The sequence below is a fragment of the Lissotriton vulgaris genome, chromosome 6, assembly GCF_964263255.1.
Source record: "Lissotriton vulgaris chromosome 6, aLisVul1.2, whole genome shotgun sequence".
Classification (NCBI taxonomy): Eukaryota; Metazoa; Chordata; class Amphibia; order Caudata; family Salamandridae; genus Lissotriton; species Lissotriton vulgaris.
The window spans coordinates 651,619,071-652,158,562 of NC_141694.1; the positions used below are offsets into that span (position 1 = coordinate 651,619,071).

Sequence of the window (539,492 nt, forward strand, 5' to 3'; positions counted from 1 at the left end):
TCCGTATTAACAACAGTGGGCAAGCCACTCCCCCAAGCCACTCCCCTCTGATCTCGCCCACTCTAAAGCCGGAAGTTCTGCTTTCTCGCCGTGCGAGAAGGTAGAAACAAATGGTAGTTATTACTGCAATAACTACCATTTATTTCTGCCTTCTCCCACGGCGAGAAAGCAGGGGGGCGGCGCCCAAACGCCCACATGGAGGAACCGCCTCTGATTCCCAGCACGTTCGCATTTGAACTAGTCTTTGATTTGCCGGGGAGGCTGACATGATATCTGAGGGCGTGCCATCTGTGTGGGGGCGGAGAGACAGCTCAACTAACCAATAAGGTTAACCCGAACCACAAAGTACGCAGATTCTATACGAAAGTCTGAAGCTCGTACGCTATACGCGCCGTTGATTATCAAGCACGTTCTCCCTGCTTCACGAGGCAGCGCAAAAGAATGAGAAGTACGTAAAGCCATGTGCGTTGTGCAGCAAGCTACATGTCGCCAGGCAACCGAGAAGTGTAAGTAGTGCAGCGTGCTTAGAAACTAGCCTCTGGGCCTTCGACTGGATCAACACCCCTCAAAGTGAGGGCCACCCCAATCCTAGTTTAGGGCAGGGACAGTTTAAGTATTTTGTGGTCCCGGGTTCAAGTGTATTCCCTGTTCTTTACAGCTTTAAATGTATGATCGAGTTTCTGCTCTTTCATGCCCACCTTGGCCTGGTCGTTTTGACAGTGCACAGGCGCGCTGGTCCACATTTTAAAATCTGTTTGATAATATTCAGGGATAGTGATGTATGTGTGTTTTCAATATTGTTTCACAGCAGCAGCTAACTAATTTAGCAAATAATCTAGATTACACCCTTCCATTTATCATGTTATGTCTTGTTTTGATCTAAAAGAATATTTTTATAGATGTTGCATGAACCAAACACAGCATTTATGTACAAAATGTCTGCAATAGACTCGGACACATCATCAACATTGAAAATAAATGAAAGGAAAACGGTATTTAAAGCAATCTGTTTAAGAATTATTAAAGGCCATCAGGGAAAGACTATATGAGAACAGAGCTGGGTCCATCAGATGCCCCCTGAAATGCTGGGGCCCCAGAGCCCACTTTGCCCACGCCTTAAAGCGGCTCTGGTTTAACCCTTTCGATGCGGGTGACGGAACCATTCCGTCATCAGTCACGGTTGAGCTGTGCTGATGACGGAATGGTTCCGTCACGACCACACCCAGATAAGGAATGTTCAGCACAGTGCTGAAATTCCTGCCCCACGGATGTGGTTAAGGAATTTAAACAGAGGTTTGATAGCCGGAGCCTTGCATGCTGCTGAATAGATGCCAAGGTGTCCCATTTCATGTGTGACATCTTGAACCAATCCTGGCGTTTTACCCAACAGCTGGTTGCATTGTGGGACTTGTAGCTGAAAATTAAACATTGTAAGTTCCTAAGAAATCCTGGCATATAAAGCTCAGTTGACTAAAAAGCGACGACTGACTGACTGCAGGTGTCACACATGAAATGTTCCTATTTGGTCGCCCACTTCATCTACTGAACCTGAAGCAGTGAACTGGCGTCAAGGGACAGACAGTGTTCTGCAGTGGAACAATACAGTGCCAGGAGCAGTCATTCTCTTGCCCCCCCCCGCACCACAGGGGCTGCAGAGGCCATCTATCATTACGCCACATGGCAGCGCCTCAGGGCACTGGAATGCAGTGCACTGCAGACTGTGGAACATGGGTGTTGTGCAGGGACATCTTAATGATATTTGGAGCCATAGGCCAAATATATTTTGGAGGGCCCTGTTGGGAGCAGCTTTGAATTTTTGATCCAATTTCAGCTTTTTCATGTCCTCTTTGGTCAGGTCACTAACGGTGCACGAGTCGTTCAAGTTCTAAATGTGTTTAATATTTAAGGATAGGGACAGATCTTTTCACTATTGTAACACAGCAGCTCACTAATATTACTGTAAATAATCTGTGACAGCCTCCCATATATCAGTTGAGAGGTCCTGTTTTGATCTAAAAAACCTTTTTATGGATGTTGCATGAAACAAACAAAATGTCTGTAATAGACTCTCGCACATACCCATATTAAAAAACATTTAAAGGAACACTATATTTAAAACAATCCGTTTAAGAATTAACGGCAGGGCAATACTCTGCGTAACAGAGCTGACTCTATCAGGCCACCTGAGAGTCTAGAGCCCTGGGCCGGACCCCACCTTGCCCATGCCTTAACACGTCTCTGGTGTGGTGCTACTTAAAATCACCATCTTAGGGAGCTAGCAGACAATATACTTGTTGCAGCAGAGAATTGTAGCAGAGAAGGATAGCTCCTGGGAGCTGGTATTCAACGCACTGCAGGCCCTGAAGAAGGGAAGCAGTGGAATTGCCTCAGAGAACTGAGTGTTAGGCATTGGAAGATGGCTGCAGTGCAAGGAGCAGGCAGTCTCTCTGAGGCCTGGCAGCCAGAGCAGTGAAGGCTGTGGAGGATGGTGTAGTGCTAGTAGAACGGAAACATCTTCTCTGGGGACTTGCAGTCAGTACACAGCAAGCTCTGCAGCAGGAGTAGTTTCAGGTGCAGGCAGTGTCTTGAAGACACTGCAGGCTGCGGAGCAAAATGGGTGTGATAGAGCGCGCAGGTCACCCGACTAACCAAATATGCACACTTGGGCCCATAAGAATATTTCTCGTAATACTTTAATCAGGTAACCCACACTCTACTATCAGCAGTTTGGTTCCTTTCTATTTATTTCCGTATACCTGACTTACCAATCCTCGTCTCAGGTATCTAAGATCACAATGGACCTAGGAGCTAGCTGTGGAGAAAGTAGACAGCACAAATACCATATACCATTTCAATTTCTTTGTACTCTTTTTATAATAACCACAAACACAAGGAGTTTCAAAAACCTTTATCTAGTTATCGTTTTCTTCAGTTTCAGTGAGCCACAGGTTAATACAAATCAAACTATCTATTACTAAGACTAAGAAAATAGTATAACAATGAATTAAAGTGAGAAACATTTAGAAATTTGGAAAATAGAGGGAAGGGAAAATAAGGAACATGCTATATTTAGATCAACAGACTTAATAACTTCACTAAAGGTGGGTAAGAAAAGGGAACATACTATTCAGAGCAGACTTTCAGTTATCACTAACTGTCTATAAGAAACAAAACTTTATATGAATCGTCCAGATGTTCTTATTCACTAACGGGAGGGTAAGAATAGAACAAATGGAATGCATATGATTCAGAATTTTCTAAAAGGTAGGGAGAGAATGGAACATGCTAATACACCAGTTTGCACGAAAATCTTGTTTATAGAGAAAACAGGGTAAAATACTATAGGCACTATGCTTTATTCGAGAAAGGAGAGAAGTTTAGATAGACAAACACCCACACTCCGTTATATTTACCTAGGATAGGTTGAAGACTAACCCTGGCCACGGGTCAGTTGGAAAAGGCGGGAAGTGACCCTCAAGGACTCAGGCTGCCAGTAGGCGAGCAGGTACAGCTCATGGACAGTCAGGACAGGATAACCCCCAGGATTTGGATCAGGACCGGGCTCACCAAAGAGTACGACCAACACCTGCAGCTTCGGATGCAACGCCTGCGCTACCTCCTCTCTGCAAGGGATCTGCCAATAACCCCGATTGGGTTCTCGAATCTCCCAGCAAAGTGCTTTGCCAGCACTTAAGGTTTCTCAAACTCCGACTGAGTCTGTGGAAATTACGGACAGAGTGCTCCGCAGCTCTCTGTATCAATCACCTATAGAGTTTGTTGGGTCAGTGACAGGTCAGCTATTCGGACAAGTCGGACAATTTCTCTAGCTAAACCTAGGCAAATTATACTGTTTTCGGGACAATGTACCACCCACAAATGTTGCAAGTGAAAGGTTCCCTAATTTATGATTGGGCAAGAGAGGAGGTTAGGTCAAGGTACCTCCTAGAATTTTGACTTTCTCAGACTTAATATTCATTTTCGAACCCACCCCTTACATTCCAGTTCCCATGGCAAGAGAGGTTTCAGCAGACAATGGTGTACACAAAATCAAATACAATTGTTGCAATTGCAGGTAAATGTTCAGTTTCTTCAGCTAGGTCAGGGAGCAGGTTCCCATGAGCATCTTGGCTTTGGCTGCCAGCTGGCTGGGTTCCACTGCTGCGTGACTTTCTTTTCCCTGTCACATGACTGGTTCTATTCGAACTTCAAGATGGAGTAGCGTTGCTTCCCAGGCCCCCCCGAGGACGGTACATGAAAAGTAAGCGAAAACAATTTAGAAATACAGGAAAAAATGAATACACTGTATATCGTGAATGGCTATACTATATCCCTTACTTTATAATAACTATAGCATTAGGAGTTCAGCAGAATAAACAGCTTTGCCAAAGCAGCAGTGCAAGCACGGAGCATGTGAAAAACAAAGCGGCCATATTAGCAATACTGCGCATGAGCGACAAGTTCCCTCCAGAACTGCGAGTGCGTCACATCACGTGGGTATGACCGACGCATGCTCAGACTAGATTCCCGCAAAGCAGCAACCATATTATTAGCAAACTTCATTATTATGAGTAAACACATAGGCAAGCGTCACTGGGACACCCCCGTGTAGTGTAAAAAATGCAATATTAGAAAGACAAAACATATTGAATTAGTTTTCATTAATGTTATTTGAGGTTCTTGATACAAGCAAGTCGCGTCACATGCGAATACTTGCTCCATCAATCCCCTCTTTGATGATATTTACTATCATCACTATAAATGGAACCAGATGCCAACTTGTCACATGTCTTGCATCTCAATCTCATCAATCATCCGATTCATTTTCTCTTTCGTTTCTTTATTAGGGTGAGAATTTTTCATCTTTTTATAAATGTGGTTATTCAGTTCCTCCAGTTCCAATTCATCCACATTCCTCTTCACTCCTCTCTTATTCACAGTGTACTTTTTCTGATGTTTGCGACATTTGCAACAAAGAAATATAGGAAACACTACTATACTAATGCCCATGATTGGCAATAATATTTTACTCAACAAACTTTTCCCTAGGTTAGTAAACCAATGACCTACAGAGGAAAGACCATCTGTTAGTCTCTTCCAGGCACTGTCAACTTCCAGTGGTTTGAGCTCTTTTTCCAAATTTGTAATATTCCTTACATGCCTTTCGATCTCTACACTTTTGTCAGGTATGTAGGTGCAACAATGTTGCGCTTTCAACATTCTACAGACTCTGCCCTCTTTTGCTAATAAGGTATCAAGAGCAAGTCTGTTTTGTAAAACCATAGATCTGATCGCAACCATTTCAGTATTGACCATCAAGAAACCTCCAGCAGTGTCAGTAGATAACCGATCCACTACTGTTGACAATTTGCAAATTCTGTGTGTATTCAGAGTCACTCCCACAGCAGGTATCAATGCACTAAAAATATCTCCCACTATTTCTCCAGCACTCTCTCTCTTTGTGCGGGCCAATTTGTTAGTCTTTTCAATGCTTCCAGTGTTTTTCCCCACATGGTATATCTTTGGAAAGACAATACCAAAGTAACAACTTCCGTACCAATGGTCCGGCAATTTGAAGTAAGCATTGTTTCCGCATATAAAACAAATTCCAGGAAACACGGGCTCTGATCCATCTTTGAATCCCCAACCTCCAATTACCTTCTAATTATGTTCGCACACACTGGAACCAATGAATATGTCATTATAATAACTAGTCATTTCTCTATGAAGACAAAGCTTCCCCTTCTTTTCGAAATCCAGCAACAAGGCAGCATTTTCTCTACCATTTGAGGTACTTTCTATATTTTCTGCCCATTTAGGAACTTTCTGCGTTTTATCTTTGGCCTTTCTTTGGAAGCTTTCTCTTCTTTTTTCTACCATATCTAAAAATTATTTCTCCTTTTCATGTAGAGAACAAGTCAGGTTATTCTTGTGTGCGTCATCTATGTTAATTTTTCCTACGGTTAGAAAATAATCACCTATATATTTAGCTACATCTCTAGTCGTATGTACAGTATTCAGAGTCCTTCTAACAAGAAGTTCAGAAAAAGACACGTCAAGGTTTGAGTAGTAATACTGTAACGGTCCTCGTCTGTAAAATAGGCTAGTCAGTATACTACAGGAAATTCCATAGGTCAAGGGTAAGTGGTGGTAAGTCACACCTTCAGCTACTGAAGTAGGTAGCTTCATACAGACATAACAGTCATCTATCTCCATTTTCTCTACATAATGTACTAATAAATTTGCATAAAACATTTAAATGAGTTTTGTTCCGGATCTTGTTGAAGTGTAAGTCATTCTCATCTGATGCGTCTAAGTCTAGTTGTCTCTGTTTCAAGCTAAGTGGTCTGTCTACTGCATCTATACTTTGTGGAGTGTTTCTAGTATGTGATTCTACAGTGTCGTCCGGTAAATTATTATTGGGGTACAGTCTTGGGTTTTCTCTCATCATAGAGGGAATGGTAATGGTCAGTCCTATCCAAAGTATTATAATTAGTGCTACACTACATACATATATTTGACAACACGTTTTACACCATTTACGCCTAGGTCTTCCCTTTACACTGGAATCAGACATCTTGGGCTTAAGAGAAGTTTTTTAACCCCTCTTTGTAACTTTATCCAAATTTTCTTACACCGAGCACTTCAGGTCGGCTCTTCTTCCTCGGTGCTCTGAATGGCAATCACCTCTTCGTCACTTTCGTCACTTATATCAAGATCTTCGAACTCCTCCAGTACCAGAAAAGTCCATTCAGGATCCTGATATTTACTGTTTTGTTTCCTTAGTCGGGCACTTTTTCTTTTAGGCTTATTTCCAGATTTCTCCTTTTCTCTAGCAGCCTTTTCCTTTCCTCAAGCTTTTCCTCTACAGTTTTTAGTCTTAGTCTCAGTCTTTTGATGAACCTTGGTTCACTTTTCCTTTTCTTGAATCTTTTAACTGGCACTGTTACTGGGCTTTCGTCTAGTGATCTTTTACTTTCATTCAGTTGTGGTACATCTGCTTCGATGGTTTCTTGTTCCTTACCTATCTGACTAGTTCCAGGTCTTGGGTCGACTTCTTCTGCCTGGTCACTAAGCTGGCCTTGTTCAGGTATATGTCGGATTTGGCTTTGCTTGGTTTCAGTTTCTTCTTCCTGAACACTTTTATCTATTTCTTTCTGATCCTGTTCAAGCACTTCGAAACCTTGATTTTCTTCCGCTTGAACCTTTGCTCTATTTTCTAACTGTCCCTTTCAATCTCAGGAGTTCTTGGAGGTGTGTCAATAACTTGTTCTGTCCCTTTCTGTTCTTCCTCGTTGTCTGATCTGACATGGATCTCGGTAATCTGGTTATCCTTTTCTATTCCTGTCTCGTCCTCACTCTTCCACTCTCTATGTAAATAGGTGTATCTTCTGGTTCTTATGGGATCGAATGTCAGGTCGATTACTGGGACCTACTCATCTTGACTGGTGCTTGGTTGCTCGTCATCAGCTACTTCAGGACCAACGTCAGGAGACCCCTCAGCTGCACAACCTTCAGCCTCCGTTTCTTCGTTTTCAGTCACTCTTTTTGTATGACTGGCGTGGATCCACTTCGGCACACCTGCACACTTCACCGCTGTCGTGGTAACAAGAATCACTTGTCTCGGTTTTCCCCACTTCGGTGCAAGACAACTCGATCGGGTGTGTTTCTTTAGCATCACCCAATCCCCTGGGTTCAGATTATGGGCTGGAGTTGTTGGCCTGGCGACGGCGTCTTCCCCAATCTGGTGAGAGATAGAACGCACTTGGTCACCCAGTTGCTTGCAGTACTCTAGCACAAAATCATCAGAAATGCTTAGCAGTTTGTGTCCTGGCACCCAAGCATGTCGCATCACTCTTCCCATCAGTATCTCATGGGGGCTCAGGCCTGTCTTCCGATCTGGAATACTTCTGATTCCCATCAGGACAAGGGGCAAGGCGTCTATCCAATTCATTCCAGTAGAATCACACATTTTTCCTAATCTTGACTTGATAGTGCCATTCAGTTGTTCTACCACTGCAGAAGCCTCTGGGCGATATGCACAGTGCAATTTTTGGGTAATTTTGAATGCTTCACAAAGCTGTTCTATTATCTCATTGTGAAAATGCCCACCTCTGTCTGATTCAATTGTAACTGGAAAACCAAACCTAGGTATCAGTTCCCTCAGTAACAACTTGGCTACAGTGATGCCATCATTTCTTTTGGCAGGATAAGCTTCTACCCACTTTGAAAATAAGCAGACAATGACAAGGACATACTTCATTCCTTTACAGTGGGGCAATTGTATAAAGTCAATTTGTAATCTGACAAAGGGACCTTCTGCTTTCCCGATCGTACCTGCTGTAACTACTGTTTTCTTTCCCGGATTAAACTGCTGACAAGTTAAGCACCTCTGGCAGAGTGCCTCTGCAATGTTCCTGAATTTCGAATTGTACCATGTCTGGTTAAAGACACGAACAATAGCGTCTCTGCCTATATGTCCATCTCCATGTATTAGCCGGGCCATAGGAGCAAGCAAGCTGTCAGGCAATACAGGCATACCATCAGTGGAAACCATAACACCATCCTCACTCCTTTCCTGACAACCAGTCTTTCTCCACCTTTTCTTTTCCTTTGGTCCTGCTGCGTTTTGCAAATCTTTCAGTTCTTCCCATGATTGCACATCTTCAAACACCATAAGTTGGCAGCTGTTTCCATGTCCCCCCAACTTGATGTTGACTGACATTCGATAACCTGCACAATGTTGGGCTAGTTGGTCAGCATATCGATTACCTGCTGTCACATCATCATTGTCAGATTTGTGAGCAGCACACTTGACCACTGCCAGTTCTTTTGGTAACTAGATTGCCTCCAGTAACTCCTTTACAACCTTCCCATTCCTGATAGGAGTACCTGAAGAGGTCAGGAACTCTCTTTGCAGCCACAATTGGCCAAAATCATGCACAACCCCATAGCCGTACTGGCTGTCCGTATATATGGTTGTTCTCTTATTCTTCCCAGCTTTACAGGCTCTGGTTAATGCAATTAATTCAGCCACTTGTGCAGACTTCACTCCAAACAAATAGGATGCTTCTATTGCACGTTCTAATGTGCACACTGCATGGAGGCACTTAAGCCTCCATCCTCATGTCTTAGACACGAACCATCCACAAACAGTTCGTAATCTTCAACAGGCAAAGGCATTTCCTTAATGTCTGGGCGTGGTTTTGTACTGAACTCAGTTAGGTCTATGCAATCATGCTCGACCTCTCCCTTCACTTCTGCAATGAGGGAATCAGGTGATAGAGTAGCTGGATTCAATAAGTTACATCGAGTAATGGTTACATTTGCTGCACCCACCAGAATCCTTTCATACTTAGTCAGCCGACTAGGAGTGAGATACTGGGTTTTAGTTCGGGTCAGTAAGATTACAACTCCACGTGGAACATACACAGTTACAGGATGTCCCATGACGATGGATTCACTCTGCTCAAGACTCATGCAAGTTGCAGCTACTGCTTTCAGACATCCGGGTAATCCAGCAGCCACTGGATCTAAAGTGGCAGAAAAATATGCCACAGGATGCCTAGTCAGACCATGCGCTTGGGTCAGAACGGACAATGCACAATTGTCGCTTGTGTCACAAAACAATGCAAACTCTTTTGAGTAGTCAGGCATTCCCAATGCAGGAGCAGTACACAGACAGTCTCGTAATTTGGTAAAAGCTGACATGCTTTCTTCATCCCACTCCACTGGGTCCTTTGCTCCCTTCTTGGTCATTTTTATCAATGGTTTTGCTAGAACTGCAAATTTCACAATCCACTGTCTAAAGTATCCTACAATCCCAAGGAACATTCTGATCTCTTTCTGAGTACAGGGTAGATGCATGTTTTTAATTATCCTGATTCTTTCTGTTGTTACTTTCCTGATACCTTTCTCTATCTGGTGCCCCAGATATTTCACTGAAGAGGTACAGAACTGTAATTTGTCTGGTGATACTTTATGCCCTCCTCCCCTAAATGGTTCAGCAAGGCAATGGTGTCGACAACACAGTCATTCTGACTTTTAGACGCCACCAAAAGGTCGTCTATGTATTGCACCAGCACTGATTCTCTAGGTAGGACCAAAGATTCAAGGCACTTTTTCAGAATCTGATTAAAGATTGAAGGGCTTTCTGTGTACCCCTGAGGGACACGATTCCAGACATAGACATGACTGTCAAATTCAAATGAGAAAAGAAATTTGCTGTCTGGATACAATGGGATTGAAAAGAATGCGTGACATAAGTCAATGACGGTGAACCATTCAGCATTCCATGGAATTTGGTACCGAATCACAGCAGGATTTGGCACAATAGGACAGCAAGGAATCACAATTTTGTTTACCTTGCGCAGGTCCTGTACTACCCTGTACTTACCACTCGGTTTCTTGATTCCAATTATGGGTGAATTACAAGGACTACTCATTACCTCATGTATGATATTTGCTTCCAACAATCTTTTTACTTCGATGGCAACCCCTGCTTTCACTTCTGCACTCATTTTGTAAGGTTTGGTATTTGGGTAGACTGCATCCTCTCTTATGCTATTTTAATTGGGTCAACATTTGCCATTAATCCTACATCTTTTCCAGTAAAATCCCACACCTCGGGTTTCACTGTCTGCTGGAGTTCTTCAGGTAAGTCTTGTATTGTCAGTCTTTTAATTTCTGAGTCAGGCCTTATTAACATTAGTTTGTAAAGTGCATCTTCATCTGGGGTCTGAATTTCAACGCCTTTTGGTGTGCAAAAGATGGTGCAATTCATTTTGCACAGAAAATCACGTCCTAACAGGTTCACAGGACTGGAGTCACAGACTACAAATCTGTGCATCTCTTTGAAGTTCCCTATTGTGATTTCCATGGGCTCAGTTACTGGGGTACTAATTAACTGATTAGAAACACCCACTACTTGGATTGCTTCTCCCGAGAGGGGTAGGTGTGGGACATCTGCTGTTCTCACAGTAGAACGGGTAGCACCAGTGTCCAACAGAAAGGTGACGTCATTTCCTTCAACCTTTCCTTCAATGTATGGCTCTGACTGGTCTACCGGCAAGGAGGCGCCAAGCACGCACTCCCTGTCCTCCCCCCTCAAGCACCGTCAGTAAGGTTCATCACAGAGGAATATATCATTCACCAGGAATTGCGAAGTTGCTGCATTTCTATCCCCCCTTCCTTCCCAAACCTCTGCCTCCTCACTCTGTTGTGCTCTATTCCTATAATTTTGCCTAGGTGCGTGAGGCAGCTGTGGCTGCTTTACCTGTTGCTGAGTCTTTCGTGGCCCCTCTTTCTGCACCTGTGGATTCAAATCATTATTGGGCATGTTACCATTCTGTATCGCTGGACACTCGTCTCTCGAGTGCCCTATCAGTCCGCACCCGTGACAGGGGAACTTCTTCTTGGCTTCCTCTCGGCTCATTTTAAGTCTGGGCTTTCCTCCACCCTGAGGTTCCGTGACAATTGTAAGTGGTGTCTTCGACTCGCACGAATATGGTCGAGTCTGGTATCTATGAACCGCAAATGACGAGTTGTGTAAGTGTGCGCAGTTTCGCTGTGCTAACTTAAACCGTTCGTTTGTTATGTGGGTTTTTCATCTATACCCACGGGTTCCATCTTAGATATGGCATCCATTTTGTCTCTTGCCCTCAAGTAGCCAGCGAACGGACGTTGTCCGCTTCGCGACCCTGGGACTCCCAAGATATTTGCGGAAGACACATGTTCTTTGTGAGTGTCTTTATGACGAGGGGGTTGCTACTGTAAGGCAGATGGCGCTGCTCGAGGCTCATCTTGCCGCACGGACTTATTGTCTCAGCCGTGCATCTCATTAGGCACGTCCCTTTGATGCCTGTATCTCGTGTTTCTCGATACCTCCCCTTTTACACCCTTTCCGATCTCCCCACTGTCTCCGTCTTCCTCTACACCTGTCCTTGTTCCTATTTCGATCTGTTTTACTGCTGATTGGAATTTTGCTAATGGTGGGAAGATGGTTTTTACAGTTGGGAACCGCCAAATGTTTCCGCACTTATGTTCCGGACCTCATGTGTTTCAAAGTGACCAAAGCGACCCCTCTGGGGGATAATGGTGGGAACCGGGTTGTAAACTTTTGTGTTCAATGTTATCCTATGGGTAAAAACTGTATAAAAGGAGCGATCCACAGAACCAATTTGAAGCAGTCTCCCCAAGTTGCACGCGGTGTACTTGTCGTGATCTCTGTGTTCCCTGCAGCAAATAAACCTTGAATCTTTGACGTCGAAGGAAGTGTCCCGTGTCTCTGTGATTTGTACGCCGGAGCAGGTTACCCACGAAGGTTTCAGGTGTTGTGCCCTGGCACCGCTGGGTCTTAAAGAACCTAGTCCTTCAGTTGGCGCCCAACGTGGGGCTGCATCAGTGGTACCGGTCCAAGCCCGACGATCGTGAGGAACTTCGTGTGAAATCTCCGAGGGAAGGTGCACTCCGCTTCATCGATCCTGTTGTCGACATAGGTGGCCCGAAGACTTTTCCCGCGAAGATTCCCGCCTCCGGACGGCTGCGACGGACTGCTGCCCTGACTGTAGACCTGTTTTGGCGCCTGGCGTAGACCTTGGTATAGCGAGACGATTGACGGGCCTTCCTGGTGACGCCATCGATTTTTGAGTTAAGTATTTGTGGGTCGCTCCCATAGTTCTTGGTTGTTGACACTTTAGCGAGTGTTTTTGTTGTTAGCGCTGTGTGAGTGTTTTTGTCGGTGACACTTTGCTAGCGTACTTTGTTGTGTTGTTTGACGACTGCAGCCGCCAAAAACCGAGGGTTTTGTTCTTTGCTGGGACTTGGTAAATCCCGTAACCCTTGAAGTTTGTGAAACTCGGCTAGTGTGCAAGATGCCTGGTCACAGTACTTTGTTTAGTTGTTTCAGACCTTGTGGTACGGATTCCCGACTGGAGGACTCGTGTCCGATACCTCCGGTTGGAACTCCCACGTATGAGCTCTATAGTAAGCATGGGCTAGGCCCAGTTACCTTTAACGATTACTGGGTTAAATATACGAAAAAGGACGGCGACCTTCGTTGGCCACCTCATGGTAGCTTCGAAGCTCCGATCTTAGATAATCTAGAGATTAAATTGTTCGAAAGAAAGTCAAGGCCGGCCATGTTTGATGCCTTTCGGTTGTGGCGCAAAGAAGCCCGACAGAAAGAAATCAGACAGACTAAACGTAATCAGCGAGATAATGTTGCTACCATAGTGAAGAAAGCAGAGCAATTTCAGCATGATAAGGAGGTTAAGGATAAGGAAGTGTTTGACCGATTACAGCGTATGACTGTAGATAAATGTTACCCCGCTTTACCAACGGAGTCGGAAAAGAAGGAAGAGTCAGTTGAGGATCCCTTAATGTCTTATCTTATGAAGTCGCCACCTCCGTACGTACAGGGTACCGCAGCTCCTGTGGTCCCTGCCGTACCTATTCTTCCACCTATTCCTCCCCCACCTGTTCCTCAACCTGCACCCGTTCTTCCGACTGTTCCTGCTCCTTTGCCTGTTGCTATCCCTACTGCTCCTCCGCTTCCACATACTCCTGTTCCCGCTACTGCTTCTGCTACTGCTCCTGTTTTGTTAACCCCTGCAGTTGCTACTGTTTCTACTCCTTCTCTTGTTAGTCCTGTATCATATGCTTCTCCCTCTACTCGTAGTCGCAATTCTCCTCTTGCGGCTAGTTTCTTTCATTCGCTCGGACCTGTTCATGGGTCCGCTGGTTCCGATGGTCCTCAGAGACGTAGTCAGCTTCCTGGAAACAGAGAACGCGTGGCGCTATATAATATGGCGATGGGTTGGATGGTAAATCCTCAGAGAAGTCCACCCCGTGTTGTCCTCGAAACATTTTGTCAATTCAATATACCAACCCAGAGATATGTGTTTAACGAAATGTGTAAGTTCCTTTATGATCAAATAGCGGCTGATGCGCCTGACGAGGTGCTCACCGCTTTGTCTGATCTTCAGCTTCAGTTCGCAAATGGACTGATAGTGGATACTAACGTTCGACGTGCTGTTGAACGATTGCTATCTCTTCGTCCCGCTCCAATCCCTCATGCATTGTTTGTTGATGATATTGAAAAACAACCAGATGAGTCTGGCCAATATCCCATGCGTGAAGTTCCACCAGTGTGGATGCCAGGTGATGCTACTGCTATTCCTATTGTTCCGCCGCATTTCCAGAGAGTATGGATACATCTCCCATGGAAAAGATCGGAAGTGTTACAGGTGAAGCAATCTTTGCCTGACCCTCGCAAAAATCCTGCGGGGTATTACAAAGAATTATCGCAGCTCGTAGATGCTACGATAATGAATCTTGCAGATATCGACATGTTGTTTGGCAATGTCGTACCACAACCGGTATGGGCTAAGATTCGTCAGGAAAATCACGCAAATGAACTAGGTGGTGATTGGGCGGCCATTGTAGCGGCAGATGGGGTGCAAGTTGGTGGCGCTAAGCCTGAACAGTTGATTGCTGCTCTCCCTCAAAGAATAATAACATTAATGAAAACTCTTATGCCAGCTATGAGGGTAAACTGGGACAAATTGTCAGCCTGTAAGCAGAAGAAAGAAGAGAGTGTTTCCGACTTCTTTACGAGATTCGAGGAAGCATTCATCGACCATAGTGGTCAGGATATGGGCACGGAGGGTGGTCAAAGATTGTTTGTGGATAAATTTGTTTCGAACTTATTGCCCGACTTGAGCAATAAATTGAGGAATTCGGAAAGTGCATGGGCCGTTTCTACTTCGGCTCAGATATTGGCTACGGCACAATACTATGAGAATAGAGAGAAAGAAGAGAACGACCGTGCTGATAAAAAGACGAAAGAGCTCAAAACTAAAGTGTTGTTGCAACAAGCGTATCCTCCGCGGTCAAATCAGAATAATTCACAACAGAATAGGTCACAGCCACAATCGAACAGATCCCAAACCCGTAATGACTCCTCCTCCCAAAGATCCTCGTTAGGGTACAATCAATGTGCTTATTGTAGACAGGAGGGACACATTAAATTCAATTGCCCCGTTTTGAATGAACGTAATAGTGGTAATTCATCTAGAGGAGGTCGTGGTGGTTCGCAGCAAACATCACGTGGTAGAGGTCGTGGTGCTCAGAACGATCGCTCAGACAACTCGTCTAATTCTAATAATTGTTTCGATCAACGTGGATCATCGCAAGGACGATCTGCGCAGTACAATGTAGACGATTATTACGTCGATCAGGGAACTGACGACAGTAATTACTAGGACAGCCATAGACAAGGAGAGGGAGTGGTATCAGTTCCGGTTGATCAGAGAGGGCCTTACGTCGCAGTTGCTACATCGGGCGTCGTTGAGCCTTTTCTGTTGGACACTGGTGCAGCGAAAAGTTCTATCATGTATTCGAAACTCCCTGGCGCACCTTTGTCTGGCTTAACAAATGTTTCCGTAGGATTCTCTGGCGCCCCCGTTAGCAATCCAGTTTCGTGCCCTTTGCCCCTTAAAATTGGGCCACGTGAGCTAGAAGCCCCGTTGATTTTGACTACGGGTTGTGGTGAAAATCTTTTGGGTCTGGATTTGCTTAAACGCTTGTACGCAACTTTGTATTGTTCTCCTGCGGGTGTAAAGCTTACGTTAGGTGAGAGGGTTGTCTCTCCCATGTACTTGTCCCTCGATAAGCTCCCACCGGAATTGAGTTCTCTTCCTGCATCTTTGTGGGCAACAGGTCCAAATGACGTGGGCCTGCTTGATATCTCCCCTTATGTTGTTCAGTTGAAATCTAATGTGCGATTGCCACGTATTCCCCAATATCGTATCTCCCTTGATGGTGAACGAGCATTGTTGGCGATCATCTATGATTTGATCGAGAAAGATGTTATTGAGGAGACTAGGGGAAACGTGTGCAACAGCCCTGTGCTGCCCATTCTTAAACGTACTGATCCTTCAAAACCGCCTGTTTATCGCTTTGTTATCGATTTACGGGAGGTAAATAAAATTGTGGTTCCTCAATTTCCTGTTGTGCCTGACATCACGGCGCTACTGACTCTGATTCCAGCTTCTGCATCATGGTTTTCGGTGATTGACTTGAAAAATGCGTTTTTTAGCATCCCAATTGCCGAAGAGAGCAGGGACCTTTTCGGTTTCTCTCTCGGTGGACGTAGCTTCCGGTTCAAACGCGCTCCTCAGGGCTACTGTGAAAGTCCATCTATTTACAGTCAAGCCTTGAAGGGTCAACTGGATGCATTTAGGTTGCCGGTTGGTGCGGCCTTGATCCAATACGTCGATGACTTATTGGTGGCTGCTGATACTCAGGACATTTGCAAGATTGCTACGGTGTCGTTGCTGCAACATCTCTGTGAGTTAAATCACAAGGTGTCACCTTCTAAACTCCAATATTGTTGTCAAGAAGTAACCTATCTAGGTCACTTATTGTCAAAGGAGGGAAGGAGATTGACCCCAGAGAGAATTGCAGCGATTGCGCGAATGGCTGTGCCAAAAACCCAAAGAGATGTGCGTGCCTTTCTAGGTATCACGTCGTACTGCAGGCAATGGATTCCAAATTTTTCATTGCTAGCGAAACCATTGGTGGCTCTTACGTGCAAGGATGTTTCAACTCCTTTACCATGGACGGAAGAATGTCAGAAAAGTTTTTCTGAACTGCGTGACTCATTGTGTTCGGCTCCTGTGTTAGGTACCCCTGATTACAGTAAGCCGTTTGCGTTATATGTTCACGAGAGGGAAGGTTGTGCTTTGAGTGTTTTAACGCAACCTTTTGGTGGTAAGCAACGTCCATGTGCATATTTTTCCTCGACCTTGGACCCAGTAGCTAGAGCATTGCCGAGTTGTTTACGAGCAACAGCGGCAGCTGCGGTCTCCATCCGACAATCAGCAGGATTGGTCATGGATAATATGCTTACGGTGATGGTTCCGCATGCAGTCGATACTCTTTTGAATCGAACGAAAACCCAGCACTTGACGAGTGCGAGGTTGTCTGGGTACGAATTGACGCTTTTGGCAAGCCACATTCAGATAAAACGTTGTAATGTCCTGAACCCGGCAACTTTGTTACCAATTAGCACAGAGTCAGATGAAGTAGCAGAACATGACTGCTACTTGAGGACTGAAGAGGAAACAAAAGGTCGAGTGTACCTTAAAAACACCCCATTGGAAGATCCGGATGGTACTTTGTATGTGGATGGGTCATGTTTTAAGTTGCCGAATGGCGATGTGACTACTGCTTATGCTGTTGTAACATTGAATACTGTTGTTGAGACTGCAAGGTTGAATCAGAATTCTGCCCAAGCTGCGGAGCTGATTGCTCTTACTAGAGCATGTGTGTTAGCAAAAGGGAAACGTGTGAATGTGTTTACTGATAGTCAATATGCGTTTGGTGTCGCTCACAGCTTTGGACGATTGTGGAGAGGGAGAGGTTTCTTGACGTCGCACGGTACGAAGATACAGCATGGCCAGCTTGTGAATGATCTTTTGGACGCATTAACTTTGCCTACGCAAGTTGCGATTGTTAAATGTAGTGCGCATCGTAAGGTGACGGATGATGTTGGTCGTGGTAATGCGTTTGCGGATGAGATTGCTAAGGAGACTGCCCGGAACCTTAGCACTCGAATGTATGTGACGAGTTCGGTTAGGTGGCCTACAGAATCGAGTATGTGTGAGGACACTATCGAGAGTGTGAAAGCAATTCAGAACGAGGCCACCGATACTGAAAAGACGAAGTGGAAAGAAAGTACGGGAAAGTTGGATGCGAATGGTTGTTGGATTGATTTGTCGGATCAGAAAAGATGGATGTTGCCGGATGCGTATGTGCTGGCCGTTGTGACAATGGCGCATGGGTTAGCACATATTAGCGCGAAAGGTATTTGTAAGTTGCTGGCTCCTGTGTGGAAGAATGATGGCATTACGAAATGTGCTGAACGTTTGGTGAAGAATTGTATGGTGTGTATAATGTACAATCCTGGCAAAGGAACCCCAACTCCTCCTGGCAGTTTTGCTCCCCCTTCGTATCCCTTTGAGGTGATTCAATTGGACTTCATCCATATGGAGCGATGCAATAACCTGAAATACGTTTTAGTTGTGGTTTGCGCATTCTCCCGTTGGATCGAGGCCTATCCCCTCAAAGATAATACTGCTTTGTCTACTGCGAAAATCCTACTGAAGGAATATTTTCCTCGGTATGGAATGCCTAGAGTCGCGTGGTCGGATAACGGAAGTGAGTTTGTTGGAAGTGTGATGAAGAGTGTGTGTAAGGGCCTTGGAATTAATCAGAAATTCCACAGCGCCAATCATCCCCAGTCAGCTGGATTGGTTGAAGGGTACAATGGCACCCTCAAACTAAAGTTAGCGAAGATTCAGGCTACGACTGGTCTTTCGTGGCCTGACGCTTTACCTTTAGCATTACTGTCAACTAGGGCGACTGTACACTCCCGAGTAGGGCTTAGTCCCTACGAAATAGTGTTCGGCCGTCCTGCGAATGTGTGGGGGGTTCCTAGGCCAGGAATGTTTTCTGATCTTGAGTACCCAATGTTGATTGATTATCTACATGACTTGACTGCTAAACTGAGGTTAATTCACCAACAGGTTTATGACGCATTGCCGACGCAGACAGAGGGTCCAGGCCACCAGCTCCAGCCCGGAGACTGGGTGGTGACAAGGAATTTTTCACGCAAAAATAACCTGGACCCGAGGTTCACCGGACCCTATCAAGTGCTCTTGGCCACGAGGACTGCCGTTCGTCTCGAGGGACGTAAGAATTGGGTGCATGCTACGCACACCAAGAGAGTCCCTATCCCTTTGCCGGCAGACCCGTGGGTAAGGAGAGGCATTGCGTCATCTGAAACAGAAACATTGCCGGCGTTTGTGCCTTTTAGCGACGCACAGCTTGTTGAAGAACCCTCAGCGCAGCAGAAAGACATTGTTGAACAGTCGGCATCAAAAGACTCAAGACCAGAACACTCAACTGATCAGCAGGACGCTGTCTCTTCCACGGATCCTTTGTGTGACGAGCAGACACGTCCTGGGAAAACTCGATACTTTTTGCGATCTCGCACTAAGGACAAATAAAAAGATCTTGCCTTGCCGTATTGACAACTGCATTATCCCGTTTTCCGTGATCAGTTTTGAACTTTCGTATTACTGTAATTATTTTTGTACATATATTTTGAGTTTCACTCCTTGTATCTTTTGCCTTTACAGCTGAGAGACTTTGTTTTTGCATTTGTACATATTGTGCATTGAAGGCCGTAGGGCCGCGCGCGTACTTCCTTCTGGACGGTAGGTCTTGACGCTAGGTTAAAGGCCGTCGGTTCCTGGGAACTCCTAGGGATTGACTATTGCTGCACAGAACGAAGTGCGTCAAGAAACGTTGCGGACGGTCGTAGGGAATGGCATTCTCGAAGCTGAATGATTTGGAGGGAGCTCAAGTCCACAGATTCAAGCTGCAGCAACTCAGTCGTACCAAATGTTTCATATTCCAACTGTTTGTATTGTTCTTGACTGCTTCTGCATTATTGGCGGGTGGGGTGTATTACACGATGTCTTACTTCTTACCTGCTATTCCTACTCCTACTCCTTACCCTAATCTTACCTCTACTGCTTCTCCCCATTCCTTTCACATGTTACCGGAACACGAGCAGGCTAGACGTGTAGAATTCCGCAACAATTCCTTTATTCAGCTCCTCCATCAGCATCAGTTAGTGGTTAACACTACCAATTGTTGGGTGTGTGGGTTGATGCCACATACTACGGATAAGGGAATTCCATATCTGGTGTTACCGTATAGTTCCCAAGGGTCAGCTCGAGCATTTCAAACAATGTTTCGAAGCGCACTAGGTTTCCACCCCATTCGAGAGCCACGTTCCCCCTACTCTGGTCCTACCTCGTATCAAAAACCTTTGTCGATAGCAATAGAGGATTTGGATAGTGATATCTATGATCCTTCGCTTATTCCCGAAGAAGAGGTACAGGCCTATAGAGTCCTAAGTAGAGGTGAATATAGTGTGTTCACTAGCGAAAAGCAGCTTAAAAGCTCGCCTCCGATATGGGTCGTACCCCACACTGGTAATTTTTGTCTTATGGGTCGTGGCCGAAGATCGCAAGCCCGACTTGGAGCAAGTGCTTGCACTGAAAATTACATTCTGCCGATGTTCTCGTCCCCTGTGTTTCTGGCTGCCAAGGGTACATACTTTATCTGCTATGATCGTGCATATACATGGTTGCCCGCTGACTTCATGGGCTCATGTTTCATTGCAAATCTGTTGCCTCCGACGTTTACTGTAGATGCCGATTATCATAAGACTAGAGTTGTGCGAGGCGTAATTAGCGAAGAGGATACTGCCGGTCAAGAGGCAGGAGACTTTTTCAAGGGTTTCCTCCCGTTTTGGGGACCTATGGTCAATAGTAGGAACCTGAGACAGTTGACTCGGGTGGTAGAATCACCAGCTAATATTACTGCCAGTGCCCTTGGTAATATCACCACAGAACTTCAGGCGGAGAGACTTATGACGTTACAAAACCGTATGGTTTTAGATGTCATCTTAGCAGATCGAGGTGGAGTATGTAAGGTGATCCATTCGAGCTGCTGCATTTTCATTCCAGATAATGCTCCTACTGTCTATCAAGCCATCTCGAGGTTGCATAAGATCTCCGAATCCATACACGTGGATGTAGGGGATTGGACGCTACTTGGATGGTTTTGGGGCCTGATGTCGACTTGGGGTTGGAAGATTCTGATGATCATCGGAGTCGTTGTAGTGTTCCTGTTCACGTGTTGCCTTTGTGTGCAGTGTGGTCCTGCCTTATGTGGCCTTTGTGCTACAACGTGTATGAGACAACCACCTGTTACCAAGGGGACTCAGTTGGACAGAGCTATGCTACAGCAACATCTCGATGGTTTGATGAATATCGAATATGATTCCGACTAGTGCTTGCCTACATGAGGGCAAAAGGAGCGTCTGAGGTTCCGTGACAATTGTAAGTGGTGTCTTCGACTCGCACGAATATGGTCGAGTCTGGTATCTATGAACCGCAAATGACGAGTTGTGTAAGTGTGCGCAGTTTCGCTGTGCTAACTTAAACCGTTCGTTTGTTATGTGGGTTTTTCATCTATACCCACGGGTTCCATCTTAGATATGGCATCCATTTTGTCTCTTGCCCTCAAGTAGCCAGCGAACGGACGTTGTCCGCTTCGCGACCCTGGGACTCCCAAGATATTTGCGGAAGACACATGTTCTTTGTGAGTGTCTTTATGACGAGGGGGTTGCTACTGTAAGGCAGATGGCGCCGCTCGAGGCTCATCTTGCCGCACGGACTTATTGTCTCAGCCGTGCATCTCATTAGGCACGTCCCTTTGATGCCTGTATCTCGTGTTTCTCGATACCTCCCCTTTTACACCCTTTCCGATCTCCCCACTGTCTCCGTCTTCCTCTACACCTGTCCTTGTTCCTATTTCGATCTGTTTTACTGCTGATTGGAATTTTGCTAATGGTGGGAAGATGGTTTTTACAGTTGGGAACCGCCAAATGTTTCCGCACTTATGTTCCGGACCTCATGTGTTTCAAAGTGACCAAAGCGACCCCTCTGGGGGATAATGGTGGGAACCGGGTTGTAAACTTTTGTGTTCAATGTTATCCTATGGGTAAAAACTGTATAAAAGGAGCGATCCACAGAACCAATTTGAAGCAGTCTCCCCAAGTTGCACGCTGTGTACTTGTCGTGATCTCTGTGTTCCCTGCAGCAAATAAACCTTGAATCTTTGACGTCGAAGGAAGTGTCCCGTGTCTCTGTGATTTGTACGCCGGAGCAGGTTACCCACGAAGGTTTCAGGTGTTGTGCCCTGGCACCGCTGGGTCTTAAAGAACCCAGTCCTTCAACCCCCAGGGCTTTGATTCTGGGTATTATTATTCATTTTACTTAACTGCTTTTCTTGTTGTTCTGCCAGTTTCACTGGTGCCCACATGACCGTCTCTTTTAATGTTTTCCTCTTATTTTCCCTCTCATCTTCACAATACTTGGCGTATTTCAGGACCTCATCTATAGGTTTTGCTTGCCAGCAGATTTTATTGTCTTTAATCCACTGTGAAATTTCAGGTCTTAACCCTACCACGAATCGATAAATAAAATGGGTCATGTCCTTCGCCTCAATGTTATCTAGTCCACTGTACGTTTTGAACACCTGTAACAGTTGTTCATAATATGAATGTACAGTTTCATCATGATTTTGGGTAGTTCTATCTATACGGGTCCAATCAGTTTCTTTAGCAGGCACTTTCCCTTTTAAGTACAGTATTACTTGGTCATATTTTCTCATCACCTCCGCTGAGGGAGCTCCTGTCCTAGTGTCTCTGGCATACTCCTCACTGGGCCAATCAACAGCAATTTTGCATTCTGTCCACAAATCTACAGGAACTACAATGTCAAAGAACCCATCTAGATCTTTCAGAAGACATTTTTGAATCTCTCAACCTGCCTGTACCATTCTACAGGTTTCTCTCGTAATTTTGGGAAATCATTTGTGAATGACACAATATCCTGTCCTATGTACATATTTCCCACCTGTCATTTCTCTCATGGGATATAATGGTTCAGCTTTATCTGTTTCTTTTAGGACATATTCAGTGGACACGTGTCGGGACCTACTGTCTTCCTTTTTCTTAGCCCACCTTGTTTTCCATTTTTCTAGGTCCCCCCATTTCTGTAACAGGTGTAACAATTCTCTTATCTGCACCTTTTTCCCTGACACATTCATGTTTTCCAAATCTTTGTCAGAAAATTCTGCTCTGTATGGTTTCTGCAATACCTTAGATCTGCTGACATCTATTCCCATATTAGCTGCAGTGTTCATTAGTTTCTCATGGAACACTCTGGTATTTCTGGTAATGCTTTTACATACGAACAGTAACTCTTCCTCATTAAGAGTGTTTAGCCTGTCTAGTCCCACGTTCCCAGCCATCAGTTCTTCCAATTCTATTCTTAATTTGTAAATATCTAATGGTTTTGGCTGAGGAGATACCTTTTCTAATTCTCGAGTCCATCGATCTGTTTCTTCCGGAGTCACTACCGTGTCACTTCAAGTACCTGAAGCTGTTTCTATCAGGACTTCTTGTGCACTAGTCGGAGTGTTCTTTCTTGGTGCGCTAACTTCTGGTTCTCTTATGGGCAAGTCCATTAAGGAAATTATAGACTAGTTGATGACCAGACACATTCACTTGTCTGGTCATCAACTATTAGGGGCTCTTTTCTTGGCGGTGCTACAACTGGAGAAATAACTGGAGTTTTCGGATTAGCCTGTCTATCCCCGTAAAGAGGAACAACTGGTCCAATAGTTACTGGAATTGTCAAAGCTTCGGGACTTGAATTTAACTGGGATATTTTCTGTATCAATTCAGTTCTCTGTTTAATTAAGGCCTCTCTCTCTCGGTCCTGTAGGACCTTTTCTGTGGAGGTATCATGTACTAATTGTGGAATTAATGGAGGGTAAAGATTCGGGGCAGTTGGAATGGTCGTACTTGGTCCCTCACCACAGGACGGTCTATAACATGGTACAGTTGTATCGGGCATGCTAAATCCCTCTTTACTACTGGGCCTATAACCTGAACCTGCTGTATCAGTTGCGCTGGCCCTCCTATTACTGGGTGGCCTTATGAATGGGTTCTTTGAGCTCAAGGACCTAGACTCCTCATCATATGGAGGTGGATTTTTCATTAATAAATCCTCCAAATATTCGTCTTCCGAATCCCCCGCAGTCATTAAGTGTCGGGTTTTCTCTGTCCTTTTCCCTCCCATGGGTTCATCTACTCCTCGTACTGGAAACAGTCCTTCTACTAGCAAATTCTGTCTCCACTGCTTCATCTTTTTCTCTTTAGCTTCTCCTTTCAATTTTGGATACCATTTACTTATTCCCTTGTCAATTCTGGGTCTGTCTGGCTCAAGGGCCCCAATCTCCCATTCCTCTAAGGCCTCATATTGTGTCAGTCTTGGTCTGGGGTGCAAGTCATTCTTTCGGGTCCTCAAATTGAACAAAATTCTACTGTTAAAGGTACCTTCCAAAGGAAAAGCTAAAACTCCATTGTCTTTAGTATATTTCACCCAATTTTCTAACCATACACAGGTATGATACCCTTTATCAAACATCATGAATGATGCGGGAGTATTTGGGGGTGGAATATAACTCCTTCTCTAGTCTTTATGGGCTTGTCTTTCTTGAAGTAATTCTTTATCTTGTCTACGAAAGTCAATTTTCTCTTGCTTCCGTACATATTGTAAGGTCTGCCTCTTAGCAGCTGATCCTTACCAAAACCTAAATATTTCGGATCAGGTAAAAATTCGGGCTACCACATATACCTCGTGAAACCTAACTCGACCTGGTTTGCGTACTCTTGTTTACAAATGTTCTTCCAATGCTAGCGCTCTTGGTAAATTTTCAACAACCAATCAATACTGTGATTGCAAAAACTTCAACCAATGGGTGCGTTGCCTTTTCGTGAGACGCGGTCTCACGCTCCGGCACTCTCCCCTCCTTTACAATTCCAGCTCCGCTACACACCCGCTATTTCGACCAATACCAGCGCGGCACAGAGTGACGTCAGTGCAGCTCCGCAACTGACTCCCTCCTTCACAAGGTAACGGAAACTTGATTTCTTTCTTAAAGTGCAAGTGCTCTTATATTTAGTTTACAACGTATAACATTCGCCACTGTACTCGAGTGTCTAGACAGAAAGATTTGTTTTCACTGCAAGTAAACTTCTTCTGTCTACTTTTCATACACTACGGATAGACCCTCCTGCCTACCCTTCACACAAGCATTAGAGAACCTGCCACTTCTTTGACTCATCCACTCTTTCCGGGATATATACTAAGTCCAAAGTTTCACTACCGAACTCCTTTGCTCTCACTCAAGCTCCGATGAACCTACTACTTCTTCCTCGTGTGACCCTTACTAGGTAATATCACAACTGACGTTTCAATAGCGAACTTGTTGCTATCATTTATTCAACTACGCATTCAGAAAACCCTAATTAGCGCTTCCAGTTCTACCTAACCATGCACGAATTTTACTCGAGCCACTGACCTCACTGCAAGGTGGATTCTCCTCACCACCCGCTACTCTGCCCCCGGGGATTCCAGACAACATATAACAATCACTAACAATTTGTTAATACATTAACTCATATAGCAGCATTTCATCACAACCTAAAAAGAAACATTTCATAGCATTTCAAACAATATTTTACAGTCGATCGATTCTCAATTAAAAATATTTTTAGCAGCACATTTAATTTTTCACGGTTTATCACCAAATAACCTATCTACCTATCTCAACTAGTCCTAACCATAGCTCTGCTACCAGAAAAACTACTGATAGAGCGCGCAGGTCACCCGACTAACCAAATATGCACACTTGGGCCCTTAAGAATATTTCTCGTAATACTTTAATCAGGTAACCCACACTCTACTATCAGCAGTTCGGTTCCTTTTTATTTATTTCCGTATACCTGACTTACCAATCCTCGTCTCAGGTACCTAAGATCACAATGGACCTAGGAGCTAGCTGTGGAGAAAGTAGACAACACAAATACCATATACCATTTCAATTTCTTTGTACTCTTTATAATAACCACAAACGCAGTGAGTTTCAAAAACCTTCATCTAGTTATCATTTTCTTCAGTTTCTGTGAGCCACAAGTTAATACAAATCAAACTATCTATTACTAAGAATAAGAAAATAGTATAACAATGAATCAAAGTGAGAAACATTTAGAAATTTGGAAAATAGAGGGAAGGGAAAATAAGGAACACGCTATATTTAGATCAACAGACTTAATAACTTCACTAAAGGCGGTTAAGAAAAGGGAACATACTATTCAGAGCAGACTTTCAGTTATCACTAACTGTCAATAAGAAACAAAACTTTATATGAATCGTCCAGATGTTCTTATTCACTAACGGGAGGGTAAGAATGGAAAAAACTATATATGCATATGATTCAGAATTTTCTAAAAGGTAGGGAGAGAATGGAACATGCTAATACCACTGATCAAGAAACCTACCTTAGACCCCCTTATCCATGCCAACTATAGGCCTATTTCCCTTCTCTGGCGAAAGTGGCCGAGAGATTTGCACATCGGACGATTTCCAATTTCATCGAAGGAAACGATCTGCTGCACGCCACGCAATCTGGGTTCCGTGCAAATTTTAGCACGGAGTCGGCTCTTGTCGAGGTCACAGATGCCATCAGGGAAGTACTCGACTCCGGGGGAAGAGCCATGTTGGTAATGCTTGATTTGTCGGCGGCTTTCGACACCGTTCCTCATGATCGCCTCCTTGCAAGACTCTGGGAGTGCGGCCTTCGGGGAACGGTGTGGAATTGGCTTAAATCATTTCTGGCCGACCGCCGGCAAACGATCTGGGTGCCCCCTTTCTCAGCTGATATGGCTCCGCTAGAGGTGGGGGTCCCTCAGGGTTCCATTCTCAGCCCCATGCTGTTTAACATCTTTATGGCCCCTCTGGCAGTAGTCGCGGAGTCCTTTGGCGCCCAGATCGTATCCTACGCCGATGACACCCAGCTCCTATTCACTTGTGATAGGGGCGGGTCATTCGACGGCATATAGATCAGGGATTGCCTTGGTGCGGTCTTTGAGTGGTTCAGGTGTAATGGCTTAAAGTGCAATTCCGATAAGTCGGAACTGCTCTTTTTTGGATGCGCCCTTGAACCTGACTGGAAATCTTGGTGGCCACAAGATATGTTTCCCCCTGACAATGTGTCTCTCAAGGCTAAAAACTTGGGAGTGATTGTGGACAGTGAACTGTCCTTTGGGCCACATATTTCGTGCCTTTCAGGTAAATGCTTCGGCATTTTACGGATGTTGAGGAAGTTTCTTCCTTTAGTGTCTTTTCAGCATAGGAAGATAATTGTTCAGGCCTTGATTGGATCTCGACTGGACTATGCAAACGTTCTTTTCTTGGGTCTACCAAAATATCTTTTGACCCGTTTGCAAGTAGTCCAGAACTCGGCAGCCCGCGCTATCTATGGGCTCCCGAGAAGAGCAGGTGCCACTGTCCTACTGAACACCTTACACTGGTTACCGATCGCAAAGAGAATTCTTTTCAAAAGCCTGACATTTGCCTTCAAAGCTTTACAAGGCACTGGCCCCAAGTACATAAGGAAACGTCTTTCCCGATATTTACCTAGCAGGACCTTGAGATCATCTTGCTTATCCAAGATGACAGTCCCGGCTATCAGGCGTGCAAGAATGGGAGGTCGGTCATTCCGCTACCTAGCTCCGAAGGCTTGGAATGAACTACCACTTTCCCTTAGACAGGCTCCCAGTCTTCTTGCTTTTAGAAAAGATCTTAAAACGTGGCTTTTTATCAAATAATTTCTTTCCCTTTCTTCTGTCTGCATTTTAGTTGTTATGTTGTTGCTTTACTTGCTGATATTCTTCGCCAAAGCGCCGGGATGCTCCTTGGAGTAGCCGAGCGCCATAGAAGAAATAAATTAACATAACATAACATAACAATACACCAGTTTGCACGAAAATCTTGTTTATAGAGAAAACATGGTAAAATACTATAGGCACTATGCTTTATTCGAGAAAGGAGAGAAGTTTAGATAGACAAACACCCACACTCCGTTATATTTACCTAGGATAGGTTGAAGACTAACCCTGGCCACGGGTCAGTTGGAAAAGGCGGGAAGGGACCCTCAAGGACTTAGGCTGCCAGTAGGCGAGCAGGTACAGCTCATGGACAGTCAGGACAGGATAACCCCCAGGATTTGGATCAGGACCGGGCTCACCAAAGAGTACGACCAACACCTGCAGCTTCGGATGCAACGCCTGCGCTACCTCCTTTCTGCAAGGGATCTGCCAATAACCCCGATTGGGTTCTCGAATCTCCCAGCAAAGTGCTTCGCCAGCACTTAAGGTTTCTCAAACTCCGACTGAGTCTGTGGAAATTACGGACAGAGTGCTCCGCAGCTCTCTGTATCAATCACCTATAGAGTTTGTTGGGTCAGTGACAGGTCAGCTATTCGGACAAGTCGGACAATTTCTCTAGCTAAACCTAGGCAAATTATACTGATTTCGGGACAATGTACCACCCACAAATGTTGCAAGTGAAAGGTTCCCTAATTTATGATTGGGCAAGAGAGGAGGTTAGGTCATGGTACCTCCTAGAATTTTGACTTTCTCAGACTTAATATTCATTTTCGAACCCACCCCTTACATTCCAGTTCCCATGGCAAGAGAGGTTTCAGCAGACAATGGGGTACACAAAATAAAATACAATTGTTGCAATTGCAGGTAAATGTTCAGTTTCTTCAGCTAGGTCAGGGAGCAGGTTCCCATTGGCATCTTGGCTTTGGCTGCCAGCTGGCTGGGTTCCACTGCTGCGTGACTTTCTTTTCCCTCGTCACATGACTGGTTCTATTCGGACTTCAAGATGGAGTAGCGTTGCTTCCCAGGCCCCCCCGAGGACGGTACATGAAAAGTAAGCGAAAACAATTTATAAATACAGGAAAAAATGAATACACTGTATACCGTGAATGGCTATACTACATCCCTTACTTTATAATAACTATAGCATTAGGAGTTAAGCAGAATAAACGGCTTTGCCAAAGCAGCAGTGCAAGCACGGAGCATGTGAAAAACAAAGCGGCCATATTAGCAATACTGCGCATGAGCGACAAGTTCCCTCCAGAACTGCGAGTGCATCACATCACGTGGGTATGACCGACGCATGCGCAGACTAGATTCCTGCAAAGCAGCAACCATATTTTTAGCAAGCTTCATTAATATGAGTAAACACATAGGCAAGCGTCACTGGGACACCCCCGTGTAGTGTAAAAAATGCAATATTAGAAAGACAAAACATATTGAATTAGTTTTCATTAATGTTATTCGAGGTTCTTGATACAAGCAAGTCGCGTCACATGCGAATACTTGCTCCATCAGGTTCAGTGCCAAATACAGTGAGGAAGTGTTTCAGGGGGTGTGGGGCTGAAGGCAAGTGCATTGTAGGCCCCAGAGAGAAACGGTACAGTGCTTGAGTCAGCAAAAAGTCCGATTCAGTGGACTGGCAACCAGTGTACTGCAGGCTGCGAAGCATGGGTGCAGGGCCAGTAACAGAGACAACTGTAGCAGCCAGAATGTACTCTACGGCATTACGTGTTCCCGTACTTCACATTACATAGGCACAACTGTACCAAAAGTCAGACTATTGGAGCATAGGAATACAATCAAATCCAGGCCTGCTAAATTAACAACATAATTGGTGACCATTGCACTAGGATGAAACTCTCAGCTGATCAGTTGAACTGGATGGTAAATAAACATCTGAAAAATAAAGGGAGTAAAAGATTCAGTGCAAGATTACTGTTCTCTAACAAACATTATCAGAAATGGATATATAAATTGCCCACAAACAAAAGATGCATAAATGATGAAGTTGATTGGAATGCATTATATTCCAAAAGTCATTGAGTACCATTATATTGTTTTCTTTTTTAATAAGTCCTAATGAATAAAAAGGACAACCATCTTTATTATTCTGAGAACGTATGAGGCACAAGTGATGTTAAATTACATATCACATAATTCTGAACAGTCTGACTAACAAGATCAATTACATGGTTTACATCTAAGCTCTCTTGGCAGTAGTAAGAGATGCAAATGAGACCAAGATCATTATCCTGAATATTTACTTTCTTAGACGCCAAAGAATTCTCGCAGCTTTATGACATGAAAAAGGGTAAGACACAAACGGGAGATATATATACCAGAAATCCCCATTGTATTTTAGTACTGTGTAGAATATATGAATTATCTACGCCTGCATGTAGCACCACCTATCATGTAATAATTACATTTTCTGAAGAGAAAAGTTAGATTTCTACAGTAATAGATTGGTAAATTTAGCTAAAAAAAAAACAAAATATAGGGCTTCCAGAGATAAAAGGACGAGCACTTAACCTTTGAAGTGCTCCGTCTTCTTCCTGTCTCTGCCTGCTGCAGGAAACAGCAGGAAGCACCGGGCCTCCTAGGCTCCCCATAGCCAATCACAATGCTGCAATGCAATGTGATTTGTCTGAGCGCCTAACTACGGCTCTTGAAGGGGCCTGGGAGGCTTTGCATGTTCCTGGAGGCTTTGCATGTTCTTCACCAGGTTCTGTAAAGAAAGCCTGCTGGGGAAGATGCACAGTACCCAGGTCTGTTTGGCCAGCCCGAGAGGGCCGGCCAAGCAGTCATGTGCACCTAAGGAGTGCAAACCACTCCTCTCCCTGCTCTGGCCAGCCCCGCGAGCCACTCAGTTTAATAGAAAAAATAAAATGATGATAATGATACGTTAATCATTAAAAACATTTTTTTTATATAAGTCAGTGGGGGCGACGCTCCTCTGCCTTAACAGTGGAGCCGCCACTGCATAATATGCTCTTGCTCACAATGTTTTCTTGCAGGTACAGCAAAACAAGTCAAATAGGAACCAAGGAAAATGTCATGTTTTTCAATTCACTTTCTCAACCTAGACAAGGTTGTTAAAATAGGAAAAGAGTAGCCAGATGGGTCAATACGGTCCACACGAATGCCTATGACCACTCAGGCATTACAACAGAGACAGAAACATGCTGATCAATCAATATATGCAAAGAATGCTATAACAACCCAAGCTTATACATTTATTTTAATCTTGTGGTATATGGGGAAATGCCTCTTTTGCGTGGTAAAACCCACTTTCTTTTCTATATTTTATTGCTGGGTTTAGGATTCTGTGCACTGAAACTCTGCAAAGTAGACACCAGTGCATGTGCTCTTACCCCCTAAAAAGTTTGAAATTAGCTATATCCACGGCATGTGAGTTAAATATCACTAGTGGACTGAAGCACCAATTGTTCCACCCACTACAATGGCAGAGCAAACATGACTGCAGGCCTACCACTTAAGCCTTTCTATTCAGTTTATTTTTTTTTAATAATAAACCAAATTTGATTGATTTTGCAGTTCATAAAAACAAGCAGTGCAGTGCAAGGTATAAAGTGTAGGAGAGTAGGGTCTGCAATCCTATGGTCACCCCCGAATTTTGCTTTTTGCTTCACTGGTTTACGACTTTCCCTGGCTGTGGGCCTGCTAATCAGACCCACAGCCTAGCTGTCTCTCTCTAAATTGACAACCATGTACCTTAGGTGCATATCTGATTGGATACTGAGTCACCTTATCAGTCCCTGTACAGTGTACCCTAGGTACCCAGGGCATAGGTGCACTCGGGGCCTACCAGGGGCTGCAGGATGTATTATGCCACCCCTGGCTGGCCATCCAAATCTGACACAACTGGCTGACCAGTCAGCTGGGGCAAGGTGGTGTAATCACCCTTTGCTTTAGATATAGTATCCCTATATCTAACCCTAAAATCGACACATATCCTCCTATCAGTCACTCCTATGGCAGGCCTTATCAATCCTGAAGGCAGAGTGCTTGGAATTATGTGAGATGGTGCTCGAGCATGAGCTGAGCCTGTCTGCAGCTTTCGGAACCAAGTCCTTTAGCTGTTTCCATGATAATGCTATACCATATACTCTTAAGTGCATTATATTCCTCGCGGTTATTGCCAACTTTGGTATAAAATTATCAAAACATGTCGAGTAAGGTGTCATATGAATTGGAATACTACCCCCTCGCCAATTCTGGTGACGGGGGTAGCATTCCACCCTTCTAGAGGGACACTACATGTATGTAACTGTGAACCCCGGTTAAAGTTAACTCGAGCCTCAGCATCACAAAATGGATGCTGCCACCACAGACACAAGTCTGACCTCCTGCTGCTTGGAGTCCTTCCAGCAAGGGAGGCTTGGACAAAGGGTTTCCTGCCTTGGGAGGTGCTAGCACCACCCCAGACAGGATTTTGTGTATTAGGTAGGACAGGGCTGAAAGGAATGAGACATGCCTGGGGCACACAAGGTGACCCTGTGCATACACCGGTCTAAACCAGTTCCTGGGGCACTCCAGCCCCAGAGCTGGCGCAAGACCGGACAAAGGATAGGGGGTGTAACCACCCCCCTTCCTGGTCCCACCCAGAGGAGGGACCTAGTCGTAGTACAGCCCCCTTTAGCTGGATAAAGGTAGGAGCTGGTCCCATTCCAAATTAGATTAACCTGAACAATTTTACAAGAAGAAACTCTGGACTTCGACGTTCTGCTCCACAGAAGACTGAAGAAATCTCCCTTGTGGGCAAGGAGTGTCCACCCTGCACAAGCAGGCACCATCAGCGTCCAGCGGCTTCCCTTTTTTTCGTCTTCCTCCAAGGATCCAGACTTCAGAGCCCGACGAGACCCGGATTCCCAGACCTCTCCGACCTCTACCTACATCTGCAGCACAGCTGAGATCCGTGGGTGCGACGAGACACGTGGGACCGGCCATCTTGAAAGAAGCAGCACTTCGCTCCAGCACGACTTCTGAGGTATCCTCGTCCAAGTGCTTTGGGGACTGAGAAGCCCCGACCCCGAGCAGCTCCTGCATTGAAGACCAGCCCTCCAGCATCCAAGAGATCTGTGTGGGGCCCTTCTGCCTGTTTGCTGCTCGACGCGTTGTCTGGTCACTTGCCGGCTGGCTAGTGACCTCCTAGACGACGAACTCCGAAACCTTCACTGCTGGTCTGGTTGCTCCAGACTGGCCCTTGCTCCCTTCCAAAAGAGGAGCACCCCGGACCCTCCTGGTCCACTCCAGACGCCGTTTCCACTCACCGCGTGGGTTGCCTTTGCCAAGGCCTGTTGATTCCGAATCCGAAGCCGACACCGCCGACAGCGACAGCCTGCGTGGCACAGCTCGTGCCTCCATCCTGGTCGTCGAAAACACCACCTGGTCCACGTGGCTGCAGAGACAAGCGTCCACCCTCACCTGATCGCGACGACGACATCTAATTCCACTCCTGGTTCCACTCCAGTCACTGGCTAGTGACTTTGAACATTGTCCCCTCTGCTTTCAGGTTCTTCTCTTCACTGATCCACCCTTGGATCACACCGGACATCTTCCTCCTGACCGCCTGCAGCATCTTTTCTTCCAGGCTCCATAGACTTCAACGCCGGAACCCGACACGACTGGGCACCTATGCACCCGCAGCCTGTGGGTGAGGTAACACGAGCATTTCGGTGCTCAAGGGTAGCTTGACTCTCCTAGTGTCCAGTTCCACAGTCGTTTTAGTTCTACCTAGTCAGGATTGTCCGTACTCACCTTTTTCTTGAACTGTACTGTCCATAGACATTGTTACGCATCTCGCGTGTGAGTTCACACTCTGCACACGCGTTCCGTGGGCCTCCTATTACCTACCTAGAGTTAGTATAGCGTGGTCCCAGCGATCCTACAGCCTCTGGACAGCTCCATTCCTTTTATCGACTTTCACATTCCACTTACTTAGTATATGGTTTGTCGTGCCCCTAGGGCACCATTGTAACTTGTGCAACTTAAACGTATTTGTCCTAAGAGATTGTCATGTGCTTAGCCCTCTGATCTCATAAAGAGTTCAGAGGTGTATGTTAGTTAATAAATATCTTGTTTATTTTCATAACAACCTGTGTGGTGTCCTTTCACTTGGTATTCAAGGGGTTATATGTGGTAAAACAGCTGGCTTCACATGCCAAAAGAGTTTAGCCTAAGACTGCTTTGTCCATGCTACCATTAGGATATCTGGTCTATAAGGTTGACTTACAACCAATAAACATGAGGGTTGTTTGGACTGATACAAGGTGATCACTAGAGCTAGTGAGCATCTTATATCAGGCCAACTTGTCACATTGGTGTGCAGCGGTTGGGATTTGAGCTTGCTGTTGTTTTTACCAAATATAATCTTGAGATATCATTTGAAAGATCACATAAGGTACCATAGGTACATATAACAAGCTTAGAAATACTCTGAGTTCTACTGAACCAGCCGTTGTAGTAGAAAGGGAGTAGCACACCCTGACTACAACTCTTAGCAAGGGATCAGTAGGTAAACCCATAGTGTAGGTAAGTGCACCACTTACACCTCACTAGAAAAGCATGTCTACCACAGGAGAGAACACAGTGGCTCCCCTTGGTGATATTGACCCTCCACAGGTCATGTCAAGATATCCAGCCCTTAGCTTCCAGGAGATGAGACAATTGTGCACCTCCAGGAAACTAAAACAGGGTTCTAACCCTACAATTCCTTTTCTGATAAGTCTCTTAGAGACATTTGATGCCAGAAGGGCTTCTAATCCAGGCCCATCTGACCCTACAGAGGGAAACATACCCCCAGTAGAGGAGGACTCTAATCTCCCTGAAACTGATGAAGTGGAGGAAGATGGAGACTCATCCGATGGTGAGGTAAACCATGGTCAGGGAGGAGTCAGCAGACTTACCAGGGCCAACTTAAGCATACATGAGAATGGAACTGGGGGAGCCCCAGGCCTATCCTCAAGCAGGCTTATCCTTGGGAATAGACGAGTTAGGTCTCACTCCAGAGGCTCTAACAGATCTATTCACACCCATGTCTCTCAGGCATCTTCTCAGAGAGGGATGACATCCCCTCAGAGAAGAGAGCATGAAGCTAAGATGAGGGAAGTCAATCTGAGGATTGAGAGGGAAGAACTTGCCGTTGCCAAAGAAAGACTTGCCTTTGCCAGAGAGCAGAAATTGAGTGGGGGAGACCCCACTGGTCGCAGCATTATCCCTAGAGATAAAGACAGGAGTTTTGATACTAGACACCTGAGTAAAATAGTGCCCCCCTTTAAGCAAGGGGATGACATCCACAAATGGATGACTGCTCTGGAGAGGGCCTGCACTGTCCAGTGCATCCCCCAGAGTCAGTGGGCAGCTATACTGTGGCTCTCCTTTGAAGGTAAAGTTAGAGATAAGCTCCTCACTTCTAGAGCTGAGGATGCTAACAATTACCAAGTCCTGAAGAATACACTGATTGATGGGTTTGGCTTAACAACTGAGCAGTACAGGTTGCTGTTCAGAGACACCCGGAAAATTCAGTCTCAGGATTGGGCTGACTTTGTTGATTGTGCCACTAAGGCTTTTGAAGGCTGGTTACTGGGAAGTAAAGTTACTGATTACACAGGATTGTATAATCTAATTATGAGAGAGCAAATCTTAAGTAATTGTCAGAATCAGTTGTTGCATCAGCACCTTATTGACTCAGATCTGACCTCTCCCCAAGAATTGGGAAAGAAGGCAGACAGATGGGTCAGGACAAGGATCAAGCAGCAGAACCAGAACCAGGGTGGTGGCCAGAAGAAAGCAGACCAGAAGGGTAATGAGAATAAGCAAAATGACCAGAAGTCTTCAACAGGGCCCCAACAATCTAAGGAGGGTGGGTCCCAGAATTCCCAAAAGAAGAAGAATGATGGTCAGAGGAAACCATAGTGCCAATACTGTAAAAGTAAAACTCACTGGTTTAGTGAGTGCACCAAGAAAGGCCCAGCTCCTACCACTACTGCCCCTAAGGCACCTGCACCCCCTAGTACAGTTAGTAGTGGTAGTGCTCCTCCCAAGGCTATAGTGGGGTTGACCTTGGTATCTGAGGCGGGCTCTGACTTAGTCAGGGTACCTACTCAGGCTGTTCTTGTTTGTACTGGGGACATGGATATGACCCCTACAATAAGTCCCAGTACTCTGGGCAAGTACAGGCAAACGCCTTTAATCAATGGAAAAATGGCTCAGGCCTACAGGGAAACCTGTGCCAGTGTCACTATGGTGACACCAGCATTTGTGGACCCTGGACAGGTAATACTAGGTTCACACTACCTAGTGACCAAAGCTAGCAATGTCACTACCAACCATAGTATGGCACTTGTTAATTTCTCCTGGGGAGGGGTAACTGGCCTCAAAAGGGTTGTAGTTCGTTCAGACCTCCCAGTGGACTGTCTTTTGGGCAATGATTTGGAATCCTCCTTATGGTCAGATGTGGAGTATAGGACTCATGTGGAAATGTTAGGTTTGTCAGCACATGTCCTTGCTGTGACTAGGTCACAGGCCAAAAAATGCCCAGCTGAACAAGTGCTGGATCGTGGAACAATGGACCAGACACTTCCCAAGAGAAAGAGCAGTAGGGTTAAGGCGGTGCCTTCCCCCCTGCCTCAAGGTGAGGATCAGCCCTCTCAGGAGGCTGACCCAAAGACCCCAGAAGGAACTGTCCTAGAAGAGCTTGAGCCTGAACGGGTTGAGTTTCTTGGGACAGGGGGACCTTCCAGGGCAGACTTGAGGCAGGCACAGTTAGACTGTTCCTCTCTTGAACCCCTCAGACAGCAGGCTGCTGCTGAGGCTGCAGGGAATGCCACAGGTACCCACAAGGTGTACTGGGATGATGGACTCCTTTACTCTCAGGCAAGAGACCCCAAGCCTGGTGCTACCAGGAGGCTGGTCATCCCCTTGTCTCGGAGAGGTTTCCTTCTTACCTCGGCCCATGAGATTCCCCTTGCAGGTCACTTAGGCCAGAACAAGACTTGGGACAAGCTTGTCCCTCGCTTTCACTGGCCCCATATGTCTGAAGACACTAAAGAGTTTTGTCGCTCATGTGTCACCTGTCAAGCCAGTGGCAAATCAGGTGGCACAACAAAGGCCCCCTTATACCACTACCTGTGGTGGGAGTACCCTTTGAAAGAGTGGGGATTGACATTGTTGGACCAATGGACCCCCCAACAGCATCTGGGCACAGATTTATACTGGTGGTAGTGGATCATGCCACCAGGTATCCAGAAGCTATTCCCCTTAGGACCACTACAGCTCCTGTTGTGGCCAGGGCCCTACTTGGAGTTTTCTCCAGAGTGGGGTTTCCTAAGGAGGTTGTCTCTGACAGAGGTGCAAACTTTATGTCAGGATACTTGACTGCAATGTGGAAGGAGTGTGGTTTCAATTACAAATTCACCACCCCCTATCACCCACAGTGCAATGGGCTTGTGGAGAGATTCAATAAGACCCTCAAAGGGATGATAAAAGGGTTACCAGAAAAGCTTAGGCAAAGATGGGACATCCTTTTACCGTGCCTTCTGTTGCTTACAGAGAGGTCCCACCGAAGGGGGTTGGCTGCAGCCCTTTTGAGCTTCTATTTGGGCATCCTGTAAGAGGACCCCTGTGCCTTGTGAAGGAAGAATGGGAGTTACCTCTCAAAAAGCCTAAGCAAGACATAGTTGACTATGTACTTGGTCTCCGCTCCAGGATGGCAGAGTACATGGAGAAGGCATCTAAAAACCTTGAGGCCAGCCAAGAACTGCAAAAAGCTTTGCATGACCAAAAGGCTGTCCTTACTGTTTACCAGCCTGAACAGAAGGTGTGAGTGTTGGAGCCCGTGGCCCCAGCAGCTCTCCAAGACAAATGGTCTGGACCCCATACTATCATTGAACAGAAGGGAGAGGTCACCTACCTGGTAGACCTTGGAACTCCCAGGAGCCCTCACAGAGTACTTCATCTGAACAGGCTCAAGGCATTTGTCAACAGGGAAGACATGGGCTTGCTCATGGCTACAGACGAGGGACAGGAGGAAGAGAGTGACCCTCTCCCAGACCTGCTCACTCAGAACCCTGCTGATGGGTCAGTAGATGGTGTAGTCTTTTCTGACAGCCTCTCTGAACATCAGCAAAAGGATTGCAAACAAGTTCTTCAGTCCTTTAGACAAATGTTCTCTCTGACACCCAGTCAGACAAACTGGTGCACCCATGAGGTGGACACTGGTGACAGTCTGCCTATAAAGAGTAAAATCTACAGGCAACCTGACCACGTCAGGGACTGCATAAAACAAGAAGTTCAAAAGATGTTGGAATTGGGAGTCATTGAACCCTCAGAGAGCCCTTGGGCTAGTCCTGTAGTTATAGTGCCTAAACCTCACACCCAGGATGGTAAGAGAGAGATGAGGTTTTGTGTAGACTACAGGGGTCTCAATGCTGTCACTAAGACAGATGCCCATCAATACCAAGAGCAGATGAACTCCTAGATAAATTGGCTTCTGCCAAATTCTTGAGTACATTTGACCTGACAGCTGGTTATTGGCAAATCAGGTTAGCTGAGGATGCCAAGGCCAAAACAGCATTTTCTATCCCAGGAGGTCATTACCAATTTGTGGGGATACCCTTTGGTTTGAAAAATGCACCTGCCACTTTTCAAACTTTGGTGAACCAAGTTCTCACTGGGCTGGATGACTTCTGTGCAGCATATCTAGATGGTATTGCTGTATTTAGCTCCACCTGGGAGGATCAGCTGATCCACCTGAGGAACGTTTTGGAGGCCCTGCAAAAGGCAGGCCTCACTATCAAGGCTACTAAGTGCCAGATAGGGCAGAGTCAAGTTGTATACTTGGGCCACCTTGTAGGTGGAGGCCAAGTTCAACCTTTGGAGAGCAAGATACAGGCCATACAGGACTGGGCTCCTCCAACACCCCAGACACAGGTCAGAGCTTTCTTGGGCCTGTCTGGTTGCTATAGGAAATTTATCAGAATTTATGGAACCATTGTGACTCCACTTAATGACCTGACAAGTATGAAAATGCCAAAGAAAGTTCAGTGGACAGTTAGCTGTCAAAAGGCATTTGATGACCTAAAGCAGGCCATGTGCACTGCACCTATTCTCAAGAGTCCAGACTACTCCAAACCTTTCATTGTCCAAACAGATGCTTCTGAGTTGGGTGTGGGAGCTGTTCTATCTCAACTGAATATTGATGGTCATGACCAGCCCATTGCTTTTATAAGTAGAAGGCTGACCCCTAGAGAGAAACGTTGGTCAGCTATTGAGAGGGAGGCCTTTGATGTGGTTTGGGCCCTGAAGAAGTTGAGGCCATACTTGTTTGGAACTCACTTCAAGATTCAGACCGACCATAAGCCCCTCTTATGGCTAAATCAAATGAAGGGTGAAAACCCCAAACTTCTTAGGTGGTCCATTTCCCTACAGGGGATGGACTTTACAGTGGAGCACAGACCAGGGACTGACCATGGCAATGCAGATGGTCTCTCCAGGTACTTCCACTTAGAACAAGAAGACTCACCTGGTCAAGGTTAGTTTAATGTCCCTAAGTTTGGGGGGGGGGGGTTATGTAGGAGAGTAGGGTCTGCAATCCTATGGTCACCCCCGATTTTTGCTTTTTGCTTCACTGGTTTACGACTTTCCCTGGCTGTGGGCCTGCTAATCAGACCCACAGCCTAGCTGTCTCTCTCTAAATTGACAACAATGTACCTTAGGTGCATATCTGATTGGATACTGAGTCACCTTATCAGTCCCTGTACAGTGTACCCTAGGTACCCAGGGCATAGGTGCACTCAGGGCCTACCAGGGGCTGCAGCATGTATTTTGCCACCCCTGGCTGGCCATCCAAATCTGACACAACTGGCTGATCAGTCAGCTGGGGCAAGGTGGTGTAATCACCCTTTGCTTTAGATATAGTATCCCTATATCTAACCCTAAAATGGACACGTATCCTCCTATCAGTCACTCCTATGGCAGGCCTTATCAATCCTGAAGGCGGAGTGCTTGGAATTATGTGAGATGGTGCTCGAGCATGAGCTGAGCCTGTCTGCAGCTTTCGGAACCAAGTCCTTTAGCTGTTTCCATGATAACGCTATACCGTATACTCTTATAAAGTTAACTCGAGCCTCAGCATCACAAAATGGATGCTGCCACCACAGACACAAGTCTGACCTCCTGCTGCTTGGAGTCCTTCCAGCAAGGGAGGCTTGGACAAAGGGTTTCCTGCCTTGGGAGGTGCTAGCACCACCCCAGACAGGATTTTGTGTATTAGGTAGGACAGGGCTGAAAGGAATGAGACATGCCTGGGGCACACAAGGTGTCCCTGTGCATACACCGGTCTAAACCAGTTCCTGGGGCACTCCAGCCCCAGAGGTGGCGCAAGACCGGACAAAGGATAGGGGGTGTAACCACCCCCCTTCCTGGTCCCACCCAGAGGAGGGACCTAGTCGTAGTACAGCCCCCTTTAGCTGGATAAAGGTAGGAGCTGGTCCCATTCCAAATTAGATTATCCTGAACAACTTTGCAAGAAGAAACTCTGGACTTCGACGTTCTGCTCCACAGAAGACTGAAAAAAACTCCCTTGTGGGCAAGGAGTGTCCACCCTGCACAAGCAGGCACCATCAGCGTCCAGCGGCTTCCCTTTTTTTCGTCTTCCTCCAAGGATCCAGACTTCAGAGCCCGACGAGACCCGGATTCCCAGACCTCTCCGACCTCTACCTACATCTGCAGCACAGCTGAGATCCGTGGGTGCGACGAGACACGTGGGACCGGCCATCTTGAAAGAAGCAGCACTTCGCTCCAGCACGACTTCTGAGGTATCCTCGTCCAAGTGCTTTGGGGACTGAGAAGCCCCGCCCCGAGCAGCTCCTGCACCGAAGACCAGCCCTCCAGCATCCAAGAGATCTGCGTGGGGCCCTTCTGCCTGTTTGCTGCTCGACGCGTTGTCTGGTCACTTGCCGGCTGGCTAGTGACCTCCTAGACGACGAACTCCGAAATCTTCACTGCTGGTCTGGTTGCTCCAGACTGGCCCTTGCTCCCTTCCAAAAGAGGAGCACCCCGGACCCTCCTGGTCCACTCCAGACGGCGTTTCCACTCACCGCGTGGGTTACCTTTGCCAAGGCCTGTTGACTCCGAATCCGACACCGCCGACAGCGAGAGCCTGCGTGGGACAGCTTGTGCCTCCATCCTGGTCGTCGAAAACACCACCTGGTCCACGTGGCTGCAGAGACAAGCGTCCATCCTCACCTGATCGCGACGACGACATCTGGTTCCACTCCTGGTTCCACTCCAGTCACTGGCTAGTGACTTTGAACATTGTCCCCTCTGCTTTCAGGTTCTTCTCTTCACTGATCCACCCTTGGATCACACCGGACATCTTCCTCCTGACCGCCTGCAGCATCTTTTCTTCCAGGCTCCATAGACTTCAACGCCGGAACCCGACACGACTGGGCACCTATGCACCCGCAGCCTGTGGGTGAGGTTAGACGAGCATTTCGGTGCTCAAGGGTAGCTTGACTCTCCTAGTGTCCAGTTCCACAGTCGTTTTAGTTCTACCTAGTCAGGATTGTCCGTACTCACCTTTTTCTTGAACTGTACTGTCCATAGACACTGTTACGCATCTCGCGTGTGAGTTCACACTCTGCACACGCGTTCCGTGGGCCTCCTATTACCTACCTAGAGTTAGTATAGCGTGGTCCCAGCGATCCTACAGCCTCTGGACAGCTCCATTCCTTTTATCGACTTTCACATTCCACTTACTTAGTATATGGTTTGTCGTGCCCCTAGGGCACCATTGTAACTTGTGCAACTTAAACGTATTTTTCCTAAGAGATTGTCATGTGCTTAGCCCTCTGATCTCATAAAGAGTTCAGAGGTGTATGTTAGTTAATAAATATCTTGTTTATTTTCATAACAACCTGTGTGGTGTCCTTTCACTTGGTATTCAAGGGGTTATATGTGGTAAAACAGCTGGCTTCACATGCCGAAAGAGTTTAGCCTAAGACTGCTTTGTCCATGCTACCATTAGGATAGCTGGTCTATAAGGTTGACTTACAACCAATCACCATAAGGGTTGTTTGGACTGATACAAGGTGATCACTAGAACTAGTGAGCATCATATATCAGGCCAACTTCTCACATAAAGTGTATGAAAAAAATTGGGAATCCCCTTCAGGGCATCTAAAGCATTTAGGTGAAGGATGCTTTGTGCCTGTCACAGCTGCAGCAGCGTCAGGAAGGTAATGTACTGGTCATTCATTTATGATCAAGAGTCTCAAGGAGATCGCAAGCACATGTGGTGCCATCCTAGCGTTCCTGTAGTTGCTGTCACCTAGGGAGCCCACCCATGTTTCCCATTTTACTTTCAATGGCACAAAGAGTTCTTGAGAATTGATGACCAGGGATTTGTCTGTGTAGTTTTAAAACTTCCAATTCAACCTGTCAAAATAACTGCTTTTGAAAGGCCGAAACCCTGTCTTTAAAATATTAATAAGTCACTTCTAATTAGACTTTGACGCCCATAAGGCAGGGTGCATGGAATTTAAATATGGGACATGTACTAGTTTAATGTTAAACGTGTCCTTGCAGTGACAATGTCCAAAAAGCTATTTTCACTATAGCAGTGTTAGCTATTCCATATGTCAAAATTAAATAAAGTTATCTCTGCCTAGGAAACAGCTACAAAGTCCTTTCTTTGGCTTTTAAAATAGGTATCACAATCCCAACTCATTCGTAAAGTTGGGTTTGTAATATTTATTTTAGAACAGAGACTTTTAGAAAGTTACCTACTTAAAGCCTCTAGAGGCCCATTTGCATGAGCTTCCAACTGTTACTCAGGAGCAGAATAGTCCCTTGATGAGGTGTAAACTTGCTCCCTGACAGAGCTGAGCCAAAGGCCTTGGGGAGGTGTTCTATTACTTTGGCAGGAATGCCAACTCGCTACGCCCAGGAACTTAATTCACTTTAAAAAGGCCTACCCTGTCATAGGCAAATGTTGTTAACACCTGGGCCTGCCCCCTTCCTTTGTTCCTTTAGTAAACCAGGCACCAATCCCAGTAGGGTGGGAAGCTGACCCTAAAACGGCTTTTGAGTGACCACAGAGGAGGGGTTGCTAGTTTCCCTGACCACACCTCTAAGTGGGCATAAGAGCCTTGCACAGGGGAAGAAAGATGCTGACGTGTTGGTTTTAGGTAGAGACGATGACTTCAAAGTGGGTTTGTTTACCCATGGGCACTTTTACTCTATTGGTTAGGGGGGCCAGGAATTGCCAACACCAACAGGCTGATGTCAGGAATAAATGTGTCTTCTATGGACCAGTGGTAGTGAGAAGGAGGAATGTACCTGCCAGTGAGATCGGTGAGGAGCTTGAATGGCTTTACTTTACTCTCCCTTGTACCCAGGATAAAAAGTGGACTCTAGGGGGTCAGTTGGCTGCTTGTTAAGCTACAGAGCCACAGCTAGATATCTTTTTCCTTTGGGTCCTTACTGACCAGTGCCAACTCTTCCCTGGAACCTGCTAGTGGCTTCTGCTGGACTGAGTACTGAACCCCTAAGTGCTGTTCCTGAGGTCCTGGAAGCCTTGGCTCTGTCAAAGTGTACTCCTCCTAACATCCTGAAAAACCTGGTATTTAGAAACTTTTTGGCTCCAAGGACTTTACAAGGACAGGGGCAACCTTGCAAAGGCTAGCCAATGAAGGTGCATTGCCACCGGACCACAGATTCAGGTTGTTCCAGCTTTGAGCTTTTCCGCAGCAGCAGCAAATCAGTTTCAGCAGGACGTTGTGGGGAAGGTATGTTGCCTCGTGGAGCCCTTTTTATCAGCAGCATGCAGCCTTGCCCTACTGGAGAAATTCAAGCTCCAGAAAAATGACTCCGTCTGAACACATACATCTTCACCAGGCAAAGGTGCAAAAGGTATGCAGTGAGCAACGGACCTTCTTTGGGCACGAATTTTGAATGTCTCCTAATCTGAGCTTTCCCGACAAAAGTCTAAAGCTTCACTGGGACTTTATCCGACGGCTATCCAGCTCGTCAAGTTATTCAAGGCTAAAATGTGCTGCCTTACCCCGCTTGGGATTTTTTACTTCCATTTGAGAGACTAAGTCATATGATAAAGCTTTGACTGGGATGAGCCTCGTTCCTGTATCTGACCCATGCTCCATTGAGTTCAGCATTAAATCACACCTAAGTGCCAGTCAAGCGCAACCGAATGACGCTTAGTGCTTTTTAGGGCTCGCCTGTTGTGCGCAGCACAGCTGGCAAGCTCTATAGGGGCTTATCCAGTCTTTAACCACACCACCACTGGCTGGCGATTCCTTGCAGTGCATGAAGCGCGTGCACAATGCCACCAGCCGCCTGCCTGCCTGCCTCGCATTCCCACATCAAAGGCAGCCCTCCCAGCGCATTTGTCACCCCCTAATTATTCACGGCCTGCCGGACGTACTTTCAGTTTAGTCTCCTTTTAACTTGCTCGCATTTCCCTCCTCCCCCTTCTGGGTCCTTATCTCCTCGCATTCCCCCCTCCCTTCTCGCCCAGCCCTTTGATGCTCTGCTGTAGACCCTGCCTCTAAACCTGTCGTCCCATCTTTCACCCTCTCGCTTCCCCCTTTCCTCTCCATTGACGATCTCCCTCATGTGTGAGTGCTACCTGAGCTTGTGGCCTGTACCCGTCATATCTCTCTCCCTACCATACACTGTTTATTTCTTCCTGTATGCAGCAAACTCGTGACACACACGGACCCTGGTTGGAGCGGGATCCAAGCTCAGTCAAGCTCAGATGGGCGCGGGCCTCCAACCATTCCAAACACCATGCACGGTGCAGTGTGCCACCAGCTTTGGCAAGTGCGTCAGCGCCCCACTTAGGGACAGTAAGCGCTATATAGATGTTGCAATTGGTGGCAGGCTTTGTGTCAATTATGCCCCATATTTGAAGACTTTCCTCTTACAGACCATTACAGAGTGAGCATTTAAATAGTTCAACTGCTAGTATTGAAAGCTTGGCAGCTAAATTCATATAACCGAGGTCCTTTGTAGAAAAAATTGTAACCAAATTGCTTTATCTCCTACTGCCTCGCATTTCTTATATACCAAAGCAGATAGCACTGAGCAAGCACTGGCAAAGCTGTGCAGTGGTTAAATATATTGTTTAAATTTTGTTTTATTGTAAGCTACTATATATTCTACGGACGCGCGACGGAGACGGAATAACAAAAAAAACAGTTTCTGCGACGAATGGTAAACAGTTCGCCAACGAGCCCCTCACCCCCCCCCACTCTCCCCCTCCCCCATCTCCCTCCCCCCCCCCAACCAGCAGCCACGCGCTCTCATTAACTGCAGGCCTAATGAACAGGGCCTGGATTTAAAGCATGAGCGCAGATAATTCACGCGCCGCTAATTAGCGCCTAGCCCTGATTACAGGAGCTAGCCGAGGCCCAAACAAAGACGCGCGGATTCATAAAGCATAAGCCGCGGCGCCCCCCAACACTGCCGTTTCCACTTATCTTGAGCACTCACCCCTCAAACAGAGTCAGCGCGGTACAAAAATCATAATTACAACCAGTGCGTTGGAACTAAAAGGATTAAAATTTAATGCATCAGGAAAACAAACACCAAGCTATTTTTTAGTGACTCGACATCATTGTGCTACCATCTCAATTAGTCCATCTCTTCATCCCCCACTTTACTTGTCTGTTAGTCGCTCCCCCTCCTTATTGTGAACCCCCTCATTCTTCACCAATCACTCGCTATACATTTGCTAATGCTCCCCATTGGGGCTTTTACTCCTCACTAACAGTCCCTCCCCTCACCTTTGTTTCCCGATCCTGTCCGCTTTCCCAGACTCACCCACTGTTTCCCAAACCTCAATTCCGAACTACTCCATAATCATTGTTTACCTACATTTTTCCCATCTCCCACAACCCTCTTCTGTTACTGCCTTCTGCTTATTCCTATTTAAGCGTGTCTTTTCTCCACCGCTCACCCTTCCCTTATAATCCCGATGCCTTCCTTTGCCCGCAATATTACCTCTCCTCACTGGCACTGATTGCAAGGGACACAATTTCAAACTGGGTGGGATTTCTCTTTCCCACGCCTACTACTTCCCTTGCTACTGACATCTTTCAATCCCTTTATTCCTCTTTTCCAATCCCGCCGATGACTTTTTTCCTTTTCTACCTCCCACCACTCTAACCACTCTCCCCCTCACTCATTCCATTGACATTGTTCCTACCTTTGGCCCCCCTTTTCACCACCTTGCTATTACCCCCATCACGCGTGTCTCTGCAGTGTGGGTGTGTGTGTGTGTGCGTGCGTGCGTGTCTGAAACAGTTTATCTCAGTGTACACTGGCATGCGAGGACGTGTTTGTATGTGACGACGTGGTTGTATGCGAGTATATCTGAATAGTGTTGAAAACCCATCCCTACATGTGTGCATTGGAAGTGTGTGTGTGTGTCTGGTGTGTATGCATTCAAAGATCGTCGTGTGTGTATATTCTATGTAATGTGTAAGTGTGTGTTAACCGATGTTGGTGTATGCATTCAAGAATCCATCTGTATGTGTTTTTGTGTATGATGATGATCTTTTTGCGGTGGTGTTATCTGCATTCAAAGACGGAGTTGGGTGTTTTTCATTTTAATGTATCTTTTGTTTTGTGTGTGTATCATGCCTGTGTGTAGCATAGACGACGATTTATCTGTTCAATAATGTTATCTCGCCTATATTTATATAGTAGCATGCATCTGAATTTGTGGTCTGTCTTGACTGTCCATTTCTCCAATGCTTTTGCATATTGTGTTGACCGGAGTTGATTTTGTGCAATTTGCTGTGTCTAATGCAGTGTGTATTTTATCAGGTACTTTTATCTGGGGCTATGGGAGAAACTGAAAGCCATTAGTCGTCCATTGTGTGAGGTGATTTCGGGGTTGCAACCTGCAAAGGCGGAATAGTACAACACTCAGCGACCCTGCAATTATTCTTACCGCTTGAAAAATATTGTTACTGAAACTATAGGCATCATTTAGATTTAACCGAGCTGGAACCTCGTTAGGAGTGAAGGAAACACCAGGCTTGCATTGTTGGAGCCTCTGCTGGCTCTGCCTGCATAAACATCATACCTGGTGGCCTATCAGCCACTGAGCCGCCATGCCACTGTGGTCACCTCTCCCTACTTCCTACCAGCTCTACATTTCCATGTCTTGTTGTACATTGAAGGAATGGCCGTCCAGGGCAGAGTAATCAAGTGAGGACTGAATGCATTGGGGTTTTTTTTTAATTTCAAGAAACAAACTCATACTTTGGGAGCTTGTTTCTTGAAAACATAATTTTTTGAGTTCATGCATCAAACATGACTGTTGCTCAGCAATCATCTGTGCCTTCAGTGGTACCACTGAAGGCACACGGGTCCTCCACCATAGGATGGCATCTGCCAACACCTGCTGAAAGGGGGTGCGCACTCCGAGCAAAGGTATCACTTCATCGCCACTGTTTGCAGCAAATGGACACTTTAAAAAAAAATCCAACCCTGCTCTCTAGAGATGTGGCCTAACGACCAGAGCTGCCATCTAAGTCACGTAAATACAAAACATGTTGCATTCCAAATGCTATAGGTGTCACATTCGCGAAAGTTATAACTATTGACATTGTAAATGACAAAGCTATCAATTTAGCTATTTTAAAAACCAAGAAATAAAATATTTGTAATTTACAAGACCAATAGCTCCAACTTTTCTAATGCGAGACCTATTGCATTTCCAATGCTTGTTGGTGCTATTTTCGTAATATAGTCTGCTAAGCAATATTTCAAAAACTGTTGGCATTGGTAATCTGTTTGATTTCAAGTGACAAAGAGGCACCATCATCTCAGGGGGGTAACAGTCAATTAACTGTAAAGGTTAAGAGCATTGCAAGGAATAAGCAGTCTTTCGGGGGGGCTTACAGCCAGAGTACTAAAGTCTGTGGAGCATGGGTGCAGTGCTAGTAGAAGTTCACCTTAAGTGTTTCTGGGGCCCTGGACAAAGACATATTTTGGAGCCTTAAATTCCAAACAGTTAGACATTATGTCCCAGATAGACCGGTGGCCAGGGAGCATTGCAAAGCCAATGCTTGCACAGCATCAGTGATGCAACCCTACCAATTGCTTGTGCTGTGATAGATCCACTGAACTAGCACAGCGCAGAGAGGCAATACATAGGTTTCACAGAAATCCTTCCTGGTTAATATTCATGAGGCAAGATTTCCCCTGTGCATCCAAGCAAATGCAGAAATGGAAGCTTGCAAGACACTCCATATCTCCGTCTTTGCATCTGCAGAGTATCATTATTACAACTCAACATAAAGGGCTAGAGTGGGCGCAATCATAACAATGCTAAGTGATGAGGCATACATCCCTTCCTCACATTATTTCAAGCATATACGCAAATCAAGTGAGCCTGACTTTGTTTAAAACTGTTTTGAGGGAGTAAGGTTCCCATAAAAAATAATAAAGCGGAGGCAAATTGTGCATTTTAAACCAAATTTTTCAAATAAGACGGCTAAGAATTCATAGGTTTTGAAGTGGCACTTACAGACATTGCACTGCTGGCTGTATAGCAGCAAGGGTGCCGACAACATCTCAATGGCCTGACATTTAAATGATCATCTCAGAGGCTGCTAGTGTCCTGTATTCTGGGAGGAGGAGTGTGAGTGTTTTGCCTGGGGTAGTGGTGGACCATCATGGAATTATGCATTGCAGAATATGGAGCAGACTGTGTCCATGGGCTGTTGTTGGAGCACTGATACAGGCAACTTTGGGCTTGGGTTGAGGGAGAGGGGTGTGTGGCTATACCCTTCAAGCTGTGGAGGACAAAGGGAGCCAATACTCAGGCTGTTAGACAGGGTCTGTTGGCTCTGGCACCGCAGACTGTGTGGGGCATAATTATCAATAGTGATGCAGGTGCAGTGGCAACAGGATTATAGTTGCCACCTCACCAGTATTTTACTGGCCCTGCTTGTATTTTATTGCTAAGACGGGTAAAAAACTAAAAATTAAAAAAAATGATTGAAATCCTTTCTTTTTCTTGTTAGAAAATACATTGAAAACACTAAACATAAGGAAAAAAACCTCAAAAGAACTGTAAATCTTTCTTGATTCTTCTTAAATGTTTTTTTAAGTAAAAAGAGGCAGAATTGCTGTGTTGAACGAACAATTCTTATGATTTTTACATAAACTGTTGTTTTAGCACCATTTCCCGGCCCTGGCCAGGATTTGTCTGGTCTATAGGGCAAGCTGGCAGTGCCTGAAAGCTGGTCTCACAGATGGTTGTATGAGCCTGTTTGTGGGCCTGTTTTATGGTCAGGTAGGCCGTTTTTTTACTGTTGATTTATTTGATATTACCACAAAAATTGTCTGCAGCAAGTAAAAATGCATGCAGTCTCTCATATCTTGCACAACACTCCTAAAGCTGGACTAAAGTATGGGGTGGCTCCGTTGTGGTATTGGGTTTCTCCAGACCTACATACTCTGCAAAAACTCCATAACACCTAAAATAGAGGTTGGCACGGAAACTGGAAATGCAAAAGACAAGTTTATTAGGACCCCATGGGGTGGTGATACAGTTCTACAGCACCCTTCGGCAATGCAAGAAGTATCACACCGTACATCGGTGCGTGACCTCTTTTATACAGTTTTACAGTAATAAAATAGTAGGCGGGATACATTTGCTCTGTTTAGGTACATATAAGGGCATTTCTGGAACACAGCCAACTCATGGGAGGAGTTTTAGTACTACTGGTCAGTTTGGGGCACATTCCAAAGCGATGACCATCCATTAATACAAAGGGTTTGACTACGCATGTGCAAGCTTGACCAGTACTAAAAATAGCCTGTTGCTGGGTAAGTTTGGATGAGCATTGGTACAGAGAAAGGACAAAAGGGCATACTGACCACGAGGCAGCATGTTCATTGAATGGAAGCCATCAAATACAAAATGGCCTCTAAAAACAAAGTCAAGATAAGGAGAAATTTGTGTAGCAGAGCTAAACGCTAACCCAATCATTGTCAAATTACGACACCATGATCCAGATCAAACACGAAGAGTCCTATTTTGAAGTAAGGCTGAAGTTTATTACCACAACAGACACACAACCTTGAATGCATCTGGCAGGCTCGCAATCCTTAGGCAACTGCTGTTATCATAACAGATGGAAAAACAGGTAACAGTACCATAAGCACAGGTAAGTACATGGGTTATATCAATACACAAATAAATTTAAAAAAGTGAGTGAAACACATTGCACTTTGCATACTACATTGAGTTTACAAGTTTAAAACTGTCCTGATCTGCAAATATGGGCCACTTTTTTAGCCATCTGATTCGCTAATGGGGGCACTTTTTCCCATCGTCGTTCCTGACACGGAATAGTCAATGTACTGTATGCTGGGGAGGAGGCGCGCCGGTGTTACAGCCGGTCAGCGATGCACCGTCGGGGTACTGTTGGAGGTAGATCCTTCTGCCAAGGCCTAATTTCTATGCCTATTCGACCCTGGCCCAAGCACCTTCTAGAATTCCAAAACACACACACAGAAGATGCCAGCATTTTTCTTTGAGAAATGTGGCACCCTTATAAGGGCAATGGGGGCGAGGGTCGACTGCACATTAAATATAGTAGTTTACTTTACCCATTTCCTACGCTTGCTTTGGCATCATGGCTTCTTTGCAGTCTATGGAGGAGACAGAATGATCTGGGGGGGGGGGGGTCAGTCTCATCAGGAGTCGTGCAGTGAACTACTGGCTGTGACTGTGGGGGAGCCGGTGATGCAGTGTGTAGGCTGTGGGAGAGCCAGGGTGCTCTGCTGGGGGCAGTTAATCGTGTCAGGTTGCTCGTGCAGTGCACTGCAGGCTGTGGGAGAGCCCGGGTGCTCTCCTGGGGGCAGTGAATCCCGCCAGGTTGCTCGTGCAGTGCACTGCAGGCTGTGGGAGAGCTCGACTGCTCTGCTGGGGGCAGAGAATCGCGTAGGTTGCTCGTGCAGCCCACTGCAGGCTGTGGGAGAGCCCGGTTGCTCTGCTGGGGGCAGTGAATCGGGTCAGGTGGCTCGTGCAGTGCACTGAGGGGAGCCCGGGTGCTCTGCTGGGGGCAGTGAATTGCGTCAGGTTGCTCGTGCAGTGCACTGCAGGCTGTGTAGAGCCCGGCTGCTCTGCTGGGGGCAGTGAATCGCATCAGTTTGGTTGTACAGTGCACTGCGGCTGCGGGGGAGCCCGGCTGCTCTGCTGGAGGCAGTGAATCACGTCAGGTTGTTCATGCAGGAGCTGCTGGGGAGCCCGGGCGCTCTGCTGGGGGTAGTGAATCGCGTCAGGTTGCTCGTGCAGGAGCTGCGGGGGAGCCTGGGCACTCTGCTGGGGGCATAGTCACATCAGGGCCACATGAACCCCCGCCCCACATGCCCAAACCCGCAAATAACACAAAGACACAAATGTTAGGTTTGGGTAAAAATTGCTGCAGGTTTATTACATACAACATATGTAATGACGGTGGGTTAGCTTACGGGCGATCCTAGGGCAGGCCGCATTCTCGCCACCTGCCCGCCTGTTGAGCCAAACAACACAGTGGCGAACCACCCAACTGTTGTACAATTACCATAATTATAATGACACGCCCATTGCGGGGCGTGACTAGGCAAACCCCCGGTTGCGCAGGCCCACAACCGCCCGAAGGACTACTGGGGCGCCGACACGGATTCCTGCACCTCCCATGAGGTTACAGGTTAGGCTCTGAGGTTATGCTCTGGCACCCCTATGTGCCCGCTGACGTCCAGCGTTTGCACCTCTCTTCTTCCGGATCGCCCAGTAACTCCGCCACAGCCCGTGAGGTGGTTCCCGCTGCCGCACGGGCCCCCCCACCATTATTACTGCTCTTTACCTGCAACCTACACCTAGAATTGCTACCTCCAGACAGAGGAGGAACAAGGCAACGCCCATAGGCGTGGGGTGCTACCATCGGGCACCAATAAACCTGTCCTACAACCCCTCAGGGAAACAAAAGGGATAGGAAGGGGCCCCTACTCCAGAGGCCCTAGGTAACATGAAATAGGCTGTCCAGCGCAAGCCGCTGGGGCACCAACATATCCCTTCCCCCTGGGCGTCAGAAAACTGCGCCAAGGAGTCACTGATAGATCTGAATCACTGTCTTCATAATCCAGCAGGGAGAGTAAGAGTGCTCACTGACACGAGGGAATAGGAGGGCACCGAACATACTATAGAACTAGGACGAGTCCCAGTTAAGCGATAATCCGGGTCCACAGGCCAAACAGCCGGCGTCCCCTGCCCTCTTATGTTTTTGGCAGGAAGCGGCTTCAGACATAGTACCGTTAAGTTAGCTAGACTGAAGGCCGACTACGACCACCTCCCGGGGACCGCAGCGCCTGCAACAGAGAGCCCCCTCGGCTGACCTGCGCAGGGGCATGCATGGATAAATGCCAGCCACTCCGACACCAATAGGCACAACCACCCGGGAACAATCCCTCTACCCCAATAGGGAAGACTATCCCAGGCAAGAGACCAGGTGATGGGAAGGGCCCCCCTGCAGAGAATCTCTCCCGAATAAACAAGCGCTGTCACAAAACCAATCAACTGCCAGATTACGCTTCAGCAACTAATCCCCACAGGATACAGAAGTCTATTGCAGTACGCAAATGCATATATTGGAATGACTGACTAGAGAAGTGGTCTTACAAGAGGCAAACTGAAAACCACGGGGACAGCCGAGAACCCTTGCCCCCCCCCTGGAAAATGCATGAATTCCTAAAAGACTTTCCAGGCCCACCCCCAACGACTATTGGCAGCCCGTGCACGGGCTGTGGAAGCCACAGTTCACTGTATACCTGAATTGAGTGTTACACTGAAGGCTGCAGACCGCGAGTGAGCTGCCAGCGGGCCCCCGAGCCAGGATGAAAGAAGGCAGGAGAACCAAAGGAAGGGGAGGGGGGGGGGGTGACTATAACGTATGACCCTCCCATGCATGGAAGAGCAACACATGTGCTGTAATCGAGGGTGCACAGGTACAATTTCTCAGTTTCAAGTGGTTGCCATTATTGCAGAGCTCCCTATGTACCTGTGTTAGTACTCTTTGATGCATACCACGCCACTTCTTTTAACGCACCGCTTGCTATTTCTCACGTGTTTAACTTAACACTTGCACCGGTGCAATCATAGGAACTCGTGAACCAGGGAGACTTATGCCGGGAGCAGAATATCGGGTGTTCAGATCGCTCCCATCACCGAGCATACCCTGGGCAACTTCATCTAGCAAAACCTAGCATCCTTGTGTTCCTATCCCAAGAAGGGTATGTGTAATTTAAAAGAAGCGCACTACTTGCCTCGCGCACACACTACATGGAGTGTAAATGGTACCTGAGCTAGAGCCAGAAGGCCAGCCAATCTAGGAGGAGGCCTCGGGCATCAAGATCACTGCACTAGGAGTCCACTCCTTCCCCAATCATAGCCTACTTAACGTTTGTTCTGTGCCTGGTGTGTATTGCGCGCAATACCCATTGAACCACACACAGGTTGGCATGTTTGCCGACCAAGCAAAGGACAAGCCTTGTGCCGCACCCCTTTCGCCTACCCAAAATACTAGGGGGGAACTATCAACTCCCAGAGTTCTAAGCATTTCTCATTACCCTAGTTAGTAATTCCACACTCAGGAATTTGCTTACAGGACCTGCTCAGAGGTAGCCTACAATAGCCGCACCCTAAAACCTCTTGTATAAGAGCACATGCCCAACAGGGACGAATTTGTTGAGGGAAAGGTTTAATTAGAATGTGATAACATAGGGGGTTGGAGTCCAAATGTGGATCCATTCAAGATTCTCTGGTGTTACACCGTATCTAGCCTGGGGATTGTTAAAGAGGATTCGAAAAGTGTGAGGAGGAAAATTCATACCCACCCAAAATTTGCTGAATACAGTCAGGGTAGCAGGTTCAATCCCAGAAGGAGAAGTTGCTATGTGTAAAATTTTATGATTTGAGTGAAATTATGACTGACAGTTCAATAGCCAGCAGTGACGCTTCCTCGTGAAATGAGGGAGACAGCAGCTGCTCAGCAAGGAATCTTAATCATCTGATCATTATGACTTGCGCCCTTGGTGTATCCTGTTTGTGGGCTTGCAAACTCACACCTCATTCACACACCTCACTAATATTTATGCTAACAGAGAAACAAGTTAATCCCTGGTATTCCGAATAATAGAATGCCTCTTGTTTAACCCACTGGGGTAATTCCGTGATCATCCCAAGCCAACCAAGTTTGGCACTGTGTATGAGTGGCATAGCCATGTATCCAGTCGGCAACGTGTGACATATGGAAGTCTTATGTGTGGCAGTACGCCGCATACTAGAAAACCAAGGACTGAATAGCAACTGTAGTTGTGCCTATTTGTACTAGGAAGGCCTCTTGTGAGGAAAATTGGGACCAAATCGTAACGTACATGCGTAAAATCGGAGAATAACAATACACAACCGGAGTATCCTTCGTGGATAGCTGCGTGTCGGTAGCAAGGCTGAACTATTCAAACCGAACTAGTCGCGCGTACACAGACGACTGGTTGCTTATCGTAACCTGGCCTGGGGTGCGGCATCTCTAGGCCGCGTAAAGCCTCGTTTACTGAGAGCAGGAATCGCAAGTTTTGGGAGCGTAGTGCATGCCTAATAGGTAGTTAATGTGTCATAGACACTGTTACAAGGGAGGAAGTGGGCACCGGGATGATGTAGAATGGACAGACATAGCCAGGAATCTACAGGAAAATGAGGGTATTCGGGTCAAGGGTGCCACTGCCCTCGCTGCATCCACGGAAGCTACGCTCCTGTATAAGCCTGACTCATCGGCAGGGGTTCTTGATAGAATGAACAGGAGTGGGGTATTGCTCTCAAATTCACACGTGCGCCTAAGCTTCGCAAGTGCACGAAAGCTTCTACGTTTGGTGCGCAGCAGTCTTCTCACGAGGAGCAAAATATTACCATCTAGCTCTTTTTACCTAAGGATACCTCTGCATCTATATTAGACCAATTCTGTCAGGCGCTATGTTGATGACATAATCCTACCCCCACCAGTGTAGATGACTACCTAAACAGCTGGTCTATAGCATGGAAGAGAGAACCAAGGCTACATTATAGTAGAGTTTAGCTATAGTATCAAGCTAAACAGACCCGATACCTGTACGATATTACGACCAGTGTCACTTACCACTTGCAGAATTTACCAATGTGCAGGTCGTGCTTGGACCTATACGGCAACTCATGCTAAAACCCATAAATGCAAGATCCAACTAACAGAAAAAAGATGGGCAGAAAGCGGGCGCAAGTGCTGCCTAGGAAAGCCCTGAAACATCCACTGCTATGTATGAACTAAGTACAACCATGATATGATCTGCAGGAAACATGGCTTCAGATTTGCTAGTCACAAAAGGAAAAGAAATGTTATAGTAGTATGCGAAATAAGAGACTATTTTTGACAATGATCCCATACACACATACAATGCTTTTTTTTTTTTTTGTAGTCACCACCAAATAAAAGCAAACAATACAGCTTTGAGCAACTTCAATGAACGGATACAAACATTGAACAGGTAGGTTTTAGCTACAGCGAGTTCTAATGACAAACAGGCCACATATCCACTATAGCTCCCTTCTCACATTAATAGGGATGTGTGCTATATCTAATTTGGACCTCTGTGAGCGCTTGTCGTGGCCTGATAGGGTATCATTAGGACGCAACTGGTGGTGCGAACTCGGGGACCAGGGAGACTTATGCCGGGGGCAGGAATACAAGGTGGGCAGATCGCTCCCATCACCGAATATTCCCTGGGCAGTTTTTTCTAGCAAAACCTGGCATCCGTGTGTTCCTATTACCTAAGAGGGTAGGTGTAATTTGACGGAAGCACCCGACTTGCCTCGCGCGCACACTAGTTGAAATATAAAGGTACCTGAGCGTGAAGGACCGCCAGTCTAGAAGGAGGCCTCGGGCATCAGGGACAATGCACTAGGGGTCAATCATCCCTAAGAAAGAAGAGGGCGCTTTCCCGGCCTTGCACACAGAACATGCCCCCTTTTTATTCATCAGTGAGCACTGCATTTCTCTGGAGCCTAGCGGTGACCACATTCTAAGTTACCCTTAGTTTCCGACTTCAGCTAGTGCAATGCAGACTCTTGCACACTGCTGCGGTGCAGCTAAGCTTCCCCTACACTCGTGCCAGCCGTAGCAGCTAAGTCGCTGGGCAGTGTACACAATGTAGAATCGTGGACAGAGTGCTGTCCCCCGCGTAATATGCACATTATGCCTATGCACACATAAACAACCCGCGATATGGGCAAGGCGCACCGTATCCCCCAGGTGGCGGGGTCACCGAAGAGACCGGGGCCCGGTAGGGCCCGGCAAACACGGCTTGTGTGTCAGCAGGGTCTACCTTCAGGCGCTGAATAGCGTTCGGTACCAGAGTCAGTCTTTTGTTGGAGATCATTTAACTGGCACGTTCGAAACTGTAGCTCCCGCAGGGTGGCTGCCAACCAGGCCATAGCAGGCGAATCAGATACCAGGCTGCAGAAGGGCATTATATCTATCCAAGAAATTACCGTTGTGGCCGTGCGACAGCGCCGCAACACATGGTTAGTACAGAATTGAAGTACAACATGCTGAGTCTATGCCAGGAGTATTCATGAAACGTGTTAACAGATCACACATGAAATGCAGCAGGGAAAGGTCTCACATTTAGATATACCGAATAGCCCAGCTTCCGATAATTTACACATCATCCGAACACTAAAAACTCATTATATGCAAAAGAAACCATTTTTGTATAATTCAGAGGCACAACGCAGGCGCACAATGACTCGCTGTCGACCAACGGGCTGAACTGTACACATCGTCCACTCGCTGACGCGCCCGGCGAATACTGCCTGAGCATGAAGTAACCTGGGTATTAGGACTGAGCCGACGAACTCGTGTGGGGTTGTGGGGTGCAGAGGAAGCGTGCACGCCTTAAGGAACAGATTGACGGGAATATACCCATTGTATAAACAGTAGGCAGAGTGCTGTCCAAGGCGGGAATAAGTAAATATGCATGGAAACACGTGGAAACATCTTGGATACAGGCACAGCGCAACGTATACACCCCGGGCCCCGGGCCAAGCGGCTACACGGTGGAACACCACGAGACCTCCTAACCTACTGCATCAGCCTCACTAGATGCACCACCCCCAGCCTCCGATCGATAGGCCCCGATTGGGCTGGGACAGATAGGACGGACTATGAACTGCTGGGCTGAGGAATACCATTGCTTGCACACATGGGAGGTGAACCCCCCCCCCCCAAAAGGGTCAAGCTCCAGAACGACAGCCGCAAAGGGCGGGCAAATCTGGGCCACAGCACCACATCTAGTAGAAGTGCCGGAATTTACAAGTGACCCGTGCGTGAATCGAACCCGCAGCATTGGCGGGGAACGAACCCGTGACCTTCGTATTAGTAGCCCCCAGCTCCAAGCACTACGCAAACAATGCCGCACAAGGAAGGTTGGCCGACAGGCCGTATGAGGGGAGCCCATCTCACCCGCGCCTTTCCGACGGATCCATGCGGCTCGCATCATGCCTAAATATGACCGTGCTCCTCACGAGGGTAAGTGCTGACATGCACGCGGCCCCCTCACTGCGACAAAACTTGTCCCACCCAGGGCCTCCAAAAGACAATGCTATTTTTGTTTGGCTCAGATGCGATAGCGCATTTACATAAGCGCATAGAAACACTCACACACTACACCACTATTCGCTCTGAGAGGCCTGGGGACAGGCGCCATGCTACATGGCCAGACCAAGAGCACGCCCCGCGACAAATAATCAAAACCAAACTATCGCACTCGAAGCGGCAAGGATGCGCCAAAAGGATCTAACTCTGTGCGCCTCAAACCTAACCATCTCTTTTCGTGCCACGGAAGGGAACGCTTAACGAGTCTATGTCCTACAACAGGAGCGCTACCCCAATAGTCCGCACGCGCGTCCGTGAATAAGCACGCAAGCACCTCGAGACAACGGAAGGGGACAGACGAAGCGGAAGGAGCCACCCACCCGGGCCAGCACAAATGACCCCACGTGCCCCCTCCAACAGAGGAACCAACCCACCAACGCTTCTCCGTAAGAACGCGACCCCCGCATCACCGCACTCACCGCTGGAGAAGCAAACCATGGGCATCAGACAACACTACGTCGCGACGCAAAACCGGACCTCTGGGCAGCGACCAGAGTTAGGAAAGGATTCACAAAGTCTGCCAGAAGCGAGGAAACATACGGAAAACCCCCCACACCCGCAACTCCAAAGGGGGCAAAGAATATGGAATTCTCCATTCACCTTCCCAGACGCGCCAATACACAACCACGCCAAAACTCAGGCGCAAACCCCCCCGCCACAGGCGCCTCGCATGTACGCATGACATGAGGCGCAGGGGGCAGGCGACATGACCGTAGAGGGATGCAACCCACAGACACCGAGGGACAAAGAAACCAGCCGCCGTCTCATATCCCCACTCACCGGATGCAACGCAAAGCGGCACGTCGGAGCTATCACAGCGACGAAACACCGGACCTCAAGACGGTGACCCTAGGAAGGAGTGTCCCGACGTGACAAAAGAGTGTCCCAACATGGAACTGCGACGTCCGGGGCGGCAAAGAGGCCTCCCCAGCAGGGCAGAGGTCTGATGTACTCCAGACGGCTCCTCCCCACCGCCCCGGACGTGCATCACTACCAGTCTCCACCAACCAGGGGAGACTGCCTCAGGAGAGGAACTACTGCGTCATGCGGGGGCGGGACAGCCCTCCGTGACTAGGAGCCCGCCCTCCTGATGGCCACTGCGTGGCCTCGGGCAGGCGCAGTGAATCGTGTCAGGTTGCTCGTACAGTAGCTGCGGGGGAGCCTGTGTGCTCTGCTGGGGGCAGTGAATCATGTCAGGTTGCTGGTGCAGTGCACTGCAGGCTGTGGGAGAGCCTGGGTGCTCTGCTGGGGGTTGTTAGCATCAGGTTGCTTGTGCAGTGCACTGCCGGCGGTGGGAGAGCCCAGGTGCTCTTCTGGAGGCTGTTAATAGCGTCAGGTTGCTCGTGCAGTGCACTGCAGGTTGCGGGGGAGCCCGGGTGCTCTGCTGGGGGCTGTTAATAGGGTCAGGTTGCTCGTGCACTGCAGGCTGTGTAGAGCCCGGCTGCTCTCCTGGGGGCAGTGAAACCTGTCAGGTTGCTTGTGCAGTGAACTGCAGGCTGTGGGAGAGCCCAGGTGCTCTGCTTGGGGCAGTGAATCGCATCAGGTTGCTCGTGCAGTGCACTGCAGGCTGCAGAGGAGCCCGGCTCCTCTGCCAGGGGCAGTGAATCACATCAGGTTGCTCGTGCAGGAGCTGCGGGGGAGCCCGGGCGCTATGCTGGGGGCAGTGAATTGCGTCATGTTGCTTGTGCAGTAGCTGCGGGGGAGCCCGGGTGCTCTGCTGGGGGCAGTGAATCGTGTCAGGTGGTTCGTGCAGTGCACTGCAGGCTGCGGGGGAGCTCGGCTGCTCTGCTAGGGGCAGTGAATCGTGTCAGGTTGCTCGGGCAGTGCATTGCAGGCTGTGGGAGAGCCGGGTGCTGTGCTGGGGGCAGTAAATCGCGTTGGGTTGGTCGTGCAGTGCAGTGCAGGCTGTGTGAGAGCCCAGGTGCTCTGCTGGGGGCAGTGAATCGCGTCAGGTTGCTCGTGCAGTGCACTGCAGGTTGTGGGAGAGCCCAGGTGCTCTTCTGGGGGGCTGTTAATAGCGTCAGGTTGCTCGTGCAGTGCACTGCAGGCTGCAGGGGAGCCCGGGTGCTCTGCTGGGGGCTGTTAATAGCGTCGGGTTGCTAGTGCAGTGCACTGCAGGCTGCGCGGGAGCCCGGGTGCTCTGCTGGGGGCAATGAATCGCGTCTGGTTGCTCGTGCAGTGCACTGCAAGCTGCGGGAGAGCTTGTGTGCTCTGCTGGGTGCAGGGAATCGCGTCAGGTTGCTCGTGCTGGAGCTGCGGGGGAGCCTGGCTGCTCTGCGGGGGCAGTGAATCGCGTCAGTTAGCTCGTGCAGTGACTGCAGGCTGTGGGAGAGCCCAGGCGCTCTCCTGGGGGCTGTTAATAGCGTCATGTTGCTCGTGCAGTGCACTGCAGGCTGCGGGGGGGGGGGGGGGGGTGCTGCTCTGCTGGGGGAAGTGAATCGTGTCAGGTTGCTCGTGCAGTGCACTGCAGGCTGCGGGAGAGCCCGGGTGCTCTGCTGGGGGCAGTGAATAGCGTCAGGTTGCTCGTGCAGTGCACTGCGGGGGAGCTCGGGTGCTCTGCTGGGGGCAGTGAATCGCGTCAGGTTGCTCGCGCAGTGCACTGCAGGCTGCGGGGGAGCTCGGGTGCTCTGCTGGGGGCAGTGCATCGCGTCAGGTTGCTCGTGCTGTCGCTGCGGGGGAGCCCGGGTGCTCTGCTGAGGGCAGTGAATCGCGTCAGGCCGCTCGTGCAGTGCACTGCAGGGGAGCCCAGGTGCTTTGCTGGGGGCAGTGAATCGCGGCAGGTTGCTCGTGTAGACGCTGCGGGGGAGCCCGGGTGCTGTGCTGGGGGCAGTGAATCGCGTCAGGTTGCTCTTGCAGTGCACTGCAGACTGTGTGAGTGCCCGGCTGCTCTGCTGGGGGCAGTGAATCGCATCAGTTTGCTCGTGCAGTCGCTGCGGGGGAGCCCGGGCGCTCTGCCAGTGGGAGTGTATGCAGCGTGTGCCAGTCCCCCTGCCGCTGCTGTCACTCCGTGCAGTAAGCTGGGCCCTTGCTATCAGCTGACCAGGGTCACGCAGCCGCTCCGCCTCCTGTGCTGTCGCTGCCAAGTGCGAGCCGAGGAGCGGCTCCTCGGGGGAAGCTGCTGGCCGGAGGAGCGGGGAGGCGACGGGAGAGCCCGGCCCGGGCGCACGCAGGCACCGCCGGCGGGCACGATGAGCCAGGCGCCCAAGCTGCTGCAGCAGGAGGAGGACGGCGAGGACGAGGAGGACGATGACCTGGTCGGATTGGCGGGCTACGGAGACGGGGACTCCCTCACCGACGGAGACCCCGAGAGCGGCCCTGAGGAGGGAGGTAAGGCGCCCACCATGCCGCGGGCAGCATCCCCAGCACCGCTTCATTGCAGCGGAGAGGGACTTACTTAAAATATTACCGTGGAATTAGACGTCCATCTCTCTCCCCCTTTACACCTGCCGCTCCATGAAGGAGAGGGTCACGCACACTGAATAGTCTCAACTCATGCCTGGCCCCAGTGCCGTTTATAGCTCATCGATGCGACTCGATTTTTACAGCGCTACCTTAGTGTGGACGCTAGCGGGGGCTAACATCGCCGCCCTACTAACTTTGTGTATTCATTGGCCATGTTTTGCTGTTGGGCCCCTGCTTTATTACAGGAGTTTGTAGGTGTTTCATATTACCATCTCGTTTGGGCCGCCTGGTGATTTACGGCACTTGTCCAAACGTTCACAAAGTGGTTATTGTTAAGTTGGTGCAACACGTGCACAGCGCCCTGTCACTAAGAGAGAATGAGTCTGCCTCTCCTGCTCACAGGCGACCTACTTTTCTAGACACAGTGGGGGATTATCGGACAGGTGGCGGGTGGGGGAAGAGTAGCAAGAGGGAAGTGGCAGACACTCCGGCAAGCCCTCAGGTGATTGTACATGGACGCGCAGCACACTGCACACCTACTGGAGTTTGTGGAAATATGTTACAAAGCCAAAGCAGATTCGTAAAGTGACCAGGAGAACAGGGACAGTTTAAGGATTTTGGGGGCCCGTGGCCGAGCGTATTTTGGGTCCCCTGTTCGGAACAGCTTTGAATTTATGATCCGATTTCAGCTCTTGCATGCCGTGGTCAGGTCACCGACAGAGCACAGGCAACTGGTCTAAAGTTATTACATCTAATAATTCGGGATACTGAAGTGCGTTTTCAATATTGTATCACAGTAGCAGCTCACACATATTACTCCAAATAATGTGACACCCGCCAATTTCATCTAGCTCGTATGTGAGTCCTGTTTTGAACTTAAAGAAACCTTTTATGGATGTTGCATGAAACATAAACACGGCATTTCTCTGCAAAATGTCCGCAATAGACTCTCAGACATCACTCGCATTCTCTGCAGGGCAATGCGAACCATTCTCCCTTGATCCGCAGCAAACAGTTGTCTCCTGGACCAGGCCTCGCGTTATTACACTTCCAACTCTCGCGGCCTTTCACTTGCCGAGGGACTCTTGGAAAATCTCCTGGTTTGCCTGGGCTATCATTCCACTTTCGTTCTTCTAAGTTTACCAGTGTGAGAAGTGACAGTTGAGCAGATTATAAGTGATGAAATAGTGACGGGTTCGCACGACATCCTTGCTATAAACAGTAGTTAGCCTTCTGCTGTAAAACACTCCTCCAACTGAGGCGTGGCACTTCAACTAGGGTGTTGACGACAAGCATCGTTTGTGTACCTGCTTTTTTAATTTGCTGTTAAATGCACGTTACAACAAACCTTCGTTGACGAGTTTTATTGCATTCGTGAGTTTTATTGCACTCAATGCAATGTCGAAAACATACTAACTTTGGAAGACCTGTAGATGCATTGAACACGTCAGAATTGATGTCCACTATTAAGAACGACTTTTCATAAAAGTTGCATTCAGTTTTTGGAATTTCGATGAAAAATGAGAAAATGCTGTCTTTTTTTTAAAATCGGGAATTACCTATCACTCCTATCTTTCCTCACTGAGACATGGGTATATGCAGTAAACTATTATTCCAAGTGAGTTAGTTCTAGTTTGATTAAAATAAGGTGGTACATTTTTGACTAATTCTTTCCAACAGAGATCCTAGCGTATAATGGTATTTGTTGCTGTTACTGGGAAAATGCATATCTCTCAACGGGTCTCGTATGTGGGGACGTGTATTTCAGACTTCAGCACTATATATGGCGCGACCTAATATGTGTAATAGGAACTGTCAAACTACACACCCCACCCACCATGTTTTGTGGAGCAGGCTACAAATCAGGTTGACCACCGCCCACCTGACCGAAGGTATTTTCAGAGTTGGGAAAAGTATAATTAAAAAAATATATATTGACTTTGAATTCCTGGTATTTCTTGTTACTGCTTTTTGCCTATTTATTATGCAATCCATTTTTTACTGATCTGTATTATTGCTATACATATTTGTTGGTTCACCTGGCTATTTTTTTTTAGATGAATACAGTTTTAAATTGATATTTTCACATTCTTGAATACGTGAGGCAATTACTTTCTTCAGCCAACAAATTAATCAATATTCAATAATCAACCATAGAAAGTGGAAATCTTTTATCCACCTCATTGTAATTCAATATAGTTGTTCTTTGCACAGAAGTACAGCACAACAGAAATTACACATAGTCATCCTTTCTGCCATGGGAAAACAAACATCTTTGGACAATACCTGCTTTTTAAAGGGACATCATTGAGACTTTTTACTAGTGACTATTCTTCATTGGGACAGAGCACTTCTTAGCAGTGGTTGTATACGTTTAATGATACAGTCTCAGTGCTGCTCGGCAAGGTTTCTGTATTGCAACTGCTAATGGGAGCCACTGGTAATTATCAGACATTCTGCAAAAATTTTAATGGCAGTTATAGCATTCATGCACCAACACTAATATTTATCTGCAAAACTGCTATAACCATAACGGTCATCCAAGATTTAGGGGCTTATTAAGAGTACATCGGTCCTGGGACCGCCGTACTCGCAGTGGCAGTTCGACCACCGCACTCCGACCTCCTTAATCTGAGTGTAGTGGTAGGGTTGCATCCAGCCTGCTACAACACTGCCGGCACCACCAGTATCCTAGATCCCGCGGTGCTGGCGGTGTGTAAAGTGGGGACGAATGAAGGTGGTGCCAATCCCTGATCTGCACGCCATATTACAAGTTGCTCTTCCACAACCATTTCCATGGCGGTGTCAACCACCACTGCAGCTTTTGTTACGGGGGCCGATATTGCAGCTCTGCTGCAAAACCGTCCCCAACGGGTAAACAAGCATTGGAAATGCAATAGGTCTCGCATTAGAAAAGTTGGAGCTATTGGTCTTGTAAATGACAAATATTTTATTTATTTGTTGGTTTTTAAAACAGCTAAATTGATAGCTTTGTCATTTACAATGCCAATAGTTATAACTTTCGCGAATGTGACACCTATAGCATTTGGAATGCAACACTGGAGAGAGGGTGCTGCCACAGCACTTAGTCATTCAAACTAAAACCTCCCTCCTCTAGATTTGCTTGGTGTGTTTGGACCATGGAAGCTGCGAGCATTGGAGGTTCGGGCACTGGCGGTGGTGTGTGTGTGTGTGTGTGTGTGTGTGTGTGTGGGAGGGTCTCTGTTTATATTTAGAGAGGAATGGAGCGGGAAAGTAGAGACTGACAGCGAGGTATGAGAGTGAGAGAAGAGAGTGATTGGAAGAAATGGGCGAAGCTAGGAGAGAGAAATGAATGAAAAAGGGGAGGCAGAAAAAATAACACGGCCTGGTTGCCGTGAGAGAGAGGGGAGGTGCTGGCGGCTGAGGAGGGGGAGGAGAAATGCGACGAGCATTGGAGGTTCGGGCACTGTGGCGGTGGTGTGTGTGTAGGAGGGTCTCTGTTTACATTTAGAGAGGAATGGAGCGGGAAAGTAGAGACTGACAGCGAGGTATGAGAGTGAGAGAAGAGTGATTGGGAGAAATGGGCGAAGCTAGGAGAGAGAAATGAAAAAGGGGAGGCTGAAAAAATAAGACGGCCTGGCGTCCGTGAGAGAGAGGGGAGGTGCTGGCTAAGTAGCAGATTCAGAAAGTAAGCAAAGAAGTTTTCATTTTTTTTTGTAAATATCTTTTTATTGCAGCAAGGTCATTAATACATACAGTATGTTCGAACCATTCCCCTTGGCGCTCAAGGAATGCGCAACTTCCCCACTTCCGTGTCACACCGCCATTTAGCTCACACCCCGGAGGTTGAGCGGCGATACCATGGGGGGACAAGCCGCGCCAGAGAATGCTGTGGTGGGTCATAACTCCCAGGCGGTTGGGGAATGGCAATGTTGCTTTTCAGTCCTCACGCTCCCTCTGTCGTGCCCCAAGTCCAGTTGATCCAAGAGTCACTCTTCACCCTTACTGAACGACCTTCCCCCCGGCCCCCCTCAACTCTCTCAACCCCAACTACCCCCCTCTCCCCTCCCAGTACCTCCCAGAACCGCCCCCCCCGCCCGTACCCCCCACCCCCCCAGGCGTGCTAGAGTACCACCGAACCGAGTCCTCAACCCTCTCGGCTAAACCAGATCCGAAGCAAAGCACCAGGATTTATCAGCAACTATCCGTAAGTCACCACAGTGGAATGCAAACAGGGGAGCAGCAGAGGGGACCTAAGACAGCCCCACGTCAGGCAGGCACACCTCCGGAGCCGGGCTATGCAGCGGGGTGTCATCCTCGTCCATGTCCAGGAGCGTGAGGTCCAGGACCAGCCCCTCCCACGCCCTGGCCCTCTCCAGTGCCATGTCATTGCCTGCCCTGAGCGCGGCCTGCAGACGAAGCTCTCCCTCACACCGGGCCCATTTGTGCAGCTCAGCCTTCCAGCGCTCCGCCGTGGGGCCCCTGGACGCCTTCCATTGGGACGTGATGGCCCGCTTCGCCAGGAGGAGCCCTAGGTCTAGGAATTTGCTAGTAACCTTGTTTTTGGACGTGTGTGGGAACCAGTGTAGAATGCAGTGTGCCATGGTGAGTTGCAGGTCCCTCTCCGTTACCTCCCTCAGAACCTCCACTACCTCTCTCCAGAAGGAACCCAGCTCAGGACTGGACCAGAACATGTGTTGGAAATCGGCGAGATCCGCCGGGCAACGCGGGCAGGACGCCGGGTGGGCCGGGAAGTATTTATGTAGTTTGTCAGGGGTCAGGTAAGCCCTGTGTAGGACATAAAAGTGCACCAGCTGGAACCTTGCGTTGCGCGTCCCGTTTCGGGCCCTTTCCAGTATGCCATTCCATGCCTCCTCGGGGATCTCAGTCGCCAAGTCAGCCTCCCATTTCGCCTTCAAGGCCAGCAGTGGGGCGACGGACTCCGAGACCATGCGTCGATATAGGCACGTGACAGCCTTGACCGTCCCCGCCATCATCACGACGTACTGGCATCCCAGAGACAGCGGCGGCTCCAGCATGCCCGCCTTCCAGTGTTTGTGGATTGCCGCCGTTAGTGCCGCGTGGAGGAGAAAGTCCCCTCCCGCCAGCTCAAAGCGGTCCCTCAGGAGGTCGAAGGGCAACAGCGCCCCGTTTTCGTAAAGGTCGCCCATGGATGAGAGCCCCCGCTGGTCCCAATCATCCAGCCCGCGCCACGAGCCCCCATGCGGGAGTGCACCGCAGAGTTTAAGTGGGATCTCAGGTGCGCACGGAACCGCAATACCGCTCCTTCGGCGATATCTGTTCCAGCATTTTCGGGCCGTCGCAAATTCCTGGGTGAGGTGGAAATCTCCCATCGGAAGTCCCGGGACAACACCTGGACCGGGCCCGCCGGTTCCCCTGAGCCGTCCTCCCCCTCTCTGGCTCTTGCCACCCACTGCGTCAGCCATTGCAGTTGCGCCGCTAGGTAGTAGTACTCATAGTCCGGCACTGCCAGTCCTCCATCCGCCCGAGGGCGGAGAAGCGTGGCATGCGCCACCCTGCGCCTGCCCGTCCCCCACAGAAAGCAGATAACCATCGATCGCAGCCGCCGAAAGTAGCTCGCCGGGATCCAGATCGGGAGGGTCCCGAAGAAGTAGAGTAGCCGCGGCAAAGTGACCATCTTGAGCAGCGCCACTCTCCCCATGAGTGACAATGGGAGCGTGCTCCAAAAGTCAAAGTTTCCTTTGGTGTGCCTGATTGCCGTCCCGATATTACCCTCAAGGATATCCGCTCTGTCATGGAATATCGAGGTGCCAAGGTATCGCAGACTCCTCTCCTCCCACGTCACGCCCTCCGTGGTTTGTGGGCATGCTCTCCGAGGGCGGGCTGGGAATAGGTGGGACTTCGCCCAGTTCACTCGGAGTCCCGAGACTCTGCTCAGCGATTGGAGGAGGGTCTGAGCTCCGCGCAGGGAGTCCGCCGAGTTCGCCAGGAACAGCAGCAGATCATCTGCGTACAATGCGATGTGGTGTACCTGTCCATAGACGTCCAGGCCCTGATATGCCCGGGCCAGCCGGGCTCGTGCCGCAAGGGGTTCGACAGCCAGGGCAAACAGCAGGGGGGAGAGAGGACACCCCTGACGGGTGCCCCTGCCCACCATGCACATCTCAGAGATGACCCTCCCAGTTCTGACCCTCGCCGTCGCGTCCTGATAAAGCAGCTTCGTCCAATTTACGAAGCCTTCGCCGAGGCCCAGCGTGCGCTGAACGTGGAAGAGATAAGCCTATGTAAAGAAACAGGAGCCCCCTGGTGCGAATAGCAATCCTGGGTCAGGGTAGAGAATATATGTAAACAAAAATTCCCAGGCATGCACAAACGTTACTAGCATGTACAGGTGCAGATAAAATTATCTACAAGAACATTACGCAACTGCTTTCTCCAATAAACTTGGTTTTAATTTCTTTAAGGTTTTCATAAAAAATCATACGATAAAAATGTGGTACAATGTTCAGAGAAAATGCAAACTTCATTGTAAATATACATAATTTGTCATATTTAAAATTTCATTAGACACTATAAAAATAGATGGTTTCCTGTCGACGCGTTTCGACACGTGAGTTGTCTTCTTCAGGACTGTACCATCGATATTCTGTAAAATGATAATTATGGAGATTTTTTACTTTACAGTTCTTTTCTTAGTGAAGCAGTTTTCAAACGTTCATTTCATGTTAATTGTACCGCTAGTCAATCTTTCATAGATATTGATATACCGCATTAGTGCTCTAGAAATCGATAGTGAACCCATTAAATGTATCTATTTTCTCTATAAACATTGGCATCCTTGAGATAGAACATAAACATGCTTCAAAGCTATTCACATTGTCAACATTTGTTATATAACATCCTTAAGATAGAGCATAAACATGCTTCATACTTGTTCACATTGTCAACATTTGTTGTATAGCATCAGGATTTTCTTGTTTTTTAATAAGAACTAGATGACAAGCTTTTATCAGAGTGGACTGGCATGGCTGTATACTGTGCTGTACATGTATTTTAACGCATGCAAAAAAGAAGAAAGGAGATACCCATTAAGAAGTAATGTCATATAGGTCTGCACAGTCATGGATGGAGTTCTACCGACTGTGCAGAGTAAAACGCTAACATCACCAAAGTCTGCAGCGGTGCATTGCCCTGCGGAAGAAAATATCCAGCATTGCCTTGCATGGTAGGTGCCCTGATCCAATGGTGGGTGTTTTGCTAAAGGCAATGAATCTTGCATGTATGTCTTAACCTAAATGTGTGGGATTGTTCAAACATGTTAATGTTAACCTACCCTTATTCCTGTTTAGGAAACAAAACACTACAGATGTATATCAAGGTGACTTTTCTTTCCCTTATATGTAGTAACTACTTTTTAGTTTACATTTCATATTCACACATTCAAATGTCTCACCTTCTAGTGCGTCAAAAACTGACGTGGATATATTCTAGATGTATCTTTCTAAAAGCGGGTAAAAACCGTAGGAGCACGTAGGTCACAGAGATATAAAGAGACTTAATATCTGAAATGGTATATAAATAGAATTTGTCATATTACGTATTCTGATTTAACTGAATGGCACAAATGCATTACATTATGGCATAGCTATTAGTTACCTTAGGTTAGGTGATTCGTATCTAGTTGCATATGTTGTGATGATAATAATAATAAACAAACTGTCCTCTTTCAGTCTATGGCTTATCGAAACGCTGATGCATGCTGTAGACCACACGTGTAGCCGACCCTGAAGTTTAAAACATTTTGTGGGTAAATTACTGAAGTTTAAAACATTAGCTGTTATGGCGTGAATTTTCTTTTACCCAATTTTGAGATTAGAAGGGACAAAGGTTCTTACCGAATCGATATTATTAGTCAATCTAATCCGAGAGTTTGGTGAAACACGCGGATATGAAGGGGAACGGCCAGGCTTAACAGAATGAGGTTCTCATCAGTCCCACGGCGGATCAGATGAAGAGACACTCTGTGGTGAAAGGGACAGCTGTAAGAATTGAGGAGTAATATCTCTACTCTCCCCCTAGCCCTAATGGGCATGTGCAGTGTAAAAACGATTCTTACCGGCAAACTTTCACAGATTTAGTTGTCTGTCTCGAGCGGTGCAGTATGGGGACTGATAACGGTAACGTTTATCTGTATCACGAGGCAAGGGAAAAGGGTGTTACACTTGCGGGTGTGCAAACTCGTCTCTTTTGCGTGGAACAGTTAACACTAATGTTGCATTTCTTCTCTTACCGATATCTCTGGTCTGTGAACCGCGTGTGCTGCCTTCCTTCGTTTGGTTAGAGTTGGAATGTGTGATTGCCCGGGCCTTTTATGCAAACAGTCTAACTATTGGTTGGACACGGCCCGTTTTTCTTAAAGGGATACAGCGTCTTTTACCGGAAGACGTTCATTCTCAGTTATAACCTTCTCGGCGATTACGCATTCGTAAGGTTAGGATCTATTTTCCTCAAGCGAATGCAGCGTTATGTATCAGACCCTTGAGGGGTTTGGCTTAATTTGTTTCTTTCATCTATTCTAACGTGGATATTTTCGTGTTACGGTCATTCTGTAGTGTAGGGAGAGGGCGGGGGGTGGGGGAGGAGGGGGGGGCACTTATTCTTTCAATTTATTTGCAATGTAAGGCAGACCTACCTTATGGACATCAGTTAACATTAATTAGTGTGTCACAAACAGAACTCATTCAGATATTACTATTTGGGCTCATTGGAATCGCAATGAAGAGTAGTTATGTTTTAGAATATTATTCACATTAAAGGATGGCATTCGACCACGGTAAATCATTGTTCAGGCCGTGAGAAAATGTCTTAAGCGAAAAAATCCAGAAGACTTCTTTCTTCTTTCTTATTTTATCGCCACCCGTATTGTCGGGTGTGTGTATTTTCTCAAGAATACGCCATCTGATGTCAGTTGGGGCATGGCGATATTCTAAGTAATGGCTCACTAAAGGAGATGTCAGTTTCTGTGTCTTAATAGCCGATTTATGTTCCGTCAGTCGTGTTTTAATCATGCGGGCAGTTTCGCCAACGTACCCTTTATTGCAAGGACATAAAATCAGATAGACAACATTACTTGTCTTACACGTCCAGAGTTCCCTTGCTGTTATTTTAAAATTATTATGCACTAGAGTATCTCCTGGAATGATTCCATCACAAGATTGGCATGTGCCACATCGAGAAGTGCCTTTATAGGCATCAGTACCTGTTATTGACTTTTGTATAAAAGGGGTTCTTGCCATTGAGCTGACAAACCGCGATCTGACTACCAAATCTTTCAGATTTTTGTTTCGCCGGTGTGCATACATCGGCTTGGCAAGTTTAGGTTTAGATGGATCTGTGTTTAGTAAGTGCCAGTTGGCATTGATGGTTTGTCTGATGGTGGCATTCAATGTGGAATGCTTGGTAATGCATACCAATTTTGGTTCTTGTGTCGGTTTGTTCTGTTTGAGGAGACTCTCTCGGTTATAAAACCGGGCTCTCTTGTATGCTTCTCGCACCAGACGTCGCGGATATCCCCGGTCTATGAATTTTTGTTTCATTTTTATAGATTGGTGGTCGTAATCTTTAATGTTGGTGCAATTTCTCCTGACACGCAGGAATTGAGAAAAGGGGATTCCGTCTTTTTGGCACCTGGGGTGGTAACTTGAGAAGTGGAGGAGGGTATTCCTCGCGGTAGGTTTCGTGAATAGATCCACCTCCAGTTTGTTAGATTGATTTCTAATGTATATATCGAGAAATTCTACCTGGGATTCATGTACATGAGCAGTAAACCGAAGGTTACTGTCGGCCATGTTGATCCATTCCAGGAATTCTCGTAGAGTCTGTTCCCCATTGGTCCAGATGAAAAAGATATCATCTATAAACTGGTACCAATGGGAAACAGACTCATAGAAAGGGGCCATTTCATTGTATATATGGTGTGCCTCAAAAAGGGCCATATATATATTCGCTATGGACGGAGCCATGGCTGCCCCCATGCTCACGCCCTTAGTCTGCTGGTACATATGGTCACCAAACTGAAAGACATTTTCTTTCAGTACCAAGGTGAGGCATTCACAGATAAATCGTTTATCGCATGGAATGCTGTGTAGATCAATAAACCACATAGTAGCCTCCACTGCCTCTGTTTGGGGAATATTGCTGTACAGCGCTTCAACATCAAGAGTGACTAAAAGGTCACTATTGGTGTTGAAGGGAAGATGTTCTATCTTGGTGATGATCGCTCCAGTATCTTTAATGTACGATGGAGATAATGATACATATGGTCTTAAGATGTTAGGCCATTCCAGGCTGTCAAAGGCCTTCTCCATATCGACAGCAAACGCCACTGCCTCGTCTGTGTCATAGGTGTCAGTCTCCAGTACATGTAGGAGTCGCCGCACATTAAGCGCCGTATTGCGGGTCGGGATGAAGCCCGACTGGTCCGCGTGGACCAGCATGGTCATGTGGGGGATGTGGGGGAGCAAGCGCGTCGCCAAGATCTTACTCAAAATCTTGTAGTCCAGGTTGAGCATGGACAGTGGGCGGTACGCTGTTCTGTCCCATGGCTGCTTGCCCGGTTTCAGCAGGGGGACGATCAGCGCCTCCCTCGTGGTCGCAGGAAGACGACCCAGCCGCCTCGACTCGTTGTACAGCCACGTCAGCCTGGGCGCAAGGAGATCAGCATAGGTGAGATAGAATTCCGTTGGGAATCCGTCGGTGCCCGGCGTCTTGTTCCTTGCCATGCTCTTGATGGCGACCCGCACCTCTCTCTCCTCGATCTTGTCCCCGAGCCGCTTTGCGTTCTCCTCTCCCAGTTCCGGCAGGTCAAGATCCTCCGTAAAGGCCTGGAATTCCTCCAGTGATGGGAGGACCCTGCTGCGGTAGAGCTCCGTGTAGTAGTCATAGAACAACGCGTTGATCCCCTGTTGTTCAAATCGCGCCGTCCCCGCGTGGTCCCTGAGCTCAAGGATGACCGCGCTCCGGCGAGCCGGATTGGCCAGCCAGGCCAGCAGAGCTCCTGATTTGTCCCGTTACGAGTGCGCTTGTGTAAGGTAGGCCTTGTAGTCAAAGCACCGGAGGCGCTCCACCGTCGCCGCCACCGCCTCTCTCGCCTCCAGCAGGGCCTCGTGAGTGTCCGGGCGTTCAGGACTTGCTCTTTCTAGCCCCCGCAGTACCTCGTCCTCCTTCGCGATTTCCCCCAGCAACGTTCTCCGCACCCCCAATGACGTCGCGATGCACTGGCCCCGCAGCACAGATTTGAAGGCGTCCCATTCCGTCGCAGCTGAGCCCGCCGTGCCCGCGTTCACCTGGAAGTACGCTTCGATGCCCGAGGCTATTGTGGTTCGGAAGAGCTGGTCGTCTAGCGCCTCAGGGCGGAGTTTCCAGGCTGGGATCCTCGGGCGGATTTGCGCCCAGCGCATCCGCACGAGGAGCGGGTTATGGTCAGAGATCGAGCGCATGAGATACTCACTGTGGCACACCTCTGCGTGCACGTCCTGGGAACACAGGAAGGCATCTATGCGAACGCGCAATTCATGGAGAGCGGAGAAGAACGAATAGTCCCTGACCGACGGGTGGTTAGCCCTCCAGGAGTCGACCAGTCCCCACCGGCGCTGCCATGCAGAACGCGCAAGTGCAAGTTTGCCAGCTGGTGCATTCAGTAGGGGGGGGTGTTATCTGTCCAGGGCAGTGTCAGTCACACTATTAAAGTCGCCGCCCAGGAGCAAGGGTTCCACTAAGAACGGGGCCAGTTTGTTGGACAGTAGAGAGAGAAATGCAGGCTGGTCCACATTTGGGGCGTACAAACAACCCAGATTAAGGTCCCTCCCATCCAGCTTTCCTCGTAACATTATGTATCTCCCCTCCGGGTCAATTACTTGATGCGTGCACTGGAAAGGTACCCCCGCCCGTATCCATATGGCCACCCCCCTAGCATAAGCAGAGTAGCCAGTGTGATAGACCTGCCCCCTCCAACGTCGCTGCAGCGCCTTCCCTTCCTGAGCTAGCAGATGGGTTTCCTGAAGGAATGCGATGTGAATGCCCCGCCTGACCAGATAGGAGTGGATCTTGTGTCGCCTATGCATCGAGTGCATCCCCCTTACGTTCCATGTGAGACATTTGTAGCCTAAGTCGGATCCCATGGTAGAGCCCACCGTGTCCTATCTACCCTCTCAGTGACCCCCCCCAGCACGCCCAGGTCCCCCCCGTCCCCCCTCCAACTTGTGTAATCAAACTACCCCAACTCCCACACCCCAGGACAGACAACCAACATGGAAACCCCATCCAAACTCTAATATCAAAAGCGTGTCACTGCAGAATAGGGCTGGAGCGGCCGCGACGCCGACCCCAGACAGGCCCGAAGCCCCCCGCCACCGCCCCACCTCACCCAACAACACTCAGGAGAGGTGTCCCGACTCTCCCCTCCCCCAAAGTCCCAGTGATAGGTCCCGGGGGGGTATCCGCACCCCACTGCATAGCGTCCGGAAGCGGCCCCCAGCCATACCCCAGTACCTTACATATTCGGCCAGTGTTCCTCGATCCAGATCAGCCAAGGATAGCATCCGCTGTTTGGGGAGTCACCACTGGCAGGTCCGTCTCCGAGAGCTCGTGCCCACTACTGGAGCCAGGGCTGGGGGCACTGGCCTTCGACTGCTCCGATGCGCTGCTGGAGGGGCTGGCGTCTCCCTGGCTAATGGCCGCCACTGCCTGCACCGCCTTGACTCGTTCCTGTTGCCATCCCGATGGGGAGCCAGATCGTCGTGTCGGCGTCGTTTCCGCGGAGCGTCTCCTGGGTGGGGTCCGCGGCTGGGGATCCGTACCCGGTTCCCCCCTGGCATCCAACCAGCTCCAAGCCTCCTGTGGCGTTAGGAAAAAGTGGGTGCTCTCCCCAGCAACCACCCGCAGCCGCGCCGGGAACAGCATAGCGTAGGGCATCTGCAGCGACCTCAGTTTCCGCTTGACCGCCAGGAAGGAGGCCCATTGTTTTTGCACGTCTCTGGTGAAGTCCGGGAAGACCATGACCCTGCTGTTGTCGATTCTCAGGTCCGGGAGGTCTCTCACCCTCCGCAGGATATGGTCCCTGTCTCTAAAGTGTAGGAGACGCAGTACAATCGGACGCGGCGGCCCCCCTGGCTTGGGGGGGCGCGCAGGGACTCTGTGCGCCCGTTCAATGGCAAAGAACGAGGAAAGTCCTTCTGGGGCCACCTGGGTCCGCAGCCAGCCCTCCAGGTAGGAGACCGCATCCTGCCCCTCCACTTTTTCGGGGACCCCCACGAGGCGGAGGTTATTGCGCCGAGAGCGCCCTTCGCTGTCCTCAGCTCTGAGCTCCAGCACTCGTACCTTCTGCGCCATCTCTGCCAGTGATGTCTTTAGCTCAGCTATGTCCCCAGGCAGACTTTTCAGGGTAACCTCCGAGGTCGCCACCCGCTCCTTTAGCTTCCTGTGGTCGTCCTTCAGCAGGGTCAGGTACGTTCCGATAGCATCCATGCACTTTTCGAGAGCTTCCCGCGACGCTACGATCGCCTGCATGATGTCCCCCAGGGAAGGATCCCGCGGGTGAGTCGAGCCCCCCGCTCCAAGCCCCGGCGGGTCGTCTTCCACGAGGTGTCCCGGGTCATCCAGCTTCAGGGCTTCAAAGCCCTTCTTTCTGCCACCCCGTACCATGTTGGTGGGCAGCTAGCTCCGTGTGCCCCTTCGGTGGCCGCCGGCGCTCCCGCTCGCCACACCAGTTCCGCCACGGGCACCCCGCTCCCGCGTACCTCCGGGCCCGCGTCACGCGGGGTCAATGCTAAGAAGCAGTCTAGGGGTCAGGTCCCGTACCACCAGGTTCGTGGGGCACCAGAGCTCCGAGTCCGGTCGCCCGGCGGGGTCGTCTTCGTCTGGGGGGCTCAGGCTGATTTCGCGCCTGCAATCACCATTCTCAATGCAGCGCTCAGTGCCCGGGCGTCTCCGGCCAGGTGGTCGCCCCTTCCCGCCTCCGGGTCAGTTGCCTCGTGGGAGCGGGCAGCCGATGCCTCCTCTCCTTCTCTCCTCGTCTGCGCTGTCCGAGCGCCACTGGCTTGCTGGGGGTATGGGCTCCGTGGCAAATCCTCCCCTGGGGGACGAACACAGCACCCCACGAGGCCCCAGGGGCTCCGAAAACGGCCGCCAAAGCAGTTACAGGCACTCTGGCGGCGCCATCTTAAGGTCAGGCAAGCCGGCCGTCTCTCGCCCTCCGGATCCGCGTGCTGTGGCGCCAGTCCGTGCTCCTCACCTCCAACGTATGCCAGGGGGTCCCCGCCGACAAGCTGCCCGCTGCCTCAGCCTCCCAGGGCTCCCCGTCTCCACCAGGGCTCCGCCGCCAGGCGTCTCAGGTCAGGACGGCGGCCGCCATTTTGGGCGCTCGCTGCCCCCGGTGCCTCGTTCTCCGGCAAAAGTTCAGTGGGGGCTCATACAGGGCCGCCGGGTTCCCCCTACTCGCTCCCGGTACTCTCCTGGGCACTTCTGTGGGTTCGGGGTCCGAGCCGGGACCCAGGATATGTGGTGGTGCGAGGCGGGCGCGGAGGAGCTCCGGAGTCCCGCTTCCACCTACATCGGCGCCTTAGCCACCCAAAGAAGTTTTCATGCGCGCTTTTTAAAAAGCGAAATTGAACGGCTATCTAAGCAGCTAATTAAAATTGAGGGTCTTGAAACGTAATAATTATTTTACATGATACTTTCAAAAGGCAAAAGATAAGAAGTTTGCACACAAGACGAACAAGACTGAGGGCATTGCTGTGGGGAGGGGGGAGGAGAAATGCGACACGGCCGCAGCAGGGGGCGGAGCGGGGAGAGCGGCGATGGGGGAGTGACACGGGCCGTAGTGTGAAGCAGCAGGGGCCTTTGAAGTGAAGCTAAGCTTCACTTCAAAGGTGTGGGAGGAGTTCTGCTGGGGAACAGACGGCGATTTGATGATGTGCACGCGCATTTTAGGTCAATGCGCTTGCGCATTGACCTAAAAGCGCACGGGCACAGCATCAAATCGCCAGTCAATCGCCAGTGTAGGTAAACCTTATTTAAGCCCCTATAGTCTCGCTCAATGCGCATGCGCATTGAGTAATGTGTCCATCTGTAACGCAACTGATGCTCATGTAAGGCGCTCTGATACCTACGGATCAAGTTCACACTATAAAAAACCTCTATTAAAAAAAGAAACATATCTAGGCCCGTGTGCAGCCTTTGCCATTGCTGAACCAGGAAGGGCCTCATTCCACTTACAGCAATGGGGCTGTTTGCGGAGCATACCCTGATATGAGCTGCTAACCTCAGTTCTACGTGTCATGATGGCAGTGTGTGGGTAGTTAGTGGCTGTTAATGTGTTAGGCTGGTGATGGAATCTCCTGTGGGCAGTTCATGCGGTGCTTGGTGGGGGGCAGGTGATGTTGGCCGAAATGGCGTGCCGCGGGTCATGGGGAGGTTTAATACACAGTGTCCAGTCTGGCGCTGGTGCATTTTATATGATCTGGCCCTGAGACAGTCTAAATCGAGCGTGTAATTTCTACAAAATATATTAAAACTTACGAATCATGGAATCACGTTTTGGAGAATGACGTTGCCACGCACACATTTCTAAAGAAGAACCATGACATATGTACCTTATTAGTCATTAAATAGTCAACAGTTCGAAAACAGGACAGGCACTAGAAGAGGTTAAATCTCACACTTCCTTTAACGCAGGGTGCTTTGTTTGGCCAGCAATATGTAAAGCAGAATCTACTTAAGAAATAATGCAACTGCAGCATCTTAAAAACAACGCGACCCCGAGTACATTTTCATTCAGTCACAGGATTGCTCAGAAGTAAAAAAAAAAAAAAAGGCTACAGCCAGGTGGGATGAATAAAATACGTGAATAACTAGCCAACATTAGGAATCTCGAATTGCTGCCATCTTGGACGTACAGAGGAGACAGCTATCTTTATATTACGTTTTGAAACTTTGTTGGGCGCTCAATATATCATGGAGACGGGTATATTTACGGTTGTGGATCTGATGGATAACACTCACTTGAAATAATAAAGTGGTATTCCTAGAAAAAAACAAACCGTTGGTAGAGAATCTTCAGGGTGGAAAATGTGGGCTGAGGCCTGGCTAGCACATTTAAATGAGACATCCATAAGAAAAGCCAGTGCCTCTGGCGGTAGCTTTCAGTTAAACAGAGCTTCTCTGACACCTTGTTCGGTACAATGCCTTCCCATCTCCCCCCTCTTTTGTTACGGGACATGCCATTTAAACCCTATTCACAGGTGTGAAATGGGATTAACAGCCCATTAAAAAAGCACAAAAAGCAGATCACGAGCAGCAGGAAAGGGGGTAGAGAAACTGTTTGCCACAGATTAGGCAGAAAGCGGCGGTTCTGCATACCAATACACCGGCCCTGTTTACTGAATACCGGAAATGGGAAGCGATAACTCGGCCGACCAGAATTAAATATGAAAGCGCGAGTGCTCCTGCCTGAAGCCAGGCACGCAGAAACCCTCTCCCTGAACAGGGCGATCCGGCTGCCCGTCACCTGAGTGTTCGCACGAGATGAAAGGTCACAGAAAAATGTACAGTGCAGGAAAACGACATTCTGTTGTATCCTGCAGGTAGTGGTTGATGTTTATCCAGCAAGGAAACCTGTATGGTCAAATCTGGGTACATAGTGGCGGGTGGTGTCACAATCAGAAATGATAGTGTTCTTGACACTTATAGCATCGACATCATATGAGTGCCACTTACACAAGTGATATGATTTGTATCCATAAGCTACGCAGAGAAATCACGCAGGATTGGAGACTGCTGAACCAGGGCACCACGGGCCCTACATTATACACCCATCCCCTGACCCGGAAGTAAAACCGCTACTCATTTGGGTTGCAATGGGTCCCAGGGGCCCCGGGCCTACTATACCCGCTGCATTAGAGGAGAGGATGAGGCATAACGACCAGAGCTGCTGACCTTGGAACTGCGGAGCCAGGTTCGAGGCTGGCGTCGGCTCAACATCCTGTGATTCTGTGTAAATCACTTAATCGCCCCGTGTCTGCAAAAAAAGCAACATGTCTTTTTTGTAATGTACCTGGTGCTCACATAAAGCGCTCCAATACATAGGGGTCGAGTTCGCGCTGTATAACACGCTAACATTATATGTATATATAAATATATTTGTAGCTGCGCCCATCGTTGGAATGGCTTAAAGGTTTATGCCCACTGAGCTCCTAAAGAAGCCACAATACATTTTACTATATTCCCTTTTATTTACTATAGATGCATACATGATTTGCTGCAACGTACAGAAATACCGCTTCTAGGCACTGTGCCTACACCCGGGGGTGTTGGAATATTTCACGAGTTTCTTTTCAGCACTACCCGTAAGCAATACAATTTTCATCCATTATATGTCAGGAACCTTCTACTGAACAAGGGGGCAGAGAGAGAACAGACGAGTGGAGGGAGGGAAGGGGTGTGCGGTGAGAGAAAGGGGAGAGCGGATACTCAGAGGTAAGGGACAGAGAGAAGTAGAGAACGGAAAAAATATATAAAGGGGAGAAAGAAAGGAGTGAGACATATAGTGAAGAGAGTGAGGCGGGGGAAAGGAGGAAACACGGGGAATCGAGAGGGAAAGAAGAGATGGCGAGGCAGAGGGAAGGGGAGAGAAAGAGGTGAAGTAATAGGGATAGGGAGAGACAAAAGTAAGACAGACTGCAACAAACAAGACGGAGGGCATTAATGTGGGGAGGGGGGAGGAGAAGTGCGACACGGCCGCAGCAGGGGGCGGAGCGTGGAGAGCGGCGATGAGGGAAAGACACGGCCGAGTGTGAAGCAGCAGGGGCCTTTGAAGTGAAGCTAAGCTTCACTTCAAAGGAGTGGGAGGAGTGCTGCTGGGGAACAGATGGCGATTTGATGATGTGCACGCGCATTTTAGGTCAATGCGCTTGCGCATTGACCTAAAAGCGCACGGGCACAGCATCAAATCGCCAGTCTAGGCAAACCGTGGGTAAACCTTGTTTAAGTGCCTACAGTCTCGCTCAATACGCATGCGCATTGAGAGGCGAGACCTAAAAATGGGCCCACAGCTGACAGGGAAAACTCCTGATGCCCGCTACTGCCAGCCCGGCCCTGCCAACAGGGCCCCCGGGCAAATCTGCCCAATGGAGTGGGTGCGGGAGGATCACGGTGTGCCCCCCTACATTTGAACTTTCATGCATGCACTGTGTGGCATGCACAACGTGGTGCAGGCCACACAGTGTACGTGCATGCAGTAGGCTCTCTCACGGCAGTGGTCTTCATGTTAGGCTTTCCTATGAGCCTAACAGACCGCTGTTGTGAGACCGGCGCCGCACTGCCCACCCGCCCTGGATTCAACTCAGAATTTGGCGGGCGGGTGCACCACGGGTATGTGCGCCACATTTGCACACTTACATATTTCGTGGATGTAATAGGGTGTCCGTTTGACACCCTTGCAATTGCAATCGCAATTTGCGAGAACCTAATGGGTACTCGCAAATTGCGAATGTCTTCCCATTCATTCTGATGGGCCCCTAGGCCTATCAGAATGAATGGAAAAGTACCCCTTAATTGCGAATCACAATTTGCAATCTGCAGTTATGGAATATTAAGGAATCGCAATTAATAATGCGATTCCTTCATACCTTCCATTTTGTGATTTCTTAATAGTTTCGCAAAAAATCGCTATTAAGGACTCACAAAACGGGTTTTTCATACATATGCCCCAATGTTCCGTAAACTCCCTAAACACTGAAAATAATGTGCCTTCATAGCAATATTTATGCTCAATGAATACAAATAAAGACTCAGGAAAATCACTCCACAAAAGGCTTTCTTCTGGTCCAGTCCACAATTGTGAAGAAGGCCTTTCAAGTAGATTCTTGCACTGAAACGTGATGACTTAAATGCAAGAGTAAAAAAAAAATAGTGAACCCCCCAAAAAACAAAGATACCATGTGATTTAAGTTGGTAACTCTAAAATACAAATATTGACCAACAACATTGTGAGATAACCTTAGGGTCTGATACAATGCATCACATATCACTTGTTTGTGTTGCAGTGCAATTTTGTGAACATTTGTCTTCTGAGATGTTGTAGTTATTTCTCCAAACGCTTTGGATGCTATGAATAATCCCATAACTCATCTCTTCATCATATTGAGATGTTGTAAACTAATTGCTAAGAATATACAACGAAAATAAAAATGTGTTATATTTTTTCTTGCAAGGCTGACCACACACAATTATAACACACAGGATATACTTATGTAAGATTCGCAACAAGTCTACAATTCTTATAACATTAACGTAAGAAATACATTCCGCGATGGTATTGTTTTGATAAATAATATTTCATAACTTATGCACAACATATACATAATATGCGTTTGAGACTCTTGCCGATACTATAAAATTGAGACAAAACCGAGCTACTTATGGCTATTCATGGAAACGAATGAGTTCCAGTTTTTGGTTAAGTAAACTTTTTTGCACTTCTAATCAATAAGGTGTTTTCATAATTTGTGATCTATTTTTTTATCGTGATTATGCATATTCTTAACTTTCATTTACGCCAAAAGTCTACTTAATCACTCCATACGACCTACTTCCATTCTTCAGTCCATTTAGGTATCCAGCTTACATGAAAAGCGCTTTGAAGCACCCACGAGGCACTTTATAAAAACAATAAATACAATGCATTTCACTCTGACGCAAATTCCTCTCAAGCCAATGGGCGAAAATTAATGTTTCCTGCTGCTTCTCCCAGTTCTTTCAGATCTCACATGTTAGCAAGTATGCGAAGAGTTCCAAAACCCCACTGAAGCCGGATGTGTCGTGCATATCAAAATCCTCCTGCGCCAAAGTTGAAAGGTCAGCTGTCAGTGCTTAAAAAAGCAGGCCGTGCACTCCTAGGCCGCAGCTGTGGCAGTCACTTCAGAAGCTGCTGCGTGAGCGCGAGCAGCAAGGCTGGGCACTACCGACCCCCCTTCCCCCGTGCGGCCTTGGTATAACCCATAACTGTCAACAGGAAACTGGGACGCGGCTCTGGAATGCTGAAGTCACACACATTCACGTGGCCTCTGTGTTTATCAACATTTCTGTGCCATTTATGCGCGCCACCGCTTACAGTAAATAGGTTTATGTTTTCTAAAACCAAGGAACGTTTCCACTGAATTAGGTTTTGAACAAAACTGTAGGTAAGCTTTATGGTCACATGCCTATTCCGTTAATGGCACTGGCTTTTGTAACTCGTAAGGAATGTGTCCCTAGAAGCTGATGTATTACATTTCAGGTCAGTGCTCAAAATGTAGTTTCGTTTGGTTTGTGACTATGTATGGGGGCTTCAATTGTTGCATTTCATCAGATTTTGAATGTGTTATTTAGGTCGAGTCTAGGCAGCACATGTGTTGCTCTGCGAGGCATGCTGTATTCAGGTAGGGACTTGTAGCTCCGCCCACTCTCAGCCCATATTTTTAATTGGCTCGTGCCATTGTCCACTGTAAACGGTGGCTGTTCTTTGGTCAATAGGCTTAACAGTCCCTCCTTAGTACCGCCTTGTTTCATTTTGTAATGGGAACTACGAGAAAACCTATAAACTAACCCAATCAATCAATCGGGGCTTTATATAGCGTGCTACTCACCCGTGAGGGTCTCAAGGCGCTGGGGAGTGGGGGGGGTGGCTCTGGATCAGTCGAACAGCCAGGTCTTGAGGTCCTTACTGAACTTGTGCAGGGTCTGGGAGCGTCTGATGTTCACAGGGAGATTGTTCCAGGTCTTGGCTGCGATGTAGGAGAAAGCTCTCCTGCCAGTTCTGTTTCTGCGGATGCGGGAGACGCCAGGGCGAGGTCGGCGGAGCGGAGTTCGTCTTAGGTACGTGGAAGGATAATCTCTTGTTGTGGTATTTGGGTCCGATGTTGAGGGATTTGTAGGCGGGGGTGAGGAGTTTGAAGGTGACCCTCTTCTCGATGGGGAGCCAGTGGAGGGCTTGTAGGTGTTGGGTCATGTGTTTGTGAGGTGGTGTCCGGAGGACAAGTCTGGTTGCAGCATTCTGGATGGTTTGGAGTTTGTGTAGAAGAGTTCTGTTGATTCTGGCATAAAGTGTGTTGCCGTAGTCCAGTCTGCTGTTTATGAGCGCGTGGGTGACGGTCCTTCTGCAGTCGGGGGGGATCCATTTGAGGGTCTTACGGAGGATCCAAAGGCAGTTGAAACTAGAGGAAGCGACGGCGTTGATCTGGCGGTTCATGGAGAGGGAGGAGTCAAGGACGATGCCGATGTTCAGAGCGTGGTCTGTAGGGGTGGGAGGGTTCCAGAGGGCGGAGGGCCACCAGGTGCTGTCCCAGGCAGAGGTGCAGGGTCCAAGGATTTATCCATGCTGCCACGTTCTTCATTCCTTCCTGGAAGCAGACTCTGGTGTCTTCGGGACTCTTTGTGAGTGAGAGGATGAGCTGGGTGTCATTGGCGTAGGATACGATGCTGAGCCCATGCTGTCTGACGATGGCGGCGAGGGGGGCCATGAGATGTTGAAGAGCATGGGGTTGAGTGATGATCCCTGGGATCCACCGCAGTTGATTTCCGTGGGTTTGGAGAGGAAGGGAGGGAGTCGGATCCTCTGGGTTCTGCCGGAGAGGAAGGATTGGATCCAATCGAGGGCAGCTCCTTGTATCCCCGCGTCGTGAAGTCTGGCTGTAAGCGTGCGATGTGAAACGGTACCGAAGGCTGTGGAGAGGACTAGAAGGATGAGGGCCGCAGTGTTTTACTGATGTCTAAAAGCTCATCTTGTAGACATTTCCCCAAAACAACTTCCTACAACATGATTAGTTCATACAACTGTATTTTATTGTTTATAAAAATATTTTTAATCTTAGTATTGTTCTACATATATATTTGTTTTACATAATAAATAGTCATTCATGTATTTACAATTTTAATATAAAACTTGTCATGATTCGAGCTTGAAACACAACTTACAAAATTGTCTATAACCCCACAAAAACACCCATCAAACCTGCATTTTCACCTCTTAAAACTCTACAATCTCACTTACATTCACACAACACAAACATTGTGAAAGGATTCGAAAACATGTGTGGGATCCTTTATAATTCTTGCAGAGACAATTGAAAATTGAATTCCTTTCTGCAATTGCGTCCCATCCAGTTTTTCTCTTGTATATGTCTCTGGTAGGATTCCCTTGTATCTAGAAATGGTCTACGCACGTTTCGGTGGATATCACTTCAAACCACCCTCATCAGGATCAAATATGTGCTGGATAAATATCAACAGACCCGTGGACAGGGGGTTATCTGTAAAAATCAACATGAGACAGATTTACCTGGGGACTGTCAAATACAAAAACTTTAGAAAAATGTATTTTTTCAAAATAACGTCCTTGATGCTAAAGTTGGCCATTATGATTGTGTTGCTTCCTGTTATACATTTCATGTTATACATTATGACAAATTCACCTGTGGTGTACACAAATTCCCAAAATAAGGATTTCTCAAATGTGACAGAGAGATTTTGAGTGAGACCAGAATGTGGACACGGTTAAGAAAGTCCAAGAAACCAAAAGAAGAAGCCTTCACCAAGGAACCGGATCGCAATATATAAAGTGGTTCATGTAGGAACAAATAAAGTCCAAAGTTGCAAGACCAGAGGTCAGAAAGAAGTGAAAAGATGCGTCACTATACAACGTCAAAATTTGCACCTGAGCAATTCTGTATGGCTCTCATCCGATGGATACTAACTACGCAGCGTGTAGCTCACAGTGCATACATGACCATATATTTATATTATCATTTGAGATGTTGACTGGTTATCTATCTGAGGAGAGAATAAGCAATAGTCATGTGTAATTACCCCGAAAAAACCTTATCCAAAATCCTTAAAGATTACAACTTGTTGTTTGTAAGCAAAGCGTATCCCATTGCAAGCTTGACCTGGGTGTTTCTGAATCACAAATTTAGCTATTCCTTTGAAAAGGCTTTGGATATTATACATCCATCATCAACAAGGAGGCTTTATCTTCAATTCAGATATGGCACCCTTCTGCTACTTGCATTAACAAATAAGTGGTCAGATGATTCCTGTTATCTCTGCCCTGGGTTCCACATGAAAGAAGAAACAGAAGCTCATGTGGTCCTTTTTTGCCCGGCCTATCAGAAGGCTAGGAAAAAATGGATCATACAATGTGTAGGAACCTGGGCATAAGGAACTATCTAGCTACATTAAGAATTCTAAAATCTGAGATGGAACCACTATTTGTTATTGCAATGTCTAAATTTCTGCAGGAAATGTGGATAAAGAGAGGGCACTTTCAATCTGAAGTCTTTGTTTGTTCTTAATCGGCCCCAATATAAATGTTTAATAGACTTTTTAATGACTTGTATACTATTTTTTTAAAAAATAATTTGGCCCCCAAATGCTAAACTGTATGAATTTTGTGAATGCTATGGCGTATGCTGCTCATTGTTGTTTTTTTTCTATTGCCACAATCGAAATCCAAAATATGGAAGTTATAATCTAAATTGTTGTATTTTAATCTATGTACTTTTATGACCCAAAAAGTCGAAATAACGTTATTATTAATGAATACTCATGTGTAGCTATCCCTAGGGGATCTCTGCATCTTATAAACCTCACATAAGGGTTATAGCTTTCACTGGGTTTCCTGATAAGGGGTTTTTGTTCTACGTCTGTAATAGGTATATGGGTTCTCTCTCCAGTTTTGCTGAACGGTTATTGCTTGGTTATCCTCAGGGTCTAACTTTTACCAATGGAAGCCATCGTGACTATGTTCCAATATGTTTAATTTATCATCCTGCAACATAAATGCCAAAGCACTGGTTCAGTATATGTAAAAGTCAGAAAATGTCCACAGTCTCCCATTGGAATACTATGTGACTAAGGGTTAGATCATAAAAAGCCGGCTTGCATTGTTGTTACTGCCTAGTGAGTTATATATACAAAGAGAGGTTTAATTCTCAAAATATGGGCTAACCATTATTATTTAGACATCTGAGAGACTGCCTTTCATGCCAAACAGTATTTGATTTTTGTGTCAGTGATATGATGCTAAAACAGAAAAAACCTTGTAGTTTACTATTAGGCTAAAACAGAAGGCTGTAATCGGCTACTCATAGTTATAGAGTGCAATTCGTGCCCGCCAAATGATGTGTACAAGCATTACCAATTTAAACCTCCCATGGGGACACCACCTGTTACCTGTGTTTTTACTCAGTAGACTTTAATTGCAGCCTCAGAGCTCTAATTTGTCAAATAGCTTGTCAGGACACACTATCTCCTAACACGTAATTTTTTTTTTTATAACTGGTGCCGAATACATTTGCAATGTAGTAGGTCTCGCTTTTGCGAGAGTTTAAGGTATTGGCATTGTAAATGACCATGCCTTTTATTTATCTGTTTTTAAAACAACCCTTAAATAAAAGGCATTGTCATTTACAATGCCAATAGCTAAAACTCTCGCAAATGTGAGACCTATTGCATTGCAAATTCTTGTTTTTTTCCTGTAGCTGCACCCCTTGTAGTAAAAAAAATTGGTGGCTTTCAGTGCTTTGAATAGCGCAATCTGCGAGCCTTTCAACGGCGCATACACAATATATGTAAAAGCAGCGGTCTTTTTATTGCTGTCCCTGTAGAATAGCTGGATCACCTCCAATCACAAACATATATATATTTTTTACAAGTACTATATGAAATAATGCAAGCAAGCAAAATTCTTTTAGTGGGGCTTGAGGGCCCATAATGTGACACATGGAGACAAAAGTGAGGTAAAGCACTGCATTTCAGCTGATCCTAGTAACTATGTAGCAAAGCAAACAGCCAGCCAGCCAAACATTTCAAGTAAGATTGCTGGTTAGAGAGGCATTTTACAAACAAGCATTGACATAGCCAAAAGGTCTTGCCTTATAGGCCTTATAAGTGTTTAGCCATGCAGCACATTATCCTGGGTGCTGAAGAGCTATACAATTACTACACACTGAGTCATGCAGTCAGTGTGATTCAGGAATACATGCTTGCCTCAGGAAACGTTTATGGACATATTCCAAGGCTTTTTAATGCAGAGACAAACAAAGTGTCTCGGTGGACGTCAACAGCACTATAACATTCTGTGTGCTACTGCATCAGTAAGTGGCACTTTTATAAAGTGCTCCAATACCTTCGGGTCAGTCAAGTTTGCGCTCTATAAAAATGCCCCCCAAAATATACGACAATGTGTAATGTAACTAGCGCTCATGTAAAGAACTCCAAACCTTCGGGTTGCTCGAGTTCACATTATATAATAAAAAATGCCTCAGTCTCTGGGGAGCTGCTGTGAATGTTGAGAGGAGGAGAACGACAGGAAGAGGCAGCGGGCGGGCATGCAGCGACACGAGAGGAGGTTGGAGGGACGAATGCTGCTCCTATTTGTTAGGTAGAGGGGAAATAATGAACAAACTGGGACCGAGTTGGCATCACTTAATCTCTGTGCACTGAAAAATAAAAAAAATAACATGACCTGTTGAAATGTAACTGGCGCTTTCGTAAAGCGCATCAATACCTTTGGATCAGTCAAGTTTGCGCTCTATAAAATTGCACCCAATAATTATTGTGACATTGTATAATGTAACTAGCGCTTATGTAAAGTACTTCAACACCTTTAGGTCACTCGAGTTCACATTATATAAACAAGCATCAGAGAAACTTCAATGGGAGTTGCCCATGCTTTGCCCCTAACTGTGCTGCAAGGTTGGGCTGCTGCAGGTCCGATGACCTAGGCTAGCTAAAGCTACAAGCAGTGAAGCGGGAGGGATTTGGGGGAAATCCTCACACTTAGAAGTCAGATAAAATTAAAGAGGCGATTTCGAAAACGGCTTCGGACATTTCATCTTGGTATTTGAACTGGACGGAGAGATGAAGTGACGGGTGCCGAAGCGGAACCACCAAAGACAGGCAAACGGTGACACGAGCAGGAATCAAAGAAAAAAATAGTCACCCAAATGAACTCCTAAACACAGAAGCATAATGTTAACAGTAATTGGGCAGTGCTCTGTAGGAGGAAACCAATAACAAAAAGGGGGGACAAAGAGCAAGGATTAACCACTAGCAAGCAAGCATTTTTGAACTACAATCGATGGGACGAATAAAAAGGCAATGAGCAGACTGTACGCCCACAGAGTGAATACAGCATGTCTCAAATAGGCAGCTCATGCGATGCCCATGCTCGACCTAAAAAAAAGTCAGTGTTCTGTGTTATTTTCTTCATACAATAAATCACATATGTGAGATAAAAAATATAGTGCAAGCACAGGTGGCAAATGTGTGAGATACTTTGGAAGGTTTCCAAGAAATATTTTCAAAACTAATGTTCAGTATTACTTTTTATTTTTTTGCATTATTATAGCAAGCCGGCAAGAGCTCACGTCATGTGTGACACCTTCAGCCAGCCACAACATTAAAGCTACAAGCATGTGGCATGCTGGGATTTTTGATTCACTAACACTGTGGAAAGCTATGAATTTCAAAACACAACACAGCATTGAATAAAATACCAGGGCTGGCTGAAGGGGATGCGCAGGACATGGGACCACTTGGCAGTTACGAACTACTAGCATTTCAGACAGTGCAGGTATGTTCTGTTATCCCTTTTCCAAAATACTCAACCGCATGATTACCAATGTGCTGTTGGAAACACCACCATCCAGCAACCACTGTGCTAAAGTGACACTGAAATTTTTGTTTATTTTGCTGTTCAGAGGGAGGAGTGAGGGCTTGTCCGTGTTTTTGTGGCGTATGTGCATATATGGGGCTTTTTCTTCATATTCCACCCCCTATAGACTGGTGTGTGCCCTTATGATGTTTAGAATCCAAAGTGAGGGTATTCGAAGGAAGGGGAGTATTTGAGTCAAGTGTGCATTGGGAGGGATACAGTTGTAGCTTCCATTCACTATTGGAGTTAAGCTTGCTTACTGCTGAATAAATACGATTTTCTGATGTACCCCCTTGTCAAGATTAGTTATAAAAGTGGCACAAATCAGACTGACCAACATCAATAAAAATCTTGTGTGCCTAGAAACTGGGAAAACTATGTAAATATTTCTTTATACCCAATTTGTAGGTCCAAAACGCAGAAATGAGGCACATTAGGCACATGGTAAATACTGAAAGCTTCACATTGTACAAACCAGGTGTGCAGTTTGTGCCAACCATTCCACCGGAGTTAGAAATTGTTCTATTAGTGTTGATCTGTGCCAGACAAAGACTAACGTTGATTATCGGTGGATTGTTTTGAGAAGGTGGTGTACACGGTGGTTACTGTGTGAGTACATAGAAAATGACAACTGGTTTAAAGTGTGACTGATTCTAATGACTCCCTTTTGCGACTTCATAGTAAACCTTGCGATGGTTCTAGCTGTTCTTGGCCTATTGAACATGGGTGGGCCAAGACACCAGCACATTCTTGTACTTCAGCTTCACCATTCTACATAGTTTGATTTATTGTTTGTACCGGATACCAAACCTCTTGATATGCTTTTTCCATATATTTTGTTCATATAGCAAATTATTAAAAGATAATGGAGTAATGCTTTATGGAAATATTGGAGTTCCTAGTTAATGTAATAAAGAACAGAACAGCATCTCTGTACTATCCTGAGATGAATGGTTTAAGCAAATTATTATGGATAGTGTGGTACACTCTGGAGTAGGAGAGGATTGAATATACTCTCTTATCAATTCAATTCAATTTCATAGCTTTATTCGACAGCATGTTATAAAAGCAGAATAACATCCTATCACAACCATTATAAATACTACATAACAAAAGAAATTACAATGTTAAAAAGTTATTAAATCTTTGTAGCTATCATTTGTAAAGTGAAAGAGTTTTTTAAAAGACTATTTAAAAATATCTAAAATTTATACATAAAACAAGATCAATTATATTTTTTTAGAGGTCTTACAGTTCATTAGCTAACTTCTGGAGAGTTTAAAGTGCGAGTGAGTATGATCTAAGCCCACCTTAAAAATGTAACAACAGCAATCGCTATACACGGGGAACAGTCAGTCTCTAATATTCTCAGAGCTTCAATATACCTCCGGGTGCCCAGGTTGGTACACGTTGGTTTTAGCCACTTACGACGAGGGCTTGTGTAAAGAGGGCATACAAACAACATATGGGCTACATTCTCAGTCAAGTCTGTACAGTTATGACATTTGTCATCACGGATTCTATTACAGGACCGGAGGCTTCTGATTATGCTTCTCAAACTTTACTGCATCAAAACAGCAGCCAATGAAAATGTATTATTTTCACAACAAACAATAAATTACTACATTTCCCATGAGTACCATTGTTAAAGGCACGCCCCCACAGTCCATAAGAACCCCTTGCGTGCACTTCACATCCTCTTTCTTTGCTGCTCAAGTCAGAGTTAAGTGCACCTCCCCTTTGGTTCCTTCACTCTGCTTGTGTTTGGGTTTTTCCTTTGGGGTTGATGTGCTGATTGATGTGATGATTAATTTGCGGATTATAGTATTAAGCGGGTCGAACCGCGAGTTAAGGTTGCTTTAATTGCCAAATGTTCATTTTAGGTGTGCTTTGTTGCGCGTTCATCTGAGCGCTATTGCATTTTTTCTCTGACCTGTTATTGAACCACTTGCAGAGCCGTACGATCTTGGGCTAGCTCCCGCGGGACCACGCGCTTCTTGAGCGCCAACAGCAACGGTCTTTGACCGGCAGGGGGGCCGCCGCGCACCTCACAGGAGCCCGTTACCGGCAGTCGGAAGGCGCGCAGAGGCTTCCCTCGTACGCCCTGACGCTCAGGCCGGGTGGCTCTCGGCCGACGCGCGCGCGCCCAAAACGCTTACCAATTGGGCTAGTTTTTGGTGGATTTGGTAGCGTTTGGGCGGCGCGCCTCGGTCTGACTCCTCGGCTTCCCAGAACGCGAAATTCGCGCATTCCACACACCAGCAGGACCCCCTGTGTGATCGCCAGCGCTTTTGAGCTTTCTGGCTGGATAATAATTGTGGCCCAGAGTGTGCACACGCTCAGGGAATCAAGGGGCCCAGGTCACTGACCTTTGACTACAGCTTTGCTGAGGGGGTTTGGGGAACGTTACCTATATATATTATTTACAACAGTGTGCTTGGGCTGACCCCCCCCATTACCCCCCCTAGGTGTGTTTTGCATTATCTGCAGTGTGTGCCTTCAACTTGGAAGGTTGGGTGCGGTACCCGGATGAGGAGTATAATGATGGGGAGGAGATTGTGGATGGACAGCAGGAAGCTGTTCTTGAAGACAATATAGTTGAAGCATTGGATGCCTCGGTCCAAGCTTCAGTGGCTAAAGCTATGGAGACGAAAGTCCCTCAGACAGTGCAGCAGGCACTTGCGGTGGCTCTGCGTCCCATAAGGAAACAGCTGGAGGGTTTTGTTAAACGTCATGGTTATGAGGGGAAGAAGAAACAGAAGCAGGCAGCCTCTTCTTCCGCCACAGGCTCGGCCGAGCAACCACAATGGCCGCATGTGCATTCTTTGGCTTCCCTGCCAGCGAGAGGTTCGTCTGACCGCCCTTATGTGGGTGGGAAAGCGAAGGCTAAACGCCCAATTCCAGTAGATACTGATACCACTACAACAAATACAGACATGGGTACTGATACGGATACCTCGGAGGAGCATCCTCCTCCTCCTAAGAAAGCCAGAGTCGATCCCAAGACGACGGAGGACAAGGTCAAAACTTTCAGCTTTGATCCTTCGGATATAGTTCACCCTCGGTCTTCGGACTGGGTCCCGCCCCCGGCGGTCTCCGAATACCTACACGAGAACCTCAGGAAGAGCTTCAGTAGAGAGGTTCGTAATCGTTTTAGGTCGGAGTGTCCGCGCCCTGAGATTCCGGATGGTGTGGCAGACACACCGGAGATTGATGCGAGCATGCTTACCTTCTTGAGAAAGTTTTCAAAAGATCCCAAGAGGGGGCTGGACAGGGCTTGGCGGGGCTGCCAGGACAAGATGCTGGACGTCGTGGGGCCCCTAGCGAAAATACTGGAAATGGCCCTGAAGGCCAAGGAGGGAACGGAAACAGTGGATCCGGATATCTTGGCGGGCTGGGCTCAGCGCGCCATTTGCCTAGTGGGCAACGCCAATTGCGCAATCTCTTCGGAGAGGCGCAAGTCCTTATTGCTCAGGATGGACAGCAACCTGACAGAACTTGCGGAAGCGGAACCAGGACCCCTGGCCGGGGGCTTTCTGTTTGGCGACAGATTCGTTAAAGATGTCACAAAGTATGTAGGAACATTCACCGCCTTGGATAAGGCTCAGAGTGGAATAAAGCGAGCCCTTACTCCGGGGGTTTTCACCAGGGCCGGGCGAGGCGGGGGTCGCTCGTCAGGCCGAGGATACCAACAAGGCTCCCAACGTGGAGATTTTGGTCGTGGGCGTGGAGAGTGGGACTCCACCCGCGGTGGCACCTTCTACCCGTCTAAGCGAAGATTTAACAGAGGACGTTTCCAGTCGGGAAACAATAGAGCGAACTTCAAATCGCATCAGAATTCCGGTGAGTGTCACAAATGTTTCCCTTCTTCCATTGGGGGGGCGCACGCAGCGTTGCCTGGCGCAGTGGCGAGCTTTGACGCAGGATGCGTGGGTACTACAGACCGTCCAAGGGTTTCAACTGGAGTTCTACTCCCGCCCGGCGCAAGCGTCTCCCCCTCCACCTCTCCATTTTTCCCAACTAGATCACAGTTTCATAAGCGAAGAGGTGGCAGACTTACTGAAGAAAGGGGCGATCGCTCCGTGCCAGAGAGGTCCTCGAGCTTTTTTCAGCAACGTCTTCCTTGTCCAGAAAAAAGGGGGTGGCAACAGGTTAGTGCTCAACCTCAGGGATTTCAACCAATACCTAACTTACAACCATTTCAAAATGGAGGGTATTCACCTGCTAGCAGATTTGCTGCAGGAAGGGGATTGGTTTGTCTGCCTGGACCTCAAAGATGCATATCTTTCTATACCGATTTTTCCTCCTCACCGCAGGATTCTGCAATTCATGTGGGACAACCAATGTTACGAATACTTGGCTCTTCCCTTCGGTCTCTCCTCGGCTCCGTGGTGCTTCACCAAAGTGATGAAACCAGTGGTGGCATACCTCAGGGAAAGAGGGGTACGACTGATCATCTATCTAGACGATATCCTGCTCATGGCGCAGGATCAAATCAGTCTTCTGCGACAACTGACCATGACTACTTCGTTACTCCAAAGCTTAGGGTTTGTAATAAATTTAAAGAAGTCGGTGATGGTTCCGACACAGGTAATAGATTTCCTGGGGTTCATGATCAACTCCCAGACTGCGCAACTGTGTCTTCCTCAAGCCAAGTTGCGGGACTTGAAAAAAGAGATAGGGAAATTGCTAGACAGGCAAGTGGTCACTCTCAGGACGCTGGCCAGAGTTGTGGGTAAACAAGTGAGAGATAAACAAGGACCCCCTGGGTAGTAAAATATGCAGACTCCTAGGGCAGGGTAAAAACCAGTGTGGAAAAAAAATTCCTAGGCCATCAGAAAGGTTAGTGAGCAATTGGTCTAGACTGAGCGGTGAAAAGAACAAGCGAATGTAAATTTATATTAAAATGATATGTTTAATTAGCATAGATAAAAATCATATAGAGACTACACAAAAGTCAAACTATATGATAGGATAAAAATATGATTAAAAAAAAACATGAACAGGTTATATCAACAATAAATACATAACATATAAATCATAAACATTACAATTAAAACAGTTCATACAGGGTTGTCATAATAAATTGCTGAAAAAATATATTTAAAACTCGACGCGCGTTTCGGCTGAAAGAACGCCTTCCTCAGGAGTCACTGGTGATAACTATTAATGGTACTGTATTCCTGCTTGGTACATCAAACAATAGATTGCATCTTCTCATATCCAGTAATAAGAGCCACTTGATAAAGGCTAATTCCTGATAGACACTGTCGTTATCCTATACAAGGTACAGATATATTCAGAACATACACAAGGATTGTGTAGAACCGCGGGATAAATCTTCAATGGAGTGAATTATGTGAATAGGCGCCACTGATGTTGGTGTGGAGATAAAAACTTTAGTGCTTAGATGGACGTGTTGATTTCATATGGTACAAGTAGCATCACAAAAATAGATACATCTGATTGTGATCGATAACTTGTAACTTATATATTATGTAGCAACTTCTAAAGTTGAACAATATGTTCTATATTAAAATGGCGCCGCCTTTTCTTGCCGGATATCACAGGGCTAAGATTGATGTAAATCGAGCGTGCAGCAAGATGGTGCTGTTCCTGGAAACGGGATTACCTCGCCGATAAAAAGCTTTTTATCGGCGAGGTAATCCCGTTTCCAGTTTACCCTGGAAGGGGTTTCTTTTCATATTACAGGTCGCACCAAAACTTTGTCTCAACACATTTCGTACAATTCTTTTCCTGAAAATGAAAAGTTATGTGTGGTTCAATGTTTGAAAACATACGAAGAATGTACAAAGGCCTTGCGGCCGCAGGGTTGCACTCAGTTATTAATTGCTATTCAGAAACCCTTTAAGCCTGTGGTAGCGGCCACGATAGCCAGATGGCTTCGCTATGTGATGAATGAAGCTGGTGTAGATACACAGATATTTGGGGCTCATTCGGTGAGAGGCGCTATGGCGTCAAAGTCATATGGTTTGGGGTCAAGTATCCAAGATATCATGCGTTGTGCAGATTGGTCTTCTGAATCAACGTTTAAAACGTTTTATTATAAGCCGGTGGGAGATATTACTTCAGTTGTATTTACTCAGCGTTAAACTAGCATAATCAGAAGCCTCCGGTCCTGTAATAGAATCAAAAATTTGCTAGCATTCGCGACAAGAATTTTCAATTCTATTAAGGACACGGAGGCGAGGATTATCCCACCCAGCTTAATGTACAGTATGTCATACGCTTGCCCACCCGAGTATTCAGTTATTACGGTGGTGTTATTTCCTTTATTTCAGGAGCTGAGAAAAAGTCGGACTGAAAGACGATGGACGTCAAGATGTTAATCTGAAGTTGTTCTTCCATGTTGGAGGATTCATTATTGTTCACGTTCTGGACTTATCGCCTCGAAGAAAGAGGATGTGAAGTGCACGCAAGGGGTTCTTATGGACTGTGGGGGCGTGCCTTTAACCATGGTACTCATGGGAAATGTAGTAATTTGTTTGTTGTGAAAATAATACATTTTCATTGGCTGCTGTTTTGATGCAGTAAAGTTTGAGAAGCATAATCCTCGCCTCCGTGTCCTTAATAGAATTGGAAATTCTTGTCGCGAATGCTAGCAAATTTTTGATTGCTGACCATTTGTAACTGAAGGCTTTTACAGGTAGAGTTCCAGTTCTAAACTGGAAATACAGCTTTCGGTCAAACGGACGCTCTATAATATCCCAATAAGCCTCACAAGCTGGGCGAGGTTTAAAAACAATACTCTCTTATATGGCAAACAACATTAGATAACTGTGTATGTGTGTTTTAGAAGTGCCTTGAGAGTGCCAGTAGAGAGTTTTTAAATAATGACCATAAATCACACAGCCTTGTGGCTCCTGTTTGTGTTTGTGTGATTGGACTGCGAGGTGGTATAGTTAATTCTAGAGGGAGTGAGATGCGAAGGCATATTTCTGGCCACCCATCTGACTTATTGTGTTGCTGAATGTACCTTTTCTTCTTCCAGTTATGGGAACATTTTAGTCCAGTGGTTTGATGTTTTCCTGCTTACTTTTCTGTGTTTTCACCTGCTGTTATATAAAATAAAGAGGAGTGTGGTGGCTTTTGTGTGTCTTTGTAGCTTATGGGCGTATGCTCATTCACACTGTACCCTCTGTAGAATGGGGTACGTGTGTCCAACTGATAGGTAGACTGGAATGTGTGTGCTTCAAGTGAGAGGGAGGCAGTTGTAGTGTCCCATAGCTGGCGGGGTTCATTTTGCCTAGAACTTGAATAAAGGAATATATCTAACTTTTCCTTTGTCGAAATCACTTGCTAGTCCATACTTTAATCAATTAAAAAAAAAGATAAAATCAAACAATTCACAACAGAAAAATGATCTGCATCACAATTGCACAATAAAACATACACAAATATAAATACTGACATAGGCTTACATAAAAACATCAAGAGCCATATCTCTAATTATTTACCCTATCACGTTGCTATGTAAACCCCCAGAAGAAACATTGACATTTGTAACAAATTTCATGAGATGCTAAAAGTTGTAAATGTAAAAGGAAAGTCCTGGCGTGCAAAAAAATTGTGCCAAAGAGATTTATAAAAGGGACATATCAATACAATGTGCACAGTATCGCATTTAGAGAGAAGATAACAAGTACATATGGGTGGATCAGATTACTTATACCAACTTCCCCTCGTGATAGAGCAACTAATGGAACAAACCCAGCCTAAAGAGGTCAAAATATGACGCTGGTGGTTAGACATTTCAAAAAATATCATAGCTCTATCCCAGAGACTGTTTTAACCTTAACACATTTCAGGTACAATGGCTTGGATAATGCTATGGATTCTCTCTCAACTGTCATTCTTAAGTGAAAAGACTCGTTTAACCATACAACATCTTTTTTAGTAATACTTTGAAGATTAACACATAGCTCTGGTCTCTCTAAAATTCTCTCTAATATATACCCGCCAGGGAATATTACACAGTTTCATACAGTCTAAAATAACTAATCTGTTCAGACTTAAAGCATCCTTTAGCCAGACAGTACACCATAACAAAAGAGGTCGCAACTGAATATAATCTACAATGTAACTCATACCTAGCTCTTCATTTAATGTTTCAGTGAGGTATATTGTCCAACGCCTAAAGTATTTGTTCTCTGCTATCCCTAAAGGTTCTAGATTCACATAACCCCAGATCTCACTCCCAAAGGTAGAAATTGGAATACATTTAGCTTTAGAAACCTCCTACATAGTTTTCAGTGGCTTCTTGACCCAATTGGCAAATAACTTACTAAAGAAAAAGTTATTAAATGCTATAGCCCTGTTTTCTGCAGTCACTCTGTTGACTGCAATTAATGTAATATTGCACAGTTTATAAATGAATGCATTGTTTGTTAAATGTATTCTAAATAGTAGCTAAAGTGAAAACTCAGATCTAGTACAGTAATTCATCACAATAAAGAAATTACATGAGGTACACATATTTTCACCAACATGACGTGCAAGAAGCCCTCCATGCATTTTGTAATGAGGTCATTGGTAGGGACAGTTGAATTTTCACCACATATTTCTCAGTTCTTTGCAGATTTTGAACAGTTGATTCAGAAAAGGGGATGGTGATGAACAGAGTGTCTGAATTAAGCAGACCACTCTTACCCAGTCCAAAGATCAGGGCTTGATCCATCACCGTTTTTTAGCTCACTGCACCATCCCAGCTCAGAACCTGGCTACATGCAAATTAGTCTGTTCCTGTCCCAGTGCATGATGGGAACAGGGCAAACCAAACTACCAAGCCAATTCTTATACTGGGAAGGAAACAAGCTTCCGGGGACCGGTTTCTGGCATTTCAGCCGTCGTCGGCCCGGCTTGCTTGAATCCTGATGGTGCAATGAGCAAGGGACTCACATCTGAGTATACCCTTCCACGCTTATTGTGGACAAAATGATTCAGAAAAGGGGGTGGTGATGAACAGAGTGTCTGAATTAAGCAGACCACTCTTACCCAGTCCAAAGATCAGGGCTTGATCCATCACCGTTTTTTAGCTCACTGCACCATCCCAGCTCCGAACTTGGCTACATGCAAATTAGTCTGTTCCTGTCCCAGTGCATGATGGGAACAGGGCAAACCAAACTACCAAGCCAATTCTTATACTGGGAAGAAAACAAGCTTCCGGGGACCGGTTTCTGGCATTTCAGCCGTCGTCGGCCCGCCTTGCTTGAATCCTGATGGTGCATTGAGCAAGGGACTCCCATCTGAGTATACCCTTCCACGCTTATGGTGGACAAAATGATTCAGAAAAGGGGGTGGTGATGAACAGAGTGTCTGAATTAAGCAGACCACTCTTACCCAGTCCAAAGATCAGGGCTTAATCCATCACCGTTTTTTAGCTCACTGCACCATCCCAGCTCAGAACCTGGCTACATGCAAATTAGTCTGTTCCTGTCCCAGTGCATGATGGAACAGGGCAAACCAAACTACCAAGCCAATTCTTATACTGGGAAGAAAACAAGCTTCCGGGGACCGGTTTCTGGCATTTCAGCCGTCGTCGGCCCGGCTTGCTTGAATCCTGATGGTGCAATGAGCAAGGGACTCACATCTGAGTATACCCTTCCACGCTTATGGTGGACAAAATGATTCAGAAAAGGGGGTGGTGATGAACAGAGTGTCTGAATTAAGCAGACCACTCTTACCCAGTCCAAAGATCAGGGCTTGATCCATCACCGTTTTTTAGCTCACTGCACCATCCCAGCTCAGAACCTGGCTACATGCAAATTAGTCTGTTCCTGTACCAGTGCATGATGGGAACAGGGCAAACCAAACTACCAAGCCAATTCTTATACTGGGAAGGAAACAAGCTTCCGGGGACCGGTTTCTGGCATTTCAGCCGTCGTCGGTCCGGCTTGCTTGAATCCTGATGGTGCAATGAGCAAGGGACTCACATCTGAGTATACCCTTCCACAATTTTGAACAGTTAGCAGATTTTTTTCAGAGTTTTGGAAATTAGCCACAGAGTTTGGATTTGTTCCTCAATTTTCAGGCAAAGGCAAATCACATCCATTCCAACCTTCCCTATTCAGGCAGGAGACTACCAATTTCCTCCTGATTCCTGCATGGAGGAACCTGATTCAGATTGCTGAATAGGGGTTTGGGGGACCACTTACAGAGGGGAGGTCTGTCCCCCAGTATTATGGTGGGAATGGTGCAGTACAAAGACTATGCACCCCTGGGCTACGACCGTTTAAGGTTGTAGCCCAAGGGTATTTAGCCAGCCATTTTAATTTGCCACCCACCATTTTATGACTAGTTGGCACGGTGACAGCCCATCATTAGTCAAGGTCCCCCATTTTTTGGTGACCCAGGAGGGCTATTTCAACATGGCGCTTTTTGTGTTAAGGGCAGGTAGCTTTGTCTGAGACAAGTGTGCAGGGGTAAAGGAATTGTATGATTGCCGGTTTGAGATAGGTGCAACGTGGTTGGCAAATGGCCGAGAAGTTTGCATGGGTTTAGATAATATTGTTGTTGTCATCAGTGACCCAGGCTGAAAGGGAGGGTGTGAGCAAGCTCACACCCGAAAGAAGCAGGAAGTTAAAGGTTACGTTACAGGAAGTTAAGTTTAGTAGATGTTAATAGACACACTGCTAAGTGACATGAGAAGTTTTAAAGAGCACAATTTCAGGAGGGCAGTATGTTACGAGTAAAATGCTCTCTGGTTTATGTTACCTGGGGGCAGGACATTTAGGTGTGGAGGTAGGAAATTAGGTGATGAAATTTGTAAAGTGAAGTTTAGTTTTGTAAGGCGGAAGGCCTAGGAATTTTTGTGATGCGCACCTGTTTCAATAAAGCAGCCTTTCTCACACACATGTTGGTGGTCTGTGCTGCACCTCTATTACCCCTTCATCATCTGCTGGACACTAGGCAAATTGAAATGTTAATGCATGTCACGCAGGCTCCTGTCTCACCCTCCAAAACTTACCTCTCACATCAAAAGTTAACGCTTTGTAATTAATTATTGGAGGGGAAAATAAGAGCATGTGACGCCTCGACATTTTATTTTTATCAGTTCTACATAGCTCATACAAAAACAGAGTTTAGTACTGTGTTTTTGTTCGTGCTGTTATTAAACTTCCAAATATAAAATGCTAATAGATCCGGTTCCGGCAGATTGCTGGCTATTTCAAAATAAGTCAATGGAGAAAATACATTCTTCCGACATTTTTTTTTAATCTTCCACTTGCCTGCTATAAAATGTTGACATGTATGAAATCATCTCGGATCATCTTAAATTAGTAAGTAATGACTGGAACAATGGTGACCCAGACTTGCACAGTTTTGCTCGTTGGATGGCATTCTTTATGGTCCCCATAAATCTTTCTGCCATTCCGTTGGCCTGCGGCCACAGTGGTGTTATCTTCTGATGCTTGATCCCCAAATATTCCATAAATCGACGGAATTCTTCTCCAGAAAATGGAGGGCCATTGTCCGTTTTTAGTGTTTGTGGGGAGCCCCAGGCAGCAAATATATCATCCAAAGCTGGTAATGTGGCGCCTGCTGAGGTCGATGCTACTTCTCTCACAATTGGGAATCTTGAGAATTCATCAATGACCACTAACAGGTATCTCCCACTCTCTAGTGGCCCATAAAAGTCTGCTGCCAACTCAGTCCATACCACTGGTGGCAGTTCTGACATTTGCAACGGTGCTGATTTGGAAGGCGGTCCCGTTACTTGACAGACATGACAGTGGGCTACTTCTTCTTCCACCATGTTGTCCAATCCTGGGAACCATACTTTTTCTCTCAACATCTTTTTTGTCGCTACAATGCCTCGATGCGATTCGTGAGCTAGTTCAATTGTTCTTTTTGTCAGTCGGTAAGGTATCACTATTCTTGATCCTCTCATTAGGATTCCATTCTCGGTTTCAGATAGTTCTTCACTTATCTTTTCGAAAGCCAGTAGTTCTTCTTTTAAGACCCCTTCTCCTGCTGGACTGTTGTTGTTGATGTGTCTCCATCTCTGCTGCCGCACTACTTTCCCTATTGCCTGCATTGTCGGGTCTCTTTTCGTTTCTTGCTCTAAGTCTGCAATTGTTATTGACACTGGAGTGTTTTGTTTCAGGATGAAATTCAGGTATTCTTCTGCCATGGTGGTGCCATTTTCTCGATGTGGTAGTGGGTGTCGTGGCATATAGTCAGCTGGGTTGTGCTCCTTTCCGGGCTTGTGGACAATTTTGAAGATATAGTCCATCAGCCTGATCCCCCATCGCTCAATTCTTGGTGGTATTTTGGCGTTTGGGTTTCCATATATGGTAACTAGTGCTTGGTGGTCTGTAACGATCGTGAATGGCTTCCCATAGATGAACATTTGGTAGTGCTCACATGCCCATACCACTGCCAGACTCTCCTTTTCTGGTTGAGAGTATGCTCTCTGGAAGTCCTACAGGCTCTTGCTTCCATACGCTACGATCCGTCGTGGCGAGTCTCTTCCAGGCTCATGCTGCGCCAGTATTGCGCCCAGGCCTACTGGCTGGCGTCCACTGTCAACTCGGTGCATAAGTTCGGGTCAAAGTGTGCCAGGTGGTCTACTGCCGTTACTGACGCCCTTATCTCTTCGAATGCCTTGAGGCGTTCTGTGGTCCATTCGAATATTTGGCCCTGCTTCGTGAGTTCTCGCAAAGGGATGCTTACTGTTGCAAAATCCTTTATGTATCGCGCACAGTAGCTGGCAAGGCCGAGGAATGAGTGCACTTCAGCTACATCTTTTGGTTCTTTTGTCTTTTCTAGGGTGTCCACTTTGCTGCGATCAGGTCTCATTCCCTTTTTCGAGAAGATGTGTCCAAAGAACACCAGTACTTCTCTTCCCAATTCACATTTTTTTTCGTTTACTGTCAGGCACACTTCCTCTAGCTGCGAGCATACTTTCCTCAATGCTTTGTCATGTTCCTCATCCGACTTGCCAAACACCAGGATATCGTTGCTGTAGTTCAGGCTGTTTTTTATTGGCCTGATGATCTGTCAGATTGTTTCCTGGAAAATCTCAGCTGCCGATGATATTCCAAAGCTTAGCCGCTTGTAGCGAAACAGACCTAGGTGTGTTGAGAACATCGTTATGTATCTTGACTGTTGGTCCAGCTCTAGTTGATGATACCCCTTACACAGGTCTAGCTTGGAAAATCTTCTCATTCCCGTCAAGCAGCTAATCATGTCATCTAGATGTGGCCCCGGATGTCGCTCTCTTTCAATGGCTGTGTTGGGGATTCTCATGTCCACACATATTCTTATTTGTGCACTGTCTTTTATTGGTACAGCAACTATTGGGGACACCCATGGCGTAGGCCCTTCAGCCGGTTCTATGATGTCTCGTTCTAACAGTGCCTTTATTTCTTCTTCTACCTGTGGTTGTAGATGGATGGGTACCCTTCGGTGGTGTTGGGCGACAGGTCTGATTGATTCGTTTATGTGCAGGGTGATCTCTCGTCCTTTCAGCTTTCCAAGCCCTTTCGTTAGCTTCGGGTACTCCTCTAAGATGTTTCCTTTGTCAGATACGTGATATGTCATCTGTAATAGGCCCATGACCTTCGCTGTGACATTGCTTAGTAGACATGGTGCGGGGATATCTCCTCGTAGTACATGGATTTCTTCTGTGACCATCTTGCCCTTGTGCGTCATGGTGTCCGTGAATTTTCCCATGTTTTTTACTGGATTTTGTGCACCCCAAGTGAACACTCGTACGCTGGATGGTTGTAGGTGTGGTTTTCTCTTCATTTTTTCGTATTCAGTGGCGCACATGATGTTGCACGTGGCCCCGCTGTCTAGCACAAATTCTGCTTGGTGTGGCCCTACGTCAATGGTCACCCAGTCTGTCTTTTTTATTGACTGCTGGTCCACCAGTCTGATGTGTTCTTCCCTGTGTCCTTCGTCCGTGGACATGAGGTATAGGTGTTCCACTTTCTCTGCTGTTTCTTCTTCTTCATCTCCCGACTCCAGCGACAAGCTCCTTGTGGTCGCTTCCATGTGTCGCACATGTCTGTTTGTTGTTGTTCTTTGTCTCCCTGGCCTGCTCCTTTCATTTTTGAATTGCATTCCTTGGCACATGGTGGCGAAATGGTTGCTTCTGTTGCACTTTCGACATATCTGACCAAATGCTGGGCATGTTCCTCAATGCGGAAATTCCAAACTGCATCTGTAACACTGGGACTCTTGTTTCCTTGCCGCCTGGTCCTTTGACCCTTTCTTCCAGTTTCCAGTTTTACTCTTGTCTGTCATTCTGTGGACTTGCTCCTCTCTTCGGTCCATTTGTCTTGCATGCGCCATCGCCCTTGCCTCTGCTCTCGCTAGATCCAGGATTCTTTCTAGTGTGGTCGGTTCCTTCAGTATTCTCGTACGAAAGTCTGTGTCACGACAGCCTTCTATCAACCTTAGGCGGATGGCCTGTTCATTGTCGTACTTCTCAAAGTCGCAATAGGCTACTAGTTTTCTTAGCCTCGTTGCAAAATCATCCATCGACTCCTCCGGCTGTTGAAATGCTATGTTGAAGCTATATCTTTCAAAATCAATGTTTCTTTGAGGATCGAATTTATTTGTTAGACACTTTATTAGTCCTTTGTATGTGCTTCTTTCGCTCTTTGGGAGTGTTATCAGAAGGTCTTCTATGTCATCTCCCGCCAGATTCAGGAATAGTCCTAATTTTTTATCTTCGACTACATCTGTTGCTTCCATGTATCGCTCAAACTTCACAATCCACTTTTCCCATCTTATTCCCACTTGTGGCTCTGATGTGCTGAATGGCATTGGTCTGCGATACTGTGCACTTTGTTTTGTTTCAGGCATCTTTGGTTTCTTTTATTTTGTTGCCCCTTTATTCCTTTTATTTGTCTGAGGTGTCTGTAGTGCTCTTGTCACTATCTCCTTCTATTTCTCTCTTTGATCTTTCTTATTCTTTATTGTAGGGATCCTTTTTTTTTTTTTTTTTGTGTCCCTTTATCTTTCTCTTCTCTATTTCTCTTGTCTCCTGCTTATTCTTCGTTTTTTTGCCTGCCCCTAAAATGGCTGCCAGGCACTTTCCAATGTTAACTTCCTTTTTGTCACAAACACAAAATGGCTGCCGTGTTAACGCAAGATTTCACGATCGAAATCTCGCGTTGCCTGTCTTCAAGATGGCCGCCGCGTTATCTCTGCGCTCTGATTGGCCCGCTTCGCCTGATTTGCTTATGGCCGCCGTGATGTTGTGTTCTCGCGAGACCTCGCGCTTTGGTTTTCGAGCGCGAGGACCTCGCGCTTCTGTTTCCTGCACACACACGCTGCTAGCTGCTTCCTTACCGCAGTTAGGTGCGCTTCGTTGGACGCTGTCGGGGTGGGCTCCCGTGTAACTCCTTGCGTCATATTTTAGCAGCTGTTTCTTCTTTTATTTTGAACACGCAGCAAATTCTTCACGCGTGGGATTTCGTACCTTCGTCGCCAGATGTCGTGTTGGGCAGGTCGCGGTTAGCGCATATAAACACAGGACAGCAGGTTCGTGAATTCACTTTCTTTATTCTGCATATGGGAGCGTATCACAGGCACGTCTGTCCTCTTCCTCGTCCGTGGCTTCACTGTCCACTTCCTGTCCCTACAGGATGTGGTGTCCAGTGACCTGGTCACTGCCCTGTGACCCACAGGGTCCTAGTGCCCTAACGTCGGTGGTCACCCTATGGTCAGGCTGCTACAAAGGCTCATTGTGAGTCTGAAACAGCACTGCCACAGGACCGCCAGTGCAAGTTTCAGCACAGGAAGAAATGTACCATGTTGTGCATTTCTTCGTGTGCAACAACTGAGGGTGCAGAAATACAGGGGGGAGTACAATCTGTGCCCCCCTGCGTGAACACCAATAATAATAAACAAATTTATTAAGCGCATGGCTATACTAGCTAGTGTGTACCGCGCTGCCGAGCTCGAGACTTGACTGCACTGGGAACTTGGGATTCTCCAGTGTCTGGAGTTACGGATTTGCAGCACGTGTTCAGACATGCATTGTTTACTTCCGGTCTGGCAGCCTCGTAGTCGCCAACTGAGGGTGATTAGGAGTGAGGCTTTGGTTATTATGGTGGGATCATTTTTGAGTTCTGACATGGCTTTATATTCATTTGGTGTGAGGTTCCAGTTCTTTTTTCTCTGGGTTATGCTCTTGTTCTGATTTAAATTGTTGGCTGATCTTGACGCCATTTTTTAAATTTCCTCCACCATGATCTCTTGAAACAGGTCGACTTTGTTACCAGTTTGTAGTTGTGGACAGTATCTGGATTGTTTTTTGAGTCCACTCTCTCCTCCTCTGTTGGTTGCAACTATATATATATATATATATATATATATATATATTTTAGTTCTGGCCTAGGCACAGCATTGCCTGATTCACCCGCCTTATGTTCTCCAAAGACACCCTTCTTACTTTTAACTGAGGCTAGTGGGCTCGCACATTAAACTCATTTTGGGGCACTATTTTGCCTCATTTTACCCTCCCACACATTACCTTACTACACATTCCTTTTCACATCTACACCACAAGGCCCCAAACGCGCACTTCACAGATACGGCTTTGGAAAAAGATCTCCACCAAAGAGCCCCACATAGGGTGCCCACAGGCATTGCTGCGCTGGCCTGTCAAGGAGCAAGCTCCACTTTCACTAATTTCAGGCTGGGCATAGGTAGCCCGCCGGTCAACCCGACATGTGCACTGAAAGAGTTACAGCAAACAAATGATGGACGGAATGCTGACAATGCAAACATTCTCCCCCAGTCAAAAGATCTGGGTTAAATCCATTGTTCTTTTGCCCACTACGCCACCCCAGTTTGGACCCAGCCATATGCAAATCAGTCTTGACCCTGTGCCCCATGGGAACAGTCCAGACCGAACTGCCAGGCCAGGTCCTCCCTGGACCGGAAACAAGCATCCTGGAACCGGTTTCAGGGTATGTCACCCTTCAGCCAGGATAGCTTGAAACCAGTGGCACAGTGAGCAAAGGATCCACGTCTGGGCATACCCATCCCACGTAGGGCGAAAAGTGTTACAGCAAACAAATGATGGAGAAATGCTGACAATGCAAACATTTTCCCGCAGTCAAAAAGATCTGGGTTAAATCCATCGTTCTTTTGCCCACTACGCCACCCCAGTTTGGAACCAGCCATACGCAAATCAGTCTTGACCCTGTGCCCCATGGGAACAGTCCATACCGAACTACCAGGCCAGGTCCTCCCTGGACCGGGAACCAGCATTATGGGACCGGTTTCAGGGTGTGTCACCCTTCTTCAGCCTGGTTAGCTTGAATCCACTGGCACAGAGAGCAAGGGACCCACATCTGGGCATACCCATCCCACTTAGGGCGAAAAGTGTTACAGCAAACAAATGATGGATTGAATGCTGACTATGCAAATATTCTCCCACAGTCAAAAGATCTTGGTTAAATCCATAGTACTTTTGCCAGGCTTGCAAACCCCACTTCTACCATTGTCACCATTGCTAGCAGCACCAACATCACCAACACTAATAACTATTACAAGCCCGTTACTTCCAGATAAACCTACGGAACAACAGCACCAAGGCGAGACTTTGAATCACCACAACAACGCCACTTCCCAAAGGACCCTGTCCAATAGAGGGAACTCCCATGAATCGGATGATGACCCGCCATCACCTCCTCAACAATTCGTAGGCAGTCCAAGTAGCAGCCAGAGGACTCCACTGGCACAACACAACTACAAAGTGAACAAAACAATTACCACACCATCCCAACCAGATGGTAAACCAGGTAACGGGTCCATAGTAAGGGTTAAATTCGAGCAGGTACAGGAGCCTGGGGTTGAATCAAGGACATAAGCAGAGGAACAAACCAGGGAAACAAACTTCAGTCTTATGACGAGCACGCATTCCAGGAGCCACAGCACGCCGATCAAGACAACAGATCCAATAACGAAGGGTCCTCCACCGGTCGCAGATCTGTACGGCTACGCTCAAGGCAGTGACCTCACTAACCAGGGAGGTCAGGGGGCAGGTCTTCAGGACCCAAGCCAGAAGCAAGACGGCAGGGCAATGGTGTCCTACCTTAACACACTCGAATGGGAAGACATGCTGGCCACCTACAACCCAGACCAGAAGGCGCCCCCCCAGCAAAACCTCCAAGAGGAGTCGCTCAGAGACACAAACCCGGCGGCTCACAACACCAACAATAGCAAAAATGAGTACGATCGCAGGAAAGAGCAAAACTCTGGGACCTGGAATTCTCTCCTAAACACAATCCAACTAGCCGTTGAAGCCTTGCAATATCAGTCAGAAAAGATGGAGCTACAACTAACACTTCTGAACACAAACAAACCCCTACTGCAGTGGCAACTGCAACCAGGTAGTCGACAAACTAGCTACTCTCCCTTCAATGCTAACTGGGCTCATCAGTGATATAAAAAACTCAAACACAGGAAACGCAATAAAAGATCTGGGCACTACCAAAATCGAAGAGGGATCACTTAGCAGGGAAAAATCTGGCAAAAGGTCAAAGGACAACCCTGATGACCACAACGAGGATATAGCACTGATTGGGAAAGGGAATACACAAAAACTAAACGCTAAACAACGTCGCCAACAAAAAAGGAAAGGGCGGAATCAAAACCTACAGACAAATACAACAAAATACTTTCCCATCTTTGCAGGCATTCAGGAAAACACACAACTAATTCAAGTAACGCAGGGGCAACACTTTGCCCAAACAGGGCATTAAATACTTCCATCCAACAGTAAAAATCAAACAGAAGAACGACAGATCATGATGAAATACAGCTCCTTGATTCACCAATAAGAGACAAAAGCAAACAAAACGAAGAACAAAATATAGAAACGCGGAAGATGAAACCGTCTCTAAAAAACGGCAGCGAAAAGATCAGCCAGGAGCAAGTCATCAAAGAACAAATTAGTGCACTAAGACCCTCAACCAACGAGCCCTCAGGGCAAACACGCGGACAGACGCGTAAACCAGAGGCTTTAAGATAGCTTGAACCCAAGCCAACAACTACCTCAAATCCCGACTCAGCAAATAAAAAAAGATCCAACGGCCGAACTACAAGCCCAAATCATGAAGCACCATCATGGAACTTAGGATCTAAGAGTGCTCACCCGATGATCAAACCAACAGGGAACCCACTGGTAAAGCGGCTACATGACAAGGGGGCAGAACCATCACAAACTCCCTCTACACATATAACAATAAGTCCAAACATAAAGACTCCCTCAGCCGCTGGAGTAAGCAAACACCTGGATAACCAGGAAGTAAAACTACACAATGGACCAACGGCAATAACACACCGATCACCAGAGAAACAACAAAGACAAGGTAACAGCGGACAGCGAACCGAGATCCTGGTCTTCTATCCCGAATACACTTCAAAAGGACAACAGGACCTGCTGAACCGTGGCAATATCCTCAAATCAATTCCAAAACAAACTGGGAGGAATAAGCTCAAAGGACTTAGTCTCTTTAGAATTTTTACCGGCGGCTAACCGACACAGCGCGGAAGCAACTAAGACAACTTGGACCACAAGTAACATTGCAGACTCGATCTTAGCTGAACAGGAGCTGCTCAAAAACTGGGGAATTAGGTTGGTTCCCTTTCAAAAACCAGCTTATCCACAACCATTCCTGAGCAGGATGACCCCAGCGCCAAAGACAAAACAGGTTCACACTTTCAGTATACTCAGACGCACGGGGAAGCTCACCAAAAGGGAGTATAAGCACCCCTTGGGACCGACCAGAATTACGTCCAACTCCAGCAGCAGAATCATACCAAGCTTCAACAAGGGAAACATTGTCCCACACTATCTTAATACGCCCTGTGGAGGAGGATTGACGTTCCTCAAAAGACAGAGCTGGCAGCGGGGGAAGGCCGACAACCCTAGGCATCTGTTCTTGGAACATCAACGGTCTAACCACTAAAATAGATGACCCAGCTTTTCAGCACTACATCTCCTTCCATGACATAATAATGCTTCAAGAAACTTGGCTGAAGGCCCCACAGCATTTCAAGGGCTATACATGGTTTTCCACACCAGCCGCAAGGACCAGCAGATTCGGCCATCACTCGGGAGGATTGGCCACCTATGTTTCCACTACAACAATAGCTTCAGCAACTCTTATGGATTCACTTTCAAACACAACACTAACAGTTAAAATAAGACTTGTCCTTGAGAACTAAGAAGAGGAGGTATGCATAATCAAGTCATACGTCCATCCAAAAAACAAAGCAAAACACTCATCCAAAATTTCTAAACAACTGGCTGAGAACGCTACCCAGATGGAAAACCCACTCTTCCTCCTGACAGGGGACTTAAATCAAGATCAATTTGGCTCACCTGAAGGAGAGGAAGTACTGGCCTTGAATAGAATTTATAATATTCCACTGCAAAGCAACTCACCAGACAGGAAAAAACATCGCAATAGCCGTTTTCTTCACAACCTAGAACACCTAAATCTTCGGGCACTGAATGGAAGATTTCCGACAGACTCTTTACCAGTAAAATCCTTCTATTCAACTGCAACAAGTTCCATTCTGGACTATACTTTTGTAAGCCTTGTGCTATTTCCACACATCTCGGGGTTCAGAATGGGTGACAAGGGCGATAGCGACCACCGCCCTCAGGAATGCCACATAACATCAAACATGCCGAACCTAATCAGGCCAGATATAACAATGGGGCAGATCCATTTACTGAATCAAAAAAGGATCAAATGCACGCCAGCAAACTCGATCGCCAATGCCGAAGCGGTACTCCAACTGTTCGACACTCAATTATCAACTGCAGCCGGGCATATCACCTACTGGAATCACTTCACGGTTACACTGCTAAAAAACTTGCAGTCACTGTCAATCCAAAAGACAATCATCGCAAAGAGAGCAGCAAGAACAATTTAAAGAAGGAACAGAGAGTAAAACTAAAGAAACTAAAAAGATCAGTAAACTTAACGCTACGGAAGCTGAGAACAGCCCCTAACAACATTAGCCTACGTGTAGAGTTGAAACACCATAGGGCAGCGCTCAAAAAAATAAAATGGAGCTTTAAGAGAGATGGGGAGAATGAGCTCTGGACTAAACTTCTTTATGATATAAATACCAACAATAGTGCCCGCTTCTGGCAAACAGTGAATGGGATCATGCGCCCGCTGTTCAAAGAAATAGGATCTCACATCACTGAAGAGACCTGGGTCAAATACCTCTAAAGCCACTTCAACGAGCACACAGAGCAGCCAGGAGCTCACATGAGGATTAATAAACTCATAGAGATTAACTGTGAAAAGTATACACTAGAATTACAGGGTCAAGCCTCTTTAGGCACAAACATCAACCTCTCAGAGACTTTGAGAATCCAGCAAATAGCTTTAGTCAAAAAACAGATAGCCAAAGGCATGAAAGAAAGTGCCCCAGGACCAAAAGGCATCCCACCTTCCCTCTATAAAGCAAAGAACAAAGAGTGGGCGGACATCATGCAACCTTTATTTGTGGATGTCAAGCTACTAAACAGAATCCCAGAATCCTGGAGGGGGTCGACGATTGTTCCTATATATAAAAAAAGAGATACGGCTGACCCAAACAATTACCGCTTAGTAGCCCTTCTCGACAACGAGGCGAAATACTTTGCCGGTACCATATTAGAGGAGATTGTACTCTGGGCTGAGTCTAATCTGATTATACCACTGAATCAGACTGGCTTTCGAAAAAAACTGGAATAGCAACAAACATCCTTGCTATTTTACTAATCATCGACGCAGCAAAATCTTCCAAGCTCCCGCTTCACTTATGCTATATCGACTTCAGTGCAGCATTCGATAACATCGAGAGAGGTAGACTATGGGGGAAATTGGCGCAATGGTGTCTACCGCAGCCGACCCTAAACATGCTGATGCTCCTCCATACAGACACCTGAGTCCAGGTGAAACTAGGCAGCGGCACACACCTGTCCTCGAAAGTACGAACTACTAAAGGACTCAAACAAGGGTGTGTGCTTGCGTCAATTCTGTTTAACCTCTTTATGGCGGATCTGCCAAGAATGTTCGATCCTTGTAACTCTCAGTCACCGAGGATAGGAGGGAAAACTCTGAGCAATCTTCTGTATGCAGACGGCGTAGTGCTACTTAGCCACACCTACATTGGTCTTCAACGCCTTCTGACCCTAATGGAAAAATACGCCATGGAAAACAACCTAAAAATAAACCTCAGCCAAACACGCACAATGTCAATCAACAGCAATAAAAAACAACAGAAGAGCTGGTCTCTTGGCGGTCTAAAAATTGAGCCAGCCGGCGTGTACAAATATCTGGGAGTCATCTTCGATAAAGAAGGTGCTTTCATGTCCCAGAAACAGGAAATAAGAAGGAGAGGTTCATCGATTGCTCCGACGATGAAAAATCTGGCAACTCAATTGATGGGTCCGACTCTGACTCCGTTCCTGAAAGTAATCAAGGCAAAGCTGCTTCCCTCGATTACCTACGGCAGCGAGGCTATGCGGGGAGGAGACTCCAAAGACCTATACAGCATACAGGTTAAAGCTTACAGAACAATGTTCTCGCTCCCGCCATATACATCTCCGGCTCAAATAAGACTGGAATTTGGCCTGCAAAAGCAAGATCTAGCCAGGAATGGGGCATACATCATTTGCTTGCATAAACTCAGAAGCGCCTCCTCAAATACACTAAACTCTCTGCTATGGCAGGATATACAGAGTAGGGATGCTTCTAAGGCGAGAATTTATCTTCAAGCAGCATTGGAAGCCCCCAAACTCTCAGAGCTCTGGGCCACACAACTTGGCCATAGCACTTTCAAAAAACTAGTCTGGAAAAATGTCAAATCACTCTCCTTACTGGAGGATAAGGCACTATTTTCAAAAAGATCGCACACATGGATGACCCTAAACTCTTACAAATCACCAACACCACAAACATACTTCAATCAGGGTTATCCAAAAGCCACAAATATGAACTTTTTAAAATACAGACTAGGGATCTTGCCAAGGACAGAGCATCAACTGCCATGGCTCAGGAAAGACGGGAAAGAAACCTGCCCGCTATGCAACTTAAAGAATGGTGACATTCATTATGTAATCTGCTCATGCACAGAACTGCAACAAGCATGCCAACTGCTCCTTAAAGACCAATTTAAGCAAAAAGGGATTAGTACTAGAAGGCAAGCGGTGCTCGCCTGCCTGAATCCGTCAAGCATCAAATTAAACTGCAGACTGGTGAAATTTCTCGGAACGACCGTGCGAAGAGCGCTAAGTCAGCAGAAACTGGGGGACAACACCACAAACTTATGTCGATAAGCAACCGGCCACCAGCACCCAAAGGGCACAACTAGTGCACATGTCCGTCCAGCACCAGAGGGTAATTCTTGAGAAATGCAAAAATGCTAGGGGCAAAAACAGCACATGGGTGAAGAAGATGGGAACAATTTGAAATATGAGCACCTGCACTGTTTTCCACTCAGTGTAAAAAGAGTGCTGAATAGTCTCATTGAATTACTTCTGTGTAAATCTCCTAAATGTTATGATCTATTTTATTGGTTTTAAACAATGATGTTTTAAGAATTTTTGTAATATGCACTCCAAAGGTTTTAATGAGCTATGCATAATAAACTAAACTTCAAACTTCAACTTCATAGTACTTTTGCCCTCCACTCCACTCCAGTTTGGACCCAGCCATATGCAAAGCAGTCTTGACCCTGTGCCCCAAGGGCACAGTCCAGATCGAACTGCCAGGCCAGGTCCTCCCTGGACCGCATACAAGCATCTTGGGTGCGCACAAAGCAGGCGCAAACGCCCGTTGCGCCCCCAGGGCTCTTTTTGTAATACGGCCACTGGTGTACCACTGGCCGGGGTTGCTAATAGTGCTCACCAAGCCAATGTCTAAAGTATGCAGAACTGTTCTAATACGTCAGGTGCCTGTGCCAATCCTGAGGTGGCAGCTTTACTACAAAAGGTAAAAAACGTGGAGGCCAGGCAGTAGTCCGGGCCAATCACACCTCTCTCCTACAAAAGGAGCGAATGATGGCCACAAGCACAGTTCAAGCCACGGAGACATCGAGGATAGCTTGACCTCCCCAGACGCAGTTGACCACTCTGATTCTGAAGTAGAGAAAAAAAGGGAGGTGCCCTACTAATCCAATCCGGGACGGGGGAAAGTATATGAAACAAGAAAGTCCCTAGCAACAGTAACGGTCTATCAGAATGTAAGACAGTCTATTCGACAATGCTGGTAGTCAAGAAAGTGCACAAATCAAAGGAACTAATAATGCTACAATGTCAAAAATCAACACTACAATTAAAAATACAATTAAAAATTAACAATAATAAAACATATATTGCATAGATAGATTTATTAACTACCATTGTGGAAAAACAGTTGTCAACGCAGCGTTTCGGTATTTGATTCACACCTTCTTCAGGACAGTTTTTCTAACCACGTCAGAGGTGATGATAGACTTCAATTTATCTACCACTTCTGGTGATTAAAATCGCTGGAGTTAAAAACACAAAAAGGGAGGCAAATGATGACCTTCTCAAGAGATTCAACCTTATAATGCAAGATATTAGCAGTGTAGGTATGTACACTGGAGCCACCGTGGATTTATATATTCGGTGAGCAAATGCAATTTGACGAAGCCAACCATAATGGCGTGATTGGATTGCTGATACTAAGCTGATGTGCTTTCACAGGGGTGCGTCAGCCCAGCTGTGGGTTCATAAACGTTCGCCTAGTCTGGCCTTTGATTGACCATCTGATGATTTTCCTGCGGCCTCCCTGCTCGCAGTGTACAGCTTCCTTAGTATCAGCAATCCAATCACTGTGAATATCTTACATTATAAGGTTGAATCTCCTGAGAAGGTCATCATTTGCCTCTCTTTTCGTGTTTTTAACTCCAAAGATTTTAATGCTGCGCCGACAACTGTTTTTCCACAATGACAAATATTTTTAATTAAATGTTTTTATGATATATGTACATAATTGTATTTAATAAATCTATCTATGCAATATATGTTTTGTAGCATTATTAGTTCCTTTTGATTTGTGCACTTTCTTGACTACCAGCATTTTCGAATAGACTGTCTTACATTCTGATAGACCATTACTGTTGCTAGGGACTTTCTTGTTTCATGCACTCTGATTTTGGGCCTCCAGGTTCTCTTTCTCAGCCAAAAGCCTCCAGGATACAGGTCTGTCCGGTATCAAGATTGGGGGGATATAGTTGAGTTACCTGTAACCCACAAACTAGACCCGGAACAGTCTATGGCTGTCGTCAAGGAATAACCATTGTTTCAGAAGTAGAAGGCTGCCACCAATGTGGATGTGTTAGAAATCTCTCAGGGAACTACCTCACCAGCTCCCCTGGTGTTACCTACCTTAGCAATTGGGGGAGTAGAGAAAATCCTGGAAATATTGTTACAAGGCCCTCAGGTGGATACATCTAGCTTTCCACAGCTGAATGGTCAAGGATCAGAATGTTTCTGACATGGAGGGGGGCATTTCTGAGGCCGGATCTCATCAAGACACTCTTCAGCAGGGTACTGAAACTCCTACACGGCAGCTGGAAATAAAAAAAATGCTCAATCTCATCCTTGAGGAAATTAGGGATTTGAAGACTTCTCAAGCACTGAAAATGACGGCCTTTTATGTTCGGCTTAACAAAATCGAGGAATCAATAGCACACTTTCCAGGGAGGCTTAAGGAGGCCGAATTTAGGATTTTGGAGCTAGAGGATCAGCTCAACATGACTCAGAAGGAGATAGGTCAATTCCATAAGCAGCAGTTTCTGTTAGAAAATAAGTTTGAAGAATTAGAAAATCATTCACGGTGTTCCAATATGCGTATTGTAGGACTTCCAAAGGGCTGTGCGGGCCAGCCAACGATTCTGTGTGTCAATTCCTTTATCAATGCCCATGTTTACCATTTTTTCCCGGGTTTTTAAACTTAACTAGAGCTCATAGAGTTTCAGCACAACGCTCCACAACCTACAAATTTCCACGTACAATCCTTTTTAATTTTGGGGACTATTGAGTTAAGGAGCAGGTATTCTTTAAGACAATACAGCAGAGATAGTTCACGTCACCAGAAGTACCCCTGTGTTGAATATTTTCCGATCTGTCGACTGTTGCAGCAAGACCCTGGCAGGACTTTGTCAAAAAGCTTCACCTATAGAAGGCGCAAGGGGTACAGGCTAGCATTGTACAACAATCTAAACTAAAGGTTCTCCTGAAAGGACAATTTTATCTGTTCTCTAATGTCTCAGATGCTCAGGAGCTTTTGCAGCAGATCTATAATCCAAAATAACTGAGATTAGGGGGGAGAGTCTCTCAATCGATGATGTTTGTTATCTGTCTCCTTGCAGTATGTATTTAAAAAATGATATACCATTTTTTAATTCGCGAACGCGGCAGATGGAGAGTGAGAGGGTGCAATGTCATGGCACCAACCTTAGTTAGGGTCAGTTCACGAGGGGTATGGTGGTCTCTTCCCCTCCACTAGGGTTTTTTTTTTTTAAAGGGTTCAGTGGCTCCTCTTGGGGCAATTAGTGGGTCACACTTGAGGGTTTTGGGGTAGTGGGGTGCATATATAAAAAAATGAGCAGATGCATCTCTTTTACATTCTGTTTTGGGAAAGAAAAGTGGGTCAGAATCTATGTGTATTGCGAAATGAGTACTTTCTCCTATTTGGCTAGGGCACTTGGAAATAGGCAATGAAAATGGCTTATAAAATAAAAATTCTATCCTGTAATATCAATGGGATGGTGAATAGACAAAAGCGAGGGACGATGTTTAGATGGTTTGCCTTTTTTTGTCTGGAAGTATTATTCCTCCAAGACGCCCATCTTGAGGATAGCTACCCAAAGATTAACATACAAATGTGCTCATGCGGTGTTCGCTTCAGCTGGTTTGTCAGTAAGGGGGGGGTCGCAATTTATTTGGGCAGAGCCCTTGATTGGGTTCTAAGTGATATTAGAAGGGAGCCGCAGAGTCGCTGGCTTTGGGTAAAGGTTTTGATCTTGTACATTACTACGCCCCAGTTACTGATGTATCTCAGCCTCTGCGGCAGATATATAAAATTACATTGGTTGCAGTTAGACTAATATTTTGGGAGATTTTAATTTTATTCATTAGCTTAGGCAGGATACTTCTAATAAAGCAAAACAACAACTAAAACCTCAAACTGAAAAGGTTATTGATACCGCAAAGATTTTGATCTGATTGAGCCATGGTGGGTTGACCACCCCTCTGCTATATAATACACTTGTTTTCTAGTCCGTATCGTACTTCCTCCCACATTGATTTCTTTTTAGTTTCACATTTGGTAACAAGGGCCGGTTCCAATATTTGGCCCAATTATTTTTCTGACCATGCCCTTATCGCGTTGATTTTCTTGATCAAGGTTAGTCGGAATGACAGGCCCAGGTGGCAGCTGGACCGCTCGTTACTAGCAGACGAACAATGGATATGCGAGATGAGGGAGTTCATTAAATAATTTTTCCAAATAAATCACCTCACAGGTTCAGTTTTTTCGATATGGGAGGCATTTAAAGCACCGCTATAAGTCCATATTAGAACATTGGAAGCTCCATTGAAAACAATGGAGTAGCTCTGGGCTTATAATGGCTGGTATAAGCCCGGAGCTCCAACATTCCAATGCTTCTTTGTTCACAGCTCTGGCTGTGAACAAATGCTTCAGAGAGCCTGAGGGGATTTCAATCCCCTCGCGCTCCCTAAAGCCTTTGTTTAATTTGTTAGAGCATTCTGCCCTCTAGTGGCAGAATGTTCTAATAGCTTTATAGCCCTTCCTAGCTGGGCTATACTGGCTATTAAACTCCCGCTGTCTGTATTAGCCCTTATAGCCCTCTACGGCGGGCTATAAGGCTATAATGTCTTGGGATCTCCATGTTATTACAGTTTTACGCCAGCTTGTTGTGGTGGCGTACTGCTGTGGCCATTGTCGCTGCCAAACGATAGTCCTACTTCTAAGACAGTGGCATGCCCCGAGTTTTGCCTTTGAGAATGCGGTGACACCACGCACAGTGAAGCAGTAGCCCATAGCTTATTCCACCTTCCAGCTTCTGAATGGCAAAAGGGTCCAGCCACCAACTTCTTAGATATACATCCTAGTAAGAAGAATGCTTACATGGGTTAAAATGCGGTACTTCATCACTAAATCAGTAATAAGTGAAGGGCCTTTTCCCGGACACCACATAGAGGAGAAGGAGGAGTACACATGATCAGGACCAGCCATAACAGCAGCAGCCCAGTAGCCAACAGGAGTCCACTGCCTCCCCTCAGTGATCCAAAGAACAAAATATCCTTTTTGTTGCCATGAGTATGATAGATGAGGAACCCAGGAAACCACTCCTGATACACTGTATGAGCCGTGATGCCTGAAACATCATCTTTGAGTTGTCAGAGGAGGGGAGGAAAGCTGAGTAAGGCTGTCAGGTGGCCTTTGCGTCTCACCTGATCCCATCCTCACCACTGCTTAGAGCCATCCCCTATTGGACCAGGTAGGTCATTGTTAGCAGTGTTACTCATTAGGAATGTTGCTCGCACTAACCCTTATCTTGCTGCTTGTTATACTGATTTACAGGACGGATGATGGAACACTTTATCCTCATGCACAGAGGTCAATAGTGGGGGTGCACAGAGAGGAGGATCAGAAGATCTGGAGGGTTGGGGTCGAGAAACCTGTGGAAACCCCGTTTTCCCCACTGCACTATCTCAAGATGATGGACAGAAATGCCATAAGGATTCAGCTTGGCAGTTTTTAAGCAGCATTTAAGGTTCTACTTCCACACCATTATTACAAACTGGGAGTGGGGAAAAGTGGTGAACCACTACCCAGACTCGGAGGGTGGAGAGGTCATTTCGCCTTTCAGAAAAGAGAGGGGGACAAGCCGTCCCTAGCTATATATATACAAAACTCACAAGTATCCCACTTAAAGTCACAACAATGTAGCGTGATGGGGAGTGCTCATCCTAACTAGACACTGCATGACTAGGCACAGGAAAGGAAAGACTTCATTTTCTGTAAATAACTCTCACACACTCTAGTAGTCTGATGCTTCATCATTGGGTTCTCCCCGACTCCTAAAGGTCAGGGTGGGCTCAACCATCTTCTAAGGAGCACTTAAAAGAAAAGTAATAGTGGGTGTAACTAAAGATTAAAAATCCCTCAATGGTGAAGCATGATACTACTAGAGTGTGTGAGGGTTATTTAAAGAAAAGGAATTCCTTCCACACTGCTTCCACATCAACATCTTACCTGGCTGTGTTTTACAATGATGCAATTGTGGATGTGAGGAACCCTTTGCTCCTTCAGAGACATTTAGCTGTGCAATAATCTATGAACACGAGGCATACAGGAGCGGATGGAAGAGGTGGATGTACAGAAATATGTGGTACAACATTTACAAAAGCCATTTTCAGGCTCTTAGTTCCAGACAGCTGAGAGTTTTTCCATTCAGGCTCATAATATAAAGCTGAAAAAACACACAAACTATCCTGATGTGTGGGTATCTTTCTTGCTGAGGGAACTTATCCATGGGTAGGCGCTAGAGGGCGCCAAGCAAGATGGCCGCACCGCTGTGAGGCTCTTGCCGCTCGGGGGAAAAATCCGCCTTTTATCCTGGTCATCCGAAGTCTGGGTGCAACGGAATGACATTTTTTATGCAGCTGTAATCTACAAGACAATATAATAGTGGGAAAAATTGCTGATACCTGCCTGTGTGGTGGCGATTGGTGCTTATGGCGTGCTGGGCGATCGGCGACTAAAATGGTGGTGCTGGACTGTTTGATGGAGGCGTAGGAAGAACGTCCACAGAGCTTGCTGTGTTTCGCCGGTGGTGACTGGAGGAGCAGTGGACCCCCCAGTGGTGACAGGATAATGGGCTGGGATCGCCCCTGACTGGTGCTGCCGGACTGCTCAGGAGGTGAGGCGGCCGGGGTTCTGCGGCCTGCTGCAGCGCCGAGGAGATTGTTGCGGAGCTGCGGGGGCAGCCTGGATATAGGGCCGGGACGCTGTGGCGTGATTGGCTGCCCTCCCCCGCTTTGAATCGGCCTGAGATGCAGGTTGACATTGTGTGCCTGCTGCCATGGCGTAGACGGAGCGGATGTAAGCGACTTCCGCCTGCGGGATCTGGTGTCTCCTGGGTCCGGCGGTGAGCTGGGGCAATGTGGGTCGGCTCGTCGTTGGTGCAGGCGGAGCCAGAAGTTGAAGGGACGCGGCGAGGCTACAGGGCGCCGCGTGAAGCTGTGCAGGCCCCGTCCAGTGGAGAGGTACAAAAGATCTGGCGGCAGAACCACCTTCGTGCTTTCTGGGCCTAGGAGAGCGCGGTGGGGATGGTGCGAGCTGAACTGAACTGAAAGGTCCCTCAGTGGCATTTTAAGTAGAGCTCTGAAGTAAAGATATTGCAAGAGATCACTCAATAGGATTGAGGTTCCATGGTACTGATAAGAAGGTTGACTGTAAAAACTCAAAAGCATGATATAACAAGCTCCTGAGGTGAGGATTGTGATTTGACTGTCTTGGGGGGAAAGTGGCTGGCCCTGGGCCTGACCCTGTGTCCCGGGCCTGTTTGAACAGCTGGTGAGGCCCCTGCTGTGCTGAAGTCGTGCTGCAACTGGCATTACATGGGCATTTGGTGGAGGTTGCTCAGCAGCTCCTACAAGGGATAACCATTACAGGCTGCTGAGTTAATAAGGACATAATAGGCAATATCTGGAGGACGGCGACCAGTTGATTTGTAATTCGATGACAGGTGAGGAAGCAAGGACTGCATTGCTATTGCCAGGCCTTGTGGATTGTTGCAGGAGCGCTCTGAGAGGAGGTACACCCTGGCTTGGGGAGCCACGTGGAGTGGATGACCTGAGGTAGGCCCCCTAGCGCGGAAAGGAATTGTGGTGTGGAGGAGCTCCTTCTCGTTCATAGGCCAGGGCACTGAGTCACCATGGGGAAGTTAGATGGCCGCTAGCTGAAGCTTAATTTTGAGGCGAGGAAGGGAACGCAATCGCACGTGGACCCAGAGGAGGAACAAGCGGAGGCTCAGGCACCCTCGACTGCTGACCTGAGGGACCTGCTGTTGACCATGCAATCTAGTCTGACTTTATTGAATCCAAGATGGACTCCATGTCTGCGCGTCTTGATGGCGTATTGCATAGAGTGGACAAACATGAAGAGCGACTGGCGGAGACGGAGAGGCGCATCTCTGATCTAGAAGACACATCTGCAACAGCTACGTCCTTCACGCTGGAAATGGAGAGTGCCCTGCTGGTCATTGCGGCCAAGAACGAGGACCTTGAGTCCCGTTCTCGGAGGAACAACCTCCGCATTTTAGGAGTGTTGGAATCAACCGCGACTGGGAGATTGGAAGACTATGTGGAAAGTCTTCTCATTGCTTTCTTTGGGAGAGAGGCCTTCTCACCAGTGTTGGTGGTAGAGAGGGCTCACCGATCGCTGATGGCTTGCCCGGTGACTGGGGCTACACCTCGCCCAATAATCGCCCTCCTGCTCAATTACTGGGACCGAGATGTGGCCCTTCGCTTGTCCAGGGAGAAAGGACAGCTCCGCCACGAGGGGATGGACATCTCGATATATCCGGATTTCACCATTGCTGTCCAGGAACAGAGAAGGAAATTCCTACTGGTGAAAAAGAATCTACAGCAACTGAACATACCATACGCGATGCTCTTCACTGCAAAATCGAAAGTGACCTATCAATACAAGCAACATTTCTTTAACACTCCGCAGCTGGCGCAGGACTTTCTGAAGACCTTGCCGTTGTCGGAGGCGGGGCGGGCCTCACCGCCCCATTGCCCTGCACCTGGTGGCGGCACTTCGGATGTGGAATAATCGCAAGTTAGCTGCATGTTGCTCATTGCTGTGCACACATGCCATGTGATTCTGACCTGGACGATGTAGGTGAGAGGGGATTCTCTATATCCGGGGTGGGTTTGGGGCGGGAGACCTCTCCCCCTTCACAGAGGGGATGGGGCCTGTTGTGTATGCACTGGTTTGTTGAACACTGTTGTGATGGCCTCTGCAGTGACAACTTTTTTTAGTAATAACTGGGAGGTCCCTCCGCCCCGCTGACCCATGAGATGATATGGATAGGTATATTCGTCCCTGTTGCTGCCTACAGGACAGATATGTGTGGCACTGTTCTTACTACGCATTGCGATTTCTTGATGACCATATACACAACTACCTCAGCACCCTCGCTTTCGCAAGGAAGACCGCTGGACGCCCTTTGGACTCTGCCTCATAGGGGATCCCTTTTTGATATGACTGTGGGTTTCTTTCCGCGAGTTGCAGTATTGGTTCAGATGTTTTCCCCTGTTGGGAACCAGCGCTGGTGGGGAGGGGGATGGGGAGGGAGGGATGTGGGCCACGGCAGGTTTGGGCTGCTGATGTGGGAGGAGGGTGGGGACGAATTGTTTGGGATTGCATGTATAGTGAGAGCATGTAGCATGTCACAGGCCACTGACTTTGACAGGCTTCCATCGCAATGCCTTTATCGAGTTACCTTCACTCACCTCTTGGGAATGAGTTATCCGAGGTGTCGCAATGGCTAAACGATCAGCTCCCCCAGTTTACCGTTTTCTTACCTGGAATGTACGTGGGATGGGAGAAGCCCGTAAACGTAGGCATATTCTATCCTATTTAGATAGGCACAACATCCACTGTGCTGTGCTGCAAGAGACTCATTTTAGTCCCACTGTTCCCCCCACATTTGCTGCTCGATGGGCAAGTCATACGTGTTTCTCCTCTTACTCTTCGTATGCTCACGGCACGTGTATACTGGTGAGGAAGTCCCTCGCACACACCCCGCTGGAGAATATTACGGATAGGCAGGGCCGGTACTCTATTCTTTGGGGCAGGATAGCTAATCAGACCTTTACCCTTGTGTCCTGCTATGGGTCTAACACGGACGATCTGGGCATTTTCCGTGTGCTTTGGGGAAAGATACTGGAGATTGGGTCCATGCACCTATTATCACTTTAATGTGATGGTTGCTCCTGGTCTGGACCGCACCCACCCGCAACCACACCACTACTCTCGTTCCCAGGCCACTCTCAAAGCGTTACTCGAAGACTGTGAGCTAATTGACTTTTGGTGACACATGCACCGACAAGGCAGGAGGGTGTGGCTCACTGGTTAGAGGCAGCAGACCCGGAAGCAGAAGTCGGCCCGGGACCAGGGTTCAATTCCCGACGCGGCAGGGTCATGGACCAAGGTCAGCGGACTTGATAATTCTCGCCTCGCTGTATACTCTAACCAGGGGTCCCACTCGGTAACTCTGGGCATTAGCTTGCCTAATCTCCACAACGGCCCCATCAACGCCGGGGATGCCTGGCTCCACCTTGGGGACTCCCAGTAGGGACCATCCCACATGGAAAGCCAGGACAGGTCCCCAGCGGTATACAGCGCCAGGACGCCGGCTGGCAACAGTGCGCTTTACAAGTAATACATTACATTACATTACCCGCTACACTACAGCTCGAGCATCCTGGTCGAGAATAGATGCATGGATTGTTAGTAAGCGCCTTGCCCCGTGGGTGACACACTCTTCCCATCTCCCTAGGACCTATTCGGACCACTCTCCGGTTTTGGTCACAGTGACACTTCCACAGACTGATCCTCCTTTTCAGTTTTGGCGCTTTAATCCACTCTCCCTGTTGGACCCAGTATTCAAGCAAGAGCTAGAGCATGAGATCACTGATTTCTTTTCTAGAAACGAGGGATCGGTGGATGCTACTCCACATTGTGGGATGCCTTCAAGGCTACTGTGAGGGGCATATGCATTGCAAAGAGTGGTGGGGTCTTGCGAGAAATACGTTCTATCTTACGTCGACTGGAAGGGGAGCTTGGACATATAGAGGTGGAGATGCGGCAGACTCCCACTCCTGCACTGCAGGCTAAGCTACGTAGCGTCCTGGATGAATATCAAGAGACAGCGGAGAAAGAAGGTCATCTCAGGGGAAAATACTTTAGGGCACGACAATACGGAGAGGGTGATCGACCCGGAAAGATGCTGGCGGCTTTGGTTCGGCCCTAACGCTTCTCGAATACGGTACTGGAAATTGAGTAGGAGGACAGGCAAATGCATACTGATGCGACTGCGATTGTGGAGACTTTTAGGGGGTTTTACAAAAGGTTGTATAAAACTCCTAGAGCACAGCCAGTGGACTTTATTTACCCCCTTCTTCGAGAATACGGTGATAGCCTGGCTGGGGGATGGGCAGAGGGAATTTCTTTTGAGACATCACGAAGACAATAAAATCATTAAAGCCATAATGCAGCTTCAGTCTGGGAAGGCCTGGATGGCCTCCTGGCTGAATTTTATAAAACCTTTCATCACCTTCTCATCCCGGTGCTGAGACACGTGTTTGAAGAGGCTCGGGAGAGTGGCATACTTCCGCCCTCTATATTTGCGTGAGGCCCGCATTATTTCCACACCTAAGCCTGGTAAATCGCCTACATCCTGCGACTCGTATTGACCTCTCTCTTTAATAAACTGTCGATGCGAAAATCCTGGCTAAGCTCATTGCCAATCGGGTTAGTCCCCTTATGACGGCACTGGTGCTCCCGGACCAGTCTGGATTCGTGCCCACTTGTGGCACATCCCACAATTTGCGGAAGCTCTTTGCACTTCTTCATAACATAGACCCGGACGTTAATGCTGCTGCGATATTTCTTGACGCCACTAAGGCGTTCGACTCCCTGGAGTGGGACTATCTCGCGTTTGTCCTTCAACGCATGGGGTTCCCGACTCCCTTTCTGGAATGGATCACCTTGCTTTACTCGGGGGTGCGAGCCAGGGTGGTGGTGAATGATATTCAGTCGGCGCCATTTTCTATCACACGCGGCACCCGACAGGGATGCCCCTTGTCGCCGCTGCTCTTCGCCATAGCTATTGAGCCTTTGGCAGCGAAAATTCGCAAACACTATCGGGAATATGCACTGATTTACCCTGAGAGGCAAATTTTAGTCTCCTTCTATCCGGATGATTTAACACTCTACCTGCAAGGTCCCGCGGTCAGCCTTAATCCCATTCTTCGGTTGCTCATCCTATTTGGCCAGTTTTCAGGAGTAAATGTAAATTGAGAGAAATCTCAAATTTTTCCCCTTACAGACTCCACGGGGAAATTTCTCCCTGACTTTTCGTTGAAATGGTGCGGGGACACAGTTACTTATCTCGGTATTAAGATCTATAGGTGTCGGGAGGAGTTGATGCGCTCCAACTACGGCTGCACAATGGACATCATCACAGATAAGATAGCTGGGTGGATTTCGATGCCTTTTTCCATGGCGGCTAGGGTGTCATTGATCAAGATGATACTCCTACCCAAACTCCTTTATTTATTTATTCATATTTCCTATGCTCCCAGTCGATACTTTAATTGCATCAAGACGCAACTAATCAAACGGGTCCTATACCCCCACCCCTTTGGAGCGTTTTTATTATGTTAGGCTCAGGCAAGACGCACGCTCTCTGACACAGGACTTCTCATTAGAACCTGCTCTCATGATTCCTCTACATAATCTTCTGCAACAAACTCCCCCAGAGCACGTGGTATCACGGTTGTACCGCTCAACGCAGAGGGAATGGGAAAGGGGCCCTGCTCCGGCTAAGGGGTAGTGGGAGGAGGAGGAGCAGGGCATCTCCATCACAGAGGAACAGTGGTCCTATTGCTGTCGTCAAACGGGGGCCATCTCCGCTAGCGGTCGATTACGTCTGATACATTAAAGATACCTTAATCGACTATATTATACGCCTGCCTGGTTACACCTGCTTCATTTACGAAATACTGCCCGTTGTGATAGGTGCCGGGCTGGGGGTGCTGATTTTGGGCATTTAGCCTGGGGCTGCCCGACTGTTAGGGAATATTGGAGGGAGGTGCTGCTGGTTCTGTCTGACATGATTGACCTACAGGTGTCAGATGATGCCCTTATCATGCTTTTAGGCTATATGGAACAACTTCCCGCCAAGATACGACAGGGGGACATTGAGAGGAGGGAGGAGGGGGATCCTGCAGGGGCGGGGGAGTCCTTCGATGTGGAACCACATGCAATCTTTGAGGAGTAGGGGGAGAAGAGGCACTACACCTTGGATGGTGACCTTTGTTGAGAGCGAACGATTGAGATCTGACTGGTAACGGATATAAGTGATTAGGTAATAGTCCTGGCTTTATTGTGACTCATAGATTTGTAGGGGTCGGGCGACTGTCCTTCTACACCCCCTCCCGCCAACTTCGCTCTTCCAGCCAAGCCTTCGCCAATGTACCTCGCATCAACAAGACCACCATGGGAGGCAGATCCTTTTCATACCTGGCTGCCAAAACATGGAACTTACTCCCCGCCTACCTTCGCCTCACCCAGAATCACCTAGCGTTCAGAAAGCAGCTTAAAACGTGGATATTTGACAAATAATCCTCCTCCCCTTCCTAAAGCGCCTTGAAACCCTTTGGGTATGTAGTGCGCTATACAAATTTTATGACTTGACTTGACTTCTTCCGTTTGGCGACCTGAATTGACCACTGCCTGATATGATTGCTTCCTTGACGCGGCTGGCCCACTGGGTTGTACACGGATCGCTGTGTTTACATCTTCCAACTATCCTTTGCATTGCAAATTGAAGAATGCTGTGCCGGCCCGATGGGATGTAGGCACCCGGCTGTAGTTTTGCTACATGTGGTCAATAAAGGTTGACTTTAATAAAAAAAAATTTTTTAACTTATTGATGTGTATACTTGACCTTCTAAGCCAGTGTCCGTTGCAAAGATAACTTTTTTTTGGTTCAATCAGACTTTTACCATGAATTAGTTTAAAAAGATGCGCTTGTGCAGGAGCCAGCAAAGCTGAAAACAATTTGCAGTAACCATTGTCAAATGGGCAGCCAGGTACTGGCCCATTTTCCTGGTGTCTGCAAGAAGAGTGCAGGGGGCATGGAGGTAGTAACAGATAAAACAGAGGAAAGCTGTTGGTTATTTATGATACAGCTCTAAAATACGAACAGATTACATTCCTGTTTTAGCGCGTGGCCACTGTACATATATTAATTTGAATAGATTAAACTCATCCTTTAGAACGTAGGGCAATTAAAGAGGTACTGTACTCACTGAAACCTAAGATGGGGTATAATTGAAGAATACCCTAAAGTACACTGTGAACGAGGGATTCTGAAACAGGTTGGATTTCAGGTTGGGATTTCTTCATCTCAAGGTATCTCGGTTAGGCAAATGGCCGTATTCTGCACGCCTCAAGATGTTGAACAAGCATTTACAATGCAATTGGTCTCGCATTTAAGAGAGTTAGAGCTATTGCCATTGTAAACAACAATGTCTTTTACCCATGGGTTTTGTTTTGGAGTGGAGTGGATGTAGGTGGTGTGGAGTGGAATCATGTGGGTTGCATTGGAATCATTAGTTGCGGAATTGACTTGTGTAGTGGAATAATGTTTTGTGGTGTGCAGTGGAATTATGTAGATAGTAATTATTTGGTATTGAGTGTATTGGAGTTATGTGGAGTGGGATTGTGTGTTATGAAATGGAATTATGCGGAATGGTATTTCGTGCTGTGGGGTTGTTTGTATAGGAGTTTAATTATGTGGTATTCAGTTGTATTTTGTAGCATGATATGAAATTTCATAGTGAGGATTGGATGTATGTGGTTTGCTGTGTAATTGTGTTGTTGGGTTAAATTATGCGGTTTGGTGTTTAATTATGTGGTGTTTGAAAATGTGTGGAGTTGTGTTGTGTGACGTGTATCTGTGTGGGTAGCTTTGCTTCTGCAGTGCTCTCTTGCAGTACATGTGAGAGACACTTGACTGGAAACATCATGCTGAATCTATGGGAACTAATAAATCCTTGATTGTCTTGTTTTAACCTAATCATTACTCTAAGATGCATCTGGCTGAGAGTGGTCAATATGGCAAAACTTTTGTTATGGAGGACTCATGGATGACCTACGAAAAACACACCTACAGCTAAAAACCAGAAAAAAAGTCAGTAATTAAAACAAAAACAGACGACTATATTTGTTTAAAGTAAAAACAATGTAAAAGAGAGGAGGCCAACAAGAGCACGGTTTCCGGGGACATATGGAACAAATACTCCACTCATGACAGCTCAAAAACACCTCCATGGGTTAAGAAACTAACAATAAAAACCTCAAATAAAACAGAGACTTGCAGTAAAACTCCCTAGAACAAGAATCCAAGTGGACACCTGTGCAAATGAAAAGTAGTCTTCAAGATCTTGACTTCACGAGCAGGGCACAGGAAGAATTGTAGAAACAGGCTGACCACTACAAATCCGTTGTTACAAAAACGTAGCATTATTCAGCAGAATAAGAACATGGACCCGCTAGTGTGGTCATTTACTGAGTTTCGGATGGTTACCAGCGAATGATGAATGGAGATAAACACTGCCATAAAGTGAACTGCATACACTCATAGGATACACTGGATTGCCTTGTCATGTTAGTGGCAGTGGGGTAGGAGTGTGTGTGAGGGGATGGTGCAAGCGATTGGCCATGGGGTGCCGTTGTGAGCAAGATACACCCTGGATGTGGCCTGGAATCTAATCGTTCCATGGAAGAGGACTCGAGTCAGCAGTAACATGAGCAAAAGCTTTAATAGTTTTATCCAACAGAGGATGCTAGAATGCATGACCAAACATGAGAAATTCACTCAAAACCAACCAGGCTACCTCCTTAAACACACACCGTAGACCACATCCTCACCTTACAAGTCATGGTCATTACGCATATGAAGAACATCAAAATAAAAAACACATTCCTTTGTCGTAGTCTTTTATTAGAAGCACACGCTTGATTCCCCACCCCTCTCCTTTTGGACTACAGACTGCTGCAGCTGAAAAAGCCTTTAACATCTCAGCCCCAATCACCTATCAAGCGCAAGGCAAAAAACAACAGAAGCTAACAGGAGAAAAGAGGAGGAATTCCTTCAAAAACAATCATGAAATTTGACAACCAGGGAAAACAGGGCACTGGCTGTGCCTAAGATGGACAGAGCCAGCAGCTCACCAGCACTCCCCCAAGCTCGCTGCTTTGCTTTAGATTTCTAGCTCGGTGGTTGTTGTGTGACGTAAGCTGTTGGGACGCACCTAAAACAATAGACTTCAGCTGCCCTGGCTCAGAGGCACATACAAAGGCCCAACAACACTGACAGACTTGCTATAGTGCTCAAATGGAGATACACGCAGTGGTTCTAAAATGCGAACAAAATGAACTAAAAACACACGACGTATTTTGCATATAGGCGAGAACAGTGTCACCATGTGAATTTATTAAGAGTACAGGTTGACTTGCATCTCATACAAACACAAAGAAAACATGCTGCCGAAATGAACCTAAAAATTATGTAATTGCGTGTTGTTTTTAACCCCCTCATCAATGTTAATCATGTGCCTTGCGATGGCCCTGAGGATAGATTAAGCATAGAGCAAATGAAGGAAAGTAAAAAAAAAACATGAATGCTTCTCAGCTGGGAGCAGCCACATGCGAGGGTACCAATCTTTTTATAAGGCTGCAGTGCCCATACCGGAGGAGGGGCCATCGCACGCTGTACAGTGTGATGACCAACCAAAATATTCTCCCAGTGATATTGCCAGGGGAGGGAACTAAGCACAAAAAGGAAGGACATTTACACAAATGCACCAATAACAAGCCAGCATTTCTGAATGCCATTGATAACAACCAATGGCAATCGGGGGGTGTGCCAAAAGCCCACAGAAGAGATACACCAGGTCTTGCAGACAGTGAACGCGCTGTCGAGGCTTGACCTAAAAAGGGTGCTTCATTATAGCTTGGCTGACCAAAGGACAACACCATTCTATGGTTTGCTGTGTTCATGGACACTATCAGGGTTACCCCAGTGTAATTTCATACAGGGCCAGACTGGGAACTCGAAGCAGCCCTAGCAATTTGGTCAGACCTGCCTGGGTGTGGGGGGAGAGGCTGGGGGCCTGGCAAGGGTGAAGCACTGCTAATTTTGTTAATGTGGGCTGATATCGCAGCACTGCTGCAAAACTGGCCCCCAGTCACAAAACAGGCCCCCACCCCTCCAGCCTCACAGAGAAACGCTTGTTGCCCGGCTGGGCTTTCCGGTCCTGATTTCATAGCTGCTTTTAGAACTCTCATGACGTTAGGTTCCTTATGAGAACTTCACCATAGTCATCAACCCTATACTAACAAGACACCCCCCAGACTCTCGAAAATCAGACACTTCTATTCTTTTATGTTGATATTTTTAAATTAAATACTAGAATATCTCCTGCACTGTTACTCTGCTCCTATATTTAAAAAAAACAAATCTATTTTTCAATGCAGTTTTATATAGCGCAAACTAGACCCAAAAGAGCGCATTACATGAACACCAGTTATTTTACAAAAGGACACATTCATTTTTGGTAGGCACAGGAAGATTAAGTGATGTGCCCCGAGTCACAGGATGTTGAGCAGACCCCGAGACTCGAACCTTGTTCCCCAGGGCCAAAGTAGGCAGCTCTGGCCGTTATGCTACATCCATTAGTGAAATGTTTTGTCAGGTGAATTAGGTGACGACTGGGTGCCATGCTTGGTCTACATTTGTGCCTCGTAATATATGCAGTTCCTCTTCTATCGCCTCTCCAACAATAACGAACACTAAACCGGAAGTAAAACTTTTGTTTACACTGGACTGTAGAATTTCATTGATAATATTCGTTTCAGTTTTCCTGTAAGTCTCTGTTACGTTTATACTCATGTGTCCCTGCAAGGACACCATATGTTCATGTGCATTCTTGTGTCCCGGCGCGGACACCATACTGCCACCGTCTGTCATGAGCTGTCAAGATAAAGACAACATTTGCTATAATGTGTGTTAATGACATAATAATCTCGAACGCTTAAATCAATTTTGTGGGTAAGAGTCCGAACTCTTTCCAGCGATTATGCCAGACGACTGTCAGGAGCCATCAAATAGCAGAGGGGTTACATTTTTGGTTCCTGATTGCCTGAAGATACATGATGGTTTTGACAAGAGGAAAACAATAAACAGAAAATCAAATCAAATTCAGTTTAGTCATGACTTCACAATAACATTTCATGGGCCAGCTGCACCAGCTGTAGATCATTATATATAGCTGCATAATGCCATTTTTGCAGTTCACAAATACATGAACTCAACTTCGTACTGTACTGAAAGAATAAAGGGTTCCAGCTTGCTTTATTCACCGTTGCTTGACTCACACTCCAGAGCATGTGACATTAGAGCTGACGGTGACTCAGACCTGGCATGTGGCTTGTGTGCCACAAAGCGCAGTGTGTGGGAACAATGACTGGATGACAACTTATTATTTGTCTGCTATTTCAGAGGCTGCCGGCATTGTTTCGTCCTGGGTCGTTGCTTTATCGTTTTCTCAACAGAAATGTTTTTCAGACTTTTTATATACTACCCATCCCATGGCTTTAAGTGGAATGAAAAAAACAAGGGTATCTCTCAAAGGGGCGTGGCCAATGTAATTAAGAGTGGGTTTAAAAGCTAAATATCTGTGCTTAGCATAGTGTGCCGCCCGACTGGTATTATGCTGCTTCTGTCATTGCAACCAGATATATAATTCAACAAGTAACATTACACCTACAACAAGCCAGGACTATTGGCTTTGCCAATGGTTGTTAGTTCCGTAAGATAAATAAGCAACATCTATGGCTTCGTTGTATAGAATATTGAAAATGCTTCAGTTCTGCAATGATCAGACTGAAAGAACTATAACGAGTCTATTTGAAGTTACATCAGAGGCAGTGAAGGGTGGTACTGCTGCAGAGGTAAGATTTTTTTTTTCACTCTGATGGCGAGGGCACAAATGGAGAGCCCGATAGAGGCCCATCTCAGCATCTACTTTTAAGAACTGCCGGTGCTGATTAACGGCAGGACCCGGCCCACTTAAAGATCTGCACCATCCTAAGAATGAAAACATGGAATACCCCCCAAGGTGGCAGCTTGCTTGCATAGTCTCCATCTCTTAGAAGGCAATTCGCTATTTAATGGAAACTTCCAGAATACCTCACCTCATTTGGCCCATGGACAAATGATGAACCTGTACTTCTTCCATGCTTCCTTCTTGAAAAACACAGAAGAGGAACTGAGCTTCTTGACCACACCAGCTGTGACCGATCTGGGAAGGGTCAGCCTATCTACTCCATTCTCCTTAACCCATATTCAAGCACACAGCAGAGTCTCCATGCACGTTTTATATTGTAATTACATTTATATAGTAAATTACCCATCTCATGATGGGCCCTATTTTAGTTGCTTCTCACTTTGGATTTCTGAGTTCATATCCCAACTTTCCCACCAGATCAAAAATGTGTGATCCTCTATAAATTACATCGGTAATCCCAGTGCGTATTCTGGATTCAGTTGGACGACCTACACCACCAGTGGAAGCCTGCAAGATTCAGATATTAAATGAGGTTGTTATGCAAATTGGGATCTAATTGTCCAAATTTCTGGGAGGCTGAAATGAAAGCCTGGCTCCCTGTTCCCATAAAGAGATGCCCTTTCCTGACAAGGCTACTGCTTGAATCCTGAGTATATGCGCACTTCAATTCATAAACCCTTATTAATCATTTTTCTCAAGTTTAATATCTTTTGGTGCAGAGGATGATACTCTGACCTTGGAAGCAGAGAACAAAGATATGAAAGAAGCCCCCTTAAAACTAAGGGGGGGTGAACCCTATATGCACTGCAGAATGGAGGCAAGAATTTGTGTGACAGGGATAAGCATGTTGGACCAGACCATAAGCCTGCTTCTCGGATCTGAAACTCTCAAGGTTCTTCTACCTGTTCAAGTTGAGTTTTGAGGTCTGCTTTCACACTTAAAGTATGCGTACCCGCGATCTCCATGATTACCTAAAATCATATTGGCTTCTGTCTAGGCTATGGTTTTATTCCATCACCGTTTTTGTAAACATTTTACCTGCATGCAATGTCTTGCGGTATGTTTATGGGAGGAAATATACTACAGAGATTTGATTTTCCACCCTGGCTTCTTATCCTGGTTTCTTCACTTGACCAATCTTGTATTCCTGGGAAAATTACATATCCTCTCTATGCCTTAGTTCCCACATATGAAGCACTTGAAAGCAGGGTAAATCAAGCGTGAGGCACTGTGTGAATTTAATTAAAGCACTGTTTCTCTGATACTGTCAAATGGGACTAGTGCTTGAAAGGGAAGGAAAGCGTGGCGAGTACTGGCTGTTTCAATGAGCCGGTAACAAGTAGAACACAGCCCCAGGGTCATGGTACACTCTGAATACTTTTTAATGTATTATTTAGTTTTATATCCGATTAGACGGTTACAGCAATTTATACACAACGAAATGGGCCACATGCCCAAGGCTAATCAAGCAGAAAGCAATAAGTGCACACCACCAGATGAATTGCATGCACGGTTGAGTCGCTAAGGAATTTGCGGCGGTAGAAGAATGTTTTTAGGTTATTTAAAAAATTTACGAAAAGGGGGGGTTGAAAACTAAGAGTTAGTGGCAGTTTTTTCAAGTACTGTTAAGTTTATAAGGTTTGTGAAGAACAGAGGTGGGCTGAAGTGCTTAATTTGTAAAAACTTAAATGCAGGAGTCCTAAGTTTTTCTTACAAGCCCACCACTGATTCTGACGAATAGTCGGGTTGATGAACACCAAAGTTGCCTCGCTTTAATTCCACCTCATGCCTGTTTCTTCTACAGCTCGTGTACATAATTTCGGGGCGCCTCTGATATTGCCCTTGAATCCTGAAAGTGCATTTGTGTGTATGGTGCAGGTTTGAAGGTGGGCTTCAGTGCCAAAATAAAATTTTTGCAAGCAAAAATGCCTGTCTTAATGCTCTGGCATGAAATGGGAGAAGTAAAGGTGTGCACTGCAACAGTTTTTACCTCCTTCGCTTCAAGTCCCGGTTTGGGCAATACTGAATTGAATAAAGTGTGCAAAGGGATTATGTAATTCAAAGTCTCGTTTCTGGTGCTGCTAAATTTGAATTGCATTAGAAGAGTATAGTGTGCACAGTAACACTTCCTTCTGTACACCCTTCTCTGAGGGGCTGTCTGCACATTGATCTAGAACCTTGTTGGGTTTTAGTATCTTGAGGGATGAGTATCCAGTGTTTCCAGATGTTCTTTTTTTTTAATACCAGCCCCTACCCATTATTACTTATGGGCTTGCTCTGCTCCCTTCCAGCCATCCTATTCAATCACAGGGTTAGTTTAATGTCTCAGCTGAGGTCACTAGACTCTTTCCTCACCGCACTGTGAAAGTCTCCTTAGACCACCTTGTCTCTTTTTTTACCCTGACATGTCACTCCCTACTAATAACGAAAGTGGAGGTTGTATGGGAGAACGTTCTAGAAGGTCAGGAGGATACTTCCTTCTGTAAAAATGGAAAGAGCAATGGTCTCAGGGATTGGAGGAACATTATTGGGCTTGCCTTAAGGGGTGCCTATAGAAAGGTAACATACAGCAGGCTTATTTGTTCTTGTGCTGTCAGGGCAGCAGCATACCAGGTGTATTTACTCTTACCATCTCCTGTGCAGGGTGCCAAGGGTCTGAGCCCTGGCCCAACTAGGGCTTGGAGCATCCCTGCTCAAAACCTTTGGCCTTGCAGTGGTGGGTGAAATCTGGGTCTTTTAAAAATGGTATTGGTTCTGCACAGGTTGCCAGCCTTCATTCGTCTCTCATTTCTTTCCTCACTCATGCAGTGCTTTGTGCAGCACTACTGCATTAGAACAAGTCCACCCTATTCATATAGAAAAATGGCCCTTAAAGGGTCCGCAGATTTAGACACGCAACATTGAGCTCACCAACATGAGAGGGGTAGGCCACAGGGTAGATTCAACTCCAAATACAAAGTGTACAAAATCTTTATTTTATTTTTTATATTTTCTTAGCACACATTAATTTCAAGGTAAATTATAAAGTGACTCACAGATTCATCGGTTCATTTAAACATTACATAAATCAATAAATACATTTTATATAAAAACCCCACATCAACCTCTCATCATACACATTCATCTTCTCATCCAATCACACACAAGCATCCATTTCAACATAAGACACTATATACACATTCCTCAACGTAATCCCCAGAGTGAAACATGAATAGGATCCTGCGGAGTCTTCTCAGCAGATTGCCAGAGAGTCCAGATCGATGTAGTAGGACCCCATAAGGTAACGCCAACACGCGTTTCGGTGCTCGGCCCAGATCTACGGCCGCACCTTCATCAGGGCAGGGCTCTCACGCCAAGGGAGTGGGGAAGACACAGCACATTTGAACCACACCCGTGACCAATCTGTTGTAAACAAAGAACCATATTTAGGGTCTAGGGCTTCATATGATGTTATATAACTTTCTGATTTCAGTTGATACATGGGAGGTATACATTCCAAACATCGTTATTTTCAAAAGGTTTAAAAGATCAAGCACATTTTGTGCAGGTGTCATCAAAATAGATAAACATATACAGTTCATTGTTCAATTCTTTATAAATGACCTCTTCTCTTCAATCGTCGCCCCATAGATAGTGAGCTCAACTGTTGCTAGGAAAAGTGATTTAATGGTAAACTCAATATAAAAGCGCAAAAAGGCACACACTGGAATCCCTGGAAAAACTAAATGTATCCCATTCCATCAAGCGTCCGTTTAAAACCCATTCTCTCTATTCATGTTCGAACGGTTCTCTAGACGTGGCAGTTCACATAGGAGAACACCTCTCAACTTCATAACAAGATGGAAGAATTCAAATATTTTTAAGGAATTCCATTCCCTCTTTGTGCAGCACTAGGCTGTAACACTGCCTTAAAAAAATACCTATCATACTTAATCTTTTGCGACGGGTATGTCCTTTCGTGGTCTACAATCATGTTCCCTTGCTCTGAATGTCAGACAGTGTATCTGGTATGATTTGGTTTTTTTGGCCCCCAAGTCACACTACTGTAGTGTGTGCCTGAGGCTTAGGACTGCCCCTTGATGTGAGTAAAGCACTGGACCTGTCTTGTGAACTGGAGTGGTGGACCAAGCATTCTTATTGACAGACAGTGGACTTCTGTGCCAGTCGTGGGTTTAGCATGTACAACGGTGGTGACAGCGTACTATGTTTTGTGAATCAATAGTTGTGACCAGACTCTTTTTATCTGGGTCAGTGAAGTAGAATCCTACTGGTCTAGTTGTGTGAAGTTTTGCTTCTTTGCACATTCTCAGTTCCTAGAGCATCCTCTGTGCACACCATGCATACATATGTGTGTAGAGCCTGTGTGGTACATACATGGTGTAAGTGAGAGAGCGTCGGAGTAATGGAGGCCTCTGGGCTCCATTTTGATACCACAGGCCTAGCCTTTGTACCAGATGGAGGAGAGGTAGTTTTCCCAGACAGAGGAAATGGGATGGAGAGAGGATACCTAGACACTGATGTGAAAGGAGCAGAGAGAGAGTTCCTTTAGAAATGTAATTTGGCCTTTTGCATGGTAAGGAGCTCCTGATTAGTCTTACTCAACACTCCTATTTGGTGGAGGGGAGGGTTGTGGGCTGGGACTGCACGCTGTTGGGAGGTAGAAGAAACCTACAGGTGAGGCCGCTACTTTTGTCTTTTCCTGATTAGCTTTATCAGTTTAAAATATACAAAAGTGATGGATGGAATGCTTGAATTAATCTCAGCTACTGATAATTACTCCGGGCTGCATCCCAGTCCATCATTATTTTGCACCCCATACCACCTCAGTTTGAACCCAACTATATGCAAATCAGTCTTGACTCTGCTCCAATTGGAACAGTCCAGCTCGAAGTCTCAGGTCCTTCCTGAACCGGTACACAAGCAACCATGGACAAGTTTCAGACTTGTTATGGGCTCATCAGCCAGATATAGCTTGATTCCAGTGGCATGGTATGTACAGGCTCCACGCATGGTCATAACCGTCCCACGTAGAGCACATATTAAACTATACAAAATGTGATGGATGGAATGTTCAGTTGGCCGATGAGAGCCAGGTGCAGAAGCCTCACAGTTCTTTGTGTCTCTGTTGTGGTTGCTCTAGGCTGTATCTGGAGAGAAGCAGCTTAGAGTTGAAAGGAGAAGCACCTCCAACCAGTTTTGAAGACAGTGGATGCACACCTTCAGTGTGATTTTAGTGCATAAAGTGGGACCTCACTACCCCACTTGTTTCAGTTCCAGGGCCGCTGTGGCCAAGGAAGGGAGTGCTCCGCAAAGTACTTTTAGGACTGCTGAGAAACCAGGTCTAGTGTCTGCCGGACAGCCAGCTTCCCAAAGGTGAGGGGGCATCACCAGAGTCGAGATCTCTTGCTGAAACAGCTGTGTATGTGTCCTTACGTGCCTTGAAGGCTGCCTGACAGCTGAGGGAAGGAATGAAGCAGCCTCCCAATACTACAGAGGAGTGCCTCTTCTAGAAGAGCAAGATACAGCATGTCCCATGTGTCAGTTGGGGTACTCAGAAGAGGAAGACTCAGGAGAGCGATCTATGGAGCTCAGAGTTTTTGGGCCTGCAGTCTCTCAGTGTTGAATCCTGTCAGAATCCACATAGATTGAAACTGTGAAATCGGTCTGTGAGTGGCCGCTACTATGTAGAACTAACCAGCTTGTACGTGGCCACCTCTGCCCAAACGTAACTGGCCTAGGCGATGCAGCCTCTGCCCAGAGTAATTGGCCTGTACGTAGTTATAGTCACTGGCCTGTGCACGGCTTCACCTACCTATGCCGTGAACAGCTGGAAGAGGCGCACCTGCGACTGTCGCTGATGCCTCTGCCTGCTGCAACATCCATATGAGGTCTGATTGGGACTGCATTGACGTACTAGTCCTGGCTCCACACCTGCCAGGAACACTGCCAGAGCGTGGGCACAGCCGGCGTAGGAGGTGTACAATGAAGCTGCAGCTGGCAAGCCAACTCTCAGGAGAAAGGCTGTCAGTGTTCTGGAGGGAGAGATCGGTGGCTGCACTGATTCAACGAGAATTGATCCACCAGGTGTGGTAAGACTACTCAGTTATTAAAGGCTGTGTGCTATAACGTCAGGAGTGGTAACTGCTTTTGAGCCATAATCACACTAATACCTCTTACCCCAAAGAGGGGGGACCAATTTAACCACGGAGAGAGAGAGATTACTGAGCCTGGATGAATTGGGACGATTGAGTGAGACAACGGAGAGAGGGGCAGCACTCGCTGACCGTCTTAGAATGTCCAAACCACCATTCGCACTGAAGCTCTCTCCAACCCGAGCGGCGTTGACGGGTTGGAGGGAGCAGGCACAGGCTCTCAGTCTAACTGGGACCGCAAATCATGGGCGCTCAGGCCAATCCTGACGCTGCTTTCAGCAGTATGAAAGCAGCGTCAGGATTGGTCACAGTCGACTCTGGGAGCCTGGGCCTGCAGTGGAGAGGAGCACAAAGCGGCAGACAAGTGTTTTTGTGTGTTTTTTTTATTTGTCTTGTCATCCATCCGTTCACCCCTTATTGCCTCACTATTCACACACTGACCGCTACTGGTTGGACTTGGCCCAGTATACAGAGCCATAGCAGGATGGACTCCGGGGCAAACACCCTCAACCCCACGGTTCAGGCCCAGCAGTAGCCCCTGATTGTTTGTGGCCTCTTGCACCCCTCCACAAGATTTTGGGGCGTGCTCACTAATGAGACCTAAGTAGGCGAAAAATGGTCTGTAGGTTGCTTTTTCCCTTTCAGAAGAGGGCTAATCCGAATATGTACGAGGGTGTCTCTAGTGGCACAGTGAGCAAAAAAACTGAAAACAACAATGAATTGGAAGGCAGCTCGAAGTTATGATCAGAGACTAATTAAATCTTTCCACATTTCGCTTTTTTGTTTTCTCTCAAGGAACGCCGTGCACACCATGTTCTGTCCATTTGTTTTTCCAGAATTAGGCTCAATGGAAATAAATCATGCCATTTTAATTGTACTGGAATATATTATTTGTTTACTAGACTAAATTCAAATAGACTTTAAGGTGAGCTCTCTGACAACGCATATAAAATAAGAAAAAAAGTCAATAACATATTGAAGCTTTACATTTACGTAGCTGGCTGGATGCTTAGGGTTTCGTTGGTAAAACAACTCTGCTTCATTCTAATTTACGTGTCATCCGGTATTCGGTCTTCCTTTTATTCGTTAAAAAAAATTCCATTTGGCTTAGTGTTTTTTTTGTGAAATTTGCTTGTATGTGGTTTATTTTGGTCACTTGGTGACAACTTTTTTCCACTTCCGAATAGAGGAGTTGCTGTATTTAAGCGGTGACAGACAGATGAAACTTTCCAAACAGTTTGAATACAATTTAGTTGATCAGTGGAACTTGCAAGAATCTAAAAGCTGCCATTATTCTGTTCAATTTACTCTCACATGCTGCCACTTGTGTGGTTTTAGACCTTGCAAAATTGGATTGGCGCTCACGTTTTTTCACTAGCAATGTAAATATACCCGAGATGAGAGTGGAGAAGAGCAATTTGATTGTGGCTTTTGTAATGAGGACTAAGTTTGCTCCAGGTCTGCAAGAGAGGGACCACCATAGGCTCTGAGCCATGTACTTGGCTTGGGGAACATCCAGAACAACGAGGCTGGAGTCACGAGTTTCGGAACCCCGCAAGCTGAACAACCACTTGCCTGAACAACGACTTTGCCTTAACCACGCACATGGTTAGGGCAAAGTCATTGTTCAGGCAAGTCATTGTTCGGCTTGCGGGGTTCCAGAACTCACGGTTCTGGCCTTGTTGTTCCTGATGTTCCCCCATGCCGGTTGTATGTTGGAACAACAAGTTCCTATACAACGACTTCCTTAACAAACAGGTCGTTGTAGAGACTGCGTTGTTAAGGAAGTCGTACAGGAAGTCGTTGTTCTGACATACAACCATGGTTCCGGTACTCTTGGCTCCAGCCTCATTGTTCTGGATGCTCCCGCACACCGGTTGAGTACCGGAACCATGCATGCTGAACAACGACTGGCCTGAACAACGACTTTGCATTAACCACGCATGTGCGTGGCTAAGGCAAAGTCGGTTTATTTTTCAAGATGGCTGGGAGACAGGAGCGTCGGAAAAAACAGGACAGGTAAGAGGGGTTTAGGGTAGTTTTAAGGGGTAGGGCATCGGGGTAGTTTTTAGGGGGTGGGGGTTCGGGGTAGTTTTTAGGGGGTGTGGGGTTAGAAGTACTTTTTAGGGAAAGTGGGGGTTAGGAGTACTTTTTAGGGAGTGTGGGGTGTTCGGGGTAGATTTTAGGAGCTTGAGGACAGTATATTGGGCTCAGGTGGAGGGGGCTGGTATGCTTCGCCATGGATAGCTGTTTACCATGCATGCCTTTACCGGAACATTTCGTGGTAAAGGAATGCGTGGTAAAGCAATTTGTGGTTAAGACGCCGTCATTGTAGAGACCGTGCAGTTAAGGAAGTCGTTGTATAGGAACTTGTTGTTCCACCATACAATGACTTGGCTTCTTTTTGGAGCTGCTTTGGACCAGTTTTGATCAATCTCCTGCCAACTTTGCACATGGTTTTTTCACCCGTGGTTTCATTGATTAGTGGTGTTTGAAGACTTGAAGATTTTTAAATGCTTAGAGGGATGCTAGTGCTGCTAGAGGGTAATATAAAGCATTTTTCAGTGCCTCTGTTGTGACCTGAGGATACGCTCCATTCAAGAAGCCCTGTATGGATATTGTCTTTTGGGGCAGGGATCTTTATTCAGGGAAAGTAAACAATAAATTATATATCGGATAAAGTACCCTCTGCCATACATCATAAGGATATTGCAAGTCACTGAGGAGGCCTGTGACCCTATAAAGTAAAAGAGACGAAGTAAGAGTTCCTCTATAAAGTACTATAACTCTTAAGTGATCTGTAGTATCTCTAATGTATGGCGGAGGGTATTTTATTCCTTATAATATAGGGCTGTACCATCACCATTGTCACCGAAAGCTTAAATACTTGGAGTCTTGTGCCTTCATATGAAAGTAATAGTGTAGCTGCAGACATGCACAATAAAAGCCTAATCTATAGTGGTAAATTAAGAGCATCAAAAATCAGTTACTGATTTGTTGTATTAATAGTTTAAGAAAAGCCAGGTTAAAAAAATGTGTTTAGAAAGAGTAGTACTCTTCTTCCTACAGCAGGAAAAGGTTCTTTTCTGTAATGAACTGTAGCATGCACAAATAAAGTTAGCCATAAATATCTCATTTGCTTTGATCACTGTTCATTTTAGAAAAACAGATCATGACAAGGTAAAGACAGTTCAATTTTAATGTTTGAAGTTCAGCTGTTCTCATGTTCCGAGACCTGCCTTTTATTTTGGCTAGTGGCTCTGGCTGGAGGCACTTTGATGTCAAAACTCAACTGTAACGTTTAATTACAGTTGAGCAGCCAGGTCGTTTGCTTGATATAAGGAACTCAGGCTTCCTGTGTTATTGGGTGTTGGGACTTGGGCAGGACTAGGGCTAGGGTTAGGCCTTTAATTGGAAATAGTGATTAGGGCTTCTGGTGTGATTGGTTGCTGGACTAGGTGTGGGACTAAGAGTAGGGTTAGGCTTTCTGTTGGAAGTGGGAACTAGGGCTTCCTGTGCCATTGGTTGGTTGGACTTGGGGTGAACCAACTTTTAGGCCTAGGGACTCTAATGGACATAGAGATCAGGGTTTTTTAAACTGATTGGTTGCTTGGACTAGAGCTAAGATTGGCTGTAAGGTCCTGGTCTCCTACTGGTTCCAGATTGTAGAGGTAGTGTTGTGATTGGATAGTGTTCATGCTAGGGTTCCCATTGGCTGAAGGGGACACCTGATTACTAGGGCTATAAAAGGCCAGGGTTAGGGTGTCTCAGCCTGAGAGTCGAGGCTAAGGGCAGAGAGGACAAGGGCAGTTGCCTGTTTGAGCCTGTTCGAGACTGGTTGGGACCAGGGCAAGAAATGCTGCCCATGTTCCCATTCAGTAATACCCACCCACAATTTATTTTCACTATAGACCTGTACCTATCTTTGTGTATTGCTTTGTATAAACATGTAGAATAATTATGTTGTTAAAAAAACATCTGTGGTCTACATGCACTTGCTTCCATTGCGTATCTATGTACTTCCATGTACTTGGATCTGTGTGTCTGTTACTTTTCTTCTGAAAAAGCACATCCAATGCACTACCCTATTTCTCATCTAGTATCTCTATCAATATCTTTAATCTAAATAGACTTATCTATTTACTTTCAATGAACTTATTTATGTATATATATATATATATATATATATATATATATATATATATATATATATATATATATATATATATATATATATATATATATATCACTTTCTTCTAATTTGGCATTTCCAATGCACCCTATTTCTCAGCGTATATTTCTCTCAATATATCTTCTAGCCCAACTTTCTGACTCATCTCAAACTACTTTCTACTACTCTTTCCTATGCACTACCCTATCTCTCACCCTATACATCTATCAATATATCCTTTACATCCACTCTCTCATTTATCCCAAACCCCATTCCACTACTATGATCCCCAAAATAACCCTTTCTAGACTCTCTCCCAATCTACCCCTCCTTGTATCATCTGACACCTCTTTTACTATACCGATCCCCCAAAACAAGCCTCTCTAAACTCCTCCCTCTGACTCTTCCCCTCCAAAAACCATTTTTACTCATCTAAAACCCTCCTACTACTGCTATGACCTAAAAAAAGAAATTAGAAAAAAAGCCTTCACTATTCTATCCCTCCACTATCCTTTTCAATCAATATAACAGACTAACATGTTCACTTCTCAAATTCCATATTCCACTTTACTAACTCACCACTAATCCTTTATGGGTTCCAGAGTAGCGTTTCAACACCCCATCAGGGTTACAAGCGCTATATAAATGCAAACCTTTTTTCCCTTTTCTACCCCTCTCCAACCCTTCTCAATTCAAATAACTGTCTAACATATCCACCACTAAAATGAGTTTCATGTTTCACCTTACTAATTCAACACTAATCCTTATGGGTTCAAGAGTAGCGTGCTACTCGACAAAAAAGCGCTTCAAAACCCCATCAGGGGTAGCAAGCGCTATATAAATACAAACCTCTTTACCTCTTCTATCCCGCCACTTACCCTTCTCTATCCAAATAACTGAATATCATATCCTCCACTCAAATTACTTCATATTTCACTATACTATTTTTCAACAGTAATCCTGTATGGGTTCCGGAGTTGCGTGCTACTCTCCAGAAAAGCGCTTCCAACACCCATCAGGGGTAACAGGTGCTATATGAATGCAAACCTTTCTTCCCCTTCTATCCCTCCACTATTCTTCTCACTCCATATAACTGACTCATATCCACCACTCAAATTACTTTCATATTTCACCATACTAATTCACCCCTAATCCTTTATGGGTTTCCGGAGTAGCGTGCTTCAACACCCCATCAGGGGTAACAAGAGCTATATAAATACAAACCTTTTTTCCTCTTCCATGCATCTGCTATCCTTCTGAATCCAAATAACTGACTAGCCTATCCTCCACTTAAAATTTACTTACATGTTTCACTATACTAATTCAACACTTATCCGCTATGGGTCCCGGAGTAGCGTGCTACTCGCCGAAAAAGCACTTCGACGCCTTGTCAGGGGTAGTAAGCGCTATACAAATGCAATTACAATACAACACAATACAATAAAGAGTCTGAAGTGACCAAGCATCATTGTCCAGCACACTAGCACATTTCCTGTTTAGGGAAAACAAACTTGGTCTCATTAATTCTAGGCACGCCCGCTGTGTAGCCTAGGACAATAGGTGAAATCCCAGGACATGGCGCTACAGTATGGTTTTGGAAGGGTTTCCTCAGACCTACCTGTGTGCACATATCCTTTAATATTTGCTGAAGAGTGCATACAGGACAAGACACTGTGTTTATTGGGTGACCTGTACAGTAGTTCGTGTCAAAATGTGTAACATTTGTCCCCGATGTCTTCACCTGTCTCTGTGCTGTGACACCCAGCCCATTCATGTTCCTTTAACTTAATAAACTGAATTACAATCCCGTTTTACAGCATTTCATTGGAACTCATATTCATCTACACAAGAAAAAAAAGCATATTTTGGAATCGATTGATACAGAGGAGTTAAGCTTTCCCGCAATTAGATATATTTCTTGATCATTGGAGATGCGCTCTAGATGGGAAGAGGCCCGAAGGTGCTTTGGTTTGCTGTGTGCACTCAATTGAATCTGTGGATTTTCTACAACTCTACAGGGATCTCCTTCACAATAGTAGGGACAGTTAATGGATACTCTTATGGAAGTGGTCCTTGGCCTTCACAGGAGATATATTGATCATGGTCTAAATATAATATCCATAAATCATTTATCCGTGAGAGCACTCCATGGTTGTTTTAAGCCTATGAACATAGAAACTTAGACCCATACCTTATTGGAGCAAATTTACATATTTTGGGGGGTATGAGTGCCTCCACTTTGGAGTGTGCCTCCATTTTCCTTTAGGAATCAAATTTATGTAGGGTGCTTTCATGGAGCCTGAAACTCTTTTTTCCTTACAGAATCCGTAGACCACTAACAAGCTCTGCAGATAGCAATATGGCATAACTTGTAATGTGCATTGTTTGGTGGCCACAAACATTTAAGTATGAAGGTTATTTTAACCAAAAACAAACTACGATTTGCTTATAATAGTGGTGTTTGACAAATCTGCATGAAATTTGACATGCAGGTCTTGAGTGAGCTTAGTATTGCTATGTCAATTTTTAAACAGGTCTGCCAAGGCAGGGAGGGGGCAAAGTCAAAGGAAGGAAGGTCAAAAAAGATGTTCTGTAGGAAATCTTTCTCCCGACTACCAAGAAAATGTCTTAATAGGACTACACCTGCCAGAAAAGAAAGGACATAACTCACAATAGGTCCTTTTCAGGTCGAAGCATACAAGACAGCACAGCTGTCTGGTTTGCTAAAGACATCTTGGGCATATTCGGAAAGATTCCCTGAGAATACATTCTGTCATTGTTTACTATTTCCTTTGTGGTTTCTGTCGCATAGTGTGGCGCACGGTCATCAGGAACAACACAGGACACCAGATATCTTGTAGAGGTACTCCTTTATTTTGTTGTCGTCTCAGTCAGTCTGGGCACGTCCGTCTTTGTCCTCGTCCTCCTACATAATGCCCCTTCCTGTCCGTCCACAGGAAGTGGTGTCCGGTGACCTGGTCCCCGCCCTGTGACCCACAGGGTCCTAATGCCCTGCGTCCGTGGTCATCACAGTTTCTAACACACATTTGCTTGCCCCTCCATTCTACTCTGCACCACTACACTGCACTCTACTCTGCACCACTCCACTCTTTGTCACTACACACCACTTCACTCTACTGTACACCACTCTACTTCATGCCCAACCACTCTAGGCCTCTCTACTCTACACCACTGCTCTCTATGCCACACCACTCCAGTCTAGGTCACTCCACTCTATTCTGCACAACTCCACTCTACAACACTATACTCTATGCTTCTACACCCCATTGCATTCTACGCCAATATACTCTAATTTATACCACTCCGCTCTACTCTATGCCTCTGCGCTCTATGCCACCCTACGCCACTCAACTCTACCCTGGACCACTTGACTCTAACCTTCACCACTTCACTCTACAGCTCTGCACTCTAGGCCTCTGCACTCTGTGCAGCACCACTCCACACCGCCCTACTCTGCAGCACTGCACTCTACATCACTGCACCCTTCTCTGTACAAGTCCACTCTACCCCACTGCACACTATGCCAATACACTCTACGTCAGTGCACTCTACTTTGTACCACTCCACTCAATGGCTCTGCGCTGTATTCCAATCCACTCTAATCTGCACCACTGCACTCTATGCCTTTCTACTCTATTGCACTCTACTTTGTGCTGCGCGACTCTACATACTGCACTCTACCGTGCACCACTGCACTCTACCCTGCACCACTCCACTCTAGCCTGCACCACTCTACTCTCGCCTGCACCACTCTACTCTGAAACGGTCTAAGCTGCTCCATTGTACTTCACTCTGCTCCATGCCCCCCCAGTCTCAATCTATGCTACGCTACTCTGAGCAACTCCCCTATAGATAACTGTACTCCAAGCCACTCTGTCACTCTACTCTGCAACACTGCCCTCTACGCCACTGCATTGCACCCCAATTAACTCTACTCCATACCCTTGCACTCAACACCACTCTAATCTACTCTGCACCACATGCCACTCTACTCAATTTCCCCTGCGATACATGTCACTTTACTCAATGCCACTCCACTCTGCCCTGTACCACTCCACACCACCTCACTCTATTCTAAAAAAGTCTACTCGACTGCACTCTACATCACTGCACTGTGCACCACTACACTCTAATCTGCACCACTCTACTCTACTCTTCTCCGCAACAATGCGCTCTGTGCCACTGCATTCTACGCTAATAAACTCTACTCTGTACCAGTCCACTCTACATCACTGCACTCTACTCTGTACAGCTCCATGCCTCTGCACTCTACGTCAAACCAGTCTACTCTGTACCACTGCACTTTATGCCACTCTCTTCTACTGCACACAATTGCAATCTATGCCACTCTACCCTGCACCACTCTGCTCTGACACGTCTCTACTCTGAAACAATGTACTCTATGCCCCTGCACTCTATTCCACGCTACACTACACTACACCATTACACTCTGCACCACTCTATTCTGCAACATTACACTCTATGCCTCTGCCATCTACGCCACTCTCTTCTGCAGCAGTCCGCTTTATGCCTCTGCAATCTACGCCACTCTGCTCTGCAGCACTCCACTCTATCCCTCTGCAATCTAAGCCAATCTACTCTGCAGCACTCCGCTCTATGCCGCTACACTCTACACCACTCTGACACTACATTCTATGTCACTGTTCTCTACAGCCCTTTACTCTACGCAACTCCAGATCACTCTACTCTGCAACATTGCACTCTATGGTGCTGCACTGTACTCTGCACCACTACACTCTGACACTCTACGACACTGCAGTCTATGTCACTCTACTCTGCGACAACCTACGCCACTTGCTTTCTATGCCACTCTACACCACTGTACTCTACGCCGAACCTGTATACTCTGCTCCACTCTAATCTATCTCACTGCATTCTGGGACGCTAAAACATGCCACTCTGATACACATCTCTATGCTACTGCACTCTGTGCTTGTCTCCTCTATGCCACAACCATTTAGTCATGCTAAACCTCAGCCTTGCTGGTGTACAACATGGCTAAAACATATTGGAAAATCCAATAGCTCTTGTATATGCATATTTGGGTCAATTTGCTTAGTACTTTTTCGCGATATTTGCATTATTAAAACATATCGGGTGCTGGTTAATGATAAGGAGAGCCTGGCCATTTAAAGAGTTTGAAAAATAGTACAAACAACCACATGGACAGTCGCCAAAGAAACATGCGCCAAACCTAACTCGCTGCCCACTCACAATCATTTTTAGCTACAATCCTAATATTCATTGTAAACAAGCATTTGCAATGCAATAGGTCTCGCATTAGGAAAGTTTGAGCTATTGGTATTGTAACTGACAAATTTTTTATTTATGTGTTGGTTTTGAAAATAGCGAAATTAATAGCTTTGTCATTTACAATGTCAATAGTTATACCTTTCGCAAATGTGACATCTATAGCATTTGTAATGCAATATGTGTTGTATTTACGTGAGTTAGATGTATTAATATTACAAATAACAATGGTTTTTATTTCTTTTAAATCATTAATACTTAAATAAAGTTATTGTAATTTATAATGGCAATAGCTTAACTTTTGTAAATAACTTTTGTGAAGATAATGTTCAGTGTATTTTATTGTGACGAAAATCCAAGAACAGAAGTGAAATATTAACTTTTTTTGTGACATTTGTAATAAAGCTTGAAACATTGAGAGAACATATTTGAACCAGTTGCTGTTGAATGGTTGCACAGATTGATGCTGTGGTGGCGCTGAGTGATGTTGTTGTGGTGACGAATGGGGGCTAATGTGTGAGGGGGCAGTGTGTGAGGGTGCAGTGTGTGAGGGTGCAGGGTGTGATTGCTCACTCACAATACTTTATGGCACACAGCACAATCACACCCTGCACCCTCACACACTGCACCCTCACACATTGCTCACACACACTACTTTATGGCACACAGCACAATGTGTGAGGGGGCAGAGTGTGAGTGGGCAGAGTGTGAATGGGCAGAGTGTGAATGGGCAGAGTGTGAGGGGGAAGAGTGTGAGGGGGCAGTTTGGAGTGGGCAGTATGTAAGGGGGCAGCCCTATAATACTGAGGTCTAAAGTAACTATTGTTTAGATGTACTACAGTTTATTTATAGTAGTAATTATTAGTTATGTATATTATCAAATACTTAACATTATGTTAGGACTGTCCAAAATAATATTTCAGCCCAATACTTTTCTATAGCGAGTTTTATTGGAGCCTCTTTACAACGTTGGCACGTTTAGCTATCAACAGTGCCCGACCCCTTCTCTTGTGCAGTGATCTCACCAGCATGCCAATTATTGAAAAGGAAGCCTCGTCACCACTGCTAACATCCGACAATTTCTATGCCAACTACCATCCAAGAGACATGTGACGCATCACAGACTTGCAGTACAGGCTAGCATTCAGCTACTCCAGAAGAGGGAACCCCTGTATCTGATTAACATGACAGCAGGACCTCGGGACACTTAATGACAGCAGTGGAATCTTACATCCGATTACAAAAGAGGAAGTAGTTGTGGTGCTTTAGACCCACTTCAGTTACATTTTTTCTTATTAAGGACCCAATGCATGTGTAACATCGTAAGCCAGGTCTGCCATGCATTGCATCTCACCTCCTTAATAAGCGCGAGCCGGCAGTCCGGGGCTCACGCCCCCCACTTGCAGTCTTCGTCCGGCCAGTAGTTCGCAGCGCTAGAGCCCAGCCCAGAGGCCTCCTCCGTCCTTGGGCCCCTACACTCACATCCACGGAGCACAGCGCAGCAGCAGTTTCAGGACACGTTTCCAGGTACATTCCTCCCTCTTCCTCTATCAGTCACCCCCGCCCCAAACCGGGAGCGCAAATGGTGTCTGAGGAGAAAGTTGCGTAAGCGGAATGGAGGCCTTACGCATTTCAACTACACTGCTTTCTAAACACCTGTACATCTTGAAAATACATACATGTAATGTGACTGTGTACCGCTTACATTTATAACCTTTGTCTATGTGCATAAAAACACAGGGTTCCACATAGTAATAACAACGCTGGCAGTCCTGCCATCGTGACATTTTTCCGTGATCCTTTTTCAAAACAGCCACGGGCACAGTGATAGTTCTCCCGCTGGCAGGGCCGCTTTCAGCACGGCACTACAAATCCATCCGTAATTACTCGGAGAATGCTGCTTTCACCTCTTCTTGCAGCGCGTTTTAAATCCCAGGCCTTTTGTTTGTTAATATAAAAATACACAGGCACCTACCAGTGCTGACATCAGCTGATTCGTGCATCAGGTGCCGGTACTGGCATCTCCCTTCCCAATGCACGGGAATTCCTGTTTTTACTTCCGGGAGAGGGCATAGCAGGGGAAATTGGAATGCGCGGTCTGGCATAGAAAAGAAAAATCCTGCACCGACAGCTGTCTTATAAACCAATCTGCACTGGCAGGGGGGGGAGGAGATGGGAGGTGGTAGCAGGAAGTTAGAGGTAGTAGGGTGGGCATGGATAAAAAAGGCTGCCGCATTAAAAGCACACACAAAACTCGAGGCACTTGTCTTTATGTTCAAACGGCTTGGAGTGTTTGTCATCACCGATTAGTTGTATATGACTTCGTCTTAAACACATTCTTTTGTGGAGAAAGCTGGGACGACTGTACTATGCTCACGTTCAACCGTGTTTCACAAGAATTTGCTCAAATGCGTTCTAAACGTACCAAACCATGTTTAGATTTGTTCCAGTGGAAATCCTTTTGATTATGTTATACACATTAGCGGGTGGGTAGCAATAGGGTGCTCCGGACAAGTGTTAAGTGCTCCAGTAGAAATGTCTGCTCCCTCTGTCTTCAAATATTCGTAACCCCACACTGCATGGAAGCTCTTATTAGTTTGTCCTTTGTGGGATGGGTGCTTGGGGGTATGTGTTCTTGTGTGACGTGTGCCTGTGGGATGTGTTCTCGTGTGATGTGCGCTTGTGTGAAGTGTGTTCGTGGCATGTGTGCTTGCGTGTCCTGCTCTATGATGGCCCTCTGCAGACATGTGGTGTAACACGTGCCTCTCCCTCCTGCCGCCCCACACAAGCCCCTATGCCGTGCTCACCAAGGACACCATGCCACAGACCTACAAACGGAAGCGCTCCTGGTCCCGCGCCGTCTTCTCCAACCTGCAGCGGAAGTGCCAGGAGAAGGCTTCGAGATCCAGAAGTAAGTCACTAAGCCGGACCGGAAGTAGCTGGGGCTCACCGACGCGCAGGTGAGAGATTCTTGCTGTGTGGGGCGACCTGCGTGCGCCACACTGGAGAGAACGATGGCCTCGCAAAGGTGACGCACTTTCTCTTTCTCCGAGCTCGGCGGTTAAGGGTAGGTGATTACGCCGTAACACAGGAAGCTAGAGCCATACCTATAGGTTCTTCCCTGATGTTAACAACTGCCGAACGCTCATGTGACACATAACTCCTGACCTTTAGGCATAGGACAATATTACAGAGGTAACCCACACCCATAATATTGTTTTTTACACTTGACACTAGCTTGTGGACGAATGAATGAATTTATCATTTTTTCTATAATTTTCACATCTGTGTGGTCCTGATGAATCGCGGGCAATATCCTGATGCCAGAAACATGTTGACCATTTTCCTGTTCTAATCTCTTCTAGGGCCAACATACCTAATTGGTTGGCACCCAGAGAGTTAGTTTCACGCTTTTAACCGTAGCGGGAAACCCCCAGAATAAAGGAGTTTTTGGTACTCCCTACTACATTTTAACTCACCCACGAAGCTATCTGCTCCATTACCCACATACCCGCACTTCACCATAAGGCAGTTGGATTTAAAAGATCTCCGCCAAAGAGCCCCTCTTTGAGGTGAGCCCGTCGGGGATTGCACCGCCTCCCCGACGAGGAGCAACGCCAATGATGAAGCATGACACCCATTCGGTGTGTGAGGCAAATACATCTAACAAAATGGATGCCCAAGGGTGCTATAACTACACCCCCGGTCATGCCAAATACACATAATTCCTTCACTCCGGAACGGTTCACCTACCCAATTTGTTTTTCTATGCTTGTTGAGGGCACTAGCTGACACTGGACCTTCCACTTTTATTTAGTGGTAAAGAGTGCCCCATTGATCGATTGATCACCCTCCCCTCCTTTGAATACTACAGCACTTTCTGTTTGGCCTTAGCACGCCACGCCCCCCCCCCGGCCGAGGCTGAGCTCGGCCGCCAGAGCCGGAGCTGCTCGAGCCGCTTCCCCAGGCTCCCACACCCCGGTGCCGCCTCCGCTGCTCCCCGGCCCCAGCATGGTGATGGCCGAGCCCCCGGGGCACCCCCAGCGCGGCCCTGTGTGGGTGGCCTTCTACAACATCGAGAGCACGCTGGGGAAGGGCAACTTCGCCTTTGTGAAGCTAGCGAGACACTGCATCACCAAGAGCGAGGTGAGTGCCTGTGACGACCTAGAGAGGGATTCCTATGCAAGCCGGGCCCCTGGATCACCGAGAGGGAGGGGAGTACACGTGGGGAGCGAAAGAAACAAAAGCGGACACTTTGGGGGAAATTAATAAACATGTGTGAAAGTTGCAGGAGGTGTGTGTGCGTGGGTGTCTGCGTGTGCACGTGTGTGTGCTTGCCTTCGGCCGGCCTGCGTCGGCGCGTCCACAGACCCTGGTCGGCTCGTGCACAGCTCTATCTCCCTTCAGAGCGAACTCAGTGACAATAGGTCTACGAGACCTAAAAACGGTTCTGTAGCAGCATTCGTTGCATCAGTTGGTTTATCAATGCAAGGCATTGTGAGAGGGAGAACATTAAAAAAATTGGTACACCTGATATTTCGATGAATATATCCTACTTCCTGTACGGACTACAGCACATCCCGTAGGGAGGAAAATAGCCAAAAAGCCCATGATCAGCGGTCTGTAGGTGCATGTGGCTTTAGTCGGACTCAATTTCACCCACCTGGCCTGCAGCCAAACCGCGTTCTCAGATCCCATACCTCTGAATTAGCAGTGAAATGATTTCAGCCAGGCTCTGAACATGGCCTGGCCTATGGCCAAGCACTGCAACCAGGCTCATCTCACCCTGACGCTTGCGTACTGCTGGGTGCTAGTATAATCTCATCCAACCAGCTGCACATGGTCTTCAGCCATGCAAAAAGACATCTCCAAAGAAGGCCCTGGTCAGCCTTAATGTGTGCCGCTAAGTTGTGCATCACCTTACACCTCGTGCAGCAGGCTTTGCGTGGGTGCCTTTGACCAGGCCCAGTCCCTCCAAACTAACTGTATATGGCTTTAAGCAGTGTTCAGTAGGTGCTTGGCACAAGACCTGGTGTATATCTACTCCGCTGTGTGAATTAATTTTTTTAATTTACAGCTCTCTATCCCCCTAGACCCCCCCAAAAAATGGTGGGTCTGCCTCTACAGACCTGTGTAAAATGCAAATTCTGGTCTTGCTATCCCCAGAACTTTGCTCGGGTTCATACGTCATGCAATTTAATCTTAAAGGCTGGCTTTTTATTTTTGGTCACATGGCCTGTCCCTCCAGGTCCTCACCCCATACACACATCTTCCGTGGACAAGGGGTACTTCCCATGTCCACATAAACCCCCGCATTTTCCTGTGGGTCAAGACGTGGGTGCTTCACATCCTGTGATGGTAGTCGCAATAAAAAGTTTAATTTATTGTCAGCCAATCTGATCACTCAGGTCTGCGGATGGAACCTCGGTCCTTGCACGTGCTTTAAACTGAGTGAAAACTTTCCCCCTCATTCATTCAGATGTCATTGTTTTTCAATATTTGATTGACGGAGAGAGCGTGGCTGATGGCTGGGTCCACTGGACTTTGGCCTCCAGGAAATCAACTGCTGGGCAGGTCATAAACCACGGTGTGCAACCAAGTCGTCTGAGCATGACAAAAGGGGTACAAAATGTAACCAAAAGCAATGTCTTCTGACCAGAGCTGCGTAGGCTATGCCTTCTGGGCTTTGGTGGCAGGATGACTGGGCACGAGGCATGATACAAGGTCACACCCCTTTGATACGTGCCTGCTCCAGGCCGTGCGCATTGGTTACCTTGGGCAGTGGGCAAAATATTTTATGATAAAAGAAAAATAATTTAATACACATTGTTGATTGGTAGGTTATACCCTTTTGACACATCACAAAGTTACATTTTTAGAAAATCCGTAACAATTCTCCTCCCCAAAATAATAATTTGATGGGACTTTATGGTTACTATATGCAATGTAAATAACATTGACATTTGCCAGTTGGGTTGAGCTGTGCAACCGTAGCTCCTCCTCTAATTCACTGCTTACGAACTCGCACATTTCCTAGATAAATGACAAAGGGCATCATTTTTCTTATTCGTTTATTGTGTAATTATATTTTTATGACATTTTATGTTTTTTATTATGTGCTTATGTGTGGTTTTCAGACACCTGAATAAAGATTTTTAATTAACACATACTCATATATATACACAGCGGGGCTTCGGAAGCCCACTTCATCTATTATTCACTTCATTTGTCATTCACATTTTGCTTCCACCCACCACAGCATACAGGATGGGGGTGCGGGTCAACTGACTTCAGCCATTGGCTCTTTTGCACTGTGAGTGACTGTATTTTGCCTAATCATATATACATCTAAAAAGAATGGCACCCAGAAGTCAGGGCTGGTGAGCCAGTGCTTTACCAATCTTTTTTCTTTCCACAACTTTTTTTTTTTTAGTAATCCTTGTGTGATTAAACTAAGATTTCAAGTTACAGTAATTCAAAGTCAATAGTATGTTTCCCTTGCTACACCAAGAACCATATTTTACTGTGATGTGCATTAAAAATACCGAGTTTTAATACCACTTTTTTGTACACTTGTCTGCTTGGAAGCATTCTAACTGGTTTAATAAAATTCTGAGCAATGTTTTTTAAATTTTTATAAAAAAGTTTTATAGTGTGTAAATGGCTGCTACGTTTAGTTGGCATTACATGTTCATTTTTTGGGTCTTGCCTAAGGCATTGCTTTATCAATGCTTGTTGGCGAGATATTAGATAGGGGATTTAAAAAATGCCCCCAAAGGCTTTTCTAGGCGGATTGCCTACAGTGCATGTGCGCCGGGCGCACGCACCATTTGTCAGCCTCATTAAGCGCCCGAGATCCCTTTCGCCGGCAATACCTTTAGCAGAGCCTCTTTGATGCTCTCCTTCAAAGAACATCAAACATCAAAGAACATGTGTCACTTTCGCCTGCGAAAACTTTAGCAGTGCCCCTTTGATGATCTCGTTCGAGAAACATCAAACATCAAAGAATGTTGTTGTGTTAATGCTTTGCTGCGCCTGTTTGACTTACAATGTGCTTTCTCTTTCCACAAACTCGATGTTTGTGTTCCTTTATTTTGAGATGCTTTTAGTATTAATGTCACACAAACATTCCCAAACACACACACACAACCCCCCACACAACTCCCACACACACACAACCCCCACACACACAACCCCACACACACACAACCCCACGCACACAACCACACACACACAACCCCACACCCACAACCCCACACACACAACCCCACACCACACAACCCCCCACACACACAACCACAACCACAACCGCCCGCACACACAACCACAAACCCCCACACACACAACAACACACACAACCCCACACACACACACAAACCCCCCCCACACACACAACTCCCCCCACACACACAACACCCCCACACACACAACCCCCACACACACAACGCCCCCACACACAAACCCACAACTACACAACCCCACACACACAACCCCCCACACACACAACCACACAACCCCACACACAATCTCACACACACACACACACAACCCTAGCACAACCACCCACACACAACCACACACACACACACAACCCCACACACACAACCCCCCCACACGCACACAAAACCGCCCCACACACACACAACTGCCCCACACACACAACCCCACACACCCCCACACACAACCCCCCCACACACACAACCACACAACCCCACACACACAACCACACACACACACAGCCCCCCAAACCCACACACACACACACCACACAACGCCCCCACACACACACAACCACAACCCCACACACACAAACCCCCACACACACAACCCCACACACAACCACACACACACACAACCACACACACCCACACACACAACCCCACACACATAACCACACACACACAACCACACACCAGGATAGCAAAATATAGCATAGCCAAACAAAACATAGCATAGCATAACAAAACATAGTATAGCATAACAAAACACAACAACACATAGCATAACAAAACATAGCATAACAAAATAAAGCATAGGATAACAAAACAACAAAACATAGCATAGCATCACAAAACATAACAAAACAAAGCAAAGCATAACACAACATAGCACAGCATAACAAAACACAACAAAACATAGTATAGCATAACAAAACATTGCTTAGCATAACAAAACATAGCATACCATGCCATAACAAAACATAGCATAGAATAACAAAGAAGAGCATAGCAAAACACAACAAAACAGAGCATAGCATAAAAAACACAACAAAACATAGCATAGCAAAACATAGCCTAGCAAAACAAAGCATAGCATAGCAAAACAAAGCATAGCATAACAAAACATAGCATAACATAACAAAACACAACAAAACATAGCATAACAAAACAAAACATAGAATAACAAAACAAAGCATGGCATGGCATAACAAAACACAACAAAACATAGTATAACAAAACATACCGTAGCATAACAAAGCATAGCATAGCATATGGCAATAAAACAGAGCGAAGCATAGCATACCAAAATACAACAAAACATAGCACAACAAAACATAGCACAGCATAACATAACATAGCAAAACAAAACATAGCATTACAAAACACAACAAAATCTAGCATAACAAAACAAAACCCAGCATAACAAAACAAAGCATAGCATGACATATTATAAAAAAACACAAAAAACATAGGACAGCATAACAAAATAAAGCAAAGCATAGTATAACACAACAAAACATAGCATAACAAAACATAGCATTACAAAGCACAGCAAAACAAAACATAGCATAACATAAAACACAGCATAGCATAACAAAACAGCATAGCATAACAAAACATAGCATAGCAAATCAAAATAAAGCAAAGTATAGCATAACACAACAAAACTTAGCATAGCATAACAAAACACAACGAAACGTAGCATAACAAAACATAGCATAGCACAACAAAGCACAGCGTAAAAAAAATATCATAGCATAACACAACAAAACATAGCAAAACAAAACATAGCAAAGCATAACAAAACAAAGCATAGCATGACATATCATAACAAAACACAACAAAACATAGCATAACAAAACATCGCATAGCATATCGCAACAAAACAGAGTAGCATAGCACAACAAAACATAGCATAGCAAAACACAACAAAGCTTAGCATAGCAAAACAAAACATAGCATAGCATAACAAAATACAACAAAACATAGCGTACCAAAACATATCATAACATAACAAAACAAAGCATAATAAAACAAAACATAGCAAAACACAACAAAACATAGCATAGCGTCACAAAATACAACAAAACATAGCATAGCATAGCATAGCATAACAAAGCATAGTATAACAAAACAAAACATATCATAACATAGCATAGTATAGCAAAAGACAACAAAACAGCATAACATAACTAAACATAGCATAGCAAAACAAAGCATAGCATGATAAAACAGCATATCATAATAAAACACATATCATAACAAAGCATAGCATAACAAAACATAGCAAAGCATAGCATAATAAAGCACAACAAAACAGCATAGCATAACAAAACATAGCATAGCAAAATACAACAAAACATATAGATTAACAAAACATAGCATAGCATAACAAATCACAACAAAACATAGCATAGCATAACAAAACAAAGCATAGGATAACAAAACACAACACATAGCATAACAAAACACAACACATAGCATAACAAAACATAGCAAAACACAACAAAGCATAGCATAGCATAACAAAACACAACATAACAGCATAACAAAACAAAACATAGCATAGCATAACAAAACATAGCTTAGCATACCAAACACAACAAAACATAGCACAGCATAACAAAACACAACAAAACAGCATAGCATAACTAAACATAGCATAGCAAAACAAAGCATAGCATAATAAAACAGCATATCATTACAAAGCATAGCATAACAGGGCATAGCATAACAAAATATAGCATAACAAAACATAGCATAGCAAAGCATAGCATAATAAAACGCAACAAAACAGCATAGCATAACAAAACATAGCATAGCAAAATACAACAAAACATATCATAGCATAACAAAACATAGCATAGCATAACAAATCACAACAAAACAAAGCATAGGATAGCAAAACAAAACATAGCATAACAAAACACAACACATAGCATAACAAAACATAGCAAAACACAACAAAACATAGCATAGCATAACAAAACACAACATAACAGCATAACAAAACAAAACATAGCATAGCATAGCATAACAAAACAAAACATAACAAAACATAGCTTAGCATACCAAACACAACAAAACATAGCACAGCATAACAAAACACAACAAAACATAGCATAGCATAACAAAACAAAACATAGAATAGCAAAGTAGAGCATAACACAACATAACATAGCTTAACAAAACATAGCATAGCATAACAAAAAACAACAAAACATAGCATAACATAAAACATAGCATAGCATAACAAAACAAAACATAGCATCGCAGAACAAAATATAGCATAACAAAACATAGCATAGCATAAAAACATAGCATAACAAAATAAAGCAAAGCATAGCATAACAAAACATAGCATAGCATAGCATAACAAAACATATCAGCATAGCAAAACATAGCATAGCATATTATAACAAAACACAACAAAACAGCATAGCGTAACAAAGCATAGCATAACAAAACAGCATAGCAAAACAAAGCATAGCATAATAAAACACAACAAAACAGCATAGCATAACAAAACATAGCATAGCATAGCAAAACACAACAAAACATAGCAAAGCATAGCATAGCATAACAAAACATAGCATAATAAAACATAGCATAGCAAAACACAACAAAACATATCATAGCATAACAAAACACAACATAACATAACATAGCATAACAAAACAAAGCATCACAAAACAAAGCATAGGATAGCAAAACAAAACATAGCATAACAAAACAAAGCTTAGCATAACAAAACACAACACATAGCATAACAAAACATAGCAAAACAAACCAAAACATAGCATAGCATAACAAAACACAACAAAACATAGCACAACAAAACAAAACATAGCATAGCAAAGCATAACAAAACAAAACATATCAGATCATAGCAAAACATAGCATGCCAAACACAACAAAACATAGCATAACAAAACACAACAAAACATAGCATAACAAAACAAAACCTAGCATAGCAATGCATAGCATAATAAAACATATAGTATAGCAAAACATAGCATACCAAACACAAAACATAGCATAGTATAACAAAACATAGCATAGGAAAGCATAGCATAACAAAACATAGCATAACAAAGCATAGCATAACAAAACATAGCATAGCAAAACAAAGCATAACATAATGAAACACAACAAAACAAAACATAGCATAACAAAACATAGCATAACAAAGCATAGCATAATAAAACACAGCAAAACAAAGCATAGCATGACAAAACATAGCATAACAAAACACAGTATAGCATAACAAAACAAAGCATTGGATTGAAAAACAAAACATAGCATAGCATAACAAAACAAAGCATAGCATAGAAAAACACAGCCTAGCATAGCATACCAAAACACAGCAAAACATAGCATAACATAACAAAGCTTAGCAAAACAAAACATAGCCTAGTATAACAAAACATACGATAACAAAACATAGCATAACAAAACATAGCATAACACAACAAAACAAAGCATAGCATAACAAAACATAGCATAACAAAACATTGCATAACAAAACATTGCAAAACACACCAAAACATAGCATAGCATAACAAAACACAACAAAAAATAGCATTACAAAACATAGCATAGCAAACCATAGTATAAAAAACAAAACATAGCATAGCATAACAAAGCATAGCATAACAAAACAAAGCATAGCATAGCAAAACATAGCATAAAAAAGCATAGCATAGCATAGCATAACAAAACATAGCATAACAAAGCATAGCATAGCAAAACAACGGATAGCATAATAAACCACAACAAAACATAGCATAGCATAACAAAACATAGCATAACATAACAAAACATAGCATAGCATAACAAAACACAACAAAACATATCATAACAAAGCATAGGATAGCAAAACAAAACATAGCATAGCATAACAAAGCAAAGCATAGGATAGCAAAACAAAACAGCATAGCATAACAAAACATAGCATAACATAAAAAACATGGCATAACAAAACACAACAACTCAAAGCATTACAAAACAAAGCAAAACACAACAAAACATAGCAACTCTATCTATCTTTCTATTGCCCTCACTTTATCTATCTATCGCCCACTATCTATTTATCTATCTATATATCTATCTATCTATCTATCTATCTATCTATCTATCTATCTATCTATCTATCTATCTATCTATCTATCTATCTGTCGCCCTCACTCTATCTCTCCAGCTATCTGTCGCCTTCACTCTATCGCCCTCACTCCATCTATCTATTGCCCTCACACTATCTATCTATCGCCCTCACACTATCTATCTATCTATCAATCTATCTATCTATCTATCTATCTATCTATCTATCTATCTATCTATCTATCTATCTATCTATCACCCTCACTCTCTCTAACTATCTATCTATTTATCTATCTATCTATCTATCTATCCATCTATCTATCTATCTATCGCCCTCACTCTATGTATCTATAATTCGCCATCACTCTATCTATCTATCGTCCTCACTCTATCTATCTATCTATCTATCTATCTATCTATCTATCTATCTATCTATCTATCTATCTATCTATCGCCCTCACTCTATCTATCTATCTATCTATCTATCTATCTATCTATCTATCTATCTATCTATCTATCTATCTATCTATCTATCTATCTCCCTCACTCTATCTATCGCCCTCACTCTATCTATCGCTCTCCCTCTATCTATATATCGCCCTCACACTATCTATCTATCTATCGCACTCACTCTATCTATCGTATCACCACAGCATCAATTAGCACCACCACAGCATCACTCGGGGGCACCACAACATCACTATGCGCTACACCAGCATCACTGAATGCCACAGCATCACTCGTCGTCACCACAACACCACTCAGTGCCACGACAGCATCAATCTGTGCAACTATTCAACAACAACTGGTTCTAATATGTTCTCTCAATGTTTCAAGCTTTATTACAAATGTCACAAAAAGATGTTAATATTTCACTTCTGTTCTTGGATTTTTGTCACAATAAAATACACTGAACATAATCTTCACAAAAGTTATTTACAAAAGTTTAAGCTATTGCCATTATAAAATACAATAACTTTTATTGAAGTATTAATTATTAAAAAAATTAAAAGCCATTTATTTGTAATATCAATACATGTAAGTCACGTAAATACAACACATTTTGCATTACAAATGCTATAGGTGTCACATTTGCGAAAGTTATAACTATTGGCATTGTAAATTACAAAGCTATTAATTTCGCTATTTTCAAAATCAACACATACATAAAAAATGTGTCATTTACAATACCAATAACTCAAACTTTCCTAATGCAAGACCTATTGCATTGCAAATGCTTGTTTCTTTTTGCTGTATCTGCCAAGGGCAGATCTGTTGACTTTGCCAATGCTTTTTTGATTGAAGTGAACCACTCATGGTATTCTTATAATTTATTTCATTCAGTGTTGGACTTTACTGACCCCTTCAGTACCGAAGTGAAACCACGAATTCTCTTAATGGGACTGAGGAGAAGTGGGAAGTCTTCCATCCAGAAAGTTGTCTTTCACAAAATGTCGCCCAACGAGACCCTTTTCTTGGAGAGCACTAACAAGATCTGCAGAGAGGACGTGTCGAACAGCTCTTTTGTGAACTTTCAGATCTGGGACTTCCCTGGACAGATCGATTTCTTTGATCCCACCTTTGACTACGAGATGATCTTCAGGGGCACAGGGGCGCTGATATTCGTCATTGATTCCCAGGTAAGGAGTGTGTTTATGGCTTTCTCTTAAGCCAATCAAGGGTAAAATGTGATTTTTATTATGTTTGAGTAAAACAGTTGCTGACAAACAGATGCAGAAATTCGACTAACATTTACAGAGAAATTTATAAAATTACATGCCTACTTTTTCGAGATTATCCCATTATTTGTCAACTTTAAATGCTTCTATATTAAGGTGTTTCCATGGCTATAAACCATGTAAAGTTCAATACCTTTTTTGTTAAAGTTGGCTTGATCAGGATGGGTCAGCACACTTGATGTAGTCTATAGAATTGCAAGAAAATACCTCAATGTGGTGGTCGACAGATGACTCCAGATCCCACCAAGCTTAGGCAAATGCAGACTTTTTTGAGAAGGTCTCATAACTCACAGGTGAGAGCCGTGTTAGAGATCTCCTCTCATTTTACCAAGTTTCCCTTGTGTACCTTCCGCACACCACTCATGATGTGGAGCAGAATTCAGGGAAGGCTCCAGAGAATGGATTTTAAGGTAGGCCATATACTACCTGAAGAATGAGGGGGACACAATTTAAGTGTGTTCCGATGGCTCACTTGGAGCAGGGTTTAGAACCAAACACCTTCTTTCTGGCAGCCCATCCAGAATCCTTTTTTCTGCCAACATCTTTCTCCCCTGTTTATTCTGCTGTATGTAAGGTTCTGTTGTTTGCGCCGAAAAGTGAACATCTCTGTTTTTGAGAGTCGCTCACAAGCAATATGTCATCAGAGGTACTTAGTGGCTTTGTACATTTGCAGACTGCCCTAGATGGCACATGAAGTGAAGCCAGATGACCATCCAAACTTTGGTGTTGGGTATTAGCGTCCCTCTTGCAAATAGTTCCCCCCCCAGAAACACCCTGTGTCCTGCAGATGATTTTTCTATCTCACAAGACCACCACCACACATAAAACCAACACCACAGTTATTGGACATGATAGTCACGTTCTGTTAAAGTGATAGCCTTCTAGTGCTCTTCCTCAGTAGCATAGCAAGGGTGCAGTGAATCTTATATGAAAGGTAAATGATCCCCGCACCTCCATAAGTTGATGCCCCCTGTGTCTCAGCCACTGGAACATTGTGTTATTCGCTTCATGATAGGAGGTGGTATATTTTCCTCCAGACCGTATTTACATTCTTTTAAAGGAGTGTTGTGATATGTGGTAAGTTTAAAGCATATTGCTCCTTTAACAATGGTGAAAACTAGAGATTGGTTCGGGCCTTACCGTCAAGCGGTATATTTTTCTGAAATGTTTTGTCAAATGGTGTCATTTCAAGTACACTGGGCCAGTGTGAATGACTTAAAAGGCATTTTTAAATGAGTGGAATAGACTGTACATCTGTAGCCTGCCTGTATAATCTGCACACAACAATTTTAGAAAATATTGTGGTTAATGGATATATTTTACATTTAGGTCAGATTATTGGGCAAAATGGATAGGACTTTTGTAAAAAAAAAAGTTATAGTAGATATTCAGCAGAAAAAAATATTGGAACTATAAACTTTAGATGAACAGTTAGCAGAACAAGGCATTGCCAATAGCATGAGTTTCAAAAGTGACTCCAGAGGGCCTAATTCATATGCATAATGTTTAAACTTGTACACATGATAGCTATAACCTGAAGCACCTGAGCTAGATTCCCACTCTCGAAGTAATGCACATAATGATCTAATTTCTAGAATGTTCAGTGTTCACAGTGTTTCAGTGAAGCACGTTTTGCCCCTTCATTACAACTATTCAGTGGTGCACATTTGCGTGTAATGTCTATAATGCTGCTGTAAAATACACTGTTGCCGAGTTTATGCAATGCTAATAATGCATGCATTTTTCGAGTTTTCAGAGTGCTGCAGTAATTATCATCGCAGATGGAGTAACTTATTATGATCTTGTAGTAATCTCTACACAGAGTCCACCGGCCTGCAGCAACAAGTCGCATAATATGCCTGAGGGGAACAACCCGCAATGGTAGGATCCCGTGGGACAGGTGGGACAGGCGAGGACATTTGGCCCAGGCCATTTTTGATAGCCTTCTCCAATGTTAAATCTGCATCTGGGTTGAACACAATAGCCTAGTGCTCAGTTCAGCAGCCTGAGCAGTTGGTTGCTCCGAGGCCTGGGTTCTGTAGAAGATGCCTCCTTACATCTTTATCCCTAGGTCTTTGTCCCATGAAGTCTCTGCAAAGAGGCAAATTAAAGAAGTCATGCTAATATCAGAGCCTGATATTGCATACCTTAACTGCAAAAGCTTTTAGGGAAACCTGAATCAACTATGTCCATACCCAAGAATGACCTAAATAGTGATGCTCTTCCCTTTTAACTGCTACACTTACAGCCAGGGTTTGCAGCCAAATGGCGAAGGGAGAAGTGGAAGCTGCCGGCTGCAGGGATCCAATAGCAGTCCAGATTTTGGAGTAGATGCAAACTTACAGAGTAGCAGCATACAGATGGACCATCACTATCATCTACCTTGGCAGCCAACTCAGGAACCTCAAATCAAAGACCATGGAAGAAGTGCATTGCCCTGGTCCAGAAATAGGTCCACCTTTGCAGTACCAATTTCTTCACAGAAGTAGCACTAATCCCCTCAGAAAGACACAGATCATTAAAGAAAGAAGGTACCCCGCTCAGACAGGTCACCCGTATATGGCATGTTGTTAGTGCCAATAGATGCCTGTCTGCCCAGAATTCCCTGCTGCCTTTTGAAGGAGAATCCTGTAAGGGTGCTGCTGTCCATGTCCTAGCCTTTAGCATAGTCCCCTATCCTTCGTCTCTGAAGAATGTCAGAACCTTAGTGGCTGGCAGGAAGAGCGGAAGAATTTTGGTGAGATTTTTAAGGTACAAGCAACACTTTAAGGTTCAGATCCCCTGGACACTGAATCACATTATTTTCTTCACCAGTCTGGAGAGTTGCAGATGCTGACCTGAATGCGGTCAACCAATTGCAGTTGAAAGATGCGGCCTACATGGGTAGTGAGAATTAACAGTACAATGGGTGATGATGAACAACCTTTAGTGAGTTAGGTTACATATAGCAGATGCACTTTTAATGTTCCCTTCCCCTAAACATATTTCCTGGCCAAAGCCTGGTTCTTCAAGCGGCAGCCTGGTCAAATGATGACTTTTAGGTGTGGAAAGAACAAGGCTCCCAGCTGATACCCGAGGTGGAAATTACTGTACCTGATTAAAAAACCTGTTTATTTAAAGAATGGCAATTGCTATTGATCCAGCGCTCCAATTGAAAAACTGTCTCACAAACACTATCTATCACCTCAATACTCACCATACACTTTTAAACACTAATACAAGGCCCATAACACCAATGAGACAATTTTTGAGCAACTGAATCATGTGATTTGGTTTATAATCTATTCACATAATATTTACACTAATATGTACAACTGCAGTATATCATTCATTGTCATGATTTAGAATTAATTATTAACAAAAATCAAACCACAAATGGTGGATGGATCAACTAATGGAAACTAGACCATGAATAAACAAGACCAGCTTGTCACTTCAAATCTAATTTTATTTACTTTATTTTCATAAAGAAAGAGCATTTTATGTTTATAAATGTTTATTATATAAGCAAATAGGTAAGCAGCATTTTAATAAGAAAATGAAAATTAGAACTGGCATTCCAAAGTTAAATCAGAAACATGAAGAATTTAACAAAAAAAGTTTCCATACCCTGAACCTATTTCCCTGTCTAAATCTCTCTTTACCTAAAAAGGAATAAATCATCAGAGTCAGCTGTCCTTACATGCACCAAAGGTCCATCAGCATAACGCACCAAACGGGAATCGGAAAGTAAGAGTTTTTTCTCCACTCATGGTGTCATAATTTATACCTTTCTCTCTAGCTAAACATTCTACATTTTACATTCTTTCGTGCGATTTCAGGCTTTTCATTGCTGTCCAGTGTCAGTCCATATGAGATCATCAAAAACTTAACCAAGTTCAGGCTTCAATATAAGCCCTATTGTCTTTTGCTTCCTTAACTTTCCATTTCCTCAAAATGTTACATTTTCCTCGAGCTTCGAACGACAACTTCCTAGCCTTGGCAGACAAATCAAATCCTCGTCCTTGGACATGTTCACAACCAAAGAATTGCTTTTATCAATGCAGTAGGAATCTTCACTGCTGCGCGTGTGCAAGAGTTTACTCCGGACAAGCTTTTCATTTGCAGCTCTGTCGGCCATATTTTCTTTGAGCCAACTTTAGGCCTTACCTCGGAAACTATTATTAAATAAACACAAGACATCAATTAATTAAAGAATTGAGACCCATTCTGTTACCCTCCCCCTTTGCTAATTAACAAGGTTAATTATGTTACCTAGCAAAGCACGAATATGCAGCATTATATTCACCTGTCCTTTTCGAATGTCAGAAACTCAAAAAGCTTTTATCACAAAAGACATAACATAAGCACATAAAATAAGCACATGCCATTAAATTAAACTGCCGCATTTAATACTGACAAAGACAATAGACAAGGTTAGTTTATTAATTTTTCTTTGCGTTTGCAACAAAAAGGCACATTAGTCCCGCGTGTATTTCATGTATGCATTTTTAAGACTAAGTTGATTAATAATTTCACCACAAGCTTATTAGTCTGTTTTACTTTTTATTAGGAGAGATTTAACTTCGCAAGTTCGAACAAAATTTTGTTCTTTACCTTGCTCCATCACTATCTCTGTCTGGACATTTCATCAAGGGAGAAGAAGAAAGGTTCATCTTCAGGACTATCAATGGTCATAAATCTTGCTTGTCTTTATTTGTCAACAACGCTGAATACACCTCCCTCTTACTTCCCCTACCCCAAGACCTAATGTATGCCGCTACATGAATTGTTAGTTTTAGCTCTGTGTGAAAATTCTTCATAGACACTCTGTTAAATAGGACCACTTTCTGGGTGCCAAAACAGTTTGATCCAGCGGTTTGGCCAGCATGGGATACACCAGGAGGGTCTGTGGGAACTCCTCTTCTCCCACAAAAAGTGGTTACAAGTGGTCCATGAGGCGCACCATAAAATGACTTCTCAGGATCCTTCTGCTTACTGAGAATCAAGTCATCAGCAAAGCATTCATTAGTATTTTCACAACCAAGTGATAGTTGGATAAATGAAATGGGGCTGTGCCTTTTCCAAGGGAAGAATGGTATTGTTCCTGCAGTAAAGGGAAACTTTGGTAGAAGCTCTAGCTTGGGCTATGCCTCAGCTATCTCACCATCCTTTATTCTGGTGATTGCCAGCAAGCCAAGGAGATGGAGAGACACTCGCTTTCAGGAGGAATAAGAGGAGGCTGGTGAAGGAGATTGTCAATTGCTGCACAAAAGCTGCTACAGTTAACATTGAGCCCCTACTTGATCCTCTTCTGGTAGAGGTCTGATGACTCTGAGATCTGCCCTTATATTCTCCGTCAAATTGTTTGTGGCGTTTGGGGGCTTTACTTGGGAAAGGAGATACCACCAGGATCAGTGTGTTACCCCTGTCATATCCATGCTGTATTGGTCAAGGTCTAGTCTTTCTGATGACACAAAAGGCACTGACAGTCAGTGCTCCCTATAAGGTACTCATAGAAAAAAGACATCCAAAAGGGGGTACCCATCTTGCTACCCACTCTGAGACCCTTCAAAGACAGTGGAATTTATGGTACTCATCATCAACCACATCCCAGCATTGCCTCGAGATTTACACCATGTTCTGGCCCTCGGTTCACTATTTAGACAGTAATGTACACATGCTCAAGGCCATGCTGGGGATATGGGCTATTCGTGCCTGTATGAAGGCCACCAGGGATTCAGTCCTTGCTAGTGTCAAAACCAACTCACTGGGCACACTGACCATCATATTCTTCAGGTACAATCAGGTACCTTTTAGGAGGCAATGAGGAAGCGTTAATGAGCCATCCCTAAACACACCTCAAGACTGTAAGAGCTGTTTCAAGCAGGGTGATGAGCAGGTCATGCTTCCTTTCCACGGACCGCGTCAGTGAATGTATCTTCTCACATTGGTTGACTTTCCATAAACACTGGTGTTTTTAGGTAGTTGATCCTAAGAAAATCTGACCATATCCTTTCTTTTGCAGGATGATTACATGGAGGCCCTGGCTAGGTTACACCTCACTGTGACAAGTGCATACAAAGTGAACCCTGACATCAACTTTGAGGTGTTTATCCATAAAGTTGACGGGCTGTCTGATGACCACAAGATTGAAACTCAGAGAGACATTCACCAGCGAGCGAATGACGACCTGGCCGATGCGGGGCTGGAGAAAATTCACCTCAGGTAAGATGCTACCTTCTTTAAAAACAAAGAGAGAAAGCAGAGAATAAAATTAACCTGCTAGACTGAGGTCAGCTGGCAGGAAGTGTAGAGTGCTGGAATAAAGAGGCATGAGATGGAATCCAGGCTAAGAATCCTTGCTAATAAACAACCAGGGCAATTGACAACACCAGTGGCAGGATCTTAGGAACACATTTTTTCCATGGAATATAGTGTACTGTTTTGACGAGGAAGTGATTTTTTGCTAGTCCACTGAACATCGTTCTGGGGAGCAGAACTACCAGGTTTGAGATCACTCATATTTACACAGTGGATCAGTTTGCTGCATGTAAGAGGACATCTTTGATGGATGCATCTGTGTTTATTGATCTTTATTACTGAGTTCTGCAGGCTATTCCCTCGACTTCCAGAATGGAGTCATTTTAAGTCTATCCACTTCCACCGTGGACTAATGTAATGTTGAGAGGGTGTTCTTACAATCACAGGCTGTGCCCAACATTTTTGTGCACTTACTAAATGTCTCCACCGCACCTTCTTTTTTCTGTGCCAAAATTTACGTCAGTGTTTTCTTTTTTAGGATCAGAATGGAATCTTGTGTATTTCTTAATGGTAAACATGACCGAACTAGACAAAACTTTTAAAATTACCTTTATGGTATATTACTATCAAAAAAGCCAACTGTCTGAGCAAGTAAAGACTTTACACTTTATAAATATTCTGGTAATTGTTTGGAATTTTATATGACTTTAACGAAACATTTAGCATATTTTTTCAAGGAAAGTATACGTATTTTAAAAAGAATAAGCAACATTGCTTAGAGTAATTTTACTGGCCTAATAAAAATATTAAGCACAACGTTAGATGCAAACATTGTTATGGTTTGCTTTCTAGAACAACTGCAATATTTATCTGTGATGTAGGCCTCTGTATTTACCCATTGATTTTAAGTGTATGCTTAGCTTTGGGATATGTATGAGCCTGGATTGATAAGCATAGGAAGGAGCATTTCTGATGGGGATTACTGGTTTCTCGCCCTCTAACGGTCACAGGGGATGCCGCTCCCTTCTCAAGGAAGATGGTACCTCTTCCCCCTCTCAGGATACAGAGAATGGTCCGGAACCCAAATTCATGAAAACATACCACTAATTCTCCGTAGGTTTCAGTGTGTTGTCCAAGACGCTATAGCTGCAATGAGTTGTATGTTGGAACAACAACTGCCAGTCAGTGGTGACTCCTCCGCTATGACGGAAGAGCCTCGCCCCACTGAAGCAGTGTGAAGAAGAAACATAAAATGATAATAACTTTAAGTTATTGTTATTTTATGCTTCGTGTCCTGCTGCTCTGTGGGTGGGCGGGTGTTTGAGGGCTACTTGGAGCAGGGGAGGAGTGGTTTGCTCACTCCTAAGTGCGCAATGACTGTTTGGTCTGACCTCTCAGGCCATCCAAACCAGTCATGCGCACTTTCTTCATTCTCCATTCAGGCTGCATTACAGCCTGCATCGAGAACATGCCCACCCCTCCAGCCCCTGGATGAGCACAGTGTCATGGCGCTCAGACCAATAACAATGCTGCATTGCAGCTACCTGCTTCCTGTCCCTGGAGTCGGAGACAGGAGAGCAGGAGCAGAGACACAGGACCCGGCCTAAAGGTAACTTTAATATTATTTTTTATTCACCCCCCCCTCCCCCACACGACACCCCGTGGTTCCCCCTCACACCGACTTCCCACACGCGAGCCATGCCGGCCACCACTGCTGCCAGTACAACAAATGGCTTAACAGCAATGATTTTACAACCATGATGCCTTTACCACAAAGTCTGTTCCAACAAATGTTTTTTAGAACAGATATGCCTTCACCACGGATTTTATCGGCAAAAAAAAGAATATATATATATATATATATATATATATATATATATATATATATATATATATATATATATATATATATATATATATATATATATATATATTCCATACGAAAGCACCAAATAATTGGAAAGCCTAATGTTACGTGCTGTAAACTCTCTTTATTGGCATCCTGCTGAAAACAAACACAGCGGCTCCCGCAATGACAGAGTTCATGTGCAAAGTTGTGCCATACGCGTTTCGAGAAGTCTTTCTCTTTTTCACTGGCTGGGCACCAAGGTGAACTTCACAGGCTGAAATTACGCTGCACTCGCAGCGTGGTTTTTAAATGTTACCGCAGTGCATCTCGGTAGTTGCAGTTCTAAAGTTTGTACTCTTCGTGGGAGCCTGTTATTATGTTCCTCCATTCCAGTAATCCTTTAGTAGGTTCACAGGCAGCTCGTAGTGTAAGTTTCAGCCTTCTGTAAATGTTGCCAACAATAACATATAATAAACTCCTTAATGGGCTTCAGTTGGACCATTCCTGGAATCTTATATGAGAGTACCCGCTTGCTGTTTTCGCAAGCACGGCATTTCCCACATGGAAAGAATCCCTTCATGTCCTTAAGTGTCCCACTCACTTTTGGTTTTTACTGGTGCAAGATGGCTATGAACGATTTTATCTTTGATAGATCTTAATTTTCTGAAGGTTATTAAGGGTTTCTGGGGGACATCATTCCCAATCACTGGATCAGTGCGGATATGCCAGTTTTTTGAGAGTACATTTCTTAAGATGTTAGCTTGATCTGAGAAAGTCGTAATCATACGAAACTTATTGCTAATCTCAGATGATTGATCTTTCTTACTCTTGCTCTCTAGAAATTGTTTTCTGGGTATCCTAGCTACCTTCATGCGTGTCTTCTCTAACTCTGCCTGGTCGTACCCCCTTACGCGAAATCTCATGAGGCATTCTTCTGCCGCCTTTGCAAAATCAGATTCTTGCGAGCAATTGCGTCTCAACCTGAGAAGTTCGCCGTAAGGTATACTCCGGGTCAGACTTGGAGGGTGGCTGCTTTTAGCATGAAGTATGCTATTCCCGGCCGTCGGTTTTCTATATAAGGCCGTCTCCAACCTCTCCCCGTTCACGAAGACCCTCAAGTCTAGGTAGTGTACCTCAGTGGTACTGATGTCAGCTTTAAATTTCAAATTTAGATTATTTCTATTCAAGTCACTAATAAATACTTCAGTCAGTGCGGAGGAGCCCCTCCACACTAAAAAAAGGTCGTCAATATATCGACGCCATGCCACGATGTGTTCTGCTCACTTGGTGTTGTCTCCCGCTAGGGCCACCTGCTCCACCCACCAGCCAACGAAGAGGTTCGCGTAGCTGGGTGCGAAGCAGGTTCCCATCGCAGTCCCTGAGGTTTGCTTAAAAAGCTTGTTCTGGAACAAAAGTATATTGTTCCTGAGACAGAACTCTAAAAGCTCAATCAACATGGTACTGTGTTCCATGTACTTTGCTGGTCTTTTATTCAGGAAATACCTGACTGCCTCTATTCCTTGTGTATGCTGAATACAAGTATAGAGACTTGTGATGTCTAATGTTATGAGCACATACGTGGTGTCGCAAGTTATCAATTCCAGCTGTTCTATAAAGTGCTTGGTGTCCCTTACAAAGGACTTTAGGCCAACAACAAATTCAGATAAAAAGGAATCAATATAAATAGATAAGTTCTCCGTCAGTCCTCCTTTTGATGACCCAATAGGTCTCCCCGGGGGACAATTAAGATCTTTATGAACCTTGGGTAGCTGGTAGAATGTCGGAGTAACGAGCTCAGGATTACGAAGAAACAAAAATTCAACCTCCAATTGGCGTAGAGATTCACAACAATATTGCTCCCTTGTCAAGAGCACAACATTGCCCCCTTTATCGGAGGGTTTTACGATAGTTCCTTCTTTTTCCGAAATGTTGGAAAGTGCAATGGATTGTCCCTTGCTTAAATTGTTTTTCATCTTTGATTTCTTGTTTCTTGATGTTGGTGTAACCCTGAGCTTCATGAGAGCTTGAATGACAGCATCTGAAAAAGTATCAATAGCGTCATACGACATTTGTGGATTAAATTGTGAGGGTGCCCGGAAATTTGTGATGGGGGATTGTTGCTCTATTCCTCTAAATTCACTGATAACAGATGATGACTGCGTTTGTTCAGCTCTTAAATTATCCAACGCATTAGCCGCATCTAGATCTCTAATTGTCAGTACATCCGTGGAGTATACCCCTGTCTTTTTTCCGGTTTTCTTTATTTCTCCAGTCGCCGGTTTTAATTTTTGGAATTTGTGCAATTTTATCTTTCTTGTCAGTTTGAAGAGATCAATTCGGGTCTGAGTATACTCAATTTTGTTATTCGGACAAAATGTTAATCCCAATTACAGAGTCTCTTCTTCTGCCTTGGTAAGGGTGTCTTTAGTCAAATTAATGATGGTTAGATTCTCACTCATAGCTACCATCTGTTGCCCTTCTTCTTGCGAGTATTGTAGTTGGATGTCTAAGCCTTTCCTCTTCCAACCCCCTCTCCGGGTTCTTCGTCACCCTCTGGCGGTTTGACCTTGCCCCTTCTGAGCCATGTTTTGCGGATAAGATCGAATTCCTGATGAAAAGGATTCCGATGTAGCTGGTTCAACAGTTGGTGTTACATCCTTCTTCTTTTTCATAGCTGCTCTGGGGGCGTCAAATTTCTTTGCGAAGGTAAGTATCCTGCCAAGAGCGTAATCCCGCTCGTCGCGCTCGAACTTCTCTTGTTTTCTCTGTCTTATCTTAAGTTAGTATTTAACCAGTCTTTTTTCATTTACTCTCGAAGATGTTCTTGTTTAGTTATATCAGTTTCCTTGGTGATCTCCTTCTCAATGGAGGCGATTTCATCTAATGCCTTCATCCGATCACTCCATGCGAATTTTACCAGGAGATCCAGCATAGCCTTGCATGATGCCGCCAGGAATTCACCCCATTATTCCAACAGCATGGGGTCGGGGCTTTCATAGGCTGGGACTGTGTAGATTCTAAGCCCCCTTGGAACCCTGTCGACGTCAATTTGGTATGGTGTGGAAGGTTACGACCTGCAGTGGATTTTAGACTCTGAATGAATTGTATAATGTCATAACTTATGAAAATAACCATGTTGACCCTCTTTTTCCTCTCCAGCCCTGTAGGGAGTGGTGATAAGAATTTCTAGGAATTTTAATGTTTTGTAATTATGATTAAGATGAAGGCACTGTGGCATGTTTTGCTTAAAAAGCCGATATACTGCATTATTTTCTCTTTTCTGGCTGAGTGGCATCAAGTCAACAGCGCATAACAAAAAGCAAATGCACTGTGACTATGATTTAGAGAATATCCCTAGCCTTTGAATGCCTGCTGCTGGTGCATATACACATGCTTAATCATTTGTGTGGGTGCTCACTAAACTGACTGTATTTATTAATGGGCTAATTAATGATGTGCGTGTATTATGCCGGTGACATGCCGATGACATGCCGATACACGGCAATATCTATAAATATGCACCGGCAATGGCGGCTCTCATATCCGATATGGTATGAAAGGAACTGTGAAATATTTATTGTTAACCATTTAGAAATGGCCGCCATACATACATGTATTATTGTATCAGTCCGTTGTCAGTTACATTTCGATGACGTATATATATTGCTTATATCCAAAGGAGGGAGGTAAGATAGTTGATCGTTTGATCAACGGACACGATTTACCACACAGGGTGGTGGAAGGTCCAGTTACAGCTTGTGTCCGTATCTAGCACTAAGATTACAAAAGGGGGTTGCTGAACTGTTCCTATGGAGAGTAAGGGGAGAATTAAAGAAGAATTAACTGGCGTGACCAAAGGTGTTAGAGTAACACCCTGGGGCATCCATTTTGTTGGATGTAGTTGCCTCACACACCCAGAAGGGTGTCATGCTTCATCATTGGCGGTTGCTCCTCGTCGGGGAGGCGGTGCAATCCCCGACGGGCTCACCTCAAAGAGGGGCTCTTTGGCGGAGATCTTTTAATCCAACAGCCTTATGGTGAGGTGGGGGTGTGTGGGCAGGGCTAGGTGTAATGATGTGAGGGATATTAAAATGTAGCAAGGGGTACCGGAATTCAGTTTATTCTGGGGGTCCCCTGGCTGCAGTTAAAAAGTGGGGTTAGCTCACTAGGTGTCAGCAGGTTAGGTCGGGTGACCCTAGATGAGACTAAGAGTGAAGGTGGTCGACATGTTTCTCGCTGTGGGTATAGTCACCCGCGATTCATCAGGACCTAAACAAACGTGAAGGGAAACATGCTAGTGTCATGTGTGTGCTTATTTTTACCTCTGTGGGTTCTCCTATGCCTAATGGTCAAGGACTATGTACCACATGAGGGGTCGGCGGGACAAAACATCAGGGATGAGCCCAAGGGTTTAGCTCCATGCTCCTGTGTCCGCGTAGTTAGACCTACCCTTCTCCGCCGAGCTCGAGTAGATCTATATATTGCTGTCAGGCGGTTAAAACTGTAAACACTGACGAAGGACTTTGTTCCGAAACGCGTTTGTTACACTTTGTTTGTGGGCTAAATAAATCTTTGCCGCTTATACCCCTGGAGTGTGTGTAACGTTTCTCATAAACGGAAGCGAGTTGGAGCTACGATTTTCAACGCGAGTATAAGCACGGGAATCTGCACCCGCCTGGGAGTGCTCCGGGATTGCTGATGTGCGAACCTGGAGCCTGGATATATATATATATATATATATATATATATATATATATATATATATATATATATATATATATATATATATATATATATATATATATATACATACACACACATGTATGGGAGTGCTCCGGGATTGCTGATGTGCGAACCTGGATATATATATATATATATATATATATATATATATATATATATATATATATATATATATATATATATATATATATATATATATTTTTTTTTTTTATACATACACACACATGTTTTATATACATATATATATTTATATATAAATATATATATATATATATATATATATATATATATACACACATCTTTCGGGTAACAGCATGCGTGGTAAAGGCATATAAATCCCATAACCACCCTAAAAAAATCCCTTGCCTCTCAAAAACCCATACCCACTATAAATCCTAAAAATTCACTTGCCACCCAAAAAACAATACCCTCCCTAAACGCTATAAATTCCATTCCTGCTCAAAAAACTACACCCACCCTAAACTCTAGAAATCCCCTTAACACCCAAAACCCATATCCACCCTACAAAATGTACCTGCTACCCAAAAACCCATACCCACCCCAGACATTCCCGTAGAAACCAAAAAACCATACCCACCTTAAACATTCTACACATACGAATATATGTATAATACATAATATATATACACACAAATGAACACACACACATAAATATATTTAAATGCTTTCCACGTACCTGCAAAATACTTACATTTACCTGGGTTTTTGTGGGAAAAGGCATCTGTGGTAAAGGCATATCAGTTGTAAAAACAAATTGTTATAAAAGCCTTTCATGATAATGGGTTTTTCGTTGTAAAGGCATCTCGTTGTTTAGCCTTTATTGTTAAAGCTGCTTCCAGCAAAAACTCGAAGCTCACACCAAACAAGATAGGGAAGATATTTAATTGGCAGTCAGTACATAACACCAGAAAAGGTCACACATTCTATCGCCTTTGCTCTCAGTGGCAAAGATACAAAGTGAGCCCCCGATATATCAAGTGAATGAAGAAAGACCAAACCCATCTGTATACATTACTCAAATTCTTTGCTTTTCCATTACTATTGACAGAAAAAATATATATTTTTTTCTGTGTGAGGAAAGGAGGGAGACATTTTGTTTGAGTGCACACTCTTGTGCCATCTGTTCATTTATAAGACGTGGGTTATAGTCATGATAATGGAGGGGGTGAGAAGAGAGTAGTGGCGATCAGTCAGCCCAACGATGCAGTACATCATTGTCACTAGTAGTAACATTCCTTCAGAGGGGTTTACATTAAAGAGTAAGGAGTGAAGAGGGTACCTTGTGCCTCCTAACACAGAGGAGGCTGTCTAAGTAGATCACATCTATAGATCTTCTGCAAATGCACATCCCAGAGCCGGTGCAGTGGAGGGCTAAGTGAGTTATGCTTTCTTTCTGAAATCATTAGACAGACATTCAAAAAGTTAAAGACTATGGGCCATATGTAGGTGGCTAAATACCGGTCGGTAACGCCGAAATTCGGTAAATTTCAGCGTTACCGACCGGTATTTAGCCATTCCTAATGTAGATAAGGAATCAGTAAATACTGATTCCTTATTGCTCTTGCATGTAAGGAATCAGTAATACCAATTCCTTAAATGCAATGTAGGAAGCACATTAAAGAGTTCTTTTAAGCCTTAAGAAATCGGTAATTACTACCAACTTCAAGTTAGGTTGGTAATTACGGATTTCCTTTAAAAAAAAAATCACTTTTTTGTTTTTTGTTCAGTGCCCTTATGGCATGTATGTGCGCCACATGTGCACACATGCACATTTCAGGGGTGCAACAGGGTGTCCTTTTGACACCCTGGCACCCTTGAAAGTGCTCCCGCTATTAGCGATTCGGTAATACCAAATCACTAATAGTGAATGTCTTCACATTCATTCCTATGGGCCTCTAAGCCCATAGAAATGAATGGTTAGGTATTCCTTATTACCGTATCTCAATTACCGATTCGGTAATAAGGAATATTAAGAATTCAGTATTTTTTACCGAATAATTACCTACATAGGAAATACCGATTTCTTAATAGCGAATCGGTAAAATTCGCTATTAAGAAATCGGTATTTCAGATTTACCTACATCTGGCCCTATATTAGTTCAGAGTGTATATTATAGAAATCCATAATGTGATGTATGATTACACAGCTATACATAATACAACTGCATTTAAAATATAATATACAACCAATATGAAATCTATAAAAGTCTCCACTGACCAGCCCCCTCCACCCAAAAAATGGAACATCATATGGAGGTGCCGGAAGAGGGGAGGATGAGAGATCCTGTCCCTCTACAGAATGTACTATGGGATTGTGGGTACGGGAGGGCAAAAGTTGGAATGAGTTTTAATTTGCATTCACCCCCTCTTGTGATTGCACAAATAGGCAAGGCGTGCCGCACACCCTCCCGTCCACTCTCCCACCTTGACTCTGCTCAAGCACATATCAGATAACCAGGACAGAAGGCTGGCAAGTGCATATCAGGATGTGGTTCCTTTTTCTCTGGGTCCTCTCACTCAAGCCCAAACATTGCAGTATTACCTATGTGGCTGGAAATTCGTTAGACATTGGGAAGGAGGTTAGAAGGGGCTTACGTACCCTGTAAGTTCTCCTATGTCCAGATACAAGAGAAAGATTGGGCGGTGAAAGCTGTAAGTGAGTGTGGAGATATAATGAAATAAGGATGAGAAACCAGAGGCCCAAAAGTGTGAAAAATTCACAGATCTTAGGCACACAGAGGTGAGGCACAGAAGTTGAAGACACAAAGGTGAGAAGACAGAAGCCTCTGAGGCAGAGATGAGTGATAGAGAGCTTGCATTGGCAGAGGTGTAAGAGGAGTTGGTCTGAGACACAGCTGAAAGTGTAATAGACATATGAGGAACTTGGGTTTAAAAGCAAGATCAAAGCACTGCTATGGTTGAAAGAGGTCTCACTGGAACAGCATTGAGGTAAGAGAAGATTGGCAACATAGATATGCGAAAGAAAGAGATTAGACGCATTCAGGGAAGAGGATGTGAAAGAGATATCGGAGGCACAGTGGTAAGAGAGTGAGATCAGATACTCAGATGTAGGAGATAGAAACAAGAGACATTGAAATAAGAGCGAGATAAGAAAGAGAGTGAAAGACACAAGTAAACTAGTGGAGAGGGAGCAATAAGTTGCAAGATATTATAGAGAAAGATCACAGAAGATGGATTTGAGAGCACAGGACACTGAGCACAGCAGGAATCAGAGAACAAATTGTAATAGGTAATCTATCTTTTAGCTCCTTCCATTCTCATGACGAGCTCAGCTCGTCATGAAGCACGGTGCTCGTGTGCTCATAACGAGCTGAGCTCGTCATGAGCCGTGGGACACTCACACACGGGGATAATTCCCCTGCTGTGCTGAGCGTTCCACTGAAACAGGTGTGGCCGTGACGAGCTCAGCTCGTCATGAGCACACGAGCACTGTGCCTCATGATGAGCTGAGCTTGTCATGAGCACGGGTAGGTGGGGGGGTGAGGTGCGCACCCCCCGCCCCTCAGCACAGCGGGGGAATTACCCCCGCTGCGAAGGGGTTAAAACAGTTCAAAACATAACATAAAATCATATTCAAAACATAATTATTACACTTCAACTGTAGAGTCCTACTACATCTTAGTGTATCTCTTAGTCACAAAATGGACTGAAGAAAGAGGGAAGTTTTTAAATAAAAAGCTATGGATGGCATTACATCATGAGCACCCATGTGACTGTTTAGACAGAGTGGCATTATGCATCGCCGCACCATACTTCTTAACCTCATCAGTGCGGCGCAAATTCGTGCGCTGTGCTGAACGTTCCATTGGGCTTATGGAACCATGACGGAATGGTTCCGTCATGAGCACAGGCCAACCGACGCTCATGACGGAACCGTTCCGTCATGAGCATCGAAGGGGTTAAACAGTGGTCAAAATATATATTTGCAGGGCAACAGAACAGAGAGCAATCTAAAAAATGGCTTACAATGAACTTAATGAATAGGCTACAAATTTCCTTCCCAGGATTTTTACACTGACATCAACCATTTGATTTGCCAAGATGGATTCACCCCAATAAATTTAATGTTTAGGTGCTTTTATTGCACAAACTGCAGTACTATGAAAATCCATATGTTCGTGGCATATGTAGCTGAAGATACACATGCTCCGCATACTCTTGTCATCTAGTGTTGGGCTCGGACATGTACAACTTGTTTTTCCTCGAAGAAGTCTTTCTAGTCACACCGATCAATGACTCCTCCAATGGCTGGTAATGCGCATGGGCATCGGCTCCTTTGTTAGATTGTTTTCTTCCGCCTTAGAGTTCGGAGGAGTGTCGCTGAAGCTCTGAGTCGATGCAGCTCCTCGTCAGGGTTTCTGGTGCTTTCACCACTATTGGCATTAAACATTTGTTTTCTTTACACTCTTCTCGACTTTCTCATTTCTGCAGGTATCCATGTACATGATATTTTCAATGCTTCGTTCTTGGCCTCGCCCCCCCTCAGGCCCTTCTCCTCGGTCACCCTCCTCGATAATGTACGGGCTGTAATGGAAAGGACCCCTTCTCTAGAGAGGCACACTAAGTACTCATGGCAAGATCATCTGGTTGGTGACCTTAGCACGGTAACACCTTCTGCACCACCTGCCTCCCACTCTGGACCAAAAAGACCCTAGAGTACTGATGCAGTCGGTGCCTCGCTTGATACAAGATGGCACAGTGGCAAAATGAGGATGCTCTGCATCTTCAGGGAAGATTTAAAGGGGAAACAGGTGCTTTCACCTCCACTGTTCAACCTGTTGCATGGAGCCGAGTTCTTCATTAAACTCTGATGCCAAAGATCAACCGCCCCCACCTGCCTGAAGACATCCACTATGAGTACTGTATCCTACCACGAAAAACAACCGGTCAACCACCGCCCCTCAGGGAGTCGGGCATGGAGTCGACTACCAGTCCAACAGTCTTTTGGGTCACTGCTGCATTACAGCCTTAGCAGGTACCGACACGAGGCTTCGGAGCAGACTCTGAGCACGACACTGAAGCAACCGCATAAGACACAGTCTTCCTTAGTGCCACCAGCACTCTCGACACCTTCTGGTTCCTCTATGCTAGCGCAGACTGGTTCTTCAGAGTCAAAGCACCATTCGAAGTCCAGACAGGCTTAGAAGCTGAAACAGTCTCTGCACCCTCTCGACCTTCTATGGGGCATGCTTCAGCGGGCTCTGAGATCTTGACACCTCCATTCTACAGCCTCTTCAGGAGGAGCTGGAGAAGTAGTCAGAAGAGAAGATTCATTCACCCACAAAATGGCAAGATTTCTTCCAAGCTGCCAACGAAGGTGCAGGACACTCTTCCACGCACGAGAAAGCTTACCTTCATGGAGCAGCTTACACCAGAGCCTCCCCACCTCCCAAGCTGAAGAAGCATCGAGCCAGGGACACTAGCCCTATTCCTACTCATTCCTCCATTCCTTCTCCTCCTTCCTCTCCTCCTAAAATTCCTCTACCTAAGATACCTACCCCTCCACCACAAAGGCCACCTCCTCTATCCTTGCCATAGGGGTCCCCATAATCCTCTTATGGGGAGGGCAGTCTATTAGAGCCTACAAACCCATATGATGCCCCATATGACCTGGGGTCCCTGGATGATCATGGTGCTGTACTCCTAGGTGATAACAACACTGACCTCTACCTGGCCAAGTCTTCCTCTCCTGATATTACCTTGCATCACAAGGTCATTAACAAGACTGCCACCTTTCACAAGGTAGAGTAACACATCATCACAGAGGAAGTTTACTTCCCAGTGGAAACGCTCTCACACACTCCTCACTCAGCATAATACCTACCCATTCTAATGGGTCTGTTAAAATCCACTCAGGATGTCTGTAAAGACCCTTTAGGGGCTGAATAGTCATACCCAACGTTGACCAAAAGAACAAGGCTTCCCGTTCTGGTCCATGTTAAATCGGGAGCAACTCCCTTCAGATTTTCAGGTTGTGCATACCGACTGTAATCGTGAAAATGTGCGGGGTACTGGGGACCCCCCGCAACCTGACAAAGAAAGAAAAAAGATTGATGCAGCGGGCAAACGGGTGGCTACTCAGTCTGCCACCCATTGGTACATCATGAACTCGTTCGGCCTACTCTGTAGGTATGACCGAGCACAGTGGGATGAAATGGGAGACCTTATACAACACCTCTCGGATCAGGACAGGCGAAAGGCTCAGGAGCTCGTAGTGGAAGGCCAAACCATCTCCAACATTTCTGTTAGGTGTGCTCTGGACAAGGCTGACACTACTGCAAGGATTATTAACTCTACTGTCCTTATCCGCCAATATTCCCATGTCTCTGGCTTTAAGCCAGAATCCAAGCACCACATGATCGACATGGTCATGGGGAACACTTCTTCGGGCTTCAAGTTGATCAGATGTTCCAGAAGATCAAGAAGGATATGAACACTGTCAAGGCAATGGAAGTTCTTCAGTCCTCATTGCCCAGTGGCTCCTTTCATCTTTTACAGTTCAGTGGCGGCAACAGAGCATCCTCACCAGAGACTTCCACTTCATACCAGAGACAACTTGCGTAGAAGTAGATATATATTGGTTATTCCAGAGGTGCATGTAGGGGAAATGATTACATTGGCAGGGGCAGAGGTGCTGTGGCAAAGGGAGCTGCTCCCGCCAAAAAGTGACTCTCTCCTTCTTCCCCCGACCATGTTACACCTGTTGGAGGACACTTGCAGCAGTTCTTTGTACAATGGTAAAACATCCCCCAGATCAATGTGTTATGTCTATTGTAGAAGAGGGCTAATGCCTAAAACTCGCTGCTCCACCCCCAACACCTACCCACAAGCAGTCCCTCTTCACAGTACACCAGCGCCCCCTCACTGAGGAAATGGACGCGCTATTACTCAAAGGGGCCATAGAACCTATGCCACCACACCAAAGCGGTTTACAGTTAACGTAGGCAAATCTCACCTCCAACCCCTTCAGATGCAGCCCTTCCACGGGCCAATTCTAAATTTGGTCACTGAAAAGGCAAATCCAAGCCCGCACGTGTTCAAGCTTTCTCCTGCCTCGGTTTTAGCCAGATCACCAGCTAACAGGAGAATCATGTGTCTCCTTGACATGATGACCTCATGCATTGCCATTGTTCTCCAAGCTCAGTTACACATGTGTCTGCTTCAAGACTGTCGAGTGGCACAATGGTCACAAGCAGAGGGTCTCTGGGAGAATCTAGTGTTTATTTGGGCCAGCACCCATCGCTCTCTGCAGTGGTAGAACAGCAACATCTGTTGCATGGCAGGCCCTTTCTAAACCCAGTTTCCCAAGTGACCGTCACTACGAATGACTCTCTCTTAGGGTGGTTGGTGCATTCCAAGGATATAACCGTTCAAGGCATGTAGACACACCTTCCACATAATTTATCTGGTACTACTTGCATTCCAACTGGCTCTCAAAGCTTTTTTCTGCCACATCTATCACTAAATAGTCCCGGTCGTAACAGACAATATGACTGCCATGTACTGCTTTCGTAAAGAAGGGGGCACACATTCTCCACAGCTCTCGGCACTAGCAGAGAACATTTGGGTTTGGCCGATCCTCCACAAAATACATCTGCTAATGGAGTACCTTACGGGAGTGGACAACGACTTTGCAGACTTGCTCAGCAGAAGGCGTCAACAAGTCCCTGAGTCGGAACTTCACTCAAAGTCCTGCTCCCATACTTCCAGCGATGATGGTTCCTCAGCATACATCTGTTTGCAACTGATGAAAACGCCAAATGCCCAAGCTTTGTCTCCAGGTTTTCACATCCACCGTTCATGTGCAGTGCACTATGGATAAACTGGTCAGGGATATTTGCCTGTACTTTTCCGCCTCTCCCACTTCTTCCATTTGTGTTACGTTGTAGGCTACGGCAGATGTCCCTCACACTCATCCTGGTGGCTCCGACGTGGGCCAGACATCCCTGGTTTACAACCCTTCTAGAGTTATCCGTAGTCCTTCACAAGAAGCTTCCTAACAGGCCAGATCTTCTCATTTTACACCAGGGCACCATTAGACACCCCGATTCCAAGCAGCTCAACCTAGCGATTTGGGTCCTAGAGTTTGGCTACCTCAATCTGCCTACTGAGTGCAAATCCATTCGCAAAGAGCCCCACAGTCCCACTACTCGGGCCTGCTATGTGGCCAAATGGAAGACTTTCATCTACTACTGTCTACCCAAACATATCGATCCACTCAAGTCAGCAGTGCAAGACATAGCCTGCTATCTGTTGCACGTGCAATGCACAGGTCTAGCTTACACTTACATTTGTTTGCACTTGGTATACTTGCAGTACAGGGAACATTATTATTTAGAGTCCCCATCATTAAGGCCTTTATGGAGGGTCTTAAAAGGGTAATAACCCCTCCCTCCCTTTACCGGTTACTCAGTGTAGTCCTCATTAGGGTCATGGAATTCCTCCATTGGGCCCCTTCATATGTGCCCTCTCTAGTTTCGGTTATGGAAGGTACTGTTTCTAGTCTCAATCACTACTCTCAGGCCAGTAGAGCTATCCCCCTGTTCATAAGGAACGAAGTCTATTTAGACAACCAAATTATCAAGCACTTAAGTACCCATTGTGCGTATACTTTGGCTATTAAATCAAAAAACTAAATGAAGCTATATTTTGAAGGGTCATCATTGTCCCCTTTAATATGTCTAGGCTAAATGACAGCACCCCGCCACGAGTCTGGAACTATACTTGTTGCCCATCTTAAAAGGGGGATAATATTAATGCCCATCATTTCGGATTAGAACAGTAACCACTGGACTACCTGCCCTAGATGGACTCATTAGAGTGATTAGATCTTCCACAGATTCTTCCTTTATTAATCCCATTTTATTCCCAGCAGCCACATCAGTTCATGAGCTACATTAATTGCTTCCTGAGTCTAGGCCTTTAAATAAGTGTTTGAGGTAGGGGACTCAAGTTGCCCCTGGTACTACACATTCAGAGATAAGGGGTTTGTTGGTATACCACTAGCAGCAATAACTCGAAACTGTTTTGAATCACTTCTTGTCATTATTTCATCCCAGTTATCATGATAAAATAGAGCCTTTCTTTCTCGAATCAGGACACATTCCTGATTAAACCAACTTTTAATCCTTATATTCATCTTCTTTGCCTTGATTTGGTTACTCAAAGGGAAAGTTGTAGTTCTAGAGTCCACCACTTTGTACCTCAGGGTGGCATACCATTTGAAAGAAGTGTCCAATATATGTTTGGATGAAATTATCAAGTTGAAGAAGGATTGGCTAGGCCAGTGCTTCCCAAACTTTTTAGAACCACAACTCAATTTTTAGAACAACAAACTTTCGGAACCCATTAGCTTTAGTGGACACGAGGTGGGCTTTTTTTAATGTATCTAAAGCATCATGTGGTAGCGCACTGTCATTTGCAGACTGTACATTTTCCATCATCCTAGCTACTAGATTTGCACAGGTAGGGAGTTTTACTGATAACACTAAACTGAACTATATTGCACACAAATGATCATTTGTGGAAATCAAGTTTACGTGAATATAAAACACCAAGTAACTAGTCTTTATTTTTAAACTCTTTTTATTCGTTTTATAATCAAACATTTACCAGTAAATCAAATTGACACATACAAGACACCTCGAACATTTTTGGCAGTTCACACTGAAAAATCACTGAAAACACTGAAAAAACCTTGTGCAGACATAGCAGTACATCTCCATTAGTCCAAGTGTCTGTATTCTTGCCCTGACCCCAGAACAATCTCAGATTTAATCGGACAGCCCCTGAACCTTTTACACCATACCCTTGCGTTCATACAACAGCCTATGCCCATTTTCCACTGTACCACCCATGTAGTCTTCCTGCTACCCCACCATCTTACAGTGTCCTGCAGTGCCACTGCTAGTACTGCATGATGTTATGTTATGTTGTGCATTTTAGGAGCGTCTGGTCACCCATATCCCCAGTGGTCCAGTGATTGTCAGGTTTTCTTCTATAACTCTTGACAGGCATCCACTCACACCAACCAGAATCTTTGTATTTTTCGACAGTCCCAGAGTGTATGCAAAAAGGTGCAGCTCCGGCTGCAGTTTCCCAGGCATTTCTCATCTCAAACGCTACCCATGAGGAGGAGATAGTGGTGTGTGAAATATTCCCAGTGCAATATGTTCAATTGCACCAGTCTGAAACTGGATCTAATAGCTACCTCCCACGGGCATCAGAGTGCCTCTCCCCAATCATTGTCTGACAGCCGTCCCACATCAACCTCCCACCTGTCCCTCAGTTATGTGAAGGGTGGCAGACAGTTGAAGAGCAGTGTCTGATAAATCTGGGAAATCGCGTATCTGTTGAAGTGGACCCAAGGTTTCTGAAATTGAGAGGGGCTTGTTTTGCTACCTCCCTGTGCGCTTTCTTGTATCCCGGAGTGCATGTTGGACCTGCTGCTATCAAAACATTTGGAAATCCACCAGGTCAACCTGCCCCTGCATGTTCCTCAAATGACAAGAGGCCCTGTGGGCCCTAAATATCCCAGAGTTTGACTATGCCAACCATATCCCACTGTGTTTTGCACTCTAGTCCCCAGAGCTCTCCCAGGCCCACTGAGTCCCACAACGGGTGCTCCAGAGTTGGCCACCCCTCCCCTCCCCTCCCAATTTGGTCATGGACATCTTCCATGCGTTAACTACCAGGTCTCTATGGAAGGGGTCTCTTTTCGGACAGGTCCCGTCACTAAGCCATCAAATGTACATCTATGGAATTCCAGGGGAAAGTCTTTCAGCCCAGGCAACTTCTCTTTCTTAAGCTTGTGAATTGCGTCAGTGATTTCTAAAACATTGATTTACATCCCAGGGCCCAGGCAAACTGTCTTGATTTGTTTTAATCCTATTAACATTTTTGATTGTATCACAGTTAATATTTGTTTTTGTACTTCTGCTTCATTTTTTGCTTTCCTAACTGATGAATGTGTGCCGTTCACTTACAGGTATTTACATTTTGTTCTGTTACAAACAAATTACATCCTACAGTCATTCCTTTCAAACTCCCTGCACCCCAGCAAGAGTGCCATATAATTCACTTTACTTTTCTTTCACTGACTGTAAAGTAAAAAGGATGTGCAAACACCAGCCTCAACGTTAAACAAGCATTGGCAAAGCCTTTAGGTCGCGCCTTTGGCAACTCATGGCTTTGCCAATGGTCTTTAGCAATGCTTTCCGGTGTAATGCACCATGGCTGAAGAAAATAAATATCAAATTATGACGCAGCCATCTGTGTCATTTTGTAGGCGCATGCACGATGCATGTACACCTACAAAATAACGCTGGTGCTTTTTTTTTTGTTCTTATCTACCGATCCGAGTTGGATTGTGTGGAAGTGACTATTTTTAAGGGAGGCAGAAGGATAGCTTGAGCAATCAAGCTATCCTTGCTGAAGAGGGGTGAAGCCCAGAAACCGGTCCTAGAATGCTGGTTTCCGGTCCAGGGAAAACCTGGCTTGGCAGTTTGGGCTGGACTGTTCCCATGAGGCACAGGGTCAAGACTGATTTTCATATGGCCATGTCTAAACTGGGGTGGCATGGTGAGCAAAATAATGATGGATTTAACCCAGATCTCTTGACTGGGGGTGAATGTTTTGATTTGTTCTGCATTCCGTCCATCAATTGTGTGTCTTTTGGTTTCTCGCCCTAAGTGCGCCGGGTATGCCCGGACGTGGGTCCTGGGCTAACTGTGCCACTAGAATCAAGCTATCCTGGCTGAAGAGGGATGAAACCCCGAAACCGGTCCTAGGATGCTGGTTTCCGGTCAAGGGAAGACATGGCTTGGCAGTTTGGGCTGGACTGTTCCCATGAGGCACAGGGTCTAGACTGATTTGCATATGGCCAGGTCTAAACTGGGGTGGCATGGCGAGCAAAAGAATGATGGATTTAACCCAAATCTCTTGACTGGGGCTGAATGTTTTGATTTGTTCTGCATTTTGTCCATCAACTGTTGTTTTTGCATTTGCACACGTACACCAGTTCTGTTTAGCTACAGTAATTGGATTGTTTAAGTTAAGCAATAGAGGGCGCTGGATCCTTTACATTCTGCAACCAACGCTGCCATGAGCTGATATTGTAGTGCATGGAGTTCCCAACCCCTCTGCACACCTGTACCCATCTGGTATTTCAATAATGAGGATGTCCGCATTAAATCACATTTGTGCCTACAAAAATCTTGTTGAGCAACTGCTGTAGAAGAGAGACGCTCTTTTCCAGAAATGTCAAGCAAAAGGACACCAAAACAATTTTCCTTGTGGTCTCCTTGGTAGCGGGACTGAGGTTTTCAACCAGATTGCTTAATTGTGCAGAATGGAACAGATTTAGTCCTGGTTCACTGGGGCTTGTTTTTGTCACTAAACACAAACCGCATCATGGGAATAGAGTCTGATGTCGGTGCTTCTTTTCTCCTGACTGGGAATTCTAGACAACAAAGCTGTGTGTTTCCACAAACAGGTGTCTATTTGAGACACAAAACAGTCATTTTGTTGCAAAATTGTCTAGTTTCCCTTTATACCGTGAGCGTGCTTAAAGATATCTGTGCAGGCCTAACCCAATATAAAAAGAAACAGTTGCAGCAGACAGTCTGTCTGGCTGGTCTGGAGGAGGCAACCTGCCTAATGGATGTGCTGCCATGGCCCTCCTTCCAGCCTCGGGGCCTTCTATAATGTTAACTACTGGGAGTGGTTCAAAATATTTTTTTGCTAGAACAGAGGTGGTTTTAGAATCCATCCCGAAATCTCATTCAAAAGCCCTTGAATCAAAGTGAAACAAGCATTGGCAAAGACAATAGGTGTGTACTTGGCATGCTGGGGCAATGGTTTTACGTAGAGCCTACAAGAAAGTGCAAGCTGTCTGGTTACAAAATACCTATTGTGAGCTTACCAACAACTTAAAAGGCCTTACATTCAAACCTTTGCTTACTTTTGTTGGCTTTATTGTTACTCTCAGTTGCTTTCTGCTTATTTGTTGGTTAACCTTATCTTTCTTGTGTTTGTCCCTCCCGTGGCACATACCATATTTACCACCCTCTTGACTCACTGACTGTTTTTTATTTATTTTTTTATTTTATTTAATACGATTTTATATAGCGCAAACTTTACCCGAAGGTGTCAGAGCGCTTTACATAAGAACCAGTTGCAAAACAGAAGGACTTAGGATTACATGCGTTACATAAACGATACACACAGAAAAAAATTGCAAATGTACAAGATGTAAAGTCACACAAAGAAGAGACTGGTGATGATAGTTATGTCTATATACATAGGGAAGGGATATGAATGGATATACTCTAAGAGTCACATAGGAATGGTAGATAGTACAAAGGTCTACTGCATATACTGGTGATTAGAGTTATCTCTATATACATAAGGAAGGGATATGAATGGATATACTCTAAGAGTCACATAGGAATGGTAGAGAGTACAAAGGTCTACTGCATATACTGGTGATTAGAGTTATCTCTATATACATAAGGAAGGGATATGAATGGATATACTCTAAGAGTCACATAGGAATAGTAGAGTACAAAGGTCTACTGCATATACTAGTGATTAGAGTTATCTCTATATACAGAAAAGAAGAGTTCCATTAAGTGGGGTCGGAGGGGGATGCAGTCACATCACCAAGGGAGGGACAGAGAAGGGCAGGAAAGTGAGACAAACGAGAGAGGGAAGCAGATAGTAATGAGTAAGACAGTGAGGAGTGTGTCAGAGGCAACAGGAGAGACAATAGAAAGGTCGCTAGGACAGAGTGGGAGGTCAGAGATCGCTAAAATGGCGGAGGAGAAAGGTAGAAGAAGAAGCAAGTCATAAAAAGAAAATGGTGGGGAGCACAAAGGTCCAAGTCCGAAAGTCCAGGAAGAGGGCTGACATAGCCAGCAAATCCAGGGGGAGAAAGGCAGTCCGCAGCAAAGTCACAGCCTCATCATTCATGAGGAGCTGGGGCAGAGGAGTTCAATCCGGAGACCAGGGGGTTAGGGAAGAAAGACCACAGGCGCCTAGGCAGAACGGGAGGCAGCAAAGTCTAAAACAAAGTTTGAAGGGAAGGAGGGGCCTCTCACCAGAGCCCAGTTAAACACGATGTGGGTGGTGGCGTTGTGCGTGGGGGGTGAAGGCTGTGTTGACGCTATTGGTGCGGTCGCGCTGCCGCGCGTTGACGGTGTGGCGCTGGCACGGCTCCCGGTGCAGCCGGTGGGTTGTGTGTGGGTTCTTCCGCCCTGGTAGTTGTGTGGGAATCGGCGGTGGGCCGGCAGGGGGGCAAGCAGGCAGCAGACATATGGCAGCAATATGTGGCAGCAATATGTGGGAGCTTCCACGGCACACTTTTAAGCCGCTACGTCTCTATTTTTCACTAAGCACTTGTTCAGAACGCATGTGTTTTACAGCTCTCTCCCTCTTGTGTTTCTCTCCCCACCAAATAACTGGCCCCGATGCTCTGTGTGTGGTTTCTTCCTCATGAGTGTTCTCTCTCTCCTGTGTGCTTCTTCCCCTAGACTGTGTGTTGCTGTCTCCCTTATTTGGTTCTCCCCTTTCCGCTGGTGTTGCTCTCTACGTGTGTGCCCCTGCCTACTCTGCATTGCTTTCTGAACCTGCCCCTTCATTCCCTTCACCCCTGTTGTTCTTTTTTTTATATATATATTTTTGGAGGACCAGGCACCAAATTGTGCACTTGCATTTTTTTTTTTTTTTTAGATAAAATAAATAGGTGCATAACCAACAGCAGCTGCGGCATTGTGCCTTTTTTCATCCATTACAGCATTGGTAAAAAGTATTGCTGTGTGTGGATGTTGTTCAGCATCGCCAGAAAGCATTGGCAAAGCCATTAGGTCCCAAAGTTGAAACCTTTTGGGTTTGCCAGGCTTTTTTTTTTTCATACCATATGCCAGAAAGAAGGAAAAAAAACTGAACCCCTCCTAAATGTTGGCACTATATGCTTGCAGTAACGTTACATGTAAAAACCATTCACTGATGTGTTTTTTTTTTTTTTTTACTAGTAATGTTTTTAAGCACTCAGATTATAGGCAGCTGTATTGTCACTCACACGTTTTATAACATCGACGTTGAAAAGGAGTCTACAAGTAAATCATCTTCTAACAGGGCACCTGAAGTGCAGGCAAAATTGAGGTCCATTTTTTTAAAGATCAATGACAAAATAAAATTGAAAAAAGACACTTTGAAAGAGCCTTGTCACTGTAAAGAAAGGAACTATTTTTAAACAGATGTGCACAAACTACACAGGTTTTGTACAGTCACTCGAAGTGATGAGAGCGCATGCTTTGTTTAGCGGAATCAGAATGTGAACGACAGTTCAACAGACAAATGGTTGAAGCCTGATGACCAAAGCCCCTTCTCCATATGTATATTATGCATGAATTGTTTGGAAAAGTATTGTCTTGCGAGACAGCTGATGCTTCCTCACTGGCTAGCCTTAAAAATGAAGGTTTGCAGGAAATATGCTTGTTAGCAAAAATCGTCCTTCGACAAAGTGCATTTTAAAAATATATCTTTTTTTCAAATGGAAAGAAAATGCTCCTGGTTCATTTTGTTTTCTATTTTCAGTTTTTATCTTACAAGCATATATGACCACTCAATCTTCGAAGCATTTAGCAAGGTGGTTCAGAAGCTCATCCCCCAGCTGCCGACTCTAGAGAATCTACTAAACATCTTTATCTCGGTAAGTGATCGCATTCACTGGTGAGTTAAGAGATAGTGCAAATTTTGCTAGATACAGTTCTAGACACCACGATTTTCAAAGCTGCAAATGTAGTAAATAATAAGTGATCTACACATACAAACATTCTGGTACTTTGATTTTAGTGTTGTAGGCGTGTTGTGTTATAGGTGTAGTTCACCGTTGCTCCTGAGCACAAGGACGCACCTTTCTTATTAGTTAAATAAACGTGGGTGCCCATATCAACTATATTATGATGCATTCCTGGAAGACAAATCATGTACCTCATAAGTGCTTCGATGTTTTATTTAGATTAAGCAAGCAGGGGCTGCGCAGGTAGCATAGGTAGGGGGCCCCGGAAGAGGGTGTCCGGGCGAGGCAGCGGGGGCTCAGGGTGTTTGGAAGTGGAACAGAGCTGGAGGCCGCCAAATCCCTGCCAGGGGCCGCCACGCAAATATGTATCCATCCTCAGAGGATTATTATATTAAGGATATATATTGGTGTAGTTGCCCCTCGGGTTTGGTGGCCCTGTGCAGGTGCACAGCTTGCACATGCCTAAGGCCGCCCCTGAAGCAAGGTACGCCCATGATCATTCATATTCATCTATGAGGCACAGATGTTTTCAAGGCACCCAATGGATTATTTCCTTAAGCCCCTAGGCTTTCTATACAAGGCCAACATCTCACCTAGTCATTTTCAAGTGGCATAAGCTAGTGATGAAACCCCTGAAGTTATACCCCTGAACTACAATGCGTGCATTTGGCGAACACTGTTCCTTCATAGTTCTAATTATCAATTTTTTTTCCTTGCTTTGTAAACTCTTGGCATATTGAGAAGAAAGAGGAACAGGTTCCAGAACCTTCCACTCATTTCATGTTTTGTAAAATATTGAAAGCTGCAGCACCTGACGGTCTCATTGCATTATAGAAACACAGATCCATTTCACATGGTAATAGTGTTTACTCTGATCTAGTACTGTTGTTTGAAAAAACACGAGGCATTAAGGGGTTAATTTCAAGTGCTCCAGGTGAGGGCCTGTTAATTCCACACTAATGAGGTTGGCGATGCCAAGTATCCTTTTACATTGGGGTGAAGAATCAGCTTGTATTTTGAGTTGGAACCTCAAAAATTATTAATTACCGTAGGAATTAGCAATTCTGGGTTCAGTTCCACTGGTAATTCCCCATTCTTATTGGCATGCAGCCCCCCCCCCCCGAGACTTTGGCTGCTTTCAGCAGCTGGAATACTCAGGTGAATGCTTATGGGCCGGCGGTGAAGCCACAACAAAATAACACTTGGATATTCAAGGAAACTCACAATGGAGGCCCAACTCTTTTTAATTTTAGATGATAAGGTAAGGTTTTTTAATTTATCAAGTGGGGTGATCCAGCATCAGGGTCCAGCACTGTACAGGGTTTCTCCACCCTTTTTAGTGTCTGGCCTGTTCTTGAGGTCATGGGGTAGTCAGTCTTGCTGGGCAGTATCCAGTTTGGTTACTGTCATTTTCCACTCTTATAGCAGGGCAACAATATGGGTGCTGTTCAGCTGGATAGACAATTTTCATAATTGACTCTCTCAAGATAAAAACTGCTGTAGGCGAGGAGTCAAGCCATAATCAGGAAGGTAATGGGGATTTAAAATCTCAGATATATAGTATGAAGAGTAAATACACAAGAAAGCTAATGCTGTTTTTTCTAAGAATAATATAGTTTTTAATTACAGGTATGTATAAAGATCAATTAGTAATAACACTAACACAAAACAACTAGAATGTGTGAGTATGTTCTGTGGCTGAATACGACCACAAACAGTTAATATTAGTGGCATTTGTTGAACGCACTGTAGTGTAGTTCCTATTTTCCCTGTAGGCCCTGCGCATTGGAATAACATAAACAGCAGTGTAGATGTAGAAGTGCGGTCTTCTAGGTCTCTACTGACTATGTTAGACTTAATTGGGTTTGTACCAACTAGCTCAGAGGTCACTGGAAACTTTCTTGACGGAATAGGAAGTGATCAGCTTCCCTGGCTCAGACAAGAAGGGATTCAGTTTTCCAACAACTGCATAAACATGACAACTTTGCTCCTCAGAATAAGAGTCAATCTCTAGAGTCGTGTGAAACAATAGACAGCTATTTCACTCAGTCAGTTGTGCAAGAATTACTTTCACCAGGATGCAGAGAATAGAGAGACGGGCGTTTTCAATAAAAGGTATTATTTATTGAACAGTCTTTCTTCTCATGCAAGAGAAATGAATTGCCACAATTGCAAGACTTGTTATTATAAAAAGTGCGTACAGTAAAAGGAGTATTGCGAAATAATACTGTAAAAGCATACGATAGTTAAAATGAGTAAAATATATACATTCATATATACATTTAGCTAACGTCCTCAACTGGTGCTTCTAACTACGCCTACCCCGGTGTACCTGACCTAAGCCTAATACCTGGGAGGGAGTAAGTGAGTAGCAGTTTAAGTTAAGTTGGTTTTGCCAAGGGTTTGCTTCAAGAATTCTCTCTAAGGGTTTAGTCAACACCGTACCTCTGGAATAGAATGTTGGAGGTCTAGTATCTCCCCTCAGGACTCGATATTCCAGTTACCCGCAAGGGTAGGCTGGAAACGCCGGAGCTGGATTTTCTCGGCAGGAGAAAAGACAGCGTCTTTCTCAGCACGTCAAGGAGGAGGAGGGGCAGCGTCCGCGGGCTTCTCGCATCTGCTGGGCTCTGCAAGGGACAGCTGTTCTGCTCCTGTATTCACCACCACCATCGCACTTGCTTAAGGCAACGTTGGTATTATTTATACCTGAAAGGTGCCTTGTTTGACGTAAGTTTTTGGACATAAGACGTCAATAAAGATGTCACTAAGAACTGGTCATTCTTACAGTGCTCATTAGAGTTCTATTACTAATAAAAACAAAGCAAGCGGGGCTTTCCCAGGTTGCCTGGGGTTTTATCTGTTGAAAGAACTCGGTGTGTAATCTAGGAATCTAAGATAGTGGCTTCTGCTGTGTCATGTACTGTAATGAGCTGCAGAGACGAGTTTCTGAAATATGGCTCTGATCGTTTATGCCATTATAGGGGTATGAATTGATTATAGCCGTATAGGGGCATAAGGTCACAATATTGCTCGGGGTCCTAGATAGAACACGACACCCACTCCACGAATTTATGTCCATCAAATTACTAAAAACTAAAGCAATAAGATGCGCGTGTAATACTTCCCACCCCAAAATACATATTGCATTTGAAATGGCGTATATGAAATACATGAGAGTATAGGTACTGTACGTTATTAAGCATAGAAATCATTCAAAAATTATAGCATATGTAATCAGTTGAACGATTTTGCAAAAAATTACACATGAAATGTCTCTTAATACAGAAAAGAAGGGCGAGACTATTTCATCACATATAAATACAATTGCTGTAAAATGTGCTAGAGGCCGAGGTAAAGTTTTCTTGTCTCTAGATCTACTAAAAATAGAAGTTCTGTTCTTTATGAATAGTTCTACTTTAAGCAAAAGTATTTGTGCCAGGAAAAAGGTAAATATTTTGAAAAATGTTCAATTAAAAAAAAAAAAAAATTCTCATGGTGAACGGGGGAATAGAGTTCCAACGCTTTACAGTAGTTTTTGTTGATCAAAACTGAAGGCCGAATTCAGAGTTCATGGGAACGCTGTGCGCCGGAATGCTTTCCAAAAATCATTGTTTCTGTTCAGGGGAGAACATCATATCAGACAAGCTCTCAAAGAATAGGTCTACATATTCAGGTGACAGTTCGACCAAGTTCGATAATGCTGTAACTTGGCAGGTGTGAGAATGATTGCTATCATTTCTGGATCAGCAATGCTCACAGAAGGCCGTACCTGGGTGATGTTGCTTTTATGTATCGCTTCACTGCCGCCACCTAGTCGTAGCGCAGGAGTCTCAACGAATGCCGTCATCACGATGCATGAGCCGTTACAGGACTTAGCAAAGTATCGATATCCATTGGTACTGCTGATGGTAGTGCAAGACAGGTGTCTAACACGCATTCTTCTCCGCATAGCATACATCGAAGCACAGGTAAGATGCAGGTCTGCCATATAGGTCTGAATGAAAGAAACCAGGTCATGTTCAGATCTCTCAGCCTGGCCAATCCAAGGACTCTAGTTATGCGGTCCCGGTAGCGTACTGCTAGGATCGTTTCTTCCATCCTTGCCGGAGTCATGTCTGTGTTTTGGCTTGCCATATCGGAGCAGGAGGGTCAAAAATAAAATGCCTGCTACAAGTCCCAAAATCAGGGGTATGCCGCCAAAGACTGAATGGACAAAATTAGGAATAATGCCCAGAATTGCTTTGAATGGTGTTAAAAGTCCCGAAAAAATGGTCTTAAATACGTTTGAGATACCTACTGCATCCAACATATTTAGAATTTGGCTAAGCATTTCTGTGAAATGCACGGGGCAATTTGTTGATAAAAGGTCATGTATCTCTGATGTTGTCCTTGCAACTTGGAGATCATACGTCTCTTTCGATGACGTGATGGGCACTGTTGTCTGTAAAAGCACAGACTTCATTCTGCTTAAAGTATCAATTCGTATAGAAGAGACATTCAAAGGAGGCCAAATCGGCGTCTCGGAATCTCCAGGGCCGTTTGGAAACAATGCTTGCAAGTGACCATGGAAGTCACGCTTACGAGATATGCTTTCCCTGGCACCAAGCCACAACAGCTGTGATCCGTTATTAGAATGTAACTCCCGTTAGAAAGTTGCTTAAAGAAAGGCTCTATCTGCCCACTATAGCATGTGTGTGTATATGGTAATTTCCATGATGACTTAATGTACCCTTTACCCAATCGTTCATACTGGCCAGTCGGTATATACTCAAAGCAATTTTTAAATCGGAAAGTTGTTATCGGAATTGTGATAATTCCGTGTATTATCCATTCAATGACAGGTCTTTCTGACATTGTCAATGGTAATCTCTCAAGTTTTTTGATTGTATAGTCTGCTCCTTTCTGTGCCAAGCTGATTTGTTTATCAGTAAGGTTAAAGATGGAAAACAATGACGTTGTGTTGATTAAACGCCATGGCACATAAGCCTGAACGAAGATTTTGCAGCGTCCAGCCTAGCTGTACAATAGAACGCAATTGCAACTGGCCATGTTGTAACATTAGCAAGTCTTTATCTATTATATCGATGGCAGATGATACAATACTGTCCAGTGAATATATTCTGGTGGACAGAGTCATTAACCCATTGTCCACAACAGAAAGTGATTTTTCCAAATTAATACGATCAATTTCTCGTATTTTTTCCGCTGTTTCAATTTGCATTACTTTCCATGCCTCGTTGTAAGCTGCATATACACTTGCCGCTATGAAACGTTTTTGACGCTGTTTGCGTGGTCCCAAAATGAAATCGCGAAAATCAGCACCATCTTTAAGTAAAGATAAGTGTTCCTTAATGTCTGCCAGTGTGGATGATTCTAGCCATTCAAGGCACAGTTTCCCTACATTGTATGTTGTTACTATCCCTGGATGTTGTCTCTGGGAGTATCTAGGGTCTGGTCTGGTCATTTTTAACCCCTGTGTTTTATTCAGGAATCTATCTTGACAGTTATGTGTGTCAGTAGGCCAGATTAACCACTTTTCCAAACAGGATGTGTTCTGTTTAGATTAAAAATGTTTATACGTCTATTTCAATCTCTGTGGTTGCATTATCAGGTATACGCTTTGGAATAGACGGTTTGTTAAGGTCTTTAATCTTAGCTAGGCCAAGACAGGTTGTTTGGTGAATTGTGTCATTTAAGAACATTATTTGTTCTGGGATCATGCAGGCTCGAAATAATGCTTCTACACCTTGTACCTGCCAATCTTTTGTACCCCAGATGGTTTTTGTTTCAATGTTGTTTTTCCAAAAATCAAAACCAAATGTCATCATTTTTTCATAAAATGCTTCTGAGTATATCAATTTAGTATTTGTCAGCATTGTTTTCAACCCTGTTTTATCCAACAGTTTATAATAAAACGTTTCTGCATCACTGGTGTTAAACCCTGAGAAGTATTGGAATTTCTCATAGAATGTTTTCGAACTACTTTTAGGTGGAGTAGCACAATGTTCCCATTGGTTATATTAAAAAACATTTCTAGGTTGTGCAGATTTATGCAAGTAGTGGTCTGCGTAATGTGAGAAAAGTTCATAATTAGATGAACCTTGTAAATAATCATGTTCTTGAAATCTTGCTGACAACACTAAATCAGACATCATATTATTTATACTTTCAAAATCCCAATCATCAGAGAATGTACTTGGTTTTACAAAGTCACTTAATGAAACCTTGAACTGGTGAGGATATTTCAAGATCTCGACCGGGCCATATACTTCATAGTCAGTCTTGTCCCATACTATCCCGCCGGGTATTGGAATGGCTGTGACATTTACTGATGATAGTCCTCTTTTCTTGACGTGAGATGATTTGTGTGGTTTCAGGACTAAGTTGATGTTCTGACTTGCTGTGTCCATTGAACTGTATTTTCCCTTAATGAATTTTCCCAAACAAAGTATCATGATGAGCCAAAGCAGGAGGAAAAATACACCTAGCCCAAACCAGAACTCTAACCATGGAGAAATAAGATAAGTTTCCTTGAGTTGATGAAAGAGTTCTGTTGTTTTTTCTTTAAAAGTCTTTGTTTCTGGCGTCACTTCAGGGTCGTTTTGATCTTCAGAAAAGTTATCGAAGTTGATGAAGTAGCCAGAGGCAGTTCTGTCAATTGTTGGAATTGTTTTCTCAATTTGTCTTTCATTAGCACATTCTGATGCCACATCATTGTAGACCTGTGTTTCATGACGAACTGTTTCAATCTGTGTTTCAAGAGGCACGAGTTCCATGGCATTATTGCATAGTCCCTCTCTATGCACTGCAGGTTTATCAAATGTGATTAGTCTTTCAGTTTGAACCTCTTGGATTGTTGCAAATTTGGGTATTCTGTTATTTCTTGGGAGTCCACTTGGCCTACTGTTGATTATAGGCCACATGATTGTGGTTTTACCAGGTCGATTGATACAACTCGGTTCTCCTTTTTACCAGCAAGAGGTGGTAGTACTACTGATCTTGTTCCGTTGATTGCTAAGACAGGTACTGCTTTTCTGTAAGAAGGCCCAAATTCCTTCTTCACCGCTATTTTCTCTCTGACCAGATCCCCAATCTTTGGAATCCAGACAGGTCTTGCTGGGGCTGGTGGTGTGTCTTCAGTGGTAGTTGGCTGTTGCTTTATTTTTATGTTGCTTAAGGATTTTCTTGTTTCATTCAAGTCCTATAAAACAGCCAAACGATCTTTGATGTCAAAGTCTTTATTCTTATCTTTTACCACTGAAGCCTGACTATCAAGATCCTGAATATGCATTGTAGTTCCGAACAATAGTTCGTACGGGCTGAAACCTTTTAGAGAATTTCTTGGCAAATTATTTAGACTACGTTGGACACTTATTAAATGTTTGACGCACCCATCACCCGAACCTAATACCTTCGCTGTTATAGATTGCTTTATGTCTCGGTTTTTTCTTTCCACTACACTGTTCCCCTCAGGGTGGAATGGACAAGAGAACCGCAACCCAATTCCCATACTGGCCATGGCCTCCTGATAAGCTCGAGAGCTGAAAGCAGGACCCTGGTCAGAATGGAACATGGCAATTGCGTATGTGCCGATAAAGACTTGCAGATCTTTTATAACAGTTTTGGCGTCAGCCGAGCGCTGGGGCCACATTTTTTAAGTGAATGTAATCTTAAACAATTAATAGGACGCTGGATTGCATATAGACAGCATTACCCTGTCCACAAACGGTAACTGGGCAACAGACTTGACCGGTTCACTACTGCGATCTCTGCTGCAGTCTTGACCGTTTTTTGCAAATATTTGATGTTGCACGCTCATCCCCGGCCACCAGTATACTGATTGTAATTCAGTCAGAGATTCCTTCATCTGTTTGTGCCTTGGACCTTCACCCATGTGTGCGTCTGCTATTAATAACTTTCTCCGGTTCGTGTTTGGAATTACCCTATCCCCCACTCCAGGGATTCGAGCAAAAGGAACGGAGTTTGCATCAATTACGTATGCATAATTGAGTGGATAGTTCACGGATAGTGCTGCACAGTCGCTTTTTAAGGACGTTTTTACTGCCAGCATGGTTTCCCCGTCTATATATTTATCTGAACGCTTTTTTGTGGCTACGGAAGCCGGTTTAGTTGCTTCCGCTGTGGCTGTATTAGCCAATTAATTCCCTGCAACGTGAACACCATCACGTTGATGACTCAGAGTGTGTATCACATGCGTCTTTTGTAGTTCTTTCTGTAAAAGAACTACTTGTTTCCAAAGCATTTTATGCTTGATTGTGGCACCTGTGTCATCTTTGTAATCATTTTGAACCCAGCTCTGCAACTCATTATTGTAAGAGTTGACGCAAAAATGCGAATCGCACACGATTAGTGTCGGGAATTCACGTTCTGCATTTTCAAGCGCCATCTTTAAAGATCTAATTTCAGCTCGCTGAGCCAAACATTTTCTCAGTGATTCAGTTTTTGTTATTTTCGGTCTGAATTTACCGCAGAGCCAGCAACCTTTAACAATCGCGCAGGCTGCATCGTAGGATTTATTTTCTACATTGTAATGCTGTACAAATCTGTCTGTGTAGATTATACAGGAGTACTGTTGGAGAGGAAGAATTTCGATTGGCAGAGGATATTCTTTTCCATAAGGTAAATCATTTAGTGTTTTCATGTGCGGGGCAAAATAGTATTTCACGTCTTCTGCAGCAAGAGAATTTTCCCACTATATCCATTTCGGATCCAGTGACACTGTAGGCAGGTTTACTGGGCTGAATAGTGCCTCAAAGGCGGATTCTGCTGTGAAAACAGTTACCCTTTTGGCGTGTGCTAGTTCTCGTTCATTCACTATTGCAGTTTGCACTGCTTTCACAGTATTTTCTGTGAGACTGAATGTTTTTTCTGCTTGTGTGTACAAGTAAGATTTGTAAGCTATTGGTACCGTTTCTTCCTCATTAGAGGTCAGGTACGTGAATCCGCATCTTCCAGGGATGACTCGGATTGCAAGGAAGCGTGTATTGTCACGTGTTTCTAATTTTGTTTTTGCTAACATGTCTGTTTGCAGTGATCTCAAAATTTCCGTGTGTTTTTGAGTCCAGTTGATTGGTTTAAAATCAGGTTTAATTAATTCGTAGAGAGGTTTAACCCTCTCCGTGTAATTTAGAATGTAAGTTCTTCCGAAATTCAGGAAGCCTAGAATCGATTGTAAGTTCTTCAGCGTTTTTGGTGCTTGGAGTACAGCGCACTTCTCTAAGAAGTTGTCCGCTAGGCTTTTCCCTTCACTTGATAATTCGTATCCTAAAAATAATACTGTCAGATGGGCAATTCTTGACTTTTTAAAGTTGAATTTGTAACCCTCTGCAGCGAACCCAAGTATTATGGTGTTCACCCTTTTCAAGTGAGTATCCAAGTCGTCGTCTGTGAAATAGATGTCATCGACATAAGATAATGCCTCATCATCATATATTTGTAGTAACTCTGTTACTCTGGCTGAGAATAGTCCTGGGCTGTTCTTGAATCCCTGTGGGAGCCTACAGAAATGTTTCTGTGACCCCATTATTGAGAAAGCGGTCAAATATCTGCTTTCTGGTGCAATATTTTGACAAAAGAAACCATTAGATATGTCTAATGTTGTTTTATATTTTTTTGCAAACTATGTTTTTCATTAGTGCAGCACTATGCGAATTTTGTACTGCAAATGTTTTGCAACATGAGTTTAGGTGTCTGTAGTCCAAGACTAGACGATATGAGTCGTCCGGTTTGGAGACAGGAAACAAAGGATTGTTCATTTGAGAGGTGCATGTTTCAATCGCCCCCTGGTATTCAAGTTGATCTAAAATCTCTTTGACCTGTTTTTTAGCTTCTTGCTTAATTGGATACTGCCTTTGTGCAGTCGGTTGACTTTTTAACTGGATTTTGTGAGGAGGAGAGTCCTCATCCCATCCTACATGATTCTTATATAATGCTGGTGCCTGGGCTACTCCCCATTTATTCGCATATATATATTTAGTGTGAATTGGAATGTGATTTGAGAAGGCAGGCATAATCATTTCTTCGCCACGAGGGCACTCCCTGACAAACTCCGGGGGCCAATCTTTCTCAGCTAACAGGATGTCATAGCCTTTTGAGAGTTTATCCCAAAATAGACCCCTTATTTTCCTAGTCTTATCACCCTCAATACGCAGTGTTATTTCGTATATCTTATGAGGTTCGCTAACTCTGGTGTCGGCAGTTTCCACTTGAATGTATTCATTCGTGTCCACTGTCTCCAGATGACTCATCAGGATCTTGCGAGCTATGGTGATTTCTGCTGCACTGTCTAGCATTGTCTGTGCCCACTCCCCGTTTTTCAGCTGTGTCCTCATTATTCTCGGCATGTTCGATTACTCTAATACTGGCTACCTTCTTTCTTGGAAATTGTAATTTATTACTTTTAGCAGGTTCCTTGTCTTTGGACTTGGTGTGCTTTCCTGGGTCTGACCGTCCTCTTCTTTCCGATTTCTGCGAAAAAGATCGAGAGGGACGTGTATCAATACTTTGATATCTATCAGGTTTTTTCAAGTTATCCCTATTTCTAAGGTTATGTCTTTTCTCAGAGTGCTCCCTCTGGGGAGACTGGTGTTCTCGAGTCAGAGTTCTTTCCTCTGTCCTCTGGACTGGATAACTTTTTCCTTGGGAGTGGATTGTTTATTTCCATTCCAGTTCTTTTTAGGAGTGTTTGAATTATTTTTAATAAATAATTTTTCAGGATTTTCAAGTAGTTGGGGTTTTACTGGTTTCCCACCCAAGCTGTCTCTACCTAATTCTTCATAACATTTTTCTATAATTCTGGCAAGCTCAATTGGTTGATCTGTTATATCTGTTCCCTTCAATTTCTGGCGGATCGCCACAGATGCTGCTTCTCCTTTTATATTGGCTAGTAATATAGCCGAGACCTGCTTGAAGTCTGTCAGTAATTTCATACCAAGAGTTAAAGCAGGTTCTGGACCGTATTCATTCTGAATCTGTTTTAGCACATCTGGTATTACCGCTATTGACGGAACACCATGTGTTTTTGTGTAAATGGAAGCAAAAACTGTACCCCAAGTGTCACAGTCCTCCACGTGTGGTGCGACCCCCATTGGAAGGCAGATGGTCAGAATTCTGTGTTTCTCAATAGGGGTGGTATTCGGAAATACTGCCTCTATTTGAGTAATTTTCTGCGCTAACCAGAAAGGAATTTGTTCCCGTTTTATGGGTGTTTTACCAAGACATGATTGTATGTTCTGTGGTGTAATTTTATTTGTGTTCCCCTGATGAGGGGTCAGCTGTGGAATATTAACAGCTGTTTGGACTGTTGCAGTCCGCATTACATATTGGACTAATTGTCTATGTATTTTAATTAACGTTTTTAGCTGTGCTAAAAGTTCTTCTTTTGACATTTTTGCAATGTCCGGGTGTGGTGTGTAGCTGGCTAGAAACCGGCCACGTTGCTCCTGGTCTACCTAGTGGACCGAGCCTGGTAATATGATCATTGTGTTTTAGGGCGCCTTTAAACCAGAGCAGATGCTCTTGGTATTTTAATGGGATTTCAATCTCCTCGAAAGGAGCGTACTCATCCGGTGGATCCTCTATTTTGTAATAGTGGAACTTGTGTGTTGCAGCGTTTGCCGCTGGAAATTTTATCCAAGAATAGAATACCTCTGTCTGCCGATATTCGTGTGCCTCTATCACGAAGTGCCACCTTGTGTGGTCAGTCCGTTTTCTATAAGTTTTAACACTATAGTTTTTCTTATGTTGACCGGGATGATTATTGCACCCGGTTCATTAATTCCTGTAACATCGGGACCCTGCTGAGTCGCATTTACTGCGGCTTCAGCGGTTCCGTTGTCTTCCACTGACATTGTATAAATGAAAGTTTTGCAGAGCAGGTCTCCAAGGAGACAAAGATTAGGTGCACAATATTTTGGAACACTGTATCCTTCAACGTTGAATAATACAGAGCTTTACATAGGAATCTCTTCCTACTAGGGTCTGTGTGAAAAGCACGACTGAGTTACTCTAACGTCTCGCGTTAGTTTTATCGCCTTACCAAACGTTGGGCGCCATGTAGTGTAGTTCCTATTTTCCCTATAGGCCCTGCGCATTGGAATAACATAAACAGCAGTGTAGATGTAGAAGTGCGGTCGTCTAGGTCTCTACTGACTATGTGAGACTTAATTGGGTTTGTACCAACTAGCTCAGAGGTCACTGGAAACTTTCTTGACTGAATAGGAAGTGATCAGCTTCCCTGGCTCAGACAAGAAGGGATTCAGTTTTCCAACAACCGCATAAACATGACAACTTTGCTCCTCAAAATAAGAGTCAATCTCTAGAGTCGTGTGAAACAATAGACAGCTATTTCACTCAGTCAGTTGTGCAAGAATTACTTTCACCAGGATGCAGAGAATAGAGAGACGGGCGTTTTCAATAAAAGGTATTATTTATTGAACAGTCTTTCTTTTCATGCAAGAGAAATGAATTGCCACAATTGCAAGACTTGTTATTATAAAAAGTGCGTACAGTAAAAGGAGTATTGCGAAATAATACTGTAAAAGCATTGATATGGTTTCTTAGCCATATGATAGTTAAAATGAGTAAAATATATACATTCATATATACATTTAGCTAACGTCCTCAACTGGTGCTTCTAACTACGCCTACCCCGGTGTACCTGACCTAAGCCTAATACCTGGGAGGGAGTAAGTGAGTAGCAGTTTAAGTTAAGTTGGTTTTGCCAAGGGTTTGCTTCAAGAATTCTCTCTAAGGGTTTAGTCAACACCGTACCTCTGGAATAGAATGTTGGAGGTCTGGTATCTCCCCTCAGGACTCGATATTCCAGTTACCCGCAAGGGTAGGCTGGAAACGCCGGAGCTGGATTTTCTCGGCAGGAGAAAAGACAGCGTCTTTCTCAGCGCGTCAAGGAGGAGGAGGGGCAGCGTCCGTGGGCTTCTCGCATCTGCTGGGCTCTGCAAGGGACAGCTGTTCTGCTCCTATATTCACCACCACCATCGCACTTGCTTAAGGCAACGTTGGTAATATTTATACCTGAAAGGTGCCTTGTTTGACGTAAATTTTTGGACATAAGACGTCAATAAAGATGTCACTAAGAACTGGTCGTTCTTACAGTGCTCATTAGAGTTCTATTACTAATAAAAACAAAGCAAGCGGGGCTTTCCCAGGTTGCTGGGGGTTTTATCTGTTGAAAGAACTCGGTGTGTAATCTAGGAATCTAAGATAGTGGCTTCTGCTGTGTCATGTACTGTAATGTGCTGCAGAGACGAGTTTCTGAAATATGGCTCTGATCGTTTATGCCATTATAGGGGTATGAATTGATTATAGCCGTATAGGGGCATAAGGTCACAATATTGATCGGGGTCCTAGATAGAACACGACAGCACGACTGCTCTGGCAGGAGTGCCCGGCGTTAGCAAACGGGGACTGCCAAGGAAAGAGTAGACCACTGTGTCTGGTTTAGGCACTGAACAAATGGGGTTTTAAACCTTTTCATAAGATCCTTTCTGTAGAGGCGAACCGTAAACTAGATGGCAGTGAGTTCCACAGTTTTGCTGTCAAGAAGGTAAAATATCTTCTGCTCCATCTAGCTCTATTGATCCGTGGAATGCAGAGTAGCCTCTGTGAGTTAGACCTGAGAGATCGACTCTGCCTGTAAGCCTTGAGTCTACATCTCCGGTACAGAGGTCCTTTATTCTCAAAAGCTCTATAGGCAAAAATAAGAGCCTTAATGCTGATGCGGCTGGCCACAGGAAGCCAGTACAGCTGGCGAAGGTAAGCAGACACTGATAGCTGCATCGGGACCTTGAGAATGAGGCACTGCGGCATTTTGAATTATCTGCATCTAATGCATAAGGTATGCTGGCAGTCAAAAATAAAGACTGTTAGCATAGACCAGTTTGGCAATGACAAGGGCATGAACAATCTATTTACGGGAGGCCACAGGCACCAAGTGTAGTTTGATAGCGCTGGCATATTGGGGCCTTTTGGTTTTATAATTTGTCTACCTTATTCTTATCTCATTTATACCCTGTGCTACCTGTTAAACCTCTTTGGTCCTCCGATGGATCTTGGACTGTGCTGAAAGGGACTAGAATATTCGAAGGATGAGCAATTATCAAACGAGGACCAGGAATAGGATAATTGCTACCATATAATCTTATATATTTATCACTCAAAATCCCACGTATTTAAATCTGATAGAAACAACAGTCAAATGAGTTTACCCACCAGTAAATAATGAGTCCGAATCAGCAGAGTTAATTTAAATCTCACATTTTAAAATTACATCAGAACATCAAAATAAAAGACATACAATCCTAAATTTAAATGAAATCAAGTTCTCTAATAAAACATTAGCAAACTCTGTGAGATCCAAGTATATAGGGATTGATCTTCCTCAGCCGAGGTAGACTAGTTATTTAAACAAAATTTAGGCAACAGGAAAAATCAGTTGTACTTCATACAAAGCCTTAGGCGAGTTCAGGGAGTTTCAAATGACCAGTTCCAATTAATTCAAGACAGAGTATTTGTCTTTGTCCGACACTGCAGTATGATACAAGCCCTTTCAGCCGGAAAGGTTCAACTACACTAGCATACTACCTGGCAGCAGATCACAGTATAATATCACAGTTTGCATTGTTCCTGGAAGTCCAAACTGTCAGTCACTGTGCCGCAGGATGGGTAAGCAAGCCTCTAAAGAAAAGGGGCTCTCTCGTTCAGTTCCAAAGTCTGGCATCATCAAGAATATCAGACCACGCTGTCCCGTTGGTCGTCTTCAATAGAATGAGATGATGTAGTAAGCAAAACATATACAAATTCAGAAGAATTAAGTAATACATAACATGTCATTTCGGTAGAATCATTGTAGGTTTAGTCATATGAACAATTTGGCACTCAGAAAATAAACAAGTTAATAGTAACATCCTTTGTCTGCTAGTTTCTAAAGTATTGTTTCTATCATGTAACAGTTTTTGTTTCCAGTACAGTCGGACTGTGCTACAAATGTCAAAGGAAGCAATTGAAAGTTGGAACACAAGTGATAACTTTACGAAAAGTTCCCATAAGCTTCAGACTATTCAGTTAATAAAATCACATTTAGAAAAAGAAGCAAGATTTGAGGCCTACATAAAATACAACTCATGCTCGATGAAATTGTGCTAAAATATGAATCTTACATTGCATAGCATAATGTATTGATCTTACAATTAAATGTATTAATGTCACATCTATAATATCGCAATTAATTCACTGTCACTCACAAATATTTTTTGTAAGTTTCTCAAGCACATCGTATGTCAATAAAGTGTACATTATTAAAAACACAACAGTTAGAAGGATTTACGAAATGCTATTTTGCTAAACTTGTGTAGTACTTAATTTTTTGTCATTTTCAGTGCACATGAGGGGTTTGGGGGGCAACCGAGTCGCGAGGTCTGCCCCCCGGGCAGTTTTGGGAGGGGGAGGGAGCGCAGCATGGGCGCTGCCATTTTGTCGTTGGGCTGCTTTTGGTTGGAACCAGGGGCAGCCCAAAGCGTACGCTACGCTAGTATCGGCGTGGAGGTATTTAGGGCGTCTCACCACGCTCCCAGCCACCATTTTAGGTAACTGTACCTGGTGGCTGGGAGAAGAGATAGTTTTTGTTGTGTCAGTGAGGGAGCGTGTCTTTTGAGTCGGTTTACGTGCAGCGATGTCGGCTGAGGGTGATTATCGTGTGTTGGAGGCCATTCGCCTGCTCGGCAAGGCGGGCGGAGGGACCTCCTGGTGGGAACGACGCCGGCGGTGCGCCCGCCGAGGCGCGCCGTGACAAGGGTGGCGGCTGCGATCCTGGCGTGTTCGCCGCCGAGGAAAGCGCCGAAGATGCAGGTGGGTTCAGGGGGCCGCGCAGATGCCAGGAGCGCGGCCCGCGTACTGCAGGGGGGGGGGCGGGGCAGCCCGCGGCCTCGAAGCGGGTGGGCCGGAGTGCGCTGCGTGTGGAAGGCCGGGAGGTTGTGGCGGGGCGGGGTGAAAGGCCGGGAGGTCGGGCACAGCAGGGGCGGCAGTTGGAGCGGAGCGAGCTTCCCAGCACGTCGGCAGACGGCGGGGAGATCGAGGCGGGGGCGGGTCCAGAGGCGGGGGCGGGAGGTAGGGGCATGCGTCAAAAGGCAGGGGGGGCGGGGCGAGGGGGGTTCGGATGGCCTGGCAGCCACAGGGAGGGGGGGGAAAAAGGCGCAGAAGCGTGCGGCTCCCCCCGACAGGGGGCAGGTGGGGGAACCCCTGAGAGGGGGGAGGAGGGAGAGCCAGTCGCCTGTCAGACAGGAAGGTAGTGTAGTGGGGGGAGGGGGCAAGGCAGGAGGGCAGAGGAGGGGCCCTAGGGGCGTGCGGCGGGCGGGGCGGGGGCAGGCGGCCAGCAGGCTGGGGGGAACGGGTGGTTGGAGGGAGGAGTTGAGTGGGAGCGGTTGGGTGTCCCCCCTCTTGATTGAGGTGGGAGAGGAGGAGCAGGATTGGAGAGGCCTAGATGTTTTTGAGGCGTGGGAGGAAGGGTTGCGGGAGGGCCGTGGGGACAGAGCAGGGGCGTCCCGGGTGGGGGGGTAGGGGAACGGGTGGAGGGGAGGGGGCGAGGTACCCCCGGAGGCGGGGGTGCCGGGGTGGGGGGACTGGCCTGGAGCGACGAGGAGGTGGAGGGCGAGTCACGCGGGACGCTAGGTAGGCGACAGGAGGGGGGGAGGGCCGCGCAGTGGCAGGGACCCAGCACATCAGCAGTGCCGTTTTTGTTACAGGCTGAGGGTCAGCGCGGGGTTGCGGACTTGGCCAGGCTTGGTGCGGCGGACCGGCGCCAAGGTGAAGGGAGGGCCGTGTTTCTTGCAACAGGCCCGGAGACGGCGAGGGATCTCGACATGACCGGCACACGAAGGGCCCTGGCGGGCTCGCTGGTCCATCCCCCCACAGGGCCCCCACGGCCTGGGGTCCAGCGGAGGACAGAGAGCAGCAGGGATGAGGACTGTTTTGTGTGGTCGGGTGGTAGCGGTGGACACGGGATGGTGCAGAGGGTGCAGTTGGCGCCGCCACTGGCGCGCCAAGTGTATCGTTGGGGGGGAGTAGACATATGTGAGGGGGAGGATGAGAGCCTTGAAGAAGGAGAGTTGAGGGAGGGCGAGGGCGAGGGCGGACGGGGGTCCGCTAATGGTCTTAGCTCTTTTTTGCAGGTGTCACGGGGCCTGGGTGCGACAGCAGCCTGGACACTGTCCAGAGACGGGGCCGCAAGGGAGCGGAGTGGTGTGGAGCGCTGCGGGGACACATTGGTGCCAGGTAAAAGCAGTGCGGCGCGTACGGTGTCAGTGGGGGTGAGGGAGGGGGGGCGGGGGAGGGGGGGCGGTGGGGGGGGATCGTCTGTGCAAAGGCAGGTATGTGACAGATAAAGGGGTGGGTCCCGAAGAGCCAGTGGCGGACTCGGCGGGTCATTCGGCGGCAGCGGCGGCCGTGGACGCGCCCGGGACGGGGGGACAGGCGGTAGGGGGGACGGCGGTGACAAAGTGGAGAGCAAGGAACTGAAGATAAAGCGGCTACCTTATATGGGGGTCACGAAACCGCTGAGGGCGCACTTCATGGCATCCACAAAAGAGAGGATTTGGAAGGGGGAATATGTGGAGCTGTTGAAACTACTGCATAGGGAGGTCAGGTCGAAGGAGGGGTCGAAGGAGGAAGAGTATGAGCTACAGAAGCGGCCACGAGTACCCTTGACCATTGAGAATTGGACGGCGGCGTTTCTAATCTTCGCGAGTGTTTATTGCGAGAAGTTCCCGGAGAGGTCGGTGTCTATGTTTAAGTACAAGGACGTGGTACGGAAGGCACAGATCACAGGGGGGGGGTTTGCGTGGGCTCAATACGATGAGGAGTTTCGGGCTAGGATGGCGTGGGATCCGGAGGCTAAATGGGGGGAGCTGGACTGCGACCTATGGCAGCACACGATGGGGCTGGCGGGGTCTGGGAAGGCTATCTTCACCGCCAGTGGTCTGCCAATAGTGTACCAGCCCTTTCAGGGGCGCCCCACCCGTGGGGGGATGGGGGCAGGGTCCAGAAGCCAACCCGGAGCGGCGGGCGCCTGCTGGGATTTCAACCGGGGGGCGTGTGCCAGAGAGCACTGCCGTTTCAAGCACGACTGCTCGGGTTGCGGTAGGTACGGACACCCAGTGGTGCGTTGCTGGGGCCCCACCCGCGGGGGAGCACAGGCGCCCTGGGTTGGTGCGCGCCCGGGACCCGCCCGCAGGCGGGCGGGGGGCGAGGGGGTAGGGGCTCTGGGTCACACGGCTCGTACTCCGGTTAGGTTAGATCGATTAGCGGCGGCCCTGAGATCCTACCCGGACGTGGGGGCCGCGGAGTGCTTGCGCAACGGTTTCCGGGTGGGGTTTCGACTAGGTTACGCAGGGCCGCGTCAGAGGCGTTGGGCGGACAATCTGCGTTCCGCGAAGGAGCACCCGGAGGTGGTGCAGGCCAAGCTGGAAAAGGAGGGCAGAATGGCGGGCCATTTTCAGAGTGGCCATTGGAACACTTAATTGTGTCCCCCATAGGGGTGGTGCCCAAGAAGGAGGTGGGTCAGTTTCGCCTCATACAACATTTGTCCTGGCCGGAGGGGAGGTCGGTGAATGACTTCATTGCGGAGGAGGAGGCCACGGTGTCGTACTCCTCAGTGGAGGCGGCGATGGATTTAGTGGTGCAGACAGGCCAAGGCGCAACAATGGCTAAGGGCGACATTAAGTCAGCTTTCCGGCTGCTGCCGGTCCACCCAGACGACTGGTGCCTACTGGGGATCCAGTTTCGCGGCCGCTGGTATGTGGACAAGGCGCTGCCGATGGGCTGCTCCATGTCTTGTGCCCTTTTTGAGTGTTTTAACACGTTCCTCCAGTGGTTTTTTACGGACCGCACGGGTCACCAGGGAGTGACTCACTACTTGGATGACTTTTTCCTGGTCGGGGCCCCAGACTCCACAGACTACCAGGTGGCGCTGGACAGGTTTCAGGAGCTCATGGAGGACCTAGGGGTGCCTTTGGCGCCGGAAAAGACAGTGGGGCCAGGCACGGCGCTGTCATTTTTGGGCATTGAGCTCGACTCGGTGCGCATGGAGGCACGGTTGCCTGAGGACAAAAAGAGGCAGATGCTGGGCTCGCTGGAAACGATGGTGGCCAAGAACAAGGTGGCGGTGCTGGACATTCAGGTGCTGTTGGGTCACTTGAATTTTGCATGTAGAGTGGTGCGCGTGGGGAGGACCTTCTGTAGGCGTTTGGGCAGGGCGCTGGCGGGCAATAGGCCACCTCACCACCGGGTGCGTCTGTCGGCGGGCGTGCGGGAGGATTTGCGGATGTGGTGTTTTTTCCTGAACCAGTTCAACGGTGTGCCCTTACAGCGGGACGTGGACATGGTTTGGGAAGTACAGATCTTCTCGGACGCGGCAGGCAGCGACGGTTATGGCGTGTACTGGACCGGGAAATGGTGTGCGGAGCGTTGGCCCGAGGAGTGGAGAGGCGGGGGCCGGAGCATCGCGTTTCTTGAACTGTTCCCCTTGGTGGTAGCGATTTGGCTGTGGGGTGGGGTGCTCGCGCACAGGAGGGTGATGTTCCATGTGGACAATATGGCAGTGGTCCAGGTGGTGAACCGCCAGTCTGCTAGGGATGAACAAGTGTTGAAGCTGCTGCGTGTGTTTGTGCTCGGATGTTTGCGTCATGACATTGCCTTTCGCGCGGTGCACGTCCCGGGAGTTGACAATGACATTGCGGATGCCTTGTCTCGTTCGCAGTGGGGGAGATTCCGTGGGTTGGCTGTGGACGCGGATCAGGATCCGACGCCGATGCCGGCGCAGCTGTGGCAAGTGGGCAACACCGGATGTTACAGCTGGTTCTAGGATCATTGGCGAACTCGACCAGAGCAATGTATGTTTCGGCTTGGGGGGAGTTCTTGGTGTCCGGGGCGTGCTGGCGGCCGCCAGGAGCGGCGAGACAGGAGGATGTGGTGCGCTATGTGCTCTCATTGATTGATAGGGGCCTCAGGAAGGTGACCATAGCCGGCAAGTTGGCAGGGGTGGCATTCATGGGAAAGTGGTACTGGGGGTACGCACCGTCCGCGGGAGAGCTCGGGGTGAGGATGTTGGAAGGCTGGGCCCGGGAATGCAGGCGGGTGGGGGCTTTGCGGCGGCCGCTGACGGAAGATTTGTTGGGGAGAGTGCTGGCGGTGCTACGTGGGGTGTGCTGGGACGAGAGGGAGGAGTGTTTGTTTGCGACACTGATGGTGTGGATGTTTGCGGGGGCGTTTCGGATGTCCGAGCTGGTGGGCGGGAGAGGGGGTCAGGGAGTGAGTTGGTATGAAATACAACTGGAGCATAGGGCGGTGCGCATTTGGCTGCGGCGGTCGAAGACGGATCAGAGGGGGGTGGGCACCTGGGTGTCACTGCAGGAGGGGGGTGGAGTGGCATGCCCTGTGCGCTGGGGGTGGAATTGGAGCGGATTGCGGCAGGGGGACGGTTTGGTTTTTCGACATACGGATGGTGCACAGGCAACGGGGGCACAGTTGTTGGGGGTGTTGAGGAAGGCCCTGAGCAGACTGGGGGTAGATGGCGGGCAGTATGGCACCCACTCTTTTAGAATTGGGGCGGCAACGGAGGCGCATAGGCGAGGGTGGGGGAGAGGTGCCATCATGCGGTTGGGAAGGTGGTCCTCGGCTTGCTACAGGCGGTATGTGCGAGGCCCGGAGCTGGTTTGAAAGAACGTGCGTTAGGTTGGAGGGGGACTATGTTACTCACATCTGTTTTTCGTTTCAGGTTCGGTGGCAGGCCCGGTGGCTCAGGGCATGTTGATCTGGATGGTGGGCCATTCTTTTGTGAAGAGGGCGAAGTTGCATGCCCAGGACAGCTATTTCGGGGAGAACCTAGGTTTCAACCCGGCACTGTTTCAGGTGGTGTGGTTGGGGAGGGGGGGTATGCGGTGGAAGGAGTTGATGGCCACGTTAAACGGCATGGTGCACAGGGTCGGTGCCCGGATGTTTTGGTTCTCCTTTTGGGGGAAAACGATATGGTCAGGGAGACCGGCTTGGTGTTGATGAGGGCGATGCGGAGGGACCTGGCGGAATTGCGGAGGAGTTGGGCCGGGTGTTCAGTGGTATGGACGGAGCTGGTTCCGAGGAGGGTATGGCGCGGGGCGAGTCGGCCGCAGGCTGTCGATAAGGCTCGGAAAAAGATCAATGTGGAGATGGTCCGGTTTTGTCGACATCTTGGGTACACGAGGATTTGGCATCGGGATATTCATTATGACGCACCGGAGATGTTCAGGGGTGATGGGGTGCATCTCTCGAGGATGGGGATGGACCTGTACTTGTTAGAACTCCGAGAAGTGTTGTCTCGTTTGCTGGGCGTGCGCCGGGAGTAGGAGCTGTGTTGGTTGGGGTGCGCGGCGGGAGTCTGGTCGGGAAAAGAGTTTCTTCGGGGGTGGGGGGGCAGGGAAAGGGGGAGGCGGGGTATTCACCGGCAAACCACCTTTCCCTGGGTGGCGGAGTTTTGGTGGGGATGTTGGCCAAGTTTGGCTGGAGTTCGGTTTTTGGCGTTAAGTTGGGGACTTGGGGACCGGGAGCGGGGAAAGGGGTAAATAGTTGGGGGTTACATTAGAGGGTAGTTTTGGTTACAGTTGTAAGAGGACAGACAGGAAGGTAGCATTTGTGAGGGTTTGGAGTTAATAGGTAGCGGACAAAGTTGGATACTCATAGGATGTAAAAGCTGTGATATATATATATTGTAATGTTGCGGGTGGAGGGATATTATCATGTGGGTTCTAAGGGGTGGAGGGAGAAAGACAAAAAGGGGGGGTCAGGTAATTTGATGTCTAGAGAGGAAATAGTTTTGTAAGGCGGTTTGCCAGTTGGGAAATAATGTGAAGTGCACCTGCTTCAATAAAGCGGCCTTTTTCACACACAAAATGGTGTCGGTTTTGCTTGCCTCCCTCTCCCCCTCCCAAGAGGGGTTTGGGGGGCAACCGAGCCGCGAGGTCTGCCCCCCGGGCAGTTTTGGGAGGGGGAGGGAGCGCAGCATGGGCGCTGCCATTTTGTCGTTGGGCTGCTTTTGGTTTGAACCAGGGGCAGCCCAAAGCGTACGCTACGCCAGTATCGGCGTGGGGGTATTTAGGGCGTCTCACCACGCTCCCAGCCACCATTTTAGGTAACTGTACCTGGTGGCTGGGAGAAGAGATAGTTTTAGTCCCTCCCTCCCACCCAATTTGTAAGGTTTCTGGTTGGCGGCTGCATTGGGACAGGTACACTGGGGAGGAAGATGTTTGTATGGTTTCGTCGCTGGAAGCAGGTGCAGGCGGAGTTTTGGTGGGGATTTTGGCCAAGTTTGGCTGGAGTTCGGTTTTTGACGTTAAGTTGGGGACTTGGGGACCGGGAGCGGGGAAAGGGGTAAATAGTTGGGGGTTACATTAGAGGGTAGTTTTGGTTACAGTTGCAAGAGGACAGACAGGAAGGTAGCATTTGTGAGGGTTTGGAGTGAATAGGTAGGGGACAAAGTTGGATACTCATAGGATGTAAAAGCTGTGATATATATATATATTGTAATGTTGCGGGTGGAGGGATATTATCATGTGGGTTCTTAGGGGTGGAGGGAGAAAGACAAAAAGGGGGTCAGGTAATTTGATGTCTAGAGAGGAAATAGTTTTGTAAGGCGGTTTGCCAGTTGGGAAATAATGTGAAGTGCACCTGTTTCAATAAAGCGGCCTTTTTCACACACAAAATGGTGTCGGTTTTGCTTGCCTCCCTCTCCCCCCTCCCAAGTTACACAATTTAATGCACTATTTATCTCTAATACGTGAAATGTTTTCATTTTCACATATAAATGTCTTAGTTTCCGTAATAATCACATTGGTTATTCACAAGATTACGTCATTGTGTTAAAATTCACATCTTTTTATTAAAAATAAATGTAAGAAACTCATTCTAACATTCTGCATGCTTTTACGATGCAGTATCTAAATTAAAACTACGTTTTTGTCATTTCTAGAAATGTGGCGCTTAACACACGTTTTGTCATTCTTCATGTAATGTAGTGTCACAAAATCCTTTTTACCTTGTAAAATTTCGTAAATTCATTAGAGGAAAAACTTCTGCTTTATCAGTAACTAGCTGAGAGTGCCCTGACCTGTCATTCGAATGACAGAGCGGAATCAAATTTGATGTCCAGATTTCTAACACAGGACAAAGGGGAAGAAGCAGCCCCAACTCAGACAGACACCAGCTAATAGAATCCGGGATTTTGCTGGTACCAAAAAATAGAACTTCCATTTTTCGGAATTAAGCTTGAGGCAGATCACGCCGATACAAGTGCTGACAACCTTGAGGCAATTTTTAAAGGCCTCAAAGGCGACATGCGCACCTTCCTGAAAAGAGAGCAAAAAGCTGTGTATCTCTGCATATGTTATCTTCAGATCCCAGTATTCTACCAGCTTGTCCAAGGGATAGATATTAAAAAACACAGGGCACAGGACAGAGCCCTGTGGAACCCCATGCTGGAGAGGCCTGGGGTCAGAGAGAAAGGGCGGAAGAAACACTGCCTGCAATCTATCCTCCAAATATGAAGCAATCCTGGCCAATACCTTCTCCTGAATTCCAATCATGTCTGTTCAGCAGGTTGCGGTGTGAAACCGCATCCAAAGCAGATGATCGGTCTGAACGAATGATCATAGCTGATGCACCCCAGTCTAGGTTGAGCTTGATGAATTTGAAGACCACCAGAAGTGCGGTCTCAGTGCCGCAGCCTAGCCAAAATCCAGACTGCGCATCATGTAGGACGTTATTGGATTCCAAAAACCAACAGATCTGTTTATTGACTGCCTTTCCCAACATATTGGACCCTGCAGGGAAGAAGGAGATAGGTCCAGAATTGCTGAGTGATTTAGGGTTAGCATTAGGCTTTTTTAGCAGTGGAATATGAAGGGCCTGTTTCCACCTCAACGGGACAGTAGTAGAGTCCTATTAAGCATTCAGTATTTTGTGGAGGACAGGGTTAACAATGGGCAAGACTGCTCTTTAGAGTTAGGCACTACATTTTGTCTCACATGGGGAAGAGTTTGGGAGCAGGGGGGCTACGTTCCACTTTGTCTGTATTCTGGTACTCGCCTAACTCTGCTCTATCATCACCCAAAAGCAGTCATGCCCTGAGATGTGTGTGGCCTATATGATCCCATGGACACAGGAACACGAGTTAAAGAGAGACAGTAGGTGTTTACAATTTACATTCATGTATAGATATCAACATCACATTATGCTTAAAAAAGAACATCATAGAAACAGACCGTGGGATCTTCTTAAACGATTCTCAACCACAAAGCTTTCATGCAGTGTCACATTTCTACTGTCACTTTCCATTCCTATTCAACACTACACCTGTATTCACCAATGTGTGCTTATTGGCCATCATCTAATGTCCATTCGTAATCTTGATCCCGACCAAATTGTATAGGCTGTGGTAGGACATCTAGGCTGACAAGAACCTCTGGTTATCTTATCTAGCCTGTTAGTCCATTCTCCTGCATCAGCTGATCTGGTCTTGGAACTTAGAATGGCTGCCTTTATGGGCTTCAGCACCTTAGCATTTAGATAAAAATGTAGGTCATGCAAGTCAGGCCATGATTCTCTGAGCAAAGATGAAAAGATAGATGTGCATCCTGTTGGCACTTTGTCCTCTTCATTGTGGTCTTTGTACAAAAGTTACTAATTTTACATTGAGGGCACACATTGTTTGCATGAGTGTCTTCCAAGAGTGGACAGTTTCATCCTGTATCTAAATTCAGAGTTTATTAGTCTCCCTTATGATGAGATGGTTCATCCCAAAGTACAAAGCACCAAGGGATGCTCACGGTTCTTCTGTACATGTGCTCTCATGGACTACCCCTCCCCTGAAAGCCATGTTCTTGCAGTACATGACTATGTTCACCTCGACAGTTAGCAATGAACGCTTCATACTGGTGTTATCCCCCTCACAGCTCTTTTCTGACTGCTTTGGTGGTTCAAGAATATACATTAAATTATGTTTTTCCCTACTAGAAAAGCAAGCATTGGCAATACCAATAGGTCTTGATTCTCCTAAACATGCAGTGTCAAAGCCATTAGTCTGGTAATTCTGTTTGGGGAATGGTTTGGTAAAAGCTGTGGTACTCTGTGTGTTTTGCTGCCAGCATACTTAGAAGCAACCATAATGAAGCAATCTCTTGCTCTACAACAATATGAAAGACGGTAGTAGTGACCCTTTGTTGATCAGACTTTATTAGCAAGGCAAAGATGTACCCATCTTATAAGATTGTAATTAAAGGAGACAGAAGATAACGTCTGCATTGTAAGTAGTTGGCTTAAAAGGTATACTACAGAATAGTAGAACCATTTAATCATAGCGTTAGTATTTTCAGTGCAGCTGTAGGATAGCTTATGTGTGTGCGAATGTCTTTTTTCTTTGTGACCCAAAAAGCTATCAATCCAACATGTTATCAAGTCATCAAAGTACAACAAATAAACATGCAAGAGTTACAAGTGAATTGCCTTAGCCACACAGGAGTCCGAACCTAAACAACACACTTTAAAACAGTGATTAAAGTGTCACCTGTCATTACATATATCTAAGAACACGCACTGACTTCGAATGACAAGCTACACTCTATGTTGGTTCTGCATTCTACCACAAGGACTACTTGAGCACCATCTCCAATGGGAAAATAAATAGGAAAATTTAATAATCCTCAAAATGCCTTGACCAGACCATCCAAGCAAGAGTAAGCCATGAAAAAGCTATGAAACCTAATGGCTGAAGGCCAAAAGTAGTTGCATGGGCACACCAGCAGCACCTAAGGCTGCTGAAAAGGGCATTGGTATGCTTAAGATTTGTTTAGTAAGAAATTGAAAGTAACTGTTTTGCATACCTGACATAGGTCTGGTCAAATGTTTCACATGGAGTCTGACTTCTATTCCTTTAGAGTAATAGCTAGTGTATGCTGTGAAATGCAAGGCATGTATTACATTTGCAATGACCAGATATTTATTCATGCTCCAAAAGTAACACTGCAATGGCTGCCAGTAGTTCGATTTGTACAGTCATGTAGTGGAAATGAATGTAAGATGTGAACTGGTGAAATTGGATCATGACAGGGATTTAAACATATTCTGTTTCTGAGATGTTTATAAGTGCATTGAAGAAGCATCTGTTTCAACAAATAAATAAAATGGGATCTGCATTCTAATAAGAAAAAATAAATAGCTATGTTCTGTATTACAGAATTCTGGTATCGAGAAAGCATTCCTATTTGATGTAGTCAGCAAGATTTATATCGCGACAGACAGCACTCCTGTAGATATGCAAACATACGAGCTCTGCTGCGACATGATCGACGTGGTGATTGACATTTCATGCATCTATGGGTGAGTAAAGGGGCTCCTCGTGAGGGCTTATGATCAATCTGTGCTACACAATTATAAAAATATAATAGTGACCATAACAAGGAAAAGACAATATTCAGTCCCTCGACCCGACCTTTTCAGTTACGCACAGTGTTCCTTTAGTGGTAATCCCAGCGCCAGGATACCCGTTGGGTGGCAGCCACCCTATAGAAATGTTACAGAAATGTTACTTACTGTTGATAGAGGTGTGACCTGCCTAATTTATTTCTTTTTAAAAACCAAGGAAATTAGCATGTATGGCACTGGGATGGTCCAAGTGTTTTGCAGAAAGACGAAATCCTATCTTGGTATATTTTTGTGTCTTGTGGGATGTGCAGGAGAGGGTAGGAGTCTTTGTCAACCTTGATCCTGTGTTTACCAAACAAACATTATCATTTGTGTGAATTCCGTACGCTGTGTCCTTCTCTATTAAATAATACAAAATACACTCTTATTTTCAAAACTTAATACATTGTTGGTGTCATACCATCAAAGTGGGTCTTACCCACCACCACATCCATCTATTTCCACACAGAACATACTACGCTACACACATACACGCACCAACCAACCAATCGTGCAAGCTTTATGGTGCAACTGCTCCCAGGCAAGGCAACACAACTACAAGTGCACACCAGTGTTGGGCATCACTGACTCTTTCCTGTAGCCTCACTTTTAAATGTAAGAAGAAAAATGTACATTTTAACTGCCCTGGTATCCATGTGCCTAAATCTAATTAATGGACCTTTACTTGGATTCCTTCCCTCAGGAGAGAACAACAATCTTCCAACTTGACTTTACAGCAAAAGAGATCTGTTCATATGGTCAAGACCTTTTACAGGACAATGTGGCATATTGTATTTATGATTAGGCCCTAGTTCACAACTCAGGAACCCGCAGTCTCGATCCAGTTTAGAACATACCAATGTATGAGCAAGGACAATTACTTTAATGCTTACAATGTCAATCTTTACCAATAGAAAAAATCCAAAACAAATTAGGTGAAATGGATGGTTTACATAGCTTTCTAGAAATAAAGTTAATGTGATGGAAGACATAATAAACATGAAATTGGGTACAAATAGAGAGATTCCATAGAGACTTACTACTGAGTAAGATGAAAAACTAACAATGTAAACAGAATGTTTGATGGTAGGTTCGCACCCTTGGTGCCCTGTACTCACTGTGTCTACTGAAGTTTGGCAGTTTTTAGCTTCTTGGGCACTGCATACACGTTGGTAGAGAAAATGTAGGCACTGAAAGTCTGGACTGATGCCAGACTGGAAGTATCATTCTGTGCACCTAGAAGACGAAGTACCTTTGAAAAGGACCTTATGCGGTTCTACTAAGACAGTAATGTTTCTTTACATTGGATTGTTGTCTCGTTTAAACACTGTAGTGTGTATTTCACGCAGTCATAGTTGTTTGTCCACGCAGAACACCTTGACCAAATCTCAGCAATAATGAGTTAATTCTTAGAAGAGGAAAGAATATAGGAGGAACTCCAAAGAGACCCAAACGTTTAGCATTGAGCACATGAACTAGTTCAGTTTGGCTGATCTCAATTTTTTGTGGAGCGACACCAGACTATTTTGTTTTCCAAATATTCAGGCCCCAGACCATGCAAACTTGAAAATAAAGTCAGCATAAAAAAAGTAAACTTGATACAAACCAGGAGTGAGTTACTTGAGCATAAAAATTCAGCAATGAGTTGAGATATTCACAAGGTAAAAACGATCGTGTCAGCCACTTTTTGAACTTTTCAAATCCTTGTCTTGTGATATGCTGCTAGACTGGTGTACAAGATATTTACAGAATCAATGCGTGAATTGATCAAATAACTGACATTGTAAACGCACATTTCAGCTCCTAAAATGTTACCTTTATTGCTTTGTTTGATAAAATCTTCCATTTGCAAAACCTTTCTGAGAGCCCATACTAAATGTTGCACCCATTAAAACCCATGTGTTAATGGGCAAGAATTCTTCAGTTCCAGTGAATTGCGTTACCTTAGAAGAACTGACACCAGGAAGCAGTTTAATAAATCTGAAGTAACTCCTTTCTCAAATGAAAAGTTAATGAAAGGAGAAATCAAGATGGTGTTAGACTTCGTCCAGTTAACTTCTCAAGCTGTTACACCCATCATGCTCGTTTTGAAGTTTTAAAAAAGGAAACACTCCTTCCATGTTTACTATCGTGGCCCAGAGAGATTTAACTAAACTAGCAGAGATAAAAGTTAAATTAGCGTGAAACTTTCCGTCTTCATTTTAAAAATAAAAATAGCCTCTTTTTTTATAGTTGTCTTTTTTTTATTTATTTTTATTGAAGGTTAAGATGCAATACAAGGATTCAACAGTTAAATTGACACAGACAGAGCATTAAAATTTGATACAAAAGTACAATAGCAAGGACATGATTTTCAAGATATATATAACCAAATGTACAATTCATGATGTGGGAATACAATTCATTTACATTCAAATTAATATACCGATAAAATACTGACTCCAGATCAAATTCTGGCCTCCCTCCATTTCAAAACGGGAGCCCAAAGACGTCTTCCCATCTCCCGCCTTTAAGTTCATATAAACATGACTCAATATTGTGAATACCCATGAGTCTCGAGAGCCACATCTGCAAGGAGGGTGCAATTGCATCTTTACAACCAGCTGAAATCAGTATTCGAAGCACAGCTACTGACATAACAAGCATTTACAATGCAATGGTCTCGGCATCATTAAAGGTAGAGCTATTGGCATTGCTCATGACATTTCATTTTTTTTTCTGTAAATCATAAATAAATGGCATTGTCATTTACATTGCCAATACACAGCACTCTGCACTCAACAGCACACAGCACTCTGCACTCAACAGCACACAGCACTCTGCACTCAACAGCACACAGCACTCTGCACTCAACAGCACTCTGCACTCTGCACTCAACAGCACACCGCACTCTGCACTCAACAGCACACAGCACTCTGCACTCAACAGCACTCACTACCCTGCACTCACTACTCTGCACTCACTACTCTGCACTCACTACTCTGCACTCACTGTGATGGAATTGTTGGATGAGTAAAAGGGTGGCTGGATGGACTGCATGAAAGGGTGGGAGGAAGAACGTAAGAATGGATGTGTTGAAGGATTGATGGATGAGTGAAGCGGCAGATGGACAGATAGATGGATTGATGGATAGAATGAATGGGTGGATGGATGGACTGAGTGAAAGGGTGGATGATTGAAAGTATCGATGGATGGATGATTAAAAGAATTAGTGTAAAGATAGATGAGTGAAAGAATGGCTGTAAGAATGGATGAGTGAGAGAGTCGATGGATGAATGAAAGGGAGGATGTATGGATGAAAGGCGGGATTTATTGACTGGATGGGTGAATGAAATGATGGGTGAATGAGTGAAAGGGTGTTCGGAGGAATGGAAGAGTGAAAGGATGGAAGGCTGGGTGAAGGGTGGATGGATGAATGAGTGAAAGGGGTGATGTTTGGAGTCAAAGTTTGGATGGGTGGACGGATGGATGGATGAGTGAAAGGGTGGATAGAGGGATTTAAGTGAAAGGATGGATGGCGGGATGGAAGAAAGGATGGATGGGCTTATGGATAGGTTTGAAGATAGATGGATAGGTTTGGAGATGACTGGGCGTACAGACAGAATGGTGAGAGACTGACTGATAGATGAAAGAATGAATGGATGGCAGAATGTAAAGGTGAAATGATGGATATCAGTGGGTGAATGATGAAAGGATAGATGCTTGGGTGGAAGAGACAATAGAGCTCCTATGGGGAGGATCACAGTGACTTGCTTCGTGCCTTAAGAGCTTTGGTTCAAAGTGAGGGACGTTTCAATTCTCTGACTTCTCCCTTGCTCGCAAATCAATACACTTGTTAATGCAAGTTCAATTTAATTGTGAAACTATCTTCGTGAACCGTACGGGCCCTACTGTGTTATTCCTTGCAAATCAAGTTCACGCAGAGTGTCAGGCAATTATCATGTGCACGTTTAATTATCGTGCAGAAATCGCCTTTGTGTATGTGCACAGCATAGTTTTATCATTCAAAAAACTTTACTTGGCTTTACGCTTTTAAAAATATTTTCTCACACACGTATTTTTGCGTGAATAAATCTTCCATAAGGCGTTCGTTGAGTGTCCTGTGGCTAGCATGTCCTGCTACGCTCCTGTTTTGGAGTTTTCATAAGTGTTTTCTCAGCTCATTCTCCTTTTGGAGATTGTTACAGATTTACTTCTGGCAACAGCAGGAGTAAATCCATTTCCATAGTTTAAATGGTCAAGGAATACCTCCAAAATTGGTGAGGGGGTAGGTGATGTTAAAAAAAAAAATCTACGACTGACTCATTCAAGACATTTTTGCATGCGTAGCTGTACAATGTTTATAGATTTTCTTCCAAAACTCCCTTCGGGATTGAGGAAGTTTGAATTCACAAAGCTTTTTTCAGGAGAACTCCTGGAATCATTTATGAGTTTAAAAAATGAGTAAATATAAGCCCAAACCTAGGAGTAAACCTACTACAGATGTACATGTATATATTTTTTAGAATCCATCCCATTGTTAGCTATTGCAACCGTTTAAGAACAGTATTAGGTAATATATATATGAAGCCCCGGGTGACAATGGACTGTTTCCATGACATTACAGCTTAATAATATCCGACCCATGGGGTGGCTTTGATTTTTTTGGTACCCTGCTGGCTTCTGTCCCCAATTAATAGCACACAGAGTCCTGTCCTCTCCGAAACCAGAGAGGCATTCACAACCCAAACCAGCAGGGTTGGCCCGAAACCCCGACAGATCATATTCCCGCCCATAATTACACAACTTCGTCTGCAGGGCCTGGGATCGCACCAAAAATAGCCCCTAATTAGAAATTAGCAATTTTCTCCCGAAAAGAGGGCGCTATTAACTCTTGCTAATGGGTATTTTAATATATTCGATAGAAGCGGTACTACTCGCATCATCTGTCATTTACAGCGCTTAGAAACTGTAGAAGTTGAAGCTGAAGCGCTATGCAGTAAAGTCACAGTCACACAGTAGCTCTGCTACCGGCACATGAACTCACTGAGCTATCTTGATGCTGTGTCCTACCTCCGTGAGCATCCGGATAAACATGATGGGAACACCGAGACAAAAACATTCAACAAAAACACTCGGGTTTTATGGGAACTTTGGTGGGAGTTCAGCCTATCGGGTTTCAAGGACCCAGGAGCAGATCAAAGGCCACGGCTCCTCTGTTCTGTGTTTGACGAGTCTTTAAAGCGAGTGTGTCACAGGAGCCAGTGGGACAGGGGTGGGGAAGATGGGGGCAGGGTGCCACCCAGGCTCTAGGCTGGTACAGTCATGGTCTGAAGACATCAGAGGGCGATGCTCTGAAAAAAGCCCCCCCCCCCCCCACCTCAGGCAGGGTCATGAAAACAGGAGCCTCCGTCGCTTCTGGAGGTAGAGGCCAGCCTTAAATTACAACCGAGGGGGACTGCCGCGGGCTGCAGTGTCCATGCAGCAAGATGGATAGCTCAGGGGGTTAACGTGCTCCCAGCATAGCTCTGTGTCATCTGTAGGGAAGATTTCAAGCCCAGTAGGGGCAACTTAGCTATTTGTTGTTGGAGAATCGACAATGTGACTACCATTGACTCGATAAATAAATATATGGGGCCTCATTAAACCTTTAAAGTAAATGATGTAAAAGGAAACACAGGACAATATATTCATGTAGTGGCTGAGCTGAACAACGTGAAACAAGACAAGTCCACCCGAGTCAGTTTGTTTCACCCCTTTTAGCAGGCGGGCGGAGGGAGGGGGGAGAGCAGGACGGTGGAGAGCTGCGGGCTGAGGGAGGGGGGGGAGCGGGACGGAGGAGAGCTGCGGGCGGAGGGAGGGGGGGAGCCGGACAGAGGAGAGCTGCGGGCGGAGGGGGGGGGAGCGGGACAGAGGAGAGCTGCGGAGGGAGGGGGGACGAGCAGAGCAGCTCTGGAAACCACCACCGTCTTTCTCCGAGGCAAAGCAGAAATGCCTCGGAGAAAGCATGGTAATTTCCGCATTCGGGGGCGTGTGTTTTGTTGTTCTGAGTGACGGGTGACATCACTGGTGAAAAGAACAGCAAAATGTACGCCCCCAAATCCGAAAAAGATGGAACCTATTCGGAGGGACGGCTCTCTCCTCCAATTGATGGCCTCCGTTTAGGAAGCCAGCCAATGGAGGGAGAGCCAAAAAGAGGGAGGGATAAAGCAGCCCTCTTACTGACAATAAATCTCGGACTTCCGGTCTGCCTTCGGCAGACCGGATATTATCTCGACCTAAAAGTAGGGCTTCCTCATCCTCTTCCACAGCCAATTTTGAGTCTGTACCCATTAATACCAGCGTAGGGGATAGATAGATCTTGTGACCTAGCAGCCCCTCCCAGAATTTCATGATCTCATCCTTGAGTGGATCCAGCCTATCACAGGTGACAAACATATGTACTAAATCTGCTTGAGGTGAGTTACATCTAGGGCAGCAATCATCGGACCTAACACCCCATGCAAATAATTTAGCCGGAGTATGGTACACATTAAAAACTGTTTTATAATGCTGACCCCGTAGGTTAGAAGCCCGAAAAAGCTTTTTATTTAAACCAAGAGCAAGGTCTAAATCGACATCGGGGTTTCCCAGTTTAGTAGCCCAAGCACTTTCCATTTTCCCGATGTCATCCTGAATCCTCACTACCAGAAGGTCATTAATCACTTTAATCTTTCTGCACCCTCTAACCAGGGCCTCAACAACAGGAATATCTACCTTGGGCTTCAGTTTAGGTCTTAGGGCCCTTAAAGTGCGGGCAATTTGTCCATAAAGAAACCACTGGTTAGCCGGAATGCCAAACCGCTTTTGCAGGTCCTCGAACCCCATAATCTTATCCCCCTCCATGACATCTCCAATAGTCTTAACCCCCATTCGGTTCCAAGCCTGGAGATTCCTATCTGCCCTCAATTGCGGAAGCAGACATGAGTTTCCCAAGTGTAAATAAGAGTTTACTTTCGGGGCATTAAAGTGTTTCAAGATAGTTTTCCAGATGGACCAGGCCCCATATAAAGTCTTAAAGCGTGCCTTCTTATAAAACCTACGTTCGACTTCACGCAACAATAAGCCGGTGGCTTTCCCTCCCAACAACATCTCATAAATTGGGGGTGGACCCTGGATCCCAGAGTTTGAATTTTCCCCAACGGGTCTGACATCAGATTGAAACAAAATAGACATTTGGATCAGAAGGCAAGACCAATGGTACAATCTAAGATTTGGGAGTGCCATACCACCCCTTTCCCTCGACAGTGACAAAAAGCTAGTAGAGCGTCTTATGTTGCCGTACTGCCATATAAACCTTATAAAAACGGACTCAAACGATTCATTATTTTATCGTCGATAAGAAGGGGTATAGCCCTAAAGAGATACAACACTCAAAGGGAACATTAACATTTTTATAGCATTGACCCTGCCTACCAAAGAAAGATGCAATACATCAATTCTTTTCAATTAGGTCTCTATAGATTTGATTGAAGGGAGGTAGTTCTCTTCTACTATTCTTCCAACTGATGCATTAATTTTTACCCCTAAATAAACCGCTGAGTCCACAAATCTAGAATCGGATTTCACAATATTTTTTTAACAGATTATCTGTGTTTTGGATTCATTTAGGAGGTACCCAGAGCCCTCACCAAAAACCTTCGCCATCTGTACCAGAGCCGGTAAAGCCTGCTGGGGATTCGTTGTGAGTATAGCCAAGTCATCAGCATAGGCTAGTAACTTATTAACATGGCCGTTAAAAATCACAGGAGGGATACTTGGGCTCTCTAATATTCTCTGGATAAGGGGCTCAATATACAAAGAGAAGAGGATAGGGGAACAGGGGCAGCCCTGGCGCGTCCCTCTCTTTATAGTAAATGTATCCGACTTTTCCCCCATAACCGTAACTCTAGCAGCCGGATCCACATACATGGCTTTGAGCGCTCTGATGACTTTCTCCCCGAAGCCCCTTCCTGCCAATATTCCCCAGAGAAAGCTCCAATCAACGCGATTGAACGCTTTCTCTGCGTCGAGCAGGATCATGGCGATCTCCCCTCCGTGGCATCCTGGGCATCAAATAAGGTTATAGCTCTACATGTATGGTCTGTTGTGCCCCGTCCTGGAACAAACCCATGCTTCCACGGGGAGACAAGACCACCAATGATCCTGCCCAATCGTTAGCCCAGATCTTTGAATAGAGCTTTGTATCGGTGTTAATCAACGATATTGGACGGTAGGATCCTGGTTTCTCTGCTGGTTTCCCCTTTTTGTGAAAGATTATAATGTTGGTTTCCTTCCACGACTCAGGTACTACCCCTGAGTATACAATCCCATTAAAAAGGTCGACCAACATTGGAACAATCTCACGTTCTATTGCTTTGTACACCTCCACAGGGATTCCATCTGGGCCAGCGGCTTTTCTAGGCGCTAGCTCCCGCAATGCGGACAGCACCTCGGCATATGATATATCTTTATCAAGGTCCGCTCTGATTACACCATTCAAACAAGGACCATTATCTGGATATTCCTCCCCCTGGTTGCTCCCAGTATCGCCCGCATCATACAGTTTTTTATAAAAATTCTCAAATACCCTCAGTACATCCTTAATTTCCGTTTAGGTATTACCATCTTCCTCAATGCAAGTGATATGATTTTTAGATTTTTCCTGCCTTAACCGCAGGGCAAGGGCTCTACCGGCTTGCTCTCCTGTTTCATATCTTTTTGCCCTAGAAGATTGAAAATCCCTTATTGCCCTTTGTGTTACCTCCTTCTGCAATGCCGCTTTAACTGCGACCAATACATTATGGCTTTCCTTACCTTCTCCACCGGAGGCAATATCTCTGATATGTTGTTCTTCCGCAGTAGATAGCATACCCATAAGTTTCTCTGCCTCCGCCCTGTCCTCTCTTCTAAGCCTGGCAGAGCAGCTAATCGTCTCTCCCCTTAAAGCGGCTTTAAAAGCCTCCCAGACCCCATTCCGTGATGTGCTATACCTATTTGCTGTAAAGTATTCTCCCACCCATTTATTCAAGTGATCTACAAACCTATCGTCTGCCATCAATCTCCTTTCAAATGTTCAATATGACTTTGACCTCTACATTCTTTCCAGATCATATATTAGCAACAGCGGGTTATGGTCTGAGATCGCTCTTGGGAGTTTGATAATCTCCACCTTCTCAATTTCTGAAGAGGAGATAAAAAGGTAATCTAGTTTTGAGTACTTCTGAGCAGGGTTTGAGAAATATGTATAGCCCGGGTTCTGGGGTTCTTTTGTTCGCCATACATCCTGCAGCCCATGCGAGCTAATAAGGGCCTGGACTGATCTAAAAACTCTAGGTTTCCGTCCCACGTAGAATATTCCATTACCCCAATCTGATGAAATATTTAAATCCCCTGTAACCACTAAAGGGGTAGGCCAACTAGCCAGCTCTACTTCTAAGAAATCAAAAATTTCGGGATCATCTTCATTCGAGCCATATATTCCACAAATTGTAAAACCCAGATCCATTTCGGCAATTACCCATCTACCATTACTATCCGTTTTCACTTTCCTGGCCTTTCCCAGAGCAGTTCTTGCTAAAATGGCAACTCTCCTAATAGTTGAGGATTGTGTTGAGCATGCCACCAGCTCGTAGCCTTTTAAAAGTAGTAGATTTCTCTTAGCCCAGGGGAGATGGGTCTCCTGAAGACAGAGAGCATCTATTTTATTGTGCTTCACCACATATTCTAGTCTTTGCCTTTTCTTCCAGTCGTTCAAGCCGCCAACACTCATTGTACATATTCTAATGTTCATCATCTAATTGAAAAAAGCCACCTGCAACAAGAAACTGATCAGATATTTTTACAATCGTTTGCTCTTTTTGTCTTCTTTCCATATTGCACCATTCCCTCCTTTTCCCATTTTTCACCCCAACCCTCCCTCCCTCGAGAAAGCCTGGCGCAGAGCCCCAACGCCAGACAACAGGGCCACCCTCAAGCTCGCCACCCGAAAACACCATCAACTGATCCACACCACCAAGAAAACAGCATTCAAGGAACGACTGGACAACAACGCACACAACAGCAAGGAACTCTTCAACATCGTCAAAGAGCTCTCCAACCCCAACGCCGGAAACAACGACATCACCCCATCACAAGACCTCTGCAACTCCCTCGCCTCCTACTTCCACAACAAGTTCACAGACATACACAACAGCTTCAGCCTACAACCGACGCACCCCAGGACCGCACTAACGCCCCTCACCACCACCCTCCGCGCCTGGACCCCGATCAGCACCGAAGACACCATCCGCACGATGAACTCCATCCACTCCGGATCTCCAACCGACCCCTGCCCTCACCACGTCTTCAACAAGGCCGACGCTGTCATTGCACCCCACCTGCGGGACATTATCAACACCTCCTTCGACACCGCTACCTTCCCGGAGAGCTGGAAGCACGCCGGACTCAGCGCTCTGCTGAAAAAACCATCAGTGGACCCCACCGATCTCAAAAAATATCGCCCCCATCTCGCTCCTCCCGTTTCCGGCCAAAGTCATCGAGAAGACCGTCAACAAGCAGCTGGCCACCTTCCTCGAAACGAACGGATCCCTCGACCTCTCGCAGTCTGGCTTCCGGGTCAACCACAGCACAGAGACTGCGCTCATCGCAGCCACTGACGACATCCGAGCCTTGCTCGACAACGGGGAAACAGCGGCCCTCATCCTCCTGGACCTCTCCGCGGCATTCTACACGGTCTGCCACCGCACCCTAGTGCAGCGCCTCAGCAACGTCGGAATCCAGGAGAAGGCACTGGAATGGACCATCTCCTTCCTCGCCGGGAGGACACAGAGAGTCCGCCTCCCCCCGTTCAGGTCAGAAGCCACCGAAGTCATCTGCGGCGTTCCTCAAGGCTCCTCGCTCAGCCCCACCCTCTTCAATGTCTACATGAGCCCCCTTGCGGCCATCGCACGCCAGCACAACCTCAACATCATCTCCTACGCCGACGACACCCAGCTGATCCTCTCCCTCACCAACGACCCCGCCACCGCCAGAGCCAACCTACACGAAGGGATGAAAGAAGTAGCCGAGTGGATGAAGAACAGCCGCCTGAAACTGAACTCAGACAAGACGGAAGTACTCATCCTGGGCTCCTCGCCCTCCGCCTGGGACGACTCCTGGTGGCCCCCCGTCCTGGGCAGCACACCCAAACCAACAGACCACGCACGCAACCTGGGCTTCATCCTGGACTCCTCCCTCTCCATGACCAGACAAGTCAACGCTGTCTCCTCATCGTGCTTCAACATCCTGCGCATGCTACATAAGATCTTCCGGTGGATCCCCACTGAGACCAGGAAGACGGTCACCCAGGCCCTTGTCACCAGCCGACTGGACTACGGCAACTCCCTCTACGCCGGAACCACTGCCAAACTCCAGAAGAGACTCCAGCGGATCCAGAACGCCTCAGCAAGACTCATCCTCGACATCCCCCGACACAGCCACATCTCCGGACACCTGAGAGACCTGCACTGGCTCCCGGTCAACAAGAGAATCACCTTCCGTCTCCTCACCCACGCACACAAAGCCCTACACAACCAAGGCCCAAGATACCTCAACGACCGCCTCAACTTCTACACTCCCACTCGCCAGCTTCGATAGACCAGCCACGCCCTCGCCGCCGTCCCCCGCATCCGAAGAGCCACCACAGGAGGAAGGTCCTTCTCCTACCTGGCCGCCAAGACTTGGAACTCCCTCCCGACCCAACTCCGCCGGAACCAAGACCACCTCGCCTTAAAGAAGCAGCTCAAGACCTGGCTGCTCGAGCAGTAGCAGACCACCCTTCCCCAAGCGCCTTGAGACCCTACGGGTGAGTAGTGCGCTATATAAATGCATTGATTGATTGCAGTGGCGGTTTTACCATTAGGGCGTTTGGGCGTTGCCCCACCTATAATTATCAGGCAATTCATTCGAGCGGCGCGTTAATAAAAGTTTTATAAATTAACGCGCCGCTCGAATAAATTGCCCGATAATTATTGCCCTGCGGCCGTGGTGTGTGTCATCATGGACATGGACAGTATGCACTGTCTGACACTGGGTGGCGCTGGACTGACTGTGCCGGCACAGTGCGCACTCACTGCACATGTGGTGTTTGCCCGGCAGGGCTTTTTTAACTAGCAAACTATGTGGATTTCAAAAAAACAACCGATTAGGGGTTTGCCTGCCTAATGCAACGCACCCCATTGCTGAAAAAACGAACGACGTTTTTTTAATGCTCAGCCCAATCCTGATGCTACTCTCTTTAGAGAGCAGCTCTCCTCTAAAGAGAGCAGCATCAGGATTGGCTACTACTGTGTCTCGGCAAGTTGGCAGCCATTACTAATTAGTCTAGGCGCCAACGGGACCCCAGAGCAGAGATGGTGCGGACCCGGTCAAGTGAAGACAAGGTAAGTTTTTTATTTTATTTATCCCCAACCCCCTGGCCCCCACTGTGAGCAAGCCGTGTATTCAGTATTGGTAGCAAGTTTGCCTTTGATGAGCAGAGTGCTAGCTAGATAAGTGAAGGCAGAATTGTTATCTCCCACTTCTACCCGGGCAATATTTCCGGGAAAGCAATGGGTCTCGAAGGTCCTTTATCAGATGTTGAAGCATGTTTGGAGATTGGTTCAGCTTTTGTTGTTTAATTCGAGTGGTGCTTATCTGGTTTCTAGTCATACTACTTTTCGCAGAAGCATAAAGCCCACCGATCTGCCTTTCTGTGTTTTTGTGCTAGTGACTGGCCCAGCTAAGAAGCAAAGAAGGTTTTTTACATAAAAACAAACATACACTCGCTGCGATTACAAAACAGTTCTGTTGTCGGTCTGTGTTATTCCAAACTGAAAATACCGCATCTCTCCTCAGCGCTCACTGGCTGGCCTGGCACCCGTTCAGCAGTTACATAATGAGAGCTGGGATTAATGGCGATGCGTGCACAGTGTGGTGAATGACGCCAGCCCTCCAGCCCAGGTCGGCTGCCCTTTGTTCCTCTCTGGTATTCTTTGCTGTGCCTTTGTATCGCTACTGACCGGGGTGGAGCTCAGTGCGAGAGTTTACTGTCAAAAGTAGATTGGGGGATCCCCCACACATGCAGGCAGAGCTATGGAGCCGAGGCTGGTAGGGCTCGAGTTTTGGAGGGGAGACCGACGAGGTGGAGCTTTGCCCGGGTTGAGTCTTTAATATTTCGGTTGCCTCACGTTCGTTTGCAAGATGAGTTTGCTCTGATCCGCGTTCAGTGTTTAAGACTCGTGGGTCCGTCTAATCTTCCCTTTCTTTTAATTCCTCTCTATTTCTCATGTTTTACAAGCTACACGGACTGCAGTTTATTAATTAGTTAATTACGTTTTACGGACTGCAGGAGCATTCATTCGTATTCCATCGGTGGGCTGCAATGTTGGAGAGCATGGTTAGTGTGGACAGCGAGCTGTAGTGAGTGAGCGTCAGTATTATTAAGTGACAAAGACAGATGAATTCAGGTGTCAATGTTTCAGTGACGAACCGTTACGCCCTACCACTTTCAAATGTCACCAGCCGCCACTGATTGATTGATTGATTCCCCCCCAAACAGCACACCCCCCTACCTGCCAGACCCCTACTCTGTGAGACGCTCAGACCTAGTCTGTGCGTGTGATGTAGCACAGTGCGTGCGGTGAGAGCCACCTATATCAAGACATCCAACAATTACCAAAAATTGGAGCTCAAAAAGTTACAAATCTACAAAAAAGTCAAGCACAAAATTCAGCATCCGACGGAAGCCAGCAGCCCATTCCATCGTCTTGAGAGCAGCAGTCATCTTAGCTTCCCATGGAGTCCAAATATTCCTTCGCTTTGATCTCAGATGAGAAAAACAAATGTCCTCCCTTCTTTGATAATCTTCAACTGCGCCGGGTTTATTAGAAATGCCTGCATCTTTTTGTCCTGAAAGGGCTTAATCAGGCCTCTTAAACGCCAACGTCTTTCTACCGTTGTGTGCCAGAAATCCGGCCGCACGAAGAATGAGAACCCATCACATCCTCGTTTAGCATTAGGCCTTGCTAGATCAAAGATAGCCTGTCGCAGAATAAAGTTTCCTAAAAAGATCAAAATCGCCCTGGGTTTGTCTCCTTCTTTCATATTCTTTTTTACCTTGAAAGGGGTACGATGAACTCTCTGCAGCTCAATGGACTAGTTCCAACTCTAACTCAGGGAGTGCCTGTTCAAAGAGCTTGATGATGAATGCCCTGATATCGGACCCTTCGGATCCCTCCGGAATTCCCAGAACCCTCAGGTTGTTTCTACGGAGCCTGTTCTCCATCTCCTCAAGCTTCCATTGGATATCTACAACCTGGGAACTTTGCGCTTTAACCTTGGCCACCGCCGCCTCCGCCACCGCCTCTGTTGAGACAATCCTGTCCTCCAAATTTGAGACTCTGTCCCCGGTATTAATGCAGGCCTTAGACAGCTTTCTAACCACACCCCTCATTTTCCTCATAGCTGCTTGTGATTTGTGATTTTCCTGGCGTGTCTCTTCCCTATGGGCTATGATCTCCTGCTGAATTGTTTCTAATAGAGACATTTGTGCTCTCTCAATGCCCGGGCTGCCCTGTAGGGATAATGAAGCAGAGTGATCCCAACTCAACTCACATCGGGAATCTTTCTGGCCCTTCGCCGCAACTGGTGATACTTTCAATGCAGTTGCTGGGTGGTCCATCTCTGGTTCACTCTCAGAGTCCCCAAGGGAGCTGCAATCACCATCTCCCTCCTCCTCAGACCATTCCAAGCCATCAGAGGCCGAGAAAAAGGCTTCACTTTGGGCCCCCTCCCCAGCCCCAGCTCCAGTTCCAGTGACTTTGCCGGCCTCTCCCTGCTCTGATAAAGCTAGCTTTTCCTTCCCGCCAGAATCAATGCCATCTGTAGCACTCTGAGCCTGTGTCTGTATTAAAGGGTCGGATGTTGCCCCTGCCCCTGCTGTCTCTCCTTGTTCTACAGCGGAGCCGCCGGGCCCCCCTCCTTCCTTTGACCCCTTAGGCACCTCCACATTGCCCTGCGTCACCACTTCAGCTTGTAACTCATAATTTTCCGAATTGACAGTCCTGTCGGCAATGCACACATCCTGGGGTACCTGTAGTGCCTCAGTCTCATCCACAATCAGTTCTTCTGATACAGGCATACCCCCTGCTGCCTCCGCCACCTTCTCCTTACCGGCTTTTGTGAGCATCTCGGCTATTGAAACTGTAGCCTTCCGGGTCAGGGGCTGCTGTTTCTCCTTAGGGTTATCCAGCGTCAGTGTCTGCGCTCCTGTCACATTAGTAGCGCCATCTTCACAAAGATTTTTCTTTTTTGAGGTTGCTTTAGAATTTTTATTTAATTTCGGAGCCATTATCTCCTCAAATGCTCCGCTTCCCTTCCGCAGCCTGCACGAGCACCCAAACGGCTTCCTCCTCTGGCATTCCGACCTGGGTTCTGAGCCTCCCCGCTGCAGCGGTCTCCGCACCAGGCTCCGCCCTCCAAAGGGGCCGCTGCGTTTCGAGCTGGGAGAGAGAGCCGACAGCACGACCGCCAGTCCTTGCAACACTCGGACCGCCGATCCGCGACAGGACAGCGCAGCCAGCATGCCTCCACGAACCCCCAGCCGCTGCTACACTTCCAGACCCACGGTAAACAGTAAGTCGGCGTTTGGCTAATGTCGAAAGTCCATTGTCGCTCCTTCGGTTAGCAGTCTCACCGCTGCACCGCTACAGCCACAACTAAGCGGCCGCCATCTTGCCCCCGCCCGAAAAAATAAAAATACCCTCAAGTAAATATTCTCCTCTTCGCTATATTAGATGCTGCTCAATTTAGTCACTAACTTATGAACAGTTCTTTTGGTTTATTTAGATCCACTTTAATTTTTGACTTAAAGGATTATTTTTGCCTTCATAAACTGCTCCCCAATAAACTCTGGGATGATATTTGTATTCTTGTTTTTAGGCTCTACAGTTTAACATTTCGATTTTAGCTGTCCTAGCCCACTATTAAACCAGGAAGTACGTATGGATATAGGTTTACCTGCTTAGACTGTGAAAATAACACTAATAATTTAGTCTTTCAAATGGTTGGATAAAGGCTTTGAAGCATTAGTTATGGCAAGTCTATCATTCATTAAATTAAGTGTAATCCTGCAGCAAATATTATTTAGGGTTTAAAATAGGAAAGCTTAGAACTTGTTATTTTAATTAGTTAAACGCCAGAATAATAAAATCAGACTCAAGTTAGCAATGTCCTGTCTACCCAACTGGTTGAACCTCTAAGTTAGCTGATTTTATTTACATTCCAAAAGTGCTACAAAATTCCACACAGTGCCCCTTATTGTGAGAAGTTGACTGGCTCAACCATGAGAAGCCGACAGCATCAGGAATTTCAAGAAACCCTTTTACCACCATCTTTCATCCTGCTATCAACAAAATAGTCTGTGGTCAAGAACAAGAGTTAAAGTAATGTGTAGCTCTTAATTAATTTGTCAGTAGTGCGTGGGTAGGGCAAATGACTATGCTGGGCACCTAACTAAACTGCTTTTTTAATATAAAGCTCCTTCAGCTTGGTGCATGCATTGAGGTGCAGAAAGAGCAGCAGTAAAAGGGTCCTACCCATTGTGGTTTGAAAGGCCTAGAATAGACCATTATACATCTACTTGCATCCATACATATTCATTACCTTTTTAGGTCTCGCCTGTCGATGCGCATGCGCATCGAGCAAGCGAGAGTATTGGGACTTATCCACTCTTTATCCACACTGCAAGGAATCGTGGCGATTCCTTGCAGTGCCCGTGACTTTTAAGCTCAATGCGCATGCGCATTGAGCTTAAAAGGGCGTGCACGTCCGTCTTTGTTTACCCGCTCCGCCCCCTCCCCTTCCCGCCGTCTCGCATTTCCCCTGCCGCATCAAAGGCTTTCACGGCCAGTTGCTACCATCAGGTTTTAAAGGTTTTTCATTCACAGTATTTGTGTACTTTCTCACAGCCTAGCCCATTACTGTTTCTTCATTTATTTCTGTATCCTATTTCTATTTATTTACTCATTCACATCATTTATTTTTGTTCCCACTTGATTGCACGCTGTTAGTATTTTCCTTCTCTTCTCGTTCGTATATTTTCTCTTCCAGACCCGTCAGTCCTGTTTCTATGATCATGACTTTTTCTTTTTTACTGGGCGCCTTTGCGCATACACGGCGTCTTCCGATTGAGATTTTCCTTATCCTCGTTAGCCCGGTGCTGTAATTGCCACGCTCCCCCTTAGCCCGGTGCTGGATCGCCCTTCTCTTATTTACTTCGCTGTTGGATTCACCACTCTTCGTCAGCTCAGTGCCGGGTTTTCGTTCGCCTAGTTAGCACGGTGCTAGTTCGCCCATGTTTCTCCGTCGGGCGCTGGATCGCCCCTTTTCTCTCTGTGCTGGATCTCCTCGCTTCGGTTTCGCTCGCCCTCCCTTCCCCCTTCCTGTGGCTGCTTTGTCTGCTCTCCAGCTCTGCGGGCTCGCTGCTGCCCCGGGCGTGGACTGGCTCCAGTCCCCGCAGAGAGCGGCTCTTCCCCCGCCCCTCCATCCCGCTCTCTCTGCTCTGCCTCCCCCTCTCTTCCAATCAGCCAGCGGGCTCCAGCCTGCGCCGACCCCACAGCAGAGCAGCGGAGCCAGGCGGACGGAGAGGGAGGGCTGTGCTGTTGCCTGCCACAGAGCAGGGGGCACTGCTGTCTGTGCCTGCTCCTCGCGATCTGGAGAGGAGACAAGCACGAAGGGTTTACTGTTCGGATCGGGCAGCCAAAGACGGCGAAATCTTTTGGGGTTCATCATCGCTACCTACCACACGCCTGGTGGCTTACTGCAGTCCAGTCTCCAGCTTGGGACGACATTGGCTGCCGTCATCGAAAAGCATTCTAAAGCTGCCTACTCCTATTTTCTGTAGTCCGAGCCAACAGGCACACCTAAACTTTCTGGTGGTTGTCCTGGAATAGAGCGCCAGGCACAAGGGGGAGCTACCAGTGCTGCCTGCCTTAGACGGAGAAGGAGGGCTTCACACATTATTGCAGAACTCTGTGCCTGCCCACACCAATGACAAGCGAATCCCTCAGATGTCTTGCATAACATCAAGTATGGGCTGTTTGTTACTTGTCACTGTTGTCTGTCGTTGGCAGCGAGCTCATACCAGCAGGAGTCATGACCACTGGTGCCAGGACATCCCGTGCCACAGAACACCCGTAATTAACGAACTGTTTCCAATGCTTGCTTCTGGCCTCTCACAGACATTACTATTTCTACCCCCGCTATTTAACAGGCTCCCACACATGAGTTGCCCGACCGTGCTAATCCTGACTGCATGAATAAAATCCAGCACAGGCAAACGCACCCGTTCTCCTACTGTAACTTCAATATACTCGCAGGCTCGCCACCTCACCCAAACGTGCTCCCCCAAACAACGCGGCCTGCCACGCAAGGACATCAAACCTGGTTGCTGGTGGTCCCTACAGCTGCTTGAACCAGGTCCCGAGCTACAAATACCTCTCCCTAAATAATCTTGACTTCCCCTGCCATCCCGCAGGCAGACTAAACTCTGTCCCGCCGAGCTGGCATTCTCTGCTTTCCCCACAGCTCACCCTCACTCACTCACCCTCAACCCCTCACCCTCAACCCCTCACTCACCCTCACTCTCACTCAGCCTCAACTACTTCCCCTCACCCTCACTCACCCAAAACCCCTCACTCACCCTCACCCTCACTCACCCTCAACACCTCACTCACCCTCACTCACCCTCACCCTCACTCACCCTCAACCCCTCACCCTCACTCACCCTCACTCACCCTCACTCACCCTCAACCCCTCACCCTCACTCACCCTCACTCACACTCACCCTCACCCTCACACAGTGCTCACAGCCACCAGTCGGCCTCCGTCCTCGGTGCCTCCACACCATTGTTGCTGCGTAGCAGGATCGGTACAGCGCTGCCACCTCACCTCTCAATGCTGTAGGTCAGGGCGCAAGGTGCGTGTCCCAGCGACCACTCCAGCATTCAGCACCTCCTCGCCTCACCGCCTCGGTCTGCCTCTCACCTTCGCCGGCATCAGGCCTCCGCCCGCATCCCATAACTGCCATCTTGGGAGCGTAGTGCACCACAGGAAGGTTAAGGCGATCTCGCCCTCCAGACTTCTCCCCCAGGACTGCCGCCTCCGCAGTTTTCCGCTGTGAGTCTGCACGCCGAATCGCCTCCCAGCTGCTCACAAACAGAGTGCACATCTCCCGTTGCCGCAGCCGGTGGAAGTCTCCCCCTCAGTGCGCTGCCGTCATTTTAGATGCGCAGCGCCCAGCGCTCAATCGGGTGATTTTGCTGCACTTACACCCTTGTAACAGCACCAATGCGCCCCAGCAGCAGTCCAGCTCATGCACCAGGATTTCCGCAACCAGTTTTGCAGTAAGGGGCCACCTTAGAATCGCCAACCCCTCACCCTCAACCCCTCACCCTCACTCACTCACCCTCAACCCCTCACCCTCAAACCCTCACCCTCACTCACCCCCCCTCACCCTCACTCACTCACCCTCAACCCCTCACTCTCACTCACTCACCCTCACTCACCCTCAACCCCTCCCCCTCGACCCCTCCCCCTCAACCCCTCACCCTCACCCTCACTCACCCTCACTCACCCTCAACCCCTCACTCACCCTCAACCCCTCACCCTCAACCCCTCACTCACCCTCACTCTCACTCATCCTCACTCACCCTCAACCCCTCACCCTCACTCACCCTCACCCTCACTCACCCTCAACCCCTCACCCTCACTCACTCACCCTCAACCCCTCACCCTCAACCCCTCACTCACCCTCACTCTCACTCAGCCTCAACTACTCCCCCTCACCCTCACTCACCCAAAACCCCTCACTCACCCTCACCCTCACTCACCCTCAACACCTCACTCACCCTCACTCACCCTCACTCACCCTCAACCCCTCACTCACCCTCACTCACCCTCACTCACCCTCACCCTCAACCCCTCACCCTCACTCACCCTCACTCACACTCACCCTCACCCTCACTCACCCTCACTCACACTCACCCTCACCCTCACACAGTGCAATAGTTCTCAGACCATTTCAGTTAGAGCTTTTAGAAATGTTTATGGCTTTTTTTTATTTGTAATACTTTAGCATTGGCTACAGGAAACAAAAGTGCTAAACATTTACAAAAAAAACCCATAAACAATTCTAAAAGCACTAACTCTAATGGTGCGAGACCTATTGCATTTCCAATGCTTGTTAATAAATGCTATATGTAGAAGAGTTGGACTTCTCACTGTAAGCCTCTACTCAACCCACTGTGAAACCAGCATTGACATTATGTTTACAAATCCTCCACACGCAATACCTTGCCAACACCCTCTTTGAAATATTTTTGACCACATTAAGGAGCCAGGATCTTCTCACTGCCTTTGTAAACTCAGGATCAGCTGTCGCACTTCACTAACCGAGTTTGCCTTATCCTTGGCAACTACCTTGATGTTACCATCCATGTCATAACTAAGTTCTGGAATACTTCTGCTCGAATGGTATACATAATATTGCCCAGCAAGCAACATATTGAAGAGGATTCGCTCTTCAGGCACAGGGCACAGTGATGCCACATCTACTTTGTCGTTTTACGTCCTGCTTCTTATTTTAATTGACCACAAGTACTACTACTTGTCTGTGCCAGAAAATCGTGACACTATATTTTGGAAGTCATACGTTGCCACTCTTAACTTCCCAACAGCTGACACACCCCTCCCTTTCCTGCTCTGTGTTCTAATTGTCAGTGACCTCACCTCTGGGGCTTATGAGTCCACTGACACTAAAAACAAAGCTTGTAGCTTCACAAGACTTTGCACAAATAATCTCTAATGCATGCATGAAATAGTCCATACGGTAGATTGAACGCAAAATGTTAATAATCCTAATAAAGATATCGAAGTCCAACATTGTACTGCGTAACCCACTTCCGAAATCTTGTTTGTTTTTCCCTTCAAAGACCCAAAGCGCATTATGCCCAGCCTAGAATGACATACCTCTGATCACAGATTTCTAATACTCTCATGATTCAGTTATTCTAAGTTACATTCTGATACACCGAAGTGTCGAATCTTTGGGTCCCCTAAAAGCTGCTATCCCCCACGATACTCCGGGAAGGACTGGTGCTCCAAAAAAGCAAAGCATAGAAAAGTATCTTAGCCACAGCAAGTTAAAGTATTGATCCCTGTTTTTCAGACTGGGGTTGTTATATGAATTTGTGGGCAAAAAGCAGATTTTTTTGTTTATTTTCCTATTTCCGGCTAGTAGAGTGCCAAGCACAAAGAGACTTGCACATTCATTGGTAAAATAGAGAGCCATTCAGCAAAGAATGAGACACACACAAACAGACACACGCACATTTATTTTTCCTTCTTCCCTTCTCTCTCCTTCTTTCCTTTTTATTTGAACCTTGTTTCTCAATGTTGCAAAGTAGCTTTCTGTGAGAAAACTGTCTATTTTACTAAAACAAAGTATGTCTCAACTCTAATAGCAAAAAACAATGTATGCATCACATGACTGTCGTCTTCGTTCAAGTTACAAATGTGTAATTCTTTGCTTCATATGTTGAAATGTAGTGTAAGTGAAAAGTGATTGCTTTCACCTCTATTCATTTTTTTTGACTGTTCCTTCAATTAGGCTCAAAGAAGAGGGAGCAGCAACCCCGTATGACAAGGAGTCCATGGCCATCATCAAACTAAATAATACGACTGTTCTCTATTTAAAAGAAGTTACAAAATTCCTTGCACTTGTGTGTTTTGTGAGAGATGAAAGCTTTGAAAGAAAAGGTATTTACATTGCACTTCAATATATTTAAAGAATTATACTTCAGCAGATTTTGCTTCGGTGCGTGTTGAAAATGATCGCCATTCGCATTATCAATCTTGTGCAACAGTGGATGGAGAAAGAGGTGTTTTGCGATTCCTCAGTTGACTGAAGTGCCCATCAGTAATGGGGCGTCCAATCAAATGGCTTTGCATCAGCTCTTTCTAAACCAGAGATTGAGTATTAGGCATACGGTTAATTCCCTTGCACTGAGATGCCTTGAGATGGAATTGAATACCTGATAGATGGCGAGTCTCAATCTTCTATTGTTTATATAAAAAGGGAGCTCTGTGTGATCCATGAAATTAGAAAATGATTGTGCTCTTTGGTGTGGAAGTTAAAGTATTTGCTAGCATGTCGCTGAAAGAGCTGGGAACTTGGACTTTTGCCTACTCATTGCTACCATTGTATCAAACAGGTTTCAGGAGTAAGTGAAGCAAATTGGATAGTATTTTAACAGCTACCATTTTGATACATCACTGTGCCCCTACAGTGAAGGCTCACTTATATACTTGTTTTGTAAATTTTACTGTGGCCTTTGATTATGTGGAGCCGGGGAACACTTGGAACACGATTAGCACGTGGGGAAACCCTGACCAATCATTAAAGGCCATTCTGCCATTGTCTAATGGCACCTAGGTACAAGTACAGCTGGGCAAAGGCTGTCACCACTCTGAACACATTCATATCAAGAAAGCTGGAATAGGGACACGTCTGCTCATTTTGGTATATTATTCTCCTCTACTTATGCCTTCTTCCCAAGTTGGATGGCACGCACATTCATCTTTTATAATGTGAACATAACCTGGTCATTTTTGACGAGACTAAGTTGGGTTTGTTAGGTTTTTTTTTTAACTTGTCTTTTATTAAAAAATGTGCAAGCATCACATTACATGTTGTCCCACAGTGTCACGAAGCAAGGAAAAACAAGCATTTCTAATGCAATAGGTCTCGCAATTACATTATTTTGAGCATTTGGCATTGTAAATGTCATTGTTTTTTCCCCCCTTTGTGAAGCATTAATCAAATTGTGTAACGCAAAATGGCAATAGCTCACTTTGTTGTAATTGCGAAATCTATTGCAATGCATTTGTAATAGTGTGAGTTTTGTATTGTAAATGGTACTGGCTTTTATTAATTTTAATTTTTTATCACAATAATGTAATGCATTAAAATGTTTAATACCTACTCATTTTGGAATAGGGACTCTAAGTGGATTACATATACCATGTATTGTTACTATAATTGCAGTTACAGGTGTGAGATCACTATCACTGCAGATATAGGTGTGCGATCACTATCACTGCAGATATAGGTGTGAGATCAGTATTACTGCAGATATAGGTGTGTGATCATTATTAGTTTAGATAAGTGTGAGATTACTATCACTGTACATACACGTGCAAGATCTCCATTATTGGAGATATAGGTGTGAGATTACTGTTACTGCAGCTATAGGTGTGATGTTACCATTACTTTTGATATAGCTGTGAGATTATTAATACTGCAGATATAGGTGTGAGGTTCCCATTACTTTAGATAGGTGTGAGATTACCTTCACTGCAGATTTAGGTGTGAGATCAATATCACTGCCCAGTGAGATCAGGAGACAAACGCTTGAGGATTTTGTTTACTCCGGTGATGGTTTGGTGAGTACTTTAGTTTAAAACTCATCATTTCAGGAATGTATGGTTTGCCTTGTGTTAGCCGCTCATGTGAGCAGAAAGCTCCCATAGACGCCCCCCCCCTTCCCCCATATTTACCTCTCACTCCTCACAGCTATTTTGGGAATCAGAGAAAATGATTCTTTGCCAAGAGGAGGAGGAGAAAAAAACCACACCAGCACCAGTCAGCTGCCAAGGCAGTTTGTAAAAATTAAATCGCCTGAAATGTATGGCTCACTAGCAAAATTAGGCAGCCGCCTCTCTCCCGCCCTTTGCCTCACTCCTTCATGGTGCACCGGGAATTGGGCTGCACCCCACAACACACTGCCCACGTTCTGCCCTGCATGGGGGGATGCAGCAGGCTGGAGAGGCTCCAAAAACCAGCCCACCCTCTTCCATCCAGATTTTACTACCGCACATGGTCCCCCTTGTGCTGGGGGATGCAAGGGTGAAGGGCTCCTCTCCCAACCACATAATCTTGATTTACGGTAACACTCTAAACCAGTGTGATACAGGTTCTCTTCCCACTACCCCTCACCTGCCTGCACTGGGGCAGGGGGGCAACGTTCCCATCAGCAATGTCTGTTCTCCGTATAAAAACACAGCCCCTCCCTAGGTCCCCGCAAGCTCTTATCAGTTTGAAACCCAGTATCAAAATAGCGAGGGCCGAGAAGTACTCACATTCCCATGAGCTGGTGTTGCGAAGACCTCCCCTCCCCCAAAATGTGTTGGGATTTCCCTGCATGTGCTGGAGTTGAAAAAGGCACCCACCATGCAGTTTTTGTGATGATGAAACAGCCCCCCACCCTCCTGTGTCAGAGTGGAAACGTCCCCATGTCCTTAGGGCGAGACACCCCTCTCCATCTGCTGGTGTGTCCTCCTCTCCAGAGTTCCATGAAGGCAGGCGGACGTATTTACCGCAGGCACTTACTGGTCTGCAGTGCTGGTAGGAGTCTGGGCCCCCACTGCCCTCCTTGCCTCGCTCCTTCGACATACAGTGCTAGTCCCCTCAGACACTGCCCTTTAAGAAGCTCCTACTCCTCTGCCACAGACTTCTGCTGCTCCTCGGTTTCTCTCCCACCTCTCCTATCTAGAGACTGGCTACACACTGCAGAACTAGAACCCAGGACCTGCACTGGCAGTTCCCAGTGCGACCCCCTTCTTCGCCAGCCACTGCTGCTTACCGTGCTCCGCTCCACGTCTGAGCCCAACTGCCAAACCTGCCCGGGGTCTCTTCATACCACCACCCATGCCCCTCCTCTTGCAGCTTTGGGGCCATCCCCACAAGCAACGTCCCCTGCACTGCTCCCTCAGTTACACCCCAGCCCTCTCCGTTCCACTAAGCATGCGCCGTTCGCTCCTCGCTTCCTGCCTGCCAGTCCCATCTTCACAGTCTGCAACAAGCCCTTCTCGCGTTGCTCCTTCATGGCTGGGTCTGCCGAGCCTCGCTCTCCTCCCAGCCCTCTCCCCTGCACGACCAATTTCCCTCCCCAATAGCAATCTTCCTCGCCTCCCGCCAAGTATACTCCTCTCCGGTATGACATTGTTCTGCATTCTGTCCATCAATTGTTATTTTTGCATTTGTCACCCGAGTGGGATGGGTATGCTCAGACGTGAGTCCCATGCTCTCTACACCACTGGAGTCAAGCTATCCTGGCTGAAGACGGCTGAGCCAGAAACCGGTCTTAGGATGCTTGATTCCGGTCCAGGAAAGACCGGGCTTGGCAGTTCGGGCTGGACTGTTCCCATGAGGCACAGGGTCAAGGCTGATTTGCATATGGCCATGTCTGAAATGGGGTGGTGTGGAGTGCAAAAAAAACTATGGATTTAGGCCCAGATCTCTGTACTGGGGTGAATGTATGACATTGTTCTGCATTCTGTCCATCAATTGTTTTTGCATTTGTCACCCCGAGTGGGATGGTTATGCTCAGACGTGAGTCCCATGCTCTCCACACCACTTTAGTCAAGCTATCCTGGCTGAAGACGGCTGATAGCCAGAAACCGGTCCTAGGATGCTTGATTCCTGTCCAGGAAAGACAGGGCTTGGCAGTTCGGGCTGGACTTATCCCATGAGGCACACGGTCAAGGCTGATTTGCATATGGCCATGTCTGAACTGGGGTGGTGTGGAGTGCAAAAAAACGATGGATTTAGGCCCAGATCTCTGTACTGGGGTGAATGTATGACATTGTTCTGCATTCTGTCCATCAATTGGTGTTTTTGCATTTGTCACCACGAGTGGGATGGGTATGCTCAGACGTGAGTCCCATGCTCTCCACACCACTGGAGTCAAGCTATCCTGGCTGAAGAAGGCTGATAGCCAGAAACCGGTCCTAGGATGCTTGATTCCGGTCCAGGAAAGTCATGGCTTGGCAGTTCGGGCTGGACTGTTCCCATGAGGCACAGGGTCAAGGCTGATTTGCATATGGCCATGTCTGAACTGAGGTGGTGTGGAGTGCAAAAAAACGATGGATTTAGGCCCAGATCTCTGTACTGGGGTGAATGCATGACATTGTTCTGCATTCTGTCCATCAATTGTTTTTGCATTACTCCTCTCCGGTAGCCATCTTCCACCTCACCGCAGCCTAATGAACACTTCCACAGCTGCTAGGTAGAGTCCAGCTTCCATTGATGGACAGCGTTGTCTCCCCCCTGCCTCCCAACACAGAGCTATGTGTTGACCCAACCCCCCAAGCAAGCCCCCTCAGAAGTGAAGATCTGTTTTCCGTCGCCCATACCTCAGATCATCGCCTGAGGGAGGGGACCAGTGGTAGAAACAGGACGCGGGAGAAGCTCCAACAAGGGAGGGGGTGGGGATAAAGCTTTTTTTAGGGAGAATGATAAAGATGGGTTTGCAGGTAATTCTTTGTATATATATGTTCGAGGCATATGAGCTGCAGATCCTACATTTAGCAATAGATCGCCACCTGGTGTTGGGCTCGGATGATTGCAGGTTGTTGTTGTCTTCTTGGAAGAAGTCTTTTGTAGTCACGAGATAGGGGACTCCTCCCTTGGACAATACTGCGCATGGTCATAGACTCCATCCTCAGATTGTTTTTTTCCGTCACTGGGTTCGGATGAAAGTTTTCCGCTCCGGCTAGAAAAAGATTTATTCTACTTTTTCGAAGCGAGAAACTTCAAACAAACTTCTTTCGACATCGAACACACTTTCGACATCACCAGCTACATTCCGGTGCGTCGACGTGGGCCGTTGGGCCCATCGGCGCCGTGCGGCCTACGCCTCATGGAAAGAACTCCATTCAAGAGATGCCCGGTATGTCGAGCAAAATTCCCTCATAGCGATCATCACAAGGTTTGCAACCTCTGTCTCTCGCCAGAACACGACGAGTCGACCTGCACAGCCTGTGCTTCCTTCCGATCGAAGAAAATGATATCGGAGGGCCCGTCGACACGAAATGAGAAGATCAACACCAGCACAGGGGGCCATCTTTGAAGAGGAGATCGTTGAAGAAGACGTCTCCGAGGACGAATATCCAATCGAAGATATCTCCGAGGACAAGGCTCCACTCGGCGCAGAGGAAGACTCGCCTAATCTCCAGATAATATCGGGGGCAGAGGATTTGGACGATTTGATCCCGTCTCGACAACCCGTGAGTACATCTGCCCCTGCACGACAGACATTACCCAAACAGAAGGCAACGGTCAGCACTCCGCCCATGGGGCCCAGTCGAGACCGACATTTACCCTCTAACGCCCCGTCTTCGGGCCCGGCTCCGAGGAAAGACAGTACGCCTTCCAGTGCCTCGGCACCGAAAAAACACCATGTGCCAGTCACACCTCCTCCATTGGCACCAAAACGTTTGTCGGCACCGAACATAAAAAACCCTTCGGCGCCCAAAGACAAGGACACTTCGGCACCCGTACTGGTGCCAAAGACAAAAACTGTACTAAACCCGAAAGCTTCGACTCCGAAACCTTCCGGTTCAAAAAACAAAGAGGTGAAGCCAATTTCCAGTGCCACAGGACCAGCAAAACCTGTCTCCACGTCGAAACCTCTAACACCGGTACCGAAGACCCCAGATAAGGATAAACAACATTCGGCACCGAAAACATTGCCAAAAGACTCAAGTACTCCTCATAAGGCAAAAAGTACTAAACAACCTCTATCGGCTCCGAAAAGATCGACGCCGAAGAAGGTTATAGAAGAGGAAGAACTGTTTAAACCAGATCCTAGACAGAAAAAAGTCCATATTAATCCAAAAACTGGACATGTGGAAGCAATTCCTTATAAGAAGAGACCAGCAGACACACCACTTACACCTGTGGTCCCTGCCAAAAAGGACTGTGCAACTTCTCCAATGCACCCTTCCTCTCCTTTACCTTCTTCTTCTCCTGTTAATCCATATGTACAACCTACAACTTCTCCTGTTCACTCTCCTGCATCATCACACCACCTGATGAGGAGTATGATTTGGGTGGGGGGGATGATGTTCCAGAAACACATACATACCCCTTAGATGAGGATGCCGTGTTCCCGGGCCGGTACAGGGGTAAACGGCTGTGCCCGGGTTGCGGCTGGACGCCCGGCTATGCCCCTGCCGCTTCACTACGGAGAGACGAGGATCGTGTGAAACACCTTTGCTTACTGCTTAACACGAGATCGGTAGGTAAGCATGCCTTGGAGATCTTTGATCTCCTTGTTAGAGAAAAACCACTTTGTCTTCTGCTGACCGAAACTTGGTTGGGGGAGATGTCCAATATTATGGCGGCAATTCCTTCGGATTATAACATCTTTCGACAAGATAGAGCCAAAGGCAGGGGAGGAGGGGTGGCGGTGGTAGTGAAAAAGTTAGCTTCTTGCTCTATTCTTCCTCTGGATACCATCGCAGGATCCGAATCCCTTGCCTTCACCATTAGACTGACTCCGCATCAAGCCTTGAAAGGGTTGTTGGTGTATAGACCTCCTGGACCAGCAGGCTCTTTCTTCGACGACCTCCAGGTTGCCATCTCAGGTAAGGCTTTGAGTGCGCGGCACTGTCTGCTGGCGGGAGTTTTTAATTTTCATATGGAAGTCGGTGATGATTTGGATGTGAAAAAACTGCTAGACATTACGGCTCCTCTGGGTCTCGTCCCTTTTCTTGCTGGTTCCACACACGACAAGGGACATACCTTAGATCAGGTTTTTTCCTCGGTCCCTCTTGTCGATGTTGAGCTTCTCCCGGTGCTTTGGACTGACCACAGGCTGGCCAGATTCTGTGTACTGGGTAGCGAAAAACTACCCAACAGCGCCCCTATTTATTTATTTATTTATTTGCAGGTTTGTAAAGCGCTGTGAATAAACTCCCGTAGGAGTATCTCCGCGCTGGTGGCACCTGGTAGAGAACCTGAGAGGAAGCCACAGGGTTAGAAATTGTGTCAGAAGAACCATTAAGATCCAACAGGATAGATGTTAAAATGAGCTAAACAGAAAAGTTTTCAGACATTTTCTGAATTTAAGGTGATTCCGACATTGTTTTAAAGAGAGCGGGAGAGAGTTCCAGAGGTTAGGACCTACCACGGACAAAGCCCTACCCCCTAACCTAGATTTGGTTATCTTAGGAATGCTTAACAGCAGCTGTTCACCAGACCTAAGGGTACGGGTAGGAGCATATGGAACAAATTTATTGGCCAGATACTCTGGTCCCAATTCATTAAGGCCTTTATGGATAATACAGCAAGTCTTAAACTTCACTCGTTGCCGTATAGGCAACCAGTGTAGTTTATGCAGTAATGGTTTAGAAGGGGACCTGGGAGGTGCATTAAGCACCAACCTAGCTGCTGTATTTTGTACCACCTGCAGGCGGTCCAGAACCTCTTCGTTAGCTCCTGCCAGGAGACCATTGCAATAATCAAGACGGCTGATAACAAGAGCCTGAACTAAGGTTTTCCTGTAGGAGTCAGGGAGGAAAGGAAAAATCCTACGGAGGAGACCTATTACGTGGAAACATGATCCTACAGTAGTGATGACATGATGTTTCATGGTCAACTCCGGTTCCAATCTGACTCCCAGATTCTTGATTATTGTTTTGGGCTCAGGAACTGGGCCCAAATCAAGAGGCCACCAGTCAGGAGACCATTGGACCTTCGCTTCCCCGAAAAGCATCACCTCCGTTTTTCCAACATTGCATTGGAGGAAATTGGAGGACATCCACCTTGCAACTGCCTTCATCCCATCGGAGAAGGATTGTATTATCTCCGGTGTTAGATGTTTAAAAGGGAAGAGCAGCTGCGTATCATCAGCGTAAGACACTGGATGGAATCCAAAAGCTCTGGTTACATCTGCCAAGGGGGCCACATACATGTTAAATAAGGTCGGGCTCAGGCATGAACCCTGCGGGACCCCCTTGGTGATGTTAACCTCCTCCGACCTAAAGTCAACCATGGTGACAGATTGGGTGCGGTTGGAGAGAAAGCTTCTGATCCATTCCAGTGCTGTACCGCCGATTCCACTCCCAGACAGACGTTCGATAAGGATGTTATGGGAAATGGTATCGAACGCTGCCGATAAATCTAGCAGCACCAGGACAACAGAATAACCTTTGTCCTGGTACAGCCGAAGATCGTCTGTTATCGACAGCAAGGCCGTTTCAGTACTGTATTTTGGCCTGAAACCTGACTGTGATGGATCAAGGCTGCCAGATTGTTCCAGATAGGTGGATAGATGTTTATTGGTATGCTTTTCGATGATTTTCCCTAAGAATGGCAGCAGGGAAATGGGTCTAAGATTAGACAGATTGGTCCAGGGAAGTGATGTATTCTTCCTGATAGGTCTAACAAGAGCTTTTTTCCAGCATTGTGGAACTACTCCAGATGTAAGTGAGAGGTTCACTAGCCTCTGAACGTCAGGGCCCAGAGTACTCCCTAATGGACCCATAAGTCTGGCTGGAAGCAAGTCCGCCGGGCTTCCACTTTTAATATCCGTGAATAGTCTTTGGACCTCACTCAGTGATATTTCCGGAAAATCATTAAAGGAGTGAGAATTCGTAGGTTTAGTAGATGCTATCTGCACCAAAGCAGAATTATCTTGGCTGCTTTTGTCAATGTTAGATGTCTCTATTTTCTTATAGATGGCATCGATTTTTTCAGTAAAGAAACTCGATATACTATCACAAAGATGTTGTGAGGCCATGTCTGCACTTTCGCAAGCTATAGGCTTCAGAAATGTATTGACAATCTGGTACAGGGTTTTTGAATCATTACCAGCTGCCTCTAACTGAGCGGTGATATGGTTCTTGCGAGCAGATCGTATGGCTTTGTGATAGGTGTTAAGAGCCCTCTTGTAGTTAGCTTTATCTCCTTCCAAATGAGATTTTCTCCATGTCTTTTCGGACTTTCTAGCCATACGTTTAAGACTGCGTAATTCCTCCGAATACCAGACCTCATGTTTCCTGGCAAAGCCAGCATGGCTCTGCCAGCATGGCTCTGCTCGGAGGGCTCTGCATAGAGTCACTCCTGAGCTGTTAGCTCAGGCCGCTCTGGACCATCCGTGCCCTCTTTCAGGGGATATAGAGCAGGATGTTGAGTCCTTCCAGGGGTGGTTGCTGGAGAGGCTGAATGATCTGGCCCCCGCAATGGCCCCTCGGAATTCGACTAAGAGGGTTTCGGCTCCGTGGTTCACTGAGGCATTGTGTGCCACCCGTGGCCAGTGTAAGGTGGCGGAGAGGGCGTGGCGCCTCCACTACGATCTGGAGGCCAGACTGGCTTACAGGACAATGGTCAAATCCTATCATCGTGATATTCTCCGTGAGAAAAAGGATTATTTGGCCAGGAGGATTGAGGCTGCCTCTAACTCATGCAAAGAGATCTTTACTGTGGTGAGGGAGTTTACGGCTCCCAGATCCAACCTGCCCCAAAGTGTCCCATCCGAGCTTTGGGTTTGTGATCTTGCCAAATTTTTCACGGATAAGATAAAGTCTATCCAGGACTTCTTCACAGTGAGGTCTGCTGAAGTGTGTTCTAGTTTGGTGGCCGGACCAGCTTCGCCGTCCACGCATGGTGTGGTTCTTGCGGAGTTTCCTTCTGTCTCCACTGATGTCTCCCTAGCTCTTCTGGCCAATCTTAAATCGGGCTCGCCATTAGACCCCTGTCCGGCCAAATTTTTGGCCAAGATGGCGGCCATGGTTAACCCATTGGTCAACCCACTGGTGAATCTGTCTTTGAGTGAGGGGAGGGTCCCGCTGCCCTGGAAAAGGGCTATGGTGATCGCCCTCCTCAAAAAGCCTGGGCTGGACTCAGAGGTTTTGGCTAACTACCGGCCGATTTCCCTCCTCCCAGCGTTGGCTAAGATCACGGAGAAGTATGTGCATGGCGTTCTCTCTAGCTTTCTCGAATCCAATGACCTGTTTCACCCTTCGCAGTCCGGCTTCCGCCCTAATTTAAGCACGGAGACAGCACTTCTGGAGGTGTCAGAGATTATTAGGGAGACACTGGATTCTGGAGGAAGGGCCATGCTTGTTATGCTTGATCTGTCGGCGGCCTTTGACACCGTCCCCCATGAGGTGCTCCTCTCCAGACTTTATGACATCGGTCTGAGGGGGACGGTGTTCAATTGGTTTACATCTTTTCTCGAGGGCCGACGACAAACGGTCTGGGCTTCCCCGAGCTCCACCGAGATGCTGCCACTGGGAGTCGGGGTTCCACAGGGCTCTGTGTTGAGCCCGACTCTGTTTAACATCTTTATGACACCTTTGGCGGCACTGGTGGAGTCTTTTGGGGCCCAGATCGTGTCCTACGCGGATGATACTCAACTACTCTTCACGTGTGGGAAAGATCAGGCTTTTGATGGAGAGAACATCCGGGGCTGCCTGGAGATGGTTTTCAGCTGGTTTCAGCGGAACAGCCTCAAAGCCAATTCCAACAAATCGGAGGTGCTGTTCTTCGGCTGCTCTTTTGACCCCGATTGGCAGGCCTGGTGGCCAATAGATATGTGTCCCCCTGCCCAGGCATCGCTTGTGGCAAAAAATCTGGGAGTGAAGATTGATAATAATCTGACGCTGAGATCACATATTCTTGGCCTGGCGGGCACCTGTTTTGGCATACTCAAGATGCTCCGGAAGTTCCTGCCTCTGCTAACAGAAGAGCATAGAAAGATCACTGTGCAAGCCTTAATTGGCTCCAGACTGGACTATGCGAACGTCCTGTATGTAGGTCTTCCAGACTATCTTGTTCAACGGCTGCAGGCTGTGCAGAATTCCGCGGCCCGTGCCATTTTTTGCCTCCATAGGCGAGTGAGAGCCTCGGGTCTGGTGCGGTCGCTTCATTGGTTGCCCATCCGGAAGCGGATTATGTTTAAAGCACTGACCTTGGCGCATAAAGCGCTATTTGGCGCCGGAGCAAAGTACCTACAACGTAGACTGGCTCTCTACCGCCCGGCTAGATCGCTGCGGTCGGAATCTTTGTTTCTGGCTGTGGTTCCTCGAGTGAGGAAGGCACGCACTGGGGGACGCTCTTTTAGTTTGAGGGCCCCTCAGTTGTGGAACACCTTGCCTTTGGACCTACGGTCTTCCTCTAATCTCCTTCTGTTTAGGAAGAGCCTTAAGACCTGGCTTTTTAACCTTTAGGATGTCTCTTTTTTCTCATGTTTGGTGTCTGTTTTATGGTGTTATGTTTTTTACTGAGCTGCCTCCATAAAGCGCCGGGACACTCCTCTGGAGTAGCCGTGCGCTATAAAAATAAAATTTTAACATAACATAACATGCCAACACAGAATACCCTAAGGATGATGAGGATGAATATAATTTTTCACCAAATAATGCACCAGACATCCCTGATTCTCAGTACTACCCAACAAAACCTTCCCCTACAGAGGACAGTGTTGGTTTTTATCATTTGTTAAACAGAGCTGCACTTTACCAGGGGGTTCCAATGCACTCTGATGACATTGAGGAGGACTTCTTGTTAGACACTTTCGATCAGTCACAAAGGTCTACTCAAATATTACCAATGATTAAGGGAGTCATAAAACATGCTCCAGAAATTTTTAAAGATCCAGTAAGGTGTAGGGTGTTAAATCCTAGAATCGAGAAAAAGTATAGGTCAGCACCAGCTGATCCAGTATACATTAAGGGTCATCTGCCACTAGACTCCTTGGTGGTGTCTAATGCGCGCAAAAGGGCCAATTCTCAAACTTCTGGGGACACACTCCCGCCTGACAAAGAGTCCAAAATCATTGATGCGCCAGGGAAACGAATTGCTGCACAAGCAACAAACATATGGCGCATAGGAAATACACAGGCTTTACTCTCACGCTACAACAGGGCCCATTATGATCAACTAGAAAAGTTAATAGAACACCTACCAGATCAACACAAAGATCTAGCAGCGGAACTTTTACAAGAAGGCAAATTAATCTCAAATGCCTCAATTAAATGTGCACTAGATGTAGCTGACACAGCATCCAGAGCAGTAAACACTAGTGTTATTCTCAGACGTCACGCGTGGTTACGCATCTCAGGTTTTAAACCAGAGGTACAAACTACCATTCTAAACCAGCCCTTTAATCAGAACCAATTGTTCGGCCGGAGGTAGATAATACATGGGAAAAGATGAAAAAAGACACAGATACCGCTAAGTCTATGGGGGTGTTACAATACACCCAAGCTAGAGGTTCCTTTCCCCGCTCCTCTTATAGAAGAGGCTCCAAGCAGACTGGCGCAGACACAACATCATCTTTTAAAACACACACGCAGACCTCCTCTAATAGAGGATTTTTTAGAGGAGGATACAGAGGCAATAACAACAAAGGAAGCGGTAGAGGTAGTAACACCAACCGCTCCCCTTCTGCTCCTAAACAATGACTTCACTCTGCCTCCCCTACAGCACTCCACTCCTGTGGGGGGCAGACTTTGACAGTTCCTACCTGTCTGGAACTCCATCACAACAGACAGGTGGGTAAGACAGATTATCCAACATGGCTACTGCCTAGAACTCACAGCAACCCCCCCAAACATACCACCCAGGCAGCGTCCAATGTCTACAGAACACATAACTCTGCTTCAACAGGAAGTTATAGCACTCCTACAAAAAGATGCTATTCAAGTAGTTCCATTAGAGGAACAAGGAACAGGAGTCTACTCCCTGTACTTCTTAATTCCAAAGAAAGACAGGACTTTAAGACCAATTCTCGACCTCAGGCCACTCAATCACTACATTCAATCAGATCATTTTCACATGATCACTTTACAACAGGTACTCCCATTACTACAACAGGGAGATTTTCTGTCCACACTAGACCTAAAGGACGCCTATTTTCACATTCCAATACATCCTGCTCACAGGAAGTATTTAAGGTTTGTCATACAAGGACAACACTATCAGTTCAAAGTCCTTCCATTCGGGGTTACAACAGCACCACGAGTGTTTACAAAGTGCTTAGCAGTAGTGGCAGCACATCTCAGAAGACAGCAAATACATGTCTTCCCCTACCTAGACGACTGGCTCATAAAGGCAAGATCGTACAACCAATGTGCACAACACACAAAGCAAACAATTCAAACACTGCACAACTTAGGGTTTACGATAAACTACACCAAGTCGCACCTAGAGCCTTCACACGTTCATCAATATCTAGGAGCTACTATAAACACATCAGTAGCTCAAGCCTATCCCAGTCAAGCTAGGATTCAAAGTATTCAGAACTTAGTCTCCCTTTTTTAATGCCAACACTCTCTACAAGCCAGAGTGTTCATGGAACTAATAGGGATGATGGGATCTTGCATCTTCATAGTTCCCCACGCAAGACTGCAAATGCGTCCACTACAGGAATGTCTAGCACAACAGTGGAATCAGGCTCAAGGTCAGCTCACAGACCTGGTGTTGGTGGACAGCAGTACATATCGCTCTCTACAATGGTGGAACACCAAAATTTTAACAAGGGGACGGCAGTTCCTAGAACCTGTTCCACAAGTAGTGCTCACGACAGACGCATCCCTCACAGGATGGGGAGCACATCTACTACATTATACCACACAGGGTCAGTGGAACAATCAACAAAAAAAGTTCCACATCAACCACCTAGAGCTGCTAGCAATTTTCCTAGTACTCAAAACTTTTCAAGTACAAATCCAAAACAAAGCTGTCTTAGTCCGGACGGACAATATGACAGCCATGTACTACATACAAAAACAGGGGGGGACACACTCTCTGCAACTGTCCCAACTTGCACAGAACATTTGGAGATGGGCCATTCCTCAAAACATACATCTGACAGTGGAACACCTTCCAGGGATCCACAACCAGATAGATCTGTTAAGTCGTCAATCACAACAGATTCACGAATGGGAGTTGCACCCACAAGTACTTCAACCATTCTTTCAAATGTGGGGGCATCCACAAATAGACCTGTTTGCCACCCAGGAGAACTCAAAATGCCCAACCTTCGCCGCCAGGTTTCCACACCCACGGTCGGAGGGGAATGCAATATGGATGAATTGTTGAGGCAGAATTGCGTACGCTTTTCCGCCTCTCCCACTCATCCCACTAGTAGTACGCAAGCTCAGACAACAGTCCCTCAAACTGATACTAGTGGCCCCTACATGAGCACGTCAACCGTGGTTCCCCACGCTACTAGATCTCTCAATGGTTCCACATCAGAAATTACAGCTCACGCCATCCCTGTTAACACAGAACCATGGAGAAAAAAGACACCCAGACCCAAGTCAACTGAATTTGGCGATCTGGCTCCTGAAGTCCTACAGTTTGGTTACTTAAACCTACCACCAAACTGTATGGATATAATTAAAGAAGCTAGAAGACCCACGACCAGAGCATGCTATGCTGCTAAGTGGAAACGATTTGCAATATACTGTAACAACAATAACATTGATCCTTTGGATGTTTCCATCCAAAATATAATTTGCTACCTTCTACATTTACAAAGGTCCAATTTGGCTTACTCTTCCATACGCCTGCATCTAGCAGCTATTGCAGCATATTTACAAAATAGACAACATCTATCTCTATTTAGAGTGCCTGCAATAAAAGCATTTATGGAGGGATTAAAAAGGATAATCCCACCCAGGTTACCACCTGCTCCAGTATGGAACCTAAATGTAGTCCTTACAAGACTCATGGGACCCCCTTTTGAACCGTACATAAATGTGAACTACAATTTCTAACATGGAAAACTGCTTTCCTTGTTGCCATTACCTCTCTCAGAAGAGTTAGTGAAATCCAAGCATTCACAACAGAAGAACCATTTTTTCAAATACATCCTAACAAAGTGGTTCTTAGACCCAATCCAAGATTCCTACCAAAAGTGATTACTCCTTTTCACCTAAACCAATCAGTAGAGTTACCAGTGTTTTTTCAAAAACCGGACTCTGTTCCAGAAAGAGCTTTGCACACCCTAGATGTTAGAAGAGCTCTACTATATTACACAGACAGGACTAAATCCTTCAGGAAAACAAAACAACTATTTGTATCCTTCTCTCCCCCACACAAGGGCAATCCTATCTCTAAAGGGGGTATTGCTTGATGGATTGTTAAGTGTATTCAAATATGTTATCACAAGGCTAAACGTACACTAACAGTTACTCCTAGAGCACACTCCACTCGCAAACTAGGAGCCTCTATGGCTTTCTTAGGAAACATACCATTAGAGGATATATGCAAGGCAGCAACATGGTCTACAACACACACCTTCAATAAACACTATTGTGTTGATGTGCAAGCCAAGCAGCAAGCTGCAGTAGGCCAAGCTGTCCCTAAAACACTTTTTCAGTATGCTGCAATGGATACAAGCGACCACCGCTAGGGGAGACACTGCTGCACAATCGTTGCTAAATGTAGGATCTGCAGCTCATATGCCTCGAACGGAAAATGCTACTTACCAGTATGCATCTGTTCTTGGCATGTAGAGCTGCAGAATCCTACATGCCCTCCCGCCTCCCCGGGACTTGTATCCATACCAGTACTCATCTTACTTAGATGCACACGCATGGACATCCTTTTCTCTTTACTTCTGCTAACTCCATCATTTCCCATCATGGCGAAAAACAATCTGAGGATGGAGTCGATGACCATGCGCAGTATTGTCCAAGGGAGGAGTCACCTATCTTGTGACTACAAAAGGCTTCTTCCAAGAAGACAACAACAACCTGCAATCATCCGAGCCCAACACCAGGTGGTGATCTATTGCTAAATGTAGGATTCTGCAGCTCTACATGCCAAGAACAGATGCATACTGGTAAGTAGCATTTCCTTATTTTGGTACAGACTCAGTGAGAGACAGACACTCTGCCTACATTATAATATACAAGAAGCCAGACATCCAGTGAGCATTTAAAATGAAGAGATACAACAGGAAAGTTCCATATCAGTACTATACATCTGAATTCGATCGGTGCTTATTGGTACCTGGGTTCGGAGATTCGGCCTAGCCCATTCCCCTGGTGACCCCAGTGAATGGTATTTAAGCCAGTCGCCCCACACTTTATAGAATTTTCGGGGACAACCTCTACCAGTGTATTTTAATTTAAGGTAGATAAATGGTAATGTTGCCCTCCCATGGTGCCAGCTCCTGCCTCTCTGTCGTGCTCCCCACCCCACCCTCCTCTGCTCTCACTACATTAAGATTCCTCCTGTCCCCATCAGGCTCCCTACCTCCACCTCTTCCACGTTGTCCGCCCTACTCTAGGGATGTTGTTACCTTACCTTCACATCTCTCTTTGTACCTCCACCCATCCGCGTGCCCTCTGCCTCCTAAACCCTCGTCATCTGAATGATGCTACCTTATGTCAGGCCTTCTTTTCCACCGACCCTCACTCTCCATATCATTGGCCCTCATGACATGAATAAATCTGGTCCTCTCAAGTCTATGCTTCCTCCATCCCATCCTTATATTCTCGCCTCTCGTTATGATACCGTTGCTGTTTTTTTTTCGCTAGCACACTCTATTATGGTGTGTTTCTTTGTATGTGTTGTCTCTATGGCCTACTTCGTAATCACATATCTTTTGTTTATGTGTCCATTTTGTGCCATAGTTACATACTTAGGCTCGCATTACTGAAAATTAGAGCTATTGGTCTGGCATTATTATTTGCAACCCCAAAAGCTCAAACTTTTACTAATGTGAGACCTATTGCATTGCAAATGCTTGTTAATTATTATTTTTCTTTCTGCGCATAACTCACTTTTATGGGAGTTGTCCTGTGTGTTACATATGAAGATGTATGCTCAGCAATGCCGCTTGGGAGCAGGTACATGGGCAAACATTAAGGCTGCTAAAATATCCTGTACTTTCAACCTGATATGTAAGGTAACGTGGTTCTTTTTTCCTTGCTTCGTGACCCTGTGGGACAACATGTAATGTGATGCTTGTGCATTTTTGAATAAAAGATAAGTTAAACAAAATACCTGTCAAGCCATACTTAGGGGCTAAGTACAATGGCGGACGGACGTAGTCAGTCCACCATCGTATCAGGAAGAGGGACTGCTCGCTCGACTTAGTCCGTCCACCATCGTATCGGGATGAGGGACTGCTCACCTACAAGGCGGCGGTTCCACATGAAGAATTACGATGCGACCACAATGGTGGTCGCACGCCCCATATTTTACATTACGGCTGGCAGCAGCACCCGCAGCAATGTAAAAACGGCACTCATTACATTTCCTTGCAGTTCGTGGCAGGCACCATGTGATTCCTGCCACATGGTGCATGGAAATGTAGGGGGGCACCATAGGTGCTCCTGAAATGCACAAACCAATTACACCTGCACAAGGGGGCCCACATGGGCCCACAAAAGCCATTCCCGCCAGCCTTTCCTTGGCAGGTGAAATGCCATTGAAAGGGTGGTGGGGAGCCAGTATTGTAATCTGACCGGTGGTGCCTGCTAGGCACCGCCGCCATGTATTGCATGCTGAGGGCCTCCCCTGCACCGGCGGGCTCTACGAGTCTGTCAGATTTCTGGCGGTCAGATATCCTGACCACTATTATCCCGCCCGCCATCATAATATGGCGGGAGGCATAAATGGCCACAAGATGGGAGTGAACCCGCCACCGGAAGCCTGCTGGTGGCGGGTTCATCGCGATTGTAATCAGCCCCTCAGTCTTGTATCCGCTGCCATGTCTATGTCTATTCCCTGTCTCTATTCATGTATAGTCAAAGGTTCCCTTGCCCAGTACCGGGCCATATCCCTCTTGGTCACCACCAGACCCAGGCTGCCAAACAGTAGCTTGTCTCGTGTGATATCCACCTCACTTGGCATTCCCAGAAGAACATATTTTGACTCGTTTGGGATGGTGACTTCAGAATTGCACTGTGTTTCGCAATAATAGATTCCCAGTACACTCGAATTGGCGTCAGCCCCAGTTTGTGTGCATGAAGGTCCCTTTGTCTCTGTCTCAGTGCATACATTTCGAGGATGTCACCCTTCCCATGTCATGTAGTCTCTGTCTATCATAGTAGACTGTGTGTAGTATCTTAAACTGGATCAACCGCAGTCATGATCTTATCGCCACCTCCCTCGGATGCATCATTGCAGTCTCCCAGTCTATATCTTCCATTTGCTCTACATCCCTTTCCCATCTCTCTCTGTCAACCCAGGGTATTTGGCATCATTTTGTTCAATGTCCTGTAGATGAGGGAGATCGCTCCTCTCTCTAGTTCTGCCATTAGCAGCCATCCTTCTAGGAGTACATATTCCGGGATCTCCTCACCTATTAGCCCCTCCGCCTGCCATGTGTGTCACAGTTGTGCATACTTCAAGAATTGATTAGGGTAAATGTTGTAATCTTGCTGTCCCAAGGAAAATGGCATATGTCCCTGTTTTCCAGCATTTGATACCGATAAGGTCCTATGGCTCAAACCCCCAACGCTCCCCCAAACCTCTAAGCTATATGACTTCCCATAGAAGAATTTTCCTTGTGATTTTGTGTGCCAGCTCATACATCTGGTCGCTTTGCTGCATGCCACTAGGGCCACCTTTGTTGCCAGGAGCAACGGTTTTGTCTCTTTCCCCCAGTACAGATAGTGCACGTATGATCGTGTCCCTACCTTTGCCTGCTTCAGCCTGAAGGTTGAGTGACCTTGAGGGGCAAATATCAAGTCATTTACGTTGACTAAGTAATGCCTCCATCCCAGGGACAGCTATTCCCCCCATTATATGGGTTGCACTGCAGTGTTTTTATTGCAATTCTGGGGATGCCTCCATTACAGAGCAGGGACCTTTTGTCCCCCTCCAGTCTGGTAAACACCTCCTGTGGAACACAGTAGTAAGTATTCTGCAGACCTTATAACAGCTTAGGGAGCATAATTATTTTAAAGATGGCCGTCTGTCCCAGTAGGGTTAGAGGCAGTCCTCTCAGCATCCTCCTGAATGTTTTGTACCACCCTCCACAGGTGTCTGTGGAGTCAAAGCTCTCTCTTTGGTGTCATGAAGATCTCCAGGTACTGAAGCCATCTGCCACCACTGCTAGGCTTCGCGGGAGCAGGGACAAGTCTATCTGTCCCCTGGAATGTTGTAATACCAATTTATCCCAGTTGATCTTATATCTGAAATGTGCCCCATACACCTCAGATATCTGAAAGACTGCTGTGACTGTCGCGGCTGAATCAGTCATATAAAGTAGAATTTCATCCACATATAGCGAGATCTTCTCCTCAATGTCATCAGCTGCTGATATTTTATACCCTCTAACTTCAGGATGGTCACGCAGTATGCATGCCAGGGACACTATAGTAAGGGCAAATAAGAGGGGAGATAGGGGGCAACCTTGCCTGGTCCCCCTTCCAATCAGGAAGCTTGAAGACAAGATCCCGTTTACTCTCACTGCTGCGATTGGGTCCTGGTATAACACTGCCACCCACCTCCTGTTCTGAGGGCAGAACAGGGGTAGTTTCTCATTGAGGAAATTGGGGCTCTGTCCCCTTTACTTTAGCTGGCACTGCCAATATAAAAGCAACACATTTTACTGTTTTATGTTAAACAATGAATCAAAGTACAGAGCCTAAACACGCATCATTAGTGCCTTTTTTTCAGGGCCGGGGCTGCTGCACAGTGCCTGTACAGAATTTACTGGGCTGACGATCTCACAGCCCTGAGGCCTCTGTGATGCTATCAGCTTGGCAAAAACATAGACTTGCAGACCAGTCTCCACCCCCTGATGCCGTGGGGATAAATTCAGCCCTGAGCGTTTTACAGTGAAGCTTTGTAGTGCCGGGGCTTCGTGACAATTTGGGAGTGGAGAATTGGTCGCCCGTCCTTTCCCAACTCGTCCCTGTGACGAGTTGGGAAAGGGCAGGGTAGAGACTTCAAATAGAAAGGAAGCTGAGAAATCGAGTCTGCACAGACTCGAGATGGCTGCTTCCCTCTCTGCACTTTGTGAGTGACGCCTTTGAGCCTCCAGTGTGTCACACGTGTGTTTCATAGTAGCCATAAATCGACTCGTGGACCTAGGCCTTGTCTCATGGGCTGTCACGAGCAGGCGTGTTTAAGCATGTCATTTCAGGAGTTTGTATTTTTTAGGGCTCATGCCCTGCGTTGCACTGTGCAGCAGTGCTGGCGCAGGTGAGAGTCCTTTTGTCCGGGGTTCCGAAATAGACCCGGGAATTGTACACACTTGTGCGTGTGTTTTCAGTGTTGTCTTCTTTAATTGGGCTTTGAGTGTGTGCTTTTTTTTAACAGAGCACGCAATAGGCAAAAACGGCGGGCGCATTGCTCCACCCACGGCCTATCGATGTCTGTTACATGCACCAAAGGCCATGCGGTTTCAATTATCGTGCCCAGACATGGGCACAGTAATTGAAACCATATGGCTGGCTTGGCGCGCGGGCTCGCCAGCTTGTTTTTGTTTTTTTACAATAGTTTTTGTTGGCGAACGCTCCTAGTACCCGTTGCTCTTCATTTTTCTTCCCTTCGCGTTTCCTTCTCGTTACGCTAGTTTTTTTCCGTCTTTTAAGGGCATCAATTATTTTGTTTATTTTACAATTCACTGTATGCATTTATTATACTCTCCAGTGAGTCCGTCATTGGCCCGTACCAGTGCTGCTGGCAAGGTAAAGAAACAGAGCCCGTTCATCGCTTTTAGAGAAGCCCTTCTGACGAGCGCTATATACATTTACATTTGACAGGTGTATTTATTGAGTAAACGTAGTTCTGCTCGGTGTGCCGCTTCTCCTGACTGCTAAAGCTGCGGCCGGGCCAAGCTTTGCCTCTCCTTCAGTGGGCGGGGTGGCCGAGCTGGCCAATAGCACATCCCTCTGAAGGCTGCCGAGGAGCAGGGGATGTACAATCCCAAGGGAATACCAGATGATACCGGCGACCTTCTGGGAGATCTAGTTTCTTCTGGATAGAGTACAGGGTTTGTAGCTGCTCAGCTTCGGGGCTCTGCATGACTACATTTCCCGGAGTGCAGCGGATTGGCATGGCGGAGAGCAATGACTGCCAAGTTTGATGAAGAAGTGGTGTTTGAGGTGGGTGACAGCTCCATGTTTAATGCACTGGCATGCTGCAGTGAAAACGGACAGCAGAGCAGGCGCCGGCCTGGGGCACACCTGGGCTTCAGGGGGAATGATCCAGGTGTTGTAGGGCTGGCGTGCTTGGGAACAATGGTGTAGCCTGTAAAACTAAGGCGCTGAGATAGCAGAGGATTTGTAATCTCAGGTAATAGTGTGGTCTCGCTCAGTCCATCGTACATCACATTGTATGTGTTAAAAGATGTAACTGCTGCTGTGTCTGTCCTTCCACTCAGCCTAGAATGATGGCAGACAACGGGCACTGCAGGACTAAAAAGGTGCACATGAGAAATACCTCTTTTCTGCTATGACCAAGCCATGTGCTAGGGCTCATATGTCCACAAAAATATGTTAACAGCTGTGCGGTGTATGTCATTGGTGCTGTTAGCTCTAGTGGGCTGTAATTTCCCTGATACCAGGAAATGACTGGAATAGATAGTATTAAACCTTAAACATGACACAGAATTGCAAGTAACTGCTTGCAGAAGCAGAATGGGCTACAGACTCTTGCTCGATTTGTGTGCAACATAGAGGAAAACAATTAGAAGGGACAACTCAAGGTCATAATCATATTTTTAAAATAGGTAAACGTGCACATGAGATCTACACGTAAGTACTTAAATTATACATTAGTTAAAAAAATAGGTTTTGTTACATTTGATAATGTCTGGAATTATAGATCACGAATACAGACAGCTTTTAGCTGCCTATTGTCTTAAGAACTACTGTGGGCAATAGCAATACAAGGAACTTCTTCTTCCTTTCTTTTTAGCACTTCATTGGAGCGCATATGTTTTGTTGCTCTCTGGGTGCTGCGCCCCTCTTCACACTCACACTTCTGGGCTATCTGGGCTGTTTGTCTTTTGCTTTCCTATCCATTTCAATGTTTATTTTTACTTTGTTGCTCCCCCTTACGTGTTTGCTCACTGCTGATACCCGTCTGTGTCTTAGTGGTTCTCCCATTCCCTGCTCGTCTGCCCCTCCCTGTCCTGCTCGGTTTTGATTTATAATGTCACCTTATTTGTTCATTGCTCCTCACCCCTCCATGCTTGGTTTCCCCTTGCTATTCTTCCCTGCACTGTCTCGCTCCATGGTGCCTGCTGCAAATGGCCTCACCAATGCCGGCACGGGCATGTCTAGCATTGGCATAGCAGTACATGGCAGTCACCTTTAGAGCGTAGAAATATTAAAAACAAGCATTTGCAATGCAATAGATCTTGCATTATTAAAGTTTGAGCTATTGGTGTTGTATTATTTAACAATGCCAATAGCTCAAACTTTAATAATGCGAGACCTTGCAAATGCTTGTTTTTTAAGTTTCTTTCATTGTGACCTCACATCTCCCTTCCCACACACTCTTCTTCCTTCCATGGTCCTACAGCGGTCCGAAGATTACGACTCTCCTCCCTCCCACTGCACTCACTCTGTTCCTCTCACATTGGCCCTCCTACCCAAGCTGCCAGCCAGCTCCATGATTACGCTGCAAAGAGAGATACCATGTGGATAGAAGGCAGCCCAGCTGCACAACAGGTGTGAGCTCAGGCAGTGTGTGGGCGAGAACGAGGGGGGGCTTCAGATAGTAGCTGCCTCTGCAAAAGCGCACCCGAAAGTGGAGCCTGTCAGTTGGCTTTTTTTATTAATCATTACCACACGAAGTAGACATTTGTAGCAGGACAGCCGGCACAGGGCAGTGCAAACTGGTTTTCAAATCAAGGCAAGAGCGTGGCTGTGTGGGGTGGAGGACAGGGACCTGTGTTGTGACTGTATGATCCTGATGGATAAAATCTGGCTCTTTAATCTCCTTTTGTATGTCTGCACCACCTCTTCTTTCTTGTTTACATTGGCTCCCAGTACAAGTATCTAAAGCACTCTGCATTCCATTACCATGCCTTTACACCACAGGGAATTGCGAGAACTCGACACAAACCTATTGAGAATGTTTATAATAATCTGGGTTTACATGGCAACTGTCTTGCTGCTTATTTATTTCGTTAATGTTTCATGTTTAAAAACTATCCCTTGCAATTGCAGTGTTATAAAGTGGCGTATTATTGTCATAGCTTGTTAACCAAATGCAATAGGTTTTTGAACAAATGGCATTTGGAACAGATATAGTTGAAAGCGCTTTCATACACGATAATGAAGGAAAAGAGTTTTGGTGAGGTAAAGTATTTGCCTAAGTTCACACAATTTAGGTGGGGAAGCTGATTTATCTACGTTTACTGGTTTCACTTTGTACAAATCAGCTAGTAATTGGCTATCTATTTGTTTTTCCTTATGTTAATGGTTTGTTTTTACCTATAGTGCAATTTTCAGCAGTTTTTATATAGGGACTAAGAGAACTCAACTCAAAGGTATTGGTAATGTTGCTCTCTACTAATCTGGCCCATGTACAGAGTTTACATGACAACTGTCTAGCCTTTTAGCTCACTAATCATATTTAAAAACTATCACTGCATCACTTAACCTATTTTTAAATAAAAATGCATTTTCAATGGAAATGGCAATGGCAATTGACCTCCCAAAAATGCTGTGCTGTCCACTCCCTCAACCCACCACCCTAAGGCCAAGGCCAAGCCAGCCTCACCACTCTCAAACTTTACCAGCCGCCACTGGGGCAGAACCTGAACTTCAGCAGCATGTGCTCCAGAAAGGACTAAGGGCACTGCGGCAAACGCCTTCTTTGCGTCTGAGAGGTAGATGTGCGTGACAGGTCAATCCTGCACCTTAGTATACCAGTTGTTGGTCTGTTGCAGATTCTTCTGTGTTGATCTGCCAGGCATAATGCTTGACTCGTCTCTGTGTATCAGGGGCGTTATTACTTGCAGGAACTGTGTGGCTAGTATAGTGGTAAGAATCTTAACTTGGCCTTATGAGTTGTGGCACTCCCTAGGTTTACCTTCCTTGGGGATCACTGTGATGGTGGCTCATTGGAGATCCAGTGGGAGCATTCCCTGTTCCCCAGCTTATTTGAATAAGTTCAGTGGATGGGACCCAATTGTGAGAGGGATGGGCGGAAAAAGGATTGAGGAGGTCTTATGCGTGGATCAATGATGGTGTAATTTATTAAGGTTAACAAAAAATAGGTAAATTATAAATTTGGGTGATTGGTGATCTTCTGTCTTCGAGTTGGGTCTTTTCCCTCCAGGTGAGTGGTGCCAACGTCCCCCGGGTACCATGTAAAGAAGAAATGGTATGCGGTAAGTATTTTAGTTCTCTGAAGGCTTCAACTACTTAAAAAGGGAAAACCGTCACCAAGGGAAAAAGGAGTGTGGAACACCCAAGCGTTCAGTTTGGATGAATAGGTAGGTTTAAATCAAGGTGGATAAAGCAAAGCGAATCACTCCTTTTTCTACGTCTAATCTGGCCATGAGACTGGTTACCTTACTTTCAGGTAACTGTTTTAAACAATATAATTTCCGTAGCGTATGGTTTCTTAACTTCAAAAACCCTCCCCTCCTCAGTCTGCTTTAGACATGTCTGGCCTTATCTTAGGTGGAGGCTTTTATCCTCTATTTACACCCACTCGAGTGTGTATTCTGGCCCCGGGTGTTTTGCTTGTGCTCCAGCCCACCTGCGTCAGTATACAGATTAACCCACTTCCCTCCCCGGTCTCACCCGTCCTTTAGGATAACCATGAACAGCCCCGTACTCCCCCTCCCTTCCTGCCCCTCCCCGGTTCACATACCGCGAAAGCCGCAACTCTCCAGTTACGGCGGCATGCAGGCGTCCTCCAGGGTCGTCCACCAGTCTTCCGTCCAGGCGTCCGGTTCCACGTCTTCCTCCGGTTTGCTGGGCTCTTGGCCGCCAGTCCTTCGCTCCTCTTCAAAGCGCTCCTTTTAACCGTCCACGGCTCCGTTCTCCTCCTTCTGTCTCCCGATCTCCCACAGCCCGTCGAGTTCTGGCGTCTTCCTTTTAGGGGCTGGCCCCTCCTCTCGAGTCCATGATTGGTCTTCCTCCTGTCCGGATTGTTTCTCTTCCAGTGTGTGAAAGGAGTTGGGATTAGTTAACCCTTGAGCTCCTGATGACGTCTGTGCAGCGCTCTTTCGGTACCCTGGGAACTCGAGGTCTGTGATCCCAAAAGGGTGAAGGCGGGCTTCTCCTCACATCCCCTTCCCTAACTTTCTTGCTTGCAAGAAAACGGTCTAGTGGGTATCTGGACAGGTAATCTGCATTAGCGTGGTCTTTCCCTTTTCGGTGCTGAATAAGGAATCAATATGGTTGTAGGGTGAGAAACCATCGTAATATCCAGTCATTATGCCCTTTGTTCCTGGCTAAGCAAAAAAGGGGGTTTCCTTTCTGTATGGCTAACTTCTAGTTTGTGACAAAAGGACTACACACTAATGTAACTTTTTTAGTGTTAAAGAGTGACACAGATAATTAGATCTGCACAAAAACCTAAGGTATCTTTTGTTTCACAAATGTTATTATAAAAGAACATATGAATTCATTTGCTACATTGATTTCTCTAAAAACATTGCATTAGTTCAAAATATATCTAATGCGTACAATTTAAGTGTATGTATTGCGACTTATATAGCGCACGTATCACCCGAAGGCATCAAGGCGCTTGCCTTGGGAACCCGTCCTGGCTTTTTCCCTGTGAGATAACCCCTACTGGGCATCCCCAAGGTGAAAGCCAGGCATCCTGCAGCGGGTGGGCCGCCGTAGTGGAGATTAAGCAAGCTATTGCCCGGAGTTGCAGCGTCGTACCCCATGATTAGAGTAGGCACCGAGGCGAGAATTATCGAGTCCGTGGACATTATTGGGCTCAGGACCCTGCCGCGTCGGGAATTGAACCCTGGTCCCGGGCCAGACCTCTGCATCAGGGTTTGCCGCTCTAATCAGTGAGCCACACTCCTCCTCCACATTCGTTACAATTAAATAAACATTCAATACAAAACAATACACATATAAAGCAAGTTTTAACAAAACATTATGACTCAAAAGAAGCCGCAGAAAGTCCTTTGTCGACGCGTTTCGGTGCTTTAAAACAATTCTAAAACCTTCTTCAGGACAGAATTATTTAAAACCAAGTTTCTTCAATCTAAAAACAAATACATACAATTAAAATCATATATTTTTTTATGTGAATACAAGATACATTACAAAAGTGTGCATGGTTGCCCACGTGTCACGATGTCAGCAAAGAGATATTATCTTACTTGCTAACGTTATCTTGTGGATCCTTCTATTTTATGGGATTCCACACCCTAGAGGACAGGGTGTCTATAGGTCCTCTGGTTAAAATCTATTTCTTGATAATCAGAAATTCTAAGAAATAGAGAGAAGCCATAATCAGTTTATTTGTGATGGATTTAAATTTCGGCTACAAGGCTAGATTCTCGCCCATTGCACTTACTTTCAAGTGGGGAGGTGATCTCATAAATGTCTTTTTCAGTTGTACGACTTTAAATCAGCACTGGTTCGTTTGGGGTTTATTAACTTTGGCCCGGTCTGCAAAAAGATCAATTATGATTGTATTTATGTATCACTACTGGCATGGACTTTTGAATAGTCTTTATATTGTCGTCGACCCTGAATTCCTACATACCTTCAAAATTGATCGGTACTCAGATGCTGTTAATTTTCTCGTCTTGGTAAGAGTATTACTTCATATTCTGGTATCCAGGGGTCTCTATTTTCTTTAGCAGAGTATCCTAGATAAGGGTATGGATATCAGTGTATGCCTATCGTTGGTTTTTGAACACCAATTTTAAATCATTTATTATAGAATTGCACAAACTTTATCGTCTAAATTCTGGTGCCTGCACGTCAAGGTAGGCGATTTAAAATGACTGTTCAAATCACCCCACCTTTTTAGGCAACTTTTTAACTGAAATAGTGGCAGGTAATCTGCATTAGCGTGGTCTTTCCCTTTTCGGTGTTGAATAAGGAATCAATATGGTTGTAGGGTGAGAAACCATCGTAATATCCAGTCATTATGCCCTTTGTTCCTGGCTAGCCATTCCAGCGGGGCATGATCGGTGTACAACATGAACTCCCGTCCTTCTAGGTAGTATCTAAGGGATTCTACTGCCCACTTAACAGCGAGGGCCTCCTTCTCAATGACTGCGTATCTATTCTCCCTGGGAAACAGTTTCCTACTCAGGTAAAGAATAGGCCTTTCATTTCCTTGAGGGTCAGTCTGGGACAGTACGGCACCAAGGCCGGCATCTGACACATCTGTCTGCAATATAAATGGTTGATGTAGGAAGGTGGATATCTGACTATGGTTACCCCCAACTTTTTGCCTAGTGTTGGTTTTCGACTTAGTTGGCCTGGGATCCTGCTATTCAGGACCCCAGGCTTCCTGCTCTCTCTGTTAAAATGGATTCCATGTACTCTAGGTACATATCTAATTGAATACTGAGTCACCTTATCAGCCACTGTACAGTGTACCTTAGGTACCCAGGGCATAGGTGCACCCAGGGCCTACCAGGGGCTGCAGCATGTTTTATGCCACCCCTGGCTGGCCATCCAAATCTGACACAACTGGCTGGTCAATCAGATGGGGCAAGGTGGTGTAATCACCCTTTGCTTTATATATAGTATACCTATATCTAACCCTAAAATGGACACATATACTCCTATAAGTCACTCCTATGGCAGGCCTTAACAATCCTGGAGGCAGAGTGCTTGGAATTATGTGAGATGGAGCTCTAGCATGAGCTGAGCCTGTCTGTAAGGAGTAAGGTGTCATACGGATTGGAATACTACCCCCTCGCCAATTCTAGCGACAGGGGTAGCATTCCACCCTTTTAGAGGGACACGACATGTATGTAACTGTGAACCCCGGTTAAAGTTAACTCTAGCCTCAGCATCACAAAATGGATGCTGCCACCACAGACACAAGTCTCGCCTCCTGCTTCTGGGAGTCCTTCCAGCGAGGGAGGCTTGGACAAAGGGTTTCCTGCCTTGGGAGGTGCTAGCACTACCCCAGACAGGATTTTGTGTATTAGGTAGGACAGGCCTGAAAGGAATGAGACATGCCTGGGGCACACAAGGTGCCTCTGTGCATACACCGGCTCAAACCAGTTGCTGGGGCACTCCAGCCCCAGCTCTGGCACGAACCCGGACAAAGGATAGGGGGTGTAACCACCCCCCTTCCTGGTCCCACCCATAGGAGGGACCTAGTGATAGTACAGCCCCCTTTAGCAGAATAAAGGTAGGAGCTGGTCCCTTTCCAAGTTAGATTATCCTGAATTGATTTTACAAGAAGAAACTCTGGACTTCGACGTTCTGCTCCACAGAAGACTGAAGAATCTCCCTTGTGGGCAAGGAGTGTCCACCCTGCACCAGCAGGCACCATCAAGCGTCCAGCGGCTTCACTTTGTCATCTTTACTCGAGGATCCAGACTTCAGAGCCCGACGAGACCTGGATTCCCAGATCTCTACCTACATCTGCAGCACAGCTGAGATCTGTGGGTGCGGCAAGACACGTGGGACCGGCCATCTTGGAGAAACTGCACTTCGCTTCCAGCACGACTTCTGAGGTATCCTCAACAAAGTGCTTTGGGGATTGAGAAGCCCCAATCCCGAGCAGCACCTGCACAGAAGATCAGCCCTCCAGCATCCACGAGATCTGCGTGGGGCCCTTTTGCTTGATTGCTGCTCGACGCGTTGTCTGGTCACTTGCCGGCTGGCTAGTGGCCTCCTAGACGACGAAACTTGAAATCCACACCACTGGTCTGGTTGTTCCAGACTGGCCCTTGCTTCCCTGCAAAGGAGAAGCACCCCGGACCCTCCTGGTCCGCACCAGACGCCGATTCCACTCACCGCGTGGGTTGCCTTTGCCAAGGCCTGTTGATGCCGAATCCGGATCCAACAACGCCGACAGCGAGAGCCTGCGTGAGACAGCTCGTGCCTCCATCCTGGTCGTTGAAGACACCACCTGGTCCACGTGGCTACAGAGTCAAGCGTCCACTCTTCACCTGATCGCGACGACAGCCTCTGGTTCCTTCCTGGTTCCACTCCAGTCACTGGCTAGTGACTTTGAACATTGTCCCCTCTGCTTTCTGGTCTTCAGCTTCACTGATCCACCCTCGGATCACACCGGACATCTTCCTCCTGGTCGCCTGCAGCATCTTTTCTTTCAGGCTCCATAGACTCCAACGCAGAAACCCGACACGACTTCGCACCTATGCACCCGCAGCCCGTGGGTGAGGTAACGAGAGCATTTCGGTGCTCAAGGGTAGCTTGACTCTCCTAGTGTCCAGATTCACAGTCGTTTTAGTCCTATCTAGTCAGGATTGTCCGTACTCACCTTTTTCTTGAACTGTACTGTCCATAGACGTTGTTACGCATCTCGCGTGTGAGTTCATACTCTGCACACGCGTTCCGTGGGCCTCCTATTACTTACCTAAAGTCAGGATAGTGTAGTCCCAGTGATCCTACAGCCTCTGGACAGCTCCATTTCTTTTATCGACCTTCACATTCCACTTACTTAGTATATGGTTTGTCGTGCCCCTAGGGCACCTTTGTAATTTGTGCAACTTAACGTATTTTTCTTAAGAGTCTTGTCATGTGCTTAGCCCTCTGACCTCATAAAGAGTTCAGAGGTGTATGTTAGTTAATAAATATCTTGTTTATTTTCATAACAACTTGTGTGGTGTCCTTTCATTTGGTATTCAAGAGGTTATATGTGGTAAAACAGCTGGCTTCACATGCCAAAAGAGTTTAGCCTAAGACTGCTTTGTCCATGCTACCATTAGGATAGCTGGTCTATAAGGTTGACTTACAACCAATCACCATAAGGGTTGTTTGGACTGATACAAGGTGATCACTAGAATTAGTGAGCATCATATATCAGGCCAACTTCTCACAGTTGAGAATAGTCAGGACTCATAAGAACTCGCCTTGAAGTAAGGGCTTGTTTTAATAGGAAAAATGCCTCTTTCATGTCTTTGGTGGGGTGACTTAATTCTTTCTCAGTTTTCCTATTCATTTGCAGGAGATCTGTTAAGGGGGCTGCTAGTTGTGAAAAGTTAGGAATAAACAGTCTGTAATACGCCAGAACCCCAAGGAATGCTCTTAGTGCTTTCTTTGTCTGAGTGAACGGGATAGATGTAATCGCCACTAGCTTTTCTTCCTGTGGTTTGATGTATCCCTCCCCCAGAAGGTATCCTAGATAGTTTACAGATCTGGCTGCCAATCTACTCTTAGCAGGGTTTATTGTGAGTCCACTGTCTTGCAGAGCTTGTCTGACCCTGGTCAAAGGTTTTAGGTGTTCTTCCCATGATGAACTATGGATTACAATGTCGTCAATAGAGGCTGCGGCAAACGCAGCACAGGGCTTTAAGACTTGATTCATTAACCGTTCGAATGTGGCAGGAGCCCCATGAAGACCGAAGGGAAGAACGGTGAAGTGGTAAAGGCCACTTGTTGTAGAGAAAGCCGTTTTCTGACGGTCTTGTAATCTTAGGGGCACCTGCCAGTACCCTTTACAGAGATCTAAAGTACTGCTATAGAGATCAGTGCCCAATCGCTCCACCATCTCATCAACTCTTGGAAGGGGGTAGGAGTCGAACTGGGAGATCTTGTTGACCTCCCAAAAGTCAATGCAAAATCTGATGGACCCAACAGGTTTCGGCACTAAAACTATGGGGTAGTTCCATTTGCTAGTAGATGGTTCAATGATACCCATCCTCAACATTTGCTGCACTTCCTGTTCTATCTCTTGCCTTCTAGATTCGGGAATGCGATAGGGGCGCAATTTCACTCTTTTCCCTGGTGGAGTAGAGATAACATGCTCTATTAGATTGTTTTTTGCTGGTTCCGTGGAAAAGACTCTGATATATGGGAAGGTCACTGTCTATACTCTGTTGAAACAAAGGGGCTGTTGGTTGAGGGATTCCTATTTAAGTTGGTATGGCCCCCTCATCTCTTCAATAAGTTAATGTGATATATTTGTGTGTTTGACTTCTTCTTGGGTTCTAGTTCTAGTTGGTAGGTCATCGGTGTAACTTTTTCTAGGACACGAAAGGGGCCCTGCCATTGTCCTAATAGTTCGTGATCTGAAGAGGGCATCATTAGGAGAACAAAATCATTTACTCCTAAACTACGCTCCTTTGCCTTTCTATCGTATTGTACTTTTCGTGCGGCTTGATCCTTTTCCAAATGTGAAACGACTATACTGCGGATTTGTTTTAGGTGCGTTTTTAAGTGGAGCACATATTCTGGTAGGGGTTTGGCCCCTTCTGGCCCTTCTTCCCACTCTTACTTTAACAGGTCTAGCAGAGTGCGTTGGTGCCTGCCATACAATAATTCAAAGGGTGAATATCCTTTACTCCTTTGTACTTTACAGGCTACTGCGAAGAGTGCCAATGGGAACATATCTTCCCATTTACGGGTCTCCAGGTCCAACAATTTCTTTAGTGTTTTTAAGGTGGCATTGTATCTCTCCACCAGCCCATCTGTCTGGGGGTATGCTGCGGTGCGTATTTGCTTGATGTTTAATATCGTGCATACTTGTTTCATCAAGCGAGAAACAAAAGGGGTCCCTTGGTCAGTAATGATCTCCCTTGGAAATCCCACCCGGGAAAATATGTTAATCATTGCTTTAGCAATCTGGGTGGCATTCGGCTGGCTTAAAGCCACAGCTTCTGGGAAGCGGGTGGCATAATCCACTATGACTAGAACAAAACAACACCTACTACGGGAAGGAAGTAAGGGCCCAATAATGTCCATCCCAACTCTGGAAAAGGGTTCTTGAATGAGTGGTAAGGGTTGTAAAGGGACCTTCTGGGGCAAGACTCTACTGTTTTTTTGGCATATGGCGCATTCTTTGCAGTATTGACGCACCTGTTGGTAGGTACCTGGCCAATAAAACTTCTCTAGAATGGCCTTTTCTGTCTTCTCTTCTCCAAAGTGACCCACCAATAAATGGCTATGAGCCAGGAACAGCACCTTTTCTCTATATTGTCGCGGAACTAGAAGTTGTAAGGGCATATCCCTCCCTCCCTTCCTATATAACAAACCCTTCTTAATGAGAAACTGAGGACCTACTTGATTAGGGTCTTCCTCGTCATTTGCTCTGGCCCAGGCTTCACGTAAGGTGGGATCCTCTTTCTGGGCAGGTAGGAAACCTCGGTCGTGTTGCCAAATAGGCATACTTGTGGTATGAGCTAGGGCCACTCTATTACATCTTGTTTTTCCCTTTTTTTTTTTGTTTTCCAGTTTTTTTGGGCTTTCTCTCAGGATATTCAGACTCAAATACTTGTGCGAAAGGGCCAGCCCATCCATTATCATTACTACAGGTGTCCCTCACTAATGTGGGCAGGGGAGGATAATCATTTCCTAGTACCATAAACTCGGGTAGCCTTGGGATTAGACCGACTCGTAGTGGAGGCGCGTCAACAGAAGGATCATGTTGTACCTGAACATCGGTAGTGGGGTATTGTCATTCATCCCCACGTACGCACTGTATATTTACAAACCCAGTTGGTTGGGACACTCCTCCAGGAATTTCCTGGGGCCTCATTACTCTGTGAAAACAACCCGTGTCTACTAGGGCTTGTCGTTTTTCTCCATTGACTAATACGTCTTTGTGATAGGGGGGTTTGGAATCAGACGGGGTACAGTAAAAATTAGGAATAGGACCAACTTCCATAGGTTCTTCCTTCTGGGGGCATACCCGGGTATGTGTCCAAACCCCCACAGTTGTAGCATTGTGGTCCCTGTTGGGGAGGGGTCTTAACAGGTACTGGTAAAGGACTAGGCATGATGGTGACAAGCTCGGATTTAGAATGGGGTGGCTGTCGGGTTGGTCGTACGGGGGTACTACCCTGGCGCTTCCAATGGTGTTCCTCCTTTCCCTTCTGAATTTCCTGAGCCCTATTAAAGGCGCTAGCTATGCCGATAGCCCTCTCTAGATTAAGTCCTGTATGCTGGTGGACCCACTTCTGTACATGGGGGTATAGGGATCTTAAGTACGGCTCCAGGTATATCTTCTCCATGATCTCTTCCTTAGTTGCTGTTTGTGGTTTGTCTGTCTGCCATGTCCTGAACACGATATGCAAGAGCTCTGGAGGTTTCCTGAGGCCCTTCCTTGATTTGTCTTTACTTAATCCTATATATGTCCTCAATCCCCAACCTTACTAGTATGTTCTTTTTCACTTCATCATAGGGAGTAAGGCCCTGGGGATTGGCAGCCTGATATGCTGCTTGCAAGTCCCCTGAAAGGAGTGGACCCAGATACTGACCCCACTTGTCTATACTCCACCCGGCGGCTCAGGCCATCCTCTCGAAATTTGAGGGGAAAAAAAATCAGGATCTTCTCCTTCTACATATTTTTGAAGAACTAATGAGGAAATGTCCTCTAGTCTGGCTGAGGGTTTCTGCCAGTTTCCCGATAACCGTTTCTTGTACTTGGCTTTGAGTGGAAAGCATTTTATGCAGTTTCTCTCCATCTTCCTCGGCAACAGCCAAAAACTTCTCCATTATACGTCCAAGTTTTTCTTGTCCTTCCGCCATCTTCTTGGAATGCAGCCTCTATTTTCCCAAATCCCAATTCTGACACCAAATGTGAGAGGGATGGGCGGAAAAAGAATCGAGGAGGTCTTATGCGTGGATCAACGATGGCGTAATTTATTACGGTTAACAAAAAATAGGTAAATGATAAATTGGGGTGATTGATGATCTTCGGGTTGGGTCTTTTCCCTGCAGGTGAGTGGTGCCATCGTCCTCCGGGTACCATGAAAAGAAGAAATGGTATGCGGTAAGTATTTTAGTTCTCTGAAGGCTTCAACTACTTAAAAAGGGAAGACCGTCACCAAGGGAAAATGGAGTGTGGAACACCCAAGTGTATAGTTTGGATGAATAGGTAGGTTTAAATCAAGGTGGATAAAGCAAAGTGAATCAATCCTTTTTTTATGTCTAATCTGGCCACGTCTTCCTCCGGGTTGCTGGGCTCTTGGCCGCCGGTCCTTCGCTCCTCTTCAAAGCGCTCCTTTTCACCGTCCACGGCTCCGTTCTCCTTCTGTCTCCCGATCTCCCAGAACCCCGTCTAGTTCTGGCGTCTTCCTTTTAGGAGCTGGCCCCGCCTCTCGATTCCCTGATTGGTCTTCCTCCTGTCCGGATTGTTTCTCTTCTTATGTGTGAAAGGAGTTAGGGTTAGTTAACCCTTGAGCTCCTGACGACGTCTGTGCAGCGCTCTTTCGGTACCTTGGGAACTCGAGGTCAGTGATCCCAAAAGGGGTGAAGGCGGGCTCCTCCTCACATCAATATTGCGGCATATCGCTTGTAGAATTCTGCCCGGATTCCATTGAGGCCTGTGGGATTTATCAGTCCCTAGCTTCGCTATGGAGGACTGGTCTTCATTCAGCTTAATGTCTGCCTCCAGGGTCTCCTGCACTTCTGCATCCAGCATCAGAGTGACCACTGTTGCCAAGTGTTTTACGATATGAGATGTATCTTGCAGTGGTAGAGCCCTGCAGCATGACCAATAGTATCAGGCAAATTCCTCAGCTATTTGTTCGTCTGTGTCGCGGGCCTCCCCTGCCGAAACCAGGATCATCTGTATCCACCTGGTATCCATTTCCCTCCTACACAGCTAGGCCAGGAGCTTGCCCTCTGTATCGCCTGTTTTGAACAGATGGTGCAGTGTGGCCAGTAAACCCAAACCAAACAATCCCCTGCACGCTCGCCAATGGCACCCGCGAGTGTAAAACTACATGTCTAAACTTAAACTACTCGTCAGAGGAGCATGAGAGGTCTGTAACCCACCACCCCTCATCAAACTTTAACCCCAAAAATACTCCAAGTTAACCTGAACCACTCGCCCCTGTGTGCAGTGGCCCTGTAGTATGGTAAATATAAAGTTCACGCTCAGTTCCACCAAGCAGTTGTTGGCGGCGGGGCGGGCATTTCCTGTTGCTTTGTGGTACCAGCCTATGATGGTATCCAGGTGGTGATCAGCCTTGTTCAGCAGATGTCTTGCATCATCATTTTCCAGGTTCACAATCACTTCCATAAAGGGGTGCAGTTCCTCTTATCCAGTTGTTTGTTCCTCTCCAGAGGAGCCGGGAGAAGTCTCCCCCGCGAGTTCGGTCCTCTTAGTCTTTTTGTTTGCCACTGTCCGTATACCCTGCCAGCTGCTAACCCTGATCACTGCTAGCAGCTTGTAATGTAATGTAATGTAAATGCCAATTTGTATCGCGCGACAATCGCTCCAAGGAGCATCTAGGCGCCCAAAAGAGGACCACCAGATGTTATGTGGTCTCTATGCTTACTTGACCAAGACCAGGATTACACTAGGCTTCTGGCCGTTGTGTCTTGGAGATTAAAGATCCAGGTTTTTAGGTGTTTGCGGAAGTCTGTTTCTTTGTCCAATATTCTCAGCTGGGGGGGGAGAGTGTTCCATGCTTTTGCTCCTAGTACCGCCAGGGATTTGCCCCCTCGGGTTTTGAGTCTGAAACCCGGGACGGTAAGCAGGTTGGCAGTTGAGGAAGGCAGTGCTCTAGTTGGACAGTATCTGCTGAATTTTTTCCTTAGATATAACGGGCCTAGATTATGAACAGCTCTAAAGGTAATTAGCAGTACTTTAAACAAGACCCTTTTTGTTATGGGCAGCCAATGTAATGCATTGAGGGCTTTGGTTGCTGATGATCTTTTCGGACATTTTAGAACCAACCTTGCTGCTGCATGTTGCACCATCTGAAGTTTGTGTGTGACAGCTTTATTTGTACCAGCGTAGAGGCTGTTACAGTAATCGATGCGCAATGTTACAAGTGCAACCGTAACTGTTTTTCTTGCTTCGAAGGGTAACAAATCAAAGAACTTTCTCAGTCCCTTTATCACCCCAAAGCACATGCCTGCCACTCTAGCCGCTTGTTGTCTAAAAGACAGGTCAGAGTCGAAGTACACCCCCAGATTACGGGCCGAGTTGGTTGTATGAGGTGGTATTTCAGCTTTTTCTGGCCACCATAATCTTGGGATGAACTCGTTTTTTGGGCCTATTGGCATGATCTCCGTTTTACCTGTGTTGCATTTCAGGTGGTTTAGGCGCATCCATTCAAAAGTGGCCATTAGGCAACCTTTGAGCTTTTCCTCCCAGACCTGGTTATCCTTATCCATTACTAGGATAAGTTGTGTATCGTCGGCATAGGCTATAGCGTCTATGCCAAATGACGATATCAGCTTTATCAGAGGTGCAGTATAAACATTAAACAGGGTCGGGCTCAAGCTTGAACCCTGCGGAACTCCCGTCAACAGCGCTTTTTCACTGGAGCAGAATTCCCCCAGGGTCACCACTTGTCTCCTGTCACTTAAAAGTTTCTTATCCACTCAAGTACTGTCCCTGTAACACCAGATGTTATTAGCCGGTCTAATAGGATGGCGTGTGAGACCGGGTCGAAGGCCGCCGATAGGTCTAATAAAATCAGGACAGCCTTCTTGCCTTGGTCTAGGGCTGAGCGGATAGTTTCTGTAGTGAACAGGAGGGCCGATTCCGTGGAATGTTGGGTCCTGAAACCTGCTTGATTGGGGTGCCATACATCACTGTCTTCCAAGAAGCGTGTAAGCTGTTTGTTTACAATTGACTCTGTGATTTTGCACAGGGCCGAAAGTAGTGAGATGGGTCGTAGGTTCGACAATGTGGTGGGGTCGGGGAGTTGTTTTTTTTGCAGTGGTTTCACTGCTGCCAGTTTCCCCTCTGGGGGGACATTGGCCGTGGACAGTGAGGTGTTGACAATGGCATTTATTACTGGGTTAGCAATATCCACAATGAGGTGTAGGAGTCTAACTGGGCATGGGTCCGGATTTTGTTGCCAAAATTACTCTTTTAGTATCCTCCAGACTAACTGGTAGGAAAGTTGTCAACTGAGTGGCCCCTTGTCTCACTATGTCACCCTCTGTTCTTGGCTCTAATATGGGGTCATCGATACCCTGCCAGCTGCTAACCCTGATCACTGCTAGCAACTTTACTGTATGTGCTTGACGTTTGGAGAGGTAGGCACCACTGAGATGGCTGAATATTTGTAGGATTTAGTTCAGGCCGCCGAAGCTCGCGGGTTTCACCACTGCTCAGCCATCTTGCTGGCCACACCCTTGCAGGTAAAAATAATTCAGAATATATCCTTTACTCATATATGACTCTGAATAAACAAGATAACCTTCCGGACTGTTTTCTAAATTGGCTCAATATATTATTCCTAGATACATTTTACCGGTTTCCCACTGCAGAGTTTAGACTCATCTAGCCTTCCTTTCCAAATAACACTGGGATCTGCAACATTGAAATACAAATATCCACACCTAACACACGTACCCAGGAAAGAACAGGGCAAATGAGTGGATACTCTGGTACAGTCTCCCCTGGAAAACGGAGTGTTACAAGGTAAACAACCAGAAGACAGTATCACAACTCTACTGTACTTTGATAAATCATGCACTAGATGGCCTTCAAGGTCTACGGGCCAGATGGGAAGCAGATATTGGGGAAATTAAGGATGTAGACTGGGTGACGACCCTCATGCACCAGAGAGAGGTAGCTATGAAGTCTCGATAAAGATCGGCGAAGTTAAAATATTACACCAGATCTACTACAACCATAGCAAATATTCATTCCCCGTTTGCCTGAGGTGTATTTCTGAGGACATACTATATAGGGATGCCCCAAGATAGCTGTGTACTGGGGGTGCGTAGGTGAAATTAGAGCTGAAGGACATTATGTGTCTGAAGATCCTGAAAATGCCCCAGTTGATACTTTTAGGGATCCTGAAGGATGTGGACATGCTATGCCGACCTCTGGAATGTTGCACGCTGGGATTCATAGTGGCCAAGAGAGATGTGGCTGGGTTGTGGGGGCAGACACAAATTCCGCCAATAGCTAAGTGGAAAGAGGGAATTGACTTATGTATGGATGCAGAAAGAGTGATGTTTGTCAAAGTTTTCTGGGCAGCCCCTACCTTCAAAGTGTGGGGAGCATATCATGGATTTAGCGTACTACGAGGAGATATGTCACACAAAATTATTTCAGACTGTATCCATAACCAGGCTATGGGTTGAACTTGGGGGAAGAACCGGAGATATACAGGCTGCTCAATAGGGTCAGAGATCGAGGGAGAAGGGTGGGGAGACTTTCTACGGTACAAAATCAGCAACGTATTCTTGTACTATACTGTATGCTTGATAATGTGCTTTTAAAATCAATAAAAAAAGTTATAGAAGTACAGTATTCACACCCAAGCACAATCACTTCCTTTTATTATGCCTGTGCTGCCAGCATTAGCTTCAGAGGTGAGAGGTGTACACAAGGATGTGTGACCCCTCAGAAAGGAGTCTTGAATTTATGCTCTGGACATACTGATCTCAGTAACGTAGACTATGTCCACTAGGACTGGGAACCTTCTTTCAAAGCCACGAGACCACTACAGTTCACTAAATTATTGCCGAAACCCCTCAATACACGTGAAATAAAAAAAATGTGGTGGGAGCCTCCCCTCAATACATGTAAAACAAGAAATGTGGTGGGTGCCTCTAATCTATTTGTCAGAGCCAGAGAAACTCTGAGACAACGTTATAAAAGATACGAGCTCAAAGGTGCTCTATAGTTTGTATTAGTGAGTGTGTTGTTAAAGCGAATAAAATGTTAACGCTTCAGCCAAAGTGATCATAAGTATTATTCACAGATGGCTCGACTCAAACAAATAAATCGATCTGCACGCTTCAGTTAAATTCCTCGTCTGGGTGCAGTTTTCGACATTTTTAGACTTGGTGAAGGTTTTCAAGAGAACTAAAGGAGAACTTCGACAGTTCTATTGTTACAGGAACATTTCTGGAAACCTGTTATGAATTCTCAATAACATCTTTTCAAAGGCAGTTCTGCATAAATTGTATACACTGGGCCTTGATTTCTAAGAGATGCGAGGGGTATGAAGGGCAATACATTCTTCAATACAATAGTGTACGTTCGGCATGCAGAAATGCAGTTAGTCACATCAGTGCAGTTACAATGTTATGCTCTCCAAGGAGAAAATATTTCCTTTTGGATTAACCCGTTCCCTCCACCTATTTGTAAATTATTAATTTCCCAATCCTGCCCCAGAAACAGATTTACTCCTCCACTTGCCACGAGTAAATAGCCAGCTGTTTCCAGGGTGGGAATGCATTTCCAGAAACATTTGTGAAAATCCGCAATAACTAACCGCCCAACCATTTCAGTAATAATGTGCTTGAGCAAATCCCTTAATGAATGCAAACTAATTTTGTATAATTTTCAAAAGAGAATTTGTGCTTCTAAGTTAAGTCATTGCTGTGTGAAGGTTCAATGTACAAATTCAAATGTTCCTTTGGTATGTACTGTTCTTTACCAAATGTTAATGCAAGGAATCAATGGGACATTAACTCGCAAAGTATACTGTGCTAACACACCCTCTAAACCTACAGTTTATTCCTCTGATTTCTTTTCTCTCAGGCTTGATAGACTACAACTTTCACTGCTTTCGGAAAGCCATCCAGGAAGTATTTGAAGTGAGAGTAAAAGTGCTGAGATCGCGGAAGCTCCAGTGCCAGATAAGAAGAAACAAAAGAGCCACTCCAAATGGCACTCCGCGAGGTCCAATGTAGCGGATTGTCTATGGCCACAGTATTGTGGAAGCACTGACTGCAGAATCTTGTTCTTCTCGGACAGGCGGAAAACATGAGACTGTGTAAGACAAGAGGCTGCACCTAAAGGGATAGCTTTTCGTCACCTTCATGATTAATGAGCACAAATGTCCTGACTATAGTAGTGTGGAGAGTGAGTGAGTGTGTGTGGAAAAAGTAACCTTTGTTCAGCCCAGAACGAGGGGAATCTACCTAAACTGGGGCGCTACTAATGCACTAAGAATGTAAGTAAATACAAGCACTTTTTATCGCACAACTAAGAAAAACTGTGTCTCTTATTTATTTATGTAATTTCTTACATCTTATAAACTCTCTAATCATATATGGCTACATCAATGTATTTTTGTCTATATTTGTGATTATAGTGGCCGTCTGCATGCCATTAAAACAAGCAAGGTTGTTCATTTGTTCTGATCAAATCCCAAAAAATATAATCAACCACATGCTATCATCCCATTGTGTATTGCAGAATTTTGGCCCGATTTAGATCTTGGTGAATGGGTTACTCGGTCACAATGGTCCATTGAAATATAAATCCCATTATATCCATGAGATTTATATTTCGTGGGACGGAATATCTGTCAATGTTGCGACGGAGTAACCCGTCTTCCAAGATCTAAATCAGGCCCCAAGTCTTCTACCTGCAGTCACTTGACCCAAAACACAGAGAATACTAGACATAAAGCTTGTTTTGAGACACCAGGGGCACAGTTGTCACAACATGGCACTTACTAATGGCCTTCCTCCATTTAGATACTGTCGAGTAGGACGGTAACTCCTCTACTGGAGAATTCTCCTGTGGAAATTACACTTATGGAGGAAAATATGTCACAATACATTTTTTGAAGATTATATATTACAACCCTTATCAAAATCACGCCATGGGTCTTAATAAGATTCCATGTTAATATGCTCTACAGTGCAAATCATGTTTATAATGTATTTCCAGTGTGATCAATGTTAATCTAATTGATTTAAAATACTTCAAATGGGACAGATCCATTTATTGAAGATGGAATGTATCTTCTCTTCCAGCCTCTCATGTATTTATTTTCATTGCCATGTAGAAAATGCACAACTTTGTAGGAGCTCTGATCATGGAGCTTAATCGCTCTATTTTCATGCAGATGCCAGTCCTGTTCTAAAATGGAGGTTTGTGAATGAGATGTCAGTGTAGGTGTACAAAGATTCAGCCCATCCCCACATTACCCTAGTTTTGGAGATAATCTGAGTGGTGGGTATATTAAGCAGAAACCTGAACCAACATGTAATCCTTTGAGTTGTACTTACATGGTTGCCGAAATAAAGCCACTCAGGAAACTTTATATTTTGGAGGTTTTTAGATTCTCTGTGCAGTTGCAGCGATAAATTATCTGCAAACCAGCTATCACTCCATCTCAAAAGCATCAAGGTGACCAGATCCTTAGTTACGGCATGCTTGGGCCATTCCATTTGGGTTTACATGAACCTTCCCTTTCTCATTGAAAGACTATAGCAAGTGCTAAACCTGGCAGAAAGGGTACCTTTGAATTAACAAAAAACTACCACATCAAATCTTCCTTAAAATCCCTCCTCCCACTTCTGGTGTGTCATGAAGATAAAATTAAACTTTTATACAATGCATAAGATGTTCTCTCAAAAGGGTATGGACTATCCCTAGGTACATGAATATCTGATCGCCCCACATGCAGAGCATTGGCTTGCTGAAGGCCAAACAGAAAAGATGGAGCAAGTCTCTGTTAGTTCAGCAGACAAGGTTCTTTGATGTTCTCAATCGGTACCTGAGGTCACAGTTAAAATATCAAAGAAACTCAAAGGTGAAACATTTGTAGAAGGCTTTGATATTTGGATCAAATAATCTGGACGTGACACACCTACGAGGCTGGCCAAACTCCATCTGCATGTAGCACACAGATTACATTTGGTGATCCTTCACTACTGATTGTCCGCCGTGCTATCATCACAATAAAACATGTTTTAGGAATGTAGTTTTCGAGTGCTTGCTAGGGAAGTCTAAGGGTACACTAAAGTTCACTATGAGCCACCGGACTGGAATCTAGTTCAAAGTATCTTGAAAGCATGGTGGAAGTATCTAGGGCACGTCAAGGATCTCCTAGGGCTAATCTGGAGTATTGAAAAAACAGCTGAGTGGGTGAAGCAATCTGATGGTGCCTGAGAGCACATTGCAGGATTATGCAGAGGGTGTTTGAGGCCACACCAAAGATTATGGAGAGTGAACTGTCACCTGGATTGTTTAGATGCCAATTGGTGGTGTCTGAAGGCAGGCTTGAGGGATGGCTAGGAGTGTCTAAGGGCCAAATGGAGGTGTCTAAATGACTAGGTGGGATCTAATAATTAGTTGGCAGTGTCTGAAATTGGCTGAGGTAAGTAATAAACAACTAGGTGTGTCTGAAGGTTGGCTAAGCCATGAGGTCTTTAGGGGGGGCATGGTGAGGATCTCTGAGGGCCAGTTTGAGGTTGAGCCAAATTTGTTGGAGTGTGAATAGTGAGCAAAGTGAGAAAGAATGGCCAATGCACTTTAGGGTTCAAGCATGAGCATAGTGGAACATTGATCTGTTGGTAATCCGTGAGCCACTGATCTGGGTGAAGGCTAGGGCTGGTGTGATTATTTCAGTCTGGTCCCCTTCACCCATCTGGAGGGCCCGCCATTCCCAAACCCCCTCCTCATTTCCCCCTGAACAAGGAGAGAGGTATGTGCTGTAGAGATCCATCAGAGTTCGATATCGCTGGCTGCACTGGCCAAACCAAGTGGCGGTGGAGGTGACGAGCAGCAAGCAATCATTCCCCCTCTGTTAGAAGCTACAGTGGGCTACTGTTGCACGTCGTTGGTCTGACGGCCACATGGTGAGACAAATTCACTCCTATGAGCCTGCTGCCCTGGTCCCACCTCACTCAGCCCTTATTTGAATGTGGATGTGACGCTTGCAGTCTGCGTCCTATGAGAAGTTTAATGGATCTGTCCTGGACCCTACATATATTCCATGACACTACTACACCGTATGAGCCTATTCATGGTACAACAGAGCAGCCTGTTTAAAGACTCTGCCAGATCTGGATTTTTATGCCACCTGCTGTTACCCAGCACTTAGAAAAATGCTTTGGCCCCAAGTGACAGGCTGCTGTTTCTCCGGGAACTGTAACCAACCACTCGTCAATATCCTAGTTTCTTGTGTAAATGAAATCAGATGTCTTATGGCAGATTAGCTCTGCAATTATTATCTTCAGAAATGAAGCTGCCAATCAAAAGCCAGCAAGACAACTATTTGGCACTATGGTAATACAGGAATCATCGAATGTCTAGCTTAATTACATCAAATCCACTATTGGAACCATTAAAGAGAATTCTCCATGACTAGAAAAAGGAAATACATCAATTTGCTAAGACATATTAGAACACATTTTAGACGGGGACCAGGATTTCTGGCATGTTCAATGCAAACCAATGACTTGGAAGGCAGGAGAGACAATGTAAGGTTCTTTGGGATTTAGGAGAAGATGACACGGAGGGGCCCCCTTTTTCGCCTCACTTTCTTTCAACTTGTTAAACGTCTATAATTTTTTCATAATCCAAGGAAGAAAAAAACACCCCCACTCGACATTAGCATGCCTCCTATGACAACACATGCCCAACAGATCCTTGTGGCAGCTAAGAAATACTGTACCTGATACTGGGATACATGGGAGTGTCAAAGGAAAGGCTGTAGAATGTAATTTTTTGTAACACACAACAAAATTTAAATACCTGTAAAATTGTAAATGGACTGTGCACATTTCAGAATATATCAGCAGTTAATAAAGCAAAGATGAAGCACATATTTTTTTGTAATTCTGAAGTGTGATGGAAATAAAGATTTTAATTTGATCGAAACAAATCGAGAAGCTTTTAATGAAAAATATTTGGTGAAGCCTGATTTTCCCAAAATATTGTTTGTGCGCTGCATAGTTTTATCACTAAAACTATATTTTGTGCAAACGTTGTGCCTATATCAATGGAAAATATGCTGTCTGTAAAGGACAGTGCGCTACTGTATGATTCTTTTGTAATATATTGCGACAGTGTGATCAAAAGTACACCAGCAGCTACATACTACACCCTTATCATTTCCCTTGCTGAAAACATCTGCTACACTGTAAGTGAAGCTAGGATGTTTTACAGTATCTGTGACTTTAGTGATGTAACACTGATGCCAGCACCGACACTCTGAATACTGTTCCAGCACCACAGGTGCAAAGGATGTTGAACTATGGCCCAAAGCACAGATTTGAATGAAATCCTTGTAAGTATGCCCAAAAAAGGACTCTGCAGTGGCTCCTCTCCAATTGTGAAGTAGCCTCACCCCACTGTGAATAAAAAAAATGACAATATACCAATGTTATTGTTGTTTTATTTTTCACTGGCAGCCCATGCCCCGGAGTGTAGGGCGGGGCCAGCCAGTCCTCTCCACACTAGTGAGGGACTGGGAGGAGGAGTCGAGAGCACTTGAAAGTGTGCATGTCTGTTTGGCCTGCCGACTTAGGCTGGCCATACCGACATGCACACTTAGAATAGCTCCACACAGCTTTTTGTACAGCGGGTGGAGAAATGGCACAGGCTCCCAGTCCCTTTGTGAGCGCCTAACCAGGCCACTCGGATCAATCCAGGAGCTGCTCTCACAGTATGAGAGCAGCGTCTGGATTGGGTGGGGAGTCTGGGAGCATGTGCTGGCCCAGGACTTCTGGAAGAAGCGTACTGAGCAGCAACAAAAGAAGCAGGTTAGTGCATTTTTTATTTTTTTTATTATTATTTGTCCCTGAGCTGCCAAACCATTTTATTTTGGCAGCAGCCGATGCTGGCAACACAGTAGATGATCCTTCCAGTATTTTATTTTATTACATCACAAAGCCATTTCAACAGAGAATGTACTCACTATATGTAATCATCCCACTTTTTTACGACTTTTACACATAAATTAAGAAATATGGATGTGGCCTAATGGCCAGAGGTGCCAACTTTAGATCTGGGTAACCAGGTTCAAATTACAGTGTTGGCTCTGGGCAAATCGCTTAATCTCCTGTACTTAAAATAAAACCAGTTTGATCTTACGTAATGTAAAGTGCTCATATATATAGTCCAAAATGTACCTCTGGACCTCGTTTTAACACGAAAATAGTTATGAGGCTTTACCCAATGCTCTGCTGCAGAAGCGTTTTTCATCTATACTACTATTATAATGGAAGAACTTTAAACCTTTGAGGCGGGTAAACTCGAGAACCACGGCGCCAATCCACACACCCGATACATCGTTTAAATTGTCAGGGTGTGCAGATGGACATAGGCTATATAAATTTAAAAAATATACATTATTTAAAAAATGTACGAGAAAAAAAAAGTAGTCCCATGGAAGTAGCGCCGGCCGCGACGTGCGTGCTGACATCAGGAGCGCGGGGAGGAGCGACTTCCAGGAGCGCGAGGAGTAGCGGCGGACATGAGCGCGGGGAGGAGCGGCGGACAGGCTGGGAGGAGCGGAGAGGAGCGGCGGACAGGGGGGGGGGAGAGGGGAGGAGCGGCGAAGAGCGGGGGACCGGTGAACTCACGAGCGGCGGGAGGTGCGGCGGATGAGGTAAGGCTCCGGGGGACCCACGGACAATGTCGGGGCGGGCGGGGGCCCTGAAGCCAAGGTCGGGACGGGCTGCTAATCCGCGGGACCCACAGACAATGTAGGGGTGGGCGGGGGCCGGAGGCGGGGGGGGCTGAAGCCTGATTGCTCCCGGACAAGGTCGGGACGGGCTGCTAGTATTTGTTAAAGTCACTGGTTACAACATGATTTTAGTGAACAGATGCCACAGGCCAGCACCCCACTTTGAAAAGTGCTCCAACTCCAGTGTAGCTAAACATCTGGAAATGTTATGGGCAGATCAATTTAAAGCCATATATTAGGGTGTGGTCAAGCCTGTGACATTTACAAACAATTGCTGTTAGAGAGGAGCACAAACAATTGTAAGGAGTATGTTATTTTGGTAATTCACAGTATTTTGAAAGTATGTCTACTGTTACATGAAAAAATTCACCCCCACCGTTAAAGCTAGGTGAGTCATGGAAGTGTGCCGTTCTAAAATTGGTGTTGTGGTTCCAAAATGTTTGGGAAGCATGGCTTTAGATAGTGCACTTAAAGCAAAGTTTCCTCAAGTTGCTACATGATATCTTGTTTGCCATTCTAGGAAACATTTCAAACTCAGAAGGCAGATTCTAATACAGTGGTGTCAGCTGTACAGCAATACATTGCATAAGACTGGAAGTGGATGGACCCTGCTCCTTTTAAAGCCTTTCTCTGGGTGTCACTTACTTGCCTACTAACACCTTGAATGTGCAGGTGCTTAATGAGTCACTTAACCTTACTCGGAGTTTGAAAGGATAGAGTTTTACAGTCGCGTTAAGTAGGTGAGGGGTGGGTTTTTTTTTTTACATATTAATGTGGCCGACGTGACACTATATTTCTTTTTCCTCCCAATTAACCACATCGCTGCGGCAGCTATTCCGCCGCAGCGCTAAAAGGGCGGGGCGGCCGCACGGCGGCCGAATGCTGGTGACAGAACCGCTCCGTCACCAGCCGCGGTTGGGCTGTGCTCGTGACGGAGCGGTTCCGTTATGGCCCCGCCCGCCTAATAGAACGCGCCGCACAGGCATGAAATCAGCGCCGCGCAGGCGCGGCGGCCGGGCCATGACGCAACCGCTCCGTCATCAGCACAGCCCAACCGCAGCTGATGACGGAGCGGTTCCGTCATCAGCATCGAACCGGTTAAACAAGCACTTCTGATTTTAGGCGAGATTCTGGAGGGTGGGTCATCCGGCCGAGCAATCAAAAAACCACAGACTTGGCAGCTGACTCATTAGCCTCAACTTGAGACAGAGGAATGAGACAGATAAGACAGCAGCCTTCTTCTTGGATCTGTTGCAGGAAAGCGCCCTGTAGTACTAGGAGTATTTGTACGTGTCTGGTCTAGTAAACCTGTAGGTGTTGTTCCTTTACAGAGCCCTCCTCCCAGCCGGGGGTGCACAATTACCTATTCGTTAAGCAAAAGAAACAAATGTCCAAACATGAGCTTTAGTTATCCTGCATGTAGAGTTGTGCAATGCTTGCGCTCGTTAGCACAGTTTTCAAACTTAAAAGTAGCTCAGTGCCCAAATACCACGCTTTAGTTTTCATGCAAAGTTTCCTATTTTTTGTGCTGGTTAGGAATGGGGATTAAGTACATAAAACCATAACCAGGGCATATGTGCCAAACTTGCCTATTCTAATGATATTCTTTTTCCGTTCTTCCCGGTGAACTCTCCTGTGTGGCAGGAAAGATGAATCAAAAAAGCCCAATGTCATTGGGCACAAGTCAGGAGATCAAGCGGAGGCACACGAGGAGACCACCAAGAGTACGGAACCAAAAGACCACCGTTGCACACAAAAAATCCAAAGGCAAATAAGGTTGCAACCTGTGGTTGTGGCTAAAACAAGAGGCAATTACCACGAATGCAGTGATGGTCAAGCCACCCTAAATAGGGCAGGCGGTCCATTACTATGACGTGGTGGCATAGTACCAGATGGGCCATCAGTTCAGAGGTTTACATTAGTAGAAACTCTGTGCTCATCTGTGCATGAGAAAATCCTCTTAGCCATCACGGCTCTACGCCCCAATTCACCCTAATTTTGCATACAGTCTTGGTAGTCCTACGAGTGATTTGGAGCACCATCACTTTAGGAAGTGGTCATCCTGTATGTACGTAGATTCTACGGTTGTAGAGCGTGCCATAGAGATTAATTTTATTCTAAATAATAAGCTTCCCACTATAGGTGTTTTTCTTGCTCTGTTTTACCTTTTCTGCTAGTTTCCACCTTCTTTCTGCCATTTCCCTCATTTCACCACCCAGCGCCCTGCCTTATTCCCAGGACCTACTTAAAGGAGGCCGATGTGCAACCCCATTGAGCAGGTCTTCGTGCCCACTCCCCCTGCGACAGTTGTCCAGACTAGCTTGCTCGCAGTTGGCTACCCTCTGCTACCGGTCTACCTGCTGTCCTCTGTTTGTGCCTCCGCTTGTTGTCCTTCCCTCTGTTTTGCCCTCTTCTGCCTTTTCTGCTCACTTTCTGCTTGTTTTCCTGCCCTCTGTTTTGCTTTGTCTGCCCGTTTCTTCCCTTTTCCCGCCATGTCCTCAAGACCTGGCTTTTCTATGGAGACCTCTCATGCCAGCGCCCAGATACCCCAAGGGTTGACAGTGCAGCACCCTGCAAATGCTGACTGATCGATGATGATCTCCCACGCTGCTAGTGCAAACCCAAGTGCATGGGTATGGTTTCAATTCACAAACTTATATGGGGCAGGAAGGATCCTTTGTTTTCAAACTTCCTGGACCAATCCAGTTTCAGTAGGCTGGCCTGTGCCCAGAAATGCAACATCCGAACAAAGAACTATGGCTCAATCGTAGGCTGAACACCTGCACAAAACATATAGGTTGTTTGCCCATTCCCTCCTTTCTGTGTTCTGCTCTGAAAAATAAATCGAGCCTCAACAACAGCTCCTGATAGGACAGCGGTTTGTTTTAATCTCCAATTTCTTCTTGGTATTCTGTTGACATGAAGCTGGATCAGGCTTAAAGGAAATGCATGTTTAAACAATTGGCTCCCTCCAAAAGCATGGGCAAACTTTCAGAGTGGCCAGTTGATTGAGCCCATCTGCCACTGTTTCTAAATGTAAATTTTAGAGGTGGGCGAGCCAATGAATAAACAGGGAGAGATGAGCCAAGGGTCTGGCTTAGCTCTAAAAGCCCATACGCGAGCCGACCCACGAAAATAGTTGACATGTAAAAATGCAACAAGCATAATGTAAAAAAAATAAAACATGAAAATGTATTAGAACTGTACTCGGTTAACATGCAGAAGCGTTTCACATTAGTACATCCGATTATATCACTGCATTCTATTAAATGAAAGACAAGAGATTTTTGTACTTTGCACATCTTCAACTCATGTATTTGAAGAAGCTGCTTGTGTAATAACAAAGAAAAAAATGACTGTGACCTAAAATATTTGCCTGGATCCAAACATGTGTCAAGTGCGGAACCCAGGATTGAGTCTCGTTTTTTTCTGGTTTCACATTATGCAATTCAGCCACTAGATGGCTATATTTTCTCTCTTTGAATATCAGAGGTTTACGTTTTACTTTTAATTCCTATCGCAGGAGGTTAGAAAGTGTTGGCAGGCAGAAGGCACATGAAAGCTCGGCTCATTTTAAACTCGAGGTGCCTTTGGTGGCCCACCCACTTCTAGTATATTGGGCCCTTAGGCTTATTCTAGTCTCACCTTTTGACTTGGGGGAACCATGTACACGTGTGCAGAAGAAGGCTGCGACCAGAAGTATAAAACAGTGGCTGTTTGCAAGGGAGGAGTATGGGGCATACTCCAGGACCTAGGAAAAGACTTTGCTGGTGCAATCTAGAAAGGAGAAGGATTTACTCAGCCCAGTGTGTAGAGAACCTACCATAGTCACCAATGCTGCCAGGGAGGACTGGAGGCCTGTGACAGCTGCTCAGACCAATCACACACTAGCCCAGAATCATCTGCAGGCCTATGAACCTCCATGTCCTGCTGACTCATCCGCACCCCTGGGTGAGCGATACTGACCTTTGTGGGAGGACCCATGAGCTCTGCCACTGTTCCCACAGATGTGCTCCCAGACTGCTAATCTTGGCTACAAGTAAGGGGCTTAGAGCCACTGTGTCATGACCACTTCATGGGCTTCTCCCTGTGAGTGGTCCTGACCTGTGAGTGCAAGTAAGCATCTGCATACATTACACACCTCTGCTTCAGCGCGGTCACTCGGACGAGCAGTCTCAATCTACTGCTGAGGACACCCAAGCCTCTGTGTTATAGCGCTTCAACACACCTCCCTGGGGAAGGCACTTAACTGTACATGAGTGCTTAGATACCTGCTTACCCACACCACACCTGGACCCGAGTGGGTTGTCAGTCACAAGAGTCCTCTGACTTAAATCTCCATGACCCAACTCTGCACCCAGCACGGATCTGTAGGCCTCCTCTCAGAGGACTACGCTCTCCATTGGCAGACTGCTGAATAGCCTTGTGCTCACCTTGTAGCCATGAAAACAGAGCAAGAAATAAATTTGAAGTCTGTGTTCTTGGAAAGCCAGATTCTGCAATGAAGAGTTAAACTACCATTTAAACCATATCCTTTCCACCATCGGGCCAAAGATCTTCAAGAACACAGATCAGTATACTGACTATTTGCAGTCCATTACTCCTACAATGAATACCACTGCTTGAACATTATATTTAGTGTATGTAGTACAAAGTGGTAACTGGAAGAGGTGTTTTTATTCCACACCACTCTCCAAGACAAAGTTTCTGAAAGCAAAAGAAGATACTTGGCATGGGAGTGGGCTTGCAGTAGCGTCTCGCTTCACCGGATCTAGAGGCAGCAACAATACTTGTCACAGTGACTGGCCATCTGCCCTTGTGTGTCACTGCCCTTTGTAAATGGACTTAAGTTTGAGTAGCAACCTTTTTTTTTTTTTTCCCCCCACCACCACCTGCTGCCGCCGCTGTGTTAGGACCAACGCTTAGCTTCCGCTTCCGGTGCCCCAGATAAGCCTGCGAACCCGCCCTCCCATTGCCTGCTTCGACCCGGGGCTGTGACTGAGGAAAACGGCGCTCGCGCAGTCTCCTCCTTTGATTATTCCCCAGTATTGAATCTTTCATCGATTCACATGCTTGTATCTTCCCCGTCGTCATGGTGGGAGTCTCACGGTAAAGGAAATAGAAGTAAAAGAAAAAAACTGCATAGATAACTATAGATTTTGTTATCCCGGTACCATTATTATGTGGACCAAACGCCTGGACTGAGATCACAATCCCCAGCAGAGCCATCATACCTCAGATTTCCAACCGCCATCGTGTGAAAAAGAGTCTCCCTGAGCTTTGCTCAGTTTGTTCCCTTGGTTGAACTTTTGACCTGTATTTACAGCATTTCCTTCTGGAACGGAGGTATTTTTGTTTCTTCAAGTTTACTTCAAAATGTCTGAAAGCTCTAAAAAGAGGCTGTTTAGACCCTGTAGATCTGGTTGGAAGGCCAGGCTCTTCTTTGAGGACCCCCACAAGGATTGTTTATACTGCCTCCATCCAAAGCACGTCCCTAAGGAGTGCAAACATTGTAGGACATCTTCATCAAAAACACTTAAAGATAGAAAGGCATGTTTGTTGTTGTGGCTCCAAAAGAAAAAGGTCACTTCAAAATCTGACTGAGGATCATACTAAGGCTCTCTCCTCTTCAAAATGCAAAGGAGAGCCTTCTGAGGCAAAATCTGATTTGAAAAAACAAAAAAAAATCAGTAAATCTAAGGACAAGGAGTCTCATACTCCTCTCAAAAAGTCCGTAGAGACGAGGGCTCAGTCGTCGGAACCGTTGTCGAAGATAAGAGTATCTACGACCATTTTGCCAATGAAGGCGTTGATGACGACGACGGCAACGTCGTCAATGACGACAGTTACAACGACGATAGCCCGTTGACAGCGATTACAAAGACAACACCTTCGACGGTTGGGCCGTCGATGACTATTTATTTGACCCCATTGTCAGTTTTGTCGACGGTCGCTCCGTTGACGACAACTTTTAAATCTCCAATGAAAAGATCACTGACGACGATCTCTTATTAAGAGGTTGCCACCGTTGACTGAGGGATCAGGCAATTCAGAATTTACTTCCTGGACAAAAATGTCTCTGCTTCCTCGGCCAAATCTTCTTGAGATGCAGAAGCCTGAAGAGGAAATTCCACATGGGGTAGCATACGGTCCCTCCCAGCTGAAAATTAAGAGTTAGGACACCGATGAGGAGGAATATCAAGAAGTGCAGGAGGATTCCTCTTTAAAAGATCGACCTCTATCCAATTAAAAAAGATATGAGTCATTTCAACAATCCTACGAATAAGAGGAGGAGGAGGATAAAGCCTCTAGTGTCAGAGAAGAGTCTGTGTCCATGCTAATATCACTGGTATCGGATCTCAGAAGCATGATCAACGATTACTATTGTCGCTTCCCTGAAGCTAATACCTCTTCAAGTAAGCCGCAACTGGTCGTGCAGGCTCAGATTGTGAAACCTCCGCCTCTGGTGCAAAAGGTCGCACTCCAAAGGTCATTACCATCAGGGATGACTTTGTTGACAGCGAGGTTGAAGACCAACCTGAGGACGGAGAACTGATCCAAGACGATCCTGTGGGCAACAAATGGGACCAATACATTATCCCATCTTCTCCATCGGCGTCACCCTCTCCGGCGGCATCTCCACAAGAGGACATCCTGGGATTCCACAAACTCATGGAAAAAGCTTCTAAGAGGTTCGATCTTCCTATTCCTATTAAGGAAATAGAGTGTTTCCTATACAATTTCAAAGAATCCTGTAGAAAATCAATAAGGAAAATCCCCATGGTAAATTATATATGGGAGGAGGGATTGAAAATGATGAGGAATCCAGCCTCCGTCGAAGCCTGGGTTCCCAGAATAGTAAAGAAGTACTGGGCTCCCGAATCGTCTCCGGCATGCCTTATTGGTCATCCCCAACCAGAATCTGTGGTGATGCAAGCAGCACAAAGACAATCAAAAAATCCATTTGCTTCAATGGTGGGACTGCCCAGTTCTCCAACATAACTGGAATGAGATCTTCTGTAGTAGGGGATCTCTGTGTATAATCATAATCTAGTGAATAGTCCCGCCCATGTGCGTGGATCCCGGCAATCAAAAATAATCTCTTAAGTTGTCAAATCATGCAGAAACTGCAAAGACACTTAAGAGAGAATTTAAAGACAAATAATGCAGCCTATATCCACAGGCTACACTGTTCAGTACTTCAACTAGAAATTCCACCAAACAAAACTACACACAACACAGCCTGCCCAGTTTCTTCCATAGAGAAACTTGCCTCTACCAGTAAAAGACTCTGGAATGATAGAGAGGAAGGCATTGACAGACAAGCCCCATAGGCTGCCATTATGTGGCTTAAATAGGATACTGTGCCTTTAAGAGAACTTTCCAGAACTTTCTCCCAGTATCCCAGAATGCACAGCAGGTCCCTTTTACTTTCAGTTCTTTTTTCCGGCTCCTGCTAACAAGACCCTGACATTGAGCTCTCCCCTTTTTCAAGGGTTTATATTGGATTTAAGTTCACTTTTTGATAAAAGTGTTTGCAGTTTATATTCTTGGTGTTTCCCTGCTCTCCTGTGTGTTTGTCAGGCTTTTTAGGGCTCTAAAATGCCTGCTCTTTTCGACAAATGCCCAGCATGTGGAAGGAAGAAGGCCAAGACTGATCCACACGACGTCTGCATTATTTGTCTCCCTGAAGCACATGTCCCTGAAGACTGTGACATCTGCCAGAACCTCTCTGCAAGAGCCCTGAGGGAAAGGCTGAAGATTAGGCTTCACGGCCTGGAAGAGAGATGACTGCCGGCTGTAGGTGAGTCTGGGCAGGCTGGGAAGGTTCCCTCTGCCTCTGCTGAGGCCTCTGGGGGCTCCCCAGAGGCAGGAAAACCAGCCAACGGTCCCGGTCTCCGTCGGCGTCGATTGCATCGACGACGACGTCGAGAGGGATGACGACGGTGTGTTCCCCATCTCCCCGGCTCTCCGGGTCGAGACGGCGTGAGGATTCGACGTCGAGGAGCCTGGTTAGGCCTCCGTCGAAAGCACTGTCTATGGCATCTTTGTCGTCAACGTCGAGCTACCGGCGTCGAAGGAGAAGCCACAGGCGTCGGCGCCCGTTGTCGAGGCGATACCGCCGGTCGCCGTCGAGAAGACTGTCGGCGTCGAGGGGATCCTCGGCGTCGAAGACCTCGAGGAAGAAGACGGCGTCGAGGAGGAGTCGACGCTCGTCGTCGAGAATGGATCGGTCGACGTCGCGGAGGCGGCGCTCGGCGTCGAGGAAGGAGAGTTCGACGTCGCGGAGGTGACGTTCGACACCTGAGTCGCGGAGGCGACATCCGACACCGGAAAAACGTTGTTCGGAGTCGAGGAGAAAGAGGTCAGCGTCGAGGAGTCGTTCTCACTCCCCGAAGCGGCGCAGAAGGAGTTCTGGCGCCAGAAGTCACGCTGAGTCTGGTGGAGGGCGCGGATCACATACTGGAGGGGCTGGTTCGCAGTCCCCTCCCACGAAGAAGTCACCGGGCGCGGTGTACTTGGTGGTATATACACCACCTCGGCCGAAGACGCCTCCTCCCCCTATACCGAAGGAGAATCCTCCCATCAACTCTCCTCTACAATCACTTCCTCCCTCAGGACAGCCACCACCACTGCTCCCGCCGCATGGGCCCGCTTCTCGGCCGGAGATAACCCCTGTCCCTCCGTCGAGATCGGTGTCACTACCTCTTCTTCCTACTCCACCTAAGGGGACTCCTAAACCACGACCCCAGGATAAGCCACGGAAGACACCTCCACAGAAACCTGCGGAGCGCACACGGACCGGGAGGTCACGCTCTCGTTCCCGAAGGAGGGAGCGATCGCGCAACAGGTCGTCCACGCGGTCGAGACGCCGCCATAGGAGGCACAGATCTCGCTCTCGCACGAGGTCCTCAGGGACCAGGGACTACTCCCCGATTCTGTCGGGATCGCCGGACACAAAGGTGTCGCCGGTTGATGACCTGGTGGTGTTCCATGATGTCCTATTGAGAGGCGCTGCCAAATTGGGCATATCCTTGACGGTGCCCACGCCTAAGACATCAATCATTTTCGAGACACTGCACCAGAAACACCTGTCTCGTCCACTAAAACCTCTGTGCTGGGCCTAGAGGACCGGCCATGGACCTTTTCCTCACCCCTGCGGTGACAAAGGCGGCCCCATCGAGATTGCAGAAAAAATACCGGGCTCCCGATTCGGCTTTTCTAAGGGGGGAACCTCCTCCGGATTTGGTGATTGTGACGGCGGCCCGCAAACAGAATGCCACCACCCCGTCATCCACAGTCCTCCCGGACAAAGAGTCTAGATGGATGGATTCAGCTGGAAGGAAAGTATGTGGAACATCGGCGACCTCTATGAAGGCTGCGAGTGCCACGGCTTTGTTGGGACGCTACGACCGCGCCCTCTGGGACTCCTTCCAGCAGTTTGCTGAACACTTGCCTCGCGAGAAGCGGGAAGATTTCCAGGAAGTGCTAAACGAAGGGCTGCTGGTAGCGAATCAGATGATCAGCGCTGCAGCAGATTCATCCCTCTTGGCGGCACATGGCTTTTGCCATGGGATTAACCAGCGACGACACGCCTGGCTCCACCTTACGTCACTGAAACCAGACGCACAGCAAAGGGTGCCAATCTTCCATTCTCTGGCGAAACCCTATTTGGGAAACATGCGGATGACGAAATGGCCCGCATGAAGGTGGAAGCCGAAACACTCACGTCTGTGGGTCTAGAGAAGCCCAAAGAAGCGAAGAAATCGGACCGCGGTTCGGTGGGCAGGGCAGAGGACGTGGCCAAGCTTCGGGACAGTCGCAGCAACAACAACAGTTCCGTAAGCCGTTCCAGAAACGCCCGAAGGGCAGAGGAGGCCAACAGTCGGCACCAGCGACCAAAGGCCCGACCGGGTCTAGGCCCTGAGCGCTTACTTCCCCCGGATCTGTTACCCTCTCCGGTAGGGGGAAGCATTCAATTTTTTCTGGCAGAGTGGAGAAAAATTACTCAGGACAAGTGGGTGCTGAATATTGTTTGCAATGGATACAGCCCGCCTCCAGCGATTCCACCGGTCAGCTCGCAGTTTCAACTGCGCGAGCTCCAGGCGGAGGCAGATATCCTGTTAAGGAAAAGGGCGATAGAAGACGTACCTCTGTCTCAGAGAGGAAGAGGTCTGTACTCCCGGTTCTTCCTGGTTCGCAAGAAGGACAAGAACGAGTTCAGGCCCATTCTGGACTTGCAACAGGCTAACAGATGGATTTGCAGGGAAAAGTTTTGCATGCTGTCATTGCATCAGATTTATCCTCAGTTGCAACAGGGAGACTGGCTATGTGCTATAGACCTACAGGATGCGTACTTCCATGTGCCCATTGCACACAAACACAGGAAGTTCCTGCGATTCTAAGTCGGCGCCAATCATTATCAATACACAGTACTCCCATTCGGACTAAAGTCTGCGCCGAGAACATTCTCGAAGTGCATGGCGGTGGTAGCAGCACACCTGAGGAAGAACAAGGTAATTGTCTACCCATACCTTGGTTGATCAAGGCATCCTCCTTCTCGGAAGCGCGAGCACACTTCCAGAAGACGTGCGTTCTCTTGAACAAGCAGGGGTTGCACATCAACATGTCCAAGTCTGTCCCGACTCCGGTCCAAAGAATACAGTACTTGGGAGCCTCCATCAATACGCTGTCAGCAAGCGTGTCTCCTTCGGAAGAGCGACGATTATCACTCCTTCGGAAGGCTCAGGCTCTTATGACCACTCCATCTTCAACAGTGAGGACGGTGTCTTCTCTACTGGGCTCGATGGCCTCTTGTATCTTCCTGACGCCACACGCACGGCTGCACATGAGACCGCTGCAGGAGTGCTTGGAGGACCAGTGGGATCAGAGGAAAGGACCTTGGGACGACAAGATACGACTGTCTCTGCATGCTCTTCAGTCACTGAAGTGGTGGTGTTCAGCGGAGAATCTCCTCAGAGGGGTTCCCTTCCACAAGGATATTCCCACGCAGACTGTCGTGACGGATGCTTCTCTCCATGGGTGGGGAGCGCACTCCGGAAACCTACAGATTCAAGGAACGTGGTCCCCCATGGAGGCCACGTATCACATCAATTTCCTGGAACTCAGAGCTGTTCACTTGGCGCTAAAGGCCTTTCTTCGGTCCTTTCAGACCAACTCTCTTCTTGTACAGACGGACAATACCTCCACGATGTATTACCTCAACAAGCAGGGGGGTTCGAGATCACGCACTCTGTCACAGGAGGCGCAGGCGATCTGGCACTGGCTTCTGGCCAGAGGACTGACGATAACGGCTACCCATCTGCCAGGTGTGCAGAATGTTCAGGTGGACGCACTGAGCAGACTGATTCAAGAAAACCACGAATGGGTCTTAAACAACGAAGTACTAGGAGACGTCTTTGCAAGGTGGGGGACTCCAGACGTAGATCTGTTCGCCACCGCCGAAAACAGCCAATGCCGAGTGTGAGAAGTTGGCCTGATATGCAGTGCTCACTATTCTAGTGATCACTATGTATCAGTCCAAACGACCCTTATTGATGATTGGTTGTAAGTCAACCGTTAGACCAGCTATCCTAGTAGCATGGACAAGAGCAGTCTTTAGGCTAAACTCTAGAGGGCGTGTTAAGCCAGCTGTTATACCATCACATATACCTCTTGAACACCAAGTGAAAGGACACCACACAAGTTGTTATGAAAATAAAAGGATATTTATTTAGAACACAACAACCCTGGACTCTTTATGAGGACAGGGTGCTAAGCACAATACAAAGCTCTTAGGAAAATACTCAAATCGCACAATTTACACAAATGCCCGAGGGGCACGAAAAACCATATACTCTAAAAGTGGAATGCGAAATTACTAGCAGGTAAGTACTACTCTAATAGGCTTTGGGATCGCTAGGACTTGACTACTGACCCTTCAGATTACTAGCAGGAGGCCTAGGGAGATCGGGTGCAGAGTGTGCACTCTCACGCGGGATGCGGAACAAAGTCTATGGTTGCTAGGAATTACAAAGTTAGTGTTATCGGACGAATCTGACTAGGTAGAGCTAAAACGAAAAAGGATCTGGACCCTTGGATAGCAAAGCTATGCTGGAGCACCGAAATGCTGAGTTTACCTAGCCCAGGGGCTGCGGCTGCATAGGTCTGAAAAGACGTCGGGAATCCTTGTTGCAGTCTATGGAGCCTGAAAGAACAAGTTGCTGGCAGGCGACCAGTGGAGAGATTCGGATGGATCCAAGCCTGGATCGAAGATGGAAGACACCTGTAAGCAGAGGGGACCAAGTTCTGAATCACTAGCCAGTGATTAGATGGGCACCAGGATGGCACCGGATGGAGTCACCTCGACCAGGTGAATGGGCGACGCTGGGCTCTGCAGTCTCACGGACCAGGAGGCGTTGTCGGCGACCAGGATGGAGGTGCGAGCTGTCCCACGATGGTATCTGCTGTCGACGTCGCTGGACCCAGGATTGGGGCAACAAGTCTTGGCAAATGCAAGCCCACGCAGTGGACTCAAAATGGCGTCTGGAGTGGACCAGGAGGGTCCGGGGTGCTCCTCTTTTGGAGGGGAGCAAGGGCGGGTCTGGAGCAACCAGACCAGCGGTGTTGATGTCGTCGTTCGTCGTCGGGAAGGCCACAAGCCAGCGGGCTAGTAGCCAGACAACGCGGTGAGCAGCAAAGAGCAGAAGGGCCCCTCGCAGATCTGGTGGATGCTGGGGGGCTGGACTTCGGTGCTGGAGCTGCTCAGGGTTGGGGCTTCTCGGACCCCAAAGCACTCACTCGAGGATCCCTCGGCGGTCGTGCTGGGCAAGCGTCATGCAGTCCTGAAGATGGCCGGTCCCACGAGGTCTCGTCACACCCACGAATCTCAGCTGAGCTGATGATGCAGGTTGAGGTCAGAGGTGCCAGGGAAGCCGGTTCTCGTCGAGTTGGGCAGTCTTGATCCCGAGGAGAGACTTACAGCAGACCGCGATGCTTGGATGGTGCCTGCGGATGCAGGGTGACTACTCCTTAGTCACAAGGGAGAAATCTTGAGAAGAAGTCGAGAGTTCCTTTCGTAGAAAGTAGTTTCAGGATTCAAAGATGATCTAATTTGGAAGGGGGCCCGCTCCTATCTTTATACTAGGAAAAGGGGCTGGCCCGCGACTAGGTCCTGCCCATGGGTGGGACCAGGAAGGGGGGTGGTTACACCCCTCTCCCATGCCGGACTTTCCCCAGCTCAGGGGCTGGTGTGCCCCTGGAACTGGTTCTAGCCGGCAGATGCATAGTGAGCACCGGGGTGCCACTTGCAGTCACCTTCCTCTAAAGCCCTGCCTACCCAGGATACACCAAACCCTGTCTGGGATGGTGCTAGCACCGCCCCTGACAGGAAACCCTTTGTCCAAGCCTCCCTCGCTGGAAGGACTCCCAGCAGCAGGATGTCAGACTTGTCTCTGTGGTGGCAGCATCCATTTTGTGATGCTGAGGCTCGAGTTAACTTTAACCGGGGTTCACAGTTACATACATGTCGTGTCCCTCTAGAAGGGTGGAATGCTAACCCCATCGCCAGAATTGGCGAGGGGTTAGTATTCCAATTCGTATGACACCTTACTCGACATGTTTTGATAAAGCGATACCAGAGTTAGCATATAACCGCGAGGATTATAATGCACTTAAGAGTATATGGTATGCGTTATCATGGAACAGCTATTAGGACTTGGTTCCGCAAGCTGCAAACGGGCTCAACTCATGCCAGAGCACCATTTCACACGATTCCAAGCACTCTGCCTTCAGGATTGTCAAGGCCTGCCATAGGAGTGACTGATAGGAATACGGGTGTCCATTTTAGGGTTAGATATAGGTATACTATATCTACAGCAAAGGGTGATTACACCACCTTGCCCCAGCTGTCGTGCAGCCAGTTGTGTCAGATTTAGATGGCCAGCCAGGGGTGGCATAATACATGCTGCATACCCTGGTAGGCCCTGGGTACACCTATACCCTGAGTTACAGGGTCTGATAAGGTGGCCCAGTGTCAATTGGTAAATGCACCTAAGGTACACGTGTCAATTTAGTGAGAGAACAGCAAGGCTGTGGGTCTGATTAGCAGGCCCACAGCCAGAGAAGTCGTAAACCAGTGAAGCAAAAAGCAAAAATCTGGGGTGATCATAGGATTGCAGACCCTACTCTCCTACACTGAGACTTCACCTCCAGGTCCTACCAGCAGGGGACGCTGGGGAATGCGTTATGGATCAACTGGTCGAACAGCTTTCTGTACGCTTTTCCGCCCATTCCCCTGATTCCGGCGGTACTCATCAAACTGGCCCGGTCCAGGGCTCGGATGATACTCATTGCCCCGGAGTGGCCCAGACAGTGGTGGTTCATGGACCTGCTTCACCGGTCTCTCCTTCCTCACATTCGGCTGCCGTCACGAAGTTCAGGGGGCAGATGTTGCACCCCAACCTCTCGTCTTTGAGTTTGGCGGCATGGCTCCTGAGATAGTGCAATATGGCCATTTGAATCTGCCCGAGAATTGCATGGACATACTGAAGGAGTCTAAGAGACCTTCCACTCTGACTTCCTATGCTTACAAGTGGAAGAGGTTCTGTATATGGTGCCAGTCTAAGAACTATGACCCAACTAAGTCATACTTCCTTACCTTCTACATTTGGCGCCGTCTGGCCTTAATGTTCATTCCATTAAGGTTCATCTTGCTGCATTGACTGCCTACAGGAAATGTCCTTCACAGACTTCCTTCTTCCAGATCCCTGTGATCAAGATTTTTTGGAAGGCTTGAAGAAAGTGTTCCCTCCTGTCAGGCTTCCTTCGCCTTCATGGGAATTGAATGTGGTGCTGTCCAGATTGATGAAGGAGCCTTTTGAACCTATTCATAAGGCTTCGTTGCAGCACCTATCCTGGAAGGCGGCGTTCCTCGTGGCCATTACATCGGCCCACAGGGTGAGTGAAATTCAGGCGTTGTGTTGCCAAGAACCTTATACTGTATTTCATGCTTCTAAGGTTGTTATGCGTACTCACCCTAAATTTCTTCCCAAGGTTATTTCTGATTTTCATGTCAACCAGACCATAACTTTGCCTACGTTTTTTCAGGATCCTTCATCTCCAGCGGAAAGTTCTCTACATTCCCTGGATGTTAGGAGGGTGTTGAAATTTTATCTGGATAAAACCAAAGATATTCGTAGGTCAGACCAATTATTTGTCAATTATGGATCGGTCAGGACGGGTCTTGCTACCTCTAAGCAGTCCATCTCTAGGTGGATTGTGCCCTGCATACAGTTGTGTTACCAAAAAGCTAATAAGACCTTAGGGGGTAAACCTAAGGCTCATTCGACCAGGGGAAAAGATGCCACGACAGCTTTACTCCGTAATGTTCCGACTGCAGAGATCTGCAAGGCGGCCACTTGGAAGTCGGTTCATACCTTTGCTAAGCATTACTGTCTGGACACTGATGCAAGGGCAGATGCTCAGGTTGGGCAGGCTTCGCTGCGTAATTTGTTCGCACAATAGTGGTGTTAATTTTCTTTTCTCCACCGCCGCTTTGGTATGGGGATGGGCTTGCCATTCTATTCACTAGATTATGACTATACACAGAGATCCCCTACTACAGAAGGAGTCGTTTCTGTCTTGTAACTCCAGTTCTGTAGTAGGGGTATCTCTGTTATAGTCATAAGCGCCCACCCTCCTCCCCGGTGGAGCTAAATATTCATGTAAGGAATGCTACAGGTCTGGCGTGCTAAGCCTTCAAAAAGAACTGAAAGTAAAAAGGGACCTGCTGTGCATTCTGGGATACTGGGAGAAAGTTCTGTAAAGTTCTCTTAAAGGCACATAATCCTATTTAAGCCACATAATGGCAGCCTATGGGGCTTGTCTGTCCATGCCTTCCTCTCTATCATTCCAGAGTCTTTTACTGGTAGAGGCAAGTTTCTCTATGGAAGAAACTGGGCAGGCTGTCTTGTGTGTGGTTTTCTTTGGTGGAATTTCTAGATGAAGTACTGGACAGTGTAGCCTGTGGATATAGGCTGCATTATTGGTCTTTAAATTCTCTCTTAAGTGTCTTTGCAGTTTCTGCATGATTTGACAACTTAAGAGATTATTTTTGATTGCTGGGGTCCACGCACATGGGCGAGACTATTCACTCGATTATGACTATAACAGAGATACCCCTACTACTGGAGCTGGACAGAAACTGGAGTTACAGGACAGAAACTACTCCATATCCACTATGTCCCAAATATGTCAGAAACCAATAGGGATTTCCCTTTGGTTCTGTCTCTTAAACATCTGGGACGCCACAGATCTGAATCGCACCGAACAAATGTGGGTCTCTGTGGGCTGTATTGTAGCAAAGAGGAATATTGCCAGAACATGGAAGGGAGGAGTCATGCCCCGCCGTATGGACTGGGCTGCAGATATGGATAGGTGCATGCAAGCAGAGAGGGTGATATACGAAGGTAGAGGCTGTCCGGGCAAATGGACTAGAATATGGGGCCCATGGAATGAATATAGAGGACTTTTATGTACCCCCTTCTCAGATGATACTCCATATAATGTGGATAGGGAGTCCCCTTAGAGATATAATACTATGGTATACCTATGTGTTATCGCTACTGTCTATTTTGATTTTATTGAGCGTATATGGGAGGCATTTATTTTAAATGATGTGTCCTACCGGACGATTGCTTCTTTTATGTTGTTGCTTTTTATTGTATTGTTATTTTATGTTTCTCATAAAAATATATATTTTTTAAATCCATTGGCTAAATGTTCAGCTCCTCCTGACAAAGAATGGAGAAAACACAATTGAGCCGGCGAACACTTTGCCGTCATGGCAGCAGCATCTATCAAAGCATCAAATGCGATTGCCATTATTAGCTTCTTCAACGGGCAAATGTGGTCGGATATAGCTCCTCTATTATCACATCTACCGCAGGACAAGAAGGGAGAGGCTAGACTTATTCTACAGGACTGGGCTAGAGCTGCCTCAGAACCCATAGACATAGCCATGGATATATCAGCAGTGGCTTTCAGACAAATGGCAGGAGCCGGAGCGCTTTGCAGGCAGAGATGTCTGAAAGCTACCTCGCTCAGGCCGGAAGTGCAGGCCAAGATAGTCGACATGCCCTTAGACGAAGAAAATGTATTTGGCAGCCATGTGGACGATGCCGTGCAGGGTATTAAAAAAGATACAGATATGGGGAGGGCATTAGGTTCACTGCAACAAAACAGATTTCAATCTTTTCGTGGTGGAGGATCAAGAGGACACTATCAGCAGAGATCGTCCTATCAGTCCAATAGGTACCAGCTGTACCATCAGCAAGGGTATCAACAGTTTGCAAACACCCAGCAATTTCGCTCCTCAAATACTTCTTACCAACAACAGTCCAGACGAAAGCCATCTGCAAGAGGAAAATTGCAGGACGCCAATCGAAGACAGTGACAATTCCAAGGCGCCAACCACCTTGTCACTCCACAACCTCCATCAGACCCATTACCTCTCTTCCTACCTCCACCAATGGCTGTCTATACCATCGGACAGATGGGTGCTAGACATAATTTGTCAGGGTCACACCCCAGAGTTCCTCTACAAACCACCATATATATCCTGGACTCGAGCGCTACTTCAACTAGGACTACAGTTTTCCCTTAAGGCCGTGGTTCCCAAACTGTGCGCCGTGGCACCCCGGTGCGCCATAATGAGGAGCCAGGGGCGCCACGCATGTTCTGAGCGTATGAGACATGTTTGTGCTGCCTGCCTGCCGGCCGCGCCTCTTGGGACCCTCTTCTCAACTCAAGGAAATAGGTAAATGAAGCCCGCCGCCCTAATTGCACAACTAAATTAAACTAAAATGCAAAAAAAAGGTCACTTACGAGCTTTGTTCCTTGTAGCATGCGCTCTTGTGCGGGCGCTCACACTACTTGGTACCAGCACGCACATATTCTCCCAAAGTGCGCACTTCACTGCCCCATGCAAGAGACGGTTCAATAGCCACTAAAACTTTAATTGGCACTGAAAAATGATCATTTGTATATGAAATGGCAGGAGCAGTGGCAGACAGTTTACAAGGCCTTTAGTCTGAACGGGTTTTTACCACAATGTGTCTCCGAGTTTGTAGCAGGCAGCTGTTACATATGCTGCTTGCTCTATTAGTGTCGGGACATGGGGCCTGCAAGGAGTTAACAGCAGTAGTGACGTCCGAGAGCCCAATCCAGAAATGGATTGATTGTTGGCAGTGGAACTGAAAAAAGAATATACAGTGTCTGTTGTAAAACTCTGGGTAAAACTGCCCAAGGTTGAAGGTGCGCGTTATGTAAAACTGCATAAAATAAACTGGATTCTGTCTGTCGCCAAAACTGAATCACATCATATAGGAATTAAGCTCAAAGCATTTAAGCAAAAAGCAATACATTTTTATGGGTGGAAGAGTGGGTAAATTGCACCGAGTGATCACATATAAGAGCAGCTCAAATACTTAAATTCAGGAGGTGCAATCTACAAAAAACTTGATTTTCTTAATAGCCTATTAAGTTGTTCCATCTTTAAGAAGTAAAAGGCCACGTGTACTGCATGCAGGGCAACTAACTTGTCTCAGATCATGCCTGTTAGAGCTCTTCTGACTGCTTAGCTTTTTCTGTTGGATGCACCTGACTAGGCCTCAAATTGTCTGGTGCCCCTGAGCCGCCTGTTCGCTCCAGATCAGATTCAGTGAGAGGCCTAGCAACTCTGGTACACACGGCGTCATAAGCCCAGCCTCATTAGCAGTTCACTGTGTGCTAGACAGCATAGAAAGGATCGGCATCATTGACTGCCACCTGGAAGTTTTTTATTTTAATTCGAAATCCTGCCAACTCGGGACCTGTGTGGTCAAAGAGGAGTATGCTACCTGAGAGACAGTCCGAGACATTATGGTCAGACAACGGAAGCTATATAAATCTGTAGCATTTGTGCCAGCATTTGATTGATGGCATACAACTTTTAAATCTAAATACCAGCATAATGCAATAATACCATGTCACACTCTAAATGGCAAATAGGCTGTATGCCTCATCTGTATACAAAAGAAAGGGCCAAATGAAGCATGACTGAATCATATATAAATGCTGATAGGGACAATGAAGTCCATGGTGAGTCTCTGCTACCACTTGCTGGAATAATACAAGGGCAATATTTTAAGAGGGAAGTTGTTTCTTAATGAAAATAAACTCTAAGCACCCAAGCAGAGACGGTGAGCTGCAGCCACTGATAGACTACTGGGGCACCTCCAGCAATCTCTCTTGCCCTCATGTCCAAGGTCAAAATAAGCTCTCTAGCACTGCAGGGAAGACTTACTTCTGGTAGCAAAAGTGAGACCATTAAGAGAACACTTGCTGATCTGTGCAATGGGGGCTTTGTCTGTGAGTGTGGGAATTGGGCTAAGATACTTTTAGAATTTAATTTCTCAAGAGGATTTAATTTCTGATGTTTATGAGCTTCCGTGCACTTCATTGCTTGGTTTTACTCATGACAAAGTGTTCAAGTGTCACACGTTGGGCAGTTGAACAACAGGAAGTACTCCCCAGGTCGGGCTTACATCCCGCCCAGCGGTAAAAAAATGGTGGGGAGCCACGGCCAACTGCCGATTAGGTCAAGGGAGCCACAGGTCAAAAAAGTTTGGGAACCACTGCCTTAAAGGAACACCATTACAGGATTTATGTACAGTGCACTTACAAGAGAGCTTTACAAATTGGGACTCGGGTGCTTTTATCTACAGGAACCAGGGTTCTTTTAACAAATTAAATTACTGTGATATTTTATTTGCTGTGTTTGCAAAGGTTTTATCAAATCATGCAATAAAAGGTCATTTTCTCTTCTCTCTACAAACCACCAGACCGTCCAACCAGTGACAGAAAACAGCAACATCTCCAGGCCTTCAAGGTGGAAATTCTGTCTCTTCTTTTAAAAGAAGCAATAGAGGAGGTCCCTCTTCACAGCGAGGGAAAGGATTCTACTCGCATTTTTTCCTCGTACAGAAAAAGCAATCAAACAAATGGAGGCAGGTAATGGATCTTAGAGGCTTAAACATGTTCATCAGGAAACAATCTTTCCGTATGCTATCCCTCCAAGAAATTCTGATGATGCTGAGCAGAGGGGAATATATGACCTCTTTAGATCTATTAGATGCATACTTCCATATTCCAATCCACGTAAGACACAGACGGTATCTCAGATTTGCGGTGGCAGGGATCCACTACCAATTCAGAGTATTACCCTTCGGTCTCCAATCCACGCCAAGAGTGTTCACAAAATGCATGGGGCCAGTTGCAGCGTATCTGAGGCAGCAAGGTCATCAGATACATCCATATCTGGATGATTGGTTGATAAAGGGCGTATCGTACCAAGACATTCGAGAATCCCTGGAATGTCGCATGAATCCACTTTCTGGGGTTACAAATAAACATGGAAAAATCTTCTCTAATTCCGTCCTATCTTCAATTTCTAGGAGCATTATTGCAAACCAGCTAAGCAAAAGCGTATCCTTCAGAGGAACGCATTCAAAGGATTTTGAAGCTGACTTTACAACTAAAGAAAAAAAGGTCCACTTCAGTAAGGCTATTCAAATCCTTGCTGGGGATAAGGTCATCCTGCATGCCCTTAGTTCCAAATTGTCGGCTTCACATGCGGCCTCTACAAGAACTTTGCTACTTTCAATGGGTGCAACATCAAGGCTCCTTCGAGGATCGGATCCTCATCAATCCTCAAATAAAGCCCCGTCATGGTGGGGAATAAGACAGAACTTATCAGAAAGTCTAATCTTCGAGCCTCAATCTCTCAGTTATATAATGACAACAGACGCCTCATTGCAAGGATGGGGAGCGCACCTCCAAGACCAGGCAATTGCACATCAACTTATTGGCGCTAAAAGCGGTGTTCTTAGGCCTCCAAGCCTTTCTCCCCAGGATTCACGATTCACCAGTACTAATCAGAACAGACAGCACAACAACGATGTTTTATCTAATAATACAAGGGTGAACAAGATCAAAGCTCCTATCAGCGCAAGCTCAAGAAATTTGGAAATTGCTTCTAGAACACAATATCTCTCTGCAAGTTCAACATGTTCCCAGAATACACAACATAAGAGCAGATTCGCTAAGCAGATCAGCAAGTGTTTGTCACGAATGGGAACTGAATCAGGATCAACTCACGCATCTATTAAAGTGCATCTTGATGCCATTTCAAGATATCACAGGAGACCAAATCTTCTATCTCTTTGGTCGCAGAGATAAAGGAATTCTTGAAAGGGTTGTTCAGAGTTTTCCCTCCAATTAAACATCCTTCAGTACTGTGGCAGCTTAACACAGTCTTTGCGCAACTCATGCAACCACCTTTCGAACCGATTCACAAAGCTGAGCTGCAGTTTGTATCTTGGATGTGGCTTTACTCCTGGCTCAGACGTCAGCCAGAAGGGTCAGTAAGATTCAGGCTTTTTCAATCACCGAGCTTTTTCTTCAGTTCAAAACAGACAAGGTGATCTTACGAACGAACCCAAAAATCATTCCGAAAGTCCCATCGGATTTTCACCTCAACCAGCCGATTGTTCTGCCCACATATTTTAAAGACCCATCTTCTGCAGCAGAAAAGTCTTTGCACACATTGGATGTAAAGATGTGTTTAACATTTAATATTGATAAAACAAAGTCCTTTAGAAAGACAAGTCAGTTGTTAATAGCGTTTGCTGACCCAAGGAAAGGTTTGGCTTTGTCAAGGACTAGCATATCCAGATGGATAACCTCAGCAGTTTGTGCCACAAGAAAGCCGGAAGTCCTTTAAACTCGACTGTTTGAGTTCACTCAACCAGAAAAATAGCAACTTCAGCCGCATTGTGAGAGTATCGCTCCTGGATATTTGCAGAGAAGCAACGTGGAAGAATGTCCACACGTTAACAAGGCACTACTGTCTGGACACAGTTTGGAAAGCAGATTCAGCGGTGGGACAAGCCGTGCTACGTCACCCGTTTCATTACGGTATTTTCCTTACAATTTCTAAAAATTGCTATTTTTTCTTGTTAATATTTTTTCTTAAATGTAACATTGGATAGTTCTCTCTATATGTCTTTGAGTTTTATATAATATGTTACATTATGATACATGCTGAAACATACAATCCATTCTATCTTCTAGAGGATATATTATTCTCGCAATAAGGAAGCAGAGCCTGAGGAAAAAAGGGTGCTATCCTGGAAACGCTTCCTTTTAGGAGTACTGCTTTCTATTCTGATACAAGCATGGGACTATGAAAGAATCAATACTGGAGAAAAAACAAGTTACTTACTTGTACACCGTGGTTCTCCAGTATTGATATCTTTCATAGATTCACATGCGACCCGCCCGCCTCCCCGTTTCTCAGATAGACAATTTTTTATCTCTGATTACTTCCTTTGCTCGCACTATGGGGTGGAAATCTGAGGTATGATGGCTCTGCTGCGGATTGTGAACTCAGGGCTGGCATCTCATTGGCTGGCATTTGGTCCACATAATGATGGTACTGGGATACCAAAGTCTATAGTTATCTATGCAGTTTTTACTTTTACTGCTATTTATTTCCTTTACTGTTAGACTCCCACCATGACAATGGGGAAGATACAAGCATGTGAATCTATGAAAGATATCAATACTGGGAGAACCACAGTGTACAGGTAAGTAACTTGTTTTTTACTAGGTGAATTGCATCATCATGAGAATTCATGAAACTTTTGTCCCTGTGTGGCAAAACTCTCCATGGATTCACCTCAAGCTTGCATTGTTGATCTGAAATCCGTTTTTTTCTGGTGGTCAAGAAACTCATTGTGAAGTCCTGAAGACCCTCATTTGTTTGTTGATGGCATCCTCTGGATCCTGGGCCATAAGCCACCTGCAGCATCACGTACTAACTTAAGAAACACGTCTAAGGCTTGGTCATCTGTTTCTTCTTGTATGTCGTGCAGGTAGCCATTAACTTTTTATGTGCAAATCTCCCACAGCTGACCCACTGTTTCATGTTAGCCAAGTCATATACAATAGGGTGACTGAAGACTCCTTGAGCGATGCTCGTAGACGTTGTGGGTGTCAAATAGGTACCTCTCACTTTCACAAATACAAAAAAGTGATTGTGTGCATGTCCCGAGGGTACTGTGTCTAACTTAGGTTACCACAAGGCCTGTAGTCAAGCACCACGTTTCTAAAATAATCACCTTGCTGGTTCCCTTTTGTCTCACAGCATCTGTTGTATGTATATCTGGGGAGGTACTCCCTGATATAGCATTAGATCGACCTGTTACAAGCGTCCACTGAGCTAGTCCATCACGCTGCTGGCATACAAGGATTGGCCGCATACCCTACTAGGGGGGCTGCCACTGCAATACAATTGTGCACAATTGGGGACACAGATTGTGGGTTGTAACTGACCCAGAGCTCATCATCCGCCACTTCCAATGGGTGGCATACCAACCCCAAGAACTAACTTTGTAATTCTGACCCAGCATGAGCTATACATACTTCTACACTTTCCTGCACCTAAAGTCAACTACATAAAGTGGTAATATATAGGTTAACCGCAGACCTGGGGAAGGGGATAAGGGAAAACACAAACACTAAAATTTGTCACTCAGACTTGTCACTCAGCTGAGCAGTCATCCCTAAATCCATCAGGACGGGCCCAATGCTGTTCCAATTTAGGAGAGAATTGAAGACTCAGCTCTGTTTGGAACACTGAATCAGAATTGGTTAACCATCCACACCTCAGATTCATTTCCTATTACTCTCAGGCTCTAACGTGTGCATTTAACCATGTTCAGCGCTCTGCTACCCTTTTGGCTAGGTTTGCGCGATAGAAATACCATATACATACATACATAAATAGACGTCTGTGTCATCTGCTATTTGGTTATATTCAAAACATCTTTTGCCAAGCATCAAAAAATAAACATACATTCATCAGAATTATATAGCTCACACTGATTACCAATTTGTTTCTTCTCTAAGCATCATAACTGTATTATATGTATCAAAAATATATATCAAAAATATTTTGAAATAAAAAAACGTTGTCACTTCAATTATATAGGGTTCAATAATATTTGCTACTAATATAGTTCTGTACTTCTTCAAGGTAGTTAAGATTCAGTACATTAATCTACAAAAGTTTGTTTTCCAAATATGACAATACTTCGTTAAGATATTTCTCTGTGCTTCACTTCCATCTCCAAACATGCTTCAAGGAAAAAGTGAACACTCTCTCTGGTATTGAGAAAGAACTGACACCAAACTGCAGCAACAAAGATTCACAAATATAATGACTTCAAAATGGCCACCACAATTTCCAAACTAAATGAAAGTTCAATGAAATTATGGGAAATGTATATTGTATGGAATGTGGATGCATAGTCCGTACTCCAGAGACACAAAACCTTTTGCCAAGCGGCCCTGAGTATGAGGCTTGTGAGCCAGTCGAGCACTGCAAGGTGAGCCACAGATCATGACATCTACTAGCACATACTGAAAAGTGGGTGCTGCAAATGTATGATTTTTACTTTATATAGTGTCCTGATCCTGACAGCCCGGCTGATTATCCATCACTGCATCCTATGACCCGACACCATCTGCAGGCCACCTAGTGGGGCACAGTGGGCGCCTGCCCCAAAGGACTGAAATTCATTGCAAAGGTGACCAGTGGTTATTACGCCGCATCAGAGTATCGAAAGACAGCATGTGTAAATTGTACCTTGAAGGCATCTGATACCACCCATGTGTGCCCTCTATTTAGAGGTAACCTGAACTAAGCACGGGCAAGGACAATGTCCTATTGAATGGACATTAAATGGCAACTCCTACAATAACTATTCGACTGTCACACCAAGTGCGCCAAGACGTGGACTGCACAAAAGCCTATCTAAGGGGAAAAGTATAGATTTCAGACATGGGTAAATTGGTCGAAGAAACAGTAGGTTGTACACTTTCAAGCCACTGTGTGAGAAAGTGCCATCTTTCTTGCATGGTATGCCCCCACTTTTTGTTGAATTGATGATGTACTTTCACTGACTGTGCCTTGGGCTCCTGCCAATCAGGTACTCTGGGCCTGTGTTCCTTCCCTAAAACTGTATTGAAACCTAAACCCAATTGGCATCTCTGGCCACAGGTCAGCCCCTGGTAAATGGTACCCAGAGCACTGTGACCAGAGAAGGTCCCCGAGGGCTGCTGCACGTATTGTGCCACCCTTAGAGGCTCTTTACCCTGACACACACACACTGCCTTTGCAGGCTGAGTGTCTTGGTGCAGATCTAAACAGAGAGAGTCGATAGGATGTGTGCCATGCCCACAAACCCACTGCACTGGCATACCTCAGTCACCTCTCCAGCTGGGTGCACTATGCCAGTGGTGTGGGAACAGTTGCATGAGCCCTGTGCCCCTACAGTACCCAGGGCCATTCCTGGGCACTGTAAGTGCAGTGATGCCATTAAGAGTATATGGTGCTGGGAGGTTGTCATTACGAACTCCACAGCACCATAATGGCTACACTGAAGACTAAGAAGTTTGGTATCAAACTTCTCAGCACATTATACCCACACTGATGCCAGTGTGGGATTTAATGTAAAATGCACGACAGAGGGCAACTTAGAGTTGCCCCCTGAACCTAACCCACAACCAGCGTCCTGACTGAGAGGCTGCCCCACAGCAGACATGTTGCTGGACACCTGGGTAGAGAGCCATCCTCTCTCCTGGGCCCGCAACAATGCACATCCTGGGCGAGGTGCTCGGTCTCCTCCCCCAGAATGGGCAGGGGGAGCTTCAAAGCCATGCCGCCTTTGTGAGCTTCTCCAGGCCAATTTCTGTACTCAGCAACTGGCCCCCACCGGTTCTGACCCCCACTCTGGCTGGAAGACAGGCAGGAAATACAAAGGAAGGAAAGGGGGTGTGGCAGCCTCTGACAACCCCACCCCTCAGGTGGGGGAGGCGAGGTAAAGCACAACTCTGGGCTCTCGCCATTTTAAGAATGGAGAGCCCTACCTAATCAGAGATAGGCTCCTGCCCCCTCCCACTGGAGAGTGGCAGGATAGGGGATGTACTTACCCCAGGACAGGGACCCATTGGTCCCTGCCCTTGCCCTACCTGTAACGCCCCTAAATTTAGTATTTAGGGCCACTCTGAACCTTCCTTCCTCAGATCCCGATTTTGAAACAGGAAGAAGAACAAGAAGAAAGAAGACCTACCGTGCAGTTGCTAACAAGAGAACGACACCAACTGACTTGGCCCCAGCCCTACAGGCCTGTCAACCCTCGAACCTGCTCCTGCTAAACCCCGGCGTCTCCTGTAGTCAGCAACCTCGGAAACCCCGGAGGACCTGACTGCCTTGCTCATCTAAAGACTGGGACTACCAAGAGCAGTGGTTCTGCTCAAACAGCAACAACCCCTGGTGAAAGCCAGGAACCATGAATCCTGCACACTCTGCACCCGCCGAGCCTGGCCTGTGCCTGAGTGAACAAACATCCGAGGACGTCCCCCCGGCGACTGTGACCACGGTTCCAGCACCCAAGGACCCTCCTCGACGCTCCTGACGACGCCTGCAGCCTCACAACCAGAGACCCTCCAACCGCGACCAGCTGAGGGTAAGATTTCCTGACACCAAAAGATACCCCTGCACCCGGCGCCCCACGGCCCCCTGCGCCCAACTCCTGGGTGGCTACCTAACCTAAAGCTTCCTAACTTACCTCTCGAAGTGGTGGTCACACCTGAAGAATCTCCGTCCCCGAGTTTGCAGCCTTTGTTCATCCGCAGCTTTCCCATTGAACTACATTGGGCGCCCGACGGCCCAAAAGCACCCTGCACCCAGCCGCCCGAGCACCACTGGAGGTGCAGCATCTATCCTATCCTACTTCCCCACTTGCCCTGTGCCATTGATCAGGAGCTCAGCTCCTACAGCCGCGTGGCCTGCTTGCTAGCAGCCACCAACCAAAGACCCCTTACCCGCCATAGGCTAACATTGGGGCTACTCACTCTGCACTCTGCTGCCCTGTGCCGCTGAGGGTGTAACAACTGTACCTACCTGACCTTGGGAGACCCCTGAGTCTACCCCCAGAACCTTAACTCTGCCAGCCGAGTACTTACCCAAAGATTATAACATGATTTTCTCCATGGGGTAACATTGGCTGGGTTTCACTCAGAATTTCTCTAAGTGTCGAGTTTTGCAACTTTGAAATATTCCTTGAAAATCGTCCGATCAACGAAAACAAAATTACTCTCCAGTTATCAGGAGAGATCTCAGTGCTGGATCTTGGTGCTCATAGGATTACATTGCTTGGTTTTCAGCAAAACTTCTTCTAAGTGTCGATTTTCAAAACATACAAATATTCCTTAAAAATTGCCTGTGTAACATAAACGTTTTCTTTCAACTATTTACAGGAAATGCACCAAGACAGAATCCAAGATCCAGCCCTGAGTAAGAAAAACATTTGTAAAGTGATTTTATTGCATTTACTTAAAACTTCCCATTTAGCTCAATGTTATTATTGTGTTAACTTTATGTTGCATATTGCAACAACTGTATCTATTGCATTCTAAAGTCTGTTGCTATTTGAAAGTATACAATTGCAACATCTCATTCTGAGAAAGTATTTATGATGCAGACTTGTGGTTCTAAAATAAACTATATATTTTTATATACAAAACAATTGGCCTAGAGTTCAGTTCTTTCGTGTGTAAGACCATTTGCTGACTGAGTGTGTACAACAAATGCTTTACACTGTCCTCTGACACTGCCTTACTGCTCGACCAAGCTACCACTTTTGAGAGTAAGGTTATATCTAACTTTAACCTCTGCCATACCTCTGGGGACTGTGGACTCTGTGCACACTGAACCTTACTTTGGTGCAGTATATACAGAGCAACTTTCTTACACACTGACATCTGGATTGCTCATTTGAAAGTGTTGCCTCCAAACCTCGAAAGAATATGGGCCAACCACAGATTACTACAAGAAAGTGAAGCTCAACAATGGACCCCCCATGTCATGCTGGTGTAACTTTGTTGAATACCTTAACATTGTGATCATAAGACATGAAAAATCACTCCATGACAGCACCAAGGCAATAGCTCTGGGAAGTGTTTAAATATAAATTGAGAGTCAGACTTGAGCAACTAGAAAACCTTGAGAGGTCCGTCCACGCATTTCTGTGCATGTACCTCAAAACCACCCACTGTACCATTCGCTGAGCCCCACTCTCTGCGCTATATGGCTTTGCCCTTAAAAGGTACCAACCCCTCTGAGGAAGAGTGACAACCGACCAGCACAAAAGAGTGCTAAAGAAGTAGGAGTGCAAACACTTGGATGAGTGTCATAAGGAGAGCATGCCCCCTTTTGCAGTTGGGTTTGCTGACTTATTTCCGAGGGGTAAGTAGAGAACTCCCTATGAATGCGCTGCCAGGACAACCCTATGAATGCGCTGCCAGGATAATCACAGAATGTAAGTGCACCACGGGCACAACCGCACAGCAAGGTGAAAGAGTAACCAGAAATATATCCATGTTCAAAAGCATCAAGAATGTACCAGGAGACATAAAGGTAGTAAGACCCAAACGACACCGACCCATGGAGCAGGCCAGCAATGGTGAATCCCCAACAGTCCCTGCTGGATCCTTACCAGCAGGACTCTATCCACTGAAACACCACTCTGGCCACGGGTCCCACCAGGAGAGGCGATAGACACCAAATGCATTGACATTGATGCGCATTGCCTCTAATTTTTCCTTCTCCTATTTTTATTAGAACCTAGTCCCTGCTTTCGGGGTTCAAGGGGTGGCAAACCTGGGTGCCCAGCACTAGTTGGCCGACACTACAAAAACGTATTACATGATTTTCTCATTGTCCTTGAGACAGGGTGTGTTTCTACATTTCAGGGTCCTTTCCATCAACCATCGTGCTTGTGAGGAGAGGCACCCTGAGGGGCCTGCTAATCTTGTATCGCAATGGAACTGCCCTTATGAACCGCGGCCCGTAATGTTTAGGGTCCTAGGCCCTCATGCAGCCACATATGGACGCAGACACATAGTTGGTAATGTCTGGAACTGGCCCAGGGCACGTGCGCCCAGGCCCTTTTATTAGAATGGTCACTTGACCAGTGACACCTGTGATGGATGGGTGTAGGGTGTGCGTGGAAGCCAGTCCTCAAGGAGTGACTGATGGAAGCACATTCTTGTAGAGACACTAGGCCGTGACCAGCCGGTCACTACAGGGCCCACCATAATTTGCTGAACCCCCTGGGTCATATGGATTTGTCTTCAACCTGTCTGAAGAACCTAGGTTTAAGCCCTGAAAGATTAAATTACCCTTTCAACCTTCCAGTCTTAATAAAGTAAGTAGCACTGAGATGGGCAACTATAACCTATGAATGTTATTGTTACAAAGAAAATAATGGATTGAATGCTTTAAAATGACAGACACACAAATATGTATTTTGTAACCACGGTGATTCACGGTGTACTGAAAGCATTGTCTCAAAAGTAATGTTGTTGACATCTCAACAAACCACAGGGATTCAGAGAAGGTATTCTGTGGGTTAGCTCTGCTTTTTATTTCGTCCTAGAGCAATGTCAAACATCTGAACAGGCTTAGTTTCAGTTTTAAAATGCACGTTGTTTTATTAAAACAAAAAACGCAACCTATGTTTTAAATGAAAAAGCCAAGCAGTCTTGTACGTTGCAAGGGAACTATTTTTCTTAAGCACACCAGTTACACTGTTAGTACACGAATACTGTTGCATTTAATTCACCATTCAAAGATGGCCAGCGCGTTTGCATCCGCAGGTCAGAGGCATCTGTATTCCAACCCTCTTCCTGCTTCCAGTCAGTGAGCCCAACCCCTCACCTCAGTCACTCCACAGAAGCATATCCTCGGGACGCGCCGGTGTACCACAGTGAGCTGAAACCTCCCCGGAGTAAAGACGCAGCGCCTCACCATGGCCTCTCAGAAAGTGGCGCCCGCTAACGCGCAATTTGCGTTCACCTTCTACAAGCATGTCGCCGCGGCGGCGCAGTCCAAGAACATATTCTTCTCTCCCGTCGGCATCTCCACCGCCATGGCCATGCTGTCCGTGGGGGCCCGGGCCGGCACCCTCTCTCAGATGGTGGAGTGCTTGGGGTTCCCGCCCGGCGAGCTGCCCTTGGAGGAGGTGCACGCCGGCTTCCACCACCTGCTGCAGGTGCTCAACGACCCCGGCAGCCAGCTGCAGCTGCACACGGGGAACGCCCTCTTCATCCGCGAGGGCGTCGAGCTGCTGCGCCCCTTCCTGGACGAGCTCAAGCAGAACTACCAGTCCCAAGCCTTCTCCACCGACTTCCAAAATGAGGAGAAGGCCAAGAAGCAGATCAATGGTTACGTCGAGGAGCAAACGAAGGGCAAAATTGTCGATTTGCTCAGCAGCCTGGACACAAGGACTGTGCTGGTTCTCATCAACTACATTTACTTCAGAGGTAAGATAGATGTCTTACGCACGAATGAAACCGCACGAGCTTAATGTTATTTTTGCAAAGGTAGATTTTTTTTTCTCATTGGATAACAAAGAAGTCATCCTTTTTCAGGTTGGTTATTATTTATAGACAGTCGTGCGTCACACACATTGATTATTGTTATGTTTGTCCTTGATGGTTGCCGACTTTGCGGGATTTGGGAGAAGTAATTGAACATTTAAAAGCATACCTTTTCACAAGCAACGGAGTCGGAAAAGTTATTTGAAAGTGTCTACCTGTCCTGTTCTACTTTCTTTCTCAGAAAGAAGTAATCCGATTACTTATTTGGAGTACTTGTTATGCAATCCCATTGTGCACTAAGACAATAAAAAGTAAATCATCTGTAACTGTGTGCAAATTATTTTATAATGGCTGATTTCTGTATGCCACTTATACAAACTAGTGCAGCAATAGTTGCTTGTTCTGTCAGCGCCGGGAAGCCCTGTGTGTGTAGCTGTGCGCTCTATAAGAACTCTTTAATATTAATAGTGCTGCTGTAAATTAGACTGTATTTTATGCAGCGTCCTTGCATTGCCGTGCCTTTCTTGCGTTTCACATCTACAAAAGCTCGGTATTTACCTAGTCCTATCACCTCCACAAAGCTGGACAAAAGGTGGTATTTGCATTGCTTGGCAGAAAAAAAACATTGTTTGCAAAGGGCGCTGTGTCCTTCACGTACTCCTGAAATGCATTTCTTTTATTAGTCTACATAGCACCAAGATTCTCTGACATGCAGTTTTCTTAACAAAAATGTTCTTCATACTAAGTCTGGATGTGTACTTTTATCTAGAGAAGCCCGCAGCCTCGTCAGTCAGCGCCTGGGAGACAGCTGCACCCATGTGCTGAAGTCCAGGGAGATTGAAGGCGTAGGCAGTGGTTTCTATGTAATCCCTACTCATTCAGCGGTGTCTTTGAACTCGCTGCGCCCATTGGCTGCCATCCAGGTGATCTCTGATGGTTAACATTACACGAGCAGGCACTTTTCACCCCCTTTTATATTTTTTTTAGATTTTTAGCAAAAGTAGCCAAGGTTTTAAAATAGTATGTAGCTATTGTATTTATAGAGCTCTTCGTATGCCATTGTGGCTATTTTCGGAAGGTGAGCTCCTGCACCGTTGGGGAGCGTTTGATTGGCCAAGCCTTGTCGTTGTGATTTGCTGTGAGCCTGTGGGGTGCATTTTGATGACCAGAGAGGTGCTTGTTGTGCCCTCCAGAGGCAGCCTCTACCAGTGTGCGATGGAGGGTGCGGTGCGAGTGATAGACATGCAAATTCTATTTAGGACTGAAATATATATAGGCCACTACACAGCACCGACCTAGCCGTAGAGACATCTGAGTGTAGTGTGCCCATGAAGCTTGAAAAAGGACAAATCGGAAAAGGGCCCGAAGTCAACAGGGCAACATGCACAAGGTGGAGATGCTGTAAAATGATGTCAAATGTGCAAGCATGGGAGTTGGTGACATGAGCAGTAGTGATGCACCTTTTTCAAGGAAGGGATGCTACGTGCTACATCGTATCCCCTCGAGAGGAGGGAAGTGAAGAGCAGGCACGGTTGGCAATCTGAGCAGGAACGAAGAGCCTTTAAAAGGCTTAGAGTTCACCTACTCCTGCTGGCTGAAGGAAGCCAACATTTCTACCAAGGTGTTATGCAGGGCTTTAAGTGGGATGAAAAAACTGAGGGGGGGTTGTCTCTCAAAGGGGCGTGGCCAATGTAATTAAGGGCGTGGCTTAAAACACATAGCTTCAAATCTGTGCTAGTGCGCCTCCTGACTGGTATTTTGCTGTTTGTCATTTGCATCCAGATGTATGGTACAACAAGTAACATCATACCTACAACAAGTCAGGACTATTGGCTTTGCCAATGATTGTTAGTTGCATAATATAAATAAGCAGCAACTATCGCTTGTTCAGTACAATATTGAAAAAAGCTTCCACTTAAAGCCCTGGTGACACCACAACATTGTTGCTGCGCCTGAGTTTCAAAAAGAGATGGGAAATCCAGAGAGAAAATTACTCTTAAGGATTTCCTTTCCCCTGCAACACTCGGTGCTTAATTTGAGCTGGGGCTTTCCGGCGCTTAGCACCAGCACTTTTTTTACAGGGCCGGAACTACAGGTTGTTTTTTCCAGTTGGTGGTGGTCCCAAACTGAAAATAAAATAAAAGATGTAACTCGTTGGATGGATAACCTGGTATATTATGGCCGCATTTTACTTCTTAAAAGGGACAGGAGGACTATTTTCCTTGAATGCATTAGGCTCATGTCACCCTTACTACACTACTGGTATGGTTAATATAGAGCGTTTCATGGAAAGTGCGGGGCAGCTCAGAGTTAAGGCTCCGCTGCTTTAATTTGTATGCAGTCTGGATGTCAAAGGCTTGACTGCTAGCACGTCTGAATTGCGTTTCATTTTTCCAAACACTAAAAAGTTTTGCCCCTGGTTATATTCTCATCTGAGGCCGCATAAATAACTGGTGCGCTGTAGGTATACAAGAACTAGCACAGAGAAACAACCCAGGCATTCAGAAGTGGCAGGCCTCTGAAGAAAATGTGAGCCCCGGCACCTATTATTTTACAAATTAAGCACCTGGCATGACCTCATGCCGTGACTTTTACACTAGTGAGAAGTGAGCAGTGTGAGCAGTGCACATGATGTGCCTACTGTCGCTGCAGTCCCTAAAAAAATGGACCGCCTGTGCCAGGGCACAAAACAGAGCCGGATAGAGACCTGTTTCGAGGCACCCCTTTAAAAAACTGCCGGTGCTCAGCACCAGTGAGACCCGGCCCACTTAAAGCCCTGGGTTTATGCCCCAAACCCTTCTCATACTCCCAAAGGAGTGCAAGCAGTAGGCAGGTGAGCTCTAGTCGTGGCTTAGCCCCCACTCTGAGTGGCATCTCATCCTTGTAGAGTGACACACTGTTTGATAGGTTACTGCCCTGACAGAGCGAGAGAGTCCTCCTTCTCGGTGTTACTCATCTGTTTTAACACCCCCCTCTGCCCCTTTGTAAGTTCAGTGCATTCTTAGATCCCAGAGACCCCCTTTCTAATTGACATTAGGAGGCATAGTCCTGCCCTTTTCGAATCTCCTTCTGGACAACTTCCACTTTCATTAGGTCGAGCCTGCAGGCAGCGCGCATGCGCTGTTGCTTGGCAAAAACTTATTGTATTTATAAACAAGCATTGAAAATGCAATAGGTCTCACTTTTTATTAAGTTAGAGCCATTTGCTTTGCTAATAATATTGTATAGCAAAGCAAATGGCTTTAACTTAATTAAATGCGAGACCTTTTGCATTTTCAATGCTTGCGCTTTTAAGTTGCTACATATATTACAACCAGCAACTAATATTACATGTTCACTGTTCAGCACATTACCGTCACATTTAAAAGTCTGCCAAAAAAAGAAAAATCTTCCTCATCACCTCAATGCCTAGGAATCGGCAGCACTCTAAGGAGCCCCATAACGTTAGGGAGTACATCTTAAACCACAGGACAAATCCGTTTGCTCTTTGTAGCAGGTGATATCCCCAGTGTACTCTGAACCAGGATCGGACTGGCCATAGCGGGAACCGGGCGTTTCCCCCGTAGGCCGCTAGGGTGGGGGCTGTTTTTGGGTCCCTGGGGGCCGTTTTTGTTACCGGGGGTCAGCAATATCTGCCCCCAGTAACAAAATTGGCCGAAACCGGCCCTCACAAACTGCTTGGTTTCTCTCCCCCTCACCCGGTGGTGGGAGGGGGGGGGGCAGCTGAGCAGAATGCCAGGGCCGGTTTCTGTTCCTAGTCCGGCACTGCTCTGAACCGAAGCTGAACCTCAGTGTGCTCTGAACCAAAGCCGAAAGGAAGAGGGCGCAGATGGCAACCAAGATAACAAGCGAGTCACATCTGTAACTTATGTTCCAGCCCCAACAGAACAAACATGTATGTCGTAAATAACTTAATTACTAGCGGTATACGCGTTGAATCAAGCTTCACTTAACATGAATAGATAAACATTTTATTTTACCATTTAAAATCATTACACAGGGGGCGTAGCCAAGATGGCGAGGTGAGCGGTCGCACTCTCCGCGAGCTCCCACGAACCTAGGCCCCTAGACCGTGATTTTATGCAGATCTCCCCCCGGTCTGCTGGTGAATTGCAACGGAGGTGGTGGAGCGTCTGCGGGTTCATCCCGGGGCCCTCAGCAATCTCGGAGAACGCAGCGGCAGAGCCCCGAATAGCGAACGAAGGCAGAAGCGGAGCGGAGGAGGGGTCGAGAGCCGAGGCCCGCTAGTGGAGGTGGAGGTATAGAGACCTGGCCTAGAGCGGAACCGAGCGGTGCAGATCGCCTAACAGTGGGGGCGAGGCCTTAGTGGAGTCACCGGTGGAGCCCCACGGTGAAGGGACACCCAGAAGCGGACGGCGGAAGTGCCGGAGCACGTGAGCCTGCATTGTGTCCCTTCGCAAGGCCGGGGACGCGGCCTACTAATGGGGCGGCTCGAGCCCCTGCATGAGACCGGGTGGCGGCAGGCCTCGCTGATGGCAGGGTGAAGGCGAGAAGCCGGCAGCGGTGAGGATAGCAGCGGAGGGTAGGACCCCTGGGGTGGTACTGAAACGCTGCCGGAGAGAGGAGTTGGGCCCAGGTCGGCCTCGCCTGTGGAGCACAGCCATTTCGGCGGGCGGCCGGGAGGACGGCCGGCCTTTGCAGCGGAGGATCGGGGCGAAGGCCGAGCTCCCACTGATCCAACTGGACCCCTGGTGGTGGAGGTGAGGCGTCGAAGGCGGAAGGGCCATGGACCAGAGGCGGCCACTGGGGGACGTAGCTTAGGGGAGCAAGAGAGTGACCGGCCCCCCCTGTGAGCCACGTGGCGGACGCAGGATCGCAGGGCCTGGCAGAGGCCTGGTGGGACCCTGGGACTAGCTGGGAGCCCGGACCGTACTGGAGTGGAGGCTCGCCAAGAACCGGGACTGGAGTGCGGCACGCTCTGACGACTTGTCCCATGCGCGGTGCCTTTCCCTGACTGCAACGATAACAAGGGGCAGTGGTGCTGCCGGGGTTAGCCCCAAGCCTTTGAGGACGGACACGGCGACCCGAGGTGATCACTTGGGGGAGTAGTGGACACGCCGCGGCGACACCAGCGGATGGCAGGGACTGCAAACTCAAGCGGCTGGTGGCGACAGGGGCCTGTGGCCTGACGCGTCCCTGGAGTGTGCCTGGGAGTCCCTGGCAGAGGGCGCAGTAGCGGTCTCCCGACGCAGCCTGAGGCCTGAAGGAGAGGCTGTTGGACATTGCTAGAGGGACACGGCCTGGGAGTAGCTGAGAAGTTGCGGCCCTGATCGAGCCTGAGCGGCCTATAGGCCGCGGGGACGGTCGGAGGAGGATTGCAGCCGGGCCGGTGTGACTTTAGGCGCAAGAGAAGGGCCTGCCCGACAGTAGCAGATACCCGGTGAGCCCGGTGCCCGGCGGGACAGCGACAGTAGTAAGTGTTAAGAGGGCGGTGGCGAGGCCTGGACGCACTAACTGGGACGAACCCCACCGCGACCGATATGAGGACGGTAATGGCCGCCGACCTATGACTGGGTGCAGGGAGTGACCTGAAGGAGCTGCGGAAGAGGAGGACGGACCGCTGCGCCCGTCGAGGGAGGCAGGCCGTGCCTTGGCAACAGAATAGGTGGACTCCCCGGGTTGGTGGCGGTTCCTGAACTTTGCTGACCATTGAAGCTGGCCGAAAGCACAACAGGACTCTAGCCAAGAGGTACCCGCTTATATGATGGCTTGCAACAGAGGGGGCAAGAAGGGGGACCGGACACTGCCGGAAATGCTGAACAGTGGCCCAGCAAAACAGGACAGGGGCAACACTCGCCGGGCCCCTCAAGAGGATCGCAGGAGGCGAGCGGGGGGGAACCACCGGTCACCAGATTCTTCCTGGAATCTCTCTTCAGTTCCCTACGGGATGATTTCCAGACGCTGAAGCAGGAGGTGCCCGGAGAAGTTCGTGAGGTACGGAGAGAGGTTGATAGCCTTGGTGAAAGGGTGGCTACCAAGGAAGGAGCGGGGCAGTCAATATCTATGATCTTTTAATTAAGTCATCGTGATGATTTGGAGCGAGTTGAGAGAGGATGGGTAATAAAACTAGATAACCCCAACATAGATGTGGATATGTCATTGATGCTGTGAGAAGGTGGCCTGATATGCAGTGCTCACTATTCTAGTGAACACTATGTATCAGTCCAGCAACCCTTATTGATGATTGGTTGTAAGTCAACCTTATAGACCAGCTATCCTAGTAGCGTGGATATGAGCAGTCTAAGGCTAAAGACTCGAGAGGGCGTGTTAAGCCAGCTGTTATACCACACATATACCCCTTGAACACCAAGTGAAAGGACACCACACAAGTGTTATGAAAATAAACAATATTTATTAAGAATCACAACAGCCCTGTACTCTTTATGAGGACAGGGTACTAAGCACAAAACAAAACTCTTACGAAAATACTTAAGTTACCACAGTATACACAAATGCCCGAGGGGCACGGAAAACCATATACTCTGAAAGTGGAATGCGAAATTACTAGCAGGTAAGTACAGTACTAATTGGCTTTGGAATCGCTAGGTCTTGACTATAGAATCTTCAGATTGGTAGGAGGTAGGAGGAAAACGAAAGTGGATTCTGACCCTTGGATAGTGAGGCTATGCTGGGGCACCGAAATGCCGAAGTTACCTAGCCCAGGGGCTGCAGCTGCATATGTCTCAAAAGACGTCGGGAATCCTCGTAGACGGACCAGGAGCCTGGAAGAAAGATGCTGGCAGGCGACCAGTGAAGAGAGTTCGAAGTGATCCAAGCCTGGATCTTGAAGAGAGATGACACCTGAAAGCAGAGGGGACCAAGTTCGTGACTACTAGCCAGTAGTCAGGTGGCACCAGGAGGGCACCGGATGGTAGTCACCTCGACTAGGTGACGCTGTCCTCTGCAGATCTCACGGACCAGGAGGCGTTGTCGGCGACCAGGATGGAGGAGCGAGCTGTCCCACGATGGATGAAGCTGTCGGCGTCGCTGGACCCAGGATTGGGCAACAAAGCCTTGGCAAATTCAAGCCCACGCGGTGGACCTAAAATGGCATCTGGAGTGGACCAGGAGGGTCCGGGGTGCTCCTCTCTTGGAAGGGAGCAAGGGCCAGTCTGGAGCACCCAGACCAGCAGCAGTGATGTCGTCTGGCGTCGTTCAGAAGGCCACAAGCCAGCCGGCTAGTAGCCAAACAACGCGGTGAACAGGCAAAAGCAGAAGGGCCCCACGCAGAACGTGGAGATGCTGGAGGGCTGATCTTCGGTGCTGGAGCTGCTCAGGGTTGGGGCTTCTCGGACCCCAAAGCACTCACCAGTGGAACACTCGGTGGGCTTGTTGCAAAGAAGTCGTGCAGTCTTGGCGATCGTCGGTCCCTCGAGGTCTCGTCGCACTCACGGTTCTCAGCTTGGCTGTAGAGGTGAGTAGAGGTCAGAGGTGCCAGGGAAGCCGGGTCTCGTCGAGCTGTGTCGTCGGATTCCTGAGGAAGGACTTGCAGCAGACCGCAGTGTTCTTAGGATGGTGCCTGCGGATGCAGGGTGACTACTCCTTAGCCACAAGGGAGAATCTTGAAGAAGAAATCTTGATGTCTTTTCGCAGAAAGTCATGTCTTGATTCCAAAGATGATCTAATTTGAACAGGGGGCCCGCTCCTACCTTTATACTAAGAAAAGGGGCTGACCCGGTGACTAGGTCCTGCCTATGGGTGGGACTAGGAGGGGGGTGGTTACACCCCTCTCCCATGCCGGACTTTCCCCAGGCCAGGGGCTGGTGTGCCCCTGGAACTGGTTCTGACCGGCCTATGCGTAGTGAGCACCGGGGTGCCACTCAGCAATCACCTTCCTGTAAAGCCCTGCCTACCCAGGATACACAAAACCCTGTCTGGGATGGTGCTAGCACCGCCCCTGACAGGAAACCCTTTGTCCAGGCTCTCCTCGCTGGAAGGACTCCCAGCAGCAGGAGGTCAGACTCGTGTCTGTGGTGGCAGTATCCATTTTGAGGAGCTGAGGCTTCGCTTAACTTTAACCGGGGTTCACAGTTACATACATGTCGTGTCCCTCTAGAAGGGTGGAATGCTAACCCCGTCGCCAGAATTGGCGAGGGGTTAGTATTCCAATTCGTATGACACCTTACTCGACATGTTTTGATAAAGCAATACCAAAGATAGCATTTAACCGCGAGGATTATAATGCACTTAAGAGTATATGGTATGCGTTATCATGGAACAGCTATTAGGACTTGGTTCCGCAAGCTGCAAACGGGCTCAGCTCATGCCAGAGCACCATTTCACACGATTCCAAGTACTCTGCCTTCAGGATTGTCAAGGCCTGCCATAGGAGTGACTAATAGGAATCTGTGTGGCCATTTTTAGGGTTAGATATAGGTATACTATATCTATAGCAAAGGGTGATTACACGACTTTGCCCCAGCTGTCATGCAGCCAGTTGTGTCAAATTTAGGAGGCCAGCCAGGGGTGGCATAATACATGCTTCAGCCCCTGGTAGGCCCTGGGTACACCTATGCCCTGAGTTACAGGGTCTGATAAGGTGGCCCAGTACCAATTGGAAATGTACCTAGGGTACATGGAATCCATTTTAGAGAGAGAGCAGTAGGCCTGGGGTCCTGATTGGCAGGGCTCCAGGTCGACTATGTCAAAAACCAGCTAAAACACAGGGCAAAAAGTTGGGGGCAACCATAGTCAGGAGGTACCTTCCTACAGATGCTATCCTCTAAATTATTTTTGACATCTAATTTAAAAGCACAACATTATCGAACTGTATATGACCTCTATTATACACCTGCCAAATTATTTACTTGGGGCCAAAGGCTTAACGATCAATGTCCAAGGTGTGGGCGGTCTGCAGCGAACCTTGTACACATGTTTGCTGACTGCCCTAAATTAGATCTAATTAAAAATATGATCTCTGATTATTGGACAGAAACCTTTGGACATAATCTAAGAACTTCATTGACCCTGTACATATTTGGCTATGACGACTCCTTGGGCTATAAAAAGGAGGAAGTAATGTCCGTATTTCTAGGTATAGCTGTCCTTCGAATCATACTTGCTGCCCGTTGGAAAGATCTAGAGGCACCTACCTTTCAAATGTGGCTAAGCCGTTTTTTGGGGATTTATAAACAAGAAACAGCAATATATAAAACAAGAGGGAAGAAATCTAGACTGCTCGGGGCCCAGATATGGGCTCCCATTCCTCTTTGGTATGAGAATGAAAGGGGATCTTAGGGCAAGAAACACTTACTCAGTATCATTATCAATTTTCCTAAATGTATTATAACTGTGCATATGATCATTGTGATTATTTCTCTTTCTTCATTTTTTCTAGGCCTTATTTTTTTATTTATTTTTTCGTAATCGGAGATCATGATTTAAGAACCTCAGATATGCTCTGTATTATTAACTGTTTATGATGTCTGATACATATGAATTGAACTATGTTTTTTTTTGTTTTTTTGTTTTTTTGTTGTTGTATGTAATTGAACTTGCTCAAATAAAAAAGGAAGGAGCGGGGCCCACGAGGGATGAAGAAATCGTGCAGCTGCAGCAGCAGGTGCTGCGCTTGAGGGATCAACAGCTGGACCACCAGTCGCACAATGAGGACCTCGAAAACTGGTCCCGCCGGAACAACATCCGGGTCCGGGGGGTGCCTACTAAAGAAGAGTGTGAGGACACTGTTGGGTACCTGCAGGCCCTGTTTAGGGAGGTACTAGGTGAGCCGGAGGACTTCCCTATCAGAATTGACAGGGCACATAGAGTGGGCCTGACGTGTCGGACTTCGGCGCCACCACCTGATATCCTGGCCTTCCTGCCTGACTTCCCGCTTAAGGAACGGATCCTCCGTGAGGCACGGAAGCAGCAGTCGCTGCACTTCCGAGGGCACCCGGTTGCTCTCTTCCAGGATCTGTCGGCAATCACGCTCCAAAAAACGCAAAGCATTTAAAATAGCGACTGACTTTTTGAGAGACCATGGGACACAATACTCCTGGGGCCATCCTTTCCGCCTCATCTTCCGGTGGAACGGCGCCCTGCACCAGCTTCGCTCCCTCCAGGATACCTGCGGGGTACTGGGAATCACCGCGACGGACGAAGATGTGCCTACACCACGTCAAAGACGCACCACCAGAGACGGCTGGCAGCGGGTCTCTGAACGCCGATCCTCTGCATCTTCTGCTCGACCGGACTCGCCTACCATCCGAGCGGAAATAGACAACGCAGTGCATGAGGTGGCCAGGGATACGGCCTCAGGTGACGTCGCGCTGACAGCCTAAGATGACTCCGGGGGGAGATCAACACAGCCTTCTTCACAGTGCAGGTTCAGGCGTTCTGGGGGGCGGGGGGGTGGCGGGCGGGAGTGTAGTGGCTGGACGTTCACTTCAGTAACTTACCACAGACTTGTCCCCTGAGGACTGGACTGGGACTATGGGGCTCTGGAATTCGTTGAGGGCACGGGGAGGTGGGGGGGTGTAGGGGGTGTTCTGAGGGGGTCAGTGGGGGTGGCAGGGGCAGGGGGTTCTGGTTGGGGGTAGGGGAACCTGGGGGTGAGGGTGGGTCGTCCAGTGCACTAAACGGGTCTCAGCTGCCCTAGATGCACTCATACGCCTTGTTCCGCTCAGGCGGGAGTTTTACGCTTTTACTTCCATCATCCCACATGCCACCCACGACCCTTAAGATTGTGACTCTTAATGTCAGGGGCCTAAATAACCTGGTTAAGAGACGGGCGGTGTTGTCTCTATTAGAGAGAGTTGCGCTCCCATAAGTTCCCGACACAATTTTTTTCTTCCAGCAACACTAAGACTGCGGGGGTAGCGATTCTGGTGGCCCGGCATTTCAGGGGGGGGGGGGACAAGTCCTCCACAAACATGCAGAACACAAAGGCAGGCTGCTGGCTTGCAGGTTTAGGATTGGGGGTGTTGCCTTCACGATTGGGTCCCTGTATAGACCTAATGAACAGCAGGAGCGCTTCTTACGGTCGGCACTGGTAGACGTCACTGCCACGCAGGACAGGCACATTGTCATTGGAGGCGACTTCAATATGGTCTTCGACTCGGCCCTAGACAGGTCCACACAACGTTTTCCGCAAGCCGGGGAGTTCGCGGCCGGGTGTAAAGCACAGTTGGCAGAGGTGGACCGCCATGATCTCTGGCGTTGCATGCATCCCAATGACGGGGGATATTGATATTATTCCCACGCACATAAAACGTACGCGAGACTGGACCATCTCTTGGTCACGACCCCGGTACGTGCTCTGGCCTCAACGACGGAGATGGGAGTGGTCTCCCTATAGGACCATGCCCCGGTGTCCATCTATGCCTACCGCCGGTATCCTGCCCTCCCAGGGTCTGACGTCTTAGACACACCTTATTGCACAGGAAACCGGTGGTAAAACACATAACGGATACTATTCGGGACTATTTGTCCCACAATGATAACTCTGACACCTCCCTGGCGACACAATGGGCTGCCCTGAAGGCTGTACTTAGGTGGGAGTTTCTGGCCATCTCTTCGGCTGAAAACAAGGAACGACAGAGTAAGAGGGATGAACTCACCCAGCGGGTCCGCGAACTTGGAACACATACACCATCGGACGGGGGCTCCCCGAATCTGGAAGCAGCTCATAGGAGCGAGGAAACTCTTGACGGCCCTGGATATGGACCGCGCGGAGTACACTGCGCTGCACATGCGCCATACCTACTACACCAGGGGGACCGCTGTGGCCGACTGTTAGCGAACCGGCTCCGGGTGACACACCAACGAAAGATGGTGAAGGAGGTCTCTGACTCCATGGGGACGATGGTTACGGAGGACGCCCATATACCGAAACCTTCCGCAGGTTTTACGCAGATCTTTATGCCGGGGATCCCCCGGATGAACCTGCGACGGCGGCGTACTTGGCCTCGGTCACCCTCCCTTCTTTGGCCCCCTCGCAGGCAGAATACCTAGACAGAGATATTCGAGTTGAGGATGTGATTTCCGCCATTGTCAAACTTAAGCACGGTAAGGCTCCGGGGCCGGACGGATATACGTCTTTTATAAAACATTTTGCACGCCGTTGGCTCCGCTCCTCACCCGCCTATTTAACTCGTTCGCTGACCTGGGTGCCATCACGCCTGACCTTTTACAGGCCTCTCTCACGGTCATCCCCAAACCGGGGAAGGACCGGATGCAATGCGGCTCCTACAGGCCGATATCTCTTTTAAATGTAGACCTTAAGCTGTATACCGGGATTCTTGCGGCCCAATTTGGCCCCCCATCTACCGGGACTTATAGAACCGGACCAGGCGGAATTCGTTCCCGGGCGGCAGACGGTGGACAGCACCAAGAAGATCGTTCACCTCATAGAGAAGGCCTCCCGAATCCCCGGAGAGAGGATGATGTTGGCGGTGGACGCCGAAAAAGCGTTCGACCGCGTACACTGGCCCTATCTAGAACAGGTCCTGCTGAAAGTGGGTGTAGGAGAGAAATTTTGATCCATGATCTTTAATTGCTCTAAATTCCCGACAGCGGTAGTACGAGTCAATGGTTACAGTTCGCGGAGTTTTGACATCGAGAGGGGAACTAGGCAGGGGTGCCCGCTCTCGCCCCTGCTCTTCGCCCTTTATATGGAGCCCTTTGCCCAGCGGATACGTACCAACCCGGCGGCAACGGGGGTGAGGTTTGGGGGCTTCACTCACACCATAAGCCTCTACGCAGACAACGTCATACTGTCGTTGGACAACCCCCAGACTGCCCTTCCGGTGTGCATTGAGGAGCTAGACTCCTTTGCTGCTGTCGCGGGCTTCAAGATGAATATGGGGAAATCGGTGGCTCTGGACGTGTCCCTCGCGCCAGCCATTAGATCTTACTTACAAGGCCTGTTCCCAATGCTCTGGTTGTCGGATCTGGTGCCTTATTTGGGGATCCAGCTGGCTCCCACCCTGCCGGCTATGGTGGCAGCTAACTACACCACCTTAGGCAAGAAGATCCGGGAGGAACTCGGACGGTGGACTCGCAGCACCTTTTCTTGGCTGGGCAGAATAGCTGCAATTAAAATGACGGTCTTACCCCAGATTCTGTACCTGTTCAGGGCCTTACAGTTCCAGCCGCCCGCGGGGTGGATCCAACCAACGCAGGCAGATCTTGTGCGTTTTATTTGGCATGGCAGGAAACCCAGAATGAAGAAGACACTCTCTATGCTTGCCCCCGAGGCTGGGGGACTAGGGATACCGGATCTCCGCAAGTACTTTCAAGCAGCACAGCTGCATTATCTGGTGGAGTGGAGTAGGTGGGGATCGGACAAGCACTGGCTCTTCCAGGACCAGGCGGTGGCGGGCCGGCCCCTACAGGAGGTGCCATTCCTGCGTTGAGCTCATCGCCCGCGAATTTATATACTTCCTTTGTCACCAGGGTGCCCCTACGGGTCTGGGATGCCACCAACATCGTTCACAATCTTACCACATTCCCCTCGCCACTCACGCCGCTGGTCGACAATCCGGACTTTACTCCGTGGATGGAAAAAGGGGCCTTTACCCACTGGCGAGCGGCCGGGTGTCAGGCCCTGTGCCATGTGTACGACCCGGAGGGTGTCGTCCCCTTCCCACGCTTTCGACAGGTGCATTCACTCCCAGAGACCGAAAGGCTCCGCTACATGCAGGTTCGCCACTGGGCATTACACCCGCAAGTACGGGAGACGGCTGATAGGCGACTACTCCCTTATGAGAGATGGCTCTTGTCTCGCACGTCGGATGCGAAACTGATTACCGACCTCTATAAGCTACTGCAACCGCCTTCTTCACACTTCTACAATCCCGGGAGGGAGCGCTGGGAACGGGAATTAGGCAGGACACTGAGCCATAAGGAATGGGAGCAGATATCGTACAGGGCAAGGCACTCGGCATACCATATGGGACTCACCGAAACACTGACCAAGGTTTCTACCTACTGGTATTATACCCCGGAACGAGTACATGAAATTGTCCGTAATAAGGATAGCACTTGTTGGAGGGGATGCGGGCAAGTGGGCACATTGACACACATTCTATGGGACTGTCCGCTGCTAGACTCTTACTGGAAAGAAGTGATAGATGACATTGACTCCCATTTCGACACCGAACTGCCACGCTTCCCAGCATACATATTGTTAGGACTCCCGAACGGGTTGATGTATCCCCTTAGATCTCGCAGAGGCAGACAGATAGCTATTGCACTAGGCTCTGCAGTACAGAACATCCTCCTACACTGGCGCACCGCCACGCTTCCCTCTATCACAGGCTGACTCCATAGACTGTGGCATGTGTTAGGAATGGAGAAACTGTCGCTCACAGTGGCAGGGGATATAGAGCAATTTGACGACCTTTGGCAGCCGTTCCGGTCCCTGCTGCTCACTGAATTCAGGGAAATCACCTGCCCAAGATACCTCCGCCTCTTAAGGCTTACGACGCCCGAAGAGTCGACCTCTTGAATGGACGCTGGGCTAGATTCTTTCACTAAAGGGCGGCCGGGGTGGACGGCAAGGGATAGGCCTGCGCACTGGACGATGGGGGGGAGGGGTAAGGGGATCAAGGAGTTGGGGTACTGGGGGGGAAGTTCGGGGGGGGGGGGATTGTTACTTTATTGCAACACTGCCTATCTTTGTGTCGCTGCGGACTAGTCTTCAGTTGAGATGTCCTTTGGAGAGACTAACACCGAGAGTGCGGCTCTGGCCGCGATGACTTGACACTTTATATGTTCTGTATGTTTTGTTTACTTGTCTTGCACCAATAAAATGCTTTAACCATATTGCTGCTGCACATATTCCCCTCCGGTGCTGAGGGATAATGGCAATGGGTGTGGTCATGACGGAACGGTTCCGTCATCAGCACAGCTCCACTGTGCCTCATGACGGAACCGTTCCTTCATGAGCATCGAAGGGTTTAAACCTAAAATCATTACACATCTCGTCCACTGCAAACTGCAAGATAAAGCCAGCAGAGTCAGGACCCAAGTCCCGGCATCGGGGATACCCGCAGCTGCTTGTGAGAGGCTGGCAGGGCTGGGGTTCCTGTGACCTCACATACTCGTCTGGAAGGAAGTCCAGGCCGGATTCAGAAAGCGGCGGGGACTCGTGGAGGCGTGCCGGGCGCCAGTGGGCATCCACTGTGTGTGCTGTGCTGTCCACGTCCCGGCGCCCGCAGCATCATGAATAACTAACGAGTGCCCTGCGCAGCACATTATTACCGGTGTTGGAAGGCCTGGCAGCATCACTCAGCATGGCACCTGTCTCTGAGAGCTTGCAGCACTGCCTTTTTCTCACACCTGACCGGACCGCCATCACATACTTTCTCAAACCTTGTGAGCCTGTGGTGAAATCTATGAATTACCGAGTTCCCATCACGGAGCTTGTGACCGGCGGTTGCAAAGGCCACCCAGGACAGTGTCTGTCATTGGACAACAGAAGACTCTGAGGACAGCCCTGGACTCGCAGTAAGTACCAGCCACATGAGTTTCAAGTAATACAATGCGGCTGCAGTGGTAAAAAATAATTTTAACGGTGGTTTAAGTTACCGTTGTTCCCGGTGTTATAAGCGCTCTATGGAATAGCTATGGAATACAGAGCAGTTAACTGTTTCCGTGCTTTGAGAACTTATCTCTGATAATAATTGTTGTTTATTTTTGCACTTTTATACAGTGCGAGCCTCAACCAAAGAAAGGCTTTAAAGTAGCACCAGTTTTTAGGCCTGGCAGATTAGAGTAACTGAATGTTTTTAATTACGTCCTGGCCGGCCGTGCGCGCATTCTGTCACACGCTGTGTTATGCTAAGGCCTGAACTGAAGATATTGCCCGCCGGCTTCCTTAATCTCTGGGTCCGTCGCACGCATGTGTACACTGCTTAAAGTGAAAGCACGCCGTGTTTAAAGTGAAAGCAAGCTGCCATGCGCGCGCGTGCACCTCTCTAGACGGAGCCAGAGTTGAAGGAAGCCGGCGTGTTTAACAAGATGGCGGCGGCTGTCCACTGTCCCACGGACACACCGCATGCTGTCTGCTTTGGACAGATGACGAGAGCAGCCATCTTTGTCCAAGCAGACGCGTGCATTTAAGTCCACGGGGAAAATTGATTCCAAAAGGTCCTTTCCATGGTGAGAGCAGCGCATGAGCTGCTTTCGCCAGGCGAGACCTAAAAAAGCGAAACTAAAAAAGTCTCTAAAAGGGACTTTAAGCCCGTCCAGTGCTGTTTTCACTTGTGTAGTTTCACTGTTCCCATTACTAATCCAGTCATGGAGACTGCGTTGCCCTGGCTGAAAAATGACAGGGTTGCTGGAAGGCACCCTGTTAGCAGGGTCAGCTGCATCTATCAGGCCCGGTCATGTCCTGCAGTTAAAACTGTTATCAAGACTGCGGCCCATTTGCATGTTCACTGCTCCTTTGTAATGTACTCCACTGCAATCATCTTCCACTCCACTACAACCAACTACAGTCTACCTCAATCGATCCCTCTCCAGCCTAACCCAATCTACCTCACGCCAATCTACACCTCTCACTACAGTGTACCCCAACTACCCCAATCACACTACTATTGCACTCTGTACCAATTTACCCCAATCTGCCCCACTACAATCGACTCCACCTCATCTACCACTCTCTAGCCCACCCCAATCTACCCCACTTTATTCTACCACACTCCAGTCCACTCTACCCCACTCTATTCAACTGTACCCCACTCCAATCTATCCCACTGCACTCTCACAATCTACTCTCACAATCTACTTCCCCCAATCTACATCACTCCACTCTACACTAATCTAACCCACTACACTGTACTCCACTCAACTAGACCCTAATGTGCCTCTTAACTCTACCCCACTCCAACCTACCCTCTTCACTCCACAACAATCAACCTCAATCTACCCTACTCCACTTTACCCCACTCTACCCCAATACACCCCACGCTACCCCAATCTACCCTACTCACTCTATCCTAATCTACCCCTGCTCCACTCAACCCCACTCCAAACCAGTGCATCCCACTCTGCCACTCTACCTTAATCTATCCCACTAAACTCTACCCCAATCCAACCTACCCAACTCTAATCGATCCCACTTGAATCTGTCCCAATCTATCCAACTCCAGATAACCTTCCCCACTACAGTCTACCCTAATCTACCCCACTCGGCTTCAATATACCCCACTCCACTCCACCCCAATCACTCCACTCTACCCCAATCTATCACACCCCACTCTACCCAAGCCACCCGACTCCACTACAGTCTACCCCAATCTACCGAACTCCAATACGCCCACGTACACCACTCTACTCTACGCCAATGTGCCCTAATCGACCCACCCACTCGTCTCTTCCTCACTCTACTCCCACTCAGTCTACCCCATTCCAATCTACCACACTACAATCTACCCCACTCCACTTTAACCCTTTCAAATCTACTCCACTCTCCCTTAGTCTACACCCCTCAACCCTACCTCAGCCTACCCCACTCTGATCTAACCTAATTTACCTCACTCCAATCTATCCCAATCCACCCACACTCTATCCCACTACACTCTACCCCAGTCCACCTCTTCCACTCTACCCCAGTCTACCCCACCCAAATGTACCCCACTCCAATCTTCTCCACTCCAATCTACCCCAACTCTACCCCACTCCAGTCTACCCCACTTTGATCAACTCCACTTCACTACAATCTACCCTGCACCAATCTACATGAGCATACCTCACTGTACCCCACTGCACTCTAAACTAATCTGCCCTACCACAATCTACTCCAACCCCAATATACCCCACTCTACATCACTACACTCAACCTCACTTCAATCTAACCCACACCACTCCAGTCTACTCTACCCCACCCCAAGCTACCCCACTCTACCCTACTTCAATGTAAACCACTGCATTCTACTTGTCTGCAATTTATCCCAACTATATCTATTCAATTCTACCCCACACTACACCACCCCAATCTACCCACTCCAATTACTCCACTCCAATCTACCCCGCACTCCCCAATTTACCCCACCCAAATCCACCACACTTTACGCAAGAGACCACAGTCCAATCTACTCCACTACACTGCAATCTAGCCTAATCTACTCCATTCAAATTTACCCCACTGTATCCCAGTCAACTCCATTCCAGTCTACCCCCTCCACTTGAATGTACCCCAACCCACTGTACTCTAATCTATCATGCTCCCCCCTACCCCAGTCTACTCCATTCCACTGTACCCCAGTCTACTCCACCTCAAGCTACCCCACCTCAATCTACCCCAATCAACCCCACTCTATCTCACTCTACCCTAACCTAACCCACTACATTGTTTCCCAATCTACTCAGTCTACCCCATTCTACCCCACACTCATCTACCTCACTAAAACTACTCCTACTCCACTCTACTCCAGTTCACCCCACTCTACACCAGCCTGCCCCACCCCGCTCTACCCCAATCCACCCCGATATACCCTCACCTGCCCCTCTCCACTACTATCTAGCCCACCTTACACCACTACAATTTACCCCACTTTACACCAACCTACCCTACTGTATCGTGATCTACCCCGCTCCACTACAATCTACTCCGCTAAAATGTACCCCACTCGACCTCAATTTACCCAACTCCAATCTACCCGTCTACTCTACTCTATTATTCCCTACCCCACCCTTTCCTATGCCAGTCAAACCCACGCTCTAATCTAACCCAACCTTCCCCAGTGTACCCCAATCTACTCCACCCCATTCTCCCCTAATCTACCCCACCTAAATCTAACCCACTACATTCCATCCCAGTTGACCCCACCCACTCTACCCTACTTCACTCCACTCTAACCCAATCCACCCTGCGGCGGATCCTCCGCTAAAGTGGAGTATCTGAAAGAGACACATTAGTGATAGATTCTTTTCCTTAAAATATCCCCAGGCGTCAGACTGGATCCGGAAAGTTTTGCTTAGCAGTACCCCTGTGCATCAGTAGGTGGCGTCCTGCGGCTCCGCGTCCATCACTGGCATCATATGCACCAAGATGATGTCACGTAGACTACTTAGGTGCCACCCATGCGCTCTGGCGTCAGTTATTTCTTTTTCAGCGCCAGTAAGCGCAAATCCGGTTAGCGCACGTACCCTAGTCATTTTTAGGTCTCGCTATTCGATGCGCACGCATCGAGCTTGCGAGGATATAGGGCTTTAAACAAACTTTAACTAACTGGGCGATTTGGTGCTGTGCCTGTGGCTTTTAGGTCAATGCGCAAGCGCATTGACCTAAAATGCGCATGCACATCACCAAATCGCCGTCTGTTCCCTCAGCCGCACTCCTCCCACACCTTTGAAGTGAAGCTTAGCTTCCCTTCAAAGGCCCCTGCTGCTTAACACCCTCATCGCCGCTCGGCCCCCTCCCCTGCCCGCCGTGTCAAATTTCTCCTCCCCCCCCCTTCCCTTGTCTGCCTTCCCTTATCGTGATAAGGTCGCTCTCCCCGCTCGGCCCCCTCCCCTGCCCGCCGTGTCGCATTTCTCCTCCCCCCTCCCTTACAATCCCACAACCCTGCTATGAACACGCACATCCTCAAATCAAACCACACTCCATGTAACATGCAGTGATCAGGGAGTGCCAATTGCTCGGAATAAGTAAGGAGTAATTTATTCAGAAAATATGTTTTTGCTCCGATGAGAGCACTACAGGAAAGCTGTTCTTTAATTCATTCATCCACATCGCTTGGCCTCGGTTGCGCATCCAACTGCCCCCATGAAACACCTTAATTGGTGCGCGCTCGTTGTCCTGCTGGCTCATGAAGTCATCGCGTTCCTGAATAATAGAATTATTATTCTATTCCAAACCATATGAATATCGGCTGCTCCGCGTCCCTTTTTTCCGGAGTCCTGGAACCCTATTGTCCGCGCCCCCTCCCCTTCTCGAGCCCCTGTCACTCATTTGCACACAATCGCTCGTGGTCCCCCCGGGGGGCTGCCTATCGCAGGATTTAAATAGCAGCTCGGTACCCTGGGATCGTCGTATCAGGCTGCGGCCCTTCTCTGCCTTCCCTCCGTCTTGCATCGTTTTAGAACCGGGCAAAGTGCAAATGGCTTTTTATGTAACAGCGGAGCAAAACCGTTTGGTCGGAAGGTATTTTGTTTTTAAATCATTTTTACTCGCCTTCAAAACTCCCGAAACGCACTGGAGAAAAGGCAGGCATGGCTGCAGCTGTTGCTTGCTGTGTGCAGTAGGGGGAAGTGAGTAAGTAAACAAGTACAACGTGTGGTGGGAATAGTGTGTTTTCTCATATTGACAATTACACACAGTTACATGCGCCTGTAGATTTACAACCCAACTCCGTTTTGCAGTGGGCTACATTTTTTTAAACAATTTTATATAGCGCCAACTCGGCCCGAAGGTGTTGGTGCGCTCTTCGTGAGCACTGTTTACATTACACAAGGACACGTTCATTTTGGTTGGTAGGGGGCGAGTAATGTGATTTTGCCTAGACTCACAAGATGTCCAGCTGACGCTGCGACTCGAATCTGGTTTCCCAGTCCCTACGTCCGCTGCTCTGGCCGTTAAGCCACAACCATGCTTAGCATCGTTTTAGAACTGGGCAAAGTGCCAATGACTTTTTATGTAACAGAGGAGCAAAAGCGTTTGGTCGGAAGGTATTTTGTTTTTAAATAATTTTTACTTGCCTTCAAAATTCCCGAAACGCACTGGAGAAAAGGCAGGCATGGCTGCAGCTCTTGTTTAACGTGTCCTCACAGCACATTCCCAGCCAGAGGCATGCATATATATGAATAACAATTAAGCGACTCCAGGAGCTCCGTGGAGCCCTGGAATGGCCTCTAATTGCATCACTTTGCCTTGGATTTAATTTCCTGGCTCTCCCTCGGTTTTTCATTTCTCTTCTTTACGGCCTCTGTGCCTTCTCCTAAACAATGTAAACTTCGATCTGTCTTAATTTTCACGTACCTGAAGGGGGTAGTGTCATTTTAGAAAGTTGTATTTGGTAGTTTTGTATGTCTTTCTTAACTCGTTTTGGAAATGTATACTATTATAGTTGATGCTGGTTGCTGGTGGCAGCCGTGTCTTAGCTATTGGCACACAGTGTAGCTGATGGGAACGATTTTTGCTGCTGGCGACAAGCTTATTTCACAAGGGTGCTTAGAACAGTAGCCCTTTTTTGTTTCTTTGATTTGTGAAGTAGTTCATAGACTAAGTGTTTTTATTCCACTGGGCTGCTCTCCTCAGATGTAGCATCTTAACCGAGTTAGTACTGAACATAATCGTCTTAAGAATTCAGAATTCTTACTTTGGCTCAATGTATTTTTCCTGTTATAATGAACTTTAGCGATAGGTGCATTATTTGGGGAAGAGTGTAAAGTTTACTAGGAGCCGTTTTCACTTTTTAGGCCTGAAACTCTAAAGTCTACACATTCTTTACAATATGCAGAGCTGTCTTTTACACCTATCAGGGTAGTATTAATTCCCTCTTGCTATTGGTTCTTTGATGTATCCTTTCCCCTTCTATTAAATGCTTCCATTGCAGTGCACAAAGGACTGTTTTACATCTAAAATGTAATTGTCACTGTTTTTTATCTCCTGATGTATTGCATACAGAAAATGTTTTAATCGGTGCGCAATGTGCGAGCCAGGTTTATTGCCTTTGTCAATGCTTATTATCTTTGATAACAGCATATACTTTGTCCAAACTGGTGATAAACTGAGTGTTTGGATTATTTTTTATTGCTTGGATGTTAAAGGATTTAAATCAAAATAACCTGAGCGATGGTAGAAATTGATTGCAGCAAAGAATCAAACGTGTCTATTTAATGCTACTCTTAAAACTTACCTCTCAGGTATGTCCCTCCGCTGACATTTTCAGCTATTCCATCTTTTATGTAATCCTGGCCACTTTAGGCAACGTTTAAGACCAAGATGGTGTTCCAGGTTTCGTGTTGTGCACATCAGCAACAATGTAGTTTAAAAAAATAAAAATAAAAAAATACCGGCTTCAGTACTTCCGTATGAACTAGTCGCACCCTAAAATCATGGGTCCAAGGAATACGCATTTCTGGAATGAGTGATTCTAAAGCTGAATTGCTGGCTGTTGCTTCCAAGCTATGCTACTTCCGGGCTAGGCCGCAAAATGACAGAACATACCCTTTGTTCAGACCAAATGTATGTTTCAGCTCTTTGGCACAAACACCCCTTCACCATCTTTAATATGATGCTGGTTAAGGTGCCTGACTGGTTTTCAGCGAGGTGCTCCTGTTTATGAGGAACTGAGGCAAGCGTGACAGATGGCAGGCGCAATTACTTTAACTTAAAACAGTCCTTGTATGTTTTTGGACATTGATCATGCTCTGCCTAACTTCAGGCAATGGAAACCATGTCGAGGATGCGTGACTGGGTTATTGCCTTGCTCTTGATTCTGTAAAGCGCTCGGATACCTTAGGGTCTAGCCAGCGCTATATAAAACTCATAAATAAATAAATAGCTGATCCATTACATTCTTGTGTCCCTCGGTAGCTGCCTTAGGAGAAGATACTATAATCGTACAAACTTTTTGCTCATCTTACAAATTGTTGTTTGTCTTAAACCCTTGGCATTAGAACACTGTTGTCTATAGCATTTTAAGTTGTATGACTTGAGCACCTTCAAGCCACTAGGATTTTCGATACATAGACACCTTTTACCAGGCAACATTGTATGGTGTAGAAATCTCAGATGATACAGCCCACATTGAAGTAATATTATGCCATACAAATTACACAACTTACAAAAAAGGGTAGTGATGGGAAACTGATCGCACTTCTTTTGACATGTGCAAATTTAAGTAACATTTCGATTCATTTGTATTTTTCACGGGGCAGTTGGGTACATTTGCATCCAACTACCCAAAATGCAAAACCCACTTGAGCAATGCCTCTCGTGTTACACAGAAAATCTAGAGACCAACGCACTCCTGTAGACAAACTTAAAATAGTCAAACATACATATGTGTGATGCAGTCTGTAGATGAGACATGTTCCACACTGCAAATTCCAATGATATTCAGATGTTTATGTATTTCTCTTAGATGGTACAAGCAACAGTTGACATGTGTTTCGTCACAACAGTGACTTTTTCAAGGCTAGATGGTCACAGTAACGGAAGCTGGTTCACACCTCTCAATAGTTCTTTTCACCCCATCCTTACCTGCCGTGCTCCACCCAGCTTTCAGGGCAGTGTCCGTGTGCGCTAATAAGTGACTTCAGGACCAGGGCGTGCCAAGTGTGGATAGAATTATGGAAAACAAGCCAGCATCCATCACCGTCAAAAACGAAAAATGCCACAGCATCACTCAACGACACGAAAACAACAAAAGCCACAGCATCACATAGCGCTACAGCATTACTCCACACTACAGCATCACTCAATGCCACTGCATCACTCAACGGCACAGCATCACTCAGCACCACCATAGCATCACTCAGCACCACCACAGCATCACTCAACACCACCAGAGCATCACTCAGCACCACCAGAGCATCACTCAGCACCACCAGAGCATCACTCAGCACCACCACAGCATCACTCAGCACCACCACAGCATCACTCAGCACCACCACAACATCACTCAGCACCACCACAACATCACTCAGCACCACCACAACATCACTCAGCACCACCACAACATCACTCAGCACCACCACAACATCACTCAGCACCACCACAGCACCACTCAGCGCCACAGCATCACTCAGCGCCACAGCATCACTCAGCGCCACAGCATCACTCACCACCACAACATCACTCAGCACCACCACAGCATCACTCAGCACCACCACAGCATCACTCAACGCCACAGCATCACTCAACGCCACAGCATCACTCAACGCCACAGCATCACTCAACGCCACAGCATCACTCAACGCCACAGCATCACTCAACGCCACAGCATCACTCAACGCCACAGCATCACTCAACGCCACAGCATCAATCAACGCCACTGCATCACTCAACGCCACTGCATCACTCAACGCCACTGCATCACTCAACGCCACTGCATCACTCAACGCCACTGCATCACTCAACGCCACTGCATCACTCAACGCCACTGCATCACTCAACGCCACTGCATCACTCAACGCCACTGCATCACTCAACGCCACTGCATCACTCAACGCCACTGCATCACTCAACGCCACTGCATCACTCAACGCCACTGCACCACAGCAACACTCAGCGCCAACAGCAACACTCAGCGCCAACACAGCATCACTAGTTCAAATATGTTTCAAAATTTATTCAAAATGTCAAAATAAATCTTAAAAATTCACTTCTGTTCTTGGATTTTTACCACAATAAAATAAACATAATCTTCACTAAATATATTTATTAAACTTTAAGCTATTAGCAATATAAAATACAATCCATTTTATTTACGTATTAAATATTAAAAAAAATTTAAAGCCATTGATTTTTTTTTTAAATCAATACATATAAGTCACGTTAATACAAAACATGTTGCTTTACAAATGCTAGAGGTGTCACATTTACAAAAATTATAACTATTGGCTTTGTAAAAAAGAAAGCTATTAATTTAGCTATTTAGAAAAAACAACACATAAATAAAAAACAAAAAAAAATAACACCTATAGCTCTATCTTTCCTACTGCGAGACCTATTGCATTTCCAATGCTTGTTTGACTATCTTTTTGAGACTTTAGTCTCCTGTTTGTTTTCTCTGGTGCGCATAACAATGCCTGGTTTTAAGTCTTGCGGTACCTGCCGTCGCAATATGTCGGTGGCGGACCCTCATGACGTCTGTCTCTACTGCCTGGAGCGTGACCATGACTCCCGTTCCTGTCTGGACTGCAGGGCTATGGGCCTGAAGGCCCAGGGGGAACGGCGCCGGAAGTTGTTTGAAGTTTGGCACTCATCCCTGCGCCGTTCTTGATTGAGAGGTCGTTCCCGTGACCGCTCGCAGAGCCGCCACCAACACTCCTCTTCTCCTTCGGATTCGGGTCAGAAACAGCACTAAAAGAAGTTGAAGTGTTTTCGCTCTCAGACGTCCCCCCGTTGGTCCCCGGATACGGACGAGGGGGACAAGGGCTCCACCCCTTGGGCTCCTTTGGAGCCTAGGAGTCCTGTGGTCTACCCGCTGTACCCGGGTCCGTCAGTGACTCCCACACAAATGCACAGATGTCCTTGCTGCCATAGATTGGCTGTTTAGGCTTTGGGCTCCCACCGGGGCGCCTTTGGGCCAGCGGTCCCGTGTCTGGATCCTGCTGGTCTGTCGACTCCTTTGGCGGATCCAGCCCCGGTGCCACAGGATCCTGCGCCCCTGGCTCCAGCCTCGGCGCCAAGAGGTCCCATGCTTCCGGACCCTGTGCCAAGAGGTCCCAAGCTGCTGGCTCCGGGCCTGGCACCGCCGCTGCAGTGGATCCCGCTGGTTCCACCTCTGCCTCGGTTCCCGGAGGGATTTGTCCCCGCCTGGGATCCGAATTGGGAACCGGCGCCGTCTCGGCCCCGGCCGACTCTGTTCCTGGCGCCATTTATTCCTTCACCAGTCGGTCCCTGCCCCGCCGCCGAGGCCTGTGCCTTCGCAGCTGGTGGAGGAGGATGACTGGGAAGGGTTTGAGGACCTGCGTGCTCGTCAGTGTGATTCTGACCCGCCCAAATTTACCCCACTTCATCACAATCTACCCCACCCTATTCTTCCCCTCCCCAATCTACGTCACTTCACATCGGTCTACCCCACTCCAGTCTACCCCACTCCACTCTACCCCAGTCTGCCCCACTCCAATCTACCTCACTCCCATTTACTCCACTCTATTCCACTCTACCCCAGTCTACCCACTCCAAATACTCCAATTCATCCCACCCCAAATACTCCAATTTACCCCACCCCAATCTACCCCACCGACCACTGCCTAATCTAACCTGTCTACCTCAATCTACTCTACTCCACCCTCACTACTCCACTCTACTCTAATCTATCCCATTCCACTCTACCCCAGATGACCCCACTCCAATCTAGCCCACTCCGCACTACCCCAATCTACACCACTCAATCCCCTCTTCCCACCTCATTCTACCCCACTACACTACAATGTACCCCACTCCTATCCTTCTCCACCTCACCCTAATCTACACAAATCTACCCCTCTTCTCTACCCAACCCAATATCCCCCACTCCACTCTCTCGCAATTTATCCCACTCCACCTCACTCCTCAACAATCTACACTAATCTACCCCACTCCACTCAAATCTACGTAACTGCAAACTACCCTACTTCAGTCTCCCACACTCTACGCCACTCCACTCTCATCTACTTCAATCCAATGTACACCAGTCCAAACTACTCCATCCCAATCTACCCCCTCTTCCCCCTGTACCCCACTCCAGTCTACCCACTCTACCCCACTATACTCCAATCTACCCACCCCAATTCACCCCAATCGACCCAGTTTTATCAACTCCAATCTACCACACTCCACCCAATTCCACCCCACTCTACCCCATTGTACTCTACCCCACTCCATCTACACCAGTCTGCCCACCTCTCCAATCTGCTCTACAGTATCCCACTCTACCTCAATCAACCCCATCCCACACATTTCTCTCCCGCATTCTACTCCACTCCATCTCAATCTACCCCACTCTACCACACTTTACCCCAGTCTGCCCCACTCTACTCTACTCCAATCAATCCCACCTCACTCTACGCATCTCTTCACCACTTTACCCTACTCCAACCCAATCTACCCAACTTTACTCTTCCCCAATGTACCCCACTCCATTTTATCCCAAGGTATCCCACTCCAATCTACCCCACTCCATCGTACCGCCATCTACCCAAACCTCCAGGAAAGGAGGTCTCTTGTTGCTCTTTGAATTCTAAATTACAGCATTAATCAGTGTTCGATGGGCCTGTCTGGATTGTGGGACCCAGTACCACTGCACCGGCTGCAGCAATGGAAGCTTCGCCCCTGAATATGTGGGGACATATTTTTAGGTCTCGTCTGGAAGAGAGCGAAGCTCGCTCTCGCCAGAGACCTATAGTTATCGGCTCAGCTTCCGAGGAGGACAGCACCTGGCCGCGTGCATTTCTGCCGAAAGAGGCGATTTGCGCCGGCCACGCGCGCGAACGCGCTCGCAGTGGCCAGGTGCTGTCCTCCTGGAAAGCAGCCTCCCGCAACTCAGAACCCTGCTTGTGCTCACGCCTGCTCCCAGGGCACGCACTCTCTCATCTGTGCGACTTGGTAGAGCAGCTTGTAGTGTTCCTCCCTCTTTTCAAAAGTACACAGGTTGCAGTCTTCTCTTTATGCAGGATGGGCGGATCGCCCGACAAACGCTGGTTCTTTTATTTCACCCACGCTCGCCTGCCTCCCGTTGATATTAAAGCATTTCTGGTGCATCGAAGCTTCGAGGGAGGGAAAGTGCTTAAGTTTATTTTCTCTTCCTACAAGTACACCACATGTGATAAGCATGGGTCATTGTAGCATCACCCAAACCTAGATAGTACATGCCGCTTCTGCAACGAAAGGCATGACTCAGTTGACCTGCTCCTGCATTCAGTGGTAAGAAGAGGAGTTGGCCTAACGGCTAGGGCGCTCGACCTCGGACCTGGGGAACACGGTTCGAGTCTCGGGAATATCTCGAAAACCTCCTGTGATTCTGGGCAAATCCCCGTGCCTCACAAAATGAATGTGTGTCCTTGTGTAACGTAATTGGTGCTATGTAAAGCGCTCTGAACGTATTAAAAATCTATTTACATGTGAAAATAATGTGCTTTCTTTTGATACTCCATTGTAGTAACCTCACTGGTCTTTTTAGGACTCGCGCCTGCGATGCATATGGCAAAGCCATATGCATCGCGCAGGCACGATACTATAGTTGCCGGGTCTGCTTCCCAGGAGACAGGAGACTGGCACGCGCACGCTCAGGAAAGGGATCTGAGCCGGCCGCGCGCACGCTCCCAATCTCCTGTCTCTCTGGGAAGCACACAAGCAAGCCCAGCAAGCCCCGCCAAGGCACCACGAGCACGTCCTACGTGGGCGCCTACCACGAGGACAACCGCAGCAGCAGGACAGCCCACCGGAGAGCGAGAGGCCCGGCGCAGCCTGCAAACTGCAAGCGGAAGCCGGGACAATTATTTGAGGCGTTTCTGCCGACAATGTGGAAGAAGGGCCTGCATCATCTATGTTACAAGGTACAAAATAGCGTCCTTGCAAAACCGCGCAGCCCGCAAACCGCAAGTGGCAGCCGGGACCCCCCAAGGCCACCCCTGCAACACCTCCCACCCCGACACGCCGAAACAAACGGAGGCCCCCCGCACAATGCCTGCAGCCTGCCGGAGCAAGGAGCGCCCCCTAAGCGCGCTACTCCACCGCCGCTCCCCCCCCCCCCCACCCCCCTCCCAAAGACAACCCGACCCTACGGACACGCGAACCCTATCCCCATGCACTCACTGCGGCACGCACCCTGCAGCCCTCAGCACCCCCACCAGCCGTTCTGCCCCCAGGCCAGCAAACCGTGAAATCTGAACAGGGCAGCGGCCCGCGCCCCAACACAAACCCCCCCGCAAATGTGTATTAATAGGAACTAATTAACTGACATATGTATTTTGTTAATCTGTCGTGGATAATCAGTATTTGAGATTTAATTTCTTTGGGCTGTGTAAGAAAATGTAATGGTGAACGTATTTATGTGAAACTTGTCATTTCATGTAACATGAGTTACACTTGTGTCGCAATCCGATCATTGGGGTTACGTTCACCACACCACAGTTTTCACACCCATTACGTGTCTGTTGAATGGGAAAAGGACATAGACAATAGACACTTTTGTTCCACTTTGTGCATAGTACTACTTAGCTCACGCATTTTTACCCTATCATTCAACCCCGATGCGCAAAGTACCCCAATATATAATAGGCTCAGGAAATGTTTGCGCTCGGCTTTTCTTTTGACCTTTTAAAAAGAATTGTTAGTGTGAAATCTATTGACTCTGTAAGGAGTTAAAAGTTGTTGCGCACTGCTGGTCTGGACTTGTATGTTTTAAATGCAAAGCTGTTTATGACAAAACCGTCATAATTGCTGCAGACTCTACACTGTAAGGCAGACTCCTCTCACCTTCTGCAGTTTCAAACATGATGCAGAGTAAAAGACACTGACATTTACAAAATGTTGACTTTTTATGCTTTTAGCCCGGGTTCATTCTTATTTTAATTACATTCCTAGCTATCCAACAACCATAACCTATTACGCTTTTTTAATGTATCAATATTCTTGTATCGGTGATTAATGTAACTAGTGGTATTTTCAATATCTGCATCATCTTTTGATATTTAGATCATGGCTGTGTCTTCTATATAGGATGTTGTTTAACGCATACATATAACAGATTTATTTAAATCATTACAATAACTGCAAGAAACAACATCTACTCAAGACATTAATAACTCCCAAAATATAATATATCCTTTTTTTTCTTTCCCATTTTATTTTAACTTCTTCTCTCTTTGCCTTTGTACCACTCATTTATTTTCTTCTTGCCTTACACCACATCCTTTTCTTGTCTTTTTTTCTCTTGCCTTCTTTCCTCTTTCTCAATTCTGATTTCCTTATTTGTCTCTTTATGCCGTTTTCTGTCATTCTTTTTTTCTTCTCCTTTCATTCATTCATTTCACTGTTTCGTTTTTTCTTTCTTTAATTTTCTTCTAATGTATCTTTTTCCTTCACTGCCTTTCTTTTGCTCCTTTCTATATCTATTTATCCTCATTTATTTCTTCTATTTTCATATCCTATCTTTCTCTGCCTTATTTTTCTTTCTTTCTCTCTTACATGTTTTTCTGCACTCTGGCATCCTTCCCTCTGTCTCTTTCTCTCCTCTTCTAATTTTTCTCTCACATTCTCTATCTCTATTTATTTCTCATTCTTTGTCACTTTTGCTGTCTTAGAGCAAAGGGGCAAAAACTGATCCTCAGGGACCACAAATGTACACTTTTTGCAGGACCGCTCATGTGACATCAATGCTGTGTGCTGCTTGTAGCAGGAATAGGGTACTCTAGGGGCAGTACCCTACGCCCTCACTCTAACCATCGCCCTCCCTCTATCCATTGCCCTCCCTCTATCTATCCATTGCCCTCCCTCTATCTATCCATCGCCCTCCCTCTATCTATCTATCTATCTATCTATCGCCCTCCCTCTATCTATCTATCTATAGCCCTCCCTCTATCTATCTATAGCCCTCCCTCTATCTATCGCCTTCACTCTATCTATCGCCCTCACTCTATCTATCGCATCACCACAGCATCACTCACCACCACAGAATCACTCCGGGGCACCACCACAGAATCACTCCGGGGCACCATCACAGAATCACTCCGGGGCACCACCACAGAATCACTCCGGGGCACCACCACAGAATCACTCCGGGGCACCACCACAGAATCACTCCGGGGCACCACCACAGAATCACTCCGGGGCACCGCCACACGGGGCACCACCACAGAATCACTCCGGGGCACCACCACATCACTATGCGCTACAACATCATCACTGAATGCCACAGCATCACTCGTCGCCACCACAACATCAATCTGTGCAACCATTCAACAACAACTAGTTCAAATATGTTCTCTCAATGTTTCAAGCTTTATTACAAATGTCACAAAAAGATGTTAATATTTCACTTCTGTTCTTGGATTTTCATCACAATAAAATACACTGAACATAATCTTCACAAAAGTTATTTACAAAAGTTTAAGCTATTGCCATTATAAATCACAATAACTTTTATTTAAGTATTAATTATTAAAATGAAAACATTGTTATTTGTAATATCAATACATTTAAGTCACGTAAATACAACACATATTGCATTACAAATGCTATAGGTGTCACATTTGCGAAAGTTAAAACTATTGGCATTGTGAATGACAAAGCTATTAATTTCGCTATTTTCAAAACCAACACATAAATAAAATATTAGTCATTTACAATACCAATAGCTCAAACTTTCCTAATGCGAGACCTATTGCATTGCAAATGCTTGTTAATCATATGAGGACAGCCACTGTGAATGTTAAATAAAGGAACCACATTTGTGCCAGCATATAAATCTAACCCCCAGGAAACAGAAATAGCTGTCTTCAAATTTTTAAGGATCTTGCGTCTTAAAAATTTCTTTAGCAATATTCAACTTATCACGGCCAGTGAATCTGGTCAGGATCCCAAAGAATTCAAAGTCAAAAGTACTTTCTGTGCCCCTACATCGCATAAAACCATAGATACATTTGAAAGAGTCATTACATCAGAAATTAAAGCAATCAACTTCAAAAGTGGGACACATATCAACTTCTCCAGGAATGAATGGAGCACATTAAAAAGCTTGACTGAAATGTCAGAATTAACAATCCAAAGAACAGATGAAGGGGGAGCCCTTGTGGTGATGAACACGGAATTCTATGAAAAAAGTGTATGGACCATCTCTTATTATTCACTGCATCATTATGGCTGCCTTAAAGTTCCTTGACTTTACAAACATGGCCGCCGTAAACCAACTGAGCGTTTTTTTTTCTCGTCATTAAATTCGCATGGCGATTCATGGAATTATGAATGGTATCGATAGAAACTTACTATAATCAAGCACCGTATTATTCTAAAGCTAAAATCAATACGGTAAAACTAACACAATAATGATATCACATGAGGTAATTTTAGCGGATTTCTTTTTCTGTTACAACTGCCGCTATTTTCGTCACATTAGCCCGTGAAACCCGATACGATATTTTTGCCGGCACAGTAAGGTACATCAGTCAGCTGGTCCTGACACATCAATTCCGTATGACTCAATACGGTAATTTAGCTAAAGGAACTTCCCAGCTAGTACAAATATTCATTACATTAATTTCCACACCCTTAAATACTTTAGCAAGATGTGCTTATTTTAAGCTATAGTAATGTATGTGTAAATAATTATGTAATTTTCTAGTTGAGACTAGCTCACAAAGTTTGTTTCTTCCTTCACAGACCCCTGAAGAAGGGTCACCACTAGACCCTACACAACCCCTACACCGGTGGATTTAGTTAAAATTTGCAGATCTGTTAAATCTGGCTCCCCTCGGGATCCCGCCTCCCCAAAAAGGTTGGGAGACAGTCTGGAAACACTAGAACCCTATATTAGACACTTGTTAGATATCTCTTTTTTATCCAGCTCCATACCAGAGGACTGGAAACAGGCTGTGGTGCTCCCCCTACGTAAGGAGCCCAACATTAGCTTTGAGAAGTTAGATAATCTTCGCCCCATCTCCTTGCTGCCTTACTTTTCTAAGGTAGCGGAGAAGGTGGTAAACAAGCAGCTAATGAAATTTGTGGAAGACGGCAACCTCCTTCACCCTACGCAATTCGGGTTCCGGCCGCGTCACTCTACGGAGTCTGCCCTCCTTAGGGCGACCAAAACCCTCAGGCAAGGCGCTGATGAGGGACAAACCATGGCCTTAATCCTCCTGGACCTCAGTGCGGCGTTCGACACTGTAGCACACTCCATCTTGCTACAGTGTCTGAGCAAAGGTGGGGTGAGAGGGGCAGCACTGAAATGGATTTACTCATTTCTTGCTGGCCGAGGCTTCCAAGTAAGGCAGGGCGACCATTACTCGGAGCGCATCTCATTGGATCAAGGGGTGCCGCAGGGCTCGTCCCTTAGCCCAACTCTTTTTAATCTTTATGTTGCCCCGATCGCTTCCTTGGTAGAAAGCTACGGCCTCCAAATGGTGTCATATGCCGACGACACGCAGTTGGTCATCTCCCTATCACGCGCGCCCGGTCCCTCGGCGGACATCTTCAGAGCTTGCATGCAAGACCTCGCGGCCTGGATGTCCGCCAATTGCCTCAAGCTCAACGGAGGCAAGACCGAGGTACTGGTGGTGGGGGGAGGCCAATCGGCGTGGACGTCGGCGTGGTGGCCGTCGTGCTTGGGTCCAGCACCCACCCCTTGCCAGAAAGCAAAGAACTTGGGCATCTGGTTTGATTCTGACCTTACCTTTGGTCCCCAGATCAATCAGGTGGTTGGATCCTGCTTTGGGACCCTCAAAAGTCTCAGGAAGGTATTAAAATTCTTACCTATCAGAGCCCGCCAAACCCTGGTGCATGCACTAGTCACGTCTAAGATGGATTACGGCAATCTCCTCTACTTGGGAACTCTGGAGAAGAATTTGAGCCGTCTTCAGGTTCTCCAGAATGCTGCGGCCAGACTAGTGCTTAGACTACCCAGAAGAGCAGGCTCCACAGCGGCCCTCCGGTCTCTGCACTGGCTCCCGATCCGTAGCAGGGTGGAATTCAAAGCCCTGTGCACGTGCCACCGGATTATCAACGGGAGAGCTCCGCTCCCTTTGAAAGGATTGCTGACACCCTATGAGCCGTCTCGCTCTCTGAGATCTTCCGGCTCAGGACTCCTGGCAATTCCTAAGGTGTCCAGAGCCCGGATGGGTGGAAGATCTTTTAGGCATCTCGCAGCATCCAGATGGAACAAGTTACCTATGGCGCTGCGATTAGAACCTTCAGAAACAATCTTTAGAGCCAAGCTTTATTCACACAGTAGTTTTTCTGTATTTATAAGTTCTGGCAGGTATTAGCTCCTTAGCGCGGGGACACGCCGCTGTGCGTCACCAAGCGCTCTATAAAACCCCCTAAATAGAAAAATAGAAATGCATTGGGTGATATGAATGACAGCTTATGGAGATAATCAGAAAGGATGAAATTTATGTTTCACGAATTAGGTTTGAAGTATGAAATTGAAGAATCAATAAATACCACCTGAAAACACAAAAAAGAAAGTTTCGGAATATATTAAAATGTATTGAAGAATTGAAGAAACTATAACATTCTTGAAAAAGTGCACACATCCTTTGGAACAGACTTGTCTGCCCCACATAGTTGACATTTGATTAGCACTTTCAGACAAAGTGCTTGGATGGAGTAGCACACCAGTAATTTGGATTAAAATTTCTTGAAAATATTGTTTAACACAAGTGCACTGAAGGACTCCTATCTGACAGCCACTGTGAACCAGATTGTGCTACTACAAACCTGTAATAGTTCTAGTTCATATTCTCTGACTTTTTTGCTGCAATGATTCTCTTTTACAACTCTAAGTCCAGGGCCTTCAAGTTGTGAATTCTCTAGAAGGAAACACCTTTACTACATGACTTTCTTGCCCCTGTACTCAATTAATGCCCTAATATATTTGCCTCACTTTCCTGTACACCCCTGCAAGTTACAGCGGAAGTGCAAGTATGAAGCCACAACAGCATTGCTACAAGGGAAATAAATATTACTTTACTGTAACACTACCTGCTCGGCCACCAGCCATGGAAACCTTCCAACCATACACATTTTTGAAAAGTAAACACCCAGGGGATTTCTGGGTGGTGTCCGTTGCACTGATCCCGTGAGGTTTTCCTACCTACAATGCCATGTAAACCTAAATCTTTGCCTAAAATCACACATTTCCCTTTCATTTCTGTGATGGAAAGTTCAGGAATCCATAAAATTCCTACCAGCCAATGACACCCCACATGTGCTGATATAAATGCTCCCCGTCTTGTGTGGCTAGGCTTTATGCCCTTGACAGGAACTGATCAAACCAAGGTCTGTGGGAGCCCTCGAGAAGAAACACTCTTTTCACACTTGGCTCTCAGAGAAAAGAGGGCAAAAAGGCAAAATCTTCTCAGATAGTGAGAGGGACAAGAGCCTAGAACTCAGCAGTCACCCAACTGACACCATATCATATCCATCCTAGTGCTTATCTTTTGAATAAAAGAAATTGATTTAATCACACCTCATTACTTCATACAAGCCAATTGGGGAAATATGACACAGAACTGGAATCCTGTTTATGATCTTGAGTCACTACACACTTTGGTACCCAACCCCTGCTGAAGGGCATGAATGCAGGCTGAAGAGCAAAGTTTCCCCAATGTCTTTGATCCCTAATCTGGGATTCAGTGCTGATTAGGCACAGGTTCAGTTCACCCAATCACTCCCAAGGTGTGCATGCACTATGTGCCGAAAAGCTAATTTCTTTGTTCACTTCTTGAGGTTATGTGTAAAATATCTTGGTTCCTGTTACAGGCCTCGGTCTACTATTTAGTCTCTCATTGTCGCACAGTTTGCAAACTCTGTGATTAGGAAGGAAGACCGCCACACCTGTGGTAAGCCCGACCACCAGATTATGAGTTTAATCCAGGGCGGGTGGGCGGTGTGGTTGCGGTCTGACAGCGACGGCTGTGTTAGGCTCATAGGAGAGCCTAAACAGCATACCGCCGCCGTGAGAGTGCCTGCAGCACGTTTCTGCACGGTGTGGTATGTACCATGGTATTCATGAACGACACAGTGTGGTATGCACCATGTCATGCATGCCACACATTGCAGAAATGAGGGTTCAATTCCAGGCGGGCACAACATGTGCTCCCCGCCCGCACGCACCCCCAGTCCCAGATTCGGCCAGGGGCCCTGTTAGGGCCCCATTACCTGCATGTCTGCCACCCTTTTCATGGTGGGTTCCCCCATGAAAAGGGTGGTGGATATGCAGGTGGTAAAATGCTCGAAGGTGCCGGCATCAGCACCACTGGCATATTCTGGCCCTTTGGAGACCGCCGCTGCAGCAGGATTGTTGATTCCGGCGGAGACAGCAGTCTTGTGGCGGTATCACCATCACACTCATAATATGGAAGGCAGACCCTCCAGTGTGGTGGTTGTCAGACCGCCTCCCCGAGTGCGGCGGTCCTAGGACCGCTGTACTCGTAATAAGGCCCTTAGTTTGATTCCACTACCTCTTTCCTGGAACCGTTCACAGTTACTGATATTATTTTAACACTACTGATTTGGAATTAAAGTGATCTCCACCACTAGCCTCCCCCTCTCCATTCCACTTCTTTGGTTTGCTATTTACTCTGTTCTCATCCTTTTACTGCTAACCCCCGCCCCCTGGCTTTTTTAGTAGTAAATAACCCTTATACAATCCTGTGATGGTTTCCTTCGATTAGAGAAGCTTAGATCAGGTAGCCCATCAAGCACCTGGTAATAAGATGAACTCAATCAATTTCTAGAGTTCATTGTCATTTTTTCAAGCTAGTCATATATTTTGTATAATATAGAACATCACTATGAGCAACCGAGTACCTCACTATGCCACCTCTAGAAAGTATCCTCATCCTTGTATAAACGTAGATAGTCTTTCTCTTGATACCTGTATGGCTTTAGTCTCTTGACATAGGATGAGATGACTATTGCTTATTGACAGATGAATTCTTTAATCTTAATGTGGACTGTTCCCATGAGGCACAGGGTCAGACTGATTTGCATATGGCCATGTCTGAATTGGGGTGGCAGAGTGGGCTAAAGAAGGTGATGGATTAAACCCAGATCTGTTGACTTGGTGTGAGTATTTGATTGGTTCAGATGCTCCGTCCATCACCACCCCCTTTTGTACCGTAGTTGCCCTGTCTGGCAGGAATCCCGTCTGATCCTGGTGTACCAGGCCTGAGATCACCCGGTGGAGGCGAAAGGCAAGGTCCATTGCTAGGAGCTTAGCCTCCACGTTCAGGAGGGAGATTGGTCTGTAGGACGCGCAGTCCTTGGGGGGGGGGGGGGGGGGGGGGGCGGCCTTGCTTATAAATACGCACGATCGTGGCCATTCTCAGGTCAGGTGGGAGGATAACCTCTTGCGCTGCGTCTTGGTCGGTGCCTTTCTTAAAGATTTCCGCCGGGATTCCATCCGGTCCCGGGGCCTAACCCTGTCGGAGTCTGGCTATCACCTCTCTGATTTCTGTGGCTGAAATGTCCGCCTCCAGGGTCTTTGTCCTCGTCTGCTAAAGTTGGGGTGTGAATGTTAGATAGGTATCTCTCAATCTCATCCTGGCTACCCAGTTCCCTGGCCTTATAAAATTCCCGGAAGTAGGCAGCAAATGTCTTGACTATCTGTGGGGTCCCACTCTCTGCAGCTGGCCGTGTCCTTCAACCACGCCTTCTACCCACCTGGCGTCTCGCTCCCTAGGGCTCAGCCACGCCAAGAGCTTTCCAGGCTTATGTCTGACTTATTTTTTTATTTCATGAAGTCACACCTACATATGTAAAAATAAATCAATAAATACAAAACCTTGAATTTGAGCCTCATGAACTTTACTTGGACCTTACCCTTCTTTAAAACTGACTCTTGATTATCTTGGGCTCAGTACTCTGACCCAATAAAGGCCGAAACTCAATTCCCTCTTCTAGCCATATATATGCCAATTCACATTTTGAGTTTGTTCTGTACTCTAGTACCCGATAATTTGCTAAACTCTAGGCAGATTAGTGCAGCATATTTATAATTGTCTCAACAAAAGCATTCCATTTAGTTTGAAATGTAAAAACATGTTTGTGCTTCTTGGTTAAGATTTCTATATGCTTCATTGTACATTTTTTATGTGACTTTTATCCGCATTATCCCATCTCATAGTGATCCAGCGGTAATTTCACGGTAATTTCTCAATGCAAAAGATCATTTACCTCTAGTTTACTGCTTTAAAGGTGATGGACCTTTGCCACTGTGTCTCACTTTCACGAGACTTTACATAAACATGAAAGATCAAAATGCAAATAATATTTAAGCCAATAGAGAGTTGTGAATATTTTAAAGAGTTTTATTTTCTAGTCTAAAGTTAAGGTTCTCTGACCCTTTATTCATTAGTCAAATATAAATCAGGTTACAGAATTTCAAATAGGAAAAATAGAATTAATACAGAACATATGGGGACACCCCCGCGTCGCACGGCCACCAGCTGCTGCGTGTGCCCCTTGCCTGCCCTCTGCCTCGCTGCCTGCCTCGTTGCCGGTTGCCGGCTGCCTCCGCTCTGGTTGTTTTTGCCTTTGTTTTTACTGTAATTTGTGCCTGTTTAGTATATTTTCTTCGTGCCTGTGTTTTGGTTGTTTTTGCCTTTGTTTTTACTGTAATTTGTGCCTGTTTTGTAAATTTTGTTTGTGCCCGTGTTTTGGTTTCCTTCCTTGTTGTCCGCCTACCTCGCCGCCCCCCGCTCTCCCTTCCCGCCACCGCCGCTTTTCCCCGCCCCTTTTTCTATTCTGTACCCTCCCCGCTCCCGCCTCCCAGCTGCTCCGCCCACCCGCGCACTTCGCCTTAAATGGCGACCGTGCGAACGCGCAGCGGTCACGCGCAGCGGGTGCGCCGTTTGTGCGCCGAAGGCGCGCCAAAGGTAAGCCCGTCTGCGCCCGTCCGCGACCGGATCGCGACCAGCGCCAGGACCCCTGGCCCACGAAGACCCCGACCTACCCGCCTGACTTACTCCGCCGCCTCCCTCATCGCACTCCACACCGGCCGACTCCCAGAATGCCACCAAGCCACACCACGACGCACCCACGGTCCTTTCAGCTGCCACGCCTGCAAGTTCACCTGCATCCGGACCTGCCTCGCACCAGCACCCGCCAAGACGAACACCAGCAGCACCCACCTCAAGTGCATCCTGCTCAACACCCGCTCCGTCCACAGACACGCCATCGAACTCTGGAACCTTCTAGACGCCACAGCCCCGGACGTTGCCTTCCTCACGGAGACCTGGATGAACGCCTCTTCAGCTCCCGACATCGCCATCGCTATCCCAGAGGGCTACAAGATCGTCCGGAGGGAGCGAAACGCCAACCAGATGGGAGGAGGCATCGCCAACATCCACAGGAACACCATCCGTCTCACGACCAGCACCGACAACACCCTGACCAGCGCCGAACACCTGCATTTCCAGATCCACACCAACCCGAACACCACCCTCAGAGGCACACTGATCTACCGACCCCCTGGACCACGCACACAGTTCAGCGAGGACATCGCCGACTTCGTCAGCCCGCATGCCCTCCCCTCCGCTGACTACATCCTCCTGGGAGACCTCAACTTCCATCTGGAGAACAACAACGACCGCAACACCAGCACCCTGCTCGACAACCTCGCCAACCTTGGACTCAAGCAACTGGTGTCCACCCCCACCCACCTCGCCGGACACACACTCGACGCAGTCTTCTCTTCCAGCACAGACATCGACTTCAGCCACGCCACAGAGCTTCAATGGACGGACCACAGCTGCGTCCACTTCACCTTCAAGAGAACGACGACCCACCAACACCAGCAACAGGCCGCCCGCAGAAGCTGGAACAAGATCACAGCAGACCAGCTCGCCACCTCCCTGAGCCAGCACCCTCCTGCCAGCTCAGCGAACCCCAGCCAGGCCGCCGACAACCTCACGAAGTGGATCAGCAACTGCGCGGACGAACTCGCCCCACTGAGGACCCCGCCTAGCAGACCCGGCAGCAAGAAGGCCCCATGGTTCACCGACGAACTCAAGAGCTCCAAGAAGAACTGCCGAGCCCTCGAGGAAAGTCTGGAGAAGGGAACCGACACCGGACAACAGGACCTCCTTCAAACTTGCCACCCGGAAACACCACCAGCTGATCCGCGCCGCCAAGAAAACAGCATTCAAGGACCGGTTGGACAACAACGCACACAACTGCAAGGAACTCTTCAACATCGTGAAAGAGCTTTCCAACCCCAGCGCAGGAAACAAAGACATCACCCCATCGCAAGACCTCTGCAACTCCCTCGCTTCATACTTCCACAACAAGATCGCGGACATACACAACAGCTTCAACAACCAACCAACGCACACCATGACCGAACAACCACCCCCACCACCACCAAACACGCCTGGACCCCGATCAGCACCGAAGATACCATCCGCACGATGAACTCCATCCACTCCGGATCACCGACCGACCCCTGCCCTCACCACGTCTTCAACAAGGTCGACGCTGTCATCGCACCCCACCTACGAGACATCAACACATCCTTCGACACCACCATCTTCCCTGAGAGCTGGAAACACGCCGAACTCAGCGCTCTACTCAAGAAACCAACAGCGGACCCCACCGACCTCAAGAACTACCGCCCCATCTCGCTCCTCCCGTTTCCAGCCAAAGTCATCGAGAAGACCGTCAACAAGCAGATGGCCGCCTTCCTCGAGACGAACGGATCCCCCGACCCCTCACAGTCCGGCTTCCGAGCCAATCACAGCACCGAGACCGCCCTCATCGCCGCCACCGATGACATCCGAGCCCTGATGGACAATGGAGAAACAGCGGCCCTCATCCTCCTAGACCTCTCCGCGGCATTCGACACGGTCTGCCACCGCACCCTAGTACGGCGCCTCAGCAACATCGGAATCCAGGACAAGGCGCTGGAATGGATCATCTCCTTCCTCGACGGAAGAACACAGAGAGTCCGCCTACCACCGTACAAGTCAGAGGCCTCCGAAGTCATCTGCGGCGTCCCTCAAGGATCATCTCTGAGCCCCACCCTCTTCAACGTCTACATGAGCCCCCTCGCGGCCATCGTACGCAAACACAACCTCAGCATAATCTCCTACGCTGACGACACCCAGCTGATCCTCTCCCTGACCAACGACCCCGCCGCCGCCAGAGCCAACCTGCACGAAGGGATGAAAGAGGTAGCCGAGTGGATGACGACCAGCCGCCTGAAACTGAACTCGGACAAGACGGAGGTCCTCATCCTGGGCTCCTCACCCTCCGCCTGGGACGACTCCTGGTGGCCTCCCGCCCTGGGCACCGCACCCAAACCAACAGACCATGCACGCAACCTGGGCTTCATCCTGGACTCCTCCCTCTCCATGACCAGGCAAGTCAACAACGTCTCCTCGGCGTGCTTCAACATCCTACGCATGCTACGGAAGATCTTCTGGTGGATCCCCACCGAGACCAGGAAGACCGTCACCCAGGCCCTCGTCACCAGCCGACTGGACTACGGCAACGCCCTCTACGCCGGTACCACCGCCAAGCTCCAGAAGAGACTCCAGCGGATCCAGAACGCCTCAGCCAGACTCATCCTCGACATCCCACGAACCAGCCACATCTCCGGACATCTGAGAGACCTTCACTGGCTCCCCGTCAACAAAAGAATCACCTTCCGCATCCTCACCCACGCACACAAAGCCCTACACGACCAAGGCCCGAGCTACCTCAACAGCCGAGTCAACTTCTACGCTCCCAAACGCCACCTCCGATCAGCCAACCACGCCCTCGCCGCCGTCCCCCGCATCCGAAGAGCGACTACAGGAGTAAGGTCCTTCTCCTACCTGGCCGCCAAGACCTGGAACTCCCTCCCGACCGACCTGCGCCTGACCCAAGACAACCTCTCCTTCAGGAAGAAGCTGAAGACCTGGCTGTTCGAGCGGTAGCGGCACCCCCCCCCCCCCCCAGCGCCTTGAGACCCTACGGGTATGTAGCGCGCTTTACAAGTGTCACTGATTGATTGATTGATTACAAATTGAATACAAGGCATTTCATAAAGGAAGGGAATGAGGCATCAAATGTCAGTCAAAATTATTTGAGTTCAGGAAAATATAATTCAAGAGTGAGTTTTGCAAGGCTAATCATTAATTAATAATTGGCAAAAATCTCCCGTAAAGAGAAATAAATGCATAAGACAAATCTTTCAAAAATAGTTAATTATTCAAAGCATACACTTAAAGTTTTAGCATCTAAATCTAAACCTGTTCCATCATCTGCTCTCTCTGCCCTGGGCTGTTCATCGGTCTCTCTCCCTCTCTGTGTCTGACAGAGAGAGGCTGCTCCTTGATAAGGCCCCTCCTTCACAAGACCAAAGAGGAATGATATCTGCCCTGCCAAAAATACGACGTGCAAGGCTAGCCTATGCCTCTCTGAAAAAAAAATATGAGCAAAAGCCCCTTCCGCCCTCTGTCTCTCCTCGGATGCAATCTCCTCCCAGGCTGCACCCACGACATTCACGTACCTAACCCATATGATGTCTGGTCATGATCTGCTCCTCTCCCCTTCTCTCTTCTAAGACCTCAAAGTCTGACAAGCCCCTAAGGGTCCTTATTTATACTCTAATTCTTGGCTGACTATACTAATAATGTTGCAGTTTCAGTAGAAACTCGCACTGTGATTGGTTAGCATAGGTGACATGAGGTTCTCACCATCCTGTTCTCATTGCAAATCCAATTCATACCAGTTTTAACAAAGGAAGCGTTAAGGCTTAATACAGTCATATGTTTCACCATCAATAATTATACAAATATTGCAACATTTAGGTGGAAATGTGTGTCAGTCCATTTCCTTCTCGCTTTCACATTGCACGCAGAGATGACACACTCCCACAAACACTGGTACATTGGTACAATGATAGGAGTGTACAGTTCATTGTGGCCTTGACCCATGTGTCTTCACTTGAGGCACTTGGCAGTTCATGCAGCTTGCACATTCTTCTGCACATGCATCTCTCATTCAGCACACTGCTAACAGTTCTCAGCCATGCTGGATTCCTGAACAAGATTCTCACCGATGTGCGATTGCACAGGTGAGCTGTTCCTTGCTTATAAAAGAGGGACGAGTTGGAGTGAGTCCTAGTGTAATGTGTGGTGTGTATCAGTAGCAGCAAGGCATGCAAGAGATAGATGTGAGTGAAACACTTACAATGTAAAAATGTGTTCTATAGGGTAGACTTGACCCCTGGTGGGGTGAATAATGTGAAAATAATGAAACTGTGAAATTATTTAAAAAATTTATAGAAAAGGTAATGGAAAACTGTCACCTATTTGGTTTTAAAAAAAAAGAAAATCATGAATGAATTCTTGTAGCGATGGGTAACATTTATGTATTCACAATGTATTGATATTTTAAAACAAAAAAACGTAGTATGTATATGGTAAACATATTCATGAGGTATAGATATGTCTTATCTCCGTATTAGGTTACCAGATGGATATGGAGAAATAATTAATTATTGTCCTGAAGAAGGTGGCTAGAACCAGTTAAAGCCTCCGAAACGTGTCGACACTTTATATATTTGTTAAATTTGGAGTGGTCAGCAAGCGAAAGGGTAGAGGGAAGGGAAGCCTAACCCTGTGTTGCCCAGATAGAGTCCAAATTAGCAGTGACAAGACAAAGTTGATTGTCTTTCCCTTTCTCCTGTGTAATTCAATGAATTTTATTTTGTAATTTCGTCCGTTTTTAACATATGAATGTTTTATATGGAGTGTATACTTAGCGGAATATATGTTTTTAAGATGTCAATAAACGGGCTGTTTTGATAAAATTGTTGTTTTTCTTTGTAAGTGTTTCACAGTAGGGACCAGTTGGATTGAACGCTAAGAGGAGAGTGATTCTGGCCGAGTGGACTGATTGAATGAATTTGATGTTAATGACATATGATTCACCCAAAGGGAAAAATTATTTTTTTACTTTACAGGATTCTTAGGCATCCAATTTATTTTGGTCCCAAAAACAAAACCAGCACATAATATTAATTTTTGAAATGAAACCCATTATGTTTACCTCCCCCATACTAGTAACCTCTATTAGTTATTACCTAGCAAAAGCTATTATTTTAAAGCAGCTTTTCTATCATTTGTGCACAACATGCAAAAATGTGCAATGTACAACATGCACCAGTGCAAATTTTCAAAGCACAAACCGGTAATACATACTCATAGCAACATGCTCTAATGTTTTAGATAGCTTTTTGTGCAAAATGCATTTGCCCCACGTCTAGTTTTGGTGCATGGTTGATTAATTAATACACGATATGAGAAAGATGTATTATGAACTGAATATGCATTGTCTAAATATGCAACAAGGCCAAAGTCTCTTGAGACGGGTACAGGGAGTGTAGATTACAAGGAAAAGGAGCTGAGAGGAGAGAACACATTCCATGCTTATCTTCAAAGCTAAAGAGGCCACTGAAATCACATGTTTTTCTCCACCGCAAAAACACATGTTAATTCAGCACAATTATGTGCTACTTCAAAAGTAAACCAAGAGATTCTCTAAATTAAATGTACATTCTATAGTGAGGTTAAATCTAAACTATACACATTAACATCCATGATAAATGAATTAAGCATGGTTTTAAATGAAAGCATTTCAGACTGAAAGCATTTTGACCAGGCCTCATTTCATGTCTTTCACTTTGCATGCACCGAAAGTGCCACTTTTAAAAAGCATTTGACTAGGCCTCATTTCATGTTTCATGTGCCATGTGTTTTAACTTGCACCAAAATCTGCATGCCATTTTAAATGCAGTCTGTCTGAAACGCAAAAAAGAGTGTTGCTTAATCTTGATGAAATCTACCTCCTATCAATAGTATTGTTGGTGATGTCCGATAATTTTGTTGATGTTGGTACCCCAGATTAGTGCTTCTCACACCTGATAGAGCCACAACCCAATTTTTAGAATGACAAATGTTTACGAGCCAACCAGCTTTAATGGACATGAGGAAGGGCAATGTTTTTATTTTTCATTTTTATGTAATAACATCAATTGTTTGTAAACATCACAACCATGACCACGCCCTTCGATATAGTCCTGTGTCCAAAATATTGATGTGCCCATAAAAGTGGCAGATGGTGGTTTGCACTGCAGTATGGAGCTGGAACACTTTTCAGAGTGGAGTGCTGGTGCAGGGCATCCGTTCAGGTAAATCAAAGCTCTTCAGAAAAATGTGGGCATTGATATTAGTGAGTATAATAAATTTAAGGAACCCCTTTTACGGGGTTAGGCCTCATATCCAGTTTTGTGTTTAACCACATGGCTGCTAGGCATTTTCCCGTCCTGCGCTGAAGATCCAAAATGACCATTATTCATGAAGAGCTGGCCTTGTCATCCGCACACGGCAGGTAAGCGCCATGACGAGCCCAGCTCGTCATTAGCTTCGAAGTGGTTAAATGAGACCCAGTGGTGCATTTTGGACTTATATATGTTCCAATTTTGTAGTTTTATGTAGCCCAAACATGGGCCATGGGCATTAGAGCGCTTTACAACACCACCAGTTACTTTACACAAGGTCAGATTAATTTTATTATAGGCACAATTGATTAAGTGATTAAGATTAAGTGATTTGCCCAGAATCAAAGGATGTTGAGGCAAGGCCAAGTCTCGAACCTATTTCCCCAGATCCTCTGGCCATTATGCAACCTCCATATTTCTCAGTTTGTGTGAAAGTTATACACAAGTGGTATGATTTTGTATGATCATGTATAGTGAGCACATTCAGCATTGAAATGGCTTTGTGAAGACACAAATCAGCAGCAACAAATACTGTATTGTTTACTTGGAGACTTGTTTGGGAAAACTTGCAAGGGATATTGTTACACACCTTTGCACTGGTGCACAAAGGAGGCTAATCATTTTAAACATTACTTGCATATAGATCAGGGTTTTCGTGAAGTCTTGAAAAATCAGCTCTCAACCCACCAGTGGATTCCGCCACTTAGTTTGGGAAAACGCTGCCCCGTTTATCAGAGAAAAGGGAATAAATTAATCATAATTATTGGCTCCGGTGACCTCACAAAAAGTTACCCACGGATTGTAGGTTGCTGAAATGTTTTCCTTTTTCTTGCTATTCCACACCACGGTCCTTGCCATATGGCCAGGTACTGCCCTCATAATACCTAGCGAAGTCTCACGTGGCCAGCTAAAGCCAGGTACACTATATGCAAATGTACTGGCACATATGGCCAGGTGCATACCAATGTAATCTATCATTGATTATTAATGCCTGGTTCGGCCTTATATGTACAGGTATACTGCTTAAATGCCAAGTATAGTCTCATATGGTGAGCTACTACCATCATATGGCTAATTAAGCTTCATCTGCCCTGATGCAGGAATTCCTTGCCCATGTACAATTTTACTTGCCAAGATATTGTTTTGTTTGTCCATATAGAGATTTGCCTGCCAAGAGACAACCTCACATTCTCTAATACCATGCTAAAATTTCACTATGCCGTTCTTAAATGTCTAGCTTCCTATGCCCAAGTACTGCTCCACTTGCTGTGCAATACTCCCATATGGATAGCTATTTCTTTCAACTGACCAGGTGCAGATTCACATGTTTAGGCCTAGTTGTGTCCAACATAAGCCCAGATACAATTGTAGATGCCAGGTTGCACAGTCACAAGCCCGGGTATCACATTTTGTACACCCCTACCTTTCTTTAAATGCCCAGTGCAGCTTCACATTCCCTGGTACCTAATCAAAATCCTATTTACCTAATCTCCTTATTTCCTTTAAAGCGCTCTGTTGCTGCAGAGAGGTTTGTGACCAGTGACTTTGCAGGCTGGGGCACTCACCAAGGGGAAGAAAGCACAGTGTTTTTTGTCTCCAGCAGTGCTCTTCTTTAAACTCTCTTCATTATGCACAGCGAGCAACAGTGAAGTCAGAACTAAGGCTGTGTCCAATGCAAGATAAGAGGGTTACTCAATAAGTAGACAAGAGAGTGAAGAGAAGCATCCGGTTTATTCCATGCACCTCAGCCACAGCATACCAACTGCCAGTTCCGGGGAATGCAGGCTCCTCACTCTACATTCTAGGACTTCATGACCACAAATTCTAGTCTATTTTACAAGGATCTGGAAATATGTACAGTGCAAGTGACATGAGTGACGGACAGATACCACACTATGCCAGCTGATCGCCCCAGAGCAGCAGGCAAGTGAGCCAAAGAAGGAAGCCGTCTGGATTCTTGATAGTGCTCCATGTCTTTCGAGGGGTGCCAGAAGAGGCTGGGAAACCCTACAGGCCTGTTTCTGCATTAGTTCTTCTTTGCAATCACAACCCTACTTGGAAAGCTATTTCTCTGTCTGCCATACACTGATGACATGGAAGAGTAAGTAAATGTTCTCATGTATTGTGTCTCACCGAGCCCTTTACCTGCAAACCGAAAGCTGCACAGAGACTCTGGACAAGGGTTAGGAAATAAAAGTAGAGCCATGATACCTGAAAGAGGGCCTGAACTGGCGGAGGGGCTACTTTGTTATAAACATGACTGATAGCCATCCGCTGTATTATAAATACATTATAGCCTATGGTACTTGTAATAAGGTGGATGGGGTATGTCTCATTTGTTACGGAGTACCATTCTGCCAAATTCCAAGTCCGGCCAAGAGAGTCTTAAGTCCTCCCTGTGCCATGGATGTTCTGAAAGGGCAGTGGCCTCGGGGTGAGGCAGCGGTTGACGAAAATCCCCCAAATTCCTGGCCTTATATAGTTTCCTTTAAAATAATTTACTGTCTGTCCTGTCTTGTACTCACATAGACTATTGATCATTTTCTAACCTCCTGTTGTACCCATTTTAACATGGACACCTATGAATTTCGGGATGAGGCGAGTGCCAAATGCGTGCCTAATGGTTGTTGTTTTTGTTTTAATTCAAGGCCAGTGGGAAAAACCTTTCGAAGTGGAGTCAACACAAGAAGGCTGCTTCCATGTAGATGAACATACAACTGTGAAAGTGCCAATGATGTTTAAGTGGAGCAGATACAACACAACCTATGATCAAGAGCTCTCTGCAAGAGTGGTCCAGTTGCCATACAAAGGAAACGCGTCCGCCTTATTTATTTTGCCTGATGAAGGAAAGATGGAGCAGGTGGAGAAAGCGTTGTCCAGCTCAACAGTCACAAAGTGGAGAACTTCAATGAGCCTTGGGTAATAATAAATTATATGTCTGCTTAAGTATGCCTGAATGTTATTTACATAAGAGACCGTACCGATTTGAAACCCAGTGAGCCATGAAACCAGGGAAGTCAGGAGAACTTTGTTGATTTGCCAGCAGGTGTTGTGGGTTATCCAAATGTGATACCTAGATTTCATTTTGGTACTACACATCATTTAATACATTTACTTTGAATCACTGGTAAGAAAACATTAGAAAGGTTCTTGCTAGTGGGCGGCACTTATATCTATTGCAATGGTTACAGATCAAAGGTATTGTGTACAGTACATGGTTGAAAGACATGAGGAACAGCCATTACTACAATGCTCCAACCTTTTCCTATCCAATCCTATGAACATGAAATAGATTAAAATACATAAAGCAAGAGTGTGTGAGAATCGTCACATGTTTTTATTACTTAAAAACTGTACAGTTTGCCCTGGGAAAGTAACACAAAATGCTTGGAAACACTTGTATACAAGGCCAAATAGTCAGAAATCAGTAGGAATGTGAGAACAGGAAGTGTGGAAATAATACATTGTTGGAAAATAGTAAAAAGTAAAAATCAAACACTAGAAAAATCGCATGATACAATAGACATAATGTATCAGCAATTAATCTGAACTAGCAGTACTACACACGCCAGGTGCTTTCGAAGTAGACTTTCAAATCACAAACTGATTGCAATTACTGTGCTGTTAATAATCTAAAGTCACAAACTGTGTAATTTTGTATACCTCAGTTCTTGTTCTGCGAAAGGAGAACAGATGACTGATGCTCAAACCGAAACAGATGGCTTTGGCCGTCTGTGATCACTATTCGTTCGCGCAATAACCACTCCACGCCATAGGTTAGCATAAAAGGCCATTTATTAGGACAGATATGACAACCAAATTCAACGTAAACCCCCATAACAGTTAACAATCCCCAACATCATGACTTCCAACCATCATCCACTCACGTACTCCAATTACTCACTCCAAATTCACACCACGACCTCTTCACATATACCAATCACTTTCCCCTTCTCTTTCAAACTCCTTCAGCACTCCCGTCTACCACACCCCATACTGCACCTGTAACCCTCTCCCCGGAAGGGTGATTCTGCCCGTCATGGACCCCCCACCCCTCCCAAGTCCTGCCACCCAGGAAACCCCTAGAGGGTGGTTATCTGCCCCACCAACAGTGCACCTTTTGTTCTCAGTCCCTCCGACACCAAATAGACTCCACAACAAACTGATTGTATCCTGCATCTCCATCAAATAGTACGCATTCCCCATGTACGAAAGGTGCACCCAGTCATCCCGAAAGAGAAGGGGCTCCTCGAGCCGGAGCCCAACATGAGCAAGCACTTCGATTCCGTGGTCAGCACAAAACAGTCTCATAGCCCTATTCAACTTCCGTCGTGCCCGTTCGATGGCCGCAGGCTTTAGCGCACCCCTCCAGATCCTTTGTGGTACAAACTCAGTCCAAACAATACAGGCGCCAGCCAGATTGCTCCTCATTGCCTCCGAATCCTGTTGCATCAGATGTAATAATGACACTTCCGACTGTTTGACCAAGTCATTTTCCCCCAGATGGATAACAATCCTGTCCGGGCAGCCCAGCTGAGACACCTTCTTCGTCAGCCATGGCAACAAATCTCCCTATCGCATCCGCTCTTACCCCACCACTGAACCTCATGATGGCTGCTCCGCAGGCCCAGGCTACGACCATAAACCTGCCTGTCCGCATACTTTGAGGCCCAATGAACAAAGGAGTGTCCAACAATCCAGGTAACAGTCTTGGCCCCCGGCCCCCGAACGCAACCTACGAAAAAGAAGAGATTAACACCACAGCAACAGCAAAACTTTCCCACAACTGCAGCCGCCATGCCTACCCCACACGCTTCCTCCTCCTCATTTACGCACATAGCGTTTGCAGCAGCGAGACCTCCAACGCCCAATCCTTCTGATCTCCTCCCACGCCCAACCTAAACCTGCCGCCTCAGTTGCCGCCCCAATACGAAACAAGTGTGTCCCATAGCACGCGGGATCCCTGCCGACCCGCCTCAAGGCCATCCTCAACACTGCCAACAACTGAAAGGCTGTCAAACGCTTTTGAGAAGCATGCAAAAATATCTCACCCACAGACCTCTGCACTTGGCCGCAAAAACCCTTCCATTCACGCACCGGGCACACATCCGCACACCCACACTCTCTGCCACACCCACTTGCCTCGTCCAGCTTGATCCGTCTTTGAACACCCCAACCAAATACCAAGCCGAGCCCCATCCACTCACACCTCCACAAACAGGCGACTCGGGGCTCCACGCGCTCCCATCAATTCTGACACCCTAAATGCCCCAAAAAACATCTAAAGCATGCACAAACGAAACCAAGCCAATTTACAACCATCATAACAGCAATGTGGCAACTCACCCAACAAGCTCCCCAATAACTCAAACTTAATCGCCTCCCGAGGCAACTCACCACCCCCCCTCCGCCCGCACCTGTCCCCAACCCTTCAACATTCTGCTCAGCAGATCCGTTCTAGCCGGATCAAAACCCAAGTATACAATGCTGTAAAAAGATATGCCCGGCAACTTGCCAGCTATCGTAGTCTGCGACAATCCCTTATCTATGCAATCCAACACAAAACGCACCACCCCCTGTTCACAGGCACTCCTGGGCATCCGCCACGCATCCCTGCTCCAACCCAGAAAGGCACCAAACTCAGACCATGCCAACCTGTACGAGCGCCTCGTGGATTCAGCTATAGATTTTTCAACCAAACCCACTACTCTCACTCCCCCCAGGCCCAGAAACCCTCCGGCACCTTGGTCTTGCAAGCCTCCGCTCCCGGCGCCAGTCTCCTGAAACGCTGCCACTGCGAACGAGAACGCATCCGCAATGTCATTACTCGCCCCCGGCACATGTTGCGCACGGAACAGCACATTAAAACGCAAGCAAAGCAGCATGAAACTTCGCAGCAAGCGCAACACTCGCAGGTCTTTTGCTTTTTGGTTGTTTACCAGGTCCTCCGCCGTCATGTTGTCGACATGGAACAAAACCGACCGATTCTGGAACTCGGGGCCCCACACCAGCAACGCCACCAAAAAGGGGAAGAACTCAAGAAAAGCAATGCTCCTGCCCTGCCGCAGCCAATGAGCCGGCCACTGCTCAGCGCACCATCGCTCGTCCCAGAAGATCCCAAAACTTGCCGCCCCGCTGCATCTGAATAAAGTTATACTTGCCAGACCATCTTCTCTCGTGCAAAATCCAGGGACACACCATTGAAATCCTCCAAGAACACAAGCCACACTCGCAAGTCCGACCGGACTCCCATTGTGACTCTGACTCTGTGGTGAGGGAGTACTGCCCCTGACATGGCCATGTCGAGGCGCCTGCAAATCGTCCTCCCTGCCCTCACCTGACAAGCAAAGTTCAGCAAACCCAGAAGGCGCTGCACAGACCTCAAATCAATCTTGTGAACGCCGATTACATGAGCCAGAACAACCTGCATCTCCGCCACTTTCTGCGCTGCTAAACGAGCCTGCCATGTTGCCGAATCTAGCTCAATGCCCATGAACGTCAAACAGCAACTGGGTCCTGCCATCTTCTCTGGCGCCAATGGAACCCCAAAATCCTGAGCCAACAACTGAAACTGCCCCAGCACCACACCACACTCTCCCGACTGACCCTTCCTGACAAACAGAAAATCGTCCAGGTAGTGCGACACCAGCCGGTGCCCCCTCCTATCCACAAAGGCCTACTGCAAAAAGCAACTGAAGGTCTCAAACGCGCAAGAAATCGCACAACCCATCGGCAGCACCCTGTCCATAAAAATGGCCCCTTCGAACTGCATGCCCAAAAAGGAAAAATCCGCCGAGTGAATGGGAAGGAGGCGAAAAGCCAACTTGATGCCACGTTTGGCCAACTCCGCCCTACTACCACAGACCCTCACCAGTCCATGGCATCGTCCACATACGCATACAACACCTTGGAGTCCTCCTCCGCAATGAAATCATTCACTGAACTCCCTTCCGGCCAAGACAGATGGTGAATCAACCTGAACTCCCCTTGTTCCTTCTTAGGAACCACCCCCAACGGTGAAATGATGAGGTCTGACATAGGCCACGTGTCAAATGGGCCCGCAATCCTGCCTTCCAAAACCACCTTATGCAATTTTTGCGCCACCACTCCTGGCAATTCCTTCGCAGAACGCAAATTCTCAGCCCATTGCCTCTCCCGAGGACCTTGATAACCAACACGAAACCCCTCCACGAAACCCCAGTGCAATTTCAGCGCCGCCTCTCTATCAGGGTACCGAGAGAGCCATGGACCCATGGCCTCCACTTTAACCGGAGTAGGGGCCCTTTGGCCCAGCCTGTCCCCTTCCTTTAGTAATCTTCCACTGTTCAGTGGGCGTGGCCAGCGTAAGGCATTGCGTGACCGGGTGGCGTCCCCCGCACTTGGAACACTCGTGCTTAAACTTACAGGGATGTCGTGTGCAGAAACCCTTATTAAAGTTCCAGCAAGCCCCAGTGTTCGCTCCCCCAGGCTTGTACTGCTGACCAGCTGCTCCTGTCCAAATCCCTTAACTCCCTGTCCCCATGGAAGCTCCCTGTCCACCCGCCCCAGACTGGGCAGGACACGACTGAAACGGCCGATAGGCGACCGGGAGGCCACTGGCAGTATGCGTCGATGCTGCCGCCTGTGTAGAGGACATCCACTGACCCCAAAGCTCTTTATCATTGTCCCCCCCATGCCTTATCGGGGTTGACACTAATCCTGGCCCTAAACTCCTCGTCATAGCTAAGCCAGGCAAACTTCCCAAAATGCATCTGCGCCTTCCTGATCACATCCATATACTTAAACAAAGCTATCCCCCTGTCCCCATGCTTCTCACAATATATACTGGCATAAATCAAAAACGCCGAAGTCCAATTCTCCATAGTGACAGGCACCCTCGGCTGCCTTGTCAACTCCCATTCCTCCTCCTTCGAACCCTCCTTGGCCTGAATCTCCCTATGTAATAATTTGAAAACATCCACATACTCATGCTTCCAAATCCTGGCCTTTGTCGTCTGTGACAGGTGCGACCCGAGCGGCATCGCCAAACCCATATACGGCAACTTCTTCCTCAGTTTGTCCCCACCGTCCTCCTTCCCACCCTGGTCATCCGTCTTGTCAGGCTGCGCGCTCGCCGCCATGACCTGCTTCTTGACCTTTCTTTTGTAAGGGGCCCTGCCTCTCCTGGAGGCCCCACATCCCTGACAGACCCATCCCCCACACCCACTGACCCCCCCCATCGTCATCCCCCGACTCCCCTTCTGAAAGGAGCAAAGTAAAATCCTCCTCGGTGTCACCCTCACCCCCCCCCCCCATTGGCGTCACTGCCCTCATCAAAGGCTGCCTCTGTGTCCCCCGAGCCCAGCCCACCGGCCAATAAGCCTGCGTGAGCCGAGCTGCCTGCCAAGCCTGCCGGTGGTGCGGGGGCTGAAAGCGCCTCCCCACCCGCCTCCCCACCCCCCCCCCCATTCAGGGTCCCACCCAACACCATCGCAACACCAACGGTGCACGCGGGGAGGCTCTGACGCCGCCCACCGCGCCTGGGGGCCTCATGCTGCTTCTTCCCACGCCCCCGCCCCGACATACCTGGGCGTGACTGGGGTGGTTCCTCAAGGCAAGCCGACACCGGCAGACGCGGGCCTCGGCGTGCGGGCCATCCCGACCCACGCCTGGTCTAAAACGCCGGGCTGCAGCAGGGTCGGCCCTCCCAGCCCAGCCAAGCACCAACAAAGCAGCGCGGACGGCCTCCGCATCAGGCGCTTCCATGGCCCCGCCTGTACCGGTGCACCCGTGAGGACAGTGACTGGAAAGCCCTAAGCTAAATGAATTCCCCGGTCAGAAAGGAGCTCACCGGGGCACCAGCGGCGTCCGTAACAAAACCCGACCCTCGGCCAGAAGAGCAAGCAGAAACTAGGCCTACAGCCCTACCAACTCCCCCACTCTAAATTCCTAACCTCAAATTCCTAATCTGAAACCCTGAGGCACTGAGGACAGGAAGAGGAAGAACTTCCTCTCCTGCCCCCTTAAATAACTTTCTAACCCCACACCTCTAAACCCCCTAGCCTACCTCATTGCCTGTCCCTGGTCTCGTGCGAATACCCCTGGGTAAGACTGGTCTGTCGACCTCACTTCCCCCGGGGGCCGCATTGTGTCCTGCCACTCTCAGAGCCGCTGAGTTATGACCATCTTATAGGAATATTATCATTCTGATCACCTGGCAAACAATGACATCCCTTGCGTTGGTGTTGCCAATCACTGACTGATCATGAGTACCATTAAAATGGCAAAAGCAATAATAGATTTGAGGGAACTTGATGAAAGCCTGGAATAAACCTTAAAAATGTTGTTTTTCAGTTACGTGTCCATATTTGAGCTCTTACAGCAGATGTGTTCAAGGTGGTCTGCTCTTCCCCTGATTAGAATTTTCCTTAATTTTGAATATCGTGAGCTCCTTGATGGCTAGCGATTGTGGGTAGCAGTCCGATTCCTTGAGGGACATATCTGCCCACCACAGACCAAAAGGGTATGCTCGCCGTAAGGGAAAAGGACAAAGGACATACATCCCAGGAATCCTTCGAGATCTGGGTCTGAAGAGTCAGAGGTTGACTAACCATAGGTTAGGGACACTTTTTCCAGCAACCATGCTAATAACGCTGGGGATATACCATGAACCGCACCACAGCCACCGGGGGCTATAAGAAACAAGGTGTCAAAGTGTGGGAAGGGCGTCCCTCGGGGAATGGCAAACTGAGTGGCGAGTGTATTCACTGCTCCTGTTGCCCCATATCCACTTGGAGTGTTTCCTTGTCTGAAGGAATTGTAGACGATCTGACCAGCTTTCTCCCAGTCCCTAGATAATCGGGGGCTTCTGCACAGGTAATGCAGCAGTAAGAGGGAGGGTGAGCAGCTTTACAATCAAGAAGCAGATCAGCCATGTCTACATAGTTTTGGCATGTGGTGGTTCATCGGTGAGCTGCAGGGAGGCTGAGGGTTCGAGAGCCACTCCTTTAATGTTGGAGAGCATCCATAACCAGTGTCGTAGGTAATGCTGATAAACAGTTTGCATTCCATCGACACTGTTTTGGCCAGGTATTTCTGCTTCTGGGAACGTGTGAAGAGGGTGATGGACAGAGGCAGGCTTGTCTTTCACCAGTCATGATCACAGTTGAGGATATGTGGCACCACTTAAAGGGTAACCCAGGAAGACTGATGAGGCAGAAGAACGCTTTGAGCCACCCAGACAGTACCTTGGAAACAAGTGGCGTGTCTGTTGATTCTGAAACTTTCTCCCTTCTTATAATCAGCGCTCTCACAAAAGCATGTCTATGATTAGCTAGGAGTAAAGCAAACATGTACGACTGGGGAACTGCTGTCACTTTCTCACTCTTGCATGTTATTTGCAATACTTATAATCATAACATTTAAAAACATTTGAAAAATATTAAATCAGACGATCCCCTTTAACATTGGCTATATGAATGAATTTACACAGGGGGCACACGGGCTTCACTGTTGCCACCAGCCAAGGCCCAAGTGAAGGAGCTGACAAGGTAATTGGTATGTCAGTGTTGGCTATTCCCTGCCCCAGGGATCATTGGTGAGGGACAGATTTGAAGTCTATGACTTCTCTAGATTTAGCACCCTTTAAAGATAGCCAACAAGTTAAAAGCTATAAGGGACACTTCGGTGACAGTTGGAATGGGTTGTATTGGATACCTGGTGCAATTTTCAACTGCGGTGCTCAGTATCCCACAGAGTCACTGACATGAAAGTGCTGCCAGGGATGAAGTCCAGTCATGCCCCCACTGTCAGCACATGGCCAGATAGGGCAGAACAAATACTTTCATGTTGCAAGAAAAGCAAGGTCTGATCTTTGGATTCTTTAATGGAACTCAGTGGAGAAGTGTGGCTCAATGATTAGAGCGGCAGACCCTGATGCAGAGGTCTAGCCCGGGACCAGGGTTCAATTCGCCGGCGGGTCTTGGGCTCAAAATTCCACGGACCTGATAATTCTCGCCTCGTTGCCTATTCTAATCATGGAGTCCATCTCTGCAACTCTGGGCAATAGCTTTCTTAATCTCCACAACGGCCCCCACAACGCTAAGGATGCCTGGCCTCCACCTTGGTGGTGCCCAGGAGTGGACGCCTCACAGGGAAAGCCAGGATGGGTTCCACAGCGGTATTCGTACAAGCGCCTTGAGACCCTTGCGGGTGAGTAGTGCGCTATACAAGTATCAATTTACATTTTTACTCAGACCAAAACTATGCAGGACATCTAGTGTGAAACCTAGGCTCGCTTGCAAAGTGATCTCCATATTTCGTCTCATCTTCCCTAGAATAGCGATCTTTTTCACATAAAACGTGGAACGTTATTAAAATGCCCACCATTTTGTGACTGCAAACTCTATTAACATCAGATGCTCCATTTGCTGCTTGACATCCTCTCTGCGTGTATTCTCAGTGCAACAACATACTGGGACACGTAGTACTCCCATCCAGGATCTCGTTTGGCGCTCACTGGTGGCAGCTCCCTGGACACTGGCTTCCTTCCACAGGTGTCAGTGTTCGTGTGACCCTAAACTGCATCCATTGCTGCTCCCATGAAATTGATTGTAGGCATTTAGAATGATTTCAGCAGGTTTTTTCAGGTGCCTAATTAATGGTCATCGCCGGTACTTATGACAGTCTGTCACATGGTGGCGCCCTTTGTCCACTCTAAAGAGGAGCACAATAACAGTTGCTTATTGATTCAATATACATTAAAAGTTACTAATACCGGACTCCCAAGCCATGCTCATAGCTTTGAGAGGCCTGGAATAGTCTGCAGTTTCACGCTTGTAACAGTGAGATGCTTACTAGTTGTGTTGGTACTGTCATTGGTTGCACTAGCAGGGGCAATGGAGGTGCAAGCTGCAGTGGACTCCTGACGCGGCGGGCCCTGGCACTAATTTGTTTTACAAATTAAACACCGTTGTCTGTGACTTTAAAGAGTTTTAGTGTAACATAAACCTAGTCACATCCAGTAACACACTATGGACTGCAACCTTGAGGCAGGGGGTGCTTAATCCTGTTACTAACCCTGGTCCACGCTCCCTGAAATGGACCGAGATTGGATTGCTTTCTAATGACGGTGCAGTAGGTGATTGCAATTAGTTTGAATCTTTTCTATCGGCATTGCAAAATTAATTCATAATGATTTCAACTTTAATATGTAATTAATTTATGTTTGGATGTATGCACCACTGCTGCTTAACAGCAGGCAAACCAGTGATCAACACGGTTTTATAGTATAACAAAAAGGCTACAAACTAGGAAGCGGGGGCGTTTAATATTGATCTGACATTACTCTGTTCACTATCTGGGGTTAAACAGAATACCAAGGTGGGACGATGACTGGGAAAAGGCTGCAGTGGAAGGAAGAGCAAAAGAGAAGGTAGAAGCAAGCAGACGGGAAGTTAAATCGGAGAACAATTTTTTTTAAAGGGTCCCTGTTGTCTGAAGTCAGTGGACATAATTTTCCCAGAGCCAATTGTGACTTCTCTTGAATTGGTCTGCCATTGCTCTGGATTTTTTTTACTTCGGAGTGGCCCCAGATGGTGGGTGCCCACAATCTGGAGGGAAGAAGGTGTAAATAATACGACTGCTTGGGAACTTTGGACTCACCCATGTTCGAAAGGGGCCTTACACTGCAACAGAGCTGAATTGTAATAGTGCATTGCTGACACGTATGATGATCTGTCTAGAATCAAATTCTATGATATCTGGCGGTGATTAATTTCTGGCGGACGTCTTAAAAGGCAGCTGCCACTAAAACTTGGTGGGCAGTTGGGGAAATAATAACAAAATAAAATAACTTACCTGCCAATGCCAGATGCCGCGTCAGTGCTCTTCAGCTCCTGCTGACTCAATGGTCCTCTGCTCCCTCCTCACCCAATCCAGACGCTGCTCTCCTGCTATTACCCAGCATGAGAGAAGCACCTGGGTTGGTCTGAGTGGGCTGAAATGCCGCTCAGGTAGGGAAAGGGAACCTGTGCCTCTTCTTCTACCAAGCTGTGCAAGATAGATGAGTTGGAGACATGCTACCTTACTGTCCACCTACCACTCCCCCTCCCTGGATACTGCTGATGCAGAGGATAGCACGCCCCTTCCTAGACTCCGTTGAGTAAGTTAAAAGTAAAATGATAATAAAATAGTTTAAACATTTTTTTAAATTGCTGCCTTTCAGCAATGGGGTGACGTTCCTCCGCCATAATGAGACGATCCACGTAGATAGAATCTGGTTTGCACCCACTTCCCCATCTTAGTTGAGGCTAAACTAGCTGGCTGTCAACACTGTATTGTTTTGTGTGCTCAATATAAAAGCTCCAAGCTCTTTCTGGATTAAACTGGTGAAGTCTCTCCTCAATCCAGGGGTCTGGCAGAGAGAAAAAAGCAGGAAGGGTGTTGGACTGACCCACGTGGAGGGTCCGTAAAACCCATGACTGAAAGGAAGCTCTGGTTCCGAGCAGTAATGTTATCTGTAAACAAAGTGGCTTATGGAGGTGACACTGACAGTCCCTGAAGCTCACCGACAAGATTCAAGAAGTGACTGCGATGATAAAAACTGGTTTGATGGAGAGGAACTGTGGAGAGCAGCTATGCATGGGCTGGAACGTCATGCACATTGGGAAGTATTGATGAATTTAAGATCCCATTGAGGCATAATGAAGGGCTTCTGCAGAAATCAGTTTGTCAATTCCTCAATCCTCTCAATTTAATGATGGTCTTGAATAGTGAAGATTAGTCAGACAAATGTAGAAAGGCAGAGAGGGCCGACGTATAACCTTTAATTGCACCCACCACAAGGCCTTGCTGGGTAACAGATAAAATGAAAAACAAACACCAAATGACTTGGCCCGTAGAGCATCAAGATGACGGTCTTGTCACCAGACCACAAATTACTCCCAACGCCTGAACAGATGGATTTCATTTAAGGGTACCTAGCGGCAAGATACACATCCCTACTTTATAAGGTACGTAAAAACTGCTTGGTTGTCACTGCTCAATCACCATGCATGGAGGTAGAGAATGGAGATTTCGGTGCAGGACCCTGCCCTGTTGCTGTGACGGGGGGTCCTCCCAAAGAGGTTGACCGATTGGAAGGCATATGCTCAGGCTCTACAGGTTAGAGCGCCAGTCTCCTCGCCTAGTCCAGAGCTATCAAGATAACTTGAGCCTGAACTTTCATGATCTTTCTCAGAATATGAGGCAGAAGAGGGAGCAGTGGAGAAAGTTCCAGACCCACTCCAGAAGATATGCTCTAGGGGCCCTCTTAACAGAAACTCCAATGTGTAGTAATTGTGAAACTACTGATTTTTTTCTGTTGTGAAAAGATCCAGCCCTGGTACGTCCCACTGGGCAAATATGTCTGAGCCCCAGGATGAAGATGCTCTTCTTAGTCTGCCAGTTCACATCTATTGAGCTTGTCTGTCCGGCTTGACTACTATGGATATCCCTTTATCATCCAGCCATCTCTAAAGGCAAGGGACCACTTGGCACAAGATCCTGCAAATCTGGTTGTTGAAGTACCGCATGATGCTTGATTTTCCGTGAGGACATGTGCTGGTCTCCCTTTGATGGATGAAAAAAATCTTGCACAGCTATCTCGATGGCACAGAGCTCTAGAAGACTGATGTGGAGTTTTTGTTTCACTGGTGATCAGAGACATCTGATCTTCACCTCTCCCTGTTAACCGCCCAAACTCTGAGATGATGCATTCATCAGTTCTGTGAAGTCTGATTAGGGTAGGGGGAATAGCCTGCAGCTTGACCACCTGCCACCACAGAAGGTCCCGGGCTGTTTTCTTCAAGGTACAGATGTAGTCCAACAGGAAGCATCCGAGTTTAGCCCATTTTTACCAGAGGTTCCTTTGTAAGGCCCGCATGTTGCAGTAAGCCCAAGGCATTAGGAGGATGCATGAGACCCAGAGTCCAAGATGCCTTAGAGACATCCATACCGAGATGCAGGATTAAGCTAGTAACAATAGGATCATATCCTGAATGTCCCAGACTCATTTCGGCAGTGGAAAGTCCTCGAATGCTAGCGTGTCCAAGATAGCCACCTGTAAAGGGAATTCTCTGTGTAGGTATCAAAAGAACTTCGGTTTAATGATGAAAAACCACAGGGATGAAATAAGGGGGATTGTCTTCCAGAGATGATCTATGATCGACTGTGGTGAACAAAAATGCATGTATCTCTGAGCAAAGGCAAGCCATAACCACTGCCTGACTTCCTTGAACATCTGAGGTACTGAGAGGAGGCTGATGGGTAATACATTGAAACTTAAGGTGGTGCCTATGTGGTTGCAGGAGGGGCAGATGAAAATATGTATCCTACAAGTCTAACAATACCTTCCAATCCTTGGGATCCAGGGGTGAAACAATTTGGGTCAGAGTGAGTACATTCACAGGACGAACATCCATCATTCTTTTGCACCAAGTAGTAGCTGGAGCAACACCCCTCGTACTTCTTTACTTCCAAAATCCTCTTTATCACCCTTTGGCCAAAAGCAGTCCGACTTCCTGCAGGAGGTTGGCAGCATGATCTGCTGAAACCTGCATAGGGGATGGTGGAATACAAGGTGGAGATGTGTTTTGTGTGTGTGTATATCAGTAGCAGGCAGACAGAAAACTCATCTAAGCAAACACAATTAATAAAATTGTACCTGCAAGGAGCATGATAACTCCTAGCATAATCACGGCTACACCTAATGGCTGCCTTGAATGCAATGAATTCTATAGTGGTGACCAAGCTGGGAGTGCCTCGTGGCATTCCCAAGGTGAGCCAAATGCTATGGAGTAGCCATGAAGGAGAGCACACTTAGAATGAAACCAGATTCAAAATGGAAAAAAGTAAGTTTACTGTCAGATGATTAATATTCATATTTGAACATCTATTGACCAAGAATCCCATTAATTTTTTTCTGGCCTAAAATTCATAAAACACTGAAGAACCCTCAAGGCAGATCCCTAGACCCTGGCAACGGCTGTCTCACTGAAAGAATATTTGAATTTGTAGATGTGTTCATTGTACCCTTGTTTATAACTTTACCATCATATATATTTTACACAACAGACTTTTTGAAATCCATCGATGATATACCATGGGAGAAGGCTATGCTATTGGTTCAGAGGATGTAAAGTCCCTTTATACCAGTATCAATCATTAAAATGGACTACACAGCATGAGAAAATACTTAAATTGTAGACCTGCAAAGCTATTGTCACATGCATTGACATGTTCATGGAGTTTGCCAGATTTTCTCTAAAGAACAATTTCGGTTGGCCCTGAAGAAGTGACAAATTGAAATTGATTTCTTAGTCTTATTATGGCGAGCCACCTCTAAGTTCCATGAACTCGAAAAGAAACTCCTCCTAACGGCCTCGTTCATCTACATGGTCTCGGAACTCCTCCCATATACAGTATTGTCTCTACAGCTACAATATATCTTTCTTCTCCTTTACGCCACTCCCTGCCTGGCTATCTACTCCTGACCTGACACCCTGAAGCTGCTGGTTCTCAAAGCACAGTCTGTGTTGGGGGTGTTTAGTGTAGGCAGCCCTCCGACCTCACCAGTGTTACCAAGCGGCAACTCCCACTATAGTGCTGTGTGTGACACTCTGTTGATTCTGTGTCCTGCGATCATTGAATTCCTGATACATTCCACACTGGGTAGCCAGGATTTGATTGTATACAATCTGTGCCTACTCTGTGGTGCCTGCTTTGGTACAGCTTGAGCAGAGGTTTCACAAGAGCACTATTCACTAGATGGCCTTCGCTCTTTGCCTTAGTGGAGGAGCCACCACTGCGTGCATGCAGAGGAGCGTCGCCTCAATGCTTTTAGCAGTGCAAAGAGGGAAAAATAAAATAACACAATGCTATCATTTTATTTTTCTTACTGAAGCAAGTTTTGGGGCGGGGCTTGACTGTCAAAGCAGCCACCAGGAGGGGGAGGAGGAAATATGTGCACTTAAGAGGGCTGGGCAAAATGCTAAGTGTGCCGGCCAAACTATCCTGCACACTTAGCATGTTCCTAACCAAGCTGTAATACACAGCCTGGTGGGGAAGATGCACAGGCTCCCACTGCCTGTCTGAGCGCCGAACCACGGTGTTCAGGCCAATCACAACAAACCTGTTGTGCTGCCTATTCTGGCAGGACCAAACAGACCACGACGATGAAAGAGAGTTGGCTGCCTTATAAGGTAAGTGCTATTTATTTTTTAAACCCTCTCTCTGCCCCGCCATCCTTGTTCAGTACCAGCTACGATTGCATGCACACTTAGTTTTGCACTCCCTTACCATCATCGCATGGTCTCCCTGTCCATGGTATGTAGTAGCTTCATCTTCAGGGTCCTTGACGTAGTGGCTCATCGTGCCAACTGCTACACTTCATGTCTTTGACCACGCATTTTTTTGCTACTCGCACCCTTTGCTCGTGTGACATCTTACTGCCTCTCCCCCCCCCCCCATTTGATCTATGTCTCTTGATTCACTCGAGCCTTTGCTCACTTTAACCCCTTCGGTGCTCATGACTAGCTCAGCTCGCCATGAGGCACAGTGCTCGTGTGCCTATGACGAGCTGAACTCGTCATGACCACACCCATTAACATTATGGCCCAGCACAGCAGGGGAATATCTTCAGCAACCAAGGTGTTAAAAGAGGCCATAGATTTTCCTCTGGGTACTGTTCCAGTTTGTGTTCTCTTCCCCTGCTGGATTTGTGACTTTTCACGCCTGTTGGCTGCTTGGCTTGTGCGTTGTGACTCCTCTTGTCTACTGAGCTAGCATGCAATTCTTTATTCTTTAAGGCTGCTCGGCATGTTCCTCTCTAACAGTCTTGTATGTTCCTTACCTGGCAGTCTGTGTCTGGCTTCTCATTGTTGCTACTTTAAATGAATTATCTCTTTTACTTTGGACATGCTATAGGAGCGAGGCTGCTTGCTCAATTTCTCTTGGGCTCTTGGTTCCACATGTATGAATCAACTCTGCTCTGTGCCACATTTGAAGATATATGATGACTTGCTTTTTCGCTTACGTTTCGCCCAAAGATCTGGTACAGTGCTTCAGAGATGGTAGGTAATGAGTGTGCATTCATTTTGCTTCTGTCTATCCAGGTAATGGACAACTGATGTTGAACATGCTGTTTACGCCGGTTGAAGAAACACATGGCTAGAATGTGGAACAAAGAATTAATGCCTCCACAACTGTTTTCAAACGTTTCATTTATGTGCTTTGTAGACGTTTTATGTAAGCCCTACATGTAAAAATGTCTGCGTGTAAATAGTCAAACTTACCGAAACATGATCGAGTTGTCCCATTCTTTCCACAGCCCAATAAACCTGTATCTGCCAAAGTTCTCTCTCACCTGTACTCTTGACCTGAAGGGCTTACTTGAAAAGATTGGAATTACTGATGTCTTCAGTGACGAAGCTGATCTTTCTGGGATCACTGGAAAACGCGATCTGAAAGCATCTAAAGTAAGATTTTTAGTTACTGTCTAGCATTTCATTCTATTATATACTTAGTAAGGAGTGAGAGGAAAAATGTGTTTGCACTCTCCGTTACTAACACATAGCAATGTGAAAAAATATACCAAGTGTATGAATTTAGGAAACTAGAGAAGCTTCGGTATGTCCCCTTCGTGGTCTGAAGGCATTGTTGGTGCGAACAATTTGAGTCTCTAAGGACCAAAATCTTGAAGACCTCTGCAGCTACAAACCCATGTGCAATTCAGAGACCAATGGCTTTGTACTCCTTAGGAGCAGAAACATGAATTGAGAGTAAGAGACTGCATAATTATCTTCCTCAGCCATAAAGACCCAAAATAATGTTTTGTTACCTACTATGTCTTCAAGCCACAGAGGGGACTTGCTGAACTAGAAAACCTGGTCACTTTGTATTTCATTTTGACATACTGCAATTGTAAGAGGTTTATTTTTTTCAACCCATAGGCAGGCGCGGCCCGTCCTAAATGGCGGAGGGGTCCCCCCAACTTTTTTTGCAAAAATGACGAGTATCTGTTAGGCTGAGCAATGGTCTTCCTGACATACACTCTTCATGTTCAGGTCAGGCAGCCAGTTGCTATACATGCGCCAAATGCACAGATGCCTGGTTGCGTGAACTGAATATTGCCTGACTGAGGCTTTCACAACCCTGTGGGCTTGACCTCCTCAGCCACGCAAACTGTTTTGAGGTCCACTCCTCCCTCATGATGCGGGCATGTCCCTGATCAACTCAGACCTGGGCACCTCAGTTATCCAGTATTATGGCATCTTTCATAGATTCACATGCCTGAATCATTCCCTGTCTTCGGGATGAGGGTCCCCGGTATATAAGTAAAGTAATGTCCCATTAGACATAGAGAGTGATAGGCCTATGGCCTCACATTAATAACGTATCCAGGTCCGTTTTTTGATAAGGACCAAACTCTTAGAGAACAACCAATCCGCTATCCCCACCCTCTGGAATCTTCCTGGAAGGAGCTCTAGTCCCTCAGATTTTCTACCGCATATCATGCTAAGGGGGTCTCCACTGAGCTCTGCTCAGGTTTTCCTTATTTCTTGGTTTCAAGATATTTTCTTCAGGATTATCTTTGTCTGAGTGAAGTCTTTACTGTCTTCATGTCGGACACTCATAAAAAAGGCCTTTTTAGTGCCTGTGGTACCTGCAAAAAGGTTACATGTCGACGACAAGCATAAGGACTGACTCTACTGTCTTTATCTGGACCATTCACATAAAGACTGCAAGGTATGTCATACCTTTTAAACAAAAACACTTAGAGCGTGAGGGAATGCTTTTGACTTGGTTGTAGAGGCTTAAGAACAAAGAAGACCCCTTGTCCACTGAGGAGAGCGAGAGCTCATCAAAATCCTCCTCTAAAACTCCTCAAAAAAGGCCCAGAGATGTCTCTCCAGGTTCATCTTCGCAGGAACTCCAAAAGAAGACACAGAAAAAGTCTTCAGAGGCTTCAAAACCTAAGGATTTACCGACAAGGGAGTCTCCTGCCCTTCAGGGTTCGCAGAAGCCAGCTTCAAGCCCTCTGACTCCTCCACCCAGGGTGAAACACGCTTTTAAAAAGCCTTCCTCAGCCCCGTCAACTACCATCTCGTTGACGGTGGCTTCGACGCCAAATTCTCCTTATACAGCTACTGGAGTGACTTTGTCGACAACGACCGTTTCTACAAATTCAGTCTCATTGGCAACCCTCTCGTCGCCATCGTCTAGGACATCATCGTCAACAGCACATACCCCTTTGTCGTCGACTATGAAGAATTCTTCGTCGACGATAGCGTCGACGGCTCACTCGACGACTAGCACAGCGATGAGTGCTTCATTGTCAATGATACACACGTCGACGAAGAGTGTACCATCGACGACTCTACCCTCGACGAAGACCTAGTCGACGAGAGGTCCCTCGTCCATGGCAGTGCCCCTAGTGACCATCGATGATTCTTCTTCGGCGAGGAATATACAGACGACGGCCTCGTCAACGACACCTAAATCAAAGACGGAAAATACAGAAATGTACCAAAAAAAGGCTGACTCCTTCCCTTACATCACCCAGTAGGGTCCAACCATGACTTCCCTCTCATCTTTTGGACGAAGATGAGTATTCGGATGAGGACAGCAAGTTTCGGGCTACAAGAAGTCCTTCTGAACTCCATGTTAAATATCAGGAGGATTTTGAGTATGATGAGCAAGATATGGATGAGCAGGCGTATTATCAAGACGAAAGCCATCATCAACAGCCACAGATGGTTTGTCTTCCTTCAGCCCTGGTCTCTGACGTGCAATTTATGATCTCCGACTACTACAAGAGGTTCCCTACCTTTGCCCAGTCTCCTGCTCCAGTTCTCTGTCCACCTCCGATGGCGCACCTCCCACAACCACCTCTTACCATTGAAGTACATGTGCCGCCTCCCCCCTCTACGGATGAAGAGGAGGATGAACAACAAGAAGGGGAAATTCAGGATACTCGGTCACATCATGTCGAATGGGACGACTACGTTATTCCGCTTTCAGCATCGCCGTTGCCTCCTCAAGTGGACTCGCCTCCCGAAGATATCAGAGGCTTCCATAATCTCCTGGAAAGAGCAGCACAGCATTTTCAACTTCCAATGCCTTCTCACCAACAGGACTGTTTCCTTTACAACTTCTTCAAGGAACCTTTCAAGAAATCTGTAGGATCTATGCCTATCATAGATTATATCTGGATCAAGGCATAAAAATAATGCAAAACCCTTCTACAGTTCCTCCAGTCTTGCCAAGATTGGATACAAAATATAGAGCTCCAGTCAGCCTTATAGGCCTTCCTAAGCCTGATTCAGTGATTACTCGGGCAGCTCAACGTTGGTAAAAAAAAAACCTTCTGCCCCACTTTGAGCTCCTCCGGATAAAGAGGGCAGACGCTTGGACAATATTGGAATGCGTGTTACTTCCATGTCGGCGTTAACTGTGTGGGTGTCTAACTCATTGACGTTATTAAGGCGCTACAACAGGCAGATGTGGTCAGACATTGCACCCTACCTAGAGACCATGCCGCAAGAGTCTAAGGAGGAGGTAAGGAAAGTGTTGCTGGAGGGTGAAAGATCAGCTTTGGAAATTATCGACTGTGCGATGGACATCGCATCCACTGGTTTCCGACAACTGGCTGGGGCGGCGGTCCTACGACGTCAAGGATGGCTTAAGGCAACAACCTTCCGGCCTCAGATTCAGACCAAGATTCTTGATATGCCTTCTGATGGTCAACTCCTCTTTGGCACACATATCGATGAAGTCCTCCAAGGGATAAAAAAGGATACAGACACAGCCAGAGCTTTGGGTACCCTCCAATATAAAAGCACCCCTTTTCGAGGCTCAAGGGGTAGAGGGCAATATTCTAACAGAGGAGGCTACCAGCAGTATAGGTCTTCCTACTCCTCAAACCAACAATACAGGCCACAGTTTCAACAGAGGCAACAGACACAGACTTCATACAACAAGACTTCCTTTCCCGGAAGGGCTAGATGACAGGATTCCACCAGACGCCAATGACTTCTCACTACCACCAATCTCCATTTCCTCTCCACCTTCCAAAGTAGGAGGAAAGATATCCCACTTTCTACACAATTGGAAACAAATAACAGATTGTTGGATTCTCCAACTAGTACAGTTTGGACATTCACTAGAATTTGTGCAAATTCCTCCACAGACACCTCATCAACCTATGGCTCACAAACATTTACACCTCTTACTCCTGGAAATATCATCAATGATCCAGAAGGGAACTATAGAACGGGTTCCTGTTCCTCAAAGAGGACAAGGTTTTTACCCCCGATTCTTCTTGGTACGCAAAAAGGAAAAGAAATGGAGGCCAATCCTAGATTTGAGAAGTCTAAACAAATTCTTAAAGAAACAAACGTTTGCATGGTCACCATTCAAGAAGTCCTGCAACTTCTCAATGCAAACAACTACATGGTATCCTTGGACCTCCAAGATTTCTACTTTCATATTCCTATCCACAGAAGACACAAAAAGTTTGAGGTTCGCTGAGGCCGGCAGACACTACCAGTTTCGGGTCCTGTCCTTCGGACTCAAGTCAGCCCCACGCATCTTCACAAAATGTCTTCCCCAGTGGCTGCATACCTCAGGCAACAACATCACCAAGTCTTTCCTTATCTCGACGACTGGCTCGTCAAGGCAACCTCTCTCGGCAGCGCGAGGAGGTCTTCCAGAGCGTTCTGCGGCTTTTCAAAAAATTGGGTCTCACCCTCAACCCAGATAAATCAGTCCTACAGCCTTCTCAGTGGACAACATTTCCGGGAGCTGTCCTGGATAAGGTCCTGAAAAAAGCTTACCCGTCACAGGAACAACACAAACTCCTGCAACTAGCAGAGCGCATAAGGAAAAGTCTCTTTCAGTGCTATTCAAATCCCTCCTCAGAATGATATCATCCAGCATGCTTCTAGTTCCCTACTGTCCCCTCCTCATGCGTCCTCTCCAGGAGGCTCTCCACTCATTGGATTCCAGGGGCGGTGGGTGACATTTGAAAGTGGTGGGGCGCAAAGTGATTTGCATACATCACCGTAGCGAGCGTAGCGAGCGAGCCTGAACCCCAAAAGGGGGGTTTGGGGGGATAACCCCCTCCAAGAAAATTTTGGAAAAAAAGAAGAAAAATCGTGCATTGTCAAGCTAATTTGAGAAAGCAGGAAGGTAAATAAAGCAATTGTGAAAGTGCAGTTATTACATTAATAGATGGCATAACATAGGTAGCTGCTTATTCAGTATAACCACAGAGCTTCATACATTCCGTCCTATTACGCTCAGGTGCTGAATTCAGACTATAAGACTTTCATGAAAATCTCAGCTCTAAGAGTAGAAGAAGTTGCACAGCAGTTGGAATCTCTGTGACAAAAGCAGTGACTCACTGACCTATTTACATCATATGCATTTTGTGATCTTCATCAGGTACATGTTTTTTGCAGCAGGCACATTAACCTTCTGCGCTGCCGCCTGCTGCTATTTCACTACTGGGACCACAAACATAGGCTAGCTCTACCGGACTATTCTTCAGATTCCACTACTATTCTGTTTATGCAGAGTCTAAGTACAGGCTGCAGAGCTGTCCCTCAGATCACAAACATTTTACAGACTATAGAGCAATTTTAAATGGCTTATTCCTGGATGAGCTGAATGTGAGAGGGGTCTCTGTCAAACTGACTGACTTCATGAAGGAAAACAACTCCACTTAATCTCTCCTTTCAGGCCATCCAGGTAACAGGTGGAGAGGTTAATGATGTCTTCCTGTAGCATCATTCCTGTTTGCGGCTGTAGGGGCATAGGATGGGAAGGACCCTTGCCCAAATCCTCCGCCCTACTCCATATTGCCACCATGCCTCACCTTCACCACCTTAAATCCAAGCACCATTTCCTTCCCAGAACTACTTCCACACACTCCATGTTCCAGTACTGTGGTGCATGTGGCACTCATTTGGAATCAGCCTCTGCCACCTCTGGGTGGACCTACAGTCCCTCTTCTGCGGTATCTCCAATGGGCCCTGGGTTGTACCATTACACCTCCTGAATTGCCCGACAGATCTACTACTGTGGTGTCTCTAGTTATTCACGGGATGTTTTGCCCACAACCTCTGCCTTCCTCTTCCTCTCCCCCTCCTCACTAGCTTCTCTTGAGCCTCCAATGGGGCGGGGGAGGCCACATGTTTAGCCTCTTTTTTAAGCGTATCTGTGTCTCACATGTCAGCACCGAAAGAGGTACATTGTAGCACATAAAGAAATATTCAAATGACTAGGCTACCTTAAGAGTGAACAAAGTCATTGCAGACATTCCCATGCCATATCGTTCCAGTAAGTTTCTCAGACAGAATTCATGATGTTAATATACGGAACATAGCCCATAATTTAATTACCCATCTTCTAATCGCACCTTAGAAACAATAGGCAAACACTATATCTCTCATTTTAGAAGTAGTCAATTAATTTGAACCATATTTTCTAGATTAATCCCTAATAACAATATTGAGCACAAAGCTCTGAAATGAAATGAGCATTGAACCAATGATGTTCTGGTAGGCAACCTGAGTTACAAGTGGACTTGGGAGCCAAGTACACACATTTATTGGTGGAGCTCAGTTCACATTATCCAATATGGAGTATACATTGGGAAACCCTGCATGTGTGTCAGGCTTATGGATTGTGATCTGTGAAATTTGATCTATTTTTAAGATTGAACTTCCCTTTAATTGTACTTCAAAATCTCTGCTTCTACCCCCCTATACATATACATGTACACTCACTCGCCTCTGCTCATCCACTTTGCTCCCTGTGCTCTCACACCAAGCCCCTCCACTGCCTACAACTTTTGAACAATTAATGCACCCTTTTACCTGCCCCTCCAGCTCACAAACCGCCCCCTTTGCACATATTCTATTCTCCTTGTGCCCCCACACCAACACCTCGACTGCCTGCATCCTCTTAACACTGCCATCTCTGCTCCCTGCCCGTCCAGCTCACAAGCCGTCCCCTTTGCGCATAAGGCTGCCTGCTCTGAGCAGGCAGTCCACTATTGCCTTAGTACAGTGGTTCCCAAACTTTTTTGACCTGTGGCTCCCTTGACCTAATTGGCAGTTGGCCATGGCTCCCCACCAGTTTTTTACCGGTGAGGGGTGCAAGCCCGACCTCTGGAGCACTTCCAGTTGTCTCCCTGAAATTGATTGGGATGCGATGAAGGTATTATAACCATATTTGTAACAAAATAAAAATATATGTTTTTTCATAAAAACTTTAGGTTGCCATGCCTTGATGGAATTCAGGCCTTCTACATCCAGGATCAGGAGTGATATTTCCATATCCATTACGACTTCCCCTACCCTGCTCCAGTAATTTAGGAACAAGCTGAAGAGACATGTTTTTTTCAATGGCACCCCATCATGATGTAGTAAAAGTCCACTCTTAAAAACCGGCTAACCTGCCATTTGGACTGTGTGTCTATGCATTATATAGGGATTGTGGTTGCAGACAGCCGTATATATGCCCGCAGATTTTGTGTTGCACTGAAACATTTGAGTGTGCCTTGCACTCAGGAGAAGAGGGCCCAACCCCAAGCTATCCAACCTTAGAGTGAGGGAGCAGGCCATAGAGACAAACGTTTGATTTGCATTCTGGTGCCAGAATCTGCACCAGATACTATGCTTTGTTATAGAAAAAAAATGGCTTTACATTACATACACAGGGCTAGCACAGAAAAACAAAACCAGATTTACAAATACCAGAATGTAAACGTAAAAGTAAGACTGGGAGAGCCATTCGAAGAACACATGAAACAATTGAAGCCCTCTTGTGTTTTACAGATCACTACCATTAATAATCATGACCCATGTGTAACCAGTTGCACATGCGCAGCTAACCAAACATTTAACGTGGTTAAACTCACATAAAAGACAATGACATGGCAGCCGAAGGGATAAAAGGACATTATCATAAATTGCAGATGGAAGCTCCCAGAAGTGGCAGTGTGTAAAGGCTGCTGCTGCTGTGCGCTCTCCTGGGCCTGGCTGGGAATGAGCATGCTTGCTGGGAACCTAACGTGTTGCTAACATCATGGTAATGCCGACTCTCTTTTTAGCAGATTATGTAGTTGTAGGGCAGGCCCCTAACCCTCCTCTTAGAGCTGTCACTTGTCAGAACCGAGTAGCTGGCCCTAATCACTACCCCGCTTCCTCAATAACATGTAAAGTAAATGCTGGCTGCAGCACTTGACTTTCCTGGCTTTGGCACTTGCTGGCCTCGCTGCACAGAACCAGCCCCGATGCTCGCCCCAACAACACGGTTGTGCGCCGAGGCCAGCAAGTGCCGGGCCGGGAAGGATAAATGTTCCAGACTACATTTTAATTTACATGTTATTAATTTTACAGGGTTTGCGCCGTCATGTTTGGGACGGAGATGGTGAACGGCGAAGAACTACTACACAATAGACGAAAGATATGAATCATGTGGCTGTACTAACAGTTATCAATTCATTAGCTTATTTTTGTGAATGAAGTGTATTGTCTTGTGTGTTTTCTCTCTCTCCCTCCCCTTTCTTTAAGGCGGAAACCATATTTGGATTGTGCTGTATGAACTTTTATATTAGTCATTAATTGTTTTCATGTATTTTAATAGTGATATTGGGACTCGATTTTAATAATAAGTCCGTTTTTATTAAATATATTTTTTAGATATGATTTATGATCTTGTGGCATTATATACTCCTGTAGGTGGGGTCATAGGTATGTATATGTGATTAAGTCATGGCAAGTGAAGTGTGTGGTAAGTGTGACGTGAATAACCGGTTGCTTAAGGGAACATTTGCAGATATGAAAATCTAATATTGGACTATTCAATTCAATTATTTTATTGAATATGTTTTGGAACTCCGTGGAGATCCACATATTATACAATTACAGAACACAATATAAAATTTTTAACCATGAAAAACAATTTATACAAACAATAATTATGTAAGAGCAATTTACCATCCTATTAATAGAGTTCCAAAAAACATTTAAAAAACTTAAAAATTTTGTTGCAAAAAATTCCATTTGGGGGGCTAAGAATAGCATCCAACAGAGCTGTTGCAGAAGAAATTCCGAACTGAATACAGGCCGGTTTTATCCAGAGGCGGCGGTAGTTCATTAGTGCAGGACAAACTAGCAGGACATGTTTAGAGTCTTGGGTTGCTAGGTTACAGAAATTACATACATTGGATATCCCGTACCATTTGGCCAACAACTTATTCAGGGGGAGCAGGTCCTGTCTGAGAAGCAGCCAAAAGCGGCGTAAACCGTGCGGGATATTCCATGACAGGTAGAGCTGTCTCTGTCTGATCAAATAGGACTCAGCCACTTGTGTGGCCCCCTTTTTCTGTGATATTAATTTCCGATCCCTCTCAAAACTTAGCTTCCATGTAGCTTGTTTTAGTTGTAATTTCAATTGGGACATGGAAAGTTCTAAAATGGATGCTTCCTCCAACTCAAAAAGAGTAATAGCTTTCCTGTAGTTCTTTATTAGGATCGAGTAAGCATTTAAGGGGCCCATCAACTCTTTTAAAATTAGAGATCTGAGAGTAGAAGGCTTTCCTTTAATCAGACTAAAAACCCAACGAACCACTCCTGCAAGACCCTGAGCCCAACTACTCCTGAGGCCAAGTTCAAGACGCAGGGTTGCCGAGCTACAGCTGTTATTAACCGAGATTAAATTTCTCAGTAAGGAACCCTCCACGGCGTCTAAAAAACCCCATTCTGCAAGGTCAATTAATTCTACCCCGTAAAGCAGAGTCGGGGGAACTTTTGCCCGGAAGGCCTCCAGCAGGTGAGCAAAGTGCCTCTGACCAGTTGATTTATATAGTGATCTAAGGCCTTTACCCTGTGATTTTGCTTTTCGGGAACTGCTTTCTATGTGTAGTTTATTACTTAAATTACTGGTAACTACCATACCCAGAAAGACGTACGACTTTACTCTTTCTAATTTCTGACCTCCCAATTCCCAGCTAATGTGGTCCAATTTTAGTTTGTTTCGTCCCTCCAAGCACATTATCTTACTTTTAGAAATATTTATTTTCAAAAAGTGCTCTTCAGAGAAGTTATATAGTGCATGCAGACGGTTATTAAGGCCCTTTGGAGAAAGGTCTAATATTAAAATGTCATCTGCATACATTAAGCAGGGAATGGGTCTTTCGCCTAGGCGTGGGGCAATTCCTACACAAGTTGATAAGGTAAAGGGAAGGTCACTAATATAAAGGGAAAATAGGAGGGGCGCTAGTAGGCAGCCCTGTTTGAGGCCATTTGCAGATGGGATGAGCTGAGAGAGGCCTCTTTCCCCTCCCAGTAGGACCTTGCACCATGTACCATCATGCAGATCCTGAACCAAGCGTAGGAGGCTATATGGCATTCCTAAGGTGTGCAGCTTTCTCCACAATACCTGACGGTCGACCTTATCAAAGGCCGTGGAGAAATCTATGAAGGCCACATAGACTCTCCCCTTCCTCGCTCTAATATACTTATCAACTATTACCTGGAGGGCGGTTAGATTATCCAGGGTCCCATGGTTTTTTCTAAAGCCTGTCTGTTCAAGCGGTAGGATATTTGCAGATTCAACCCAAGCATTTATCCTTTTGAGCAGGCATCTAGTAAAAACTTTGCCGATTGCGTCCAGCAATGCAATCTGGCGATAATTCTGGGGGAGATGACGATCACCCTTTTTGTGCAATGGGACTAGAATACTTCCCTTCCAGGAGGGTAGGACCTTTCCGCTTAGTATGCAGGAATTAAAAATAGGACGTAAAAGCTTGCTCCATTTGACCCTATTCTGTTTTAACACATTAATTGGGATTTCATCGGGACCCATGGCTCCTGAGCGTCTCATTTCCCCAATGGCGAGTTCTATGTCTTTTTCTGAGAAGGACTCTATCGGTTGGCTGATGTCTAGAAACCGAGCTTGGGGAGAAACTGGGAGGTTGCTAGCATAGAGGCCTGAGACGAAGTCCCTCCATATGTGTTCCTCAATAGGGATAGGCAGCGGAAAGGATCTCGTTCCGCAACCTTCCCCTATAAGGGACCACAATTGTCTCAAATCACCATTAATTGCAGCCTCCCTTATTTTTATCCAGATGGAATCTTCTTTTTCTTTTCGGAGGGAGTAGAGGAGTCGCTTCCTTCTCCTTTTTAATGTTGTTATTTTTCGGGATTTATCCTCCGTTCTGTTTAGGTATTGGGCCCTTATAAGTTTATTCAGTTCTACATTGAGTAATTTCAGCGGGCAGTGAGTTGTTTTAATAGATTTTTTCTTGTTCTGTTTTCTAGCCCCAGCTATTATTGAGCTCAAAAACAGGGAAAAGAGCTCATTTTCGCGACCATACCAAAAGGGGAGCTCGGAGATTGCTATATCTAGCATATCCTCCAGATAGCGGTGAGCCTTTGCATTCCAATAACACCTTCCCGAACTGTTACCAAAATTTATTTGGCTACTGTTCAAGGACCATTGGTCACAATTAGGGGGGTGTATGTTCATTGAAATGGAAATAATTTTATGATCGCTGAAAATGGTATCGGTTACAACAATGTCCTTTAATAACTCGAACGAATGAGACCCTATTATAACATAGTCTAAAATCGATTCCCCTTGATACGATCTATGGGTAAAGTTTGCCGGGGAGTCCGAGGGGAGACGCCCATTTGCGATTATCCCGTCGATTTCCACCAACTCATTTAGTAATAGTTTACCCCGTTTATTTGTTAATATATTCTCAGGGAATATTGCCCGGGGAATGTGGAGCGTTTCTTCTCTCACTTTGTCAGAAAACAGGTTTAAACTAAAATTGGATATTTTGCAGTTCAGGTCCCCGGTTAAGATGATAACCGTTCCAGGGTCTTTCTCCTTAATGCTCTGTATTTGGAGGAAGATTTTGTTTAAAATTGTATCAAAGCCCGCTTCAGGGGGGATATAAGCGTTTATCAGGGCCAGGGGATTCCCCTGTATTGGACTACATTATCTTATCTCAATGTGATTCATTCTTCCCAGGCCAGAGAGCCTGTGCTTTTCTAGGCTTAAAATATTACTGATTTGTGGATGTAAAAACGTTTTCCTTAAAATATTCCCGTTCCTGCAACCCTCCTTATATTGTCCAATTTAGCCCTCAAAATGTAAGTCCGTTGCTTGTGGGATGCCTTTTTCTGGGATTATGGGTCACCTTGTCCTTCTTACAACAATTTCTTTCACTCTTCATGTTATTTGCAAATTTTTCAGGAACACTGCTTCTCATTCACAACTATTCAGCAGATATCTATCAGGCTCAGGAACTGGGAGCAGTTGTGTTCAAGTGTGTAGTTCATAATTGCCTTGCTTGCTTCTATCAAGATAGATGTTCATTTGCAGTTTTGCAGTGTCAAGACAAGGGTAGCACATTTTGAAGATCCAACACTCATCCACACGTGTGTGATCTGTGGACTTAACTTCATAGTCGTGCTCCAAACAGCATCATTGTGTTTACCTTGGCCTGGACAGGTCTCGACAGAGGTGTTGTCATTTCCGGAACTGCAAACAGGGCACTTGAGCAGTATCCGGACGCAGCTGCGTTCTCGAACCCCTGTGGGCTGTATCTCAAGTGCTGCGCCCCCCTAGTCTGTGAATGGCCCCTCTCTTGTGGTGTTATTATCTCTCACCGCCTCTCCTTTCTATATACAGCTTGGGTGCGTTTTTCTGTCTGTCCTACTGCCACTAACGCAGGACAGATAAGTGGACGCTCCAGAGGCTAAGGGTGGGAAGGCAGTGTGGGCCCAGCAGTCATAGGTTGGTCGTCTGGCTTCTAACATTAGATTAGATAAAAATGAATCTATAGTATTTATAGCTCCTCCTTATTATCGTAGCGGTTAGGGAATGTTTCACGTGACCTAAAAATAACTAGATATAAATCTTTTTTTAAAACTGCCAATCATACTTCTTGTCCGACCAGTGGGCCCTTATGCAAACGCACACGTGTTTCTTTCCCGAAGAGAGTGCGTTGCAGACAGGAACAGCACTTTACACCTGGCACTTGCAAGTGGCTTGCTTTACAAGTGCAAGCATAAAGCAAGACACAAAAGATGAAAAATACCGTCCGAATTTGTTTCACACGTGTGCAATTTTATCTCAGTATGACGTAATGTTATGCAGGTGTAAATCTACTAACCGATACAAGCGCTGGGTCATTCTGGGCGAGGGTGTTTGGGCATTCACAAACTTATCATGCAACCATTTGATTCCCCGTCCTGTAAACATATTTAATCCGGTCATTGGCAACAATTAAGCAGATTTAAGAGTGGTAATAGCAAAGAACACACTCAAATCTGGTGGATGTTTAAGGGGAGGTGTTTATCGACACTTCCCATGGCTAGAAAAGTAGCAGAAAAAAAGCGCCATTACACTCCGTACCTAATGCTTTCAGGACCGTATTTGCAGAGACAAAATTAAGTAATCGCAAAACGTTTTCAAGACTACTTACAGAAACAGCGTGGCACCGGTGGCTTACCAACTTGTGGTGGAGGCCGGCGTGCTCGAGGGCTGTCAGTGCCAGTGGGGTGTGTGTGGCAGCCTTCCCTCCACCCATGCCTCTTTCTGACTAACCTCCGTGGACCGCTTCTCTCTCTCCTGCCGCCTCCTCGCCAGTCTGAAGAAAGCAGACCCACGAGGAGAAATGGAGGCGTCGCATCCGGGTGCGGCGTGACGTGAGCCAGGTGTAGGCAATCCTGGCGCTGGGGGGGGGGCACATTTGCTGCTCGCCCTGTCACCCCTTACAAACCCGGGCTACAGCAGGCAGAGAAGTCCCCGCAGGGTCCCACTGGGGTACTGTAGTGCGCATGCTTGCGAAAGTTGGAACACAACTCGCACTTGCGCACTATGGTCTGTCTACTGCAGCCTGAGTGTACTGTCACTCAAGCTGCAGCAGGCCACCACCCCCCTTGCGCATTCCGAAATCTCCGGGTGTGTCCCGACGGCTGACTCGCAATCCTTACAATAAATTACTCTGTACTAGTACAGAGTAATTTATTGAATGGATTGCGGTGGCGGCCGCAATGCGGGTCCATGTGGCTGGTGGGGCTACGCCCCTACGCCCCAATGGACGCACCGCTGCTGTTGGATTCAAATCGATGGATCCTTCGACGACATACAGGTGACTCCTCAGATGGTCGCCTCTCTAAACTGGTGGACTCACCCACAAAATCTCTCTCGAGGCCTACCTTTTCTAACTCCAACCTCTCCTCAAGTCATAACCACGGATGAGGCTCTAGAAGGTTGGGGAGCCTTCCTTCAGGAGCTTCAGATCAGCGGGAAGTTGTCATCGTCTGAACGGAAACTGCACATGAACCTCCTAGAGCTGAAAGCAGTCTATCTAGCCCTCCTGGCTTTCCATCCCAGGATAAAAGGTTCACTAGTGCTCGTCAGAACAGATAATACTACGACGATGCACTACCTGAATAAACAGGGAGGAACTCGTTCGCTATTACTCTCGCAAGAATCTCAAACCATTTGGAACTGGTCACTTCAACAAAAAATTTCCCTGAGAGCAGAGTATGTTCCAGGAAAAGACGATACATTGGCAGATTCTCTAAGCAGACTGCAGACAACCTATCATGAGTGGGAGTTGAACCAGGATACTCTCAACAATATCTTCTCTCAATGGGGCGAACCACTGTTGGATCTGTTTGCCACCCAGCACAACACCAAATGCCAACACTTCACAAGCTGGGATCCCCAATGGAGATCTCTGGGGAATGCTTTTTCAATAGCATGGTTCGACATATTTGCCTACACCTTTCCACCGATCTCCCCGATTCCCAGGGTCCTCAGGAAGATGAAGGCAGAGCCCTGCACACTGATTCTAATATCTCCATCATGGCCTCGCCAACATAGGTTCACAGAACCTCATCTCCTCTCCCGGCAACCTCCAATTCAGTTGACACAGTTTACATCTCTCCTCACAATGGACTAGGAACAAGTCCAACACCCGGATCCAGCATCGCTCAAATTTTCGGCCTGGCTGCTGAGTTCCAAGAATTTCAGGGCCTAAACATTCCTCCAGACTTCAGAGCAGTTCTATCTTGAGCTAGAGCTTATAGTACAAACAGGACTTATTCCTTCAAATGGAAAAGGTTTTGTATCTGGTGTAAATCTCCTAAGGTGCATCCCCTCACATCCTCGCCGGAAGAAATATTACCATACCTTCTCCATCTAGTAACTTCAAGCCTCGCTCAGGCTTCCATCAAAATTTACCTGGCAGCGATATCCCGTTTCAAGAGATCTTCTACAGGACCTTCCCTTTGGTCAAAAATACTGATAAAACCATTTCTCCAAGGTCTATTTTGGACTTTTCCTCCCATAAAGTCTCTACCTCCAACTTGGCAGCTCAACACAGTCCTTGCTCAGCTTATGAGACATCCTTTTGAGCCGATACACAGAGCTGACCTCCAGTTCCTCTCCTGGAAGACTGCACTTCTTCCAGCCCTTGCATCCCCAAGATGAGTCGGTGAGTGTCACGCATTCACAATACAAGATCCATTTCTTCAATTAAAAAATGATAGGGTAATCCTTCGGACTAATCCGAAATTCATACCCAAAGTCCCGTCGGACTTCCACCTTAATGAACTTATCGTCTTAAAGACCTTCTTTCCAAATCCTCAAACAGCAGCCAAAAGAGCTCTACATTCATTAGATTTGAAACGCTGCCTTAAATTCTACCTTGACAGGACAAAAGCATTCTGCAAGTCCAACCAACTCTTCGTAGCTTACAGTTTACCTAGAAAAGGTTTTCCCCTTACAAGACAAAGTATTTCTAGATGGATCTCTGGTGCTATTATCTTCTGTCACCAACAAGCTGGTCAACCTCTACAATCAAGAATTTGTGCCCATTCCACTAGGGCAGTTTCTACTTCTATGGCATTGTTTGCGGGTGTGCCTATCACAGACCTCTGCAGAGCGGAAACATGGAAGACGCGCATATATTTACCAAGCATTATTGCTTGCATACGGAGCTAATGAAGGATGCTGCAGTGGGACAGGCGGTGTTGCGTCCTCTATTTCGATAGAGGTGAGCCTTCCTTCCCACCAACCTCTTTTCTTTTTGGACGCACATTTCTCTGTTGGTTCTATACCTTTGGCCATACTTGCAACCTATTGCTTTCCATTTTAACATTGATGTGTTTGTTAACTGGTGCATTTATGCCTTCTGTGCAAAAAGAAATGTACTCATCATTGCTTTCTATTCTGATTCAGGCATGTTAATCTATGAAAGATACCATAATACTGGATAAGAAATACGTTACTTACTGTAGCTGCAGTTACCCAGTATTGGTATCTTTCATAGATTTACATGCAACCCACCCGCCTCCCTTGGAAGGGCTCACCTAGTACTCTCAGTTGTACCTCTATATAGCACTGTGCTTACGAAAATCTGAGGGACTAGAGCTCCTTCCAGGAAGGTTCCAGAGGGTGGTGACAGCTGATTGGTTGTTCTCTAGGAGTTTGGTCCTTATTACAAAAGGACCTGGATACGTTACTAATGTGAGGCCTTAGGCCTATTACTCTATGTCTCATGGGACATTACTTTACTTATGTACCGGGGACTCTCATCCCGACGACGGAGAATGATTCAGGCATGTGAATCTATGAAAGATACCAATACTGGATAACTGCAGTTACAGGTAAGTAACACATTTCTTTTAACACCTTGGCTGCTTTGATTTTCCCCTCCTATGCTGAGCTTTGAGTTTCCCCATTGTTCATGACGAACTCAGCTCGTCATAAGCACAGCTCAACCGTGCCTCATGACGAGCTGAGCTCGTCATGAGCAGCGAAGGGGTTAAGCTCTGAAGTGCCCATGGCGGAGCGTCCAGAAGTGTCACTTTTGACAGAGTGGGGTAAGGCCAGCAACGCTCGCTGACCCCCCCCCAATCCCACTTTGTGATGAGTAAGGGACTGCTGCTTCCCCTCAATGGCTGACCCAAGGTCAGTCAGTGAGAAAAGGCAGCAGTCCCAACTCTCGAGGAACCGCAGAGGCTTCCCTCCTGGCACCTGACAATCACCACTGCAGCCTTGTAAATTTTTCTTTTTTAATGTTAGGTGTGTGTGTGTATTTAGTTATTAATGTATGTGTAGTGGAGTGTGTGTGTGTGTGCTGTCAATGGGCGTGTGTGTGCTAGTGAATGTATGGGTGTGAGTGTGCATATGTGGCCAACCAGCCTGGCTGCCGTTGCCCATTGACGAGTTCACCTTTTTTTTTAAATGAATGTCTCTACATCATGACATCAACAGGGCTCCTAAAAGCATTTTTTTTCACTATTGATTTTTTTTTTTTTTTTTTAAATGGCACGTACTAGGCTTGGGAACATCAGAGTGCTTTCCATAACACAGCACCGGAATAACAAGCAAACACAGGCTATAAATCAATAGGATAAACGTTTTTTAAGGGCAATACAGTACAGCGTAAGAGCACATACTCTTTGGCCAGGGGCAGTCCCAAAAACTAGATGCAACTCAATATCATATGTAGTGGATGCCAGTCAATTGAGCAACTGTATGCAAGCTTTTCTTATCTCCATGATACAGGAGTTGGCTGTAGGCCTATGGCATTTTCTTGATTTCTGGGGTAGCCTGTAATGTACGGGTTTTAGTAGGTAATAAACTGAATCTGCGTCTCCAGGACAGTACTAATGGAGACTGTGATAGTTTGTCCATATCCCTACAGGTCTGCTTGCAGTGGGGTGTGGTTTGGTATGAATTTATTATAGCATATGTGCTGTAGCTGCAAGATATTTTGTTACTTACAGGGGGTTTAGAGGTCACCCATTGCTTACCATTGGTTGGTTTCATTGTATCTCTGATGTGCTTGCTTTGCATACATTGACACATGTGGCATTCACTTCTACTTCATGTGTTTGTCCCTCCCCTGCAGCATGGCTGCAGTACTTATGTTCTTACCTGCTCCCTTAATCAGGTGCAATGTTTTTTTTTTGTTTAGGCACTTGACTAGAGTGCATGTCTTTTCCAGCTTTCTCCCCCCACATGCCCTTCTCCGTGTTGCTTTGCCCTTCCTTCACCTTCCTCTGTGCTGCTTCTCCTCCCCTCCTTGCTGCTTTCACAAACAGCTTTTTTTTTTTCTTTTTGTTGACAGCTCCAACTCGGATTGGCCAACAAAATGGGAGGTGAGGGAGGGCTTGCGTCATTTTGTATGTAAACGTATGCTTCATGCGTTTGTCTATAAAATGATAGAGGGACACATAGTTGACTTTTTTTTCTTTTAAAAGCTATGTTGCACAGCATCTTGGAAACTGTGCAGAATGGCTAGAACCTTTGGCAAACCCAAAGCTCCCAAAGGCAAGACCTATTGGCCTTGCTAATGCTTGTTTAAATAATGGAAGGGAGGATAAAGTTCAAATTTCCAGGGAAATAGGGTTCCACATTTTAGGAGCACATCCGTAAAAGGAGTGGTTCAGGCTTCTTTCTTCCTGAAATTTGGAATTTTAAATATTAGTGAGGGTGCCTCATCTGTCATGACTCTCCACAACGCTTCAGTTTCTTAGCAAGATAGTGAGATTGGTCAGAGGGAATGAGTTTGTCCATTAGGCATGCAACTTCAAACCTGGATTGTTCCTCAATAGGATAGTTTAAGTAAATCAAGATTGGTGTGATGTGGTCAAAACCATTAGCACCTGTGACCCGACATGCAGTAGCATGTAGTGAGGGTTTCATGGGGACAGTGTGTGTTTTGGAAATACCGACTAGAATGGCATTTCCATAGTCCAGTCTTGATAGCACCATAGCCTGTATCAACGTCTTAAGGTCCTGGTCAGGTAGGTGGTTTGATACCCTGAATGAGTTTAGGAAGGTAATTTGCCGACCTTCTGGCCACACTGATGTGGTTAAGGAGATTTAGTTTTCCATCTCGAGTGAACCCTCTTGATTTGGAATTTTCACAGGTGGCAGCTTACAAAGTTAGTCAAAGTTATCCATTTCACAGCTGTCATGGGTGAAGTGTTATGAGAAAGAAGATATTTCGTCTATTGGGGATTTAGCTTCATTGGGGAGTCATCATCCAGAATTGTATTTTGTCAAGAGTAGTGATCAGTTGCAAGATTTCAGCTAGGAAGCTGACTTTCAAGTATAGACGGGTGTTGGGAGTTAAAACTGATCCTTGTGAAATTCCTTGTTAGACACTTAATCAATAGGATAATGCATGTTGTATTTTGGTCATATGTGACCTGAACCATTCTAAAACTTTCCCCTTCAAGACTCCTTTATTCCTATAGGGTGCAGATAAGGATCTCATGGCCGATGGTATTGAATGCGGCTGAGAGGTCTTGTAAGGTAATCAAGCATGCGTCACTGATATCCATGACCCTGAGGGTGTGTTCTGTTATTCCAAAGAGAGCGATCTCTATGCTCTAGCCTTCTTTAAAACCTGGATGAAATCTTACTTGATCAAGGGCCTTCTAGAATGAGCTTTAACATAGGACACTTTTTTTGTAGCATATGTCTTGTCTCATTAAGCAGTTGAAAGTTGTCTCTTGGGGGATTTTGCCACAAAGAGTGTCTCACAGTCTGAGTTTTCGTTCTTCATTGAGGTCTTCGGTGAACCGTGGGTATGTTTTCTTTCCTCTCATTGATTCCTCTTTCTGTTAAGTGTGCATTACCCTACATGACTGTAGTTTGAGAGTTGTTGAAGCTAGAGGTTGCTATATTTATATACTCTTGTGCTGATTGGCAGGGTTTCTCAGTTGATATTTTCGCTATCTCTTGACTATTAAAAAGGGCCTTTTGGGTTTGCCATAGATCCTGGATTTAGAAAAGGGGATTGGGAGGTGGTCTGACCAAGAACTGCAACAGGGTTATCAGTTGGTATGAGGTTTTTTTCCGTCATAATCAAATCCAGAGTGGCTCCTTTAACATGTCTGTTTCGGAGAGTGTTAGGTGAGGTCATTCTCGATCAGGAATGAGTAAAGGGTTAAGTACACTTTTTCTTTAGGATCACCCCAGTGTAGGGCGAAATCACTGAGAAATACATGATGGAGGTTGGACGTTATAGATCTACAGTGAGGCATTGAAAATTAGGATGGGAGTCTGACCCAACACATTTACAAGTCATAGACTTCTTGTTGATGATGGAAACACCTCCACCAATTTTGCTTCTCTGTCCATGCGTGTGATATTGTAGTCTGTTGGGATGAGAAGAACCGTCGCCAGCTGAGAGTATCCCGTTTGGAATAACTGAGTAGGTCTGGTATGTTGACTGTTGTAGCCCACCTGCCTGTTTTGAGGGCAAGGTCTGTTTCTTTGGGTTTGTGATCTAGGGTTTTTCCAGAGGCTGCTGGTTATTACCAATAGGGAGTCGATTTCTTTAGGGCTGAGAGAAGGGGTCATTATCTGCCGCTGGGACTATTTGTTGGGTTTTGATGAGGGAAGATTGGCTCTATTATTCTGTTCTAATGATTCACATCCCAAAATTTCTTTCAATTCTAAGGCTAGGGCTTTAATAGTGTCAGAGAGGGCATATATAGTACTATGGGTAGCTCTGAAGAGGTGTCCGGGAAGGGTTTTGCAGTTTTTGGGGGCATCATCACAACTGATGTTGTGGGGTATGTGTAAAACCTCTTCTTTTGTAGGATGAGACCAGCTGGTCGTCGAAGTAGAGGAATATTCCTTATGTGTTGAAGAGTTCTATAAGGAGTTGGAGATTTGTAATTCCCTGTTTTGCAAGGTCATCGGGTTGGGGAAAAGGTCTTCACTAGTAGGGGATGTGCCTCTAGGGGGAGGATAGGAGTGTGGGAGAAGCAGTGTAAGAAAAGCAGTGTAAGAGATTTGCTTGAGGTGAAATGCCTGAGTCGGAGTACTAAGTGTACCAAGGGAAACTAGCCCTCAGCGAAGATCGGAGTCACTGTCTGGGATGAGTAAAAGTTTAGATTCGGGGTTTCTATAAGATGTGAGTGGTTTAAGCTGTTAGATAGGGATGGGCATTGGGTAAAGGGAATGGATGGTGATAAAGGCCGAAAGAGTGAAGGATAGAAGGGCAGAAAAGGTCAGTCAGCTGTTGAAAAACTGAGCGTCAGACAGAATTACACAGGTTAGAAGCAGATAGATGAATCTTGATCTTGACACCATAGAGAGATGGACAGGTCTGCCATTATGAGCATAGAGTGTTCCCTAAAGAGTCTCTTGCCATAGGGTATCTTAGCAATATTAGTGATGTTCACACTTGAAGGAGCTGTTCTATGGTGCAAAGTTATGAGGGAAAAACCAGGGGTCTGTTTTTGGCCTCCATTTTTCCCATAGTGGTATTGGTCAGCGCTTAGTGGTTCTGGGTGGTCGAGGAGCAGTCAATACTTGAAGCTCTGGCTACGTTGGTGGATAGGTTCCTTGGGTATATAATCTTGAATTAGGAGGGGCCAGCTTTCAGAAGACAAATAGTTGACTTATTTCAGGACATGGTGGGGTGCGATGGTCAGTAAGTTCTACTAGATGAGGGATGAGTGGGTCAGTAGGGACAGGTGGGCCTGTAGTCACACATGAACGGTTGAGAGGGTGGATTGCATACCGCGGAGGTGTCCTCAAGGAGGATAGCTGTGTACTGGACCTGAGATTTGGTGATCTGCCTAGGGTCCTCAGGCTGGAGGGTCACAGAAGATTGTTACAGGCAGGGAAAAGCCCTGTCTTGTGTGACAGAAAGTGGCCCTATGGTGTGGTCGCTGTGTTGTGTGGGAAAGCTGAGGGTGGTGCAATTGTTTCTCATAGGGAAGTTGGAAGTCGTTAAAAACTCTAAGGTCTGTGTTTTTTATTGTGGGTGACAATCCTGAATAGGCTTTGTTCGGAGCTAGGGTGGGTTTATCTAATCATTTAGTGGCCCCTCAGTGTACCATTCTGGGAGAGATTGGTTTCTTACCAGTGGTGAGCAACAAATTGGTAGAAGTCTCAGACCAGCCACAGATAAGTGGAGAGCAGCGCCCAAGTAGAAGCCACACACCAGTTTTTATTGAGTGGTTGCCAGCTTGGAGGACTATAGTAATAGAGGATGTTGGAATAACACATTTTCTTCTGATGCTGGTCTCGTGTGGACAGAGTGATCCATAGTTGGAGATCTAATAGTACTTTTATTGATGCAGGAGGTTGATTTTCTTCTATTGGTGCTCATCTGTCGTTGGGTTGGGTGTTGGGGCAGGTCTTTCTTCTTATTTTCTTCCTTTGGGTCTGACTGTGCCATCACATCCTAGAGGAAATAAGCCTGAGCAAAGGTAGTCTTTTTGTTGTTTTCAGTGTAGGTAGAAGCCAGTCCCATCTCTGCTTTGAAGATGGATGCCATAATTAATATGAAGTTCCAACAGTCACTCCTTCTACTATTTTTGTGTCGGGAGAGAATTGGTGACTGGTTAGGGGTATTGGTCCTTAAATTATGTTCCAGAAACCCTTTCCTCCCGCAGGTTTTAGCCCCGCTGCTCGCTATGTGACACGATAAATAAGAAGCCTAGCCTGCCAGTGGGCGAGTGTGAGGGTTGAGGTACCAAGATGTTTAAAGCGCAATAAAAGCACAATAAAGAACTGAGCTTGATGAACCCTTGCAATTTCTGTGACCATGTTGTTCTGCTGCATCGTCTCAGGAGGCATGATTGAGTGGGATTGAATGGGATTTAATTTCGTAATTGTGTTTGAAAACTCTTGGAACAATAGAAAATTAAGTAAAGAGCTAGAGTTATGTTGTGCCCGTAAAGATATTCCTTGTCTTAAAAAAATTACAATGTAGGAAAGAAAGGAGTAGCTGAAACGTTTGTGAAGGAGCACCAGCAGAAAGCTACATTACAGAAAAAACACCTTGTAATATAGTCACTCAGAAAAGTACTGATTCAATAGTTTGCCAGTTGCCAGGGCTCAAAATAAACCGGAATAAATGGGGTGCTGGTGTGTTGGTCAATTTAAGAATTGTAAAAAGGAATTTCACACCCCCTGGTCTATTGTTTAACCTTTCCAACCAATGGAGCGACTCCAAAAACGTTTTCTTTATCATGTGTATAAGCTATGAGAGCACTCTGACCCAGGGCAAAACAATTCTCTATTTAAGTTAGGTAAATACCTCCTAAATTGTCGGTCAAAAAAAGTAATAGAAAAAGAGAGTGTCCTGCATCTCAGAGCTGGAAATCGGCCAGAAAGAGTGATATTACAGATTTGTATACATTAACCTTGAGATGACTACTATACATTCAATGACTGATTGCATTTCACAGACACCTCGTGTTTGGCTTTTGAGAATCCAATTGGTAACTTAAAGCTTACAGACAGCTGCCATGAGGGTACATATAAAAAAAAACTCCAAAAGAATTGCAATAGCGAGGTTAAGGGCCGGAAACAAAAATTAAAAAACATAAGTGGTACTGCAGAAAGTGGGGTCAGAAAACTCCAGGTCACTAGTTTGAGGGCAGAGTGATACTGGCTACTGCATAGACTACACTGGACACCAGCCAAACTAGAGACAGTGGGAGCCAGGGACAGTGACACCTGCTGGAACTGCCAAAAGGCGAGGGGAGATCTAGCACACGTTCTATACGAATGCCCCAAGGTTAAGGTCTTTTGGCGCAGGGTACACAAATTCATAGACACACTCACAGGCTGCCAAACCACACGCGGCCTACCAGGCATCACCATGGCCTTCATGGACACATCGCTTGACTCGAAAGAAAACAGTGACCTTCCTGCGGGGGGCAGACCACATCAGCGCAAACCACCAACCGGCTAACCATACAGCAAGAAAGGGGATGTGGGCAGCCCTAGATGCTCATCTGGAACAATAACCCCCCCCCCTCTCTTTTTCTCTCTCTCTTCTTTCTCTTTCTTCTCCACCTAAAACCAAACAGCCAAGTAAATGTTTCAAACTGTATTGTATTGTATATGCAAAAATTTTATTTTCAAAAAATACTTTGAAATAAAAAAATACAAAAAAGAGTGGAGGGACACCCTCGGTGAGACAGTAATTCTGAGCTGTGGGAGGCTGTCTCTCTAAGGCAGGGTTCTCCAAAGTCGTTCCTGGAGGGCCGGATCCATGTCAGATTGTTACAAACATTTAATTAGAGGCAAGGCCAATAGAATTATGCTGCAGGAGAGCGCCAAATTATGTGGCAGAGTTGACTCAACTATGCTGCAAGAAATGGCAAATTGTGCGGGTTTAGGTAGCTGGTTTTATGAGAGTATTACTTCATTCTGATGTCATTTCCACTCGTATAACACTGTTTTAGCCTCCTTTTTTCACCTCATTAGTACCACTTTAACACTCAAATACATCAATAAGCTTCTTGAAGAAGACCAGTCAACCCTCAGGAAGGGCCTTTCATTGCACAGTAACACCCGTTTCTGCATTTTTAGTAGCCTTTGTTCTGTTTGAATTTGAAACATATTTGTTTTTAAATCTGCCAATTCTGCAGCAGATTATGGATTAAGTGCCAAATGCTGCAAATCATAATTCCAGTGGCCCTGGCTATAGACTTGAAAGAAAGCCTGCTCTTTTTACATATGACGAGCCAGCTAATACCACTAGGTGGCACAAGATACTATATCTGCTATGTCTTCTCATTCCCTGTGGGACATTTTTAGGTCTGTTTACAGCACAGACGACTGCATTGTATATTGTTATAAATACTTTATTGAATGGGCTGTAGTCCCTGAGAGAAGTATCTCTCTTCCCCCTCCCCCCCCCACCACCTCCTGATGTTTGCTGTTTGCTGTATGATTCCATCTAATAAGGAGTGCTTGCACTGAAATGCATGAGGGTCTATTTGACATTTCAAACGTATACTGAATCATCACACATTAAATTGTATATAAATCATAGATGCATCGATACAGAAAGTAGACTGTTTTTTTGTTTTGTTTTTTCACAGCAACAGGCGTTTCAAATGTATTTGTCACCTCAAATTACAAGCCACACCGTGGCTTTACCAAGGTTAGTTTTATACGTAGAGTAGGGTGCTCGTCACACGGAGGGCTTTCGGAAGTTGTTGACCAAGGGCCCTCAAAACACCTGACATGCCTGGTCAACATTACTAAATGCTATCAAAACAAGCATTTGCAATGCAATAGGTCTCGCATTAGGAAAGCTTGAGCTATTGGTATTGTAAATGACCCAATTTTTTATTTATGTGTTGGTTTTGAAAATAGCGAAATTAATAGCTTTGTCATTTACAATGCCAAAAGTTTTAACTTTTGCAAATGTGACACCTATAGCATTTGGACAAACAAAAATTATCCTGAAAGGAAATGACAGTACACAAAAAATATTCAGCTGAGTGGGCAAATCTGCAACGTCTTGTCCCGTTGTCTAACGCCCTCGGGCCAAGTTCGAGAGACAGAGAAAATATAAAAAGTCAAACCGTATCTGCTGTACTAGAATGAAAATGGATATTTAAGAAACATCCTCTGTATCCATGAATGCAGGCTGTAGCTGAACCCATTTAATAACAATATCCCCCAACAGTTGAACCCCTTTAATAACAATATCCCCCACTCCACGTAGAAGGCAAACGTTATTTATCAAAACAAAAAAAATTCACCCATAGGTTGGTGAAGAATGGGCAAGAGAGCAACATAGTATGTATGGGTGTGAAGGGGGAATCCGCGCATAGGCAGAGAGCAAAAAGCACGCACTTTCATGGAGGGTTAAAAGAAAAAATAAAAGCGTGGCGCGGGAGCAGCTTCCTTTGAAGTCTGATTGGGGGGGGGAGTGGCAGCCTTTGAAGTCTGATGCCAAGGCACAGACAAATGGTGGTGCGTGAAGTGGATGGCGTTGTGCACGCGCCTTTCTCACATGAACTGTGTCAAATTCACAGCTTGGGTAGACTTTTCGGGCTGCTTACTAGAATCTTGCAGCGAGACCTAAATATGTAGGACTTAGAAAGAAAAGAGTTGACTGTTTTTTCATATGTTGTTTATACTGTCAGTGGAGCCTGCTTTAGACTCAGAGCTCGGAATGAGAAGCAGTTTCACTGCAGTTCTTTTTTCGATGTTTAGAAAGGTATCCAGTTTGGTGAGAATGGGAGGTTCGAGTATGAATCTGGGTGGATTGCCTTTCCCAAGAGCTATTGTTGGGGGAACATAAAGGGCTGATCTTACATTGAGCTTAGGAATGTCTGCAGAGTTTTCGGCTTGCTCATGTGTGATATTTCCAGGTCATGTGTGACATTTCAGTATCTTATGTGTGACACCATGAGTGACACTTTACCATGATTCGAGCAGAGCAGTGATGCTCTCTAATGTACACCCAGTAGCAGATTTGACAAATATAAATGTTTTCATTTATTTAACACGTGGCTCAGTTGGTAGGGTATGGAGACAAGCAAGCGAGAGCTCTCTGCTCAAACTAAACGTTTGCACCCGTGCCATAGCAACGGTTCCGTGTGCCCTGGTGCAAGTAAGCAGCTACAAGCAATGCAGGCTGAGACAAAAAACCTCAATGAAAGATCAAGCTACTGACAGTTGAATTCACATTTCGAACTTTTCACGGGAAGGAGGCGCCCAGAGGCATTGAAGTTAGAAATGTAGCTGTGCAAGATACACGGGGCCTTCCTGGTGTCACACAGAGTGTCAGGGAAAATGGAGACACAGGCACAAACGTCAGTCTCGACACTGCCTTAAGACAACGGGTCCAGGTCTTGGTACTGGATTCCTGCCTGCAGGCCCTAGGCAGATCTCGGAGCTGCCTGGGTGCAGAGGGCGGCAGTTCAACAGTTGGTATGTGGGCGGGGGCAGGATGCAGCCAATGGGAGCATCCCTCACTGTCCCTCCCGCCCAAGGAATGGCCTCCTTCACACCGTGTCCCTTTGCACTGTGTCACACACACTCGCGAGGAATGTAAACACTCGAGTCTCTGGCCTGATCGAAACTAGAGGGTTCAAGGTGTGTGCGCACCCATTGCGCATGCGCAAGAGCCTGCGTCACGCACGGAGGTGAGACCAAGGTGCATTCCAAAACACTCCATTACTAGAGTGGGTCCACATATGTAAACCACAACAAACTCAACCAAGCACATTTTTTGATGAAATACCCCACGATTAGCACTAGTGCAAACCATTTGCAATAGCTTACCGCTGTATACGGGTTTTTGCTGACTTTTTGTGCACTGAAGACAAAAAAACCTACCCGATTTTAAAATAATGGTTTGTCACAGACGCACCATCGTCCTATTTAAGCGATCCAGGCGAGATATCGCGGCCAGATGCTCGGCTTCTAGCAGCCTCGAGTATCTTCAAAGCTGCTGAGACCCACCCCTTCCAAGTGACTTTCTACTGTTCCCCAACACATTAAAGCTGCTAGGCGCCACTTCATAGCAGTTTCTAGCCGCCTTGCCATTCTTCCGAGCTGCTGGGCCGCACGCCTAGCCATCCATCCTGCTTCTAGCGAAACCATTGTCCTCAAAGCGGCTGGGAAGCACTCCATCACAGGGCTTCTAGGCGCCTCGATATCTTCCCAATTGTTTTGGCCAGATACGGGCGTGATGCCCTCAGCAGAGGGCAAGGGAGAGTTAAGGGTCCATCAGGAGGCCTGAGCGCACAACAGCCTTAATCCCCTGCTCCTCAATAGAATGATTGACGCGCAATCAGTGCTCAAAGCGCTAAGGTGACGGAGGGCTTGGCAAAGGGCAGCCTTTCTATTGATGACGTCACCACCTTCCTGCCGGGTGTAGAAGACCTGCCTCCCAAGTGCAAGTGACTGAGCACCGAACCGGCCTTCCTAACCTTGATAAATTAAGTACATGTACACTTAAAAACAACATCACCACCAGCTTCGAAACAGCAAACACCATTTCAAACAAACATCGGCAAACTGGGGCGCGGTTTCCTTTTTTTAATGTGAAATGTATTGGTAGCACGCCCCGAATAAAGAACAAGCCTATTTGTGGCGCTCCTCACACCGCATCTCCCAGCCCACAGGCGTGCCTCCTGAAATCCCCCGCACACCTCCCAGCTCCAGCGATGACGCACGTTCGCTTAACAGGGGTCCAGCGAGTGCTAACGAAACAAACTTCCGGCGCATGGCAGTCAGAAACGAGCAAGGCATGCCGGGAATGACGTAGGCAACAAACCCAGAGTGACAATTGGGTGAGAGCCTAATACGTCAGACCGACGCTCTGCTTTGAGACGTGCCGCCCGCCATCCACCCACAGCTAAGCACAGCCCCCGCCATCTCTAACAATGATGGAAGCCCTGCGTGTGCCCGGTAAGTGGGGTTGGGAGGGTGTGTGTGTGTGTGTGTGCGCATTTGTGTGTGTATGTAAGCCCCGCGTGTGTGGGGAGGGGAGGAAGGGGATGCGTGTGTGCACGTGGGAATGTGTGCGCGCATGTGTCAGTGTGGCTGTGTTTGCGCATGGGAATGAGGCACGAGAGGGGCACGGCGTCGTGCGTGCCCACGAGGTGAAATCTGCGCTTGTGCACCTCTAGTGTCCACATTCCCAAATACGAGTAACAATAGTTGTCTTGCTGACAGCATTCAATGCTTTCGCATTGAATGCTAGGTCAGCTCGACCTAACAATATAGATGGGTCATTGCAGCAACACTGCCTCTATTCACTTCTATGCTTAAATTATTCATGCTTTGGGGGCTTCCCTCAGCTTGTCTGAGTTAGGGCCAGCACATTCATTTTGGTACAGGTCTGAGAGTGCAGAGTGTTTGCTCTGTCCAAAGGTTTAGCTTGCAAAAGCAAGAGAACTAGGTTGGATAGTGACACAATGACCGGTCCAGCCAGAGGTGGCATTTTCAAAAGAAGTTTGAGCACTTCCTTCAATGTCGGGTGTTACCCATGAGGTTAAAACATTATAACGCGGGTGCCGCAGTTCCTGGGCAAGAAAGTTCCCAGCAGTTTTGAAAACCAACACTGGTCAAGGGTCCACGGATGAGTTTGGGTTTTGCTGTCTGAGAGTAGCTTAACAAAGGTGGCTTTAGACAGCGTGTGAAATACTGAAAATACATGCGATGTTCCTGCAAGTCTACGAATTTTGATCGCTATTTCTAAGGACACAGCGAGGTAAAAATCTGGTTCCCTACGAATCGGACTCACTTTGACTTGCAAAACGTCCACACTCAACATGACTGGGCGTTGGGAAGATTCGCTTGACTTGGGATGCAAGCTCACCGATTGGTCTGGTGGAAAGACCCAAGTGTGCATGTCAGTTTGGCCGGCCTAAGACTACTGGCCAATCTGACCGGCGCCCTTAAGTGCACCTACCACTCCTCGCCCCAGTCCCTGCCCTGTTAACCTGCCCCTGCCCACTCTAAGCTTGTGTCTGCTGCCAGACAGCAAAAAAAAAAAATAATAATACATTTGTTTCATTATCATTGTATATTTAGTTTTCTGGCTATTTGCAGGGAGGGGTGGTGGGGTTGACGCTCCTCCGCCATAGTGGAGGAGCCGCTGATGACTATATCTATGGGATCAAGCTCGTTGGAGCAACCTGGGCCTTTGTATTACTATCCACCCTTTGTTCTGAAAACCACGTGCATGCAGGCTAGATAGACTTCAGGTGGTCAGTTTTCTCATGCATCTCAGTAAGGCGCTGTCCTAGGGCAATCAGAGAGGAGATTAGCTCGCTTGGCACTGTCTTGTCGAATCAAAATAATGAAGCTTCTCTTTCGCAATAGCTTTCTGTTATGTGGTTCTGTATTGTACTCATATTTGTATGTGGTATTTCTGTAGCTGAAAAGCAGTGGAGCGCAGTACGTGGTCAAAGCCCAGCATAAAGTCAGTTGAGTGGCAGGAGAGATAGCTTGTCTTTTTAACACAGCAGGGGCAACTCTTCGGTTGTGGCGGAGGAGCGTCGCCCCACTAGGTGGCAGCCGATTTAAACAGACGAAGATTAAAATGATGATAAACCAATTTTATGATCATTATATTTTTCTTCTTACCTGCAGGCTACCAGCGAGCCACGTCATAGGGCAGGGTGGGGCCATGCAATCAGTGTGCAACAGTGGGGAGGAGGAGTGATGGGCACCACTAATTGTGCATGATAGTTTGGCCAGCAGTCAAACCGACATGCCCGCTCAGAATTCCTCCACCCGGCTGTGTTGTACAGCCAGGTGAAGAAAAGCTACAGGCTCCCATGCATTGTCTGAGCTGAAAACCAGGCCACTCAGACCAATCCCAGGGCTTCTCTCAGGGCGGGAAAAGAATTCCCAGCATGAGAGCAGCACCAGGATAGCCACCTGGGAGCCTGCGCAGTGTGCACCAGCCGTGCAGGTGAGAATGGGAGAAGATCAATGTGGCGACCGCAGCGGAAGGTATATATAGTTTTATATATATATGTTTTGTCAATATTTTTGTATCCCCCCTCCCTCGCCACCCCACCAATGTCGATCTAGAGTAGCCGCTACTGTAAGGCAGGTACCGGGTTGCCCCTCACATTAACGTCTGTCTTCCCTTTCCTCACAGGCCGTCCACAAGGCTGTGCTCAGTATTGACGAAAAAGGCACCGAGGCAGCAGCAGCCACTGCTCTGGAGATGATGCCAATGTGTATGCCTCCAACTGTAAAATTCGACAGGCCTTTCCTGCTGGTGATTCATCACAGCACAACTGACAGCAACCTTTTCATTGGGAAAATCGTGAACCCCACTGCAAAATAATTACCGTTGTCCTGTGCCTTCAAACCATTTTTCTCTTGCCTTTTAGGAACACTTTTTGCACTGCTTTGCTGCCAGTTAGGGGGGCAGAGGGTTATATTTTGTATTCAAGTATTGTCACTTCCCTCTGTTTTCTTCAGCCACGATCTTCAGGTTTCTGTATTAAATTTTCATTGTACTTTGATTACTTTTGCTTTTTTAACAAGAATCGTCACAATTCACAATACACAAAGAGTGCTCTGGGTAAAAGCTATGACCTACGTATTCTAACATATAGATTGTATATATTTAGTCAACCTGAGGCCCAAACGAGGGTTATTTCTAACTCCATCTTCTACAGCAGGGACACCAGTTTATCACTTTTTTTCTGTTTTCAACTGGAACTAGCTTATTCCTCCTTCTCCATGCATGAGTAACATTCATTTTATCAAACACCCTAAAATTGAATGTTAATCACAGACCAATTTTAATGTACTGCTGCAAAGTGCATATATGAAGGTATGTTTAGCACCACCCTCACCAAATCAAAAACTAGAGGCAAAGCGAGATTGAATGATTTGCGAGAAACTGAGATGGTCCTGCCAGTCTAGCGCATGGCCCTTCTCTCACCCTTACACAAGACAGCAAAGCAAATGGGCTGGAGGTTGCATGATTGTTGCTAACTTTCCCCCAACTGATGTGCATGCATGTTTAATTTGACCAATGTCTACTTGACGTTTGTTGGAAAAATAAATGCCAAAGTCCAGTCGTCCCAAATCAAAGCAGCACACTAACAGGGTTGCCTTTGACTTTAAGTGAGAAAATGAATTGATGCTTGAAGCTTTGCAGGGCACGCGGTCTCTGTATTTGTAGTTGTGTTTGACACATCACAGTACTGGTACCTACAGCCTGAGATCCTAGGATGGTGTGCGGCTGACCAGGAAGCATGTGTAAAACCCTAAACTAGGAGGTGGCGCATTGTCGGAGACGGGGAAGTGTGTATGCTGCTACCCTTAATGACATTAAAGGCACTATAGAATACACACTTTCAGTCCAGCTAAAAAGCTTTCTTTTTGACTGTCTTTTGATTGGCCACTTCTTTAATTTTAAGCCCATTATCGATCTATATCAAATAAGCTGTTCCCACTGTAGGTTGGTATATGTTTTACTTTAAAAATAAGATTATGAAAAGCATTTTAGAGTATACCACAGCATTTAATACATTAATATAGCCTTATAGCCCGCCGTAGAGGGCTATACCGGTTATTAAAGGCCCTCTCCTGCGTTAAAGGCCCAGCTACGAAGGGCTATAAGGCTATTAGAACATTCTGCCACTAGAGGGCAGAATGTTCTAACAAAAAAAAAAAGCCTTATGGGAGGGTGAGGGGATTGGAATCCCCTCGGGCTCCCTGAAGCCTTTGTTCACAGCCAGAGCTGTGAACAAACAAACATTGGAATGTTGGATCTCCAGGCTTATACCAGCCATTATAAGCCCAGAGCACTCCATTGTTTTCAATGGAGCTCTCAACATTCCAATGTTCTAATTCTGAATAAAAAATCTATATGAATGTCATTAATTGAAAGCATACATTCATTACTAACTTTAATACAATCTAAGTTGACACTATGGGCATCTTACTGGAAGGCTGTGAAATCTCAGGTAAGTAGCGCCAATGGTCCAAGCTAAGTTTCTGATAGTACAGTCCTGTAAGACTCTAGTAAGTCTTCCTGATCAAAAGTTGAATCACCAACTGGTACTGTATAGTACAAAAAGGACTAGATGGCCAGTACTAGGACATTTTATAGTGACATGTAATTTAGACTTGCCCACAAATAGCCTGTTGCTCCTTATAAGATTGTTGCTTTACAGTAGAAAACCCCGAAAGATTAACATTTAACCTCCTTTTTCAATTTTTTTACATGTCATTCCTGCATCTAACGCTTTTGATCCACATTGCCCCTCAATATTAACCTTTTACAGTGTATTTGTTCAATCCCCAATTCTACAAATCCATCTCTTGCCATGCCTACATACATCGAGCTTTCATCATTAAGAGTGTTTGACTTTGATATTACGTTAACCTTGGATTTAATTGACTCCTCCAAGTGGCCTCAGAAAAAAATACATGTTCGGACTTCAATCAGTTCCTGGGTTTTTCTCCTTTTGCAAATGCTATGTTTTTATCTTTATATCAAATGTACCTTGTGCCTTGAATTTGAATTAAACAATTTGGAGAAAATAGGATATAAATAAAATATTTTTATTCACTTATGTTTGCCTTCTTCATAAACTGAGCTGTTCAATACCTATTGTATACCTCCATATGTAGATATTGGTTATGTTTCACATCTTTCCAACTATAAATTAAAATGTCTAACAACTAAAAACATGTTTATTTATTCCTGTTTTTAAATGGCATTCCAAATGCAAGGGCGATTTCCTGTTTTTAGGTTTTAAAAAATGTATATTTCCTAACTACAATGTCCTTGTAACCTTTATTTTTTTCAGTGCATTTTTAAGGTTTTTTAAAAATGTTAATTACTAACATATATATATATATATATCTCAGCTACATTCATACAAAGAGTACAGCACTTGTGGGAGACTTCTGAACCCGGATTTACTGGCACAGAACACACAAAAAAAACCATTTGTTATTCTGCCAATATTATATATAATGCTTTTCCTTTGCAAGCTAGGTCCTGACTATAACTACCTACTGGCGATATATATGTATAATTTTTTTATTAGACGTACCCTGGCCCCATGGTACAAATGGAGGAGTCTGTGAGGGACACCTCATGGGCAAGAAAATGTCCAAAACCCTTTAACCTTTTTGTTTTCCCTCGCAAGGATCAGTGGATCCTTCTTTATTCTCGTGGATCCAGACCCCAATTAAAAAAAATTACACTCACTATTATTATTACACTCACTCACAGGCCAACACAAACCTACTCACACTTCCACACAACCACTCACACATCTACTTACAGACCAATACAGCTTTCACACCCACTCATACACCACACAACCTCTCACACTCCCATACAGCCTTTCACAGACCAACACACTTTTTACCCACTCATACAATCACTCACACAGCCACTCACACAACCACTTGCACACCTACTCACATGGCCACTCCCACACCCACTCACAAACCCACACAGCCAGTCACACATGCACTCCCACACCTACCTCACACTCGCACACCCACTCACTCTCCCCCATACCCACACAACCACTCACAACACCCAGGTTACAGTGACATTGTAGTCAGGGAATAGAATTGAAAAAACCTTAGAAATTCACTAAAATATACAAAGGTTACAGGGACATTAGAGCTGGGTTCAGATTTTACATACACACAAATTCAGCAGTTATAGTTATCTCACGTAACTATAACTTGTTGCCTAAGGTAACTATAACTTACGCCCTCAACATGCACTGCAAATTACCCCACATATTACATCACTAATGACATCTATAACATCATTGATCATATCACTGCAACATTTTCAGTGAAATTGATGAGAACTGCATGGTGGGGGCGCAAGTTATTATTACCCTAGGGCAACCTAATAATAACGTCTTTGTAACCCTTTGGTTTTTTCGGTGAGAAAACCCAAATATAATATGTATGCGTTTATATGTATGTGTATATATAATATATATATATATAATGTAATGTGTCTTGTAAAGCGCACTGCTGCCCTGAGGCGTCGTGGCGCTGTAGACCGCTGGGGAACCCGTCCTGGCTATCCCTGTGAGATGGTCCCTACTGGGTATCTCCAAGGTGAAACCAGGCATCCCCGACGAATGTGGGGGGCCGTTGTAGAGATGAGGCAAGCTAATGCCCAGAGTTGCCGAGTGTGATCCCTGGTTAGAGTAGGCACCGAGGCGAGAATTATCGAGTCTGTTGACCCTGGTCCACGACCCTGCCGCGTCGCGAATTGAACCCTGGTCCCGGTGCTAGAGCGCGCAGTTTTCCCCAGGTCACCCGGGATACCAATTCTCTAACACGCACTGGGCCCTCGGCGTGAAGAACACATTAATTTCGTTTGGGTGAAAACTGGGTGAGGATTTCTCCTCCTGCACGCTGCTAGGAGTAATCAAGTTTGGATTTACCTCTGCTTACCATGCACCCGACTTACCACGGGCGCAATTCCTTGACGGACCTGGAGCTGTTAAGAAAAAGTAGACAGGCCTAACATCCAATACACCTAAAATCCGTAAAATACTTTCCACAGTTTTGTAAAATGACCACAGACACCTGATTAAGTTCGAGTTTTTATATAAGATTTCAAAGTGAAGAAGCCAAAATAATAAGCGATACACAGAGTAATATATCAAACATCAAAATCAGTACAAAAAGGTAACTTTGCACAAAAATTATGACCATTTAGAATATATGGGAAACTACAGGGAGAAGTTTTAGCACGTACTATTCAATGCAACGTTATACTAGAACATAGGAATGGGATGGGACTTAGAACATGTACTTAACCTAAGTGTTCAGAATATTCTTGCTAAGCTCACTGCAACCCACTAAAGGAAAGGGAAAACCGGGAACATGCTATGGTTTATAAAATCAATGAATTTCTAAAGGAGAGGGGGAGAGAAGGAACCAACTAAAATTCAGGCACATATAAGTTCAATGGCAATAAGGCAATAACACAGGTAAGAATGCTTTAACAGATCAGAGAGAGAGAGAGAGAAAAGAGATACGCAAACCCACAATCTATATTTACCTAATTTAGATTGAAGACCAGCCCTGGCCACGGGTCAGTTGGGAAGACGGGGACAGGGACCCTCAGAAAAGGAATGCCAGACTGTGAGCAGGTACAGCTCACGGAGAATAAGGACAGGATACCCCTCAGGTTCGGATCAAGGACTGGGCCTCCCGGGGTACGACCAACACCCACAGCTTCGGACAGCAACGCCTGCGTTACCCCCTCCTGCAAGTAATCCGCCAGGAACCCTGATTGGATTTTCGAATTCCCCAGCAAAGTGCTTCGCCAGCACTTAGGATTTTCCACCCCTTGGGAGTTTGTGGAAAGTATGGACAAAGTGCTCCGCAGCACTTTCAGGCTTGAACACCTATTGAGATCGTAGGGTCAGTGACAGGTCTGCTACTCGGACAAGTCGGACAATTTTCCTAAGCTAAACTAGGGTAGTTATACAGTTTGGGGACCCTTAGACCACCCATTAATGTTGCAAGTGACAGTTTCCCACATTGTGATTGGTCAGGAGAGGTGGTGCGGTCTTTACCACCTTCTAGAATTCAGTTTCACATGATTAAATATGCAATTTTGAATACCCGCCCCTCAGGTTCACGTTCCCATGCATAGAATACAGCAGTACAGGACAGTTTTCAATAGGTAGCAACAGTATTGCTTCTTTCAAGGTGAGACTCCGTATTCCCAGCGGTGTTCCCAGGCGCATTGTGCTTCAGGAGCCAGCTGGCTAGGTTTAGCTTCTGCGCAGTTGGAACTTTCTCTGGTCAGGTGACGGTGCCCAGCAGAGCTTCAAGTATGGCTCCGCTCATGAATACCCAGCCCACAAAGACGCGGTACATGAAAAGTAAGCGAAGACAAATTAGAATCATACATAAAAATTGATCGCACTGTATACCATGATAAAGGAAAACCAACCCTTACTTTTATAATAACTATAGCATTAAGGATTAATGCGAAAGAATAGATAGGCTAAAAGCTGCTGCAGTAAGCAGAGAGCGTGGTGAGAGACAAGCGGCCATATTTAGCATCAATGCGCATGAGCACAGAATCCCTCCAGAATGCGAGTGCGTCACATCACATGGGTATGACCGACGCATGCGCAGACTGAATTTGCGGCAAAGCAGCCATTTTCAGTGCAAGCTTCGTTAGTACGTGAAAAGACAAACAAGCAAGCATCCTAGGGACACCCGCGTGTAGGGGAAAACACTTTACAAATGACGAAAAATGGTGTTAATATTATTATGTAATTCAGACAAGGGTTTTGCATACGAGCAAGGCGCTATACGTGCGAATCCTTGCTCCATCAATCCCCTCTTTGATGATATTTACTATCATCACTACATGAAGGAAACAGATGCCAACTTTTCTCATTCATTCATATCGTCCATTTCGATCTCAATAAACTTATTGTTTAGTTTTCTTTCAGCTTCCCTATGAGAGTGGTGATTTTTCGCCTTTTTATAAATTGCACTCTTCAGCTCTTCTAATTCTAGCTCATCAATGTTTCTTTTCACCCCCCTCGGATTTACTGTATATTTCTTTTTACACTTCTGACATTTGCAGCAGATAAAAACGATCAATACAATCACACCTATTATGACTATTGGCATCAGTATTTTCCACAAAATATTTCTACCTAGATTAGTAAACCAACTACCTATAGAGGAGAGACCTCCAGTCAGTCTCGTCCAGGCACTGTCAACCTCTAATGGTTTGAGTTCCTTTTCCAAATTAGTTATGTTCTTCACATATTGTTTTAATTCGATACTCTTATCAGGAATGTAGGTGCAACAATGTTGCGCTCTCAGCATTCTACAGACTCCGCCCTCTTTTGCTAATAGGGTGTCAAGGGCAAGACGGTTTTGTAAAACCATTGATCTGATCGCAACCATTTCAGTATTGACCAGCAGGAAACCAGCAGCAGTGTCCGTTGATAACCGGTCCACCACTGTAGACAATTTGCAGATTCTATGGGTGTTCAGAACTACCCCCATTCCAGGTATCAGTGCACTAAAAATATCACCTACAATTTCGCCTACACTTTCGCGTCTACTACGCACTAAGCCATTAGTTTCATCATCGCTTCCAGCTGCATTGCTCACATGGTATATTTTCGGGAAAACAATGCCAAAGTAGCAGCTTCCATACCAGTGATCCGGCAATTTGAAATAAGCCTTGTTCCCACATATATAATATATTCCGGGAAACACAGGTTCTGACCCATTTTTGAAACCCCAACCTCCGATTACCTTATAATTATGTTCACACTCGCTGGAACCGATGAATACATTGTTATAGTACTCTGTCTTTTCCCTATGGATACAAAGTTTCCCTTTTCCTTCAAAATCCAGCAACAAGGCAGGACTGGCTTCGCCTTCTGAGGTGTTATCCATGTGCTCAGCCCACCTAGGAACTCTTTCCTTCTCGTCATTTGCCTTCTTCTGAAACTTTTCTCTCCTTCTATCTGCCATCTTTATAAACATCTTTTCCTGCTCTTGCAGAGAACAGGTCAGATTGTCTTCTTTTGCTTGATCTAAGTCTATGTTACCTATAGTCAGGAAATATTCTCCCATATAGCGGGTCACGTCACTTGTAGTATGTACACGGTTCAAATGTCTTCTAATGGGAAGTTCAGAAAATACTACGTCCTCATTTGAATAATAGTACTGCAAGGAGCTTCTATAGAACAAGCTAGCTAATATACTACAGGATATTCCATAGGTCAAAGGTAGATGGTGGTATGTCACGCCTTCAGCCACTGAAGTTGGCAGCTTCATGCAGACATAACAGTCCTCTATTTCCATAGCTTCTACATAATGCACTAACAAGTTAGCAAAAACATTTAAATGCGTCCTGTTCTTCATTTTGTGAAAGTGTAGTCCATCCTCATCTGGTGCTTCTAAATCAGGTCGTGTGTGTGTCAGTCCTACTCTTTTGTCGCGTCTTTCTAGTCTTCGTGGTGTTTCTGCAGTCGGTACAAATCCTACATCTACTACTTCGGGTTCAGTAGGGGACAAGTTAGGATTCTTACTTATCATAAAAGGTAGAAAAACTGTTAGTCCTATCCACATTACTATTAGCATAGCTACACTACACAAGCATATCTTACAACAGGTTTTGAGACACCCACAGCGGGATCTCCCAGAAACACTCGGATCAGACATTTTAGCTTACAGGTGGCTTTTGCTACCCCTCTTCGTTTCTTGCACCAAAGGCTCACTTCAGGGCTCACTTAAGGAGGGTCTTCGTCCGAACTCCGATCAGCAATGGACTCGTTGTCACTGTTGCCACTGTGGTGAGGCTCGTCAATCTCTTCCAACACAAGGTATGTCCACTCAGGGCTCCGGTACAGTCGGTTCTGTTTCTTTATCCTGTCGCTCTTTCTCAGCGATTTGCCTTGGGCTGCATTCCTTTCACTTAAAGCCCTTTTTCGGTCTTTATCGTTTTCTTCGACTGTCTTTAGTCTGAGCCTTAGTCTTTTGACGTATCGAGGTGTACTTCTTCCTCCGTGCCTCCCAGTGGTTGAGGAGACTTCTCCTTCTTCGTGCACTCTTTTCACTTTTTGTTGTGGCACTTCTGATTCCCTGCCTGTCTGACTAGTTCCAGGTCTTTCGTCTATCTCTTCTGCCTGGTCGCTAATCTGTTCCTGCTCAGATTCAAATCGCACTTTCTTTTTATTTCTGGTTACTGTTGTTTCCGTTGTCTGAGCACTTTGATCTAGTTCTATCTGTTCCTGTTCATGCTCTTCGATCTCTTCGTTTTCTTCTGCATGAACGTCAGCCCTAATTTCTAACTGTCCCTTTCTCGGCTCCGGAGTTTCAGGAGGAGTCTCGAGATATTGATCTGACCCTACTTGGCCTATGTCCTGATCAGGTGTGTTATGGCTTTCGTTGACCTGACCTGCTCCTTCTATTTCTGACTCACCTGGACTATCCCACTCACTGTCTAAGTAAGAATATTTTCGGGTTCGTATTGGATCATGAACCGGTTCGTCGGCGGGATACCATTCAACGTCTTGACTTGTGCTCGGCAGTTCGATGTCAGCTAGCTCCGGACTCTCTTCCTCGGAGGTCTCTTCAGCTGTGCTGCCTTCAGCTCCAGTCGCGTTTTCTCCAGATACCCGCTTTGTGTGGCTGGCGTGGATCCACTTCGGTACACCAGCGCACTTCACAGCAGTGGTAGTGACGAGGATCACTTGTCGTCGCTTTCCCCACCTTGGCTTCAAGCAGCTGCTCCGGGTGTGTTTCTTTAACACCACCCAGTCTCCTGGCTGCAGGTTGTGTGCTGGAGTCTTTGGCCACTCGTCTTCAGTCTCTCCAATCTGCTGAGAGAGAGAACGCACTTGGTCACCCAGCTGCTTGCAGTATTCTAGCACCATATCATCAGAAATGCTTAGCAGTTTGTTTCCGGGTACCCATGCCTGGCGCATCACTCTTCCCATCAACACTTCATGGGGACTCAGGCCAGTCTTTCGATTCGGGATACTTCTCAGACTCATCAGCACCAGGGGTAAAGCTTCTATCCAGTTCATTTTTGTGGAATCACACATTTTCCCCAGTCTGGACTTCAGAGTGCCATTTATTTGTTCCACTACCCCAGAAGCCTCTGGGTGGTAGGCACAGTGCAGCCTTTGCTTCATTTTGAATGCTCTACAGAGTTCCAATAGGACATCGTTGGCAAAATGCCCACCTTGGTCCGTTTCGATCGTCTCTGGGATCCCATACCTAGGTATCAACTCCCTGAGCAATAGTTTGGCTGTGGTTATAGCGTCATTTTTCTTAGCTGGATATGCTTCCACCCACCTAGAGAATAGACAAACTATGACTAAAACATATCTGTATCCGTTGCATCTGGGCATGGTTATGAAGTCTGCCTGGATTCTTACGAAGGGACCTACTGCCTTTCCAATAGTACTCTGTTTCACTACAGTCTTCTTTCCTGCATTGAATTGCTGACACACTAGGCACCTCTGGCAAAGCCTGTCCGCCTGGTCCCTGAACTTTGAATTGCAAAACACTTGTTCAAACACCCGACACATCGCATCTCTTCCCATATGTGTTGGCTCATGTATCATTCTGACCATGGGGTCGATCAAGCTATCAGGCAGTACAGGCACCCCCTCCGGATTTACCACCACACCATCTTCTCGCAACTCGCACTCCTTTGCGGCCCACCTGCCTTTTTCTTGCCTGTCTGTGGCTTGTTGTATCTCTCTTAATTCTTCCCACGTTGACACATTATCAAACAACATAAGTTGGCAGCTGGTTCCATCCCACCGGGCAATTTGTAGGGACATCTGGTGTCGGGCACAAAACTGTGCAATTTGGTCAGCGTACCTATTACCGGCAGTCACATCATCATTTCCAGATCTGTGAGCCGCACACTTGACCACAGCCAATTCTTTGGGTAATTGGATGGCTTCCAGTAAGTTATGCACTACTTTCCCATTTCGGATAGGTGTGCCAGAGGAAGTCATGAATTCTCTTTGCAACCACAATTGGCCGAAGTCATGAACAACCCCGAAACAGTACTGACTGTCTGTGTAAACAGTAATTCTTTTGCTTTTTCCCCTCTTGCATGCTCGGGTTAACGCTATAAGCTCCGCCACTTGTGCAGATTTCACCTCGCGCATGTAAGATGCCTCGACGACTCCTGTCAGAGTAACCACAGCATAGGCAGCACTCAGACTCCCACTCTCATGTCTCAAACACGAGCCATCCACAAACATTGTTTTATCCCCGTCCCGTAGTGCTATTTCACGAATGTCAGGACGGGGCTTGGTGCTATATTCAGTCAGATCGATGCAATTATGTTCCCCACCCTCATCCGATTCTGCATCCAGAGGGACAGGTAACAGTGTCGCAGGATTTAGGACATTGCACCGGGAGATAGTTACATTTTCAGCGCCAATCAAAATTCTCTCATACTTAGTCAGCCGACTAGGTGTGAGGTACTGGGTCCTAGTTCTAGTCAGTAGGATGACAACAGAATGAGGAACATAGACAGTGACGGGATGTCCCATGACAATGCCCTCACTCTGTTCCAGGCTGACGCAAGTAGCAGCAACGGCTTTTAAGCAGCCAGGCAATCCAGCGGCCACTGGATCTAGGGTGGCTGAAAAGTAGGCTACTGGTCTCCTGACTGATCCGTGCTCCTGAGTCAGGACTGAAAGAGCACAATTCTCTCTTGTGTCACAGAACAGTTCAAAGGGTTTATTGTACTCAGGCATACCCAATGCAGGTGCGGTACACAGACAGTTTCTCAGAGTTACCCAAGCATTCATGCTCTCACTGTCCCAATGGACGGGATCTTCCACTCCTTTCTTTGTCATATTTATCAGGGGTCGGGCTAGAGCCGCAAATCCTGCAATCCATTGCCTGCAGTAACCCACAACTCCCAAGAACATTCTCACCTCTTTCTGGGTCGTGGGCAGTTCCATTGCTCTAATTATCTTGATCCTTTCGGCAGTGACCTTCCTGATTCCCTTTTCTATCTGGTGCCCCAGATATTTTACTGAGTTTTTACAGAATTGTAATTTGTCAGGCGACACTTTATGTCCTCCTTTTCCTAGGTGATTCAGCAAGGCAATTGTGTCAGTGACACAGTCGGACTGGGTTTTAGATGCCACTAACAGGTCATCTATGTACTGCACCAAAACAGACTCTCTCGGCAGCACTAGGGATTCAAGGCACTTTTTCAGTATCTGGTTGAAAATCGATGGACTTTCAGTGTACCCTTGAGGGACACGATTCCAGACATAGATATGACTGTCAAATTCAAAACTGAAAAGGAACTTGCTTTCTGGATGCAATGGGATGGAAAAGAATGCGTGGCACAGATCGATGACAGTGAACCATTCTGCGTTCCAAGGAATCTGGTAGAGTATCACTGCAGGGTTGGGTACAATAGGACAGCAAGGCACAACAATTTGGTTTACCTTGCGCAAATCTTGCACCACCCGGTACTTCCCACTAGGCTTTTTGATCCCAATGATAGGCGAATTACAGGGGCTGCTCAGCACTTCCTCTATTATTTCTGCTTCTAGCAGCCTCGTGATTTCAGTCGCTACTCCTGCCTTCACTTCTGCACTCATTTTGTACTGCCTGGTTTTGGGGTATACAGCATTTGTTTTTATTGTTACTTTAACCGGGTCCACATTTGCCATCAGGCCTACATCTTTTCCTGTGAAATCCCACACTTCGGGTACTACCCTTAGCTGGAGTTCCTCAGGTAAGTCCTCAATTGTCAAAGGCTTAATGTCAGCATCTTGTCTGACTAACATCAGTTTGTACAGGCCATCTTCATCGGGGGTCTGAATTTCGACGCCATTTGGTGTGCAATAAATGGTACAACGCATCTTGCACAACAAATCACGTCCCAGTAGGTTTACAGGACTGGAATCACAGACCACAAATCTGTGCATTTCCTTGAAATTTCCTATGGAAATCTCCATTGGTTCAGTTACAGGGGTACTTATTATCTGATTTGATACGCCCACTACTTGGATCGCTTCTCCCGAGAGGGGTAGGTTAGGAACATCCACTGTTCTTACAGTAGATCTGGTAGCGCCAGTGTCCAACAGAAAGGTGACATCTCTTCCTTCAACCTTTCCTTCAATGTATGGTCCAGTCTGGTCTACCGGTAAGGAGGCGCCAAGTACGCACTCCTCATCCTCCCCTCTCAGGCCCCGTCAATCTTGATCTTCACAAAGGAAGGTATCACTTAGCAAGTACTGTGGAATGACTGCATTTCTTTCACTCTCAACCTCCCATACTTCCGCCCTCTCATTCTGCTGACCCTGACTCTTAAAATTCTGTCTAGGAGCGCGAGGTACTGGAGGTAATTTTACCTGTTGCTGGGTTTTCCTTGTCCCCTCTTTCGGTACCTGTGGATTTAAACCATTTACAGGAGCATTACCGGCCTGTAGGTGTGGACACTCGTCTCTCCAATGCCCCATCTGGCCGCACCCATGGCACGGAAACTTTTTCATGGCCTCCTCACGACTCATTTTAGGTCTGGGCTTTCCTCCCCCCCCAGAATTGGTATTCGGAACATTATTATCAGAAGTCATTTTACTTAACTGTTTTTCTTGCTGTTCGGCTAATTTTACCTGTGCCCACATCACCTTTTCCTTGAGGGCTTTCTTTTTATTTTCAATTTCATCTTCGCAGTATTTTGCATATTTCAGGACATCATCTATGGGCTTTCCCTGCCAACTGATTTTGTTATCTCGAATCCATTGTGATATTTCAGGCCTTAATCCTAGCACAAATCTGTAACTGAAATGGGTCATGTCTTTCATGTCCACATTATCAATACCACTGTAAGTTTTGAATACCTGTAGTAACCTTTCGTAAAATGAATGAACTGTCTCATCACGTTCTTGGGTTGTTCTATCTATTCGGGTCCAATCTGTCTCTTTGGCTGGCACCTTTTTCTTAAGATACTGTATGACCTGGTCATATTTCCTCATAACATCCGCTGAAGGGGCTCCCGTCCTCTCATCTCTGGGATATTCATCATTAGGCCAATCAATCTCTATTTTACATTCCGTCCACAGATCTACAGGGACCACAATATCGAAAAACCCATCCAGGTCTTTCAGCAGGCATTTCTGAACTTTTATGAAACGCTCTACCTGTCGGTACCAGTCAACTGGTTTCTCGCGTAATTTCGGGAAGTCATTTGTAAATGACACAATGTCTTGCCTGGACCAAGGGACATGGACGTACTTCCCTCCCGGGACCTCTCTCATGGGACACAATTTTTCTGTTGGGGTTACTTCCTTTAATACGAATTCTGAAGTTACTGACCCAGCCCTGCTGCCTTCCTTCTTCTTTGCCCACCTTGTTCTCCACTTCCCCACTTCGCCCCATTTCTGCAGGAGTTTCAACAATTCTTTTACTTGGATCTGTTTCCCCATCACATTCAGGCTTTCTAAGTCCTTGTCTGAAAAGTCCACTCTGTAGGGTTTCTGAAGGATTTTGGAGCGACTAACATCAACGCCCATTTCTGCGGCTGCATCCATTATCTTTTCGTGGAGCACCCTGGCACTCCGGGTAAGATTTTTACTGATGAATAGTAACTCTTCTTCATTATACGAGCTCAGGCGCTCAACTCCCACGTTCCCAGCCATCATTTCTTCTATTTCTATTCTTAATTTATATATTTCCAATGTTTTAGGTTGAGAAGTGGTCTCTTTCTCTATCTCCTTTGTCCACCTGTCTAATTCTTCAGGGGAAACTAAAGAGGCGTTCCTGATTCCAGATGCACTTTCAATCACCACTTCCTTTTGTCTAGGCTGACTTCTTGCCCCTACTATACTGGCCCTCGGCTCCCTTATGGGCAAATCCATTAAACTTCCAGATTCACACTCACTTTCCTGATCCTCATCTATGAACACTTCTTTCCTCGGGGTCTGGAAGCTAGTAGTAGGCAGCATTGGGGTGATGACAGGAGGAAGGGGACTAATCAAGTCATTTTTATACATTGGGATAGCAGGACCAATAGTTACCGGGATGGTCAAGGCCTCAGGATGGGGATGCATCTGTGCAATGGTTCTGGCTAAGTCCTCTCGCTGTCTAGTCAGGACTTCTCTCTCCTTTTCCTGCAACCCCCTTTCAGCAGTATTGCCATGTAATACCTGAGGTACTAAGGATGGATAAATACTCGGGGCAGTCGGGGTAACCAATCGAGGGGGACTTTCCCCGAATGGTTGATAATTCGGGACTGTGGACTTAGGTCTGCAAAACTCATCCCTTCCACTATGCTTACTGCTTGTAGCTGTCCTGTCTGTATCACTTTCCCTCCCACTCCGGGGGTAATTGGTAACAGAACTTTGGGAATGCACCGAATCTGATTCCGCTACATAGGGAGGTGGATCCTTCATTAACAAGTCTTCCAGGTGTTCGTCTTCTACATCCCCCATAGGTGCTAGGTGATGGGTTTTTGCTTTACATTTTCCTCTTTTCTCCTCTAATACTCCCATCATGGGGAACAGCCCTTCAGTTAACATAGACTGCCTCCACTGTTTCATTTTCTGCTCTTTGGTTGGCGTTGGAAGTCTGGGATACCACCTACTCACTCCTTTATCCATTCGGGGTTTATCTCGCTCTGCAGCCTCAATCTCCCATTCCTCCAAAGCTTCGTACTGGGTCAACCTAGGTCTAGGGTGTAACTCATTCATGCGGGTCCTTAAGTTAAACAGGATCCGACCATTAAATGTACCTTCAACAGGGAATGCCAGGACTCCGTCATCTACAGTATACTTTGCCCAATTTTCTAGCCAGAGACAAGTGTGATACCCTTTATCAAACATCATAAAAGAGGCAGGGGTATTTGGCGGGGGAATGAGTACGCCTTCTCTCGTTCTAATGGGTTTGTCAGTTTTGAAAAAGTTCTTCACTTTATCCGAAAATGACAATTTTCTCTTTATTCCATACATCATGTGCGGTCTACCTCGTATAAGCTGATCCTTATGAAATCCTAGGTACTTTGGATTCGGTATGAAGTCTGGATACCACATACAACTCTCCAGACTCGCTTCTAACTCGGCTTGATTAATTTTGTTTACTTTCGTGCTTCCAATGCTAGCGCGACTTCTATTTCGCGCCACCCAATCAGGTCAGAGAATACAACTACGGTCAACCAATGGGTGCGCGGCCTTTTCGCAAGACAGAGTCTCCCGTTTCGGCACTCACCCCTCCTTCACAAATTCAGCTCCGCTACCCGCCCGCTGTTCTGACCAATACCAGCGCGGCACGGAGTGACGTCAGAGCAGCTCTCCGACTGACTCCCGCCTTCACAAGGTAACGGAAACTTTTTACTCTCTCTAAAGTGCGAGTGCAGGTCTTAGTTAACAATACACAACGTTTGCCACTATGTCTGAGTGTTCTAAAGAGAGAAAAGACTTTTCTTTCGCTACTAGTAAACCACTTCTGTCTACTTTTCATTCACTCTGGATAGACTTCTTTGCCTGTCCCTACACACTAGTAACATAGAACCCGTTATTCTTCTGACTCATCCACCTTGATCGGGGATATGTACTGAGCCAGGATTTCACCAGCGAACTATTTTACTTACCAGACAAGCCTCGGAGACCCTATTACTCCTCCCGTATGCGACCCTTACTAGGTGATATCGCAATGAAAGTTTTATAATGGACTCGTAGCTATCATTCACTCCAGAAACAAAGGTCCTAATTAGTGCTTCCAGTTATCCTTAACCCTGCACTAATATCTCAAACCTAGTGACTTCAACAGCTAACCGGATTCTACTCACCGTTAGCTAAAATACTTCCCCGGGGATTCAGACTACACTGAACATTTACAAACAATTCTGGGTTATTTCAACATGCAGTATTTATAACAGCAATGCAAATTCATGAACATTTACATATAAAAACACATTTCAAAAATATTGTAAAAATACAGTAACAATCAGCATACAGTAACAATCAGCAGCACGTTTTTGTATTCACGGCTATCCTGCCTACCTAATCCAACTAGTCCAAACCATCCTCTGCTAGCCAGAAATTACTGCTAGAGCGCGCAGTTTTCCCCAGGTCACCCGGGATACCAATTCTCTAACACGCACTGGGCCCTCGGCGTGAAGAACACATTAATTTCGTTTGGGTGAAAACTGGGTGAGGATTTCTCCTCCTGCACGCTGCTAGGAGTAATCAAGTTTGGATTTACCTCTGCTTACCATGCACCCGACTTACCACGGGCGCAATTCCTTGACGGACCTGGAGCTGTTAAGAAAAAGTAGACAGGCCTAACATCCAATACACCTAAAATCCGTAAAATACTTTCCACAGTTTTGTAAAATGACCACAGACACCTGATTAAGTTCGAGTTTTTATATAAGATTTCAAAGTGAAGAAGCCAAAATAATAAGCGATACACAGAGTAATATATCAAACATCAAAATCAGTACAAAAAGGTAACTTTGCACAAAAATTATGACCATTTAGAATATATGGGAAACTACAGGGAGAAGTTTTAGCACGTACTATTCAATGCAACGTTATACTAGAACATAGGAATGGGATGGGACTTAGAACATGTACTTAACCTAAGTGTTCAGAATATTCTTGCTAAGCTCACTGCAACCCACTAAAGGAAAGGGAAAACCGGGAACATGCTATGGTTTATAAAATCAATGAATTTCTAAAGGAGAGGGGGAGAGAAGGAACCAACTAAAATTCAGGCACATATAAGTTCAATGGCAATAAGGCAATAACACAGGTAAGAATGCTTTAACAGATCAGAGAGAGAGAGAGAGAAAAGAGATACGCAAACCCACAATCTATATTTACCTAATTTAGATTGAAGACCAGCCCTGGCCACGGGTCAGTTGGGAAGACGGGGACAGGGACCCTCAGAAAAGGAATGCCAGACTGTGAGCAGGTACAGCTCACGGAGAATAAGGACAGGATACCCCTCAGGTTCGGATCAAGGACTGGGCCTCCCGGGGTACGACCAACACCCACAGCTTCGGACAGCAACGCCTGCGTTACCCCCTCCTGCAAGTAATCCGCCAGGAACCCTGATTGGATTTTCGAATTCCCCAGCAAAGTGCTTCGCCAGCACTTAGGATTTTCCACCCCTTGGGAGTTTGTGGAAAGTATGGACAAAGTGCTCCGCAGCACTTTCAGGCTTGAACACCTATTGAGATCGTAGGGTCAGTGACAGGTCTGCTACTCGGACAAGTCGGACAATTTTCCTAAGCTAAACTAGGGTAGTTATACAGTTTGGGGACCCTTAGACCACCCATTAATGTTGCAAGTGACAGTTTCCCACATTGTGATTGGTCAGGAGAGGTGGTGCGGTCTTTACCACCTCCTAGAATTCAGTTTCACATGATTAAATATGCAATTTTGAATACCCGCCCCTCAGGTTCACGTTCCCATGCATAGAATACAGCAGTACAGGACAGTTTTCAATAGGTAGCAACAGTATTGCTTCTTTCAAGGTGAGACTCCGTATTCCCAGCGGTGTTCCCAGGCGCATTGTGCTTCAGGAGCCAGCTGGCTAGGTTTAGCTTCTGCGCAGTTGGAACTTTCTCTGGTCAGGTGACGGTGCCCAGCAGAGCTTCAAGTATGGCTCCGCTCATGAATACCCAGCCCACAAAGACGCGGTACATGAAAAGTAAGCGAAGACAAATTAGAATCATACATAAAAATTGATCGCACTGTATACCATGATAAAGGAAAACCAACCCTTACTTTTATAATAACTATAGCATTAAGGATTAATGCGAAAGAATAGATAGGCTAAAAGCTGCTGCAGTAAGCAGAGAGCGTGGTGAGAGACAAGCGGCCATATTTAGCATCAATGCGCATGAGCACAGAATCCCTCCAGAATGCGAGTGCGTCACATCACATGGGTATGACCGACGCATGCGCAGACTGAATTTGCGGCAAAGCAGCCATTTTCAGTGCAAGCTTCGTTAGTACGTGAAAAGACAAACAAGCAAGCATCCTAGGGACACCCGCGTGTAGGGGAAAACACTTTACAAATGACGAAAAATGGTGTTAATATTATTATGTAATTCAGACAAGGGTTTTGCATACGAGCAAGGCGCTATACGTGCGAATCCTTGCTCCATCACCGGGCCGTTCTCTGCTTCCGGGTCTGCCGCCTCTAACCAGTGAGCCACACCACTCCACGATATATACATATATATATATATATATTTGTGTATTTAATTTAATTTTGCTAGATTAATATCTTCTTCGATTGATTGATGTCATGGTCAGGGCAGGCATCAGTTTTCCAGACCACAGGACCACAGATTTACCCCACACCTGATGCACAGCCAGCATAGCTGCCTCCCATTGGTTTAACACAGTAGAGCTATTCTTTGACCCTCTGATCTGTCCATGGACAGGCGTGTACCCATCTGTTCGATAATCTGTCTAGCAGTCTGTCTTCCTTTCTACATCCATTCATCAATCCCATGTAGTTGCGGGACATAGAGCATCCAGAGCAAGAACTTTTAAGGGTCAGGAAGACAAGGAACCTGACACCACTCTGGTAGAACAAGGAAAACAATGGGACATGAGCCTTTGGCACCAGCAACAAGTAGACAGAGGGCCTTTCATATCCAGTGTCACAAGACACAACAACACACGGATAGTGCTTCCAAAAATAGCAATGTAAGAAAGGGACAAAACTGTTGTAACTGAAAGCAAACTGGAAATACATTTTTTCATTAGAATCTATATCAGAAACAATACACCCAAGATAATAAATAAAGGATGAACAAGTACTGTATTAGAATGTTGATTGCACGTTATCACTTAATTTCATTTGAAAGGCTAAAGATGCTTTGCCCCTACAGAACAGTACTCCTGTAACTCCCACAGGCTGGCTGGATGGCTAAGACCTGAACCACCCTTGTAGAACATCCTGCATGGTTAACCCGTAATTTAACTCAAACTTACTCAGGTGAGGAAGGACATTTCAACCTGAACTGCTGGATGATGGGTCACACTATCTGACCCCTTGGAGCATGAGAGGAATGCAGCTGCAAATAAGACTTATGGAACAAACCACGCAAATGAGAGGTGAGCTTTTCTTCCCATAGTGAAGGTGAGGCAAATGACACTGAAATATAGCTTCATTGACCTTGTCCTCTTGCTCACATGAAAGGAGAGGTTGCACAGGTTTGGTCTGAAAACTTCTAACATGGAGCAGCAGTTCAGGTTGAAATGAAACAGTAGAGGAAGTGATCATCCAGAAAGGCAGATGGCAAAGGTGAGGTTAAAGGAGGAAACGTAAAAGATTCAACATCAAAGAATTCCTGACTAAACCATGACAAATGGTGGTTTAGCAGCAAATTCTAAGTTCTGGAGGTACTATGTGGGGTAAGTGAACTTGGTTCACGGGCTATGGTCATGTCACAAGCTGTATAGTTGGTGGGAAACTGTTGGGGGGAACTACTAGATGGTCTACACAAAAGCATGCTGAGGAAATGTAGAACTGGCATAGTTCCTTTGGATTGTGAGGGTACCAAAGGGATCCTACTTATACCCTTCTTGCTCAATCTTTACTTCTGCCCTCGATACACTCTCTTCAGGAGCAAAGGGTGAAAATGTAGAATTACGCTGATGACATGCAGCCGATTTTCACCATTGACAACACCACAGACTCCAAAGCATTCTTCGGGCTGGATGAACTTTCACCAGTTCAAGCTTAACTCTGACAAAACCGAAGTAGTGGTCATCAACAACAAACTGACCCATTGGAATCCCTCTTTTTGTCCCACTGAAATGGGCACCCACCCTTGCCTAAGAATGCATTGAAAAGCCTTGGATTTCTCATTGATGTAGATTTCTCTCCAGCCACAGATTGGAGCTGTGTTACCCTCCTGCTTCTTCCATATCTGGAACATAAGGAAGATGAGGAGATCCCTCCCGGAGGAAGCTGTCACCCAAATCCTTACTGCCATGGTGATCTCTCGGATCGACCATGCCAATGCCCTTTACATGGGACTTCTCACTGGCCTCCACAAAATGCTGCGATTAGTCTAAAATCAGGCAGCTCCACTGGTCTTCTGTTCAGAGAACCATTTTTAAAACCGCTTGTACTGTTTATAAATTTCTCCATGGCAAAAGTCCTACTTTTGTGTCCTCCAGTATCCAGTGCTACACTCCTAATCGCTGCCTAAGATCGGCTCACCACAACTTACTTTTGGTGCCTAGATTTAAGAAAAGACTCAAAGGGACAAGTTTTTCTTTTCTGGCTTCTCACACCTGGAATTCTTTCCGTCCCGATATTAATGAGTGATTGAACTATGCAAACTTTAGAAAACGTCTAAAAACCTGGCTATTCCAACATGCCTATGTTTAACTCTGATTTCAGTTGCTTCCTCTGGTTATCTTCACACCAAGAGACCTTATGGTGAACGTGCGCTATATAAATGGCCTATGACATAACATGAATAGAAGACCTCCTCTGGAAAACAGGTAGGGAGGTGGATAGTGGTAGGCGTAATGTTGGCAAAAATTTGAATACTATGAATTTGGAAGAAGATACTAGTACATAATTTATTTGGCTTGATGGAGAGGCATCAGATAATCTAGTAGTGTACTGATTGAACTATAAAAAAAGATCTCTTCCAAGAAGCGTGGCGAGCATACTGACAAAGATTTAACACCAACCAGCATACTTGGGGGAATAATGAAGAAAATGAATGATGCCGCTGACTGGAAATGTTAAACGACATTGGGATTGGGAAGGGGGAAAAATGGGGGGGGGGGTGTTTACCCTTATGCTGAGTCAGTGGATTATAGCAAAAGGAAAATTTATACTTGAAATGTTGCATACATGGAAAATGTAACAGGTCAATAAAAGTGAAATTTAAAAATGTCTAATGTGTAGATAATTTAATACACATATTTTATTACATGTACCAAATCTTGTAATTCACAGCATGTGTCAATCTGAATGGGCAAGCTCTATGACAAAACATTGTTTATACAACGTCCCTGTAACAATATGAATTATACTAGTAAAACTACTATTTATGAACCTCGTAACACAGTGACCACTAAATTTAAAAATAATCATAGTAAAACAGAGGTCGGTAACAGTGTACAATTGGACAACAAGTGTTAAACAGCAATGTATGAAATAGAAAAACACTTAGAATGTATTCTTAACCCTTTACACTAAGTTGAAATTGACTTCTAATTACCACTGAGTTACAAACAATGCAACATGTTTTCTAGTTTATTACCGAAGTGCAAAGAAAATAGAGCACGAAAACAAGATGGCCACCTCAACGAATTCGAGTCCAGTACGACCACTGAATTCACTGATCAATATCTACCAAGGGTTGGCAAGTGTGAAAAAACCCCACACATTTTCAAAGACCATCAAACAACACAGGAGATGCAAATGAAGGCTGGTGTTGCTTTGTTAGTGTGCATGCACTATGCCAGGGCGCAGGAGCCCCGGGCCGTTTTTGTTGCTGTATCTCTGTGGTCTTTTTCGGCGTGCTTCCTTCTTTTCATTTTTGTTTAATTTGTTTATTTAAGTTTCTTAGATATAGGAAATCTGGTACAGACATACATAAAAGCAACAAGTGCCAGATGGAACGACAATTTACATTGTTGAATATTGCATGAGGTCATTACACAGATGAGAAAAAGGAACGTTTTCTTGTCTCAGTCATACACAGACATTGTGCCAATATACTTTGTACTACAAACATTTTATATCAACATTCATGGCCTATTATTGGATCAATTTCCAGGCACCATGGAAGGGCACAGTTTGCTGTCCACGACTTTCGGTCTGCACATTTCCAGCGACTCCTCTCTGCTAAGCCATAGGGTCAAGACTATTATGTAAGCAAACAGATCCATTATAATGAAACTATATACATCCACTCACAAGAGTCAAGTGGGAGGAACAATGAGGGCGGAGAGGGTGTGGGGTTGGGGGCGATCTGTTTTTATGAACAAATCATCCTTCACTCAATCCCAGTTACATCAATCTCAGTGCCACAGTGCTCCCTTCTTTTCATTATGATGGATCAACTGTCAAGAGGGAGACCAATACAATGCCGGTAGTGCCTAGCTGGATGACGATTCACCTATTTGGACACAGTGACGTGGCTGTCTGTGATACTTCTTGTGCATCATCTATAGGGACCAGTGTAAATGCCCTTCGTTGGCAGATTACATGGATTGGAACCATATTACAGACAGACATAATTTGAATCCAAATTCGAGAGAGTAAAGAGACCGGGAATAATTGGTTGGTCATTGGTGAGTTTTACCCATCCACAGGTCCACAATAGCGTCATCTTCCTCCCACCAACTGATCCACGCTGTTCTATCAGAAGATAGCACCTAGACACCCCAGGGTATTTTTTGCGCTTTATAAATTCTCATTCCATTCCACAGTGCTGAATGGAATGTCCAACCATCCTGACTTTCTGTTCCTGCACTGCAGGAGGGCCAGCGGAAAAGCATGATCCATGTGGTTCATGCTCGAAACGGCCGGGCCCCCAGTGGCTAATTTTGGTACTGGGTCTACAAGGTAGATACTGCAACTACCCCTCACAGACTCACCCATTCCTCCGCAAATGTACTCTATGGTAGGAATTTTGTTATAGTGGTTTAGCACAAAGTAAGGTTTTATACTTTTTTCCATGTAGAAAGTGAAAAGAACATGAGAGATCACCAAGTGTTGTTAGTACGGGGTTCATAGAGAAATAGTATTGGATCTTACTACCAAGGTTTTATTTTTTAGTATTTCACAATGCGTGTAATATTTTTGGGGGTCGATTCCGATGTCGTTCGAAAAGCATTACTACTGAATTGATTCTGGAATTCTTTCCAGGACAGCTCGGATCGGGGTAGTCCGAACGAGCGATTTGGATGTATCCAGATGCTTCCGGATACGATTCGGCCAGACTCCCATGAGCCTGTGTTCCAAACGAGAACACAGGCTCCCATTGAAGAGAGGGGTGGCTGGAGAAAACGTGGCACCCTGTGGCGGGCAACCCATGGTGCCTGCCACACAGTGCATGGTACCCCCACGGTCGCGATTTGGAGGACCCCGGGTGAAGCAGGGCCTGCTATGTGCCCCCAAAGGCAGATGTAGACCGGCGACTCATTCCGGAGAAACCTAATCGTAACGTCTGTCTAAATCGGTCATCATACTCATTGCTCGGAAACTGAGCCCATAGAGCTGTACGATTCGGCTCCGAAAGACATATCTTGTCCGAATGCCTTTCAGAACAGATTCGGACAGCTCTACAGGTTTCCGGGCATCATAATCGGTCATTGGGAACTGTGTACGATTCGGTTGGCAACCAGAGTTCTGGATTGGATCTGGCAAACCCGAATCCGATTTGGAGTCTTTTCAAACATCGGAATCGACCCCTTGGTGTGAAAGACAGCTGCAGCTATGCTTTGCATTATTGGTCCAAAACACCTTTAATAAACTCAAATTCACCTGGAAGTGAGGTACGTGATGACCACCTATAAAATGACAGTTCATAACGGACTTTTCTTCTGAGTTTAGTTAGGCTGTTTTGCTTGCATTCAGCCTGCTGTTCCAATGAGGTCCTACTTAGCGTTCCAGTCATGACTTGAGCCTTGTCTGGTTTGGTTGAAAGGTGTGGGTCCATCAGGGCAAACCTTTCGGAAAGCCCCCGTACGATCTATGTGTCTTCAAGGAACAGAATTGGAAAGATAAGTGTGTTAAGAATATTAATTGTGATATTTACTCTTTACATGTTTTTGTGGGGGTAACTTGTACCTTTTACTGTTTACATGATATTTTGCGGGGTATTCTCTTTGTTGCATCCTCGCTTGTGGTGGGCAAGTCCGGCCACGGCCCTACTGCTTGCAGGACTCATTCCCATTGCAGATGTTGGAACTAATCTTATCTCTGGAACTCTGATTGATGCAACCTCAAAAGTATTTCCACAATTGTATATTGAAGCTTTGACTGTTTACAGCTTCAACATAGTTGGGCATTTAAAGTATGTAAAATATAAGGCCCCAATGCAGCCTTCGTAAACCTGGTCCTTTGTTATATGCTGTGCCCTGTCTCATAAAATGTTAGAACAGCTTGAGTGAACACTTGGGGCATATTTATGGGAAGCGTGTGTCGTGTTTGCACCATGCAATGTGGTACATGCATGATGCAAACCTCCACGTCCGATTTATGAAGCCATGCGAAGCCACTTTGCGTGGTGCTGAGTAGTCTCATAAATCTGGAGTAGTGTAACACAGAACAAAACACTGAGTTTCGTTACTCTGCCCTAGTAAGGTGTTCCATGGGCTTTGTGGTGGGTTTTCCAACTCAGCTCCCATTGATTTTTTTGACGCATCTCCAGATTTGGTTTCCCAGATTTACAAGGACTTTTAAATCTACGAATGTGCCAAAATCTTACGCTGTCCCAGGAGAGGTGTAACGAGGAGAAATATCTTTTCTTCTCATTTGTTTCTCTTTCTAGAAAGAGAAAGCCATTCAGGATTATTTTTGTCCAGAAAGGTGCCCCTTCCTGCACAAAAGCTATCTGCTGACAACCCAGGCACCCTTGCACAATGGTGCAAGGGTGCCTGTGTTGGCGTTAGGCTGCGGAAACGGCACGAGCACAAGAGAAAAGGACAGGAATGTGCCGATTTGGATAAATATGGTGCATTCCTGCCCTTTCCCTGTGACGCAGGGCAGCGCAGCAAGGTGACGTGATGCGCTGCATGACAAAAGTCATACATATGCCCCTAACTGAAGAAGATCTGGGGTCCAATTAGTAGTGATGATGATTTGTAAGAATAGCTCATTGAGTAAGAGTACTCTACCTTGACCTCATGTTGGTGAAAACGCCTGTACAACATGTTACATGCTACAGGTACGTTTTTATCAAACTTTTACCATCCTGCAGAGTGGGGTCTCCTCCACTCTTCTTGCAAAACATCAAGCAACACTCTGAGAATAATCAAAAAATGCACCTCCATTGTGTTACAGACCACCATCTAGTATATAGCAGACACAAGTTCAATCCAGTTGATGTGAAAGAAAAAGCAGAACTGCAATGTGTATCTTGCAATAGGGGTGGTAAAAGAGATTAAGTAACAAGCTTGCTGTTTAAGTTCAGCAGTATTTTTAGATCTGGCGGTAGACAAGAACTTTCGATTTTACTAAAATTATTTATAAAATATACTTACTTTATTGGAACTTTCAGCCTGCCCTCTTCAATCATTGGTCTGCTTTTGTGTCTTTCACATTTGTTTTCCGCCCATTACGCATAGAGGTTGGGACAAAGGCCAGCCCACTTCAACCACTGACTAACTTCATTGTGGGTGGCCCTATCCTGCTCTTACACAAAGAGCACAGCCAGAAAAAGGGGTTTATGCCAAGCACTACTATAGCAATGTGTGTTTTGAGGCCAAATATATTTTTGCTTTTTGTCCATGTTTTCTGTCTTATATTATGGAGAACCCAGCAGCTGACCAACAATAAGCATTTACTAAAAAACAATAAGGATTTACAAAAACAAAATAACAAAACAAGGACTGACACCACCAATAGGCTGGCAGCCAAAGTCAGATCTATTACCTTCACCAATACTTGCTGTTTGTAGGTAATAGGTAATAGGTCTCGCATTAGGAAAGTTTGAGCTATTGGTATTGTAAATAACATATTTTTTATTTATGTGTTGGTTTTGAAAATAGCGAAATTAATAGCTTTGTCATTTACAATGCCAATAGTTTTAACTTTCACAAATGTGACACCTATAGCTTTTGTAATGCAATATGTGTTGTATTTTCACGAAAATCTAGGAACAGAAGTGAAATATTAACATCTTTTTGTGACATTTATAAGACAGACGTCATCGTTGTTCGAGTACTTTACGCTGGTGTTTGGATTCCTGTAAATCCCCAGTGTTGCAGGGTGCTTAAGAATTTTGTGATCACAGTGGTACTATATTCCGTGCTGGGGGGGGAGGGGAGGAGAGAGAGAGAGAGAGAGAGAGAGAGAGAGAGAGAGAGAGGGGAGGAGAGAGAGAGAGAGATAAAGAGAGAGGGAGGGGAGGGGAGGAGAGAGAGAGAGGGAGGGGAGGAGAGAGAGAGAGAGGGAGAGGGGAGGAGAGGAGAGAGGGAGGGGAGGAGAGAGAGAGAGGGGAGGAGAGAGAGAGAGGGAGGGGAGGAGAGAGAGAGAGAGAGAGAGAGAGAGAGAGAGAGAGAGAGTGTTTTTGCCTATTTTTTATATTGTGTTTTAATTTAACCAAAGAAGTCCTGTGATTAAAATTTGGGCATTTATAATAAAAATACATCTGTAACTTTCTTAAGCTTTTCTTAGGATGATGAGGGAATCCCTTGGGCACGTGCACATATGTCCTTCACATGAGTATAATAACGATTATAGATGAAACACTAATTATTCATAAAGCTGTACCTTCTCAACAGTGGGTTCATCGACACGCTAACTCCCTTTATTTGGATGATGCGCCTGCCCTCCTCCCATTGTGACTCCAATGGACTCATGCACAAATATCGCTAGACAAGCCAGAGCCGTCAATATTGGAGTTATGGTAATGCAACCAACACTCACCTTTGTCAATGGTCCATCTCTGTGCAGATTTCCAGATCCATCTACAAGGTTCATAAGACCTCCAGCACGTCCTGGTAACTGGCGTGTCACACTGGATTGGTTCCGGGTGCACTAACTTGTGTTAAATTCTATAGTAGCTAATACCGGTCCAGAGTTCGTCACAGAATATGTTTTGGAAATTTTTTCAAAAGTTTATGGTTCAGCAATAAACAATAACAAAGCCTCACTCATGAGTCGATTTCCTTCATCCACAGTGCTTTGCCCAACCTGACTCCTCCTTATCAAGGGGAATATCATGTAATTTCTCAAACCTGTCACTCAAATGTAGGAGGCGCAGCTACTGCCAGGCAGTGCAGTTTGTGAGGCATAATACTTTTAACTCTGCTTCAAAGTCCGCTCAAGCAGGACAAAACTGCAACAACATTATTGCATTTGATTTATGTCCACTGAAACCCGCTGCCATAACAGTTTTCCAGTCGAATAAAATCCGCCGCTCGTACTTCATGTAAATGAGGAGCTCATGGGCTAGATTCTGTCGAATTAAAGAAAATGCAAGTACATCCTAATAAATCTAGTTCATTGGCCTTTAGCGCATCGGTCTGTTTGTGCGGATGGGAGGCAAAGGGTATTAAACACAAGCCTTTCAGCCGAAGCTTAAGAGGGTGCGCCCTTGTGAAGCGAGCGCGCTCACGACAGCAGAACGCCAACCGGAAGTTCGGCAGCATGAAGCCGGTCGTGGGGCGGGAGATCCGCCTTCTACGTGAAGCCCGCATCCACGGAGTGCCAGAGAGCAGCATTGGTGACGCGGGCGGGGCTCCCATGCCTGAGGGAGAGCCCCGCGGTGGCTGCCGAAGTCAGGAGTGGCGGCGATGCGGTGAGTGGGATTTAGTTGTAAGGGGGGGCGGGGGCTGCGGCGGGTGTGTGTGTGTGTGTGTGCAGGGGGGGGTGGGGGTGCGGCAGCGTGTGTATGTGTGCGCGCACCTGTGTGTGTGTGCAGGGGGTGGGGGCTGGCTGTGTGTGTGTGCGCCGTGTTTGCATGCAAGCCAAGCAAAAGCAGGGGTTGTGTGTGCATCTGCGCAAGCGCGTCTCAGCGGCGCACTCCCGCGGTGAAAACTGAGAATGGAAAAGCGGGCGTCACACTCATGTCTACATTCCCAGATACAGGCAACAATAGGTCTCGAGCAGACGCTGCTCGACGTAATAAAAGCTAGGGATGCAGCACAGTAGCAGGTTTTCAACACAGGTGCTGGCCACACAGGGTCCTCTGTAACCTCCCAGCCCAGCTGACAGGCTCCTGCCTCCCCTGCGACCTCAAGGTCTCTGCTGGCCTCAAACTCGTGGCTGTCTGGCAGGGGTGCTTCAGAAGCCAAATCGTATTTTTCCCTACATATCTCCTGACAAGAACCCCTGCAGCTCCTTTACCATCTGCTTTCGGTATTACCACTTCCCCTTCCTCACCTGCATAAATCATAAATGCCCAGAAAACAGATGAAACAGGAGCCAGGCAGGTGGTCAGAGGAGGGGTCAATAACAGAAGGGACGCCTTAGACCAGGACACATATACGCACCAATTAGATTGAAGGAAAAGGCCCCGGCAAGCACTTTAGTGGAAAAGACCAGACAGAGACAGCATTGAATGTTTATCAGAATCATGCATATAAGGAGAATGCTATTTTTTGTATTCTAGGCAGAATTGTAAAATCTCCCATGACAAGAGGGATGGGGAATAGAAAACAAGTAGGGGTGTAAAAGAAAATAAGTCTCTAAAAAACGTGTTCTCTGTTGATACATTCTTTCCCTGGACATAAAGCTTGCTGGAATGCTGACTGTCTTGATCGAGAAGGAGGTGACTCTCTGTCTACGTCAATTGCAGTTTTTGACCATCATCTGGAAGGCCTGCTCAAGCGAATGGAAAGGGGCTACTCTCACCCCTACCTTAGAGATTGGAACAGGCTTGCCCTAACAGACCTTTATTCGTATTGCTGAAACTTTCAGAAAAAAATCTAATTGTAAATTAATTTGCTGGTCTCTCTTGTCACAAAGCCCTGCTAGCATAAACGAAACTAGGTTAAATTCTGCTATTTTGGAAACCTCTACATATTTAGGCAGTAAAGCAAATTTAAGAAACAGCGACTGGGTTATATTGTAAAAAACAAAGAGGCTGAGAATGTGCAGACAATCAAGTTAGATTCGGAATTTTACGAACAACTGTGGAATTGAACATTAAAGAGCTGCTGCACAGCATTCTCATGTTAAGGAGTTGACTGGAAAACAGACAGAACAATGTCTGGCGTATGCTGGAAGATTTTCAGTGTGCCTGATGAAGGGCTGAAGAGCGGTGTCTCCTACTTTCTGTTGATTCCCTGGCCTTAAAAGCTGCTGTAAGAGCTAAGGGAATTAGACTCTTGCAGGCCAACGAGGACAAAGGGGGGGCCAGGTCTAGAGAAGACTGCTGTATGATTGCCCTTTCTTGGGGGTTTCTTTCAGGTAGTTTCCCGTTATGTTTTGAAACACCACATTTCTCAGTAACTATTGTCTTTAAAAAAAAAAAACCTTTGCAATTGGCTTTATTTGAGGGCCATTGCCAAACTGAATGCAAAGCTGCATTGTTAGAGTAGTTTCAGCGAATCTCGTCATCTGATTGTGTTACTTAACAGTTTACTTCAAAAGACTGCTTTTCAATTAAAAAGCATCACAATTTGTTTTTTTAACAACTCCCGAACTCATATGAGATGTTCTTCATTTTTGTATTATTTTAATATTGATACGCTTACTTATCGGTAATCTTCTTTACCTCAAATACCCTTTTTCTACTACCAATACTTATCTCTATGAGGTGTCCAACCTCTCCCCGGCACAACATGACCTAACTGTAACCAATTGGAAGGTTCAAAGCAAATCCCCCCCCCCCCCCCCCCCACACACACACACACACACACCTTCCCTTTCCAAGCCCTCCCACAATACTGGTGCTAAAGAGGATTGGAGCCCAAAACACTTTCTAAATGTCTCCAAACTACAAACAAGCATTGGCAAAGGCCACAGCTCTGCACATAACAAAACACACAGCAATGCGGGTCTCATCTGCAGATCAGTGGCCTTTGAAGCTGGGGAACCCATATAAGTCCTGTAAAAAAATATGGATGAAATTTCCCCTGAAAGGTTGCAAGTGGAGAGCGTCTGAAGCACATTTTCTTTTCTTAAAGACAACTATTTGTAACAAAAGCCTGAAAATATGGATCAGTGAAGAAAAAATACAATGTAGCAATCGGGAAATAATAAACTAACTGCAAGAAAATGGAAAATCAATTACATGGTAATGTACAAATATTAAATATTAACTCACCCATTGCATATATTATACACATACAAACAAACCTTAAATCCAATCTCATCATTATCCTATACCAAAAGGACAACATTTTAAAAACAACATAATCGAAGAACACTAAGCACCAGTTCAATAAAATCCACAATTAGAATGCACAATGTTTTACAGCTTTAAAAAGGCAACACACGCTGCCTATTTATACAAAGATAGCTACCATGCGTACACAAACACATAACTTGTTTCTAAACCTAATCAGGATGCAGTAAGAAACAGTTAAAAAAACATTGAGAATGCATGATGTAATCGCAGTGCACCAAGCAACAGTTCAATTTAATCCACAATATCTATCCACAATATTTAAGTCATTGAAAAATGCGACCTACACTGCATGTTTAAACAAAGGTAACTACAATGCGTCACAAACACACAAATAAAATAAAAAAAATCATGGTGCAGATAGAAATACTTACATAGAAAACACATTTTGCGGTAGGGATACTGCAGGCAGTGTTTGCTTTCTTTTAAACTGCGCCAAATATTTTTAAAACTTGGGATTCTAACAATTGCTATTCTGTTGGTGAATTTAAACTTACCTAAAACCCCGCCCGCACCCCGGTCAGTCGCTGCAAGTGCTGTTTGAATGGAGGTTTCACGTTTTACTCACTTCCTGCCACCTCGGCTTCCGGCTGGTGAGCGGGCTAGTGCTCACACTGCACAGACTATTTAAATCCATGCCAGAGCAGAGGTGCCAAAGGCAAGCCCATCTGCGCCTGGCCCGAGCCTAGGGCCAGAAACTGCTTCAGAAGCCAGTAAAATAAGTCGCATATCATACACGAGTGAGGAGCTACATAAGTTAGCGGCCAATCACGGTTGTCAATGTTTGGATCTGCAGAAAGAGGACAAGCCGTGTGAACAATGTAAACTGCCATTCAGTTTTCTGAGAATAAATGAGCTAGAATCTCAGGATATCCCCACTAGCATCAAGGGTGCTTTGGTCTTCAAGGCAGTGTTAATCAACACAAGATCATTAGTAAAACATAATACGGAGATAGCAGAATTGCTAGAGGCACACAAACTCGAGGTGGCTTTCATCACAGAGATATGGGCAGATGGCGCATCTGATCCGGATATTGCCCTAGCATTACCGGCAGGATACTTGGCCATTAGAGCTGACAGAACATGGAAGCGGGGGGTGGCTTGCGATTTTATTCAGAGAAGAGCTACAAGCTCGTAGCTCTGTCATGGGAAGTTCCCATGATTGTGAACTATTAATGTTTCAGATTGCACTTACGAAGAACTCCACACTAAAAGGCCTTCTGTTGTATAGATCTCCAAGGTCAAGACCCACTCTGCTACAGATCCTAAGCCCTATTCTAGAATCAAGTCTGCAAGGATCAGACTTTACGATTCTAGGGGATTTTAACTATCACCTAGAGAAATCAGCAGACAATAATACTGCTGCACTGATCAATGCCATGGCCGGGCTTTCCCTGAACCAGATCGTCAAACGGGACACACACGAGGCCGGGCATACGCTTGACGGGATCTTTTCCTCCAACCAACCTTAAACTCATCGAAATAATGCCTGTTCCATGGTCAGACCACAAAGCTATTTTATTTTCTATAACTGTTAATCATGGGCAGCCAGCTCTCTCTAATAATCAGAAGCCAGTCACCTACCAGGACTGGACCAAAATTAACGCCCCCACGTTACAGGAAATACTTCTTAGGACTAAACCCGAACCAGCGCTGAACAGTAATCTGGCTGTTGAGAGGTTATCCGCCTGGATAAAGACAGGGGTAAATATGGTAGCACCAACTAAAAGCTTTATCCCCAAAAGAAAAAAGCCATCAGAACCATGGTTCACAGAAAAACTCAGGGCTCAAAAACAAGCATGCAGAAGGGCAGAAAGAAAATGGAGATCCAGCTACGACCAAAATTTGAAAAGTGAGTATACCCGATCTCTGACAGACTATAAAAATTAGTCATAGGGAAAAAAAGCAACTACTTCACTAGAAAAATCAATGAGGCTAAGAATTCCAGCAGGGAGCTCTTTGCGACTTAAAAAACTGGCAAATCTCCCCGTTGGGAATCGGTTGGACAGTAGCATCGAACTTTGCAACACATTAGGACAGTTTTTCATGGACAAAGTCTCTAGGGTGTACGAACTATTTAAGACCAACCATAACACCAAGACCTTACCTAAGTATCTTAATCCGGATTGGGGCATATTAAACCCTAAAACTGGTTTCTGCTTTACATCCCCTTCAGCAGAGCAGATTAGCCAGGCAGTTAAGACCATAAGGTCCGGAGACCCAACGGACCCATGTCCGCCTAAAATAATGCATTTGTTCCCAGAGTTACTTAGTGAACAGTTATACTTGGTGTTCACAGATATATCCAGTCAGGACACTTCCCAGATGCCTGGATAACTACATCAGTCATTCCACTTCTAAAAAACCTGAATCTGGACCCTAAGGAACCCAGCAGCTATCGGCCAATTTCCAGAATCCCTTTCCCGGCTAAGGTGCTGGAAAAGCTGCTTAACAAACAAGTGACAGATTTCATAGCATCTAGAAATCTTCTGGATCAGTCACAGTATGGGTTTAGGGAGCAGCACGGAACAGAGACAGCTCTGGTTATGGCAGCTGAGGGTCTTAGGAGTATTCTGAACGTGGGAGGGACGGCCGCCCTGATCCTATTAGATCTGTTGGCGGCATTCGACACTGTGAACCATGAGATCCTCCTAACTCATCTAGAAGAATTGGGGGTCCAAGATTCTGCACTTACGTTGTTTCCATCTTTTCTAAGGGACATAACTTTCTCAGTGCTTCTGGTAGAATATGCATCCAATTCCTTCAGGTCACCTTGTGGAGTGCGCCAGGGCTCGTCCTTGAGCCCCACTCTTTTCAACATTTATGTTGCTCCCCTGGCCTCGATCATCAGGCAATGTGGGTTCTTGTCGGTTTCGTACTCCGATGGCACCCAAATAGTGGTGTCAGTATCCAGCAAGGTAGACGAAACTGCAGAACGCTTCAGGGACTGCATGATGCAAGTGAATCAATGGATGCAACTTAATTGTTTAAAGCTGAATGGCGACAAAACAGAGGTTATGCTTCTGGGCTCCAATGCGGATTTCTGGTCTCCAAAATTGTGGCCTGACAGTCTGAGCGACTGTCCAATCCCAGTATGCAAAGTCAAAAATCTGGGTGTCATATTCAATGAGAAATTGACCTTTAACGCCCAGATCAATAAACCTATCCTCAACCATTTGGTATATGATCAGAAGAATATGTCCTTTTATTCCCCATGATTCACGTAAAACAGTGGTCACAGCGATGGCCCTGTTCAGACTGGTCTACGGCAATGCTTTATATGCAGAGATTCAGGCCCAATACCTAACTAAACTCCAACGTCTCCAGAGCGCAGCAGCACGACTAGTGCTGGACATTCCCAGATCCAAATCAGTCTTCCACAAACTAAGGGCCCTTCACTGGTTACCAGTGGACAAAAGGTTAGAGTTCAAGTCTTTGTGTCTGACATATAAGGCACCTTGGGGCTGAGGACCACAGTTCGTGAGAACACACCTCAAATGGTATACCCCAGCAAGAAGTCTAAGATCTACTCTCACTAAACTTCTTCAAGTACCCAGGTTCAGTCAGGCAAGGTGGGGAGGAAGAAGCTTCCTGTGGAGGACAGCCAAGTTATGGAACCTTCTACCATTCACGAGAAAAAGTAGCCAGTCGCTTCTGGCCTTCAGAAAGGCAGTAAAAACCTGGCTGTTTTCCCGCTAAGCCAAAATCGCACCTCTGCACTTACCTGAAGCACATCAAACAGTAGCACCAAGACGCCCTCGGGCAATCACGCGCTTTACAAGTTCAATAATCAAATCAATCAAATCATTAAAAATGCACAAAGTTTCAATACATTGAAAATCCACCACACATTGCCAGTGAAAATGAAAGTAACTCAATTAGAATGCTCAATGTTTTATTTAAACCTTTAAAAAGATGACAGACGCTGCCTGTTGAAACAAAGGTAACTCAATCAGAATGCAGATGTTTTAATGCTTTAAAATGGCGACAGACGCGACCTGTATAAACAAAGGCAACTCAATTAGATTGCACAATGTTTTAAAGCTTTAAAAAGGGACGCACTCTGCCTCTGTAAACAAACAAAGGTAACTACGATGCTTTCAGAAACACACAAATCAAAGAAAAAATTGTACCCACAAACAAACCCATGAACAGAAAAGTGGAAGGCCCCAAGTAATTGGACCATGCTCCATGGAAGAGAACAACACAATAAAAGGAGAGCCAGCTACCAGACAATGACCACATACAGGCAAGCATTCGCAACTGACACTCTGCACAACAAATAAGAAGCAGTGGACAGGATGTAAGCACACAAAGTGTAAACAACATGTCTTGAAGAGACAGAGCATTCACAGTCTAGGCAAGACCTAAAAAAAGGGGGGAATTCAGGTTGTGCAATGAGGACTGGTAGGGAGAGTTGGAAGTATTGGTATGAGAAAAGGGGTATTCAGAGTAATGAAGTTTACCAGTAAGTAACTGAATCATTACCTCCCCAACCCATTTTCTCATACCAATACTTACTTCTATGAGGATATACCATAGCTGCGTAACAGCAACTTGAATCCTAATAAGCCATGCAAACAAGCCTGTTTATTGCAAACCAAGTAAGATAAGCAGACTGTTCAAGACATAGTAGCAGTAAGAACGTTAGTACCAAATTCCAAAGAATCTACACTTCCCATATCTAGGCTGTAATGGGAGACAAAAGTAGATGGAGTCACCCAAGTAGCTGCTTTACGGGTGTCCAAGACAGAGACTCCGCCAGCCTCAGCCCAGGAGGCTGTCATTCCCCGAGTGACCTCCACCTGGCATCTGTACATCTTGTGAGGATTAGGCAATAGGTATCAATGATCTAATCGATCTACTTAAAGTGAGAGTAGGCTCCATCTCCCCATGACGAACAATACAAAATTTGATAAACAAATTCCTGTTTTGTCTGAAATCTTGTATTCTAGACAAACAGATACTCTCTGCCCCCAGCAGATCAAGATGTGAAATGCCTTTTCCTCAGGAGTAGAGGGTGCAGGAAAAAAAGAGGGTAATGTTATTTCTTGTTGTTGATAAAAGGAGGAAATAACCTTAGGGAGAAACCAGAACCTAATTTAAGAACCAGTCTATCAGCAAAAATTCTGATAGATAGTGACCTCAATTCACCAAGTCTACGAGCTGATGAATTTGTCACCAAGAAGAACACTTTTAAAGGCAAATGTTTCAAATTCACACTCTCCATGGGCTCAAAAGGAGGAGATTGCAAAGCCCTAAGGACCAAGGGTAGATCCCATGAAGGCGCTGTTGTTGTAATAGTTGGCCTCATCAAAGAAAAGGCCTTTAGAAGCAGAGTACCCAAGGATCCATCTTAGGAACACTCCATGAAGCCCTAATTGCATTAAGTGCTGCCCACTGTACTCAAAGTAGAGCTGGCCAAACCCTACTGAAACCCATATTGTAAAAAACTGTAGGATCCAAGAGGTGTGACAAGTAGTGGGGTTCAGAGATCTGTCTAAACACCATTTTGAAAAAGATGACCAGTGGTGATCATAAGATTTCCAAGTGGATACTCTCTGCTCATGCTATATTAAATATGTCACCAAGGAAGAAAGACCCTGTAACCTCAAACCCCTCCTTTCAATAGCCATACCCCAGACACCTCCTCTTGCAAGCTTCGGGAGGAAGAAGAGGATACCTCAGGGGACATGGGCTTGTTGGGGGGATCCATTTCTGTGCCTTTGCCGTCAGCTTCAACAATGGAAACCACCCCATTTAAGGCCAAAAGGGGGCTACCAGAATGAGGTGTACCTCTTAGATCTGTAGCCTGGCCAAAAGGTTGGGTTGGGAAGGCATACAATAGAAGAGGAGGCCAAGAGTGGATGAGAGCACCTATCCTCAGCAACTAGATCCAGGAACCTGGACAGAAATATTGGCAGGAGTAGCCTCTGAGACGACCAAAAATTCTGAGGACTGCCGAACCTTTGACATAATTAGTTGAAAATACAGGCATCCAGACAGAAGTCATGTGAAGAAGGAAATACTCTGCTCAGTCTATCTGCTACAACATTGTTCTTCCTCCGAATTTAAGTTGCGGAGAGGGACAGTGAATGAGCTTCTTCCCAACTGACTGTCTGAAAGACGTGGGTGGCAAGAGACTGGGATCCTGTCCTAGATTGTTTATGTAAGATTTTGTGATTCTATTGTCTGTCCATACCAAAACAATCTGATTGAACACCAAATGAGAGAAGTGAAGCAGAGTAAGATTCACCACTTTCAACTCCCTCCAAATGATGATTGAGTCCTTTCCTCCAGAAGCCAATTCTCCTGAACTGAGAGATAGCCTAAGGTTGCACCCCACCCCAGTTTGCTTGCATTCATAGTCAGGATTTGGGGTGATGGTATGGATAAGGAAAACCCTCTTACTAAGTTCAAAGGGTTCAACCACCACAGCTTAATTTGCCAAATCTTGGGTGCAACAGGCACCATTTGTTCTAGGGGCTGAGATCCCTGATTATAATGCGACAAAAGATGCCGTACCAGTGGGCCTAGATGTAGACAAACCCAGGGTACCAGGAACACACAGGAAGCCTGTAAAGAAAATAAACATGATATAATATAGTACAATATATAGAAAAAAAGAGAAAGCAATAGGGCAATCACAATTGTTTTCCCCCATAAAAAAAGAATATTAAACCATGTGGCTGAGAGACCGAGAAGACGTAAACTGAATTGCCAACGACGGCCTACCACACAGAAGCAAAGACATTCTTGATGTGGAGGATAAATTGGAATGTGAAGGTAGGCATCCCTTTAGTCCAAAGCCTCCATCCACTCTTCTGGTTGAATGAGAGGAATTATCCTCTGAAGAGTGTCCATCTTGTATCGAGTCTTGTTGAAAAACACATTCAGGTTCTTCAAGTTGATTTTCAATCTGAACTTCCCTGAGGCCTTCTGGACCAGAAACACAGTGGAATAGAAGCAGTCCCCTTTTGGTCTTCTGTAACCAGTGTGAGTCATTTTTCCAAACTAGCTCTGCAATTTCCTTTGCAAGGGCCGACCTTTTAGACACATCCCCTAGAAGTGAAGTATGAACTGGACCTGACTGAGAAGGCATACTTGCGAAATACAATGCATATCCTCTTTCTATAACACGCAAGAAACATCTTGTTGCAGCTTCTGAAGAAAAAAAGAAAGAGGTCCTCCCACTGGGAGCTCGGTATAGTCTGGAGCGCTTCCCAGGCTTCGCTGGAGGGGGAAGGAATCTGCTTATTCTGAAAAGACTGAGACTGCCTGTTTCTCCCCTGGAGCTAGAAGTATAGTCCCTGTTAACGTCTTCTAGGCATCTTGTGAGAGAGGTGTGTCTTCATTTGAAATCTGAAGAGCTGGGCATGATTCTGGTTTCTGAAGGCTTTATGAAGCATATCCTCCAATTGGTCCCAAACAACTTACTACAAGTCAATGGCATAGGAAGTAATCCAGATTTCTGAGCACCATCAACCTTGCAGTCTCTCGAGTATATATGACCTCGTGCAGAAGAAGCAACAGTAGAGGCTGATGCTTTCAAAATATTGCAAGAGACATCGGCGAGAATTGTACACACACCAGAACTTGGCTGCTCTAAAAACAAGCTGGGAGCCGCGTTATCAGAAATAAGATTCATTGCTTATTCATTTTTTAAAGTCCCTGCTTTTAATAAAAATAAAATAGGAAACATCAGCAGCTAGGTATCAACTGCACCCCTACACTCCTGATACTATGCCCTGCACAGTATCCTACTTCTCAGGAGTAACAAGGGGGTGCCTGTAACCCCATTCCCCAAGAGGCCCCGCCTCCCAAGCCTTACCTACAGGTTCCAAGGTCCATTGTGGTACTGCAGAGCAGACAAAGAAAACCGGAAGTGTTTTGGACTCCAATCTTCTTTATCACCAGAATGGTGGGAGGGGCTTAGAAAGGGAAATTGTGGGATTGGCTTTGAATCTTCCCATTGTTTCCAGCTAGGTCATGTGGTGCCTGGGTAGAGGTTGGACACCTCATAGCAGTAAGCAGTGGTATCAGAAAATGGGCTGTACTTCATTTCTGTGTTATTTTAATAATTAAAGCTTGTTCGTTTTACCTAAATTGATTTGCAAGTTGAATGCAGTTTATAACAATTGTAATATTGTTTTGGGAGTTGAATGTTGTTTAACGCAATTGTAATATTGTTTTCACGTTGCTGTTCATATACAGCAAGTCATTTTCTCTGAGGATTTGCTGCTTGTGTCAAGCTACCATGGGTAAGCTCAAGAATCCTCAGTTTACTTTTAGAAACAATATTGTTTTGACTTTGTGGGAGCGAAGTCACAGCTCACAATAAGACTGGCCTTTTTTCCACTTCAGTTGACCAAAAAAGGTCTTCTACATTGTTGACCAGTGGTGTGGACAATGAGTTGTTTGGCTCAGCAGTTCCCTTGCAACCTAGTAGTAATGATGCAATTGTTCTTTACCAGAAATAGATGTAACAATATATGTGATCCTAGCTGGCAAATTTTCATTGCATCTCTTTTTTTTCTTTGTGGGGACCATGGAAATGGATGCAGTTACCCTGTCGATGGCAACCATAAAGATACTGTGTGGGAGAGGGGGCTCCTGCTGGGAAAAACGGCAGAGAATGCCATCATGGCCTGGAAGGGAGCCAGGTCAGCACATATAATTTGAGAGGAGTAGGAACCACCGAAGCAAGAGGCTGTGTAGGACATAAACCTACCCCAACCCTCTTCTCCTGTACTGTCCATCGTCCATTGTTTGGGGCCCTAGTATGTCTCCAGTAAGGTGAAAGACAAAAAGGTTAGAAAAGGAGGCCGGAAAAAGGGTGGCGGTGGGATTGAATCCGCAATTGGTTGCCTTATTTCTGGAACAGAAGGGAATTGCTCCAGAGGAAAAGAGAGTAGTGTTCTTGGAACAGAAGGTGGTGGTGGTCTTGCTGTGGAGGAAAACAGATGTTGGCTCATGGGCTATGCATGAGGAAAAAGGATTCTGGTTCCAGGCAGAACATTCGCTCCTGGGAGCAGCAATAGTTCAGGAAATAGAACAGTAGCGGGGGTGCAGGGAGTAAAATCCACACTTAGCACAAGAGGTTAGCGATTAGGTTGAGAAATGGCTTGAATTAATTGAGTTTTCATATTCCATGCAGTAAGTGGCAAAGAAGCAATGCAGGCAGTAGTTTTGAGGAGTTACCTGCACAAGGTAAAAATGCATACATTGGGCATCACACAAAACACCCACTATAAACACAAGAAGGAAGTGTTGTTAATGAGGCTTGGAAAGGCCCTTGAGAAAGTCCCAGATGGTTAATGGAGATCACAAAGAGTCTCCTCACATATGCAACAATTTCATGGATTCCTCCTTGAATGCATTATAAGGCTTGGTAAAGGCCAGTAGTGTAACAACTTACAGTACACTGTGTCATTTAATTGAGAAAGTGCTTTCTGGAGTTAATCCAACTTCGGTAGACTTCCAGATGACTGATACCAGAAAGACTGAAAGGAAGACTGCCACATGGGTTAGCATGAAAATATTCAGAAAATCACAAGGGGTATCACCTGAAGGGTGGATCAGGGCCCTTGCATACAACCCAAAGCCAGGTTGTGAGAAAACTAAAAAAAGATGTTTACCACGGGCCCTAAACTTTAAGGGAGGATAATTACTACTTTTTCAGGGAAGAAGGATTGTAGGTACCTCCTGGCTGAAGAGCTTGTGCTGTGGTTTCAGCTACAGCAAAAGCGAGGAGCTTTATCTTGCACAAGAAAACTCCCTACTGGTAGGTGGTCTACGTGGATATGCAGTATAGGGCTGTGGGCTAGCTGTTTCCATGAGGGGGAGGTAGAGTACATCTTAGCTCCCTCTAGTAGTAAAGTTAATCCTCAGGGTAGACTGGCTGTACCTGAGTGTTAAGAAAAGAACTTCAATAAGGCCTGAGTCAACTGGGTTGACACAGAGCCTGCACAACAGGTCTTTTCTCTATGCCCTTTTCTTCACTAATGGGGAGTATTTTGCCTGCAACCAAACCCTGGAATGCGGACCACGCCTCTGTCCCTATCTGCTCCTCTTAGGCCAGCCTCACAGTTGACAAGAGCCAGAAGACAATAGAAGCTGAAGTTCTAAAACAAAGAGATGGAGATTTACCTGAAAGAGGTGTTAGGGAAACGCTGTCAAGTTAGACTTCCACCTTGAAGTCGTGTATTTCTGAACCAAAGTAAGACTTAGGGTCATCAAACAGAACTGAGTTAGTTTCTCCATTGGCTTTAATATGCAGCAAAAGAGGTCCTCGTGTATGCAACGATATGGGACTGACTGTCCCAACTAACCTTTCCAATACAGTAAACTGGAAAGATATTAATCAACTAGATACCAATGGTCTGTAAAACTAAACCTTGTAACAGTTGATGGGTCAATGGTGGCAATAGCACATCTTTCAATGTGTGAAGCAGCAAGGAACAATGACAATTACCTGAGGTAATGGCGACATTATCCCTGAATTCCTTTCTCATCACAGTGCTTAGAAATGTATCAGTTTTGATTTTTAATTACACAGGATTAACTGTGACAATGAAGAGAATATTTAAGACCCATTGCCTCTACCTGAGGATCCAAACCTTCCTTTTTAATGATTTATAAACATGTAAACCGAATTCCCGGTTTTTGGACTTGACAGCTATCTTCACCAGGAGGGGCAAAGCAATCTCTGAAGATCACGGGACATCTCCTGAGGTTGGAAACCGATGGCCTGAGATAGACATTTACAAGATGCCTCAAAAAACACATTTTTCAAAATGTGGAAGTTTGATTCGGAAAAACCTACTTTGCACTGTTGACAGCTTAAGTGAGCATACCTACTTATTCTTTGCAGCTAACTTCTAGTTGAAGGCTGGAAGCACCACCTCTTCTGCCTTACAAAAAAATTGAGAGCAGAGCCTAGAGGACATCATTTCACAAATCAAGCATTCGCAAACCAGAAGGGCCTCTCGTTTGGAACCTTTGGGCTTAGTCAATGGTTTTAAGTGATGCTGTACTGCAGGGCACTCGCAACAATTTTCCCAGAGGCCAAAAAGTATGGTCTGTGGTGTGGCAGGTGGGTATATTGATGCCAGCAGGGTTGAGGTTAGGGGATAGGTGGCTATAAGGTGGGTATAGTTGGAGTGAATGATTTACATGGCGTGGACAGAGAGTCATGGAGTTATTGATACTTTCATTCCATATTGCCCTAAATTATGCCCCAAGTCTCTAGAAGAGGCACAGATTTGACAAGCAAGACTGTGCTATGCTTCATCTTAAGATCATAATGGGCTCTCTGTATTCAAGTGGAACTAGGGTAATAAAGGCCATATGTTTAAAAAAAATTCCAAAATGAGTAATTCATAAGAACCTTCACTCCTGCAAGGGCTATCCTATTCAGTTGCATATCGATCAGCATAATGATGGTGGACATCTGTAGTTCTGATTACCTATTAACTCTCGCAGAGAGCCGGCTTTTGATATGTTCCTAAGGAATACTTTTGCGTGAAAGAGGGAACTATTTCCAGTCTTGGTGGCATTTTTAGAACATTGGTCGTCCGGGATTGTTTCCATACAGATTGTTCATGTATGATGCTTTCCAGTAAGGTTACTACCGTTTTGTCCTGAGGAAGACCCCATTAAAGTGACCTTTAGGGGTTGAAACTTCGATAGTTGAGTCTTAACCATAGTTGTATTGGATGCAGGCCACTAAGATATCCTAAATATGTACTTCATTTTAAATTTATGTCTTGATGGTTAACACATTGGTTTGTTATGCGCACTGTACACGTTTTTGCTTTAGTTTTGTTTACTCACTTACTTTCACATGCACTGTGCAGCCACCTGTAGCACCTACTTTCTGTATTTGAATTGTCATATGTACATTTTTATTTCTGTTACATAATATGATCAAATTGGTTTTCTGACTGATTTCTGCAAAAACAACAATTGATGGACAGAATGCAGAACAATGTCATACATTCACCCCAGTACAGAGATCCGGGCCTAAACTGAGGTGCCGGGTTTTTAGAGACCCGGTGGTGCCAGGGGACCACACCCGAAGACCTCTGGGTTCTCCCTGTTCTGGACTACAGAAACACAGAGTCTTCTAGTTGAAGTCAGAGATCGAGGTTTATTGGTTGTAACCAAGTAACATGTGTCCTAGAATTACAACAGCACGGGCTGTAAGTTCTCAGGAGACTGTTCGTTTTTACAGAACCAGCCTTCTCCTTATATACAGAAATAACAGCTGCGGGCAAGAATTCTTGAGTTTATGATATGGTTATACACATATTTCTACAATAATACAAAGAGCGAAGTCATGCTGGTCAGCACATATTTTAGATGTCCGGATCGTGATGGATTACCCCGCCAGGCCCAGAATTCCCATCAGATATCGATGAAACACCAATAAGGTCGGGCACCCTCCCGTCGTAAACCTGGTCATAAACAAGAATCATGGACAGGTGTATGTGTATGGAAAACATGGTCTGTATGTAGTGAATGGTTTATGGCATGTTGTGCCTTGATAATATCTTACTCGGCCACTGGGCGAGGAGCTGCCCAAACAGGTTTGGCTGGAGGCAGTGGAGTCAGCTCGGCCAGGTCATGGGGAAGTCAGCTACGGTGGACGTGTCCTTTCAGATCAAACTCGGCCTTAATCAATTGACTATATGAGGGCAAGTCATAAGATGGATGCCGTTTACAAAATGGAGTCTGAGGGTTCGGAACGGAAACCACGATTTCAGGGTGTTAGCATCACTCAATCATGACGCAAATGCATAGGGATAATGTCCTAATCATTACCGGTCCGTTGATACCAAATTCGTCATGGTACGACGATATTTTGTGATACGAGTGTTTGGACCTCGATACCGGTGGAACAGCAGGGTCCGGAATTTCAATACCACAGACCCTCCTTTTGCCCTCATATTAGGCAATAACTCATGCTAATCTGAGTCCAAATCTGTATTGATGAATTCATGGAGATGTTGCTGTAGCATCATTCTGTTGCTCAATTTGTCCCTTGATACAGGCTTCCTTACACATGAAGTAGCACAGAGGCCACATATTGCAGGAGCGCACTGTACAAACAGGCAGAACATAAACAGAACGGCTAAGATCATCCCGATGAAGATCAGAGTTTTCCATCCCCAGGCAGAGATCAATTCCCACAGCCACCCTAGCAGGGACCAATCCCCTTTCTCCACGTGAAGGGAATCAGAGATTTGGTGTAATTTGGAGATGGCCTGGTACACTGTCCGAGCATTGTCAGGGATGAAAATGCAGCAACTAGATTGGATCACTCTACATACACCACCACGGTCTGCAAGTATGACATCTAGGGCAACCCTGTTCTGAAGGGTCATAAGTCGATCCGACTGAAGCTCAGCTGTCAAGTTGCTAAGGGCACCGGCCGTTTCAGTCACGGCGGACTCAACTACCCTAGTCAATTGTCGAATGTTCCTGCTGTTCACCATAGGCCCCCAAAATGGCAGAAAACCCTTTGCGAAGTCTCCAAACTCTTGACCCGCAGTGTCGTCTTGACTCACGACACCCCTAACTGTCCTTGTCCGATGGTAATCTGCCCCGGCCGTGTAGGTAGGTGGCAGCAGAAACGAGATAAAGCATGTGCCCGAGAAGTCAGGGGGCAACCATGTATAGGCTTTGTCATGGCAGACGAAATAGGTGCCTTTAGCCGCCAAGAATGGAGGGGAAGTTCGGGAGGCAAACACATATGTTTCCGTGCATACGCTCTTCCCCAACTGTGCTTTGGGATCCCTGCCAATACCTTGCAGACATAAGTGACCTCGGTGGGGCACTATCCAGACTGGGGATGATTTCTTTGTTTTCTGGCTTTTATTCAAAGAGATCCCGTATTTAGTCACATTCCAACGGCTGTAGGGAGTGAGTTCATCTTTAGGAATCGTTTGATACGTGTCAACATCCCTACTCATATTTCTTATTCCTACCACTAGTGCCTTGTTGCTGGAATCGCTCTCTGTGGAACGGGGCGGGTATGGTTCTAGGGCGAACAGGAACATGGTCTGGAAAGCCCACAGAGAACCATAATAACTGAATGGCAGGATGAAGTATGGAATGCCCTTATCTGTTGTGTGCGGCATGAGTCCACAGATCCAACAATTCGATGTGTTCATTATAGACTGGTGCTGGTGTAGGAGCTGGATGAAGGAGTTATTTACAAACTCTAGTCTTCTGGCAGACTCGTGTTCAGGAAGACGGTGAAAGGAGTGTAAAGAAACAGTTGGAGGAGGTGTGGGCTGAGTGTTGTTTACAAAGGTGACTTGAAACGTGGATAAAGTATAACCAATCAAGAACATCGTTATGCTACATATCATCAAAATACATATTATCAAGAATCTCTTTCTAGCCATTACAGTGCACATTTTCTTGTTAAAGTTCATGTGTCTAGCAGGTCTCTCTTCCCTCGGAAACTTCATCCTCTGGTTGCTGCCCGTGGTGGGAGGTTGCTTCTGCCAAGATGTGTGCTCTGTCCAGTCCGGGGTAATTCCCTCAGACCGACCAGAACCGTTGACCTAGGCGTCCCCGGCTGCACTCCTCAGACTTCAACCGCGGCCCTAGCAGCAGAACCGGATGGCGGTTCGAAAATCAAAAATGAGCTAGTTCCCTGGGCGAGAGAGCTGTAAAATCAAAAATAGTTCATGGGAAAAAGGGAAAATCGCACTAATTTGATTATGTCAGTTCCTTGGTCTTGACCTCAGATTATATTGTTCTTTCCCAGGTACGGTGTGATCTTCAAACAATGTTTCAGGTTCTGTAGTGTCCAACTGCATTGACGGTGGCACAGATCCTTGCAAAATACAATCGCTCTCTTTGTCAGTACCAGTTCCTTTTAATAGTGCATCGCTGAAGGGGACAAAGCGAGGTATGAACTCTGTCTCGGAGTCAGCGACTCCTTGCTGGACCCACCGGTCATATGGAAGGGGCAGCGGGACCCTTTTGCAATGGGCGCCGTGCACCCAGTGTTTTTTCCCGTGGACACGTACTGCAGAGCGGCTAGATAGCAAGACTGGAAAGGTCCGGTCCAGCGAGGCTCCTCGTTCTTTGTTCGCCTGAAGTTCCGAACTAGGATCCAGGAGCCAGGTTCGATGGCGTGGCCTGGATCGTCAGACGCCGGTGGAGAGGAGCTGTGGACCTGTTGATGTAAAGCATGCAGTTTAGTTGTCAATTCGTGCAAATAGTCAAACAGTGCGGGGTACTCTATTTCACTAAATCTCTTGGGTCTGGGCACACCCCAGATGTTAGCTGGGCGGCCGAACACAATTTCATGTGGGCTAAGTACTAATCTGGAATGGACAATCATCCTGGTACACAGGAGTGCTAAAGGCAGGGCGTCTGGCCACTTGAGACCTGTGCTGGCTTGGATCTTGGCCAATTTCAATTTTAACGTGCCATTATAGCACTCTACCAATCCTGCCGATTGGGAGTGATTTGCAGCGTGGAATTTCTGGTGGATGCCTAGACACTCACACACTCTCTTCATCACTCGTCCCACGAATTCACTTCCATTATCACTCCAGACAATCCTAGGCATGCCAAATCGAGGGAAGAATTCTTTGACGAGGGCTTTGGCAGTTGACAATGCAGTGTTGTTCTTAAGGGGGTACGCTTCTACCCACCTGGAGAAGGCGCAAACGACAACAAGGACATATTTCAGGTTATTGCACCTCTCCATGTGGATGAAATCGAGCTGCAAGACCTCGAACGGGTACGTTGGAGGCGCAAAATGACCAACTGGGGTTGGGGTCCCCCTACCGGGATTGTGCTTCACACACCATACAGTTTCTGACCAGATTCTCTGCACATTTTGGGATACCACTATTCTGCCATACTGGGGCCAACAGCTTACATATTCCTTTCACACTGATGTGCGCCATTCCATGGGCCATCGTCACCACTGCGAGCACATAGGCGTTAGGTAACATCCATCGCTGATGTTCTGACAGTTCGACCCAACAACCATTTGCAGCTAATCTACCCTTGCTTTCTCTCCATTCATTCACCTCTTTCTCAGTAGCATCAGCTTGTATAGATTTCACGCTTTCGATGGTGTCCTCACACATACCCACATCAGGGGTCCATCTAGCAGGACCTACAACATACATCCGACTCATTGTGTTCCTTGCAGTCTCTTTCGCGACCTCATCGGCAAATGCATTCCCTCAACCAACATCATCTTGAATCTTTCTGTGTGCACTGCATTTCACAATTGCAACTTGTAGGGGCAAGGTCAGTGACTCGAGAAGGTCGTGTACTAGCTGGCCGTGTTGAATTTTTGCACCATGTGACGTCAGGAACCCACGTTCACGCCACAATCTTCCAAAACTGTGCGCTACGCCAAAGGCGTATTGGCTATCAGTATACACATTCACTCGTTTTCCTTTCGCCAACACACACGCTCTTGTGAGTGCGACTAACTCTGCTGCTTGTGCGGAATTGTGGGGGATGCGAGCTGTCTCTACAATCGTATGTAATGTTGTCACGGCATATGCTGTAGTCGTATCACCATTTGGCAACTTGAAACATGAACCATCAACCCATAACGCATCATTACATTCAGGGAGGGGAGTGTCCTGCAAGTCTACTCTCCCTTTTGTCTCTTCCTCTGTCCTAAAGCAGCAATCATGTTTTCCAACCTCCTCTGTCTCTGCTGGAATGGGTAATAACGTAGCAGGGTTGAGTGTATCACACCTCTTTATGTGAATGTGACTTGCTAACAGTGTCAATTCATAGCTGGATAGTCGAGCACTAGTTAGATGTTGTGTTTTCGTCCTGTTTAGTAGGATATCTACTGCGTGTGGGACCATAACGATCAGAGTATTATTCATGACTAACCCAGCAGACTGTCGAATACAGACAGCTGCTGCAGCAGTGGCCCTCAAGCAACTTGGTAATGCCTTAGCTACAGGATCTAGAGTCTCAGAGAAATACGCACATGGGCGTTGTTTGTCCCCAAAGTGTTGCGTCAAGACTAATAATGCGCAACCTTCCTTCTCATGGACATATAATGTAAAAGGCTTGCTGTAGTCGGGGTTGCCCAACACAGGAGCCGAACATAATGCCTCACGCAACTCATGGAAACTCGCCTGACAATCTTCAGACCAAGGCAAAGGATTGGGTGTGTCTTTACGCATTAATGCCAGCAAAGGTTGGCCAATAGTGAGAAGTTCGGTATCCATTGTCTACAGTACGATGTAATGCCCAAGAAGGCACGCACTTCTCTTTGTGTCCTTGGGACACTTAGTTCTGCAATTGCCTGTATTCTTTCTGGGGTCAGTCTCCTTCCCTCCTTCGATAAGATGTGACCTAAGTAGGTTACTTCTTGTCGACAAAATTGTAATTTGGAAAGCGAGACTTTGTGCTTCATGTCACATAAATGATGTAACACTGACAATGTCGCTTGTTTGCAAACTTCTTCGGTGTCTGCAGCGATCAGCAGATCGTCCACATACTGAATTAAAGTTGCACCATCCTGCAGAACAATCGTGTCTAGTTGTGTTTTCAGAGCCTGACTGAATATTGATGGACTTTCACAGTAGCCCTGAGGAGCGCGTTTAAAGCGGAAGCTTCGTCCTCCTAAATTGAAGCCAAAGATATCTCTGCTTTCCTCGGCAATCGGGATGCTGAAGAAAGCGTTCTTCAGGTCAATCACTGAAAACCAATTGGCTGAAGCTGGAACCATTGTCAATAAGGCAGTAATGTCGGGGACGACTGGAAACTGTGGTACAACGATCTTATTCACTTCCCTGAGATCAATCACAAATCGGTACACAGGGGGCTGTGAAGGATCGGTACGCTTTAAAACAGGCAAAACAGGACTGTTACAAATGTTGCCTGTTGTCTCTTCGATGACATCTTTCTCGATCAGATCGCAAACGATCGCTAACAAAGCCTTTTCACATTCGTTTGATATTCTATATTGGGGAATGCGTGGTAACCTAACATTAGCTTTCAATGTTATGACATACGGTGCTATCTCCAAACGACCTACATCATTAGAACCATTCGCCCAAAGTTCATCCGGAAGAGATGACAATTCGGTTGGAATATTCTCCTTTGCCAAATACATTGGAGAAATAACTTTTCTTCCTACGGTAAGCTGTACTCCCGAAGGGGAGCAGTACAAAGTTGCATATAATCTCTTTAACAAATCCAAACCTAACAAGTTTTCGCCACAACCTGTTATAAGAATGAGGGGTGCTTCTAATTCGCATGGGCCAACGAAAAGGGGCATGGGACTGGAGATCGGGTTTCTAACAGGGGCGCCAGAAAAACCTACTGAAACATTCATTTCGCCAGACAAAGGAGCGTCAGGAAGTTTTGACTGCATAATAGAACTTTTTGTAGCACCAGTATCCAGCAGAAATGGCTCTGACACTCCGGATGTAATCACCTCGACATAAGGTCCATTCTGATCTACTGGAACTGAAACAACTCCCTCTCTTTGTCCATGGCTGTCCTAGCAATTATTACCCTCATTCTCGTTTTCTGCGTAATAGTCATCTGCATAGTACTGAGCTGTCCTGGAAGACGCATTATTCTGTTAGTCAAAGCTATTCATGGAATTTTGAGGCAGAAAAGAAGTGGTATTCTGGGAGAAATTTCCACGGCCCCTACCTCTAGGAGCCTGTTGAACACCTCTACCTCTTGCGCCGGAAACACCGTTTAAACGTCGCGCAAGAGCTGGACAATTACTTTTGAAATTACCCTCTTCTTTACAATAGGCACATTGATTCGGGCCATACGGAGAACGCTGATGGGAAAACTTGTTTCCTTGCGCGTTTCTCGAATACTGCTGTGGTTGCTGATAATTGGGCTGACTAGGAGTGCGAGGCGGATAGGCTTGCTGGAGAAGAACTTTAGTTTTTAACTCTTTAGTCTTTTTGTCTGCCTTATCTAGCTCGTCTTTGCGCCTATTTTCGTAGTACTGGGCTGTGGCTAAAATCTGCGCTGACGTGGAAACAGCCCAAGCACTCTCTGAATCTTTCAATTTATTGCACAGTTCAGGAAGCAGATTATGTACAAATTTGTCTACAAACAATCTTTGGCCACCCTCGGTAGCCATATCCTGACCACTATGGTCGATGAAGGTCTCCTCAAATCTCGTGAAAAAGTCAGACACATTCTCATCTTTCTTCTGCTTGCATGCAGATAGCTTGTCCCAATTTACACGTAATTCAGGCATTAACGTTTTCATGTACGCGATAATCCTACCGGGAAGTTCTGCTATTAAAGGCTCGGGTTTAGAACCACCGACTTGTCTAGTATCGGTAGCAGTAATGTTAGCCCATGAGTCACCTAGTTCTTGATCATGATCTGTATGACGAATTGTACTCCATAAAGGTTGCGGAACAACATTCCCAAACAGCATGTCTACATCTGCTAAATTCATTATACATGAGCTGGCAGTCTGTGATAACTCCTTGTAATACCCAGCTGGGTTTTTACGTGGATCAGGTAGTGTCTGTTTGAGTGCTAAAACTTCAGATCTTTTCCAGGGGACATGTACCCATACACGCTGAAAATGCGGCAGAATTGGTGGATTTACATTCGCATCACCTTCCCTCCATACTGCAGGAACCTCTCTCATGGGGTACTGTCGCGCCTTTTTCCTATCTGACACGTCATCTTCATACAATGATCTCGAGACATTTCCCTTACTCCTATAGGATAACAATAAATCTATCGCTTTTTCAACATCGGCACCTACACTCATACCTTCATAGAACTTAAAACGCATGCGGAATAATTCCTGCATTTTGCGCTTGGGATCTTCACAAAGATATACACACATCTCTTCAAATACGTATCTCTGAGTGGCATCCCACTGACGGAAAACTTCCATAACGGACTGAACATCATATTTAGCAGTGTCAGTAACCCATTTGCGTGCTAACTAATTTAGCACTTCTCTTTCCTCGTAGTCGGGCAGTTGACTACGCAACTGTCTACGTCCCGTTTTAGGGGTCGTTTTAGGCGACCCAAAGAAAGGTGAGAACAGACCAGTGACAGTACTTGCCACTCTCTGTCTGACAGAAGGAGAAGCTTGCGGAGAGGCAGATGCGCCAGAAAAGACAGGCTGATGTAAAGAGGAAGTCGAGGCAATAGCAGAGGAAGTCGAGGCAGTAGCAGACGTAGTATCATAGTGAACAGTTGGAGCAGTAGGCAAAGTTGTAGAAGTAGATGGAGTATGTAGCAAAGGCGGCGGCCCTTGAGAAGGCTGCGCCGGAGAAGTAGGAACCAGCTGAAGAGGAGCTGGCGCTTGTGCAAGAGCTGCATTTCGTGCGCCGGGGCGCGGTATAACAATACGCTTCGGGGGTCCAATAATACTCGATGTATATGGGGGTGGTGAATTCAATTAATGGGACATTAATGGATCTTTCTCGGATGTTCCCTTTAAATCTTGTCCTTCATGGGGCAACATCGGGTAACATTTATCTACTGCTAGTTTCTTGCTTCTGAGCATTCGTTCACTTTCTTGTTCTTCCTCATTATCCCTGTATGCAACGGCGGCTTGCACCAATTACATACCTCTTTTATTTTTCTTTGCTAATTTTATTTCTTTCTGTTTGGCTTCTTTGCGCCATAAGCGAAAAAAGTCAAACATCGCCGGCCGGGCTTTCTTCTTGAACAATTGGACCTCGAGGTTGTCTAATACTTCTGAGTCAAAAGTACCATATTGGGGCCATTTTAAAACACCATCCTTGCGGGTGTATTTTATCCACACTTCATTATACGTGATAGGACCTACTCCGTGCTTTATATATAACTCATATGTTGGAGTTCCAATCGGAGGAACCGGACACGAATCCTCTAATCGGGAGTCCCTACTACAACCAAGACAAAACAAGTTTCCAAGTCTGCTAAGACCAGGCATCTTTGCTCATTAGTCTAGCTTCAAACTTCAAGGGATTATCTAATTATGATATTGTCGTGAATACACGAATCCATCGGTTTTGGTGCTTGCAAGAACCAATACAAACCGTATCTCTGGGATACCAAAACTAAGAACCAAACTAAGGACTGGGAGACGCTCCACTTATACTTAACTGAATATTGAAGATCGGTGATGTCACTAGAAGACTCGTCTATCGTTTTGCTCTACCAAGGATCACTGGGTCCAAAACAGGGCGATAGTCAGGGCAGCAGTCCTTCGTAGCCGTCGGGACGCGGGGAACCTCGCAGCAAAGACCTTCGGAACCACGTCGACATGCAGGGGTCGCTGAAGTGGCTGGCCTTCCTCCGGAATTTTCACACGAAGCTCCTCACGAACATCTGGCTTGGACCGTCACCGCTTGATATCGCCTCGAGTTGAGACCCGGTGGTGCCAGGGGACCACACCCGAAGACCTCTGGGTTCTCCCTGTTCTGGACTACAGAAACACAGAGTCTTCTAGTTGAAGTCAGAGATCGAGGTTTATTGGTTGCAATCAAGAAACATGTGTCCTAGAATTACAACAGCACGGGCTGTAAGTTCTCAGGAGACTGTTCGTTTTTACAGAACCAGCCTTCTCCTTATATACAGAAATAACAACTGCAGGCAAGAATTCTTGAGTTTATGATATGGTTATACACATATTTCTACAATAATACAAAGAGCGAAGTCATGCTGGTCAGCACATATTTTAGATGTCCGGATCGTGATGGATTACCCCGCCAGGCCGAGAATTCCCATCAGATATCGATGAAACACCAATAAGGTCGGGCACCCTCCCGTCGTAAAACTGGTCATAAACAAGAATCATGGACAGGTGTATGTGTATGGAAAACATGGTCTGTATGTAGTGAATGGTTTATGGCATGTTGTGCCTTGATAATATCTTACTCGGCCACTGGGCGAGGAGCTGCCCAAACAGGTTTGGCTGGAGGCAGTGGAGTCAGCTCGGCCAGGTCATGGGGAAGTCAGCTACGGTGGACGTGTCCTTTCAGATCAAACTCGGCCTTAATCAATTGACTATATGAGGGCAAGTCATAAGATGGATGCCGTTTACAAAATGGAGTCTGAGGGTTCGGAACGGAAACCACGATTTAAGGGTGTTAGCATCACTCAATCATGACGCAAATGCATAGGGATAATGCCCTAATCATTACCGGTCCGTTGATACCAAATTCGTCATGGTACGACGATATTTTGTGATACGAGTGTTTGGACCTCGATACCGGTGGAACAGCAGGGTCCGGAATTTCAGTACCACAAAATCCATCGTTTATTTGCACTCCACACCACCCCAGTTCAGACATGGCCATATGCAAACCAGCCTTGACCCTGTGCCTCATGGGAACAGTCCAGCCCGAACTTCCAAGCCATGTCTTTCCTGGACCGGAATCAAGCATCCTAGGACCGGTTTCTGGCTATCTGCCGTCTTCAGCCAGGATAGCTTGACTCCAGTGGTGTGGAGAGCATGGGACTCACGTCTGAGCAAACCCATCCCACTCGGAGTGACAAATGCAAAAACAACAATTGATGGACAGAAGGCAGAACAATGACATACATTCACCCCAGTACAGAGATCTGGGCCTAAATCCATCGTTTTTTTGCACTCCACACCACCCCAGTTCACACATGGCCATATGCAAACCAGCCTTGACCCTGTGCCTCATGGGAACAGTCCAGCCCGAACTTCCAAGCCATGTCTTTCCTGGACCGGATTCAAGCATCCTAGGACCGGTTTCTGGCTATCAGCCGTCTTCAGCCAGGATAGCTTGACTGATTTCTGGCACAGTGATTGTGATAGCAGGGCAACTGAATTGACCTTGCAGTAGTGAAAGTTCTTATGAAGGACTTCTTTTGAATGTTTTTTATACATATGCTGTATCTTAGATACTGTTAAACATCTATATACTGCACTCAGGTAGCAAATCAAGCATGCAAAGGAAGTAACTTGATTATTGAAGTCGAATGAAATTGATTCTTGGGCCTCACAATCTCCTTATTTATTTAGTCTCTTAATTGTTGTTTGGAATTTCCGTATACACGTTTCCTTTATTGCTTTTGTTTATATCACTGCGTATTTTTAGATTCTTGTGAAAATGTCTCTATATCCCTGCACTGTTATCAGCGAGTCCTACTAAAATCCATTATTACATTTTGGTGAGATGTGAATTAAAGATGGTAATTCAGTAAACTTTTTATATGCTTCATTAATGAAGACTAGTCTTTCTCATCGTGTAATAAGACTCAATACTGAAGTAAAAGCTGAGAAGTGTGTGCCAGTGTGTGCTTTCTTCAAGACCTGCATAGAAACAGGATCACAGAAAGGAAGTATTCCCTACAAAGGCTCATACATGAATAACATTACGCAATTGGGATGCACCAGTAGTGCTGGAACAAATTTAAGAAGGGGGTGCGGGAAACAACCTAAACAACGCGGTCAAAACACCGCAGTATATTTAGATCGCTGCTTTTACAGCTAGTGGTACATTTTAGGACATACTTGTTCCAAATATATTACTATAGCATGGTGTAACAGCGCACTGTCATTTACAGACAAGTCTTTTTCCACTACAAGAACCACTACATTTGTACAGACATACAGTTTTACCGATAAAACTAAGCAGCACGCAAACGATAATGTGTGGAAATTGGGTTTCAGTGACTATTTTGTTTGTGCATCAGAAAGTGCATTGATTTATTTTGCTCCTATTAAAATCTCTGTTTCCCCCACACTTCCCAATTACAAAAGGGCTTCATTTTTAACTGCTGCTATAGTCTGAAATATTTGTACAGTTCAAATAAAGGTATTTAAATGTCTTTCTGTATGCTAGAAAAGAACTTCAACCCCCAGGCTTTCCTTTCACACACAGCAAGATGTTTGCATAGTTCACTTTACAAATTCCTCTTAATTTTCAGTCAGATAAAGAAAAGTAAACACCACGCTCCCTTTTAAAAGAATAAACAAGCATTTACAATGCAATGGTCTCGTCTTTGTTAAAGTTAGAGCTATTGGCATTGCTCATGACATTATTTTTGTTTTTAAAACATATAAATAAATGGCATTGTCAATAGATTAATCAATGCCAATAGATTAATCTCTCGCAAATGCAAGACCTATTGCATTTGCACCCACACACACACACACACACACAGAGCCACTGCCAATAGATTAATCTCTCGCAAATGCAAGACCTATTGCATTTGCACCCACACACACACACACACACAGAGCCACACGCACCCACACACACAGACAGAGCCACACACAGAGCCAAACACAGAGCCACACACAGAGCCACACACACACACAGAGCCACACACACACAGAGCCAATCACACAGAGCCACACATACACAGACAGAGCCACGCACACACAAACAGAGCCACACAGACAGAGCTCCGGTCTCTGGAGAGCAGGCTGTGCTTAGAAGCGTGAAATGAAAGAGTTTGCAACAGGAGGGGAGGAGGGGCAGCTTCGAGCAGGACGTGAAAGCGAGCCCTTGTGTATAGCCCTAGCCGGTCTAGTGATCTGAAGCTGGAGGCGCAGACCTCCCATCCGAGGGGTGGGCAAGTGAGGGAGGAAGGGAAGCTACCTCAGCGCATCTCCTGGGGGGTGATATTGACAGCGGAGGACGCACCCCCTACGTTTCCTTCTTTTTTACACAATCCAGCAAAGTGAAACACGTTTTGACTTCTTCTGAAACCTGAGAGGGATATCACCATCACTACAATCTTGGAATCACACAGGTTGATGTCAGGCTGAGCCCTCTGCCCACTACGGCATGCTGACTGGTCCCACATTCACTGTCTGACACCAGAGTGAGCGCTTCCGGCGTGAGCACTTTCGGTGGTGCAGATTATTTTTATTCTAAACGTTTTATATAGCACTAGCTTGACCCGTAGGCATCAGAGCGCTTTACATACACGCAGTAAACAGCAGAAAGGACATTACATTACATAGTAGGCCGGCAGTAAGCAAGCAAACCACAACAAGCTCATACCTTTTATTGTCTCGCTTATTTTAAGGTATATTCGAACTTGTTGGACATTTGAGAATTTCAGCTACAGTAGTCATAGTCATGTAGGCCCAGATAAGGAAGGTATCTTGTTTGCTGGTCCCGCTCAGTGTAAGGCACATTTGTCAAGATCAGGACGCTCAACTGCATCTCACCGATGCACAACACTGGCTCTAAATCGATAGGAACGCGATGCAAAACCTCAAAATCGCTAAATTCAGGGCGATTGAAGAACTGTGCAAATGGTGGTGTTGCTGCACCGAGCATTCGCCTGTGCAAGAATAACTTACAGAAATCAAAGCGGCTATGCATCGTGGAAAGGGCCAGAAAGGTCTGCATCCCACCAACCAGAGAAATATAGACAACCTGATGACCAAAGAAGTGGACACAAAAGTCTCACCAGGTTATTTGAGAAGCACGAGAACCATTAAGCAGGGTAAACAATAATTGATCTACATTTAATACAGTGTGGAGGCACTATAAAGACGGCGTGCTTCCATGTCTCTCACTACACTTTGTCTTCCTGAAAAATCTGGCTTTTCATATTATTCAAAAAGCAAGGGTTTAATCGCACACTAGGGAGCTGTTGCCACTAAACCTTAAGAAGACGGACTAAACGTGGGAAATCTCTATACCCATATTAAAGAATAGTCCAGCCCAAGATGGCCTCCACTCGCCGGGAAAAGCCAACGCGACCTACCAGAAATGGCCACCATGTTACGTCCATTAACAGTAAAGGCCACCACCATCTAGATCGTGGCATCCATAATACAATGGGAAAGCTAGCCATAGATCACATTAACCAGCACAGAGCATACTCGACGCTCCAAGATGGTAGCGGGGAGAGGCCTGTCAGCCATTTCTACCTCTACGAGGCCCTACGACAGCCTGCAATTTTTTAATGCATACAATACCCTGCCCTTCACCCCAGCAGTGGGAGAAGGGACACTGGCCTGCAAAATACCCCCGCTGCGCGGCCTAATGCTGCGATTGTCAGCCGCCGCGCTCCTTGCCGCTGCTTTTTGCCTCTGCGCTGTCGCTTCACTCGCTGCAAGGCCAGGAAGCACTTCCCTCTCTGTCTCGGAGGTGCTTCTGTAGTTTCAAGGATGCAAGCGGTCCAGACAAGTCCCCTATTTTCAGATCAACCAGCGATGGTTGCTTCTTTCTCCGAAGCAAACACTGCGCCGAGACAGAACATCTGCAGAATGCTCCACTTCCGCCGCAAAACCTTCTCTCAGAATAGTGAGCTCCACGTTCACTGACATACAAGGAAGCATTCCCTAGCGTAATAGATCATTGGGCCTCACATTGATCGCACAACCCGAGCCCTCCCCAGTCCAGCATCCAACCTACCTGACACCAGGCTCTGCTCACCCCAGTACTGTAGTCCCAAATTTGTTCACAAGCAGAAGTTTCTACAGTACTACAGTGCTAGGCGGCCCACCGCAATTGATACCGACTTGAGCTCTCTGATACTACAACCTGAGGAAGTCCGCGCTCACAGCCGGTTAGACATGGACCGACACTCATTTGCCGCAGAAAGCCTTCTCTGTCTCGGCCGGAGAAGGGGGGGGAGGAGCCGGCAGAAGGCGGGCATACAGAGAGCCCAGCAGCAGCGGCAGCCAGGGAGCGCATTGGCCACGACGGGAGAGCCGAGGTGAGAAGAGGGGTGGGGGAGAGGAGGTGACACACATGTTTCTCCAAGGTCAAGCACAAAAGAGACTGAGAAACGCCCCGTCCTTTTCAGACTGGGGGGCGTGTTTTTCTTTCTCCCCTCTTCTCCATTGGCTGAAATGTAAACAACGGGCGTGTTTTTGACTATTCTTGTTACATTTCAGCCCACGGAGAAGAATGAGAAAGAAAATTAAAAACACACCCCTCAATCCGAAAAAGACGGGGCTTAAATTGAAAAACCAACCTCTTCTCCAATGGCTGGCCGCCGTTTAGGAAGCCAGCCAATGGAGAAGAGGGGCGGGTTTAAGCCTCCATACTAAAACATAAAATCTCGCCAGCGAGACTGCGCAAGCGCAGCCTATGCTGGCCGAGACCTAAACACTATTTGGCAGAAGATATAGCCTGACATTTGACCTCTGCCTTTAAACGCACTAAAAATGTGACAAGATAAAAACAAAATGTAAAGAGTTTTTAACAGCTACGGCCAATGGAGGGAGTTTGGTGGGGCAGGGAGGCGGGGAGGGGCAGGGTGGGGGTTGGTAAACAATGGAATATGGATAATTGGAGGTAAGTAAACAATTTAATCAATCAAACGAATTCCGTAGCGCGCGCTGCATTGCATTTTGCGATGCAGGGTGCGCTAGGAAATTCGTTTTATTTATTAAATTGTTTACTTACCTCCAATTATCCATATTCCGTTGTTTACCACCCCCCACCCTGCCCCTCCCCGGCACCACCTCCCTGCCCCACCGAACTCCCTCCACGGGCACGGCTGGTTTTTAATGCTCATTGGACTTTTAAAAATATATTTATTGATAAAAAAGAATAAGAATAGAGTGCATACTCTGGTTTACATTGCTGCTCATTCGACTTTTGAACTCTAGCACAGTCACAGGCATGCATGATTGATAAACTCGTAGTGCTGTAAAGAAGTAGAATCAGCCATGCACAAAGCTAATTCTTTCAGGAAAAGAAAACTGTTTAAATCAGTCATGTAGCCAAAAGTGTAGCAATTCACATAAGAAGTGGGAAGCATTTTCAAAGAAATTTAGTTCTGAGCTGCTGCAGCTGCTCCATGAACTAGCACAGAAGGGAGACAACCAAGAACACACCCTCATGGAGTGCCTCACAAAAAAGAAAACACATTGCTGGATACCAAATGCTTGTGGAAGAATACAGGAAACTAGTCAGAAATGTGGTGAAGAGGCTATGCTCCATTGGAGGGATGAATACATACTGGATGGCCTAAAACAAATAAAGCCAGTGAATAGAAAGCAAGCAAATATGAGTTACAAAACACGAAGCCAGTGGTAAACAATAGGCAGAATTTGTTCCTCACTGAGTCTGCCCCAATATGTATTTGCAACAAGGCAGCTCTGCTGTTTGGGAGACTTGGACCTAAAAAGACATCAGGAAACAATTTCAGATGAGGCTGTCTACATTAACAAGGCTCCAAGACGTTGTCATTGTTGTGTTTATATCTAGGACCCTAATTCGATATTCCCGATCCTTGCCATTATGAGGTTATAATCAATAATATCCTGATAACGGCATAAGAATCAGATCCATGGGGGGAGGAGCCAAGATGGCGACGGGTGAAGACGTGTAGGCTCCCGGCTCCTACAGCTACCTTTCCTCCGCGCTGACTATCCTGCATCCAATCCTGCAATTTTGGTGGCGGAATGCGCGCCACGTTGTGCTGACTCGTCTCGACTTTCCCGGGTCTCTCAACTCGCCCGGCAGCCGGAGAAAACCGAGTGACGACATCGAGCCCTGGCCCCGGGACTACGCCACCGCACGTCCCCGAGTCTGGAAGGCTGAGAAGCGGCTGATCTGTCTGGGATTCGCCGATGCTGTGAGAGTGACATTCTCCTCCCGACTCGGACCCATTGTTGTGCAGCCTGCCGAGGAACGCCGCGACCAGCGCCCTGTGATCTGTTACCCCTCAAGAGGCATTGCGGCAGAGCGTCTTTGTCCGCGGCTGGTGGAGAGGGAGAAGGAACGCACGGCCATGTTGGGATGAAGTTTGCTGCCTGCCCCCTCGGCCTGGTGTGCGTCCGGTAGCTCCGCAGTCCCCCGTGTTGACGGCTCGACCTTCCTTGACTTTACGCGCTTGGAGCCCTGTACTGCTGTTGAACCGCGCTACGCTCGCATTTAAGTTTGCGCTGTGCCTCGAACACTAAGATGGGGTTTGCTGCCTTGGAGAATGGGGGTGAGCACCCGTCCCTGTTTGCCGGTGATGGTGCCCGAAGGGAACTGGGGGCCAGTTTGCTCATTCCTCTCCGGGAACGTGACTGCGGGAAGCCCCAACCACCGCTTTCTTACAAGACTATCCTGGCCGCCCTGACCGAATTTAGGACGGAAATGAGGGTGGGTTTTCGAGCGCTGAGTGATTGTCTCGACACTATGGCGGCCGATCTACGGAGGGATCGTACTGCGGGTGGCCAGCCGACCCTGGGACTGTCTCCATTTGAACCTATGAGGGGTGCAGTATCGCTATTTACTGGAGGAGAAGCCGTGACTTTCCCTGTCTCTATGGAAGCCTGCCACCGGCCGACCAGTGTGTGTGTTTGCGATACTTTGTTTCCTTTGTCTCCGGAGCTTGACACTTTGCCGCCTGAAACAATGTTACTGCCTCATGCCTGGGACTCGCCACAGCTGGCCCCTTCGGCGGTTTCCCTATTGTTGCCTTCAGTCTGCGCTCCGGAGACCCCATATTTTCCGGATGGACTTGGGAACTTGATTGCTCAGGACAAAGGATTTACTGGTGACGTTCGATGGCCATTTTGTGGGACTGCTTTATTCTCCTTTAGTATGCGGCCATTTTGGTCCTTTGTCTGGGTGGGGGTGGGCCTTCTTTGTGTGCCTCGTTTTGGGGTCTGTACGAGGTCGGGTCAGGGCTAGGTTCTTTTTACGCAGTCGGTTGCTTGGCGGGTTGGACCGGGACTGGGAGTGGTACATACTTGTTTAAGTCGCACACGATATATTGACTTTCCCCTAACTGTTTTTTGTATTAATGCCTGTTTCTCAGTGGTCGCAAATTGAGTGGGGATAGCGTTCCTGACTGAGGGGCTGGGACTGTTTGGATTGGCTCCTCCTCCCGTTTCCCTGGTAGTTTTTGGAGAGTCGCAGATTAGAACGGTCTGGTCTCACTCTCTATATCTCAGAGTTTGTATTCTTTTCTTTTCTTCCTTTACTTTTACTACATTTCGGGTTCTTTATGGGGCGACAGGCACATTGTCGGGGGGGGTAGGCCGTAGCCTCCGCATTGGTGTAGGGTGGGGGGGTAGATTTTATTTCTACTATTTAGTTTCTATGGGCCTTTTTTTCATTTTTCTGCGCTTTCTTGTACTGTTTTCCTCTCTGGGTCTGTGATAGAGGATGGTTGGGAGTGGGTGGCGCTGGGAGTGGCACGAGCTTAGTTCCTGTCGTCTGCTTGCTTTTCTATTGTATTGCTACTCTGATGGGGTACTCCACGCAATTGTTGCTATTATGCTTGCTGCCTACTCATGTGGGTACTATTGTACGGGCTCGGATCTCCTTTGCACCTATCCTTTACTGATTTTTGTTTAATTCGAAAAAACCTAAAAATTAACATTTACTTCTCCTTCCCCCTGGCGCCATAATTTTCAGTGTAAATGTTCTTAATTGTTGCTATATCGCCTGATGCCATTGGGGGGACCGTATTGTTTGCACCTGCGCTCAAATGTCTTGTGGCCGGCCGGATGGTTGTAGGCCCGTATTTGTCTTTCTGCAACATGCGCAATAAAGGTTTTCAAAAATAAAAAAAAAAAAAAAAGAATCAGATCCATATTCAGTAATAGCCCATGCAGTCCAAAGCACAGCACGGCTACTCCCATCGACTCCTAGAAAGCACAACGCGTTCTTTAAACAAACCAAGCCTCCAGCAGCCCGGGAAATCCCCCCTGCTTTTGTTTTGATTTGAACAAGAACTCCTGAAGTTCACAAAGAACTGTTAGTTCTTATTGACGTCTTATGTCCAACCTTACGTCAAACCCGGCACCTTTCAGGTATAAATATACCAACGATTGCCTTAAGCAAACACACGGTGATTTGGAGCAGAGCGGCCATCAACTTGCCAGAGAGCCCAGCTGATGCGAGGAGCCCACGGAAGCCGCCCCTCCTGTTTGACGCACTGAGAGAGACGCTGTCTTTTTCTCCAGCCGAGAAAATCCAGCTCCGGTGTTTCCAGCCTACCCTTGCGGGTTGCTGGGGGATCGAGTCCTGAGGAAAGAGATACCAGACCTCCCACATTCTATTACCAAGGTAGGGAGCTGACTAAACCCTTAAGAGAATTCTTGATGCAGATTCTTGGCACAACAATCTTAACCAACTTAACTTAAACTGCTACTTACTTACTCCCTCCCAAGTATTAGGCTTAAGTCAGGTACACCGGGGTAGGCGTAGTTAGAAGCATCAGTGAGTACGTTAGTCAAATGTTTTTATGTATGTATATATTTTATCCATTTTAAAGTATCATATGGCTAAGAAACCATATCAATGCTTTTACAGTATTATTTCATAATACTACTTTTACTGTACGCACTTTACTTCATGATAAGTATTGCAATTGTGGCAATTCACTTCTCTTGCATGAGAAAGAAGACTGCTCAATAAATAACACCTTTTATTGAAAACGCCCGTCTCTCTATTTCTCTGCACTCTGGTGAAACTAAGTATGCACGGTTGACTGAGTAAAATAGCTGCCTATTGTTTTCACACGACTCTAGAGATACACTCTTATTCTGAGGTAGAAAAGTTGTCATGTTTATTCGGTTGCCAGAAACTGAATCCCTTCTTGTCTGAGTCAGGGAAGTTCATCCCTCCCTTTTCATTCAAGAAAGTTTCTAGTAACCTCTGAGCTAGCTGGCGCAAACCTAAATTAAGTTTAACATAGTCAGTAGAGACCTAGATGACCTCAGTCCTACGTCTACACTGCTGTTTATCTTATTCCAATGCGCAGAGCCTATTGGGAAAATAGGAACTACACTACATGGTGCCCAACGTTTGGTAAGGTGATAATCTAACGCAAGACACTAGAGTAACTCAGTCGTGCTTTTTCACACAGAACCCTTTTCCCGTAAAAACTCCAAAAGACGTCTGGAGTGGGTGAAAGGTTAATATCCGCTGGAACTTAGTAGGATGAGAATCCTATGTATTAGTTTTTGGTTTGATCAACGTTGAAGGATACAGTGTTCCAAAATATTGTGCACCTGATCTTTGTTTCCTTGAAACTCTATCTGCAACAGAAAATTTTCAGTCAGTAAAATGGCAGAAAGTGACGAAGAAAAAGAAAGAGAAGCCTTAGCAGCTCGACTCTTAGAGGAAGACACAACCCTCCAAGAAAATGACCCGAGTATTATAATCATTCCGGTCAATATAAGAAGAACTATAACTCTTAAACTTATAGAAAATGGACTGACACCACGAGGTGGTACAGCCATATTCGTGGTAGGGGCACATGAATATCGGCAGACAGAGGTATTCTATTCATGGATACATTTTCCAGCAGCACACGCTGTGACAAAAGACTTCCACTATTACAAAATAGAGGAACCACCGGGAGAATACACTCCTTTCGAGGATATCAAAATCCCACTAAATTACCAAGAGCACCTGCTCTGGTTTAATGGCACCCTAAAACATAATAATCACATCACCAGGCTCGGTCCACTAGGTAGACCAGAAGCAACGGGGCCGGTCGAATGCAACTACGCAACACACCCAGACTACGAAACAATGTCAAGCGAAGAACTCCTAGTTAAACTAAAAGAATTAACAAAGGCATATAGAGAATTAGTTCAATTGGCAAAGGATGATATAAAGTACCTCCAGAAATTGAAGGAAACAGATATAGCAGACCAACCATTTGAACTCGCCAGAATCATAGAAAAATCCTATGAAGAACTAGGAAGAGATAGTTTGGGTGGGAAACCGGTAAAACCCCAACTAACTGAAAACCCAGAAAAACATGTATTAAAAATAATTTAAAAACTCCAAAAAAGAGTTGGGATGGTAATAAACAATCCACTCCCAGGGAAAAACATTTCCAGTCCAGAGGAAGGTCTCGATAGAGAGATCTCCAGACCGAGAAGACAAGTCTACCCAAAGGGAGCCCTCTGAAAGAAGATATAACCTTAGAGATAGGGATAAAATAAGAAAACCTGACAGAAATCAAGATGTTGACACACGTCCCTCTCGATCCTTCTCACTCAATCTTTCTCGATCTTCCTCACAGAAATCGGAAAGAAGAGGACGGTTAGAACACAGAGAAGAGCACGTCAAGTCCAAGACAAGGAACCTGCTCATCAAAGTAAAAAATTACAATTTCCCATTCAATTAAACATGCCGAGAATTCCGAGGACACAGCTGAAAAACGGAGAGTGGGCACAGACAATGCTAGACAGCGCAGCAGAAGTGACAATAGCTCGCAAGATCCTGATGAATCTTCTGGAGACAGTGGACACGAATGAATACATTCAGGTGGAAACTGCAGACACACGAGTTAGTGTGCCCCATAAACTATATGAAATAACATTACGTATAGAGGGAGATAAAACTAGGAAAATAAAAGGTTTCTTTTGGGAAAAACTTTCTAAAGGCTATGACATCCTGTTAGCTGAGAAAGACTGGCCACCAGAGTTTGTCAGGGAGTGCCCTCATGGCGAAGAAATGATTATGCCTGCCTTCTCAAATCATATTCCGATTCATAAAAAATACACATTGGCAAGAAAATGGGCAGTGGCCCAAGCTCTTGCTTTATACAAAAATCATGTAGGATGGGATGAGGATTCACCTCACCACAAAATCTAGTTAAAAAATCAGCCCACTGCACAAAGGCAGTACCCAGTTAAACAAGAAGCTAAAAAACAAGTCAGGGACATCTTAGATCAACTTGAATATCAAGGGGTGATCGAAACATGCACCTCTCAAATGAACAATCCTTTGTTTCCTGTCTCCAAGCCAGACGATTCATATTGTCTAGTTTTGGACTACAGACACCTTAACTCCTGTAGTAAAACATTTGCAGTACAAAACTCACATAGTGCAGCACTAATGAATACCATTGAGCGCAAAAAATATAAAACAACATTAGATATCTCTAATGGATTCTTCTGTCAAAACATTGCACCTGAAAGCAGGTATTTGACCGCTTTCTCAATAATGGGATCGCAAAAACAATTTTGCCGACTCCCACAGGGATTCAAGAACAGCCCATGATTATTCTCAGCAATAGTAACAGAGTTACTACAAATATATGATGATGAGGCATTATCCTATGTCGATGACATCTATCTCACAGATGATGACCTGGAGACTCACTTAAAAAGAGTGAACACCATAATACTTGGGTTCGCATCAGAGGGTTACAAATTCAACTTTAAAAAGTCACAAATTGCCCATCTAACAGTCCTATTTTTAGGATGTGAATTATCAAGTGAAGGCAAAAGTCTGGCAGACAATTTCTTAGAGAAACGTGCTGTACTCCAAGCACCAAAAACGTTGAAGAATTTACAATCAATACTAGGTTTCCTGAATTTCGGAAGAACATACATTCTAAATCATGCAGAGAGGGTTAAACCTCTCTATGAATTAATAACACCAGATTTCAAACAAAACAATTGGACTCAGAAACATACAGAAATGTTGAGATCATTGCAAACAGATATGTTAGCTAAAACAAAATTACAAACTCGCGAAAACATACGCAATCTTGTAATCTGAGTCATCCCAGGAAGATGCGGATTCACATACCTGACCTCTAATGAGGGAGAAACGGTACCTATAGCTTACAAATCTCATTTGTACACTCAAGCTGAAATGAAATTCAGCTCTACAGAAAAAATTCTGACTGTGGTTCAAACTGCTGTAGCAAAAGAAAGAGCCCTAGCACAAGGTAAACGAATAATAATCGTTACACCAGTACCGGCCTTAGAAGCAGTAACAAAAGCAAGCATTCCAAATGCTAAAGCATTACATCCGAGATGGATACAATGGGTTAATTCTCTTGCTGCAACAGACGTAATATACGAATTTGATCCTAATTTAAAAACACAAGAATTTCTCCAATATGAATATGAATGTCCTCTGCCGACTGAAATCCTGCCTCTGGAACATTACAGTTGTATAATATATACAGACGGATCAGCACAACCCGCAGTTGGGGGTAAACAAGCATATAGTGCTGCATGCGCGATCGTTAAAGGTCATTGGCATGAAGGGAAATTTAGACCAATGGTCACTAAAACTCAATCTCTAGGAGATTGTACAGCTCAGCGAGCTGAACTATTAGCATTTAAGATGGCGCTTGAAAATACCGATTGCGAGTTCCCCACACTAATAGTGTGCGATTCATATTACTGCATTCAGTCTTATAATGAGTACTTGCAGAACTGGGTTCAAAATGGCTTCAACGATGCAAAAGGTGGCACAATCAAGCATAAAACGCTTTGGGAACAAGTAGTTCTTTTACAGAAAGAACTACAAAAGACTCATGTGATACATACACTGAGTCATCAACGTGATGGCGTTCACGTTGCGGGAAATTCATTGGCAGATGAAGCCGCGAAGGCAGCTGTGCAAACGGCTTCCGTACCTGCTATCACCCGGTCAAAAACAAAAATAGACAGCGATATACTACAAGCTGTCAGTGCTTCAGTAAAAGATGACAGAAAAACACTCCCGAAAGGCTTTCCAGTAAAGTACTCATACATAACTGATGCGAACAATGTTCCATTTGCTCGAATCCCTGGAGTGGGGGATAGAGCAATTCCAAACATGGAACACAGATTAGGACTAATTTCAGCGGCACACAAAGGGCTAGCTTCTGCACATGCTGGTATTTCCGCCACAACATCATTATTAAAACAGAGATATTGGTGGTCGGGCATGAGAAAGCAAACTAAGAACTATGTTCTAGAATGCGAAATATGCCAAAGAATGAAAGTATCAACAGTAAAACGACCAGCACAGACTCCGCTTCTAATCTCAGATAAACCATTAGCATGCGTTTACCTGGACCACTGTGGTCCCTTACAAAGGGATGGCAACTATAAATATATCATGGTCGCAGTGGATTACTGTACGAGATTCATTTGGATGTGGCCCCAGCACTCGGCTGACGCCAGAACTGTTATAAAAGATTTGCGAGTCTTTATCGGCACATACTCAATTGGCATGCTACATTCTGATCAGGGTCCTACGTTTAGCTCTCAAGCTTACAAAGAGGCCATGAACAGCATGGGCATAGCATTGCGGTATTCTTCTCCCTTCCATCCTGAGGGAAATGCGGTAGTGGAAAGAAAAAACCGGGACATAAAGCAATCTATAACGGCGAGGGTATTAGGTTCAGGTGATGGGTGGGTCAAACATTTAACAAGTGTCCAACGTAGTATTAATAATCTGCCATAAAATTCTCTAAAAAGTCTCACTCCATACGAACTATTGTTCGGCACTAGAATGCTGATTCAGGATCTTGATTGTCACACTTCAGTGGTAAAAGAAAAATCCTTTGATATCAAAGATCGTTTGGCTGTTTTACAGGATTTAAATGAAACAAGAAAAAACCTGAGCAACATAAAGTTGAAACAACAGCCGACAGCCACTGAAGAAAAACCACCTGTCCCAGCAAGACCTGTCTGGATTCCAAAGATTGGGGATCTGGTCAGAGAAAAGATTGCGGTGAAGAAGAAATTTGGGCCTTCTTACTGAAAAGCAGTACCTGTCTTAGCTATCAGCGGAACAAGATCAGTTGTACTACCGCCCCTTGCTGGTAAAAATGAGAACAGAGTTGTATCCATCAACCTGGTAAAACTACAATCATGTGGCCAATAATAAGTAGTAGGCCAAGTGGACTCCCAAGAAATAGCAGAATACCGAAATTTGCTACAATCCAAGAGGCTCATACTGAGAGACTAATCACATTTGATAAACCTGCAGTGAATAACAAAGGACTATGCAATAATGCCATGGAACTAGTGCCTCTTGAAACCCAAATTGCAACAGTTCGTCAAGAAATACCAGTCTACAATGATGTAGCCTCTGACTATGCTAATGAAACAAAGAAAAATGCAAAAGCAAATGAAAATCCGGAAAAAATTCCAACCATTGACAGAACTGCATCTGGCTACTTCATCAATTTCGACGACTTCTCTGAAGACCCAAGCGAGCATGAAGAAACGCCTCCAACAAAAACTTTCAAAGACAAAGTAATTGAACTTTTTTCACCAACTAAAACAAACATCTGATTTCACCATGGATTGAATTTTGGACTGTGTTAGGTGTACTTACTCTCCTGCTTTGGCTCATCATGGTTCTATGTTTGGGAAAATTAATTGATGGAAAATATAGTACAATGGACACAGCAAGTCAGAACATCAACTTGGTCCTAAAGCCTCACACATCCTCTCACATTGAGAAAAGAGAACTGACATCTGTAAACATCTCAGCCAATCCAATACCCGGTGGGGTAGCATGGGACAGAACTGATTATGACATTTTTGGCCCGCTTGAGCTCTTGAAGTATCCACACCAGTTCAAGGTTTCATTAAATGACTTTGTAACACCAAGTACCTTCTCTGATGATTGGGACTTTGAAAACATTAATAATATGATGTCAGATTTAGTAATGTCAGCCAAATTTACAGAACATGATTACTTACAGGGTTCATCGAATTATGAAGAGTTATACTGTTACAACCATTATGGTGATCACTATTTGCATAAAACTGCTCAGCCTAGAAATGTTTTATCTTATAACCAATGGGAACACTGTCCAACTCCACCAAAAGGCAGTTCGAAAACATTTTATGAGAAATTCCAGTACTTCTCAGGGTTTATTAACAGTGATCCAGAAACGTTTTATTCTAAAATGTTATTTAAGACAGGAATGAAAACAATGTTGTCAAATACTAAATTGATTTATTCTGAAACATTTTATGACAAAATATCTAGATTTGGTTTCGAATTTTGGAAAAACACCATTGAAACAAAAATGATCTGGGGATCTAAAGATTGGCAAGTACAAGGCCTAGAAGCATTATTTAGGGCCTGCATAATCCCAGAACAAATTATATTTTTGAATGACACAATTGAACAAACTACTTTTCTTGGCCTAGCTAAGATAAAAGACTTAAATACACCGTCTATTCCGAAACCCATAACTGATAGTGACAGCACTACAGATGTGGAGATAGATGTATCCCATATTTTACACCAAAACAGAACACATCCTGATTGGAAAAAGTGGTTGATCTGGCCAACAGGCACAAATAACTGTCAAGATAGATTCCTGAACAAAACACAGGGGTTCAAAATGACCAGGCCAGACCCAAGTTACTCCCAGAGACAACATCCAGGGATAGTTACAACATACAGTGTAGGGAAACAATGCCTTGAGTGGCTAGAGAAATTCACACTGGCTGAAATTAAGCAACACTTGACTTTACTTAAAGACGGTGCTGACATGCGTGATTTCATAATGGGACCACGCAAACAGCGTCAAAAATGTTTCATAGCGGCCGGATATATACGCTGCGTACAACGAAGCTTGGAAAGTAATGCAAATTGAAACAGCAGAAAAAATACGAGAAATTGACGTATACATTTGGAAAAATCACTTTCTGTAGTGGACAATGGGTTAACGACTCTGTCCTCCAGAATATATTCACTGAACAGCATTGTATCATCTGCTTTTGATATAATAGAGCAGGAGTTACTAATGTTACAACATGGTCAGTCTCAATTACGTTCTATTGTACAGCTTGGTTGGACGTTGCAAAATCTGCGTTTAGGCTACGTACCATGGCGTTTAATCAACACAACGTCATTATTCGGTATCTTTAACCTTACTGATAAACAAATCAGTTTGGCACAAAAAGGAGCAGGTAGAAGAAAGTGAGAGGTACCCCTTAACCAAAATCAAGGGAAGTAGGGTTAATCCAACCAGTAAACAGAAAAGGTTCCCTTGAGTAGGGTGTTCAATTGAACAACTTAGATCACCAAGCAATTAGCACAATTCGTATATAAAGTCAAAAAAACTAAGTATATTAATTACACAATATATTAAAAAGAATAAGTGGACAGTAGCACCACTATACACAAGTAAAACCAATTAAAACATGGCAATAATAATAAAAGTACATGGAAATTCAAAATTGACCAGCAAAATTGATACAAATAAGGTGGACAGACAACAGTAAGACATCCAATTGTACAATACAAGGTGTATATTCAAACTCTATCTGACACCCATGTGTTATGCACCGTCTTATAATGTATCAACACAGGTGTCCGAGTTGAAGAATTATACTTGGAAATGCGTCAACGCGTTTCGGTGGTAGGTTTGGTTTTAAGCCACCTTTATCTAGACACTACCTTCTGTCTGTTGTATTTCTGGGGTCAATGGGATCACCCTAAAGAGTGAATATACAAGCAATTAGAATATATACAATATACTGTTTAAATTGATTCAATTGTTTAAAATATTCTGCTTTTTATGGCGGTCATTATAACATTATAAACTTTACAATTTGCAGTAACATTTGCATTTAATCAACCATGTTCTGTATAATTTGCGATGACTTTCTTACTATAACAACAAAACCTGTGATAGCAATGTAGGGAAGGGTAGATGTATTCCAAATGGATATATATTCAACCACTAATTATAGTCTCAAATGACATTTGCATTTACTTGGGATGTGCCCTGTAATGACTCTCCTATGAATACAATAAGGCTGATACTATCAATGCAAGTAAAAGCACGTACATTGCATATGAAACGTTAAACATTTAGGTTGGAGACAAACATTTCTCCTAAACTCTCTCGACCTAGCTAATGATACTCTAAACCAATGGCAGTCTCGTCTTTTGAAACCTTCACATTTCCCTTTCAACCTTGTGTGAATTGCATACACGTTATCCTATTTTTATGATCGTAATATAAATATAAAAGTTTTGAACAAACAGAATTCCATGCATATCCTATCTTAAGAGTCTCCCTATTATTACCAGTTGCGAGTCCCTATTGTATGTTCAAAGGGCATTCAGGAGCATAAGGTGGCAGAATCAAGATTATATGATTGGAATAGAAAGTTGTACCGCCTGTTGGACCTAAATATTTAGATTTACCTAAAAGGTTCAAGCATAACTATCTTTTATCAAGTTACCTTAAGAACATTCTTTGGATATAGTCAAATGAGGTTCAGTTGGGACGTGGTATTTTCTAGGATTGCTGGGTTTGCTTCATTTTCTGTTTTTCTCTCCTATATATGCATGGCCCGCTTCAATTATTTATTGGGGATCCTGGCAAATACAATTTATAAAGGCGGTTAGGGACAGGGCTCAACTTATAAAGGTTTTGTTGTTATAGTAAGAAAGTAATCGTGAATTGTACAGAACATGGTTGATTAAATGCAAATGTTACTGCAAATTGTAAAGTTTATAATGTTATAATGACCGCCATAAAAAGCAGAATATTTTAAACAATTGAATCAATTTAAACAGTATATTGTATATATTCTAATTGCTTGTATATTCACTCTTTAGGGTGATCCCATTGACCCCAGAAATACGAGAGACAGAACGTAGTGTCTTGATAAAGGTGGCTTAAAACCAAACCTACCACCGAAACGCGTCGACGCATTTCCAAGTATAATTCTTCAACTCGGACACCTGTGTTGATACATTATAAGACAGTGCATAACACATGGGTGTCAGATAGAGTTTGAATATACACCTTGTATTGTACAATTGGATGTCTTACTGTTGTCTGTCCCCCTTATTTGTATCAATTTTGCTGGTCAATTTTGAATTTCCATGAACTTTTATTATTATTGTCATTTTTTAATTGGTTTTACTTGTGTATAGTGGTGCTACTGTCCACTTATTCTTTTTAATATATTGTGTAATTAATAAACTGTGTTTTTTTGACTTTATATACGAATTGTGCTAATTGCTTGGTGATCTAAGTTGTTCAATTGAACACCCTACTCAAGGGAACCTTTTCTGTTTACAAAAAGGAGCAGACTATACGATTCTGAGCATTGAAAAACTTGAGAGATTACCATTGACAATGTCAGAGAGACCTGTCATTGAATGGATAATACACGGAATGATTACAATTCCGATAACAACTTTCCAGTTTAAATACTGCCAAGAGTATATACCTGCAGGCCAGTATGACAGGTTGGGTAAAGAATACATCAAATCAAACTGGGATTTACCTTATACACACAGATGTTATTGTGAAGGGAACAAGGAGGTATTCCTTAGTGTAAAAAATTGTACAAAATCACTAAGTGGTACACTTCTGTGTCAATGTATTAACTTGCATGGAGCCTGCGAAGGGTCTTCGAATAACCTTTCATGTCACCTGCATGGCACGCCTGCAAAACAGATAGAGCCATTTTTTAGACCACTTTCTAACGGCAGTTACGTTTTAATAAGTGACCACAGCTGTTGTGGCATGCTGCCAGGAAAAGCCTATCTGACAACTGTAACTTCCAGGGCCGTTTGCTGTATACAAGTATTGTATCCACAACGCAATCCAGATATGGGGGATGTGTTGTGGCCTTCGTTGAATATCTCTTCTATTCGAATTGATACTTTAAGCAGAATGAAGTCTATTCTTTTACAGACAACTGTGCCTTTAACGTCATCCAAAGAAATGTATGATCTGCAAGTGGCAAGGACATCGGCAGAGATACATTCCCTTTTATCGACAAATTGCCCTGTGCATTTCGTAGAAATGTTAAGCCAAATCTTAAACATGTCTGATACCAGTGGCATCGCACATATATTTTAAGACAGTTTTTTCGGGACTGTTAGCACCCTTTGAAACAGTTCTGGGCATCTTCCCGAATTTTGTCCATTCTGTCTTTGGCGGCCTACCCTTAATCTTGGGACTCGTGGCAGGAATTTTATTTTTGCTCCTTCTGCACTGATTTGGCAAGCCAATCCACAGACAAGACTCCAGCAACTATGGAAGAAACGATCCTAGCGATACGATACCGAGACCGTATCACTAAGGTCCTCGGATTGGCCTGGCTAAGAGATCTGAATACAACCTGGTTTCTCTCATTCAGACCGATCTGGCAGAATTGCGTCTTACCTGTGCTTCGATGTCTGCTATGCATTGAAGAATACGTGTTGGACATCTGTCTTACACTACAATCAGCAGTACCAATGGATATCGATACTTTGCTAGGTCCTGTAACGACTCATGCATCATGTTGTCCCCAGGGCGTGGCTTGGGCGCCGATGGCGATGGTCGCCTGAGAGCTCGGCTCCGGGACTGAGCCCGGGATTATCCTGTTAATCGGAGGCCGCGGGGCACCCTAGCCCCCGCAAATCGTCGTTCGGCCCAACTGGACCCTACTGAGACGCCTGGCACAGCCTGGACGGGTGGTGATCCGCCCGAAACTCGAAGTTTGTGGTCCCGAGGAGAGCGACCCAATATGGCGCCCGGACCCCTTTGTCCCCTTGGACGGGACCATTAGCCTGGAAGAACGTCGCTGGTCATAGCGTGCCCTCCGCTCTTGTGTTTTCCTGGAGAGTGAGGAACTGGACTTTGCCCTGCTGAGACTCTGATATTGGTGACTGCGCCCGGACGGTCGGAAGCCCTTACCATAGTGAACCCTGGCACACGGACGCCTGGAGGTCCTGACGGTGGTGCCGACCCCAGACGCGGCGCTTGGCTGCATCCCCCGATCGACCCGATCCCATGGGAAGCACAACCCCCTGGCGCCACAAAGTCTCTGGTGGTGTGGGTGGCCCTCGCTCCGGATCCTCGTCAACCAGACGGGCCTGCCCGGCCTGGCGCCGAGTGTCTCCGCCTCCTCCTCAGCGCTCTCAGACGACACGGTGGTGGCGCGAGCCGAAACTGTGGAGATCCACCTGGCCCTGGAGAAGAGGATCACCGGCCCTCACCCCGAGGGCCTGCATTCGGGAGAGTTATAGTCGGCGCCCGCACTCGGTGGCACCTTCATCTGAGTCCACACTGTGTGCTTCCCGCGACATGGGGAAGCCGAGAGGGGTCAAGGGGACTACCCCGGCCGCCTCTGACTCGGAGACCCCGGACAAGGAAGGCCATGGAAACCCGGGGAGTGCTGGTGGCGCGCCGCTGCAGCAACAGTTTGATCGCGTCCTGGAGGCGATTGCGACCACACGCTCGGCCCTTCAGCAGGACATTGCCCAGGTGGCGACGAGCCTGGGCCTCCTCAGGGCGGATCATGGCAAGCTGTCGGACAGGGTCAAAGAAGTGGAAGGCTCGGTGAAAACCTTGGAGCCGGCGCAGCGAACCTTGGCCGCGGCAATGAAAGATGCCCTAACCCGGATTTCTGCCCTGGAGCAGCGAGCGGAGGATGCGGAAGGCCGTAACAGGCGCAACAACATCCGAGTGGTAGGCCTGCCGGAGAAGATCGAGGATGGCGACATGGTGGCCTACTTGGAGGCCTGGCTCCGAGACACGGTGGCCCCGGAGGGCCTATCCTCTTTCTACACCCTTGAACGAGCTCATAGAGTCCCAGCAAGGCCACCGCAACAGGGCTGTGTGCCGCGTCCGGTGGTGGCGCGCCTCCTACATTTTCGCGACAGGGACCTCATCCTCAATGCCGCTAGACATAATGGCCCCTTCAAGGTGGAGAACAGCCAGGTGAACATCTTCCCGGACTACACCTATGAAACCCAACGCAGGCGGTTTTCATTCTTGGCGGTCAAGCGCGAGCTCCGGAGCGAGGGCATCCAATACTCGCTCCTATTTCCTGCAAGGCTCCGCGTCATTGTCGATGACAAGACTCAATTTTTTGATACCCCGGAGGATGCCTGTAACTGGCTTGAACTTTATAGAGCTGGGAAAGATGGCTTCGCCTCCGCATCTCAGCCAACGGCGGAGCCGGGACAGCGACGGCGATCCACGAGGGTGCGGAGTCGCCGGGGCCGGTCGGGCGGCCCTTCTACTGTGGAGACATCGACGGAGCGGAAAGGAGTACTGGAGGTGTTGTCTGCACTGTCTGGTTCACGAGATGATACCATCGCGGAAGAAGAGAACCCTGGTGACGAGGGGGCATCGACGGACTCGGAGAACTCGGTGACAGATAGCACCGGCACACCGGTGATCACGCCAAAATCGGTTGAGGACCTTCTTGATGGACAGGGTTGACGGGGTGAGCTGCATCCTTTTGGGTGGGGGCCCGTAGCGGGGGTGGCGGGAGCCGATGGTTCAGCATGATCTCTGGAGAAGCGGGGGGTGGGGTGCCTTGCCTTTGCCCCGAGGGTTTCCGTTACTGTTTGGGGCTTGCTTTAGTCCTGGTAGCCAGGGCATCGAGGGCCCACCGCCACCACCCAGCCCGCACCTGGCCCTTAAGGCCTTCCTACGGTGGCGACCGTAGGATTAGTTTGGGACGAAGGGTTTTTCTGAGGGCATGGTTTGGATGGGAACTAGATGGAGTTATTTGGGTCCTGTTCTGGGGAGGGTGGGCAGGGGTTTGGTTAACGTAAGAGTTGTTGAGTTTTGGTTGGGGGAAATGGCCGCCATCAGTGCTGGGGGGATTGTTGTTCGCTTTTTGTTGAGACCCAGATGGGGAGACTTTGCACGGACAGTATGGGACAATGGCTGACGTTGCTAATGTGAAGTGTATTACTTGGAACGTGCGGGGGCTTCATACCATGTCTAGGCGGCACAAAGTCCACGCTTATTTAGTGCGTAGGGGAATACAAATGGCGCTGCTGCAGGAGACCCATCTGAACAAGGCGGAGGGGGCGGCGCTACAGCGTAGATGGAGGGGGCAGGTCTTCTACACGTCGTACTCAGCGTATGCCAGGGGGGCGCTAATCTGGATTAGGGCTGGGGTTCCCTTCCAGGTCACAAACTCAGTGGTAGATCCAGAGGGGCGCTACGTGGCCATCTCGGGCACTCTGGGGGGGAGGGACCTGAACGTTTGCTGTGTTTACGCACCTAACATGGACCAGATTGCCTTCCTTTCTAGGTTATCGGGCTCGCTGGCCCACTTTTTCACGGGGCCCCTCCTGCTCGGTGGGGACTTCAATTCAGTAGTGGATGTGGAGACCGATCGCTCGCACCCGCCCCTCCCTGATTCTCCGGTCTGCCGTGTGGCCAAAGGCCGTAGGGACTGGCAGACACGGTGGGGTCTGACGGATATTTGGAGAGCGCAACACCCCGACGCTAGAGATTACTCCTACTTTTCGGGCCTTCACGAGTTGCACGTTTGGCTGGACGGGTTTCTTGGCTCGACTGAACTGGTTTCAGCGGCCATCCGTTCCGAATACTTGACTAGGACCATTTCGGACCATAACCCCCTCCTGCTGGCCCTTCGCTGGTTTCCGGGGGCGCCGGCGGTGCCCACCTGGAAGTTACGCCCTGAGATCCTCGAGGACACTGTATTCAGAGCGGACTTAGGTGTTAAGATCGAGGAGTATTTCGCGTCCAACGGGGGCTCTGCGAGCTCGAGAGCACTGGAATGGGACGCTTTTAAGGTGGTGGTGAGGGGTTATTGCATCACCAAGAAGGTAGGTATGAGGCGGGTTATCCTCGATGACTTGAACGTGGCTGATCGGAGGCTTCGTGAGTTGGAACTCCGCCGCCCCGGGCACCCTGAACTCCAGGGACGCACGGCGGAGGCGAAAGAGGCGGTGGCGGCTGAGGTCGAGCGGCTGCGCTGCTTCGACTACAAGGCCTATACGGTTCGGTCCCTTGCAGAAGGGGATAGATCGAGCGCATTGCTGGCATGGCTGGCTAACCCTACGCGCCAGACCTCACTGACGACGTCCATGCGCATGGCGAACGGGACCATGGTGCACACTCAACCGGAGATTTTAGGCTGCTACCGGCACTACTATGACCAGTTATATAGCTGTCGTGCTGCCAAAGACCCTGACCTTCTCGAGGACTATCTGAGGCCCCTAGAGCTCCCAGTGGTGGAGCCTGACGTGGCGAAAGCCCTGGGGTCCGATATTGAACTGGGGGAGATCCGCAGCGCCATTAAAAAGATGGCACGGAATAAGACCCCAGGGCTAGACGGTCTTCCTGTGGAATTTTACGCGGCTTATGCCGACCTCCTGGCTCCGAGACTGGTGATTGTTTATAGAGAGGCGAAGAGGCTTGGCCGACTGCCTGGCTCGATGCGCGAGGCCCTGGTGGTTCCCCTCCTCAAGCCGGGGCGGGACTCAACCGATCCGGCGTCCTACCGTCCCTTATCGATGCTGACGGTCGATTATAAGATTCTGAGCAGCATCTTGGCCTCGAGACTGCTGGGCCACATGGCCTCCCTGGTGCATGAGGACCAGGCTGGGTTCATCCCCAAGCGCAACACGACAATGAACATCCGTAGGTTGTTCCGCTTGCTGGGTGAACCGCTAATGCATGCTCCGTGCCCGGTGGTCCTATCGGTGGACTTAGAGAAGGCGTTTGATAGCCTGGAATGGGACTACCTACACACGGTGTTGCGGCGGTTCGGCCTCGGCGAGGGCTTCATCAGGTGGACCGCGGTCTTATATACCTCCGTATCGGCCAGGGTTCGGGCGGGTCAGTTGATTTCCTCGCAGTACCCGGTAGAAAGAGGCACGAGACAGGGCTGTTCGTTATCCCCACTTCTCTTCGCGCTGGCGGTGGAGCCCCTCGCATTGCTACTCCGATCGGGGGCGCATTACAATGGTTTCTGGACACCTTCGGGCCCGCACCACGTCTCGTTATATGCCGACGACCTGTTGCTCTTCCTTGAGGACCCAGTCGAGGCCCTACATGGAGCTGAGACGGCGCTCACGGCGTTTGGGGAGGTCTCGGGCCTACGAGTGAATTGGGCCAAGACATGCCTTTTCCCGGTTCGCAGAGGCACCCCTAGTCCAGTCCTCAATAGAGAGCTTAGATGGGAACCTGACTGCTTCAGGTACCTGGGAGTGTACATCTATCATGATCCATCTGACCTCCTGGACGGAAACATTACCAGATGCAGTCGAGCTCTACGGGGGAATATGGACTTCTGGGCTACGCTACCGCTTTCGTTGGCGGGGCGGGTCGCTCTCCTCAAAATGGTGGCTCTTCCCCGGCTGCTGTACTATTTCCGGGCGCTACCAGTTTGGATCCCGCCAGCCACATTTAGGCTCCTACGGTCGATGATAGTCGGATTCCTCTGGGGCTCGGGCCGCCGTAGAGTGGCCCTTAAGACCCTGATGAGGCCGAAAGCCGAGGGTGGACTCGCGGTGCCGGATTTTGAGAAATACTATCTGGCAGCGCAGCTCCAGACCCTCACCCAGGAGATTGCCAGGGAATTCCGAGGCCCGGAGGACAGGAGAGGTATAGGGATGGCCAGGCATGTCCTATCCTTCATAGCTCTACGCCAACGTTTGACCTTGCAGGACCTGACGCTGGAGGAAAAGACCATTCGCCTGTGTTGGAACCGGGCTCACGCCCGGGGCCAATTGCGGATACCATATGCGCCTGAAATACCATTGGGGATGTTGACGGCCTTGCCCCATGGCGGTGATTGGTCACGATTGGCGGACTGGGAGGACGCGGGGATGCAGTTGGTGGGGGATCTTTATGAGGCTGGGGTACTCTTGCCCTTTCAGGAGCTCATTGACCGCTCCGAGATTCCCCGCGGAGACTTCCTGTTGCACTCGGCCCTGGTCCGTGCGATCCAGGCGCATTGGAAAGGCGGACAGGAGGAACCTCCTACGTCTCCGGTGTGCCAATACGTCATGATGTCTGCGGGCACGGTGAAGGCGGTCACCTGCCTCTACGGTAGATTGATCAATGAAGGGCTGACCCCCCTTACGACCCTGAAGGCCCGTTGGGAGGCAGACATAGGCAAGGAAATCCCGGAAGCGACCTGGTTTCAGCTCGTGCGGCGAGCTTGGAAGGGGACGCGCCACGCCCGTTTTCAGTTGGTCCACTATTATGTACTCCATCGGGCATACTTGACCCCGGCGAAAATCCAGCAGTACTTCGCCACGGGCTCGGCAAACTGCCCCAGATGCCCGGCGCCGGAGGCGGACCTCCTCCATATGTTGTGGGCCTGCCCGGGTTTGTCCTCCTACTGGGTGGAAGTGGAGAAGACCCTGACGGAGGTGACGGGGAGACCCCTATCGGTCGATGCGGCGGTGGGTCTTTTGCATTGGTTTCCACATACCCCCAAAAACAAAATTTCCAGTAAATTTATTGATTTAGGGCTTCTCTTGGCCAAACGAGAGGTGACCAGGAACTGGAAGGCACGAGCTGGTCCGACTGGGAGCAGGTGGCATAGCGAACTCTTGAAGTGGGCGGCGGGGGAAAGCACGCTGAGATACCAACTGGCTGGGAGACAGCGTAACGAAAAAGCACAGGAGGCAGCGCTAGAATGGGAGACACTAGTGCAGGCCCTCAGAGACTATTGCGCCCCCAGCGACTCTGATAGTGAGATTGCAGCGCGCCCTGAGTCCCGATAGGCGATTGCGTTTTCTGTTTCTGATACGCTCATCTTGGGTCCTCTCACGAATCCTATTGCGGCTGCTACCATACACTGATGGCGGGGTTGGGTTGGGGAGGGATTTCTTTGTAATTTAGTGTTTTGTGGGTGGGACTTTCTTTTGGGTTTTGGGGCTTGTTTAGAAAAGCAGATGACGGACAGTGGATTATCCGGACCAGCCTTGCTCTCCTGCTGAGCCCCCACTGGATTTTGTCGCCCGACATTTGAACTGTGGGCTGAATGATTATGTATGAAAACGTGCTGCGGGGGGTGGACGGGATGCAGTTAATTGATTTCAGTGGATTTCTGATGCTGGTCATATATGTAACAGTTTGCTGATTCCTGCAATAAAAATATATTTCACACAAAAAAATCATGTTGTCCCCAGTGGCTACCGATTCTGATGACGGCATTCATTGAGACTTCACCACTACAAGCAGCACCAAACAGGTACAACCTTCTGTGAGCATTGCTGATCCAAACATCGATGATAGCAATCACGCAGAGAACTGCACAGTTGCAGCTTTTTCGAACTTGGTCGAACTTTCACCTGATGTTGTAGACCAATTTTTTGCGGATCTGTCTGAAATAATGTTTTCTCCAGTCAACGAGAATAACTCTTAAAAAAAAAAAAAAAAAACAATGAGCACACAGCGTTCCCTGAACTCTGAATTCGGCCTTCAGTTTTTTTAAAGAAAGCTACAAAAAATATTTGGAACTATTTTTCCCCTGAAAGCGAAATTATTTTTTCCATTTTCCAAAATATTTACCTTTTTTTGGCACATGCAGCTAGATTCATCAAAGACCCGTTTTGCGAGTCTTTAATAGCGATTCATAAGGAATCGCTATTAAGGACTTGCAAAAAGGGATTCATGTAGGAATTTCCAAAAATATTGCGATTCCTACATCTTCCTTATTTGCGATTAGCAAATTTCTAATCGCAAATAAGGAATAACGACAGAGCTTCTATTTTTAGGATACTAGAGACAATATTTTACCTCAGCCTCTAGCACATATACAGCATTTTGTATAAATATGTGATGAAATGGTCTCGACCTTCTTTTCTGTATTCAGAGCCATTTCATGTGTAATTTTCACAATGCATTCAGCTGATATATATATATGCATTTGTCTGAATGATGACACTGCTTGAAAAGCGTACAGTACCAACACTCATTTTGTGTGTTTACCATATACCAATTCAAATGCGAAATATGTATTTTGGGGTGGGTCGGAAAACACACATGCATCGTTAAATGTTTACTATTGCTTAGTTTAGTAATGATGGACATTAATCCGTGGAGTGGGTGTTGTGTTTACATCTAGGACCCTAATTCGATATTCCCGATCCTTGCCCTTATGAGGTTATAATCAATAATATCCTTATAACGGCATAAGAATCAGATCCATATTCAGTAATAGCCCATGCAGTCCAAAGCACAGCACGGCTACTCCCATCGACTCCTAGAAATCACAACGCGTTCTTTAAACAAACCAAGCCTCCAGCAGCCCGGGAAATCCCCTCTGCTTTTGTTTTGATTTGAACAAGAACTCCTGAAGTCCAGAAAGAACTGTTAGTTCTTATTGACGTCTTATGTCCAACTTTACGTCAAACCCGGCACCTTTCAGGTATAAATATACCAACAGTTGCCTTAAGCAAACACACAGTGGTTTGGAGCAGAGCGGCCATCTACTTGCCCAAGAGCCCAGCTGATGCGAGGAGCCCATGGAAGCCGCTCCCGTTTGACGCACTGAGAGAGACGCTGTCTTTTTCTCCAGCCGAGAAAATCCAGCTCCGGTGTTTCCAGCCTACCCTTGTGGGTTGCTGGGGGATCGAGTCCTGAGGAAAGAGATACCAGACCTCCCACATTCTATTACCAAGGTACGGAACTGACTAAACCCTTAAGACAATTCTTGATGCAGATTCTTGGCAAAACAATCTTAACCAACTTAACTTAAACTGCTACTTACTTACTCCCTCCCAAGTATTAGGCTTAGGTCAGGTACCCCGGGGTAGGCGTAGTTAGAAGCACCAGTTGAGTATGTTAGTCAAATGTTTTTATGTATGTATATATTTTATCCATTTTAAAGTATCATATGGCTAAGAAACCATATCAATGCTTTTACAGTATTATTTCATAATACTACTTTTACTGTACGCACTTTACTTCATGATAAGTATTGAAATTGTGGCAATTCACTTCTCTTGCATGAGAAAGAAGACTGCTCAATAAATAAGACCTTTTATTGAAAACGCCCGACTCTCTATTTCTCTGCACTCTGGTGAAACTAAGTATGCACGGTTGACTGAGTGAAATAGCTGCCTATTGTTTTCACACGACTCTAGAGATACACTCTTATTCTGAGGGAGCAAAGTTGTCATGTTTATACGGTTGTCAGAAACTGAATCCCTTCTTGTCTGAGTCAGGGAAGTTCATCCCTCCCTATTCATTCAAGAAAGTTTCTAGTGACCTCTGAGCTAGCTGGCGAAAACCTAAATTAAGTTTAACATAGTCAGTAGAGACCTAGATGACCTCAGTCCTACGTCTACACTGCTGTTTATGTTATTCCAATGCGCAGAGCCTATTGGGAAAATAGGAACTACACTACATCATGGCACCATAGACAACAGAAAACCTAACAAACTTCCAAGTGGCAATCAAAACTAATATGAAATTTCACAGGGAAAATATTCTTAATAGACATGCAACTAATGTCTCAATGAAATGTAAATGCAATAGCAACAGTTGATGGACAGAATGCAGAACAATGTCATACATTCACCCTAGTACAGAGATCTGAGCCTAAATCCATCATTTATTTGCACTCCACACCACCCCAGTTCAGACATGGCCATATGCAAATCAGCCTTGACCCTGTGCCTCATGGGAACAGTCCAGCCTGAACTGCCAAGCCATGTCTTTCCTGGACCGGAATCAAGCATCCTAGGACCGGTTTCTGGCTATCAGCCGTCTTCAGCCAGTATAGCTTGACTCCAGTGGTGTGGAGAGCATGGGACTCACGTCTGAGGATACCCATCCCACTCGAGGTGACAAATGCAAAAGGCCCAGATCTCTGTACTGGGGTTAATGTATGACATTGTTCTGCATTATGTCCATCAATTGTTGTTTTTGCATCAATGAAATGTAAGCACCCTCAATACTACTAGAATGTACCAGCAACACACTATACTTGAAGGGACTCTCATCCACAAATTCTGGAGAGGAAACCAGAAAACAGTGGCATTCCTCCCTTTGCACAACACCAAGATTGAAAAAGAAAACCAAAAGTTGTCAGCCACAATCTCTGAAAATGAGGACTTTTGACCTCGAAACCAAGGGCTAGGGTCTGAGATTTGAAACAATGAGTCTTGAAGGGCTTTGAAGACTGCAGCACATACTCATTCATTACTGCCAAGTTCAGCATTTATGAGGCCATGCAATTTGTGTTCTGCATGGAAGTACTGGGACCACATATGCTGCCTTCTTCCTCATCTTCTTTACTCCCTTGTGATGAGGGGAAATAGAGGAAAAGCATAGGGATTGCCTTTCATCTAACGAAATGACAGTCCACAGCCCAATCCGGAGGGTCTAGAGATCTTCAGCACCACAGAAAAATGTAAGCCAAGAAGGTCCAGCCACATACACACCAAAGATTATTTTCACTTCATGGAATGTCACATTGGAGGGACAGAAATATTGGGAGGATTTAAAAGGCCTGCTCTGCTGCATGTCCTTCAGACACAAGATGTGTACTGCTGTAAGAAGCAACAGGTTATCTTCTGTCCATGATGATGTCCAACAAGCCAGTATGGCCAAATTAATGGAGCGTGTAGATTTCCTTGATGGTTTATATAATAGCTTGTCAATGTACTGCTGGAGCAGAGAGACATGCCTTCCCCCATATGACTGCTACAAGTTTCCAGAAGCAAGATTCAATTTTCTTCCAATTGGGTGACTCATGGAGTTCCCTTCATAACACGTTTCCTCTTCAGCCCTTGAGTTGAGGGTTGCTCCCCACCCGAGCCCAAAGGTTTCAGTTGTCCCCAACTGAGGAATGAGGGGGTCCAGTCCAGAGATATCCTTTTCTCAAGATTACTTAACTTCAGCCACCTTAGTAGTTTAGATCAGAGTCAACAGCAAGAGTATTGCCTTGTATTTCTGGTCTACTGCACACTATTACTACTTTTAAAAAAAGCCATAGTGCTACCGTTATTTAAAAAAAAACCTGGAGACGATCTAGAGGTATTACCTCATTTTCTTATTGCCTTACTGTACCAAACTTCTGGAATCTCATGTTGCCCAGGAACTTAGTATACATCTGTATAATTCTAAGTTCCTTAACGCAACACTGAAACTGTGATGCGAATGGTCATTGAAGACCTTAGGAAGGACTTGGATGTGGGCCATGCCTTGGCATTAGTCCTGCTTGATTTGTCCACAGGCTTTGAACACCGTGTTGTGAGCTTTCTAGCCAAACCTTATTAACTATACCTCATGCCTTTATGATGCCTTTATGATGCACTGCTTATATGCTTTCATATTACATCACTTGATAACATGTCATTTCGAATTAGATAATTTGTGAGAAAACAGTGTATGATAGAGTGTCGAGTTATAGTTAATGTAGTGTGATAAACGAGTTGACAACACTGTTTTAGGAGGTGCGTGAGTTATAGTAATTTGAAGGTGGTGTATAAATTATAAATTTAAGGTATGCCCATAACTTTAGAATTTTTCATGTTTGGTTTGTATAAAAAATGTTTTCCTAACTATAACTATGTTTTAACCTCTGTTTTTTACATTGAAATTCAATGGTTTTTATTTTTCAATAAGAGTGTTTCAAATTATAGAGTGTTGTCAAGTGCAGTGTTATAGAGTACAATGGAGGACAGCCTCATACAGTGAAGTGTCGTACAGCAGATTAGGGTAGAGTGGCATACCATGTTGTGGCATAGAGAGGAATAGCCTAGAGTGGAGTGGTGTAGAGTGGTGTAGAGTCAAGCCGTGTACAGTGGAGTCACGTAAAGAGCTTCCTGGGCCAATCAGAACACTCAGTTTTTAAATTGAAGCTCCTGCAAGGCTTTTGTGAGACAATTGCAGACCCAATCGCCCAGATAAACAAATATTATTAAACTTTAATTTCTCAAAAGTTACTGAATTGCTTTACACCAAATCACAAAAAGAGTACAATCTGTGAACCAAGATCTAGAGTCTTGCCAAATCTGGTGAAATTCCGTTCTGCAGTTTTTGCTGTAGCACTGCCTAATGGAGTTTATGGAAAATACATGGGGAAATTTGTTTTTATGATCCCTATTTTTCTTAAGATGTTCAAGATACTCACCCACGCCTACAAATGACTCCACAAAAACGGACCCCAATACCTCAACGCGAGAATCTCCTTACACGTACCCAAGCGAAACCTCAGATCCGCCGACCTCGCCCTCGCCCAAACCCCCGTGCATCCACAGAACTAGAAAAGGTAGTAAAGCCTTTTCCTACACCACAGCCGAGTCCTGGAATGAGCTCCTTATTGACATCAGACGCGTCCCCTCCCTGACCATCTTCAAGAAGATGCTCAAGACCTGGCTCTTCGACTTAACGGAGCTGCCTACCCCACCGCCCCACCAGCGCCTTGGGACCCTCACGGGTGAGTAGTGCGCTTACAATTCCCCTGATGAATTGGTTGATAATGTCTAATCCTACCAAATTTCATGTAAGTCCCATCAGCCGTTTTGCAGCTACACCCAATAAAGAAAATCTGTGTAAAATGCATCGGGGTAAAAACCTGTTTTGGGACCCCCTTTTTCTTTTCACCCCCTTGACCAATCTTGCAAAACCTTTCATCTTCCGACAGTGTAGATGGAAGAATAGGTCTGTAAAGTGTAGTGGGGATTTGCCAAAAGGGCACAAAAATCTGAGGAATACCTATCTCTGATAAGCCTAACTATAACTACAGACTGGCTAGCACCAGTCTATTTTTTATATACCTACATATAAAATCTTGCAAAATATTTTTTAACATTTGGGCCAGTTGTATGAAAGCATTTTGCATTTGCAAACGGTGCGGATCACAAAATTCGAACTTTTGCAAATGCAGAGTGGCCTTTCCTTATGTATGAAAGGCTTTCAGATTCACACTTTCGGTAATCGCAATGTTTTGCAATTACCTAAATTGCGAATGCAAATAGGGAATCCCAATTTCAGAATCCCTAATGCACCTGTAAGAAGCCTTTCCCAAATGCAAACTATGCATTTAGGAAATTCTGATTAGCATCAGCTTCAAGTTGATGGTAACCATGTGTAAATTTTGAAAAATGCACAAAAATGCATTTTTCAATGTGCCATGATGCGCACAGGCATGTGTGCGCTTTACTTGTGCACAATTTAATTTTTGAGGGTGTTTCAGGGGGCCTTAGGCCCCCGGGCACCCTTGTTTTGCATTCACTAACTTGCAATTACCAATTAGGTAATTGCAAATTAGCAAATTTAAAACCATTCGCATCTATGCCCATAGCAAGAAATTGAACCGCCCGACAGCATCTTTGTGTGGGGGGATGGCAAGCCCCATAGTTCCTAGCGCCAGGAGGCGCACACGTTGCCTTTTTGTGCCCGGAAGCGGTTGAAAAGTATTTTGCAGCACCCGCTGTGCAGGAGCCTGAACTGGGCAACAGCATCCTTGTGTGGGGGGACTGCAAGCCCCATAGTTCCTAGCGTCAGGAGACACGGACATTGCCTTTTCGCGCCCGGAGGTGCTCGAAATAAATCAAAACAACTCCTTTCTAACTGTCTCGAAATAAATCAAAACAACTCCTTTCTAACTGGCAGTTAGAAAGGAGTTGTTTTGATTTATTTCGAGACAGCAGTAATTCTGCTGCTGCAAAATTCACAAATTAACTTTGCTTCTTTTCTACCTTCTTTTTTCTTCATTACTCTTCTTGCTTTAATTGTCCCTCACAGTTGAAAATGCTTCACTGTATGTAACACATGTTTGAAATGTTTTGTCTTGTTATAGAATCATCACTTATTTTGTTCCTAAATGTTTTTGTTTAATTGAATCAGGATCATATTTGTATTCAATATTCATAGTGTAAATAATTCATGTATCCATGTGTCTTTATATGTGTGAAAATATGTTGGTTTGAATCCGATTAATTCTATGACTGGTTCGGTATAAATAAAAATACCTTGTTGAATACGATTAATAGCGTGTTCAACTTTTCCGCAAGTGTGGTCAAAAATATAGGTGTAAGAGGCAATTTTTTGGTGTTTAGATTGCAATAGGGTCCAGCCTCCTCACCTGTCCATAAGGGCCTGGCTCCTTTCGTTTTTCCTGAAAAGCATTTTGCAGCACTCACAGCGCGTGACGCGCAGGCACACCCAGGGGAAGAGCGCGCCAAGGGCCAGCCCATCCACGCCCGTCGGAGCAGGCCCGGCTCCAGGAATTTTGATTTGGGTGTGCCAAGGGTGCATTTGGGTGGGCCACTGTAGGCTCAATTTGTCGCATATATGTCTGGGCAGGGCTGCTTCAGGGCCCTACTTCATCTCTTGTTAGTCTTACAAGGTCCAGTAAAACACGCTCTTTTCCAAATCTCTTTCTAAATATTATCACTCTCGAAAAAAAAGTGTTTTTTCCATGTAATGTTTCTTTGATGGGAAGAGGAGGTTTCTGAGGTGGGAGTATCAGGCAAGTGACACTTCTCAGGCTCCCTCTGTGTGAGCCTTCATTACTACCTCCACCTGACCCCGGACTCTGCAACGCTCTCCCTTACAGGCTTGATTATCCACTTTTCTACCACCCATCTCCAGTGCACCTTATCTCACAGCTGACCTTGGGCCCCAGCCCCATATCAGGCACCATCGGGCTCCACTTTCATTTTTCCAAGTAAAAACATTAGTAAAATCACCTTCAAACTTAAAACATTGAAAATAGCAGTAAATATAATTAGCACGCACTTTAAAGTATGTTCCTCAGAAGCCCTTATGACCCAACTGCTAATTAAATAAACAAAAACAGAAAGGCCATGACAGGGACAGCTTTAGCGCTGGTGTGAAAGTCCTTTTTGACGCCCCACCACTGACCTTTCTCCGTAAATACCTTTACTACCACCTTCCAACAGTGCCCCTCATCCCTCCATGGGCCCCCCTATTGACCTCCTCCTCGGATTCCCTCACTGCCACCCTCCACCTGTTCCCCCCTCATCTCTCTGCTGCCCCTCCCCCTCATGACCTCCTCCTCGGATTCCCTCACTGTCACCCTCCACCAGTGCCCCTCATCACTCCGTAGCCCCTCCCACTACCTCCTCCTCGGATTCCCTCTCTACTACCCTCCACCAGTGCCCCTCATCTCTCTGTAGCCCCTCCCCCTCATGGCCTCCTCCTCAGACTCCCTCACTAACATCCTCCATCAGTGCCCCTCATCTCTCCCTTGCTTCCCCTCCACCCCATAACCTCTTTCTCAGGTTCCCTCACTGTCACCCTCCACCAGTGCCCCTCATCGCTCCGTAGCCCCTCCCACTACCTCCTCCTCGGATTCCCTCACTGCCACCCTCCAACAGTTCCCCTCATCTTTATGTAGCCTTCTCTCATATGCATTTACTTTGTTGTATAGCGCTACTCATATCAGTGTAGTTTGTGTCAGTACTTTACACCATGCACACATTATGCAGAGACAATGAATCATACAAGTATGTAAATCAGTCTACATAAGCCAATGAGGATTACAAGGTGTAGGAATCGCATGTCATCCATACTGGTGGGCAGTATATTTTAAGAGTGTTTGGTCTGGGGAAACACAACCTTAAGATTTAAAGATGGGGGTCTGCTCTACTGATAAAAATGTATATCTGCCCAAACATACTCATTTTACCAATATTAGAATAATGAAAAACTTAGGAAGTTCTAACTATATCACAAAACAAAAGAAGCGAAGTTCTAACTATACCATTCATGTTTGTATGCAGCTCTTTGGTGACTGTTCATTGGTCACTGTCCTATGTTAGGATTGTAACTTCTGAACTGGAAGTAACACAAGGATCTCTGTGACAAAGGCAGTAACCCACTGAGGTTCCACATAAAATACAGTTTATCTGCATCTAAAAACTACTAACATTAATCACCAGCATTATCTGGGCATTTTGTATTGTCTTAGTGTTGTCCTGCAATAATGATAAAAAACTGTTTAAATGAAGCTCACAAAGTATGTGTCCTGCTGGGCCCGATCAGATTTTAAAAAGAAAAACAAACAGTAACACATTCTCTTACCTACTACTCCATTAGTCAAACTTTGAGTCACAGTCTGATGTGATAAGCAGCTGCAGGGGTCAGGAAAGGTGAATAGGAATAAACAAACTTATTTTCTCCTATGCTGCATAGAAAATGAAACATCCACGCTGCAGAAGGGTAGACAAAGGTTACCATTAACAAAGAAAAGATTTGTTGCCTTTGCCATGTGGAGATGAAGGGGTGAAAAAATAAACAAAGCCTGGTTAACATGTTAATGGTCTTTTAAAGACCTGTGAAGTACTCGGGTGCGGCTGCGATCATCTCTAAAACTGTCTGTGTGTTTGTATTCGCCCGGGAAGCTATCTCAGGCCAGGGGCGCGCACACACTCACACAGACAGCCCTTTGAGCCCAATGCCGTTTCACACCTGCCTTCAAGCTCTCACTGCGAGGGCCAAGGCTCCTGTTTGTGTGGGCCAGGCTCATATTTGGGTGGGCCTGGCCCACCCGGCCCACCCACTAGAACCGGGCCTGCGTCGGAGCCAAGAGGAAGCTGGGCCGCCCCCTCCTCTAAAATCTGGTCCTACGGAGTGAGAAACTTCCAGCCTTCAGTTACTGTGTTATTTCCATTGACCACCATTATCACCCCAAGGCGTTTGCTTAAGACGTTCTGATATCCATAATGAGTAAGCGTAAGAGCAGCCCCGACCGTACGGGAGTAGCAAGAACTTTGGATGCCTTCATTACAAGGGCTGAGTCCATGCTTAGCCATGAGATAAAGCTAACAGAGCGACAACTCTCACTGAACCCATTGACCTTGCAGAGGCGCTCATAGCCAGGCCCCCAGATTTTGGGCACCATCCTGCTAATCCCCCCGCCAACTACAGTGCAAAACCAGTCTCAGACTCACCATGTACCAGATTTGAATATCCCCCCCCCCCCCCCTTCTGATACTCCAAATGGGCCCAGCACAAGAAAGAGGGAACGGTTTCTAAATCTCATAATGATGATAACACAAATGAACCGCTAGTAATTGGACGGAGGGGGGCGGGGCAACAAAAACATAAACCCACAAAGGGGTCTCGCTTGGCTAAACCTAAAGGGCACGGTAAACCTGAACAGGGATTAATTTCTGACCCACTGACCGGGCAATGTTGCCACCTCAGTTAGGTGGAGAGGAGTTTTGGAAAAGAATGAAGACCCTGGTCATGATGTTACTAACTCCCCTCCAGCTTAAACTATCAGAGATTGAAGAGAGACTAGCTAAGTTGGAGGGCTTGGGTAAACCAGGACACCTTCATACACAACATTCCCGTGCCGGTATAGAAGAAGGACAGTCGATTTATTGTGAGATGGAGGAGGGTTCAAGAGTACCGATAATTGCAGGAAATAATCCATCTCAGCTACTCCAACGGAATCTGCTTCATAATACAAGCCCAAGTACCTTCATTCCTGTTCTCCACCAGCATGGGCACATCATCACTGAGCAAAGGACTGGAAACCCTTCTAATTTGACAAAACCTATATCTACCTCCCTCCTCCCTCCTAGTAGTGTCTCAGATAGGCCGCCAAGTAATTTACAGGTACCTAGAATACCGGGCGGCATTCCTGACATCTTAAAACAGGGGAAAACTTTAGAGGGGCAGGCCCACAACAGGTCCCAATCGTTGCATTTACCACCTCTAGCGGCAATCCTCATTTTAGTTCTTGGAAATGTTCCCATCTTGAGGAAGGGCCAGTCTGAAACCACGACTCTGTTAATCAATAAATCCCTTCACTGGCTGACTGCCTACACAACAGGCCTGACAAGGGGAGGATCTCGGCTAGCCAGCCAAATTATTATGGCAAGAAGGGTAGGGTGGGTGAGACCGATCCAAAAAACCCTGGGAGGCGACTATGTGGTACTCAATTTAAATAATCCATCTATATTGAGATCCCTTCTGTTTCAATTGCAGAGAGCTCCACCTAAGGGTACCCAGATCTTAGCATTGCCTCTTGGCCATTTCTATACCCCTTCCCCACAAATGGGTCTAGAATCAACATTTTACACTAGGGTGGACCAAGCAAACTCTAACCCTCTGGGCAATTCGGGCTTACACCTTACAAATGGATATGCCCCTCTTTCTGGTATAGGCCTCTGTGACTGACTGCACCCACGGCTAGCTGATGGGCCTCCCTCTATGGAAGTTGTACTGCCTCATTCCGAGCCCCGTAGGTCCATCGTCCTGCTGCTGAGTTAGAGTTCTCCGAGGCATATTAATCACCTTCCTACGCGAAGCACGGACTTAGTGGGCAAAGGAATTGGGCCAGAGGATTTAACAGCACTATCGGTAGCAAGTTATCCCGCATCTTATACGTGAATAAAGGGTCTCAGTATTGTTTCATGGAACATCGCAGGCCTTCGGTCCAAGATCGATAACCCTGATTGGAGAGCTTTGCTTGAACAATATCATATTGTTTGTTGCCAATAGACCTGGACAGTGGATCCTTTCCATATTGATGGTTTTGCCTCTTATCATATACCAGCTGTCCCCTCCAGAGCTGGTAGAGCAAAAGGGGGCATGGTTACTTTCATTGTATTGGCACGGACAGACATCCCAATAAGAAAACTCTGTATGTTTCAATACTATAAGTTGCTACTAATTATTACATCAGAGCCGTTTGATCTGCTTTTAATTATTTTCTATTATAATATTTTTGATCCAACTGTGGCAAATATTATAGATGACTTAAAGGATGTCGTAACCGATGCTCAGAAAAATAATAGAAAGGATCTGCAAATAATTTGGCGGGGAATTTTAATGTAGGAACTTTTGATCCTAGGATCCATGAATCCTGTGGCATTTGTGACAAGAGGGATCAGCCCTTGAAAATGTTAAACATATGCCGTAAGGGGATACACTGAATAGAGTCACCATCACTAAGGACCTGAAATTTGCACATGATCTAGGTGTGACTATCACCTCCCTATCACAACATATGAAGGTCCATTATCATCCTCAACCATTGACCATATTTTAATTAGTTAAGATCGGGTACCTTTCTTTAAGGGATATGTAGTTAAGATAAGTTGTTTGAGTGACCATAACCCCATTGTTTTAAACTTAAGCCTACTGGTGTTAAAAAAATAGAGGGACAAGAAAAAAAACATAAGGTTACATATAATAGAAACAAGTGTCTTAGTATCAAATTGGAAAAGGTTGATAAGGAGGCCTTCTTTATAGACCTTATAACAAATAACAAGGCAGATTCAGCCCCCCAGTGAACATCAAAGTGGCCTTTACAAGGCTCAATAGCTTCATGGCAGATACATTGGTCAAATGCAGTAGAAAACCCCTTGAACATCTGTTGCGGGGCGGGTTGGGCAGAAGGAACCAACGCAGAGGCAGTTGTGGTATGCTTAAGGGAGGGCTTTATTTTTATAAATACTCGTCTCTTTCTGCTTGTCAGTCTTTCCCGTGCGAACGCCGCTGGGTCCGTCCTGGTTTGATGTGGGGGCTCCAGGCTCTTGAGGGGATCTTCAGCAGCAAGGTGATCGTCTCAGCTGGTTTCGGTGTTGTTGCCCCAAAAGAAACAGAAAAAAGAAACCAAGGATTTAGGACAACCGTCCTATTACTTTAGATCAGGGACCGGGAGTGAGGGAAACCGAGTGCTCAGGTGCTCCGGGGATTCTAGTGAGGTAGGGGGTCTGAGGAGGACCGGTGCTCGTGTTTGGGAGGAAGGTTCTTTACAATATTTACAAATATGTACAAGAAAGACTGTACACATGCGGCGGGGTGTTTTACAAAGGAGGGGGTTGGTGTCTCCCCACCCAACCCGCTACTTTCCCCGTACCTGCTCGAGCCACGCTCCACCCGTGGGAACGTGGCGGGCGGCTCGTAGAGACGTTGGCCTCCTGGCTTGTCGCAGACGCTCCTCCGATCTACGCCTCTCTCGTCCACCTCGTCTTCTTCCTCCTGTCTCGCTGTTCTCCTCTCCGCTCTCTCCTCATCCGCACCTTCCACCTCCAGGGAAACGCCGTCCACCGACTTCCTGGTTCTGCTCACTCTTGACGGGACCTGCGCGATGACGTCAGATGGAGGAGGCGGGGCCGTGTTAAAGGAGCTGTGTACTATTCCGTCGTCTCCGTAGTCCTCCTGACCCCAAAGGTGCCCTTCGTCCTGGATCCAGTCGTCAGCCCCTAATGAAGGAGATTGCTGCGTAGAGGGGACAGAGGTGGGTGAGAGGGGGATGGCGGACCACCAGTCCTGCCGTCCCTCAGGTGTCTCGTCTGTCCGCCCCACCCCATCACATACCTCCCCCCTTGGCTGCTCCTGATCGGGGAGAGGGAAGACCCTGGACAGGTAGTCTGCATTCCCATTATCCAAACCCTTTTTATGTCGGACAGAGAAGGAATAGGGATGTAGGGACAGGAACCATCAGAGGACTCAGGGGTTGTGACTCTGGTTTCTATACATTCACTTTAAGGGAGCATGGTCAGTATACAGGATAAATGGCTTCCCCTCCAGGTAGTACTTCAACTTGTCAATAGCCCATTTTATCGCTAGGCACTCACGCTCTATAGTAGGGTACCTACGCTCCCTAGGGAACAACTTCCGGCTAGTATAGAGCACAGGATATTCAAGCCCATCTTCCCCCAGCTGCGATAAGACTGCCCCTATGCCTACATCTGATGTATCAGTTGCCAGTATGAAAGGTTTGTTGAAATCAGGGGAGACCAGGACGAAGTGTGTTGTGATTGTCCACTTGAGGTTCTCAAAGGCGGTTATCGCTTCTTGAGAAGGGTGAAGCAGTTCCTTGGGCTTGACATCTTTCTGCAGGAGATTAGTTATGGGGGTAGCCACCTCCGCGAACCGTGGTATAAACCTGCGGTAATACCCGATTAAACCAAGAAAGGCCCGTAGGTCTCTTTTGTTGCCTGGGGAAGGTGTGTTCTCGATGGCCTTGACTTTCTCCGCCTGAGGAGCGATCGATCCGTCTCCTAGCACGTACCCCAAGTACTTCACTCTGTGGAAGGCGGCTTTGGACTTCTTTGCATTAACATGCAAACCTGCTTGTTTTAGTGCAGAAAAAATGATGGTCAGGTGGTGTAAGTGTTCCTCCCACGTACTGCTGTATATGACTATGTCGTCTAGGTTCGCGGAGCTGAACGTAGGATATGGACGCAGAATGGTGTTCATCAGGCGTTGGAACGTAGCCGGTGCTCCGGTCAATCCGAACGGGAGGACCGTGAATTCATAGAGACCATCGTCGGTTATGAAGGCGGTCTTTTTCCGGTCCTCCTCTCGTAGTGGCACTTGCCAGTATCCCTTCGTGAGATCCAGGGTAGTGATGTAGACGGCATCTCTGAGTTTCTCAATTAATTCGTCAACCCTGGGGATAGGGTAAGCGTCAAAAGTAGAAATGGCGTTGAGGGCCCTGAAGTCCATACGGAACCTCTTCGAACCGTCAGGTTTGGGAACCATGACGATCGGGGAGGCCCAACTGCTTTTTGAGGGATGAATGACACCAAGGTCCAGCATGTCTTTCACTTCCCTTCTGACGGCTTCTCTTCGGGCCGCTGGGATCCGATAGGGTCTTTGCTTCACTATCTGACCGGGTTGCGTTTCGATGTGGTGTTCTACTAGCGTCGTCTTCCCAGTTAAGTTCGAAAAAATGTCGGAGAAGGGCAATAAGGTGTTTCTTAAGTCCTCCTGCATTTGCTTGGACAAATCACCATTTACCACCAGGTTGTTCAAAGTGGATTGTGTATCGGGTGTTGCTGGTAATAGCAAGTTTGCCCCTTTAGGGGAAGGTCCAAACCACTTCTTTAGCAGGTTGATGTGGTAACACTGTGTTTTAGTCGGAGAAATTCGTAGGCGATACGTTGTGTCACCTATAGTGTCTGTCACCAGGAACGGGCCTGTCCATTCGTTCTTGTTCTTGTTGGAGATATTTGGTAACAGAAGTAGGGCCCAATCTCCGACCTTCAATGTCCTCAACCCCTTTCATCTGTCGTAATATTTCTTCTGTTTATGGCGTTGTTGTTCGAGGTTTGAATATGCGAGATTTCTCAGTTTGCCCAATTTGGATTTTAGTTGCAGTGTATATTCCAGGAGTGACTTCTGCTCAATTTCGCTTTCTTGTTCCCATGTGCCATTCGTCATTTCTTGTAATGACCGTGGATTACGCACGTACAGTAGTTCAAATGATGAACAGCCCAAAATGCTTTGTTTCTGGGCCCGGAGGACATATAGGGCCAAGGGCAGGAGGCGATCCCAATCCGGTCCTTCAGCGGAGAGCATTTTCCTTTAAGTTGTTTTTAGGGTCTGGTTGTACCTCTCCACAAGACCGTCGGTCTGAGGGTGATAGACCGACGTTCAGATATGGTGTAGGTTCAGAGTCTTGCATCCTTCCTTCATTAGATGAGAAGTCTGTCTTGGTCTGTTAAGACCTCTCTGGGAAAGCCCACCCTCGAAAATAGTTCCACAAATTTTTCCGCTATTTTGGACGTAGTTGGGGACCTTAATGGGAAAGCTTTGATGAATCGTGTCCCCTTGATGATTTCGGTAAGGGCCCTATTAAGTCCATGCCGACCCTTTCGAAGGGGGTTCCAACAATGGGTAGCGGCCTTAGGGGTGCTGCTGGTGGTCTGTGCGTGTTTCTCTGGCAAACTTCACACTTCATTTTTTTTATTGCAGAATTAGAAACCAGTTCACAAAATAGGTCAACCAGTACACTTATGATATCACAAAGCATAGATAAAATGATAGTGAATTCTTACACAGCCAATTAGCCCACAACCCGGAGGCCGGGCGGCGCATCGAGTCGTATGCACAGCAAAGGTGTCACAGTGGTCACCCCATAGGGGTGTCTGGTTAATAACATCATTTAGTATCTGCATTTTACCCCCCCCTAAACTCCCAAACCTCCTCTACACCAGCCAGCATGTTCCGGCGGCCTATGTGGGTGACATCGGAGTTGTAACACCTGGTCCTGCTCATTCCTGTCAGTGGACATCTATGGAGTCGGCCCAGGGTATTTCTATTGTTGCCCCCGGCAACCTGCTTAACCCCTCTGGGGGACCCACTGCCGTGTACCCAGCCCTAGGTTTCAACTACGGGTGTCTTCCATAACATTGCCTCGGTACCTAACAACCCTTTCAGAACCATCTCTTCCTCCCTCCCCCCCCCAACTGCTGCTGATGTGGGCATAGTTATTCTATATTGATAATGGAGCACGCTACAAATCGGGTATTGCCTTTGTTCTTTCAAGCCTCATGGAGCCCTAAGTGTTCAATGTATCTACTGTCTACCATGTAGTCACGCAACGCTTGAACTATCATCTCCCATGCTCTCGCCATCTACAAGCTTTTATCATTGTCAGTCCTGGCTGCCTGTCTCATTCTGAGCACACTTTCACACCCGGACCATTTCCGCAGCTCATTCATCCATCTCCTCACGGACGGACCCTCCTTGGACTTCCAATGCCAGGTAATCTCTCTTTGAGCCAGCATGAGCCCTAGATCAATGAATTTGCTTGTGATTTTTTTGTTCTTTGTGTGAGGGAACCAAAGCAATAAGCACGCCGCCATGTCAAAGTCCACCTCCCTGTCAGTAATCACGTTAAGGATTTCCCCCACTTCCGGCCAATACGTCCCCATGTTCGGACAGCCCCACATCAGGTGATCCAGGTCAACCTCAGGCGCCAGGCACCTCGGGCACATTGCGTCGTGTACCCGAAAGTACCGTTTAAACCTTTCCGGGGTCAGGTAGGCCCTGTGTAGGACAAAAAAGTGTATCTGTTGGAAACGTGCATTCCTGGTCCCCTTCCATGTCCATTTCAAAATATGGCCCCACACTGTGTCCGGTATGGGCTTACCTATGCTGTCCTCCCATTTCGCCTTTAGTGCCAGTAGTGGTTCCAGTCCCTCATTTAACATCCTATTATGGAGGCAGGTCACCGCTTTAAAAGTACCCGCGGCCATCACCACATACTGGCAGGCCATGGTAGTTTCCGGCTCAGTCAGCCCTCCCTTCCAGTGCTTTTGCATCACCGCAACCACTGCTGCGTGCAGAAGAAAATTCCCGTCTGGCAGGCCAAACTGTTCCTGAAACGTCTGAAAGGGGACCAACGTTCCATCTATGTATAAGTCCCCCACCATCTGTAAGCCTAACTCTTCCCATTCCGATAGCGGGGACCAGTCACTCCCATGCGGCAGAGCGGCCAGCATTCCCAATGGTATCTCTGGTGCATACTGCCGGGCTCTCTTCGCTCTCTTCAGACTTCTTTGCCAACACAGCCTGATAGTCTTTTCCTCCATTGTAAGGTCCCTCATATCTAGTTTCTGTTGCATAATTATGTAGGACAAGAAATGGCGTTGAATACCAGTCCCTCGTTCGTGATCAGGTCCTCTGAACTCTCTGGCGATGTGTTGCGTGAGTATTTGAAGTTGTGCTGCTAAATAATATAATTCAAAGTCGGGGTCTGCCATCCCCCCCTCAAGCTTGGGTCTAATCAAAGTGTTCAAAGCTACCCTGCGTCGTCCGTGACCCCAAAGGAAGTCAGTTACCATCATCTTCAGTTCTTTAAAGACCCGCTGAGGGATCCATATCGGCAGGGTGCGGAAGTAATAAAGCAACCTTGGGAGCGCCACCATTTTCAATAGTGCCACTCGACCCAACACCGAGAGAGGAGGGAGGCCCAAAAGGATATGCAACCTCTCAATGCGCGCACGCAACGCCCTATATTACCCTCCAACAGACTCGCAGCCTCATGGTAGATGCAGACACCCAGATAAGTGAAGCAAGATGGCTCCCAGACCACCCCCAGCGCGCGAGGGGGACACGGCGCGCCTGCCCGCAGCGGAAAAACACAAGTCTTAGTCCAGTTCACCTTAAGGCCTGACAACTGGCCAAATCTGGATAACATGCCCACTGCTCTCTCCAGGGCCCGCTCTGCATCCACTAGGTACAATAACAGATCGTCCGCATACAGTGATATGTAATGCGACTCCGCACCCTGCTTGATCCCCTGGTACATGGCCCCTGCCCTTGCCCGCGCCGCCAGTGGTTCCATCGCCAGTGGGAACAGCAGAGGGGGCAACGAGCACCCCTGCCTCGTCCCTCTACGCACTGGATAATCTGAGGATATAATCGATCCTAGGCGTACCCTCGCTGTAGCCGAAGAATACAGCACTCTTGTCCATCTCCCAAACCCCTCTCCTATACCAAACTTCACCAACACCTCGTCCAGGTATGTCCACTCAAGGCTATCAAAAGCTTTCTCAATATCAACCGATAAAACTGCAGGTTCTTGATCTGTGTCCCCAACACTATCTAATATCCGGATCAATCGGCGTATGTTCATTGACGTGTTCCTAGTAGGAATAAACCCTGCTTGGTCCTCATGCACTAGTCTGGTTATATGTGGTAGCAGTCTGGTGGCTAGAATACGGCTCAAGATCTTATAGCCCACGGTTAGCATAGACAACGACCGATAAGACGTCACATCGGATGCCTCTCTGCTGGGTTTCAGTAGCGGCACCACTAGCGCCTCCCTCATCGATTTGGGCAAGTACCCCAACAATCTGGCTTCAGTGTACACCACCAATAGTCTGGGCGCTAAAATATCAATATATTTCAGGTAGAATTCAATCGGCAGGCCATCTACCCCAGGCGTTTTATTTCTTGCCATCTGTTTAACGGCCACTCTAATCTCCGATAGCGTTATAGGCCCTCCCAGTTCCTTCGCTTCCTCGTCGTCCAGCACTGGCAGTGGGACTGAGTCCAAGTATTCACTTATTTCAGAGACCTCCACCCCCAGTTGGCATGCATACAACTTTGTGTAGTAAGATTGGAAACGCGCCAGCACCGCCGCCTGCAAGTAGACTATTTCCCCTAAATCTGTTCTTATGCTCATGACTGGGCAACCTCTAGTGTCTGGGTTGGCAAGCCTAGCAAGGAGCGTACCCACTTTATCTCTCTCTGCATGTGCTTTAATGGTGTATTGCTTATAATCATAGCACCGCAGCCGTTCCGTTTCAGTCGCCACTACTTCCTTAGCCTCAAGCAACCGCTCTTGTAATTCCGGTCGCTCAGGCCTACGCTGTTCCAATTCCCTCAACGCATCCTCTGCTTTCGCTAGAGCAGTCAAAACTGATGTCCTTGCATTCGAGAACCTGCCCATGCATACGCCTCTCACCACCACCTTCATCGCATCCCATTCTACCGATCTCACAGTAGCTGAACCCTCATTCTCCTCAAAATAGCGTTCAATGCCCTGTTGGACCGTGTCACTAAACACCAGATCCTCCAATGTGTCAGGCCGCAGCCGCCATGTTGGAACCGCTGATCGCCCGCTGCCTATGCACTAATACTAACAAGGGATTGTGATCCGAGATAGTCCTAGTCAAGTATTCCGTGTGAGTTACCACGGCAGCCAGGGGGCCACTACACAGGACAGAGTCTATTCTGACGTGTAACGCATGTAGGGCCGAAAAAAAGGAATAGTCCCTAGTGTCAGGGTGCTGCTCCCTCCACACATCTATCAATCCCCACCTCTCTTGCCATTCCTTCCTATGAGTGGCCAACCTACGCACTGGGGAGTCGGTCAACGGTGGGTGCGACCTATCAAGGGTCACATTAGTAATTGAATTGAAGTCACCTCCTAGGATGATGGGGCCCGCCAGGAAATAGGACAGTGAACTCGTTAGACCATCAAAAAAATGGGCCTGATCGACATTAGGGGTGTATACACTACATAAAACCACATCCCTACCATATAACCTCCCCTCCACCACCACATATCTGCCCTCAGGGTCCACCAGCTGGTTCGTAGCCTGGAACGGTATCCCCGCTGTTGGACAGGCCTCGTGGAAGGCCCGCTCCCTCCCCGCATGATAGGGCCCGGACACCGGCTCTCCCTGTATCCCCAGAAAGAACCATCCCGGCAACCCACCGAGGCAACCCGCAACCCGTCCCCAACGGGACTCCAGCTCCCGAACACCCCAGTATCGGCTGGCCCGGGCCCCCGTCAGCACCATTGCCCCGGCCCAGCCGCCATCTTTGGACACTGCATCACGAGGCCGCGTGGCCTCGGCTCGACCCCAACCCTGGGCCTGGCCAGGCCCCGACATCGAGGCACCACCATCCACCCAGGAGGTGAAGAGACCACTTGGCAGGTCAATGGGAGGAGTGTCGATGGCTCTCCCCCGCCAGGTGTTGATCGCCCCCGGCCTCCCCGGGCCTGGCTCCACCCCCCCCGGGTGTCTGGACTCCCTCATCCCGGACCTCCCGACCTCCAAGCGCGAGGGTCCGGACATCAAAGGAGACCAGACCTATAACTGGGGCAGCTCCAGAGCAGGAAGGCAGTGGTATCCTGGAGTCGAGAGACACCGAGAAGAACTCATCCTTGACGGACTGCTGGCGCTGCCGCAGCCCTGCCTTGTGAACCCATCTCTGAAGCCTGCTGGCGCTCCCGCGGCCCTCTGCAACGTGCACCTTCGTCTTGGCCTGCTGGCGCTGCCGCGGCCCATCCTTGTGAACCATCGCCTTGGCCTGCTGGCGCTGCCGCGGGCCCTCTGCAACGTGCACCTTCGTCTTGGCCTGCTGGCGCTGCCGCGGCCCATCCTTGTGAACCATCGCCTTGGCCTGCTGGCGCTGCCGCGGCCCCTCTGCAACGTGAACCCTCATCCTAGCCTGCTGGCGCTGCCGCGGCCCTCCTCGTTGTAAAGCATTCATCCTGGCCTGCTGGCGCTGCCGCGGCCCTCCTTGCCGAGAACTATCATCCTAGCCTGCTGGCGCTGCCGCGGCCCTCCTTGCCGAGAACTATCATCCTAGCCTGCTGGCGCTGCCGCGGCCCGACCTTGCAGACCCCTAAGCTCGAGGATTGTGAGCTCCTTCTTGCCGCCCCTGTACCAGACCGGTACCAAGACTGTCCCGCTACCCCTTTCCCTACGGAGACTAGAATTGGGAGGATCCTCGTGTCCTGACCCCACTGTATCGTTGATAACCTTGCCTCAAGAACCTTATATAAAGTGTGTAGATCTCATCCTTGTGTGGTGTCCATTTGTGGGGGGGAAGTTACTTGTCTGTACGATCGCCGGAGACGGCCCTCACCGGAGGTCTCTCCCCCTGTACTCGGCCGACCCTCCGGGTCCCCGTCTAACAACCGCCCTTATCCATAGCAGCACCCCTCTGACAAACGCCGAATACGTGGTGCCAAACACCTGACCACGCCATCTGTTCTGCAGTGCAGTGCATTCTTGCTTAGTTAGATGAGTTTTTTGTAACATTGCAATCTGGACACCAAGCCTCACCAGATAAGCATGTACCTTGTGGCGTCTCACCATTGTTCGAAGTCCCCGGACATTCCATGTTAGGCATTTCAAATTAGGTAACGTACCCATAGTAGTCATCTCCGTACCGTTTCAATGGCAACCAATTATTGCCCACATCATTGCAGTTGCATCCCCCCATCAAAACTACTGAAAAAACACCCCAAACCCCTCTCCCCAGGACAGGACCTAATAACCCAGCTTCAGCCCTGTTCCAAACCTGTAACACAGCACACATTAGACTAATCTGTGGTCGCCACCACAGAAGGCCTTAAGGGCCGCTAGAGGGTGAGTCAGCGCCGACCCAGGGCAGGCAGAGCCCCCACCCCGCGCCCTCGATCCCATACTGCATTTGCAGCACCATACCTGCCAGCCCGCCAAACACCAGGAGAGCATGCCCCAGTAGAAGCAACGGAATTGTTCAGCCCTCTCAATTGTCACTCATTAAAGAGTCCATCTGATGTCTGCGGGGTGACCGCTGGACCCTTCGAGCTCTCAGCCTCTGACACTTCTTCTCCAGATTTTCCTCCATCTTCGTCAGAGTCCGACCCCACCGCTGCCTTCTCTTGTTGCGACCTCGTGATACTCGCTGTTGCAGCCAACGCCCTTTTCCTGTCCGCCGCCATCGGAACATCCCGCATCGCTCTCTTGAGTTTGTTTCGTTTGCGGATACGCTGTGATTTTCGGATCTGGAGCGGTTTATGTCTTTCCCGCTGACTTTTGCCATTGCGGTCCGTTCCGGCGCAATATATCTCAAGCCACGACCATGCTTCATCCGGGGTCTGAAAGAATTGAGTGTTCCCGTCTAGGATCACTCGTAATTTGGCCGGAAAAAGCAAGGAGTATTGAATCCCTTCCTCCCTCAGCTCTTTTTTCACAGTCAAGAAGGACGCTCTGTTCTTTTGGACCTCCTGTGTCTAATCCGGGAAGACCGTGACCTGGCTATTGTCCACCTGAAAGGGGCCCACTGAGTGCTCCCTCTGTATCAACAGGTCCCGATCCTTGTAATGTGGGAGTTTCACCACCATCGGCCTGGGCGGCCGGCCTTGCATAGGTGGGCGAGCTGGTACCCTGTGTGCCCGCTCCAGGGAAAAGAAAGGAGAGAGGCCCTCTGGCGCCACTACCGTTTTGAACCAGTTCTATAAATATAGGCCACCGCATCATCCCCTTCAATTTTCTCCTGAAGGCCTACTACCCTCACGTTGTTCCTCCGATTACGACTTTCGGCATCCTCTGCTCTTCTCTCCAGTGTGGCTAGGCGGCTGAGGATATCAGTCAACTTGTGTTCCGCGGTCACTACCGCCGGTTTCAGCTCCTGAAGTAGTTGTTCATTTTCTTTTACTCTGTCCGAGAGCTTAGCATGGTCCGCCCTCAAGAGACCCAGGCCCGTGGCGAGCTGTGCTATGTCCTGGTGCAAAGACTCCTTAGTCGCCGTTATTGCTTCCAATATGTTGTCCAGTCGTTGGTTCAGCCTCCGCTCCTGCTCCGTTACTTCCGGGGGAGCATGAGCCCCGCCATCCCGGACTAGCGCGGTCGTGTCTTCTCGACCGTGTTCCACAGTGGGAGCTCCATCAGCAGCGGCCATCTTGGCTGCCTCGTGCGTCGTCATATTGTCGCCTTAGGTACTTCACCAGGGCTCGCGCCCTCCGCCACGGGAGCTTCGCCCTCTGCTCACCGACCTCACTCGAACGTCTCAACGGTTCCACTCAGCAGCAAGCTCCCACGATGGTACCGGCAGTCACACGGTCGCCATGTCAGGGAGGTGGGGGCGGGGGGGTGCTGCGTCTGCCGTGTACGAGGCCGATGGGAGCCCCAAACACCTCTAGTTCCTCTCTGAGGTCCCGTTCAGTTGGGCCCCGACTCTTCGCACCCCGTTGGTAGATGTTTGCTATCCTGTTCAGTTCTGATCCGCCTCGCCCCGCGAGCAGTCTCTGCTGCTCCCTTTCGCCGCCATTTTCTCCACTCTCGGCTCGGCACCTCCGGCCTCCGGAATCGGGTCTCAGCTCTATGTTCGGTCTCCTGCTGGCCCCCAGCTGCTCTCCAGTGCTTCTTCAATACTTCGTACGGGGAAACCACCCCTCAGTGAGCGCCGATGGTGTGGATTTCAGGAGAAATAGCGGGATCAGGCGCGGAGCTGCAAGCTCACGCCGCTATCCCGATCGGCGTCCAAGCCACGCCCCCGCAAACTTCACACTTCATGCAGTAATTTTGGACATCCCTGTAAATCCCCGGCCAGTAGAAATACCGTAAGATGCTCTCGGTAGTCTTCTCCTTCCCTGAATGGCCAGCGGTGAGATGTGCATGGGCGAAAAACAACACTTGTTCCCTGAAAGACAGGGGTACCAGCAACTGTGCCCTAACTCCTGCATCGCTTTCCCTGTACAGTAGGTCATTGACTATAACAAACCGGGGATAAGTGGGGGACTGGACGTTCTGTGCTACATGGGCGCTCTCCCAGGCATTGAACAAGGAGGTGTCGTTAGCTTGTGCAAATCTAAAACTGCGATCTATGACCCATGGATCGGGAGTGAGCAGGTTGTTTTTTGGACCACTGGCTATTTTGTTTGGGCCCCATAGGGTATCCTGAAACAGAGAGAGAAACCCTGGGTTATCCACCCCTAATATAACGTCTTCGGGTAACAAATCCACCACTCCTACTCTCACGCAGCACGACCCCTTGATGGTCACCTGAGCAAGGGGGTAGGGTTTAACGTCCCCGTGTACACACCGAATATGGACGACCTCCCTGGGAACATATTGAGAGGGAAGAACATAGCGCTCCTGAACCACAGACTGCCTACACCCTGAGTCAAGAAGGGCTTTTACCTGGTTGCCATTCATCCTTTTACTTATGTAAAATGATGCGCCCATCTCTGCGGAGTACAGAACCGCTTTAGGAAGGTACCCTACTTCCATCGGCTCTTCTGGTAGTCTCTTTCGTGGACATAGGCGTGCTATATGCCCCCATTCCCCGCACTGAAAACATTGTGGTCCACGCATGAGGGGAGGCTTCATTCGAAATTGTTTGGGCTTCACGTTTTCCAACAGGGGTTTGGGTTTTCCCTCTGCTACCTTTGCTAGTGGCTTTTATGTCCTTTCTCGCTGTCCCAGCCCGGTGTCCGGGGTTGTGCCCTGGCATAAGTGGCCACCATGTCAATGGCCTGCTCTACGGTCAATCCGGAATGCTGTCTTAGCCATCGTTGGGAGGCATAAGGGAGGGCCTCCATGAATTGTTCGAGATATATCTTTGCCAACACTTCCTCCTTGGTGCAGGTGTCGGGTTTTAGCCACTTATCCGCGGCCATTTTGAGGCGAAAAAACAGAATTTTGGGATTCTCTCCGGGGGTTCCACGTTCCCTCCGGAACCGTACTCTATAGGGCTCTGCATCCAACCCCAGATGGTCTAATATTACCTCTTTGATGATGGGATACGGGGCGTTTCCTACAGGATTGGCCACTTGATAGGCGAACTGTGCCTCACCTGTCAGCAACGGAGCTAGAAAGAAGGGCCACTTTTCCTCTGGCCATCCAAACGCTCTAGCCGCCCGTTCAAAATTCATCAAAAAAGCGTCCGGATCCTCTCCGTGTACATATTTTTCCAGGGCGATCCCGGAGGGGTGTCGAGTATAGGGACGTGTGTCACCGGACACTATCACCGGTGGCGTGGCTGCAGTCTTCTAGAGGCTTTCGATGTGCTCTTGAAGGGGTCTTCAGCAGCAAGGTGATCTTCTCGGGTGGTTTCGGTGTTGTTGCCCCAGAAGAAACAGAAAAAAGAAACCAAGGATTTAGGACAACCGTCCTATTGCTTTAGATCAGGGACCGGGAGTGAGGGAAACTGAGTGCTCAGGTGCTCCGGGGATTCTAGTGAGGGAGTGGGTCTGAGGCGGACCGGTGCTCGTGTTTGGGAGGAAGGTTCTTTACAATATTTACAAATATGTACAAGAAAGACTGTACACATGCGGCGGGGTGTTTTACAAAGGAGGGGGTTGGCGTCTCCCCACCCAACCCGCTACTTTCCCCCGTACCTGCTCGAGCCACACTCCTCCCGAGGGAAAGTGGCGGGTCGGCTCGTAGAGACGTTGGCCTCCTGGCTTGTCGCCGACGCTCCTCCGACCTATGCCTCTCTCGTCCACCTCGTCTTCTTCCTCCTGTCTCGCTGTTCTCCTCCCTGCTCTCTCCTCTTCCGCACCTTCCACCTCCAGGGAAACGCGTCCACCGACTTCCTGGTTCTGCTCACTCTTGACGGGACCTGCGCGATGACGTCAGATGGAGGAGGCGGGCCGTGTTAAAGGAGCTGTGTACTATTCTGTCGTCTCCGTTGTCTTCCTGACCCTAAAGGTGCCCTTTGTGCTGGATCCAGTCGTCAGCCCCTAATGGAGGAGATTGCTGCGTAGAGGGGACAGAGGTGGGTGAGAGGGGGATGGCGGACCACCTGTCCCGCCGTCCCTCAGGTGTCTCGTCTGTCCGCCCACCCAGTCACAACATCCAAGGAGGTTCAATAAGATCTGCTCCGAAGGACATAAGGCGCTATGAGTGGCATTAAAAAAGACCCTGAGAAATAAGGATAAAATAATAAAAGCAAGGAAGGATTATAGAAAGGCAATTGGAGAAAGGAAGCGCTTTTTTAAGGACAAGGCTTGGCAAGATTTAAAAACTGCATTGTCCTTAAAAGACTCCTGTGCCTTTTGGGAGGTGGTTAATTCGGTTTCCATGTCTGCTGATGTAATGCCTAAAATAGACCCTGTAGTTCCAGCCGAAGCTTGGGTTAACCATTTCTCATAAATTTTCTCCCCAGAGCCAAGGACAGTTAACTTATCGCCGGACACAGAAATTGCTTGTGTGCTGTCCTTGCCCTAAGTAACTCAATTGAGGTGAGCAAGGTACTACTAGCTATAGAAAATAGTCACCCAGAGAAAGCCCCGGGACCAGATAAAATTCCTGTGGACTGATATAAGTATTTACCAGACTTTTGGGCCCCATTGATTACAAATGTTTTAAAAGCTGCAATAGTGGGCCCCCTAGTCCAGACCTGGCAAAAAGCCATTATAGTGCCGATTTTTAAAAAGGGGGATAAAACCAAACCCCACTGCTATCGCCCAATTCCCCTGCTCGATACTTCAAGTAAAATATTAGGCAGGGTAATTTTGGACAAATTAGATCTTTGGGCATTGGAACATCAGGCGCTTTCAATTTACCAATTTGGTTTTCGTCCAGGTATTGTAACTGTAGAACAATCTTTAAATCTGGCCTTAATTGATCAAAAGTACACTAAAGCATAAAATGGCTGTGTCCACTTAGTGTTTATGGACCTAACCTGTGCTTTTGACACAGTGTATCGCAGCCAATTACGGTCCATAATGTTGAAAATGAAGATTGATGGAGCAATTGTCTCCTTGTTTAGTAGGCTTCACGAAAATACCTCAGCCTCAGTACACTAATAAGGGAGATTTGACTGAAGGATTCTCTTCAGATATTGGGGTAAGACAATGTTGTGTCCTGGCCCTATTCCTCATTTTGCTATACATCAATGGGCTGGGAGGCCAACTATGTAAGGTGGGAAAAGATATACCAAAATGTAATATGTGCCAAATCCCTGTTCTGTTGTATGCTTATGATGCTGTCCTGATAGCCAGGACAGCAAATGTCCTGCAAGTATTGTTAGATTCATTCAATGATTGTATGAACAATCTAGGGCTAAAAGTAAATCACACAAAATCTTTCATCATGAAATGTGGCCCAAAAAAAAGCCAAAACAAGAAACATTTTACTGGGGGGCGAAGAAATTGAGATGGTCCCATATTTTACCCATCTGGGGGTACCATTTGATGCTGGAAACATGTTTTAAATATTAGAATTATGCAATTTCAGAAATATATTGAAGTAATAATTTTTAGATTTGCTAAAAGACTGGGACATAAACCGATTAAGGAGATTTTATTTGTCTGCAAGAGTAAAAGCATTTCTGTAGTAACCTTTGGGGCTGGGGTGTGGGGACACGTAAATTGCAAATTACTACAAGTAGCAAAGAATACGTTTTTAAGAAGACTTTTCTCAGTGTCTCAGTGTTCCGCCGTCTTTTTCTGTCACGAGGAAGTTGGTATGACCGATCTGAAAGAGTATATAGCGATTCAGCCGTTGTTGCTTCGGTTAAAAACCTCGAAGAATCCAGAAGCTGCCCTCTGTAGAACAATACCGACAGACTGCATGAAGCTGGATAATAGTTTAGACATACCCTGGCTTAGGTTTGTTAAAACAAATTTGGCTAAAATGAGTGCCCCAGAGTATTATTAAAATACTGATATGCTAAAAAAAAGTATCACCAGTCACTATAAAGTCCCCATTTTTATCAAAGCTATGTCGGGGTTGGCCCTATATGCAGTATGACTGGTCAGCCAGAGCGCCTCTCACAACTGCAGAGAGAGCCTACCCTGTACTTGCAAATTGACTTAAATGAAAGAAGGAAGTTTTTGTTGATGAGGTTACGTTTAAAAACTGTACACTTTCTAGCCGCCTTTCCCACCCAAAACATGTGGTTTGCTTCACTACCTGTTTGTCCATGTAGCAATCGTTAACCTCAAAGCACTTTGCACTTTATTCTCTTTTGTAGTCTTTACACCCCCCCCCCCCCACCCCCCCAAGAGGAAACAGTTTATTCGTCCTTTATTACTTGCTGCAGGGATTATGAATTACAAATAGGCAATGGAGTTTTTACTCTCCATAGGAACAGTTGAGATCATAAAATAAAATGTATTTTAAATTACCATTTTATCGCTTTTAAGATTCGTAGTAGATACTGATCGTTTAAAAAAACGGTAAATGTTGTACATGTGGATGGGCTGTTTTTTTAATGAAGTTGTATTTGTACAACCTTTTATGGCTCTTTTAGAGTCGAGATAAAGTATTTCTGTCTGTCTGAGTCATATTACCAAATAGTGATTCGCTATTTACCAAATCGCTATTAGGTAATATTAAGGAATCCCAAAATATTTTGCGATTCCTACATACATAGCATTTTTCGATTACCAAAGAGAAGATCGGTAAAAATCGCTATTTGTGACTCGCAAAATGCTTTTTACATATCTCTGGCCCTTTTTTTTTTAAAAAAGCACACTTTGCCATAATAGACTCTGGCATTTCATGCAGAGCCACTGGAATTATGCAATTCTACAGCTGCTGCATTTTCCACATAATAATGCATTTGACAGATTTGCCACATAATGTATAATTTTCTGCATATTTAACAAAAAAATGTTTCTAGCTCATATGGATCAAATGCAACTAAAAATGCTGCTGCAAATGCTGTTACGCATTTGCTGGCCCTTTACTGTACAGAGCCGGCTCACCATTCTTTTGCTGATTGCTGCATTTATGCACTAAACTGATACGATTGAGGAAACCGCTGCCTAGACAGTTTTAACACTGTACAAATGGCAAAACAGTAAACTAATACTGCCAAAACATGTGGCACATTTCACTGCATAATTTAGTTAACCCTGCTGCATAATTTCTTCTTCACCTACCACATAATTCCAGTGTCCTTGATTTAAGGGAACTATTTTGAGTGAGGATGTGCTCCTTGTGGAAGGATAGAATGCCACCAGTCCCAGTGATGTTAACCATTGGCCCAAATGGGCGGACCTTTTGCCCAAGCTGTATGCTATAGTGGGTGGAAATGTTTTTTACTGACTTAAATACAGTCCAATGGATGAAAAGGGCTAGCTGAAAGCCCCTATAAGTATCTTATACATCTTTTATTTGAATCAAATCTCCCTTCTTCTAAAAATACTTGAATGTATTGTATTCAGTCACACCACACTCTTTTTCATAATACTTAATCTGCTTACTGTCAATCAGGCTTCTGAGCTCTTTACGCCTCAGGCCCTGCCATCTGTTGAGTTGTTAATTTAATTATGTTTGTCCACCAGTCACCTGTTATCTATTCGTATTCTTCTTGATCTATACGCTGAGTTGGATCTTAGTCTCATGTGGTACGGAACTGGCTCAGTTCTCAAATGCATTATGATCAAACATCCTGGATTTGCTAGACCAGCCCCAGTTTACCACTTGTCCCAGCAAATTTCACTATATTTTGTACGTCAGTGTTTTGAAGTCAACTGAACACAGAGGGAGGCCAGTTTTCATGTGTTCCAATGCAGAATTAGTAACCGGTAGCAGAAATCAATTTAGTCAACACAGATGCATTGTGTTTAAAAGATGCATTTAACTCCCTTTAGTGCCACATTGTCTGTGTGGGTCAGCAGGGTCAATTAATTCCTTCTGTTCCCCTCAGTTGATGCAATATAGTAGTCCTAATTCTATGTTTGTGGAATGTTCAGATTTTTGGGTTTCAAAATCTATTCATTCCACTCATATGCCTCTCAAAGTATCTCACTGACCGCATATTCTTTTTCTCATTGGCATCTGTGTGCCTTCTTTGCTTTCAGACATGAGTCCTTCACATAATCTCTACACACATTTCTCACAGGCATCATCTTCTTTTTTTATGTTCAATAATTTTTATTAAGATTTTAAAAAGATAAAAACAGTTAGGTACAGTTCATAATGACACCAATATGAAGAATAAGAAAAGATCCACAAGTTCATCAGAATATGACAATAATAACCAATAAATTGCCCCAACTCATAGCACGTAGAGCAAGAATTTAAAAGGTCTCGCCTGCAGACAGTGAATGCACTGTCACTGAGAGGGGTATTGTTTATGATAAAGGTCTTGTAGCCTGCCCATTGCTTACCATTCGTTGACTTTATTGTCACTCTTCTTTGTTGTCTCCTAATTGGCCAGCGCCTGCTTCTTTTTCTTTTTGTGGAGAATGGAACAAGCACAGATTCCTCTTGATTAGTGTCCACCTGCTGCTCACGCTGTGATTGAGGTACTCTTTCTTCTTCCCCTTCCACCCAAACTTTCTCTGTGTTGCTTCTCCTTACACTGAGCCCTTATTATGATTGTTGCTTACCTGTACCCCGAACGCCTCCCCCAGTGCTTGCTTAAACTTCCCGCTCGAAAAAACCTGTGCTGGTCGTGACGTATCGTTTTTTTCCAAACTTTACTTTTCTTGCATTGTAATCCAGTTGTTGGCTGAGCGAGCCCAGAATCCCATGCCCCACCACCAGCAGCAGCATTATTTATGAATCAGAGAAAGTTACTCTGGCTCCAGAGGATTCAAATGTGTATCCTTCATATCTTATTTAAAATGCAACTTTTCTCAAAATCTGAAGCCGCCTCTCTTGCACACATCGCTAGGCCCTCCTAGCCAATTACAGACTCCTGCCTGCGAATACGCGCAGGGACTAAAGAACTTTACAAATAAATCCAAACAATATGGTAATTACATCTCACTATTTAAAATGAAACTATTGCAGGGTTTTACGGCTTGCTCATTGAACTTGACTTTTAATGATAAATCTCCAGTCAGTGGATACCAACTATTATTCAGTCCCTTGGCCATAATTCATGGTCTTTGAATCATACACAACTAGATCTAAAGTAGGTGGCCATGTGTCAGAGGGGTTCTCAATATATGTAAAAAATTAGCTAGCAACCGCAACAGTTGCAGGGGGAAATGGCGACTTAATGATCATCACTGTAACACAAGCTAACAAGTTTAGTGACAGCAAAACTTCCCTGCAATTAATAGGGAGCATCTATATTTACCTGCCAAAAGGGAAAAAACATTCGCCCTTATACTCCCTGCGCTGAGAGGCTTACAAAATTCTCATCTGAGTCAATATGGCTAATAATGGATGACTTTAAGGCAAATCTAATAAGCGTGGGGGCAATTAACATGTAACAGGAGTTTGATAATCAAGGGCTAGATGTAGGTGGGCTAATACCGGTCAGTAACTGCTGAAAATCCGTAAATGTCTTGTTACCGACCGGTATTTATCCCTTTGCGATGCAGGAGGCTGGATTTAAGGATTCGGTAATTTACTGAATCGTTATTTTAAGGAATCGGTAAAATACTGATTCCTTAATTTAAGGAATCACTAAATTACCAAATCCTTAAATCCTATGTAGGGAGCACTCAAGTGAGTGCATTTTTTTTGTTTAAGGATTCGGTATTTACCACCAATTAGAACATTGGAATGTTTGGAGCTCCATTGAAAACAATGGGCTCTGGGCTTATAATGGCTGGTATAAGCCCGGAGCTCCAACATTCCAATGTTTCTTTGTTCACAGCTCTGGCTGTGAACAAAGGCTTCAGGGAACCTGAGGGGATTCCAATCCCCTCACGCTCCCAAAAGGCTTTGTTTTTTTTGTTAGAACATTCTGTCTTCTAGTGACAGAATGTTCTAATAGCCTTATAGCCCTTCGTAGATGGGCTTCGCACACATGCACGATTCAGGGGTGCAACAGGGTGTCAATGTGACAACCTGCCACCCTTGAATATGCTCCCCCTATTACCGATTCTGTATTTACAGAATCGGTAATAGTGAATGGCTTCCCATTTATTCCTATGGGCCTCCAAGCACATAGGAATGAATGGGAAGGTATTCCTTATTAACGATTCACTTTCAAAATCGAATGTAATTGGATTGGTAATGATAAGAATGTGGCCAAGTTGAAAAAAGACTGAGTTTCTCTATCAGTCTAATCAATGAACTTTTTAACCAATGCTTTTACCACATTATCTGAATTCTATTCACCTTTCCTCACACTAAAGCACTTTCTCATCCTACACGTTCCCTTGGAGCAACCTCTCCTTTTCCTCTCTGTCTATTTTGTCACTTACAGTTAGGAATATACTATTGCGTTGAATATGATGGAATTAAACCTTTGTATTTCAAAGAAATTCTTTGGTTGTTCCACTTTAGTAGACTGGTTGTATCAATTACTGTGAGCCAACAGGGTAATGGGCTCAGGAAATGATTTGTTAAATAATTATTGTAGGTTGTGATTTGTATCATCTACAAAATTAGGTTTCATACCATTGTATTTCGTACCACATTAAACCCAGGTCCCTGACCACTATTGGGTCACCCCATTTTCATCATGTCCAAGATAAGCCTGGCTGCTAATGCCCAGCTACCAAGAGGGTGAGCAGGGGTTTTTTGCTTGGCTTTGGCCCGTGCCCTAGCCTACTAAAAATCCAATTTTTAACATTGGTTGTCAGCGGTGAGGATCAGTCTTGCTTTTGCACTTGGCTTACAGTGATCTGTGTGCACCACTGCCATATCGCAGACCAATAGCGTGCAACATACTAACCCGTTTTCTTTTTGGCCGATTTCTTTAATCTTGCCAGGCGAACTTTCTGCTTCATCATGCCGGAATCAATAGTATCATCTGTTGCATCCATGGACATTGCCTTTGAGGAGGATAGGTTGGAGCTCTACACTGTGAAGGAATTGAAGTCCGTGTGCAAAAACCTAAAAGTCCAAGTCAGAGGCCTCACTAAGAAGGACGTGCTACAAAAGGCGCTGAGGGCCTGGGTAGCAGCCAGAGACACAAGTGGGCAATCTGGTGACCTAAGTGGAGAGGCGGGGGAGCCTAGTCCTGGGATGGATGTGCTTTTGGTAGAGGGGAACCCTTCCGACCAGGTAGCAGTGGCCTGTCCCCAGAGGAGCTGGAGGACAGGCGGCAAGCAAGGAGAGCTGCCACCAGGCTAGAAAAGATTAGATTTGCCATGGAAGAGAAGAGAATGGTATTGTAACATGAAGTTAGGATGAAGGCACTGGATCGAGAGAAAAGAACCAGCTCAGATGGTGGCAGCAACTCTTCAAGACAGACAGACCAAATCATACACATACCCAAGAACGTGGGCCGAGAGCTCAAGAAGGGGGATGACATACAGAGGTGGTTTCAGGGTTACGAGGCAGCAATCCACATGAATGGGGTCCCTGAGGAGAATTGGGGAGCAGGATTGTGGTCTCTGTTTCCAGAGGAAGCCAGGGATACTTTGACAGCATTGGGCAAGGGGCCTAACCTCACCTATGCTGATATGAAGGAAGCCCTTCTCGCTAGGTATGATCTCACCCCTAAAATGTACAGGGATCAGTGTAGGTCCTGGAAAAAATCTGATGCCAACATGTGGCTGGAATGTGTGGATGGGTTTTGTCGATCGTTGGATGGCTGGGTGAAGGGCAGCAAGGTGACAGAGTTTAAGGGGCTCTACAATTTGATTGCGTGGGAGCGCCTGTCCAGTCTATGTTTTGCAGATCTGCGCCAGCATGTAGTAGATAGTAAGCTGACTGACCCCAGGAAGCTTGCTATGGAGGCAGACCGCTGGGTGAGTACCAGGGTCCACAAAAAAGCGTTTGGGGAGACTCAGCCAAAGGTGGGCAGGGTCCCCAGCCAAAAAGTGGTGATGGACAAGGGTAAAACACAGGAGTTCTCGAAAGGGCCCCAAAATAACACCCAGGGTAAAGGTTCCCATTCCCCGGAGATAAGAAGCAAGGGGCCTCGACAGGAAAGCCTGCTGAGATCGGCCCCGCAAGTGTTTTGCATGTGATCAGGTGTGGCACATGAAGGGAGACCCCAGGTGCCCAAAGGGGACACAGCCACCCACCGGTGGGCAGTCCAAAGTGTTGGCTATCGTAGCACTTGGGGAGGGGGAGGAGGCGTCACAACAGGAGGGTGGGAACCAAGCAGAAATGCCCTTGTCTCACTAGGGGACAGTGAGATGGTCCCAGGAGCCCAGGTGCCCCCTAACACAAGGAAATACAGCACCTGGGTGACCATCAACGGGAAATAGGGTAGAGGCTCTCAGGGATACTAGAGCCAGTTCGATGTCACCTGGTCCCTGAGACGCAGGTAGTCCCCGGGGCATTCCACCAGGTGATCGCAGTCGACAAGTCAGAGCGCCAGTGTCTAGTGGCGCAGGTTCCCTTTGAGTGGGGGGGGGGGGTCTCAGGTCCATTGAGGGTAGTTGTGAGCCCTTCCATGCCTGTCGATTGTCTGCTTGGTAATGGCCTGGAGCAGTCCTTATGGAATGATGTTGAGCTCAGGTCCCACCTGGAGATGTTTGGGTTGCCAGAGTGGGCATGCGTGTCTACTCGGTCGATGGCGGCCCGAGAAGGTGATCAGAGGGACCCAGAGCCTGAGACAGTGGACCAGGTCCCTGTCAAGAGAAAGGGCAAGGGGCACGGGAAAACGGCCCCTGAGGTTCCCGCGGGCCGGGAGGAGGCGGACCTCGAGGGGGACGCTCCGGTGCATACAGTGGAGCATGTGGCCGAACTGGGGGATATCTCTGAACTGACCCATTGGCAGCAAGAAGTGTGTCCCACCAGGGAGGAGTTCTGCCAGGAGCAGAAAGAGTGCCCTTCTCTGGAGGGTCTGTGGCGGCAGGTCGCAGCCCAGGCAACTGGTGATCAGTCCGGATCACATTGGATCTATTGGGAGAATGATCTCCTGTACAGCGAGCCTAAGGTCGCGGAACCTGGATCAACCCGTGTGCTGGTGGTACCCCAGCACTTCCGGACATTCCTACTGAGTCTAGCTCACGACGTGCCTTTGGCAGGACATTTGGGGCAGGACAAGTCCTTTGACCGGCTTGTCACACAATTTTTCTAGCCTCAAATGCGAAGGCAGTCGGATGTGCATTGTCGGTCTTGCCAAACTTGCCAGGCAAGTGGCTAGAGTTGGAGGAAGGTCAAAGCGCCTCTCCAACCGTTCTCCGTGGTGGGAACACCCTTTGAATGGGTAGGGATGGACATCGTGGGGCCACTGGATCCCTAGACAGCCATGGGCAACAGGTACATCCTGGTCTTGGTGGACCATGCCACCTGCAACCCGGAGGCAATCCTTCTCAAGACAACGGCAGCACCAGTGGTGGGCCGGGCGTTAATGGGGATCTTTTCCCGTGTGGGGTTTGATGTTCTGTAAAATCTGCCTTGTCCTGTTATGTTATGGTTCCGTCACGACTTTGGTGATGTTGTACCGTATTTAGCAAGTACGGCTAATATGGAGTGAATTCGTCATGTTAACTAGCGAGTTCATTATGTATTCAGAGACTTTGTCTCGAATATGGGTTCCATTTTGTTTGTGCCTCCATTTTAGTGTTGCCATCACGTAGGCCCATGGAGGTAACTAGACAAACGAAGTTGCATGGGCTTCGTTGTTCATGCACTTATTAACTAAGCCTTTTCTTGACTCTAAGGTGCATTGTAAGGAATTGACCTCTTTATCTGAAACTCACCCTTTGCAAGGCCAATTTCCTTGGTTGATTGCTATCTGAGATTGCAAGTCAAAGTTCAGGACATCGTTTGTTTTTAGCTTTTCTACACATGCCTTATCTTGCTCGTTATCTATCATTGTTTCCTATTTATGTTCCTTCGTTACATGCATTGTGCTTTCAATTATGGGTTTGTCCGGCTTGTGGAGATTGAATTTGGGACATCCTAATAATTAACTTGTGGGGTTGGTACAATGTAAAGTGAGCCTTTTTGGAATGTGATAATGTGTAGAAATATGTTTCTTTTGGTCAGAATTTGCTGCAGTGCGTGTCCATTTGTAATGTGAATATTGTGTATAAATACTGATGTCCTGCTCTACAAAATTGAGCAGTTTCTTGAGTTGTACACCGTGTTGTGTTACTGGGATTACTGCTACTAGCTGCAGCTACTAAATTTGATCTCTGACGCCACCTAGAAGTATTCCGTGTCTCTGTTTGCCAAGACAGGAGAACCCGAAGACTTTGGGCGTGTCCCTGGCGCCGCTGGGTTCTAAAAACCCGGTTCTTCAGTTGGCGCCCAACATGGGGTGACTTCAGCGGTACCGGTCCAAGCCCGAGGATCGTGAGGAGCCACGTGAGGAAATTCTGGAGGAAGGCCGCCACTTCATTGACCCCTGCATGTCGACGTGGACCGAAGTTATTTTCTGCGAGGCTTCCCGCTCTCTGACTGCTGCCCTGACTGTCGCCCTGTCTTGGACCCTCGATAGATGCTTTGTAGAGCGAGACGATAGACGGTCTTCTGGTGGCGTGACAGATATTTTGGTTAAGTATAAGTGGGTCGCTCCCACGACTTTGTTTGGTTCTTTGTTTGATTCTTTGTTTGGTTTGATTCGGCTACTGAAGTAATCGAAGCCGAGGGGCTTGTATATTTGCGAGAGTATCGATAGTTGATAACCCCTTGAAGTTTGAAGCTAGATTAGTGAGCTATAAGATGCCTGGTCTTAGCAAAATTAGGAAATGGTTTAGTTGTGTTTGCAACAAGGATTCCCGATTGGAGGACTCGTGTCCGATACCTCCGGTTGGAACTCCAACTTATGAGCTGTATTCAAAACACGTAGTGGGTCCTATCACCTATAATGAGGTATGGATCCGCTATACTAGGAAAGATGGTGTCTTACGATGGCCCCAACATGGTAGTTTCGAATCAAATATTTTAGATAACCTAGAAGTTGTGCTGTTCAAGAAGAAAGCCCGGCCGGCAATGTTTGACTCTTTCCGCCTTTGGCGAAAGGAAGCCAAACAGAGAGAAATTAAACAAGCAAAAAGAGATAGGAAAGATAAAAATATGTCAGTATTACAAGCTGCTAGGCAGTTTAAGGAAGATGGAAAAGAACGTGTGAGTGAAGTTTAAGATAGACATGGCTATCGATAAATGTTATCCGGCTTGCCGCCTTCCCTTCCAAAAGTGAATGAAGACCCTGAAAAAGATCCTTTGAACTCTCATTTACTGAGATTGCCACCCCCCTATGTGCAGGGTGCTACTGCACCTCCATTACCCCCGGTTGTTTCACCCTTTGTTGTTCAACTTCCTGCTGTTGTTCAGCCAACCGGTGCTCCACAGATGGTTTTGCCTCCTCCTGCGCAACCCATTCTAGGGTCGCCAGCTTTGCTACCAGCTTTGCCTCAAACTCCTTTGCCTTCTGCTTCTGCATCTTTGACTTCTACTGTTCTTGTCCCTACACCTTCTTTGCCTCAGAATACTTATTCTCCTGTTCTTATTTCTACTTCTTCTCCTTCTGCTCGAAAACGAATGACCGAGACTGTTGTTAATCTGTTGTCACCATTGTTTGGGCCACTGAATATGACCCCTGTTTCGGAACGCAAGCAGAGTCGTAATCAGCTTCCTAGTTCCGAGGAACGGACAGTGTTGGATTTGTTGGCTCGTAGGTGGATTTTAAATGCTCCGAGGTATGATTTGCCAGCGGTTATGGATGTTTTCTTTCAGTGGGAACCGCCTAAGCAAAGGTATGTTTTTGATGTCATGTGTACTTTTCTGCGTCAGGAATGGGAAGATAATGAGTTGGCTCCGATTCCGCAGGATGTGCTTGATGTTCAGTCAGAGTTTGCTAAAGGGATGATAGTGGAATCTGATGTTACAGATGCCGTAGACACAATACTTGCTTTCAGATCTAGGCTTTCGCCTCAGACATTGTATGAACCTGATTCCTCTGTTCGGAGGAAAGTGAAACAGTACCCTATGAGAGAAGTTCCTCCTGTATGGAAAGAAGCAGTTCAGGCTAATGTAAATCAGGGTATTGCTGCCGCTCCGGCTCATTTTCAGCGAGTACGGGTACATGTCCCTTGGAAGAGAGCAGAGGTCTTGGCTCTTAAGCAGACCTTACCTGACCCTCGTAAGAATCCTGCTGGTTATTACAAGGAGTTGTCCCAGACAGTTGAAGCGTGTATTATGAATTTAGCTGACATCGATATGTTGATGGGTAATGTAGTCCCTCAACCTTTGTGGGCAAAGATTCGTCATGAGAATCATGCTGCTGAATTAGGTGATACCTGGGCGAATATTGTTGCTGCAGATGGTAGACAGGAGGGAGGTGCTAAACCTGAACCTTTAGTTTCAGAATTACCAGGTAGATTTATTAATTTGATGAAAACGATGATGCCCGCTTTACGAGTGAATTGGGATAAGTTAGCAGCATGTAAGCAGAAGAAAGACGAGAGTGTATCTGATTTCTTCACTAGGTTTGAAGAGACGTTTATTGATCATAGTGGTCAGGATATGAGTACGGAAGGTGGCCAAAGGTTGTTTGTGGATAAATTTGTCTTTAATTTGCTTCCCGAACTTTCTAATAAGTTAAAGGACTCTGAGAGTTCATGGGCTGTTTCTTCGTCGGCCCAGATATTGGCTACGGCGCAATATTACGAGAATAGGGATAAAGATGAGAAGGATAAAGTAGAGAAGAAAACGAAGGATATAAAGACGAAAGTTCTTTTGCAGCAAGCTTATCCACCTCGTCAGAATCAACCTCAGTTTCAGCAACCTCCACTATTTTCGAGATTGTTACAGAAGCCTGAGCCCTATGCTCCGCGATTCTTTCCTGGCCCTAATCAGTGTGCTTATTGCAGAGAGGAAGGTCATTACAAGAATAGTTGCCCGGCTTTGTTACAACGTGCGAATGGTGTACCTAGTCAGAGAAGTCGTGGTAGTTTTCAGCAAGCTCCTAGGGGTAGGGGACGTGGTGTGAACCCCCAAAATAAGCGTTCCTCTTCCCTACTGAATTCTGCGAATTATTTTGACAGACAGAATGTTCCGAGTGGTCAGTCTGCCCAGTATTATGTTGAGGATTACTATTTCGAAGGTGAGAGTTCTGGTTATAATGATAACTAGGACAGCCAAGGACAAAGTGAGGGAGTAGTGTCAGTTCCAGTAGATCAGAGTGGACCTTATGTTGAAGTGATTACATCAGGTGTGGTAGAACCTTTTCCTTTGGATACTGGTGCGACGAAGAGTTCTATTATGCACTCTAAACTTCCTGGCGTACCTTTGTCTGGCTTGACCAATGTTTCAGTAGGATTTTCAGGCGCCCCAGTTCGTAATCCGGTTTCTAGTCCTTTGTCCCTTTCCATTGGCCCTTGTGAATTGGAAGCTCCACTTATTCTAACGACTGGTTGTGGTGAGAATCTGTTGGGTTTGGACTTGCTGAAAAGATTGTATGCGACCTTGCATTGTTCTCCTTCAGGAGTACAACTTACCCTTGGTAAGAAAATGATTTCTCCAATGTATTTGTCTAAGGATTGTTTGCCACAGGAATTGCGTTCGTTTCCTGATACACTTTGGGCCACAGGTCCAAATGATGTTGGTCTTTTGCAGATTCCTCCGTATGTTGTTACTCTTAAGTCGAATGCTAGGCTGCCTCGTATTCCACAATACAGGATTTCGAGCGATGGTGAGAGAGCTCTTTTAGCGATTGTCTATGATTGAGAAGGGTGTAGTTGAGGAAACGAGAGGTAATGTGTGTAACAGTCCTGTTTTGCCTGTCCTTAAATGTACTGATGCTTCTCAGCCACCTGTGTACCGGCTTGTGATTGACCTTCGAGAGGTCAACAAGATTGTCGTGCCACAGTTTCCTGTGGTACCTGATATCACTGCTTTGTTGACTCTGATTCCTGCTTCGGCAGCTTGGTTTTCTGTCATCGATTTGAAGAGCGCTTTCTTCGGTATTCCTATTGCTGAGGAGAGCAGGGATATTTTTGGCTTCTCATTAGGAGGCCGAAGCTTCCGGTTTAAGAGAGCTCCCCAAGGTTATTGTGAAAGTCCCTCCATCTATAGTCAAGCGTTGAAAACTCAGCTTGGCGGTTTTGTGTTACCTGTAGGTGCTACTCTTATTCAGTATGTCGATGATTTGTTGATTACTGCTGATAATGAAAAGATTTGTAAAGAGGCTACTCTTTCTTTGTTGGGGTATTTGTCTGACCTTCATCATAAAGTGTCACCTTCAAAGTTGCAATATTGTCGCCAAGAAGTGACCTACTTAGCTCATCTCTTGTCGAAGGAGGGAAGGAGATTGACCCCAGAACGAATTCAAGCAATTGCGCAAATGAGTGTGCCATCCACACAGAGAGAAGTGCGTGCTTTCTTAGGTATACATCGTATTGTAGACAGTGGATTCCCAATGTTTCACTGTTGGCGAAACCTTTGTTAGCATTGACCCTGAAAGATACTCCGCATCCTCTTCCTTGGTCTGACGAATGTCAGAAAAGTTTTTCTGAACTACGCGATGCATTGTGTTTGGTTCCTGTGTTGGGTACTCCAGACTATAGTAAGCCTTTCACGTTGTGCGTGCACGAGAGAGAAGGTTGTGCGTTGTCAGTGTTGACACAACCATTTGGGGGCAAGCAGCGTCCATGTGCGTATTTTTCAGCAACGTTAGACTCAGTTGCTAAGGCGTTGCCGAGTTGTCTGAGAGCTACAGCTGCTGCGGCTGTTTCTATCCGACAGTCTTCTGGTTTGGTATTGGATAATACGTTGATTGTGATGGTCCCACATGCAGTGGATACCTTATTAAACAGGACTAAGACACAGCACCTTACTAGTGCACGTCTGTCAGGTTACGAGTTGACATTGTTGGCTAGCCATGTTCACATTAAAAGATGTAATGTGTTGAATCCAGCTACGTTGTTACCGATCTCTACAGAGACGGATCCTCAAGAACAGCATGATTGTTTTCTTCGTACAGAGGAAGAAACGAAGGCTAGAGTTGACCTAAGGGATACTCCCCTTACGGATTTTGATGGTACGCTGTGGGTAGATGGTTCGTGTTTTAAGCTTCCGAATGGTGAAACGACTGCAGCGTATGCTATCACAACCTTACATACAGTTGTTGAGACAGCACGCATACCACATAATTCTGCGCAAGCAGCAGAGTTGATTGCACTGACTAGAGCGTGCGTGTTGTCAGAAGGAAAGCGAGTGAATGTTTACACTGATAGCCAGTATGCGTTTGGTGTTGCCCATAGTTTGGGGCGTTTGTGGAGAGAACGTGGGTTCCTTACTTCGCATGGGACAAAAATACAGCATGGGCAGTTGGTGAATGAACTTTTGGAATCTCTCACTCTCCCAAAGCAGATTGCAATTGTGAAGTGTAGTGTGCATAAGAAAGTTGTGGACGATGTTGGTCGAGGGAATGCGTTTGTGGATTAAGTTGCGAAGGAAACGGCAAAAGACATGATGAGCCGTATGTATGTTGCAGGCCCAGCTAATTGGGTTATGGCTGGTGGAATGTGTGAAGACACAATAGAAAGTGTGAAAATGATTCAGGCTGAAGCGACTGAGAAGGAAGTAAGTACGTGGAGAGAGACTACAGGTATGTTGGATCCTACAGGTTGTTGGGTTGAATTGTCAGAACGCCAGCGATGGTTGTTGCCAGACGCGTATGTGCTCCCAGTGGTTACTATGGCTCATGGAAGGGCTCACATCAGTTCAAAGGGAATATGCAAGTTGTTGGCTCCAGTTTGGCAGAATGCTGGAATTCCGAAATGGGCAGAGAACGTGGTGAAACATTGTATGATTTGTCTGAAGTATAATCCTGGTAAGGGAACTCCAACTCCAGCTGGTCATTTTGCTCCTCCGACGTATCCGTTTGAGGTGATACAGCTAGATTATATTCATATGGAGAGATGCAATAACTTGAAGTATGTCCTTGTGGTTGTTTATGCCTTTTCCAGATGGATAGAGGCCTACCCCCTAAAGGATAATACTGCCTTGTCTACAGCCAAGCTTTTGCTCAAAGAATACTTCCCTAGGTATGGATTGCCGAGAATTGTATGGAGTGACAATGGGAGTGAATTTGTGGGCCAGATCATGAAGAAAGTGTGTGCGGGATTGGGTATCCATCAGAAGTTCCATGCTGCGAATCACCCCCAGTCTGCTGGACTTGTTGAATGCTACAATGGTACCTTGAAGCTGAAAATAGCTAAGGTACAAGCGAGCTCTGGTCTTACATGGCCAGATGCCTTGCCATTGGCTCTTTTGTCAACAAGGACGACAGTACATTCTCGTATGGGACTTAACCCATATGAAATTGTGTTTGGTCGTCCGGCCAATGTTTGGGGTGTGCCTCGTCCTAAAGAATACAGCAGTATTGAGTACCCTATGTTGGTGGATTACTTACATGACTTGACTGCTAAATTACGTGTTCTCCACCAACAGGTCTATGACAGTTTGCCGACAGCTACTACAGATCCAGGACATTCAATCCTACCTGGTCACTACGTGTTGGTCAAGAACTTCCAGCGTATCAAGAATTTGGAACCCAGATGGACTGGTCCTTACTTAGTCCTTTTGGTTACTAGAACCGCTGTTAGAGTAGTCGGCAAAAAGAACTGGGTGCATGCCACCCACTGTAAAAAAGTTCCTTTACCTTTACCGTATGATCAGTGGGTGAGGGATGGTATAGCCGATACAGATTGCGAGAGAGTTCCCACATTCGTGCCTTTTAGTGATGCTCATTTGACATGGACACGGTCCGAACGCGAGGATGATGATGTTTTGCAAGCTGCTGTGCCTCCTCATCTAAAGACTATTACCACCAATCCAGAACTTTTATTTACGGATCCAACTGTACCTGATAAAGAACGTTACGATTTGAGGCCAAAAAAGCATGTTGCTATGGACAAATAAAACCGAATTTTTTTATATAGTGAATTACACCTTGTCAGATCAAGATACTTTTTTCCTTTTTCCTTTTTCCTTTTTCGAGTCACCATCCGGACTCAGCTGCAGGGTCGCGGTACAGCCTTAAGGGGTGAGCCACGTATTGACACAAGGTCTGTGGTTCAGGGTCGTTAGTGCGATCTTGGCGCACACTTAAGTGAAGAAGGTAATAGCCGTGAGCAGCACGTTAGAGGACGGAGTTTTTTGAGTCTGATAAGTGTGTTAGGAAAGTGGATTCTAAAGTCCGAATATGTATATTGATTCGTAGCAAATGTTTTTTAATAATGTGTTTTCTTATGCTTGTGAATATTACGTTAGCTTGTGTGGGTTGGATTTTCTATATCACACAATTGCCGCTTACATCTACATCCCAACCTACTCTTTCTTTTTCTACTGTTTCTCCACATGAGTTTCATACGTTACCTGAACATGAGCAGACACGGAGATCAGAATTTGTGAACAATTCGTTTATACAGATGTTGCATCAGCATCAGCTAGTCATAAATACCACAAATTGTTGGGTGTGTGGTCTTATGCCACATACTACAGATAAGGGAATGCCATATTTGGTTTTGCCTTTTTCGCCTAATGGGTCAGTTTGGGCACTCCAATCAATGTTTATCTATGCGAATGAAGCCTCTTCTGTACGTTCTGTCAAAGACAATGCGAGTAATAATGCCTTGATACGGGGAATAGTTGATATGATTAGAGATATCGATGAGTATAACGCTATCCCTAAAGATGAAGTACGAGCATATGTCCGTTGGAATAAGACGACATATAGTGTTAGCTTGACGGAGAAAGAAAGACAGCGAAGGTCTCCTCCTATTTGGATTGTACCCCACCAAGGTCATCTTTGTTTGCAAGGTAATGGTCAGAATCCGAGAGCTCAGCTTGGTAAGAGTGTGTGTGTTCACACATACGTTTATACGTCCCAGAAATCTCCTCCATTCGTGCCAGCTAAAGGCACGTATTTGTTTGTCACGACAGAGCCTACACATGGTTGCCATCTGATTTTTCTGGCACATGTTATGTGGCATTTCTGCTTCCCCCTACATACACTGCTGCTTTCGATTACCATAAGACAAGATATGGTAGAGGTGTGATCGATGCGAAAGATACTGTCGCACAAGAAGCTGGAGACTTCTTTAAGGGTTTCCTGCCCTTTTGGGGTCCTATGGCTAATAGTAGGAATATTCGTCAGCTTACGAGAGTGGTTGAGGCCACTATAAATGAGACTGCAGGTGCCCTTAGCAATATTACAGCTGAGCTTCAAGCGGATCGCCTTATGACATTACAGAATCGCTTTGTTTTAGATATTATACTTGCAGATAGAGGTGGGGTATGCAAATTGATTAGATCTAGTTGCTACGTTTTCATACCAGATAATGCCCCGACAGTTTACCAAGCTATCTTTAGGTTACGTAAGTCTGCTGAATCTATACATGTAGACGAAGGTAATTGATAGTTGATGGGATGGTTATGGGAATTGCTGTCCAAATGGGGATGGAAGATTCTGATGTTCCTTGGTATGGCGTTAGCTATCCAATGCATCCAGTGTGGCCCCGCCATTTGTAGTCTTTGGGCTACAATCTGTGTGAGAAGACCCGTCCCGAGAGAAGTGAAGGCTAATAAGATGATGTTACAGCAACACCTTGATGACCTGATGAGAATAGATATAGACCTGGAGTCAGATTGACTTGAGTTTAGGTTCTTGCCTGCGTAATGGCAAAAGGAGGGTCTGAGGTTCTGTAAAATCTGCCTTGTCCTGTTATATTATGGTTCTGTCACGATTTTGGTGATGTTGTACCGTATTTAGCAAGTACGGCTAATATGGAGTGAATCCGTCATGTTAACTAGCGAGTTCATTCGTATTCAGAGACTTTGTCTCGAATATGGGTTCCATTTTGTTTGTGCCTCCATTTTGGTGTTGCCATCACGTAGGCCCATGGAGGTAACTAGACGAACGAAGTTGCATGGGATTCGTTGTTCATGCACTTATTAACTAAGCCTTTTCTTGACTCTAAGGTGCATTGTAAGGAACTGACCTCTTTATCTGAAACTGACCCTTTGCGAGGCCAATTTCCTTGGTTGATTGCTATCTGAGATTGCAAGTCAAAGTTCAGGACATCGTTAGTTTTTAGCTTTTCTACACATGCCTGATCTTGCTCGTTATCTATCATTGTTTCCTTTTTATGTTCCTTCGTTACATGCATTGTGCTTTCAATTATGGGTTTGTCCGTCTTGTGGAGATTGAATTTGGGACATCCTAATAATTAACTTGTGGGGTTGGTACAATGTAAAGTGAGCCTTTTTGGAATGTGATAATGTATAGAAATGTGTTTCTATTGGTCAGAATTTGCTGCAGTGGGTGTCCATTTGTAATGTGAATATTGTGTATAAATACTTATGTCTTGCTCTACAAAATTGAGCAGTTTCTTGAGTTGTACACCGTGTTGTGTTGCTGGGATTACTGCTACTAGCTGCAGCTACTAAATTTGATCTCTGACGCCACCTAGAAGTATTCCGTGTCTCTGTTTGCCAAGACAGGAGAACCCGAAGACTTTGGGCGTGTCCCTGGCGCCGCTGGGTTCTAAAAACTCGGTTCTTCAGGTTCCCCAGAGTGGTGGTTTCCGACAGGGGGACCAATTTCATATCGAAGTATATGACATCCCTGTGGAAGGAGTGTAGTGTTACGTACAAGTTCACCACTCCTTACCACCCCCAAGGTAAGGGTCTAGTGGAAAGGTTCAACCAGACCTTAAAGGGCATGATCAAGGGTCTCACTGAACCCATGAGGCGTAAGTGGAACGTCCTCTTACCATGCCGGCTCTTTACGTACAGGGAGGTACCCCAGAAGTCTTCAGGGTTTAGTCCCTTCGAGCTTTTGTACGGTCACCCCGTGCGAGGACCTCTCAGCTTGGTGAAGGAGAGCTGGGAGGCTGCTCCCAAGAAGACACCCCAGGATGTGTTCAGCTCCATGCTGGCCTTCCGCAACCAAACGGCCCGCTTCAGGAAACTTGCTCAGGCAAACCTCGAGGCCAGCTAGGAAGAAATGAGGAAGTGGTATGACCAGAATGCCACTCTGGTAGAGTTTCAGCCTGGACAGTAAGTGTGAGTTATGGCCCCTGTGAAACCTTGTGCCTGGCAGGACAAGTGGACGGTGCCCTTTGAGGTGGTGGAGCGCAAAAGTGAGGTCACCTACTTGGTAGATTTGCAGGCTGCTCCGAACCCATTGCAGGACCTCCACGTGAACCGCCTCAAACCCCACTTTGAGAGGTCCGAAGTGAGCATGCTTTTGACGACCGACGACAGGGAGGAAGCGGAGAGTGAGCCTCTCCCGGACCTTCTATCCGCCCAAGAGGGGGATGGATCGGTGGATGGTGTGACCCTCTCCCCGGCCCTGACCGCGGAGCAACAGAGCGAGTGTCGCCAGTTGTTAGAGCAGTTTGCCCCACTGTTCTCCTTGACCGCAGGTGTTACTCACTGGTGTACCCACAACGTGAATACCGGTAACAGCCTCCCGGTGAAACATAAGATTTACCAGTTGGCTGACCGGGTCAAGGCCAGCATCAAAGAGGAGGTCTCGAAGATGTTGGCGTTAGAAGTGGTTGAGCCGTCCAGCAGCCCCTGGGTCAGCTCGTGGTCTTGGTCACGAAGGCAACGGCGCCCGGTGCCGCCCCGGAACTGCGATTCTGCGTGGACTATCGGGGGCTCAATGCTGTCACGTGGACTGACGCACACCCCATCCCCGAGCTGATGAGCTCAACAAGCGGTTGGGAGCGGCCAAATTCCCGAGTATGTTCGATTTAACATCAGGGTACTGGCAGATCGCCCTTACCGAGGGGGCCAAAGAAAGAACCGCATTCTCGACCCCGGACAGGCATTACCAGTTCAGTGTGATGCCCTTCGGCTTGAAGAATGCCCCTGCCACATTTCAGAGGTTGTGCAACCAGGTGTGAGCCGGGCTGGAGGAATTTAGCGCCGCATACCTGGATGACATTACGGTGTTCAGTTCCAGTTGGGACAAACATCTGCAACACCTCAGGGAAGTGTTGAGGGCGCTGCAGACGGCAGGCCTCACAATTAAGGCCAGTAAGTGTCAGATCGGGCAGGGGTCGGTGGTGTACTAGGTACACCTGATAGGGAGCGGGCAGGTGGCGCCCCTACAGCCCAAGATTGACACCATTCTGGCTTGGGAGCCCCCCAGGACCTAGAACGAGGTGAGGGCCTTCTTAGGACTCACCGGATACCATTGGAGGTTTGTTAAGGGATATGGCACCATCGTGGCCCTCTTAACTGAGCTGACTTCCAAGAAGCAGCCGAAAAAGGTGATCTGGACTGAGTCCTACCAGAGAGCGTTTGATACCCTGAAGTCCGCCATGTGCACGGCCCCCATGCTCAAGGTCCCCGACTTGTCCAAAGAATTTGTCTCTCAGACCGACGCGTCAGAGCATGGAGGCGGAGCGGTGTTCTCACAACTGAACGAAGAGGACCTAGTCCAGCCGGTAGTCTTCCTTAGCAGGAGACTACTTCCCAGGGAGCAAAGGTGGAGTGCCATAGAAAGGGTAGCTTTCGCTGAGGTCTGGGCACTGAAGAAGCTGAGGCCCTACCTGTTTGGGACTCACTTCCGGGTTCAGACCGACCACAGGCCCTTCAGGTAGTTAATGCAGATCAGGGGGGAGAATCCCAAACTGCTGAGGTGGTTAATCTCCCTACAGGGAATGGACTTCGCGGTGGAACACCGTCTTGGGACAGAAAACGCAAACGCAGATGGCCTGTCCCGGTTCTCCCGCCTTAGTTAGGAGAACTCCCAGGAGTGAGGATAGTTCCCCCTACTTTCAGTTGGAGGGGATGTGGTTAGACTTGGCATCTTTTGCCGTGTTTCCCCCGAGTTTTTGCTTTCTGCCCTCCGGTTTTGACACTGCTTTTGCTGGTATAACGTTTCTGCGTGCTTTTTGCACTGCTAATCCGTGGTAAAGCACTGGTGCTCCTGTGGTAAATGGTGTTATGATTGGATGTGAGACTTACATGCCAATCTCCAGTAAAGGGCACTGCGTGTGCCGGGGCTTGTGAGTCAACCGCTACTCGTGGGCCTGCAGCACGGATTGTGCTCCCCAAGTATGTAGCCCGAAAAAGGAATAAGGGAATGAAGTTTGGTATGCCTAAACTCAGCGTCTAAAGACACAGCCTTTAGCCAGGGTGCCCTTTTCATTCAGAGTTCATAGAGGCCACTGTTAGAAAAGGGGTATTATTTTGCTGGGTCATCCCGTGTGTGTCTGCTGGAATGTAGATTGCCTGTCTAGTTTTTGGACGACAGATGGCTGGGTAGGTCAGGAAAGGGTTAAACAGACCAGTGGCGTAACGAAACTTGAGGGGGCCCCCCTGCAAAACACATGGAGGGCCCCCGCCCAGGCGGCCCGGCCCACCACCTACCACTTTGCCCTACTGCCCAAAAAACGGGCATATTTTGATTTGAAACCTCCAACATTTATGTCAAAAAGCAGATATTTAACTGAGAAAGCAATCAGAACAATGCCAAGGAACAATCCTATTGTATCAGGTACTGCTGCAATAAGAATGCCAAGGAGCGATCCTATTGTCTCAGGAACGGCAGCAATCAGAACAATGCCAAAGAGCGGTCCTATTATCTCAGAAACTGCCTATGGCTGAAGAATAACTATGAAGGGTCTGAATTAGAATTGACAATAATGGACAATAACATGAAACTTTGAAAGACAAACCAAAACCTGCAATTCCATAAAAACTCGACTGCCAATCAGTGGTGGGTGGTGACATTTGAAAGAGGTGTAGCGTAAACGTTCAGTGGGACAGCACCATGGCGAGCGAGCGCAGCTCGCAAGCCTGAAGAATTAAAGAGGGTTCGGGGGGTTCTCCCCCTGACAAATGTTTGAAAAAAAGAGTGGGTAAATGGTGCATTTTCAAGCAAATGTGAGAAGCAAGAAGGTTAATAAAGCAATTGTGAAAGTGCAGTTATTACATTAAAAAAGGGATGTCATTGTAGGAAGGTGGATATCTGACTATGGTTGCCCCCAACTTTTTGCCTGGTGTTTTGCCAGTTTTTCGACTTAGTTGACCTGGGGCCCTGCTATTCAGGACCCCAGGCCCACTGCTCTCTCTGTAAAATGGATTCCATGTACTCTAGGTACATATCTAATTGGATACTGAGTCACCTTATCAGCCCCTGTACAGTGTACCTTAGGTACCCAGGGCATAGGTGCACCCAGGGCCTACCAGGGGCTGCAGCATGTATTATGCCACCCCTGGCTGGCCATCCAAATCTGACACAACTGGCTGATCAATCAGCTGGGGCAAGGTGGTGTAATCACCCTTTGCTTTAGATATAGTATCCCTATATCTAACCATAAAATGGACACATATCCTCCTATCAGTCACTCCTATGGCAGGCCTTATCAATCCTGAAGGCAGAGTGCTTGGAATTATGTGAGATGGTGCTCGAGCATGAGCTGAGCCTGTCTGCAGCTTTCGGAACCAAGTCCTTTAGCTGTTTCCATGATAACGCTATACCATATACTCTTAAGTGCATTATAATCCTCGCGGTTATTGCCAACTTTGGTATAGCATTATCAAAACATGTTGAGTAAGGTGTCATACGAATTGGAATACTAGCGCCAATTCTGGCGACGGGGGTAGCATTCCACCCTTCTAGAGGGACACGACATGTATGTAACTGTGAACCCCGGTTAAAGTTAACTCGAGCCTCAGCATCACAAAATGGATGCTGCCACCACAGACACAAGTCTGACCTCCTGCTGCTGGGAGTCCGTCCAGCGAGGGAGGCTATGACAAAGGGTTTCCTGCCTTGGGAGGTGCTAGCACCACCCCAGACAGGATTTTGTGTATTAGGTAGGACAGGGCTGAAAGGAATGAGACATGCCTGGGGCACACAAGGTGTCCCTGTGCATACACCGGTCTAAACCAGTTCCTGGGGCACCCCAGCCCCAGAGCTGGCGCAAGACCGGACAAAGGATAGGGGGTGTAACCACCCCCCTTCCTGGTCCCACCCAGAGGAGGGACCTAGTCATAGTACAGCCCCCTTTAGCTGGATAAAGGTAGGAGCTGGTCCCATTCCAAATTAGATTATCCTGAACAACTTTACAAGAAGAAACTCTGGACTTCGACGTTCTGCTCCACAGAAGACTGAAGAAATCTCCCTTGTGGGCAAGGAGTGTCCACCCTGCACAAGCAGGCACCATCAGCGTCCAGCGGTTTCCCTTTGTCGTCTTCCCTCGAGGATCCAGACTTCAGAGCCCGACGAGACCCGGATTCTCAGACCTCTCCGACCTCTACCTACATCTGCAGCACAGCTGAGATCCGTGGGTGTGACGAGACACGTGGGACCGGCCATCTTGAAAGAAGCAGCACTTCGCTCCAGCACGACTTCTGAGGTAACCTCGTCCAAGTGCTTTGGGGACTGAGAAGCCCCGACCCCGAGCAGCTCCTGCACCGAAGACCAGCCCTCCACAATCCATGAGATCTGCGTGGGGCCCTTCTGCCTGTTTGCTGCTCGACGCGTTGTCTGGTCACTTGCCGGCTGGCTCGTGACCTCCTAGACGACGAACCTTGAAATCTTCACTGCTGGTCTGGTTGCTCCAGACTGGCCCTTGCTCCCTTCCAAAAGAGGAGCACCCCGGACCCTCCTGGTCCACTCCAGACGCCATTTCCACTCACCGCGTGGGTTGCCTTTGCCAAGGCCTGTTGACTCCGAATCCGAAGCCGACACCGGCGACAGCGAGAGCCTGCGTGGGACAGCTCGTGCCTCCATCCTGGTCATCGAAGACACCACCTGGTCCACGTGGCTGCAGAGACAAGCGTCCACCCTCACCTGATCGCGACGACGACACCTGGTTCCCCTCCTGGTTCCACTCCAGTCACTGGCTAGTGACTTTGAACAATGTCCCCTCTGCTTTCAGGTTCTTCTCTTCACTGATCCACCCTTGGATCACACCGGACATCTTCCTCCTGATCGCCTGCAGCATCTTTTCTTCCAGACTCCATAGACTTCAACGCCGGAACCCGACACGACTTGGCACCTATGCACCCGCAGCCTGTAGCTTGACTCTCCTAGTGTCCAGTCCACAGTAGTTTTAGTTCTACCTAGTCAGGATTGTCCGTACTCACCTTTTTCTTGAACTGTACTGTCCATAGACACTTTTACGCATCTCGCGTGTGAGTTCACACTCTGCACACGCGTTCCGTGGGCCTCCTATTACCTACCTAGAGTTAGTATAGCGTGTCCCAGCGATCCTACAGCCTCTGGACAGCTCCATTCCTTTTATCGACTTTCACATTCTACTTACTTAGTATATGGTTTGTCGTGCCCCTAGGGCACCATTGTAATTTGTGCAACCTAAACGTATTTTTCCTAAGAGATTGTCATGTGCTTAGCCCTCTGATCTCATAAAGAGTTCAGAGGTGTATGTTAGTTAATAAATATCTTGTTTATTTTCATAACAACATGTGTGGTGTCCTTTCACTTGGTGTTCAAGGGGTTATATGTGGTAAAACAGCTGGCTTCACATGCCAAAAGAGTTTAGCCTAAGACTGCTTTGTCCATGCCACCATTAGGATAGCTGGTCTATAAGGTTGACTTACAACCAATCACCATAAGGGTTGTTTTGACTGATACAAGGTGATCACTAGAACTAGTGAGCATCATATATCAGGCCAACTTCTCACATTGGTGTGCAGCGGTTGGGATTTGAGCTTGCTGTTGTTTTTACCAAATATATTCTTGAGATATCATTTGAAAGATCACATAAGGTACCATAGGTACATATAACAAGCTTAGAAATACTCTGAGTTCTACTGAACCAGCTGTTGTAGTAGAAAGGGAGTAGCACACCCTGACTACAACTCTTAGCAAGGGATCAGTAGGAAAACCCATAGTGTAGGTAAGTGCACCACTTACACCTCACTAGAAAAGCATGTCTATCACAGGAGAGAACACAGTAGCTCCCCATGGTGATATTGACCCTCCACAGGTCATGTCAAGATATGCAGCCCTTAGCTTCCAGGAGATTAGACAATTGTGTATCTCCAGGAAGCTAAAACAGGGTTCTAACCCTACCCTTCCTTTTCTGATAGGTCTCTTAGAGACATTTGATGCCAGAAGGGCTTCTAATCCAGGCCCATCTGACCCTACAGAGGGAACCATACCCCCGGTAGAAGAGGACTCTAATCTCCCTGAAACTGATGAAGTGGAGAAAGATGGAGACTCATCTGATGGAGAGGTAAACCATGGTCAGGGAGGAGTCAGCAGACCTACCAGGGCCAACTTAAGTATACATGAGAATGGAACTGGGGGAGCCCCAGGCCCATCCTCAGGCAGGCTTAACCTTGGGAATAGACGAGTTAGGTCTCACTCCAGAGGCTCTAACAGATCTATTCACACCCATGTCTCTCAGGCATCTTCTCAGAGAGGGATGACATCCCCTCAGAGAAGAGAGCATGAAGCTAAGATGAGGGAAGTCAATCTGAGGATTGAGAGGGAAGAACTTGCCCTTGCTAAAGAAAGACTTGCTTTTGCCAGAGAGCAGAAATTGAGTGGGGCAGACCCCACTGGTGGCAGCATTATCCCTAGAGATAAAGACAGGAGTTTTGATATTTTATTTTTATTTTATTTAATTTATATAGCGCAAACAGCTACCCAACAAAGGGTTTCCCGGCGCTAGTGATCCAGTGCTTTGATTGGTTCAGGTCCTAGATGTTAAACAACCAGGTTTTTAAGGCCTTCCTGAATTTCATATAGTTGGTTTCCTGCCTAAGTGTCACCGGAAGAGTGTTCCAAAGTGAGGGTCCTAGATATGAGAAGGATTTTCCACCCATTCGCGCCAGCCTGATTTTAGGAATCACAAAGTGGTTGGCTGTGGCTGAACGAAGGGTTTGAGATGGGCGGTAGGGATGTATTAGATTTTGTAGATACTTGGGTGCATTGTTGGTTGAGATCCTATGCATAAAGCATAAAGATTTAAATTTCACCCGATTCTCGATTTTCAGCCAGTGCAATTCACGGATGTACTTGGTGGTAGGTGTGGAGATGGGAATTTTCCACAGTAATCTCGCGGCGGCATTTTGCACTGTCTGTAATCGTCGGGTAGTGACCTTATTGGCCCCCAAGTATAGCACGTTGGCATAGTCAAGTCTGGAGGTTATTAGAGCGTTGATGACAGTTTTCTGGGTATTTTTGGGCAGCATCCAACAAACTTTTTTCAACCACTTTAAAATCGCAAAGCATGTAGCTGACGTCTTCGCAGCTTGTTGATTAAGCGATTCATCTATGATGACCCCGAGGTTGCGGGCTGATTTGACTGGGACCGGGGGGGTACCCATCACGTCTGGCCAGTGTTGGGGTCCCCAGAGCTCTTTGTTCTTACCCAGAACAAGTAGCTCGGTCTTTTCGCCATTGAGTTTGAGGAAAATGTTTCTCATCCACTCCGCGATATTGGTTAGACCGAGTTTTAATGACGAGATGTTATTAGATTCGGTGGATGATAGAGAGAAGATAAGCTGAGAATCGTCAGCATAGGAGAACATAAGTAATCCAGTCTCTTTTATCATTTTGGCCAGCGGGCTCATGTAAATATTAAAAAGCAGTGGGCTCAGTATGGAGCCCTGAGGTACTCCATGTTTAAGGGTCATAGTGTCTGAGCAGGCGGATTGGGAGAAAACTTGGAAAGTGCGCTGTTCCAGTAGGGATTTAATCCAATTACAAGCTGCGCCCCTGATACCAATGGAATGGAGTGTTTGTTCAAGTACAGTATGTGACACAGGATCAAATGCTGCACTGAGGTCGAGTAACAGCAAGGCTACCGTTTCTCCACGGTCCAGCATTAGACGGATGTTCTCGGTGACGCCTAACAAGGTCGTCTCTGTGGAGAAGCCTGTGCGGAATCCTGATTGGTGAAGGGGTAATAAATCATGAGTAGTAATAAAATCAGTAAGGACCCTGTGAACGTGTTTACTAGACACCTGAGTAAAATAGTGCCCCCCTTTAAGCAAGGGGATGAAATCCACAAATGGATGACTGCTCTGGAGAGGGCCTGCACTGTCCAGTGCATCCCCCAGGGTCAGTGGGCAGCTATATTGTGGCTCTCCTTTGAAGGTAAAGGTAGAGATAAGCTCCTCACTACTAGAGCTGAGGATACTAACAATTACCAAGTCCTGAAGAATACACTGATTGATGGGTTTGGCTTAACAACTGAGCAGTACAGGTTGCTGTTCAGGGACACCCAGAAAACTCAGTCTCAGGATTGGACTGACTTTGTTGATTGTGCCACTAAGGCTCTAGAAGGCTGGCTACTGGGAAGTAAGGTTACTGATTTCACAGGATTGTATAATCTAATTATGAGAGAGCAAGTCTTAAATAATTGTCAGAATCAGTTATTACACCAGCACCTGGTAGACTCTGATCTGACCTCTCCACAAGAATTGGGTAAGAGGGCAGACAAGTGGGTCAGAACCAGGATTAGGCCTAAGAACCAAGGTGGTTACCAAAAGAAGGAATCAACCAAGCCTCAAGAGAAGGGTGGGAATAAATCTACAGATCAAACCACAGGGCCCCAAAAATCCTCAGAAGGGGGTGGGTCCCAGAATCCTTCCAATACCCAGAAGAAACCTTATTGCCATATCTGCAAACAGGTAGACCATTGGAAAACTGACAGCAGTTGCCCAAGGGCCAACAACAATAAGGAGAACATACCCCCAAGTAACACTTCCAAGCCTCCTGTTACTACTAGTAGTAATCCCCCAGGTGGTGGGAGTGTCCCCAAGAATTTGGGTGGATTTACTTTGGGAGTTCCTGGGGACTCTGGCCTAACCAGGTCCCCTGACTTAGATACTCTTGTCTGTGAGACTGGCATGGGGTTTGCTAACTTCACAGCTTGTCCCAACACTTTGGACAAGTACAGACAGGAGCCCCTCATCAATGGTCTAAATGTTGAGGCCTATAGAGACACAGGGGCTAGCATCACCATGGTGACTGAGAGCCTAGTCCCCTCAAGGCAACTTATACCTGGAGCCACATACCAGGTGACCAACATTGATGGAGTGCAGAGAGATCGTCCCGTGGCAGTGGTCAATCTCAGCTGGGGAGGTGTCACTGGTCCCAAGAGAGTGGCAGTGTCATCAAACTTGCCTGTAGATTGCCTACTGGGGAATGATTTAGAGATCTCAGCCTGGGCTGAGGTAGAGCAAGAAATCCATTCTAAAATGGTAAACTCCCATGGTAAGGTTAGTGGGGCAGTGATAGCCACAACCCCAGTCCAAGATGTCCTCCCTGAACAGGTCAGGAGGGCTGTGCCAGTCACAGCCCAATCTCAGACAGATTCCTTCCCTGAACAGGTTGGCAAGGCTGTGATGGTAACAGCCCATACCCAAACTGAGTCCCTTCCTGAAAAGGTTGGTGGAGTTGTGATGGCCACAGCTCAAACTCAGACAGATAATAGTGTTGTGAAGCCTGAAACTATGGATCACTCCACTCAGACAGAGAGCATTGAGGAGGAAACGAAATCTCCCTCCCACCAGACTTTAGGAAAGGGTCAGCCACCTCAGGGAACTGATCTGACCTCTTGTGAAGAAACTGCCCCAGAGGTAGTCAGGCCTAGCCTGGCAGAACCCCTGATGTCAGTGGACCCTTCCAAGGAGGGACCCAGTCGGGAGCAGGTAACCTGCCCCTCTCTACCCTGCCTCAGTCAGCCCAGGGCTGTAGAGGTCAGGGAGGCCAGTGGTGGACCCCAAAGGGCCCCCTGTCCAAAAAAACTCCCCAATCAGCAGATTAAGGGCACTGAAGCTAGCAGTCCTAGCCAAGTGAAAATAAAAAACACTCCTGAGGGATCCCC

General features: G+C 46.3%; 2 protein-coding genes across 3 annotated transcripts; both read left to right on the forward strand.

Moving 5' to 3' along the window:
- Nucleotides 1–335: 335 nt before the first annotated feature.
- Nucleotides 336–280,184, forward strand: RRAGD (Ras related GTP binding D). Of its 2 annotated transcripts, none has more exons than XM_086926657.1 (7): nt 336–506; nt 158,615–158,910; nt 165,017–165,216; nt 187,484–187,598; nt 213,979–214,121; nt 235,891–236,039; nt 275,608–280,184. In XM_086926657.1, the coding sequence occupies exons 1-7, from the start codon at nt 461–463 to the stop codon at nt 275,757–275,759; spliced, it is 1,101 nt and encodes a 366-aa protein (XP_086782783.1). In that variant the 5' UTR covers nt 336–460; the 3' UTR covers nt 275,760–280,184. The 2 variants fall into 2 exon arrangements, with proteins under 2 accessions (XP_086782783.1, XP_086782784.1); XM_086926658.1 differs by lacking the exon at nt 336–506 and adding an exon at nt 60,177–60,555.
- Nucleotides 280,185–311,371: 31,187 nt separating this feature from the next.
- Nucleotides 311,372–407,570, forward strand: LOC147707817 (alpha-1-antiproteinase-like). The gene is made up of 4 exons (XM_086926655.1): nt 311,372–311,989; nt 359,307–359,577; nt 375,005–375,152; nt 405,131–407,570. Exons 1-4 carry the CDS (start codon nt 311,476–311,478, stop codon nt 405,320–405,322), a joined length of 1,125 nt encoding a protein of 374 aa, XP_086782781.1. The 5' UTR covers nt 311,372–311,475; the 3' UTR covers nt 405,323–407,570.
- The last annotated feature ends 131,922 nt before the right edge of the window (nt 407,571–539,492 follow it).

Coding starts and splice junctions, on each gene's coding strand:
- RRAGD (XM_086926658.1), top strand. CDS start 60,417: ATGAGCCAGGCGCCCAAGCTGCTGCAGCAGGAGGAGGACGGCGAGGAC. Junction 158,911..165,016: donor TATTCGTCATTGATTCCCAG/GTAAGGAGTGTG, acceptor TTTCTTTTGCAG/GATGATTACATGGAGGCCCT. Junction 236,040..275,607: donor TGAAAGCTTTGAAAGAAAAG/GTATTTACATTG, acceptor CTTTTCTCTCAG/GCTTGATAGACTACAACTTT.
- LOC147707817 (XM_086926655.1), top strand. CDS start 311,476: ATGGCCTCTCAGAAAGTGGCGCCCGCTAACGCGCAATTTGCGTTCACC. Junction 311,990..359,306: donor CAACTACATTTACTTCAGAG/GTAAGATAGATG, acceptor TTTTAATTCAAG/GCCAGTGGGAAAAACCTTTC. Junction 359,578..375,004: donor AGAACTTCAATGAGCCTTGG/GTAATAATAAAT, acceptor TTCTTTCCACAG/CCCAATAAACCTGTATCTGC.